This window comes from Scleropages formosus, chromosome 18 (genome assembly GCF_900964775.1).
Source record: "Scleropages formosus chromosome 18, fSclFor1.1, whole genome shotgun sequence".
NCBI classification, from domain to species: Eukaryota; Metazoa; Chordata; class Actinopteri; order Osteoglossiformes; family Osteoglossidae; genus Scleropages; species Scleropages formosus.
In genome coordinates, this window is record NC_041823.1 from 5,463,071 (window position 1) to 5,987,317 (window position 524,247).

The following is a 524,247-nucleotide window of genomic DNA, read 5'->3' on the forward strand; positions in this document are numbered from 1 at the left end:
AGGCACATGAGGTGTCGAAATATAATATGGTACAATAAGCACCTGTATTTCACACGTAGTTGACAGTTTTCTCCAGTGCCACTTACAATGGTAGTTTACCTACAATTATCTAACTATTTGTACAGCTGGGTAATTTTACTGGAGCTATTTAGGGTAAGTACCTTGCTCAAGGGTACTACAGACAGAGGTGGGATTTGAACCAGCGACCTTTGGGTCCAAAGGCAGCGGATCGAACTAATTTTTTCTGCTGACTCTGCTGTTCAAGTGAGAACCTGTACCCCGCAGTGCTCCTCAACTGAGCCTCTTCCAGCACCCATGGAAGAAGAGCAAAATTCTTTTCATCTTAAGTCACTTTGTTAACCTGGTAAGTAAAGACAAGTGAACGGTGGTTTGTTCAGTATCCACTTCCACAGTCATTATTTCTAGTGTTGCACTCTACATTACAGCGAAGAGGAGAGAAACGCCCACAGACACGCAAGTCAAATGCAGAGAAAAGAAGCCTTTATTCCACCTACACAGTGGCGAATCATTGAGTGTAGAACAGCTACCACAAAATGACATTTGTTTCACAGACTTTTTAACTGAACAACTGATACTTACAGTATTTACATTTACATTCATTCATTTAGCAGACGCTTTTGTCCAAAGCGACGTACATCTCAGCAAAAGTACGATTTATGCATTACATTAAGAGGAGACATAGCCGCAGACATGAAAGTCTCAAGCAAACCTTGTTTGTTCCCTGCCACGTGCTGCACCGAGGTTCATTCTTCGAGTGGGTGCATAAAACACAGGATAGACAAATCCCGATACCCTCCCACCAATTTTTTTTAAAAATATTATTAGATACACAAATAAGCAAGTACAATGCCAGAGTAGTGGCTGAATAAAGGTTGTATCTGGAGATGCTTATGGAGTTACGATGCGTGAACAGTTACATCGTAAATGAGCTGGAGAGATCTTGGGCAAAGTGGATCTGGAAAAGGTGAGTTTTCAGACCCTTCTTGAATAAAGACAGAGTTTCCGCAGTATCTACACATATTTATTTAAATTACCCCATACTATTAATTTCCATTTTTTTGTGGTCTTTCTATTATAGTGGTGGAAAAAAAGAGTCAAGACCTGGATAAGGTACTCCTTTAAATATTTCTCTTCTAAGATTTTTAACAGTTTATTTCCATTAATACACACACACACATCATCTAAACCGCTTGTCCCATAAAGGGTCGTGGGAGCCCAACTCAGGGCATAAGGCCAGAGGGGGAGGGGACACACCCAGGACGGGACACCAGTCCATCGCAAGGCAACCCCAGACCCCCGGAGAGCAGGATGAAGTCCAACCCACTGCGCCACTGTGCCCCCCATCATTAATATACATGTAGCTGCATATTTAGATTAATTGTCAAATATGTTTCAACTTGTGTGCATGGCTGTATATGTGAAGCAAACAGTGAGACAACATGACGATGTCTCTGTTGTTACAATTTTAGTCCTTCAACCAGTCGGTCAGTTACAGTATCGGTTCACGGTGAAATATGCGAACATGTCTGTCGCTAATTGATTTTCACTCCTTGCTGTGTAGTTCTTGATCCATCGTTTGTTTCCTGTGCTCGAATACTTTGTCTTTCAGCAAGCAGAGCGTTTCTCTGAACTTTTCTCCCCCCAAGGGTCAAATGTGAAGGAGATCAGTGCAGTCAGGGTTAATATGGTACACACTTAGAGATTATGCTTCTTTACGGCAACTCGGTTCAAGCCATTTAGTTCCTTTATCACACCTGTCCTAAATACCAGGTGAAGGAGTCACCATACGCTGATAAGGCCACTATGCTTAACGTCATGACATCTGCAGGTGGTGCACTGGACACTCTGGCCACAGCTCTGGGCCATCTTCTGTTTGGGTAAAAAGTCAAAAGTTTTCAAATACAAATAACACACACAGCAGATGCGGTATATGTTTCAGTAATATTTATTTTTGCATTTATTTAAGCGCAGCATAGCCTTGACGCTAAATATGTGAATACATGCATAAAATAAATTTGTGCAATAGAGAGAGGAGCTGAAGAGATACCTGAACATGGGCTAGTGTAGAAGTGAGAGCTGTTGCCTGGCACTTGAAGGTCCAAGGCTTGAATCCTGTCCCTGCTGCAGATCCCTTGATCAAAACACTGAGCCTTAAATTAATTTAAAGAAAGTAAGAATTGCATAAATGGGTAAATACAATTATAAGTAACATAACTCAGTAAGTCAGTTTTAAGAAAAGTATAAGCTTAAAGAAAAATGTACCTTCTTGGAGGCGTTTCAATGCTATTTTCCGTATTCAGCATTCTGCATCTCTTCCTTGAGGAGAGCGCTTTGTAAAAATAAATTGAATTACACATTTCTTTGTGCATTTAAAGCCAACGGCGTCTTAGGCTGGTCTGATATCGTTTTTTTGAGTCAGGAAGCAAGTCGATTGCAAGACAATAGAGTTTGATGTTTCCCTAAGCGGAAATTTGAAAATGTCAAAAGAGTAAGAAAAAGATAAAAGCACACCCTTTATTATGAAGTGCAGTCATCAAGGAATGAAAAATACTGAAGGGGAACATATGACGTCATTCTCAGTTACTAACAATGCACTGACAGTGTTATATGGAGAGGAAAGTCGGCAGAAAACATTCTTGGAAAACAAGAGAACCATCAAAGGCTGAGAGAGGGGTGAGATAATGTGAGGCGGGGGGTCTTTTCAGAAAAACACTCATCCTGAGAGAGCTCTGGGCAGGATGAGTGGGCGTGTCAGAGGGGAAAGGGGGGCTTCAAAACCACAGCAGGTAAGATCAACCTAGCGACAGTACCGCCGAGGACCTGACATCCTGTCGAGTTGCGCTCAGTCGCTGAGAAGAAGCCAAGGAAGCCAGAGCGCCGGGTGGCGCCACTCAGAGCGAGAGCCTTCGCAGAACCAGCACTGGATGAGGGGGGCACAGGTGCACAGGCGAACGCACGGCAGGTAACTCTCGCATTGCTGCCAGGCAGCCGTGTGACGGGGGGGTCTCCGTCTCGGACGCTTATCGGCCGTAGAGAGACGGCAGTCGACGCGGTTGACCGTCAGCGTCGCTGGTTTCTCGACCGTTCCGTTCGACTCTTCCAAGGTTCTTTGTTCTTCGTCACGAGAAGGTCGCGTTTATTCGCTCCAGAGACTCCCCGAGGTGTCACTATCTATGCAAGCGCTCTCTTAAATGTTTTATTATTCGTTTTTATGGCACGCTGAACGTTCCGTGCTGTAACGTGGCCGACAAAAATAAATGTGTTGAAAAGCAATGAAGCAGAAACGGTCGACTTGCCCAATTTCAGTTTCTTTTTTGAGTCCTTCATCGTTTTACCTCAACGTGAAATGGCTCCGATATTCGACGTGCCCCTGTCGGAGGGCCGTTAAATAGTGTTGAGAATAACGTGGAAGCGAACGGAGAGTGACGAGAGGGGCCTGTAAAGCGCTTGTAAAGGGGTCAGTCTCAAGAACATGTGCTATTCCAAGGAGAGTAACGTGGTACCGCGGTAACCGGAAACGTGCAGCATGTTCTCATGACTGACACATGCAGCCTAACCATACCACCGCACGCAATCGCTCCGTACGCCGTGGGCCCACCGCTGCCTTCTGGGTAAACTCAGTGGAAGTAAAGTGAAAGGCGACACTGTGACGCTACCCCAAAATGATCGACGGCGCTCGATGCCGAAATGTGACAGATCTACCGGCATGATGAGTACTGTATGGTAAAGGCTGATTTTTTACAGTTTGAGATTCGATTGGCTGTCAAAATTTGAACATCTGGAAGGGTATGAAGAAGTAACACTTAGTAATTAATAACAATCAGGCAGTAGGTGAAGTAGTGGTTAGTGCAGATGCCTTTCAGTTTGGAGGTTGTTGGTTTTAATCCCGCCTCTGCTGCTATAGTGCAGCTCATCAAGGGACTCATGCTGAATAGTCACAGTAAAAATGACCCTGTTCGTTATCGTAACGTCGAACGCTGCCTTGTATGATGAGTCAGATCAATAAATGTTTTGATTGGTGTAAAGGGGTGCCCCAGTGCCAGGTGCTCTGCTCTCGAAGAGCACAGCAGTCACAGTCCCTTCCACTCAGTCGCTTTAGTGTTCTGACGGTGCGACTGACCACACCCGAGATGCTGCGGTTGAATTTTCGTAACCTCAGGTCACCAGCACAATTTTGTCTGGTTAAGGGGCGGGGCCTACATTATATTTACACGTTTAGCGGCTTCTTTTCTCCAAAGCGTCTTATAATGTTAAAATACTTGCAATTCTTTATTTATGTAGGTGGGTAATTTTACTGGAGCAGTTTAAGGTAAGTACCTTGATCAGGGTTACTGCAGCTCCAGGGGGGGATTCGAACCCGCGACTTTGAGGTCTAATGGTGTGTGGCACTATGCTACCAACTGCCCTCCCGGGGGGGTGTGTGTGCCATCAACAGGCAGACACACAGACAACCCCACCCCCCGCAGCCCCTGAGAGCGCGCGCACTGAGCGGGGCACTAGTGAGGCCGGAGGCGGACGACGTGACCGAACGGACCGATCCGAGAGCCCCCCCCCTTCCCTCCGCGGCTCGGTGTCGCTCTCCAGGGGCGGTCGCGTCGACGTCGCGCGCCAGAACGTTCCCGTGGAAAGAGATGAAAGGGGAGCGACGGCGCGCGCCGCACACTTTGTTGTAGGAGCGGATCTAATTCCGGCGCCCTTCGCTCTCCTCTGAGGCTCTGGGGTTCAGATCATACAACGAGCTGGATGAGAGATGGAAAACGGGCACTTTTATGCTTTTCTGTCTCTTGGTGCCAGTTACACGCTCACTCGCACTCGTGGTGAATCTGTGAACAAGAAAACGGTTGAAATATTATTTGTGAAAACGCGTTATGTATTTCATATCGCTGCCGCGGACTCCCAAATATTATTTACTCAGTCACTGTCCCCCTACACAGATGTATAATTGCTAACACATTGGTTCGTTACAATATTTTTCCACATTCTAATGTTTTATGGAATTTAACACAACACTGAACAATTAAGTACAATTAATTTTTAATGAGAATAATTTTTTTTTTTTCCATAATATGCACCGTCACGGATTGATTGTTAGAAATTCATAGAATGAATTCGAACATTTTATAAAAATTAATTTTCAGATTAATTAGAAAATGTGTTGTATCCTTTTTCATTTCATATGACCATTTAATTAAACTGCGATACAGTTGTTTTCTGTAAGGGGATGAAAACGTCCCTCATAAATGTCGTAATTAAATTTATTCTTCCGACATTTACTTTCTCTTTCAGTTAAGAACAGAAAAAAATATATATATTCGCTTGGGATAACACGTTTTATTGTCAAGCTCCGCAAAATATCAAAAACCGAATATGAGCGTCGGGTTGGTCCTAGTATTACGTCTTTAAGATGATTTGTGTGAGAAACTCACACAGCGGGAGAATATAAAAGGATATTCGGACTACTTGAGGCTGCAAAAGTGACATGTTTTCATTCTCGAGTACATTTTTGATTTCACATGATTCTTGTTCTTTCGTTTCGTGTCATTTGTGCGCTTTTCTTAATTTATTATGAGGCTACGGGCCGCGGAGCTCTTCCCAGTGTTGCTGCGAACCTCAACCTGCAGACTTTACTCCGTGTGTGGTGTAAAAGAGCGCTGAAGCCCCGAGTGAGACAGGAGCGAACGGAAACGGAGTGTATTCACTCTCACCACAATCCCTCAGCGTGTAGCGCTTCGGCTCAGAGTCAGTGACACTGTGACTGTAGCGCCTCTGTCTCCTTTTCTCTTGTTTCTGCGAAACAGGCAGCTCGGCTCTTCCCGTCCCTTGACTCGTTTCCCGATGAGCACTGAAGTCAGTGTTCGCCTCCTTACCCTTTTCACTCGGGTACCCTGGCCTGGCTTTCATCTGTGCAGGTAATTTACAGTGCAGTGAGGGGTACCGCCCGCATCCTACTGCAGCTCTTTGTCTGGCTCTACTTATTTTGAGAGCCTCTTCCAGTCTTAAACTTAGGTTCGATCACTTTGAGTGAAGGAAATGTGTGTCTTGTGAAGTTAGTTTTGTTTTGCTTCTGCAAATGCTGTATGTTTCAGTATCTGTAGTCTGCTTTTATACTCAGACCCATGCAGAAGCGCAAAAAAAATCTCAAACACCTATTGATGCACAGCAGAGTCGACGGTGTTAAATAAACTCTGACCCAGAGTTTCTGCAGCCTAACTTACTACGCCACAGAAAGACAACACAGAAACACACAATTTCCAGATACACGAGTCAGTAAGTTTTCATTTTATATTGATAAAATTTATAGTGCTCACTGCAGGGTTCGGCGAAATTGCAGTGGTGAGACACCACCCACTAAACTGGGAAATGATACCTGCTGTTGTAAACTTGCTTAAAACGTGATTTTTACAGTGACACACCCACATGTAGTCTCTCTTAATCTTAATGTGCATAAAGATGGAGATTTATGGACAGGTCATAGACAGTACGCTGCTTTCTTTCAGTAAAACAAAGCATACGTATGATTTTCAAAATCAAGCTGTTCACAGAAAGCTGGAATTAGGCTTGGTAAATTAACTCACTTTGCGTGTTTGAAGACCTAATTAAGTATTAGCTAATAAGCAGTCTTTCAAACTGAATAAATGTTTTTTAATGTCCTTTAGTTGTGCTGTTCTTCATTTTCTACTCATTTTCTATGCTTACTCCTGCAGGTGTTTTAAACATATGATACTCATGATTTTTTTTTTCTGTTTTTTTTTTTTTTTCTGTGAACTACAATCAATTATCCCCAGTTAGCCAGTAGTACAGGGACCAAAAGTCAATGACCGTGTTCTGGGGAGTTTAATAAAACACTCAGGCCTGATTAGGGTCAGTTATGAGCACAACATGCTGTATGCATTGATGTAAATAAACATAACAGCAATGAAGTGAATGTTTCTTTTTATCAAAGTCTGACCAAAAAAAATCTTTAAATGGAAAATAGACAAAAACCCTTTTTTTAAGAAAAAAAGAAAAAAGAACTTGCCTAAAATAGTTTATTCTTGTTCGTGTTTCTGCTGTCGATAGGGGGCGCTGCAGACCTGGTTTAGTGTGTCGCGCGCCTCGTGGAGCGAACGCGCAGGTTGTCCGCCGGCTCCATCCCAGAGTGACACGCTGCCACAAACCAGAGTGTGTTTAAACCCCAGTCACACATGAAACACACAGCTGAGGATGGTGCTCGTGTTCACTCATCATCATGCTGCTCATCATAAACTGTCGCGCAAAATTAAATTTAAGTTCATATCCCTGAAAAATGATCTATTCGATTGTCTTCAAATTAATAATTCAATGAAATGTCTGAATCATACGCGTTTAAGAGAAACGCACAACATCTTGTCCCTCTGAATTCCAGGGAGGCCTATTTAAAAATAATTCATATGGTTTTTTTCCTTCTGGATTTATTAAAATTAATACATTGATTGTGTGAATTTAGCTATCAGTTCGAATGTGTTTTGAAAAAAGGAATTGCGAAATTACTGTACGATTTATGCACCTTTTACCACAGTACTATTCGAATTAATGTATATAATTGAAGTTTATTAAGTTTAATAATTACTATGATTTATTTTGCTTTAGGGTTGCTTCAGGTGAAATAAACGAAGCGATACAGTTTCACACTGGAATAATAATTTGTCGAAAACACTCCGGCAAGGAGACAAATTGATTTTTGGATTGTCTAAATTATTGGATGATTTAGCCGGTTTTATTGTTATTTTAGAAGAATAATTTGTTGCTGTATAAACCTTCCTAAATTTGAGTTTAATTTGTATTTAGTGCGATTCTCTTTTTCACGGCCTCTACTCATAAGAATTTCTATTGCCTCTGCGTGCGCGCGTGTGTGTGTGTGTGTGTGTGTGTGTGTGTGTGTGTGTGTGTGTGTGTGTGTGTGTGAGAGAGAGAAAAAGGGAGACTTGATCCAACTCAGTGACGAATCAAAGTGACAAATTATCTGACATCGAAACTCCTACATATTCCACATGTTTTTGATATAATTGTTGCATTGTTTTAATTAAAGTCTCTCGCTCCTCCCTTCGCTCCGTTATAAATAGTTTATTTAGTGAACGCAGCCGAGTAAATACATGTGACGATACATACAGTAAATATGATAAATACAATAAATACATTATATCATCAGAAGTGGCCTCAGTCGTTCAGGGGGGCGAAGCTGCCGAGCAGAGCGGAGTAAAATTGGTGTATTTCCTAATTACTGCTTGTTAACTCGCGACACCACACACACCACAAACACTGCACACACCGCACACACCGCACACACCGCACACACACACCAGCAGGGTTTTCATCTCGTCTTCTGCACCCCGTGCAATTTCACCATTTAACATTTATTATACATTATACATTTATCATTTGATACGTTATACATTTTAAAATCTTTAAATTTGCCCCCAGAATATTAAGATTCAAATGACTCATGTTAATAAAAACCCCTCCGAATCTTATGACCTCTTTCAGTATGTTGTTTTATATTTTACTCCCTCTGGCAAAAAGGAAACAATCACGTTCGTGACTTATTGATGATTAATGCTTTGATACATACTCGCGCTGAAATATCGAGTTATTAAATTAAAATATTACTAACACAAATCAAGATTGCTGATTTTTCTATAAACCCAAACAGTAAAAATATTTATAATATATACAGTTATGGAAATAACATACTAATAGTAATACACCATTTGAATTATTTACCAATTTCATGTATTTATTTTTATTTATTTTGGCAATGTCATTTACCGGTTTCAGTTTTCAATCATTTCACATGAATAAATAAAATAGTATCAATTGAACTCAATTCAACTCAGTCGGATTGTACGTAGGTAAACAGGACTTTCACACTGAAGGAAGGTGTGCGTGTTTTCAGACATGATGCAGCAGCGCACCTTTATTCACTTGCACCCTAAACTTTCCTGCAAACTATGCTGAAAATGATTAGAAATATGAAACGGGTTTTGTGTTTGCTACGAATATTAATATTGGCGGAAGCCCGCTCTCGCCGGAGTCGGTGTTCAGAAGTGTTTCTGCGCTAATTTGTTAATATGTTTATGAGTTTGTGAGGTATGCGTATGGTAGTTTAAAATCCCCTCTTTTTTTGGGGGGTGTGGGGGGGGTTGACACCTATACTCGGTCTCCCGGTCTATTTTCACCCGGTCCAGGAAAAGCGAGCCCCGCACACGTCGGGGATCCGCGTCCCTCCGACTCGCAGTTGCCATCCAAACACAAATAAACACAAATAAACAAGAGGAGCGCGCGCGGAGAGGTGCTGCGCTTCGCTGCGCTGCGCGACTCGGAGGAGCGCGCGGAGGGGGGCGTGTCCGGGGAGGGTGCGGGGGCGGGGCTCGCGACGCCGGGGCCCCGAAGCCCTCAAAAAGTGCAGGAGGCTCCGCGTGCCGTCCGCACTGAGGTCCGCCGCGATCGGATCGGAGCGCGAGAGAGGCTGCGGACCGCCGAGCAGCGTCGCGAGCCCCGGCAGCCCCGCGTGTCACTTTCTTACGCACACTTCATTAACTTTTATTTTTCCTTCCGCACCATTGCGCAAAGTGAGTAATTTAGCATATACGCCGGCGCTTAAATCCACAAAACAAGATGCGACAATGACGTGTACATGGAAGAAGTGGCGAGGCGCGCGCTGACGGTCGGTGGGAGCTGCTGGCCGAACTGCAGTCACTGTGGATTACTGAGCGGCGACCGAGGCGCGTGCGCGTGTGCGTGTGCGTGGACGACCTTTGGCTTCCTTTCGCTGCGGGTAAGGCGCCGCCGATCCGCACATTTCCCTCCCAACTTGCCGCGTTACGTGCACCGCCGCGTCGCTCGCGCTCGTGCAAAATTCATTGCGGGGCGCGCGCGCTGCACACACGCTTACGCGACGACGGCCCGTCCGTCGCCGTTATTCGCGTCTCAGTATTCCGGCTGCGGTGAGAGAACGGGGGATAGAAGAGCCCCGAGAGCCGAGCCCCGAGAGGCGAGCGCCGCAAACGCGCCAAATCAGAGCCCGAGCTGCGCTCCTTCGGCACGAGCGAAAATCTATACATCCGTCAAAGCCGCGCGAGTCACTCTCACCGCGCTCGGTATTTACCGCGTTTGTCTCCAACGATCCAGTAGCGCAAGCGGGAGAGAGGGGTCCTTCCAAGGCAAGGGCAGCCGTAACCTGGATGCCCTCCCTCCCCCCCCCCCCCCCCCCCCCCCCCCCTCTCGCACAGCGGCCTGCAAAGAAAACCGACTTCACAAGTGGAAACAATGTTTCAAGTTGTGACTCATTACATTTTTGAGTACACCGAATTCCTACAGTAATGAAACTTCCTGTGCCAGGTACCGTAGTACTACTGTACCGTCGAAATGACCCACATTTGGTGTTTCACTCTGTTCAGATCTCTGAGCCTCTGGTTGCACACACTCGCCCTACAGTAATATCAGTAAATATGTGTGTGTAACTTATATATGTAGCTCTATCTATTTAAGTAACATCAACGATGTACAGCATTACAGTAATAGCGGTCATGTACAACATGATTAGTAAGCGACACTTACAGCAGCGAAAGCGCCTGCAGTCGTTACTGTAACTTGGACCCGAGGTTTTTTAGAGTGTTTAATTTACTGCACGTAAAGTAACACACTCTGCAGCACGGTTGGCTCATGAACCATTCATTGCACCGCGAAGAACCGCACTTTGCCCTCAACTCAAGTCGACGTTTAGAAGGTAAAACGGTGTAAACAAATTCCCATCATCATTATAAATTATATATATATATCATGTATATAATAATATATATTCATGGACGCTGGAGTTTTAACAGCAAAGCCGATCGAACTGCAATGTGTCTCCAAGTCCAGCTGGTCACATGGGGTCAATCGATGAATGGCGCGTCGCTCAGCAAGCGCGCCGCGGTCCACGAACGGACGCGTTCGCTGGTCTGATGATGCGAGCGCGGCGAGGAACCGTGTCACGCGCCCGCCTCGAGTCGCGTCGCCGCCTTTCCGGGAACGATGGATGTCGTCGCTTGTCGGCGGCCAGATGCCGAGATGTTTCTCACTCAGCAGGGCTCCGAGGAGGAGCTGTGGGAACTTGTCACCTTTAAACCTGATGTTCCGCTCCAGCGGCTCGCAGCCCGGAGCCCAGTGACAGTCACACACTTCTCATTAACTCACTTCAGCGGAGGCGTCTCGCGCAAAGCCGTGGGACCCCCGCGCAGCCCCGCGTCTGCCTTCCAGCTCCACAGGCAGATAAATCCCCAGGACGCGTCCAGAGCCTTATATGCCATATGCTGGCACAGCTTCCACCGTGATTGCGCGGTAAAAATCACCGCGGTTTAGTGCGTTATGAATAAGTTATTGTCTCGTGCGCTGCTGCTCGTTCGATGGGCATGAATTAAATTCTCTACAGATCACATTTTTTGTCGTCTCTTTTTAACTGAGCTTCGCAAATGTAACTTTACCTTTAAAGTTTATTTTACATTTTTATAAGTGCCGTGATTTTGTCTTTTCTCTCGGGCCCTGATTGGTTCATTTAAGGTATTAAAAACGAAATTGTGCCGCTGGGTTTTGTTACAGATTTTTGCGCTCGAACACGTTGCGGTTTGTTATATTTTAATTTTTTTTTTAAGTATTGTTTTTTCGTTGCAGTTTAGTTGTGTAGAAGAGAGGTTGGGGGTCTCTTTCAAAGCCGCCCCCCCCCACGTGGAACACATCGTATCCAGACGGGATGACTGAATTACCGCCTCTCAGCTCGGGGAAGGTGTCTCCCCTCCTGTCCCCTGCTGTCCCCTCCGGTCCGTCCTTCAGTCCCCGATCAATGTCCCGCTGCTGGATCGCGAGACATAAAAGGCGCGCGCGAGCTCGCAAATTATGAATTTCTGCCTGCGACATGAAGATTCAAGGTGTTGCGGAGGTCCCTCAAATTATATAATATAATATAATATAATTAATATAATATAATATAAAACACGACTTCTTCTTCTGTGGTTATTATCCCGTGTTCGTATTAATACTTTAAATTCTGCGCTGAAATACTCCCTGGCTTTATGATCACTTTTTTTTTTGCTCTTGTGAATTTTCGTGACAAATAGAAAATGTGCGAAACGGGTGTTGTCTTGTCCTTCATGACAGAACTCCGCCAAAAGGGGACGTTGGAAACCGCTACACTCGCAAACTCGTAACCGCATTAAGAAATGAGCTCAAAAAGTCTGAACTCGGACACCGCGGCGTTTCGTGCGAGGTGTGACTGTCTGCTGCCTCCTAGTCGTTTCTATACCCCCCCATTTCATTAATCTCTATTCAGTCTAAAAAATGCCATTTTTAAAAACATTAAAATTCGGGTAATATCTGCAAGGTTTTTAATCATGCGTTGAAAATTCTTGCAGACCCCCCTCCCCCCCTTGGCACTTGTTAATAAGGCTGAATTCGGTTCCTGTGTGTAATTTCAGTTTTTTTCTGTCCTTCTTAACTGTTTCTTGTCCCTTGTCCCCCCCAGGAGCTCTGAGGAGTTACGGTGTCCGTCGGGGGCCTCGTTCCCAAAGCCGAGCGCAGGATCATGGGGAGCAAAGCTCTGCCCGCTCCCATCCCCCTGCACCCGTCCCTGCAGTTGACCAACTACTCCTTCCTCCAGGCGGTCAACACCTTCCCGGCGGCCGTGGACCACCTGCAGGGCCTGTACGGCCTGAGCGCGGTGCAGACCATGCACATGAACCACTGGACTCTGGGCTACCCGCACATGCAAGGACTGAGGTCGACCATCACGGAAATGGCAGCCGCCCAAGGCTTGGTGGACCCACGCTTTCCCTTCCCGGCGCTACCCTTCGCCGCCCACCTCTTCCACCCCAAGCAAGGCGCCATGGCGCACGTCCTGCCGTCCCTGCACAAGGACAGGCCGCGCTTCGACTTCGCCAACCTCGCCATCGCGGCCACCCAGGAAGACCCGCCCAAGTCGGGCGACCTCTCCAAGCTGACGGCCGGCCTCGGCAGCACCATTTCGGAGCTGAACAAACTGTCCCCGGACCGCAAACCCACGAGAGGACGGCTCCCGTCCAAGACGAAAAAGGAGTTTATCTGCAAGTTTTGCGGGAGGCATTTTACCAAGTCCTACAACCTGCTCATCCACGAAAGAACCCACACCGACGAACGGCCCTACACCTGTGACATCTGCCACAAGGCCTTCCGAAGGCAGGATCACCTGAGAGACCACAGGTAAGGGCCACGCGCTGCCGCTCCTTACCTCATGGCCATGTGTCAATACACGTACTGTACATACGTGCACGCACACACACACACACGCACATATATTTCTTTTAAATTAATGATGAAATTCGTCCAGCTTAACTGTTGCCGCCGATTAAATTCTGCTACCGGTTTGAAATATAATCCAGGTTTTTTACCACGCCACAGTGAGCCTGTAGTTTTGGAAGCTCTCTGCGAGGGCGCTAAAGCCTTACAGCTCACAGAAACACTTCATCCAAGTGTCATGCAAGGCTTGGTGGCCTACAGGATGTGCAAAACTGACGTTGCCCGAGAGTAACCGCAGCCCATCCGTGTATTCATTTCCAGATACATCCATTCCAAAGAAAAGCCGTTCAAATGCCAAGAATGTGGGAAGGGATTTTGCCAATCTCGAACTTTAGCTGTTCACAAAACGTTGCATATGCAGGTAAGCCATTTGCTCCTATTTCCTAATCATTACAGACTGTCATAAATGATCATCACCTTATCAATTGTAATGCATTTTAACATGAATGCATAGGACCCTGTGCAGATTAATGCTCATATTTTATATCTGAAAATGTCTGTCTGTTAACGTACTGCATGTACTAGTCCTGCTACAATTTGTTATCCATTCTAGGAACAATAGCCTGTTGTTTGTAATGATATAGAGAAGAGCATTATTTCTGAGTGACTTCAAAAAAATAGTTTTTAAAAAAATTAAAGGGAATAATCCTTTGCTTGCTTCAAATCTAAACAGGAATCACCTCACAAATGCCCCACATGCGGAAGAACCTTTAATCAGAGAAGTAACCTGAAAACTCACCTTCTCACCCATACAGACATCAAGCCCTACAGCTGCGAGCGCTGCGGGAAGGTGTTTCGGCGCAACTGCGACCTGCGAAGACACAGTCTGACACACACCCCCTGCCAGGACTACTGACCCTGAAACATCTCAAATAAAGAAAACGAAAAACGAATGGAAAAAAAAAAAAAAAAAAAAAAAGAAGCAGTCTGGCACACAGGAGTACTGACCCTGAAGGACCGAGACAGCAAATAAACCAGACAATAAATAAATGAAACAAACAAGGCTCAGACACACACACACCCTGCCAGGACTACTGACCCTGAAGGATGGACATCTAAAATAATAATAATAATAATAATAATAATAATAAACAAACAAATAACAAGGAAAGAAGACACGGCTACAATAAACATGAGAGGCAGAGACAAGATTTTCAGAAAATGTCAAGATACCGGGCTGAAGGAAAAAGGACTGTGGCAAACGCTGAACAAGCAGGGAAAAAGCTGCATAATTGCCAAAGATGATGAATTTCTGCAGTTTGTCATGTAAATACCCTCCAGGCCCTCACAACCCCGTGTAAATAATGTTTTTTTTTATTATTATTAGTCTTTGAACTGAACATTGTAAAAGGAAAGTGTTTTTTTTTTTTTCTAATTTTTGGAAATACGTTAAATTGTATTTTAGAAATAAAGAAAGTTTAATATTCGATTCGGGAATCTGTGCTTTTTTTTTTTTTTTTTAAATCTCCTTTTTTCTGGGATTGAATGGAGCGCGCGCGCGGGTGCGCGTCTTGCGCCCGCTTGAGTTGCGCGCTCTGAGCTCCGAGCGCGACACCCCCAGAAAAAATTATGTGCGCAACAAAATTGGATTTCCCGCTGCGGTACTGAGTGACCGTGGTACCCTCAGATAGCCCCCCCTCCCCGATCGTCTCGCTCCGTCTCCCTTCGCGCGCCTTCTCCAGTCCATAACTTCTGCACTTTTACGCACTGACCTACGTGGTGTACACTTCTCTTTATTGTCTTTTTTAATTTTTTTTCTTCTTTCTTGTTTTTGCAAGTAACTACGATGTATTTTCCTCTAACATATTTCTTATATCTGTGCTATTTTTGTTGTGTGTCCCACAAGATTTGTACGCGCAGTTTCTGGCTTTTACGCACATTGTCAACCCCCCCCCCCCCCTCCCCCCACTCCACTCTTACTCAGAAACTCATATTTTATCGTACATATTGTTGCAGTGATTCCCAAAAATGAACGTAATGAAGTGCACCCTTGATGGGGGGTTAGTGTTCCCGACGCACACCTGTCATTTCACTGCTATCGCTGCAGGGTTTTATTGGAAATCAATACCGCAGCCCTCTGTTTACCGAAATAATAACAGCAGAAAGTCGTTAAACGTTTTTAATTAAAAAAAAAAATTATTTACTTTGAATTTATTTTTATTCGGTTTTGAAGTTTGCAATTTTATTGCGGAATGCACTGCATGTTTCCCATGGCATTTCTCCGGCTCTGACGACACCTGCGGCGCACAGGTATTCAGGGGCTCCAGGTTCCCTCGGGACCCGCGACGTTTGCTGCACGTGGAGCTCCGGTGACCGAGGGTCTCGCGCCCTGAAGTGCCTTTATTCGTCGCGCCCGTTTTCACTGGACGCCACGCGCGCTGGAGCGGCTTTGCAATAAATGACCTCGTGCTTCCGAGTCATTTCCTTAAGATATGCATCTATTTGTTTGTTTGATTGCTTGCGGCGAAAACCGCGTGTGAAAAACCCCACAGCCTAGGAAGCTCTCGTGTAAATCCGAATTAGTTTAGAAGGGTTTAAAACGCGTATCGTCGCGTGCACAGCTTCTGAAAACCCTGTAATTAAATTTTTAAGGGAATTCGATGTGACGAACAACAAATTATTATTATTATTATTATTATTATTATTATTATTATTATTATCCAAATCCCCGTTTCCGCTTTTGTGCTAACAATAATATTAATACTACTGCCGATTATAAGAAAAACAACAAACTAATAATAATTTTAATAATAACAATTCTAATAATGTTTCTGCGGAACGTTTCTTAAGTGACTGAATTTTTGCTGCTGAACACACACACACACGCACACGCACACGCATGTAATGGTGTATTGAAGCGAGAACACATTTCGATTAATCTTCCTTTTATAGAGACTTGTCATTTGTGTGTGTGTGTGTGTGTGTGTGTGTGAGAGACAAACCACAACAGAACCATTTAAGAACCAGTCTGTTCTTCATCCCGAGTGGAGGATTCAGCGCGTGCTCTCTTTTCAGTACTGATTTTCGATGTATTTTTCCCATCAAGATTAATATTCTAATACACATACACACACACACACACACACATATATATATTATATGTATATATATTATATATGTGTGTATTGGAATATTCTATTATTATACATAATAATATTCTATAAAACCTGTGTTTATATATACATATATATGATGCTATATAACATCATAGATAACATTATATAATATATAACCTGTATATGTAAACATAACATTTAATAAAAAAAAAAAACAATGATTAAACGAAAATGTAAAAACTAAAGAGTTGCAAGGAGTCGATTTGCATAACCTTGTATTTCAGTGTCAATGTGAAAACACACCTGACTTTATGTTAATGCATGAACACACTGCAGCCTTATTGGCACCCGGGTGCGTGACCGTGTCTTTATGTTTGCGCTCACCCGGTGTGGAAGCTGCCGCTCACCTCCTTCCTTCACACTTGTCACACGCAAAGGACTCGTTAACGCACTTTGGGGGTGTGTGTTATTAACCCCATCCATGCAGGCGTGCTGATTTTGATACACACACACACACACACACACTGGAGAATCGAGGGGAATACATACACAGAGTAGAAATACACACACGAATACATACACTTTATCATGCCGAATAATTAGTAATGAGAAATATAGACACACAGTAGAAATACACTTATTGAATATACACACAGGCTGAGAGTACACACACACACACAGAAGACACACTCTGAAGACTACACACACACCGCACATTTTGTTAGATCCCTGCAAAAAAGGAGCCCTGTGGATGGGTTCGAGGTGGGGGGTCCAGGATACAGATCATAAGCTGTAGACAGAGACAGCTCACGTGTGTGTGTGTGTGTGTGTGTGTGTGTGTGTGTGTGTGTGTGTGTGTGTGTGTGTGTGTGTGAGACAGACAGAGGTGTCGGTCAAATCATGACTGAACGCATGAAAGAACAGGAACGATCCCAATTTTTTTGGAATTTGTGCTTATTTTATGTAAATAGCGATGTAATTTAAAAAATTAAACCATTAATCCATTTTTATATTTATTATTGTGGAATTATGTCAGGTATCCAGTACGTGCAATAAAATTGGAAACACGAGCGAAGGGCGGGTGACGCAAGTAATGTTATGTTTCCATAAAACGCCTGAATTATTAGCAAAACGGTAAATCGTCCGAGTTCGCGCGCGCTGTTCTCGTGAAAGGTCCTGAAGGGTCGCGAGACGCACTGAAAGCGGACGGACAGGAGCCTTGAACCCTGGGACACACACAGACACACGCGCGCGCCCGCGTGTGTGTGTGTGTGTGTGTGTGTGTGTGTGTGTGTGTGTGTGTGTGCGCGCGCGTGCGCGCGCGCCTGGCCCCGATGCTCGTGCGCTGCTCTCTGGCCACAGAGCGGACAAACACCGCAAACCTTCATCCCTCCACGGTTTTGCTTTAAAGAAAAAAATAAATCAAAGTCAACAATGTTCGGCGCCGGACACGAGAAGAAGCGCGCGCGACGCCAGTGAGACGTTGACCGTTTGTCCACCTACAACGAAGCTACGAAAAAAGACATTATTTCAGATAACTGTAATAAATTTTATTTTTGAAGTACTGGAGGAGTTAAAAAATAACATTATTTTAATCACTATAAATAAGCATATAAACGATGATGTGAATGTGTGTATGAAATTGTTATTAATGACAAAGATTCATGTCGATATTACTTTTTTCTATCAAAATATATTAGACAATTTAATAGAACAACTATAAATATTATTACAACAGCACTGGATACTTATTTGCTTTTATCCATGTATCTACTTTTATGCAGAACTATATACGATATTAAATAAATTAGACACAATTATAAAGTAGTTTCCTGAAATGAAACAATTCCATCTGTAAAATCCCTTTAAAGTCACCAAGAAGTCAGTATTTTTATTATTTTCAGCAATTATTTTTATTGGATCCCAAGTATGGTATTAATTGCAGTAAGTACAGTATTTTAAAAAATACGCGCGCGCTTCAGTTCCAGTGTTCACATTTAAAGGAAAAACACAGTTAAATATTAAACTCTGTAGTAAGCTTTATACAGAGATATTCCCGAGCAGACTTTTTCAGAAAACACATTGCATTATTATTATTTTCTTGTATGATACAACGTCGCTATGTAATAATAATAAAAATAATAATAATAATAATAATAATAATACGTTAGGGATGTACTGAGAAATACTTTTTTTTTCCTAAACAGACAGGTGGGACAGCTGTAAAATCCATTTATTTATAGGAACCAATTACAACATAAATTTGCAAAACTGAACCGGTAAAAATAAAATAAAATAAAATAAAATAAAATAAAACACGTATTTTTCGTATCAGTAGCATTTGTGCAGTTATACACTTTCCATCTCGGGGAGACTTTTCCACGCTGGAAACATATAAGAGCCTTAGTAAGGGTCCGACCCAGGAATAAAAGGGGAATAAATGTCGTCTCCCCCCCCCCCCCCCCTTCCTGCAGCCATCAAAAAGAGAGAGAGAGAGAGAGAGAGAGAGAGAGAGAAAGAAAACATATGACGCACAGTACAACAATATTAAATGATTTTCAAGTTGAGACTCATAGCAAGGATGTATCCTGTCTTTAAAATCTAAACAGTGCATGTGTGTGAGGAAACAATGAGAGAGGAAGAGTGAGTGCATGAACCCCCCCAGTCTGATATTCAATCTATGAGCAAATGAAAGCCACTTGTCTTAACCCCGCCTCAAAGCCTTAACACATATAAAAAGGAATATAACCCTTTCCTCTGAGGTTAAACTCTGGCCTGAAATGCCACAGAGAACATATCCATTTTATATTTAGGTGGAAATTCAAGGAAGTGGATTTTAAACAAGGGGCAAGAATGGAGCTGTCAAATTTCCTGCTTTTGACATGTGCATTTATGTGTTTGACCTCTGCTGAGCAGCCTTTCCTTGTTGATCATGACAGCCGCTTCGCTCGTGCCATTAGAGAAATTTGCCTAAAGACTCAACGAAAAATGACTTTTTTCTGCAGGAATAATTCTGACAGGCAGGCAGGCAGCTTGACGGCCGGTGGAAAACGGAAATATGGCCCCTTTGTAAAGTTTTTTTTTTTTTGCATTTGGGGACTAAATTAATCACAGGGAATTAAACAGCGTTTTTTGCAAGTGTTTCTAAGTCTGTTCTCAAATAACACGGTTATGTCATTCCGCATGAGGTGAAAGCTTTTTGAAAATATTTTCAGCACGTTAGTGCCTGGTGTACTGTGTGATTTGCGCTTGCGTTACGGTTCAGGACACAGACTGCCAGGACCAGTTCCAGAATGGATTCTGCGGTTGTACCGTAGAGAAAGTGCTCTGGCTGAATTGTTCCAATAAAAATAACCAGCTGCACAGACACATACAATTTTATGTCACCCTGGATGGAAAACAGGGGCAATTTTTTACAGGTATGTTTCTGTATGGGGGACCAAAATTAAACAGTAGGAACTGGATCACGATTTGTAGAAAAATATTCCATAAGCTTATTCTCAGATTCTCCAGTTATATCATTTTTTTGAGAGAAACATTTTAAACACTTCAGAATCAGATGAACTTTTGACACGGTTGTGAGCAAAGGCAAGCTGCACTGTTCATGTAAAAATACTTGTATATATGAATCACTCTTACTGTCAGTTGAGCAACAAATCAACAAATAAAATAAAATCCAATCACAGTTTTGTAAAGTAAAATAACTTATTCATGTCTCAGAATATCTAAGCAGTGATGCGTATCCTGACGACATCTGAAATACCAGTGAGGGCATTACTATAATATTCCTAAGACTGTAGTACGGAACGTGGTATTTAATGTGAATTGTTACAGTAAAACATTCAGCTGCATGAATAATAATAGGTTCTTTTGATCAAAAGCATTAGCCTGGCAGCAGAGAAATGCACAGTGTAATTTTCTAAGTTAAAACTCTTAAATTATAAGTTCTTGAATGCTGTAACACTTCTTCGAAGCTTTAGATCCGTTCAATCCTTTTTCGGAAAATGTTCTTTAAAATAATTTTCTTGTGTTATAATAATGAACATTTTAACATTGAAGTCAGAATTGTGTTTCTCTTTGAAGACAAATGTCGGCTAAATGAAGAAATGTAAAATATAAATGTAAACATTGCTTTTAAAGAAGCAATGGAAAGAGTGGCAAATACAGACTAAGAGCTTTTTCCAGTTTATGCATCTGTGAAATTCCACCATAATATCATGTTCAAAGAAGACTGAAATAATTAATATTAAATATTAAAAATGTATATATTTAAATGTGGTCAGTGCTGGGATACATGCAAGCGGTGGGCTTGTGCAATGTGTCTCCTCCACACTCAGGGGTTAAAAATAAACAGGCACAGCTCACATAATGTGAGTCATCAGCTTTTTTTTTTACAGCCAAATCAAATGAGTCCAAATTCAACTGCTGTCTGGCATGTTTCGGAGTAAAATTCACCACGCCAGGAATCTATGGGAGGACACCATCAAAAGATGCGTGAGAAAGGAGAAGACACTGAGTGTGAACGGGGAAAATAATTAAGGCACATCTTGGGGTCCGGGGTTTTGGACATTGATGGGCATGTATGGTTGAAATAAATTTTACACACACTGTATTTTCTCTCTTGCCACCTTTCTCGTCTCATTTTCGCCCAGACGCATTTCAGATGTTCTTCAAAGCCTGCTGAGGTTAACTTGTGTCACTGACTAATGTTTTTAAAGGCCCAGACACAGCGGAAGGGCTTGCGGGAATTCAAGGCTCGACGTTTGACTCTCTTTACGTTGGCAGAGCGTGTGGAGCAACTGGGCATGGCATCTGAAGCCTGAACATTATCTGTGGAATCAACAGTTTAAATTTGGTAATTGGGTGACGTGCCGTTTGCCGGCAGCGAGGTGTCGGCCGGTTCACTCGAGGTTGGGAAAATTTACTTAACGTTGTAATTACGAGGGGATTAATGGAGATCGGGCAAGAGGCAGTTACAACATAGCCGGGGGGGGAAATAACGCAAATGTTGTGTTTTTACTACATTAAGTCGGCCAAATACCAGGATGTGACACCAATTTGAAATCTAAACCGGAAAATAGATCCCTTCATGGTATGCAATGAAGTTCCCCCACATTTTTAACTCTCTCGTTGTACGTGAAGTGAGTACCCAACACGCTTTATAAATAAGGTGCTGATAACTTGAGGAATTTGGAGAGGTCTAATCCGGACACTCCCGGCGACAAACAGCGGGCATTTTGAAGATGGACTTTGTGACGTGTGCAACATCGCCGTCCTTTTCAGTGCGGCGACAGCGAAAGGGTGATTGTCAAGTGGAAGCCTAAGCAAGTGGCTGCCTGCCTTTCCCAAGTGGAAAAGTGGGAAAAATTGGAACAGTCAGTAGAGTTAGTAGAAGCCTAAGCAAAGGCAGCTATTCCCAAATGGACTAAGGCTTCTACTTGACAATCATCAATTTGCATTAAATTATTAATTGAAATAGAAGCCAGTTTAAAAAGTCAGATCCTGTCATTTTCAGAAGTTATCCAATTCTTCTAAGTAGTGCTGACAGATTTTTATTCAAATTTTCAGTTCTGTTATATAAAAGTAATTAGATTAAACAGCAGGGAAATAAATACTCATTCCAAGTATTTTTAGATAATGAGAGTCGCACGCCGGAGGTTGCGGGCTTTACAGGAAATGACGTCATGTACACAGCGGAAGTGAGGTAATGCGGAAGTGTTCACCCTGTCCATCGGTGTTGGCGGGGTTGATGCACGTCAGGCGGATCATTCTGCTTATGGAAGACGGAATGAGTTAAAGTTGGGAAGTGCCGATATCAGCAGAGACTGCGTGAAATTGGTAAGAGGAGTTTTCACCTGTGGTGCTGCGGTGAAATCGCTCGTGTCGTGTTGTTGTGTTTGCTCGACGACGTCACGTCAGCTCGGTGGTCGCGGTGTGTCTCGCCAGCACAGCTGTTCCTCTCACTGACTCAGTGTTTGAAAACACGAATTCTTTTCTATTAATTAACCAACGCTTTTGCATCAGGGTTTAGCGTGCGGGCTTCCGAAGGTGTGATAAGTTATTTAACGTGAGATACGCGCTCTGTCAAAAATGTCATTCTCCCTCTTTTTTTTTTGCCTCACTGCACCTACGGAACTGGACAGAGAAATATCGAGAAAGCGAAGTGCGCGAGCGAGGTAAAGTGGTTGACAGCCTCAGGTTCAGTAAGCAGCTAAATTACCTGTTATAATTAGGTAAAGAAACCGTTAGACACTCAACACGTTAGACTAACGGGCAGTGGTATTGTTGTTGTTGTTGTTGTTGTTGTTGTTATTTTTCAGTAGTAATTTATAATATCTGGCTTTTCGTCCTGTGTTTGCTTGCAGCATTTGACCTATTTTTACAATATAATTACATTTTTTCACTTATCTAATGCTTTTCCCCACCAAAGTGAATTAAGGTTACAATTATTACAGTTACAAGCTTACGGTTGTTTACGGCATTTATACAGCTGGGTAATTTTACTGGAGCAATTTGGGTAAGTACCTTGCTCAAGGGTGCTGAAGGTGGAAGTGGAATTCGACCCTGCAACCCTTGGATCCAAAGGTAGCAGCTATAACTGCTATGTTAGCAGCAATATGTATCAATTGGGTACTACAGTAGTGCTCAAACCAACAACCTTCAAGTTAGATTGATTTCTTTAGTCGCTGTGTCATAAAGACTCTTCATATAAACCGGATTCACGTATTTTGTTTGTATGCAGGGAGAGTTATTGTGGTCAAATAGGTGTTCAGCTGTTAAAGGGAGACTCTCTCTTAAAATTTGGAAACTTTTTATAGCTACGTTTGGGTTAATGACTTTTTTTTGTATATATATGTAAGTAATACGTGCCTGCACTTCCCATATTTCCCTCTGTGTGATTGGGAGTGTTTTCTCGTATTAGTTGTTTGTCCAAAAGTTCTTTTCCTCCTGGGGGAGCATGGTGGTGCAGTGGGTTTGGCCCGGGCCTGCTCTCTGGTGGGTCTGGGGTTCGAGTCCTGCTTGGGGTGCCCTGCGACGGACTGGCATCCCGTCCTGGGTGTGTCCCCTCCCCCTCCAGCCTTGCGTCCTGTGTTGCCGTGTTGGGTTCCGGCTCGCCACGACCCTGCTTGGGGCAAGTGGTTTCGGGCAGTGTGTGTGTGTGTGTGTGTGTGTGTCTTTTCCTCTTTGGAATCAATCTACCTATGAGTGCAAACCACAACAGGCATTTTACTTCTGTCTCATATTTGCACTCTGGGAAATGGCAATACCAGTAATCATGAAGGAAAAGTAAGATAGCAATAGACAAACTACACACACACTGTCAGAACCCGCTTGTCCTGAGCGGGGGCATGGCGAGCTGGACCTTAACCCAGTAGTGCTGGGCGCAGGGGGAGCGGCCACACCCAGGACAAGATGCCAGTGCGTTACAGGGTACCCCAAGCAGGACTCGAACCGTAGACCCGCCAGAGAATGGGACCTAGCCAAGCCCGCTGTGCCGCCGCATCCCCCTATAGAGAAACCAGTAGTTGTTATAGAGATGGACCAATAGGAGGCTGTTTTACAACTCAACAGACATGTAAAAGTAAGTACTACTGTTTTCTATATGCAATGAGTGGACTGTGTCTTAACCCAGTTTCACTTTAGTCAGCAGTTTTCCTTCATTCCTCTTTTGACAGCACTGAAGGTGTTCCGCCATGTTGGAGTCCTACGTCACCCCACTGCTCATGAGCTATGTCAACCGCTACATCAAGAACCTGAAGCCTTCAGACCTACAGCTGTCTCTATGGGGTGGAGATGTGGTCCTCAGCAAGCTGGAGCTGAAGCTGGATGTCCTGGAGCAGGTGAGCAGGCGAGCAGGCGTTGGCACGAGGTCTGATGCATGTTGAGACTGAATGTTCAGGAACCACACAGGAATACCTGTTCAGTGCGTGGAGCCAGTATTAATCACACTGGTTTGATATGTATGGAAAATAACATTCAAAAATAGCCCATATGCCATTTAGCTATGTGACATATGGGCTATTTTTACTTAGCTTAGAGTATAATTTCAACCTTTTCATCTTGAATCCAGAATTCTTCTTTTAATGTGAACCTATCAAATTGAAATTGAATAAAAAAGAAGGGTACATGGTAGGGAAAGAAGTTAACGCTGTTCTGCACTGACATGGTGTTGCTGCTGGAGTGCACTCAACACTGACAGTACCTGAACAGCAGATTGCTCGTTCTCTGCTTTCCATTTGTGCAGGAACCCTGTACCAAATGATGTTTGGTACACAGACTTAAAGCCTCGCATGTTTATCTCATGACAGTTTTAGAGTATAAACCACAGTACAGTTCTGGTGTTTAACTGTTCAGCGTTTTAGTATTTTTCTTGGTGCAGTTTGACTGTTCACTTTTATGTTTGCCCATCATTGTTATTGTGGTACACTTTGCTCTTATAACTCCTTAACTTTGTAAAATCTGGAATGAACTGAGCTGCCATGAACTGGGAGTGACTGGTCTCCCCCCCCCCCCCCCAAGTCCCACAGTGATTCCTGAATACTTCAAAATGGTAGACAATAGCAAAGGGCATGATGAAAACTGTGACAGAAAGCAGCTTTTTCTCATTGCACTGTGGGAATATATTACTTTCTGGATATGTAATGGCATCGTTGAATCTTGGCGGAATTTCTTCTTTTGTAGTTTCTTTATTGCCCAGAGTTTGGATGCAGCATATATGATCTGTAAAGAAATAATTATAAATGGTCTTTTTAAGTGAAACAGTATGGCTTCTAAAGCACCCATGCTGTAAATCCCCTATGGCACTTCCCTGAAAATGTTTAATTATTTGCCTTTGGCTGGGAAAAAGAGAATGAAATGAGCTAAAATATGTTAGTGTTATGGTTTCTTGGGACAATTTCTTGCAATGAAGCTTCAGTCAGTTTATTTATGTTTAACACTTGTGCTTGTCCTTTATAAATCAAGCTTTGTGATCTCCATCAAGCAGTAATATTTGAGTAGTGTTTGAGAAAATGCCTTTGGTTGTTTTGTTCTTTAAAAAGTGGGACGGAGGAGGGGAGAAACAATGCCTCGTATGTATTTTATTTTCTGCAGGCCAAGTTTCTGGCTCTTTGAGGAATTAACTTGGACTACAGGCCTCTTAAGCATATGTGCTGGCCGTTTTTAAATCTCCCAGAGGACTCTCTCTGTCTGTCAATGTCATCACTGTGCCACTGGTCCCCAGTTTTCTCCCCCCCCCCCCCCCCCCCCCAGGTCTTCTAACTATTTTTTTTAAAAGCGCTAAGCCTTCTGGACATTATACCTTACTATATTTATTCACTTATTAGTTTTTTTGCTTTAATCCCCGGCACATTATGTGCTCCTGGAGGTGCAGAAGTGATGATCTGGATCCTGTGCCTTTTTCTCTGCGCAGGAGCTGAAGCTGCCGTTCACCTTCCTGAGCGGTCACATCCATGAACTCAGAATTCATGTGCCTTGGACCAAGCTCGGTTCCGAGCCCGTGGTTGTTACCATCAACACCATGGAGTGCATCTTGAAGTTGAAGGATGGAGCTCAGGTTAGTACTGTGGCTTGGTCCTACTAAGCTGAGGAATTCAGTTTTTCCCAGTGCACGTGACCGTGAGCAATTGCAGTGGGTTGTTTTACTCTAAATCCTCACTGATCATAGACACTAATGGGAGCCATTCCAAAGTCCAGTTCAATTTTTTACAGACTTTGTTGGTAAATATCCTACTGGGCAACATGACTCTAGACATAATCCTATAGATCTGGACTGCTTTCAAAACCCCATTCCTCAAGGCGACAGGAGGGGTGTGTGCAGCTTTTTAAAGCGACTGAACACTGGAGCAGGTCCACAGGGGGCGGACGAGGATGGGCAAACTCATTAAATCGGGTTAATTCAATATGTGATTTCTAGATTTGCTGCTCAAATGTTTACGTCCCTAATGACCCGTGAGAAGTGGAGCAGATTAGCAGTGAATTTCCAGAATATCAGAGTAAATGTTGAACAAAGGGAGGGTGGTGTGTTGTGTGTTGGGCTGGAGGCTGCATATGGGTGGGGGGCGTACTCCAGAGCCACATCTACCAGAGACTAAGACCTTGTTATCACCATTTTCTCATTACGCAACGACATTTTACCCACGTCGCCTTCAAACTTGTTAACTTGACACGGCTTAAGTAGCGCAGCCTTGTGATCTTCACGATCGCTGTTTAATTATCCCCCCCGGATGGCGCTTGATGAATTGAGCTCATATTCCTCTAAAGGAAGGAGGAGGGAGGTGAAGAAAAACAAAACAAAACAGAGGCCGAAAAAGTAAATAAATCATTGCCTATTTGTTATAGGATGATGTCATGCCTCTGTGCGTTTTGATCTACATTTTCAAAAGCTGCAGCGCAGGAGGGGAAAACGGGACTCTGGCACAAGCTTGAAAGGGAGTCTGCAATGAGGAGCAAATTCTTGGATGAGCCATGTCGTCATTCACGCTACCAGAATTAAACATTTGCAAACAATCTTTTAATCCGTTCGTATCTTCAGGCCTTACTTTATGTGAACCAGTTGGGCTTTTCCACAGAGCCAACATTAGCAATTAGTTACTGTCATTTTTTTCCCCCCTTCATGTATATGTATATTTTTATTAAGGGTGATTAATTTTCCTCTGCTCAGTTCCGTCCCTTGACCAAAAGGATGTGGAAATGTCAACGTTTTTACATCTGAGAATTATTTCCTCTATTTGCACACTTTCACTGTAGTGTAAATGGTAATTTTCACAGCCTTTCTGTCCTTGTTCTTGAAAAACATAATGACTTTAATGTCCTTGATGGAACGTTGCTTACTCCAAATGGCTGGAGAATAGCACTTGGTTCGGGTTCTGAAGCATGCTCCAAATACATACGTTTCCGCAGTAGTTTTGATTTTGAGGTGCTTTTTCTCAGCCATTGAGAACAATCAAGCATTTGCATTAAGCATCTGGTTTGTGTTTGCTCTTACTGTGAGGTTTTTTTTTTTTTTTTTTTTTTGTCTGACACTGGAATAATTTTGCTTGCAGCTTTCAGTAAAATGGGATCCGTTTAAATTGTGAAGCAAAATGAATGTGGTTTTGCATCTGAATAGATCTGAAATTCAGCTATTTCAATAAACTAAAGGAAACATAAGCATTTAATTTAATAGACTTGTTGCAAAGTGATGGGTCAGTAAGGAAAGGAAATTAACTTTACTTTTTGCTTGGTGAAGCGGGAGTTCTACAGACCGAAATTTCATGGGCTGATGCTGTGTTCCTTTCCGTGAAATAACAAATCACAATCACGTGGAGTCGGTTGAGAAAACTAACTCTGCTTTTACTATATTTTGAAGTTACTCTTTTGTATGAGGTCAGTTTGCAAAGAACAGGAATTAAAGTCAGAGTAATTTCCTTTTGCATGATGACTTTAATGTACTGTATTTTCTTTTCTCTTCAGTGGCTGTCCGGAATTCTTATGTAGAGAATGTGAAAAAATTAGGAATTGAAGACCATGTAATCGGTTTGTTTAAAACATGAATTATGTAATCTGAAACTTTTTGAATCTTGGATGCATAAGACACGTTTCTCCTCAGGTAATGGCAGTGTGAAGCATTGTGCCATTGATTGTTTGATGCTGAGGGTCTATCTTACATTTCTGGAGAGAAACTCATGTTCCACCAGTAAACCGACGGTCTGGGCTGGTGAAGTGAGCAAGGCTTCAGCGGCAGAGCAGTACCCAGTGGTCACGAGCTGCCGGATTAACTGTGTGTGTGTGTGTGTGTGTGTGTGTGTGTGTGTGTGTGTGTGTGTGTGTGTGTGTGGTGTGACCCGGCATGTGGGAGCAGAAGCATGTCCTCGGCCCTATCCAACACGGAAACGGCAAAAGCGATTACATGTGCCGAAATATTTATATTATTTTATTTGGCTTTGATTTTTAAATATTTTCAAAAAGGGAAATGGAGTATGAAAGAGTGGTTTCCCCCCCCAGGTTTATTTTTGTAGAAGATTCTGGCGGCACCCATACCACCCATGGAGTTGCAATGCAGAAAGGCAAATGCAGACGTGTACGTGAGGCTGGACGTTTCAAGGCCAGATGTCTCATAAAAAACACATTTTTGGGAGAAGTCAATTACAGCTAATTATACAGGCTGCAGCCATAGATTCGTAACACATGAGCTGGAGCGGTCCAGAACTGATGGTAAATATCGCACTGTGCAGATGGCTACTGCAGGAGTGATCAGCTTTCCCTCCTTATGGAAATTCTAGCTTTGTTTTCCTGCCTGGCCTATAGCTCCAGGTCCGGACACTCCGGTGTAATACTCTTGCATGCTCCCAAAATGAGCATTTGCCACAGATGTTTTGTAAGTTTTTTTTTTTTTTTTTTTTTTTTTTTTGTCAAGAAAGGGATTTTGCAAAATTGCAATTGACGTTTGGACAAATTATTCGAGGGTTTGTGCGGAGACAGTTTGGACTGCATCCAGGTCCACAATGCAAGTCCGGGCCAAAGGAATTTAAATGAGCATCTACTGGTCTTTCAGTCGTTCACTGTCTGAAAGGGAGTGGTTGCACTGTTGCAAGGCAAAGCCATTCCATATGCTTCAATGTACTAATTAAAATATTGTAATATTACTGCAAATGTAGAAGTTATGGGACAGTTAGCATTTCTTAGACGTCACTTTTGGTTCGTTGTTCTTATAGGCTCGTGTGTAATGGCTGTTTGAAAATGACCATTTTTCTCTGTAAAGTTATATTACAGTTTTGTCTCAGCCCTCTTCATTCTGGGCAATTTGGAGAGCTTAAAAGGCGTTGAAAATTGTATTTAAAAAAAAAAAAAAAATTAAAACCTCAGTTTTATCATAATGGCTAGAGATGTCAAAGTATTTTGTGGTGATGACTGAGTTAACTTTCTTGAACGCTTAATGCTGTACACAGGAGAGAGCTTTTAGAATTTAAGCCTGAAAATGAGAATTGTATTGACTAGCTCCTTGGTTTATTTTCACAATTATGGCAAAAACCTGAGCATTGGCCTGAATAAACTTCTTTATGCCTTTTGAAGTTTACCAAGAAAATAGTGCACATTTTCAGGTTGTTAAATGTTACACTTGCTTTCGCTGAGATTTCTTCATGTTGGGATTTTGTCAAGGGCCTATCTGGGGTCGAGTCAAATGCAGAATTGTGTTTCTTAAAGACTGGAATTTGTCACGGTTGTATTGGAAGCGTGAGGAAGTGTGAGCTGATGGCTTGTGCTGACAGACTAATGGGCTCAAGCGGAGCTCAGTGACAGCACCACTGTGGAAGTTTCACTTCGGTTTTGGGGAGCTGTGTTCGCGCTGCAGACGTTAGTATAACAACGTCTATTTCTTTGGCATATTTCATGTTCCCTTTGCTCACGCCCAGCTTTGTACTGTGATATGGAAAAGATGATTGGGGAAATTATGGTAAGGCAAGGACTCTTATCCTGCTGTTCAAGAATAGATTTTGGTGGGTTTAAATAAAAGGCAAAAATAAAATATATGTGTCCTATAATACATGTATTCATTCAGCTGATGCTTTTCTCCAAAGTGACTTACAATGTTCAAGTACTTATTTACCCATTTTTACAGCTGATTAATTTTCTGGAGCAATTTTGGGGAAGTACCTTGCTCACAGGTACTATAGCCAGAGGTGAGATTTGAACCTGTAACCTTTTGGACCAAAAGCAGTAGCTCTAACCACTATGCTACCAGCTGTCTCACATATGATATAAGGTAATTCTGTGTGAAAGGTAGTCAAGGGTAGTATTTTCAAATTCATTTATAGACATTTTTATACAAGGGGTCTGTAGCGTTCATCAGATTCTTAAAGTGGTCAGTGGCTGGGAAAAGGTTAAAAACTTCTGCACTAGCAGAGTAGGGAGTGTAATGGTTTAGAAGCTGGATTTGATCATTCAGTCTCCTATTGGTCTCTGGGGTAGCTGAATTTTGCTGAATTCTCAGCTGTGAGCATGAAAAAATTGTGTAAAAATACTTTACATAAGTGTCTTCTGAGCTACTAAATTAATAAAGTAATGACAGATATATGATGGCATTTGTCCTTCCTGGTCCCTGATACACTTACAGCTTTGACTGTGAACTACTGCCACTGCTTCACTGTTGAATTTTCTCTGGATTCTGGTTGAAAACACCTGCATGTTACAGGCATCAAGCCATTTTACATGGGTCCTTGGAAGCCTCCACCTCTGATACAAATCTCCTATCTAAGCTGCGATTGGTAATTTCTTACAGTAGAATGTGGGATGTAGCATGCGGTTCTCTTCAGTACGACAGTAGTTTATATAACGTTTGCTTGTTTAGCAGACACTTTTCTTGAAAGCGACTACCAATGAACACTAGTGTTATCAGCCCATACCTTATCCACCCAAGGTGACTTAGACTGCTAGATGCACTACTTACAATGGGTCATTCATCCATATATCAGTGGAACACACTCTCTCTGTCACTCACACAGTATGGGGGAACCTGAACAGCATGTCTTTGGACTGTGGGAGGAAACCCGAGCACCCAGAGGAAACCCATGCAGAAATGGGGAGAACATGCAAACTCCACACAGACTGAGCAGGGGTCGAACCCACGTCCTTTCACCCAGGCCCAGGTGCTAGGAGACAGGAGCGCTACTTGTGCCACCCATAGTGTAGTAGGAAGTGTGTGGGAAGCTGGTGCCATAGTGGTTAGAGCTTCAACCGTCTGCTCAGAAGGACCCAGGTTTCAATCCCTTCCCCTTGCTGTATTGCCCTTGATTGAGGTCCTTACCTTGAATTGCTCCAGTAAAAACTGCCCAGCAGATAAAATGGGTAAATAATTTTGAAAGTTTCTTTTGAGAAAGTGTCTGTTGAATAAATAAATGTGAATAATGCATCTTGGTGGCGTAATAGTGATTATGCCGTCTCTTGCTACTAAAAAGTTAGGGCATGGTTTTGGTGAGGTACAGCTCAGCTGCTGCCCCGGTGAGTAGAGATTGCATGATGACCGCAGTTAACGCTCTGCACTCCCACACTTGCATAACCTCTCTGCTGTGTAACACTTTTGTTGGCTCTTGGACATGGTTCAGTGTGGCATAAGGAGAGCAGAAAGACAGCTGCCTGCTCTGGTGTGGTGTGTAGGCTGTTGGCTTGGGCTTCATAAAACTTTAAAAAGCTTGTATGCCACAACTGGGTACCGTCATCTGTCTTGTTTTCTAACGCTTTCTTGAGTTTAATTGTATTAAAAAAAGAAACCATCTTGTCATCTGTTTTCTATGCCAATGGTGACTGGTGTCTATAAAACTTTCCTCTCTATATTTACTTTGATTTCGGAACGGAAATGCCATCAAGTGCTGTTTAGTCTGATTAATTAAAGAAGCAACTGCTTGCTCTGTGGGCTTGTAGACTTGATGGCAAGGGGTGGTTGGGGTTGGTGGAACTGGGACTTGGCTTTCTAGCAGTTTCTAATGCACTTACCATAATTCTCACTGCGGGTGAGCAAAGTGTGTAAGCAGTGCTTTTGTTTGCATCATCTTGTCCAGAGCTGCCACTGTTTGTTGGCTCATAACACAATATAACAAATTTTTATTATGCCTTTATTCAAGTTCAAATTTTATTTGTCACATACACAACGACGTGCAGTAAAATGCTTTTCCGGCTGTCCATAAGACAGACTAATAGTAGAGATCATAAAAATAAGGCAATACAAATAACTAATCATAACTAAGGATTAAGGAAAAAATTGTTAGATTGTGTAATTTTAACTCAACTAGCCGATAGATTTTACACTAATATTTCAGAGTCCTTTTCGGCATTTGCTGACATTGTTCATGTTAACGTGTGCGTCAGGGAAATATACTTGGACCCCCCCCAGGACCTATGACCACTGTCACAGGCAGTGTTTACATAACCCCTATGCTGGAGTCTACGTTGCCAAGATTGTTTTAATTGAATTGTTATGTACATTGTTTGACATGCTCATCTGTTTTTTTAAAGTATTTTATTACGTATCTTTTGAAAGGGTTGGTTTAGAATAGCTTTGGTTTCCGGTTAAGATTTTTGTTGAAATTTAGTCAAATATTATGTAATTGTCAATCACAGTTCTGATTTATTCCTCTATGTATCACTGCTTGACCCCAGATGAAACCTGTGATGAAACCTGGACTTGTCTTTGTATAGAATTTCATTATGTAAATGAGATTCTGGTACAGTACCAGCTTCTTTTCCTCTTTATATACTCCTGCTAAACTATTATTTATTCACATTCAGTCAATCAATATGAAGAACCACTTGTCCTCAGTAGTGTTGTGGTGATCTAGAGTGTACCCAAGCAGCATAGGGCCCATGGAATGATACACCCTGGACAGGACACCAGTCCATTGCAGCGCTGTTACACACTCTCATTTACTCACACACACAAACCACGGGCAATTTAGTCACCAGTTTACGTGACAAATGTCTTTGGGCTGTTGGAGGGCGCACACTTGAAGGAAACCCACACAAACACAGGGAGAAAATACATGTTTAAATCCACAGGAGCAGGCGGCCGGATTCGCACAGGTCTGTCTATAGCACTTGCTGCCTTTCCTCTTAGAGCATTTCTTCCCTGTATGGCTTTCCAACTTCCTCGCCTGTTGTCTGTGGTGAGATAAAAGCAAAAGAACAAGTCAAAGAAAATAGCCCCTGGGAGTCTGCAGTCGGGTAGTAAGCGGGTAATCTACTCGCTGCTCTCCGGAAATCTTCCCTTTGCTCCTCCAGCTTGTGGAGAGCTGTTGGCTTACTCAGGGTTCCTACCAAATTCCATATGACCACCTCTGTGTCTGTGCTTGAGGAAAGAAGGGCCTTCTGCCTCCATGTTCCAAGTCTCATACATATGTTAGCCCTCCAGTATAGACTTTTGTTATTTGTGTTATTATTACTGTTGTTACAGTGATGTCATCTGAGGAGTCCTACGTTTTTCCCCATTTATGCACATGCAGGGGTTACCGAGATGATGATAAACAAATCTGTGGTGACCTGCTGACCTTCAGAGCGCATGTGCTTAACCAGCAGGATACCTGCTACCTTCTTATAAGTGTGGTTATTACTATTGTTTCGGAATGTCCTGAATATAAGGTGTTAATCATCAGGCTGTGTTTGTTTTCAATGATTACCATGTTAATTTTGTTTTGTATTTAATCTTTTTAACAGAGCAAATTGACAGATTTTTGGAATTTCCAAGTTTTTTACTGTTTTTGATAAGTTTTGTTTTTTCCCCCACACTGCGTATTGTGTGTGATGGGAGTGTCCTGCAGTGACCGAGCAGCCTCATCCCTCAGATGCTGGTCTTTTGGAGACCGATGATAGTTCTGGGCCACTTGGCAAACTGGTCACAAACTCCTCACATTTAGTGTTGGTGTGTTCCCCCCCACCTCCTACATCCTGGTGAAGCCCGACTCTTTTCCTTCCTTGCGCCCTGTGTGTTACTAACACATAATTGCGTTATCAGTCCTTTCAATGAATTTGAGGGAATCATGACAAAGGAGTCTTTGTGTGGAGCGTGTGTGGGTGTGTGTGTGTGGGTGTGGGGGTGTGGGTGTGTTGGTGCATGAAGGTTTTTTTTTTTTTTTTTTTTTTTTTTTTTTTTATTTATTTTTTTTTTGTTTAACTTTGTGTGGGCCTGTCTGTCACATTTTGTGAATCATAATGTATGTTTTTGCATCATCTATTTCTTTGCTTTACACCGGTTAGAAACAAGATAATGGCACATTCCTAGATTGTGCCAGTAGTGGTATTGTATTTAATAATTCTGAGGAGCTTTGTGTCTGTTTATAGTGCTGGTGCTTCAGAGCTTCTGGGCTGTGGATTCAGATGTCGGTTCAAATCCAGCTCAGTCTGTGTGGTGTTTGCATGTTTTCTTCCTTTTTGCATGGGCTCCCTCTGGATATCTTCCAGCAGTCCTTATTTCAGGTGAACTCATGACTTTAAGTTACTGCATGTGTGTCTGTCTGTGTCTGTCTATTATAGTGTGTTTAATTGCAGTGTTGTGTGGATAATTGTAAGTAGTTTAGTAAAATGTCATCCATTAATCAACCAGTGTAGGCCAGTTGAGTACAAGTTAATAATGAAGTAATACAGTAAATGGATAAATAATTAGTAGTAGCTTAATTTAGAAACCTGTTATGTTTTCTTAGAGAAAAGTTTCATATGAACAACTAATAATGCAACAGTCATCTTATCCCATTTTGTTTGATAATACCTTTTTTATCCTTAAATGTTATGGCTTATATAGTGTTTTTTCCCACTTTTTCTCCTCCCATGCTAGAGTGATTTTGGTTGTATTTTAGGACAATCTTGTAGCTGTATCAAATCAAACTTTATCATATTTAATTATGTACTTGTGCTTCTGTTTTTAATCATTTTTTTTTTTTTTTTAACTAGCAGCATCGTTTTGTACATTTCCATTGAATATATATTTTAAATATAAAATATCTACAAATTTTTGTTCACTGGACTTGAATAGATTCAGGCTGTTCACAACCTGTTGGCTACTGCTTTAGGATAAGTATAATAATGGTCAGTTTAATCGTTTAGTGGTTGTTTGTTTTGGACAAAAGAGTTCACTCACTCCTGTTCCAATGTGCATTAGTTTGAAGCAACAGGAGGACTCCTCCCATCAGTCCCTGCAATTGCCTCATTCCGGTGATCAGTGCGTTCAGGATGTTCACTTTGTTGAGTTTAATCCCCCCTGAGTGCTCGGCTGAGCAGGATGTCCGTGGCGTACATCACTATGAACCCATTTTACCACATGGTAGCCCTTTCTCAGGTCCTGCTGGCGCGGTTAACGTCAAAACCACTATGGCCGATTTGGGAGAATGTCTTGATGCTTTTAGTCCTTTGTAATAGTCTTAAGTCATTTTATTTCTTGTTTATTTGCTTTCAAATTTGTCTTTGTGTGAATGAGTATAAATTCTAATTCTGTAAAGCAAATGTTTGAAGCGGAAGATTTCAGTAGTTAGAGCTTTTTTTTTTTTTTTTATTTTATTTAATCAAAATAGGAATCCATTATTGGGTATATTTAAATAACATATTGACTTATTGAACTTATTCAACATTCTGGAGAATGTTAACTGTTGTTTGGTTTTACAAATGGTATGGCATTACTTTGGGTATATTATTGAACTGCCAACGGCGTCCCTAACTGTGCTTTTATGAAGTATCTTTCATCATAGCAGGAATTCAGCGTTTTTTGTCAAACCACTTTTTCCTTGACTTTTTCAGCCTTCGTCCGTGTTCACTTACACCAGTTTAGGCCGATTGGATGGAGGTCGAGGATATTGTTGTAGGCGCTGCTCCAGACAGTCAGAGAAGTGCTGGATGGTTCTGAGGACTGATAATTGGGAGGCCTGCTGGGAGGAAGATCACTTACTTCCTCTTCATCGTAGTCATTGAGCCACCCACAGACACATGGGCCTCTGTGTATCGGAGTGTTGTTCTTCTGGAAGAGCCCCCCTGGCAGGAAAGAAGTCATCAGATGCAGGTGTGTCTCCAAGAACAGAGGCTCCACTTAAAACGTTAGCTGTGCCAGACGGGATGAGGCGGCCCATTTTCTTCCTGCAGTCGGACATCCCACATTGTTGTGGGATCACTGGACCCACAAGGGTCTTCCTGCATCACAGCTCCTTGCAGGTTTTTGCCTACGTGTCGATGTGTCGTGTGTCATGTCCGTTTGAATGTCATTGGGAAGCTTTTTTTTTTGGTGCTAGTGGCTGTCAGTGGGATTTGCTAATAACCAGGGTGTGGAAGTGTTTTGTGACTCTTCTTTGCCCCCATGATGTACAGGGAAAGCTGACCCCACATTAAGTTGTCCCCCTTCGATCTCTTGCTTTCCTACTAGCAGAATTAACTCTAGAAGTTCCACGTTGTGGGTGTCTGTCAGAACATCTGGATTACCTTCTGATGAGACCCCTCCCTTTGTCCAGGCGCTTGATGCCACCTTGGTAACACTGGTGTGTAGTGTGCTAGGTGCTGTAGGAATCTGAAGAATGTGTCCTCGAAGTGGTTGATGAACATTGAAGTGTAGGAGAAGATATATGGAGCTTTTGCTTGCATTGTGCCGGCTTGCAACATTGTGTTTTTTAAAAAAAAAAAAAAAAAACGAGTATAGAAATTGGGAATGGCCTGGAGAGAAGAAGGTGCCTGTTATCTCCACCAGGCAGCGATCTGCAGCGTGTGGGATAAGAATGGAAGAATGTAGCCTAAATAATTGCTTGACATGTCACTCTTCATGCGGTGGGGGGAAGAAAAGGATTCTGAAGGCATATGGTTAGCCGAAAAGATAATAAACACTGCGTGTGCTAGGAGAAGTGTGCTGACTGCTTGAGATATACCACATTGCTTTTTAAAATGACCAACATGATAAGAATTTACATGTGTTATAATTATACTGTAATTGCTTAAATCTCTTCCTCTTCTTTTTTTTCCCTTTTCACCAAACTTTTACACAGTTGTAATTTGTAGCTGACGGCAGGGTTGGCGTTCTGGGCCTCGTTGCGGCCCCCATGTTTAGAGGGAAGCGGGTATGAGGGGGGTCGGCTTGGCCTTCAGCATGCCTGGCAGTTGTTTGTTTTATATGCAATTCATACAGAAGTAATTAAATCGCGTGGGGGAGATCTTACTGGTTGCTTTCATGAGGAAAAGAACAAACGGGTGGGCACTATAGGCTGCCTGGCTACTGCAAGGCCATGTGAAGGTTGCTGTCAATCCATTGATCCTTTGACTGCCTCTGTAAAGCTCAACATGGAGCCTCCTCCAATATCACCTGTTCCAAATGGGTGAAGCGAAGGTGTGACACCTCTTCTGAGGTGTTTTGTTCTGGAATGTTAACATAGCAGAGTTTTGTTTTCTCTTGATCTTGGAACAGACCATGCTGTTGTTTACATTTATTCATTTAGCTGATGCTTTTTTCCAAAGTGATATACAATGTTAAGTTTCCTCCAATGATTTACCCATTTATACAGCTAGTTAATTTTATTGGAGCAATTCAGGGTAAGTGCCTGAAGGGTACTACACCAGTAGGTGAGATTTTGAATCCTTTGAATCCAAAGTCAGCAGCTCTAACAACTGTGCTGTCAGCTGCCCCTACAACCAAGGCAACACAACGGGTTCTTGCAGTGCCTCACAGCACCTTTGCGATGGATTTAAATGTGACTCCATTTTTGTGGAGGTTGCACGCTCTGCATTTTTGCATGGCTATTCTCTAGGTGCTCTTGTCTCCTCCCACAATTCAAAGCATCTTTCAGGTGAACCGGTGACTCTGAGTTGTGCTGTGAGTGAGAGTGATTCCCCTGCACTGTACTAGCCTTCCGTCTGGCGAGTACCCTGCTTCACACCCTATGTTTACTGGATAGGCTCTCGACCGCCATCACCTTGCATTGGACAAGCAAACCATGAAAATAGGATACCTTCAATAGTATTAATGTGTGCTGTGTAAGACTCTGGATATCTGTGTGTACGACTCTGCCCAGCTATTCTGTAAAAGTACAGAATGATAACCTGGTGCGACCCAACACTTCAACTCGGTACAGCTGAGGACCACATGGGCAATCAAGCTCTTAAGTGGCCCAAATGCAACCACTCTTTTTCCAGTTGTTTCTCACACCGAATGATGGAGAACATTTTTAAAACCATTATTTAAACATAATGGCGCACAGCATGCCGTGGTAGAAGACAAAGGGAAAGTTGTTTTAATTTGCGCATAACCAGAATTCACACAGGTTTTCCTCTTGCAAATGTTGACCGAGCTTAGAAATTATTGTAGTCATGAAACAAAATGTAGTGGACAGTTTAGTTTTGATTTCTTGGATTTCACGCTATGCATTTGTCCATGTGTTCTCAAGAACAAAAAAAAAAAAAGTTGTAAAATGCTGAAGCTTTTATTTTGTTACTCAGTTCTTGTGCTGGAATGTTTATTGTTGGGAAATATTAGAAATCAACTATTAGGGTCTATTAGGAATTGTGGTTTTTAGATGTCGACTTGAATTCCTTGGCAGCCCCCACCCCACACCCCTGTGCTGATGGGAGATCAGAGCCCACAGGGCCATGCGGAGGGAGCTGGGTGTACACATTGCAGTTATTAGCTCCCATGGGGTGAGGTGCCAGCCCAGCCCGAATGCTTCCCAAGCATGGACTGGGTCTGTGGTTAGCCTGTGGAGACATCTGAAGAACCAGAATCTCTCAGATCTAAAAGGAGAACACACCCCCTCCCCGCCGCTCCGTCCCCATATCTATCTCACAGACACACATTCACATGAATAACTCTCCCGATGGGAGATATTCTGCTGCCCTTCAGTCACTGCTCAGCGTGGTTAAGGGGCACGGACTTGTACCCATATGGTTGCCGGTTCAAGTTCTTGGGTCCTGTTGCTGAACGCTCAAACGAGATACTTTACCACAAAATACAGCTCCATAAATGAGTGAAACTGCCGTTTGTTTTCAGATAAGTAAGCAGTGAAAGAAGTATTCGGGCGAAACCCGTGAAGCATTAATCATTTTCGAAGAGCGGTCTTTCTCCGCTGGTTGCGTGCTGCAGGCCGAGTGCCGCGTGCGGGCCATCAATAGGGGGCGTGACCCTGATGTGGCAGCCTATTAAAGGCCTCTTCAGAGACATCGGAAGGGCGTTATTATGTCTGTGATTTTAGTAATTGCAAATTATTTGCTTCCGCACGTTTGGCAGCCACAGCGGAGCTGTTATTATAAGGCTTATTAGCTAATACTTAATTAGGTCTTCAAACACGCAAAGTGAGTTAATTTACCAAGCCTAATTCCAGCTTTCTGTGAACAGCTTGATTTTGAAAATCATACGTATGCTTGCAAGAATGTATTTTTCCCCCACTTGTGGCCATTTTCATCAGAATTCTGCCAGTTTTGTTTTGCTTTGCTGTTGAAAACCAATTTTCACAAAGGTGAAAATATTGTACATTTTGACATTTTTGGTAGGTTACGGGAAATATTGCTCAGCTAGATAATAGTCATTAGAATACTGGAATATATTAAATATATAGCTATATTTCCACTTAGTTTTATTTGTGATTATTTTGCACGCACTGTGTGTGTGTGTGTGTGTGTGTGTGTGTGTGTGTGTACACTTTGAATAGATACAGTAAAAAATAGCTCTTTTGTATAAATGGGTAAATCATTGTGAGGAGCTTTACGTAAAAATGTTACACTAAATTGCTTCAGGGAACAGCAACACCAAAATGATTATTTAATTCCCCCCCCATTTATGAGTTGTAAAGCACAGTCAGTGTTTGTTGTATAGTATCAATAGGATCTAAAGTGGAGTCAGTGGCATAGATTTTAGGCTCCTCACACATTGTTGGTGTTTTTGCCTGACTCCTGTAGCCCTTGCGTGAGAGTGGTGATCTCGAACACACCGTGGTGTGGTTTGCACTGAATTATGGCATGTGCTGCTGTAAATGGAAGAAATTAACTTTTGGAGATAACTAGGAAAATAAGGCGGTGTCCTCCAAAGTTTTTGTTTTGTTTTGTTTTGAAACCATTCTTGTACATGAATTTTAGGGTTATGTCATGAGCCATGCATTCTGTTTTTCTTCTCTTGCTTAGCTTGGGAAAGTATGAAGAACTCCAGCTATGTGTCCTGTATGATTTGTGTGTGACGTGCACCATGTCCATAGTGGATTCCATCGCATGGAGCCTTAAATAGAGTATTGTACCACTCTAGAGACTGTGCAGCGCACCTCTGTGTCTCAGTGTCGGGCTCCTTGTCCCTGTTTCGGCTTGGCTTATCCATCGTACTGCCTCCTTGGTCGGATGTTGTGCCATGCAGGTTGTGTAGTGTAGTACCTGTCATTGGAGGCACTTTGCTGTGCTTTCAGGGCCTGTTTTTGCATTGGTGGTCAGTATTGCATTGGTGTATTTCCTCTCTTCAGGAGGCCATGGTTGAAGAGACGTTGCTATCTCGGGATGAGAGAAGAGTAGAAATCTTCCTCTTTCAAAATATCACTCTTTGGGTTTTTATTCTGTGGTTCTGCTTGGGAGCACTTTGACACAGCAGACCCTTTTTTTCCCCAGTGTTTACATGCACTTCCAGCAGCAGCTACTATACCACAAATACAAGAATGTTTTTTTTTTTTTTGTTTTGCTTTGTGGTTTACATACAGGACACACAAGAAAACACATTTTTCGGTTAGCGTGTAAATTGTTTTGCAAGTAATTATGGCACATTTGATTTTCACCAAGCCACGCTACACCCAGCAGTTATGGGACCTTTTTAAGCACGGCCGTCCACGCAAAACGTTGGACGCGGCATATGAAGTCAACAGTCACAGACGCACAGTCCAGAAGGAGCTGAAAATAAAATGTTTGAGTTCCCAGGTAGTACTCTCTCCAGCGTGCTCCCATTGCTGCGGAACAGAGTGAAACTTACGTCGCTGTGGTAGCTATTAACACATGGCCTGTGGTTGTCCTTACGTCGGCACATCTGCACAGCAACTGTGACCAATTATCCTTTTCAGGTTGGTTAGCTAGAAAGAGACTATTGTTGCCGTTCAAAGATGTGCTAAATAAAGGAAAATGATTAGGTGCAGCTCCCAACGTCCCAGATTCATCTGAAACATGACCTCGGCTCCTTGGATGTTTTTGTTGCTCCTCTCCGCTCGGTGCGAGAAGAAGATATTTTAAGTGCATGAGGTTTGTCCTGGGCACTGCCTCTTGGCAGCGCTGCTCACTGTGACATCACTGCGATCGCTGCTATTCCTCTTGGTTCCAGTGTGAAATATTTTCGTAATTGTGCGGCCTTTGGCAGTCGGCTTGGAACTTTTTTCCACATCCCTTTAATGAACATGTTTTATTTCGGGGCTTCTGAAAGAGGCACATGTTTGGGGAAAATTAATGGAGTGCTTTCATTGTAACATTATGCAGAGCCGAATGTGCTTAGTAACACTTTTGGTATCGCAGACCTTGTAAACAGTTCTACTTTTAGAACAATAACAAAAGAAATGTGGGAGCCTGCTGCCTTTGTAGTGGGTGAGCTAATTTTTTGGGTATGGGGATTGTTAAGTAGTAAAATTGCCAAAAGAAATTCAATTGAGTACAAATAAATAAATAAAGGGCACTCTGAATATTCAGTAGATTTGTACAGCCCAGTGTTTGAAGTCATGAGTACATTGTTTATCGGTCCCATAAACGCAAACATGTACAGTATGTGCTGAATATTTACTTGCTCTGTGGTGTGCGGTTTCATGAAAGAAATGAGGACTTGGAAGATGTTTTTCATGGAAGTTGTATAATTACACATTATAATGTTTTATGTAATGAAGAAATTTTACTTTCTCGTCAGTGTTTCTTTGGATCCTTTGCAGATGGTGCACAGATGTCTTTGGCATGTTGTCGCTTACCTGTCGGTATCTAATGTGTACCAGGGATGGCTCTGGAGAAGCATTAATTGCGGTCGATCTGATCATTGTTATTCCGTTGATGTGGTCGCACTGATGTTGGAGAGATGCTGCTAGGTTATCTGAGGTCACTAATGTTCTGTGAACTAGAGGCCTTAAGTGGAATGAAGGCTGAGCCATTTATCATCTATTTGTTCCCTGGCTTCTTCCTGTAAAGTTAGTCACTGGTAGGCAGTCTATTTTCTGTCAGATTGTGGGAAACAACAGGGGAGTGGCGGCACGGCGGTGCCGAGTGCGGGCACAACGGCGAAACGGAGAACATAGCCTTGCTGAAGACGGTAGTACAGGGTTAGCTGTGGTGCTGGGGATCATTCTGGTTGTGTAACGTGGTTAGACGCGCATCTCGTGACTGAGTGTGTCTGGTTTAGCTGGAGGATCTTATGATGGTCAGAAATGTCAGTGTTTCACATTGGCCGTAGAAATTTTGGTTTCTGGGCTAGGGCTTAGCTGAGCATCTTGTGGTAGTGGAAGCGAGGTGCTCTCTTGATTCTTGCTGGTGTCATTCCTTTTTCTTGCTCTTGGTAACATAATTGCTCAACATGTCCCATGTAATTATGTTTAAATGTGTGCTTTTGTCATCTAGCGGGCTCGTTCAGAAAGAGCTATGTGCTTTGCTGTTGTGAAAACGTAAAAATCGGTAACATTGAAACAGTGGATATCTTCAAAAGCCTCGTAATCATTGGCGTAAATCACACAATGCATTTATGATATTTTGCAATCCACGACAGAGCACTTGTCTTTCTGTGAATCAGAATTTAAGAAATGCCATGAAAAGTTTGAATTGTATTCGTATCTATATAAACAGTTCTGCTATTATCTAAATTCAATTTTTGTGCAAAACCTACCTAAAACATAATCATTTTTATCACATGAATGATAAAAATACAGAAAAATAAAGAAATTGGCATTCATGACACTTTGTTCATTTCAAGCATTGTTTCTTTATAACCCATAACAACTGCTGTTGCAGTAATAGAGCCTTTATTTTGCAATGCCCACCCAAAATTTCACCACCATAACACTTTGTTACACTTTTATCACTTTGACCAAGCATGTTCTAGACATTTACATTTTACATTTATTTATTTATTTAACAGACGCTTTTCTCCAAAGCGACTTCTGGTGAACTCTATGTAGTGTTATCAGGCCACATACCTTATTTACCAAGGTGACTTACACTGCTAGATACACTACTTACAATGGGTCATCCATGCATCAGTGAAATGCTCTCTGTGTCACTCACACACTATGGGGGAACCTGAATAGCATGTCTTTGGAGTGTGAGAGGAAACCCACGCAGACACGGGGAGAACATGCAAACTCCTCAGAGACTGAGTGGGGATCAAACCCATGTGCTCTCGTACCACCCAGGCCCTGTGAGACAACAGCGCTACTCGCTGTGCCACCATGTCGCCCAGGGCCTAGATAGTAGGTCAGAATTAAATAAGAAATACAGAATGTGTAGCACAAGTTAGAATTTTCAGAATGGAATTGTATTATTCCCCAAAAATTGTTGCGCTGTGCTGTTAACATTTTGTATTATGTAAATTGTGTTGCTATCTATTTCCATTGCTTTATGTCCAAATTTGTGATATAAAATAGGAGAACCAACTTTTCGGAAATGGAGCCAAAAGGCTTGTACTGGAAAAATCTGTTTCTGTTGTGTCATACTGTATTTCATATCCATGTTTGTCATATGTTATGTAGACCTTATTTGTATCAGTGAAGATTTTTCATTATGAATGTCTTTGCCATGTCCATGAGTTGGATGGTGGTTTGCTTGTGGCTCTTCACTCATGTTTCTCAACACATTTTAGCTCTTTGCAAACCTTCAAAAGTAGAAATATCATCAACATCTTTTCAGCAACTCCTATGTTTTAAGTCGCACCCCCTCCCCTTGTTGGACATAGTCATCTGCTGACAAATTGTGGTGGGCAGTGGAGGAAAGGGCCAGCATGTTTTTGACCACTTTCCCCCAGTGTGCTGTTTTCCTTCCAGGGAGTAGAGTTTTTTTTCTGCATGGTGCACTCATTGTCCTCTGCTGCATTAACTTATAATTGGCCCTTTTCACTGGGATTATTAGTGAAGACGTGACGCTCGCGCTGCTCCATGATACCCAGCCATGTCTCCTCTGGCACACGATGGCCATGATCGACCATCCGTTTCAACTGTGAACCTTTGTTTGCGGAGCCAGCTACTGCCGCTGATGTTATGTGAAATGCTGGATCCACAGTCTGCCAGCCCGCCACACTAGCCCCTCTGTTTAGCACAGATCCATTTGAGGAGCAAACGAGGCCCAAGTCTTTAATCACACGCTAATGACTTTTTGCATTTGTTGGACTTTCATTAAAAACCTATTGGCGGCTAATTCATGGTTTAGATATTGGATGTTATTGAAGGGAAAGAAGGCAGTTTAAGTCAATTGCGATGTGTGTCTGCTTTCTCTTGTAGGCACTGATGGCAAGGTGTAAAATGCAGCAGAACTTTTTCTGGTGCTGACCATAAGCATTTGTTGTTTTTGTTCTTAACTTCTCTTTGCCAGGTGGCATCCATACCCTGTGTATTGTTGCTATCCTAGAAGTTGGGTGTAGATGAGTCAGCTGAGCAACTACATATTACAAAAATAAAAGGTTGGGTTTATCTGCAAATTTTCAGAAAATGTCTTAAAACAACAAGGATGGGAAATTACATTTACATTTGTTCATTTTGCAGATGCTTTTCTCCAAAAAAGTACATTAAAACAACATGAGCTTCAGCCTAAAACACAATTTGTTTGATACCACTGTTGAGTCAGATAGGAAATAGATATGATTGACATATGGTGTGATTCAGATTTATAGAGCAGTAAGAAGATCAGCAGAAAGTGGTTTGAAAGAAATAATGTTTTGAAGAGCTTTGTGAATGCTGAAAGGGGTTAAGCAGTGCTGAGGGACAGAGGGAGCTCATTCCACCACATTGGGTCAAAACTGAAAAGCTTTGCAGTTATGATTTTGGACCCCTTGTGAGTGGGACAAGGGCTAGAGGTGGAGGAGCTCAGTGCTCTTGCTGGGATGTAGAGAATGATCAGATCCTGTCAGTATAAGGTACAAGGTGTGTGTCCCTAATGGACTTTTGCATCAGTTAAAAACTAGTCATAAAATTGAAGGGGAGAGGGGAAAAAAAGGTTATACGGCCCATTATTTATAGTTAGCTGTAGCCAAATTGGACTTTTGGAGGACTCTTATCCCCACTCTTTCCTCCCTTATCTTGGTCTGGACACTTGATTCTGTCACTTGAGCCCCTCTCCCCATTCCACTGGAGAAAGCCACTCACTGTCTGACCCCCATAAGGCTGTTCTTGCTGAGCCGTAACGAGGTGTACAAGGCCTTGCCGTGTCGGACCTGAGAGGGCTCTGTTTGCATCGCCTAGATAAGAGGTCGGCTCAGGTTTCTTCTGTTTATTTTCCCTGGCTGGGCCGTCTCTCGAGGTGCACTCCTTTTGAAGTCACTGAGAGTTTGAGAGAGAGAAGGGGGGGGAGAGAAAACAATGGTAACAAAGTGGTTGCTCTTAAACACGCTAATTAATACCTTCTAAACGGTGTGGAATTTATTCTTATTTCTTATCCCAGACTCAACAGAGCGATCTTTGTTTTTTAACACCGAAATGCAAAAAAGGAGCTCGAAAATCAGCTGCTAGCAGGCTGCCTGCAAAGACCCTGGTTCTTGGCTGTTGTGTAGCTTATAAGCACATATAAGCACGTCCCCCCCCAAACTGATTATTCTGTTGATTTGCTTGGCTCGAGACAAGTTGTCCATGCCGCGGTGTGGTCTGCAACTTGCCATAGCTTTCCACGACCGTCAAACATTTAGGTGAATTTCTCTCATTTAGGTGTAAGAAGACATACCTGTGGACATGTGTTCCCTGAGAAGGACCTTACCATGTGTCCCTGTACTCCCCTGTCCTGACAGGAGCACCACGCTGCCAGACGTCTGAGCTTCAGGAGCCTGCTCACCATGGGTGCCCTCTTATCCTGCTGAGAGAGGGTTGGAGTGGGGTCCGAGGGGAGGGTGGGGGTCGGGTGCTGTCTTGTGTGGTTACCCCCAGGACCTGCTGGAGGACTGCCTACTTTGGAAAGAGAAAGCAATGTGGTCTGGAGGCGACGTTCAAAATGAGAGCTTCTCTTCATAAGTGATTTCTGTGCAGCACCTCCCACCACCATAAGAGATGATCTTATGCGGTGGCAGGGCAGCTGACCCACACCATTCGGATCAGAGGTTTGGCAGAAATGTTTTTCTCCCCATCCTGCAGAAGGTGACTGTCACCCCCAGTTTCTAAAAGCGACACTTAAGACTGCATTACAACTCCTGGAACTGGTGGTTCAGTGATTTGACCCTTGAACACAGCGTTTTTAGTAGGAGGGTTAGTGAGGTGGGGGGTCTCAAAGATGCGTATGATTAAAGTGCATATTTGCACTGTGTGTTCCATACACTGTGCCATTAACATAAACAACCCCCCAAATGTTATTGTGTCTCTTGATTGGCTTTTTTTAAACCGAAAAATTAAATCTCGCTTTTCTACATAAACACGGCACATCGAAGAGATGGAAACTTGCAAGTAAAGTGTGAGCAATCAACAAAAATCTTTATTATCATTGCCAATTTCCATATCTTGGACCTGATGAGGTATTTATTATTTCTCCGTGGTTGTTTACCAGTTCCAGTGTCTCTGCGATGGAAGAAAGCGGCAGTGACTCCGTTCGCCAGGCGAGCACTCGGAGCCCTTAGTGTAAACATTTTCTGCAGTGTTTCAACGGCTGCTTTGGCACCACCGTGTTTACGTTACGGAGCGGGGGCCGAAATTGCGCATTCGCTAGCGGCCACCTCGAAATTATGCAAAGTATGTTTAAAATGTAATCTTCATTACCAAAAGCAAAGCTCATTACACTGCACGTCACATTAAGTGGAGTGGGTTTGGACGGGTGGAGTGTGTGTGTGTGTGTGTGTGTGTGTGTGGGGGGGGGTGTATTGGCCCAGATGTGATTCATTTTGACACCTTGGCTGTTTACATTACTCAGGATAACTGTGACTTTTGAGACTTTTGAGACCCTGCGATTTTTATCCACCGCTAAATGTTAACCAGATGTGATCCTGCTCAGTTTTGGCTGTCTGCACATGCCTTCTTCCGACTGAAAAGGTTACACTGCTTTATAGACGCTAATCAGTGCCACATTGGAGGTGAACGCCACTCTCTTTTCAAAAAAATTATTTTTTTTTTAAAAAAAAAGCTTTTTTTTTTTTTTTTTTTTTTTGGGGACTTTAATGGGACATTTATTTTACTGCTGGATTTCCGGTACTAGCATGGGGAAGAGGGAAGTGGAAATTCTTATCTAAGTCAATCACATTGCCGGTTCATTCACATCCATTTGGGCTTTACTGGAGATAATTTGTTAGTTTATTGCGACTGTTCTTTATTTTGGCAGCACAGGTGGCACAGCGGGTAGCGCCAGTGCCTCGCGGCTCCTCGCTTGTGCTTCTGGACATTGATTTGGAGCAGGCTCAGTTTGTGTGGTGTTTTCGTGTTCATGCCATGTTCACGTGGATTTCCTCCAGGTGCTTTGTTGTCCTCCCGCAACCCAGAGAAGTGTATTTCAGGTGAACTCATGACTCTAAATTGTCAGCTGTATGAGTGTGTGCAGTCATACACACACTCATTTTCTCTCAAACACACACACCCACACACGTGTGCATCCTGTTAAGGATGTATTCTGTCTGAGGCTCTACATTCCCATCTTAGGTTCCTGACCACCATGACCCTACACTGGACATACAGTTAATGACATGCATAAATTATACTTACTCTGAAATTTCTGCACTTTCACACCGCAAAAGTGCTTTGTTGCGAAGTATTAATATGAACTATGTGGTATTTATAACATTGCCATGACTTCAGTTGTGTAAGCAAACTGATTTTTTTTATTATCTGGAAGAAATTACCAGCTATGATTTGCAGGTGGATCTGTAAATTGCTTATTATAAAACTTTTAACACTGATATGGCTGCAATGCTAATGGCTTTGGGTTAAAAAGTTGCTGAGGGGGTACTGTCCTGCCCACGCACCCATAATCTGCAGCTCGTCTCTTGACAAAGAGACACTTTCTTTCCTTCTTTCATGTTGGGAAGTCAATAAATAACTGAGATTCACCTCCCTGTGTTTATCTGTGGGCCCATCAGCGAAGAGGTGTTTGTTTCCTTCTCACTCCCACATTCCTTTCCCCAGGTCCTCTGTGGTGATGAGGATGGGTGTCTGGACCTGGTACAGGGGGCTTGCTGACTGGGTGGGGTGGGGTGTTTTTAGTTTGTAGAGCTATACAAGTGGCTATAAAGTGGGGTTAGGTGGGTGATGAGGAAGGTGTGGATGGGCACTCAAGTGTCCAGCACCTCATTGGTGTTGGTTAGTTGGATAATTTTTTTTTTCTTTTTTTTTTTTTTTGTCTTCCTCCTTCCAGGATGACCACGACAGCTGCGGGTCCAGCTCCACCAGCCGCAGTGCCTCGGATAGCGCCAAGCTGCTGGCCAAACCGCGACGCGTCCAGCAGACGGCTCCTCCCGACCCGGACCTGCCCCCAGGTGACTGATTGCCCTGGATTGTGGGCGTCTCATCGACTGTGTGCTTTATCAGTGACGGGCGGTTCTTATCAGCGAGGCCACTTGACCAAATGCCTCAGTTCTTCCCCAAGGATACCCCAGCAGAGGCTTTTACAGCACAGTCACAACAGGGGGAGATTTGTCTTCACGCATGAGCTGCTCTCTGCAGCACGTGACTGACACTCACTGGCGCACTTGGTGTCTTAAGTGGTATTTTTGCCTTCCCACCTTAATAATAATATTATTATTATTATTATTATTTATTATTATACTAGCTGGCAGTTTTTTCCAAGTAAACTTAAATGTTATGTTTTTACTCTAATCTACTTATAATAATTTACCCATTTATACATCTGGGTTATTTTTACTCTGTCAGTTCTTGGTAAGTACCTTCATCGAGGGTACCTCTGGGAGCTGGGTCTTGGCCCTTTGAGTGCAAGCTGATGGCTCTAACCTGCTGCACAATTTATATTTTCATTTATTCATTAAGCTGTCGCTTTTCTTCAAAGTGACTTATGTTAATGTACTTAACAATTATTTACGCATTTATAGAGCTGGGTAATTTCACAGCAGCAGTTGGAGGTAAGTACCTTGATCAAGGGTACTACAGCTGGAGGTGGGGAATCAAGGATTCAAAGGCAGCAACTCTTAACCACTACGTTACCGGCTGTCCATTTAAAATGTTTACGCAAGTAATGTGTAATTCCGTGAAATTTCTTTTATGGAAATATAATTATTACCAACTGAATAGTTATTAAAGATGCAGTGACTAACTGCTGTACACAAGAACTTTTGTGGCAACAAGACTCGATAAGTTGTCCAGTGGCAGGTTGGCCGCAGTTGTTTGCACTCTGTCACCCAGCTGGAGGTCCAACCACATTCACAGTCATGACCCCACCATGCAGACATGTGTGTATGATATATGTGTGTGACAGTTAGACACATCTCCGTTCTCCCACACGTACCCGCAAACCACCCTGCACCCTCTTCTGTCCAAAAGGTGCTGTCTGGTCAAAGATCTGCAATCAGTGCTTCACAGTGGTGGGATTTTGGACATGCATCTCACTGCGTTTAGGTCCTTCTGTCTCCTCAGGTGTTGGAGCCCCTACTGGGGCTCTCTTCAGATACCGTCCATCAAGGGCTGTGATGCCTATCCTCATCTGAGAACAGGCAAGAGAGAGATTCTTGTGTATGAGTCCCCCTGTTTGGAAGTGCGTCCATGGGTTTGCTCCGCTCCTCTTCAAAACGGCCGTAACGAAACGCAGCCAATGCCGAAGGAGCCCGACGGCCATTATGCAGCAATTTTGCTCTGAATTCTCACATGCTGGTTGCATTTAAACTCCCTTCCTGTGGCAGAAAAAAAGCAGTTAATTCATATGATATGGGCAAGCTCGCTAGACACTGTGCCCCACTGAAAGCCTTCACCTGAGGCTAGCCTGAAAGTGATTAAGGCTCCGGTTGCTTGTGGTGACTCTTGGACACCAGAGTATTTTACCAGAAGGTTTCTTCCCCTTCAGTCTAATATGTCTTTGTCACATACCTTGTAGCAATGGGGACACAGTGTGGAGGGACTTGCTTAAATGGGCTTTACACTGGAATACATTGTTGCTGCTAAAGCACTTTGTTGCAGAGCATCAGAGTCCTGTCACAGTTCTGATTTTGCTCCACATTCATAGTTAAGGAAATGCTCACAGTAAGTGACTTTGTGCTTAGCAGACAGTTTAACTCAAACTTGGTGAGAATTTTTATTTCCCCATTTATCTCACTTCTTTTTTTCATCCCCCCAAGGAAGTTTACCATATTAGGCTTCTGCACTAAGCTTCTTACTGTGATTTACACATTGATACTGCGGGGGGGGGGGTGTGGTGGAACAGCAAGTTTGACCGGGTCCCGCTCTCTGGTGGGTCTGGGGTTCAGGTCCTCCTTGGGGTGCCTTGTGACAGGCTAGCATCCAGTCCTGGGTCTGTCCCCCTCCCCCTCCAGCCTTGTGCCCTGTGTTGCTGGGTTAGGCTCCGGTTCACCATGACCCTTCTTTGGGACAAAGCGGTTTCAGACTGTGTGTGTGTACAGCAGGGTAAGGACAGGATGGGAATGATGGAGATGGCGGAGGGACTGTTCCAGAATGCGACCCAGCAACGCGGAGCAAATGTTCCCGCTGCCCTGTTCGGCTGGTTAGCGTGTGCTCGAAACAAACGGCCTCGATTTCCATTAACGGCTGATCTTGGGGGATCTCCGTAGAAGAACCTTTCGAGGCTGCAGCGCGTAGGAACAAGGAGGGGCCCTTTGCATGTAGCGCTCTTTTGTGGCTTTGAGAAACAATGAGGCTCTGGCAGTTCTATAAAAATGTTGTCCACATTCGCAGTGACCGTCTGTAATTATAGCAGTGCCACTGTGGGAAGGCCTGCGGGGTAGGAGGCCTCGCTGTGAATTTGTAAGCCTGTTTCTCACGTCACGACGAGAGGAGGAACACGTCGTAAAGCTCTAATCTGCAATTAAAAGCAAGAGCGCGCGGTACTGCTCCTTTATATCAACAAACGAGTTGGCTGGATCGCAGGTTTAATACTTTCAGGAAAAGAAAGCTTGGCCGTCTGGAAGGGCTCTCGTTCATATCACTTAATAACAACCCTTGGAAGACAAATAAAAAATTCTTTGGAGATGTAAATGGGTTTTTAAAATTCTGCGAATTATATTGCATGCTTGAAAGAGGCTTTTATACATCAGTAGCCATATGTTGTAATAAAAAAGTTCTATTTTGGTAATAACTCTAATTGTAGGTTGGAAGTGAAACCTGAGGACAAACATACAGTGTGTATATTGTTCGATGGCCTCCCTGACTTGTCAGTCTTTTCCTTGCGGGCCAATAACTGGCACCGCTAATAGCCGCTAATACTTTCCGCACACAGGAAGAGACAGACGCGGATGGTCTAGTGTTTCTTTCCTGCGCAGCACTGAGGAGAGCGCTTGGCCTGCCGTGGTGCCACGTGAGGGACTTGGTTTTTCCACCCCTTTTACGGCTCAGTGGCTTTAAGTGGGCTCCTTGGCCCGTGGGCCGCAGTGCAGGTGCTGGAGGCCGTTTAACTGGGAATTTCGGAGCGGCGACTGCGGCGGTCATGGGCCGCGAGAGGGGAAGCAGCGGCTGTGAACGGCGGTGCACCGCAACAGGGTAAATTGGATCCAGAGGTGGATGGGTGTAGGCAAAAGCCTGGGTTTTACAGCCCTGGCTGCAGGTGCAACAGGCTGCCTTCTAACTGACCTCAGGGCCTCACACAAAGGAGGTGTGTGTGTGTTTCTGCATGTGCTTCTGGGGCTACATGATGGTAAGGAATCCCATCACTCATACGTTGTCATTACTGTAAATAGAGTAGTTGAGCCACTCTTAGATATTTGTTAAAGTGGGACTGCAGGTGCCATAGTGGCTAAGGCTATTGCCAGGTGCTCCAAAGGTCTGTTGTACCCTTGATCAAGGTATTTACTCTGATTTGATAGTCAGAATAGTCTGCTGTATAAATGGGTAAGTGTCAAATTGATTTAACATTTATTGTCCTTGGATAAAGGTGTTAGATATATAATAATAATACTAATATGCTGATTATGTTAATGACCAGTGCCACATTGTCACCTTTTACAAACTATTAAAGTAATAATTTTGTAGCAGTTATTGCTACTCCTATTTCTAGTACATTACTGTGCTATCTACATGTAAGTAACGGTTGAGTACCTCCAGCTCAGCCTCTTTCCTCCCTCTGACTTCTGGCCTCCACACATCAATGTCATTTTCCATGTGTTTCAATAACACAGTTCAGGCCAGTGGCATCTGGGAGGGTAGAGATGGGAGGGGGGGGCTTAGGGTCATCCTGCTCTTCTCTCATTTGGCCAACGGCTCCGCCCTTCTCTGTGTTAAGCACAAGGTGTGTGGATGCAGGAAGGCAAACATTTGAGTTGGAGAATAAGGAAAAGGCATTAAAGTTTAATATGTTTGACTCTGAGTGGCCGTGTTTAACAGTACATGGGAGGAATGAATAATGCCATTGGTCCTGTGGTTAGCACAATTTACTGCTGTATATTTTCATATTTTACGGTTGAGACTCCCCTGTTTGTAATATTTTAGGTTCGTTCTTATTTTGTTGAGTAATGACCTTACCATGTATGTTTTTGCTGGTGAGCTTCTGTTTCTGTGCACTTGTGTGCCATTAGTTGTGGCGGCTAGCGCAGCACTGCGGCTCTGCAGGGTGCCTGGAACTCTTCCCACCTCCTGCTTTTCACTAATCTACTGAATGTTTGAAATGTTGTTTTTTTTTTTTTTTTTGTGAAGTTTACCGTACTTTTAATAGAATGATGAGTAAACAAATGGTTAAAATAACTTTTTACAAGTGAATTAATCCGTTTTCTTTAGTTTGTTTTGTTTAAACTGCTTGTGATGTCCACTGTAGGGCATTCTCTCTCATACACACTGGCGCACACACACCTCAAGGGCGAAGTGGAGTCATCAATTCACCCGAACCACATTTTTTGCACAGTAGGAGGAAACCGGAGCACTCAGAAGGAACCCATTCAAACATGAACATGCTTTGTGCTCACAAAGGACTTGGACTGCATTCAAACCCGCAGCCCTGAAGCTGTGTGGTGCCAGCTACACTGTGCCATCCTCATGAAATTACTTTTCCATTTTATATTTGTTTAGCAGATATTATTTGTGGGACCATGTAGCTTAGTAGTTTGCACTTCATACTGTTAATACAGCTGAGTATTTTTGAATGCAGTTCACCCTGAAGAATTTATTCCTCAGGAGTTCAGTGACTGTCTCCCTAGAGATGCATCTTGCAGCAGTCTGCTCAGATCATCTCCACGTTGAATGTTTTTCACGGGTAGTTACAGTTACAGGGAACACGAACACACACACACACTCTGGTAACACTGCTACCTGGTAACGGAGCATCTAGAAGGAAAGTTGTGGTTTGGGGAATGTCTACCTCACACAGCTCTCATTGTAGCAGGCAGTCAGGAAAAGTCTGCTCCGGTTGAGGTTGCCGGTGAGTGCTTAGGGTTGAACTGGACTCCACATCTGAAGGAACAGGACAGCTCTTCTGAGGTCCATAAATTTGCAGGAGATTTGTGACTCTCTGCTGTCAGAGAGAGGAGCAGAAATGTTTTCTTATGGATATCTAGCTCGTTTCACAGTTCACATCTGAGGAATATGGCATGGCAAAAAACAACATGTCAGGCCCCGTGCTTATTTATGGGCCTGGCTGGACCTGTGCCTTTGGTTGTGTCGGAAGCGCTTTCCTCTGCGCGAATGCTAACACCCCACGTCCCCCATGCATCCAGGCTACGTCCAGAGCCTGATCAGACGGGTGGTGAACAATGTCAATGTCGTGGTGAACAACCTGATCCTGAAGTATGTGGAGGATGACATCGTGCTGTCTGTCAACATCACGTCGGCCGAGTGCTTCACGGCAGACGAGTTCTGGGACCGCGCTTTTATGGACGTCACAGGTGAAGTGTCCGTGCGGCATTGCCAGCTCGGCGTTGGTTTGGTTGCCTCTACCCACCCGAACATTTTCACGTACACGTGCGGTCTGACTCCGCTAGCATGCGTTAAGGTACCCAGAACCATGCTGGCGGTCATGTTACACATTAAAAACAGATGTACAGTAGTTCTTTTAATATTGTCACTCTTGAGGTTAAACAACAGCCGTGAGATGTATTAAATGTCTTCCATGCCATATTTTTAGCTGGTTAAATTTATTCTGCTGGTGTCATAAGTACAGTGTACAATAATAATCAATGGAAGCATTAAGTTACCAAGCTAAATAAGCTAAATATGACCTTGCTGTCTACCATAAATATGAGAAACTCTGCTAATGCAGAGTTGTGGTGGACCTTGGGCAGCAGAGAAGGGTTTATTTGAGTTTTGTGTTGTATTTAACGTCTCACAGAAGAAGCTGAGGTTTAGCAGTTTTGATACAAGTGTCGACCAGAGGCTTATCTAGCGGGACACAGATGGAAAGTGCCTGCCGCGTGAAGGCTAGGCCCATGTCCCGGATGAGTAGTAACTTACTCCCCAGCTGTAGAACACAAGTGTTAATACATGTTTACAAACAAAATGAATGAGTAGAGGATGGACCTGACGTTTTGTTTATTTAAATTTCATCCAAGGGTTTGAGGGACTATGCTTTGGTTTGAAGCCTGGAGCTTCTCCTGGCACCTTTGCCTTCAGCACAAAGGTTGACTTGGATTTACTGTCACTGGCTCGCTCGCTTGCTCTTTGTCTCGTGTAACACGTCCCTCTCACGTTCCGCCCAGCCCCCGAGCTTGTGCTGAGGAAAGCCATCAATTTCTCCGATTGCACTGTCTGCCTGGACAAGAGGAACGCCAGTGGGAAGATAGACTTCTACCAGGACCCACTGCTCTATAAGTGCTCCTTCAGGACCCGCCTGCACTTCAGCTATGACAACATCAACTCCAAGATACCAGCCGTCATCAAGGTGAGCCCCCCCAGTCTTCCAGGAGAACCGGGAAGCCACCATATGTAAGAGTGGGGAAGCATTAAAGGGCTCGGCTGATGTATGCACAGCACTTTTAATAACTTCATATCAGTCTTCACTCTCTTAATGTTTTACACATGTTGCTCTCTGAAGACTTTTACTACCCGCCGCTGTTTCAAATCCTGACCTTCATTCAATGAATCGTGTGAACTGAGGGCATAGTTTACTTGTCCTGTAAATGTTCTCTTTAGAAATGAGGAGGTGCTGATTGTAGACATGATGCACAGAGATGTGGGCTGTGTGATGCGTTTCTGTGGAGCATGTATTTTTTCCGTACCCTTCTCTGTAGGTCCAGACAATGGTGGAGAGCCTCAAACTGTCCATCACAGACCAGCAGCTGCCCATGTTCATCCGCATCATGGAGCTGGTCATCGCTCTGTACTACGGCGAGATTGGTGGTCACAAGGATGCCGAGGGACTAGAGTCCAGTGGCCTTGTCAGGGACGTGGCAGTTGGTGTGCCTGGTAAGTGATACTCGGACCAAAGTGACAGCCCTGTTTCTAGTGCTAGTTCCTCTGACATGTTTTGACTCCTAACACAATTAGACAGTGGCTTGTAACTTGTTTCTGAACCCAGAGTTTCATCACTGAATCACTTATTGATTTTGTTTAAACTGCTTGTGTTATTGATACTGTTAATGATTAATTTTTCGAAGCCCCGGGTACGAGCTATGAACACTGTGAAAGTAATGAATGAAGGTGGTCCCACATTCCTACTCTGAGTTTTTGTACTACAAGGTCAGATATTAAAACACACATCATGTTCACTGTGCAACAAACAAATTTTAGGAAATAGAGCGATGAAGATTACATTAAAATTTACTTTAAAAAAAAAAAAAAAAAATTTCGACTGTTTGTAACACGAAGAGCCATTCTGCCCTAGCAGTAGCATTTTTGACTAATTTGACTTGATAGCAGAGTGCGCTGATTGTGATGTAGTGTTTTCACTCATTACATCGCAGTACTGCATGTAACGGCTTGGCCTTTTTATACCATAGTACACTATACCTGGGTATGGTCACTGGAACTTGTCCATTAGGTGAATGTCCACTAAGTGGACACCCTGTTTCTATTATTTTGAGAAAAGTGTGATACCTTCCCAGTCTCCCAACAGTTCAGCCTTTTTAAACACAAAAAAAAAAGAAATGCCTCAAGATAATGCCAGTAGTATCTGTTAGAGAGAAGTTGCTCTGTGACATGATGATCGTCAGCACCGTTGCGACCACAACAGGAATGTTTTCACCATTTTCACGGCACTGTTTTCACTCCTAGTACTGCTCGTAACAGGTTTTGGCTGTACACAGCGGCGTTTACTAACAGTACTGTTGACTACTGAGCCCTTGAGCACTGCTCTAGTCAACAACGCTCTTCACTCTTATCAAACGCTGACCATGCAGTTTGCGACAAGATTTGACTTAAAAGAGCCATAAAACGTGGAGCAGACGAGATGTTGACGCTGTTCTTCAAACATCGGGAGCCGCTACACAGGATCCCTCTGCTTTGAGCTCAGTTCTTACTCCACATGGGATGGAAATCACGGGTGTTTCCAACAGGAGCTTCCACAGTCTCTTGGGTCCACACTCAGCTTTCTCAGCAAATCTCCGCAAATGCGATTAAGACGTGAGGTTCGCGTGGTAAGATCAGTTGTGGGGAAACTTTAATTTATGAGGGCGAGGCGAGGTAAACGCTAGTTGGCACACACTGGACTCCTTGTCTGCTGCCAGATGCAAGGTTTGGTGTCATGCTACTGCTATGTGGAGAGTGAGTTACTGTCCTCGTCAAGAAATGTGCAGGGGGCCCAGTTCTTGCAGCACAGGCCTTCCAGATCCTGTTACAAGCTTCGGAAAAGAGATGCTCACTGCCATGGGGAAGCTGTGCTTTTGTCCCAGGTCTGAATAGTTGTTTGTTTATTCTTCATATTGATGTTAGCTGGAAATGACTTTTTAGAGGTTCTCAATATCAGATGGTAATTCTCAAGGTTTGTTGTTACATTTCGGCAGAAAAAGCCCTCCTGTAATATGCAATTAAGTGCAGAAATTCCAAGTGTCATTGATGTCTTAGGAGAGAGAGGAGTTTCTTTAATAAAATATACTACTTTTATTTCATTCTCGGATGTTATTAATCTCCCTGTGTGAAGTCAGATGGTTACAAGTGAATGAAAGTTTCAGTCCCGCGTCACCCATCTGCCACCCTGTTGCTGCGTGTGCCTTACCGCTTGTGCTCCGGTAAACGACGAGGCCGTAATGGAATTGCACGGGTGTGTGAAAGTGCTGCCCATTATTTGCAGAGACTGGAGTCGCCTGAGGGCAACTGTATTAATAGGCCAAAACTTTTAATTGGGCACAGCAGTCCTTGTGAGGGCCTTTTAATGGGAACGTTAATGTTCCCATTAATAAAGCTTTTTCTGAGTTCTATCAGGAAGAGTTCAAAGGGTTTCTGTATGTTTTGTGTGTGTGTATATGAATTCCCCTTTCTGCCTCAACCAGGGGGGGGGGTTTTATAAATGTGTGGGCAGTGCGCCACATCATTAAATACATGAGTGTCACTTATTAATGCATCTGGTATCAGGCAGTATTATCATTTTGCCAGTGAAAGGCATTGAAGTGCACTATAAAAGCAGCAGCGGTTGGAAATATGAATGAGTAACACACTTAGAGCCGAAGGCCAGTCACAGGAAAAGCTCCTTGGTTTTCTAGAAGAATGAATGGAATTGGGTGCGTAAGTCGATCATTGAGCCGTCAGCGGTCTCGCAGATGGACAGCGTCGCCGCGTTTCGATTAGTAAGAGAACCCTCACCCCTTCCCTCGTCCGCCGGATGCCTAGACACAGCGTCTGAACATCCTGGTTTATCAATGTCTAACAATTCTTGTGGACCATTAGCTGTGGAATTTACATGAGGTCACGTGTAAAGGTCCCAAATTGATTCCATGTTGATTTGGGGGTATGTGAGGACCTCTGGCTGTCGTGGAGAGCCCACAGGGACCCTGTGTTGTCACTGGGACATGTATCCATTTAAATATTGCCTTTGTGATTAACAGAGGGAAAATGAAGCCTAGTTTTACTGTACAGTGTGTTTGAGTAGATCACCTGAAATACCCTTTTGCATGCGCATTCACTGACACTGTGGGTAATTGAAACTCACCAGTTCATGTAAAACACTTGTCTTTGAGCTGTGGGAGGAAACCATAGTACCTGGAGGACACCCATGCAAACATGAGAACAAGCAAATAGACTGAGCAGGATTCTAACCCATTTCCAAACGTACATCCCAGGGGGTGCTGGGAGCTTGCTGTGCCACTGTTCCACCAAATAAGCAGTCTGGGAATGACATGTCTCATAGCAGAATAGTTTAAGGACGTTTTAGGAATAAAGACAGTGCAAATATGGATGAGTTGAAGAAGCAAAGTAAAGAAGTCAAGGTGTAGCAGTTATAGACTCTGTATATGTGTGCGGGACAGGAGGGCCACACATGTCATTACTGTGCACTGTTCTAGAGTCTCCATTCGAGGCTGTAGCCATGGTAGGCCATCTACTGGATTGAATAGGTGCTGCTCTTGGCCGCAGACCAGGTGAAGCAGGCCAGGTGAGGCCATGAGTGGTGATGAGCACAGCAGAACTAAAAGTAGAGCGACACGATGACACCAATTTCCTGATGGCTCTACTGCCTCAAAGGCATAGGTGTTGTTACTACGTTGTATCTACAGTATTTTCTTTCACTGCGGAGAACATTTTGCACCTGGATGGTGAGAGCCATCATCACCAGGCGCAATGCTGGACTCGCAGTGCTTCTTGGAGTCGGTAGAACTTCTCTGCAGGGATTTAACACACTGGCAGCAGACCTGTTTTCATTTCTTCCACTTTTAATTATGATGTATTTTTAATGCTTCCCAAATTCAAATATATTACACATCGATCAGCGTTGAAAGTGACAGGGATCAGTTTGCAGACCCGACACCTCAAAGGCTTTTGCTTGGCGGAGGGGTTGGGAGGAGGTCAGGCTGGAAAGGAAAAGCATCAGGCCAGGTTTCCAGCTGCCAATTCCGAAACTGAAAGATTTAATTAAAAAACTTGTCATAATTTTGCCGGATAAGCCTGCAGGATTCTTGGGCCGTGAGCTCACGGGCCGATGTTGTTTTCTCTGCGAGGCGTGCGCGGCTGCGCCGAATGGGATTACACATTCTTCCGCATTGACATCAGCCCTCCCCTCTCCCGGCGCACACAGCCAGTTGCCTTGGGACCAGGTCAGAGGGCACAGCCACTTGCTGGAAGCCTGATGGGGCATCCCTCTACTGTTATGGGAGCAGGGCTGCTGGCGCTGGCCACCCCACCGGATACCGTGTCTTTCTCACATTAACCACATTTCCGGTTGAACCTGCCGGTTACACTACAGATACAGCACGTTTTGCATATTTGGTTGTATTAACGCATCTAGTCTCCCTTCACTGATTCCGCCACCTTCCAGTGTTCACTAGATGTTTTTAATAATAGTTTGACAAATGGCTCTGTTTTGAAGAAATGCATTGTTATGGTTCTTAAAATGTCTTGCAATAAATAAAGATGGATAGGGGTTGCAACTAAAATTGCTCTCTCAATTTGCACTCCAGTGACTATTGAAATAAAGCAGATTTATGGTGTGCGATAGCTTGGTTTCAGGGATGAGGCTTCGGACGGGGTCTACTTGGCTCATGTGTCGCAGCCAGAGAAATGCGTCTGACAGGTGCTGCCTCCACAGGTAAGGAGGATGACGGGGATGGCCAGGGTGTGGCGAGCCCGTACCCGAGCCCAGAGACCTACCTGCCAGGCATGGAGGAGGACCAACAGGGCTGGGTGTCCTGGGCGTGGTCCTTTGTCCCGGCCCTCGTTGGCACAGGTGAAGAGGATGAGGAGAGACACGGAGACGGTGAGCGGGTATACCACCAGGAGATGGAGGAGGATGGCCGGCCAAGCAGCCCCCAGCAGCACGCGCCCCGTGACCCCGTGGTGTCTGTCGGCTTCTACTGCACTAAGGCCACGGTGACGTTTAAGGTGAGTTCAGGGCAGCCTGGAGGACAGGAACAAGCTCATCTCTCGTTTGGTTACGTTACCCAAAGAGAGCGTCATTTTAGCAGCGCTGTCAAAGTCAACACGTAATTTAACATGTCAATTGCGCATGCTAAAGCTGTTATCATTATTATGGTATTATTTCACATCTTTTGACAGTGATTTGATTTTGGCTTTGAGAAAATAAACGTCAGATTAATCATGTTTGGGCAAAGCAAATTCTGTTCTTAACCCGTCACATTATTTTAAATAATTTGACAGCCCTATATTTTAACATTTTATACAGATGTTGTACGCACATTTCCGTGGACCTATTTTTATGGGTCTTGGAACCGGGTCTCTCCCGGGATTCGGTCAGACAATTTTCAGTTGTCTCTGTCTAAGTCTGTGTCTTTAACCACTCTGTGCCCTTCTGGCTTCATCTTACTCTGTTGTTACAGTTTTGTTTTTACTAGTTGTTGGATGTTTTGAGTAAATTTTACCCCGTTGACACGGTAGACTGCGGTTCTGTACCCCGGTTTAATTGACAGTAACACTTAATAGGCTTTGGCTGCAAGATTAGACGTAACGTAGCATGAAACGCCGGCTTGAACCTCTGGTCACGTTAATATTTTAAACATTACAAGTGGTATGAATACCATTCAGAAACAGATATGTACACTAATCCTGTGTTCTTGCTTAGAATACTTGGAATGCATGTGAGGTTCCCCTTCGGTCAGAACCTCGGATCTGGTTTCCCTGTTAGCGCCACAGAGTCAGGATCATTTCAAATGGAAAGCCGTATTTTTCTTATAATGTTTAAAATTGTTCTTGCAGTGTTTGACTTCTTTTAATCAATTAATTGCCTTGCCTTGGGAGTAATTGCAGGCAGTCGAAGACCCCCCCCCCCAATGCTCTCATTTTGCTGGCGTATTTAGTGTATGGAATTTCGCTTTGAAGAGTAGCAGTGTTGAACTTGCTTTAGACACGGCAGTGAAATAAGAGATAGGGGCATTTCAGAACTTGCTGCGTTTCTCTTTAAATCATAAAAATGGACTAAATCCGGAGAAATGGCCAATTAAAGGAACGGCAGATGCGGTAGAGTGCCAGTCCAAAGGCTTTGTTTCTGAAGTTCCATGGAAAAACAAATGCGCTGTGTGTCACCTAATGGAAATGGACAGTTTGTACATTTCAAAGCGCAAGTCTCTTCTCAGACTGCTTCGCTGACTGACTTTTGCTCATTTTAGTCTTTAGCAAAGCGTGGTTGTGTCTTTTTGGATAAAAGTTGAAAGAGCCCAGCAGCAGGCAGCGCAGTGTTTGCCTGTTCAAGTCCCAGGAGGGATCCAGCTGTTCCCTTTACCGAGGTGCTTCAGCTGAGTTGCTTCAGTAGAGAAAGTGTCGTCTTGGACTCTGATGGCTGGAAGGATTTATGGGCGGATAGAAGGGACAGAAAGAGACGAAGAGCAATTTTTGTTTTTGCTGAGCCAGCTCTTGTTGTTCTGTTGTACTTGTCAGTGTCGGTGTGGGAAGGGGGGCACACCGAGGGACAACTGTCAAACCCGCGATGGCTGTATTCTGGAAAGAGTATCCATTGTAGTCAGTGTCCGGGGGGGGTACTCGGGTCTTTCAGAGGTCCTCCATTAAAGTGTCGAAAGCGATCGCTCCGCGTGACCTTTCACAGCAGTCCCCCACACGTGATTGAGCCGCGCCAGGCGGCGCCGTTCTCTGGGTAATGAGGCCCAGCTGCGTTTGCCCTGCACCTGCTTCCTGTGTAAACGTCAGAGCCATGGGCTCAGAGGCACCCCACCCAAAAGCGCTATGCAAATACCTTTCCTACCCCCAGCTCTTTGACCCCTTCAGAGGTTCTGACGCTCACCTTGATTTTAATCGTGCAAAAATTGTATGACTTAATATTGAGTTATCTTTTCCATGGGGATTTGTGCTGTTAAAATGTTAGGTTCATTTGTGAAATTATCATGGGACATAATAGTTTAGCCTTACCTAATGTAAGCTTATTAGTCCTTTTTAATTTTTAGTTTAAAAGGGGAAAAACATTTATACACTTGTTCATTCGTTGCAATAAACAACATGAGTTCTTCAGGGTGAAAATGAAGACTTTTGGAAAAAACTGAACGTGGAAGGGTAACATGGCTTTCCTTTCCACCCTCAGTTAGGAATTATTTTTTGGTTGACAGAAATTGAGTGTAATGCAGTTGAAATGCAAGGTCTTGGCAGGCAGTTTTGTCCACTTGTTCTAGCTGTGTATTTCACCCTTTCAGCTGTATGTGCAGCAGGATGCTGAGATATTTAGCTGTAGGTTTCCAGTACAAGTTTCCCTGATGTTTATTCACCTGCTGTCTTCTGCTCCCTTGGTCCATTTGTTCTTCAAACACTGCGCCACGCTCTGCCTCGTAGGTTTTTTGTTTTGTCTTGTGTCTTCTGAGTATAATTTTATGTCTAAACCAGTGCTTTCAATGTTTTACTCAAGTAATTCAGTTTGGGCAGCTTGCCCAAGGTACAACAGGAGGGCCCTTTGAGTTACCAGTCTGTTACCTGAACGACAGCTTCTACTGCTGGCCCTGCGTTGTCCTGCTCATTTTGTCTGGTCTCTGTGCAGCTTACGGAGAGCCAGGCGGACAGCAGCTACTACAGCCCCCAGAAGGTGAAGTCCAGGGAGGTGCTCTGTCTGGAGCAGGAGGGCATCACCATCGAGGTAGGAGCCACAGAGCTTGAGGGCCCTTCACATTCAGCCAACAATCTGCTGTTTCACACAGTACCGATAAGTTTATCCTAAGGGAAGGCCGAGGTGGTCCAGACCCTATCCCGGACACACAGAGTCCTTGGCAGATTTCACTCTAGGTGAGATGTCAGTCTATCTTAAGGTATCTTGCCAGCAGCATCTGGACGGATTTCCCAAAGTCCTGATGTGTTCTGTCTGTTTATTTCGTACTCATCTATTATTCCCAATATTTATGCTTTAATTTATCATTTTTGGCAAAAGCCCTGGCTGGAAAAAATGCTTTTTTTCCCCATTACATGTGTTGGTGAGCTTTTGACAAAAACTGAGAACCTGTTTTCCCAGGGAAGGCTGGAGTGTTTTCCGTGGTGCTCACTCCCCTCCTCCAAGGCCTCCTTACATTTTTATACCTTGTTAAATGAGACACCGAGTAGCTGAAAGATGCTCCTAAAGCACTTCAGCAGATGTGAATGTTCATAAAGGCTTCCAAACGATTTCTTAATTTATGCTCGTGTTGGAAGTGAGTCAGCGATCAGAGGCAGCTGGAGGAAAGGCCGTGAAAGTGGAGGGAGGCGGAGTCGGGGATGGTGCGGTAAGGAGGAACACCAGAGTCTTTAATTACCATGCGGTGAAACAGAGTTTTTCATGTGATTGCTGTCTGCTCGAAGGGACCAACGGCTACCGATGGGATCGGCACCATCCTGCTTTTTTTTTTTTTTTTTTTTTTTTTCTCCTGCGCACGAGCAGCAGCCCCCTTCTCTTTGGGGGGGGCGGTCTGTAGTGGATGCCGACAGTTTTAATTAAATGCACTGATTAGAATGTGTTGCCAGTACCACAGCAGAGAGCTGTGTTTTTTTGTCATCAAATTTGGTCGTGGAAAAATTCATGACGTGTGTAAAAGTGGTCTACTTGTATGATCCTTATGCCAGTGTTGCTGTCGGGGGTCGGGTGGGGATTGGGGCTGTCTGCCTCTGTGGCTTCATACGCTGTGTTTTGTTGGTGCTAATGGGCCTACGATGCACAGATGTGTAGGGGGGCCTATTTTTGGTTGGACATTGGTATTTTCAAAGCAAGCCTAGTCCTGGCTGACTCCCTAAAGCCCAATTATGGACCCCCGAGGGTTCCGCAAACCCCACGTTGAGAATCTCTGTATTAGCACCCCATGGATCAGGATGTCTTTCTTTCCAGGTGCTTATGATGGGTGAACCCTTCTTCAACTGCCAAGTTGGCTTTGTTGGCTTCCGGGCTCTCTGCCTGAAGGGCATCATGGGAGTGAAGGACTTTGAGGAGAACATGAACAGAAGCGAGGAGGTAACTGGCTGCCGATGCACAGAGGTCGCTTTTAATGTCTCTTCCAGACCTCTGGAGGCCTCGTGTATCACATCATGTTTTCCTCCCTGGTTTTGTGTGTTTTGCATGATGCAACATTTGGATCCCTTATATGTCCTGGACAGGAAGCTTATCTGTAAAGTTACTTTGGCTCATACTTAGAAAACATACCATTTTTACAATTTATTCGGTTGAGTAAGAGAGCACCTTTACTACTGGTACTTCAGTGCAATTGTTTATTGGATCCGGTTCTGAAACCTTTTGGGCCATAGGTTCGTGTCCTTAGTCACGCATCTCTGTCCACCATTCCTTCCTCCTGAGATGTTTAAGCAATGCTAACCGAGCACTTGTACATTTATTTTTTCATCTCGTGGTTGTCTCCAAGGTGCTTTACACTGTTTAACTACTTACAACGATTTGCTCATTTTTCAGCTCGGATATTTTTACTTTTCAGGACGCTCTGTTTTTCTGCTGTGGTGAGACGCTCAGCAGCAAAGGGAACACCTACTTAACCAACTCGCTGTTTGACTACCGCAGCCCAGAGAACAACGGGGTTCGAGCTGAATTCATCCTGGATGCCATCCACCACAAGGTACAGATGGTCTATGCCTCTGGAACAGGCTCCGGACCACAGCAGCCCTGCTCCGGACAAGCAGTAATTGATGATGGCTGGATGTATAGTTTATACGATCAGTTTAAAAACCATAAATTTCCTCCATTAATCCCTGTGTAGTAAATATTAGTCATTAACTGATGTGATTTCTTCTGTGGGAGGGAGGAGTTTTCCTGTGTTTGTGCTGCAATCGAAGTAGCATTACCCACGTGAAGAAGGATGACTGGCGATAACCTTCATTCTCTGTAGTGATAAAGCCCCTGCCCCAGGCAGGAGTGCAAACAAAGACCCCGCCCCCTGTCAATCCTGCCTTTTTCTGCCATTGTTTCCCTGACAGGAGACCTACACGGAGGCAGCCGGCATGCAGCGCTTTGGGGCTTTTTACATGGATTACTTGTACACTGTGGAGAACGCCAGTGGCTCAGGTACTGTTGCGCCTTTGAGGGGAAACGTTGTCATTGGTTGCCGCCGCCGCCCCCTTTTCACCTTGCCCTCGCATTCACCCTCAACTTACCTGGAGGCCATACGTCACGAGTGTGCGGCGTGCACAGGCACACAGCTTGGCTTTTTGCCCTGTGTGTGGCACACCAGTCTGATTGATCCCTCTCGCTCTGGCCGAAGGACTGAAGTTGCTCAATAAAGCCTGTCAGTTGTCACCACTCAGTAGCAGAATTAAAATCATCTTTTTTTTTTTTTTTTGTTTTAAATTTGGTTTGCTTTAGTTTAACAGGTGTTTGAATGGTTTCATGCCGGAAATGAATATGAATGTTTGTAGTTGCCACTGCCTGGATCTTTTAGACTGATTTGGCTCTCCCACAGGATGTTTTGCAGACCTTGTTTTGATTAGAAGTCTATCTTGTGTCTGAAATCTAATCAGATTTCTTCATAAATTTAATTTGTATGTACAGCAGTTCTTGACTCAGCAGAAATGCAGAAGAGGGCAAATCCCGTTAAAGGATTCGATAATAAATGATGTGATTGTCACGTGACACAAGGGTTGTACAAATATGGACCTAAGTGGTCATTGTCCTTCCGTCTTGCTTAGAGCACTTTGTTTTCTGACATTCTTTCTCGCTGCTTGGCTATCTTTTGCTAACACCGTGTCTGTCTGACTGGATGTTTTAAAATAAAGCAAATTTGTTGTAGGCTGATTGAAAAGTGGACCTTTGAGGTCCTTTTCTTCCCAGCCAAATCCCAGCATGACGAAAGGCCTGCTTTACAAACCTCTGCAGCTATTACATTCCTCTCCCGTTTGTCCCTTGTTCTGACTGGACAATCTTTTTGTTTTTCCTCCAGTCGGCTTCAGATAGATAGACATCTAAATTAAAAACAATAGAGATACTGTCCGTTTCAGCTGTCAGGCTAATTTTTGACGCTCGGATAACGTGTCGGTCTCGCCCCTCTTTCGGGAGCGAGGAATTACACCTCCTGATAGGAATGCCTGCGAGTCGGTATTAACCTCCACAGTGGAGACTATCCAATGTCAACCAAACAAATTAGCTGCCGTTGCCCATAGGACTAGCGTAAACTTTAGGTAAATGTAATCTGAACTGGCAAATTTGCGCTCACCGCTGACTTCACGTCGAAATAATGTGAGTCGAGAACACGGCAAGAGGCGGAGATGCTCCCGAGTTTTTAAATCCCGGTTAATTTGGACCCCTTCTATCCTGTCATGTGTTTCAGCCGCGGCCATGTGTTTAATATTAGTGTTAATCCATCTCTGCGAATAGTGCCGAAAACGGGAAGAGGACGCGTCACTGCCTGGTGCCCTTTTAATCTCGAAAATCAAGCAGGAATTTGAACCCTCCTCATACAGAAGATGGAATTCCGCCCGGACTTTCTGAACCCTTGAAATATGTCCTGTGCTCTAGCATGTATGTAATAGGAATAGGAAAAGTTTGTTTCTTTTGCTCCTCTGATTTTTCAAATTTATCTACTTTTATTATGGAAGACTGAGAGTTTAAAGTAAACTCCTGCTTCGGCAGCGCTGCATGTCTGCATAAGAGGGGTTTTGGGATATTCATCACCGTCTGCGTGTTCGCCTCTTAGCCAGTGGCCCTCTCCAATCCGCACTTTGGTCGTAAAGCCACAGATGTGTCTGTGGGTGACAGTCACAGGGCAGTAAATCGCTTGGTTAAACTGTGGGATATTGCTGTGCGTACCTGTTAGAGGAGAGGACAACTTTCCTTCTCTTATTGGACAGTCTCGCAGTTCCCATGAGCTCAATAAAGAGGCGACGTGAAAACCTGATGATGATAACGACCAAAATGATGTTTTCACAGCATTTTTGGTTTGCTGATTTGTTTAACCTTTGAACTGGGACTCACTCTGACATGAATATTTATTTCTGATGCCAGGTCTTAAAAAAAAAAAAAGAGGGAAACAAACTGTGATGGCTTTTCAACACCTTGCTCGACTTCCTGCTGATGCAGCCATAATTTGCGCAGTGATAATGTGCATTGTGAGCCGTCTGTGTTTCTGCATTACAGAACATGTTGGCCCCCAGGACTTTCCTCCACCAGGGGGTAAGGAAACAACGGTGTCCCAGGAGACGTCAGTGAAGAGGCTGGTGGTTGGCCCTCTTGACTTACGGCTCCACAGCAGCGCCGTCCACCGCGTCCTCAAGATGGTGGCTTGTGCTCTGGATCATGAGTACGAGCCCTACGGCAAACCTCAGTCAGGTGAGACCTCCACACTCCTATGTCCATCTTCTGTCTTGCTCATAACGACTGTCCTGGATCCACCAGCTTGACCAGGCCTAACCCTAGATGTTCCCAAGGCTCTGCAGTCGCCTTTGAGTTCCCCCAGTATGTCACTGAGCTTCAGTATATTGATCTCTGGAAATCCGTTTGAACAGCGGGGGTTCAAAAATACCTCCAAGGGCCTTTTTCAGGAAGCAGTATGTCCAGATGTTTTGAGGATTTTTTTTAAAGGTAAAATCACCAAAACAGCTGCTAGAGTATATAGTGGTGGTGTTATTCATGACTGGCATGTTTTGAAACTGCACTGGAGTCTTGATAAAACTGTCATAATAACCCCCGGTGAGTGTCACTGTCTAATAAGTACTCCATTCAAATGGTTTTTCCTTGATCTGGAAAGCAGTATCTGCAGAGTGGAACCATATAATATATAATAGCCTTTATGCTATCTGAGGCCCAAGGTTCAAATCCCTGCTCTTGTTTCAGTACCCTTGAGCATGGTACTTACCCAGAATTAATACAGCATAAATTACCTTGCACTATAAATAGGTACATCATTGTAAGTAGCATAGTGTACAAACCTAACTTAAAGAAAAGTGTCACTTAAATGAAAAAACAATATTTTTAATCTTTTTAGACTGACTTTCATTATTGGGAATGGTTTCATGGGGTCCTGGACTCCTGACTGGGAGACAAACCCGATGTGTAGCTCTTTTCCAGTCTGCCCATCTCTATAACATGCGCACCTGCCACTCACTTTCAACGAATGGAAAGACGGCACATTTTGGCCCTTTTCTTACCCATGCGTGTCAGCATCCTTGACGTGTCCTTCCGTCTGACGAGTGTAATGGAAGAGGCAGCGGTAGGCGGGGAAAGACCAAGGCCAGATGGCTGATGCTAGCTGAGGGGCGACAGCTTCTCAGATCCACATCCTCGATTAGTTCACTTCAAAAGAGGACGCTCAGCTGTGTAAACCGCACGTTTGGCAGGCGCTCCAGATGCTCATGGCCTGCAGGATTCTGGGATTAGGGCAGTGCAGTCCCTCCCGACGGAGGCCGCTAACGTGAAAACACGCCACCAGGGTCACGGTAACTCGGACAGCTTTCCCGAAGCGTGTCTTTCAGGTACTTCCTGGACAGTGGTCTGTCGGTGGTTCTCAGCAACAGGCCATTTGGAAATCTGCTCGCAGAATGTGCGCATGGAATTTATCTTTGGAGAAAAAGTCTCAATTTTGCAAACCATAACATCCGTTGCTTTCAATGATTTCGGCATCTGCAATAAATATGGTAATTAGAGCCGTTCAGTGCATCTGTCTTTTCCGCTGTTGTGTGTGCGCCACGTTCACACTGAGAATGAAGGTGAATCGGGGGGAGTGCTGGGGGGTTCATTTATCCATGGCGAGACTGTTCCTCGTGTGTGTGGAACCCCTGTGGGTGATTTCGGTGACAGCTGTGTCGATCTTGCAGCTGGTTTTGCTGGGCGATCGGCTGCTTGCCGCCCGCAAGGGGAGTGTGCTCAAGGGCCGGCACTTGGGTGAGCCAGGAAGGTCAGGAAGAACCGCTCTCCAATATAGTGATCAGGTGGATCTTGAGCCAAGTTGGAGCGGGTGCTCTGAGTTTTATGAGGTCTTGCGCCCTATTTGTGCACCCTGGTCAAAATAGCAAATGAGTAACAGTGGGGTTGTTGGTCCACATTCCTCAAACACTGTTTTACAGAGGGACTTTTTGACCAATAGCAACACAGGTATCTGTGGGCCAGTCCTAGCGCAAGCACTGAGCCTCACTGGGTCCTGATTAGGTATTTGGGAGAGACCTCCCAAATGGCAGGGTTAAATCGACCACTAAACCTGGACAAGGTGCCGTGAATGGTCCTTGCCCTGCAGTCAGACTTTCTTTGTGAACAGCACTGAACAGTGCTTTGGGCCTTTTTGTGCCGACAGACACAGTGGAGGATAGCCGAGTGCCACCGAGCCCTCAGGAACTCGCTGCTCTGGAGGAGTTCATACCCACACGCCTCACCTGCCTCACCTTGCTCCAGGTGTCCATCACAGTCCCCACGGCAGAGTTCAACCTGTTGGACCAGCTTCTCCCTGTCATCTTGGGGCAGAAGGTAAAAGCGCCCTGACCCACAGCTTGTCATCTTCATGTTCTCAGGGCCTGCAAGGTCCTCCGTTTTGGTTCTCATCCTCTGTAATATCAGCTATTGTTTGAATAGGAACTTAAGATGGTGAAAGGGTACATCATCCACACACTTCCCGAGAGTGAAGGTACTCATTAAAAATAAGGAAATGTGACCTGGGAACTGCAGCATTATGCGGCTTTTATTAGGGACACAGGTACAGTGGGAGTATAGTCTTTGTGATCCTACAAGCAACTCGAAAGAGCTTTATAAATATTTAACTTGTCCCAATTTTTACCTTCACCTTAACTGTACAGTACTCTGCCTATATTTGTGTCAAAAGCCAAATAGAAAATATTTACAGGACACGAAATACACAAAGTGGTGGATGGATGTCGATGGTAGTGACACCAGAATCTCTCCTAGGCTTGTTGGTGCAGTGAAGCAGACTATACAGATGTGTGTGTTTCCGCCTCATAGGCATCAGCAGCCCAGCTCAATGCACCTGTGTTCCAACCGGTGCGGCCGCTGCCTGCCGTGCGTGTCCTGGTGGACAAAGTGAATCTGGAGCATTCGGTGCCCATGTATGCCACTGAGCTGGTCAGCACCGTGAGCAGTCTGAGCCAACCGTCTGACACCCTGCTTCACCACTGCTACGCCCACTGCTACCTCAAGGTACACACACTCTTTCAGACCACCTCTGTCAAAATGTCTGTCGTGCAGTGCCCCGCATGGACCGTGTCCTTGCAGGGTGTCACTTCTTGGACGTAACATCCCTTATGTTTTACGTAGGGTTTTTGGCATTCTGTCTACAAGTTCAGTGCGCACACACACACACACACACACACACGTTGCAGAGCACTCGTCAGCGGTCACTAACCGCAAGAGCAGCTGTGCAGGAATGGCTGAGAACCGCCAGGGTTGCAGCACAGAGCAAACCGAAAGATCACCAGAACCGGGCCACATGTGACCCAAAATCAGCCCTCTGTCAGATTTTTTCAAAAAAACAATACAAAGATGTAGGTATTTTTGTTCCGTAATTAAAGCAATCCAAAGCCCTTGAAAGATTAATAGCGCTGTAACAGAATACGTGGGGGATATTGGGCTTTTTTAGTGCATGATCGCTCCACTTGGGTTTGTTTGTAATGAAGTGCTGCTGGATCGCTCGACGCGCTGTTATTGTTTGAACGCCCACATTTTTCCAGCACCGTGGAAGGACCTTCTGTAGTTTGTAAAGGGAGACTGGTGTTGCTTACAGAGCACATGTTTGCAGAGACAGGTGTTTATGCTTAGGAAGTATAATACTGCTCAACGCTGGCATTGTTTATGGGCCACAGATGCGCTGTTTGTCCTTTTAAAGGTCTCCGCTCCCAACCTAGAGGGGATCGAATTTGAGCAGGCATTTTAAAGGATTATTTATGCCCTTCGAAGAGGACTTCTCTGAGATTAATTTTGGCGCTTTCGTTCTCTGCGAAGTATAAAAGCCTGAAGGAGTTGGAAAGGTTCACACTGTTGTGAGCAGTGGCTGTTTGCCGACTCCTCCTTACATTTACATGTACGTTTAGTCATTTTGCAGTTGCTTTTCTCCATAGTGACTTAGTAGTCAGAGGGAAAAGAGATCCCTCCCTTCCTTGGGCAGGAGGGAGAGATTCTGCGTCGGAAAGGTGCTTTATTTGCCGTGACCCCGATGCAGGTCCTCTGCTGCACCTCTCTGAGTTGTGGGCTGCCAGGCTGTGTTTTTCTAAGGCTGGGACGTTTACCAGGTGCAGCGAAGGTGCTTATCTGCGGGTCACTGTGGGGTCAATGTTCAGCCCCTCGGGGTCACTTCCACCCCCATCCTTGGATGCGGTCGTAGAGCCAAGCGGCCCGGTGATAAGGAGGCAAACAGGCAGTGGAGCCTTGGAGGGGATATGCTTCTGGAGTGTCATGCCGACCTCTGATCCGCTGTCTCTGAGATGCTCCCTGAACCCCTAGCACCCTGGATGGTGACCTGGAAGAGCAAGGGCATTTACCTAAACAAACAGATAGCAAGTTGGGGATCAGAAATGTCTCTTCACAACCCCCTTCTTCCTCTCTGTTTTCTCTTCACGGCCCCATTGTTGTCCCGATGCCATTAGGCCACCGTTTATCGTGATGTGTACTGCACAGTAAAAGTTGTTCTAAGCAAGACGTTTTTGTCTGGTCCGTTAAAGGGCAGCTTTTGGAATGATGCAATGTGAAAATGGTTGTTCGCTCCCTGTTCGGTGCTCAGCTCCGCTCTTGGATGTGAAATGAATCATGGACGGCTCCCGCTTGCGTCTGTCCCTGGCCCCCGGTTTGCACCGAGCCCCAGCTTTGCTCAGCACAGCTGTTGCACTGTGACCGGCCACTGGGAGGCCCGTCCAGCTGCTGGTGGCTTGTCCGGTCCCGGCACGAACGAGGTCACCAAAGCAGAGTCAGACACACTGATTGTGTCCCTCACCACCTCTCTTCCTGTCCTTCCTCTCCCTCCTCCAGGTGTTTGGCTTCCAAGCAGGACTGACCTCCATGGACAGCAACGGATGCTTCTTGCCTCTCACTCCCATCATTCCCTCCTTCAGCACTGCACTGTATGGCAAGCTGCTCCGGCTGCCGGCCCTCTGGTCAGTGTGAACGTCCATAACCCCATTGTCTTCACATACACACTAATGATACTTAATATCTCCATTTTGATTAATTACTTTTTTCATCTCAGGTGCCTTACCCAATGAAAAGGACAGATTATAAAATTTTTAGAAGTATTAATTTATGCATCTCTGTATTTTTGACTGAAGCAGTTCAGTCCGTACCTTTTCCAATGCTATGAGAGCAAGACTTGCATTGATAACCTTTTGGTCCTTGAATCTGTAATCACTGTGTTTAAGGGTGCTGTAAATGAAACTTAACATATATGTTGTTTGACATTGGAGCTGCAGAAAAACATGGATTTGTGGCACTTGTTCCCAAGGCAGAGGGGTGTGTGTTTGGATGGCAGTGCAGAACGAAGCGCTCGGAGGACGTGCCCCTGTGGTGGGCATGGATTCAGTTTGCTGGCATCGGGGTGAAATTACCCGTGTTCTTCTGGGAGCTGCACTGGGGACAATCTGTCTTGGGTCCGTGGAGACAGCGAGCAGCTTTTGCAGGCGAAGCGACGGGTTTGACGTGATGGATGAGTACGCCATCACAGCGGTTTGGGGGGAAAAGAGAAAAATGCTGTGTCTCCGGGGAATACGGTACGGATTCTCAGACGGTTTCTAAAATCCTGCAGAATGTAAAGCATTAGGTTCAGTGCTCTCACTGTTCGCGCCAACCAAGTTCAATAAAACGATTCTTTTAGAGTGTCCCACAGAGCTTTACTGAAGCTGGGATCGGCAGGGGGTGGAGCCAGGTGAATGTGGGCGGAGTGGGTAGAAACAATATGTGTGCCTTGCAGATGCCTTCCCAATTTACTTTTCAGGCTCCAACCGGGTTCCTGTCAGATGGTACCAGACCTGTACTGGCTTCAGTCTGTGCTTCACATGCAGACACACACATGCACACGAGCACAGTTGTGTGTAGTGCTTTTATCTGTCTTTTGCTGCTAAAACATTTCAGCCGCATGTATAAATTCTGTCTTTTCTTTGTCCTTTGGGCTGAGCAGGACAATTGCAGACCTCCCAACTAGCCCGATGCTCGCCAGCGCACAGCCCCATGGAGCAGTGCCTTGGCCATCATTTGCCAGTTAATGGCAAAATCAGACATCACACACACGTTGTTTCTGCTTTCACAAGAGCTGCTGAAAACAATGGAGGGTAATGGCTGTGGTATTGTTTGTCTTTGTGCACTGTGCCAGCAAACTCAATAACTCTGAGAAGCCTAGCAAAGGCAGTTTGACATCGAAAAATGTGTTTCATATGTCTTTACATACCTTTGGTTTTAAGTATATAGATAGAGGGTTTTGCTGTTGGACGTAGCGTCAATGATGGAGATCAGACTGTTCCTCCACATGCGTTCAGCACATGTCTCTTTTATTAGCAGCAGCATTTTTTGGTCTTTTTTTTCTTTGTCATATCCCAGGTAGAAAGTTTCCTCATCCAGTTTCTAGTTTAGGAAATTTCCCTTCTTTAAGCTGCCGAACCTTTCTTCAATACTTTTGACAGCTCTTGTCTTGTGCTTCTCTTGGAAGCCTTTCCTTTCCAAGCTAAAACACCGATCACCTTCATGTAATAATCGGCTGCTGACACCCCCCCCCCCTTTTTTTTTTTATTATGAAAAATAAAAAGGCCACAAGGAACTGGTTTATTCTTTTTTTAAAATCTCCCTTTTCCCATGTCAGACTGGTGTGTTCTGCTTTCCAGTCCCGCTTTCGAAGTTATCCCTATGGGAAAAGGCTTCTGCTCAGGTGGCCGCTAATGGGTCCTGACAGCTCGTCGGGGGGATGACGGCTTCGGCCGAGCTGTGAGCCAGTCCCTCCCAAGCACCGCAAAACCAGGTCTCGCTGGATAAACAGAAACACCACCAGGTGGTGGTATTTAATTTAATTTATTTGTGTTTGTTTTGGGCACCTCTCAGAAGTGATGTCACTTCCTCAACAATGTCATGTTCTTTTAGCCCAAGTATGCTGCTCTCCAGCTTTGCATTAGTTAGGTGGACGGGAGAGAGAGGCGGTCGCTCCCAAAACAAAAGCTGCCTTTAAGCTGCAGTTGTCCTCGTCCTTTTGTCTGTTTTGCAGGTTGCTGGGTTGGGGCTTCCACTTCTTCAATAGTAAAGGGCAGGTAATGGGGAATCATTTGACACTGGAGACACCAGTGTGACCACGCTACCTTCAGGCTGCCAGTTCACATAGGGTGGGTGTAGCTCATGTTAATGAGTCCAACAACATCTGCTATGACTGTTTGTGTTTCTGCTGTTTAAGTATCATTTCTGTAGCATCAAAATCATGGTATCTGGCAGACAGGCTGTCCCCTAATAATTCTGTCTCTGTCTCAAGTTCTTAACCTGCCGGTGATGCACTTCAGTTTACTGTGAGTTGTTTATCACTTTGGGGGAAATGGCATCAGCTAAAGTAATTAATGGAAATGTCTAAATTATTATGCATGTCAAACAGCTTTTTTTCCTTGGCTGGAATTGAGCCGTCGAGCAATGGGGAGTTTTTGCCGGAGCCATTGTAGGCATCCTTAACACGGTGCACGAAGTGCATAGATGCAGTCCCTTTAGGTGTTTTGCTTCTCAGAATACAACAGCTAATATGAATTTACATGATTTAACTGTGGTTATGGAAAAACATAACCCATTTCTGTGGTTGCAGGATGACGTATGAGTTATTTTGAGAAACTGTGCATATACTCAAGAACTCATGAACATCATGACTGTACAACTTGAGCAGGTATGAAGGGTTCAGCTCCCCCAGGATGTCAGCGAGCTGGTGACACAGAGCAGAGTAGAAAAGCAGAATTAAAGGGCCTGTTGGGTTCCCAAACTAACGCCTTTCCTTTGCAAAAGCGAAGGGCCTCTGTAACCACACATCCAGCTTTGGTAGCTTTTTATGGCTGTATAAACACCACCTACTGCTAATGAGGGCCAAAATTTACCATCGAGAGTGAATTGTCCACACCAAGGAGAGGTATAACCGCCCCATCAGCCGCCCACGATCCCACATTAACTACTCGGTATACTAAAAAAAGCTAAAGTCCTGTTAAATGAACTTTCACTTGCAGTAAATTAGAGCACAGCTGAAAGGCACCAGGCCCTACTTAGGCTTAATGAAAGTCAGCCTACGGGCTGCCAGCTTCACGGGGACCCTGCCACAACTCTTGCTTCCTTTGGCTCTTACACCTGTTATCCCTCTGAAAGGAGTCCCTGTAAAAAGAGGGAGGAAGCAGCACGTGCCACCTGTGTGGATGAGAACCGTTACACGCTCTGCTGTGCTTTCTCACGGCCAGGCACCTGAGAGCAATGCGCGTGCCGTCCCGTCCCCCCCCCGAGTGAGCACAGGGTCGGTGTCGCCACAGGCCACCATTCAGCACCGCAGCATTTTTATGGAGCGCTTTTATTGGCATCGCGGTAGACCCGTTGGTTTCTGATGGCCGCTTTGTTTGTGCAGCTTGGATCTGCAGGTGCGTCAGTGCCGTCCCTCTTAACAAGATACTCTATGGAATGCCTTTTTATTTTAAGCTATTTGCACGTTTTGACCGATTACTCTCTGTGAGACCTGAATTCGTCCCACTGCATTTATATTTGTTTAAAGAAATGGCTAACGTAAGGCGTGCTGTGGAAACCACAGTTAAATGGATGGAGAAAAATCCTCGAGGGAAATTAGGCAGAGAATGGCCAGCGCCTTTTCTGTGAAACAGCTAAACGAAGATAATGAGGCATTTGAAAATGCTCAAAGTGAGGTGATGTATTCCATCGCTTCTGTAACATCTGCCTGCGGTGGTCCTGCTTTATGTCTGTCCACGGGGCCAACATTTAATTCAGTTTATTTTTATAGAGCACTTTTCTTATGCAGTGACACAGGGTGCTTGAACACAGGCATAGGGTGAAGAAACAAATACATCAAACAAAGAAACAAAAGAAAAAGAAAAGACTGCGGAGAAAGGCGACATCACATGACACCACCGCTTTCTTCAAGTACGAGGAGACCTTGAGTTCTCCACTTGGATCGGCCATCCAAGAGAAGGCCAGGCTGGAATGCTCTTTGCTTTTTTGCCCTTCTCCACAAGTCTGATGCTTTTTGCTCTATTTTTAGCTGGATGTTGAACTGCTGGGCTTTTGACAAGCCAAACATTACACATTATTATTATTTGTTTTAAAATATAAAAAAAAACAAAACCCATTACAGCTGAATGTACACCAGCAATTCAGGTATAAATATCTTTACCCCTTACAGCTGGTTCCCTACCCAGATGTGAACTGACACCCTTCAGGTTAATCTTTGTCCTTGACCACTTTCCTTCCTACTGCCTCAGTCTCTCTGTAATGTTCTATGCAGGAATGGAAAATCACATGAAAATGGAACAAAAATTAAATCCTCCCTACCAAACTCTCTTATGCATTAGCATATGTTTATACATACCATATGACTCAAATTACCAGAGTCTGTGCCCATCTGTTGGTTTTCTACATTCATAAGTGCTATGTCTACGAGGCATAAAATTTAATTTTGGCCCCTCCGAGTGCTTTGAATAGGTGAGCGGTCCCTCTTCTGTTTTGCGGTACTGAATTTCCTCATTGATGGGCTCTTGGGACCAGGAATGAGAGACGAAAGGGACAGATTGCCTTGTTGCCAGAGCGATGGATGGAACACCATCGTGGCACGTTCTCCCGTTACGTCTCTCGATCCCATAGGTCATGTTCTGGCTGGCCAAACCTGTAATGGATGTGTCTGAGTTTCAGTAGTCTGAGGTCTGGTCTCATGAGCTTGTTATTATTTCTGTTGTTCATTCAAATTTAGCTGCCGTCTTTGCTCAGTGTGTCGCTGGAGACACTGCATAGTCTACTTACCAGTATCTGCCTCGTGTAAAAAGTAGTGTTTTACACATGTACGCACGCAGGCTGGGAGCAAAAGTGTCACCACTTCACCTCAAACACACATCTTTGAACTGTGGGAGGAAACCAGAGCATTTGGAGGAAACCATCACATATGTGGCAAGAATATGTAAACTGCACGCAGACTAAGCTTGACTCGAACCCTCAGGCTGTGTCCTATGTGGAACCCCAAACCGTTTCACGGTTCCTCTTAGCAGACGTTCTACCACTACGCTGTCCTTGCAGTGTCAGTGAAGAGACAGAACGCCATGTCCAAGTGTGACAGTTGTACCACACACAAGCTAATGAGTAACTCTGGGTTTTCCTGACTTGGTCTATATGGGCTCTTTAACATCGCGGTAAACAAAGTTGCTGTGAGACATGAAAGGCGAGAAATCATGTGAGCTGTTGACCACTCTGGTGAGTTTATGAGGCTGTGGTTTGACAGTGGAGGACGGATGGAAAGGAGGCCTGTTCCACATGAAGCGTCCAGCACTCCAGCTCGCTCGCTGGGTGGGGATGCCTCACCGGAAGGCAATCGACTCCGACCGAAGGGAGAGGAACCACAGAGAGGATCCCCTAATCACACAAGTCTCTGTCACAGCTCAGGAGCTTGGAATGCCACGGATGTTTTAAGGTCGTGGTCTGCAACGATTCATGTGTTAAGGAGGAGGATTAATAAATGAAACTGGTAATTACAAAGGAAAAAAACATGAAAAATAACCAACAATCAAAACACTTTTCATGGTTAATTTCTCTCCATGTGAGTTTTTTTCCTCTGGCTCCGTGGCTGTTGATGGTTCTCAGCCGACTCCCCTGCTTCCTGAAGGAGACCTGATCAGATCATTTCTGTTAGTAAAGCCATTGGAAATGAAGCCCCCCCCCTCACAATAGGGACCCCCCGGACTCAGAGAAGGGGAAACGGAGGTCCGAGGACAGCCACTTCAACAGCGTGAGCCACAGTCCAGTCGGACACCCCCTCTTTGGCCCTCAAGTGCATCTCTCTCCGCTGGACAGAAAAGCAGGACAGGCGTTTGCTAATCAGTCCTCATTTTCAAGCACTTTTGGAAGCTCATTTGTCCCTGAAATCTGTAGCTCTGGCGATAGTGACAAAACAATGCTGCCGAAAAGGTGAGTTTACATGAGCGATTAGGGAGGGAGCAGAGCAGGTATGAATGATTTATAGAGCATTTGTGTTGACTCACCTCAAGTCAGTGTAGACCTGGTTATCTATTAGTTGACATTATTAGAGGAATATGTCAGGAGTTACGGATTAGATTTACTTCGCTGTTTGCTTTGTAAACACGCCCAGATAAGAGGGAAGGAGGAAAAGGGAAATGACAGCCAAAGCTTTTATCTAACTGTAGCGTTGAGAGCCTTGGAATTACTGGTAAACGCTCTGTGGGCAGAGCTGGGCTGAAACGCACGATTACCTTGCTTGATTTTATTGAGCCGATGCTTTTTAGATGCTGTTGAGGGGTTGGAAAACTGAGACGCTCAGGAGATGCCAACCTGCTCTCGTACTCATTCTCCTTCTCGAACAACTCGGAGGTTGCGTGCCTGTGTGTTTGAAATGAGCTCTTCGCTTTTGCCGCTTTACATTTCCCATTTGGGATCCTCGTCATGTTACTGGTGGTTACACAGTCATGGGGGTAGCACTCTTTGGCTTTGCACCCCTCTCCCGTTTTTCAGTCCCTCTTTGTGCCGCGAGCAGGCTTTTCAAGAAAAGAAAAATTGGAACCAGTTAGAGTTGTACAACTGATTTTGTCTGCTCCTGAAATGAAGGTAGAATGAAAGTGGGCCCATGGGGACCATCCTGCTGCGTAAGGCTGCAGTTTGCGGGAACCTATGGTACATGTTCACTCGAGTGAGCAGCAGCGGAGTACCTTGCAGCCGTAACACCATCCCGCTCCCTTTTTACTCCTGGCTGTCTGTGTTATTTTGGAAAAAGTGAGGGACTCGTTTTCTTACTGTACAGGATATGAGTAATAACAAAAATGGAGATTTTGGAAAGAGTCGGTAAGCTCCAAGCTCGCATTCTGGGACTCTGTGTAAACCGCGCGGTCCAGCTGCTCCCCGGGACGGTTTTGCAGTCATGGAAAGGTGCAGACTTTCAAAGAAAGACCGACGAACGTCAAATCCGAGTTAAACGACCGCGAAAGAGTTGCCACCGTTACAGTGCACCTGTGAACATAGCCTCGCTCCCCTGTGACCCCCACACACAAACGCGCAGATTGTTTTGGATTCGGCGTTACAGGAGGAATTCCACGTGCAGGTTGCAGAAACCTGATCGGTTACTTTGGTGCCCTTGCTCTTTTCCGTGTCGCCTGCCAGTTTTTCCACCAGTTCTACACTCCAGCCGGAGCGCAGCGCTTTTGCCTTGCCCTGTAATTAAGATTTATTTTTAATTTAATTTTTGCCCAGATGTACAAATCAGGGACTTGCCAGTTTTGCCTTCCCCAAGTTTGAAATTGAGTCTTTCCAAACAGCTTTTTTAAAAATTTTTCATTAAAATGACACTCTTGTTCTGTTGACCATGTTAGGAATTATTTTCCTAGAGAGAATAACATACAAGCTGTGCTTTTTTTAAACAGCCTCCTCTTCGCAGATGTTCAGGTTGTACTGACTTCAGTAGTTGTAACCACTTTTCCAGTTTCCCCCGAGTTTAAGGTTAGTAAAAGGGGGCAGAGCAACCAGGGTCTCTGGGTCTCCAGGCCTCCAGCGTTAAGATCGTTCATTGTGGGTCTCCTCCTCCCGAGGGCAAGACCGCGTCACATTTGTAGCTAAAAATAGCCAGTGAAACACAGCTCATTATTATGGTGCGGCACAAATGGGAGCAAAAATCATGAGACTGAAAGGAAAAGAGAAAAAAAATCTGAGTCCCAGAAAAATGATTATGCCAAGAATTTCTTTTCTTTATCGTCCTTTGGCGAAACATTAACCCACTTTTTACAGAATGTGGCACGACACCAGTTGTAATCTTCAAACGAGTGTCTTCCTGCGGCCGGCCTATTGAAGTGGCTAGCGGAGTGAGCATTCATTGCCGCCTTCGACCGCGTCTGACCGAAGGGACCACTTGGGACTGGTTATTCTGTTTATGACTCACAGGCCGTGTTCCTCAGTGTCCTTGAGCGGGACCATGGTATGTGACGGGGGAATCCATGTGCTGGTCACAGTTTTGGGCAACGGCACTGTCATTCACTCGCATTATCATCGACCCCGGGCCGTCCGGGAAATGGGAGCGTAGGGGATGTAATTTAAGACTGCGGAACATGCTTTTCATTTCAGTGACGGAAACACCCCACCTCCTTTTTCGTTTTTTCTATTTCTGCCTCAATCCAGAGGCCTACTGCTGTGGTGTAATATCCTGCAGAACAGTTACAGTGACTCAGAGACAAGCGTGACCTCTGTGGGATCTTTGGTGTTCCAGACACAAAGCAGGTCACTGCTCCTAAAACCCATGTGCACCATTTTTTGGTGAAACACAACAGAAAAGGGGCACAGCAGGTAGCACTGGTGCCTCACAGCACCTGAGCTCTGTCTTGAAATCCAGTTCAGTCTCTGTGGAGTTTGCATATTCATCCCATGTTCACATGAGCGTTCTCCGGGTGCTCTGGTTTCCTCCCACAGTCCAAAGTCTTGTGTTTCAGGTGAACTGTAACCTGCAGTGTGTGATTACTCTGTGATGGACTGGTGGCCCTTTTAGGATGTACGCTGCCTCGAAACCATCTGCTGCCAGGATAGGCTTCAGACAAGCATGATCCTGCATTGGACCTATGTGGTTATTGATGATGAAAAAATAATGACGACTGATGTAAAATGCAGAACACGGTTTGCATGTGTTCTTTGCCAGGCTAAAAGTGCCGTTAGACCCTTTTCTTAATTTAGTCTTCCAAACAGCATCGCTCCAGTCATGGTTCCGATTAGGTCAAATTCTGAGCGGTGCCATTAGCAGTGCATTATATGTAAATAATTTATACAGGTGCACAATTAAAGTTTTAAACGACCACATGCACAGCAATGGCTCTCGAACGTTATAAACACTTGAAAAGTGGCGCAGACTTTCATCGCTTGCCAGTTCCCATTGAAGTGGCTTTTAGAACACATTTGCTCTGCATGTGGAATGTTGTTGTTGTCGGCCCTCGCTCTTTACTCTTTTTCAAGCTTTTGTTTTTTTTTTTTTTCTTTTGTTTGGTTTGAGGGGACAAATTGGAGATGAAACATTGCTGTTACGTGCTGGAATGTGAGGAGGAGAACTAGGTTTGCCATTGTGACTTAAGAATTCCCAGATCATTGAGGTAAATGAAAACCTTGCTGTCTGTGTACAGTACAACTACATTTACATTTGTTCATTTATCTGATGCTCAAATTCCACCCCTAGCTGTAATACTGTTGACTTAAGATACTTACCCTGAATTCTCCAGTAAAAATTACCCAGCTGTATAAATGGGTAAATAATTGTAAGTAGCTTAACGTTGTAAGTCGCTTTGGAGAAAAGCATCAGCTAAATGAATAAGTGTAGATTTCTGTCTTATTTTGTTTCTGACAGTTCACTGTCTCCTTTCAGCAACTTTTATGATTTTCACCGTGTGTCACTGCAGCTTCATACAAAGAGCGAGAATCTCCAATGCACATTTCATATAGTCGTACTGTGGTGTAAATGACCGAGGTAAACTGTCTGACTGACCTCAGACAGTGAGCGTTCTCTGGCTTGGCAGGGTGCCGAGGGCACGGCCCCACTGCCCTTCGGTGCCGCTGTGCCCCAACCGAGCCGTGGGGAGCACGCACAGGAAGAGAGGAGGTGCAGCCTAGCAGCTGTAGAGGAGAAACCCACCACCGACGTCCTCTATGGCGGCCGATCTCTTTGCTAACCGAGAGACGGGCCTTCACAGTGTTTCTGTTTACATGTGGTACACCGCACTGCACGGTGCTCGGAGATGGAGCAAACATTCGACGTGTGGCGCCTGGCTCTGTGTGCCAGCGCTGTTGTCCCTTCTGAATGGCGGAGGAGGAGGACGATGAATGTGTTCAGGTTGGTGTTTGTCATTTTGGTTTTGGCCTTTGTTGTTCTGGCGCATTTTGAAACGAGCTTCTTGGGTTTGTTTATCCAGAAACGCGGGCTGGAGCTGTAGGGGAGCAGTGGAGTTTCCCGTGTCTACGCTGGCTTGCCGCTCGTGGCACATGGGCCCTGAGTAACATTTCGAGAGCATGGTGCCAGGGACCTAGCGTTCGACTGCTCCAGCTTTGGGGGTTCGGTGCACACACTCACTTTTTGGTTTCCTTATCTATAGCTGATAGGCTCCAGTGCTGACTGATTTGCATTTGCGGCATTATTGACCTATGTTTGTTCTCTCCTCGGTATTTGCACGGTTTGGGAATGGACACCACGTTCTCCATAATGGTGAAACCTTTGGTTCTGTTTGCTGTCGAATCCCATAACCTACTGTTGTGATGCACTCGGCTGGTTTTGTGGTTAGGTGAACCCAGGCAATTGTTGGGGCACTGAAATTTGTGGGTGCCAAATTTTACTTCTTAAATTGAAAAATAAATTGTAGTCTTGAAAAAAAAAAAAAAAAAAAACATTAAATCCTTGCTGATTAATAGATACCTTTGAAAACTGAAAATCTGCTGCCCTATATATTATGTAAAAACTGTTGAATCGGTGCCCTGGGCCATTGAAATGTTGCAACTTTGTAGGTAACATTTGCCGTTAAACTTCGTCTGCAAAGTGAATACCGTATAAACCTAATTGTTAAACTTAATTCCTTAAAAATGTATGTTTTTGAGCCAGTTTTCAGTTTGTCTCAGAAATGTTTAATTTCAGTAGAAATTTGTTCTGTGCATATGTAATGTACACATACTTGTTATAATAACTGCATAAAAACTTTAGAAAGTCAAATATTTTTACTACTTCATGATGTGTCTTTATATCGTAAAATAATATTTTTGCTATAAATACGTATGTTTATCTTTCTTAATTTAGGCGTGGAAGTGTAATGAGTGCCGAACTGATACTTGCCATGGGGCGCCAATAACCATAGTGTCAGATCTGGACACACTTGCCCCCCCCCCCCCCCCCCCCCCCCCAACTGATGCCTCACGAATGTCAGTGGCCACGAAGCATCTCTCTGCTCCTCTCCCAGCTCCTGCTCTGGCTCACCTGCTTGGCTCTCTTTTTCTGTTTGTGCAGGAGCAGGAGGTCCAGTGTTCCTGTCACCGAGTGCATTTTTGAACTCCCTCACTTCACTGTTCAAGCCACTCGTGCTCAGACGGTCCTGCTGCAGGCCATCTGCCAGAGCTGGACCCACAGCCTGGGACGGGGAGCCTCCTCGGGGCTCAGTGAAACACTACTCAGCGAAGTCTTCAAAGCTCCAGGTAACATCCATGCTAAAGTCCTGGGCCTCCCTCTTTCTTTCTGTGTGTGCATGTGTACACATGTCTCACATCTTCCTTTTTTTGCTCTTCATTCAATGTATGGATTGAAGGTAAGAAGTGCAAATTCACCTTAAACATATAAAGAGTCCAAGACCTTCTGTGAAGTTTGTTCCTTGTCACCTCATTTCCATCAGGCACGTTTTGAATGTTAGCGCAACGCAACATATTCTGTATTCCACTCCGTTTACCCATGTCACTGGGTAAGTCATTGTACGTGGCTTGGTATAGAAAACTAACATTGTAAATCACATTTGCCACATGTGTCACTGCAAGAAAAGAGCGCTCTGTAGAAATAAATTGAATTGATTTTGCCAAGTGGCTCAGATAAATAATCAATAATACCTTTTCCTAAAAGTTTCCCTAAAATATGAACTTGTAAGGTTTTTGGGGGACTTAAGCCTTGCTGAGTTCCTTAAAGATGCTCCTAAAGCCAAAGTTGTCCCTATTGGAAGGAGGGGGGATTGCTGACGGGTTCCCAGGGAACTGGCTCTAGTAGACCATCTGCCCACGAGCTTTTCAAATCAACCGCTGTGTGCTGCTCTGCCCTCAAACCACGTTAACGCCCCTGCATGCTTCCAGGATGCCTGGACAGTTGAATAATGAATTTAGCCTAGTTTAAAAAAAAAAAAAAAAAGTGTGAGTTCAATAAAACGGTAGCTTTCTCATGACGGTAGCATCTGGACCGAGCTCCCGGAGGGCCGGGATTTTCCAACTCGCTGCAGTCATGTTGTTGTGTGTGCTGTCAATGTTTGCTGGGAAAAGCTACCTTTTTTATTAAATAGGCCTCTGGTGAAGTGGAGTCAAATGTTCCTCTTGGTTTCTGGTCCTGAATAAGCCAGAAAAGAAGCAGTTAGAAGCATTGACACCATATGGTCCAAATAATAGTGTAAAAAAAATTGTAAATCATGCATATATACATATAACATATAAATTTTATGTAATAATGTATAGGCTATATTTTATATTGTACACTCGGGACAAGCGGTTGTTGACAATGGACGTTATCGCATGACATGAAACATCAGTTGTAAATTGTACATTTAGATTTCTTTATATAACTGACAATTTTCTCTAAAGCAACTTAAAATGTTAAGCTAGGTATAGTGATTTACCCATTTATACAGCTGAGTAAATTTTACTGTTTCAGTTCAGGGTAAGTACTTTGGTGAAATGCACCATGGCAGGATGTGACATTTGAACTTGGATTCTTCAAGTTGTAGGTGACAGCTCTAACCACTCTGCTGCCCATACACACACACAGTGGATAGACAACATAATGGGTAATGGCGGTGAACACGAACACTGTACGGCCAAAATCACACTCACCAAGGCAGCTGCACGGATGAGTCATTTAGGCAAATACCAGTTACAACATATTGTCTTCTGTGTAAGAGATCTGGGAGTATTTTAATATGCATTTCTTGAGCCCCATAAGGAAGCTTTAAGAGTCTTTGCAATGACTAGAACGCAGCATAATTGAAAAAATATGAAATATTCAAAGCGCATAGAGTGCTGCATAGCTTTCTACCTCCTTCATTCCTTAAAGAACATGTCTCTCCTTTCTAACAGATGAATTGCACCACATGTAGTTCAGAATTTGTGTGCCAGCATTCCCGCCTGATTAGGTACTTGATATTTACAGGCGCGTACGTCCTCTCACAATGGCAGTGGCGAAAGGGAGCAGTTGTACGGAGCGGTGCCCAAGCGCTCTGTGGTTCAGCCCATTCGTCTGCAGCTGCAGGTTCCCGGAGTTGGGCGAAGCAGGCCGCGTTTGTGGCTGAGGGCTGCCCTGTGAACTTTGCCGAATAACTTTGGTTCCTGTGGCGGCTGCGGTTGTGTCCGCGCTGTAACATCTTGATGGGACCTGGACCGCTCTCCTGCTCGCCTTTCCCCACATGGGTGCCAGTAAAAATCCGAAGCGGTAACTCCTGATGAATGTCTACTCAAAGCAGCGCTATTTATTTTACGGTCGTTAAAGCCATCGATTGTTAAATGTTGAGACTATATTGGGTTAAATAAATGTTAAGTGCTTATACTGATCCGCCGTCAGGGCCTGCGTTATAAAACTGTTCTTTTCAGGAACACTGTTTTCCACTGTTGGGAAAAGAAGGTCCCTCTTGCTCCATTTGAACTGCAGGAACTTAAAGGCTTCAACTGGTTGTATTTAAAACAAGCTTTAAGCAGATTAAATTGATCTCGTAAACCTCCACGCATTTTATCTCGCACTTGGGAATTGCAAGCGCGAGCTTTGAAATGTTGTTTTAGTCTCTCCTCTACTTGTGAAGTGGTTTGTTCAATAGGGGAAGGTGTTTCATATCGCCGTGTAGCTGACAACACTCAAGTTGAGTTGCCCCTTGGTTACAAAGGGTCGGACAGACGTTTCGCCCTTTTCTTTGAGGGGTGACTTCCTACTTGTTGGGGGAGGGATAGGGTTTAATATCAAGGTACTGACAGGCTTAAGTGTTTCCCAAAATAAGAGGGAAGAAAGCTGTGGAGTTTCACCATGTGATTCCATTTGTGGAGAGTACGGGGAGGGGAAAAAACCCTGGAAGAGTCTTCTTGTTTTAGCTAGCTGGATACTGGCCGTAAGCGCTCGTAATGCCTCGGATCGTTTTTCAGCTGCGGTTTGATCAGAGGAAGAGAACAGGGGTACCACAGGGGATATGTAAGTTAACATCATCATGGAAATGTTTTCATTTATTCAGTTCAGATCTTACATTCTCTGTTATAAAAGCTTTGGGAGAAATCATATTTTGTTTTTCCAGAATGTGAGTAAATAAAATAATCAAATTCTTGGTTACCACATCTTTTAGCTTTTTTTAATTGCAGTGGAAGAAAGCATATTTTATAACTTTTTATAATGTTCTCCATTAAATGTCAACATCTCATTAAAGCCAACTTTACGCTTGAAAGATTTTAAATGCCAACGCCATTCCTCGCTGATTGTTGCATGTTTGAAATACAGGCCTTGACAGGACTACACTCTTATTGTCAAGGTTTTCAACACATTCCTTTTCAGGTTCACTCTTAGGTCCATCAACAGAATGACATGTGTTTTATTCCTGAATATTGAATGAAGGTTTCATCTGTCATGCCATTTTATTTTTTTCTCAAAGTTAATGCCCAGTAGTTTCAGTTAAGTTGTTCTGGCCAACTGGCTCCATTTTTGACTGTTGCCAACTGCGTTCAGCTTGTTGTTCCTGAGTGGCTTTTGTTGTCACCGTTTCCGATTGACTTTTTTATTGAGTTTTTGCTGATTCCAACTGCCTCCATTGTTAGCGGTTTCATTTTGAATGAATGATTAAATGAATGTATGAAGGATTTTTTTTTTTTTTGAATAAATCAAACTTTACTAATCCCTGAGGGAAATTCGACTGCAGCATACAAAATACAACAGATGAACACACGCCATATGTACATACATGCATACATATATACATACATGGGCGGCACGGTGGCACAGTGAGTCGGGCTGCTGTCTCACAGCACCTGGGTGGTGCGAGAGGATGTGGGTTCGATCCCCACTCAGTCTGTGTGGAGTTTGCGTGTTCTCCCCGTGTCTGCGAGGGTTTCCTCTGGATGCTCTGGTTTCCTCCCACACTCCAAAGACATGCTGTTCAGGTTCCCCCATACTGTGTGAGTGACAGAGAGAGTGTGTATGTTCCACTGATGTATTGATGTTTGACCCAGTGTAAGTAGTGTATCTAGCAGTGTAAGTCACCTTGGTGAATAAGGTGTGTGGGTTAGTAACACTACATAGTATCCATTGTAAGTCGCTTTGGAGAAAAGTGTCTAAGTGAATAAATGTAAATGTACATACAGCAGCAAAATGAAGATAAATAAGAAAAATCATTGAATAGCTAAGTGATCATGTACAACATTGAGGATGGGTTGAGGTGAGGTGATGCAAACTTTAGTGAGATGATTGGCTCCATAATTAGCTGTTGCTTTTTTGATTGGTTCAATGTTGGCTCTTGTTGTTTCTGATTGGCTGCATTGTTTGTCACAGATTTTGCTTGGTTCCACAGTTAGCTGTTGCTACGAGATTTCATTTTACTTAGCCATTGGGTTCCAGAGACCTCAGCCACGATTATTGTCTCTTTCTTCCAGCATGGCTGTTCCTTGGCTGATCTGCATTGTTCTCTGGAGCACATACTTTGCCCAGTTTCCAGAGCTCCAGTTTCCTCGCATGTGGCATTAATTGAAAGACACCAGTTGAGCGACTGAATGAATTTGTTCATGTTTAGTCAATAGAATGATAATCTGGAAATTGTAACTATTTACATGAAGTAAATGGATGTCATATGATGTCTGGATATTAAGTGCTTTTGATGGTTTATAACTTAAATAGCATGTCTGTTTTGCAACATGTACATATCAGTTTGCTAAAGGAAAAGATTTTCTGCCCATCAGTAATAGTCATTAAATTACCAGTAGCTTGAGACAGTGAGCTATTATATAGAACAGACTGTGAAGCATGTATAATATCACAAGATGGTTAAAATGTGTACTGTTCTACATTAATTAAACTGTTTGTAGTAAGTTCTGAGCCAAGCTCCAGTATTCCAGTAGGCTACTTTGTTTAGGGAGAAGTTGTAGAAATGGAGCACGGGTCACGTTCTATACCCAGTGATAGGGTTGTATCAGACTTTTCACCCTTTAGAATAATTAGCTGGTATTCTGTAGATATGAGGAGACTAGTTTAGCCAAATTGTGCCTGTACAAAAGCCACCATCCCCTTTCCCCCAGGGGCAGAAGCTGCCAGGCCATGTGGTTGGCAGGAGGAAGGCCACACATCCTGTCCACTGCTCCTCCCAAGCTAACCGCCGACCTCAGAGCCGGGAGCTCTGACCTCTCGCAAGTCGGGAGGGAGGGCTAGTGTCCGTTGGGCTTTGCCTGAAGAGTCCATGGCTAGGCCCCTGGTGCTGTTTGGAAGGCTCCTTCCCTGTCCCAGCCTTAGCCAAGCTCTGGCGGCACCGCTTGACAAACTGAGGACGACATGCTGGTTTTAACTTCAGGGGATATAACTTCACAGATGTTTGATTTAATTAATATTCCTTTCTCAAAGTGGAACAGAAGTTTGATGCAAGTGGTGTTGGTTTACTTTGTGTCCTTGATCAGAAGAAATGAGCTTGCGCCATTGCTGCCTTTCATCTGTGGCATTGCTGTAAAATGCTGAGACGACACGGAGATTCACCAAAAGTAAAACCCACAGACGACTAATTATAAATGATCTATGATTTGGGATGTTCTTCCTCTTTTAAACATGTCCAGGATGGAAATTCCTCGTGCGATTGGCTTTCTGTTTTAATTTAGCCACTTGGCCAAGTTGTAGAAGGTAACATCTGACATGGGAGAAAGACCCATATATCTTAAGCATGTGGGGTGCTGTAAGAGCTTCTGGTTGAACCGCATCACTGGTGCTTTTTCGGCAGGAACCAAGGAAAGGAGAAACTAAGGTGCAGAAGTAAGGACGAAAGCCGCAATTCTCTGTATTTCCGAGACTCCCTTGAGGACTGAGCTGTTGCACAGCAAAGCCAGGAGAAAGGGGGAAGGTCCGTTGTGATGTATGAGCCACCTGCCTTCTTCGCCGTGACCATTACCTGACCGCAAACGCCGCCGTTGCCCCAGATGGTGTCCCGCTTACACGGTCCTACCAGGTGGTGAACAAGAAAAGTGTTGGGCTGGAGTAGAAAAGCAGCACTTCAGAAAACACAGCAACAGCCCTGCCCCCCACACCTTTGGCATCTTAATTGCTCAGGCCACGTTGTGCTCCCTTTGAGCACGTTCGAGACATTAAGGAAAACGATGATGGGAACATGTGGAGACACGAGGCCTCCGTTGTCACTGTGCACCATTTATGAAATCTTGATAATGGCCCAAGACTCACACAGTATCGCTATTATAACAATCCTTTGTTTTTTCTCAAGCCTTGCACTACTTAGCTTTGGTGTCCTTTCTACAAAGAAAACACAATCATTATTATGCCAGAATATCTTAATTCTACTTGTTTTTTCTTCACGTCAATATTTCAGGTCTCATTGAAACAAATGGAATTGCTTAAAAGCCTGTTACCAGAACTTTGTGCTTTTCGGCCTTTTTTTTTTTTTTTTTGTTTCACATGAAAAAATATGGCGTCATATTTTAAGCGTCAGTACTCCCTCTGATCTTCTTTGTATGGAGCTGACGCAAGTCTCTACGCATTTTTTATTTTTGACCCTGCAAAATGTAATGGTAATAGCTGAGCATTATTTTGCTTGTGTGGGGACAGCAGACAGGCAGAAAGGTTGGCGACAGTTGATTCTTACAACCCTGTCCTTGTCGAAGCACAGCCGAGGTGGTGTGTGCTGTTTAATTCCATTCAGTTTTTATAACGCCCTTTTCTCCACAGAGTGATGCCAGCTGATGAAAAACTGAGCAATACGGATGCCAAGTACCAGTGGCTGCCACCCTCCCCTGCCATTTAATTTAACTTAATTTAAGTTCAGTCTCTGGTTGGTCTCCACTGACTGATCTAAAACACTTCGGTCCCCACTGCCCCACTTCCACTGTTTTGTGACAGTCACAGTTCCCACGGAAACGGAGTCCTCTCGCCATGCGTGCCAAAGCACTTACTGCACGACGTAAAAGGGGAAAGAATTATTTTAAACTAAGCAGGGGTGCTTCATCTTGATTGTCAGATGGTGGGGAAAAAAATGATTAATGGAAAGCCAAAGACGTCTGTTTCAGTGCAGAGAGGCCTCTCACTCAAGTCTCGCCCGTTCTTTGAAGAGGTATCTTATTGGTTTTTCTGGAATTTATGCACGTCTGCATGTCTGCTTCACGCATTGACATCGGGGTAAAAAAGAAGTGGACTGACTTTTCATTTAAAAGCGACCTCTTGAAATAAAAGGAAAGCTGGTGTCGGCACGAGACAATAGGTAAATAAATCTTTAGGGAACTCGAAACCGTTCTTTTCAATGAAAACTTCAATGGGCCACAGCCGGCTTCTCCTCCACGAGGAAGATGACGTTTTAAGTCAGTCCAGACGTAAAAAAAAGCCCCTCCCCCATCCCCTGGTCCCCTGAAGACACGCCTGGTTCGTGTCACCTCCCCAACACGCGCCCCCCCCCCCCCCCATGAGCTTATACTATAAGACGCTGGAAAACAGTTTGCTGCTGCTGCTGCACGTCGCCACATATAGTTACAGGGATTTACATAAAGGGGGGTGGGGTGGGGGGGTGCATTGATGGACAGCTGGCCAGTCCCTGCGGTTGCCTCTGTGGTTGGTCCCGTGATGTTCCGTGCTCATCGAGGGAGACGGGGGGGTGTCATTAATCACCATCACTCTGCATTTCTCACCACCAGAGTGCCCATGTGGAGTGGGCCTGGCCTGCAGAAAGACGATACACACACAAAAAGATGCAAGTGAAGAAAATCTTGCTCAGAAGGGAAGCACATTCCATCATGTGAAATGAAATGTGACACAAAGCATGTTGGAGTAATGGGATGGTTCCATGCAGAGCAGGGGGTGATGGGTAAAGACCTGTAATGAAGGGTATACAGCCTCCCTGTTAAAAGAAAAGATGACTGTACATGAAGTCCCTCCTCCCAGCTCCTGGGAAGTCAGAGTCTAATTCCCCTGTGTGATGGCGGCTGTGCACACTAGACTTTTTGGGCACATTACTTGGACAATGACCATTTCTTCCAGGTTCAGCGCTTCGTACGCAGGTCCGAGGAAGAGTTTCCGATGAATGCCATCAGTATCAGCAATGGCTTTTAATGATTTAAAGTCTTTGCTATCGTTCCTCCGTTGCCCAGCGCCACCTATCACACGGCTGTCTTTATCTGTGGTATGTTTTACTGGCTTGAATTTCACTTTATTTTTAGAATAACACAAGAGGTAGCACTGGTGCCTCTCAGCTCCTGGGCTGTGGGTTCAGACATGGGGTTGGATATGGCTAAGTTTGTGTGGCGTTTGCATGTCCTGAGTCCAGATGCATATATTGTTGTTCCTGTGATGGACTACTCTCCCATATGGAGTGGACCCTGCCTTCTACCTTGTGCTTCCAGGATAGGGTCTGGACCACCGTGACCCTGCATGGGACAAGTAGTAATTTATAATGGAAGGAAGGATGTTTTTGGGTGATATGCAGCAGCTAATTGTTAAAGACCACGTGACAAGTGAAAAGACAAATTATTTGTTGTGTCTTACATATTGCTGACGGTGAACAAGAGGAGGAATAAAGCCTCTGGACTGTTGATATGTTTGATATTTAAACTCCACACTGAATGGAACAGATCACCGCAATCACCGCTCCACGATACCATCACACAACAGAGTGGTGTTGCTAAAGCGTGAAATGAGACGTTAATGACATTAAACGTGCTCCGCTGGATCCTCAGCACCAGGCAAGCTCCAATTAAACTCTCACATCAGTGAAATGCGGTCTGCCTGTAACCCTCCCAGTTCTGCTGACTTGGCTTCTTGCTGTTGAAAACGCAGACAAGTTTGGTTTGCACCCTCTTAAGGAGCATTACTGCCGAGTGTGCAGATAGCTTTGCGGCGCTTTCATCGCGCGCCGGGACCGTAGGAGGCGACGCAGGGCGTGCTGCGTGCACAGAAGCTGCTAAGATGGGAGATGAATAACCATCTTTGGATTATTAATGGATAGGAGGGTTCTTGTTTATCCGCCTTCCAGCAGAGGGATCCCGGACCCATTAAGGGAACACGGGCAGCTGGTTTAATGTCATTAGCTGTTGCTTGACGCTCCGCTTCTCTCCTTTTGGAGCGAAGTGCCATGGCGGCCGTTGGCTGCGGCTTCAAAGATGCCCCTGTTTCTCATCCGAGTTCAGCGGCCAAATATGTCACAGCGGCATTACCCAGCGTCTGGAAAGCAGTTCCCAAAGAGAGTCTCTCCACCGGGAGCAGGGTCCCGATCCACAAGCCTTGCTGAGATCACGTGCGCCGGGCCGGCAGCATTGCTAACTGGGTCAGCTCCCGTTTAACCTGGAAACATGACCACTTGGGCTCTTTAGTGTTACGCTGAGGACGTTGCAAGCAGTGGCGAGTTATAGATCACCCTCCACGACCCGTCACCACCACTCCCCCCAAGGGCCGACATGTGGGACTGGAGACAGACTGTTACGGAGGAGCGCAGTAGTATAATACCTAATAGATAGGAGCAGCAGGCACAGTATTGACTTTTGCTGTTGCTTTGCTATCAAAAGACCCATATTTGAATACCACTGTCAGCTGCTTCCCCCTTGATTAAGGTGTGTAATATGAATTGAAATAGGATGAACTGACTAGCTGTATAAATGAGTAAACCATTGTAAATATGTTAGTATACAACCTTTTGTATACATTTGTGTACATGTACTCAGCTGAATGAATTAATACAAGTGGTAGTGTAGTGGTTAGATCTTCTGGCTTTCTATTTAGAGGTTGCAAGTTCGAATCCCTCCAGCAGTTGTAGTATGGTTGGGCAAGCAGCCTAAATTGCTCCAGTGAAATTCCCCAGCTGTATAAATGGGTAAATAATTGTAAGTACCTGAGCACTGTCGCTTTGGAGAAGAGCATCATGTAAGTGAATAAATTTAAATATATTTTTAAAAATTCTGCCAGATCTGTCCTGTCCTAGACTGTGTGGCTTAACTGCTAATATAATATTTTTTTATTGGGATTTCTTATGGTAATTGGGTTCGTTTTAAGTGTTTTCAGCAGTTCCTTTTCTCCCCTGCCAGCTTTGGTATTTTGTGATGCATTTTACATTTCATGAAGTGAAATGAAAGCTGCAACCTCAGAGAGACCGAGGCCCTCACACACATCATCCAGTGTGGGGCTGTAGAGCCGGACGCTTGCAGCGTTTTCCACCCGACACTGTTCCTTTGTTCAGCCGGAGCCCGGAGAGCGTGTCACATGCGGGAATTTGCACAACATGGCTTTCATGTCGACAGATGTTCGCCTTAAATGTAAAAAGGAAAAAAAAGTTCGGTAAAGACTGGAGCGGGACAAGCGTTTGAGAGGTGCACTCCTCAAGTGTTTTCCAGCAAATTGGTGGCTTTGCGTTACTTTCTCGACGGGAGAGGGGGGGCTTGTGGGATGGTGACTCCAGCTGCGAGGGGAGCCCTGTGGGAGCCCGACGGACGGCTTGACCCCACCGGCCTCCAGCTGTGTATTTGCGCACGTGGTGGGGGGTTTGTGTGTGAGGCCAGCGGCACCGCAGCGCCCGTGAGGAGGTCTGCAGCTATTGCTAAAAAACAAGCACGGCGGCATCTCCTTCCCACGTGTTTTCCCTTTTCTTCGCCTGCTTTTTTTTTTATGGGGGAAACAGCTGTCGAAAATATTCAAGCGAGCAACAGCGGAGAGCAGGTGTACCCCGGGTTGCTAATGCATTGTGGGTGTAACATGTTACAGATCCACGTATGTTACGGATACGGAAATGCATTAAATATTCGTCAAAGAAACGGCATGATTTATTCTGAGATCATTTTCACTTATTAGGGCAGGATTTTATGGTAATATTTTGTCTAAGAGTACAGAGATTATTTAGAAATCAAGAATTTATCGATGTGTGTGAAAAGGATTATTATCCACTATTAGGGCACATGTGCTTATTGTGTTTACATTGAAAAATTAAAAATATTATGTTATATTGTTCTACTCAGTTTGCTGTGGAAGCACATTTGAGAAATGTGGAATACAGAATATACCCCCCGTCCCACAGAAATGCCCCTTTTTGCCACCTGTGGTCGTCAGAGTGGTGAATATTTTTACTGTAAACTGTGACTCTCCTTACGTATGTGCATCGGAGGTTTGTCCATTTTTAAATTTATAGCTTTAGAAATTAACAGTAATTCCTGTGAAACTGCGTTGGTCTCCTGTCGACTCGCAACAGATGCTCTCGGCACACGTGTTCCCGCCCACAGTCGCTGACTGCTGTAGACCGCTGCTCTTGGGTGTATGTTTTCAGGCCTTTGCACTACGTATCAATCCCTTCATTCTGACAGGATGCAAAGATGTGCACTTGAGGAGTCATCCCTGTCTGCTATCTGCTCCGCCTGTGTCTTCTAACTCTTTTTGTACCGCGGTTCTCTAAGCCAGTGTGACCGGTTCTCACCTGAGTGATTTTGAGGTCCTTCACGGTCACCCTGAGAGCTTAAAAATTAAATCATGTGCTGTGATGCCACTGTGTTGCTCCTGCTGTCCTTTATTTTTTGCTGCATGTACAGTTTTGTCTGTCTCAGGCGTGTGATTGGGGGGGGGGGGGGGGGGGGGGGTGGGAAATGAGGATGACAATTTCAAAAAATGTCCTGTTCCACTGCACTGCTAGTGAGGTGTCAGAGCTGCTGGAGCATAGTGAAAAGTTCTGGGGAAGTTCTATATACAAAACTGTATTGCTGTATCATAATACATAAGAAATACTAATTTATAAGAATACTAGAAACCTTGTTGACCATATAGCTGTTTCAGGACTTCCAGAAACCATCGGCATACCGAGTGGTAGCTGGTAGCATGTTAGAGCTGCTGCCATTGGATCTCAAGGTTACTGGTTCAAATCTCACCTGCTGCTCTGGTATCCTTGAGCAAGGTACTCACCCTCACTTGTTCCTGTAAAATTACCCAACTCTATTAACTGGTGAATAACTTTAAATAACACTGTAAGTCGCTTTGAAGCTAAATGGGTCGATGTAAGTTTCCCTGTGTTCTTGTAGCTTTTTCCTCCAAATACTCTGGTTTCCTAGCACAATACAAAGAGGTTTCAGATGGACTGGTGACTTCAAATTTTCCGTAGTTTGTGTATGTGTGAGTGATTCAGTGTGTGTGTGTGGGATTGTCCTCCGAGGGACGGGGTGTCCTATCCAGGGTGTACCCGGCCAAACACCCTGTGCTTCCTGATTAGGCTTTGGACCAATGCAACCTCGCATGGACTAGAGATTATTGATAATGGGTAGATTATTACTGGTGGGGACGCTTGCTGAAGAACACTAAAGCAGCACCTTTACTAGTATTGAACTCGCAACCTTTAGTCCAACAGTTCTGCACCTTGAGCTCATTTTGTTGTGTCCCCTGTCACCAGGGGGCATTACTTCAAAAGGCCTGGCCAACGGTGCGACATCCGCTGTTGCGGCTTTAGCGCCAGTGATGGCGGCAGCCCGAGCGGCCGGGAGCCCCCCCCAGATGTCACCCAGTAATCCTCACCAGTGGTTCCAGCAGAGCATATGCTGTTGCTTCCCGCCACTTTGCGGTCTCCTGCATCCTCGGTATTAAAGTGACAGCAAGTGAAGAGGTGCAAGGCTAATTTACGACTGAAAATGATTTCTCCAAACGCCATCCATTCTGAAATTAAAACATTCGCCCACTGCCTGCCGGCCATTTGGGCTAAACCCCTGCGAAGGGGACTCGGATCTCCTCCCCCGGGCCTGTACACGAAAGCCGAGACACCTGACTTCCTTGCGTGTGGTCAGAGCCCACGATAAGACTGGCAGCTCCCACGCAGACATGTCTTAAGGTTAAGAAGGCCAAATTAAAGGACTTGAGGCTGTCCTCACACGCCAGTAATGTTCCTCAGTGAACAGATGGGGGACTTTATATAAAAAAAAAAAAAAAGAAAAAAAAAGGCAGGAGAAATGTTTGACCTGCTTCGATTTCCTGGGCTTTCAAACTGCGCCGATCTGGACTGGATCCAGTGGCTGCTTCAGAAATAATGAACTGGAGCCTTTCCAGGGAGCGTGGTGTTTAAGTCCCTTTGGCAGACCTCCTAAGTACTTTATTAATTCAATACTGATAGCTGTTATTTATTAGGGCTACGTACATCACTCTTACGTGCTTTCCGTGGGTCCCTCCGTACAGCCTGCAAACACCATGTGGACGTCGCTTAGGACTCTTGCTGTAGGAAATTGAGGAGTGTGTTGCTGAGCACTGGAAAAGGGAGTTAAAAATGAAGCGCGATTGGAGGGGCTGATGTAAGAGGGCGTCTCGCCGCGGTTCCCGGCACGCTCCTCTGCCAGCCCGGTGGAAGAAAATGGCTTCTTGTTGGCAACTGCCCCGTCTAATGGGTTTTCTTTTTTCTTCCTCCCCCCCCTCTTTTTTTTTTTTTGAAGTTCATCTCAGAAATTCCAAACATTAACCAAACATGGTACGTTTTGCCCGTGTGTAATGTTCTTCAAAATGTCTTTCACCATGAAAATAGCTCTTTCAAAGGGCTCTGCCTGATTTTGAAACGATGGCAGAGGAAGGGGGCCTCGGGTGCATGGACGAACTGGAGGGAAGCATCAGCAGTTCATCGTGTGACGGATTGTCCGCTGGCACCCAGCAAAATTAGTTCAGCTCCAAGTCTTCGTCTGAAATGTTCAGTTATTTTACATTGTTTCCGGCAGAGAGAAAACCTGCACGTGGTTCTTGGAGCTCTTATTATGATTTGTTTCACTGACTCTTTTCTCCAAGGTAATTTACTGTACGGTTTGTACACTAAGATACTTACTGTGCTGCGTGAATGGATAAAGAACCAATTTTTACTGCATCAATTCAGGATTAGTACTTTGATCAGGATTTTACTCTGGGTTTTTCATTTGTAGGGCAGGAGCTCTTGCCACTATGCCGCATTTATTTGTTTATCTGACGCTTTTCTCCTGAGTGAATTATAATATTGCGCTGCTTACAATTATTTACCCCTTTATACAACTGGGTAATTTGTCTGGAGCAATTTAGGGTAAGTATCTTGCTCAGGGGTACTATGTCTGGTGGTGAGATTTGAACCTGTGACCTTTGGGTCCAAAGGGAGCAGCTCTAACTACGATGCTACTAGCTGCCCCTGTAGAAAAGAAGAAGGAGGAAAAAAAAAAATTGTTGTTGTTATTTATCATCAACATCATTCAGCTCACATTTTTCCCAAAATGACTTTTAATGTTAGATTTGTGTATTACACTACTTATACTGTTTTACCTTGGACAAGTTTTACTGTATCAATTCAGCGTGAGAACCTTGATGAAAGGAGCTACAGCAGGACCATGCATTCCAAAGCAGCAGCTCTAACCACTGTGCCACCTACTGAATAAGGGATGCACACCCACGCACTCTCCATGTGTGACAGATGAATGGATGGCAGTGTGTATTGATCACCTATTGATTCAGACACATGGATCTGTGAGGAAAAGTTATCGTTTTTTTCAGGTGTTTGGACAGAACTTTCCCCTCTTTCGCACCACCTGGCAGAATAATTAAGCACCTAGGTTTAACACTACAGGTGCATTGTGTACTACTTGTTAACATAAGCCAGCATACCTTGACTGCCTTCCCAGCAGCATTGGGGTGGGTTCATTAGGAAGCCTCCAGTGACACACCTAGGATAAAGTAACTGACCTCTATCGCCATGGCGACCTCTCAGGCAGCAGCTGACCACTCCATTTCATTTTCGATTTTTTTTTTTTCCTTTAATTTTTATTAGGTGCCCCGTCGCCGACCCTGGAGGGCTCGGTGCAGAATGTGGAGCTGAAGTACTGCAGCAAGGCGACAGTGAGGTGTGCCTCCGGTGCCGTGGGAGCCATAAAAGTGTGCGCCAGGACCCCAGGTGTGTGCAGCTGCGTTGCTTTAAACTTTACAGCCAGTTTTGGAGAGCTGGCCTGTTCTTTTACAAGGCTGGCCCTCCTAGCTGCTCCTTGCCCTCCCCTTCCCTTCCCTTCCCTTCCCTTCCCTCCTCTCTCCTGGGTTGCTTGTGGGTCACTGTCACAGAGCTTGTTGTTCACATCATCTTCACCATCACATTTGTCAGTTTCGGAATGGGAAGTGGGTGGGAGAACAACAGGGATCAGTTTTCTCGTTGTTCTGTCCTGTCCGTCAGAGCTGCCATTCAGAGGCTTGAATGGCTTTGGCTGTGTGTAATGATGCTGGGGATGGATCAGTGGGAAGTTGCATCAGTTTAGAGAGAAGCTGCAGAGCTATCGACTTTAACTTTATTTATTTAGCTGATGCCTTTTTCCAAAGCGACTTGCATTGTTAAACTACTTAATTTACCTGTTTATACATGAGCTTTTTCTTTTATTTATACTGGAGCAATTCAGGGTAAGTACCTTGCTCAAGGGTAGAACAGTTGGAGGGAAGACTCGAACCTGCAACATTTGGGTCTTAAAGGCAGCAGCAATAACCACTACACTACTTGCTGCCCTCTCGATGACTGGAAATAGCTACGCCGTGATCCAGCCTGGAGGGAGATCATTCATGTGCTAAGTCGCACGTCATGGAGTAGATGAAGCTCTGCAGACGTTTCTGGATATGTCACACTGTTGGTCGCGCTGAGGGTGCGTGTCCCCGTGTTTTCCAGGGTCAGCGGAGGGTTCGAAGGAGAGGCTGGTGCCTCTGATCCAGGGCCCGTCCGACACCAGGGAGCTGCACACGAGCCGCTGGCTGAATGAAATCCGCAAACCCGAGTCTCTGCTGGCCCCAGACCTGCTGGCCTTTTCTGTGCAGGTTCCCCTGCAGGGAGACGACTGCCGCAACTCAGGTAAGAGAGCACAAGGCGCCTGACTCTGTCTGGAACGCTGCAGAAGTTTCTGAGAGAAAGTGCTCCTCTGCAGACTGGCACAAGCCTCTGTTCTTTCACATTAGGCAAGCATTCTGGTTTGTCTTCTGAGTTATCGTTTATAGTTTTCTTTTTTTTCTTTTTTTCCTCTGAATGGTAATTTTACTATAGGGTGACGTGGTGGTGGAGTGGGCAGAGCTTGATGCCTCACCACTCCTGGTCTGTGAGTTTGGACTAGGGTTCAAATGTGGCTCAGTCTGTGTGGAGTTAATGTCTTCTTCACACGTTTGCCCAGGTTTCCTGCAGGTGAACTGTTGACTGTGAATTACCCTTCCTGTGTGTGTGCGTGTGAGTGAATGAGCATGTGTGATTGTCCCATGATGAATTAGTGTCCCATCCAATGTGTTCCCTGCCTCAGGTCCTCCTCTTGCAGGATAGGTTGCAGACCACCGTGTCTGTGAACTGGACAAGTTCTTAGTGGTTATGGTTGGAACCTAGTCTTCATCACTAGTTCTGAATACACATTGCCATTGCTATTCACACTTACGAACTAAGCAGACTCCACATCTCCACAAAATATCTCCCAGCTTTCCGTCTCTTAATGTAAATGCTTCAGTGAAGTTATCAAAAATCATTGTGAGATCCAAAGAAGACAGCTGGTTCTTTGAGAGGTGGTGTTGTGGATGATGCTAAAATCAGATTTGGTTGTGAAGCCCCCATCTCTTTCCCAAGCCGGCACAGCGGGGCCTTTCTCCAGGAGCGCTCGCAAATATTGCTGTTTCGCCACAGCCGGTTTCTGCCTGGATTCTTCCAGCTGCAGCTGAGATGGTGAAACTTGCATGTGTCGTCTGAGGCGTAGAGCCCCCGCACTCTCCCACCAAACAGGAGAATCCCAGGGAGAAATTCACAGGGCTGAGTGAAAGATTGATGCCGCCGGATGTGACCAGCAGATGCGCCGGAGGCCTGCGTGCTCCTATCCCGCTCCGGGTGTCTCTGAGCGATGGAGAATACGCTCCGGAACGCTCTGCTGTCGACCGAGTACGAGTAGCAGATAGGGGAGCGGTGAATTCTGTATGTAAGAGGAAACCCAGCGAGTGTGTGTCTAACATGTCCTCCAGCCGTGACACTACATCACTTTTTATATGGGCTACAGAGACTCTGCCGTCGCATGCCCTTTCCCTAAACCCCGAGGCCGGGCCTTGAATCAAGTGGAGCCCGAGGCCCCGAGGACGCTGCTTGAGTGCGAGAGGAGGAAATGTGTTCAGTTCTGACTTAAGACTCAGATCTGTTCGGTTTAGCGGGACAATAAATAACTTCTGTTGTTTATGAGTATATGTAGGAAGCTGTAACAAGAGCCTTTGAGGAGCCGTCTGTCTATTTTGTGGAAAGTCTTCTGGTACTTCAGGATGCCTTCTTACCTCTCGTCACGTGCTATAAATCTGAACTGTGCGGAATTAAATGGAAAATAACATGAGCTTCGGTGTACATTTGATTGGTCTGTCTATGTTCGCACTTATGTGCTTCCTTTGATTATGACTGAAGCCTTTCCCAGGATGCTCCTGCGTCTGCTACACGGACATGGAATTTGGTAGGCCTTCCTTGAGCGGGCGGTTGCAGTAACCCTATCTTTCCGTGCATCGGTCTAAGCCATAAAAATTATATCTGCGGATCCTTGCCAAGAAACCGAAGGTCTGAGGAATGAATCAGTTGCTGTTGATAATATTTGCCTGTTATGTTTAATGATGCTCAACGTGTGTTTTAAAGCTACATTATATGCCTGTATGCCTGATACAGAACACTTTTTACAAGCCAGCAGACATAGTTTTGGGTACTAAATTGCAGCAGCCAGTCCCACGGATGCTTTGGGAAATACACTTTTCAGGTAAAGCAAAGACACTAAATGCAGCGCTCTTCTTGTGGATTATTGAAGTTGGACTTGAACAGAAAGAGGAAGAGAGCGATGGAGGAGAGGGATGACGGGCCCCCGGGGCCGTGGATTTCTCCAGCAGATGTGAGGAGGAATGCTGAATTTCAGCGGCGTGTCTCCTCCTGATATCACCCCCGCAGGGAGGCTGAGAGGTGGGGGCGGACAGCGAAGACCTCCCACAGTCACGATCCGAGGACAAACCCCCCTGAGAGGCTAATCGAAGGAGAGCGCGTCGGGCAAGCGCACGTGGGACGCACGCTGTATTTCTGCCAGGCGCCCTCTTTAATCTCCATTATACCTGTCAGTGCGGGCCAGGCGGAGGCAGGCCTAACTAGATCCATCCCGAGCCATGCGGGAATGCCTTTTTGCGGGAACACACCAGTGACGGGGAGCCTAACCAGCAAAGACACACACCTTTTGTGTTTTGGGTTTGGCCCAGTTGCTCGGAGAAACCTGACACTGAACGAGTCTCAAGCAAAGGCCGCGGAAACCCTCGCGCAGTGGTGAGCAAGTGATCGATGTGACCTCGTGACTTCAGAAGACATGAGACGCACATTATTGACTCACTTTGTAGTGCTCCAGAGCACCCTGGGACCGACTTGCAGTTCAGCGTTTGTGATCATGACGTTTTAAATCACTGAAGCACTTGGCATGCAGATCAAACGCATTTCATTTTTCCCATGAGCCTTTAGTGATTTTTTTTTTTAAACATTTTTTCAGCTTTTCTGAAGACATTACTATCACGCATTCATATGAGTAGCATGATGCTAATGGTAAACAGTGTACAATTTACATGTAGTGTAATTGGTATACATGCAGTATACAGTACACATGTAGTATACATATACGTACTATGCAGCACACGTAGTATTGTTAGTGTATTTGTGGTATACAGTACACGTGTACCTTAGTATACAGAACACATGTGGTAATGTTAGTATATGTGTTGTGTATAGTACACATGTAGTATAATTAGATTTCTTGGTGGCCACCTCTAGTGATGGGGTTTATCAGGGTGTAAAACTCAAAGAGGAAAACCATCCGACCCATTATGTAAACCAAACTGGATTATTTTCTGACACTGAACTGATAAGGAAAATGCAGGTTTAGGCTTTATGATGGAAACATTAAATTATCTCCTCTGTCTACAGTATTGAATTTCTCCAACTGTAGATGTCTGTGCATTTTAAGAGTCCGGTCTGCTCAGAGTATCCCCCCCCACACACAGGCATGTGGAGCTCACACTGCTTTGAAGGAACCTGTGGAGAGATTTTTATTTTTTTTAAACAATCTCAAAGTGCTATTGAGACTGTAAAATTTAATTACCCTGAAATTACCATTAATAATTCACTGTCTAATCCAGTTTTTAAGATGGCCTCAACACGTGCCTTAATCTCTCTTGCGACGTTTTGCAGCAGAAATAAGCGCTGCTTTGACTTCAGCTGTCTACATCTGTTTTGTGTCTAATTGTTTACCAGTGAATTAAAAGAAATTCCAATTTACTTAGAAAATGGGGAGTCGAAGCTCCTATAGATCCAAACCAATCTGTTTCTGTTTAATGGAGTTGAGGTTGGAACATACTAATAAATTAAGCACAATTAAAGGCATTGGACTTATCACAAAAAGAGCTGAGTAGCACAGTTTTAAAAGATGCTTAGTGGAGAGCCCCCCTCCTCCAATTTTGTGGACGCAAAGCCATGGAATGTAATAATTAATACGGCATTCGCTCTCAGGCCTGTGCATTGCAGTGTGACAGAACACACATTTCTCTCTCGAATTCCGCAGCGCTTCTGCTGCTCCTTACAGTCCCTGACGGTTACGCTGTTTGTCTTCGCAGCCAGTAAAGGCTGAAATGCGATTCGCAGGCGCACTTTGTGTTATGACACAATGAACGATGAGAAATCAGCGCTACGATTATGGAGACGCTGGGAACGTGCGACCCCGCGGTAGCCGTGGCCGACCCGCCCGCTGCCGTAAAGCCGTCTCCGCTACCCACCCCTGACGGAGCGGACTAGAGAGCAGCTGGGGGTGGACGCAGCGCTATCGGGGGCCGTCATGGGGCACAGGGTCCGGTTTCGCATATCGGTTAACGGCATGTTGGTGCAGCGGAGCAGAAAACGGCGGACTGGGCTCGAGCGGGATACCGTGGCACTGTGAAGGTCTGCTTAAGAAGCCTATGGGTCAGCCTGCAGGTGTCCTCCCCAATCACAGCATCTCAAGGGGGGCTTTACGATGTTAGATCACGGGGTGGGGGTGGAGCGGGGGGTGTGGGTAGGAGTGCATGTGTTCTCCCCAGACACGCCAGCAGCTGCAAGACAGTGATTTATGATTTTCTCAGAACTCTGGGATTTTAAAATGTTACATTTAATCAAACGCACAGAAAGCAGAGCAAATGTTAAAGATGTTCCATATAAAGCGAGCAGTTTGATCTCTTTACCATACCCAGCGAGCTGTGGGAATACAGGAACAAAGCGATCTTTAATCTTAATTTAAACATATTGGGGAGGATTATGAAAGCAGGGAGGAATTAATCCTTTGAGAACGCCGAGTGCTGTAATACTAAACATATTCGGCCTCCTAATTGCTTTTAAACCTGTTTTCTCAGATTATTGGCCTTACTTGACACAGATGGGAACAACACAGCCCAAACACTGAGAGGCAGGAGCTGTGAAGAATAGATGGTGTTTTGCTGCTGCTGGAATACATTTTTTGGTGGAAGTTTTTTCAATTCTGCGTGTAAGTCGCTTCGGAGAGAAGTTTGTTCAGTAAGTAAATGGGCGAGAAACTTTTGCACGGAAGCATGGATGAACAGCATCTAGAAGTGTGCGCTCTTGTAAACTATCTCTAGCTTCTCGTGTGTGTGTGTGTGTGTGTGTGTGTGTGTGTGTGTGAGAGAGACTTGGGAGGGGTGGGTGCAGACACGGGTTCTGGTGGGTCGGGCTTCCTGGAGCGGCCCGCAGAATAATGAGAGCAGGTGCCAGTGGAAGTGAGACTCCACTTTGATCTGGGCCCCTCGGACCTCTGCGCGTCCCATAGGAGCACGGACCCCTGGCCCTCGAAACCGGACCCTCCGACAGACACCCCCCACCCACCCAATCACCCGTTTAACTTTCTTAGCACCCCGCTTTCCAGGACTTTGTGCGCGCTGCTCTCCCCTTGGACTCCTCTCCTGCTCACCTTCCCTCACAGCGTCGCGACAGCAGAATTTTAATGTTTTTCGCTCTCAGGAACGGCTTTAAATATGCCCTTCAAGCTGGCAGCTGGTGCAGCACCATCGGGGCCGACAGATCGCTCCGCTCCTTCTCACGGACAGAAATGGCACGAGAAGAGCCATTCCGCTTTGTTTTCGGAGAAAGTCAGTGTTCCGGGTCTGGAGTCGAGGAGCGGTTCAAAATAATTTGGCTCTTCGTAAGAGGAAGGTGCTTAGTGTTAACAGCATAACACATCTTATTTTTCTAATTGGGGCAATTTTTTAAATTCATCTTTTTAAACAAGAAGCCATTTCACCTCTGCCCTACTGTTTGCTCTGTTATATGTTCATACATATTAATATTTTCTCAAGCCTCTGGAGAACAGCTTTTAAACACATATTCTCCCACACAGACAGTAAACAGTGATTAAATCAATGAGATTATCCAAATTCTTTCTGAAAAAACACACATGCGCACACAGCCTGCTGGAAGTGTGTCCAGTTGGAGGGCAAATGTCTCACTGGATTTTAAATTTGAATTCTTTTCACAAGACGTAGGTTTTCGTGAATATCGGCGACTTTATAATTTAATGATCATTGTTCAGCCAGACAAAGGAAGGGATTAAGAACTGGTAGATGAGTTCCTGAGTAAATGTATTTACAAACTTACCAATGAAAAATTGAGATTGCAGGTGCATATAAAGCTCTTTTCTTTCCTTTTAAATGAAATAATAGATTTTCTACTCCTTAAATTTCTTTTTAATATTTGATCATCTCGATGGGATTTCCTTGCTTTGTGCACATTAGCTGAGCATGTGAAAAGTGACTGATTCACATGGAACTGCTAAGCCATTAATAGCAGGCAGAACAGTTCAAATAAAAAGTACAACATACTTTCTTCTCACTCTAAAGCACTTTGAGAAGATACTTTTAAAAGCGCTATTTAAAATATATTTTTCTTTTTAAAAATGCAGCTTGTCTCAACCAGGCAACAATTTAGGTGAGTTAAAGGGAGGGAGCGGACCACACATACCTCAGGAGGATTTGTGCTCAGTGGGCCTCTGAAGCCCAAGACACCATCAGTTCCTGAAGTGGTAAAACAGCGCTTGGAGCTCCAGGGGATGCAGTCACGCTGATGATAGTCTCGAGATAACTGTCATCGGCTATTGCGGGGGGAGCGCTTGGGAACCTCCAAGTGTGAACGGGGTCATTCTGGGTCAGTGCACCTTCTTGTCTGAGGGATGAACGTCGGTTAAGAAAGTGAGGACAGAAAGAGGCTGAGATAATTATTCCCTCGGAGGCCAAATACCACAGCCCACTGTACATGTCCGTATGAGTAATGGATACCTTCTTAGGAACAGAGCGTCCCCGCTTATAAATTATTCTTTGCGAAGGAACCGTTTCAGCGTTGTAATTACACTATGCTGTGCTCTCCGCTGAAACAAAGACTTGAGCTTTGACCTCATAACCCGTATAAATAAGTCTTTATAGAAACATGACTGACCCCCTGCTTAAAGTGGACCGTCTGCTCGTTTTGGGGGGCAGTTTAGTTTCTTCCCGCATCCAACATGTGCCTCTTAAAATCCTGGGAAAATGAAGTCCTCTTTCGCCAAGGGGGGAGGCCGTACCCTTGGCTACCGAACAGCTGGAAAATTTTGATCTTTCTTGTCAGCTACTGGGTGTAATGCAATTCCCAGGACACCAGGATTGATTTCCCACAAAGGTACAATTCGTTTTTAATGTTTGTCAGAGAGGCTCTCAACAACCGCCCTACGTGAGTCCACTCAAGGGTTTTAACTAACTTTTCAAGTGCTCCGTCACTGCTGAGTTATTAGGGTGAGTAATTATAAATTAAGCTCTTTTGTGGAAGGCCCTCCGCTTCCCTCCAAGTGGTTTGCCAGCTGCTCGGCGGAAAGTGCACTTTGAAAGGTTTGCGCTCTTAAAGGGGCTCTCCAGCACTTTCCAGCGGTGTTGACTATGGGGTGGCACACTCGCTCGCTCCGGCTGCTTACTTTGAGTGTACCGGGGTAATCCTGAGCTCTCCCCAAGCTTAACCGTTGTTTACACTTTACCTTGGTAAGAGCGAATGGCCAGAGAGGGGTCAATTTTGTTAACCTTATCTAATTGAATGTTGTCATTGGGTCAGAGGTCGTCACATTCCAGGCAACTGGATCAAAGATGGTGCTTTTCAGTCGCACAAAATAAGGCTCCCCAGATCGGTTAATTAGGGGCTCCAGTTTAATTCTCCGAATTGCTGACGACAGCAGAAATTTGTATGCATGTGCATCTGCTGACGAATATGAGTGTGCTGGATGTTTACCTGCTGGTTAACATACAGGTTGTTGCTCCTTACGTTTCTCAGCTCAGTTGGACTCTTAAGTGCAAGACCAGAGATTGCTGACTTTTTAGAGTAACTGATTAGAAAGGATTATTGCATTATAGTGATAATTTTCCTGTCTAGTTTGGAGTATAACTAAAACAAAACCAAACTTGATATGGGGAAAATGGTTTTTGATCAGTTTTATATTTATAATGTGTTTTTATAATTTTTTATTAACTTAGCTGGTGCTTTTCTCCAAAGCAGCATGCAGTATTTATCGATTTACCCATTTAAACAACTGAATTTTTATTGTGTCGCTTCAGGTTAAGTACTCAAGATCAAGGGTACTACAGGAGGTGGGATGAACCTCGGCCCTTCAAGTGCACAGCAGCAGCTCATAGCACTATGCCACCTGGTGCCCCTTTTATTCACTTTCAGTTTAGTTTTTTTATACTGCACTCTTCTTTGCAGAGTGATGCAGAGTGCTGCGCAACAGATGGAAACGGGACAGTGACAGAAAGTGAGAAAATGTATCACAAAGTGAGTCAGCTAACAGCCCAGGGGAGGACAAAAAAACTCCCTGCCATGGAGAAGGGGGAAAAAAGTAAACCTCTGGGGTCCAAGTGCCAGGGGCATTCAAGTGTCATTACAGAAGACCTTTATAGATGTGTTTTAACTGAAACGCCAGGACAACGGGTGGCAAAGAGCAGGAGTCTGTGGAAATAAGTCATGGTCCAGGTCTGGGTCTTTGATCCAGTGAGGGTAGCAAGTAGTCGACTTTATCGGGCAGCCTGTCCAGTGGCAAACTAGGTTTAAAAAGAGAAGGTTTTTACTCTAGATTTGAAAATTGTGACAGTGGCTCTGTCTTTCACAGGAGCAGACAGTGTGTTCCATTCTTTGGGCGCCCTGTAGCTGAATGCTCTGCGATACACAGTTTTCAGACTTATCTCCAGAACTACAAGCAGATCAGTGCCCAGTGAAGGAAACACAAGGTTTGGCATGTAAGTGAGACTAGTGAGATAAGATGGAATTGGTGTCTTCGCCACTTTCTAGATGATGAAAAGTAACTTGAAGAATTGACGAGTCCTCACTGCTGCATATTGGATCAAACATATTTTATATATATATATACAATATTATATATGATGTATATAAATGTGTATATATACATATATATAGTCTGTGTTGTGAATATATTCATAATTCAAAAAATGTTAGTTTCAGAACTTTTAAGAACCTCATATGAAGAGCAGAGTTTGACGCTAGCCATCTTTATACAGTTATAATGAAGAATCTGACTGGTCTACCCAAGGGTTAATGGTCCATTTCTCTGCGCGTTGCTGAACGCACGTTCCTTATCCTCCTTTTCCCGTAACACAGGTCAGAGATCAGGTGGCATCGTTGTTTTCTTTTTGCTGTCTTTTCATCCCTGTGTTGGTTCCACTTACGATCAAAAGAGGCACTGTCATAGTTTCATGTTACCTGATAGTTAATTATTCAGGTCCGTTGTAACTATTATTGCCGACCGAGCAGAAGTTGAGGTGGGGCCTTCGAAGTCCTGCAGCTCTTTTTTTTTTTTTTTTTCTTTCTCCCCCCCTTCTGCCCTGGTGGTGGAACAAATGGGAGAGTTCCTGGTTGAGTGCAGATCCCCAAACACGGGGCATGTGGGAGGGGAGGAAGCTCGTTAGCGGCTAATTCGTCCCTTTTCCCAAACCTTGCCATCATGGAAACGGTCGCCAAGACGACCGTTGCTCATTCGCAAGGGAGCGCTTACGGAGATGTGAATAATTAACATTTTTCAGAATAAAATTCATTACTCTAGTGTCTGTCTGATTGTTTGGGCAAATCCCTTAACTTGTTAATCTAATTAGGGTCCAAGCGGTGTGAGCGATGATTGGGGGGGCAGGACCATTTCTCACAGTTGTGCTGGAATAGAAAGGCGTGTAATTAATGAAATCAGCCGGTAGGAACCAGAGCTGCAAGGCTGGTGAAATGGAATGTGACACCTCTTGGCTGTGGAATTCTCCCACCTCCAAAAGACCCATGTCCTGCATGGGGCACAGTGCTACACCTCGGCCCCTGAAACACACAGCCCATGTGAGCTTGGTGTCGCAGTGCCTCCTACTGCTTTAGACGTACACCCTGTTCAAGAAACTTTCCCTGTGAGGCAGTCAAGTTACCCAGATTTCTTACCGGGAAATAAATAAATTTCCCAGACAAAAAAAAATTTTCCACCTATAATTAGTTCAGATACTGAAATAATAGTATTCATCATAAAACCAACGAATTTGATTGTATTTGCAAAGCAAATATTATTTCTAGCTTATCTTTTAACATTATTTGTAATCATTTCCAGTTAGTAATTTTGCAGGCACTTTTCTCCAGAACGACATACAACTCTATGTAAATTGAAGCGCATTTCACAGCAGACCCAGGTACAGTAGAATTAGTGTAAAACCACCGTTTAACCAGCATACAGTGCACAAGTAGCTGCATGCAGAATTGAGCAAGTACTTTTTGACGGTAGATTATCCACATTTGATTCTAAGTTTAAGGCTTCATTTATATTAGCAGCCAATGTTTCCTGGGTTATAAAGAGATTCTTACCCCAGGTGTAGCCAGAAAGTAACCAGACTGACACCACTGAGGGCCTGAAATGTTTAGGCTTTGAGACTAGCGTACCCCCATGTCTCCGTGCACAATGTCTGATGGACGGTGTTGTCTCCAGACAGGGTCTATGCTGTCATTGCCATTCTAGGTGTTTTTTTTATTGTATGGCGACTATATGGAAGCGCACAATGCATTTCACTACTGCATGTGCATCTTTTCACAGTTGGGGACCTGTTTAGGGGATGGAGCTTCTGTGTTTCATGACCACCTCAGAAGTCTACCTTGTATTCGTCGGAGCAGATGAGCAGTAGACATCTTATTGACATGTTTGTGTCATTCGGGACCCCGCTGCTTACCCCTGTAATGGATTACCCAAGGAAGGGAATTTTAGCAGAATGATTGGCAGCGTAATCTCCTCAGACTAGATAACCCCCAGTAGTGTGCCTTTATCACCGGTGCTGAGCACTCTGGTGTCAGCACTGGGATTGACTGATAGAAAAAACTGTTTGCACTTCTGATAGCTTTGCTCATGAACTGGGATGCATAATGGGAGCCTTGTAGCCCCTGGGTCTTCCAATGGCAAATGGTAACACTTCTTCCTGCTGTGTGTGTTCGGCGTCTTCCTTCGCACTCCTTCACTGTGTGTTTGTGTCTCTTTGCATATTTGAACGTGTATTGTGCGTCTTCTCTCTCCGCGTTATTTTTTTTTGTTCGTTTTGTCTTCAATTTTTGTCTGTACTCGATCCAGACCCCACTCCCAGTCATCTCTAGCTTCTTGTGGAGGTCACTCAGTCATTGTGGGCACCTCCTCGCGTACTGTAGATCCTTTCCGACTTCCTGGAAAAACTTACGGACTGACAGTTTATTTTCGTACTAAGCGTCCCCGTCCCTCGAAGCTAGCGTTGCTCTCCAGCACAGACTCTGGGCATCCCTTCCCTTTCTCCCTCCATTAATCTGCAGTTCCCCAAGCTTTGCCTTTTGGACTTCTGAACTATATTTTCATGTAATGCTTTGTTCTTCCTTGTTTTGATGATGATTTGAGCTAAGTGTTCTCTGCAGGTCACCAAAGCGCTCGTATGACATTGCTGGATGATACAGGATACCTGGACGTCATGGTCCAGGTTTCGCTAAAGCTCCATTTAGTTTAATCATTGTTTAGGGATTAAGTCCCCGTGATGGTCTATCCCAATTGCTCATTATGTAAATGTCTAGAGGGGGGGAAAAAAAAAACAGCCTGCTGCTTTGAGTGTTCATGACTTTCATGCCTGTTACTGAGCCGTAAGTCATGCGGTCGTCTGTCTGCCAGTTAGGAGAACAAACATTTATTTATAGCTGCCTTCAGTGGGAGTCCTGGCTAATATGGTGTCATTTAAGACGGTATGCAGTGTTCGATGGCTCACTGATGGATGTCTGGAGCTCCTTGAGAAGTTTATCATGTTTCATGAAAGTGCTGCTCCATCCACTGTTTAGTCTAGTGAAACCATCTCATTTGTTTGAAGGGGAGAAAAGAAAATGTGTCGAATGTGTTTTGAATGCAGCGTGTCGGGTCATGCTCCACTTTCTGGGTTTGCTCTCCACCAATGGAATCATGGGCAAAAAACAAGGCAGGAAGGAGTCGCCCCCGTGGTGCCATGGGGCATTTTCGCCTCTGTAGGTTGCCCCCGACACCCTGGCCGGTGTGTACACGTGCGCCTGTCTCGGAGCATGACATCATTGCCGCCGCCCAGCTTTCCGAACGTCTCGCTCATGCCGCTGATTCCTTGAGCTCGTTCTGAGCCTGAGAACATTTTAAAATATCAATAAAAAACTGAAGTACAGGCTGTCTGTTTCCACACTGTAGTGGTATAGCACAGTTCCATGGCGTCAGTCCGTTGCTGCATGAAAGAGCTTGAGGATTACTGGATTCCACCTTCTTGAGGTTTCTCCCCCTCCACCCAATAATATATATATTATATTATTATATAATATAATATATATACACACACACACACACACACACACACACATATACATACATACACACACACCTGTGACTTAAATGCTCAAAGAAAACTAAGTTTTGCATGTGATTTTAACATACTATTGACCTAACCTTAAGCTTGTTATGCTAAATTACCATTTATACAGCTGGGTAGATTTACTGTTTCAATTCAATGTAAGTAACTTAACAAAGGGTGCTAGATCTGAGGGTGGGATTCGAACCTGGGCTTTACAGATACAAAACAAATGCTCCACCCGCTACAGTTTTGGCCTTGATACCTGTGTGGATGTGTCCCTGCTCTCTCTCCGTGTGAGCTGGTTGCCCCATTCGGGCGCGGACACGCACCGCAGATGTTTCAAACTCAAGATCATCAACTGTCCGGCCCACCGCAGTTCTGGGACCTCTCCTCTGGGCTTCGGGCCCCCGCCCCCTGCCCCCACATCCTGCTGGGAATCGGTAGCGTTCATCACTGGTAGCCCCTAAATGGGATGCACCTGGCTCTGCGTCTGCCCTCCTTCTGAAACAGTTGTTTGCTATTTAGATCCTCTGTTTTTCGGCGGTCTGCAGACAGCCCTAATTGACAACAGAGCACAGAGCTGTGCCACGAAGCATTAAAAGGGATGAGTCAGTTCATGCCACGGCGATATTTATCCCTGGAAGGCGCTCGCATAGTCCTCAGTCTGTCTGGTTTTACAGGCCACTAGTTTGTGTTTGTGTGTGCTGTGCTCGACAGCGTCTGCCTCGCAGTTTCAAAGTGTGCCGCTGAAAATGGATACTGCTGAGAACATCGATGGCGGCGACGGTGAGCGCTCTGCATGTCATGCTCCAGCCCTCCGTTAATATTTTGTACTCGAGTCACCCTACTGACTGCTCGTTCCAGAGAGACTCGTCCTCAGAGCCCGGGGTTGGTTCCGGCGATGGCTACGGCCTCCAGCTGCCCGGCGTTTTGCACCCCTGGCTTGGACTCCGCTGTCTCAATATACCCACCGCATCGACCACGCCTGCTCCTCGGACCCCGATTCGCCTCTCGTCCAAATGACATTAAACATCAGTGGGCACCCGAGTAGGCGAGCCGTGACCCCCCCCCGCTCCACGGAAGGGGTTGATTTAGTGTCCTCTCCGCTCGTCCCTGTCCCGCCCCCCACCCTGGCACCCCTCTGACCCGCTGCTCCGCTGCCCTCTCTCCTCATAAACATGGCAGGCACATGCGGCCCAGGAATGTTAATGGACAGGAGTAATGGGTGCGCGCTGCAGAGATGACGTTTTGTGGTGGGTGGGGAGGGGGGATGCTTCTCCAGGGAGGTCTGCCACATGAGATGTCCCGCCACTTAGTTTCAGGCAGAGGGGTTCGAGCTGAGTCCGGGTTCTCCCCTCAGTGAAACTCGATCCCCCTTGTGTCCATAGATGCAGACCTGTTCTGTGAGCCTGTGTACAGTCAGGACCTTCCCTTGGACCGGTTACGTATGAGCTGGATGCCCTGTGCAGTACAATTTGTCACGCGCAGCTTTTCATGCAATAAATGAAATTACAAGTTCATAGGAAAAGCATTTTCTGATGCATATAATTTCTCTGTCTCTTTCTTTTCTTCCTCTTGTATTTTTTTTTTTTTAACAAGCGCTGAGACTCCAAGTGCTGCCGTAAAACCAAATGGTGTCATTATGTCATGAGGCGTGTGTGTGCGTGTGCATGCTGGGTTCAGTTTGACATCACATCTATTTATGAAATCGGGAAAATCGCAATGCGAGTTGGTTATTAGAGGAATTAATAACGAAAACATTCAACACTGAAATGCGAGCTAATGTTTTCAGACCAGTATCTCCAGTATCTGGATTCCCACCCCCCCCCCCCACCGCTTTCTTGTTGAGCAAAGGCTCCGAAAGTGTCTCTCCCATGAAGGTCGGTGCACTACACGCTACTCGAGGAGCCTCCACTTCTGGCCACCTGTCACATCCTCAAAAGTTGACGCCTGACAGCGCAATTAAGTGAGGGCTCGGGGATGAACTGTCACCACAGGGGCGAAGGCGTCACTGGGGGGTGAGGGGGTGAGGGTCTGCTGTCAAGATGGGATCGATAAGGCGAGTAATTCTTCACAGGAGAAAATTCCCAAGGTCTTGAAAGTAAAAATAGTTCTGGAAGTGACTAGCTGGCAGCTCATTCACCACTGTTTCAAATGTGACTGAGCAGAAGATGAAAAGCCTGTGTGTGTGTGTGTGTGTGTGTGTGTGTGTGTGTGTGTGTGTGTGTGTGTGTGTGTGTGTGTGTGTGTGTGTGTGTGTGTGTGTGTGTGTGTGTGTGTGTTGAATGCCTGCTCTGAGAAGTGCGGGCAGCTCTGCAGAAGGCGTCACACATGCAGACCCTGGTCAGCCAGTAGCTGTGGAGCCCACCAGGGTAAGTGGTCTGTAATGCTCGCCTGGTCCCCAAATGATGGATGAGTGCGGTTGTGCATCTCAAGCAGGAAAGCAGTAGACGGTCCAGGCCAGGTCGAAACCCCCCGCCCCGAGCCCCCCAGCAGGGGAAATCATTAGGTGTCATTATGGCCATAATCTGTCCCCCGGATCCCTTCCAGCGGTTGCACTGTGCAGAGAAGCGGTTGGGATCACAGTTGGGGAATGGCACAGGCAGCGGGAGAGGTGGGCTGTGTGTGTGTGTGTGTGTGTGTGTGTGTGTGTGTGTGTGTGTGTGTGTGTGTGTGTGTGTGGTGGTCTGCGAGATAGGGAGAATGAGTCTGCTGTGGTATAATGTATGCCTGATGGTAGAGAGCCAGATCACCAGGTGCAAACACTAAATCCAGCATCAGCCTTGACAGGAAATGGGTGATCTCCTCCCGCCTGGCATCTGGACCACGTGCATTTCCATTTCTCCTCACCTCGTCTGGTTTGTGTTGCTTCGACTTCAGCCATCAGGACTCCATCAGATTTCCATGTGTTAAATTAAGTTATATTTTTGAAAAGACCATAAAGTTTTTTGTTTTGTTTTTATTTTTTTTTCCTTTCCCCAATCCTGATCATGTGCTGTCTATCAGCCTTTCATGGTCTTCTGTTGGGCTGAAGAGTGGTGTAATTTGGAGGACACCTGCTATACACGGCTCTTACTGCGATTCACTGTTATTATTGGGAAGTACGCAGGACTCTTGTTCTTGTATCGTTTCACCACCTCTGGCACACTTTATTGTACACAATACAATGTAATTGTAGAAATTGTACTGCGTCTTATGTGTTTTCACATTTTAAATACTGTTTTAAATAAAAAGACCCAGATATTAAAGACACTGGTTTGAAAATATTAAATATTCAAATGAGCAAAAAGGCTTGCTGCCTTTTTAGATGGGCAAATTGCTGTGAAATATTTTTTTAATTTATTTTTTAATAAATAGATTTTGCACATGTAATAGAGCTAGAAATCGGTTTTCATTTAGCATTTTTGTCTTTTCCGAATAAAAAGTTACATATTTTTTCCCCCCACCTTTAATCTTGAAGAGCAGTAGTGCAGTTAGTCATGGTGTACATTGACTAAAATGAGTTAAAAAGTCACGTGTCCACGGTGAGTTTGTCCATTTCTCACCAGGGTCAAGTGTAAACACTACGAAAGTGGAATTTGGGCCTCAATGGACTGTTTGGCTATTTAAGGAGCAGATTGTTTCCCTTTACACTCGGAGCTCTGAAAACCTTCGCTGGAAAACCAGAAGTGTTTCAGCTTCTCTCCATGGATCACGTCACCTCTGCTGCCTTCAGTGTGAAGTGCGCAGCATTAGTGTGTTTATCTGTAGGGCAGCTGCAGGAGAGTCTCGCTCTGGATTTACTGTGGGGTCGCAGGTCAGGCTCAGTCTCTCTCTCTCACACACACACACACACACACACACACACACACACACCTTGAGGAACAGTCAGTGGCGATTTGTCATCAGGCCTCCATGGCAAAGGTTGGAGAGGGTCTATAGCGATGAGCAGCCCTGCTGTTGACACCTGTCTTATCAAATGGTCTCTCTCTCTCACACACACACCTCCACAGTTTCCAGCCAGGGGTGAGCAAGGGGGCTGAGGAGTTTTATTGAATGTCAACAGGCACTTTAGATACATGTAATAGTGTGAAGTCTCATGATCCTATAGGGGTCCAGTAAGAACGAGGCAGTCAGCTGGGATGGAGACAAGTCCCATGATCCTCTGTGGCTCGTAGATTCCCTTTGTTCAGTGCTGGTGTGTTGAATATCTGTGCAGTTACACTCCACCAGCGTTACTCCTCCAGTCGCCGTGTGTTTGTGTTTCTTAGGCAGGGGGCCTGCTTCATGCCACGTCCACCACCAGTCACTGTTTACAAAATCACACCCACAAAAAACAGAGAGGCAGCAATATAAAAAATAAAGCAGAATCGCATAATTAAGGGCTAATAACTCTGTGGGTTTGGAATTACTCTGGCGGGTTCAGAGTGGGCCTACAATGAGAAGCATGTGACGCCAGCACCTTTCTGTCATCCCAGTGTTGACGGTGGTGGGGCAGGCTCTACTCTGTTTGTCCCTCCGCGCTTCTCTTACACTCATTAACACGCTTTGCTCCGTCCTGTAGCTTCCCTTTCCCATCAAACCTGGGTTAGCGCCCCCTACAGCTCAGAATGGTTACTGCCTCTCCTTTGTCTGTACCCCGATTGCTCCAGTACTTCTGCGAACTGTTTGTTTTTGGAGTCCTGGATTTGATGAAGGAGCCCCTTCTCTTGGTTTTCGAACGTACAGACTTTTGTTGATGTCGTATTTTTTTTCTTTTTTTTTTTTGAACGAAGAGGTACCATTCAACAAGGAGGATGGGAGCAGCACTCAGTCGGTGCTCACAGCATGTTGGCCGTGCTTTCAGCGATTTGTAAGTGGCTGTTAGAGGTCAGAGAAAAAACTATTTTACAAGCAAAAAAAACAGGAATGCATCCAAGCTCATAGGAGCAGTATGTGCTTGGGGTTAGTGCTGCGTGCGCCTTATGGTTTGGGGTGTGTTCCCAGGCGCTCTCGGCCTGCTCTGTGGTTCTCCCCTCTCATCTCGGACCGGTTCGCTCCGTCTGGCCCCTGGTGTGTGTGGAAGGTTCTTGCTGTGGGGTCCCGCGCAGGGGACCAAGGTCGTAATAAATCCCCTCTGACTCTCTGCCGTCTGCTCCCTATTTACGGGCCGAAAACCACCAGTCGGGAGCCTATTAATCGGAGCGTTAAACTGGGCGCAATGCAGCAAACCCTAGGTGGAGAGGGTGGCCAGAGGGCCCTCGGTTTGCTGGAACCTGTGCCGCACCCGGGTACGAGCCCATCAGTCCCCATTGCAGTGGAAAGAGGATATTTCTCCACTGTCTGGCGTTGGTGAATCACTGCTGGAGGGTGAGTCCGTCACGGAGACTCCGAGGCGAAGCTGCCGAGTTGTGAACATCCCTCCCGTTTTACATGTTTTGTGTAGCCTGTTGTATCTTTTAAAAATCTTTAAATAGTTTTTTTACGTGGAAAAGCAGAAGTACTAAAACTAATTCACACAGAAACACTGTCTTCACCAGAAGAATTATGTACTTTATATTTTTGTTTTGTTCCCCATTATCAAATTTAGGAAAATACAGAATAAAAAAGAATTGATGTCTTTATTTGTGGTATAAATAGAATGTTTTGAAAAGGCAAACTTTCCTATTTTTTTATTTCTAGGGAAATGGTTTAAATTATTTTGGGTTTTAGGAAAATAAAGTATAATTTTTTGATTGATGGGCAGATGATTTTGCAATAAATATCGAGGTAGAAAGAGAGCAACTGCTCAGAGGGAGTGACATAAAAGCAGCTCGGTTCTCAGCCTCGGGGTCCCCGTCCTGCGCTTTATGGACACCCAAAGCTGGTTGAAACATCAGCTTAATAAACACCACTTGGAGCCCGAAACGCGTGCGGTACATTTTACTGTATGTGGTCTTCTCTTTAATGCAGACGCGTAATTAACAGCAGCTTTGCGAACGAGCGCCGATGCAGAAATGTGCACAAAACACGTTTCTAGAAATACATTTTTGCAAATTCAGTATTTTCAGTTTTTGGAATTGATTTCGGTTTGCTGCGCTCTTGCAGTGCGATCCTCTGTGGCCCTGTGAAATAGGACACCGACGCAGAATAACAGAATAAAATGTGTTCAGTGGTCGTGCCATTGCTACAATGAATAATAGCATAATAATAATTTCTCTCTCATTCACATAAAAAAAGCATATTTAAATACATAGTTAAAATCCTTGTGAGGACACTTTGTATCGAACTCCAGGGGCTAAAGCTGAGTTTCATGTAGATGTCACTATTTCAGGTGTGTGTTGTCTTGACTGCGCCTCTCTTTGTCCCTTTGAGGGACGCGTGTCTCATTCCTCCGGCCCTTTGAGCCCCGTGCCGCTGCGCTCGCCTCCGCTGCCGGACCCCGCCTGCCTTCCGGAACACTCTCTGGCTGTCTGATGCTTGGAGGGAAACCCGGCCCACAGGCCCAGACCCCCTTCCTTCTCTTGGAGCTTTAGAGCCACTGTCCCCCACGCAAGACATCATCATCTTACCCCTTTGTACTTCCTGATGTTCTCTTTGTGCCTGTTTCGCGTCACTCCTCCGAGCGCACCTGGAAAAATGAGGCGTAAACACGCAGACCGCATGCAGCGCACGTATGCGGAGCTGTTTCCGTGTCACAATCGGTCGAGGCATAGCATGCATTTAAAATTATAAATTTTTTTTTGTTGTTCTTGCTTGTTTCTCATTCTGTGTTGTTGCAATTGAAAGGGCAGTCATAACAAGAAGGGTTTGACTCATCTGCTGGTGTAAACAGTGTAAAAAGCTGTCCTGCAGCACACCCTCTGAACTCTGGGACGGAGGTGAGAGTTGGGTGGTCCAAGTTCGACTCTTGTGGCCATTTTTTAGATGCGTTTGTTTGACATTCTGCTGCCTTAATCTTTTGTGTTATTTCCTGCCCTACTTTGAGTTGTGTGTGTGTGTGTGTGTGTGTGTGTGTTTGTGCGTGTGTGCGTGCGCGACGGCCGTCAGGGATTGCTCTCACACAACCTGCTTTTGGGGGCCTTGTGTAACGGTGCCGCCGCCTGCCCGACCCCTGCCAGTTTGCCATGACATCACTGCCCCCATGTGGCCGCTGCTCTCGCACCACTGCACCCCCCGCCGCCCCCTCCCGCCCCACCCCCACTGACATTTGTTCTTAAGTCAAGATGACTCTTATAACACAGTTGCACATTAAAAAAAAAAGGCACTTCATAAAATGTGTTTTTTCTCAGTATTAAAACTTTCTCTGCCTTTTTTGCAGAAATATTTGAAATGCAGAAGGTTTAGTTCTATCCCTGACTTTTAATTGCCGAATACATGTAGTATGAATGCATGACGTTCACGCGACCGTGAAAATGAAGCACTTCATTAAGGTCCATGATTGGTGATTAAACCAGCGAGTTCTGTGCTCTGCAGGCGGTTCAGCGGTTCAAGTGCTTTTCATGTTGGCTGTAAAGACCCTTCCACTGATTGATGGCCCCTTTCCGCTGCAGGATGGGCGGCGTTTGAGCGACTGCGGGTTCGGACCACCGTGAAGGACCTTTATCTGCTTAGATTAGAGTGGGGGGGGGAGGCTGCGCTCACTGCCGTTCCCATCATGCACTCCAGCCGCCTACCATTTAATGCCAGTTGACTGGTTTTATCAACTGTAACCAAATAGAAGAAACTATTAGTGTTGAAATGGGAAAGAAAAGTAAATGCTGTGATTCTCTGGTCGGCTCCAGCTGTTGGTGTGACATCATCTGTCTTTTGAGAACAGCTCCTCTAAAGCTCCTGTTCGTGTGCGTCTTGGACATACTGTGCACCATTATGAAGCTGTATGTAGGTGGGTCTATATACCATATACCACTTTCAAACCATTCATATATAATGATCGTAACGTGGCTCTGTGTATTATACACTCTTGTGAATCATCTGCTTATGTACTATACGTTATTTTAAAACAATAGGTAGGGTGGTCTATAAACTACACACCATATTAAATCATTTTATAGGTTTGTCTACACTCTTTTACACCATTATACAGGTTCGCTTGTATTCTGTACACTATTTTAAACCATTATGTACTGTAGGTGGGTTTGTGTACTATATATACACCATTATAAACTGTATAAATGTATGTTTATTTAGTGTACTTTGGGTTTATAGTGTGTTTATAGTGGCAGTAGGTGTTGCAGTGGGTTGAGCTGATGCTGTGGGCTCGAAAGACGCAGGTTCAACTCCCACCTCCTCCTTTAGTACCCTTGATCAAGGTACTTACCAGGAACTGACAGAGTAACTGATACAGCTTTGAACAAAAGCATCAGCTAAAGTAGTAAATGTGTAATGTTTGCCCATAAACTGTACAGTTTTTAATGTTTCCCTTTTTATATTGTTCCACATGATGGTTCTTTCAGCTATTTCAACCTGCTGTTTCCCTTTTTATAAGTTGTTTTGTGTAATTAGTTGAAACCATACTTCTTGGTGTTACGATGTGCAAATGAAAATGCACACTTTAGTAAGTATAATAGGAGCTGAGGGCTGTGTTTTGTTTTATTAATACAAAAGGTATGATGTGGAGCTCTGTAGGGGTTCCTGGTTTTTGTTCTTGCCGTTTCTTGCCGTGTTTCGGACGGGATCGGAGCGAAGAGGATGTGACACAGCAGTGACAGTCAGTGTGTTTGTGACCCCGGTGGGGGAAGTTGCCACAGTCAGCACACAGCTTCCCGGCAGGCGACGCAAGATCAGGAGCAACTGAAAATCCTGCTGTTGTACCGTTGAGAAGAGACTTAGTCAGAATAGTCGCATATAGTCAGTAAGCTGAACAGAAAGTGGACCCTAACTGGTGCAACACCTGCTGCCCGATTAGTTTCTTAGGTTCTCATGTACATCCTCCATGGGGCCTCTGCTGTTGCATTATTTTAGATATTTATGGAGAATTTAGCTGCTTTTACTTAGCTTTGGCCGCTTTAAAGACACACTAGGCCCAGTTCCATTCCAGCCATGCTTAAAGCAGGACCGGGGTCGGTTCAGCCCCGGGAACACATTTACGATGTGTATGTGCGGGAGAAGTCGGAAACGGGCCCATTTCCGTTGGTTCGCTCCCTGGCCCTGCTCCAGGCCCACGTGACTGCGTGACAAGTACCCCCAAACACTGGCCACCTCTGTACTGGACGGCCCAAGCGCAGAAACCCTCCTTTCTGCAAATAAATATTTGGTGATGACAATGTTGGAGATACGTTAAACACGCGGAGGGTAATTTTCTACTCAAATAAACCTCACTGTGGGAAGGCGGTACAGATGTGGGCTCTCTGAGACGAGCTCCCGCAGGAGGAGGGAGGAGGAGTCCGACTGCGCCGGTCAGCAGGGCGATGCTGGACAACACCTTTCTCTTAGACTGCTGCTCCTGCCAGATGTTGTAAAACATTAGTGCTTTCATTGTAGGCACTTATCGGTTCAATATTTAATCTTATTATACAAGGCTACACATTTTTTACAGTTCTTAGTTATGTTTTTTTTTTTTTTTTTGTGTGTCGATTATGATTTCTTAAAGTTTACTGATTACAGAAATACCACTAGTTCTTCTAGAGTGTCAGCCATTGGAAGATTCTAGATGGCAACAGAACATTCTAAAAAGTACCAAAACGTTCCAGAAAGCATCAGATCCTAAAAGGTACTGGAATATTCAGTGCTTCGAACCTAGTGCCAAAATTTAACTTCAAGAATGTGAAATACTTTCCTTAAAACTGAAATACAGTATAAACCAACCCCAAAATATGTTTGGCAAAACTCAATGGAAAGTGGAATAAAATAGACAGTAAAATTTCTGCTACATTGTGTTGTTGGGTTTTTTTTCTCTTAAACGTTTGTGCAGTTTTTATTCTAATATTTGTGTGATACCATTCTCCAAACCAGTTTAGTCTTTCTCTGTGTTTTAGAAAATGTTTGGCCTCATCTCGCTCAGAAAAGTCCCAACAGAGTGGATCTGTTTTCTGTTTTCATCTGATGTATTTTATGGGAATATACACAGTAAATGTGAAACATCCAGTTATAAAAATAATAATAATATCTGATACTTTTTTCAGGACACCTTGCACTTATGAGACAAACCTCTTATTGTGGTAATTTGTGTGCTTTGGATGTTCAGAGTAAATTGATCCCTGCGGTGCTGCAGATTTTCTCCATACACTAACATTATTTCTGTCAAGGAAAAAAAGCCACAAAGTCATGATAGTCATGAGACCATGTGGCACGGAAAGGCGCGGTGTCCGCAATGTGTGAGACACCTGTAATCATATCACATAAAGATATAGGTGTCTCACACATTGTGGATACCTATTTATACAGCTGGGTACACTACCATCTAAATTCTGGGTAAGTACCTTGATCAAGGGATTCAAATCCAGGTTTTACTGGTGGTGCAGTGATGACGTTCACTATTACACCACCTGCTGTACTTCTTTTTCAGCAGAAATTGATCTGAAGAGCTACTAGATTTTGTTGCCAGGTGCGGTTGGTTTTTTGCTCCCACTTCCGTAATTTTTCCTTCTGTACTCTCTGGCATAACTGCCGGAGCGCTCCAAATCAGGGCCCGTCACACACATTGCTCCCCAAACAGGCCCATGTGAGCTTCTCTGGCCCAAGTCGACCTCTTCGCGTTCCACAGCTGCTGAGCTCCAGCGCTGCCCATTCTGTGCCCCGGGGCGCCGCCGTGTTCGCCGCTCGCTCTCTGGCCCTGCACAGTAGCGTCAGATTAGACCAGTGATTAGCTCATGGCTAAATCTGATGGATGTCTCACCAGACCACCTCTGTGAGAGGTCAAATAGAGAGCGTTTACCCCCGAATCTATAAAATGAGTTTGAATAATTAATTTTCTTTTAAAAAGCCACAGGAAATGTGGTGAGCCAGAGATGGTCGCGAGGGGCTCGTCTCCTCGGGGGTTGGAGAATCCCGGGGGTTCACCTTGGTGAGGCTCCCCCCGCGACAGGCCTGAAAACACCCTCCGAACAGCAGCACGCAAACTGAGTGTGTCAGTGAACAGTGTGTCGAGTGCTGTGTAACTGCAGGGCCAAGCATGGCGTGACGTATCGAGAGGCCGGTACTCGGCGTGTGTGAAATACAAACGCAACACTCGCTCGCTTTTCCTAAATTTCATTTCTTGCGATTTGTGTTATTGATCCCATATTGTGTGCTGAAATATTAGAATATACTCCTAATCTCCAGTAATAAAGATATATGTTCACTTGTCTTTGAAGACCTGTATTTTGCATTAATATGTTGCAGATTTAAAGGTAAAAGGATGATGCACAATGACAACATCCATGTTCAGAGGATTCTGTGTATTTTGCTTATCAGATTTGCCTTTTATGAAATTATTTCTCGATTCAAAGATTGATATGGTTTCTTTACAATACTTCTTCCAAATTAAAATAATAAATAACAACACTAAAATAATCATAACCAGTTAGTGGGCGATATATAACATTCAAAGCCCCTTGTAATTGCAGTAGTATTTTATATACGTTTTTGCTGGGCATGATACCAATATTAAGTCTTAATTTTGGACACTGTAAATTCAGATTTTGAACAGTTGGGAACCTTCAGGTAATTTATGGGCTCTTGTACCTTTTGACCTTGGGCTGATCCTCAAATTTTAAACTGGCTGAATGTTAGCACAGGTTTGCCGGGCAGCTCTTGGAGTCACCAGCACTCTTTGTGAGCGATGTTGGGGTCGGCCTGCGGCCGTTGCCAGCGCAGCTGAGGATGTTGCTGAGAAATGCGCTTGGGGAGATGGGCTCCCTAGATAGCCCCGTTATTTATCTGCAGCCTTGTAGAGGCCTTCTTAAGTCGAGGAAGAGGAGTGGACGGTTAATGGCAGGCTGAGCCTCGCTGCATTCCTCTCCACTTGTGTGGGGGCCAGACGGAGCAGCGGCGATCAGTCGGAGCGCTTAGTTTCCACCGCTGCTTACGGTGTCGAATTGCTGAGGTTGTAGGTGTCCTGCCTTAGAACGCGGACCATCTCCTCTCAGATTTATTGCCCTAATTTAAAGCAGACAAAGAGAGCAGGAGATTAAATCAGGCTTTATTAAATCAAAGTTTATGCGAAGGCGTTGTGCGCTGGCGTTATGTGCGGCGTCCACGCGCTGGTGCTCTCCCTGCCTCTGCTTCCAGAAGGGATTACGTTCACGAGCGCACGTTTGCAGAGTGCGCCTCCGCACTTCATCACCTATTTCACGCTGAAGAGTGATGTCTCTGTTTGCTGACACACCCTATCCGTGGAGCAGGAAGTACAGAAGAAAGAAGAAGTGCGCTGACAGGCTAGGGAGGCGGACTGCGCCAGTCAGACTGGGAGCGGCTAAAGTGATGAGCTCTTCACAGCCAGAGATGCAATCAGGAGGCCAAAGCATTTGATGCAGTTCATCGGTGGGTGAGCCAGCAGCTCGGCGCTATCTCCTCCCTCCCATCACTGTGCTGTTGCTCAGGTGCTCGACCCCAAGACCGGGCTGTAAGATCACACGTTCCTGCACCCACATATCCCAGGAGGCGGCCAGAGTCCAGGTGGACCAGTCACGCTTGACCTGACCTCACAGCGTTACCCATGCCGTTGAGAAGGAATGACTTCTTTTAGGGAAATGAGGCGTTTGGACAACGTGCAGCAGTTTTGTGAGACGTTTAGAAGTCGCAACTACTTCCTCGGGCAGAGTGGCCGAAGGGTACGCTACTTTTCATTTTTTTTTTTTTTTTTTTTGTGACAATCACATCTTGAGTGGGCGATGCCTGGTCTGTCCTCGAGTGCTCTGGAAAGTGCAAAATTGCGTGACTCGTTTCTTGCGTGTTCCCATGATGGCCACATGCCTCCGAAATGCCAGGGTTTATTTGAACAGCAATTCTACTTAACATTTTTTAAAGTGTTACCAGGATTTATTGTTTAGCTTTTAGTCAGATTCTTATTTCACGACTGTCTCGCACATCCAAGGAAAATAAACCCACACCTGAGCGAGGTTTATAGATTGTATTACGTCACTCCCATTATCCAGGGTGCTGGACGCTTGCGGTTTTACTCTGCTTTGCCTTGCACCCGGGCGGTTTACAGTAGGAAAGTACGCTTTAATGAGCCTCTCCACATTTGCTGCTTTAAAAGGCTGCAGCATCGTAGGCAAATATTGTTTAAATGTTGAGCGCAAAGTCTTTGCCAGCAGTTTCACCTCATTTTGTCCTGATTTCTTGTTTTGGATGTTCAAGGTGAACTGGTCTCTGCAGTGCTGCGGTTTTTCTCCAAGCATTAAAATGGTTTTGCTCCATGCCAAAAAAAAGAAAAAGAAACTGTGTGAAACAGCAAAACCACGATGGTTACTGGTTACAAGACCATGTGGCACTGAAAGGCGCTGTGTTGGTAATCTGTCGTACACCCGCATTCGTATCGCAGAATGATTCCAGTTTTAATCTGCTCTTTTTATATGTATGTCATGCTTTGGCAAACACTCCTTCCCTCCGTGTTCAGGAAGTCAGTACCAGTTTGTCCTGTGCCAGGTGTGTTGTTAAGACATCTGCCACATCTCTGGATGGGGTGTTCTGTCCAACGTCTAGCACAGGATCAGGCAAATAACCCAGACATGAGGTGAGGTCAAGGTATTGATGTGTGTGTCGTCTTTCATCGCGGGCACACCGGTCAGCATTCTTCACTGTGCTGGTGTCTGTCTGTAGTTACAAGTGATCCTTGATTTACGACAGGGTTCCGTTCCAAAAACTTGGTTGCAAAAGCCCCTATACTGCACTAAATAAAAAAGCACATATGAACAATATGTACTATATATATATTAAATAATACATATATAGAATGTATAAACATGCGTGAATGTTATATTGTGTAATGAGTTTTCTGTTATTTTTCACTGATTGCACTCATTCATGTTAAAATGATACTAATAAATAATAATAATATCAATACAGGACAGTATTATAATTATATTTTCATGCGGTGCTATTTCCCCTTTAACTTTTAAATGCCGTTTCTTTTCTGCTCTAACAGAATCCAGAATCCGATTTCAGTTGTTAGCCTTTGTGAAAAAGGGTAACTTGTATGGAGACACAAAAAAAGTATGTGGTAAATAAAACAACGATTTCTGTAAATAAAATGCAACAGCTGATAGACACTGACTGACTAACTAGGAAGTTTGGTGCCTTGTGGCATCGCGGCCGCTCGCTGTTATCGTACAGCAGATGGAGCGCTCGTTGTTAGATGGTAGTCAGTCATCAGGACTCAAAAATAATGTAAGTTGACGGGATAGCTGTCATAATTCCGGGTCGGTGGAAGTTGCATATGACGTAAGTCGAGGACCCACTGTATCCCTTTCTCATTGCTTTTGACCAGCAGGGCCTCTCAGTGCACTCCTGTCTGAGGGCATTCCTGACTGGTCAGAAGATGCAGGTCACAAGGAAGGGCAGTGTCCTTGTGGAGCATCCTCATGTCCTCACACCTTTTCTTGAGCATGCTCAGTGGCGCCAGTACACCCTGGTCATCTTGGAGACTGGTGGACACAGTCCCATCTACTGTGTGCCGCCGCCTCTTTGAAGTGCTCCTTGTTTTCACGGAATCCATCAGCAGCGGCCATTGGTGTGAGCGGCCAAGGATTCCAGCTGGTGCAGGTGGCTCGCGGTTACCGCGGTCGCAGCCATAAGGCTATTTGCACCAAGCCAAGGATGCGGTCGAGCCTTTTAGTCTCCGATACTCTATCATGACAGTTCTTACATTCTCCTGATATCAGGCAGACACAACATCAGGGATGAAAGCTGCTTCCAGAACACAAACACGGGGAGGGGGGGGGCAGGGAAACTGTGCAGCGCTTGGGACTGTTTATGCCACAATTTCAAACCATTTGTCTTTACAAAATAGCTGCGCTTTATAGCGTAAATGCTTGCGCAAAAATGAATGGGTTGTGTCTTCAGGCCAGAAATACACTTTGTGGATTTATTTTTCTTCAAAGGCATGAATGAAGTCACACTGCATTCAGCTGTGGCCCTTCTGAGGAAGGGTTATCTGTACTAACATTCAAAAATAGTTGCTTAAGGACATGAGGGTTACAGGTTCATGTCCCAGGAGAGGTGCTTGGGCACAGTGCTTAACCTAATTATTGTTAATAAAATAATAATTAATGTTACTGTCTAATAAAATACTAAGAGTGAAAGTACTGTGAGGACTCTGCTCTTGCATGCTGAGCTGTCTTTTCACTGTTCTCTATCCCCAAAATGCCATGTGTGAATCCAGCTCGTTCCAGTGACACCATGGGACAAGTAGGGGAGCCATGACTGGTGGCTTGTACTTTCCCCCAAAATTACCTTCTGGAGCTCCCCCACACACCCCAGAAGCATTCTCTCCATCTGAGAGCCTAGTGTTTGCCACAAGGTTGGGGCCTTCCCTTCAACACACCAGTAGCTCTCATCACTCTTCTGCTGTTGCTGAAAGCCCCCTGGAGGGGTTTTGGGGGCGGGGGGTCCTCTCTGTCTCTGGCACCACCCAGTACGCGTCTGTTCTGCCGCACATCACCAAGCCATGGCTCAGATAAACAGGCCATAAACGCACTCGCTGCTCTGTGTGTATATGTATATATGAGTGTGTGTATGTTCACCTTGTTCTCCCTCCAGCACACATGCGCACCAGTCTTTAATAACAGCCACAAAATGAGGTCTTTCTGAGCGGACAGTTGTATTAAGGTTTTGATGGACACCAGAGGACGGACTGTTTCTGCCTCCCCAAAGGGCTCCTCTGTTTTCTCTTAGAGCTTGCCCATGACTCTGCTGGGGTTTTTTCTAGCAGTGAAGACAGTGATGCCTTCAGACTTCCTTTAGCTTAGGGGACCAAGTTATATCTGTCATACAGCTAAGGTGGGTGTTAAGGTTCTCACCAGCTCCGAAGGTCAGGATGCCACGTTGGCTGGGAGAACCCTCTGCTTTTAAGAGGGTTAGTAATAACATTTTTTATTTATGTATCACCTTGAAAATTCAAAGTACTTAAAAGAAGGAAGATGTCTGTGTAAAACAAGGAAATTGACAGTTAATATTGACAGTTTCAAATTTACAGTTAATATGGACAATACAAATTTACAATAAGTGAACTAGATAAAAAGAAATTAATAGTAAGCTCAGTGAGAAGAGAAAAAGAAAAGTGTGAGCAAATAAATGTGTTACATGTATGTGAGATTGGCTCTAAACACGCGGGACTAAAGCCTGGATTTAAAGGTGTACAAGGTAGGAAAATTCTGTAATATCTTGGGAAGTTTATTTGACAGTTTAGGTCCATAGCTGTACGCATAATCGTAAAAGAAGTAATTATGTTTTCATATATCATATCCCGTGACCCCGTGAGGGACAAGCGGTTCTGAAAATGTGTGTGTGTGTGTGTGTGTGTGTGTGTGTGTGTGTGTGTGTGTGTCATATTGTTTTTGTCCCGTCCTGGGTGTGTTCCGTCCTCCTCCAGCCTTACGCCCTGAGTTGCCGGGTTAGGCTCCAGTTCCCCGCGACCCCGTAGGGGACAAGCAGTTCAGAAAATTGTGTGTGTGTGTGTGTGTGTGTGTGTGTGTTTTTGCTTATGTATATGTATTCCTCTCTCTGCCCCCACTTTGCAAAGATGAAGCCTCAGCGTTGAATGAATTAAATGACAGACTTGTAGTAATACAAATGAATAATTTTTCTTTATTACTTTTAATTAATCTTTTTATTTTCATCAGAAGTGATGTGAAATTTCATTCATTTAGTGGGATATTTTGTTGGAGTGGTATAACTTAAGTATGTTGCTAAAGGAAAACTCCTCCAGGAACTTGGGTTGCGAGCATGTGTCCTTAGCAAGGCTCTCAGTGCTGCTGTGGGTCATGACCCAACAATAACTCAGACCCTGATCAAACATTCTGTTCCCTGATTATTCATCAAGGTTGAAAGCGGTGAAGCCCACTGAAGACAGAGGGGAAAAATTGGTCTGAAAGCCTCGTAATCCTGTGGGCGAGTCTGCGTTTAGCAGTCAGACCGTATCAACAGGCTGTAGTATGAGCTATTGCTCCACCAAGGGCACATTCATTGTGCATTTCTTGGTCGGAAGCACCGTTGGCCTTACACAGGAACAAAAAAGGAGTTTTATCCAGTCTAGACAGAAAATGTTTTCAAAAGAAGTTTAAAATTTCAAGGGAGCCATTCAGCTTGGGATCACAGCAGGGATCTGTCTTGTGGCCAAAAATGAAACTTCTCACCTTTCAGCTACACCGAAACACCTGCTTGAGAACATGCCTGAGAAGGACCCTGCTGGTTGGCCCATCTTCACCTCCCTCGTCGGCCGCAGGGAGACGAGGGACAGTGCTGGAGCAGATCCGTGCAAACTCCTGTTTTCTGAGCCTGGGCTGGTCTGTGGAACGCGTGCAGTGTTCTTTACAGCACAAGCCTGGTCAGATGACCCAAAATGGCACTCCGCTCTGAAAATTGCTCTTATGCACTATCGGTGAACGCATAATTACAGGGCACGCGACGAGCAGCATTTCCCCGCTGCGGTGTTGTTCTCCTTCTTCACATCAAAGATCACAGTCAGACTCTTCCAAGGCTGCTCGGCTCCTAAAATAGGATGGTCTGGAAAGCCTTTGAAGTGCTCCGCTTGTTCACAATAGCTGTGTCATCCGTTCGAGACGACACCGCAGCCGATAGCACTCGGGACAGTGTGTGCTGCAGGTGGCAGCGCGCTTGATGATAAGGCACCGCGGTGGGATGTCAGTGCGGTGAGCGAGCTGGAAATGAGCACATCCTTCCGCCTTATCATTAGGCTTCAGAAGCGAGCCCTTCATCTTGGAAGTTGTGCAGTGGATGCAGGTTGTATTTGTGGGGAAAATGCAAGGCATCACTCAGCACTGTGTAATCCAGGGCTAGGCGTCCCGTGCTCCTCCAGCTGTACAGCGCTTCTAGATTCTCTCTGGGGGCTCTGCTGGCATTGAATGTGGCCTTGCTGTCAGACGTATCAGTTGCGTTGACAGGAATATCTAGGAGGTGGATGATAAACTGACGACTTCTGCTCTGGACCAAAGACCTTCGTATGCAGTCCTCATACACCTGAAGGAGAGCCTCATATGTTTCAAGATCTGAAAAGCGGTTTGGATGTCTTTCAGTTTATGTCTTAGGTCTAACCTCCAGATCAGTCTTCTTTTGCTACATGATGTTGGGACAACCCTTGCGCTTTGGCTTTTCAAGCCCCAACAGTGCATCCTCACCAACCATACTCAGCCTGAACCTATTAGTTCAAATTGCTAAATGGTTCAAATGTGCAACCACTTATAGCTATGTCTTAAAGAAGAAGTAATCTTCAATCCACTGTGGGAAGGGTGGGGGGGTGTCTTTAAACACAAGTTGCCATTTCCCACGGACATCGTTTTCTCTTCGCTTCCAGATTTTTTTTTTTTATTGTTCCCCACCGAGCTGTGCTTATAGCCTGCTGACGAAGTCAGTGAACACTAACGCTAATATAATGACTACTTACACAAAACAATGAAAAGCCTGATTGTGACGCTTGAGTCAAATGGTCGAGCGGTCCCTTGAGTTCAGAGCTCAGTTTTCAGACATCCCGGTGGCCATTTGGGTTGGTCTGATGAATGTTTTGGATTTTCCTCCTGTGCCAATGTTGGCATTGGTGCTTCGAGTCTCCACACTGGAGGTCACGATAGAGTTTGGATCCAGGGTGTGCAAACCCTTCCCAATGGGCTGTGAAACATATGGTGTAGAAGGTGTTTATGTGCTTGAAGGCTGCCTTGGGCAAAAGTCTGCAGTTAAGCATCTCAGGAGATGAACTGCAGAGATGATGTTCTTAGCAGTTTCTGAGGATCTCGTTTATTTTAATCCAGAAATGAACACGCCTGCATGTTCGTGAGTCCATGAGTGGGTTGGTTAAGAATCAGTAAGGAGCGATGACTTAAGGGAAAAAAGAGCCTTGGTGCTCTGTGCTGTGCGTGGCTGTGGGGCTTCCCGAGTGGTCGGCAGTTCTCGGCCCAAGGGAAGTGGGTAAATTCATCTCTCAGTTCAGCGTTGAGAGAGGGAAAGTGAAATGGCCATAATTGGGTACAAGGTCTCCCTCCCCCAGGATTGTCCGTGGAAATGGGCCGACTTTCCTGCCGATTGAGGGCTGAGAGCTGCGGGTTCCTCTCGGACACCTTCCAGTGGAGAGGTGTGTGCTTGACGTGAGGCTTATATGCTCAACTGCTTAGATGCCTACAAAACTCGGTGTCCTGGGCCCCAGATGTGCAATCTTTGTTGCCACTAAAGGTGTAATTCTGTGTGTGTGTGTGTGTGTGTGTGTGTGTGTGTGTGTGTGTGTGTGTGTGGGGTGCATACATACGTGACTCTACCATCAGCACATGGTAGAGAGATTTAAAAAAAAAAAAAAAAACTGCTGTCTGCTACAAGTTCCACTGGCTAAAATCACATCACATGTCCAGACGAATTCGCTCTTAGGGTAATGTTGTGAATGCGGGTTGTAGAGCCTCAAACGCAGCGTCGTTTAGGGCTTTGATGCCCTTTACTCTGTGAGTGAGCGATCTGTGAGCAGGATGCTGATGGGGAGTGGGTAAGTGCCAGCAGACAGCAGTGAGTGGCAATACAGCAAGGCACCAGCGTGACATAGCGGTTAAAGACACACATTCTCCTGGTCCTTTTCTCTGAGACAGCCAGCCGTTCCAGATATTTATTCCTTCCCACCAGAGACGTGAATCATTACACTTACTGTGGACTTTGTGGTGACCCGACTAGATGAATCAGGTGATGTGACAGCGGAGGAGAACAAATATGGAACGCCTGGAGGTGTTTAAGGAGAGCTTTGGGAATCACTCAGCTAAGCAACGAAACAATAATAATAATAACTTATGCGTTGAATGATCTTGGATGTCCGTCTTGTTATCAGAAACACCACGAGCTCAAAGCGAGTATACACAGGATGAGTACATGTTACTGGAACTAAGTGCTCATGGAAAGGAAAAAGCAGGTCACAGGACGACGAGCCCATGTGCTTCATGAGCTCACCAAGTAGCAATGAGGGAATAGCTCATGTCACCCCTGTGGGGTCCCGTCCCGTCCCCCCACCCCGGATGAAGATTCGTCCATCATTCTAATACAGAAAGGACCAGTATCGATAGTTACATGTCCGAAACCCAGCTTTCCCACAGACAATGGGTCACGTGACCGCGGGGGGGAGCGTACCCTCCACAGTGATTTCCATTACAAGTATGTTTCCGAGTGCGGTGGGAGCAGATAACAGCTGAAATTGCAATCTTAAGTATTGCTTCTTCAGTTTCACCGTTGGTGCTCGGAGCTGCTGGGCTGCTCTCGGTTCGCTTTTCAGCACTCGACGGGGCCTGATGTGGATTTATGAATCCAGAAAGGAAGTGGGTGGGATATTGATCTCCACGTCAGTCCCATCGACATCTGCAGATAGATGAAGCCCCTCTGGTTTGGCCCAGTGTCCCCCTGCCATATCAGGTGAATGCTGCTTCCAAACGGTTAGTGGCAGCCTATGGGCATGAGCCACGGTGGAAGGAAAAAGTGCATAGAGAGCATGGAATCATGGGAAGGGCAACTGTTGGGGGCCTGCTCTTGAGGGCTGTCCACCATCAGTCACGGTGATGTTGCGCTACAGCAAGGGTTCAGCTGCAAAAGTCAAAAAAGCAGTAAGTGGCCTAGTGGTTAAAGCTCCCACATTGCACTTGCAGGACCCAGGTTAGAACCCCTGTCCTGCTGAAGCACCTTGATCAAAGTACTTGACTAAATTTCCCTGCCATTTAAATGAGTAAGTCATTGTAAGCAGTTTGGTGTACAAACAAACATTTTAAGCAGCAGATAAATGAATAGATAACGACTAGGGGCTATAGTGCAATCGATGCTGGTCTTTTTGAACTTCAACTCGTCAAGATGAATTGTCACTTCTGGAATAATGTGCCGTTTGTCACCGCTTCTGAGGACTTCTCTCTTGTTTTCCTTCAAACAGGGTCTCATGGCCTTAGCGCTACAGTGAATTAGCTTGAAAAAACATATGTAGGCATCTGCGTTTCCTGACAAAAACACGGTGCGGCGAATTGAGTAATGCACCCCAGTTGCAGCAGCAGTCTGCAGATGTTATTTATGCAACGTGTTAAAATGAAATTATGACGAAAATGGATGTTCGCACTACGTCTGACTCAGTAAGCGGGGCTTGGTAAAATCATTAGAGGCAGAGGTTAGAGCAACAGCAGCAGTCCTCCAGGACGTTTCCCAGCATGCAGCCAGGTCCTGCACTTCTGAGCTTTCTGGTTCCAGGAGAGGTCAGTTTGCAGGAGCCTCTATGCCGTTTGCCCTGGGTTTCAGTATCACACTCCTAACACCAATATGTTGCAAGTTGCATAAATATCCAATTAAATCGGCTGCCACACTTGTCTGAAGTGACACTTTAATTAGAGCCGTTGCCTTTGGACCTGGTGGAGCCAGGTTTGAATCCCATCTGCTGCATTAATACCCTTAAACATGGTATTTAGCCTGAATTGCTCCACTGGAAAAATAAGCCTGCTGTGTAAATGGGTAAATGACATATTATACGTAGCTTCAGATTCCAAGTTGCTTTTGAGAAAAATGTCAGCACAGTAACTGTAATTTTAACATGATGCCCAAGTGACAAATACATATACACACATACTTGCTGAAGCCGCTTGTCCCAAGCGGGGTCACGGCAAGCCGGAGCCTAACCCGGCAACGCAGGGCATAAGGCTGGAGGGGGAGGGGACACACCCAGGGCGGGATGCCAGTCCATTGCAAGGCACCCGAAGCGGGATTCGAACCCCAGACCCACCAGAGAGCAGGACCCGGCCAAACCCGCTGCACCATCGCACCCCCCTGTGACAAATACATATCATAAGGGTCACCTTAGGTTCAGTTGATAGCATTACCGCCGTCGTCGGAATTAGTGAGATATTGTCCTCACTGACGGCTCTTCCCGTCAAGGGTCATCTCGCCGCTGCTCTGCGTTGACTTCTGGTTCGAAAGGCCTCTCTTCGCCGACCATCTCTCGGTCCCACGTTTCTCCGCCCCATCCCCACCCCAGCCTTGTGACGTCATTGAGGCCGGTGTCAGCGGGGGATGAGCGCCCACCAGCTCTCCAACACCTTCTAGCCATGAGCTCATTGGAAAAGCAATTAACGACGCAGCGCATGTTGCTGTAATGTTTGGTTTCGCTACTTGGCTTCAGAACTGTCCGGACCTGTCAGAACCCATCTGTCCTGACACTCTCTCGTTTTTGTGTTTTTCCTGCAGTTCCTCTATTTTCCGCCCCTCTTGCAGCCACCCCACCCGCTCTGAGGCTCTTAAAGACTCCTGTAATACCATACAGAGCTCATTGGGCAGGTGGGGTGAGCTGGGTCGGGCTGGGTCGGGTCATTGGACTTGTGACCCTCACGCAGATCCAAACTTCAGACTCCCTGGCTCTCTTTGGAACATTGAATTAAACAACCTGTTTAGTGTTATTATTTTTTAACGTATTTGATTAATCTTGTGCCGTGAACAGGAGCTCCTTGACATTAATAGGTCCTCCGTGATGCAGCATGTTTAGGTCTAGTGGAGAGAAAAGTCATTTCCATATTCGTTGTCATCACTTTTCCCTTAACCGCCCCAGCACCCTGTTAAAGAAATAACACTAAACGCTTTTGTGGGGTTGGAAGTTTTCAGTCGGTCGGTGTTTTTCGACAATGCGATTTAGGCCGAGGTTTCCGGCCGGCCACGTTGCCATCATTCAGATGTCGAAGGAACAAGTGTGGAAAGTTTCGCGAACAATGGAGGTAGGCAACCTTTTTTCATCAACATCGTTCCAGCCTGAGAGTCCAGAGCCATGGGCCCATTGGGGGGTCTGTCGATACCATTTCTGAGAGCAAACGGCTGCTCCTCACCTGCTTGTTGCTGGGCTCTAGTGTGGCCCCTAACTTGTGGTGCTTAGAGTCCGGTGAACTGTGTGTTGACACTGCATGGGACGCATAAGGACCTGGGTTCAAAACCCATCTCCCTGCTGTACTACCCTAACCCTGAACTGATAGTGTAGTGGTTAGAGCAGCTGCCTTTTAGACCCAGAAGGGTCTCAGGTTTGAGCCTCACCTCTAGTTGTTGTACCCTTGAGCAAGGTTCTTACCCTAAATTGCTCCAGTAAACTATACCCAGCTGTATAAATGGGTAAATAACTGCAAGCTTCTAATAATTGTAACCTGAACATTGTAATTCGCTTTGGATAAAAGCGTCCGTTAAATGAAAAAATGTAAATGTAAACTGATACAGTAAAAATGACCTGCCTCTATGGAACACATGAGGTCACAAGTTCACCAGAATGACATTGATGGAACTTCTTAGAAATGTTCCAGCCTAAATCTTCAAAGTCCTCCCAGGTCCCCACTGTCAGTTACTCTGAATGAATGTGTAAAGTCGCTCAATGCACTTTGATACCTTTATTCTGGAAATGTGTCTGGACACAAACCTGTTGAAATTTGTTTGGTTAATCATTCCAAAAAATCTTTAACGAAAACATTGAGCCGTCACCCTTCCTTTTCTCCCTGTTACGCAGGTGAACTCATGCTTTCAACCAGTGCTGTAGTTAAAAAGAAGCCTCGGATGGATGGATGGATGGATGGATGGATGGATGGATGTACGAGTGAGTGCCTGCTCTGTATGGAGAGACATTGACAGATAGAGGCCCCCCCACCCCATCCCCCTATCTGTGGCGCTTGCCTTATCCGAGGGATGCGGCCTTGGCCTGGGTGGCAACAGCCAACGTGCGCCTTGAGAAACACTGAAATAGGAACCTGCTGCACCCTGAGCTCTGGCCATGATCCACGGGTACCCCATGATGCGAACTGTAGAACTCGAGTGCATTAATATTCCATTTCCTTTCTTTTCTTGCTGATTTGCTTTGTTCTGGAAACGATGCATCTTCCTCTCCCAAAGGATGGTGACTGGGAGGGGCCAAAGAGCTCTCTGACAGTGTGGTGTGTGTGTGTGTGTCTGTCGGGGAGGCAATGGGGGTGGACCTGCTACAGGGCCTGAAATGAAAGATCCGGCATACGCTACAGCGACCCCCCCCCCCCCCCCGCCCCCCCTTTTCAAAGCCATCAGAGAAACTCAAGGCTCCCTTATCGTCGCACTGGAGCATTCCTCCGCACGTCCGAGAGTTTGTCCTAATCCCACAGGCATGGTAGTCATTATTGATAGAATCCTAATGCATTACCTCAGGCCTCTATTGTTGGTAAAGATTATTATTTAAGAATAAACTAAACCCCCGGAAGGTCTTAGGTTTCATAGAGATTTATCAAAAGAAAATGTTATTTTTGGCTTTGCACGACACACTTTGAACACAATTGAAACAAACTGTGGCCTCGCTGTTTAAGCAGAACAGGGTTAATATGTGGCGGCAGTCGCCGAAACACAGGGTGTAAATGTTTAGCCATTTTCAAACGGTTCACCCTCAGGCCTCTTGTACCCATTTTCTGAGGAAGCCGTTGAGTTTTCTCGGTACGTTAACTGTTGTGTTCTCATCTGATGCACCAGCGTTTGTCCTGGTGTTGAGAATGGATGAAGGCATCAACGCCAATGCCACTGTTTTCCTGTGACCTCCTCTGTACGCGCAGTTTGTTTCACATGAAGTACTTCAACCTGGGCAGCAGGTGGCGTAGCGATTAGAGTCAAAATACCTGGTATTCACTTCCACCTCCTGTTGTCTTATTGATTAAGGTGAAAATGACTGAGCTGTACTAATGGGTAAATAGCTCAATATGCAATGTCCGACAGTGCTTTGTTTCTCATGGAAAAGTATCAGACATGATGATGATGATAATAATAATAATGAAACACATCAGATAAAAACAGAAAGCAGAACCGCCTGGTCAGGTTTTTCCTGGGTGAAACGAGGGCCAAACATTTTGTAAAACATGACCAAGAGACTACAGTTCTGTGTTTTCAACCTAGACGTATTTTTCTATTCCACTTCAGCAGAATCCGTGCCTTTTTTCAACCCCCCCCCCCCCAATCCCCACGGATTGTGTTGAAATGTTCAAAATTAGTAAAGCATTGAAAACTGGAATTCTTTTTATGGCCCAAGTTATTTTTAGCTTGAGAGAGGAATGACTGACCTTTATCCCTCTTCGTAAGGAGGATAGTAATTGGAAATGACAACAGTTTTAACTGTGGTTCCTCTTACTTGGTGTGGAAAACATTGCTTTCTGTGCAGGAATGTGTGTCCAGTACATGTGTGTGTGTGATCTTTTGTCCACGTGTGTTGATGCTCCCTGTGTTTGTGCAGGTGCTGTGCTGCTGGTCAGTGTCCAGGGCATCGCTGTCAATGTGGACCCCGTCTTCAGCACCTGGCTGCTCCACCAAACCCAGCGTGCCGAGCGCAGCGGCTCCCGGCTGCCCCCTCAGGTAGAGCCCTCCGCACACACCTGCGTTACCTTCCTAACACCCTTGACCGCCTTCCTTTCAGACCCCTTGAAGGCACAGCAGAAGCTGTGAACTTTGGACTGTACTCAACGAAAGCACGGTAAAGCAGAGTGCAGATTGACCTTTATTCAAAGTGTGTCTTTGCTATGTTTTTATTGTTTTTGTTCACTGAAGACCATCACGGTCCCATCTCCTGTGGTTCAGTGCCCGATTACACTCTCCACGCTGTCTCACTATAGGGAGCAGAGCGGCGAAAGACGTCCCCGTGCCAACTTGACATGGTGTATTTTTCCTCGCTGTATGACTTCACCCACCTTGTTTTTTTTTTCCCCCCTTCCGAGCTTTTCAGCAGCTCAGAATGACGGGTTTTGCTTGAAGGACAGTAGCGAAGGATGTGTTTTAGACTCAGACTGGTGCTCCAGAGTTGGCAATAACACACACCTCTGAGTCATCGTGCCATCTGCACCCCTCAGCAGCAACGTTGCCTCCTGGAGACCAGCCCCTTTAGCTCCTAACGGGGGTTCAAGCAGCTCTGGGCACGATCGCAGGCAGTTACCACGCGTTTCCCATCACTGATGAACCAGAAAAGGATCACGTTCAAGTGACTCTTACTTTCAGGAGTGTCGTGGCGATGATCAAAGACAGCAGATACAGACTTATGTGTCAAAATAACTCTGGCTGGAGCTTCTCCTCACATCCAGGATGCGAGAAGTGGAAAATAAGAGAATCGGACCGGAAGGCCAAATGTGTGTCCCATTATATGCGTCCCTGACATCAGCTCGATAGCCTTTCCAAGATAAACTAATGCAGGGAGAAGGTCACAGCAAACTAACATGTTGAAACTGTACTGCTCAGTGGGAGGACTCCACTGATTCATGTCACACTCTCAGCACCACATTCAAAATATTATTGAATAACTCAATAATGGAATAAAAAGATCTGTGTTTCCCTCCAACCCCACTGCAGATGAGCGCAGCCTGTATGTTTTGAGCCGTCCTCCATCACCTAGACATCCACGCTTGTTTTAAGAGCGATGGTTGAAGCAATACCAATAATATCTTATACCTGGCTGCTGAAGCGGTTTCTGGTCTTTAGTTCCCCCACATCCAGGATGTGTCTTAGTGCAGCTTGATTTAACGCTCAGGCACAAAGCTGTGTTTGCCGTCACAACACCTGCTGCTGTGCTGGGGATGTGTGATTAAACCAGACCTCCTACTTGATGCAGTGTTCCCGAAACGTTGCCGTCTCTTCCCATTTCAGGGTTCTCACTCTGAGATCTAGCTGCAAACCTTCCTACTTCTGTCCTTTCTAGGCTTTCCTTCACCGGACGGTTACTGTTTCATTTCAAATTTACTTCATGCAGTGGACATAAATACCGTGTTTTCGCTTACTGTGCTCAGTGTGTGTTGGCAGTTTGATCCAAATTGACATTTTGTCCATTTCTAAAGCTAGAGCAATTCAGGTTGGAGACACACATGCTTCAGCGTGTTCTCCCTCCTCCCAGCATTTGTATCCCTCGATCAGCTCGGACATTTGAACGTGTGGACCTGGCTCGAATCAGCGTCCAGGGAAGCGACTCCCGCTCTATGTTTTGGATACATGTTTTTGTAGCACAACTGGAGACTTAATGCAGCCATTTAACCTGCAATTACTTTATGATGTAATGTCCCCCTCAGGGTGACTTGCAGCATCGCTTTGCTGTAATTTCTGTTTTATCTTATTTTCAGTGAGCGTTTTTAATAATAACACAGTTTTTCATGTCATATTCAGTCGTGTATGTGAGGCCGCCGAGCTGACCTGGCTGGGTGCGATGTGATGTCATTGCAGACCCCTGGAGCGAATGCCATGGCTGTGTCGTTGGCCAAGCGGAGGGAGGACGAGGCGTCGGTGGGCAGCGCACCCTTGGCCAAGCCCCCTTCCAACCAGGCCTCAGACTATGCCAGCAGCCCCGTGAAAACAAAGACCGCCACTGGTACGTGGGCGCGCACATACACACACACACACACACACACACTCTCTCTCTCTCTCTCTCTCTCTCTCTCTCACTCCCTGGCTGTCACACACACTTTGACACACCGATTCACTGCCACACACAGTTTGTACCATTTAGAGTCACCAATACACCTGAAACAAATTGGACTGTGAGAGGAAACAGGAGCATCTTGAGGAAACCCAGAGGAACTTGAGAAGAGCGTGCTAACTGACTGATCCAGGTTCGATCCCACAGGCCAGGAGCCTCAGATCTTCGTCTCGTGGTTGAAGAGGAAGTGGACAATGTCTACAACGCACAATGAGTCAATTTTTTTTTTTTTTCTGTCCAGCCCTGTTGAAGAAGCTCTTCAGACATATGCGCAAGGAGTTCCCGCCGGTTGGTGTTAATCGAAAGCCGACGGGAGCAGGAGATGCGCTCCATCCCTGCAGAGCTATGTTGATAAATGGTCCTGTCGACATTTTATAGCATTAAACAGTTCTTAAGCAATCCTTCTCCCCACTTAACTTCCTGGACACTAAATGGCATCTGCGAAAAAGTCGTCCTCAGACCCTCTGCTTTGTCTTCGTTATCGTATCTCAGCTAATGGCTTTTCCGTACTACCGTGCCTTTGCTTACTCGTATTTATATATTTCTTCATTAGTGTGTGTAAGCAAACAACCGCACCGACGAGCCATTATATACAAAACGGGGTCCGAACAGGCTGCGAAATGTCAGCCACACTTGTAAAGGACGACGCTTTTGTTTAGCCCCTCGTCTGCCTGTGGTCGACCGAAAATAAACAGCCGTTTTGCACTTGGGATTTTCGTAATGCTGGATGCGTGCAGCGAGCACTCGTTTTCCAGGATGGGGACCCTCCCTTGGTGCGGATGATGCCTAGTAACCGCCCCACTGTGGGAGAAACGCGAAACCCCGAATTTTCCCACGAGGCTGTGTTTTCTGGGAATTGGCTGAATATTGAACCGGTTTGTCATTTCTATGAAAACTGAACACTAAGTATTTTAGCACATAATCTATAAAAATAAACATTTGTGCAAAGCTGAAACGATAATTAGTAGTTTGGTCTGCTTTCCATTCCGTGGTGGAGCAGTTAATGTCTTGTCATTTCTGGTTTACTCCGTTCCTTGGAAGGGCGGCGAGGTGGCATAACGCACAGCGCTGGTGCCCCGCAGCTCCTGGGTTGTGGGATCGAATCTGGCTCATTCTGTGTGGAGTTTGCATGTTTCCTTCCGGTGCTCTGGTTTCTTCCCACAGTCCGAATACATGGGTTTTCGGTGGATTTGTGACCGTCAGTTACCCCTTACGTGTTTGTGTTTTCTCCCTGTGATAGATGGGTGTCCTGCCCGTCTACAGTGTACCCTGCTTCACATTGCATCCTTCCAGATAGGTCCCAGACCACCTTAACCCTGCATCAGATGCAGTGGTGATGATGATGATGATGATGATAACGAATGATGGATGGACGGCTGTTACTTTGAATGAGTTGGCAGGAACACTGAACATGGTAGAGTTTCCCCACTCCTGCACACTTGACGTTGTTCGCGTGGGAGTCTTAGTTTGTTCAACGCCTTTCTTTCAAAAAGTAACATCCTAACTGTAGTTCTGGTGAAATTCCGAACCATGTGCGCAGCAGGTGTAACATATTTATGAATTATTGTCAAAGGTTTCAAACTGATTAACGTCACCGCGAGCGTTCGCCTTCCCCCCCGTGCTCACGTGTCTCCCTCAGAGGTCCAGCCTGAGTGTTCCAGCTCCCCAGAGCATCTGCATGAAACAGAAACACCAAGAGCACAACTTAAGCGAGGTGTTTGCACGTCAGCCACTCGAAAATCGAAATGACAAATATATATGGAGAGGAGGGGTATGCCCTCACAAATAAACGGAGCGACTCGAAGACGGCTGTTCCGTTGCGAAACAGATGTTCAAATTACAAATTGTTTCCTAGCGTAATCAAACCTCGAAGAGGGCTAAGCGCTTAGACCTCATGTTTCTAATTACGGGAAAACAATGAGCCCTTCGGATCGGGTCGATCCCATTAGCAGCAGCCGGTCTGTTAGCTAGCAGTGCTCATGGTTCCCTCCGTTTGACCCAACATCCCTCTCCGTTTCAAAGATTACTCTAGCTCCCATTGTTCAGTTCGATATTTAACTGGCACAAAAGCGAGCGGGAATGAATTAAATGTGCAAGGCCTCATCGCTCCACGGGATGCACCTTTCTCTCTCTCTCTCTCTCTCTCTCTCTCTCTCTCTCTCTCTCGCACATGCACACACACACAGAGCCGCCCAGTATTTCCTCCATGACACATGTGCGGGATTTAGTAGGATCTCACAGCCCTCCAATTACGCTTGAAAAGGGCCAGCGGCATTTTACATGTTATCATTGGGATTAAAGTCCTAAATGATGATTTATTAATTGCTTTTCCATGTGTTCCTGCCGGACCTAGTGTTTGGGTCAGTGTTTCAGTTTCTCCTCAGAGGCAGTGTCACGTTAGATCTGATCCTCGATTTGAGGCAAATCGGTTCAGCGTTTATTGTGTTTTTGTTTATCTTTTCCACTTAACTGTGTATTTATGGAATCTTCACAATGTTTGAAAGAGACGGCCTCACATTTCAGATTTTTTTAAACATGATTTGGGCCTTTATAAAGGGTGGGAGTAGCATATTTACAATGATATGTAATATTGTCTTAAATATTTTGGATTAAATCAGTATGCAGCTTCAATAAACTGGAACAATTTGCAGGGTCTTGCAGAACGCAACCGATGATGTGCTGTAATCTTATCAATTTAGACAGAAGAAGGTTTCTATGAAATTGATAATTGCCGAGGAAATGAATTGCGTTGTTGTAAGTAATGGATCTAAATGACCGGATTGTTTTCCCTTCTGGACTGGGTACAGGGCGTTTTTCACCGAATTATAATTTGGCATTACACTCAGTAGCTCTAATGTGTTTGTTTTAATGTAACTCCAAATACACGTCCAAATATATGACAAGGTTGATTTCCATCCTGGAATATTGTGCAGCCTAATATCCCCTGGGCTCAGCCTAATCACACGGACGTTTTATTTTTCACTTTTTTGCTCTATTTACACGAACGGATGAGAGTCGTCTGCGACGTTTGCCAGTTTGAATCAACACATCTGCTCGACCTGCCATCCGCAATGACACGTTGGAAATAAACACGGCGTTGGCCCATTTGGTTATGGGTTCAAGGGAGACCGTGGACCTATCAGGGCTCGTCCTGTGACTCTGATCACTACTGCTGACCTTTAAATGGGTGCCCCAAGTGCTCCAAGGGGGAGCTCCAGTCTTGCCCTGATCGACACGTGGCCTTTCTTTGTGGAAAAAGGTATCCATGGATTTTTTTTTTTTTTTTTTTTTGAAAAAAAAAAAGCTTTTACGCTAAGCACTGTGCTAGTTTTTGAAATAGGCTGTTCTGGGCTTTGACATGTCAGTTGTCTGAGTGTAGGGTTTTAACTACTTATGGAAGGTTTCGTGATTTTCATGTGATTCCCGTGAAGGTGTGCTTGTGAACAAGCGCGCGTGCGCACACACATCAAGATGTTTCAGCACTCATGCAGTGACAGGAGATCTACATCTATTTTCTTTGTCCTTTATTTATCTGACATCTCTGTTTGACGTGACTTAGTGTTACATAATCAACTTTAAAATGATTCAACATGTTATACATCTGGGTAATTTTTATGGTATGAGTTCAGGGTAAGATCCTTGATCAATGGTGCTGATGCAGGAGGAGGATTCAAACCCAGGGCAAATTCCTGACCAGTGTGCTATCGGCTGCCCGTCTCGCTCCTTCTTCCCTCATCACATCACGTGTGTGTATGTGCAGGCTCTTGACATCGCTATGTGCGGCCTCTGTGACGTCGCAGCCCCTGCTATTGTCTCCCAGACTACTTGTGCACAAAATGGTAATAAGTTGTGCCCCCCTCATCCCCCCGTTACCCCCCAGTGGCTTACATAAGCCTGGTAGGGAGGACTCTGGGGAGGCGGGCGGTAAGCGCAGGTGCCGTGCGGTGGGAAGCCGGCGCTCCTGCAGCTGCGACTGACTCATTCACGGAATCGCTGACACGCTCCGCTCGCTTTAGCCGGGATAAATCTGTCACACGGCGCAGCACGCGGCGCTCGGCTCACCTCACCTCTCCGCTCTGCTGCTGCCAGTGGATGAGGTACAGGCTTTGCTCATAGATTTTAATGATTAACTGTCAATACGTAGGGGAGCGCAGCAGCTCTCTCGCCGTGTCCCGCCAGACGGCTTCTGAGATGGATGAATGAAAGGCAGCCTGGAGGAAAGAGAGTTTTTCCCCACTTTTCTGTGTCCAGAAGGAAGGAAAGATTTTCCCCCAGTTTTCTTTGTTCAACAAAGTGTCCCGTTCTTGTGTTTGGAAATGTCTGCAAGGAGAATGAAGCCCAACAAGTGCTCTTCTTAGCAGGGATGATCGAATTCGCGTCGTGTCACTAGTTATGTCTTAGGTGTTTTCGGAAAATTTCTATCATAATAGATTGATTGCTGAGGAAAAGAGCAGCAGATAGTTTGATACAGACCAGAGTTAAAACCGGTGTGTTTGGAATCATATGTGGGAACAGGTAACATAGTGGTTTGAAGCATCACCTTCCACTTAAAGGACCTGCTTTCAAATCCCTCCTCCTGCTGCAGTACCCTTGAGCAAGATAGTTACCTGGAATTGATACAGTAAAAACTCTCCAGCTGTTTAAGTGGGTAAATAATTTAGTATACAAACCTACTGCTGTAAGTTGTTTTGGATAAAAGATAAATAATGGTCAGTAACACTAACAAAATTTGTGGATGACATGATCTTCTGACACCTTGCTGAGCTACAGAACTAATGGGGTTGCAGGACATCTGTACATTTATTATTATTATCATTGTTATTACTACAATGGATGTTATTTCATCCTGCAGCCTTGTGATTGTGTAATGAGGCAGCTTCACACAACATTCAGGGAAACTACATGGAAAGGGAATACTGCATCTAGTTTGGGAGTTGCTGTTGATGACCTTCATTTTTGTGTTAGATTCTTTTTTCAAAAAGATGCACATATTAAGTATTGTTTTGCTCTTCTCATGTTTCCTAAGAAGCAAGTATACGGAGCGCCCAGAAAACAAGCTGTTGTTCCCAACCTGGGGTTGGGCTTCCTTCTGGACCTCGGGACCGCACATCGGATCAGCGCTGACTCCTTCCTTTATTGTTCCAGCGAAACCGCAGTTGGCACCATTCTTACTGGGATTACAGGCCCCTGGAGGGTCTTGTTATACGAGTGTCTGTTCACATAATGACCTCACTGGCATCCATCCTAAAATTAGCAGCTGGCAGTAGGATCGACTGCCGTATTCTCGGTACCAACACGAACACTTGCTAATTTGGGCCATCAAGAACATCAGGACGAAATATTAGCCCCAGTATGCACCGTCTGTTGCCCATAACAACGGGATTAGACACAGTTTTGTTGTTTGCATCTCAATTTTGGGTATGGTGTCATAGTTCTGAGTTCTGCGGTCTTCCGGGTTCGCGGCGAACCCACACGGTCCTCATGCGGCCTGCTCGGTTTGAAAAAAAACATGGTCTCTTTACCAGAGTAGCTTGATGGAAGTCAGACAGTTTTTATTGGCTGCCGTTTTCTCAATGTGAAGGATAATGTTTTCATTGTTAAGCTGTTTGTGTAGTTTTATTTTTCTCGCAGTGTCAACAATTCATCAGAGTTAATGAAGGCAGGTTCAAGTAAAGAAAACAATAATGGATGGGGTAATGAGACAGCTCGGCCCCCACTGGAGCGCCGGTTGGGCATGAGGTGCGGCACAGAGTAAAAGAGCTCAGTGTTTGAGGCTTTTCAGTGGCTGCAGAAGCCTGGCTGTCTAATCCGGGCTATTGCATTACCTTGTTGTACTTGCAGTTTAGCGAGGATTTGTGGGCATTGGCCACCTGAGGTCTGTGTTCCAGCAAACAACAGAGGGATGTCAGACACCCAGTAGCCTCAGTCTGCTCTGACTTTGGACCTTATTAACTAGCAATGTTCAGAGTTCATCCTTTCTTGTTTTACATTAGCTCTTATTTCAAAGCTCCCCCCTGTCCCTCAGAGTTGCTGAATCCCTTCCAGCATTCAAAAAAGTTGTGAAAATACATCTCTTTCAAACCCACTTCTCCCCGATCTCCTAACAGTTTCATAAATTTGCACCACATCATCCATTCATCATGGTCATCTATGTTTTTCCTGTAAGTTTTGCAGGCAGCTACTTGTGTTGTTTGCGCCAGTAAAAACGTGGTATTGGACAAACTGCACTTCCGCAGTTATGGATCTGTATCTGAGGCTCTTCAGCTGCTGTGAAAAGCACTTTGGTTTCTCTGAGTTGTGCATCGCTTTGAAGGAGCTTTGGAGAAGATTTCTGCTAAATGAATAAATGTAAAGGTAAAAATCTGCCGTTTCAATGTGCAACAATTCAGAAGTTGTAAAGTGCATTGGGTGAGTGTGTCAGTAACGAAAGGATAAAATACTGCAGCACATTTTTTGTTTTTGTTTTTCTTTTTGGCGAAATTCTCTGTGACAGGTTTGCTTTAAGTTTTGCTCCGCTAACTCCAAACTGATTGATTCCCCCCCTCCCCCCGACCCGCTTTCAAGGACTGGGAGACTGAAAGAAGACAGAGCTGATAAGAAACAGGAGATGTTTATTTTGCAACCGCCATCACCGGGTCGAGGCCAGATAGTATGTTTTTATCAGCGGCGTATTCTGCTCACTGTTTATGGCAGGTCTTCTTCAGGCTGTTCCTGCTCGAAGTGATGAGTGGCCGAGCGTCAGGCCAAGAGCTCTCGTTGCCTTAGAAGTTTCCATGGAACGCAGTCCACGCATGTGCTCTCCCAGCTCTCCTGGCTGTCAGCAGAAATTAGTGCCGTCTCCTCGCTCCAGCCCTACTGTTTGCCGCTGTCCCCCCGTCCATCACACCTCCCTTGTTCAAAACTTGGAGGATCTCTGACCTGCGGTGGTCCCGTCTTGGCCTCAGTCTGCAGGTCTGGATTTCTGGATGTTTTCGAAGTTTTCGCGGGCTTCCTGCTGCATCGTGGACGTACGCGTTAACGGTGTTATTCACAGCACCGGGCTCCTCGGTGGTTGGACCCGTCGCCTCACACTCAAAGCTCAAAGGGAGCTGGGTTCGAACCCTCCAGCTGTAGTCCACTTTAACAAGGTGCTTACCTGGAGTAATACAGTAAACATTCTCATTTATTTAGCTGACACTTTTTTCCGAAGCGACTTACAATTATTTACCATATGTACGGCTGGGTAATTTTAATGGAGCAATTTAGGGTAAGTACCTTGCTCTCACCTGGCACTAGAGCTGGAGGTGAGACTCGAACCTGTGACCTTTAGGTCCAAAGGCAGCAGGTCTAACTAGAATGGTAACAGCTGCCCTTATTACCAGTATTACTCTGCTATACAAATAGGTAAATCAGTGTAAGTAGCTTAACACTGTGAATTGCTTTGGAGAAAAGTGTGTGCTAGACAAATAAACGGAAACATACCCCTCACTTTGATCCCCCGCTCTGGTCCTTGGCTGTCATGGCAAGTGTGTTTCGTTTGGTGGCATCACACTGGAGAAACAAACACCGTTTACACTAAAGAATATGGTGTGTTGTTTTGGACCAGCACCGTTGCCCTTGTCTCGGTGAAGACTTCCTCCCTTGGAGCGCTCCAAGGCCACGGTGCTGGAAGCCGCCGAGAAGGACGGGACGGGGCTGTGGGCGCCTTGGAGAGGCGAGCAGCGAAGGAAACGTGGCCTGTCTTACCGAAACAACCCCGTACCAGTTTCCCTGCCAGCTTCACTCTTAGCAAATGAAGTAGAGTAAATATTTAAATAAACACCGACGTGCATCCAGAACAAATAGTGAAGGCGGTTATTAAAATGCTCCGCGTAGCTTTTGGGGCAGCTGTAGCACAATACACAACACATTTTATTGTAAACGAATTGTAATGGGGAACATACCAGAGAGGGCAGAAAGCGCACGAAAGCTGGATTTCACACTCAGCGCGGAGATTTTCACGTTGTGTTTTGATTTGGTGTGAGAGAAACCCCTTTGAGGTCCACTTCGGTTGCTTATACGCTTCTCCTCCTTTCTTCGGCGTATCGGTTTCGCGGCTGCTAGACGTTAAGTTTGAGGACTTCGGTCTGTGTCTGGTTAATTCTCTGTCCATCTGTTACATGGTTGTTTTGCTGGTAATAGAAGATAATTCATTTGTTTTGAGTTTTGTAAAAGGCCCCGTTTCTCGCCCTTCGCTTCACACTCAATGAGGTTCTTGACAGTTGTATCAATACACGCTCAAAACCATGAGAAAACCGTGTCGTTCCTTGTCGGAACCCTCTCAGGACCCATCAGCGCTCCGCTTCTTTAGGAGCTACAGGGAGCCGAGCTCTACGGCTCTCGGGTGCTGTTAATGTTCTTAACCTTTTCTGGGCTACAGACCCCTTAAAGAATCTGTTGAAAGCGAAGAACCCACACACACACACACACACACATTTTCAGAACCGCTTGTCCCATACGGGGTCGCGGGGAACCGGAGCCTAACCCGGTAACACAGGGCGTAAGGCCGGAGGGGGAGGGGACACACCCAGGACAGGACGCCGGTCCGTCGCAAGGCACCCCAAGCGGGACTCGAACCCCAGACCCACCGGGAAGCAGGACTGTGGTCCAACCCACTGCACCACCGCACCCCCAAAGCGAAGAACCCCTCCTAGAAAAATATCCTTCAAAAAGCTCTTAATATCGCACTCATCTCATTACACTGTAGTTTGATTACCTTTAGTTGTTAGTTATGTCATAAGTAGTAATTGAACAATAATATTTTCATTTTATTTTCACCCTTTGTTTAGTTAGACAGTGTTGTGTTCCAAATAAACCTGTTCTTCATGAAGTCCCTGAAGTCCATCTATGGTCCCTGAAGTTAAGATCTGCTCAGCTTGGTGCAGAAAGAGACCCCATGGCTCATATCTTAGATTGAAGACTACAGCTGGTTCTTTCAGGCGCATCTGTACAGCTCACTGGTGTTATTACTTTCACCCAGTGGTTCAGCGATGAAATAGTGCCATCCTAGGGAAAGGCAGAGTGCACTGTGGTGCATCTAGCCCTTGGTGTTTTTTTCCGGACAGACGATTGTCACCCAGCTCTCTTGCTGCCAGGCAATGTTCTCCAGCTCACGCCAGCAGTGGCAGACGACCAGCTCTTGTTCTGCGGGGGGAGAGGAACAGCCCGGAGGACAGTCTTTGAGTCCAGTGTGTGTTTTTTTTTTTTTTTTAAAGATGTTCTCTGAATAATATTTGGTTTGTGACATCAGACGGCACAGGGCCTGCCGCAAAGCCCGGGGTCCCCCGCTTTCTCGGGGAGGGGCTGCCTCCGTCTAGACGGCAGGGCCACATGAGAGCGCCGCCACACCACAGAGCCCCATCGCTGCTACGAGTCTCCGCGCAGTGCCTCTTTGCATAGCGCAGCTTCCACTCTCTCCTGTGACTCCAACACGCATGGAGTGGTAGGACTGAGTTGGGTCAAATCAGACCGGACCACAGTCTAACCAACGCGGGCCAGCCGATTGCAGCGTGCTGCTTTTTCCCCCCCAGAGTCGCCTGTTGGATCAGCGGTCGCTCACCTGCACGGCTCCCCAACATGCAGCACAGAGAGGGTTACCATGGCAACCGCCAAACAAGGCCTTACTCGCCCATCTCCTTCTGGGAAGAACGGTTGCTATGGCGACATGCTCAGCTGTTTTAGTGATATTTGGGTGCTGAAGTCTCCGAATTATTTAAAGAGCTGTGACATCATCCTTTTCAGTGTGACTGTGGGACAGCTGTATAGGCGGATCTTTAAATCACTGGGTCATAATGTCTCTTCAGAGATCCCGGGGTCTTCAGTCTGCTCAGATTGGTTAAACATTCACAGTCATGCCTCCTAGAGTCACACCTTGTAAAGCAAATGTGGGTATCCCTTAGTGATAGTACCTTACAGCTTTAGTTTTGTTGTTTGTGAATGTATTTGTTGCAGCCACATGTTTGCGTGGCTTTTCGATGACTGCAGCGTAACGGCTGCGGCCATCAACACAGCATCATCCTGCAGTGTCAAACATCTAAAACATCTCCTCCTGGTGCATCTCCTGCTTTGTGTTGCTGTTCCAGCTCTGTAACTGCGACTCCTGTGTTTCCCTTCCCAGAGTCGCGACCCCTCTCCCTGCCTGTGAAGGTCACTCCGGCCACCCAGCCCTCCTGGGCCTCCTCTGAGGAGCGTGTGAAGGAGATCATCGCCCGTGTTTGGGACGCTGTGAAGCAGCTCACCCTTCAGGTACTGTGTTTGAATCCACTCACTGTTTCTTCCCTTCCTCCCACGGTCTCTCTGCCAGAGGCCTTGTCTCTGCTCTTTCCTCCGCAACTCATCTGTCCGTTTGGGCTTAAGATGTTTCACATTGTTCTGTGGAGAGAAAATGGGCAGCAAAGCTTGTCCCGCTCCACCATGTTTGCACAAATCCGGTCCATTCCATCCACATTAGAACTGGGTTTCATCTGAGAGACCCTCACAGCTGGCATCTGTGTGCAACGGCGGAGCTACAGTGCAGCAGTGAAAGTAGTTCCGTGTCCTGCTGACACTTCTGTGAAAGCTCCCCAAACTGACAGCTGGTGCTGGAGGCCTTAAGATGCCGGAGCGCAGCGAGTCCATTTGTTTAATGTGGTGCAAACGGAATACCGACCGGCTTGCGCTTCTGCTACGCATGTGCCCGGTTTCGCATGTGGCATTTTTACTCCGCCGTCTCTGGAGTAAGAACATGGGAATTTGATTGTTTGGCTGGCGAACCCACTCAGACCGAGAAGGCTGCTTGAGGGTTCCAGGGGTCATTTGAGGGGCTGCGAATCTTTACAGGTGCTTCCATTTAAACCTTGATCCTTTAATTGAACAGCATCTACCACGGGAAAGTAAGACTACTTATATGCATATATTTCCCATGATTAATAAAATGTTGTCTGTCTTCCTCCTCATCCAGGCCTTGAGAACGTCCCACATCCACCTCTTGTCTAAGACAGAGCAAATATTAATATCGCGCCCCAGCCTGTCGTAAAGACTTCTGGACGTGTAATGCCGACTCCATATAAGAAGCACGGAGAAAGGAGGCCCGCTGACCCCGTGCTGAATGTAACTGCCCGAGGGAAGTGGCCTCTTGCTTTGTGGGAATCGTAGTTCATCAGTTCAGAGCCTTCCCATGAAAGTGAGAGGCTTAATGCGTTTCCCACACTCTGCCTTGGCTACCGAGCTAATAAAAGCAATAAAGCAGCGTTCTCTCCAAAACTGCAGTAATACAGTCATTCGGTTTGTTTAAGGGGCAATGGATGTCCAGGTGCAGTGCGAAGAAGGGGGGGGGGGCAGTGGGAGACGGGGTGAAGTAAGAGGAAAGACTGTTGCAGGCGAGGCTGCCAGCCGCTTGCGCGCTCCTGCGGGGGAGGAGGGGCCATCCATTTATTCGTCACTTCTGGTTATGAGTGACGGGCGTGCGGCACCCTCTTGCTGGCATGGAGTGGCTCGGTGCAGCCGGAGGCTGGTGCTGCCATCTGGAAGAGCGGGCTACCCGTGCCCACCCTAAGCCCTTGGTCCCGTCCAGGATACCCCGCATTCACGAGCCTTGACATAATCCAAAGTGAACAGGAGGCGATTCTATTTCAGGAATTCGCAATAATTCCTCTTATTTAACACGTGAATGTGTTCAGTGCTGGCAGAGGAGCAGGTTGCTACCAAAACTGAAACGGGATCCGTGAAACAGAGCGGAGGTTGCCATGGAAAAATGAAGTAAGGCCGGCCCGCAGCTGCCATGCATTAATGAACAGGATATTTTTTTATTCTTTTTTTTTTAAAAGATCATTTGTGTTTGGTGTGGCTCGCAGCAACTCGGCCAGATGGTTTCCATGAACAGGACCTGACCCGCGGCTCTCGCCACTCGCAGGCAGATTACTTCATTCTCTCTTCCATCAACCCCCCTGTCACCCCCCTTCTTTGTCAGATCTCTGAATTGTCACAGGATTTACATTTACAACTTTTATTTCAGCCACATAAATCAGACAGCTATTCCCAGACGAGATAAATAATTTAAAAAAAAAAAATAATAAAGAAAAAAATGTTCAGACATTAATGATTGTTACTTGATTGGAATTAATAATGTTCTTAGGAGTTTTCTTTTTACCGTTGGGTTTACAGTGGGTTGCTGACAGCTCGCACCGTGGATCTCAGAATAGCTTTTCATTTCTAAATTGTCAAGAACAGAAGACACTTTGTGTTTAAACAATCTCTTAATAGTTTGCCAGCACCGGTGCGTTACTTCGTCTTGTTTGGAGACCGTTTCACCCGCCGGGGTCCCGTGATGTCGTCGCAGCCGAGGCCTCAAATGACAACTGTACTCAAGTGAAGATCAGCTGAGATGAACGTTTAGATATCGTGCGTCACACGGCCGACAAATTTTAGAAAACGAATTTCTCTGGACCCAGACAGGTAACTGTTAAGAAGGATTTAGCTCAGCTTCCTGCATTTTGTACTGGGGATGGATGTCACTCTAAATGCCCTGAGAAAACATTCCCCCGGTTATGTGCGGTTCCCCCGGTAGCTCTTGATCTAAATCAAGGCCTGAATGTGTAACAGGAGATCTGGCATGATCTTTCTCACTGAGCGGAGAAGCCACGTGGCCTGTGCTCCCTCGCTCCCTCTCAGCCCAGGCCGGCCCATGACCCCCTGACACCACGGGGTCGGCACACTACTTAAAGGGTTCTGGGAGTGGAGCGCTACATAGGTGCTTTCCCAGGGAGTTTGCCCGGGTTGGCTGAGTGATGGAGCAACCGGCGACCTTGTCTATGACGGCCCGGAGGGCGAGCCGCCGCTTTCAGGCCCAGGCAACTTGAAAAGCACCCAGCCTTGGATCAATAAACGGTGCGATCAAAGGCCACGGTGAAGTAGCCGCGCTAACACAAACACCCTCCACCAGCAGAAACAAACCGAAGGCCCCGTGTCACAAAGCGTTTATTTGTTCAGATTTCCACCTTGGCCGTTGGACTGCGAGTGGCTGTCTGCTTCTGTAAGCAGTCAAGTGGCTGGAATGTGGGGAAGGTTGGCGGGGGTGCTCTCTGTTGGCCAGACCTGCCACTTATTTGTGCCACTGGTGGACTCCAGTGCTGCTAATGCGGCCTCTCCGATCTGATTGCTCATTTAACAGCTTTAGCCAGTCCATCTCAATGTATCCCCAGGCGACCGCTTGCCTTCATGGACTTGCCGAACCCCAACCCGTGCTGCCTCCTGAACCCTACGTGCACCCCGGATGTTCTCCTGTTGCCCTTGGAAATGCTGGTGGATGAACTCTGAGGTTAACAAAGACGCTGGGATGTCTTATTCAGCTGTTCTGGCCTTGTCGAGCTTTAAGCAGCCGCTGGGAAGGAGACCAGGCTGCACCTTGGCGGAAAACGGCTCTTTTCACAATGGAAGAAGTGTACGATTATAAAAACAAATCGACGTGCTCCAATCTGCGAGTTCCCTCCCTTCCTTGTGTCCAGAGTTGCAAGTGTTTTCGCCAGGGATGCTCTGGGGGTGTTTTTAATTTCCTCCTGCTGACACGAGCCCGTTCCCCGTCTCCCGTTACCGCGTTGACGCACTTTTATTTTGGATTTTCCAGGCTCCTGAGAAAAGCGGCCTCTGCGTGGACAGCGTTTGACTTTAGGGTTGCGCCGAACACGTCCCACCTGTGTCCTCAAACCCTAGCGGCTTTGCCAAGACTCTTGGAGGTTTCAGAGGTTAGGTCAGGATGTTTTACTGAGAGCGGCGTCTCCGTCTGCAGCTTGGGAAGGATTATGTTGAGGCTTCTGCCTTTGAGCTCGGCCCCATTCGTCACCCCAGCACCCCTTGGCAGAGATACGGGATTGGGGGCGCTGTGCTGCGGCAGGTGGCGCCGAGCCTTCCGCATAGCAAGGATATTAAAAAGAACGCAGTGGGGGTGTCAAAGGGGAGAGTGCATGTTAATTCAGGTGTGTACACACGGCCCCAGGATTTCCTACAGGCTCAGAGAGGCTTTTCCTTTGCTCACAATGAGCCACAGCTAATGTAACAGGTAAATGCAACAGTCACCACACATTCAAGGAACAGTCACAACCCGGTCAAGGCGTGTTTGAGGAAGGGACCTCCGTGTGTCCGCATCAGCACGGAGGAACGGAACTAAATTTTTCTGCGGTCTCCCTGGGTCAGAACGTGTCTTACTGGATCCAGTGAGCCGGACTGGTTGTGCCGATGGCCACCCTGGCAACGGTTTTTCTCACTGTCAGTTCTGCTTTCATACTTACTGCTTTCTTACGTTAAGAGATTTCATTTTGCTGTCACAAGGGATGATGTAATATCATGAGGAAAAGTTGGACCCCCCCACCCTCCCACACAGAATCCCTGTTCAGCACCAACTGCGCAAATGATGCTTAGAAAACCTTTAAACGTTCAAATATGATTTGAATTATTTATACTACATGGGCCATTTCCAGTGCAAATATGTCCTATTCTTTGATGATTCCAAAAAGGAATTTAACTCTGGTTGGATGTGGGAAAAAAAGTGTTTTTTTATTACAACATGAAAGCATGTACTATGCTAACTGTAACATAACATGCTTTCCTGTAATTGAAATCTTTATTTGCACAATGGAAAGAAATAAATTTCCATGATCACAAGTAGTCCAGTATTCCCTTTCTCAGTGAAAATATTTAGATTACGGTTCTTTGAATCTCATTAGGTGTCAAACAAGACCGTAATCTTTGGCACGCTTCGTGAAGTAGCTCAGATGAGAATCAACGGGGTGCGGTATCAGAAGACTGGTCTACAGGTTAGCCCCTCCTCCCACTTTGAGTCTGTTGCAGTGATTAGTCCACAGGTTTGTTGCCTCGCCCACTTTCATGTGGGGGCCACTCCAAGATTGCGGCACTGATTGGGCGACAGGTTGGTGTTTCGGTAGACTTTGGCAGTGATTGGCCGACGGGTTAGCTGCACCTCTTGCTGTGATGTTGCGGCTCCAAGAGTGACGAGTCGCAGTTGGCCAACAGGTTGGCGCTGTGCTGCTGCGTGATTGGTGGACAGGCTGGCACTCCACTGGAAGGTGGCAGTTATTAGTTACCTGTTCCCACCTCCTCCCACTGTAATGCGGGAGTGCCGATAGCCTGTGGCTGTGACTGGCTAAAAGATTGGCACTGTGTTCTACTGTGGCTGCGATTGGCCAACAGGTTTAACCGATCCTCCGCCTTTGATGTAGGCCTTGTTCTGCTCCGTGGTAGCAACTGGCTGACAGATTGGCACGTCTTTCTCCTCTCCTGTAGTTATTCGCTTTAAGTCATGGTCACACGTACACTGAGATGATGGTCTCACCAGCCGGTCCAGGACCACCGTAGAGATGAGTGAGTTGATGGGGTTCGTGGCCTCTCAGATGGTCTTCCCTTGCAGGTTTTTTGCGCACGTCCTGCTGGGCAGAGACCAAGGGGTAGACTCCTGGAAGGATTTCATCTTCCTGCTGGTGTAGGAGAGCACCTTCTCCCTGAACTCAAAACAGGGACAGATGCACCGCTTGCAAGTACCGAACGCCACCCAGACCTTGAACCCGAGTTGTCCCTCTCACCATGGAAACCTCTGTTTTTCATCACGAATCAAAGCAGGGCCACAGACTAGCAGCTTGACAGAGCCAGAGCATGTTGGTGGTTTTGGCGAAGGGGGATGTGTCAACTCTAAGGCCACTGCAAGCACTTGTGCCCTGCCCGTGTCTGTTCTGGATGTCCTCCCGCCGAAGGGTTGATGAGGTGACTCGTTCCTCCTCGATGATGGCATGGCACTGGGATGAAACATCTGAGCGATGCGGGGGAGGGTTGCGGTCAGGGCCTTCCGCTCTGGGGAGGGACCGAGAGTACCTGCTGCAGGCCCAAGGCAAAGGTCCACCTCTGTTTTGTTCCACCTCATTTATGGGGACACATTAATATGGCAAAGAAATCCAGTTCTGAGTAAAACAAACACACTGGGTGGAAATACTAGTATTTTCCCTGTGATCACTAACCCAGAGTCCCCTGTGCATAAAGAAATAAAATACTGGTCTGTTCACAATTCAACATCTTTGACTCATGTAGTTTTTTTTTTTTCTCTCCCCATCCCCAAAACTGTCTTTAACACCAATCATGACCCAGTGCTGTTAATTTTGATAAGTTTAGAGGGAGATTTTGGCAGTCTGGACGAGCGCAGAGTATCCCCCCATTGTTCTTCACCACTTTGTATGTCAGTCGAGTCATGTGGAAGAGGCTTGGCCAGGGATTCCCGCATCGGTACTCATAACAGTTCCTCCTGTACCAGTGGTCTCTGGCGGTGTGTCTCCTCTCGTCTTCCCTGGAGCTCCTCTGTCTCCTTGTGAGACTTTGTTCTTCTGAGGACCTCTTTGGTTCCAGTGTGAGTCCTGAACTGGACTTCTCAATATCTCGCCTTTTATGTCTCCTGGGGACGATTAAGGTCCAATACAAGTTCTGCACTAGGCATTGTCTTGCAAGTGGATTGGCTGTCCTGCTCACAGAATAGCCCCGTCACTCACGGCATCAGAAAACGTTCAAGTGTTACCAAACATGCTTCAGCTGGTGCCCTGGTTTCCTCCCACAGTGCAAAGATGTCTGTTTTAGGTGGATTGGTGACTAAATTACCTCATTTGTGTGTATGTGTGTGTTAGATTAAGTGTGTAAGATTGCCTTGCAGTGGCCTGGCATCCTGTCCAGGATGTACCCTGCCTTACACCCTATACTTCAAAGCTAGGTTCTGGTCCACAGTGACCCTGTACTGGGCAAGCGGTTTGTCAGTTTATAAGGATTGATGGACTTTCTGATTTATTTCTTGCTTTGTCGTAAATCAGGCTACTAGAGACAGAATTTCATCTATTGGCAATTTTCTGCTGCTGAATAGCGGTACGAGCAGCTCTTGATAACAGCTCTGTATTGCTGCTGCTCCGGTTACAGACCACATCAGGGCTTAGAGACAGCTTCGTGTGGAGGCCTGCTTTAAAGCTTAACCCTTTTAAGATGTCCAACAGACCGTTAAGAGCGCACAGTGTTCCGTGCGTGCTTCGTACGTGTCAGTGTGTGAAAGCGTTCGTATTTCAAACGCCGCTTTGAAGAGCAGCGAGAAGGGGAAACGGCTTGAGACAAGCATGTAATGATATATCCTTTGCAAGCCATGATGAAAGTTAGGAGGGCGGCCACCTCCGTCCAACTGTATTGAGTGTGCTCTGCCCGCCTGTGTGTGTGTGTGTGTGTGTGTGTACGTGTACACACACTGCAGTGAACATCACAGGAAGCTCACTGAGCACAGCTGCAGTAAGTTCCACTTACCAGGCTGAAGGGCAGACCTTTGTTTCTCTTTGCAAGCTCTTTGACCTCCGAACGCTGCACCTGTTCTTTGCCCCGCTGACCTCTTTGTGACATCAAACCCCATAGACAAGGAGGAAGCATCTCTGCAGCATCATGTGACTGGTCCCCTTTTCACTGGACTGCAGCTGTGTGGACGGCGTGTCTTCCTCCTGTTGTACTTTGTCGTACCCTAGAGGTCGAGAGTTCCAGAATGTGCTGGTCTCCAGCTTGACCTGTGTTGCAGTATTGTGGTTGTCCTGCAAAGTGTGTGTCACCTCACCTGGTGTTTCCTTGAGTCTGAGGCTGCATGTGTAAAGGCCAGCGTGTGACTCGCTTTGCGTCCCCTGTCCTTCCCAAGGTGGAGCTGCAGTCGTGCTGCGTGTTCCTCCCAAGCGACAGCTTGCCCTCCCCCAGCACCATCATCTGTGGGGACATCCCTGGCACCGTGCGCAGCTGGTACCACAACCAGGCCAGCATGCCGGGCACCGTAGTGGTTTGCCTGCCCCGGGTCAGCGTGCTCAGCGCTGGACACAGGCCCGTGGAGCCGCTGCAGGAGCTTCCCTTTGTGGTGTCCAGGCCCGTGCTCGAGGAAGGTAGGACTGGGGGAAAGAGCCTCGAACCCACCTCACTGCTCATACTGTGTGTTTTTACTGCTGTCTTCACTTATTATTACTGCCGTTATTGTTTATTACTGCTGTCATTACTTATTATTCTTTTTACTTATTACTTCCATTATAAGTTATCTCTGATAATGATTATTACTGCCCAGTATTACTTTTTATTGCTTATTGTGTTGGTGTGCCCCATGCCCAGCCACAATATGTACATATACTATTTGTACTACATTTTACTCCTTATTAATGCCTTTATGTAGAACTGCAGTTATTAGTATTTAATTGTAGTTACTAATCAGTTTTAATGTATCTGAAGCAAAGGGACACATGGCTAGAGCCAGTTACCTGGGCTCACTGTGTGCCCTCGGTGATGGAGTCAGACAATTAAATAACTGGAGGGTACCATGGTGTCAACATGGGTTTCGCCGTACTCTGTATTTCAAAACCTTTCATCGGAGCCGAAATAAACCCCCCAACCCGCTTTGTTCACTCATGACATCAGAATTGGACATGCAAATTGAAAAAAGTAAAAACAGTTACATCAGTCGGCTGTCAGCATCGCCGTAAAAATTAACAGTCCGTGCTGTTAGTAATTCATTCCCCTGCTTTGAAAGCCTCCTCATCTCTCATGTTTAATGCAGTGGATCAAAGTGTACGAAGGGCGTAGGGAGACGTGTTGCGTGAGGCTTCGAGATGCTGAGTTCGCCATGGGGACACAACAGCTACAGCTGTCTGGAACCAGGGTGGGCACGTTTAATCCGACTGAGCTTTTTTCACATGGGCGCCCCTGTAGAGGGTAACCTGAGAACTGCCACGCGCCCGTGTGCTCCTCTCCTTTCCAAGAGGAGCCATTAGAGAATGAGTTTGTAATCGCCTTTAATTCTTCTTCTAACACTTCTCTTTTTGTGCTCATGCAAAGAAACGTATTGTGTTCCGTCACATACTTTGAGCTACGACTAATAACCGGATTCTTGTGCCACTCCACGACACTTGACACCATGACGCTCACGCCGACGTGGGAGGGCTGAACGCACATGTGTACGTACACGCACAGACACACACACACACACACATTCTCCACTGTACTTGCTGTGAGCCACACGCCTTCACTTCATAAACTTCACGGAGCAACGTAATGTGCTTGAAGGAGAGCGTGTTGCCCAATCCTTTCCACAGCCTTCTAGACGTTTCGGTGGCATTGATGTGTGTCCCCGAGCAGCGAAGGGCAAGGCCCCACCAGTCTCCCTCACACAAGGCCTTCCTTACCTGTGATGGCGGCTGTGACACGGTGGGCAGTCGGTTACTGATGAGTACAGCAGATGTCCTCTACCAGTGTTAGTTCATCAGCTGGTGGCAGCTGTTAGCAGAGCTGGTAGGGCTTGTGCCTTCAACTCCGAGGGTTGCAGGTTCGAATGCCACCTGCTGCTGTAGTACCCTTGATTAAGGTGATTACCTTAATTGCTCCGGTGAATTTACCGAGCTGTATAAATGTTTAAATAATTGTAAGTAGCTTAACACTAAGTTGCCCTGGAAAAAAAGTGTCACTTAAGTGTATAAATGTAGATGTCATCACACTGATTTGTTCCCCTCACAGGTGATGCTTTCCCTTGGACGGTGAGCCTGAGCCAGTTTGGAGTGTACACCCTGCTGGGCCAGCAGAGGGCCCTCTGCCTCCTCGAACCTGTGGCCTGCACCTCCACGCTGGCCGTCACCTCCCACGGGCTACAGTCCCCGGGGCACGAGGGGCGTCACGCTTTTGTTGTGTGTCTGCACGTCGACCTGGAGCCGCTACACGTCAAATGCTCAAACCCGCAGGTGAGGCTGCAGTGAGCCGACCTCTTTGGTGCACAGTGTAACTGTTACATATGTGCTGTGCTGCTCCAGGTGCCACTCACATTTACCGCGTTTATCGTTTTGTTACTTAGAGCATTTTCCTCATTCATACAGCTGGGTATTTTTAAAGCATCACTTCAGCGTAAGTACTTTGGTCAAGGGACTCCTGCAGGAGGTGGGATTTGAACTCGGCGGTGGAGGGTTGATGGAAGATGGAGAATCGGAGTATGGTGATGCTGAAATGCGGCAGCGATGAAACCAAGGACTCAGCTAAAAATGAATAAATAATAAAACAATAACACTCTGCAACAATGTTAGAAACTTAGTAGTGACTAGACCCTTCAGGTTGTCCTGGTCTGTCCACTTCCTCCCCAGTTGTCAGTTTTTACCCCCCAGCGGGGATCGGCTCCCTTTCATGTGATCTCAAGTGTTGTTTCCCTCCTGAGCTCTTCCTGGAACTCTCCGCACTGTAGCTTACCATGCACTTTGGGGTAATGGGATGCAATCAGCTGCAGGTGTGTGACTTGCTGACGCTGAGCCCTGCCTCCCTTTTCCCTTTCACACACACACGCACAGAGGAGCCCCCAAACTAATAACAGCAGTCAGGAAGGGGTGGCTTGACTTCTATTACCTTTTACTTAATCTCACTCTTACAAATGAGAATGTTTTGTTCTGTCAAGTGTCGTTACGTCTTAATGTACTTTACCAGAGTGTTTTTGTGTTCTTTACTCAGTGGCACAGCAGCAGGATCTGCTTCAGGGACTTGAACCTGCAGTTTTTCGGTCAGTCGTTTCGTAACCACCAGGCTGCCAGCTACATTACACATCTCAACAAAATTTTTCGAAGTTTTTAGTTATGTCGATTTTTGCGTTGATTATGATTAGTTAAAGTTTACTTATTACAAGGATGGGACACTTACACCATATGGAGACTCCACACGACTCGGTTGGAAATGGCCCGGGTTAAAGAAAGGAGACGGACAGAGGGGCTGTTGGGGTGAACACCTTCCAAAGGGACAGCAGCATGTGTCACCTTAAGGGACGTCAACTGACAACCTTTAGGTTATACACCTGTGCTCCACGCTGAAATCCAGTGCAGGGTGAGCAGAAACGGGAGCTACACACGATTGGTCCTTACCCCGTGACGTGCAGTCGTCTTTGTGGATCAGGGAGTGACCAGGCGAAGACCACAGTGGGATTATTATTTTTTTATTTTTTTTTTCCAAAGTCAAACAAATAAACAGAAAGGTCATGAAAGAAAGGTCAAACGAGGCCTTTCTGGACAAATACAAAACAATGGGAAGGAAATGATGGGGGGAAAGGTCCTTTCAGGTCACTACAAATGGCATTTGTCCTTGAATTCTTCTCTTGTACCTCTGCGCCCACTCTGAACCTGCTGAGTCTCGTCTGCCCATCTCATCTCATCTACCCTGAGCTCATTTCCATCCACAGGCTTTAACGCAGCTGTCAGTCAAGGAGAAATGGGTGTGGCCTACGTCGCCGCTTGCTCCAGAGACGACTGGGGATTTTCCCCCTCGTCGGTCCAGACCCCCTTCATGCCTCGTGTGCCCTCCTCATGTGTGCATCTGTCGCGAGCGCTGAGCAATGCGCATGTGCCGGCTTTGGGGGCCCGGACCCCAACCCCGCCCTGCCCCGCCTGCAAACCGACTGCTAATTTCCAACAGGAGTGTGCTGAGCTAATAACAATTAGACTGCGCTGCGGGCGCTCGTAAGAAGTGCTGCCAGGGTCTGGAACAAAAGGGACCCCCCACAACTGCGGGACCCTGTAACCCCAGCGCCCAGGGAGATGGTGGGGAACAGCAGGGCTGGTGTCACAGCCACCACCATTGGTGTGTGGCTTTACCGCAGGGATCGTAACAGTGTGGCGAGGAGGTAGGGCAGATTGGTTGGGGAGGTGGGTGAGCGAGAGGGGTCTCCCCCCCACCCCCCATATATATATATACACACACACACACACATTGAGACATGCCTTTGTCCTCTTCTCATCGATCCCTGGGACCACCAGCCCTCTCAGTCCTCCCAAGAACACCCAAGGAGAGTCGTCATAGTGCCTGACGAACATATTGCAGTGGTAGGGTGTTCTAACTGCTGCCGCCACCCCCTCCCACAAGACTTTCTTCTTCGTTTTAATCTCATGCTGCCGGTCTTGAGCCCCCCGTGTTTAAACGCGCACACTGACTCAGCGAAAAAGCCCCTCCCGCCCCACCTCTGAGGTCGACGGTGCATGTAGAGAGGCCCCTCATTCCCCGACCTCCCATCAGGAGCCACTAAACCTCCTCACGAAGCCAATAAAGCTGTCTGTGCAGCAGCAGCGTGCCTGATGGATCTGCCCCGGGGCGGCGGAACAGCCCTGCGGAGCAGGATGGGGTCAGCACCCGACCTCGGTCCTTATTGGGGCCACCTTGGACCCGATGGGGACGGGCCAGCACGCTCGTGCTGATGTTGACCGTTCACCTGCCCTTTTACGTTCTTAAATAGAAAAAACGCACGCGCACAGTAGTGAAATTGAGTCCAGCGAAAGTTTTCAATGCGCTCGTCAGCAGGACCGTATCGTTCAGCGAGACTCTTTAGGAGTCGTGGAAGTGACTTGTGTTTATGGCTGAGATTTGGACCCCCTGAGGAGTTGTCTATCTGCTTGTTTGAAGGCGTAGGTGATGACAGCTCCTTGGAGCAGATCGGCGAGGCGAGAGCGCCTGCAGTGGCTGCCGAACCTGAATGCTGACAGCTCTGACCTTTTGACCCACAACCTCCCAACCCGACTGCAGGAGCTCGTGGCGTTTCATATTAGGGAGTGAGAATGAAAGAGGGCAAGTGATCGGCAAGAGCAAGTCCCTGGGACCCCTCACTGAGTAGTGTTGTTGTTATTTACTTATGTATTTATTTATTTATTTAAGTTTGTGTGGGGGGGATTTGTACTGTATCAGTTGAGGGTAAGTGCCTTGACCAAGCGCCGTGCAGCAGGAGGCAGCGTTGCAACCGGGGTTCGTCAAGTTCCGGTTGACAGTGCTAAGCGTTACACCACCTTTTAGGGGTTCGTATGACACACTTACTTGTGGAAGCAGATGAAACGTAAAGCTGCAGACAATAGAAGTCGCTCTGCATAAAAGCGTTTCTTTGGAGACGGAATATGGACGTGTGAACGTGTATTATTCATGAGTAACGGCGTATGAGTGATGGATGTAGCCGGTCTGGGCCGGGTTTCCCTCCACATCTGCACTGCCCACATGAGATCAGCTGGAGCCCGACTCGCTCGGATCTTCCAGGGGCCGCCGGGGGACTGCGGGAGCGTGGGTTTTCCTCTGCGCTGTTGGGACAGGTCAAGTATGGCCGGCAGCTGTCGGCCCTGGCGAACGAACACGTTCGTGATTTTTTTCCCCCCCTCCCCCTGACCCCTGTCTCCCTCTGGACCCGTTTGAAACGGCACACAGTACCGCGCTGTCGTGCTTCCCTTTGATTTATGCTTATTTATGGAACAGTTGTGTGTACGCGGGGCTTGGCCCCGTCCAGCTCCGTTTTTGTGGGACCCTCTCTGGTGCTGAAGTCAAACGTCGGGGGAGATGAGGAACTTGGACAGCGAGGGTCCTCCGAAATCCAGAAATTAGCTCACTGTGAAAGATCGCTGCGGAGCCGCCTCCCCTCGCGATCTCACACCACATGGCCTCCGATTTATTATTTCCCTCTTTTTTTTTTTTTTTTTTTGTTTTGTTTTTTGTGTTTTTGAACTTCAGACTCCTGTGAATTCGTTTTATTTATTTAGTTGTTGTTCTATGCCGTCTTCAGTCATAATGAATAAATCCTCCTGAAAAAATGCTTGAGCTCCGATCCCAAAGCGCTCACTATTTCCACTTTCCACATGGAAGGGATGCTTGCCAGGGGAATCGATGGTCGTGCCGAGTGCCGTTGTGTTTCGTGAGCTTGTTTTTAGAACAGGAAAAGCGCTAACCCCCCCCCCCCACCACCATCCCACCCCACAGCAGTACCTCGACATGCGGAGATGCTGTCTGGGACATGGTGGGGTGGAAACGCAGGTGGCACCACTGTCCAGAATCTCCCCTGCCCTCGGTACTGTCTTGACAGTATAAAATTACCCAGCTGTATATTTAGGTAAATAATGTGAAGTGATTTAGTGCACAAACCCAACATCGTAAGTCGAAATGGAGAAATGTGTCAGATAAATACAGCTGGTAGTGTAGTGGTTTGCGCTACTACCTTTGGATTCAAAGGTTGCAGATTCAAGTCCCACCTCCAGCTGTAGTACCCTTGAGCAAGGTACTTACCCTAATTTGCTCCAGTAAAATTACCCAGCTGTATAAATGGGTAAATAATTGTAACCTTAACACTGTTAAGTTGGTTTGGAGAAAAGCGTTAGCTAAATTAATAAATGTAAGATAAACAAGTAATAAATGACAGTCACACCCTGAAGTTGTAGCTTTCTGCCAGGTTTACATGAGAGTTTTCAAGTGATGTTCTTTGTCTTTCGGAGGCTCCGAGGATTTGTCTTGTGTTCGGAAGTGTGTTGGTGATGGGCTGGGAGGCGGAGTCAGTGGGCGTCTCCTCTGTTTGCAGCTCACCTCTTTAAGCCCTGGGGAAATACGGGAGAACAGGTGAGCAGATTCAGGTGTTTTTCCTGATGGTACGCTCCTCCTCTTCACAGGTACAGCTGCTGTATGAACTCTTCCATACATGGAGCACCGCCTGGTCCCGCATGCAGAGGCGGGGCATCCTGCGACCCGTCCCCAGCTTCCCAGACCCGCCCCCTGGCGCTGCTCCGGCCTCGCCCGTCCGGAGCAGCACTGGCACCGTACCCCCGGACACCAGCACCTGCAGCCCCTCTGCAGACTTCGGCTCTCCTACCGAGGTGAGGGGTCCCGGGCGGCGGAGGGCAATGGTCTCGGCTACCCTGCAGGAGGAAACGCAGAAGCACAGTTAACGTGGATGTGAAACAGAAACACAGTGTGTTTGTGGGTCTTTTTGATGGTTTTAAGTTGCTAATTAGGTTTGGATGCCAGGTGTTGTGTGGGTCGCGTGTTCACAGAGGTTTTTTTTCGCCGCTGAGAGAGCCCCGAGTTCCACGCCCTTTCCCCTGTCGTGGTGCCAGTGGCCCTGGATGTTTGTCTTCGGTTACTGTGAGCTGCCCGTGATCGAGTGTAAACCTGCATCCTCATGACCTTGTGCCAAAGTCAGGTGGGGGGGGGGATTTATAGCTCAAATTTTTGTGTTTAAAACCGAGGCTCGGTTTCCAGTCTGAAGGAGAAACACTGCTGAAAGAAAGCCGTGTGGCCCGTTACCCCCCCGTTACCCCCCTGCTGTGACGGGCCTCTGGGCCGAGTTGCCCTGTTTTCAGGTAGCTGTTGACGTGCTGGCCGTTGAAGCATCATCTGCCCCCCATGTGGGCCGTCATGCCCCCAGGGTTGTGGCATCGCCGGCGTTCAATCGCTTACTGGTGCGCGGGTGGCAGAGCGGTCCCCGGGGGCCACGCGGGGCCGTGACAGCCCACTTGTTGCTGTTTACTCAAGTGTGAGCGGCAGTAGAAGTGTTTAGTCCGCAGGGAGCACCCGTGATTGAACAAGAATGCGGGAGCTGTTTTGTTAGGGCTGTGCGGCCGCGACCCCCCTGTCCGCCCTCCCGCTGTGCGCCACCCTCGCTCTGACACTCCCCAGGCTGGCCGCGTCCCGCTCTGTTTGGGCCTCTCTGATGAGCGAAGACAAACTGCGCAGAGAAAATAAACTGCTCTCCTCTGTGGGCTTCCAGCGCTGCGGCGCAGGAACTGCACTGTGTACTTTAGGTCTCGTTGTGCAGAGGTGTGGGAACATAGCCGCTCTCGCACCAAAAAGCTCCTCCAGCCCTGGAGCTCAGCGCACATCTGGGCCCCGAATGCCTCACCTTGGTGTGGGAGGGGACAGGGCTGGTAATGGGGGGGGGGGGATTAGGAGGATCTGGGGGGCTCTGTGAGGTACATCAGAGCACAGTGGAGGTGAGAGGTGTCCACAGCCCGGTTTTCGTAGCTGATCAGGTCTCTGGGTAATCGTACACTGCATGGAGAAGAGAGAGAGAGAGAGTGTGTGTGTGTGTGTGTGTGTGTGTGTGTGTGCGCGCGCGCGCCTTCTGCAGGTCAAGCACACTCCACAAATACAGGGACCACAGGGTGCTCAAAGTTCCCACAATGCACCTGCACAGTCACATGGTCATATCCTTGGAAACATGCTACCAGATAGCGGTCAAGGTGGCGTAGTGGTTAGAGCTGCCACCTTGCACCCCAAGGACCAGGGTTTGAATCTCTCCTTCTGCTGTAGTATCCTTGATTAAAGTACTCAACCTGAACTGATACAGTGAAATTGGCCCTGTTTTACAAATGGGTTAGTAATTATAAGTAGCTTAGTGTACAAATCTAATATTTTGAGTGACCTTCAGTAAAGGAGCCAAACTTTTATTGACTGAATTTTCTTTAATATCCTGGTTCAGTGTCTTTGCAGGGTCCTGTGAAAGTCATATTATTAAAAAAGAAAAGAACTTTGAGATATTTTCTCAACCACTTTGAAAGATGTTTTGAATTTTAACAACAGTATAGATTTTAAAGCACGGACTCCAGAAGAGCATTTTTTTTTTAAAGTTTGGTTCAGAGTTGTACTTGGAGTATATGTTGCTCATCAGCGTAATAATCCATGAAGTGAGCCTATTTCGGGAGTAAGTTTAATCATAATTTGTTTATATTATCGTCTCAGTTGTTATTGTACTCTGTCGTCAAGAACCCTCAGATCCATAATTAAATTCAATTTGCAAATTTGCATCGCCCCACTGAGAAGCGCATATTTTCTCCGTTTGTTTTCCATTCGGAGTGTGCAGTCACAAGCCGCAGAGGACTTCTGGCTGAGACGAGGGGACCGTGCCCTTCCCGCCGCGCCGCTCTCGAATCGCAGGCTGCGCTGATGATTAGAGGGCCTGTGGCAGGCGCAGATCCCACCCGGGGCCTCGAGCTGCACTATTTGTTTGCACATTTTCCCTCCCTACAGCAGACTTTGAAAATTTATGTTTGGAAAACAGATCTCTTGGGGAAAAAAAAAAATAAAAAATAAAAATGATGCAAGGGGTGTCATCGGGGACTCGTGCCAAACCAGTAATGAGCTAAGAACTCACAAAGCATCGTCTCACACTCATCTTCTCCCTGGGGGGTGGGCATGGGGTGCCGGGGGAGGTCTTGAATTGTTGTTTGTGTCGACTCAATGTTGTTAATGCTGTCTTGCCGTCTGTCCAGGCCTCTAAATGAAAGCAGCCCCCTGGTTGGAGCACCCGAGGACAAGGGGGGTTAAAACCATAGATGGTCCATCAGAAGAAACAGCTGCAGCTTCCTTAAGTCGCTGGAGCTGTGTTCTGCTAACCGGCGTTGATGTAATGGCCAGTCGGGGTTTCTACCACTTTGTTATGGCTGCGGAGAGGCGCCCTTCTCCAACGCATTCTTGCCTTATTGTTGCTCATCATTCTGTCGAACATTGTCATCTGTTTTTCTGCAAGTGGTTTCATAGCTCCTGGTAAACACTCTTCTCCCATCGCGTCGCATTAGCCAGCGGAGGATGGATTTGGCTCAAATGATTGTTTTTAACCCATGTGGAATTTATTTTCAGTTCGGAGCAGTGATTTCAGGTGAATTGGTGGCTCTAAATTGGCTGTTGTGTGTACTTTACACTGCTGTATGATGAGCGACTGACTGTACGGAGTTCAGTGCATTTAACACTGTAAGTCCCCTTAAACAAAGAGGTCTGTTAAATTTTAATTAATATATGGATTTGGAGAAAAACCTCTGCTAAATGAATGAATGTCAAGATAAATAATGACGTTTTGTTATTTCATTGATGCTAGTGGTCTGATTGACAGACACTTGCCCCGCCCCCTTCCCACATCCCCTCTTTTTCACCTAGGGAGACTCTGTGCCGGCAGGGGACGACACTCCTTCTCTGGACACGGTAACCTTGGAGCAGAAGACCAGCAGCATCGGCAGCTCTAGCGGGAAGGTTAGCCTGTGGATGCAGTGGATGCTGCCCAAAGTCACCGTCAAGCTGTTCGCACCGGACCCTGTGATCAAAAGAACAGGTGCTATAACCACCCCCCCCTCACAGCTCCGTTCCAGTCTCACTAAAGCATAGTTACTTGTACTGCTCACTCGGCTCCACTTGCATTTGCATTTATTCATTTAGTTGATGCTTTTCTCCAAAGCAATTTATAATGTAAAGGCTACAATTTTTACAGTTACAAACTTAGTTATTTACCCATTTATACAGCTGGGTAATTTTGCTGGCACAGTTTAGGGTAAGTACCTTGCTCAAGGGTTCTCTAGCTGGAGGTGGGGATCGAACGTGTTACTTTTGGGTCAAAAACAGCAGCTCTGACCACTACACTAATAGCTGTCCCCTTAAAGGCTGGTTTTGCGCTCAAGGTGTCTATAGGGGGTGTGTATGGGGGTCAGTATGTATTTGTGGAAGATCCAATACTACAGTGCCCTTCCACGCAGTCTCTAGATCTCCCCCCCCAGAAGGGACAGGCGGTGCTGGTTGGGAGTGGCCATATAAGTAGCGTGGTGGTGAATTTCCCCAAACTGCCTCTGTCGCTGATTTACAGCTGCACTGACAGCATGGCTTCACCTCCAATTGCTCTCTGTACTATTTAGCATCTGCCAACCAGATCAGCCAGATTTAGTGCTGAAAAATGAGCTCGATAGAGAAGTTTGCAGCAATGTTCTGATTTAGGTGCTTCCTAAAGGGGCATTACACTGGATTTGTACTAATATTTGCCATCTGAGCTGCGAGGTGAGGCTGCTAGTGGTGCGTTCTTGCCATTAATTGGTTTTACACATCATGCCTCAGGATTTCTCAGACGCAGAGGGAGCTGCGATATTAAGATGGGGTTCTCAAATGCAGCAGTATATCATGGACAATGAATAAATGATAAAAATCCAGAGTGACTTTTACCTGGGGGTTTTCTGTAGCGTTCCTGCTTGTGGCTGATGATGGATTTTGTGGGAAGTGTGAGTAGAGTGAGAGCTGGGTGAACGTGGCAGTCGCAACACTTAAAGGGCCTGAGCAGGTGTAAAGTATATTTATAATGAGAATTACCTTATTTTACTTCACCAACTTGTTCACTGAGCTTTTTCATAAGCTTATTAGCAGTTTTAGATGTGCCATTTCTGGGTGAGGGTCCCAGGACTTCAGCTTAGTGTTTCCTGGGCTCACTGGGTCCTGGCTCCCCAGGCCTTTGGCTTGGCAAGAGCCTGGAGGTCTTCGATGATCAGCTGATGGGAGAACGAGCCTCTACTGCTTATGAGAAGCTGAGAGCAGTAGTGGGACTGGGCTTATGTGATGTTACCAGGTTTGAGCCTTGTTGACCCACACCCAGAGATCAGAAAACACCTTAATTTGTACACACACACACACACACACACACACACACCCATGCTCATCATGTGACTTCCTCTGTGAGATGTTTCTGTCAGCCACCTTTACTTTTTTTATTAGTCCACCACAGCAGGTACAAAAAGAAGAATCTCCCTGTTTATCCTCACGTTTCTGTGTGTCACCAGCACTCGGCTTCCATGTTCACAGTTTCCCTGTTTGATCGCTTCCACAGAGATCTGTGTGATCAGCGAGCTGGAGGACCTCAGCGCCTCGGTGGATGTCCAGGACGTGTATACCAAGATCAAGTGCAAAGTGGGCAGCTTCAACATCGACCACTACAAGTGCAGGTATAGTTGCGCAGGCAGATGGAGTGCAGAGGAAGTACAAGCACCAGCCCAGCTCCTGTGAAAGGGAAATCTGTAGGACACATCAGTCTGTGTGTGTGTGTTTGTGTATTTGCAGTATATGTATATAAATACAGGTGGTCCCCGAATTACAATGGGGTTATGTTCCGATAAACCCATCATAAGTCGAAAATGCATTTAATACATCTAATCTGGTCGAGATCATTGCTTGCGAAAGTCCAAGTTCAGGTGCAATGGCCGTTATAGGCTTTCTGCCTTGGTCAAAGTGGCTTTATTGTCATTTCGACTATATACATCTGGTACAGTCTACAGTGTAACAAAACAATGTTCCTTCAGGACCTTGATGCTACATAAAAAAACAACACAAAGCTACTTACACAGGACTACATAAAGTGCACGTGTGCAAGACGTGTGCAGACAGTACAAGACAGTACAGTAATTACTGAACAAGAAACAATAAACATAGTAAAAAAACACAAGATATTACAATATAATAAATACTATAGATATAAACATACTAATTAGTTTCTCCTCAAGCGTAATTGACTTTCTCTTCTTCATCTCACCAGTAGCAGGAGACATAGATAGGCGTTTCGTAGATATGATGGATGCACAAAACACAAAGTAGGTATCCAAAAAAATGCTGGAGAAACAGAACATTATAGACTGTCGGTTGTATACACTAGCGCCTACGTGGCAGACTGGGAGATGCGGATCACTGCCGCTGCCCAGCATCGCGAGAGAATATCACTCCTCATATCACTTGCCTGGGGAACAAAAAATCAAAATTCAGAGTATGGTTTCTACTGAATGTTTGTCGCTTGCGCACCATCTTAAAGTCGAAAGATAAGTCGAACCATCGAGGAGCATCTGTATATAAATTTATATACATATATCGACATTTCAGGTTGGGTCCCTGAGCGTGGGGGGTCTCATTTAGACAGAGCCGTATCGAACAGCTGGCAGCAATCAGCAGCGAAAAACTTCGGCACGAAGCATTTCGGCGCAAAAGCGCAGCGATGTAAAATCCCAATTGTGTGGCCGAAGTCGGTGTTCTTCAAATGACGTCGGCCCGCTGGCAGCCATCCCCCCACTCCCTTCAGCATTCCTTCGAACAATGAGATGGCCACGCGAGAAGCAGGCTGGTGACAGTTCGGCCTCGTTCCCTCCGCGTCGCGGAGCGGCTCACACAAATCAGAGCTGATGCCTCCCAGCTGCTCCCCAAATGCTGCGATGGCGGCTGTCGAGGATCAGGGCGTCCTCCTGAACCCAGGGGAACGAGCTCCAGCGGTGGAGGGGGTTTGGGTTGGGGAAGGGATTACAAAGAGTCCCCGAATAATTGAACTACTTGCCTCAGATGAGGGGTGGGGTGGCTGGGCCAGTAGGTTCTCCCAGTGCAAGTGGTTCCAGCTACTTATGTCAACGTTGAAACATTCGCTTTGCGTGATCATGTGTTCGACAAAAGTGTTATATGCGCTGACCACCCTACTCCCAATCCCCAACGAACGCGTGCAGGCCTACGGAAAACCGATCTGACAGATAGGGAGGTGTTTCCTCTTCCTTCTGGGTAAGCATGCAGTGCACAGAGTATGTGATTCCTTTACCATTTATGCTTTTACAGGAGGACCGAGATTTTGTATAGAAGCTGCGATTTGCACTCTGGATTCAGATGCCATCAGCTCTCCATTGTCATTGTTCTACCTAACTCCCCACAGCACACACATTCTGTCACAGTCACACATTTGGAGATGAATGGTGGGAAGGGACACATCCAGCCCTGCGTTGCCGTGCCGTAAGCCGGTCATTTGGATGACATGGCAGTCAGAGCTGATGAGTGTAGGTGAGATGAACCTTGTGTCTTCCAGGCCAGGAGAAGGCTGGCAGTCAGGCCGTTTTGAGGGCGTCGTCCTGCAGTGCAAGGATAAGGCTGCGGTGAGGCCCCATGCTGAGACATCCCTTCTGCTCCCGCTCACCTCGCACTTAACCGCGGAGGACTGGGGTGGGGGGGCGGCACCGGTTCACGGAAGCGGCCGCAGCGTTCCTGCGGAAAGCGAGCGCTCCCAGCTTGGACGCACCCCAACTTGGACGATCCTCAGGGGAAGCGGTCCAGAAATTTTCTTGGACGCATCCTGGGCCATTAGAAAATAAGCAGACTGTTTTAAAGTGCTGCCATCAGACTGGTAATTGGATCAGCTCGATGATTAAGGCCTTGAGGTGGAAACCAAGCCGTAAACAGTCCTTGCCCGAAGAAGGATATCGGCAGAAAGCTGCGCAAATTAAAACAATTGGCCAGTTAAGATTCCACCCATTTGGAGCTTAAGCGTAGCCTGGGGCTCCCGCTGCAGCATCCCCAGTCCTCCCAGAGGCTCTAACTGCTGAGGGACTGAATGGGATCGGGGCGGGAGAAGCGCTCCTACTGCTAGGGGAAGCCACGGATGAGGCCGCCACCCTACGGGGCTGTGACACACGCTTCCGCGATGGCCTTATTCTGTCCCTGTGTGGCCACAGCGCCCCCCCTCAGCTCACCAAGCTCGCTTTGACCACGTGCAGCATAAGGCCATCGCCGACCGCAGGCTAAAATCAACGTATCTCTCTTGATTTCACGCTTATTGCCTTTTTTATTTCTTTCCTCTTGTCCCCCCCCCGCCTCGCCTGCCCGCCCCCAGCCCGGAGGACGGCTCACGCGGCTCGGGCCGCTGCGGAGGTGTGGTCCTCTCTTGCACTGACAAGCTGAACAGACGCACTGTGTTGGTTCGACCCGTCAGCAAGCAGGACCCTTTGAGCCACTTTTCTGGCTTTTTTCCTCCTGTAAGAATCCTGCTCTTGTACGTTTGACATGCTGAGCCGCCATTAACCTTGATTGAAAGCATATTTTACCAAAAAAAGAAAAAAAAAAAAAGAAAACAGTTTGCGCCCAAGGTTGTTTGAGCGCTCGTTCACTGATCGCTGCAAATGCCTGTGGGCCACCCAAGCATTTATCCTTGGATTGGGAATGTTTTCAATCTGCCCCCATATCAGCATGATAACATCTATTTTTATCTCGGAATCTGCGCACATTTAGCTGGGTTTGGACGTGCGACAACAAACTGCATTAGTCGCACCACAAAAACAGGTCGGTGGAAAACGTCTGCAATGATATTGTCAACTATATGATGACTGACTGGTCGCTCCATCTGGTTCTTCCACAAATTCACACACCGTAGGCACAGTTTGATCCCAGGTGGCTCTTCGCTTTGCTCTCTTTGCAAAGTTAATGGAAGCTCACGCATGTGTTATTAATGTTGTACAATTCAGAGGTTTTTTTTTTTTTTTTTTTTAACCTTTTACCATAATTGCGTTATTTCTACAATTTCATATTTTCATACCTTTCTGATGAAGCTTTTGCTCAAATCTTAACTCATATATAGCTGTAAATTCTATAGTACAAAATAAATGCACGGGGCACCAGGTAGAGGAGTGGTTAGAACTGTCACCTTAGTCAAGTTTTTTACCCTGAACTGTTCCAGCGAAATCTCCTCAGCTGTCTAAACAGGTAGATTTCTGTAAGTCACTTTGGAGGAAAGTACCAGCAAAATGAATAAAAGTAAATGTAAATTCAGCATGAGTAGGTTGTTGGCATCTAGAATGAAATCTTGATTATATCTTAACACAATTTTTGGAGGGAAAAACAGGGTTCAGAAAGCAGCAGTAACAGCAGCAGCTTGCCTTTGGCTTCGCGGCTCCGGCTTAGCTAACTCCATCACGCCGAACCATGTGCCAAGAGTCTTCTGTGCCGAGAGCCACTTCAACAGCCGCCATTTTTCCCTGTCGCGAGCAGACAGCTGCGAAGGTGCTGGAGGCACCGCACCAGCAGCACGGCTTCCTGTCGGTCACCTACACGCAGGCGGTCACCAAGAATGTACGGCACAAGCTGACCGCGCGCCAGGAGCGGGGACCTTCCCGCGGGGCGCCGCGGCTCTCGGAAGGGCTGGCGGACGGCTCGCCCCAGCACCTGCGTGAGATCCTGCTCACAGCCCAGCCCTTCGATGTGGTGCTTTCCTGCCCCCTGCTGGCGGCGGCAGCGGGCATCTTCCGCACCACACTGCCGCGCCGCTGCCGGGAGAAGCGCCGCTCACCGGGGCAGCCCATGCGTAGCCACGCCCTCAGCTCCAGCAGCCTACCGCTCATCTACGTCAACACCAGCGTCATCCGCATATTCTGCCCGGTGCCACAGGACCGCCAGCCGCCCGCAGGTGAATGCCAGCTTTCCTGCTTCATGGTTCTGTACCAACTAGCCGTTGAGGCTATATTGTTGCCCTCAGATTCTCTTAAAGTAGCAGAAAAATCTTTGTGACATTCTGTGGCAACTGTCGAGGTGCGAACACATACGATACTACGTTTTCTCACCTATTTAACTGCACTTTCTTAAGCTACACGTTTCCTGTGGTATAAGCACTGGTACGTCACCTTGGTGAATAAGGTGTGTCGGCTGATAACTACAGAAAGTTCACTGGAAGTCGCTTTGGAGAAAAGTGTCTGCTAAGTAAATAAATGTAAATGTAAAAAAATTTGTACATTGTAACTTAGTGTTAAAAGTGATTTTGGAACAAATCGAGATGGAGACACTTCTGTTGTTTGTGAGATGAGGAGCAATGAACGGAGATTGTAGCACCTGCATGAATGATGATGAACGTTCTCTGACATTGACTGTTTGTGTTGGAGCAGAGTCTCACCTGAGGAAGGAGGACACTCTGGTGCTGAAGATCGGCTCCGTCAGCATGGCCCCGCAGGCCGACAACCCCCTGAGCCGTACTGTGCTGCGCAAAGACATTTACCAGTAAGTAACTCACATTCCTAGACCCCACCCCCTCAGTCCAGACCCTACCCCTATACAGCACAGACCCCACCCCTTCGGTCCAGACCCTGCCCCTATGCAGAACATACCCCACCCCCTCAGTCCAGGCCCTGCCCCCACACAGCAGGATCGCACCCCTTCATATCCAGGTCCTGCCTCGACTTCACAGGCCACACCCTGCCCCATCGAAGCGCTACCCTAACCTTGAAAGGGGCTTTAGTGAAGGGTTGTGTGTATGTGGGGGAGGGGCCAGAGTTTCGCTAACTGCTATTTTTAGTTGAAGGACCAGTTTGTATAAACGGACAAATTTAGTCCGGTTTTGAGCGGCAGTGACACTTCACAGGAGGGCATTCGCAGAGCCCCCCGTGGCGACGGTGTTGTGGCGAGTAGTGTTCTGAGTGACACGTCAAGCAGGCATCTGAAACCCAAGAGTGTTGATATAGCCCCAGTGCCATGTGGATCAAAGCTGCAGAGGAAGGCGGACTTCTGAGGGGAGGGAGGCGGTGCTGGGGGGGGGGGGGGTTGGCATAAACACATCTTCTGCACAGACTGCCGGTTCTGGATCGTGTCACGGCGGCTTTGGAAACCACACCAATGGAGCACGGGCAGAGGGAGCTGGCAGACACGTGTAATGAGGCAGATTAAAGTGGAGCGCAGCTGCTGGCGGGATGAGAACTGACACTGGCCTTTAAGAAAGAAAAGGTGTATTAACCCCCTCTCCCACATTGTTTCCTTCACTTTCTATAAACACTGCAGTTATGGAGATTGTTCTGTGTTTGTGTGTGTGTGTTTGGGTGTGCGAGGCTCATAATTGAGACTGCTGCTACAACCCTCTCCCATCCCCGTGTGTTGAGCTGAACTGCCTGACGCGCAGTGGCGGCACCGCAACTCGGTGATTATCGCCCCTTACAGTCAGTTGCTCCGGATGAGGGCTGTAATTACTGCTCGGCTGCTTTGCCGGCACTTTCTTCCAGAACCACTTTTGCACATCTTACTATACTCACTTGAGCAGTTCAGTGGTTGGGCCTCTTCTGGAGAACACAGATGCCAAATGTGGGTGGCAGTGTGGTATAGTGTGTAGCACTGGTGCATCACAACTCCTGGTCTGTGTATTTGGATGTGGGTTCGAATCCCACTCAGCCTGTGAGGAGTTGGCATGTTTTCCGTGTTCTCATGAGTTTCCTCTGGTTTCCTCTCACAGTCCAAAGATTGTGGTTTCAGGTGGACTGGTGGCTCTAAAGCACCTGTAGTGTGTGAATGTGTGAGTGAGTGGGTGTGTGTGATTGCCCTGTCGAGTCCCATCCTTCCAGGATAGGTTCTTGACCGCCGCAACCCTGCGTGAGGGGCAGCCCGTCACTGATAATGGGTTGAAGGACAAACACAACGGATAGGTGTTTGCACCAAGGGCTTGGGTTTGAGTCCCTGGAGAAGGTCTACTGCTATCTTATATTTAGTTCATACCCATCTGTATAGCTGGTTAAAAGGCAGCTACATTGTGGTGGCACAGGATTGGCTGCCATCTTGTTATATGGTTAAATTAGTTAAAAAAAAAAAAAAAAAAAAACAGTGAGAGAAAAAGATGAGTGATGGTGTCTGGTTTTACCGTCTGCGCTGTACATCCTAAAAATAAATACTCAAGCGCAGCTGCGTACCACACTGTTGTCCGATTTGCTCTTACATTGACTGATGTTCAGTCACCCAGCCGGCGCTGTCGTGTCTTTGTCCAAAGTACCACTTAGCTGGAGCTGGCGGGCCAACGGGGGCCACACCCAGCGCCCTGGATCACTACCTGCTGCCGTGTTACAACTCATTATTTATATGCTTAGCGAAGGACCAAAGGAAGCGAAGGAGTTTCTTTGGACACCGAAGGCACTGGGTGGTTCGATGGATGGAGCCATTGCTTTGTAATAGGAGGTCAAGGTACATTCCTTGAATTGATACAGTAAGCAGTGTACAAACCTAACGCTGTAATTCACGTAGGAGGAAAATGCCAGATAAATAATTAAAATAATAATAATTAGAAAAATGCCTGTTTAAGGACAAAACACCGATATTCTTTTCATTCAGTTTGAGATTTTCTTAAGGTGTGGAGTTGTGGGATATGAATGCAGAACCTTCTGGGAAGAAGACCTTCTCATTAACCAGTTGAGCTGTTTTGGTTCTTTCCCTCAGCTGGTTGGGCAGGAAACCGAGAGTAATTACACTGTGGCACATTAACAAGAAAAAAGAGCCGCCGCGTTATTAGGCACTCGGTTATATGAGACCATTGTAAAAATAATCTGTAATTTTCAGATGTCAGCAGTGATGCAGAAAAAAGGGAGGAATGTGGAAAGTTAAAATAAATGCCAGTAGCCATGCTCCTTGCTCTGTTTATTCATCCTCTAATTACATCCTTTGTCATAATTTGGTGACTGTCTTAAATAGTCCAAGTCTTGGCATTAAATGATTGCTCCGCAGTGTTTACTGGCAAGTGCTTTTACCGTCCTGGGAGGAGGGGGGAAAAAGTCCACAGCAGAGGGGAAGGACGCAGTGTAAACATCCTGACCAAAGGCGTGAAAGTCCTTTTCACTGAGTGTGAAGTGTTACCGTGTGTGGTACCGGGTTTTTTTTTTTTGCCCTGGGGAGACAGGAGCAGCGGCAAACATGGCAACTGCACACGTGTTTGCCTGTGATAGATTGGTGAACGGACTGGAAAATGCAGTGTGAGATGCAGGATGGATAGATATAATATCAGTATCTTGTATAACCACTATTGATATTACAACGTGATGTCTATAGTACACCAAAAGATGGCATGCTCTGTAATTTATAACTGTGTAAGATATAATATAATTAATACAGCTACATGAATAAATGTAAAAGTGGCGTCACGTTTCCTCAGTACAGCTTGTCCAACTTTGTCGGAGACACACAGGAATGGACCAGGTACGCTCCTCGCACTGCCGTTCAAGTGTGTGTGGTGGGGCAAATGTGTCAACTTGAGCAGAATATGTCACCATAACCGTTAGATGATGAGAGTATGAAAGCTGAAGGGTTAATGTAAGTTTTACTTGGATCCAGATAAGATGGTTCTATTCGGTGGGAACATGTAACAGTGGCTCTTGCTTTTTGGGGCAGCTGCCGGACAGGCTGTGAGACACGACACTGCCCCTCATGCCGCCTGTCTCCCCTTGCAAGGCCGCCGTGGATTTACACAGCTGAAATCACTTTTCCCGCTCGGGCTGGTGGAGGATTTTTCCACCGAGGGTGAGCGCAGACCTGGGAGGGTCCGGCCTGCCCTCTGCTCGGGCTTTTCTTGTGGTTAACGCTCTCTGTAAAATCTCACAGATCGACGCAGCTCTCCGTCTCTTTTTCCAGCGAGACCCCGCTCACGGAACACGTAATTGAAAGCTTCTTGTAGGCAGCGCGAGCCGCTAAGAAGGCCCACTTTGCCCTAATTCGGGACAAATGGCAGGGAACGCTCATCTCTTTAAAGCAAAGCAACTGCGGCCTTTTAAAGGACGCATGTAAAAGTGAAATGTTTTTACATGTGAAACAGTTTGAAGCAACCAGTGGACTCTTTAGTCTTCCCAAAAATGTGCATTAATGTAGCGTGGCTTGTGGTACAAAGCGGGCTGTGACAGGAAATCCATTTGTTCAGAAGTACTGAAGGCGAGTATTTATTATTACTGCCACTGTCTTGCTCCCTTTAATGTCTCTTTCAAAGGGCTCCTTAAATATATATATACATAGATTAATATATATATATATATATATATATATATATATATATATATCCATATACAGTATATATATATGCAGGTGGTCCCCGATTTACGATGGTTCGACTTGTGAATTTTTCGACTTTACAATGGTGAGCTGGCGATAGACATTCAGTAGTCAGTACTTAGAATTTAGATTTTTTTCCCCGGGCAAGTGGGAAATGATGCTGGGTAGCGGCAGCGATCCATATCGCCCAGTATGTCGTGCAGAGGTGTGTATTAAATGCATTTTCGACTTACGATATATATATATATATATATATACACACACACACGTATATATATATGAAATGTTGTTGTTGTGCTGCTTAGGCAGTGTTTTTATCCAGCGTAGCAAAACAATTTTTTACAGCTGCATACTTTTACTGTATTAGTTCAACTGAGCAGCTCTGCTCAAGGGCACTGAAGCAGGGGTCCATCCTGTGATTGGAACCAGCAACTCTCAGGGTTATATATAGTGTTAAAAGAGCAACAAGTAGAATATTTTTTTTTTTCCTTTTTGGGAGACACCTTGAGTTTTCCCTCTAGACGTGATCTTCCACAGCGGCCACGTGCTGAAGGTTTCGTGGGATCTGTGAAGGCACGGCGTCGATCCTCTGCTTCTCCTCGAGTCCCAGCTAAAAGAGCGGCTGTTTTCTCCACGCCTGACGGCCTCGTTGTGTTGTTCTCTTTGAGCACTGCAGCTCAGCGACCGAACAGCCGTGTTCAGCTCGATACCTTCAGGGTGCATGACTTCGCACCAGAAAAATGTTGACTGGATATTAGTTTTTGCCTTGCTGTGCTATTTCAGTTATGGCCTGTGTGGGTAAACATCCCACATATGGCGAAGGGCTCCGAAGACACCTTTGCTGCCCTAACGGTATGCAGCACAGTCTTGTTTTCATATGTATTTATTCATTTATTGCACAATGTAAACCCTGAAAGAAATTTTATTGTCATTTTTTGCATTTTCCATTCAGTTTTGTTAGGTTAAACATACATTTGGCATTATTTCGTGCTGCGTGTCAGTTTTTACAAAAATGTTTTACATTCCTGAAATGAGCAAATTTTGGCACCGGTTCCCAAGCACCGAATATTAGAGGAGCCTTTTAGATCTGATGTTTTCTAGAATGTTTTTGTATTTTCTAGAATGTTCTGGTGCTTCCTAGAACCTTCCAATGTCTGTGAAGTACCAAACTGAAAAGTGACACTCTAGAAGAACTAGTGGTATTTTTGTAGTCAGTAAACATTAACTAAACATAATCAACACAAAAATCAACATAACTAAGAACTTTGAAAAAATTTTCTTGTGTCACTTATTCTCCAAATTGTTTTACAGTACCGCTATCAATTCCCGGTATATACTTTGATCAAGGGTTCTGCAACAGGAGCTGGAATTCGAACCCGAGTCTTTTGATCGGAAGCCAGCAGCTCTTAGCGCTGCACCACCTGCCGACTACACACCCTTTCAGTGGCGTGGCGCTGATCTGTGTGCTGCGTCTTTACATGGATGGAAGGAGTTGAAGTCCAACGGCGATCACCGTGTTCTCCCTCCCGATTTCTCATAGACCTGTCCAGTTTTTTTCTTAATTTTTTTTTTGGTCCATTTTCTCGTCATTGAGGTTTCCAATTTTGGCATTTCACAGCACTCTCTTACTTCTTGCCTTTACCGTGCTCTGTAACTCATAAAAGTGAACATAAATGAAAAAATAAAACCAATAGCGACAAAGTTATTCATCAGTTGCCTCATCGCACAACCGCGTTTATGAATCCTCTGTTTTCGGATGCCACGTTCACCCTGTTACCACTTGTCCACATGGTGGATGGCGAGGGAAGAGAGTCTGTGTTGCATGTTGGAGGACAGGGCTTACCAGGGTGTGTGTTGTGTTACGTGAACGCGAGAGTAACCAGATCCCTGGACACCCCTGTGTTACACAACACACCTGGTGTTTCCACCCCCCGACAAGGTTTGGGAATGTTTGAAAGTCTCTGCGCTCCTTAGTGATGCTCCTGGTTCTCTGATGAAATCTGAGTGCTAGAACACCAGTTGTGTATAATTTCCATTCCCCGGGTCATTTTCATCAGCTGTTACGGAGGCTGGGGGGGCGGAGCTTCGGGTGGGCGTCGTGCGATGACCGCTGGCTGCACACTGTGTGAACATCCTGCTCTTCCTTAGTGCTTCTTACGTTTGAGTCCCCACTTACAGCATTGAACAACAACCTTCCGCCTACAGCTCCACCTTTAGGGATCTCCAGGTCACCGGACTGCTAGTTTACAGTGACAGTGTGTCCGTCCAGTAGGTCACTGGAAAACAAAATCCTGCAGGCCAGAGCTCCGTGCTCCAGGTGGCTGCTGGGAAATGACGTCTATGGCTGCAAATGATGATATCTCCTATAACATGAATCTTTTGTGACCTCAAGGAGACCCCTGTAGTCTTTGATACAGAGGGGAGCTGTTTGGTGGAATTTGAATTTCTACACCCAGTTTTGATAATGACATTGGTCTCCAACCCCATCTCTATCCTTCTTGTTGTCTCTCTCTCTCTCTCTCATTCACTCACTCTCCCTCTCCATCCTTCTATCTCTCTGTCTCTCTCACTCTCTTGGTCTCTCACTCGTTCACTAGCTCCTTCTCTCTTTCCCCCTCTTTTTCTCTTTCTCTCTTGCGCTCTCTCTCGCTCGATCACCCACTCATTCCCTCTCTCTCTGGTATTAATCGGGTAGAAAGATGAAAATAACCAGGGAGACGTGGGTCAGCCAGAACAAACATTGTTTTTGTCAGTCAGCAAATGAAACACCTGGATTCTGTAGCGCAAAGAGATATTTCATGTTGCCGTGACACGCGGGATTAATGCAAGATAAAATTGTTTTAAAAATGTGGCTGCTGTTGCTGGAGTAAATCAAACATCCGTTTTATTAAGTTGTCCAGAATTTATGTTGTGACTCTGACGGCTGTGCTGATCCAGCAGCTGATATTTGGAGTCCTCCTCGTGTTCAAATAGTTTGAGACAAAGTGCTCTAATGAGGAAAGGAAGTCAAACGTCTCCTGGGTACGACCACATCTCTCCGCTGCATTTTATTAATTTCTTTTTTTTTTTTTTTTTTTAAAAAAAAAAAAAAACCATCCTTAGCATTTCGTACATATATGAATCACCGATAGATACTCACAAAGCTGTTCTTGTTGTGCAGTGACTGTGTTCCCTCACACATCCTGCGTTCGTTTCTGTGAAGGACAGGAAATGTGTCCGGTGTAAGAATCGCCTAAACTGTGTGTTATTTTTAAAGACGGCAAATAATGATTAGTTTTTTTTTTTGCAGACCGGACCGATCTGGACAGAGGACGGTGCGAGCCGAGTCGCAGGATGCCTGTATTTTCCGTTAGGAGGGAAACGGTGCCGCATCTGTGTTGTGGTATTTGCTGACTTCTGTGTACAGCTTGCGGTTCATTCCATAAATATCTGTGGCCCCTCTGATGTTATTCTCAGGGTTTCTCTTCTGTGAGAATTTTTACCGCAACACTTGTATTTCTCGGCTTGCGCTTAAAGGTTTAGTGGGATTAGAAGTCTCAGCCAGGCGGCCCCCGCGGTACACTGGTGGGCATTTTATGTAGATAAATTCTCAGGCTGTACTTTAAAGGGGTGACTGCGCACGGAGAAATTTGGAAAATCAAACGAGGAAACCGCAGCCCCCCCACCCCTGTTTGCATGAGAGAGGAGGCCTCTGCGCTTTCCGCTTTGTAACCCAATCGTTTGCTACGGTCCGAGAAACAAAGGCGTCGTCACTGGATCGGCCCTTGCGGAGCAGAGTGCAGCGGAGCGCTGGCCGGCTCCGGCTCTTGATGCCCTTGCCCCCTGTCGGGGTCACGCCACGTGAAAGTAGCACGCGCCTGAGCAGCGCTGTGACACAAGAGACGAAGGCCGTTTTTCTATTTATCCAGTTTTTTCTTTTTTTTGCCGCTTCCTGGAACGGGCCTTGTTTTTGGCCTGCTGTCAGTCACCGAGGCGCTGTGCGGACCTTCGGGGTGGGGGATCACCTGCCAGCTGCCGCGGGTCCGCGGAGGTTCTGGTCCGGGTCCCGCAGGTGGCCGCCTGGCTGCGTGAATACGGCAGCGGTGCCCGGCAGCGGGTCTCCGGTGGCGGGATGTAGGTTTCCGAGAAAACACGGCCGCTCGATTCGGGAAGTTCCCCAGACCCCCTGGGGGAGAGCAGAGGTCTACTGGTGTTACACCATTGTATGTGTGGGGGTGTGTGCGTGTTCGCACCAGCTGTCCCACTGGACAGTGGCCAGTAGTTGATTGTTTTTTTTTTTTTTTTTCTCCCCCCCCCTCCTCTTTCTTCATATATCTGACCTCTTTTCTCTAGGTGTATACCGTAATTTGGGGGGGGGGGGCTGAATAAAAAATATTTTAAAAGAAAAAGCTGTGATAATCATGTAGTGATCTTTGAGTTGGGAATCGTTGTTATTTATATGACACTTTTCCCCAAAGCTGTTTACAGTGATTTTACCCATTTATACAGTGGGATCATTTTTACTGGAGCAATTTAGGGAAAGTACCTTAATCAAGGGTACTAGAGGAGGAGTGGGGATTTGAACCCAGAACTGATCACCACTATACCACTGTTTCGCAGCCACCTGCAGTGTCTATTTCTTAGTGTCACTGTCCACTGTGTGGTGGATGTGGTGTTGAGACCCAGATTCCTCTGCTCTCCCCACCGCTCCAGTGCAGCATCGACCACCGTTTCTTCCCCCTTGTTTTACCCTCTGTAATAGAGAGCGCGGGGGACCACCTTCCTGCCTGCACAGACCTGCGTTTCCCGACACCGCGCCGGTAGGCTGGTGGAGTGCGGCAGCTCCCAGCTCTGGGAAACCCGGGCCAGGAATGAAAAGGGCCTTCAGATGCGTGTGTGTGAAGCCGCAAGCACTCGGCAGCTCTGAAAGTACGATGGGATAATTGCTTAATGCTCGTCTAATAAGAGGCACATTGCAACCCCGGGGTGCACAATTTGACATTAGAGAGAGACCGTATGGAAGGGGCCAGCACACAAACGTCTCTTTCCGCTCCCCGCGAGCAGCACACCTACCTTTTTACTGGTAGCTGGCTTCTATGGTGTTGATGGGAACCGTTCGACAGGTTGCCCGCTCCTTCGGTGCCCGCAGACAAAATTCCAGCAGCTCCCTGACGTTGGTTCTGTCTGCTTTCCATCCGTCCTTCCATCCGTCCTTTCATCCCCCCTTTAACTAACCCTTTAAATGTAACACCACCTCCTTTTTTAATAAAAATAAAACTTGTTGGACGTTCCTCTTGTTAGCCTCGCTGTGGCTCAACTGTAAGCTCAGGGACAGCAGGTGGCGTAGTGGTTTGAGCTGCTGCCTGTGTAGTCAGAGACCCCGGTTCGAATCCCAGCTCCTGCTTCAGTGCCCTTGATCGAGGTACTTACCCTGACTGATACTATAAAAGTTACCCAGATGTCTGGATCGCTGTAAGTAATTTAATATTGTAAGTAACTAGAGAAAAGCATCAGATGAATGAATAACTGTGAGGTACTGTGTGCATTATTATTTTAATATGAGTGAATGGATGTGTGAACCCTCTCTGAGGTGCTGCAGGACACGGTCAACAAGGTCTATCTGTCTCTGTGCTGCAGCTACAAGAGTGTGTGGAGCCATACAGCTCAGTATGTGTGTTAATTTTGCTATCGTGAAATTGACAGGACTTTTTGTGGGGTTGCACACACATTTTCGTCTAATAGGTAACAGTTTTAATCACTTGGTTTTTGAACCTGGTTGGGTCATGTCCCCAGCTGCGTCCCCTTTGAATGCTCTCATGGGTATCAGCATCTTTCATTTATTTATTTAGCTGACAGTGTTAAGGTCCTTGCAATAGAGACATGCGTGTTGGGAAACGGAGGTGTCCCTTCCGCAGGAAACCTGGACCCCAAAGACCCCCAGTGGCTCGTTCACATCTCCTGGGACAGCTGTTTGGAAAGCAGAAGCGTTGCGCTCCTTCACACCACTTAGTTCTCCTTTCTCCTCTCGTGGTCGTGCTGGATTTGGTCTCTCCGCTCATTCAACACATTGATGAGGCGCTGGGATCCGTTGTGAAACCCTAACGGCGGGGGCTGCATTTCAAGAGCCCCCGGATGCTTTCGGTTCGCTGCAAATTCCAGCGTGTGATTGTCCTGCAGGCATCCTACTCGTGCCCAGTGTGCACATGGCCTGACGCCTACCAGATGGGCCCAATCTTGGCGCCGTGAAAGCGTCCAGTCGCGAGCCATCGCAAGCTGGCGAACACAAGAGGCGGCGGCTCATTCCAGAGGAATTCCTCAAGTGGACGTCAGGCGTGGATGGGCGTTGGATGTGGACAGTCCTGACACCTCGGATTTAACTCTGTAGAATAGAAGTTTAGAAGTTAAACTACAGACAGAACAGATAATATGAAGTATTGAAATAGAATTTTTTCAGAGCCAACGTTGCATTCCATGAGAGGGACAAAGGTGAGGTTTTGTTTTCAGGCATCTTAAGACAAGAGAGGCTTTCTTGTCATTTGAACCATGGTACAGCTGGTACAGTAACACAGTGAGACGAAGCACCGTTCCTCCAGGACCACGGTGCTACATAAAACAACACAAAGCTACTTACACAGGACTACATAAAGTGCACTCATGCAAGACTTGTGCAAACAGCACTAGACATTTCAGCAATACTAACCATTTCAGTAATTGCTAAAACGGGAGAAAACGCATAATAACGGACAGTTCAGCACTGACTACTGCAGAAGTTCCGGTGTCAGTCCGGTCCCTGAGTGCTGAGAAGTCTGATGGTTTGGGGGAAGAAACAGTGTGGCCGTGAGAGGCCCTAATGCTTCGGTACCTTTTACCAGATGGCAGGAGGGTGAAGAGTTTTTGTGCAGGGCGCGTGGGCTCGTCCACAATGCTGGTGGCTTTGCGGGTGCATCGTGTGCTGTAAATGTCTGTGATGGAGGGGAGAGAGACCCCAGTGATTTTCTCAGCTGTCTTCGCTATTCGCTGCAGGGTCTTGTGATCCGAAACGGTACAATTTCCAAACCAGGCAGTGATGCAGCTGCACAGGATGCTCTCAACTCCAGGCAGAAGGCAGCTGACAGAGTAGTGGTTAGAGCTGCTGCCACCTTTGGACCCAAAGTTTGAAGGTTTGCATCCCACCTCCAGCTGTAGTACCCTTGAGCAAGGTACTTACCTGAAATTGCTCCATTAAAAATTACCCAGCTATGTAAATGGTTAAATAATCATGTGTGACTTGGTACAATGGATTACTTGGGAGAAGTTGTTCAGCTAATTTAATAAATGTAAGATACAGATCCTACAGTTTTTTCCGCTGTTACTTGGCCGGAGCTGAAGAACGTGGAGAAAAAGGAGCACGTGAACTTCAGTCTCTGCGTCACTGGCCCTCTTGACCAGACAACCATCATCACAGTCATTGGCCCCAATGCAAATCTTAAAACAAGTCTCCCTTCCCGGTTTTACATGTAATCTGTGTGTAGCAGTGTGTGCTTGAGCTTCGTTCATTATTAAACGAACAGGTGGTATGGTGGCACAGCTTGTAGTGCTGCTGTCTCACAGCGCCTGGATGGTGCGAGAAGACATAGGTTTGATTCCCGCTCAGTCTGTGTGGAGTTTACGTGTTCTCCCTGTATCTGAGTGGGTTTCCTCTGGGTGCTCTGGTTTCCTCCCATACTCCAAAAACATGCTATGCATTCAGGTTCCCCCATAGCGTATGAGTATCATGATAGAGTGAGTGTGTTTCACCGATGTATGGATGAGTGACCCAGTGTAAGTAGTGTATCTAGCAGTGTAAGTCACCGCAGTGAATAAGGTGTGTGGACTGATAACACTACATGGTATCCATTGGAAGTCGCTTTGGAGAAAAGCATCTGTGAAACAAATAAATGTAATGTATTATTATTTATTAATTTGCACCTTTGATCAGAGTAACTTGAGAAATTCTGATCTTGAGCTACCAGGAAGAGAGGGTCTCGAGTCCTGAGGGGGTCTGCTGTGGTTTACAGGAGGGATGGTAAGGTGGCCGGAGAGCTTGCTGTAGAGCCACTTTCGGCCCTGCTTGCCCTGGCTCAGCTCAACCCTCTTGAGTCGCCTCCTCCTCGCGACGCTGCTGCGCACTTGGACAGTCCTTAACACAGCAGCCTGCCTTCTGGTCGGGAAGCTGCTTTATTGACGCTGTAGAGCATTTCCTGCCGCTGGTGCGCAGGAAGGAAGCAGACGGTGGCCCATCGCGGTAATGCCTTTCACGTGCGCCGTTTGCCGAGGGCCTTCTATGTTTGACGGGAGCGCTGCACCCCTTTGAGAGAGCTCCAAACAACTGCCCATTTATGGAGGCGGCAGGGGGTGGCTGTCTCACTTCTCGAGCTCCTTGGAAGGGCTCTGCTTTCCCATGATCCTCTGTGCTTCACACTAATAAGTGCAAGGATTCAACGTTTCGTTGGCCTTTTTGAAATCGAAACTGCGACCTCTTTATCGTCGTACCCACGAGTCGTCTTTCTCATGTGGTGTATGTGGGGGGGGTTGTGTTTTCATAGTGATGTGCTCAGTTAGCAACCTGCCCAGCGGGGGTCTTCCCCCTCCACTACTTGGCTCTGCAGGCCAGGAGCAAAGACATCTTGCATCGCGTTTCAACTCTAATGTCTTCATTGTGGAACTTATTACCGATGGTGCGTTGATGATTAATGTCTTTCTTCTGCAGCTCCAAACACCACACACTCATTCTCTGCCCCACACACACACACACACACACACACACATGCATGGTCACGCATTTCAGGAGTGTCACAGAGCTCATGTGATAATTTCCAGCGCTGGCAGTTATGAGAACAGTGAACAGAGATGAAGAGCAGCAGGTGGCATCATGGTAGAGTCATTGCCTTGAATTCGAAGGGTCTGGGTTCAAATCCCACCCCCTGCTTTGCGGTACCCTTGATGGAGGTACAGTACAAGCTAAATTAGTGCTACGTCCTAATTTCTCCAGTAAAAGTTACCCTGCTGGGTAATTCAACTTTTTTTTTTTTTTTACATTGTAAGTCCCTTTGGAGAAAGAGTCGACTAATAACAAAGTAAATAACTAAAAAAAAGTTACTAAATAAAAAAAAAAAAGTAAATTATTAAGATACAAGTTGAAAATCTGGAATACACTTTGCAGTTGGAGTATAAGTTTCAGTAGTGAGGGGTGTGTGTGTGTACGTACGTACGTACGTACGCACACACGTGCACCTTTATTCATCCCAAACACGGTACACTCCTCTGGCACCCTTTGCTTGCCTATGTTTTACTGTTTACCTCCACTCTCCTTAAATGTTTCTCCATGCCCTTCCATGGCGGACCTGAGCCGAACATGTGATCCTCCTCTTTTTTCCCCCTTCTCATTTGTCAGTGTGCATTTATGCAGGAAACAAAGTACTTTAATAAAAAGGGAAAGAAAAACGATCCTACACAAGTGTCACTTTCTATAAGAGCGCTTGGCAGTTTCGACGCGAGCGGAGACCTTGCTTCTCGGAGCCGCAGCGCGCTTCCAGCGGCCTTTCTGGGAGGAAGAATTAGCTGATGTAGGAAGCATCTGTGCTGCACATTATTTTAATTATTTTACTCTGTTTTCCTTGCTGACAGAAATTTATTTGGACATTATCTCATGAGAAAGTAGTTATAGCTCTCTCTCTCGGGCAGCTCGAGGCTTTCAAAAGCCCACTCATATTTTTGGATGGCGAGTGAAAAAATGTGGTGATTTTAGACATAAGTTTTTAATCCCATTATGCGGGGGGGGGGCGGTCCTTCCAGCACTAATTCATTGTATTTTGTTTCATTTAGCTTTTGTTTATTGGAAGGAAATTTGAATTAGTATGAGATGTTGCTTCAGGTCGAGAGATTCGGCGGGAAAAAGACCTACTGTTTTAGCGATCTGATTACATGTTTGCGCCGCTTGTCCGCTAAACCTGTAACACCAGTTAACCTAATCAAAGACGGCGTCTCTTTTCCCCTCTGTTGTTTACGAAGTCTTCTCTCTTTACTCAAAGAAGGGTAAATCCCCGACATGTAATCTTGTTCCTTTAAACATTTGTCAGAATTAAATAATTGACTTTAATGTTTCCTAATTTACTTCAAAAAGCCCCGCCAAGGATTTTGCTCTTACAGATAAAATGAAATCTCTGTTGCATCTTGAAACATAGTTCAGATTCTCCCGTGGAGATGCTAACAGGGTCCAGATTGTACTCTCTTATACTGTATTCTGCAGTACTGAACTGCTTAATCAATTAAAAAGGGGGAAAAAAGCTGTAGTGCATTCAAATGTCGAAGCCATAAACCTGCTTTAAATCTCTAGCACCGTAAAATGCTTTTTTGGAGCACCGGTTGAGAAAATTACCATGAAAAGTAAATCAGAGCTGCAGGATGTCAAAGTCAGCAGACGACAGCAAATAAACAGCAGTTTTTGTTTTTATTTTTCTGCTTTTCCCGCTCTTTTTTGAAAGGTCCTAAATTGTTCAGCCAGAGCTTTTTTCTGCAGCAGATTAGGCAAAATATGTGGCTCGAAGGTCCAGAAGAAGGAGTGCTTTAACCGCCCTGTTGTCTACCTCAGTCGGGTGCAAGTAATGAACACTTGGGGAAACTGCAGCTTACCTCAATGCAAAGGGAAGCGTTTCCAGGATCTGGCCTCCGCTTTTGAGACGCCCGTCATTGTCTGCTGTCACACCTTGGTGTCGTACGTCATCCTGTCGGAAGCCCCGTCACACCGCGGTAAAACTTCTCGCCCCGTGCCATTAGGGCTCATTGTATAAAGGGGCACAGTTCAAGTAGCGCCAATCCAGAGTCGAGCTGGATCGGGCCCCGCAGCCTCCGAGAAAGTGCTGGAACCCCACAGAAATAACAAACAGATTATTATCTTCCTTTAATTACTGCTTAAGTAGCGTTGCGGTATGTGCCTGCTTCGCTTAAACCTGATGAAAATCACTTTATCTGAGGATGATCCAGACCCCCAGATCCCTTCGCGCCGTTTCCAGTAAAGCCGAACGCGAACGATCCGTATGGCGATTAATTGACGACGGACGCAACGCAATTAAAGCACCAATCCGGTCACGTCACGCGATCGGTGTTCGATGAGCCGCGGTCTGTTTCCTATCGGGCGCAGGAAGTTGCCATGACACCCCCTTCGCACCTCTCCCGTCAGGTCGGTTCCCCCAAATCCCGCCTGACATGTTTAGCGAAAGCAGAATTAGAGCGGTGCGCGGAAGGGAGAGCAACGCTGTATCCGTTACTCGGGAAGGAAGTGATTCTGGGGAAAACAAGGCCGGCCGGCACCGGCTCCCATCCGTGGGAACGGAAAGCTCTTGCGGGACAGAAGCGGAACAGAAGTGCCCTTTGTTAGAGCTTCTCGTTGCGTGGACGTGCTCCGCTCGTTGGTCCTCGTCTTCTGCTTTTCCACTTCTTCGTTCACTTTTTTTTTTTTTTTTGTAAACCTCCGGGATCTTTGCTGCTGTGGGAGGAGAGCGGTTAACCGCAGCTGAGCAGGGCTTCTAGACACGTCCCTCAAAGGATTCACGGCTTATCGTAGACTGCACCGCCCCTCCGCTCCAGGATGGCCTTGTTTTACCCCAGAGAGCGAGGTCATGACCAGAGAAGGCCATCGCTCTCAGAAACCCTGCATCTCACCACTTACCTCGAGGTCGACTCACTCGCTCTCTAACGCAGTCCTTCATCTGCCACAGCGACTCACCGATAAGCTCTCCTCGTCCTTGTCCGCACTTGGGGTGTTGGGTCCAGCCAGAACCAAGTTCCATTTTTACCCCCCCAGAGGGCATGTGGCCATGCACAAAATGACTGCCCGCTCACACTTTTACCTTTATTCCTTTAGCCGATGCTGTCTCCAAAGCGACTTACTTTTTACTGGAGCAAGTGAGGTTAAGTACCTTGCTTAAGGGTGCTACAGCCAGAGGTGAGATTCAAACCAGTGACCTTCAAGTCCAAAGGCAGCAGCTTTAACCTCTACGCTACCAGCTTCTTTTAACTCATTCAGTCAGGCTCTAAATGATTTTAGACTCTTTATCTCTTGCAGGTGCTGCGGAGCACATGGTGGTGTCTTCAGAACTATATGGTCAATATGCCATGTTTATAGCTAGGATACACTGACATGTAAACTACACGGGAGAAAAATGACTTGTGCAATTAAGATGTTGAAATGGAATTGCAAACAGTGACTCTCAGTGTACACTATTACCGTATAAACAAAACCGTTTCCCATTGTTATTCGCATTTCTGCTTCGCCACTTCAGCAGACGCAAAGTTGAGTTCCTACCTCGGTGTCAGTGGAGTGCGGCCCACTTTGTGTATAAAGGTAATCCGCGCTGGAGGATCTTGTGTAAATATGATTTAATCGACGAGTGCGAAAGCCTTTAAACTCCAATCAGTCTAATTAATAACAGGCTTCCGTTGCACGTCTGCAGCGGAAGGCGGTTCACACAGCACTTCGTTGCGGTAAATGTGCGTAATTGGACTGTTTGCTGATTCTGGGTCCGGTGCTTATGTGTGTCGCTGCACCCGGGCTGTCTGTGAGAAGTGACCCTTTTAACACATGTGGTTTCCACTGTAGGAACTTTCCAGAAGGCCAACTTTTCATCCCTGATGCCCGCAGGGGTCCTTTGTTTTCCTTTCCAGATGTTTTCCTGTTCTCTGAAACCTGATGTGTATATCTTACCTTCTAGGTGAAGGGCAGCACAGTGGCACAGCAGGTAGCACTGGTGCCTCACAGCACTTGGGTGGTGTGAGAGGACGTGGGTTTGATCCCTGCTCAGTCTGTGTGGAGTTTGCATGTTCTCCCCGTGTCTGTGTGGGTTTCCTCCATGTGCTCTGGTTTCCTCCCACGGTCCAAAGACATGCTGGTCAGGTTCCCCCATAGTGTGTGAGTGACAGAGAGAGTGTGTGGGTTCCACTCATGTATGGATGAGTGACCCATTGTAAGTAGTCTATCTAGCAGTGTAAGTTACCTTGGTGAATAAGGTGTGTGGGTTGATAACACTACATAGAGTTCATTGGAAGTTGCTTTGGACAAAAGTGTCTGCTAAATACACACGTTTTCCGAAACCACTCGTCCCAAGGGGGGTCGCGGCAAACCGGAGCCGAACCCGGCACCTCATGCCGCAAGGCTGGAGGTGGAGGGGACACACCTAAGACAGGATGCAAGGCATCCCAGGCAGGACCTGAACCCCAGACTGACTAAACTCACTGTTCCACCACACCCCCAGTCTGCTAAATAAATCAATGTAAATGTTGGAGAGCAGTGGCACAGGAGGTAGCACTGGTGCCTTGCAGCTCCTGAGCTTTTTGTTTGGACATGGGGTCCAATCCTGCTCTGTCCATGCAGAGTTTTCACGTTCTCCCCATTTTCGCGTGGCTTTCTTACAGGTGTTGGTGCTCTGGTTTCTTTCCACAGTCTAAAGAGAGGAGTTTCAGGTGAACTGGTTATTGCAAATTGCCCATGGTGTGTGTGTGATTATACTGGGATAGACTGGCGTCCCATCCTGAGTGTACCCTGTGCTGCTGGGAGGGGCTCTGGAGCACCGCAACTGGACAAGCAGATCTGAATGGGCGATGGACGGACCTTCTGGGAAGCCTTAAAGATCTGTAAAGTTGAGTTGTTGAAATGACTTTTCTGCTCTGGCTGTCAGAAGGTCTTCATGGTTCAAGGGGATAATGCTAAGTGGCCACTCGTCGAGTCTGTTGTCCATCGTAACTCTCATTTCATCCCACAGGATTTCACCTTGGTCAGATGATGCGGCTCCCTTCACGTCACACGTTATCAAGTTCCCCACGTGCTGCTCGGCCCAAACGTGTTATAAATTGCAAATTGTGCTGACTCGTTGCATTCCACAGCCCGTCGTCCCATTTAGCGCGAAGGGCTGTTCAGTGTTTCCCTCCGTAGCCCTAATTACTATAATTGTAGATGCAAATTAAGTGTAATTGGAGTTGACTGAAGCAATAAATCTTGGCCACGTTGCTGCTCAGAAGTCACAAGGCTCTGGCAATTTGGAACGGACCACCATCAGTCAAGGTGCTCGACTTACTAAGTAATTGTGAGATCCATGAATCATATTCCCTTCAAGTTTCCCCGCGGGGGCAGTGTGCGGCTGGCGGCCCCGACCCCCGCACCCTCGGAGCTTGAGGTCTGGCTGGAGCGGACTGGAACCGCCGGGTCCTCGTTGATGCCCAGCAGTTTACGCTGGATAGATGGGGACCGTGCTGAGGTTACCGCACTGGCTGGCTGGGTCTTGACCGGATTCAGGCAAAGAACAAAACCATTATCTTTAATTATTGAAATTATTGATAATCTGGCAGTAATGGGACAGGAACACCTTAAGGTATCACTGTGGTATGTTATTCCACAGTATTTTTGAGGGCAGCAGGGGGTGTAGTGGTTAGAGCCATCCTCTTTCAGTCGAAGGATTTGAACCTGGGACCTATCTCCTGCTGCAGTACCCTGGATCAGCGTACTTAGCCTGAGTTGGCAGTAGAAATTACGCTGCTATATAAATGGGTAAATCATTGTAAGCAACATAGTGTACAAACCTCACATTGTGAATTGTTTTAGTGAAAAGCATCCGATAAATTACTAGTACTAATAATAATCTGTCTGTGTGTGTATGTATATATATGTATGTATGTATGTATGTGTGTGTGTGTGTGTGTATATATATATATATATATATATATATATATATATATATATATATATATATATATATATAGAGAGAGATTTTTTTTTTTTCAGTCCGGTGTTTTCCAGCACTTGAGTACCCATTTCAGCAATGATGTGCCTGTGTGTCGGGCTGTGTTTCCACTCGCACTGTGTGTTACCTGCACAGCGAGGAGCAGTCTTCACGCATCAGTGTGTGTGACCAGACATGTATTACATTCGATTGCTGGGGAAATGGAGTGGAAAGCGGGTCCGTGACTCAGGTTCAGCCTGCTGCTGGACTGACAAGATCCAGAAGCTCCCGGACTGGCACTGTGTTACCCCGAGGGTTCCTTTCTCTGTAGCCGGGGGTGGGGGGTGGAGGGTGGAGGGTGTGCCTCAGCCTGGGCCTGGGGTTATTACCCACAGCCCAGCGGGGCCTGAACCAAACCCTCACAGGACCCCATAACTCCAGTCCAGAACTCTGTGGTTTGTTTTACTACTGTGAACCACGATTAACCTTCAGAACGTCAGAGCGGGGGGGGAATCCCCCTCCTCCCCAGCCCTTTCCTAGGAGACTCTGGTTTGTGGTGAAGTCCCTGCAGAGAAGAAGTCAGGAGGTTATCTGGAGATGTTCCCTGTAACGCGCCAGGGCCGGTTCCACTCCCATGTTCTGGCCTTGCATGTTCACAGGTGTGTGGTGCGCAGGCCTCCCGCCTCCTATAGGGTGGGCTCAGAAAGAGCGAAACAAAGGACCAGAATGCATCATAGTGCTCGTGCAGAATCTTCTAGAATGCCTTTCCCCAAAGTTGTACAGTCATCATCAAAAACATCTCTCAAAAACAAAACACAAAAAAAACAGCAGCGTAAAAAGGGCAGCTGGTAGCGTAGTCGTTAGAGCTGCTGGTTTTGGACCCAAAGGTCGTAGGTTTGAATCTCACAACCAGCTGTAGTACCCTTGAGCAAGGTACTTATCTTAGATTGCTCCAGCAGAATTACCTAGCTGTACAAATGGGTAAATAATTGTAAATAGATTAACATTGTAAGTGGCTTTGGAGAAAACTGTCAGCCAAATGAATAAATGTAAACGTAAACCAGTTTTCGCTTGCATGTTTTCGTGTGGGTTCCCTCTGGGTGCTCTGGTTTCCGCCCTCATTCCAAAAAACAGTTTCATTGCTTTGCTGTGTGGATTTGTAGATATTTGTAAATAGCTAAGTATGTGCTGTATCTCAGACTGTAAGTCACCTTGCACAAAGGTGTAGGATGAATTCAAATTTGTTGTTGTTTTTAATAATAATGTGGTCAGTCTCTTGGCCTCAGAAGATAAGGACCCAGGGCGAGTTGTAAGAATCCCTTCACCGTGAAGCTCGGGACCGAGTCCTCTCAGTGGACTCCACACATACCGAGTCCCTTTTAGGGGCTTCTTTTCCATGGCTCCACACTAATGAATTAGAAATTAATTAGCGGCAGAGCTCATATTTCTGCCATGAGGCCCGTGTTTTCAGCTTTATCAAAAAACGCGGTGTTCCAGAGAAAATAGCTGCACAGCCGTGAAACAGAACATTCTTGCTGCTCCCTGTTTGATCCATTGTTATAAATAGCAAAATATAGTCGTAAAAATAATGTTTTCGTGGTCTTTTCCTGCCATTAAAAATGGTTTGGCTCGGGAACAAGGAGCAAACCAGCCGTTGTGTGCTCCCCCTACGCCCCAGTTGTGTGCTTGTGTCAATTATGGCTTTTTATTTTCATTTTCCCCCAGCTATTTTCTGCAGCTTGTACACTTTGGAGCCGGTGTTTGCGACGGGGCTGGCTGCAGGGAGGGGCTCTCATGTTCACCTGCTGTAAATGTTTTTGCATTGGCCTGGCAGCATCCCTCTCGGTTCCCAGCCTTTCCCGTGTGGGCTTCATTCGACCAATCAGACTTATCACAGGTTTTTTTTTTTTTTTCCCCCTGTTCATTCAACAAGAGCGTCTGGTTTGAATTATTTTTTCTCCCCAAGGGTAATGTCACAGTTCATCTTTCCCCAATTTGTCAAGAAATCAAGTTCATTCCGCGGCTTCAAATTGGCTGACGTTTACTTTTTACTAATGAAATTGTATTTTTCTTGCCATATGACCAAGACAAATATTTCTCATATTTCTTGAAATTATTAATGACGACCCTGACTTCGGAACTCTCCGGAAGCCATGATACTTAAATACATTTGCTAATGCAGGACAGCAGGCGGCAGGGTGTTCAAGAAGAGATCTATCACCTGAATGCTTGCTGGTTTTAGACCCACAGGGGTCCGTGGTATTTTACCGTTAAATTTCTTCTACAAAATATCCGGCTGTAAATAGGGTTGAAATTAGATCACTGACATGACAACTGTTGCGAAAATTCAAATAGTCGGCTATATTAATCGCAACCTTCTAGGACATCAAATGTGTGACGTTATTAGTGACTAAAAAGAAACATTAAATAAATATTGAGGAAAAGTACCAAAGCATGTAGGCAGATACGTTGTGGAGAACCTGGCAGTCGGCGATGGCCGCGTTTGTGCGCCAGCGGAGCCTGTTAAGTCTAGTGACACACCTCTGATCTGCTCCGCTCGTTGTTTTTGTACTCGGAGATTATTGTCATAACATTTCTGTTTGGTAATGACTAGTCTCTGCGTTGGCGAACGAAGAAATGGCGCGAGAAAATTGCGATCGACGTAGCTGAAAAAAGAGCAGCCACTCGCGCCGTCACATCTGTTGTCGTTTTTAAGGCCTTATTTACAGCGTTTTGAGCTCCCATTCGAACTCACCAGGGCAAATAAACATATCATAACTGCGAGGGCCCTGATGTCATCCGCAGATGCAAAGCTCGATCGCGCCGCTAGCAAAATCAATGGCATCTTGTCTCTCGGAGGAAAACAGATGACATCATTGTTTAATAGAGTTAATCCCTCGGGGCAGCTCACTTAACTCTGGGAGAAATGCGCTCTCTGACATATCGCAGGCTCTTACATGCGTGCCGCTTGTATACAGAGCTCTCGAGCTTCCAGGCCGTGCGGGAGACTGCGGACTACCGTGCCGCCCAGCAGAGTTAACTGCTGTTTACCGCTAATGATAGCTTGACATAAATCAGAGCTTTTAAAGAGCGAGTTATTTCACCTGCCAGGTGGGGAGGGGGGGGGGCTCTGTTATTTATGTACCTCGTGCGCCGCTAGTGTTTTAAATTTGGTGATAAATCAGGCCCCAAATGAAGCGGAGCATGACAGCCACACTTAGAGCTCGACCGCATGGCGGTCACGGTAGTATGCCAAGGCCTGTATTTCAGAGCGCTCGTAATGTGCTACCTGCGCTGCGGTCAGGACCGTGCCTCTCGCAGCAGGTTCTTCTCCAATATTTCTTCGTAATTGTGCCAGAGGTCCCATGTGTTTTCTGAAACGTATTTAATGGAATAAATGCCCGCTGGCTGTTTGTACTCTCGCTCGCTGGGGTTTGGGTTCTGTTCAGCTCGAGAAACAGCTGCCTTTGTTGCAACTGGAACGGAGCGCGATGCAGAGACTGTAACTACGGCTACCGGCTAAGGCGAGATCCGTATCCGCTGAGCCGCTTCGCCGTGGGTTTGGGGTTTGTCCCCCGTCAACAGCACTTTTCATCAGCTCTGACTTCATCCACGTCCACATCCTGACATGACAGCTGCTTGATCATTTCCTGGTATAATAGTCCTGAACATCCCCCAGGGTGTCATCTGTAATGGTGTTCACATGCTGAAGCCATGCCTGTGATGTCAGATGTATGTAGCTGTGATTGGACTGTGTAGGGTTACCCTGCGAGACGGCGTGCCCCGTCGCTCTTGGGAAATGAGGAAATGGCAGCAAAGGATTACATGTACAATGAGAACTTTGAGAGGGGAAAAAATGGAGCTGCTGTATGAGTTAATTGTGCTGTGCCTTCTTTTTTGGTGGACAAACGAATGTTGTGTGTTGAAGGAGGTCCTCCAGGAGAGGTGCTGTCAGCAGGCTCACTGAAAGTCCTTTGTTTTTCCTTAAGGCGGGCCCTAAACCTGGGAGTTCTGCGGGACCCGGGCTCCGAGGTAGAGGACCGGCAGTACCAAGTGGACCTGCAGTGTATCAACATCGGCACGGCCCACTGGGACCAGCTTCGGCCAGAGAAGGAGGGCCAGAAGGGCGGGACCCTGGCAGAGGGCGAGCGGAACTCCCAAAACCCTGCGCTAGAGTGGAACATGGCTAGCAGGTACACGCACGCACACATGCACAGATGGAGGCACAGACAAACGGCACACCTCCTCTCACAGGCCACGGCGGTGTGCACCTGGGTTCAGTTCTCGGCCCTGTGAGTTGCGTACGTAAGTCCTTCCGTTACTCAGAGACTGTCACACACGTTTGAAATCAACGAAAAAGCAGAGCTGTAGCACCTCAACCTGTCAGCGCCAGACCCAACAACCCCCAACCCCACCCCCCACCCCCAAGTGAACCCACTTGTCCGTTTTCTGAAGCTCGCTTTTTTTGTAAGCTAATCCTAATATTTTGCTCTTAGTCACATTCTCCTGGAGACAGCTGTGGGACAAACTTGTAATAATTTAGCAAATTCCTGTTCAAAGGCCGTCGCTTTAGAGAATCATAATTACAAAAACCTTGTCATTTTTATGGGCCCGGGAGCTAAAACAAGCACAAGTTTAACGGCCCGTTTGGCTCCAGAGCTCATAGTTCGTGTATTCAGAAGGAGTGGGCCCAAAAATCACAGAGACTGCGATTCCAGATTTGTTCCACATCAACTAAAAATAACCCTTGGAAGAACTCGTCAGAACGGCGTATGAGACCGAGCGGGACGTGTCCAGCTCACCAGAGCGCCGGTGGGCCTCTGAGGTCCACGTTCTTTTCCCCGAACTTGCAGGTGTTGCCCATCTACATTCGTACACTGTCACATTCTTACTGCGGTGCATTGTGGAGTCCGGCCAGGAGGCACGGGGCCTGCTGGAGCCGAGTCTTTCAGGACTCGGGCCCTTGCGTTACTGCGAGGAATTCGGCCTCATTTAGCCTGTCTCTTTCTTTTTTTTCCCCCTCCTTCCAGTAGCTTTGGCTGGAAAGCAAACTGTTTCCTCTTTTCTGACTGGCTTCGGCCCTCTCAGCAAGGGGCCGACGTAAAACGCGCCACATAACCCCACAGAGCAGCCTCCGTCCAGGATCCTGTGGTCCCAGATAAAACGTGTGCACGGGAAGCCTTTCAGTGGCCAGGTGGTGCACTCTGGGGAAGGGAGAATAGGTACTCGTGTGCCTGTTTCTGCTACATAATGACGCGTTAATTCCAGCACCGTGAGCTCCCTGGAAGTGCCACGGCAGCGTCGCCAAATGTCCTCGGCCAAACCCGGCGCTTGCAGCGTGCGGTATAAGGAGCTCTTGTTTGATTTTCGTGAAGCGTGTTTCAGTGCTCCCTTCGAGTAAACAGTAGCCTCGGTGCAGCTGATCACACACCCGGTCCTTGTGTGGTCGATCTCAAGTGCGGCACACTGTTTAAAGACCTTTAAAGGCACTTGAAGGTCTGCTTTCTCCCCTTCAGCGCCACTTGGGTTCCCCCTGATGCATAAGAGTGATGGGGACTCCTGATAGGCCTACAGAGAGCCTCTCTGGACACGCAAGGCTTGAAACACAAGGTTCGGGCCCAAGGACCCGAACTCAGGGCCATTGCCTGGCTTTCCTCTCCATTCCATATCCCTCCATAACTGGTTATAGTACTGGTTATTAAAAGTACTATTTATGCGAGTGAGTTTCCTCCAAATCACTGGAGCCGAGGATGAGCCATAGAGTTGAACTTATGCAACGCTTATTTTTATTTATTTATTTATTTATTTTCATTTATCTTGACACTTTTCTTAAAAAGTGAGCTACTGCATTCACTGTGGTTTTAATTTAACCATTCAAACCTCCTTAGCGGCGTTGCTCTACTCAGTGATTTCTGTCCCTTTGTGTTCCAATGGCGAGTATGTTTGTTATTTATTCATCAGTTTTTTTATTCGTTTATCTTAAATTATTAAACTAAGTGCAGTGATGTACCTATTTAAACAGCTGGTTCATTTTTACTACAGCAGGAGTGGGAGTTATTGTGTGGGTTCTTTGAGTGCAAGACCCCGACTTTCACCACTATGCCTCTATTATAATTAAAAGAAAAAACTCTAGATGGTACCTAAATCTAAATAATAAATTCATTGTGCCAGCTGAGTCTTTTTAGAGAGAAAAGCAGCATGTGGATGACCAGATCTCCCCATTTCTGGTTCTGTTCCAGTTTGTATTTGTTTCGTCTTTGCATGTGAAGCTGCTTGATGGCATTGCGCTCCTCAAGATGACGCCCTCGTTCCCCGACCCCCCCCGTAGATCAGCCAGAGTGGACACACTCTGCCGGGGTCTTTATTTCCATCTAATTCCAGTAGTTGCCGACCTCTGCGGAGAACTCGCCCCGCTTCCTGAGGTGCTGCGAGGAAATGGCGTCCAGTGCGGCCCGTTGACAGAATCTGTCTGCCGAACGGTGTCGAGTTCCCGCAGAAGACTGCGTGTTCAGGAGCTGTGAACTGTGCCGCTTCATCGCCCAAGCCTTTTGGTGTCATTTAATTCCCCCTCGTGCGTTCGCGCCCTTTGGCTGAGCGTGATTCATAACCGTTGAGCCACTCCCCACCCCGCCCCACCCTCATCGGAACAGTCTTGGTTTCTGGGAAGACGGCTTTGGGTACGCGGGACCTGGGTCGGGAGACAGGACGGTCGTCCCACAACCATCGTACATCCAGGATCTGTTGTGCTCGCCTTAGTTACGGTTATGCTCATTCAGGGACAGCGGGTGGCGTAGTGATTAGACCGTTACCTTCCACTTGAAAGTCAAATTCAAATTGCGTTGATCAAGGTACTTCCCTCAAATTAATACAGTCAAAATTACCCTGCTGAATAAATAAATGTAAGGTAGCTTAACATTATAAGCTGTTTTGGAGAAAAGCACCAGCTTAAAGAATATAATGATCATAATGATGATAATGTTCCATCAGTGCTGATCTTGATGGGCTTTCGAGTGTTGAGTATAATTTTTCATTAGTGTGTCAACTGTAAACATTTCACTCACTGAAGAACCAGTTTTGGGTACAAAGGGGAGCGGAAATCCCAAAGAAGTTGGCAGGTAAGGAACAACGCAGTAACCGATCGGAAATGGCCATCGTTTCCGTGTGCTGGGGTGCGAAGCTGGGCAAGAGGCCCGCGTGGTGCTCCGAGGGGCCGAGCGGAGCCATTATCCTGGCGGGTTGTTAATCTGTGCCCTGCAGACCACCTCGGAGCCCATCTTTTTCTAATCCGGCGCTCACTGTAAATATTGGAAGCTTCGCTGTTTGATTGTTTTCGTAGCAGCAGATGTGGCAATTAACACCATCTTATAAAGCTGACTTGTGTATTTGTTTTACTGCTAACAAATGTTCCCGCAAATATAACTTGATTGTGAGAATGAACATTAGTGAAGCAGAGAAGGTTTACATCTTAAAGTTAGTCTGGGACTTGTGTATACAATTAGGGTGTGTTCTCAATAGAGAGCTGTCAAATAACATCTCACGCGGGTCCCGCAGTTGCTCTAGCGGCGGCCTGGAGACGTTGGAGGGACGTTCTTGAAAGTCCGCTCACAGAAATATTTCGCAGGTTTGGCCGGCGAGTGCGAATGGCTGTTCAAGGCTACCTTTTAAAGAACATTTTTTCGAGCTGTTTTAAATTTAAGCAGTCAGTCACAAATGAAATCGGTTTTTCCCGCTCGTCGGGGAACGTGGGCTGCATCTTGAGTTTTAAACGTGTTGACTTGTGTTGAGCTCCCTCTAAAAGATGTCAATTAAACAGAGTAAATAATCACACGCCCCCTTTTCCCTCGCTTTTGGGAAGCTGCTCGGCACGAGCGGGCCCTACGCCGTCTTCCCCGCCCCTCCGGTCACCAGATTGGTTGCACACGGTCGATTTACAGCACCCCTCTAACCTGGAACCTGGACGTGGACAGCGATTCGGAGGTCAACCTGGTCGAGACAGACCCAGGAGGACTTAGAACCAGGGTCACACATCCCACCATCACTCACCCGTTGTTTCTTAAAGTCTTTTTTAAAAGCAGTACTAGTGCAGTCCCTCTTTCCAGAATGAATTACTACCGATTTAATGGAGGGAAATTCGATTAAAGACTCACCTTTACATTTCCTTTTACATTAATTGTAATCAGAAGCTTTCCTCCAAAGTGATGTACAACCGGAGTAAACAAAAGGGCATCAACAACGTACAAAGGGCTTTAGACACAGACACTGGATTATTGACGCACAACTTACGTCTCTGATACCACTATGGTGCTGGTTCACATCCCTCCAGTGGCTGCGTATAGAAGTGACATTCAGATAGCAAATGCATAGATAATCATAGCAGATGGTATTGGACTCATTTATGGAGCTGTGAGGAGCTCAGGAGAGAAGTGGCTCTGAAAGAGATGGGTTTGAGACCCTTCTGCTCTGCTGGGAGATTCAGCAACTCTGAGGGACAGAGGGAGCTCATTCTACTGCACTGGAGCCAAGTCTGAAAACTTCCAAACCTACGAACATTTATGTGTGTGTGTGTGTGTGTGTGTGTGTGTGTGTGTGTGTGTCCGTCCAACTCCTTCTCTGCAGCGTCCGACGGCAGCAGGAGAGAAGAGCCATCCTGACGCCCATCTTGACGGACTTCTCTGTCCGAGTAACCGCGGCGCCTGCCATCATCTTCAGCAAGCCTGTGTCGCCGGAGAACACCCAGGTGGAGGTGAGGACGTGCCCCCATGGCTCGTCGCTCATTGCGCTTGTCCAGTAATGCTTGCGCGTCTAAGGAATTACACTACCTCACAGCGAGTGTATGAGCTGTAGGAGATGTCGCGGGTGCCAGTGGATGCCAGATGACTCAGTGCGCTCAGGAAATAAGCAATCGGCGTTGCTACATTTCTCTCACGAGATTAGCGTTTCGTTCCCCCGTTTCGTCCTCTCGAGGAACGCGTCTCGCATAACTCAGTCTTACACATCTGCCTATTTATACAGCTGGACAAGCACCGAGGTTCTTTCTCAGGAAGACTGACTCAACGAGGCAGCTCCGTCTCCTTGGGGAAGAGAACACACAGGCTTTTCATCGCTAACCACTAGCCACTGCTCCACCTGCCGTTCAGTCCATTATCCTCAGCGCACTCACACTGTCAGCCACCATCTTTAGCATGTGATCAGGCTACACGAACACACCTCGTTGCCATGGCGCCGCCGCCCACATTCAGACACGCGGCATGGATGGCGTCTGAGGCCGTAAGGTGAATGGGAACGGGGGTGTCGCAAATGTCCTCGAAATGAGATCAGGGTAGGGTTTCCCACGGGAAGCCGCCGGCGTCTGCAGAACGCAGTTGTTCACCTTAGTGTGGGCGCGGGCGACAGGAGGGGGGGGCCCGGGGGGTACTCAGCAGCTCCCATCTCTCTGCAGGAGATCGTGGTGTGCGGCCATTCCCTGGAAGTGAACATGACCACAAACCTGGACTTCTTCCTCAGTATGGCCCAAGTTCAGCTCCTGCAGCAGCTGCTCCGAGCCAACATGGTGGGGAGCGAGGCCCCCGAGAAGGCTGCTGAGGTAACGTGCTGTGTGTGTGTGTGTGTGTGTGTGTGTGTGTGTGTGTGAGAGAGAGAGAGAGAGATTCCGGGGTTGGACTGGGTTTCCAGACTTCAGCCACCACTTTATAGTCCCTCATCGCCACAGCTTGGGTCCACTGTACTCACGGACATCTCCCCACGCGCCCTGTTTTTTTTTTTTTTTTTTTTTTTTTGTTCTCTGCCCCCCCACCCTCATTTTTTGGGAGTTAAATATTTACTCGTGTGCAGTAACACAGTTCTCCTAATCTCGTTTTAGTTTATCGTCTTCAGCTGCAGCTTTCAGAGTATTTTCTGTTGTTTACAGAGCGCGGGCTTTGGCGCCGTTGGCTCCGGCCGTCCAGTTAATAAAGCTTTCTAATGGAACACAATATAAAAATATTTACCAGCTGTTGCACATGTGGGCACGTCGCTGTCGGGGGAGAGGGGAAATGAGGCGAGATAACGCAGACGCTTCTCTTCACTCTGCTTCCTGATGCTTTTTAAGGGCGCTCTGCCGTAGGAGTCTTCGCTCTGTAGGGGCGGTCGGCGGCCTGGCAGCACAGAGATCCCCGCGGGCTTCGTCCCAGCGCTGCCAGGTGCGTCGCTGTGGTTCCGAGCGTGGCTTTATCGCAGCACCTTCCTGTTGTGGATTGTCTCCCTCTGATTCCATGAAGGGGCTCGTGGGCTCATGAGGACAGAAGGAGGTCCAGGTTCCAGCTTCAGGTCCACTGGCAATGCAGGGATCACAGGTTCCCCGGTGGATGTTTAATACCGTCACGTACTTAGTGACTCCTGGTTCAGTACCTTCAGCTGTGTGTCCTTTTAGACACGACTCACGAACACACACACACACACAAACGGCAGCACACTCACTCATCCAGACAACATCTACATACAAATGTGCAGTTTACCCATGCTGTAGGCACTGGTGCATGGAGGATCACACTCTTACACACACGCAAGTGTAGGTTCATTCCTCATCACTGGTAAGAAGTTGAGGTGGGGGCTCCCCAGACACCCTGTTGAGTGGTGCCACGTGGCATCATGGGGAATTTAAACGGAGGAAAAGAAACTCCTAACAAGCGTTCAAGTGGGATCTGTTTACCGGAGATGTTTTCTGAGTTGATATTTACCTTCTGTTAGAATCAGGGTTTTTTCCCCCACTGGAGTCATTTGTCAAGGTGTCCTGCGTCTGTTTTCGAATTCCTGCCAGGGCCGAAGGACCGTGACCCTTGTTACTGATGATGTGCTCCTGCTGCGGGCTCACGTTGCGCTCCAGGGTTCACCTGGGTTCACAGCGTGACACGCAGCAGCCCGTCAGTCCGTCTCTGAGCGTCAGCCTGCGGCGTTTATCGGCCTGTGCGGCACGTCACCATGTCCTGTGCTCCGGGGCCCTCTAGCGGCTGGGGGAGGGAACTCGGTACTTTCGCTCTCGCTCTTACTCGCTCTCATCCACTCGGGTGGCCTGTCAGAGCAGCCGGTGACCGCGCTCCGCTGTACGCACGCGAGGGCCGCACTCGGCCTGCTGCCGCCGCGCCTTTGCGCGTGTAATAGTAATGCGAGTGATCAGATGCAGACCGAGCAGGGCCCCTGTGGAATGAGTCTGACCAGAAGATGCATTACGCAGCCTTCCCTGTGTTGGGACAAACAAAGTGCACCAGTTTTCATGGAGATTTACAAGGCGTGCATCCGCTCGGGCCTATTTGTGGAGCGCTAACGTAAAACAAAAACTGCCTGTCGCGTTCAGGTTGAGTGAACATCGAGCTTTTCGCAAAGCCACGCACGTACGTGGGAGGCGCTCCCTTCTGGAGCAAGTGACTTTCACCGTTAGCGTTTTCGGGCCTTCCAGAGCAAGCCATCGGTGTCGGATACCGGCTCCCAGCGCCTGTGCAGCCACGCTTCTCCGATGGCTCTGCGCAGCTGGCTCCCATTGTATCCCCGTGTGTCTTGGTTTCACAGACCTGTGGCCTGCCTGTTACCCTGCGTTTGGGTACCAGGTGTATGGAGTGTCCTAAGCAACATGTCTGGGCCCTGACTGTCCGGCAGGGACTTGTCGACGCTCCGCAGGAGGTCCGTTGTCAGAGCAGGGGTTCTACACTGCATTTCCTGCCGTTGGACCTACTGTCCCTGTTCCGTTCTCAGCTGGTGTCCCACGGTTCCCGCATTGTGGTCACTTGCATCACTCATGTGATGAACAGATTCATATGGTGAAAGAAACAATGAACTGCACTTAAGAATCACGTCTGCAACTATGTTTCTCTTTCTCCTAATGTAATGCACACATTGTATTTTCTATGAGATGTATGTCGCTCTGGAGAAAAGCGTATTCTAAATGAATACGTGTGAATGTAAATTGTGTGCTCTTCCCCCGGGATTCACGTTCAGAACAATGCACAGCACCAGTGAACAATGTCAAATGTGAAAATAAATCAGGGTCCGGCCATGGATTCGCCCTTCTCACCACTGCACGCTCATAGACGACAAACAAGGCAGATGTCGTCGCAAAGTGTGTGAGGGTGGCGCAGTTTGAAGTCCCCGCATTGTATCCTGCAGGTTTCCCATTAATCCTGGTCTCTGAGCATCGCCACCAGCACACAGTAGGAATCTGCTCCTCTTTCATCTCCTGCCAGTGCTGTTGCTCTGTTGCCATTGTGTCTGAACAGCACATAAAACGACAGAACAGAGGGGATGACGATGCACTGCAGCCCCTGAGATATAAATAGCGGACAGAAGGGACCGGTATCTGTGCTCTGTCAGCATTAATTGCTCCAACCTGCCCCCCTCCCCATGCTCCACACGTGGTTGCGATTCCCCCATTTGAACCCTGTTCATGAGGCCGCAGGTCGTCTTCAGTTAGGGAGTAGCAGAGGCCCGAGTGAAGGCCGATGGAGTCCATGGCACAGAGTGTGTGTTCATACAGTCTTCGTCTTAGAGCTTGAAGTTTTGTTTCGATTTGGGATTTGTGAATCAGGTGAAATGGGCCAACATCCGTGTTTCCTCATTGTCACTGGATGGATTAAGAAATATTCATTCATTCATTCATTTGTCGTCATGAATAATTTGTCCATTGCAGAGTCATGGTGGTCCAAAGCCTATCCCAGAAGTATAAGGTGTGAGGCAGGGTACAAGTGGGATGGTATGCAATCCATCATACAGAATCACTCACTCTCTCACACACACACACACACACACACGATATGACAATTTAGTCGCCAGTCTGCCTGAAACACATGTCTTTGTGATGTGGGAGGAAACCAGAGCACCTGGAGGAGACCCACATAAACATGCAAACTCCCCACACACTAAGAATGATTCAAGCTGTGTGAGTGACAGAGAGAGTGTGTGTATTCCACTGATGTATGGATGAGTGACCCAGTGTAAGTAGTGTATCTAGCAGTGGAAGTCACCACAGTGAATAAGGTGTGTGGGCTGATAGTAACACTACATAGAGTTCTTTAGAAGTCACTTTGGAGAAAAGTGTCTGCTAAATAAATAAATAAATGTAAATGTAAGCTGTGAGGCACGAGCGCTACCTGCTGTTCTGCCCTCACATGTACGTTTTAATCCCCCCCCGTAGCATATTGTCATTTTTTAGCGCTGCTGATTCTTTGCTGTGATTGTAAATGAAAAGATCTCAATGGGAAATCAGGAATGTCCCTGGTTAAGGAACTGTGAGACCTCATACTTACACTGGCTTGTGGAGGAGAGTGAGGATCCGAGTGGCAGGATCTCCCTTTCTCTCGCTCGCGCACACACACACACACACACACACGGGCTCCCTCTGGCCTAGCTTCACCCAGCACCTCCTGTTTACTATCTCGCTGCCATCTGCCCCGCGGTGACTTTGTAGTGGAAACTCTGGCTTGGCAGACCTGGGCCGCTCTTTGCCAGCAGCCACCGCACCGACAACCTTCCAAAATATTTCAGAAACGGCAAACCAAACATGCGGCGGTAGGCAGCAGGAAGAACTAAAAGTTTATTAAAAAGAAAAAAAACAATCATCGACGCTACCAGCTCTGCTGCTCGTCGTGTGCGTTGGTCGCGCGTTCCCCAGCGAAACACCCAGGCGATCAGGGACGTCCCCCTTTCCGTCGTGTGTCATATCCGGGCCTAATTACACGCCTGTGAAACGGCGCGTTAGCAGGGCTCCGGCCGCACGCGTCACACGGAACATCTGAATCACCCGCACTCCCAGTAAACACTGAAGCGGTTTCTACCGCCGGGCCCTGCAGATCTGGGGCGCTGTGGAACAACACGAGGGTTACTGCGGTATTACTGCGTGCTGGTGGGTCACTCGAGCTGCCATCGCCGTGTGGGTTTACCAGAGATATACCCCCCGAGTAGACTCTGAGCAAGCCGTGTGAGTGTGCGCGAGTGTGTGTGCACGCATGGCGCTGCTCTCCCTTTGTTTTTGTTTTTCTCCCACTCCGCCGGTCAAACGGAAAGAAGCCGTAACCCTAGAACGTGTGAGTGTGTGAGGAGCAGTTCTGCACAACAACATGTTGTCTGCACCAAGCCGCACGACTAGAAGGAAAGGCCCAAATTCCTCTTCGTTTTGCCCCGTTTCTCCTGTAGCCGAAGCGCGGTGAAACGCGGGCAGCCGTGCTCAAGGACCCGGGGTGCTGAATTAGGCGTGCGTTCACAGCGTGGGGATGCGGGAGCCTGTTTGCTGGGGTGTCCTTTGGGGACGTGTCCGGTGTCCTTATTGTGTCTTCTCTCTTCTTGGGGCGTCGCATGAAATCTCTCTGATGTGCACTTTCGATAATCCCCCCAAAAGCCCCGTCTGCCTTTTTTTAATGACAAACGCTGTTAAGAAACATGGATGCAATTATTCAGCTTAAGTTTATTTGATGTTTCTTTTTTTTTTTGTTTCTGTTGTGAGCTGTGCACTATATGAAATGATACTGCTAAAACGAGTTATGTTTGTCTTCTGCATTATTTTTTAAAATATTTCCTAGAGCTGGCAACCTCAGCGATGTTGATGAGATTCGGGGGGTATCGGGGCCCCGGGTCATTCCAGATTCCAGCACATTCTGGCGGGTTCTAGGGTCCAGGATGTTTTAGAGGGCTTTATGGATCTGGGTCCCGTGGAAGATCAGAGTCAAGTTCAAGTTTATTGTCATAAGTACAAGTACCATGTACTAGTATCATGAAATTCTTTCTGAATGCTTCTCCACAGACTAGGGACAAAGACAGACAATAGAAATACTGCACAAACAAAACAATGACAATGACAATGACAGTGAGTAGTGCAACAGCAATAGCAATAGTCCTGGGATGTTCTGGAGACATGGATGATCTTGGGTTCCGGCAGGTTCTAGCAGGTTCCATGATGTTCCGAGTAGTTGGATTGCGGTTTGTGAAGGTTGAGGTTCCTTTCTCCAGGCTGCGGTGCGAATGTGGGTGGACGGGGGGGAGGGACAGTTTATTTGGAGACCCTGAGGAATGGTAAGTGTTGCTGGTAAACGTGAGAGATAACCCCACAGACCAGGGGTCATGGCAGAACCACAGTGCCCGTTAGCTCCCTCAGAGAGCCGTATCACTTTCAGGGCCTGGAAAACTGCGGCCCTCCCGTCCAGCTCGTCTTTATTTTTGTTCTCCCCGTTGCTCTAGTGAGCAATAATAAATAGGGCTCCCCGAGCGTCCTTCTCCCTTTCCATTTGGCTGCTGAACATCTGTTAAGTGAGTCCATGGCCTCAGCTTATCTTCAGCGTCCATATTTTCATAGCAAGCGTTCATCTCGCCCGACCTGTTGTTATGAAACCGGATCTGGTGGTGCCCCCAACCCCCCCCCCCCCCACGCTTGAACCTTAATCATCTGTTAATTGACAGGCAGTCAAAACAGCTGTCCTGTGCTCACTCCAAGGGGAGGGGTGGGTTGGGCAGCACAGTTCCATTAGCCGCGGGAAAGTCGACGCGCAGCTGGCGATGAGCACACAGGTGGCACTTTGGGAGGGTGGGCTGTGAGCCCCCTTTGGGCCCGCAATTCGTGTTTCGGCTCAGGTGCGAGGGATGGGTCGGGCCATGCCCCTACCCCCTACTGGTCTGTAGGGGAAGTGCAGTTGTGTGCTGCGGGCAGCAGTAAAACCCAGTCGGTGCCCCCCACCCAGGTAGGTAAAAGGAGCCGCAGCTGGGCGGGCACCTGTCTGCCAGGGAGCCTTTCTCACCTCCCCAACTTTCCCTACGCTGTCGGGGCTCAGCAAGGCTGCTGTCGTTCAGTTCTTTGCCATTTCACTTCATCCTCCTGTTCACTTTGTTTCCCCAAAACATTTAGGAATCCGTGTAAAAAGAGCTGAGTTCCGAACGCTGCCTTATGATGGTTCGATGGACGAGTGCAGCTCACATCGCATCATTACGTACAGCACACAGGGGACGTACTGGTTAAAGCATCCCATCTCCTGCTGTTGTACCCTTGATCAAAGTATTCATCTTAACTGATAGTAAAAATTACTCTAGTGTCTAAGTGGGTAAATTAGCGTAAGTTGCTTAGTGTAAAACCGTGATTTTGTAAGTCGGCTGAGAGAGAAGCGTTGGATAAATGGTAATAAGTAATAATTCCTCTGGGACCATGGAACCCTCTGCAGATCACTACACAATTATCACTGCATTTTATTAACGCCTTTATTGTTGGACTAGTGTGTGTACGGTCGTGTGCTTCGCCCAGGATTTGCTCGTCTTTCCCAGAAGAGCCGTGTATTTATGTGGAGCTGCTCCAGTGCCTGTTCCTCAGCTGACACACAGCACCACTGCAGCATTCACATACGACTGTTACCACCCCCCCCACTCCCAGAAAATGAAACAAATCAAAAGGGGGCCACATTTTTCCGTTCTCTTCTTCTCATTTAAGTCCTATAAATAATGGATGATTCCCTCGTTAGAATGGTGGCCCGGCTTGCATCGCAGGGGCTCCGTCATCGGTCCCGTCCTCATTTGACCCCCCCATGTGTCGCTCCGCCGGGTCCTTCCCTTCCCGGAACGGTGCGGGGCCACCGGCGTGAGCACTCCACATCGCATCCCTGCCCGGGGAGGCCGACGTACACTAAAGCTGTTTTTGCTGTCCGTTCGAGATGCTTGGCTGCGACGCTCGCGATTTTTACAGCTGTGGAACGACACCCCCCGGGACTGCTGTAAGGGATCGCTCTTGGGGTTCAGAGAGAATAGGGCACCGCGCACCCACTCCTTCCCCCAAGGTCACCAGACGTTCCCACCAAGGGCGCCCCTCGCGCTTGGACCGAGGACCCGGCTGATTAGATTAGAACATTCACCCCGATGTGAATCTGACACCTAAACGTAACGGCGGTGGGGTAACAAGAGCCAGTCGCCGACTCCCCTGGGGCACAGGCGCTGTTGTTTGGTCTGCTTGGCCCGGAGCGATTACACCCTGCCCCGGGTTTCTCTTACCCCGCTCACCTCTGGCCACATCTGGCCACCATGGATGAGAGGCCTGGGTCCAAAAACAGAGGAGAAAAGGGCAACGGCACAAAAGTGCGCTTTCATTAGGATCATGGCTTGGAGTCGTCTGTGGAGGATTTTTAAAGGCCACCCTCTCTGCCAATTCCTTTTTGCTCTTTCCATCTGGCTTCGAACCCGTGATACTGTATCTGAAGCGGAGATTTTTTTCATATGAAAAATGTATTTATTTCATTTCGTTATTACTCGATATCCAGGCCGTCTAAGCCTCCACGATTGGGCACATAAAATTGGAATCCCGGGCCCTACTGTTGCTCGGGCGACCGTTTCCAAGCTGAGTGCTCGCAAGGGACAAACAAGCCATGTTTCGAATTATCTGCTCAGCCCTCTGATACCTGAGGCGCGCAGAAACAATTTCTGTCCCCATTGTTTCTGACAGCGTTTGTGCCGTTTGCCTAATTTCCCCCCTCGGTTCGGCCTTTAATAAGCCCCTGTAATGCTATTAGAGCCCCGCGGGGTGTATTCACAACATCAGCAAAATACCTAGTAAAGCCACTGCAGATTCCAGCATGTAAACAATGTGTTTTCGCTCAGCGTTCAAAGATGTATAAATAAAGCATGAACGTTCACTCATTAGACCGCAGTCGAGGGGCCTTCGCTGCCCCACGCTCCAGAGATGATGGAAATATGCGCATTCCTGCATGAGTAAATATTAATGGAAGTGTGTGAGAGTTACTCTGCTTAATGTCCACGTGCTGCCTGGCCTACGCGCTTCGAGGAGCGACCAAATCAACTGTGTCCTCACGTTTGCTTGCTTGGGTTGTTTGTTTGTTTGGTTTTCTCCACTTGCAATGTTATGCTACTTGCAATGATTGACCCATTTGTATAGCTTGCTTGTTTTTACTGTATAAATTCAGGGTAAGTACCTTGGTCAAGGGTTCTACTGCTGGAGACTAGGTTTGAACCTTGGTCCTGGAATGGCAAGGCAGCACCTGTAAGCACGATGCCACCTGCTGTCCCAGGAAAGTGCCAAATGCAGTAACACCCCCTGTTCCAATGGAGAGTGTGAATTACTGTTATTACCAGGGTAACCAGAGTGCAGACCCCTTGATTGGAACCCTTGCTCACGGCACCTGGCGTCCTTCAACCCCTTGTGATGCCCCTGCATGTGAGGCCTGTGGGTTCAATCACCAGACACAGACCAGGCAGGGTTCTGACAAGCTCTTGTGCCAAAGTATGGGTTTAGTGAAGCCCAGGGCTGCATATACAGGACCGTGTTCGGGGGTAAAACGCAGTAAAACCCCGGTGACCCGTGCCAGCAGCGTGCTCATTCGTCCAGCGCTCCGCAGGGAGCATGTTGACTTGCTACGCTCATTTTATTTTAATTATCTAACAATAAGCGTTTTTCACTGAACCGTTTTTCTTTTCTCTGTTTTACTGCTCTGTCCTGCTTCTGAGATGCAGCTCCTCGAAACCGCAGCACGGGTTCAAAAAAGGGCCTCGTCCGGTCCTCTCTGCTCCGGCCCGCTCGACCCATTGCGTCTGCCCGACCCTGACGAGACGCCGCCGGCATTCGGCCCCGTGCTTTGACATGTTCCCATGATCACGTCACCCAACGGGTCAAGAGGCCGGGATGAGCAGGTCTGACGGAGACCCTGAGGAATGTCAACATGTTTCGGGTTCTGCCACGGGTCCCAGTCCGACCCGAGACGCACGTGCTCGGACGTTTGGCGACTCAGCAGAATGTCACCACGCTGTTATTGGTCCCGTGCATGGAAACCATCAGGAGCTCAGTGATGAGCAGCAGTTACACACATCGATGTACTGTGTGTGTGTACAGTATGTGTGTGTGTATGTGCGTGTGTGCAGTGCACGCCCTCTGCACCCTGTCCGTTGCCTTCATTCTGCCCCGTGTGTTTAACCGTAGCTGACAGTCTGTGTGAACCCAGGCACACTCCCTCCCAGGCTGGGGTCGCGACCCTACGCGGTCTCTTTGTTGTGGCTCCGCTGAAGAGCGGCGCAGGTTGTCTTTGTTATTGCAACAGAGCTCAGCCATTAAAGAGCTTTTGATGCTGGAATGGCAGTTGAACTTTCAAAGAAAATGACTTCATATTATAAATTTCTTTCCCCAAAATTAGAAGTTGAATTGTGGTCTTTTATGGTACTTAATGTAGTATTATTGTCCCCCCTGAAGTCGAGTCCTGAGGTGCTGCGCTGGGGGTCTTCAGCCCACAGCTGAGGGAAGGAGAAGGCGAATTACAGCATCTCTCGCTCCGGACCCTGTGTATGTTCTCGATGAACGGTCGTATTTCAAGGCCTCCTCGTGACCCATGCTCTACACAGTTAGCCATCTAACCTCTGACCCCTGACCCCCAGTAGTGATGTCACCCAGCGTCATCCTCACTCAGCACAGCCATTGCGTCCCTCCGTTTTGACATCACGGTACGAGGGGCCTGGTCATCTGCGCTGGGCAGATGGAGTGAGCAGTCTGCTTCAGTACATGTGGTAACCATCTCCGGCTAATTTACATTTTATTGCTGTCTGTCATTATGTCACAAGATGAATGAATAATAAGCGGCAGTTGATCCCACATCGGAATCTGAAAACGGGTCTGTGCTGGAGTTTACCTACTGGTGAAACACACTTTGCGGCATTGCTGTGACTCCGCAGCCGCTCCTGGGCGGACCAGTGGCCATCATTATACGCACCATGCAGGGGCCCTAGTGCTTAGGGCTGCTGACTTCCTCTTCAAGGACACAGGTTAGCATCCCACCTCCTGCCGCATACCCTTGACCAAGACACATACCCTGAACCGATACTGTAAAAAAATACCCTGCTTTGTGAATGGGTAAATCAGTGTAAGCACCTTAGTGTACAAACTTCGCAGTGTAGATATTTTTGGAAAAAAGTGCGTGGTAAATAAGTGTGAATCTGCTGTGTACTGTAGTACGGTGTTTGCTCGTCCCCTGGGAAACATGGAACAGGTTACAGTACTGACTTTGACCCCTACAGCCACATGCTTTTCACTGCAGCTGTCTGCTAACAGGGCCAGAGTGCTAACCAGCTCTGTCCAGTCACTCTTATTATTATTATTATTATTATTATTATTATTATTAGTGGTAGTAGTAGTACCGTCATTATTGTTATTTGACACGTTATCCAAGGTGACGTCCTGGGTGTGTCCCCTCCCCCTCCGGCCTTACGCCCTGTGTTGCCGGGTAGGCTCCGGTTCCCCGTGACCCCGTATGGGACAAGCGGTTCTGAAAATGTGTGTGTGTGTGTGTGTGTGTGTATCCAAGGTGAATTACAGGCACAAGTTTATGTAAGCCGGAACAGTGCTTAACCCTTGTACAAGCTGACCAGCTGACAACGGTCCATGTAGCACAGAAACAAAGTTATTTAGTAATTTAATATGCATTTCAAATAGTACACATTAGAGCGACACACTGTCTAAGTTTCACCCTTTAATTCGCTTTGCCGGAAAAAAGAGCAGCAAGTGGCAGGTGATGTCCAGAGGTGAGCAGCTGCAGACTCCGTATCCTGCAGCATGTGACTGCGTATCTCCGTGCGTCACTCTGCAAGGGGCACCAGAGACCTCAAATAGGTGGGCGCTCACAGCTGATGGGTCCGGTTCCAGCCGCTGGAAATGCTGTCAGATGCCCCACAGATGCGGTCAGCGCGATCCGCACCGCAGCTCTGTGCTCTCACACTCTTGAGGAGTTCTGCCGTTTGTGCGTTACGCCAGGATTAGCTCATGATCGGCTGCAAGTTTTTGATCACAGTTTGGTTCGGGTGAGAGCGCCGCGTGTGCGGTGGGGGTTCCAGGGGTCTGGAAATCAGTACCACAATTATATAATAGAAAGTAATGGCTGGAAAATGGGATTTAAAGTGGGGGGAAAGCTCACATGTGCGAGTTTTGAATTTATGACCATCTGTCAATGGATGAATTGGGGGGGTGGATACACACCTGGTCCACTGGCTGAGTTCATCACAGTTTAGCTTTACGTCTAATGGTTTAGCAGATACTGTTGTCCAACTCGGACTAAACGAACAGAGTTTGATTCAAATGCTCGACCTGTGAAGCGCAGTCAGTCTGTCGAATTACACTATTTTTGTTAGACAAGTAGCTGCGTGTAGAATTGAGCCTGGGGTACAAAGGTGTTAAAGAGAGATGATGTGATACAAGGTTATGGAGCTTTTAGAACATCAGGGGAGAAGTGGGTCTAGAGGAGATGCATTTTGAGACCCTTCTGGAACACTGAGAGGGATTCAGCAGCTCTGAGGGACAGAGGGAGCTCATTTCACCACATTGAAGCCAGAACCATGAACCTTCAAATATTTGATTTTGGAGATTTTGAGTGTGGAACCACCTGGTGGTCAGAGGTGGTGGAGCGTAGCAGTCTGGCTAGGACACAGGTCCTGCGGAGATGTGGGTGTGAATTGAATTAAATTGAACTGGGTTCTGGACTGAGGGGGGTGCGGTGGCACAGTGGGTTTGGCCTGTGCCTCCTTTCTGGTGTGTCTGGGGTTCGAGTCCCGTTTGGGGTTACTTGCAGCAGTCTGGCATCCCGTCCTGGGTGTGTCCCCTCCCTCTCCAGCCCTGCGCCCTGTGTTGCCGGGTTCGGCTCTGGCTCGCTGCAACCCCACTCGGGACAAGCAGTTTCAGTCTGTGTGTGTGTGTGTGTGTGTGTGTGTGTGTGTGTGTGTGGGGGGGGTTCTGGACTGGGGACGTACTGGATCCCAGCTGGCAGAGCGCATCCTATTGGAGTCCATTCTGCAAACCGTGTGCTTTAGGGTCCAGTGGACCTTCTCCCACCTCACTAATTGTTCTCCTCTGAAGGCACACAGCACCGCACACTTGTAACTCGTCTAACCGAGGGTGCTTTCCTTTGTCCCTCATCGAAAATGATGTGTCTGGGGGGCCCGAACCCAACATTTTATTAGCTTGTGCAGAAAGGAGCCAAAGCGCTGTGTCAGAAAAGCATATAACGAAGGCCGTTTGGTGTAACGTGCGGAACGCACATGCAGGAGGGCCGCCGGAATCTCGCTTCCTGCCGCGTTGTCTGTTTAATGGAACGCTGCACTCGGCAGTGGTGCTCCTGTCCAAGACCGAGGCGCTGCAGTCGCGCTCGCTGGCCTTCGCCAGATACCTTTCTCAAGTATTTTGCTTCCCCAGAACAAGTGAGGCTAACAAAGGCCATGTGGAGCAGATATCGCTTTTTCCTAACGCGGATACTTGGAAAATCTTACAGTTGTGTCGACGGAGCGCACATCCCTTCCTCATTAGGCAGAGAGAGCGGGGATTCTGGCACGGCGTCCGCGTGGAAGCCCAGCGTCGCCTTTTATACCCATCTTGTTTTTTAGCCTTTGATGACACTGTTTAGAGTAGGAAATATCTAATAATTCAAGCATTCTTTCTAATGTGTTGCCAGTGTGTTTAATATATGCCCGGAGGTCTGAAACAGTATCTACGGAGCTGCAATAATATACATTTAATTCTCAGGAAGGGAGAGCTGGACGTGGGAGAAGCAGCTGAGAGAACATGGTGAAGTGGTCTAATAGGAACCATCTGCACGTTCGGGTTCGGGGCGGGTGGGGAGGGAGGGCAGGGGCACCGGGGAGGGGGAGCGGAGGAGGAGGAGGAGGGTTGGTCGCACAGAGCTGCTCCGTCAGGAAAGTTTTTACGGCTTCATCATAACCATGTTAACGTAGAGCAGTAGTCTCTAATTAAAGGGCGTCTTCATGGTCCCTGCTGCGCGCGCCCATTTAGCCGACTTTTTTCTCCAAAGCAAGTTACAATTTTACGCCACTTTACTGTTCTTCGTGCAGCTGTGTAATATTTACACTATCAGTTCACGGTGAGTACCTTGATCAAGCAGGAGGTGGGAGGGAAGCCCGGGTCCTACGGCTACAGAGATGGTGACTTTAAGCACTGCGCCCCCTGCTGCCCCTTTCCCAGCCTCGTACCTTCACTTTCGCTTAAGTTTATTATTATGACTTATTTGCTTAGCTGGGGCCCGTCACCGGGTCTGTGCAAAGTACCCGTGCGTGTATTTTTAGCATTAGTCCAATGATTTGTTCAGGTGCAACGACCAGAAGCGGTGCTGCTCTTCCTCTCTCTGCAGGGTTCCCAGCTTGCGCTCTAACCCAAACACGGGCCTCACTGTTGCTTTTTGCGTCTGACCTCTCACTTTCCGCGCTCTCCACATCTTATATATGTTTTAGGAGATCCGTGGTGCACAGGAAGGCACTCGCCCCTTGGAGATACGCCGTTTGTTCGCTCTTTGCTCAGTTCTCAAGTGGAGGGTTACCGTCACAGGGTTTGACATTTCTCAGCTCGTTCTCGTTGTTCTGCAGGTGTTAGTAGAGCTTTCCAGAGTTGCGGGAAAAACACGGTTAAATCGTATTGATTTATTCGTTTTTTTTAATCGGAGGCTTTGATGGGGGCAACTGGTAGCGTAGCGGTTGCAGTTGCTACATTTGGACCCAGAGGTTGTAGGTTCATATCCCATCTCCAGCTGTAGTACAGTTGAGCATGGTACTTAGCCTAAAAATTTTTACAGTAAAGTTACCCAAATGGGTAAATAATTGTAAGTCGCTTAGTAGGATAAGTCGTTTTGGAGAAAAGCGTCAGCTAAATAAAATCGGTTTTATCGTTTTCCAGAAAGCAGAATTGCGACTATCCGAACAGTTGTGGACGAACGGGTCAGAGGAGGACACGCTGCAGCACACACAGCAGGGTTGTTGACCTGTACAGACAGCGCAAAAACATTAACAGCATCCAGACCAAATCACTGCTTCGATGTACCTTCGGTATACCATGGTATACTATGAACAAAATGACCACGAGGCATGGTCCGTATGACCTTTTCTGGAAAATGTTTTTTTTTTTTTTTTTTTAAATATCTGTCTCATTCATCTTCATATTTAACTGTTTATCCAAACTATCGACTTCCTGAGCATGTGTTACCATGTTATACCCTAGTGTTTTTGCCATTCCTCTCATTTACTGTAGACTGTGTTTTTGGAAGTCGCTGGAACGCAGTGCTCTTTTCCTGCTCTGGACACACACGTGCCAGTGTATCTGTCCATCACGGTGCGGTGCGTTAACCTCGGCGTGACACTGCAGGGCCGGGAGGAAACGGGACACATAAAGCTGGCTTTCCTGCCTCCCCATCGGCTCGCAGGGCGCTGGGCAGTAGCCGGTCCCCCGGGGAGAGGTCACCGAGGTCAAGGCTGAGCTGCTCTTGTTTCCTGCCGGCCCTTTGCTCCCCTCTCCGCTCCCGTCTCCATTTGGCTGCGTTTCTTCAGCCGACCCGCTTCGTGCCCACTTCCTACCAGTTCACCAGCAGCCCCTCACTCCCCCATCACCACCCTTCTCAGGCTCCTGCAGCCAGAAACAGAATCAAAACTCCAATGTTTGTTACAGATGAACTGCTTTAATTTATGATAATAAATGTTGATTTCATGTTTTTCTTGCATCGAGAATTAATTTATTGGAGGCGGTGAGGGAAGTGCAAGATGCCATGAGCTTGAGTCATGTTTTTATGCTCTCGCAGTTTTCTCGTTCCAGCTTACTCATTTGTGTACCAGGGAGAGGGCCGGCTGTAGGTACGAGTTCCCAGCCTCCCAGCCTCCAGGCGCCCACATTGCTGCAAATAAATGAAATATGACCTCACAATCCTCTGGTACCAATCGTTCGGGACTTATTTGGTGTCCTAAACCTGAGCCCATTTCATAATGGCTGTTTTGTTGCTTTTCAAAGCTGATGTGTAGTTCTCTTTGGTTTTGGGTTCGGGTTAGGGTTGATGTTTGTCTCTGGTCATCTCTGTTGGTCTCGATGCCCCTCTGGTTCTAGTTACGTACAGGTGGTCCTTGGCTTAGGACCGTCCGTGTTAATGACAGCTGTCCCATCAACCTTATTTTCATTATTTTTGAATCCCAATGTTTGGTCTTAACATCTAATGACGACAATTCCATCTGCTGTACAGTAACACCGGCTGGTCACCCTTCTGCATGTTACCGTATTTTTTACCATACTCAGTCAGCGTGTCTGTCCGCCACTATGTTTTATTTACGGAAATCTTTTATTTGCACTGCATTTTTTTTTTCAATGACGAGTGAAAATATGAATATTCGAGTGGTGAAGAAAAGAAGAAGCCAAAGAAAACACATTTTGAAGTGAAAGTGAAAATAATGCATGAAAATGTAATTAAAATAATCAGTTTTATTTGACGAAAGATTCAGATTTGATGGGGAGGTGCGGTGGCACAGTGGGTTTGACTGGGTTCTGCTCTCCGGTTGGTCTGGGTGTCAAGTCCCGCTTTCAGTGCCTTGCGATGGACTGGCGTCCCATCCTGGGTGTGTCCCCTCCCTCTCCAGCCTTACGCCCTGTGTTGCCAGGTTAGGCTCCAGTTCGCCACGACCCCACTCGAGACAAGCGGTTTCAGAGTGTGTGTGTGTGTGTGTGTGTGTGTTTTATTTGATATTAGTGTTATTTTATCTTAAGTAATGTGTGAAATTTGTGAAACTAACAAAGCACTGTTATACATTGAAGCATTCATGCATGTTAGTTTTTTTCTAAATCCTTAAGGTTTAAGGGGTTTGTGACTTATGATAAAGTTGACGTACAATGCGGTCGTTACAACGAACCCCCGTCGTAAGTCGAGGACCCCCCCCCCCCCCCCCCGTAATTGTGTGTTTGAGTATGTGGCCACAGGCCTCACTGTACTGTCGTGCGGCAGGTGAGCCGTCAGGAGCCCCGCAGCAGCTCCTCGTCTCAGCCCAGCATGGACACGTCGTCACGGCACAGCGGCGCACAGGACAGCGGCTTCGGCAGCGACAGCGCACGCATCCGCATCGTGCAGATCGAGCAACAGAGTGGTGCCAGCCACCACCGCATCGCCCGGCCCTCCCGCAAGTCCACCATCGTCAAGAACCTCAGCTTCGTCCCGTTCGACATCTTCCTCACCGCCAGCCGCATCTCCCTCATGACCTACGCCTCGGTGAGCGCCCCCAGGCCGTGCTCCGCCGTTGCCTCCCCAGAGAAGAGGAGCGGTGAGAAAGCGGGAAAGAGCGCCCTCAACATGCCGGAGGGGAAGCAGGAGCCAGCCACCGAGGCCACTGCCCCCCCAAGCATATCATTGCTGACGGCGGAGGACCTGCTGAACAGCAACACGTCCCACATGCCGGGGGGCCGACCGGGCAGCGCACTGCTGTCCCTGGAGAGCCTTCAGGCACCGATGCGCTCATCTGCCCGCCAGGCCCTCGGGGTCACCGTGGTGCGACAGCCGGGGCGCAGGGGAGCCGGAGATCTGCTCCTGGAGCCTCTCCTCCACCTACAGGTGCTGCAGCCATCTGCCTTGCTCAGCTGCCATCACCGCAAGCAGAAGCTGGAGCTCTCAGTGTTTGACGTGGCCCTCAAAGGAGTGCCCACTGACTACGTGTGTCTGGGTGAGGAGGCTCGTTCCGGTCTGTCGCTGCTCCTGTCCCCCCCCTCGTTCGCTCCCCACCACGTGCACTCTTCTCACCACGCTCCATTTCTGTCACCCTGCAGATCCTGGCAAGACCCTCCCGGAAGCTCTGGACTACAGTGTCTTCTGGGTGCAGACGGTAGCAGGAGAAGTGGACAGCAAGACGGGCATCCCGCCCCCACTGCTCTCTCTCCAGATCAGGGACTTTCTGAGCGGTCAAGGTGAGGCTGCCGCTGCGCTCGCTGCCAATGCCACGCTTTGTGTGTCGCCCGGAGTGACCGTCCACTGCTTTGTGTCTCACACACATCTGCACTGCGAGGTCCTGATGCGCAGATGTTTGGCGGAACTGTCCCAGCAGGGAATTGAGAAGCCTCCAATTTGGATTCCCAACCGCAGCCCCGCATCAAATGTAACATAAAACAAAGATTTAAACTTTCTGTAATTTTAATCCGGATGACTGCAGTTGGGGCTCATGGGTCTGGATCCAGTCCGTCAACACCCCAGTGCTGCTTTGTGTGCGTGTGTGTGTGTGTGTGTGTGCGTGTGTGTGTGTGTGTGTATGTTCAGGGTGAAAGGGTGCAAGTTTTTTGTGTGACTGGGAAAAAGTTGGGGGAAAAGATGGTGAGCGTGTAGTCATGGGTGTGAGTGACAGGGAGAGTTTGTGCGTGTGGTGTGTACACACTTGTGCATCAGTGTATGAATATTAATACTCTCAACTTCATTATGCCGCAGAGTGCCCCCCCCAGACTGCAGATGGAGGTGGTGGGGAGGGGCGCTTGCTGATTTTCCCAGTCCCCTTCTGTGTCGTGCCATCAACATTGTAGTCGAACCCGGGTGCAGTCAACGCAGCTGTGGTCTTTATCCTCATCGGCTGCATATGGCTTCAAACCCAACACTGAGCCCCTGGGCAGTGACTGAACAGACAATTGACACTCGTCACACACTGTGGACCGTGAAGTGTAGGCAACGGGTGGCATAGTGGTTTATGCTGCTGCCTTTCACTACACGGACATGGGTTCACATCCCACCCTTGATCAAGGTACTTGCCCTGAATTATTCCTGTAAAAATTACTCAACTGTATAAATGGGTAAATCCTAAATTGTAAGTAGCTTAACATTGCAAGTTGCTTAGGAGAAAAGTATCAGACCAGCGCTGGCGATCTGATCCATCCCACGCAACCAACCCTGCCTGGCGCTGGGATTTGTTCCGTGTCGGGGAGGTGTTTGATGCTGTCCAGATGATGGACGGAGGTTGGGGTTCTGCCAGGTCAGACTTTCCGTGCAGGAAATTCCAAACTGCACCAGTCGTGTTCCCGCACCCCCGAGGAAGACGTTCCCAATTATCTCTGTGACGTTTTCCCTCGTGGCTTCTGGTGCAGCGTGGAGGTCCATCGGAGGCCTCAGATCCGGCTTCCGCGAATACGGCGAGGGCGGGGGGATGCTGTGTGTGTGGCCCACCGCCAGGAGGAGCGCGTCCCAGATGGAGGCCTGTTTACCATGACCCAGATCGCGACCCCCCTCAAGACACCGAACGCTGTACATGTTCGCAGTATGAGAAGGAGAGAAGGAAAAAAAAAACATTTGCTGTGTTGCTGGTGTTCAGGGTAGCGTGAAGCCCCCTTGATTTGACCATGTTTCAATTTTGATCTCTTTCAGCGTAGCGAAAACCCAGAACAGATCGCCGTAAGGTCGCGGCGTTCGACATGTTTACAACAATATGCTTGCAATTTCAACAACGTTTCTTTGTAATTGAAACCAAGACCAATCAAATCTGTGCTCCCAAGGATACGAGACGAGAGCTGTTTTTGCGTGTTGTATACAGTAAACTGTATCGGTTTCGGAGCCCTGACCCTGCCGACCTGCGTTGCCTTTCCCTCAGCGTGAGTGTGTGGCATGTGCATGTGTGTACGCGTGCCTCTTAACTGCACCTGTGCGCATGTGTGTGTTGCTGCGTGTGTGTCTGTTCCTTTTTGTGCATGTTTCTTCCTGCATGTGTCCTGCTCGTGGCGACTTGGGTGAAGAACCGCCCGGAACCTGTTGCCCGAGCCCGGGTTCAAGGTCTGATCGCCGGCCATCCCGTTTCCTTGCCCGGCATCTTGTCGCGTCCTCTCACAGCTCTCGTGCCCCTCAAATTCTCCCGAAAGACCGAGGCGAGAAAAGGGCCTGCTTGCTCCCACATCCTCGCATTCTCGTTTTCTCCTGCGGAAAGGTCAAGAGGAGACGCGGAGAAACAGCAGCTACCAGCGTCCTGGAGTGCGGCGGCTCGGTCAGGTGATAGATTAGCTAGAACAAATTGGAACCATTACGGCAAAGCGTTCCTGGATCCCATCAGGCTGTTGGGGGAGAGACGTCCTGTCAGCGCTGCGCAGGAGACCTTGCCCCTCCAAACTGTCTGTAACCACCTAATTTAAGTCATATGACACATCGCTACCCTCAGCTGACGCTCGCCTCGCTCCATGTGCGAGCAATAATAGGTCTGCCGGTCCCAGCAGAGGGAGTCTGTCCGACCTGGGCCCCCCGCGCTCCACGTCGGACCCGCGGCCGCCCTCTTCCCAAACAGTCGACCTCCCGACGAGAGTCAAGCAGGAGTCTCGGCCGGGGTTATCAAAGGCAGCTATTGAAGCAGCGCCGGAGGGGAGGGCTTGGTCACACCTCCATCCCCAGGTTCAGTCTGGGGTTGCCTGAGCGTGACCTTGCGAAAAAAAGCGCGGCCTTAACCCGGGCACCCAGCCCGTTTGATCCGGCACTCCCCTCGGGCCACAAGAGCCTCCCTGTCAGACTTTAATCTCCTGGTTTACCTGCTGCTAATGAAGGTTGACACCTGAGAAGTGGGGAGAAAGCGCCGCTCAGGTTTTTCGCATTAACGCTGCGTCGAAGCCGCTCCGCTGAGGGTTCGCCTGTTTTCTTACGCAAGTCGTCGGGCGTCTTTCCGATGACATGCCGTGACAGTTATACGAGAGCGGGTTTCGGTGGCAGTAAGGTGTTCTCAATAGAGCCACTAATAAAACCCGCGCCTCATATTTGAGGCCTTCCACTTAACCTTGGGCTCTGCACTTTCCATCATTTACAGCCATCTGCACATGGCGTCACGCTAAGTGCTCTCAAGTTTTTATACGATGAGAAATTGCGCTCCTGTTTCTGTTCACGTGTTTTCAGGAGACGGACCAAAAAAATGAGCGATATGAGATCTATTCATCGATGCACAGTTTCTCTCCAGTGCCCAGAGACGATAATATCCTGAAAGTTCAAATTTTTTTTGCAAATATTTTTGTTACTTTTTGTTCTCATTTTTAGTTCTATCCTTCTAACATTTTAATATTTTCCAATTATTAATTTAGCAGACCCTTTTCTTCAAAGCAATGTAGAGCTCAGAGTAAAAAAAAAAAAAAACAACAGACACGTGATTCTGGAAGTGCAGCCTCTTAGTCCAGGATTGCTGTTTTACCACTGTACGTTACACCAGTAGTTGACAATATAATTTAGTTGATTTGAGTTGAGAATTGAGAGTACAACTGTTTTTTCAACAGGTAATGTAGTGCAATTTTATGGTGTGGATAGGAGATCAAGAGAGAAGTGAGTCTGAAAGAGAGGGATTCAGCAGCTCTGAGGGACGGAGGAAGATCATTCCACCGCATTGGAGCCAGAACTGAGAACCATCGCGCTTCTCATTTTGAACCTGTAATGAGTGGGATTGCCAAGCAATCAGGTTCTGTGGGTATCGAGGAGCAGATCCATTACGTATCCAGGAATAGCCACCAAGATGGGGCCACGGAGCAAAGGAGAGTCTGAAACCTGGGCCTGGGGGACATTTCTGTAACAATTGCCTCTCAGGCCTTCCAGAACTAACACTAACATGCTGTGTCCCTGAGAAGAGAAAAAAGACAGGCTTAGACAAGTGTTCTTGAAAAGATTGACTAAATATGTCCACGACGTTGTACTTTTAAGTCACTGGCTCTGAAAGCCAAGAGCATTTTGTAGGACTTTGTAGTGAAAGCGGTGCTTTTGCCCATCATGTTTTGATTACTGTGAACCTTCCACAATAAAAGCCTCCTACAGTGTGTACCAGCTGGGACCCAAATTGGACCCGGGTACAACCTCCAACAGAGCATAGCAGCTGAGCGCTTAAGATGGGCACAGGGCAACCTAATATAGGATGTTCCAGAAGGTCTCTGAAATGGGCCACTTCCTGCAGAACTCCATGTACCAAGCAGGTTTTGGAAAGGGAGCAGGGGTATTATCTCCCGGGCGGGTGTTTTTTTGCACTGGACCACTGCCTACCATGGCAATAGCTTCCCTCAAGCCACTGAAAGAGCCCAGGTGGGCAGTTGACAGGTTAAAAAGGTAATAAAATCCCCAGTTCCCTGCCGCACCTGGTGCTTGTAATTAGAAGCAGGGCTCCTCACCAGCCCCCTTCTTGAGCAGTGGTTACGGGAGGAAGGCGTTCTGGATGAGGCACACATGAGCTATTTATTTTGCTGCTGGAAAGTTTCTCGGTGATAACTGAGCTGGAAATGATAAGCTACATTACACAGTTCCGCGCAACCCCTCCCCCTCCCAACTACAGAGGTCCTAAAATATGCAGTATAAAAAAATGGACATCATAGTGCATTCGTGACGGTACCTGGGGAGTGAGGCTGGAGTCAGATAGAAGTGAGAGATGTGTGGCACCACTGGAGCACACAGAGCCTCCCTCTCCCCGCCCCATGTGACGGAGTGGAAAATCGAGATGATGGATGTGATGTGAGATGGCACAGTGTGTGTTCATCTGTCTCATTAGTTTCTCATCAGCAGCATCTGAAGCCCACGGAGATGATAGTGAGCATTAGGGGAGTTCAGCAGTTTGTTTGTGAGGAACGGGGCTCTGCTGAATTGGCTCTGATCGCCGTGCCGTGCACAAACGACTTCATGTGTCAGGGAAGATGTATGAGTGTTGTACACGAGCTCCAGTTTTCCTTTCACGATCCAAAGGTGTTTGCTGGAAACGTGCACAGCTGAAAAGGGTGGGCTGAAGCGCTAGTGCACCGCTGGTACTGCTGGTGTGGACCCCAAAGTGCCCTCCCCAGGCCATGTGTGTGCTGTGTTTAACAGTGGATTGTGGGGCCAAGTTGACCCTGTGGATCCTCAAGGGTGGCAAACCACAGATTTGAGAGACCGACTGACTGAGACTGCTTAACTAAAACTGAGGGGATTGACTGACTAAAACTGACTCAAACTGAGTGATTGACTGAGACTGACTAAAATTGATTTACCGACTGAGTAAAACTGACAGACTGAAACTGAGCAACTGACTGACTGAACTTGACTAAGACAGCGATTTGACTGAGACTAAAACTGAGTTATTGACTGAGTGAAAAAGTCTAAAACTGAGAAATTGACTGACTGAAACTGAGAGACTAAAACTGATTGATTGACTGACTGACTGACAGACCCAGAAAGCCACAAGCTGTAGAGAACCTGCTGTGCAGAATATCACCTGACAGCAGAGACGCTCACTTCTGTGAGGTACAATTCATGTTTGGTGTGTTTTATGGCCTCCCGGCGACATTCCCGTCTCTCCCCACTTGCCTCCAATCTCAGTCTCCACTTCATAAGTATCACTGACGGTGAGGGAATGGGGGGCAGAGTAAGTGGGGGCCACTCCCCCCACCTCTTACTTTTACTCTCTCAGAGAACAGCTCTTTGTTCTGGATGTTCTGCCCAATGTCCTCTGTCGCTTTGCTGCCTTTTTGTGCGCTGCAGTCCGGTGTCATCCTCCTGCAAGGGTTCCTCCTCCATGTGCCGCTGTTCCAAGTCCGCAGGCAGAACATTGTTCCTGGGCCAGTATCGTTCCCACCCAGAGCAGACCACGTGTTTAGAGGAAACAGGTCAAAGTCCTGCTCAGTGAGTGCGGACACTGGATGAGAGTGTTACTGGTCCAGGCTGACACCTGGCGCTTTCCTCCTTTCTATTTCCGGTCCACAGCGGAACTGAACGTCGAGCTGTCGCGCCCACTCAAGATCAGCCCGACTTTGGCCAAGCTGGAGCAGGCCAAGGCCTTCTGGAGGAAGATCTTTCCGGAGAGCAGCAGCGAGCCCAGCAAACCCACCCCTTCCCCGCAGCCTTCTCCGACGATGCCCGCAGTGACCCGCGTGCCCCCTCCTTTGGACGGTGCCTTGTCCCAGCATGCCTCGCCTTACGCAGGCGCCCTGGAGGCTTTGGCGCCCTTCCACAGAGCATCAGTCCGCACGGCACAGGTAGTCGTCGCCCTGGAGGTGGAGGACCACCCGTCTCGGCCAAGCCTGGCGCTGTCCTTGTCCAGACTCACCGGTGACCTCACCTTAAGGAGGGGGCCCAAGCTGGCAGGTGAGTTGATGCGTACCTTGGGCCACGGAGCCTTTCAAAGTGGTCCGAAGCAGCAGCTCTCTCCAGGGTTGTTAACCTTTGACCTCATAAAGAGTACAGAGTGAGCCGAATTTATCTCCACACAGGAAGTAGAATTTCAGGCCGTGCAACTTGCCGTGATGAGAAGTGGGAGGGCGGGACTTGTTTGTGTACCCTAGTAGGAAATGAAGCTTCTGTCATGTGACCTTTCTGTGCTGTGCTCGGAGGGAAATATCTCAGCGGGACACCACAACAAAGCGTTTTTGGAAGAGCTCGGGAAATGGCGTGCGTTACAGCGCCACCACGACGTAACCGGGGAGGAATGACCCGTCCGCAGTGAAACTGGAGTCGCTGTCCCCTGTGTGGCATTCGAGTGGGGGGGGGGTGACCTGTCCATTTATGGGGAAAAAGAGCTGCTCTGATTGGAGCCTGCAGGGTAGGCGACCTCGACTGAGGGCAACTTCCGCTTGATTATTGATGAGGGAGCTGCTTTACCCTGATTCCTACAGATTAGTCCGCATGTTGTGTAGAAAGTTTTCGGTACAACAGAGAAACCACATCCGACTCTTCCGTTGGATTTCTTTTCGTCTAACGCACATACGCCGCCGCCACCGCATACCACATCTGCCTCCTAGTTTCTCTGACCCTGCGTAGATAAGCTGCCCGGGGAGACGCAGCTCCTCGGGGTCCGAGACCGCGGTGCCATTTGGTCGTGGCATCCAGGTACAGCGCTCGCAAACCGGGACCTTGTCGTAGTCGTTCGCTGCAGCTGAGCTTTCGTTGTGACAGCATGCCTCGTGTGAGGGGGAGGGCTGTGGCATGTGGTCCATCCCAACACCCCCCCCCCCCCCCCCCCCCCCCCCGCATCTGTTTTACAGATGTTCTTATATAGGGTTACTTCACATAAAATGATTGTCGAAAATTTTAATTTAAACCTCAACAATTTGCACTTGTTTACTCGAACGTACATAACTCCACTATGAGACAATGTTAGCCTGGGCTGATTTTCACCAGCCCTCCTGCTTTCATCCCCGTTTGATGTGTTGACTTCGATAAACACCCTTCGAAACACCCGGCATGAGAAACAGCGGAAGAACTGTGAGAAGCGTAGAGACGATTGCTCTCGTCGCAGAATTAATCCCTAACTTTGCACGGTTATTTTTAGCGGTGATCCTCCTCTCATTTGGTCTTTTGTGGGCAGATTCATCACCAACTCTTTTCCCTTTGTTTACTATAAACAGGGCCTGTGGTTAAGACCCCATGAGATGCTCCCTTTCTGACCTGTGATTGCAGCAGCAGACAGTAGAGGGGTTTAAACCCCAGTATTTAGGTTCTGTGGGTGTTTGTGAAAATATGCTAATTTATTGTTGCTTGTTAAAAAAAAAAATAAATAAATAAAAATAATAATCCATATAGTCTCCCTTTTACAACTATGTGATGTTTTAAGCATCTGGAATTTTTGAAACCCGTCACACATGTCACATTATTGTAGAGTTTAGAGTTCAGCTTCATCCAGTGCCAGGTTTGGACTAATTCAACAGGTGACTGGTCAGAGTAATTTCCACTTGCCAGTCACCCCCCCCCCCTAGTTAAACGGGTCTGGAAGAAGTGATTTCATATTTTTTCAGAAATGCCACCTTCTCCAAAGACACTCAGGTGAAACACCCTGCTTTATGTCGGCAAACGGTTTCCATTGTCTGAAACACAAACCAGAGATGCTGCTGGTTGTGACGCTCAGAGTTATGTAGGTTTCTTTGGACTCAGACTTGTTCCAGTGGCTTAATGACAGAGGTGAACCATGATGTTGGACCCTCATCTCATCTGTCAAGACAGAAATGCTGTGGGAGGGTGTCAGAGGACAGGTGAAACATAAAGGGTGCAGCAGCCCGGGGTCTCGAGGAAGTGCAGGTCACAAGGAGACGGAGGAGCCCAAGGGGATTAGCGGGGGTATGGAGGATGGAGCAGGACCTGAGCCACGTTTCCTGTTACACTCTAGCGAGGGACAAGCTTCTTGTCCACCAGAGAACATCTGGGGGGGTTTACTATACCTCCGCCGGTGCAGAGATGGGGTAAAAGGGGGATTAGGCAGACAGTGAAGCCTGTCACTGGATCTCGTGATAATGAGAAGCAGTAGGAGCCTCGCAGTTCCACCACATGCTCCCAAAGGTGGAGGTGCTTTTATAGTTCTGTGAAAATTAAGGAACGTAGGAGGCAAGAACAGATGGCCCCGGATCCCTGAAATGGGACACTCCGTAATCCCTGTGCCGACCATCAGCGGGACGAGCCTGAGCCCTCTGACCCAGACGCCAGTGATTTACTAATATGGACTGAAATAGTCTGAAAAGACCCCTCTGTTCTTTGACCAAATGCAGTGCTTGATTAATCGTTCGCCGCCGTGTTCACGAAGTATCGTGCATGGAACAGCAATTGTTTCACTTTGTCAAATTCAGTATAAAGCGAGATATTTTCTGCTATTCATCGCATAATTTTTTTTCTAATGGCAGGGAAGCAAATTATAAAATAAGTTTCGAAATAAGCCCTACTGGTCTTTGGGGTGCGACACGGGTAGGTCTTACTTAATCAAGGAGAGATTACCAACGTGCTCAGCGTTGCATATCAAAAATGTATGAGAGGAACAGCAGGGAGCGCATGTTCTTTCCAGATACCATGGACAAACCAGGTAAAGCACACACCACATGCTCTCCTTACCGTACCTCCTACCCAGCTTGTCCAGTGCAGGGTCGCGGTGCTCCGGAGCCTGTGCTGGAAGCATAGGGTGTGAGGCAAGGGAGACCCTGGAGAGGACACCAGTCCATCACAGGGCAGTCACACACAGCCAGTCACTACGGGTAACTAATAGTCATCAGTTCACCTGAAACACACATCTTTGGACTGTGGGAGGAAACCAGAGCACCTGGAGGAAACCCACGCAAGCATCCAAACCATCCAAACTCCGCACAGACTGAGTCTGATGTCTTGTGTTAACATTGCGTTGCGTTATTCGTTTAGAGTCCGTTAGTCACCTATTATCGTGGACACGCTTGGAGCAAAGCAAACCCACGCGCAAAGTTCTGCCTACAAAAGGAGAGTTACATTGGACAAATTGGATTCTTCTGGAAGTGCTGCACATGTTGTGTGCATGGTGTAAAAGTGCTGCTTTAGCTACGGCCTACCATGATGACAGCACGCAGCGCAAGTAACATCTGCCTCAATTACAGGATTCCACATGGAAAATAGGCCGTACCAGGATAACCCTGCTTGCGGATTTTCTGAGTTTCGCAAGAGTCAGCAGCTCTTTTTTTTTTTCTTTCAAAGGAACTTGTTCCTCTCGGTAATTTGGTTAAGCGATAGTGCTGTGCGTGGTCGACAAGCCTCCGGGACGATATCTGTCACAGTCATTCTGCTTTCAGTTACTCTGTCGGGATCCTTAATTGATTGCAGTTCGTTAAGGGGATGTGAATTATTTATGGAGCGGTTCTCAGAGAGCCGGCCAGAGCCAAACCGACACCCTAAATCAAACCGAATTCCGTGATTAACCAAAGATGTATTTCAAATCGCGGTGCTTTCCATTTGCTACTTTTTTGCAGAAGTAGCACATGATGCTCAATTTTGGATCAGATCTGTTCAGAGTCTCTGAACCGACGGGAGTGAGGCTGCTGGGCACGAGGGCCTGCAGAGGAGGACTATGTGAGCGGTGGCACCGGACGACCAGGTCCCCCTCCCGTGTGTTCCACGCCAGCCTACGCATGGAAATCCCACTGGGAGAAACTCGATACCCCTCGGTTGAACCAGACATGGCCGTCAGCTGCAGCGCGCAGCGCAGACGGAGCTCGTTTCACCAGGATGTGTTTCAGATTCTCAGGAATCCTCCTTTAAATGAACACCAAACCCAAAACGCGACGAGCGGAGCCGGAGGGAGCCGATCCCACGAAAACAACAGGTGCCCGCGAGCCGGCCGAGCCCCCGCTCTACGACTTTCCCATATGGCGTCGCCCGCCGGTGCTTAACAGCCGGCGAATCCCTTCTTTTGTGGTCTTCTTCGACATGTTCTTATTTTCACATGGTTTGAGGAAGACGCGGAGCTCGCAAAAGCTGGAGAACCTTCAAAATAACTTTTGACTCGCAGATCTGAAATTAAACGTTTGAACTGTTTTGATTATTTTGTCAAAAAAAGTGACACTGTAGATGGCTGAAATGACTCTGTTTTATCAAATTGGGGGAAATTTTCCTGGAGCCATTCTTGTGAAGTGCCCATCCATCCATCCATTCATCCACTATCGATGACTGCCTGTCAGCGCAATGTCATGGTAATCCGGAGTCCATTCCAGAAACAGAAGACGCGAGTGTTAAGTGCTTAGCTCGGGCGCTCCTGGTTGCCAGTGCACATTCTCAACCTAAATGGCTCCAGTGTAAAGGTTCTGACTACAGTTTGTGATCACAATCGTTCTGGGTAACAAATCTCTTCTGAGCAGCCGCAAGAAGCGACTGAAATGAAGAGCAACTCAAGCTGCTTCCCGGGGTAAAGAACAGGATTAAGTCCTTGAGAGACCGATTTGCTTCCTGGAACCCTGACGCACCACTGACAGCAGGTGCCATAGCGGTTAGAGCTGTCATCTTTTAAACAACCCTGGGTTCAAAACGTGCTCTCACTGTAGTTCCCTTGGTCAAGGTATTTACCATGAATTGACACTGTAAAAATGACCCAGCTGTATAACTGGGTAAACCTAGCATGGTAAGTTACCTTGGAGAACAATATCAGATAAATGCGGTAAATGTATGCAACGTACCACCAGCAAGGTGAAAGTAAGTGGAGTTTGTGATAAATAAATGTCAGGAGCAGGTCTGGTGTTTCCCCGTCTGTCCCCGAAGCAACGAGTGCCGTTGTAAGAGGTCGCTGCTGTCATGTTCAGGGATCCAGCCTGTACCACATCACACACCGCCATGCCTTAATGGCGCTCGCGATGGCCGTCTGTTTGTTGCGGCACGCTGCACAAAGCCATTAATTCCGCTGAGATTACCAGGCAAGTACACTGCCAGGAGGTTCGATTACAGCCATGTGGCTCCAGCGTTCAGGCATTAGGACATAAAATTCAAAGAGCTCGCACTCCCTCACCCCTTGCCCCGCGGGTTTCTCGGCAGCGGTTTCTTTGCGTGGCTCCGGACCTTAACTGCACTGATGAATTATGGGAATCTGGCCCACGTGGTTTCTCTGAGGAGTCGTAGGAAGTCATGACCGTCGTCAAATATGGAGGATTTGACTGCTGCGAAGTGGTCCCGACTGTTCTTTTCTCCCCATGTATGATCTTGGGAGGCAATATAACAGAGAACGCATTGAAGACATGAAGACCTTCGTCCGTGAGCTGCGAAGGGTCCCTCACGAGGATCTCGTGTCTTTCGGTTCTCAGTTTCCATCCCTCTCGCGCTGGTCATTCCAGTCGAGGTCAGCAGGACTTCTTCCTTGCAGTAAAAATGTACCTGAGGAGAGTGGCTGCCTGCAGAGAGGTATGGGTAACAAAGAGAAAAGGGAGGGAATGAATCAAAGATACTTTATATTTTTCAAAAGGGAAAAATACAGATTTTCATAAGAAAAGGTGGAAAATTGTCCCCCGAGTGTTACCAGATTACAGCGTTGAATGAGATGTTCCTTTATTGTGGGCCGCGCCGATCCGCTCTGAGATCACGACGATGCCCGTGGTTCTAGTAAACTGTGGGCCCGGGTCCGAGCGCAGCGGTCGGACCCCGTCCACGTCAGACCCCACTCGAGGCCCCCGCCACACGACCTCTTACTCATGCGGGATGGCATCCGAGTTCTGAGAGGACCGGGGCAGCGCTTCCAAGCCGGCAAGTCGTGGGAGGACCGCCCTGGAGAGGATTCTGGGAGATTTATAGGTTCTTCAGTTCATCCCCTCGCAAGCGGACCTGTTTAAAATGTCCCCATAAACTCATCGCCCCCTTCCTTTGCCCACGCTCAGTGCTTTCCTCCTGACCCGCTTCATGCTTTGTGACACGGACGCTTGTCCTCCCGCTGTCGTTCGCAGAGCCCCTGCAGGCAGCCCTGGTGCAGCTGGAGCTTCAGGACGTTCTCCTGAAGACGGGCCTGAAGGAGCGCAGCCGCGTCCTGCTGGGGCCCTTCTGCTGCAGCGCCGACCTGGAGGCCAAGTGGTGTCGGCACAGCGGGAGCCCCGGGCCCGAGCCGGGCCCCCCCAAACTGCTGCTGGACCTCAAGGGGGGCCTGCTTCAGGTACACGGTGCCTCCCTCCGGTTTCTGCTTCTTTACACCTGTCTCTCACAGAAGAGGATTGATTTATTCTGTGAAGTCACCTCATTATTAAAAATTCCTGTTGAGAGAGGATCAAATTACCATTATTTCTGATGGGGGAAGAAATGTGATTTTTAACTTGCTTTTTAATGAGATATTTATGTTTTTATTTCACTTCCTCTGACTTTTTAGGAGACATTTTTGGTCATTTGAGTTTTTGAGATCACTTCTCATGTCACTTTGAAAAGCACACAGACCCCACATTCGTACTAGTGCTGTACTGCGTAATTAACAAATGTTTGACGCTACGTGATCTTCATTAGGTCACAAGGTTAAGGCTTTATTTATGCCAGCAAGTATTTATTGTTGCTGCTACAGATATTGTTTCCATGAAAATTTAGAAGTCAATAAACCAGATTTTATCTTGAAAATGGCCAGATGGACACCACTTTGGGGTTTGAGACACTAAAGTGTCCGATGACGTAAAAAATATGTGCTGTAAACATTTTTTTCAGTGCTTGTACTGAATAATAAGTCCTTTGTAAGACAAAGGTATGTTTTCATAAGCCGTTGCATGGTAACCCGTTGAGGAATAGATGGTATAAGTCATGTCGTTATGATGAGGGATGAGTGTATTTGTGTATTTGTGCACTGAGCCAGCGCCGCTTCCAAAGGCCCCTACACTTCCTGTGTTGTGACACAGATCCCCCTGGAGCCCAACAGGGAGACAGCGGCTTGTTCATCTCCTGGCCTCCGCTCCTTTGTGCCCAGACACAGCCCATTAGGGCCCTGTGCTTTATCGTTCCCTTGGGTCGAACATTAGAGGTAACATTCGATGAGCTGTTCCCGAGAGCGCTCTCGCCATATGGCATTTCTGCAGACAACTTTCCGCTTTATTGTCAGCGAGTGGCATGTTGCGCATTGAAACGGCTCCGCTTCGGTTTTGCGTAAGAACGAAACTCTTTAATATGCTGCACAATGCCTTTATTGCCTGTCATTAACGGCAAGATCAGTGGGTACGCACACTCAATACGCACACTTAATACATAATCATGCGTTTCCTCTGGCAAATGCGGTAGGTCATGGCGATTTAATCGGTTCCTGCGCAGAAACCACTCGAAATTCTTCCCCTCGAGCTCAGACCTGGAATCCCCCAACTTTCCAGGTTCTTGATGTGTTCGCAGGCTGCCCAGTGAAGGGTTTGTGTGAGAACCGTTTTTGAGTCAGAGATTCCGGCAGGCTCGGCCAAAGGCCCGGGTGCCCCGCACCACCCGCCCACCCAGGGGGGGAAACTGTACTGCAGTCAGCTGGCCTTGTCTGCCCCCCACAGGTCTTCTGGGGACAAGAGCACCTGAACTGCCTGGTCCTGGTGCAGGACCACCTGCAGGACTTCTTCCACCAGGAGGGCGGCAACACCAGGCCGGAGTCCAAGGACGTGTTGAGGAGCGCGCGGCTCCCCTCTCCCGGCACCCAGCACCCCAGGACAGAGCACAGCTCGGATGACCTCAGGACGGGCCTCTTCCAGTACATCCAGGACTCAGGTGACCCCTCTAGGGGGCGTTTCTGAGGGGCGGGTTCTGACGGGTGCCTCTAGCGTGTTGACGCTAACTTAACTCCACCCACCCAGCCACCCGCTGCTTGTTCTCAACCTTGTTGTTCTCCTTTGAATTTCTCCATAACCACAACAAAACAGGCTGGAGGTACGAGGGACCGAAAGCGGGACTCCTGCGCTATCCAGTTGCAGAATGTCGCTCCAGTGCAGAATTAGCGGTCTGCGGAGCATGTTTCCAGCCCCCATGTTAGCATGACTGAACTTCCTGTCTCGGCAAAGCTCTGCCCGGTTCTTCTCGCACTCGCTTACCCAAGGAGGCCAGGGCTCTAGGGATGCGGGGGTGCTGTCTGGGATCCCACGGAAGGGCCGGCCCCGCGCGATCCCGGAGAACGAGGCATTGCTCTCGACGGAGAGGCAGAAGGGCGGCCTGGTGGTCATGTGTTTGCCTCATTGTTCCCCTTCCACTTTGATGCTTTTCGTGTGGCTGTTTTTGCAAGAAGCGGCCTTTTTTCAGTAGGAAAAAATCGATCTGCGCGCAACATGTTGCAAACAGGGCCGGGGGGGGGGGGACTGTGTGTAGACTCGGCGGGCGCAGGGTGTGGGCAAGGGCCCAGGGCCCACATGGCGCGGAGCAGCTGGGCCGCCACGCTTCTTGTGGGGAGCGGCGAACGCAAATAAAAACAATGCCATGGAAGCACGTCATTCCTCCGCGGTGGTACAAAGGAAGTCCACGTCGGCGCACAAACATGTCGTTCACCTTTCAGTGCCGCAGGACTTGTTGACTTCCATGGAGAATGTTCCACTTGAAATAAAAGCCAGTTCTATCCCAAAGGTCTCCAGATCGAGTCCCCCACCCCCCTGTCCCTACCATCCTGGCTTTTATATTTTGTCCCATAAACACCAGCAACTTACATTTACATTGATTCATTTATCCTAACACTTTTCTCCAAAACGACTTACAGTGTTAATCTACCTACAATTTTACCCATTTATAAAGTTGCGTAATGTTTTTACTGGAGCAATTTAGGGTAAATGCCTTGTTCAAGGGTAAAATAGCTGGAAGTGAAAGTTGAACCTATGACCTTTGGGTCCAAAGGCAGCTTTAACCGCTAAACTATCAGCTGCCCCCTCACTTGCAGAGGGTTTGGATTGCAGTTAAATATAGAGTTTAAATGCATTAAGAGGGGTTCAAAGTGCAATTAGTCCTTCCAGTGGGGTGCTCTAATTAAAACTGCTCATCGTTGTCTGCTCTGCATCTCTCCCGCAGCCTCCCAGAAGCTTCCTGCCGCTTACGAGGTGGTGTTCTACAATGAGACGGACGACAGCCCCGGCGTCATGCTGTGGCGCTACCCGGAGCCCCGCGCGCTCACCTTTGTCCGCATCACCCCCGTGCCTTTCAACACCACGGAGGACCCCGATATCAGCACGGCGGACCTGGGGGATGTGCTGCAGGTCAGTAGACCCTCCCAGAGCGCAGCATTGCGCTGCCCTAAGTTCACGGCCGAACGCCGTTACTGTGAATCAGCCTTTTTCAGAAGTGACTCCACATCAAACCACTAATGCTGTCACACACACACACACACACGCACACGCACACGCACACACGCACGAAATGCTCATGCTAAGTAAGCTTGATTTCGTCACTGTACATAAATAACAATCAAATGGAGCATTTAATGAGAAGGGGATGTGGTTTCGAAGGCGGTGCTCTGGGGTGAGTCGGGGGTCACGGGACTCTTCGGTAACCTCTCCTCTCGTTCCTCTGGGGTCTGAGGGACAACCGAAGGAGGGCGTCTCCGCTAGCGCTCCATCAGAGCATCGCTCCTTGACCGCCTGCTGCCAGTGCCGGGCAAGTAACAAGTGGCAGCAGGCACGGTACGTGGCCTACGAGGTCACAGGTTCGACAGTCGTCAGGATCACCGGCGATATTCTGCTTCAGGACCAAAGCTGTGGTGAAGGGTGAAGTCGCACACAGAGTTGTGTTCCTCTCTGCCTCCCGGGCTGCACGGAAATGTGTTTCTTACATTAAGTCACGACCTTCCTTTCAAGCAGTCGATGCAGCTGTGAAAGTAATTTAATCTTTCAATGCACTCACACGATTTGTTTGAAAAAATCAAACTCAAACAAGAAATATAATTTGTTCATATTTCTGTATATGAAAGGCTGTGTTCCGGAGGGAAAAGTGGAGGGTTAAAAAAAAAACATTCCAAGCGTGGCCTGCAATACAGGCCTTCTGTCCTGGATTATGACGTTATTTGTTGGCAACTCGGAGCCTGACCAGTTAGGTTTGTAACAGAGAGCTCGCACCCTGCACCGGATCCATTCATGCCGTTTATCTGGGCTCCTGTCACCCGGGAGCCATCGATTAACGTAAATCTAATATCGCGGCTGGAATAGCAGATTCACTAGTATTTTTTTATTATTCATTTTACTAACATTTTTCCCCTAACCAGCTTCTAACATTGTAGCAAATCCATCAATGAGCCAAATTATCAAGCTGTCTGCACCCAGGGTGTACCCTGTTTCACTCCCTACACTTCCTGGATTGACTCAAAACCTTTCTGACCCTCTACTGTAAGAGCAGTTATTGATCATGAATAAATGAATGAAAATACACCCTTAAAAGATAAGCCACAAATAATTTTCATTGCACGTATGATGAAATATATTGGTTTTATTGTTGTGTTACATAAAAAAATAACTTGTATTTGGATGTTTTGATTTATTCAAGGCGACATTTTTTGTCCGTTTTTTTTTTTTTCTTTTCTTTTCTTTCCCCATAAGAAATACTGGTATTTTGACCCCACATTCCGAGGATTTGCCTAACGGTCTGATTTAGCAGAACTAATTAAACCTGTTATGTGAGGAATAGATGCATATTATTGCAGTGTTTCACCAGCTGTATTAGTCCCGTTTACCATTCGGTTGGTGACTGATTGAAGCTGACACACCAGATGTCTGAATGGTCCAGATGATGCTTTCGGTCGCACCTTAGAGCTCTCCGATGAAGCGTGAACACTCGCACGTGACTGACCGTATAGCGATGTTGTGGGTTTAAAGTGACAGGTGACACTTGGTGACACGTGTTCTCCAGCCTCGCTGCGCCGTGTCACATTGGCACGTGTTGCGCGTCTCCGGAGATTAACGATGTTTTGGAGGTCCAAGTACAGCTGATGGCGAACATGTGGGTTCAACGTTGTCTCGCACACTTCCACGACAGCTCTCCAAGTGACACATCTCTTGACAAAAGAGAGATTTCATATAAAAGTGGTGCACTGGAAGGGACACTCCAAGTGAGCACTGCTGCTTTAGAGGGGAGATGTGAAGAAGGACGCAAACGAAGCCGCGAATGCAGCGCAGTGGATGCGGCTCAAAAGAGCGATCGAGGTTGAGTACGAAATATTGTGAATAAATTCCAAGTCGAGATGAGAAAGAAGTTGTTTCTGGATTCCGGGGCCGCTTTGCCTCAAATGCTCCCGCAGAAACGGTCATGCACGCACATAGGAGGTGGGGGGGGTTGGGGGACTCGTCGTTAGCCGCCCCGCTGCTAACTCTGACCCGTTAGGGCCCTTAATTGATTTCAGCTCCACGGCAGAGCGACTGTCTACTTGCGTTCCTTTTATTCCCGACTTCAAAGAGGTTCAATTAATTGGCATTTTATTTGGTTTCTGCGAGGAGCTGAAGTGCAGCACTAAGACTGTGGGCGCTCAGACGGGGCTCTTAAAGCTGCCGTCCCATGGTGGTGGAGATGGTGAAAGAGATGGAGAAGGAGAGGGGCGCACAGAGGCAGTGACTCATTCTCAGGGCTCTCGGGTTTCCACGTGAAACGGAGGAGAGGAGCGGCGCGGCCTTGGCGTCTCACTCCCGGTTCAGAGGAACCCTCCCCACCGGGGGTCCAGCGGTGCGGGGGTGTGAGGAGGCGGGGCACACAGGTGAACAGCACACAGCTGGGGGTCTGCCCGTTGCCAGGGTTGAGCGCCGCGTCCGCCAGGCCCAGCCGATCCCCAGGGTGGATCACGTTAACGTTTTATAAAATCAAGATTTCCTGCATTTAAATAGTTGTGGTTTCACGACTGGTTCCAGTATCTCAAAGGGGAATTTAAACCGCGTCCATTAACCAGAGCCGTGATTTTAAACATGGGCGGAGGTGGGCGGGGGTTGCGGGGGTGGGTGGGGCTGGGGGAGTGGCCCGTTCTCGGTGTCGGGGGCTCGTCCGTCCAGCAGTTCACACCTGCAGCCCAACGGGAGGGTCGACTCATTGTGGCCGCGAGCAGGTATGTCCGTCCATGGGCCGGATCGCGGGTGAGCCTCTGAGTCGCCGTGATGAAACGCCAACAACTGGGTTCAACCACTTTTCGAGGAGCGTCCACCTCGGCGTCTGCATCCTGCAGCCATTCCTCCTTTCTCTTCGCACACACTCCACACACAGTCTGCGCACACCGCCTGGCCAACATGTGGGTGCCACGGCAACGCTGACCCCAAATGAACCGCGAATGCCACTGCTTTCATTACCCTGCAGTTGGTGCTGTTGTTACTCTGCACTTCGAAGCCTCACTTATTTACCCCGATGGTTCCAGTCCTGTTGAACCAGTGCAACATGACCATACACACACACACACACACATTGCTGTTTAAAGTCACCAGTCCCCCTGAAATCTGTGTCTTTGACCTTTGGGAGGACAGCAGAGCAGCCTGAGGAAACCCACAGGTAGAACATTAAGGTTCCAGAGGTTGAGCTGAATTCGAACCTGCAGCCCAAGCACCACCTTAGACACACTTGTTGCTGACTGTCCTTGTCACTTGATGAGCTTTACATCTCACACCTCAAAAAAGGCCAAAATGGTGTCAAACTAGGTCCTTTTTTTGCAGATATTAAGAAAATTTTGACACTTGTTAACTGCAAAAATTCCACCTTGATCTTGTTTGAAGGCTGATATTAGTTTGACATTTATCCCTACATGAGCAGCATCTTGACACATTTAATAATTTAGCTCACACTTTTTTTTTAATATAAGGGAACAGATGGTTAATTTTTACTGTATGAATTCAGAGTAAAGTACCTTGCTCAAGGGTACTACAGAAGCAGGTGGGTTTCGCACCTGGGTGCTGCAAGTACAAGGAAGCAGCTCTAGCCAGTATGCCACCTGCTGGTCAATATGTAAAATATGTATAGGTTAAAAGCCCTGAGTTATATTTCTGTTCTTACTAACTTACTGCTTAACACTAATGTAGGAAAAAGGAGACACCCGCCCCTCCCCCCAAGACACGAGAACAAAGCTTTCGGGGCCGTGTGTGGCCCTTCGCAGGCTGAGTGATGGCGAGCCAGGATCAGAAAGACATAAATAAACTCGGCACCCACGGCCTCCGGAAGCACCGGTGCGGACCCCCCGGTTCAGAAGCAGCGACTCGGCACTTAAGGCTTGTTTACGGGACCTTTCAAGGAGGGACTGTGTGACGCTGCACAGGGGTAGCGCTCGGCCTTCCGCTGGTGAAACACACCACAGTGTGTGTTGAAGCTCACGGTGTAGGGTACCACGGTAGTACTGGAACACTGCTAGTGATTGGGAGTGTGTCTTCGGGCCCAACTCCTGCAGTATGCAGTTCTCATGCCTCAACGAGAGGAGTGTGTGTCCGTGTCATGGAACTCGCGCCCTCTCGCCCGAGGCGCTGCGCACGTCACACTGCCGCCATCATTCACCCGGAGCAGGGAGTGCTCCCCCACCCCACCAAGCTTGCAGGTGTGCCGACGTTTTCCTGTAACCAGTGGCACCATTTGCCACATATGGCATGTGCAATTTATGACACATCGTGCATGTTGCTGCTAAGTGATTTTTCAGACAGAGAACATATGGCCGAAGGTCATTTCTCCACCACTCAGGGCTATCCTGCTCCATGAGGTACTGGGGTAAAGTCAAACATCATCATATTATTAAAAATCAACAATTTTTAATTAGGGTAGCAGGTGATGTAGTGGTTAAAGCTGCCTGCTTTGGACACAGGTTTGAATTCCACTTCCTGTTGTAATGCCCTGGATCAAGGTACTTACCTTGAAGGGGTACAGTAAAAATTAGCAAGCTTTATAAATGGATAACGGGGGGTGCAGTGGGTTTGGCCGGGTCCCGCTCTCTGGCGGGTCTGGATTTCGAGTCCCGCTTGGGGTGCCTTGTGACGGACTGGCGTCCCGTCCTGGGTGTGTCCCCTCCAGCCTTGCGCCCTGTGTTGCCGGGTTGGGCTCCAGCTTGCCCCGACCCCGCTTGGGGCAAGCGGCTTCAGCCTGTGTGTGTGTGTGTGTGTGTGTATATATATAAATAGATAAACGAAATGGCTTAACACTCTAAGTGCCTTTGGACAAAATCATCAGATAAGTGAAGCAAAGGTTATAAAGCAAGACCTCTTATGACAGTTGAATCTAAAGTCGAAAGGGAGCATCAACACACTGATACACTCACTTCTCATAACTGCTTGTCCTTGTCAGGGTCAAGGGGGTCAAGACCTTATCCTAGATGGACTGACGCAATACACTACTCTCTAAAAACTGTCCTGAAGGCCGACTCCCACATCCCAAACCTTAACATTTACATTAATTCATTTAGCAGATGTTTTTCTCCCAAGCAAACAAAACAGAAGACAGACAGACAAACAAAGTAAACAAAAGACAAACCAAGAACTGCTGGCAACTGACGGAAAAACTTATATTAATCTGTAAGATTAAGGTCAATAAATGTGTAAGATACGGTTGATATGGATGTTATTTAAACGTGACACAGTGACAACTTAGTGTTGACTGCTGGGGCAGCTGGTAGAATAGTGGTCGAGTAGCTGCCTTTGGACCCAACGGTCACAGGTTTGAGTCTCACCTCCAGCTGTCGTACCCTTGAGTAAAGTACTTACCGTGAAATTGCTCCAGTAAAAATTACCCAGCTGTATCAATGGGTAAATAATTGTAAGTGAGAAAAGCATCAGGTAAATAATTAAATGTAGATGCTGATGAAGCGTCCGGTGGACCAATGTCTCGCACCTTGCAGGTGCCGTGCAGCCTGGAGTACTGGGATGAGCTGCAGCGCTCCTTCGTGCCATACCGCGAGTTCAGCCTGTCGGAAAGCATGGCCTGCGAGCTGCCGCTGCCCAGCGTTGGCCCCCCCCACGAGCGCACCGAGCTGGTGGCCTCTGACCTCTGGAGGATCGTCCTGAACGGAGCGGCGGACGGAGGGGACGAGCAGAGGTGAGCAGGGCTGTGGGTCACTCGGAAGCGGGACTCCGGCGAGCACAACGGGCTGCGGCTCGTGCCCCGCCCCTTGCCACGTCTGGGCTACAGAAGCCGGCAGCGGACTTGGATCCAAAGCCTCAGGGCCTGCTGAGCATTTCCCGGCCGCTCCTGGCATCCCCCCCCCCGTCCCCGATGCCTTGAGTGTGTCTGAGCGGGAGGCGTCCTCAGGATGGAGATCTACCGTACGCTGCTGTGTGCGGGGCTCCCCTTCCTGGGTTCGGCCGACCTCGACCCGGCTCTGCGTGGGCTCCTCGGTGCTCCGCAGGAACGGCACGAGGACTTGAGGAAACATGTAAGGGAAGAACTGAGTTTAAGAAGGAAAAAAAAAAAGAAGTCTATATATACATCTGCATTTCATTATAATCATACTCCAAACAGTACATTTCCTTTATGTTTAAATTATTTGTCCTTTTTGATCAAAAATAATTCCCCGTCTTTACTTCTCCGTTTCATCTCTCTTCCTTGGGTTTCTCACAGAAGGAACGCGCGCACTGCTGCCAAATGGACATAATGAAAATTGTCAACATATGATGCTTATCTTTTTAAAGAGAATTTCACCGACCGTTCTTTCTTATGAGAGCTTCCTGCTGACTTTCAATGGGGAATTATAGTAGCTACAAATTACAGCACAAATGGCTATTTAGTTAAATTACCGTACGGGCGATTATGGTCTGCCGAGGTTTCTATGGAAGCGGGACTCAGCTCTGAGGCTGCAAGGGCGTGCCGTGTGTGGAAGAGGTGTATTTCGAACCTGCCGGTCTTTAAGAATATGCAAATTCAACAGGGAGAGTCACGGCAGGGCGACGGACGCATCCGGAACCTGTGAATGAACCTGTGGGAGGGATCCAGGAGTGGTACTTCAAGAGGGAGCAGGATTTTAATCACTGGGACTGTTCCACGTCAGGGGTTTTGACCATCCTCTCTCTGTTCCCAGCTTGGACAGCGAATCGGGCTCTCAGCTCCCATGTGACCAGCTGGTGTCACCCACTGCTCTTGCCGCCTGCACCCGTGTGGACTCCTGCTTCGCGCCCGGATTTGTGCCCTCGCTCGGAGTGTCGCTGCAGCTGGCCTGCATCGAGCTGCACCTCTGTCATCATCTGGAGCAGCTGGGCACAGGTAGCAGTCACGCCGCTGTGCCGTCGTCCAGTTCCGGCGTGTCACAAGAGTGATCTGTAGCATCAGTGTGCTGGGGCCTGGTGGGGAGGGAGTGCGTGGAGCTGAGGAGCTTAGAAGGCTTTGGCTCAAGGTTTGTGGTCAGGTGGGATGGCGGTTAGAGCTCCCGACTTCTGTTTGAAGAACGCACTTATGCATCCCACCTCCTGCTGTAGTACCTTGGATCATGGTACTCACCGTGAATTGCTCCAGTAAGATTTACTCCGCTGCATAAATGGGTAAATCAGTGTGAGTAACTAAAACGCTGTAAGTCACTTTGGCGAAGAGTGTCAGCTAAATGAATGTGAGTGTAAAAGTTCTTCACTGTCCAGAGGATGCGCTCAAACTGCCGTTTCCCATAAGCGACGTGACTGATATTGTACTGCGTTACATAATTACGCTGTGGTGCTTTTTCTGAACTGATCCTCAGACCTCCTGTTCTCAATTCCTTGTCTTCTCTTTCTGGTCGGATCTCCAGCTCCCGCCCAGCGCTTGCGGCCCTTTCTGCCAGACAGGAAGTTGCCCCAGGAGCAGGGCTACCTGGTGGCAGGGGCACGAGGACCCAGGGTGTACCTGCGCCAGTGGAGCTGCGACGCCATCGTATGCCACGAGCTGCACTTCTTCGCCGAGCTCGACTGCCGGCTGCTGGAGTATCGCAACCTGACGCTGCGGCCCCTGGTGCGGCCCTTCTCCTTGCGGGGCCAGGCGGCGGCTTCCTGCGGACCCCCCGTCCAGCAGCCGCAGCTGCTCTTGGACGGAAACGTGTTTGTGGATCCCGTCTTCCTCAGCGTGGGGCAGTACACCGTCCACACGCTGGACACGGCCATGCAGGCCTGGCAGCAGGTGAGGAGCGGCGTGCTGGTCGCTCCACGGTCACACCCTCAGAGCCCAGGCCCAGAAATTCCTCCAAATTGCTTTGAAGTGTAGTAGGCTACCTCAGATACCGACCAGGTATGAAAATATGGACAAATGAGTGTAAAAAAATGAACGCATCGCTATGTCCCTGGCTAAGGACCGCGCGCCGTCTCCATAAGCCAAAACAGGCCCGTAATTGTCATTAGTTCCTTTCCGGTGAGTCGCCTGAAAAAACGCATCGGTGAAACGTTCATGTTGTAAACCAGCAGACTGTTGCATGACTCGTGCCTCCATTTCAGGGAGGATCTGCTCTCTAATCCCCGCCGTTTTTGTCAGGCAGTACAGCGCTTTTCTGTGTACGTAGCGCATGTGATCACACCAAATCCATAAGTACACAGAAACGGGAGGAAGAAACCGTCGTCTCGAGCGAGGTCCGTCTTGCTGTCGGTGCCGTGCAGATTTATGATTTTGTTTATTCCAGTTGCACCTCGGTCCCTGTCGTAAATCGAGCCAGACTCCCCGGCCCGCCGCTGAGAGCCTGCCATGTTGCGCCTGTCCTACCAAAGCGGTTTTGGACACGCCGGGGTCCCTGAGGAGCGTTCCCCGCCCCGTGGGGCCGGGGAGGCCTACTTGAGCACATCTTCAGGGAGCGCCTGTTTGTCAGGCCGATTGGGAAATCTGCAGATCTCCTCAGCTGTGATTGATCAATCCAGTTGCACTCAGTCCTCTGCCAGCAGATAGATGGGAGAGTAAATCACACTTTTGTACACATCTGATTTGTGTCAGTGTCTGTTCTTTTATTTATTACTTTTTCCTTCTTCTCTGAATATTTTTTTCCATTTTATTTATTTTATTTAGCTGATTATTTTCTCCAAAGCAGCATACAGCGTGAGCTACTTACAGGGATTTACTCATTTATACATCTGGGTTTCTTTTACCGTATCAGTTGAGGGAAGGTACCTTGATCAGGGGTACGACACCAGGAGGCAGCATTTGAACCCGGGACTTAACTTCCAGCGCGAGGCAGTTTTCTGGCTGTTTTCTATATACTCAGCACAGCGTTTGAATTGTAACCAAGACGGAAATTTTTTGGTTGTTTTTTTCCTCGCTGAGATGCTCTGAGTGAATATTTTTAGAAGACTGGCAGAAGACCTCTGTCTCAAAACAAGGTTGCATACAAATGAACTGGGTTTTTACAAAGTATTAATAAAAAAGAGAAGGTCTTGGGCCGCTCGGGCACGTGTGCAACCTGCGAACATGCCTCGCAGGAACATTCCAGCCTTTCATTGCCTTCTTCATCAAGCCAGCCTTGTATATGCAATTAAACAGAACCGCATGTTAGGTGTGCTGATTGAAACGGCGACGGGGGGGAAATGTTAACATGTACCGCAGAAGGATACACTTGTGTAATTGCCGCAGTAATTTTCCTGTTTCCTGGTGTCAAGGCTGCCCGCCACCCGGCTCTGATGTGGTCAGGAGGCCGGCGCGGGTTCGAGCCGTGCGAGTGAGCCGAAGGCTCCCAGGCCGGCGCACAATCAGACGTCGGGCTTGCGGGTCGGGCTCGCGGGGGTTCTGAAAGGGATCCGGTCCTTCAGGAGGAAGTGGTGGGGGCTGTGGGCATTGGGGGATGGGATAGGGGGTGGGGTGGAGGCCACAGTAAAGCACAGTAGTATTTATACATCCCACTTTCTCACAGAACATAAATGTGCACTTAATGTACAGCGTGAGAGAACAGCACCCCCCATTTTTTGAATTTGAACCCCCCCAACCCCACACACTTGCCCTCTAAAGGCTGTGTTCAGACGTATCGTGTTCCTGTATGTCACAGATAGACAATCTGACATTTTGTCACCTTATAGGTATACGAGTTCCATGTTGCGTGATCATGTGTCACATGTCCAGCTCCTGCGGTCAATAATTTGATGTGGATTTCCTCTCCGTGGAAGTTATTGTTCCATTTTGTGCAGCTTTCTACTTGACGTTGTTTCACGTTATAAGTGACTCCATGGCTCCGTTAAACCTGACATCCCGTAATATAATACACGTTCAAGTTTTTGCTATCGATACCCTTCGAGCCACTTTAAAACGTCACAGTTACTTTTATTGAGATGAGACCTGAATTGGGGAATCTAATAAAAACTGCTGACGGAGGGCAAAAAAGAAAGAAGGTTTGACATTATAAGACAAAGCATTTTGATCCGTGCTATCGTGTGACCGAACGAGTTTGTCGTGAAAGCTGATATCGTCACAGAGGGCTTACGGTGGCATTTCAGAGATGCAGGGAAGTTTAAAAAGTTTTAAAAAGGGATTGTCCGTCCAAGTGAGGCCCGCGGTTGCATTCCGCCGTAAAAAACGGAAGGGAGTCTCATCTGTGCTCACAGCTGTCCACTCTGGATGAAAGGGTCACTGTCCCGCAGTTTGCGTGCCGCTCACGTTCCCGCCGCACCCCGGCACCGTCAGCGGCTCGCGAGAGGCTCCTCGGCGGTTGAAAATCCTGATTTTATTACGAGTCTCCGTTACCAGCACCCTTGTTTCCCTGTTAAATGTGAACTGGGGCTGGATGGGATTTGGATGGCCCTCGGGAAGCTCTCAGATGAGTAACCAGCACCGAGCACTGCGGGGGCGGCGGGGCGCGGCAGGTCCACTCTCCTGCGGAAAAAAGCGTCCAACAGGAGCCCTTCAGGATGCGTTCTGGAAAGTTCTCGCCTGAGTCATCCGCTCGCTCTGAACACCCTTGTGTAGAAAATGGCACGTGTGTGTGAACCTTTCTCCCTTCTGAAACACTGGACTTTGAGAGCGGCTGTTGTCCGGCATCTGGCACAGAAGGCGGGACGGTCCACGTGCAAGGTGACAGGTGGGAATAGCAGTGGGGAGAGCCTCCCTTCCCCCTCGCTGACTCTGTGGGTTTGTCATCCTATTGAAAAATAAATATTTTTCCAGATAAACCTGAGTATTTCTGTGACTCATCAGCTCAGACTTGACCAAATTTATCTGTTTAGCACCACCTGGTGTCCTTTCGTTTGGTGATTCGTTTTCCACTTCGGGCTTTGTGCTGGTGGACAGTGTCCAGCATCCTTAAAGGCTGAATTTTTGTACTGAGACAGACCTGAAGTACTCGTACAAGGACCTTCATAGGTTTGAGAGCAGAAGGGTTTGTTTAGACCTCTACTGCAGATTATCTCAGGACTATCAGACCTGCACCTCCAACAGCCAGTGACAGAAGTCATGTCCCAGTAGAGGATATTTCTTTGCTCCCACCAGTGATATTACCCAGGGCCCTGCGGTCTATGGTTTTGGGGGCCATGCTGTTGGTCCAGAATTTTGGAGAACACTCTACACGCCCGGGGTTTTGGAGAACACCCTACAGGCCCAGGGTTTTAGGGGACACCCTACAGTCCCATGGTTTTGGAAAAGTTTTGACAGCTGGCCAGTAGTTCTCCAGTGAACCTTTACCAGAGCTTGGAAGTATGTTTCCCTGCTAACGGTTGGCCTCGCCCTCTTCCCTCACTTTTCAGAACCAGGATCCAGACGCAGAGGAGCTGGTCTTCAGCCACTACGTGATCTGCAACGACACCCACGAGACTCTACGCTTCGGCCAGGTGGACACGGATGAAAACGTGCTGCTGGCGAGCCTTCACAGCCACCAGTACAGCTGGCGCTCCCACAAGTCCCTGCAGGTATTACGACAGCGCGGCCGCAGGGAGAGGCGGCCCGGCTCATGGTTCTAATTAGACGGAGAGCGGGGCCCACCCCGATCGCCCGGCGACCCCAGCCCGCGTCATCAACCGGTGTCTTTCTGCCTCATCAGGAAGTAGTGCATGCCAGTGTCCTGACAGCATTGTTAAGGAAGATTAATTGTGTTTAACCCTTTGTGGTTTTAGGGTGAGGTGTTGGTTGGGTGATCTGAGATCAGTCTGTGAGCACATGTTCAGACTCTTGTGCCTCTCTGCAGATGTTGAGAAAGGCTCACTTGAGGAAATGTGTGGTTATGACTGTGTAGAGAGTAAGCGAGCACTGGATAGTCAAGTCAACAGTGACACTTATCTGTGCTCATGACCTGCAGTGACTAGTTGCAAAGTCCAATACAACCTCTTAGAGGCACAGTGAAAGCATCACTTTGTTGATATGTCATAGTCAGATTGCGCAACAACTGTCAGAATGCTGTAATGTTCTAAATGTTGCATATCTGGACAAAAAATTTCTAAGTGTTATCAGCCAGTCGCTGTACACGTGGAGGGAGAAAGAAATTGGCAGAAAAAGTTTATTGTTTAAAATGTTGACGAGGCTCGATGTCAAGGCTCCACGATGACAAGTCTCGCCATATGTCAGCAGTTCAGTTAATTTCGCATAGTTGTTGTAGTGCGTTAAACACTTCCACACAATGTCTTCATTAAGAAGCCTGATAAGAAAAAAGACAACAAAAGGATAGGATATCACATAGTGCACTCAACTGCACATTGAATTCTTGTTGTTTAGTCATGTAGTCCCATCGTGTCTGCTGACGTCTACAGTAACTCCAGGTCTCACAATCGGGGAGCGCATGCAAAGTGACCCCAATCCGGGAGGTAAGGTTTTGTCGTGATGAGTCAGTGCCTCTCCTGGAGAGACGCGTTGATCTGTAGCCCCGATCCGGGGGTGGACAGCTCCCCGCTTGGGAAAAGAGTGTTTCGCTCGGGGAGCGTGAAGGGCTCAGAGGTGTTTGAGTGACAGTCATCCAATGACCTGTTAGTCCACTCGCCCATTAGCCTCGTCTTGCCACCCGGGACTGGAAGTGTAAGGTGATCTGAGGAGTATGGGGGGGAGTAATGTTTGTCTTGATAGTAGTCCTAGATGGTTAAGAATAGCAGAACCCCTTTGTCAGCTTTTCCTTTTTTAAATATACGTTTTTTTCCCCCTTTTATTAATTGTACAAGGGGTGCGGTGGGTTTGTCCTGCGCCCGCTGTGTGGCGGGTCTGGGGTTTGAGCCCCGCTGGGGTGCCTCGCGGCAGACTGGCATCCTGTCCAGGGTGTGTCCGTTCCCCCTTTGGCCTTGTGCCCTGTGTTGCCGGGTTAGGCTTCGGTTCGCCGCGACCCCGCTCGGGACCAACGGTTGTAGACGTTGCAAAAAACCAAAATTATAATTGTACAAATACCTCTCTGAAATTGTTGTCATGGATTTGCAGTGCAGTAGACAGGACAACTTTGTACTGCTTCTTCGCCATCTTGTAGATTGGTGGATCGGGGCCTCGACACATTTCCTGGGGCCTGTTCTCTATCAGCGCCGAGCTTCTCCTGCTCTGGCCTGGCATGCCTTCACACCTCACTAATTTCGTAGCAATGGATCCTCCAAACCCCTAGCTCACACCCCACACCCCAGGGGCCTCACTTGTCAGAGTGATGTGTGTGTCACGTGACCTCCGACCTCCTTGCCAGGAACGCTAGGAACCAACCCTTCTCGCTCCTCCACCCATGGTGTTTTTTTTTTTTTTTTTTTTTCTGTGGTGCTGGAGTTTGTGAACAGAGCATGTGGTTAAGATGGTTGAAATGTCTGGCTTCTTTATACAGGATATGCAGAGTGATGGAAATCCCTGTGGTTTGTGTGGTTTAGGAAGGGGAACGGTTCTCTGGGCTGGGAGAACATTAAGAGCCTACAAGGGAATATTCATAATAGGAATAAATTGTAATTTGCCCAACAGCAGACATGCTAAGCAGCCATGCTGCGGGACTCTCAGAATTAATGCGAGAGGGACTACGGGCCTACAGCAAGCACCGTGTTCAGGCGGCACCCGGTCAAGAGGGTTGGCAGCTTGAGCCGAACTTTTTCTTCGCAGGTACTGGGAACAGACTGTGAGGGATCGAGTCCAACTGCTCCCTTCGCTGTCCTGCCGGCAGCAGGCCTTGAGGTTAGACACACAGTTCGGGATAATTGCTTTACTTAGCAGTCTGTGCTGGAATGCTCTGTGACAGGCTAAATCTGTCCAATCAATCAGTAGTTTTAATGAAGGGGGACCCGTTTTGAGAACGCGGTCACGGACTCTGGGACACAGCTACAGCCAGCAAGCCAGACTGAATTGGTTGTATGTTATGGGGGGAGGGGGGATTTTTCACTGTGCGTGCCGTCACAGAGCGAGGGCAAACTTTTTGTTCATGGCCTCCTGTATGCCCATTGCTCAGTGGTCCTACAGCTTAACAGAGACCCTGGGAGAGCTGCAGTTGCCACGCTCAGTACTGTCGTTCCAGACAAGCGAGCTCCCCTCTGTGTGTAACGAAGATGTAAATCAAGGGTGACGCATCAGGTGTCTTTGAGGTCCTTGGCCCGCAAGTCCCAGCCCCTCCCTCTCAATGTGATCCAATCTGTGCCTCCCACAGTCCAGTGCACCGTCTGAACAAGTGCAAGGTGATGCCTTTCGGGTTCGACGGGGCCCCAGCGGGGCGGCAGTGATTTATCGAGGCCTCCCTTTTGCTGTGCCTAATTTTTTTCATGGAGTGCGAACAGATATACGAGCCCTCCTGGGGTGTTACTCTGAAAGACCTGATGTGCAATAGCGCTGCCCGGGCCGGGCCAGGTCCACAGAACCGCTTGCAGCAGAACAGCGCATACGGAGGTGAAACTCACCACCTTTTGCATTACAGAGCTTGCGGACTTCTAATAGCAAACTCTTCCCAGAACCCCAGTGCTTCAGTCCGTTTGTTGTCGTCTCTGATTTTTGGCAGCAATGTTTGTTTTCATTTTTTGTTTTGCATACTAATCTGCCATGAGGTCCATATTTTCATAAGTAAGGTAATGTGTGCGTGGGAGAGAATTAAAGTTAAAAATGCAAGGATAAGTCTTTTTATAATTTTGATTTGGGGTTGGTTTAATCTTAAGGTCTGTTTGTTTTTTCTCCGCAATTCCTTGACAAGCTACAGAGTAACTGATTAAAAAATATACTGTTCTTTCCTGACAAATTCGGGCTCGGACTTTTTCAAGCTGCCCCCCTGTATGGAATGAATGACAGCGTCACTTTTTTTCATCCATCATTCGCTTTCGATCCCCTGCTGGCCAGTAGCAACACAAGAACTCCTTTGTTACCCTGTAAACATGACAAATAATGAAGTGCCCTTCTATTTTTAAACTTTTTTTTTTTTTTTGCCTATTATATTTCTGTTAACAAGCCTCCTTTTATTGGCAGCGCCCTGCTGCACTGTTCACAGTAAATACTTCAACACCTGCCGGCCTGGCAAGTTCAGTTCATTAAGCACTTTTATTCACGGAATGTCAGCAACAGGAAGGGGAACATCTGTGTGTGACAGGGCAGGAAAAGTAGCGGTTCCATCCAGCGGGCTCCTGCGCCACCTGCGTGTGTTTATGTAAGCGTGTGCGCGTGTGCGTGCGTGCGTGTCTGAACACGGGACGGGCTCTCCCGCTTTCCTCGCGGCCGCTTCATCGCCTCTCGTCCCGGAGCGGCGAAAAGTAGCTCGCTCGCGTCGTCGTAGAAGCAGCGTTCGCCGTTTGCGACAGCCGCTACGCACGTTGTCAGCATTGCTGCGGTCTCTGGAATTCGGGCGGAAACCGCTGTGATTCACTGTACATTTCCATCAAAGAATGGACAAGTTTCTGATCTCCCTGAGCATCGCTGGAATAGCACAGAGCTTCTGGAAGAGCGTGACCCTTGCGTCAAGCTGTACAGCTTCTCCATGACCTCTTCGCGATCATAGCCGCAGCAGGTTGCTCAGTGCTTAGAGCGTTCGGACCCTTTGGACCCCTTGGACCCTGCCTGCAATCCCATCTCTTGCTGCAGTACCTCTCATCAAGGTACTAACCCTAAAAATCGCCCCGGTAGTAATGACCCAGCTGCATAAACGCTTTGGCGAAAAGTTGTCGGCTAAATGATTACGAGTTCTTCGTTGTGTGGTGGTTCTTATAACCCCAGTGCCTTATTGGTGCTGTCCTACCATTCGCCTGTTTGCTGCCTTTTTAAGGCCAGTTGTGAGAGTCTGGTCATAGTCGGTTGCGCTATGTCTTTGTTAGCAGCAGACGAAATACGTGTGTGTTGCATTGACCGTGTTCGCTTACAGCTGTGTTTGATTTGTTGCTGTAATTCCGCTCAGTCTTGGAGTGTGTGCTGTAGTGTTGCTGGAGGCACACGGTTCGTCTTTAATGGACCTGATGCTAAAGCGCTGCCCGCATCCCCGGGCGAGCGAACCGTCCCGCATTCGAAGCGGAGAGTGACGGGAGTCTCTTCTCTTCTTTTGGCCATTGCCGGAGAGACCTAATGTGCCTTTTCTGCTAGACGTGGGGGGTGAGGGGGGCAACCCGGGGTTCTGGTTCTGTATCTAGTTCTGGTGTGGTTTTTCAGCTGTCCGCCGTCAGAACCGCTCCTCTTGGCCGTCAGCACTGGCGGGGATGGTCCAACCCCAGTATGTCTGGAATGTCTGTCAGGCCCATGGATCCTTTTTGTCAGGTTCGAAACCACGCTCTCCACCACCAGCGTCTCCATTGTTCTCCTGGCCTCCGCTGTCTACCTTCTCCCAGCTACAAACCACTTAATTAAATTGCAAATTTGCCCTTTGATGTGCCATTCTTCTCATCGTCAGAGCGCTTCGAAACAATAGACGACGCAGACAGCTGTTAAAATCCACCATATGCCACTTGTGTTGGGCTCGTAACCTTGGTGCCGGAGCCAACAGTATGGTGTTTGGCCTTCCACTGCTCTCCCTCTCCTTCCCGTCGGAAGGACCCGGTGTTTGACATCCTTTGTTTTCCCCCGTCGAGAACCTGTTTTCCATTAAACGCGCACCGCTCTCCCGTTCCTCGGGCCGCCGTACAAACGAGGCTTTGTTTCCGCGTTGGAGCGCGGCGCTCTGGACGACGATGTGCAGGAAATCTGCATGCTTCCAATTTTGAGACGACCCCTGGAATAGCTGCCACGGCGCGGTGACCGCGTCGGACTCGCCAGGCGTTCCGCAGAGAACCTGAGAACGTTGATTTGGCTATCACCGTGGCCATTAGTGGCCCGTCACTTCTCCGAAACAGCCTGGAGTATGCAAAACACATTTTTATTTCTGTACTGGCTGGTCCCCTGACCAACCCCCCACTGCCAGGCCGAGGTTGTGGATTCGGGTGGCTGTCATCGCGGGTTGGGCAGCACATGTGAGAGTCCAACATGTGGCTATCTGTCCCCTGCTTGAAGACGACAGAAGCTTTCCCAGACACAGGAAATGGGCATCTGTTCATCCAACAGGCTGAGCTGAGATTTTGTAGACATCGGTGCGGAATCCCCTTATTCTGGCACTTCTGTCATGTTACATTCACGTTTCAAGTGCCACCGCTGCTTGTAAATGAGTCCCTTCCTGTTTTGTTTTGGCTTCTGCAACTTGTGTCAGGAAGCGTTTTGATGGATCGTCACGCTGAATCAGTCCCTGGTGTAACTAGCAATGGTCTTGGTATGGGTTCCTGGTATGTGACGCAGACGGGTCTCGGGAATCTTGGCTTTTTCAATCAATTAGGATGTTTTGAAGGTTTTGCAAGAAAATGTCGATCATCATCCGTCACATTCTGAGGAACAGAGGCTGTTTTTCCACGTGACGCCCAGTTAATTACGACAGCAGGCAGGGATTTTCGGTTAATCGACTCATCGGATAATTAGCAACATAGCTGACTGTGTCACCATCTTTGTTTTTCATGCTGTTTGTGTCGCTATGGTAGCGAAGCGTGATCAAATATTCTGTGTGTAAAATCACATTCGGGTCGTGAATTTGTTTCATTCGTGCTCCGATTGCTGAAAAGCTCTATTGATCTCTAACACATGCTAGAAAAATTATTATTACTTCATTTGAATTTCCTGGATTTTTAGAATGTAGGGCAGGATGTGGGTGGAGTCAACAGTTCTTCACAGGCCTCTCTCAACCATTCGCTCAGTGTTGCCATCACAGTCACGCAGTGTGTGATTGACCTGAACTGCTTGTCTTTGGACCAAGGGTCAGATGCGCTGTTTGGGTCAGAGTGGGTCGCCATTAGAGGGGGTATTAAACCTCCCGCACTTAAACGGAACTGCCACCACCAAGCCTAACAGCTGGTTTCTAATAATTCCCCGCCAGATGCATTCATTCCAGTGGAAACTGGAGCCCAACAGCGTACTGGAACTTGGCTGCTCTACGAGGCCGAGCGCAATCATGTTCTAACCCCTCTAATCTGCGAGGAGGTAGGGTTGTGCTTAGACATGTTTTGAAGTTTGTCTTTGAAATACGCCCTTGGCAGATATTGATAAGAAGGTCTAAATCCAATTTCGGAGCTAATTTATGGCACGGCGAGCTCAGGATGTTGTGGCGTGCTCTGGGAGCAACGGTGGAGCAGCTTCAATGGAAAATAGCCTCTAGGGGGCACTAGTCCGGTTTCTGCCCTCCGAACAACTCGAGACGGATGTTCCTCGTCTGAAACCCGACTTTAATCGGCGCCCAGCGGGTGGAATCGGAACCGGAGCCTCGGGTGCGGCTGCAGTTCTGTGACCTTTCCGTGCGGTAGGAGTTCCCTCCCAGGTCCTCTTGCCTTGCGCGGATCGGGCCTTCGGCGAGCCGCAGAAGCGGGCGAGACGCGTGGCCTGTGCCGCACGGAGCCGACGGTCTCGTCCGCGCAGAACATACCGCTAGGTGGACCCAGGAGTCCTCCCGTATCAGCCGTCCTGGTTCTACTTTGAAACTGTCAGCACCCTTTCCGGCTTTATGTTTTTGTTTGATTTCCGTTTGCTTTCGTGCTGCGTTTTCTTTTTTTTTTTTTTTTTTTTTTTTTTTAATTAAACATTTTGTGAACATCCCGTGTCACGGTTTTGCCGGTTTCGGAAGCACGTGGGTTGTAAAAGGAAGCTTTTGTTTGCAGTGAGAGCAGCGTCTCCAAAGGTCAAGTTGTGCCGCAGGTGGGACGCGGCGGGGGGAAGGGCTTCGGCGGTCCTCTCGGACGCTCCCCCGTCAGCCGCTCTTGCCGGGCATCTGAGAAATGGTGTCACTTCCAGTTAAGGAGCACAGTGAAGAGGACAGTCTCCGAAATTGAATTCAGCCTTCGATTGGGCGTGTTATTGTAATGCAATATGTCTTCAAACAGCAGGCGAGCACGAGCTGCAACAGAACAAACGCTCTGGCTATGATCTGTTCGAGCGCTGACCTCCGCAAGCCCCTGCTTTTTTCTTTTTAAATGGCAGGATAAACGTTCGCCATGTTATAATAACTTCAGTATTTCAGCCTTGCTTTGTTTTGCTTTTTGTCAGTTATTCTTCAGTTTATTATCATTTAGCTCATTTCTCCTCAGCTTGTTGGCAGAGAACCTGAACTGGGTCACGTTCCACAGACAACCGGAGGGTATTGCGCTGGGAAGAGAGATTTGGTTCTACCTGCTGGGCTCTCCTCCCCTCTCTCCGACTTCAGAGCCCTCCCCCCGATGGGTTAGAAGAGTACAGCTGGCGTTTTTCTAATAACCTCAAGCTTAGCTACAAGTGTGGAGTACAAGTGCAGCCACATGCTTCCACATCCAAAAAAAATCTCTGCGCGCAGCCAGGTTTGCGGGTGCCGGGTTCCGACCGGTAAACAGGATCTTCGGAACAAAGCCTCATTTGTTTACTCTCCTTTTGAGAAGGCATAAATGTGTGTGTGTGTCTCTCCCCTTGCAGCTGTTGCACATCTGCATCGAAGGCTGGGGCAACTGGCGCTGGTCGGAGCCCTTCAGCGTGGACAACGTGGGCACGCTCCTGCGCACCATCCAGTACAAGGGCAGGACCGCCTCGCTGGTCATCAAGGTGCAGCAGCTCAGCGGGGTTCAAAAGCAGGTACTTTCCATCCTCTGGAGTAGGGCAGGCAGCCCACCTTGACACCCCCTGTGGTCCCCGGTCATCCAGAGTGTCGGTGACCACCCCGAGGCAGCCGTTGATATGGTTACCATCCAGTCCTGACCATTAACTCGTTTATCATTATTGTCCTCATTATTGTACCAATGAACAGATTGTTACCCAGAGTCCCTTAATTCTCAGGTACCACGGTGTACATTATGAATTCAAGTTGTGTACCTTGGTCTGTGGTGCAACTGCACAGTCTTTCTTTAAGACCAGTGGACCAACCACTCACTCACTCACACACACACACACACACACACACACACACACACACACACACACACACACACACACACACACACACACACACACCCCAAAGGCAATTTAGAGTCACCAGTTCACCTAAAACACGTCTTTGGACTGCGGTAGGAAACTCACACGAACATGGGGGGAACATGCAAACTTCACACAGGTTTTGAACCCATGTCTGAATCCGCAGCCACAAGACACCAGCGCTACCTGCTATACCGCCCCACCTTTCACAGTAGCTTCATAAAAAGTATCGTTGTTCATGTTTCTCAGTCCAATGTTGATAATGACTTACAGAGGTAAGTGAAGCATACCAGCGGTGTCACTCACACCTGTGGCCCACAGACAGAAGAGAGAGCTGCTCGTTCCGGTCCAGTCCACAGGATGGAGTCTGAACCCTGGTTAGACCGGGTTCATGACGCAGGGATTCCGCGGCAGCGGCAACGGCAGCAACGGCCAATCAACTCGCGGTGCAGTCCTTCTGGTGCCGCTTCAGCTTATGCAGGCGACAAGCGCTGAGGTCACTGTGCTGCCAGTGTCCATTGGGCACCGCTCGGTGTTCTCAATGACAGTGCGGTCAGAGAGCGTCTGTTTCTGGGTTGAACATCAGTTCCCGACGTTTGATGTTGCGTCACGTCATTCTCAGAATGAGAGCCCTGCTCCGTCCCTCTCTCACACACGCACGCACGCACGCGTGCGCGCACTCCTCACCCCGTCAGAAGTGCAGATGGGATTTTCAGGGTGTCACCGTAGCTACGTGTGCCGCGGCCCCAGATGATGAGGATCCAATGACGTGAGAGGCTGACTGATGTGCAGCCCCTAATTGCGGAGCGTACTTGTGAGCGCATTGAGAGCTGCCAGGTCTGCGCAAAGGAAAGGGCCCTCGGCCCTCTTAGTCAGCGTCAGCGGCGCAGGAACCCTCGGCGTGCCAGAGAGCTCGGCTCATCCTCCAGTAACCGATGGGGACCCAAGGACGCAGCTGGATGATGACAGACGCAGTCAGGGACACCTCGGTAACTGGCACGCACGGCCTTCGGTGACACTTGTGCGCCGCAGACCCTTTCGCTCATCGTGCCCAATTTCCATCTCTACAGCTTATTACCGTTCATTCATTTTCCCCACTCTGTTCTCCAGGGTGATGTTAGGTTACAGTGTGAGGTTCCTTCAGTGTTTGCCTCTGGAGCAATGTGAGAGGGCAGAGTCAAAGGATATCTGCAGTGCATTCTTAAACATACATATATACATTTGCAGATACTGTGTGAGGTTACCTCATATTTACCCTGAATTGGTACAGTAAAAATGACCCTACTGTTTAATTGGGTAGATCACTGTCAGTGCTGGAGTATCCAAACCACACAGTGTGAGTGGCCTCAATGAGGATGTGTAAATGAAAATGCGCACTGGTTTGGTCATTTTAACGGCAGGGTAATTTTTACTTTTTACCGTCCTATTTAGGGTACATTCCTTGCTCAGGGTCACTACAACCGGAGAGGGAATTCCTTCCAGTGCCTGGCGACAGCTCTACACACTACGCCTCCTGCTGGCGCAACTTGTGTCTGTTGTTCGTCAGCGTTTTCCCTTTTCCCCCCAGATCGTGATCTGCGGCCGGCAGGTCATGTGCAGCTACCTGTGCCAGGAGATCGAGCTGCGCGTGGTGCAGCACTACGTGGGCCCCGACGGGCATACGGTGGTGCGGGAGCACGTGGACTGCCTGGAGGCCGGGCGCAAGCTGCCCTCCTACGTGCTGGAGGACTCGGAGATGACGGAGCTGTGCGTGCGGGCGCGGGGCGACGAGGACTGGTCGCGGGACGTCCAGCTGGAGCGCCGCGACAGGGGCAGCGGCTCCGTGGTACAGGTGAACAGCCCCGCCGCTCCCCCCCCCGGAGAGACCGCTGGCGTCGGCAGTCCGCGGCAGGGACGACTGTGCCGTTCCGTATCGTTCGAACTGTTTTGAGGAATGACCGAAGAACGAAAGGACCAGAACAAAAATTAAACTACAAAACGGACCACGTGCGCCTTACACACACGTCAGCGGTCAGAAACGCCACTTGGTTTCTCATCCCACTTTTCAGGAGTTCAGTTCACCTGCTATGTTTGGTCTGCTCTTCTCCTTGGTGCCGGTCACTGCGAACCGTAGGCGGAAGTTTGCTGCAGCGGCGTTGTCCGGTGGCCGAGCCCCCTCGACCCCCCCGTACCCGGTTGGCTCGGGGAACCCGGTGTGCCGCGACGCCTCTCTCTCTCGGCGGCAAACCCGCGCCAGAGTGAGGACTCAACCCTCACTGTCAGCTGTAAATCAGGCGCTGCGTTGGCGATAAATTGCGGAGTTCATAAAGGGCCCTGGCATGTGGACAGCTTAACGAGGAGCCGCGCCGGAGGGGAATACGAGCAAAGGAACGCTCTAAGAACACATTTGCAGGTTTTAAATCAGCTCGGCTCTCCGTGCTTTAATGGCCTATTATCCGGTGTTAACAGTTCGAACCAGCGTTTGACTCGCTGTCCTGTGATGCTGGAGTGCCACACATTTGGTGGGATTTTCTTTTATTACTCATGAAAGCCGAGGAGCAAACTGAGGACAGAACATGGTAATGTGTTTCTGGGACCGGGTATAAACAGTCCCAGAAACAGGCCTCCCTGAAAGAAGGTTCATGGACTCCACTGGCATTGTTGTTTACTGTCGTCGTTACTCTGTTTACCTTGCAGACTTCCTGCTTTGGCAGTTTATACCCATTTTGACCCATTTACATTAGTAGAAATTCCGGTGAATTAATGCACAGCGGGGCTCAAGCCTGGACTTGATCCAGTAACCTGCTGTTTCAAGTACTTCGCTGGGTCAGCAGGTGGTGTAGTTAGAGATATCGTTAAGGTTCGAGTCCCACCAATGCCTGTTGTAGTACCCTTGATCAAGGTACTTACGCTGAACCGATACAGTAAAAATTACCTTGCTGAACAGAAGGGTAAATCACTGTAAGTAGTAATTTCTAAACCTAACATTATAAGTAACTTTGGAGAAAGTGGTCCTCTTAAAATAAATAATAATATACCGCTTTGCAAGTGTTTTTGATTCTGACCGTGTAACGCTCTTCTTTAGCATTCAGATGAGCAGATGGTCCTGATCCATTCTCTCCACAGGTACCGTGCTCCGGAGGCTCCCTGCTCTACGTGTGGTGCACCCTGGTCACAATCGAACCCGACTCCCCTGTGCAGCAGAGGGTGGTGAGTGTCGAGATCCCCACAAGGGTAGTTTCGGGGCGGCTGCTTGAGTCGAGGGGGCACATCTTCATGGCCACTGTTGCTGAGAGAGTTTGCTTCCCATCTCAGTGTCTGTATGACTGAGACCTGGAGGTACAGAGTCATCTTCAGCCAGATAACATGGAAAAATAAGGAGGATCTTGAACGGATAATACAGTTAAAGACCCGCGCTCTTAGTAATAGGAGTAAGGGCTCTGGTGGTGCACATTTACTGTGTGTGTGTGTGTGTGTGTGTGTGTGTGTGTGTTCCTGTTCATTAGAAATTCAAGTTGTGTATTTTGCTCTGTGGTGCAACAGTAAGGTCTTTCCTTGGACCAGTCTCTCTCTCTCTCTCTCTCTCTCTCTCTCTCTCTCTCTCTCTCTCTCTCTCTCTCACACGCACACACAGACAAGGCAATGTTGAGTCACCAGTTCCCGTGTATGTATGTGTGTGAGAGAGAGGGAGGGACATTCTGATCTGAGGGAAGTGTGATCCAACCACAGGTGATCTTCAGTCCCCTCTTTGTCATGAGGAGTCACCTCCCAGACCCCATCATCATCCACATCGAGAAGAGGAGCCTGGGCCTGCGGGAAAGCCAGCTGATCCCAGGACAGGGCCAGGAGGAATCCCTGCTCAATGTGGAGTCTGACCTCACACACCATCTCACCTTCCAAGCCAGGTACTGGAGCTGCTTTAGTGATCCTTCCTGCGCATCGTCAAAGACCAGCCAGTTAACAGGGCAGGGTAATTTTTACCGTATCAATTCAGGCTAAGGTTCTTATTCAAGGGTACTACAGCAGGAGGAGAGCTTTGAACCTGTGACTGTCAGGTGGCGCCTCTGACCGCCCTGCCACCTGCCACCCTCTCCTTGATTGGGACACGTTGTCCACCGGCACGGGCAGGGCTCTATTCACCTTTATTTATGTTTACGTGCCTCTAATCATACATAGTCTACTGCGTGTTCACACAGCACACCTCCCCCGATGCCCCCCCCACGTCTGAAATGCTGGCTGGACAACGGTTCGACTTTTCCTTCCTGCTAAGACGGATAGTTGTGGTCGCTGACGGGGAGGTGGGATGTCGCGCTGCGGTCGCCCACAGCAGACAGACAGACAGGCTGACCGGACCCCGTCACATGTCTCCCCGCTCCATTTCTGCACGACGCACTGACCACATGTGAGCCAGAGACGACAATCGGAAGCCTGTAAGAGGCCCGTCCAGGACCTCAGATAAATGAGAAACGTCCGACGGTCATGTTACTCGCGGTCGTCTTTTCCAAAGCCCGCGGTGCCGTTTCCGTCTGTAGCACAAATGCCTTTACTTGCATGAAGAGGCCTGGCGTCTCGCCGTAGAGCAGCGTTCCTCGATGCGCTGTGCGCTTGGAGGGAGCCGTCAGCTCACTGACACCGCATCGTAGCGCGTCGTCCAGTGGGCCGTCGGTCACGTGTGTCTTTACCTACAGTGGAACGGTCCTCCTGAGAGCAGCTCTGTCACCACCTTTGTCCCTGCGAATCCCTTTTTCTATTAGATATGTACCGCTGAACTCAGTCATTGAGCACAAGTACAAAAGTGTCATGAGGACTTTCTATGACTGTGATGAACTGTTAAATGGGTGGCACAGCGAGTAGCTCTGCTGTCTCGCAGCGCCTGAGTGGAGCGAGAGGATGTGAGTTTGATCCCCACTTGGTCTGTTTGGAGTTTGCATGTTTTCCTCGTGTCTGTGTGGGGTTCCTCTGGGTGCTCTGGTTTCCTCCCACAGTCTAAAGACATGCTGTTCAGGTTCACCCATTGTGTGTGTGTGTGTGTGTGTGTGTGGGAGAGACTGAGAGAGAGAGTGTGTGTTCCGCTGATGTATGGATGAGGGACCCAGTGTAAGTAGTGCATCTAGCAGTGTAAATCACCGCGGTGAATAAGGTGTGTTAGGCTGATAACACTACATAGAGTTCAGTGGAAGTCGCTTTGGAGAAAAGTGTCTGCTAAATAAATAAATGTAAATGTAAAATGTAAATAACCTTCATACTGCGGTGAAATGGTGCAATGTAGCGGTGTAACGCTGCGCTGTACTATAGTGCTGTTACAGTGTGTCTGTTGGTCTGTGTCGTGATGCAGGGAGGAGGAGGAGGTCTCCCAGTGCGCCGTGCCAATCTCTACCGGCCTCATCAAGCAGATAGTGAACAAGGCCCCGGGGGGGGGCAGCCAGGAGCACATCCTGCCAGATTTCTACGGGAAGGAGGTCTGCGCTGAGCCACCGTGGCCCTACGTGAAGAAGGTGTCTGACAGGTACTGACCGTCCCTTTGATGAGCTGTCCAGCAGCTCCTGCTTTTCGCTGCAATCGCTGTCAGTGCTGCGCTGCCCTGCGGTTTTCACTGCGCTCTTAAGCCCCTGTGAGTCTGTGGCCGACCACTAGAGGGCGCCTGTCAGGCTGCACGGGTCCATCCTCTCGCTGCTCTTGACAGTAAACTGTCCGGAACTGTCCAACACGGTAAGTTACAGGGGAGAGCAAGAAGGTGGAAAGCGTAACTGTAACCTTTTGTTCTTAAAGAAATACGATGAGGGCTGGACGTGGGCGGACGGGGCAGGTCCCGCCGTCCAGCTGTGAGACAAAGCCGGGAGCTGTGTGCGAGAGTCCGCTGCTGTCCTGCCCCGTGGTTTTGCACATGACGAGAGGGCGGGGCTTTGTCTGCTCTGTGTCCAACCTGGCTCCGAGGTCCCCGGGACCTAAAGGAGGATCGGTTGCTGCTGTCACAGTGACTGTAAGCATCTGCTGATCAGCTGTTGCTTGGAGTCCCGGAGAACTGTAACCGGGTGGGGTTGGGGCTCTGCGCAAACACGGGACAACAAGGGGACGCTGCGTCTCGCGGAGGGGCCCTCGCGGCGTGGTGTCAGAGGTTTCCGTCAGCAGGGCCGCTGAAGAGAAACAGCTCCGCTCCTCGGAGACTCCGCTGGGTTGAATACCCGTTTAGGGAGGACTGGGGGTGACGTCACCATGGCGACCTGTAACGCGTGTTTCCGAACCAAATTCAGCACCTGTGTGTCACGACGGAGGGACTGTCTCACGATCGGTGTCACTGAGTGGGGCCACATAACAATAAATGCCAGTACTTCTTTTTCATGTCAGAATTATTATTGTTGTCATTCTTATTAATTCCTCACTTTGCCAGCGCTGACCCACAGTGGGCAGTAGCCATCATCCATCATGAGTAACTGCGTGTGCAGTGCAGGGTCTCGGAGGTCCAGAGTCTATCCCAGGAACGGTGTGAGACAGGCTACACCCAGGACAGGACAGCAGTCCAACACAGGGAAATCTCACACACGTAGTCATTTATTTACACACACTAAGGGCTAATAAGAACCACCAGTTCACCTGAAACACATGTCTTTGCACTGTGGGAGGAAACCAGAGCACCCGGAGAAAACCCACGCGAGAACGGAGAAACGTGCTATCCCAGGTGCTATGAGGCATCAGTGCTACCCATTTCACTAGAGCTCATGAGGCGGGGTGTGTGTAACATGTGATGAGACCCCCTTGCAGTTCATTGACCACTCGCCACCATCCAGAAGCCTGTAGTAGATGTTCTTTTGGAGACGGAGGAGAGAATTGGAGAGAACTGAGCTGGTGGCGTTCCAGCACTTGGTGAGCGTTCAGAGGTGCAAGTTGAAGGCATGTAAAGGGTCCAATTTTCCTTCTCCCACTCCTTTGCTTGCTGCTGCGGACACCTCCCACAGTGCCTCACAGCTGCTGCGTCCTCCCTCAGCTCTGGCTCAATTAATCACACTACATCATGAGCTCTGGCTTCTGCTCTGCGTAAAGCATAGATCACACCAGAATGGTTAGTGTTATGATGCTGAAGCCTGCGACACTGTGCGAGTAGCATTGAGACATGGTAAAGAACAGTGTGTATTTCGGTGGTCCTTCTTTGCAGGTGTCTGGTGGAGTGTGAGGGGTGACGGTGTGATCTCGGCAGGATTAGCGCCCATTTGTGCTGCTGCTTCCCGTGGCCCTCACACGTGGAGCTGTCAGCTTCCCCCGGTGTACTGCATGTTGCCAGCTTTCACACTCGGGGTGCTGTGTGTGTGTGTGTGTGTGTGTGTGTGTGGGCGCGCAAATCTGTTTTTCTGAGTGTGTCCTTTTTTTGAAACACTAGAAAAATCTGCCTTTGACAAAAAAATAATTAATTCAATATCTTGGTAACACATACACTCTGTTGGTACAAAGAGTTTCCATGTCGGTAACACACTCTCACACAGACACACACTCTCCCTCTTTTTCATAATGAGCTCTCATGTCAGTAACACAAACTCTCACACAGTCATACACTCTCCCTCCCTCTCTGTTGTTGGTATAATGAGCTCCCATGTCGGTAACACACACACACAGTTTTTGGTACAAAGAGCTTCCATATTGTAACACACACACACACACTCTTTCTCTCTCTTTTTCTGTTGTTGGTACAAAGAGCTCCCATGTCGCAACACACACTCACTCCCTCTCACACACACAGGCCTGTTGGCCATATGCGTTCCTGCGGTTGTGTAGCTATGCTCTTCTGGTGCGCTGTCCCTCTGGAGCTGGTATCTCGTGGTTTTGTATTGAGTTTCTCTGTCATTCATCAGTGCCCCCCGCGGTGCCGCCTGTACGAAGGAGCGCCGGGCCAAGAGCCCGTTCCCATGCAAGAGGCATCATGGGAACATTATTAGCACCCATTGCTGTCTGTAAGCACAACCAGACCTCGAATCGCAGCGACTCCGTGTTTAATTAATTTTTTTTTTCTTGCAGATGACATTTATGTAGTTTTATGTTGTTTTGACAGAGGAAACATATTCCGCGAACCACGACTTGGCAGGGAGAGGCTGAACAGTGTGTTTCAGGGCTACGGGAGGCTGAAGCAGTAAATGTTATTTTTCTCCCCGCGCGATGGGAGGAACACCTCCGCAGCCATGAAGAGCAGCTTTCTGTAGTGGTCTGGCAGAAGCGGCTGTCAGAACTCACACTCGGCGTTGCCGAACTTTACTGGCGACGCTGAAAATAAGCTGCAAGACACATTTCTTCACATCACCTTTCTGTGGATTTGTTCTCTTTGCAACACTGGTCTTCCCCGCTTCCTCCTGCAGGAATAACTCAGGTTGTGGAGACCAGTAATACTTTGTGGCTGGATTTTGCACGTGTTGGAAACTCATTGAGGTTCTGGTTGGGAAAGATTAGATGTTCCCATTGGATCTTTGTTTCAGCCACTGTTTGCTGGAACAAACTCCCTCTGTCCCTCAGAGCTGCTGAATCCTTCCTAGCGTCCAAGAAGGGTCTCAAAACCACCTCTTTCAGAGCCATTTCCCTCCTGATCTCCTATAGGCAGCAGCTACTTGAGGGATGTGAAACAGCACCGTGGTGGTATCGGAGACATAAACTGTACGTTGATAATTCTGTCTCTGTGTCTAAAGCTCTGGAGTTTTATGACACCTTGAAGAAAAGTATCTGACAGTTGAATATATGTGACTGGAATATGAACTGTAGCAGAAAGTTAGTAGTTTCACAGGTTCCTTTCATGGTGGCCACAACTGCCAGTTTCACTGTTACTGTATAACCGTGGTGTGTGTGTGTGTGGCTACAGGGCTACGGAGCCCCTCGCCCAATGGGACAGCCCCATGCAGGTGAAGTTGTCAGCCTGGAAGCCGGGCCTTAACACCCTGCTGGTGGAGCTACTGCCCTGGGCCCTGCTGGCCAACCGCTCCCACTGGGACCTGTGGCTCTTCGAGGGCGAGAGCATCGTGCTGCAGATCCCAGCTGGGAAGATCATCGTACCGCCCAACTTCAAGGTAGGTGCCATCACCGACCCCCTGGTCCCAGGGGTCACCGGCCTCGCTTGAGAGTCACGTTGCTGGCTAGGTTCCTGCATGGGAAACTGTAGACAGAAAGAAGCAGGAACTCGAACGCACAGCAGTTTAAGATGGAATGTCCATCTTTCTCCTGCTTTCGCTCCAGTTTGCGCACTTAACACAGGCTGCAGACGGCTGCTGCTGATTTGCGCAGTGTGAATAGCACACGGCACCCGGTAGCGAGCACACATCCCATGGTAAACAGCCCTTTGCTGTTTGGGTTGCTGGTCCTGGCTGAGGATGCAGCACATCTAAAGGCAGGAGAAGACGAGCTTCGGCTGCATGGGGGAAGCCAAACGGGAACGTGGCAAACTCGCAGCAGCCGGGTGACACAGAAACAAATAGAGCATTGTTTCCATAGCGCCAGCGATTTATTAGGTAACGCCAGAGAGACATTTGGCCGCCGGGGCCCTTTGTTATAGCAACTCTGTTTATCTTCTCAAGCTCACGAACGGGGATGGGTTCCGTGTGGCCGCAAGACCCTGCGCTGCTTCATCAACACTGATGCACACCCAAGCCAGGGAGGGGCGCTCTGTCACAGCCCCTGAGCTCTGAGAACATTGGGGGAACCAGGCCGGTGGCCCCTCGGGTGTTTGCCCATGTGCCACAGTGCAGCCACTCATGGTTCACCTGACCTTACCGGGCATTAGTCATGGATCAGGTTCTGCTAAAACATTGTCATTTCCTACTGTGGACATTTGAATCTGGTCTTTCACTTCGCTGTATGACATCATCCTGACAAGTCTCCTTAGTCAGAGATCCCATTTCGTGTCCCAAGTCCACAGTTTCCTGCATGGAGACACACCCACTTGCTGACGCAAGCCCCGCCCTCTCGTGATGAGAATTCCTGAGGTTGCAGTTTGGTCGTCACTGCTCTCATCCTCTGCAGGAGGCCTTCCAGATCGGCATCTATTGGGCCGACACCAACACGGTTCACAAGTCTGCCGCCCTCAAGCTGGTGCACGACCTGACGTCTCCCCGCTGGAATGAGGGCTCCGGGGCTGACGTGCTCACCTTGGATGAGGAGGGCTTCCTGGAGGTTGACATCATGCTGGGGGCCCTTCCAGCCCGACAGAAGGTGAGCTCTGAGAGGCACCGTGTGGATGCGTACGTAATTCTGCAGATCGTTGTTTGCTGAAGAACCATGGTAACCTGGAGGTTGTTAGTTTAAGGCCCAGAAGCCTTGCTGCTGTTCCATTGAAAGGGTATTTAACCTATTTAACCTGAGCTGCTTGGGATGGAGAAGTTGTCGTTTACTACATATCAGCTGCCCGTGTAGAACATCTCAGTGAAGTCTCTTCTGCATTCGCTGTGATTGTGTGTGCACTTCAGGTGTGTCAGTTCTGCGTGTCGTCAGCGGTGCGGCACGGCATCCAGATCCTGCAGATCGAGGACAGGACCATCCTGGTAAACAACACGCCCCACCACATCTACTACAGGCCTCTGCTCTGCGGCGGTGCCCTGGGAGTGGCCGACCAGGTAACCGGCGCCCATTACAGCGCTGGACAGGCCGCGAGGTCACTGGCCAGCGTTTCAGATGGCTCCTCCTCCTCCACCTCACCTGTGCTTCGACTGCGCTGGAGCTCACTTGGTGTGTTTTCTTCGTCCTCACAGGCCTACAATCCTCCAGACACCGCAGTTTTCTCCCTGCCCCCCAGGGGGGCAAAAAACGCCCCGCAGACCTGTTCTGTCCCCTGCTGGGACGTCCTGAGGGCAGAGACAGCGCTCCCCCATAGACACATGCTCTTCAGCACCGTCCCCGGCGCGGAGACAGGGTCCGAGAGTGTGTCTTGGAGTTTGCCAACGCCCATTAGGCCTGACTTCCCACGAATGGGCGTAGCCATCCCAGGGGAGACATGTCCCCTCACTGCCATCTGCACCAGGTGAGTTTGGCCGTCGCCACGGAAACAAAAATCCAAAACCTCTGAAGTCAGCGATACACGTCTGAGGTCAATGGCCAACGTGACTCCGGTCCTCCTTTCGCACAGGGCCGTGGTGACGACGTACCAGGAGCACCTCGGGGTCACATACGTCTCACTGAATGAGGACCCGTGTCCCCACATGGTGATCCACAACCAGTGTCCCATCGCTCTACTGCTCAAGGAGAACCTCAGAGGTAAGATGATGTAGAGACGTTCCCAAAATCACAGACCGAACGGCTGAGATGACGGCCATAAAGAACCCGGAATTTGAAATATGTGTCTGTGCGTCCATCCATCTCTGGCTGTGCGCTTATGGCTGTTTTGTGGTGTGTGTTGCTGTGCACGTTCCCCACAGAAACCCCTCGCACCGAGGTGTTCTGCCGCCTCTTTCCTGCCAACTCGTCCCTGCACCATGAGCTCTACCACCACTTCTCCAGCTTCCCTGACTGCCGTCAGAAGGAGTCCCTGCCCGCACTGCTGCTGAAGGCCGAGCTGCAGAGCGACGAAGAGTGGAGCGACGCCTTTGACATCAACAGCCCAGGCACACAGGTGTGTGGCTGTTGCCCCTGCAATTCCCACTGTTGCCACAGGAGGGCAGGAAATCCCCTCCTCCTTCAAAGTGTCAACAGTAACCATACAAAAAATATGCATTCAGGCCGCCGTTGTGCGTAAATCACATTAACTGTTTCTGCATTCTAGAGCTCTGCACAGCGGGGGCTTTTACTGCCTTCTAGTTAAATGTGCCGCCTCATTATGCTGTTGTACGGTTTACTGATTGGTTGTTTCGAAGAATTCGATGCCCTCAACATTTGTGTTGTTTTCTAGGGGTGAGTTAAGATCAGCACAGTTGGGTTAGTCCAGCACATAGTCCCTGAAAGTGCACAAACACTCTCTCACTCACACACGCACACACACACACGTGATCTCGCTCCACAGTTGAGCATTTGTGTGTCTGTCCCCGCAGGTGGTCTTCCTGCCGGGATTTGGCTGCATCTACATCCACGTGCTGCACCTGAGCGGCACCGTGACCCTCACGCTGGCCCCCGAGGGCCGGGCAGACGCTGTTCTCAGTCACCATAGCAGGTACCCCTGAGCAGGTCTAAATGCTTCCCTGCCTCGCAAAAGGCGCTTACCTTGAATGGGTTTTGAACATGTATAGCTGTTTAAGTGCAAAGCGCATAAAATATTAAGCGGTTTCTGATTATTATTTATTGCTTTGCTGTCTGTTTATCCGGAGTGACTTACAGAATTTGTCCCATTAATACAGCTGGGAATTTTAACTGTAGTAATTCAGTTGTACCACGGCACTAGTACGAGGTGAGATTTGAACCAGCAGCCTTCTGCTCGCCAGCATGCACTTTTAACCATTGCGCTGTCAGTGGTTCCCGGTGGTGAAGCGTGTGTTTTTGCATGCAGCAGGCTGGGGACGCGCACTCTAGCATTCAGGGTGCTGCTGAGCGAGGCCAGTGTGGCGCTGCGTGATGACATCACCAGTCCGACAGGCTCGGTGGAGCTTCTGCGGCTCACGCTGTCCAAGCTGCTGCTGAGCGTGGCACCGGCCCAGCTGGGCGTGGAGGGGGCGGGGCTCACGGAGGCCAGTGTCGTGGAGGTGCACTGCGCCAGCCTGCAGGTGGACAACCAGCTGTACAGCCGAGCCAGCTTCCACTTCCCCGTGCTGCTGTGCCAGGAGCAGCGGGCCGAAGCGGGACCCTGGACCAGCGAGAGCAACCCGGCCTCCTCGCCACGCGCCCTCGACCACTTCAAGGCCACCTGCTTCCTGCAGCTGGGCCTTGTTCTGTCGCCCGACCGGCGCGCCGTCGACGAGGTCAGCTTCCAGCTCAAGCCGGCGCGCGTCTACCTGGAGGACACGTTCGTCTACTACATCAAGACTCTGTTCCACACCTACATCCCGGACGGCGCTCCCGGCGGCGAGCTGGGCGGGGCCTCGCTCCCGGAGCAGGTGCGCCAGTCGGCTCAGGCCCTGGTGCGGCCGCTGCACCTGCGCAAGCTCTCCATCCAGCCCGTGAGCCTCCTGGTGAGCGTCCACGCCTCGCTCAAGCTCTACATCGCCTCGGACCACACGCCGCTCTCCTTCTCCCTCTTCGAGAGGGGGCCCTTCTGCACCACGGCTCGGCAGCTGGTCCACGCGCTCGCCATGCACTACGCCGCAGGGGCGCTCTTCAGGGCCGGTGGGTTTCTGTCTTGCATGCACACGCGCACACACAAAGGATAGGAGCCTTCATAATATTATTATCATCACTACTATAAGATTTGACTATTCTGGCACAATGGCATAGCAGTTAGCACTGGTGCCTCCTGATTCCTAAGCTATGGGTGTCAGTCAGGCTCAGTCTGCATGTAGTTTGCATGTACTCGTGTGTGTGTGTGTGTGTGTGTGTGTGTGTGTGTGTGTGTGTGTGCGTGTGCGTGTGAGCGCGATTGCCCTCTGAATGACTGGGGTCGTGCTATTTCATGACACTAGTGCTACGTTAGCTTAGCACAGCCTTGAAGGCTTGTCCCGGATGGTGACCGTGCCCCCGTCTCTCACCCTGTCCCCTGCAGGTTGGGTCGTGGGCTCCCTAGAGATCCTAGGCAGCCCGGCCAGCCTGGTGCGCAGCGTGGGCAATGGCATCGCCGACTTCTTCCGGCTGCCCTACGAGGGACTGACGCGCGGACCGGGCGCCTTCGTCAGCGGAGTCTCCCGCGGTACCACCTCCTTTGTCAAGCACATCTCCAAAGGTGTGTCCCTATGGCCTCCTTATGGTCCTCGGTAGGGGTGGGGGGATGGCTTTGTTGTCAGTCCAGCTGAAACATGCCCCACCCCCACCCCCACCCCCCATAGGCACGCTGACATCCATCACGAACCTGGCAACCAGCCTAGCGCGCAATATGGACCGCCTGTCTCTGGACGAGGAGCACTACACCCGACAGGAGGAGTGGAGGAGACAGCTGCCCGAGAGCCTGGGGGACGGCCTGAGACAGGGACTCTCTCGGCTGGGCATCAGCCTGCTGGGTCAGCACCCCCTCCCCACGCTCACATACACACACATACACACACCCGCATGCACATGCACGTCGCTCCTGGCTCATGCTGTGCGTTCTACAGGCGCCATTGCGGGTATAGTGGACCAGCCGATGCAGAACTTCCAAAAAACTTCGGAGACACAGGGATCTGCGGGCAGCAAGGCCAAGGGCGTCATCTCCGGTGTGGGCAAGGGCATCGTGGGGGTGTTCACCAAACCCATAGGTGGCGCTGCAGAGCTGGTCTCGCAGACCGGATACGGTAAGTTGAACTCCACCGCTCCCACGGTGTGTCCAGGAAGATGGAGCCTTCCTCCCCGCTGGAGGTCACTTGACAGCGGTTTACTTCGTGTTCTGGATTGACGTTTGTTAGTCGAGTTTTATCGTTTTCTTAAATATAGGAGCGCATCTCAGCATGATGGGAAAGCCTCTTGTCTCCATATCAGAATGCACTTTAGACATCCGCGATCTGCTCTTCATCCAGGGCAGTCGATAGTGTTTTAGGGTAAACAATTGGTGTCAATCCTCAGTAATGATTGAGTGACATTGACTCCTTTTTTGCTCTTTTCACTGCAAACTCCGATTCCTCCACTCTTTTCTCAGCTCCAGCACTGAGGTTTTGTTGCCGAAACACAAATCAAATTCTTCTGAAAATCAGAGTCACCGCATTTTTTGCCATCTTTTCCAGCCAAGTTTTGGAATTATTACCTCCAAATGACTTTCATATGCATGTGACGCACAAGTGGAAGATAAAAACATTAATATTCACATTTTTCCAGCATTGCGCTCATTAATTCTCACAGCATTTGTGTTCAAACGTTGCATCTCTGACACCAAACAAATGTTGGTCATAGAAACTGTTTGTTTTTGTGCGAGTGTGTGAGAGATCCCATCATCGTGTCCATGGGGTCCAGTGGACATGATGGGCTCACACTCATGATTCAAGGTTCCTGCAGGGGTGAGGGATACTGGAAGGCTACTTGGAGAGCTGCCCTTTCCTCGGCCGCTGTGTTTGTTGCACAAACGGTATTTTTTGCTCCTGCTGCAAGGTCTCCCCGTGTAGCACAGCGTTACAGCACATACACTACCAATGCAGTGTGCAGGGCCCCGCGCTCATCCCCCTGCTGTTCCACTGTGCACTCCGGAAGCCCCCCTTTGTCCCGGAAGGCAACTCTTCTGTTCTGCAGCAGACCTGGATTTTACCCCGTGGTCCGGTGCTGTGACATCATCAGCGGGGATCTTTGTGTGCTTTACAAACTGTTTTAGATGCAAGACATGAGCAGCTCATTCCACAGTGGTGTGAGAAGAGGATCAAGCTAATCCACAGGCACAGATCTAATGTCCAAAGTGTGTAGGTTCTGTTTTGGCCCCAGTGTGATGGAATGAGCTCCCACTGTCCCTCAGAGCTACTAAATCCTTTTCAGTATTTTGGAAGGGACTCGGAAGACATTTCTTTCCGATCCACTTCAATCCTGACAGCAACATAGTGGAGTCCAGTGCCATCTTTCAGGATGCCATCAACCTCTGTGTCGCTTCTACACGCAGCCGCTGGTGTCCACTAAATTGATGTCAGTGTAAATGTGATGCTATTGCTTCTGCCCCTCACCATCCCGCCAGGGGTCATGGGTTCAGTTCCTTGGGTTTTGTGGATGTTTGCAGCAGGATGCTGTGTGACTGATGGCTCTCATGACTGTACCCTCTCAAGGCATCCTTCATGGGGCCGGACTCTGGCAGCTCCCCAGACAGCTGTACCTGCCCGCGGAGGAGAAGTCGGCCGCTGCGCCCAACAGTCACGTCAAGTATGCCTGGTAAGACCCCTGTGACCCCGTGTGACTGCCATGTGCTTTTGGAGCCGTTTCATTGGCGCTCTGCAAAATCTCTGCACAATGGGGCGGCTTCATACTGATCTTCTCCAGAGATGTTTCCTCATGCGCAAAGCGGGTGGATCTGGGTTCTGCATCAGGCACCCGGTGCAGGGTCTTCCCTCCCCCCTTCAGAAGCCAAGCGCGGGGGCTTTTAAACTGCGGATGGAATGGGAGGAAAGAGTGGCAGCAGGGAGTGTGAGAGAAGACAGACGCAGGGAAAGATAAACAGGCCCGAGGGGTGTGTGGAGCAACGGGGGGCGCTGTGCACCGAGAGCTGTGTGAGAGCGGTGGTCTTAACTGTGCCTGTCTGTGTGACCCCTGCAGGAAGATGCTGCAGTCACTGGGTCGACCCGAGGTGCACATGGCCCTGGAGGTGACCATCGTGAGCGGCTCTGGCCAGGAACACGCCGGCTGCCTGCTCCTCACGGGGGAGGTGCTCTTTGTCGTGAGCCTCAGCGAGGATGCACAGCAGCAGGCCTTCCCCGTCACCGAGGTGCAATGCCGGCAGGAACCCGACCACGACGGCATGCTGAGCCTCACGCTGTGCCAGCAGAGGGTGGCCGGCGAGGTCGAGGTCAGCACTGGGGGCTGGGGGGACGGGGCTTCTGGACACTTCTGTACCTCTTCAACTTCTCCTCACGCAGGCTGTAAATGGGAAGGAGCGCTACAGCCACTCTGTCTCCATTGGAATCATGGGATAGAGGCCCATTTTGGGGACTGTGCTGTTATGGGGCAGCAGGTGGCATCACAGCTGGAGCTTTGCCCTCACATGTGAAGCACCTGGGTTCGAATCCTGCTCCTGTTGTAGTTCCCCTGAATTGATAGAGTAAAAATTATCAAGCTGTATAAATGGGTAAGACATTGTCAAGTAGCAGTAGTGCACTAGTGTAAGTAATCTAGGAGAAAAGTGTCATTTAAATGAGTAAATACTACAGAAGTATATGAATAAAGAGTCTAATCCTGTTACCAAAGTGACAGGGACAGAAACACTGTGAACTGGGACTCTTGTGTTCTCAAGGACACATGGAGAGGTGTGTGTGTAGTTCCACCTCACAGGCTGTGCAGCCCCCCTACGCTGAGCCTTGACTCCATGTCTGACTCCGGCCCTCTAGGGTGACACCAGCAGGGAGCGCCTCTCCGAGCAGCAGTACCAGCGTCTGGTGGACTTCGTGACCCGCGCGTCCCGGCACCTGTCCCCCTCGGGCAGCGCCCTGCAACAGCAGTCCCTTGTGACACCCGCCGAGCCCCCTGCCTCTCTCACCAAGACTTACCGCTACCTGGTGGCACCGCACTTTGCCCGCGTCTTCGTCAGCAAGTTCACCACCGTCAAGAACAAGGCCCTGAGGGTCGGCTTCCCCTGACAGCAGCGGGATGTGCAGCATCTCTCCCGCCACTGCTTCTCCACAGGGCCGTGTTCCCCCTCCCCCCCCACAGGGGGGTCACTGCTCGGGCACACATGACCCCGGGGGGGGTCATGTACAACATATGCAATAAAGAGGCCCAGAACACATCTGCTGCATCCAAGCAGGACCGCAGGCCATTCGCCCACATGCAACACACTAGACACCACAGCAAGGCCCAGTGCTCCCCGTTGAGTCCACGCATCCTCACTACAGTTCCACGCAGTTTACATGGGGCCGTTTACAAGAGCTTATTAGTCAAAATCATGCACATACATTTCTTTGATGTCATTTTGTGTGCAATATCCGCCTCTCTACTGAAAATAAGATTTAATCTCTTTAAATGTGAGCTTTAACCAAATGTTTTTTTCTATTTTTTGTGAAGAGCTTTGCATTCCCTACATGTATGACAACGTTATTTTTGTACAAGTCTCTGCCAAGTCTACTTATTGAACTTTTTTATTGATACTGCCTTTTGAAAAACCTGTTGACACTAAGCCAGCTTTATGTAAGAACTCAGTTTTGTAAACTGTCCAAATGCTTTCAATGGCACATAAAAATGGTTTAGATATAATTCAATATTTAATTCTAATAAAGTAACTTAATTTAATGGAAGTGTTTTCTTTAAAAGTCACTCACATTTATCATGAGGAAGTTGTGCAATAAATCTTACACAACTAAGGATACACATTGTAAAGAACTGCACATGAATTAGAGGATGCACTTAATAATCACATCAGAGTATAAAGATAAGTACTGTAGGCAGGTGTCTATTAGACTAACTAGTGACATACTTCACACTAGATGGTGGAAGAGAGGGAGGGGCTACTGAAAGGCCCCCTGCTGGCAGGAGAGAGAACTGAACCGGGTCCCTCCAGGCTCTGTGAGTCTAAACACTGAATGATCAACGGCAGCTTCTGTGTGGACATTGTGTCCTTGGGTGGAGGAGCCTGCAGACAGGATAACATCAGGCTGAATATCCTGGGCTGAAGTACCAGGGTACAGCTGGAGTGTAAGTACTGATTCCACACAGGAATTAGAATCCTGCCTACTTCCTGTCTTGCCACAGCAGACCTATCAAGTCAGTTAACCCCAGGAAGGCAAGTGACTTCCCAGGAGGGTCCCATGCTGCTCAGCTGTGGCCGCGGTGAGGGCAGGACACAGAGTTGCCGAGCCGCCGTATGACCTTGGACACACGGCGACGTCCAGAGGACGAGTCTGCAGTGGGAGCAGCCAGAGAGGTAGAGGAGTCAGGGCACATTTACACCAGCTGGACACTGCAGGTGACGGACAGGCCTGTTGCTCATGGGGGGGTCAGAACCACAGCAGTACAATAGGATTTTTCTCCAAACTGCCTTCCAAGGTATTTTATGCACTGGCTCTTCATATTATGACATTCCAGTTATAAGTTTTCTTAATTGTTGTATTTGTGAGGTTTGTCTGATGTGAAGCAAAAGTGACGCGTTTTTTTCCATACCCAGGCAATAGGTAACAGTAAAACACACAAGCAATAGGAATTTAAGAACATCTTAACTCACTTCCAGTGTTTACAGCTCATGTTGATGATCAGTATGATGACAGTCGTACATGGTTGAGATAAATCAATGACTGCCATTAAACGGGAGTTCATGGAGAGAAGATATTTTTGTCATTTTAAAATGGTTTTAATTTTAATGTAGCTCAAAGTTAATGTTACAGTGAAACATCATAGCTACAGGCACCCCTCTACTTACGTAAATCCAGATTTACGGAAAAAAATTCCCAGCATACACATTAGCAACAGATGACGCTTACGCAAAACATCCAAAATACACTGAGCACAAGTCAGCATAGCCAGACAAGGCAGGAAGCTGCATCTCTCATTGATATAATGCTTTTTTTGCATATTTTTTACCCCTTTCATTATTCACAATACTTGGTGGTAAACGTGCACTTGAAGGAAAATGAGAACCGTCTCACAAGCGTACAGCAGTCTATTTGGAGATGAAATTGAAAATAATAAGGAAGTAGATGGACAAAGATTATCATCTATAGTAATGTAATTTTTTTATACCCATGTTTGCAACAAATGACTAGGGTAGGCTAGGTTATGTTGAATGGTGGGGGAGGAAGGGGAATCTGACATACGCAACTTCTGACTGATGTAAGGGGTTGAAGAATGGTCTATTTGCGTAAGTTGAGGGGCGTCTGCATATCCAAGTTCTTACAGAACCTATTCCAGGATGTTGGGATTATTAAACTTTTTTGATAACTGATGAAAGTGATGAATACAGAGAAATTTGAGTTTTATAAGACTGTCAAACAGTAAGTCACCTGGGATTTTTTTTATCCGGTTTTTTTCTCATTTTATGTGCAGGTATTGTTTGTTTGAAAACTGTGTATTTGTTAAATGCTACCATGGATAGCACTATAGTAAGCACTACTAAGAACAGCACTGCAAGCTCAGAAAAGACACCCTGTGACTCCGGCAGGACATACCAGCTGTCCGTGATCTGAAGTCACACGCACGGGAACCTGTTCGGGAGGTAAACTGACTGGCGAGGCCCTGCTCCTGCTGGGCATGTCTCTGCAGCAGGAGCTCCTCGCAGTCCAGCGCTGCCACGTACCGCGAGTATGACCAGCACAGCTGGAGGGGTGGGAACCATTTAAGTGACAGTGGATCACAGGAGTCTTTAAATGGAACAGGTGATGGGCAGGGGACAGGAGCCACTCACCGGCCGAGAGGAGGTGATTGTGTCTCCGTTTTCAGCCCCCCAGGAAAGGTCCTCGTGGCCACTTCCATAGCCACTGCCATCTTCCCCAAAGAGACCCTCTGCAAAGTGTGAGCTCAACTTTGCTGCCTCCTCCTGGTTGTCAGGGGTAAATAACATCATTTTCTGTCAGCTTCCGAATGCACCAGAGCACAGCAGGAGCACACTTCATCTCAGGACAGCTTTAGAGCTGCTCACCTACTGGTTAAGGACCTGCATTAGAAGGTTTATGTCCTAGGAACAACCCTGTCATCATACCCCTAAGAAGGTACCCAACTTAAACAGCTTAAGCACCACTCCTCATACAGGTGTGTACGTGTGTGTTCCCCTGCAGACCCTGCTCTTACCTTTGCCCTCCTCTCCTTCTCCTCCTCCCTCTGCCTCTTGAGCTGCTCCCGCTGCTCTGCCTTATGCTTGTCCAGCAGGGGAAGCACTTGTGTCTGCTCCTCCACACTGTTCTTGAAGGCTGTGAACTCTGGCCACAGCTTGAATAGGTCCCCCAGCACAGTCATCTGCACAACACACACATTAAGCACCAGGGGGTGCCAATTAGCACCATCATCTGTCTAACACACCCAGCACTAGAGGGCATGATCAGCAATCACATCCAGCCCCAAAAAGAAGCAGTGCACTGTACTCTATAATACCAAGAACTCTGTGTGTATGTGTGGCTGTATCTCAGAGACCTGTGCCTCCTGGAACACATAGGGCCCCAGCTCCCGCTTCTGCTCCAGGATGCGGCGCGCCTGCTCGGAGGGGATATCAATCTGCAATGCTGGCGGAATCGATGAGTTGATGAAGCAACTGATGATGGTGTTCACCTTCTGCTGGATGGTGGCCTCGTCCGAGTGCGACTGGTGCAGGTCCTTGGGTTCGAGAAGAGAGAGAGACCTGTTTGTGGGCTCATGGACAGCAGTGGACATACTTCCACTTAAGGGAAAATACCAGAGCTGTGTTTGGTCTGCACCGAAGTCTCAGTGTGTCCCCATGTGACTGTCAGTGGTACCTTGTACTTCTGCACCTCCAGCCAGAAGAGCACCCCGTTCTCCAGGAAGTCGCCCTTGAGTGAAACAAAGCGTCGGAACTCGAGGCAGGTGACCGGATTCAGCAGAGCCCTACAGAATTCCGGTAATTCCTTGGCTGTGGCCATCCATGAGAAGTCCATCTGCTGGCGAGATGGACAGGGAAGGATAGGTAGTATTCCCAAAGAGCAAACTTGAATACCACAACCCAGAGTCAGACCCACCTTCCACATCTCCCTCTTCTTCCGCTGCCGCAAGATGAACTCGTCCTCCTCCACATCTGTCACCTGTGCCTTGACACCGCGAGAGGTCTTAGTGCGAATGGTCCCCAAAGTCATTGAAAACACTGCTCTCTAGTGTCTCACTGCTTATAATGCCAGCATTTGTCTCGTCCCAAAAATGAAGTCATTTCCTGGTAGTACTGTTCCACCTAGACCGCACCCCCATAACAGCCCCACTCACAACATGGGCTCACCTGCATCCTCTGGCGCTCAGAAAACTGGGGTGTGGCCAGGTAGAGGGGCAGCCACTTGTTTTCTATGCGGCGCCTTACCAAGTTCTGCACGTGAGTCAGTACAGGTGCTGAGAGATAGCCCCGGAGCAGCTGCCCCCAGCCGCCAACCTTCTGCAGAACCTGTGCATGCATGCACACAAACACACACACAAGTCATAAATGGTCATGTTAATGTCAAGGTTACTGCAAAAGTTTAAAAATAAATATTTACTTGAATGTCACAAAGGTGAATAGATCAATTGTTTGATATAAAAAGCTAAGTTAGAAGAATAAGTTGCATGGTAACAAACAGGATGAGCACAATTAAAGAATGGAGAGAGAACACTTTAATGAACAAGACCAATTACAATTCCTTGTTCAGTAAAGACAGAACTCATTAGTTACTCAAGCTGTTGCATCTGAAAAAGAAAACACACAAAGACATAGAGTGTATATGAGATACACTAGATGCTATAAAAATAGGTATGAACAGACTGTGTCCTGGCCAGGCTGCTCCCATAGTCTCAGGACCTTGCGTGGACATCAGTGTGCAGTCACCGGTCACAAACCTTCATCCACCTTGTGGGTCGGCCTGAGTAGCCTTGTACCCCCAGTCCAGCCTTTCAAGTTAACCCTTGTGCTCCAGTGAAGCTGACTTGCAGCTTTTGGAAGTAAAATGTCAACATGAAATACTGTGACCCACCTCTTCCTGCTCCTTCCTGGTCGCTGGGCTGTTGAGGCCAAAGAAGTACTTCCTGTTGAGGTATTTGCTCCTGATGGATTCAGACTGCTGTGCCCTCTGTGCTTCATCCCTCTGAGGAATCCTTCTCAGCTGCCCGATCTCTAGCCAGCACATCAGATCTGTGCTGGAACCACATACACAGACATACTGATTAACTACTACATTTAATTATCTTTGGGCCAAAAAATATTTAATTCAGTGACAGTAATTACAGGAGGTCCTCAACTTATAAACACAACTGGGACTGAAAGGAGGTCTGTAAAGCAAAAGTCACTTTACCCACAACATGACTATCAACAAAAGCTTAATATCACGATTTATTCAACGGTGAGGTACTTCAAAGATCAAAATTTTGTAAATCAGTCATTAATAACATGAGGAACCAGCGTACATGAGTGGCCTAACAATGTCACTAGTGTACTGCTACTGAATAATGCTAAGAACCTTAAACACTCTGGGGTCAAATTCTGGAACAGTCGTAACTGGTAGCTAAAATCCATGACCTGCACCTATAAAACGCATTTCAGTACATGTGCTCCATTCACAACAGCTGAATAGGAAAAATGGTTCAGTTTCTAAATAAACCTGGTTTTAACCACTTAAATGCAAATGAAATGAATTGTGTGAATGAAAGGGGAGGAATTCTCTCAGGCCAGTATGGTACTGGAACGACCTGATGTGATGTCAGCCACTCGAGTGGAAGTAATTTGCACCCTCTCCTTCTCTGGCCATTTCTCGCCAAGTGAAACATTTCTTTTCTCCCGGCGTTTTATAAATATTTACTCAAACCCCTGAGCGCAAATTGGCGCTGACACGCGATTACTGCTACACAGAACAGAACTGCTGACTTTCCCCTTGAAAACAATGTGCCATTCATTTGCTAACAGGTTAGCATTCTGAAAAGTAATGAGATACAGGTGGCAGCTGGGGGGGCAGCCGACAGCGTGTCCTCAGGTGCCAATGTCACACGACAACAGGAAAAACTGAGCCTCTCGGATGGACACCAGTCAGCAGCTCACACCTTCCAAAGTTCTCCTCCAAGAAATCATGGAAGTGCTTGAGGTCTTGCCGGCGACGCAGGAGATGGCCCAGATGGTAATTGCGAAACTGTTCTGGAACCAGCGTCCAGGGGTCTGGTTCTTTTGGGGATTCCACCAGGGGCTGAGGGGGGCCGCTCGCTGACGGACTCTGAAGAAAGAAGCAAGGACATGTTGGATGCTGAGCTCAGAAACCATGTAAAGGACACACAGCCAACATGCAGTACCACAAGCGTACACAAGGAGGCTCACCTGGCTCAGTGTGCGCAAGGACTTCCTGTGCAGGGCCTGCAGTTTCTTGTAATGTACTGCATCTACGTACCTCATTTCCTCCCACAAATGCACCTGAAAGATTGCAAAAAATTGAATTATAGCACAATGTTGCAGCTATTTATGAAGGTGTATCAGTTCTAAACAGCTGCTCTGATGCACTGGAAGTCCAACAGAAAGGTTCATACGGGGATAGTCAGCCTGGTTTGTGATGATCTCCGGCACCTGTGGATGTTCAGGTGGTGTGGTGGGTCAGTCTACTTTGTGATGATCATTTTCCTACACATCAGTGCAGTGCAGCACACACAAGGTCCTTGGGGCAAGGTAAAAGCAATGTGACATACGCTACTGAAGGTCAGCTCATCTTGTGCCATCAGCAGGCTCCAGGGCTCCCGCAGCACAGCCACGGCATGCTGCTCTGCCTGCTCAAACAGCTCCTTGTGGGGTGACGTCAGACCTGCGTGCACGTGCCTCCGGCACTCCTCCTCTACACCAATGCTCATGTGTGTGCTGGGGCACAGGTAGGTATAGTACAACAACTGCAAAGGGTCAGAATTCAACAAGACAATTCAGAACTGCAGCCTCCAGACACTGAAAACATACCTGCTGCCAGGGCAAAACAGTGAGATCAAAACAGGTCTCTGGTCAAGGTCTGATGTTTGACTGCCCACAGAATTCTGCTTTATAGCTGGAGGTGATGATGAGGACCACGCTACCAAGCTCCATCTTCAGATGGCGATGATGAGCACGGCATGGCCAGCTAGTATATCCCCTTCTCCAGGTTGCCAGATGTCACTTATCCCCAACCAGCCCACCCCTACTTCACCTGAGGGCCTGCTCTTACTTCCAGGATGGGAGTACTATGGCCAGCAGTTCCAGGAGTGGAGACAAGACAGTAAGTCACACAATGATTTACAGGCAGCGAGTCAGGGCTGCTCTGGAGTCTGGATGCCTGGTTCTGGCCCCAGTGATGGGAGATCTTGGGTTTCTCTTTAAGCAGGTTTCCTCCCAACGAATACCATGGCAGTGCACCTGCTCTCACCTGTGCTTGGCGTTGCTGTCTGAAGAGATCCAGCCCATCGTCGCCGAACAGCTGGTGAAACAGCTGCAGGTCGCACCAGAAGTGGATGCAGCTCTCCCACAGCTGTGAAAAAGAGTGGGTAGGTAACGCTGAAAAATTTCAGTTCAATTTATTTTCATACAAAGCCTCTCAGCAGAATGATGCATTTAAATTTATTCATGTAACTGATGCTTTTCTCCAAAGCAACTTACAATGTTGAAGTATTTACAATTGTTTACCCCTTTATACAACTGGGTATTGTTACTGGAGCAATTTTAGGGTAAGTACCTTGCTCAAGAGTATTACAGCTGGAGGTAGGAATCAAACCTGCAACCTTTGGGTCTAAAGGCAGCAGCTCTAACCAGTAAGCTACCAGCTGTAATATTTAGAGAAGTTTGAGAGCAGACCACTGAGAGGGGAAAAAAAATTCCATCGATGGAAAAGGGGGGAAGAGAAGTAAACTTCTGCCAAGTGCCAATGGCTGCCCACCCCTTGTGGACGTTCTAATGTGGTGTTTTGGACTACTGGCATCTAATCTCCAGTATGTAAATTACTACTGATATATTTGTGGTTAATTTTCTTCCAAAAGAGTCTTACTCATTTGTTCAGAATTAGTTACAGTACAGCCCTGTAGATTTCCAATTATTCCCAGCCTTACTGAGATAATGTTTTATCACTCTTGCACAGCTATATTTGTACAGCTGGCCCTTTACAGGAAAAGCAGGCCCGTACGGCTCTCCTGGGCTTTCACAGCAACGAACCGCCAGGGCCAGCCTGTAGTACCTTGTTTCCTGAGTGCTCACAGAAGCAGGTGAAAAAGAACCCCGCCCTCGACTCCTGTGCCAGGACCTGCAGCATGCGTTCCGTGTCATCTCCCCAGTCTCTGGATCCGCCCCCAGCAGCACCCTCATCTGTCTAAGAACCCAGAAACATACACACACATATCAAAATCATTATTGCCATCAGACCCACTACCCACTCCTAGATGAGACAATCAGAAAAAATAATGTACTGAACCAGTAGGAAGTGCTATAAAGTCCTGATCTGACCGTTTACTTGACCTTGTGTGGTTTAATAGTTGATCTACCTGCCAACCAGCTGAGGGAACTCCCCAAGGAACACAGGATCTGCTCCGTTGCTGCTGTAGCAGTCTGATGGCACGTGTGTAAGGGTCAATGCCCATCAGCAGCTGTAACTGCTGCTCTCTCCAAAGTCTCAAGCGGGCCGCACCGCCCTCACCGCTGGGGGAATGAACCATCCAGAATCTTGGGCACCTAAACATTATGGACAATTAAATGCAGGCAGCAGATTCTTTTCAAATGAACCTTCTCTGAACGCAGCTGGGTTCCTGTTCAGGTGCTAGCAATGTCCTGCGGTAGTTAAAGTACTCTAGTAAGATATTATTACTGTCAGCCATTATTTAGCTGATACCTTTCTCCAGGAGGACTTACAATGATAGATTTAAGGTTTTTTCATTAAGCTACTTCAAAGTATTTACACAACTGGGTAATTTTACTATATCACCTCAGGGTAAATACCTTGAGCAAGTGTTCTAAAGCAAGATCGAGGATATTCAATTTATTTATTTTTTTTTTAAAAAAAGCTGCTTTCCATAAAAAGAAGATGTTAAGAAATTATAAATAACAGGTTCTGCAATCGCTTAAATCAATATGAAAGCTTTTTACTTAGTGTTCCAGTTTATTGCTGCAAAAAAAAAAAAACAAAGACAACAGATCAAAGAAGCATAACAGAAATTCAGTGTCCAGCATCTCTGAACAAAAGCACATATGAACTCTTACCAGTACAGCAGCATTACTTCTGTGATGTAAGCCTGGACACGGCATAGTTTGTCCTCCCTCCAGCAGAGGGTGCTGGCAATGTTCAGCCTGGACAGCATCTCCACACTGAGCGTGCATGGTCCTCCGCTTAGCAGGTAGTGGTCCTTCATCTGGAGCAGGAGCCTGTTGCAAAGAGGCGGACAGTTCCACAGCAGTGAGGAAACTGGTTCAATAGATATATCCAACACGAGTTCATCGAACGCTTAGAGGAGAGGGGGTCAGTAAAGCACAATCTTGTTTTGAAAATAACTAAATAAAATTTAAAAATATTACTAGCTATGGCATAATTCTACATGAAAGTAATCCACTTTCAATTCAATATTTTCTCCAAATATATTTATGGCCATGTTTCTAGGAGGGGTCCTTAGCTTTCATCATATTCTTAAAAGAGTCCGTGGCCTAGAAAAGGTGAACGCATGGCTCTAACACAACAAAACTTTTACATGGCACTTTGCTTGTTCCTATAATGTTCATACCTCTGTTCCTGTCCTGTAAACTGTCACCAACAGTGGCAAACAAAATGATTTAATACCTACAATGACGAGGTCAGCAGGACTGCACAAGTTACAAAAGAGATGAAAGATAGCAGTGCCAGAGAACTGGCAATGTCCTCTAATGCATATACAAACATTGGCTGTACCTGTTTTTTCTTTTCACATTCTGCAGAGTCTTTAGTCGTTCAATATCTATCCAAAGGTAAAAGAGCTTCTCTCCTGGCGTTCCATGTAAAGTCCTCTTAAACTCCTCCAGGTTGTAGACCTTGTTGTCATGGTAACTCTCTTCGATGTCTTCCCCCATCTCAAACGCCTCATTACTGTCCCGTTGCTGTGTGTGTTCTCTCCCTTCGCGTGGCCCTGCCGGCACCTCCCAGTCATATCCCAGCTCACACCGATCTGAGCGAGATCCTTCAGGGTTGCGCTGTGGAGTGCCATCTACCTCTGAGTCCATGGCTATCTGGACCGGCAATGGGGATGGAGGAGCGCCCTCTTCAGACATCCTGATGTCCACATCCTGACCTGAGACAGCAGCTGGTTGATGGTGAGTAACCAGGAGCACACATGACCTTACTCGCAGAAAGAGGCAGGGGTTTCAACTGACCACTGCTCCTGTAGCTGGCTGGGTCATCAGACAGGGGCACTGGGGAACCACAGCTGCTGGGAACATCTCCAGTACCTTCCGAGGCACCACTCACACCTCCCTCTCTCCATGGGGAACAGACTGGAGCCGGCGCTGCCTGGGTGCTGAGCAAGGCCTGGCCCCCCTCAACTAATGAGAACCAGGGACTGCTGTCTGTCACGGATGCCTGTATGTGACAAGAAACAAGTCTGATGCAGTTCATGTACAAGCATGCACACGTCTGTTTAATCCAGGGCTAGGCAACCAATTTCTGGAAAACTGTAATGTTGCTTCTATTTTAAGATGCGCATTGGGTTTATTTTGCATTACAGATGTACAACAGTTTTATGTATCATCTTCTAATGGGGGGTTGCGGTGTCGCAGCAGCGCTGCAGGCCTGACCGGGTCCTGCCCTCTGGCAGGTCTGGGGTTCAAATCCTGCTTGGGGTGCCCTGTGACGGACTGGCGTCATGTCTGGGGTGTATCCCCTCCCCCTCCAGCCTTGTGCCCTTCGTTGCTGGGCTTGGCTCTGGCTTGCCATGACCGTGCTTGGGATAAGCGGTTTCCGACAGCGTGTGTGGGTTTTAAACCTGTATTTAAAGGAGTCCAAAGTTGTTCTGATATTCTAGATTTGGTTTTGAATTAGATTTTCTCTGTGTTCAAGGCAGGAATTTTTTTAAATTTTATGCCTCAAGCATACAGTTTATTTTTAAAATTTAAATTAAATTAATTTTATTAGAATTTGTCAAGATTTAACTTTAAGAGCACATATTCTGAAACAAATTATGCTCATTACGCAAGGTAGCCTGTGTGTAACTTTTTTCTGTTCAGCACCAAAGCTTAAACACGCGGCATGAATCTACACCCTCCCAGGTTGTCTGGGTTCTGGACTACACCGCATGCCACCCTACTCACTTGACCGAAGGATTCACAGAGCGTCGTCATCAGAGCGTCACCCTGATCGTCAACAGGGGCAGGGGGGTGGCACTGAGGGCTCACAGCCCAGGGTTGATACTTGAGGTCCACCAGAAGACTGTGTCCCAAGTGAGTACCATCTACCTGAGATAGCAGCTTTGCAAGCCTACATTGAATCACACGCATTAGATATTCATTAGAACTGCTCAAGATGAAGAAATACAAACAAAATGCTAAGAAATCTACAACATATGAGAACATGTGGACTAAGACAAAATTATGCATACATTACATTTACAATGTAGAGCCTTCTATAATGCTCTATCTAAAGAAATTAACCAATGTAATTACTGGTGTGCAACAGCCTCTAGAATATCATTACCTGTATTCAAAGTAACAGTCACTTTGCAAAAATAAGGGAAGCCTTTCCTTTTTGATCCACTCAATCCCCTGTTCTCTGTCCAAGCACTACAAAAAACAACAATTATGTGGAAAAGTACGTTCCTCCTTTTTCTCTGCTAAAAAGTAGCCCAAATGGCAATACACTGGCTCCTCTGCTTACGAACAATTGAGACCAGGAGTCTGTTTGTAACTCATTTAAGTGATTTTACCACTAAGTTATAATCAATAAAAATTTGATAACACAGAGGTATCCCTCGATTTATTTGTTGATTAGGTTCTATACAACTTTGGAACATATCTATAATAAGTAAAGAATACTCTTAAGAATTTTAATTGAATATTTTCATTAATGTCGAGTTACATTAAAATTAAATTGACTTTAAATTGTGATCATCTCCACAAACTCCTATTCCATGCCGATTGATGACTATTCACCCCATAAACATTTGCAATGTTCGTAATCTTGTTATTGATCACAAGGACTCACGAACACCAGACACAAGTTGTAAACACTGTGGAAGTGAGTTGAATTAAGGCGGTCCTCACTCCTGTTCTGTTTGGGTGCTCTTTACTGCCATCTATTGGCTCAGCAGGTAAACACAGGCCACGTTCACTCCGCTACAGAGATTTTAGAAAATAGAAATGTGGAGAAAATGGAATTAAAAGTGAATAAGTAAACTGTAAAATGTTTGTATCTTCGAAAATAACTCGACCGTTCGAAACATGAGGACCCAGCATACTGTGCAAGTAGGTTTCAGGGCTTACCAGGAATTAGACCCATTACACTGAAGTGGTTATTACTATACACACAGTTGTTCATGAACCTACCAAGACAGTGCATCTATTGTCAGGTAAAGTGCTGATTGAGATCATCGTCTGGCTTGCAGCAGGTTTCAGCTTATACTGTGATAGCAGAGATCGGATCCTCTTGGATATGGACTCTGCGGTTTCACTGACCAACTCAAAAACTTCACAGTCCTTACTGTATTTTAAAGGTGTAGAAAAAGCCTGTTGAGAAAGGATGGACATTTACTTTGTAAAAGCACAAAGTAAATATGTATAGTGTCTCAATAATATCCCAAGATGGCCAGCCACCATTTTACGTAGCTTTTCGTAATTGTATCTATGATAGTAAGATATGTGAAAGATGTATTCATATTCAGGAATTACAGTACCTAGACAATGTGTTTGTTACACTTTCACAAGTGGAGTAAGAAAAAGGCATGGCTATGCTCTTCATCTTACCAGAAGCCTTAAGAACTCATTGAAATAATAAACCAGTAGGTCATCACTAGACAGGAGCTCTTCCTACAGGAAAAGTAAATATGAGTCAGAAGGCTTCTCCATCACTCAGTACAGTAGGTCCCCGCATTAAGATGTTAATATAAATTGAAAAATGTGTGTAGATGTCAGTATGCTGTACTGGGAAAATCCCATTAAAAGGGACCTAATGTTCCCCAGTCTGGAGATGAGTGTTGTCAAAAGCAAAAAAAAGGGGAAAAAAACTAAAAATATTTACAACAAAATGTTCTTATTGTTGGGGGGTGCGGTGGTGCAACGGGCTTGGCTGGGTCCCGCTCTCTGGTGGGTCTCGGGTTCAAGTCCCGCTTGGGGTACCTTGTGACGGACTGTTCTGGGTGTGTCCTCTCCCCCTCCAGGCTTGCGCCCCGTGTTGCTGGGTTAGGCTCCCGTTCGTCGGGACAAGCAGTTTCAGACTGTGTGTGTGTTCTTATTGTTAAGTGCCTTTCAGTCGATGTTGAGTTTCTGACCAAAAGTGTAGAGGCCTTCCAGAATGTTCTCTCCTCCTCCTCCTGTGTCCTCAGTGTTGAAAAGGGTGTGATTGTACTTTTCTTCATATTTCATTGTAGTCCCTTCTTTTGCTTTCTACTTTTGACTTTTTCTTTATTTTATAAAATAAGATTTTAAGGTCTTCTCTGTTAGAAGTGTGGTGTCAACATGTTGGACGTTGCTGATGTTCTTTCCACCACCTTTGAGTCCACATTTCCCTCCTTTTTACATTTTACATTTTTCAGTGGGGAGATGTTATATATTTATCGTCGTAGCAGGAAGCTACAAACGAAACACACGGAGTAATGCACTAAAAACGACATTTGGTTTATGACTTATGATTTTTTTCAGCCACGTTACCTGAGAAACATCGTATAATAGCGGGGACCACCTGTACAGCACCAACAGACATTGTACACGAACAAAAAGCCAAGGAACTGGTTCACTGTGTTTTAAAACTAAAAGTAATATAAAGCAAAGGCAGGAGAGTCCTGTAAAAGAGCGCATAAATGATAGCGGACAAAATAAGACAAGAAGGATTGAAAAGAAAAGGTCAGACGGAGCGGCTCGCGCTCGGCTTTGTCCTGAAGTAACTAATCGCTCATTGATTTTACATGAAGTGCTTCGTCACTCGAAGATTTATGTTAACAAGGGCATTAAATAATCGATAAGAGTGGGTAAAAGTGTGTTGTTAGGCGTTGTATTATCTTATTAAGCATTATTATCAATGATAAACTCGTTATAATTATAAAGGAGAGCGGCCGTTGCCACAACAAAAGCTCAGAAACCGGCACAAAAGTTTTCTGGAACTTCGTCAAAAGTTTCGCTCAACTAGTACTAGTTTCACTTTGACTAGTTCTACTACATCTTAAACTAGTACTGCTGTTATACCTGTTCAGCTAAAGGCCCAAAAGACTAAAAAAAAATAAAGGATGATAAAAAGACAAACTCACGAAGTTGTCGTTCGTGATGTCCGGGGGATCTGGGAAGAGAGAAGGGAGTTTTTTAAAAAGTTGTAACCGCGCAGATTTACTGTGATTTCACCCGTTAAGCGAGTGACGAGAGGGTGAGTTGCGTGCGAAGCGGGCGAGATGTGGGTTTTGAGGTGGAAAAGGTGTCACCTGCCGTGAGGATCCTCTCCGACATGCTGCTCTTCCCTCCGGCGACCCGAGACTCGGCTCAGTCAGTGAGTCTGTTTCCTTGAGTCCTTCGCTTCGGCGCGCAACAAACACTGACAGACAAACAAACAAACAAATAAAATAAAAAGGCGCCGCGAGCTGCTCACTCACTGCCTCGCTGGGACTGTGACGCTGACCGTCCTCGCGCTCCCCAACGTCTCCGCGCACCTGGCCAAAGGCGCGGGGTGGGGAGGGGGGGGGCGCGGTTTCCATGGAAACACTCACAGTAAAACACCGCCACTGACACCAACGGATCACCATCACACACCAACACTGACGTCAAAACACACCAAAACAATGACAGTAACGCACCAGCACCAAAATCAGTGACACACTCCAACAGTGGCACTGACACTGACAATAACAACACCCACAGCAACAGTGACACACTAAATGACAGTGACATTTACACCAGCAAATACCATGATACCACTCCGATGCGGGTGACACCTTCCAAATTAAGTTTCCTGGTAGATGGGGGGGGGGGGTAGGTGTCACAGCTCTTTTTTTGTCCTTACTGGGAAGGAGTGTGTGTCCAGCACTGGACTCACATCCTATGGTGCACTGAAGCCTTCACAAACCGCTCTGGACTGATCTTTGGTGAAAAATCTCCAATTCTGGCAACGCTGTCGTGATATTTAAATGACACCTTGGTTTTCCGGATGGGCCAAGTTGATAACGTAGTCCGTCCTGTTGCCTTCGGATGTGAAGGTTGCAAGTTCAAATCTCACCTACTGCTGTAGTACCCTTAAGCAAGGCGCTCACCCTAAATTGTTCTACTAAAAAAGTACCCTGCTGTACACACACACACACACACACACACACACACACACACACACACTGTCTGAACTGCTTGTCCCATACGGGGTCATGGGGAGCCAGAGCCTAACCCGGCAACACAGGGCGTAAGGCTGGAGGGGACACACCAAGGACAGGACACCAGTCCGTCGCAAGGCACCCCAAGCGGGACTCGAACCGCAGACCCACTGGAGAGCAGGACCCGGTCCAACCCCCTACGCCACCGCACCCCCTACCCTGCTGTAGGAATGGCTAAATGATTGTAAGCAGTTTAACACTGTCACTTGCTTCAGATAAAAGTGTCACATGTAATGCTTTGACCACAATGTTCATTGATCAAGTGAAGGTGGTCAGATCATATTTATGTGCAAGTAACTGATTACTGTACATGTAACCTAACTTGGGGGGGGGGGCACAATGGCACAGCGGGTTTGGCCCGTGCTTGCTCTCTGGTGGGTCTGGGGTTTGAGTCCCACTTGGGGTGCCTTGCATCAGATTGGCATCCTGTTCTGGGTGTGTCCCCTCCCCCTCCAGCCCTGTACCCTGTGTTGCAAAGTTGGGCTCTGGCTCGCCGCAACCCCACTCGGGACAAGCAGTTTCGGTCAATGTGTCTGTAACATAACTGGAGTGAAAGAATGCGTTTACTTCATGCTCAGATCATAGATGCTGTTTGGAGTGCAGAAAAAGTCACATAACGGGGCTCATCTCATTGCCAAGCTTCCTGTCACGGAAGCTGCAAACTGAAGAGCATAAAACCTAAGTATCTAGAGCAAGAATATAAACAGTTACCAATCCAGGTAAACTGGAACTGGTTAACCAGTGTAAAAGCAAAGCTTAATTGTATAAATCATATTCAGAAGCTACTGCTCCTTACAAAGCCACTTGTATCATCTTGGGAATTAGCCCAGCCATCTTCTGACTTCGATTTATCAACTGAAATCAGAACAAAATTAGATGTTTGCTAATAAGCAACGACATCAACATCAAATTATACTAGAAGTTTAAGATCTATTTTACTTCTCAGATTGTCAAAGAGCCAGATTTGAGATTTAAAAAAAAAAACAACCCTGTTGCCCTTGCATTAATGTATGTGTTTGCATTTTCTCCATATACTATTTCTGTCTACAGTATTGCATCAGTTTTGTAAAAAGTTTACTACATACTGTACTCCTTTAGGGTTTTTTTTTTTTTTTTTTAAAAAAACCTTTATTTAAAATAATCCATAAAACATTACCTATACAGGCATGAAATTTAAGTGTTCAAAACCTCATGCATTACAGTATATTCTGTACAAACTTTTGGGTGAAATCTAAATGTGCATGATTGAAAAATCTTAACTGTGCCAACAAACATTTAATCCATGAATTTAAAAGACATAAAACATGAACAATAAAAAAAGATTAAGGAGCACTTCCAGCAGCATGTGCCCATAGTCAGAGTCGCCTCAGGTTGCGTTTGCTCTGTGTGCTTCCTGGCAGCACCTCCTTCCTGGAGCGGCGCTTCGCTGACCCGCTGGCACACTCTTTGGACCCATGGTAGGCGCACAGGCATGCGGTACAGAACTGGTAGGCACAGTCCTCCTGACTGCACACACCTTCTCTCCTGACAGAATGACACTTGGCAGGATGCTGGCACCTGGGACAAGGTCTGAGGCACTCATCGTGGAACAGGGTTTTTGCAACCTGGATTGAAGAGGGATGGGAAACTGAGTCTTCATTTAAAAAAAATAGTTTCATAACCAAAAAGGTGTTTGGCACAATAGGATGCTCATAATAAGGTACCAAAGAACAGCGCAATTAGACACAGCATCCACCTTGTAGACAGGAGGGTCCCTGTGCAAGTCCCAGGAAGGACCCTGCTAGTAATAAGCCTCAAAAAGGTAGTCTTACCACACGGAAAAAACACGCATCAATAGTTGCATTTAGAAGCAAATTGAATATCATATTTTCTAGCACACGTTGCACCCTAAATCTCACATAAGTAGGGCCCATCAACTCACACAAGAAACACTTTCCAAGAAATTAAAGTTTAAATTCAAAATACTAGCCTTTGTGTAAAGCACAATAAAAGGCATCTCTCAAATCTGAATTTTTATATTACGGTATCGTAAAAATGAGCCCTAAAGCAAAAAAAATTGAATTGATTGTAAAATTAAGTTTAGAGAGCATGAAAATTGTAATTGAGTTGAATTTATGACAATTCCTTTCAAGAACAAGTTGTTCTAATGCAAGGGAAGCCCACACTCAAATTGCTCCAGGAAATTACTAGTGCTACGAATTGATTAAACATATTTTAGAAGAAAAGGAGTTAAGCAGGAGAGAAAAAAAAAAAAAAAAAAAAAAAAAAAAAAAAAAAAATTAGTGCAAACAGCAGCAATAGTCAAACTACACGGCTTTGCTTAGCTCACCTCTAGGAACTTATCTCGCTTGCTATCTAAGTGTGTAATTTTCTTCATCTCTTTTGCTGAGCTGTTGCCTGACACTGAGGTGCAGATGATGGGTGTCCTGGACTGGGGTTGAACGGACCTGAGAGCAGATCTGCTCAGGGCATTCAGTCTGCTGTCTGCATCTGGAATATAGATTGTGCCACCCAGCTACAACAACAAGGGTAAGACAGTCACAAACACACCACTAGCAGCTGACACAATATTTCTGAGAAGAATTTTTTTAAAAAGTCACAAAACATTTGTGGACTACGGTATTTACCTCAAGTGCCATCTTCAGCTCTTTCAAGTATGATCTTCGTCGTTGATATGTAAGTTTATCTTGTGAGATGATTTCATTCCAAATTTTACTCACCTGACCAAATCTTTATCAAAAAAAAAAAAAAAAAAAAAAAAAGTGTTAACATACAGGTAGTTGAGAAAGGTTTTACATTGCTTTCTGCCTTTTTTGGATGTCATCGCTCATTAACTGTAGTCTGTCTCTGTGCTTTTTGAATCTGTTACTTGAGATCCCCACACTAGCTGGAAAGAAAATTTTACAAAAGTAATAAACCGACATACTACAGAATACAAATACCAAGGAATTTCTGTACATTTTTGGTACATAACCGATTAAATATATTCAGCACAAGACACATCCGAGTACTGACAATTACCTGTAGAGGTCTTCAGAAGAGAGAAAATTTAAAATCTTTCCTAATATGTGTCTAAGGCTCCTGGACTTGAGCTCTGCAAGAATATCCAGCTTCTCCAGTCCCATTTTCCTCCCAATGAGCCCTTCTAGAGGCATGGTTGTCCTGAATGCCTCATCACCTTCGGACAAGTTCAGCAACTCCTGCAGGTTGGCCCATGGCGACAGCAGCGTGGCACTGCGCTGGCACAAGGCATGCACCATTTGAAGCGCTGGTGTTAAGGAAAGGTCCTCCAGCTTTGTGCTGGTAGCTCCCAGGGGAGTTTTCTCCAGGAAGAGTTCATCATCTTCCTCTGCACGGAGGGCCTCTTGCCCCTTCAGCAAATTTTTGTCCTTTCTTGACGCAGACTCGGGCGCTCTGAGCTCCTCCTCGGATTGGGAGCCCCCTTCTCGGAGCGTCGGGAGCCTGCGTTGACGCTCCAGCATGGGCCGCCTCTTCAGCTCGGCCAGTCTAGGTGTGTCCTTGCCTCTAGAGGCTGACTGCTGCAAAAGTTCCTGGAATGAGCCATCATGGTCCACTGAGGAGTCCTGAGATTTATCCAGGCTCAGTGAAGTGAAACCACTGTCCTCCGATGCAGATATGTCCAGCTTACCAATCGGGGTGAACGAGGGCGTGCTCAAGACACTAAGACTGTCTGCAAGGTTTGTAGCAAGGTTATTCATAGGGGTTTGGAAGTTAGTGGGTGTAAGAAGCTTGCCACTACATGGAGTCTCCAGCAGTTCTGGTGTCAGAAGGTTTGGGATGGAGTAAATAATGCTGTCGTTGAGATCGGCTTCATCCGCAGGGAGACCTGCATCCTGGGCCCCAAAAAGAAGGGGCTGGGTAAAATTGTGGTGCCCATCTTTGAGAGTAGAAGTTTTTACCTGAGAAAACGCAAGGCGTCGATTCCTGCAAGACAAGGCCAGTTCCTCAGCTTTTAAAGTGCTAGTTGCCAAGGCCTCAAAAAGCCTGTTATCTGGAGAATCGTGGATTCCATCGGAATCATCGTCGTCGTCGTCTTTGGATCCTGGAACATCCGAAGATGGAACGAGTCTGCTCTGGGACGTTTTTGCATTACCCGTTTTGCCATCCACAGCAGCTTTAGATATAAGGAGACGTCTTCTGAGAGAGGCATCTTTTTTAGATATTTTAGGAGTGTCACACCATGAAGTGAAGGACAGACTCTCTTTCTTGGCACCATTTCCTGCACCTCTAACAGAGTCCCTTAATCTGATCTTCCCCAGGGAATCGAAAGACAAGTTACTCGAAAGGTTTTCCTTCGGCATGTCATCTTTGGCTTCGGCAGCCTCCACCTTCGGGGCACGTGGCCCTTCGCCGTATCCGCTGTCCCGGAAGAGCGCGCGGTCCTTGTTTTTGGCGCTTCGGGGAAGGGCCGCGGAGTTAAAGCTGCGATCCATGTCCCTCCTGACTGCGGCCAGATCCCGAACAACACATGCAAACAGGTGAATTTGATGACCCCTGCCAAAGAGAACGCGAATGAGTTAGTTATTCAGGCCGTTTTCAAACACAAATTCATTTACCATTAAGGGGATTGTCTTACTAAATACGCAGCTTCCGTCGCCTACTTTTACACACACTGTCCAGAATGAGAGCATGAGGCAAAAGCTCCGGCTGTGGTAAATTTTAACGAACACCACAGTTTCTGTCTGAAATGAAGCATTTTTCCTCGATATTTGTTTGTTAGATAAATCTAAACATAAACAAATTAACTCACTTTGAGCCTAAATGATGCTACACTGAAAACAAGGAGCCAACATTTACACTGCGGCGATGGAGCACCACTACTAGCTACCAGTGTGGAAGGAAATATTTACCGTTACAACAGTACGATGGCTAATATCCAGCCACACAGAAATGACGTCGTCGTGCAAAACAAAAAAATGCTAACAAAAAATTTGTGCCAGGAATACTTAATTTAAATAAAATAAAAAAAATGTGCTAACAGTTGGGAGATTCAGACACAGAAACACCGCTTCAGCCGAGTTCCCGAAGCCGCCTGTAACGACCGACCGAGTGAGTGAGGAAGGGAACGAGCCACACAGCCATGGATACCGGGGGGAGGGGCGGGGAAGCGCGTGCGGGTGAGGTCTTCTCCTCCGCCGCCGCCGCCCAACAGCTTCCCTCGCTACGTTTGAATTTTGCGCCTCTTCTGCTCCAGCGGCTCCTCAGTGGCCCGCTGAGAGCCGAGGCCCCGCCCCCCTAGAGCCCAGTCACGTGACGAGCGCACGCGGCCGCCTTCGCCATTCATTTTTAAATGTCTCGAGAGGCAAGCTTCGGTTGCTTGTTAGTCTGCGTGCAAAGTGAGCTCTCGCGGTTTTTTTAAAATAAGAAACAAAAAGGCAAGATTTTGTTAATGTAAACTTTGCTGCATGTTTGTCTCACATTTTGCGAAGCCCAGCAGCCGACCATTATTTGAAAAAAAAAAAAAAAAACTCGTACTACTGTGTATATTTAGACGCCTGTAGTTTCCGGAGAGAGGCGCGATGGATGGATGCAGCTTACACGTCTCCGCGACTAACATCCTGCTACTACTAGCGCTTCTACCCGTTTACCTCGTAACCCCCGCTACCATTTGGTCTTTTGGACATCGCCCCGCGCTCTTTTCCTTTTCGCACCCGTGACACGAAGCTCAGCTGTCTACTTACAAAGGCGTGAGAAATGCGCTAGAGGCGCCCTCTCGCGCCTCATCATGTTTCCCCCTAACTTAAAGTTTAAGGCGCTTTTCCCTGCACGTTCAAATCGGGGCCTTGGCGCTCCGATTGGCTGCGGCACCGCACGGCAGCGCGCGTGCTGCACATCATCATGTTTACAAAAGAAGCACCTCGACTCGCTCGAGTGTCACCCGCTGCTGGCGGCGACGTAGGAATGATGATGTGAAAGCTCAGCTGTGTGCGCTGCATAAATCATCACCGCTCATTGCAAATGTCTTTCCCGCATTGTGTGTCACACTAAAGCGTCGTCGATTAGCCAAATCTGCACAACTGTGAAATGAAATATATTTAAATGCTCTGTTCCGCGCATGAAACATCAGCGTCCGTCACTGCTCCTCTTCTCCCTGAGCCGTTTTCAAGATTTATCCACCTTTACGACAGCAGAGGCAGCGTGGTACCGGCTGCTGTGGCAACGTCGGGCCACGTGCTGTCGGTTCCCATGACAACGCAAAGCTTTCCAGCACAACGCAACGTGTTTCTAGAGCTCACTGGGCCAGTGGCGGGTTGCCTCGCTGGCGGTTGCTCTTTTTGTGCGAAGAATTTTCAAATTGTATAAAACCTGGAGCTGTTAGGATAGAAGTTTCCTGCGAAACTTCACGATTTGTGACACAGCTGGAGGTATGGTTTGTATAGTTATCGTGGTCAAAAGCCCTAGTTAAAGAAATGTTCCTTTTCCCAGACGGTTAACATGATTTAAGAACGCTTACCTTGGCTTGGGCATTGTCTTTGCTTATTACTGATGTTAGTACTTGTATGTTACTTACGTTTATTCATTTATCTCGCGCTTTTCTCCAAAGCCACGTTACAGTGTTTAGCCACCTACAATTATTTACCCATGATTTACAGGTGTGTAGTTTTATTGGAGCAAGGGTGAGTACCTTTGAGAAGAGTACTTCAACTGGAGCTATGATTGAAACCTGTCCAACGGCAGTAGCTCCAACCACCATGCTACCAGCAGCCCCCATTTGTAAAGAGGATTTACTGGAATGTTCTATACAAGCGGACTTTTTCAGTTGGCCCTCACTGAAAGCACGTGAAATGCCAGCGGGAGGTCCTGATGCCTCCGTGTCTGAATTGCAGTTGAGCGATGAGTGCAGACATGGTCTCTTCCCTCCCGAGCGGGGACGTCACAGCGGAGGGCAGAATCCCTTTGGAGCATCTGGACTACGAGTACATCCAAAACTGCACTGACCTCCGGTATTTGGAAAAGATCCTTCACGTCCTGAGGTACGAACCCGAAGCTGTCGCAATCCTCGCCGCAGTACTGTGTGTACGTGTCGGTCGCAATATTATTTAGAATCAAAATTACATTTCCTCATTTGGCTGATGCTTTTCTCCAAAGTGACTTACGATGTTAATCTGCCTACAGTTACTTACTTATTTGTGCATCTGGGTAATTTGTAGTGGAACAATTTAGCATAAGTACCTTGCTCAATGGTACGACAGCCCAAGGCAAGATTCAAACCCGCAACCTTTGAGTCCGAAGACAGCAGCTCTAACCACCACGGTACCACCGGTCCCCGGAAGTACCCAGTCTCAAAAAAGCACGGTCTCTGTCTTGCACTGCAGGTCTGGCAAAGAGGGTGTGTACCCTCACCTGATAGAGTTCTGTGAGAGTCGGATAGCAAAGCTGGAACCCAAGAGCCGGGCCCTACGCAAGGACCAGCCCCCGGCAACAGCTGCCAGTTTCTCCATGATCGAATGGAACCAAATCACTGAAGACCTGGAGGTATGAACACAAGACGGTGGGACGCATAGGGCCACGCTGTTGTACCTCTGAATTTGGACTTAATCCAAATGGCTCAACTTGTATTTGTGTACTGGGGGCGCTCATGGATGGCCTGGTGTCTTGTTGGGGTTGATTCCCGCCTTTGCCTAACTCCATCCCTGCAGTGGATAAGTGGGCTTGGAAAATGAATGAATGGAATAATAATGATGGAATTGGCTGTCATTTGAGTCCGGCTGTTGAAGCCCGACCCTCTGCAGTCTTTGTGAATATTGACGCGCTGCTGCATTGTGGGTAGGCTTGGGAGACTGAAGCCAAGCAGAACGATCTGGAAATTCAGCAGCTTCCTCTCATCGATGACATGGGAAAAGTGCCGCCCGTGCGTGGCTCAAACGCCTCCGTCCCTCTGACACAGGTACAGTTCAAGTTTGAGTGCTGTACTGTGCTGTGCACGTGGCAAGGATGCTCATTTTCATGGCCAGCTGTCATACCCCAAAATTAGAGAAACGATGGTGGTTAAATCAGCATTTAAATGTATAGGCTCGTTCACCCACAGTGTAATTTTGCCCTTGCAGAATTCGGTTAGGAGTGGAGCCGGGGTAAACGGAAAGAAGTCGGCTCTTCCAAGGGATTACCGAGAGTGGGACAGGTGAGCGTGATTCCTATACGCACATACGCCCCTCACCTCTCGCGATAAATCACTGTAACAGCTAGTGGAAATGTGTACCCGTTTTTTTACACAACAGGATTAAAAATGCAGCAGAGCATCATTTTTGCCAGTTAGGTGGACTTTCTGCTTTAATAAATGTGCTTTGCATGATCCTTACAAGGATGCAGCAGACCATGTGTGTGTGTGTATATATTATATATATATATATATATATATATATATATATATATATATACATACACACACACACACAGACACACGCACACACTTTCAAACCCCATATGTGTGATTTCTTCTTGGGGTCCCGTGTCGTCCTGCTGCTTGGGGAAGGGTTCAATAAATGAAGAGTACATGGCTGCATGCGCAACGGTAATATAAACAGCTTTAATAGCGTTCATATCCTTTCACCACAATAAATAAAGCCTTAATCTCGCCATCAAGTGAAGATCATCTGGAATCGAATATTTATGCTACACAGTGCCTCTGACACCATAATGAATAAGATGATTTTTGTTACAAGTATACATTTTTGTTGGTGTCATTGTCATGAATAAAAATACATTTTATTTTGCCTTTTTTTTTTTTAGATTTTGGTGACCCCAATTTTTCCCCATAAGAAATAATGTTAATTTGATCCCCTTACACGTGTTGATTTTATACAAATTAACCTTGTTAAGCGAGAGATGAGTGTGTTTTATTTTAGACATTAATACGACAAAGTTAAATTTCATGGCATGAAATAAACCCATTGTAAATACTGTAAGTTTCTGATATTATAATTCTGCAGGTTTGATGCTGAAAAGGAATGTAACGCAACTGATGGAAACGTTCCGGAAAAGAGTTCTCGAACCGTTGTCAATCAAAGTCTTCCAAAAATCAGCCGAAGACTGGACGCTGCAGGTTAACTATTTTCTTGTTCTGTTGTGGCTAAAACGGTGGGGAAGTGCCATCGGCTGCTGGGTAAGTATCTGTCCGACGTTTCAGGACTGGGTGAAAAAGAGCGCGAGATCCTGGCAAACCGAGAGAAGGAAAAAGGGAATGAGGCGTTCAAGGCCAACGATTACGAAGAGGCTGTGGTTTACTACTCAAGGTCCGGAACATCTTTCGGAGACGAGGCTGCGTCGAAGGAGTTGTGTCGCGCTCGAGATGATTATCGGAAAAGATGGGTTATCGATCGATTGCGGTGTGGTGATCTGAGAGACTTGCTGGAAATCGATCCTCATCGTGGAGCCACGTGGACGAGCTGCTGAACATCTCCCTCCTGGGATCGTGTCGAGGAAGGTAAACCCTCACTGTGTCCTTGATCCCGCAGGAGCTTGTCGGCGATGCCCACGGCCGCCGCTTACAACAACAGGGCCCAGGCGGAGATCAAGCTGCAGCAGTGGCACAACGCCCTCAATGACTGCCAGCGGGTTCTGGAGCTGGAACCGGGCAACTTGAAAGGTACCTGCCGGTCGTCCCTGACCGCTTTTGGGCGGGACAAATGCGCGCTGACCGGTCTCGAAATCTCGGTACGTTCTGACGTGTCGTCCGTGCACAGCTCTGCTGCGTCGTGCAACTGTGCAGAAACACCTGGGTAACCTGAAGAAGGCGGCTGAGGATCTGAACGAGGTGCTGCAGACCGAACCGCAAAATGCTATCGCAAAGGTACTACATGCAACTGCTAATTATGGGACGCGTACGGTTAAGGGGGGGGCGGGTTTGGCCGGGGGCCCGCTCCGTGGTGGGTCTGGTGTTGGATCCCTGCTTGGGGTGCCCTGCGGCAGACTGGCGTCCCACCCTGGGCATGCCCCCCCCCCCATGCCCTGCTCAGGACAAGCGGTTGCAAAGATTGTGTATGTGTGTGTACAGCTAAAGGAACTGAACCATGGCTTGGTGTTGGCCCTACTGTGTTTACCTCGTTTGGAGGGTGCTGTCCTCATGTTTTCCTGTACCTCTGTTCTTTCTCCAGTAGATGGCTCTGGGGATCTACTAGCATATTGTGAATAATTAATGAGTGCATATTAGTACATCGTGTGCGCGTGCGTGTGTGTGTTCACATAAAGGATGAGAACAAGAAGATACCATCGTGTGAACTTGCAGATGCTTTTTAATATAACTGACTAGATGGTAGTGTACTGGTTAGAGCTGCTGCTTTCAGACCCCAAGGTCGCAGGTTTGAGTCCCACCTCCAGCTGTATTAACCTTGAGCAAGGTACCTAAATTGCTCCAGTAAAAAGGCCCAGCTGTATAAATGCTTAAATAATTGTAGGTAATATTGTAAGTTTCTTTGGAGAAAAGTGTCAGATAAATGAGTAAATGCAATGTTTAGACTGCATCTACCATTAGATAGTGTTATATTACATTGTCTATATCTGCATTATCACACTGAAAAATTTCACATCTGGCAAATCACTTGTTTGGAACAAGGTGTTGCAGAATCCACATGTTGGAGCCTGTTGGACCAATGTAAACTATGTGTTTAGGAAAGTTTAAAATAATGACTAGCAATAATTTGTCATTTCTCTATGGTACCGAATGATTTTCTAATTTCTTCGTGTCGTGCGGTTTTAGAAAATGATGCATGAAGTGGAAGACAAGCTCGGCAATCAAACGGGGAGTTATGACAAGGGCAGGAGGATCCTCATCGAAGAAGTGTGTGACGAAGATGAGGGAGGTAAGGAGACCCTCCGAGGTATACCGGTGTCACACGGCTGACCCCCACAAAGCACACCGACAATTCTTGTTAATGCAAAATTCTGTTTAATACACCATCCCATTGTCATCAGAAAAACACCAAATTTTTTGTAATGTGAAAAATAGACACTGGCTCCTCAAGTTACGAACGGTCGAGTGATGAATTTTCAAAGATGTGAATATATCCCAGTTTATTTCTTTTTAATTCCATTTAATCTCTTATCTATTTTCTAAAATTTCTGTTTGCAGTGGAACGACTTGTGTTTTATGCACCAGGCCTATAGATGGCAGTAAAGAGCAGCCAGAGTAGGAGTGAGGGACCTTCTTAATTCAACTCAGCACCACAGTGTTTACAGCCTACAACCGGTGTCCGAGTGTTGCTGATCAATAACAAGATGACGAAGGCCGCATATGTTTATGGGATGAATCGGACGGCAGTTGACGCCGAATAGGGGTTTGTGGAGACGACGCATGTTTATTTTCAGTCATTCAAAATTAGCTTAAATTTTTAATGTAGCTCTAAGTTAATTAAAAGAAAACATTTTAAAAAATCTTACAAAGTGTTTTTCCTTTATTATAGTGAAATCCCAGGTTTCGCAGAACCTAAACTGTTAAGGTATTATTGATTTTAAACTTAGGGGCTGGAAGTGACTTTACATGAGTTCTGGCCCCGGTTGTGTCGGAAAGCTGAGGAGCCAGTGTTTAAATCTCGTTTCCCCTGGTTTGTTTCCAGCAGATTATTCTGGCAACAACAACTGACTGCAAATATTTCAAAGCTGAGTGAATTTACTTTTCTGCCCTTTGACTGTTAGAGAAAGCTTCGGCTTCGCTTGTCAGCGCGCGGTCTGCGTCGCAGTCAGATCGTGCGGAACAACAAGTTCTAAAGCACCAATAGATGGACCCCGAGAGGTTTATTTCTCCGTTGAATTTCTGTTGGGAATTTTTTTGTTCCTTTCTTTTATGGCCAGTTGACTTACAGCTGTAACAATTACATAGTTACTGTACTAATTTAAAAGGGGGGCGGTGGCGCAGTGGGTTGGACCGGGTCCTGCTCTCCGGTGGGTCTGGGGTTCGAGTCCCGCTTGGGGTGCCTTGCAGCGGACTGGCGTCCCGTCCTGGGTGTCCCCCCCCCCCCTCCCCCTCCCCCTCCCCCTCCCCCTCCGGCCTTATGCCCTGAGTTGCCGGGTAGGCTCCGGTTCCCCGTGACCTCGTATGGGACAAGCGGTTCTGAAAGTGTGTGTGTGGTAATTTACCTTTTATGTATGTTTTGCCCCAACCCTTTGTTCAGGGTCCTGTGTCACTGTGTAAGAAGAGCACTCTATAAAAATAAATTGAATAGATAGATGGATGGATGGATGGATACTTTAATCCCCAAGAAAACTGCATGAGGCTACAGCACATTCAGCTATAGACAGAAGACACCGCAATGTTGAATAAGGCTGGAACAAATAAATATCACATTTAGACAAGTCTATAGGAGTGCAGAAATAGCGTGCGAATTAATAAATGAAAATAAGTAGAGACCGCCCAGGACCTGCGCTAAGCAAACGGTTCGAATCAAAGGTTATGGATCCGCACGCGAACCAGAAGGCAAGAGCCGGTTAATGAGTGTCCGAGCGCGTGCTGCTGTGAACGGTGTTATCTAAAAGCTCAACGATGAGCACGCGCAGGCGTAGAAGTTTCATAACCGCTAGCGGTACGAAAAGCATTTGACATAATGAGTTAAAAGGGTGTGGGACGAGCGGCTCTGCCGTGAGGATCTACCGCACCGCGTAGCCGTGAACGGGTTAACGGCTCCGGGGTTTCCGTAAGCGCTTCATACAGGATTTGCCCGTGTGCTAAATCCGCCGAGGAAGTCGCCGCGTTTCGGCCGCTCCGGGGGGCCTTCGAGGGCCGCCTCTTCCTGCCGTCCGTGCGCGCGGGGAGCGAGCGTGACCGCTTTCATAAGCCGCTCGTGGGCTGGGCTTCCCGGAACCCCTGCGGTGCGCAGCCCGGGGCCCCTCCCCGCCGCCCCCGGCGTGACGCGACGGCTCACTGTGTCTGTGGGCGTGTCCTTCCCCCCTCCTCCTCCTCCTCCTCCTCCTCCTCCCCCCCCCTGCAGCTCCTCCAGCTCCTCCAGCTAAACCCGGCCTAGGCGTGGGAGGAGAGTGCGTCGCTGCTCCTTCCGACAGGGGAGACATGGGGAACGCGCAGAAGAAGTCGCCGGGCCGGGGGGACGGCCCCCCCCGCGGCGAGCCCGGCTCCCACGGGTCACAGCGCCGGGGCAAGAGGGGCAGCGCAGACCACCACGGAGCGCCGGAGCAGCAACGGAAGGAGCTGGCCAACGGGGCCCAGGGGGCGGGGAGCCACGAAGCGGATCAAAGCGGCGGTGGCGGCGGCGCCGGAGCCCACGGAGAAGACGGCAGCCGGCTCGACGACGTCCCCTGCGGGGCCCTTCCCCCACCCCTGGCTCGGCTCAAGCAGGAAGGAAACCGGCTCTTCAGGAACGGACAATTTGCCGACGCGCTGGACAAGTACAGCCGGGCGATCGCGGGCTGCACGGACGCAGGTGGGATCGGCGGCGCGTGTCGCCTCCTTTCTCTTTTAAAATCCATGAAGCAAAGTAATATTTTTTTTCCCCTCTCGGCTCGGTGAAACGCGCTGCTCTCTTCAGTTCGCAGTTCCTTCTGCTTTGTTGCTGACCACAGAAATATTTTGAGGAGGACAGCAGACTTTTAAACAGTTTCTAATCTCTTTTCTTGCCATGTTGGCGCGCGGCCTCCTAAGGACGCGGAAATCCGGGGACGAGGATCGTTAATTATATGAGACTAATTATCCTTAGTTGTACAAGAATCCAGTTAATCGCCAGCGCTGCAGCAGAATAACAGGAACCAAGAATGTACCCTGTTAGTTATGTGCAGAGTCTTCATTTTCATACGGGCATCAATTTCACATCACAGACTAAGCAGAGAGGGGGGTCTCAACAATCAACATTAAAGTATAATATTATTATTATTATTATTATTATTATTATTAACTTTAATTTTCCCAACACCCTTGTCCGAGACCACTGACAGAATTACATTGCTAGCTTTCCATGGTTTTACCCATGTATACAGCTGGTTACTTTTATGATTCTTTTCAATTCAGATGGTAGTTATTGAAGCGCAGCCCACAAAAACAAAAATCTCCTACCTGTCCATGTAAAGAGGGCGGAGTTAATCATCATCATCTGCCGTTTCCCCAAGGTGTGACTGTTTGTATAGGTGGCACCACGGAAGACCTGTTTCGTAAGGTCCGAGGTTCCAGGAGAACGGGGTTGACGTTTGCATTTGTTTTGTGTGCTCCGTGCCGGAGTGGGGGCGGGACCGGAGGTGCGGATGTGAGCATCCTCTGTGACGGTTAATGCACCGGGTCACTGGGCACCTCAACGCTACCTCCTAATAACTGCCTTAATGACGTGAACGAGGCGCACTGTGCCGGAGACTTCGCTTTTATGTAAAGAAGCGATTTTGATCGGTAGGAGAGCGCTCCGTGTGCCGGTCGGCCCACCTGAATTTCGAGAGGATCGCCGGTTATGCACCTGGAAATAGGATTCGTGAAGATGCTGGGACGCTGAAACGGCCAGGAGCAGAGTAACGCGCTGCCGTGGCGCAGCTCAGGGGTGAACCAGGGTACGCTGGAAGCTTGAGGAGCTTTCCGGGGAGCCCAGACGGACGGTGTGCGATTTGCTTCTTGAGTGGTCAGTTAGCTGTTGTCATTGTGGACTTAGGGTTATATGTGGTCGCTTGCTTTGCTCCGTAGCAGGCGGTGGTGTACTTGGGGTTAGAGCCGTCATCCGATCCGTCGCGACATCCGCTCTGTCACCACATCCATTCCGTGACATTGTCCCCTCCGTCACGCCGTTGCCGCTCCCCCCCGTAGTACCCCTGATCAAGACACTCACCCCGAATTGATAATTGTAACAACTACCCAGATGTATAAAAGGATAAATCAGTGTAAGTCACTCAGTATATAAACCCAGCAGTTTGTCACCTTGTAAAGAAATGTCAGATGAATGAAGAAATACAAGTAGTAAATATGTTTTGAGAGTGAGTCGTCGTGATTTTTATGGTGAGATTTCCTGCAAGCTATACAGCTGAATTACAGGTGTGCATAAGCATTGTTTATTAAGGTGTTTCTGTTAAAGTGACGCTTTGAATACGCTGGTTGCAGAAGCACTCATTTTGAGGCAGTGTGTTCAGGCAGATATTCCAAGCGTAACGTTTCTCATTTCACGTAACGTCGTGCAGGGAGGCAAGATTATTAATAAAGCGTCATACGGACGCTTCCTGCTCCAACCATAATTTTACATTTAGCTGACGCTTTTCTCCAAAGCGACTTACAATGTTAAGGTTACAATTATTTACCCATTTATACAGCTGGGTAATTTTATAGAAGCAACTGAGGGTAAGTACCTTGCTCAAGGGTACTACAGCCAGAGGGGGAGGCTTGAACCTGCGACCTTTCGGTCCGAAGGCAGTCTCTCTAACCGCTACGCCACCAGCTGTCCCCGTCTTAAACGCGCACGTCGACTTGTGATGAAATCTGTTCTACTCAGATCATCTGGAAGTCCTGTGACGTGTGACCACTCGCCGTGAAAAGAAGCCTCCAGACCCCACTGCGTACCGCGGTAATTGCAGCCGTAAATCTCGGTGCTTGCGGATGATGTCGCCAAACCCAGCATCCCCCTCTTTCGCTGACCGCACGGAGACGCCGGGGCTCCCTCGGCCGCTCTTTGCTCTACGGTAGCGACAGCGCGAGGCGCAGATTGGAGTTCGACCCGCAGATGTTAATCGGTGACGTAAAATACCCAGAATTCCTTGCTGGAGGCAGGACCACTGCTGTGCACATTCCGCTTCTAGAGATTTGAATCTTGTTTACGTTCGTGGGGTTTCGTGCATCGGCTCCTGCGTAGGGTGACGCGTACAGCTGTGCGTCTGTCAAAGGAAAAGTGTATTTCAGTTGTCCTCCTTTAAGTTTTATTATAATTAAAGGCTCCTGCCTCGTAGCTCTCGGGTTTCGCCGTTGGAGCCGGTCCCCGAAGACGGTGGCAGGTGAGGAAAGGCCACCGGATCACTCATTCAAAATGCATGCAAAAATGGAAAAATTGGTGGAAATTAGGGAAATTGAATTGGAAAATGAGTGTGCAGATGCGGTCAAACGGCGCTTTGACTCGCTGACGCCGCGGCTGGGAAGCGTACAAGGCCGAACAGGTGAAGAGGTGTGAATGAGGTAAATAATTTGCAAAGACGGTTAACGTTAAGCTGCAGCCGCTGGGGCTGTGCGAGTCGGGCGTGGACGGGGGGGGGGGGGCGCTCCGGCGCCTCCGGCGCACGGAACCGGGTCGCCTGGGTTCGGGAGCGCGTCTGTCGGCGCGTGGAACCCCGAGCGCGGAGGAAACGCCCGGCAACGGAGAGGCGCTTCCGCAGTCCCTCGCCGCCTCGCGGCTCCTGAACCGCGTGTCCGGACGCGGGTTTGAATCCGGCTCAGTCTGCGTGGAGTTCGCATGCTCTCCGCGTGTTCGCATGGGTTTCCTCCCATAGTTCAAAATTAACGACTCCAAACTGCCCTTAGTGTGTGAGTGTGTGCGATTATCCTCTAATGGACCGCAGTGTCATCCAGGCTCTTGCGATTAAAGAAATCATGGCACAACGGAGCGATAATGAGATCTGCGTGAAATGTTTCGCTGTTGAAGCGCCCGGACCGGTGACCGTGCCCTTTTGTATTTGAAGGGATCGACAGCCCGGAGGACCTCGCTATTTTGTACTCCAACAGAGCAGCCTGCTACCTGAAGGATGGGAACAGCGCAGACTGCATCCAGGACTGCACCAAGTAAGATCCGCAGCACGCGGCCCCCCTCGCGGGACGAGGCGCCGCGTTGCTTCGAGCCGTTTTCTGAGATTTTGCTGGTTACTTCGCGGGAAAACGCCGTCGCCGCTCTTGTCGCGTCGTCCCGGTCGGGTCGCGATTACGCGCGGCCGGGAGAGCGAAGCGGGACGTGCGTGAAAGGCGAGCGTGAGACGCGGGCCCCCGGTGACCTCTCGCCCTAGTTTCAGTTCAGATGGCAGCTGGAAGTGAGCTCAGCCACCAGGGGACATCGTGACGGAGGGGACGATGCGACGGGGTGGATGTCGTGACGGAGTGGATGTCGTAACCGCTCTACACAAATAATAAGAACGGAGAAAAGCTCCAGCTGACACAGCTAAAATCTTCACTCTGCATTATGTTTAAAAAAAAAAAAAAAAAACAAAACACTTCCAGGAGAGGCAAAACAGCACAGGGGGGACATTTCGCTGTTCGGATTTGTGTCCGCAAATTTCCCGCAGACTCGTGGGACATCCCGCACGGCGTCATCGCGCAGCGAACGAGTTTGTGCTGCACTGCTTTTTTTTTTCTTTTGGATTTGAACTGTTCTCTCACCTTGGGGTAATGAATGAATAAATGTATGAAACTTTATTAATCCCGGAGAGAGAGCAGACCTCATCCTGCCCACTTATCCTGTTATTAAAACCAGAGCCCTGGAGCTGCAGCCCTTCTCGCTGAAGCCCCTGCTGCGTCGGGCCATGGCCTACGAGTCGCTGGAGCGCTACCGCAAGGCCTACGTGGACTACAAGACCGTCCTGCAGATCGACGTATCGGTGCAGGCCGCTCACGATGCCATCCACAGGTACCGTACGCCTCCCGGGGAGTCCCTCTGGTCCAGGAATCTGTTGACTTTGGGGGGTGTCTCTGAAATATTGGGGATAGGAAACTAGAGCGGGGCTAACAGAATCACAGCAGAATTTTTGTGTCAAAAAAGGTTTCCCAGTGGGCTGTCACGTTTCACTGGTTCTGCAGATTTGTGCCTGGGATCAGATCCACAGAATTAATAGACTGGTGTTTTGTAAATAGGGGGCGCGGTGGCGCAGCGGGTTTGGCTGGGTCCTGCTCTCTGGGGGTTCGAGTCCTCCTCGGGGTGCCTTGCGATGGACTGGCGTCCCGTCCCGGGTGCGTCCCCTCCCCCTCCGGCCTTACGCCCCGTGTCGCCGGGTTAGGCTCCGGCTCACCTCGACCCCCCCGCTCAGGACAAGCGGCTTCGGCCAATGTGCGTTTTGTAAATGAGGCCACTTGTGTCTGTTTGTTCATTGTTGGAGGCTCAGACCAGTTGATCAGCTCAGAAGTTGGTCTCCACCCACCAGTAGACAGAGCTGTTAGTGTGACAAGGAGTGGCAGACTTACCTGTCCTGTCTGTCGGAATTAAAATAAGGGCCGGAGCGAAGGGCATCCCGGCGACTGCCTTTCTCTGAGAATTACGTAACTGCGGGGGTGGGGACTGAGCAGGTAATGAGATTGTGTGTGTGTGTGTGTGTGTGTGTGTGTGTGTGTGTGTGTGTGTGTGTTATGCAAGGATCACCAAGCTGTTGATCGAGCAGGATGGCCCCGACTGGCGGGAGAAGATTCCCGAGATCCCGCTGGTGCCCCTGTCAGCCCAGCAGCACCGACGTGAGGAACCCCCGAGCGAGGAGGTGGCCCAGGCTCGCGCCGCCAGGGCTGCGGAACAGGCGGGTATGTACCTTCGCCTCCCTCCTGCTGTGACGGGTCCGCAGAAGCGCGTGTCTATGGCGGAGAAGATGGTCTCCGGTGTTTTCTGACCGAGCTCATTCCCACAGACCGCAACGCAGCGCAGCAGATATTTTTAACTTTCTCATTAGCGAAACAACTTGTGCTGGCAGCTCCCGTCAGTCTGTCGATTAGATGTGCCCGACTGACTGACTCCTGTCTTGATCAGCACGTCCTCCTGGGGAAGAAGTCGGCTGAGGGTCTCCGCTTCCTCTGCTCCCGTTTCCCTAGATCCCTTCCTTTAGTCCCCGCCTGGATACCACTTGCTTCAGCCTCCTTCCAGTAGTTCGCTAGCGTTAGTCCCCTTCCTTCAGTTTTCCTTCCGTAGTTGCCTATTCCTAGACCACTTCCTTTATCCCTCTTCCCTTAGTCCCCTTATTGTAGACATCCTCACCCGTTTTCTTTAGTTCTTTTTCACTAATTTCCTTTCCATAGTTTCCTCTCGCATCGTCCGGTTCCCCTAGTCCCCATTGTCTAGTTCCCTTCGCATAGTCTACTAGGGTTAGAGGACTAGGGGAACCCTTTCCTTGTCTCTGTTCAATAGTCAGCTTCCTCTAGTCCCTTCCTTCTAGTCTCCTTTCATCGTACTGTGACAGGTAGCAGCAACATTCTCATTTCTGAGGGAAGCTTTTAAACTGGGTGCATTTGAATTTGTCCTCCAGTATAGTTGAACTGACAAGTGTCTGGACATCATAACATCCTTCAAAATGTACAGCTGACTATCTGAAACATGGACCCTACATTTGGGAAGGCCCGGGTAAAAACGGCACCTAAAAAGACGGAACGCGCGAGTCGGGAGTTGGACTCGGGTTTGAGCCGTCCCGCTCGTGAGCCACGGCGGGTAATTCGGGTTCGGCCGAACGAGCGCGCGGCCGTCCGCGTGCGGGTCGGGTCTCGCGGGGTCGTTCGCGTCTCGTGAGCTTTAGAGCGAATGCAGGATACGCAAACTGCTACGGGCGCCTTTACCACCCCTCGGCCTCTCCGCTCTCGTTCCTCCAGCCAGGAAAGCAGAAGTGCGCTTCTCTGCATTGAAGCAAGAAGGAAACGAGTGTGTGAAGAAGGGACGGTACCAGGAGGCACTGGGCAAGTACAGCGAATGCCTTGCGCTGAAGCCCGAGGAGTGTGCCGTTTACACCAACAGGTAAGGGCGACTCGGAACATCGCTCGCGACGACCTTTAGCCGCAGGAAGGAACCGTTCGTATTCTCTTCCGTTACTGCCGCGCTGGGCTCTAATTATAGCGCCGACGCGGTGTCCCGCAAAGAGCCGCCGTCAAAGCCCAAGAGCCTGTGATCCTCGCGCTCACAATGGTAGGTGGGGCGGAAAGGCCCGTTGCCTGCGGTGAGTCACTGTCGCCGGGCCCCTTCCGCGCGCGCGTGTCCGCGTGTGCCTACGCGAGGACCCGTGCGCCCGGCCCTCAGTGCATCGAGCTCCAAACACCGCTCCGCCTTCAGTTCGAGAAGCAGATGCGGGGAAAGGTCAAGAGGACAGTGGCAAAGGTCGCCTCGCAGTTGGTATCGCGTGGCACGTCCGGTTATGGTCCGTGTCGTCACGGGACGACTACGGAGGTGGGGAGTAATTGTTTTTGGAAAAGTGACGCCGCTTGAGTTCTGGGTTCGGCTCCTCTGCGCACCTCTGGACGGCAAGTCTACGGCAGTAGCGGAAAAGCCTTCGTGCAGTTACTAGTGTAACGTACACTGGTTCATATGGTGAAATGTGACAGATGGACCGCGCTCTAGAATCGCGTCCGCATCCGGATCTCTCCTTGCGTTGATGCGTCACTTTGGAGAAGAACGTCCGCTAAATGAAGAAATGCCAAGTTCGTGAGCGTTCTCCGTGTCCGAGAGCCTAATGCTGCAGCTCTCGATACGAAGTATGACGAAACGCGAAACTGCGAACGGAAACTGCAGGCAAGCGGAGGACAGAAAATATGCGTTTACTTTCACTATTCTTCCTCCTCGGAGATGACAGATCCGTCGGAGAAAAAATTGCGGCGTCACACGTACGGCAGAGCGAGGCTGTTAAGTACGTCCGCGCTATAAATACCTGGAAAACTGTTTCAACTATAAATAGGAAAAATACCATCGTTTCCTTTACAGATTACAAAGCTCTTGTTTGTCATCCACGATTCACGGAGCAGCGTGAACCTGAGCAGTTGTATGTTGACGAAGTCATTATAAATAGTCGAATATTAATGAGGAAATGTGGAAATTATTGACATTTTGTGGCCGTCGGCGTCGTAGACGTTTCCCTGTCGCGCACGGGGCTGTTTTTGGGAAGTGTGCGGCGAGCGGGGGGGTATGGGGCTCGACGGTCTTCGTTCTGCGGTCTGTCGTCGGCCCGTTCTTCAGAAACGGAACGAGGACTTTCCAGGATGGCGGGGGAGGGGAGGGGAGGGGGGATCGTTTCCAAATTCGGTCTCTATAGACGTGAGACGCGTGCGTTTCCGTATTTTCCCTTAACGCTCTGGTACGTACCCTTTTCCGGAGCACCGCCGACTGTGTGGGCAGCGCAGGGAAAACACGGTACGTAACACCAGGTAAACATGCAGCTGAACAGTAATGTACTAAACAACGGTAATAAACCGAAGAACAATAAAAATAATGACAGTAATATACTAGGGAAAGGCCTGTGTCTGGGGGTATAGATGTTGCCTTGAAATCTAAGGACCCGGGTTCAAATCCCCACCTCCGCTGCTGTAGTAAAAATGACGCAGCTGTATAACAGGGTAAATCACAGTAAGGGATTTTTGAGAAGAGCTACCGGATAAATGACTATGTGCGAATGTGTCCGAGTCCTTCGTGCGGACGGCTGCGTGAGCGCGGTAATGAACTGGAGACGCCGCTCTGTTTGCTCGTCTGGTTCCAGAGCGCTGTGTTACCTGAAACTGGAGCGCTTTGCGGAAGCCGAGCAGGACTGCGACTCCGCCCTGAAGCTGGAGCCCTCCAATAAGAAGGCGTTTTACAGACGGGCGTTGGCCTACAAAGGCCTTCAGGTGTGTGCTGTGAACCAGGTGTTTCCTTCTATCCATCCTGCGGAGCTCATACAAGCGCGTGGCCGTCGGGTTCGCGTAGGCGATGCTCTCCGTGTTTGTGTGTGTTCAGGACTACCTGGCATGCAGCTCAGACCTCCAGGAGGTGCTGCGCCTGGACCCCAACGTGCAGGAGGCGGAGCGGGAGCTGGAGGAAGTGACGGTGCTGTTGAGGCAGAGCCTGGCGGAGGGCTTGCCGGACAAGCAGAGGAGGACCGTCCCCATCAAAGAAGTGAGCAGCCGGCCCCTGCCTTCCCGCAATTCCTCTCCAGAATAGGGGCCGTCTCCTCGTTTCCACGGCAACGTGTTAAGGGCGGTGAGAATCCCCTGAAGACGGCTTATACGCGTGGATCTGAAAGATAAATCTTCTCTTCCTGCAGGTTGATGGCAGCGACGAGGAGACGGACACGCCGAACGGCCCCGGTCCCGACGCGACGGAGAACCACAGGCCGACCCCCCGGCCCACCGACGCCTACGAGTTCAGCCAGGCCCTGAACGCAGCTCGGTCCCGGAGCGACGTGGCCGCGTGCGGAGAGCTCCTGAGGTCCGTCCCGCCCGAGACTCTGCCCCTCTTCGCGAGCAGCACCCTGGATGCAGACACCCTCAGCTTCATCTTCCGGGCGCTGGACGAGCAGCTGCTCCAGGAGGAGCCCGACCTCGTTTACCAGCACCTGAGCCACCTGCACGCGGCGGAGCGGTTCTCGGTACGTTATCCGCTCCATCGGAACCCAGGGGCATCTCCAGGTGTTACCTTTAGGAAGATTCGGCGCAGCGGTTCTGAGCCCAGGTTCCGAAGGACTCGTGCGTACGCTGCTTTTTCAAATAAAGTAACAGTATCGAGTTTAAATAAGGAATCGACTGAGTGATCAAGCAGCAGCAGCATTTGGCGTAGTGGTTAGAGTCATCGCCTTCCACTCAGGTGACATATGTCCAAATCCCACCTCCTGCAGTAGTACCGTAATCAAGGTAAAAATTACCTAGCTGCATTGTAAGCAGGTTATTGTAACAGTAGTTTTACAGAGAAGCATCAGCTAAATGTTTAATACTTTTTGTTCATTTAATCCTCAGATGTAATCATCTGCCACTCCTTTCCAGGTGGTGCGGATGCTTTTGGGCAAAGAGGAACAGCAGCGAGCGGCTCAGCTGTTCGAGGGGCTTTCGGCTGCGCGGGGCACCGCGTTCACAGCCACCGACGTCAAGAACCTGGCCAACAAATACATCTAAGGGCTCCCGGTTTCTCTCGCATGCGTTGGAGAGGACGCTCTATGCAACCGCACCATTCCAAAACACTATAAACATATCGAAACGGAACGAAATGCACCAACATCTCCATTGGATCGAAAACCGTGACACGGCCTTTTTCAGGGAGGGCTTTGCGCTACTTTGAGGTTGCAGGCATTCTTTCTACATTCTTTCTCCGCAGAGGCATCGCCGCCTTTACGAACACACAGTTTTGGCTGCGAAGGTACAGACATTCCCGTTTAAAGGAAATGTTGTGCTTTAAGTTTGCGGTGAGGATAACTAGTGAAAGTAGAGCACCACGGAGGGTTTGGGACTCCGGGCACACAGGTGGGTAACTGTCTTCTGAATACCGGATGGCTGGTTTGTTACTTTGTCCCAACGCTGTTTAAGTACATCACAAATTTTCCATCTTGTTTTGGGCAGCAGGTGGAAGAGTGGTTAAAGCCATCTCCTTGTAAGCAAAGGCTGTGCGTTCAAGTCTCTGCTCCTGCTGTAGTACCCTTGGTCAACCTTACCCCGAGTTGATACGGTAATAATTACCCTACTCTATAAATGGGTAAATCATTGTAAGTAGCGCAGTGTCCAAACCTAAGATTGTCGCTTTGGAGAAAACGGGTCAGATAAGAGTAAATGAGTAATGGCAAATAATTTTCTCCTCCCTGGAAGTGGAGTAATCAGTAACATCTGGAAAAGGTTTTTCTCTGTCCAAACATCTTCGTTCATGAGACGAGTGCCGTGACACAATGAAAACGCATTAATTCTTTGGTGCTCGCAGGACATGGCTATTGAGACCCATGTAGCGGAAGGGGCCACACCGCAGGGCATCCTCCTGCCTTTCTGTTCCTTGGGCCAGTTCTTCATCCCTGTGCTCCTTCTCATACACCACGTTCGTTTTCCTTTGTAGGCACAGAAACAACCTTGAAAAAAGGTAGCAGCTTAAATGTCCATATGCTTTACAGATATTCAAAACTCATCCAGTTAGCAAAAAGGAAAAAAAAAATAGCAATGAATATGTACATATGCAGCAAGCAGTTTGAAGCGCTATAGGAGTATTAGCACATGCATGTTGGAGAGGAGCGTCTTCGCTAGATGTGTGCCTTTCAACTTGAACTAGAGTCCTGGTGTTGCTCCGCTGCGGCGGACCGGTTCGCAGGCGTGTACACGATTCAGGGTGATCCGCGGCCGAACGCCATACTACATCCATAACCCTCAGTGCTACTGTACACCTCCAACCCTACTGAATGTACTTTGCCGAAATCAGGGAGACGAGCTTGCAGCAGCCATTCCCAGGAGCAATAAAATTGCATGCAGTTCAATAATTTACCTACAGATGTAAAAAATATTTTGTGGAATGAAAACTTTTCTCCATAAGAATAAACTGGGCTTAAAATTCATTCATGACGTGTCATTTCTTTATATGAACTCATGCTCACTGGATGGTCCTAGTAAAGACTTGTAAGGGAATAAATTGTGTATTAACATGATTTTTTAAACATTGTTATTCCTGCCAGTCAAATATTAAAAACAAGGTAATCTGAAACAACCTTATTTTATTCAACAAAAAGATACACAAAAGCTTTTTAAATTTTAGATATGCATGTAAATGCATATTATAAAGCAATTAGCCAACAAATATACAAATAAGCTTTTGCACAAATTATATCTGGCACTAGTGTTCAAAATAAAGTACAGAAAAGGAGGGTTTAGGGGAAGGGGGGGGAAAAAAAAAAAAAAAACTGCAGCTTGTGGCATTTTCGTCAATCCAGAGTCATTCAGCAGCACCAGAATGGCAATGTGAACAGGAATCACAGGTCACAATTATTTTTTAAAAAAAAGTTAGGAACCCCCCCTTTGCTCAGCACATGGTGATACACAAGTGTGGAGCTCAGATTAACAGTGCAGGTGGCCTGGGCCTCCAGCTTCAGCGCCTCACGTCTGTAAACTCCCCTGACGGTGGCAGGATGGAGGGTCAATTCGGGGTCAGGGGTCAACAGAAACGAGACTCACTTAAAGCCTGAGTGCTGTCTTTGGTAGGCAGTTTACAAAGTTGTTTGTATGGTCTCATCTGCCACAGTTTGCACGTAGCTATGGGCATCTCTCCCGACGATGTCAGGAAGACATTCAAACACATGGAAAGTGGAAAAAACAGCATTTCAAAGGCACCATGAATCTGCAAAAGATATAAAATTCAAATCTTAATTATGAGGTGAATTCAACAGCTTGAATACATTGCCTTTGAACAGTCAAACTGTTTGCAATACAATTTAAGGGTATGGAACCCTTTTTCACCCTTCAAAACCAGGACAGTGGTCGTCAGCCCCGGTTCTTCAACAGTCCTTGGCTTCCACATCTACAGTCTTTTTCCATCCCATCGCACCTTGTCCACATCCACGTACACCGCGTCAACGAGAAGGAAAAGGATGAGGATTCCTCCAGCTCTGCTCCATCTTCCAATGCTGCTTCTCACTCTCTCCCTCTAACCAGCATCTTAATTCTCATCCACAGAAGGCTTCTACTGTTAACCATCTTGTCCAGAACAGAAAATTAATAATAAATAGAGTTGTAACTTCACAAGAGTATCCTATCATTAAAATCATTAGGATGAAACAAGTGCCTGGTCCCCATGACATTTTTTTAACATTCTTTGTGACAATGCGACTCCACAGAGGACTGCGACTGATGGTGAAAGTGTACACTTGGAAGAATGGAGTGACCAAAAACGCACGTTTCCACTGACTGCACTCCATAGCGGTCACCGCTGCTACTGTGCATCACCAGGTGCGACTTGGGATCGCTGGCAGAGGAAGAGCAGGCACGGCTTTCGCCTTGAAGGTTGGCTGCAAACTCCCCCCACCCTACGTCGCACCCTTTGGCGGGCAGGAGAAAAACTTCCCCCTACACAGATTTTCAGGAAATTTTTCCAGAGAATTTTACTTAAAGCAGGCTGGGGAGTTTTATAAAAGAAAAAAAAAGGTACAGAGCCAAGGACCAGCAGCTCCCTCAATGAGGAAACACTCGGATTGAGGAAAAGCGAGCAATTTTAGTGGCAGATGAGGGAGCACAGCCTCCGTCGGCAGCACTTAAGGCTTAGATTTCAGTCTGGATACAGGCGTTCTTCACGGCACTCGTCAACTGAGGGTGGTTGTTGTTGGTCTCCTTTAGAGACACGCCTCTCGCGGGCTCCTCCTCAGCTGGACAGATGAGGTTGACATTCTCCTCGGCGGTGGGTTCCGACCCAGGTGCCGGGCTGCAGGCCGGGGAGGGCGGGGGCAGGGGTCCCTGCGATGGGCAGTTCTCCAGTCGGTCATTCTCCACCTCGGGCAGCGGGCTGACGGCAGAGAGGCGGGCCTGGCCCTCGGTGGAGCCATGGCTGCAGGAGGAGGCCTTGGCGCTCTCAGCCTCAGAGCAACTGAACTCAGAGAAGTGGCTGCAGTGAGAATCGGCCACCGAGGGAAGGCTGCCGCTGAGGGAGGGCGAGTCACACTCGCTGGGGCTGTTGCTGCGCCGCTCCAGCAGCTGCGCCTCCATGTCCTCACGCGTCTCGTTGATTTGGGTACCGCCTTTCTTGCGAAGCTTGGCCTTGCCCTTCTTTCCAGAGGAGGAGGAGGTTGGTTCCTTGGCCACCTTGGTAGAGCTCCCTCTGCCCTCGGTGGGACAAGAGCCCCCGCCCCGTCCGGCTGTGCTGCCGTCGTCCACGCTGCTGCCACCGCTGTGATGCCGCAGCTTGCTCGGCTTCGACTCAATGTCCACCTGCACCTCCATGCTGTTCCCATCCCTGAAAAGGAAAAAAGAAAAAGTTGAGACCGAGCTGGGGTGGACAGGCAGATGGACACGTTGAAGGGGTGCTGAATTTCTCACCTGTCCAGAGGTGTGTAGGAGTTGAGGATGGAGCCCGCCATAGCCTTGGTGCTAGCATTGTCACTGATTGTCCCCAGGCTCACAGTGCCAGATTCACCACTCAGACTGTGCCGTTCCTTCTGAACATCTGCCTGCACCTCCAGTCTGGGACAGGAACCAGATAAGGCAGAGGGGTGGACGTTAGGCATACAAAAAGGGAGAAAATTCAATTCACCTTTACGGTCATTATACAAGTACAATAAAATTCTGTTTTGTGCAAATCCCCAATGCTGTACTTCAAAACAAAAAAGAAAAAAAAGGTACAATAAATACAGAATAAGCAGTATGACAAACATCAGCAGGTTTGCAAATTCTGAACTTTAAAAGCACTGCAAACCTCTGGACGGGGCGGGGTGGGTGGGAATTTTACACTCCCGACAGCAAATACAAAGTTCTACACCAACTGTGGACGGAGATGGACTTGAGCGGTACACTAATCCAGCTGCTGCCTAGGCGTGTATCATCACGCTCTACGGACCCCCACCTGTTGAAGCAGCTGACCATGGCACTCCCCGACAGACTACCGGTGATGCTGGCGCCTGCCAGAGCCATCGTGCTGGCAGTTTCACTCAGGTTGTCACGCATGGTGCCGACACGATCCATGTGGCACCCACTTGCACTGAGGCTCCCCATCAGGCCACCGACGCTACCCTCACCGATGCTGGGGTTGTTTCGCGTTTCGGCCACAGATGTGGTGTCTTGAGAGAGAGACAGATTCACAATCAGCTTTTGTACTCATTATTCATACTAATGTGCTTTCTGCCAAGTGTTTTCTGTTGAGTGGTTACATTTTCTTTTATAGATTTCGTCGTCGTTAACATTGCAGACACACACGGTTCCTCAGATGAACCAATCTGTTCCTAATCACAATGCTGAGACAAAGACGCGACGCACTTTTCCCTCTCCAGACCCAACAGCAGCAATCTGAAACAGCACAGCTATCGCATTCCGCAGGCATAAGTCACCATCCTCGCGCATGCACGCTCATACACATACAGACACCGAGGCATGTGTCTGCTTGCTCAACCAGCCCTGAGTCAGCGATGACTGGCACTTTCCACAGCTCCCGCCCTGACCACACCTGTTGCAGCTGCACCGCTGCCCGCGTTCATCTCATTCTCGTCGTCAAACTCGATGCGCACACCCTTTCCGTTGCCGGCGGACACTCCGCAGCCCCCGCTGCGGCACAGGGATATGGGCACCACGCCGTACACATAGGCCAACATGATGGGCACCCCGATGCCTAGAGAGAGAGCGGGACAAATTAAGCACTACAGGAGGAAAAGGCACAAAGCGCGCGCACACACACACACACACACACACACACACACACACACACACACACACACCATGACTACCACTAGAAGGCAGTGCACTGGCTGATCACTCATTGTATATTTGCAACTGTAAATGTGAACTGAACAGCTGACCAGCAGTGTGAAGACCAAAACACTCTCCAGATAAGGCAAAGTTAGGACAGGGAGCCTGGCAGCAGTTACACAAGCCAACCAGGAGGGGACACTACGGCACAGGACAGTCAGAATGTCTGCTCAGCTGTCCTTTCACCTAAACCTACGCTAGAGGCGTAAATATGTGTTTAGTCACCACATTTCTTTCTGGCGTCAATCAATGGCGTTACTTTGTGTTGAGCTAAACAGTGGACAAAGACTTCAGTGAATCTGGTGCCCTTTGACTGCTGAACACTGAAACTGTTCACTGCAGGCCACACGCCACCACCAGCCGCTCACTGCTCTTAATCCATCAAACCGCTTCGAGTTAGCCCACTCAATGGGGTCCAGCATTGCCAGCTACATTCCCATCATCCTTTGTGTGTAAAATCATATCCTGCAATCTAGAATGTACAGCTAGAGCCTGTGGTCTTCAGCGGAATCATTTTGAAACTGTCCTCTTGACTGACCTCAGTAGGGTCATCACCCTTCAGTCAGTTCTGCTCTGGACTAAAGTTGGTCCTTGTATGACATCACTTTTGTACTTGCTCCTTGTTGTACTAAATGTGGTGACCACGGGTGTGCAAGGGATTATGGGTGACTACTTAGATGACATCCTGAGACCTGACCTCTGCTCAGACATATGCCCTGGTGAGCATTTCCCCAGTTCATCAGGCATTTTGCTTACCTACTGTTACAGCTGCCACCACAGGAGACACTATCACAGACAGGGTGACTCCACCTGCGATCACCAAGTTCCTCTTGTGCTTGGAGATGTCCTTCCCTTCATAGCGACTGTGGATCTGACGGGGCCAGAGAAGGGAGAAATGAGCCATTTCAGAGGTTAAGTCACCCGTAAGTCTGGATGCACTTCTCCTGGAAACCACCACAGACACGCGATGCTGCCACGACCTGTCCATACACACTAACGGTCTCTTTCTAGGAAGGACTTGCAGAACATTTAACATGCTAAACTTCTGGGGTTTCAAGAAACAAATCTGGGCCCAAAAGCCAGTACACTGGATTGCAGGATTAGAACCACAAAGATGACAATAGCAAGCAGCGACCGAGAATGTCTTTCACAGAGCCAGTGGCCAGGGACCAACCTTTCTCCCCACGTATACAGGGATGCCGATGATCATGGCAGGAATAGCGATGCCTGCGATGAGGGCGATGCCCACTGGGGCACCCACCAGTGTCCCCAGCTGCCACAGGATTTTCTTCTTGCGGCTCCAAGGCTTCTTCCCCCAGAAGGTGCATCCAGATGGGCTGGGGGGGGGGAAACCAATCCACATTTTAACATTAAACCCAGAGCCCTGCATTCTAACTCAGACATGGCCACATGAAGTCATGTAAATGGTCAGACTCTGTGCTGGAAGCTACTTAAATTTGTATTTTCAAAGTACACCTGAATCACTTGTAACTTTTCCACACGCTGTGCACGGAAAAGCCCAGGAAAGAGCTTTTTCACTGGAGCTAAGCAGCAAGGCACAGGCCATGTCAACCCCTCAGCTCACCTCAAATAGTGCAGGTCAGAGATCTCCTTCATGCAGAGCCAGCAGAACTCACAGCCACACACGGCACAGGTCATGTGGTTGCAGCTCCCATCATTCATTTTGATGATGTAGGCAGCACACCGTGGACATGGCTTGATATCATCGGCTGTTCCCAGAGGGGAACGAAAAGACAGACAGTTTCACTAATCACAAGCTCAACCCAGGGTGCCAAGAATTCCTATACTGTTGATTGTAACTCAGGACAAGAAGACTGGGTGTGTGTGTGTATATATATACATACACACACACACACACACACACACACACACACACACACACACACACCTTGTGCTCCGCTCTCCTGGCTGTAACTCAGGGATGATGAGCGTGTGGACCTCAGTCTGAGACTCTGGGCTCTCTGCTGCCTTGCAGCGTCACACGTCTGGTTGGGGTGCCACAGCTGCTTGCAGTGGTAGCAGAACTCTGTTCCGCAGCCCTCACGACCGCACATGATCTTGGGACAGCTGGCGCAACCGAAGGCTATCACGGCATACCTGTAGGCAGAACGTGGTCATGGTCATGGCTGCACGGTCTCCAGCATTCCTTATAATCAGTACCATGTAACATGGCTGATAAGTCATTTCTGTTGCTTCACGGTGTGCTCTCGGTGCACAAGCCAGTTGTCCGTGACATCATAAATAATTACACCTGTCAAAGAAGAGCTAATGAAAGGTACACATCATATGCAGAACAAGAGTTAAATGTAAAGCTACAGAGATGCATCCAATGTGACCAGGGATCACTTGGAGTTTAAAAATCATGTTTCTGCAGAAACAAACAGTGAAAATTTACTTTACTATCAAACATCCATATACCCAGCAATATGCAAAAACCTCAATCCGAGATCATGTTTACAGCTCCTCCGGACTCTTTCAGACCACTCTCTCAGACTCGAGTCATACACCTGCTGGTTTTCATTCAGTGCACTGAATTAAATATAATCATACCAAACAAAAGCATTTAAATATTTCCCAGATACAGGCAAAATAACTACAGAAGTAACACTAAATCAACAAGCAAAGCACTCAAGACTCAAGTGAGAGTCTGTGCAAAGGCCACTCTGCTGTGTTCCAGACCTGTGTGTGGGGAAACCCTTCCCTTTCCATTCTTTCTCAGGGTCCAGCAATCCAGGAAGCTGGCTGTCCACAGACATGCCCTGGTCCCACTCGGGCAATACTGTCAGGAACCAAGCTGGACATCTCGGGAGCCTGATCTTGCTCCACTGTATAGATGCAGCCCCATTGTCTCCAAAAGAAAATAAGCTACAGATGTGCTCCTCGGAGACACGCTCGTGGTTTCCACTGACAGGTAACAGCATGCTGGACCAGGGCCCGGGACAGCAATGCTCAGGCGCCAAGGGAGGAAACTGGGTCTGGAGAAATGGCCAGCCATGTGTTCCAAGGGTGCTGGGAGGGACTGCAGTCAGCGACAGGCCACGGGTAAACCTTCGCTTGCTCTAAAAGAGCTCATCCTGCATGCATCCTCTACATGACACTTTACATGAGTACCAAAGATGTACAAAAAATGCTTTAATCCAAAGTGTTTAAAGCACTGTCAAAAAACAAGGAGGAAACTTAGGAGAAACTTTGCAAGAAAGGAAGACATATTAAAAACACTTAGAACAAGAGGAGGAAACTGAATGTGACAGCAGAATAAAAGCCAGTGGAAACAAACAGGACTTCTTCAGAACTGCTTCCAGAACAGCCTCAGGAATACATGGCAACACTGGGCCTGCTGGGTGGGTGGGTGAGGGTAGAACCAGCCCTTTAGGCAACAATTTGGACCAACAATCACATTACAGCTTGGGAGGGACTCTCACATTGGGTCCACACGCCTCAGTGACACCATCACCGGGGAAACGGTCAACAATGAAGAGCTGATCACACAGGACACAGATGGCAAGTAAGCCATCGACACAAAAAAAAAAAAATTACAAAAAGATTCCAAGATTTCAATCTTTAGAATATGTGCAGCAAAACTTGCACAAGGACAGATCAAACGCCTGTTGTGTACAGGTTATGAAAACAACATTTCTTATAACTGGGGCCCTGGAGAGCACCAGTACAGCCTGTTGAACGTTACCCCGACTGACCCGTTTCTGGAAGGCTGCCTTCATCTGTCACTTAGGGACAGCAGGAACTTGTTTTACGTGACTAAGATACCTGACAAGCCCACTTGAGGAGATTAATGGTGACAGCTGAGGCTACCTTAGCTTGTGTCTTTTGGCACCCCTTATGAAAAGCATCCCTGAAGCCATAGCAAGTACGTAACAGCCACATAGTAAGGGCCAATGGGGGGAGCTGGGCTCAACTCAGAAGAACCTGATTAGCCGTTCTAAGATGATAGCTACCTGATTTCGACACAGGCTTTGCCAAATGCTGGCTGCCCAAACCAAGGGCTATGAGTGAGGGCATCATACAACTATTACTGGATTAAATTAATGGATGGTTATGTAAGTCACACCCCACTCTTCAAAGGTACGGAAAACGGGTTAAAAACATACGTGAACATTGTTGGCCGAAAGACAAAGGCAGGGCATTATCGACGCAGCCTTTCCAACGTGTTCGATACCATTGTATGCTCATAACTCACCTTAAAGAATGTTAACGACCATCCCTCTGCCGTAAGCGTGGTTTATTATTACAATCTGGTTAATGATTATGACAAGAAATTTACAATCTTAGGTTTTTACACTATGCTTCTTATAATGAGTTATCCATTTACACAGTTGGGTCATTTTTACTGGAGCCATTCAGGGTAAGAAACATGGTCAAGGTTACTACAACAGCAGCAGGGATTCAAACCTGGGTGCTTCTAATTGCCAAGTGCGCTAACACCTAACACCTAACTACTATACTTCGTTTAGCACAGTTTCAGTTTGCTCCACTCTTGAACCTCCTTCCAGACCAACAGATGCTGTGCGCTCCCTTTAATAAGCAAGGAGAGGGATAATTGAGACGTACCTTGCTGAACTGGGAAATCAAGTTACTATACAGCAGCAACGCCATTATTACCCGTCATCTGTTTTAGAAGTCTTATTTAATCTAGAATGCCCAGGAGGGGCGGGCAGCCGCTGGCACTTTTTCTTCTCCCTCGACTTTCAGCTGGAAGTTTTTGTTCCTTTCCTCCGTGGTCAGTAGGCAAAATTATAGCTTTATAAAAGCATTGATAATGTATTATGCTAGTCTGTAATCAACCATCTCGTTTCCTTGTCTGATGTATTTGTTTCTTCGCCCTCTGCCTGTGTTCAAGTTCTCAGTGTCACTGCGTGAGAAGAGCGCTCTATAAAAATAAAAATTAAAAAAACTGAATAATCGTGTTCTGTCATTTCTTAGAAAGGACAAAGTGATGAAAATTTTGCCTAATTTGCACAACTTGCTCGAAGCCAGCGATACAGAGGAAAGAGCACAAAAGTGAAGGAAGTGGACCTGTGACTAGAGGGATTCAGCCCCTCACGGGGTTCCCGTGGATTAACGGCATCCCAGCTGCTTCTGATTAAAATCATATCTTCAAGTGAGAGGAAGAACTGAAAAGCCCCCAGCTAGGCAATTTAACACTTCACTGGACATCCAGACTCATTCTTTGGAACGATTTGGGAGAACAATGTGAGAAGGAATATAATTTTTGCCAGGGAAACCAAGACTGTCTTCTCAAATGAACTCTTTAATATTTTCCAGAAATGCACGTTGCAAATTGTCACACCATCACCTCACCCACGGCAGAGCGCAAAGGGACAGACACGACATTGCCGAATATCCATCTTACCCGCAGTCGGGGGCGGGGCACCAGCGGCAGTCGGGGTCGGCCACCAGCCAACGGCGTAGCATGAACTCCTCATACTTCTCCATGAGCGCGCGGTCGGCCAGGATCATGCGGATGTCGTGAGGGTTGAAGCGCTCGGAGCACTCGGGGCAACTAATGTTGACACGGCTCTCGGAAATCTCGATGCGCAGGTACTGGCGCAAGCAATCTACGCAGGAGCGGTGCGGGCACGTCATGATCTCGGGGAAGAACTCGCGCGAGTGGCGCATCAGGCACAGTGGGCACTCCATTAGCTCTCCTGAGGATGAGGAGGCAGCAGAAGCGGAGGATGAGGAGGAGGAGGAGGCTGTCCCCGAGGAGGCAGAGGCCACCCCCGGCACGGAGAAGGCCGACGTCCGCTCGTGGCACATTTCCGAGTGGATGCTCTCCACGCTGGCCACGCCGCCATCCCCAACCAGGTCCCGGGAACACCGCTTGGGATCACGTCGACGGCGGAACAAGGAGGCCAGCGACAGGCGTCGCTTCTTGGGCGCCTTCTTCACGGAGGGCAGGCTGACAGAGGAAGCAGCAGACGACTGCAGATCCCGATCCGAACCCGCCGGCGGGCGCTTCTGCAGGCTCATGTCTCCTCTCACATTGATGGGGGTCGCAAGGGGTGGGGGGGAAGGAGGGAAGGGGGACAGGTTTTCAGACAGGAAAATGCAGTGTTTTAAGCCATGGCGGCTTCCCGCTGCCAGACAAGCATGAAAAGCTGTGTTGTGGAGCCTTAGGGTGTCCCTGGGAACCTGGAAAAAAGGAGAATACAGGACCAGTCAAGCAAGAACAGGAGCACACAGCTCCCCCAGCACACAGACAGCACGTTAATGACAGCAGTAGGCGCTTTAGGGAGATTCACAACACAGAAACCACACAATTGCCAAAAATTCCAACATTTCAGCTTGCTTTCTGGACCAACTCTCACCATTCATGAAAAATCTCATTAAAAAAGTCCCTTCTAAGAAATCAATACTAAAAGTAAAAGCTACAGTATACAACAATGTCACAGAAACTATGAGGATATTCCAGCTGAGCTACGTGGAATCCACCTACTTTGCATATTTCAGGTCTGAACTCTTCCCCGGGTGAGGGCGTACCAGCTCGCAGCACCGACAGCTTCATAAGACAAGTTCTCGTGAAAATTTGGGAGCGTTTCACATTCCTCCTGCACCTCGAATGAAATTGCTCACACGAACTACAGCAGCCGTATTGCGCTTCCTTGTAATTATGAGTTTAAAACCGTCATGGAAACCAGCATAAGACGCACACGCTTTTGGCTCTCGCAGCACTACAGCGCCCTCACTCACTAGCGTAAACTCCTCATTTCCCTATCCGTTGGGCTATTCGCCGCAGTAACCCTGAAGAGAGGCTGGGGTTGATGCTGAAGGGTGTGAATCAAGGAGACACCAGGCTCTAGATGTTCTCAGTACAAGGACATTAAGATGCAGCAGTAACTGCAAGGAGGAGAAAGCAAAGCCAAGTGAGAGATCTTCATGCCATTTCAACTTCAAACATTGATTTCAGAAACTACTAAATTAAGCATCAGGATAAAATGAGTAGGGGAAATTCAGAAAGGCCAGAAGTACTCCACCTCAATGGAAATGAAACCAAACTATTTTTTTTCTTCTCTGCATGTGACCTTTACTCTGCTGGGATCGACAGATAACCTGCGCTTTCTTAAACACACCTTTCGACTTACACAGGAACTCGCCGCACAGCCAGGCTCCGCATATTCAGGAAAATATTAACACAGCACCCTGGGGGGGGGGGGGGGGGGGGGGGGACCCACATTCAGTTGGAAAGCTTACAAGTCTGACCGTGGGGACCCCCGCTGTCGTGGCCTGTGCACACAACCCGTGGAACACTTATCTAAGAGCAGCCCGGGAATCACGCACGGGTGCAAGGTAGCCTACGCAACCCAAAGGGAGGAGCTCACAGAACAGAAGATGTTCAAGAGCTAATGGGACTAGCAGACAGCCCAGGATGCCCATGCGGAGAGCAGCAACACACTGCGAAACATTTGCCGGATCACCGTCCCACGTACATGACCGCACCAGCGGATCTGACGCACATCGACAATACAGATGTTAAACTTTGGCTACACGAAGTCAGTTCTACGGCTTAAAGCTTGCTTTATGTTGCTGAAGATCTGTTTCTGATCATACGAGAAATAAAATAAAAAATTAGAGCTACAGGAGACAATGCCGATAGGGGCAACTGGACTCAAATCGGAGGGGTTCAGGCCATAACACTGTCACCGATGGTAACTGGTGATTAGTTTAGTTTACAAGTGATCCTCAACAAAAATGTCAAATAGAACAGAAAAGAATATACTTTATTGTCCCATTTCTGGGAAATTTGTCTTGGACAACCATGACACGGCCAGTGCGCAACATTGGACTCGCATAAAACAATACATACGATAAAAAGAAATAAAGTAACAATCAAAATATATTAAAAACCTACTGTATACCAATGTAAAGTCTCAGTTTTGGAATTCTCTATTCAATAATTTAACCACAGTTGGCACAAAAGAATTTCTATAATGATTTGATTTACACATCAGAATCCTAAATCATCTCCCTGAGAGTAACATGTTAAAATTCTCATGTAAAATGTGTGTGTGGCCAATGTACACAAATCTGAGTTGCCAGCAAGTAATTAAAATACGTGCATACAGGCTTATTTTAGGCAGCATAACCCCACCAGCATCTTTTATATTTGTAATTATTTTGTAATTATTTGTCTGTGTTTTTTTTTTCCTTTCTTCCCCCCATTCACCAATTCATTCATTATGAAACCTGCATTTCCGATGAAAGGTTGCAGAGGTCTGGAGTCTACCCAGGAAGCACAGGGTATGAGGAGGGGGTTCACCCAGGACACACATTTACTGTATATTTTTTTCCCTTACAGATATTTACGACGTAAGGAAACGAAGTTCACAAGATCACTGCCTTTTTTTTTTTTTCTTTTTTTTCCCCAAACTGTGTAAAACATTCAGACCCTGTGTTAGAAGTGCAGTATAGCGTTAAATATCTGAATTCCCATTTCTGCTGTAGCACCCTTGATCAAAGTTGTTACCTTAAAATGATGCAGTAAAAATTACCCAGCCACATAAATGGGTAAACCCCAAAGAAACTTAAGTGGAGAAGAAAAGTGTCAGCAAAATCATCATTAGAGGTTTACGGTCCCAAATCTCTGCTGTAGCTCCACTTTTAATAAAGCTTACTAAGCTTTCAAATGAATTCAGGCTGGTTTGGGTTGCTCTCAAGAGCTCTAATTTTTCTTTTACTGCTGGAGGTTTTTATAATGACGGCAATTAATTTGTATTTAACAGTTAATGATAACTATTACATAAGTACATTATTCAATGTTACCGTCTGATTTAACAAATCAGTAACTGTTCCAAACCCCTGAAAAATACAAATAAGGGGGGGGGAGACTATTACAATGCTGGCTGGTACAAAATACTGGGCTTCCAAAACTTTAACAGAGATATTTGAAAAAGCCGAACAGTCTCTATGTAACATGAGCAACTTTTGCCAGGTATTAGCGTTGACGGTTTTCGAACACTTGCGGAAGGCTGAACATTCGCAGCAGCATGTTTCTGAACAGTTTGTCTGTAAACATGGAGTTTTTTTCCCATCCTGATTTAGTCACGCAGCCAAACAGTAAATTCCACGGGAAATGACCTTGACATCAACTAATTAAAAAAGTCACAGGACCTTTCATGACGTTGTTACGTGACCTACTCGCTTAAACATGAACTAAGACGCAAAAAACCGGATGTATAAAGAAAAGTTCTTCTTGCAGTTTCTGCACTTATGGTAGTTAATGCCATAAGTTCAGAAACTAAGCAGGCAAACTAGAAAATGAGCCATTTACTTCTAACACAAGTTGCTTCAAGCACAAGTGAATCATTAGGAATCCTTAAAAAGTACTTTGCGGTGTATAAATATTACGAACGTCGATGCGGCGGACTGGCCGGGACCCTGGAGCAACATCATGTGCACCCGGGTGGTTTCCCAGTCCCAGCGGCATCTACGCGGTCTCTCCGAAAATTCCGACGGTACCGAACGCCCTCCCCAACACCCCCTTTTTAAACAGGACCATCCCTCAGAGACGGGGCACGGTCTGCCGAGACTGTCCCAAAACAACGGACCGGACCGGGCGCTGAAGCTCACAGCTGGAGGAGAGAAAACACAGCAGCGCTACATTCCTGCGCTCTGGTTCACATCTTCAGGGACCCAGTCCAGGAAAGGTATGCGAGCAGGCTGTAGCCAGAGAACAGGAGATTCCTGCAACGGAGGGCAGCGCCATCAAAGCCCGCGCCGGAGACGGCACGAAGCACCACCATGCAACCCGGAGGCCTTGAGCAGAGTGTCAGACACAACAGGTCAATGGCGGCGAAGGATCTACAAAGAAGACAGCGGCTCTCGAACAAGGGGGTCCCCAATTGTGCCGATTCACAATTAAGAGACTGAGTACACACTTCAGATAGCAGAATACAATGCGCACGCGCACACATACACACACACACACACCAATTACAATGACGGAGCAACTTGCTAAGTCCGGAAACTGCAATCCCAAAAAAAAAAAAAAAAAAAAAAAAAAAAAAAGCATGTTTACTATGGACTGCAAAAATCTGAACTCTCTCTCCCAGTGTGTCCCACTATTCTAGCAGCCAGCCATCTTTTGGAAAGAGACCAGTACTAGGGGGAAATCGGTGACCTTCTGCGCAAAGGGGGACGTCTTCTGAGAGAGACGGCGTCAGCCGTCAACATACACAAACAGTACAGAACAATCCTGCAGGTCACTAAAGTGATTCCTAACACATTCATCATTTCACGCTGTCGACAGCGATGCGACACACAGGACCCGTACCTACTAGACAGACGTAGCCAAAACAGCCTCATAAGAATACAAATCATGGGGAAAGGAGAGAGAGAGAGGATCAATCTTCCCTCAAACACTATTTAAATGAGGTGCTGATGAAAAAGCTCAATTGATAATTCCCCCAGCATTCCTTCGAGAAATGATGTACGACGCCGTCACAAGAGCCACTTTCTGTTCCACGATTCACCATATTGCAGTGGCGGCACATAAAAGACGCCGTGTGATGAAGTGCGTTACTTCGAGCGCTTTATCACGTTCGCCCGGCAGCCTCATTTTCCGCACGCCGTGGAGCGCCCGCACCTCGTTCCTGCTGCACTTATCGCTCGCCGCAGGTGTTGCGCGCTCCTCTCGCTCGTGCCTCCAAACACACTCGACTCCTGTCCCATTCCCACAGTCCCACGACACACACCGGATGTTCGAAAGCACGCTGCAATACCCCCCCCCCCCCAGCAAGAAACACTAGAGCGGGGGCTGCAGTAAGAAAGCACTGCAAGATTTCTGATCTCTTTCAGGAGACGGCTGAGGAAGCGGAGGACTGTGGGCTCCCCCTGCACAGAGAGCTCAAATCTGGCCTCCATTACGGACGGATGGCTTCGGCACGTTTGCATCCACGCGAAGGGGGGGGGGAGCTGAAGGAGGAGGGGGAAGACGACCGCAAACACTAACGGATTTCCATGGGATCTCGGGGAGGCCGGGACAAACGGTGCCTGTGTGGACTGAACTGCTCGAAAGAGTTCCACGTGGAAACACACGACTTATTTCTGCATTAGCAGAACCGCTGCATCCTCAGCCTGCGTTCATCCAGCGTAACACGTCAGCGGGAAGCGACCCGGAGGGACATCGGACAGAAAGTCATCTTTACGGCACTGAGCACCGCTGCGCTTTGTCAACAGCACAGGTTGACTGGGAGTCTCTGGAAGAGCAGCCTTGCTTAGAAAGGAGCACAAACTCAACAGAAGTTATAAATAAAATGTTGGAATATGAAAACACACTGGGAAAAAAGTGACAATTACAGCTGGATTTTATGATTATAAATGATCAGGGAATTAACCGTTTCATAATGAACATTCTTACAGCATTGTTATTATATTCATTACTATCTCTAACTACGCACCATAAACAATTTTCAGGGAAATAAAGCGAGTACAAAATTTTTTATCCAATTTTTGGACATTTTCCTTGGACGGGTCCTTAGCTACAATGTAAGAATTGATAAAAGCTATAAAAAAAAAAAAGTGTTAAAAATTTGTGATGTAGGGAAAAGACAACTCCTTTTTAATCCATCTGCCAAATTCAAGTATGTTGTGTGTCAATTTCCTACTTGGATATTGTAACACACACACACACACACACACACACACACACACACACAGAAAAGTTGGAAAGCATGACACACGTCACACACGAGTAGGGCAGGTGGACTAAAAAGGAGAGACAAACACACACAACTGGCTCGGCTCGCAACGGAGGGTTGCGAGGGAACCCCAACGTCTGTAACGCAAGAGAACCTCTTCCGAAGATCCTACGAGGAAGCTCCGTGCTGAAATCAGACACAAGAAAAGGCAAAAACCACCGTGGGCCAAACTCTCACGGAGTCATAAACTCAAAAGCTCAACCCGTCTCAGTTTTACCCTTCAGGGACCGAAGCCGACGACTCGTCTGCCTCTGTGTTCACTCATAACAGAACTCAGTCATAACGTCAACTTGGTGTTGTCATGAAACTGCAGGGGTGCTTATGGTAACAGGCTCAGCTCTTACTGTAAAAGTATGCAAAATGATCATGTTTGCATGTAGAAAAAGCTCCCAAAAAAGGGCAAGCTTATTTACACTCCAAATATTACTGTGAATGACCTGTCTACACACTTAGCCCTACATCGCTTCATAACCAGAACAAAATGGAGCAATTCTTATTCCCAACGTCCATATCCAAAACGTGCAATTTTCTCACCTACTTAACAGCAATTTTACAAGAAATTAAGTTACTATTCCTTTTCTCAAGGGTTTCATAATGCTGGTCTGAGCACGGTTCCCTGGTGCGGTGAAACGAAAGGAGAATTTGACTCCGCCGTGCATTTGCATGTTTGTCTCTTTCTTACCACACCGAAGACACGCACAGTACCACATTGTGAAGTGTTCCCCTAACACAAGTGCTGCGAACAAATCGCATTTTACAGAGAAGAAACTTGACAGCAAAACAAAGCAAATTATAAATACGACAATTCATTAATTGCCTGTTCAGCCACAGGAATTAATAGAAATTGTAACTTTCTCCCCAGGTTAAAACTACAATTAACCTGGGATTTTTTTCCCTTTTTTTAAAAAAAAAAAAAAAAGCCTTTAATATTCCAAAACCCTGCATTACAGACACCAGGACACTTAAGTCATGAATTAAAGCACTCGGTGAAAACAGATTCTATCAACATCACGTGAATGAGTGCTTTACAGCAACATGTTCTCATACTATTACAGGCCTCTGTATGGGGACTGCGGTGTGTTGTGTTCAACACAGCGCGTGGGATTAGTGATGGGCCTTGAACCTGAGCCCCTCAACAAGCACAAGGATCTTACCACAAATCTTCCAGTAAACCTAGTAAATATCACTCGCCTGCAACTGCTACAAGAAGTCCACACGGCTCCGACACACTCACTGGGCACTAAGGAGAAGGGAAAAAAAAACAGACGTGTAGTTTTATGGCTTCAATACTAGGAACTTCAGAGTACTGGGAAACCTAAACCCAGATGAGAGTTTACAGAGTGTTAAATATACGCTTCTCAGAACACGGAGGGGGGAAAAGTGGTTTAGATGCACTATCAACCACCTTTTTTTTTTATTTAAAAAAAAAAAAAAAAATGTTACAAAAAGGCAAATGTATAAAATGTACAGAGAGTAAATAATGAGAGAACACACTGCTGTACACCACCAGACACTGAAAATGAAACTAAAAATTCGCAGGAAGTTTAGTCCCATGACAAACATGTGCATTCACATATCCCAGAAACCACAGGAAAAACTTGTCCTCACCTGGAGGTGAATGTTTTTTAAAAAAAAAAAAAAAATCCTGAAAGAAGCTTCCTGAAGAAAATGGGAAAGTGTTTACCGGAATGACCTTCCTATAAAATGAACAAAAGCTGCTAAAGAATCTCTCACCAATATTATTAAAAAGAAAAAAAAAAAAAAAACAGCAATCCCAAAGTTCTTCCTGTAATGACTCAATGACATTTCAAACTGTCACCAGATCTTCAATAACTTCCACAGCAAAAATTCTACATTACTGGTTAGAGCTGCCGCCTTCAACTTGCAAAACCCGGGTTGCAATCCCACCTCCTGCTGCAGTACCCATAATCAAAGCATTTAGCCTGACTTGATACAGTAAACTTACCCAGCTGTAAAGATCACCAGCAGGTAAATCATTTTAAGTAGCTTAATGCTGTCGGTCGCTCTGGTGAAAAGTCAACTAAAGGAACACGCGTAGATGTAGGAAATGAGTGTGTCGAACGCATGACTTCTGAGATTTTTCCCACTGGGAAACTCGAGGCCTCCGTCAACTGCGAACACCCTGTCAGGCCAATGGGGCACTTTCCTTTATAGAAGACAAGCGAATGAGTCTCTGGCTGAAAGACCTCTGACCCTTTTCGACCTGGAACGCGTGCAAGGGTTCCTCCTCGATACAGCTATAAGAGATACAAAGACACGCGCGCCGGCTCAGAGGACCGAGAAAGAAGTCCCGTGACACAGCCGAGTGCCATAATGCCTCCCAGAAGGCCTCCGCTGGTGACTCAGCATGCGGGGGTGGCCCTTGCTGGGAGCCTCTGATAATCATTGCAGTGGTGCTGCTGTGCCGGTTCACACCCATTTTCACACAGAGATGTCTGGATCCCATTAACATCGGCACTGGAGAAAACCGGTGCTCACCGGTCCCACCCTGGGCTGCAACCCCAACATCTGTATCTCACTGCCTTCAACCTTGAATTTTAGGTAGCATAGGGCCTTCTGAAGCTCTTTGCTTTTCACCAGCAACCAGGGCAATTTGTACACAGTTTAGCGACCCGATGGAAACCCATACAGCCTGACTTTTGCAGGTACTCCATTAAACTGCCACCTTTAGTGCATAAAACTTCATAACTCCCTTCAAATTGCAGATTTGAGCAAAAAAGGAAACTGCAGCATAGATAGTGCAAAACCACAGAGCATAAAACTGTAAGTAAATAATAAAAGCAGTGCTGTACCAGAGATTTTTGGCAAACACATATAACAGACGCATCAATATTTTTTAAAAAAAAAAAAAAGAGAAAAAAAAGAGAAAAAATTACAAGAGCAGTGCACGTTACAAAAAATCGATCAACAATATCCAAAACAGAAGTTGCTCCAAGTTAAAATAAAAGTGCAACAGGCCATTGTGTGCATTTCATCCATCAGCGGCCTCCTTTCTCACGTCCCCCGAGCATCCCTGCTTCACGAAGGAAGACAGGAAATGACATCAGCGTCCAGGCATCCTGGATCAGCTGCCGTCGTGCGTACGTGCGCAACAGCGTGTCAGGGACTCTGTGCCCGGGTTTCTGTGACAGCGCATGTGTATCTCTGTCCATCAAGCGTGGAAAGAAAAATGTGTGTACAACTTTGCCCAAGTGTATATGGGGTCCCTTGAGTGTGAGAAACCATCTCCTGTGAAGGTCTCCTCCCACACATCCACGAAGAGCTTATCTGGGACTTTTTGGGCCAAGGGCTGGATCCCCAGCATACACTGCTCCAAGCCCAGCAGACCAAAACCTCTGTTAGCTTGCTAAGAACATTTTACATCTCACTAGGGAAAATAAGTTCTGCTGGATATAGCACTGCTCAGACGAAGCCACAATCTCTTTCAAAGCTACTGAACATGTTCCCCAGATGATGTGCCACATAATGCCACCATCAGTCTTCTCCCGTCTCAGTAAGATGTTCATCGTGTTGAGCTTTAGTAACAAACCAGGGCACTGGCTGCTTCCGTCGAGGCCAGTACGAGAGCAGCGATCCTCTTCCTGAGGGTTCGGAACTCGGGCAGATTCCCTCAAAATTCATTCCTGGAGCACCTCAGCACAAGGACTTGCAAAACAGGAAAAAAAAAAAAAAAACAGCCCCAAACACGCACTACAGAAAATGAGATCGGAAACACCGGTGTTCAACACCTCCTCTACCTCTGGAGAACTCGACCATTTAACGAGAGAACTTTTACAGCTCAACCCCAAAATGCGGGACCGACACCTGAAAGCTCACTGAGGAACGTTCTGGAGACAAGTCCCAGGTGCCATTCGCAGGCCTTGGAAAGAGGGGCATCACCAGGCTGCCCTGCCCCCTCAGTGCCCCGGTCACAAGTTGAGTGAAAACTGTTGTTGCCGCTCACCACCACCGAGCCACATCGATAAATTGCACCATATCCTTCTAGAAGCACAGCCATTAGGGAGGAAGTGAAGGCTAGGGGCCAAGGGAACATAAACAGGTAAATCAGTGTACTTAATATGACCTCTAAGAACAAGAAAAGACCTAGCTGGCTATTCTGGTTTTTCCCCCTTATACTATTCAGATTTAGCAGAAAAAATCTCTGCAAACATCTGTTTTATATCAGTAAATTGGCAAAGAATGGACGCAAATGCTGTAGTAAACATGTGAACTGATCTTGCCTGATGCAACACTGCACCAACAAAATATTTAGACTACACAGTCCATAGTATAATTTATAACTTTCTGCAGACTGCATAGATCTTCCTGCAAACAACTAAATTTACATAATACATACCAACACAGAGGAGGTGCGCAAAGGGAAAAGAATGTCACATTTCTATGACGATTGAAATACCTGGGAAAACTCAAGTCATACTGTTTTTTTTTTTTTTTTTAAAAAATAGGAATAATAATGATGAAAAGTTTTTTTTTTAAAAAAAAAGGTCCATTTTAAAAATATGTAAACAAGCATACAGGACCTAAAGAACTGTGACAGGTGCCATCTGGGAGGACAACTTTTGACAAGCAGAACCTGCTAAGCATGTGGGTGAGAGACATATTTTGAGAACATTTTTGTTCTGAAGTTTCATGTAAGCTATGGGAATACTTTTTCCTTGTGACATAACTTTTGTCAAGCATCACTTAGACAAGACTCAGTTCTTAGCCCTGGGGGCATCCTAACGTTTAGGAATGAGCTGCATTTATTAAATACAGATTTGTTTCTAAGGAAAACGTGATGTAACAAGACAGGCACTAAATTTCAAAACACACGTTATACTTCAGCGGAACCTTAGTTACATTGTAATTTCTTCTTAAACCCTCCTTCCTCATCTGACTTTTCCAGTCGCGGCCATGAACTTTAGCATTCGCACACAAAAGCGAATCAACAGGTTATTGACATCAAAAAATAAATAAAAAACTTCCGCAGTAGAAGCAAACCTGAACGGGGCTGAAGGTTTTAAAAATTAGCTGAAATGATGCTTTCGAAATGTCAGCCGCATACAGCCAAACAACGTTACCACTGACAGCTACTTGTCTTCCAGTGTGGGACAAAAACAAGAGCTTCATCCTCCAGAAGCCTGCTGAATTACCATAATGAAACAGGGAGGACATTTAAATAAAAAAGCTGAACTTAAAATAAACCAACTACAAACCATAAGCTGTGATTTTGTAGCAGTTTCAAAAATGCCGTCACGCCTTGGAAGTGGAAGTGTCTGTAAGGTGTGAAGAGCAAGCAGTGATCTCAGACCAGCTGGTGCCAACCTTCCCATAACCCTTTTCTGGGTGGGGGGGTTGAAACAGTATTGACAGGGCAACAGATTGTCACCTAATGACACCGGGCTCCTCATATTCTGACCCCTGGATTCAGCCAGATGCTGCAGCAACCTGGTTCTGGAAAAGGCGCGTGGAGCTGCACGGTTCCTCAACGCCAGAGCCAGAAGTGTATCTCTGGAACATCTGCGGTCACCGGCAAACACTGGTGAGACACACGCATGGAAGAGGAATCAAAACCTCTAACCACTCGCTTGAAATAGTTTGACATTGCCTGTTTTAGACGTTAGCCAGCGTCACACCTTCTATAAGTATTCCCTACCCCACAGAAAACCACCGAAATTTGAAAAACTGAGCTTCGTGAACAAAAGGGCTCATAATGCTTCCAAGGTACTGAAACACAACTGGCCAGTCTGGTAAAGGCCACGTGATTCAGAACTTACGGCGTGGGCCAGAGCTGTGCCAGGGATAGCACTAAAATATATTTATCCTGCTTATTTAAACAGTTATAAATCCAAGATTTGCAGTTGCATGGAAGAATAAACATCATAAGGCTCAATGTGAACAACACAGAGTCCGCGAAACGTATGGAACGGTTTTGCCCCTGAAACCAGCCTGCTGTGTAAATATAAGCTGGCATTTTGCACTGACGATAAAGCACTTGCTTTCAGGGAGGGGAAATAAGGTTCAGACACCAGTGAAAAGTAGCCCACGCTGCCTGTACGAAAAATACAGTTTTCAGGGTAAATGTTTCTGACACTTGCACTTTAATACATTTATTAAAAACCTTCTTGGGATAAAGTGCAATTTACACATCACAAAAGCATGTTAGTCAGTAGCATTCTAAAGCAAATATCAGGTGGTTTTGGGTAGAGTGGTCAAACACTGCTGAACGAGTCCCTCAGAAGGCAACGCTGATTTTTTTTTTTTTTTATATATCTACAGCACAAGGTGAAACACAAATTAAAACAAAACACACAACTTGGTCAACTTCATGTGGGGGGGGTGGGTGGACCTTTGAAAGCTGAGATTCATGCAGCTGCGCTGTTCGGGGTCTGAGGGCGGTTAGCTGAATCTCCAAGGCCCTTGAGCACAGCGAGCTACAGAAAACAAGGGCTGACCCACCCAGAGTGCTGATGGGTGTTGACGCAAATCTGACTCCGCTCTATCTCAAGCGGAGACAAAACAACCTACAAGAATTCCGGGCAGGGAGGGGGATGAAATCGTTTACCGAGATGCGCTGCAATAGGTCTGGGATCTTGCCCCCACAAGCTGTGTTTACCCCGAGGAAAGCACACAAAGGTCATCCAACTATCCCAAAAAACAGGCCGGGCTGCTGCACAGCAGATGGAAGAGTGAGGGCGAACATGGCTGGGATCACCCTTGCCGTTTTAACTTCACAAAGAAAATAGTGGAGCCTCCCTTCTAAAGAGTTATAGTGCAGGACGAGATGACACCTCCCTTCAGTCTCATCTGACATTTACATTTATTCATTTAGCAGATGCTTTTCTCCAAAGCAACGTACAGCTCAGAGAAAATACAAATGTGTGCACTACATTAGGAGAAAGAGACATAGTTGCAGACACGCGATTCTTAAGTAAACAGTTTCTTTCCACTTGATGCACCGATGTTCATCGCACAAATAGGTGCATAAAACTCAGAATAGACAAATTCTGATCACCTTCCTACAATTTCTTTTTTTTACACAAACATTTACATACAATACAGGAGTAGCAGATGTGAAGGCTTGATCTGGGCATAATCACAAAGTTACGCTGCATGAACATTTACACCATACGTGATCTTCTTGGAGGAGAATGACAATAACCTGTTTGACAAAAATCACCTGGAAAGAAAAGAAAATTCGACTTGTTTTTTTTTTTTAAAAAAAGAATTTATATCCATTTGTATATACAGGTGGTCCCCAAGTTACGATGGTCCGACTTACAATTTTTTGGTGGTACGATAGCAGTACGCATTCAGTAGAAACCGTACTTCGAATTTTGTTTTTTTGTTGTCCCCAGGGCAAGCAATATGCGGTACAATACTCTGTGATGCTGAACAGCTGTCATGGCGAACAGCGGATGAGGGGGAGGCTGGAGCCAAGGGCAGGATCGTTTATTTAAAACCAAGGGATCAGACGTGTTCTCGTTGTTGGGGACAGGCAAAGAGTCAGTCAATCGACGGTCAGGATGAGAACAAAGATCCCGTAGACAAAGTCAGGAGGTGAGGCAAATGGTCAGCAGCCAGGGAACGAAGAACAGGATACAAGGACGAAGGGGAACAGGACGTGGAATGCGGAGAGTATCATTGATGGAGAGGGACCGTTTGTCTCAATGAGATTTCGCAAACGAGAAGAGGCGGAGAGGTGTTTTTGTAGCCGAGTGCTCCGATTAAAGCCAGGTGCTGCTTGTTCAGGTGCGGGTGTGGACATAACAGCAGCGATCCGCATCTCCCAGTCTGCCACGCGGGCGCTAGCGTATACAAACGATACTCTACAGTGTTCTGTGTTGCTAGTGTTTTTTTGGATACCCCCCTGTATCTATGTTGTGTTTTGTGCATCCATCATGTCTACGAAATAGCCATCTGTATCTCCTGCTACTGGTGAGAAGAGGTGAAAGGCAATTACTCTTGAGGAGAAACAAGGTAATTGCCTCGCATGAAGGTGGCAACCCCGTAATAGCCATCGCATGTGAACTTGGACTTTCGAAATCGACGATATCGACCATCTTAAACGATAAGAAGCAATGATGTCCGGGAGGTTAGGTGTACTAAATGCATTTTTGCCTTACAATATTTTCAATTTACGATGGGTTTAATCAGAACGTAACCCCATTGTAAGTCGGGGACACTCTGTATAAGTAATACTTAAATACAAATTGATTTTATTTATTCATTCAGCTGAGGCTTTTTTCCAAAGTGAATTACAAAGTTAAACTTCAATTCACAATGATACTTAATACATGTTGTAATCTTGGTGTATCAATTCAGGCCTCCCTTTCTACTACCTTCGTCAAGGCTACTACAGGAGAAAGTGGGATTTGAACCCAGGTCCTTCAAGTGCAAAGGCAATGGCTCTAACCACCATGCAACCAGCTGCCCTGTAACATGTTTCATGTGGTTAGGGGCTCCCAGTGTAAGAATCATGTTTTCTGCAACTTTAGAGCGACACAACCAACTGAGCTGCACTAAACGTCAATGCCTGGAAATTCCTACTTGCGTGGAAACAGCTTTGAAACGCTTTATATTTACCATAGTGGTTAATATATGAACTACCAAGGTAAAATCACTTCCTGTAAAAACCCAAACAGAGGTTTGCAAAGGCTTGCAGCTACACACATTTCAGAAGGGTGCAGAGTACAGTATTCGCTGAAGTGAAGGACAAGAAAATTCTTGGACGTTCTGCCCCCAGCCAGCAGAATAAGTCCGAAGCTCTGCCAAGACAGACAAGTCATTGACAGAAACTGATGCATTGCATGTTAAAAACATCAACATCAGCACAATCTTGCATGCAATATCCTTCCAACAGTCTTGTAGGTAATTTGATTGATCATCCCTTTGTTCGTTGTCATTTACCCACAGCAGCTACAAGCCATTAGTTCCAGAGTTTCATTTTCACGGGCGAAAAATGCTGCAGAATTAAGGCACGAACACAATACCCCTGTGAGAATAGTGTACCAACGCTGCTTAAGCAGAAAAATCAGCAAAACAGTCCAAAGAACTTACGTAAACCATTTCCTCCTCCACACAGGGAGGCAGAGATACACAGACATGCAAAGTGCTCATAAAAGTTCATAAATGGCCCCTCCCAACCTGTCCATTTGGCAGACAAGCCCTGGGACACCTGGGATATTAATGTATGCTGGAGACTATAGGCCAAAGTCACACACGCACAAAATCAGCAACTTCAGAGCACGAAAAACGCTTTCGGCTTCAGCCAAAAAGAGACGGCGAGAGCAGAATTGCGGAGTTGGACGACGTGCCTTCGCTCTGCATGTCTGCGCGTTTCAGAGCTCGGAAGCCCAGTTCGCCCCCGCCCTACCGCAGTTGCGTTGTCTAGTTTGCACTCCCCGGGACACGCGGGCTCAGCATACAGACCGATTTTATAATGAGCTGCTCGGGGCAGGATTAGAGCCTGATTGCGCAGAGCTGACCCAGACTTTTCCAATGCTCCATCTGGATTCCCTATCCATCCCGGCACCCAGATTTAGCGCTGCTTAAGAGCAGATAAAACCATGGCCCCTACCAGGAGCTCTACACAGCACCTTTTCCTAATCCAAAGGCAAATCACAGTGACGAGATTAGGTGGGCCTTTTCACTCAGCAGAACGACGTCCTCTCTCCTCTAATGTACTAAGAAGTGAGAGAATGCCAAGGCCAGTTCAAACCAGGTGACACAACCAGTCAGCGAACCTGGCAAAGGCCATATTCCCTCCTTCCAGCTGAGGACAGCAAGACAACGGTCGAGGCCGCTGTTCTTCGTTCCACTTCATCAGGGCCTGGAATGAAGGGCTGTCGATCCCACCTATTGACTGGGGAAAAAACAAAAATCGTGACCTTACCAGTGCCCCAATAAAATATTGCTGAGATCGCTAAAGGAAACATGTAGTTAGAAGTGTTACATTCATTGCTGAGCCATTATTGCCAGTTCCTGCTTTGTGAAACATGGTAAAAAAATTACATCATTAATGATTACAAAAAAAAAAAAAAAAAGAAAAAAAAAACCTACTACTGAAGTCATTACTGCAGTTCAATCTTAACAGATTCCTCCGGTTACTTTATAACATTAACATCAGTGACCTCCCCCCAAAATCCTCTCAACCAAGACAATCTGGGAACATACATCTCCCTCTAGAACAATGAGTGACAGATGAACCAACTACTACTCAAACAACCTGTTTCACTAGCCAGTACGATAGCTGCGGTATGTTAAGGTCACCTTATGTTCTCAGGCCAAGATAAGTCTCAAGTGGAAGAGTACAGACCTTGAGAAATTACTCAAGTTTGCTGCTCAAAAAACAGTCACGCTCAACTTCCCTCTCAGAGGAGCACAATGCTTGAGCTGCCATGCACCGGCAGCCTTCCTGAGGGGGGACGTTGGAATCGGGAAGGTGGCTGCGTCACTGCAAGAGCAGACTAGGGGGCCCTCGGTCAGATATCACATGCAAGACAGTCCATTTGTAGTCGTGAAAATAAACCGCACTTATGGTTAAAAGGTGAAGAAGCCATTAGAGGCATAACTCGGTCCTGCAGCTCTGTCCTTATCGCACAACACACTCTACACAGCTTCTAGTCCAGGCCTTCATAGTAGCCTGCCTGGACCTGGGTGGTTCCACACACAAAAGGCCCAAAAATGAAAAGTTCAAAGGTTCTTGGTTCTGGCTTCAACATGATGGAAATGAGCTCCCTCTCTCACTCAGAACTGCTGAACCCCCTATCAATTCTCCATGCAGCTACTTGTGTAATGTGTGCTAGCAAAGGGAGTCGTTTTGGACTAATTCACTTTATTTGCATCACATTGTCTGTTGATGCATTGCACCTTTTTTGTACCCCTCTAACTCCAAGTTGTCCCAGTTTGGAGAAAACCATCACCTAAATGAATAAATGTAAGAAGAACTTTTGAGCGCAGACATACAAGAGACACAGGACATCTGGGAGGCCAAAGTTACAAATACGGCAAATGCCAGTGTCTGCAGATTAAACCGTAACAGCCCATTAAGTAGCCAGAGTTTGCCTCCCAGTAATAACTACCATCCCCTCTAACTGAGGCCCCCAACACAGAACCGCAAAGCAAAGAAGATGACCACAGATGTGACAGCAACTGACCACAGTCACGAGAAGGTCTTGATACAAAAACAAGATCCGTAACTTTAAAACGGGCAGGTCAAATACATCACAATAGAATGAACAACAAACAGCTACATATCCAAATAAACACCAGACATGAGATATAATGTTCAACCCTTGAGACCCAAGGACATCGATTGGAGAGGTTTCTCCAGCTCATCAGGCGGCAGCAGCAGGAGGGCAGTGTCAAAAAACCTGCTTAATAATGTCCCCAAACTCAAACGTACTGATGGAAAGGAAGCGTTTCCAAAAGCATCAAACATTTCTCATTACAGTTCTTATTAAACTCTTCCTACAAATCCCTCAATGAAAATTATGAGAAATGCTCAGCATCTTCCGAGCGAGAGCTCAAGTTTGAAAGTTGCATTTTTCTTCCCGACTGTCGGACATAATCACATTACGGCGAGGGCACAAACACGGTGTTGAAAACAACACTCCTGTGAGGTCAGATATATGCACAAGATTTTGCCACCCTTTTCAGCATTCACGCGTACTGAGCTTGGGAAAACGGTGTGCGGATCTCAGCAGAAAGTTTATTATTGCAGTTCTGGAGGTTCTGAGAGCTGATATACGTCATATTACACTTCATATTACTGTAACTCACAAGGGAGCTTTTGCCATTTCCAGTTCATTTTCACAAAACTTTAACTATAAACACAGAGACCTTCCAGTTAAGGGGAGGAACCCTTGTGGACAACAAACACTTAAGAGGTTATTAATGGTCAACACACACACACACACACACAAGGCAGGCACAGAACATGAGCCTCTCAATAATATACTAATGTAACTTAAATGGGAAACCATAACCTTACATTTTAAACTGAAACACAGTATTTTCCTTTAATAAAAGAAGTCTTGAGTGAAGGAAACATAAAATCTGGCAAATTAAATCTTAATTTTCTGCCGTAACATCCATCGTCAAATCAATTTTGCCACGGACACACCGAGATGTTCAAAAAGCAAAGGCCAAAGACGAAACCAGGGTCAGGCGCCCGCCAACCCTTCGAAACAAGGTCCTTCCACGTGTTTTCCGGACACTCGGGTTACGCAAGAGCGTCCTGCACCAACATCGCACATCTTAACTGGTGCTCAGTTACACTCAGATGTCCATCTCTCTGGTCTGTCTACAGGCAGAGAAACTGGAATGCCGTTCCAATCGGCCCCAGTGTGACATTTTTTCCATTATTAGATCATAATGAAACATTGTCCTGACAGGAAATCCTGCCTACACGCAGGTTCGCTGTGCACTTTAAAGATGGTTATTTATTTATAAGCACACACTCAGTGCGGTAGCTGTCGGAGCTCATATTTAATGGTCATTACAGCAGCACAAAAACAAACTTTAATGTTTTTTTCCCCCACCGCAGCCCTAGCACAACCTATCAATCACAAAACCTTTATTGGCTTCTTTTCAAACTCATCTTAAAAAGCTGTATTTCTTCACAGTGGAAAAATGAGACTTCAGGAAATTACATTTCATTGTCTAGAACCGCATGTAAATGTTAGAAACGGGAACTAGCGTAAAGACTCATTCATAATCAAATACGCTTTATTTAATAAGTGTCTGGGTATTTCTTTTTGAACTTATATTTAAAATAAACAGCTCTTATGCGCTAAGCATTTTATCCTTGGGGCTGTTTAAAAGACAACAAAGCAAATGTCCAACACAAACAATTTGCAAAACTCCCCGGATAAAGTGATTTCGAATATAAAACAGGTCAATTATATTAGTTTGTGAAAGTATCAGCCTGGATTATGAAGGTGACTAGTGCACACAGGGGCCAGAAGCAGAACACAAGATTTAAGGGCATCTGTCAAATAATAATTAATAACAGTGAGCACCGGTCACCAATCTCATCAGTACCAGGGACACACTATGAACGAACGGGCAGCGACCGAGAGAAGCGCAAACACTCGTACGGAGCCGCAGGATCAGTCCTCGGAGTAGTAATACCAACAGAACCCAGTCCTCAGAGTAACAGTGACATCATCACATTCCTCGGTGTAACAATGACATTACATTATTCGCAGCTGAAATCATACAAACGCACAACACTCCTCCAAGTCGAGACACGACACGCTACTACTACGTGTAGCGGCAGAGTAACAGCGACACCAACACGCTCCAAGACTAACGGCAAAACCAATACAAACCAGAGAAATGGTAACGCAAGTATACTTCCAGAGTAACGCCAATGGCAATGCACTTCCACAGTGACATAAATACACTGCCGGAGTAACAACAACACAAATACAAACCCAGAGTAACAGCAACACCACCATAAAATACACAGTCAGTGACAGTAACAGTAACTCTGACACTCCAGGAGTAACATGAGCACAACTACATGCCCACAGTTAACAGTACACCCCGATAAACACTCAGAGTAACACTAAGTAACGTCACTACATGCACAGAGTAACAGTACTGTCATTACACGCCTAGAGTAACGGTAACACTAAAACATAGAGTTATTGTAACACAAATGAAATATACATACCCATAATAATAAAATGCACGCCCAGAGTAATAGTGTCACCGGCGGCACACGCCCAGAGTAACAGCAACACGCGCCCAGAGTAAGAAGTGTCACGCGCCCAGAGTAACAGTGCCACCTACACACACTCAGTGTAGGTGTTGGTGGTACTGTTACTTACTGTGTTACTCTGGACGTGTATCGGTGGCACTGACTGTCTGGGTCGGTGTAGTGCTGTTACTCTGCTCTCTGCTCTGGGTGTGTCACTCACACGTACCACTACTAGACGCCTAGAGAAGAGTAACGCTACTAAAACTCAAATTCAGTAGTAGAACATAGTTACGCGCTCAGTCAGTACAGACAGAGTTATAGACTCTTAGACTCCAGAGTACTAGTCTCGAGTAGCAACTCCGCTCCGGCGGAGTACGACAACGACGAGCCCGTTCGGTCCGTTCCTCACTCAGACTAGTACTACTAGTAGTAGTAACACCACCACGCACACATGCCTGAGGCTGAGAGCTGAAACACACTCGACTCGACTCGCTCTGGCTCAGACAGCTCAGCTGTAGACAGTAGTAGCACGCACGCACACACACACACACACACACACACACACACACACACACACACACACACGGAGGGTGTAACGTACCCCAGGCTTACTAGGACATGTAGCGCCGAACCGCCGAGAACGAACGAACGAGGCAGCCAGCAGCAGCAGGAGCAGCAGCCGCCAGACACACACAGTCAAGTTGTTCGATTCCTCGGGCGAAGGAAGCGAGAGAATCCTTCACTTCAGAAATCCTCTCGTGACTCTCCTTTGTTTTATGTTCTGCAGCTTCGGCGGCTCGGAGCCTCCGCGTCGCTAGCTCGCCTTCTCCGGCTCTGTTCTCTCCGGGCTCTCGGCTCCCAGCGCTGCCCGCTGGCCGTCCGCCGTTGGCGTCTTTCTCGGCTCGCTCCCTGTTCTCGCTCTGTGCTCTCGCGCAGCGCGGACAGGAGCTCTCGCGAGATCCGCCCACGACACGGCGAGAGGAAATACCCCGAGCGGGGGCGCGTCGCTCGCGGAGCTTCGTCAGCGTCGGGAGGCAGATGTGGCGAGAAAGCGGGGCCGTCGGGGCCAGATGTTCGCGAAACGGCGTTCGTTCGTTCGTTCGTTCGTTCGTTCGTTCGTAACGACGACGTGCGTCTCTTCGAGGTCGTTCAGTTTGGGGACGCCGAAAAATAAATGGAAAAATATTTTTTTTTTCCCGATATTACAATTTGTTCTTCGAAAGGAAATTTTAATCTTGGAAAACATGATTATTTTAAGCCTTCTGTCGAGAAAACAGCTTTCGAAAGTTGATGGTCTGCCGGCGTTACTTGTCTTGAAAATTACTATTTTTTCACTCCGATGATTTCAGTGCTTCAAGTACAAATTTGGGTTCCGCGCATCTCATCATTAATAATGACTTATAAATACTATTTGTTTCTATTAATAAAATCAAATCTCATTTCCCCTGCTTCAGGGTATCCATCCCAGAAATAAAAAACATTTTTTGTTCACTCTCTAGTTACTCTACTTACTGGTGGTGAGCATTGAACTTATTTTTGTAATAATCTTAGAGGTGGTCCCATCTCTAAACAAATATACCATCTCTTAAGTTTATTTAAATACAAACTATATATATATAAAGAGAGAAAGAGGGAGAGAAAAGACACACATGGCTGTATATGTCAGATGTATTCATATATATCATGTTGTATATATCATAAAGACATATGGATACATAAACACACATGTACAATACATATACACATACATATATACAGTGGGACATATGTATGTGTATATATATATTGTGTATTTATGAAAATGATTGTGTATTTATTAAAAGCTATTGATTGTGATTTTTTTTTCATTATTAAGAAAGAAACACATTTGACACAATCAGGAAAGTTCACCCTGTAAAAAAAGCTTTATTTACACGATTAGCACAGCCCTTCCTGTATGAATTCCCTGTGTGCTTTGAAAAAATAAATACTCGGAATATCTGGGGTTCCTTATTCACTCTGATTACATCCCCTCGGTTGGTCCGTAAAAAAAAAAACCTCAAACGTTCATCCCCAGTGCAAATTTAACTCTCATAAAAACATCTGCTTCTCCCTTAATGTAAAATAAAGGAATTAAGTATGAAGCCAGTAAGTAGGGTTTAGTTCCGCGCTTGACCAGACCTAGAAGGATCCGAACAGCTTTCGGTCAGCTCCGTAGGTTTCGCAAGCCCCATATCCAGAAATGCTCTGTTAATTATTTTTCACGACACATCCTGTTGTGTTTTGCGTCTTTGTTTCGCCACCGAGGTGATGATGGTCAAAGATTGCGGCCCCAGCCACAGATATGGACGTGAGATAGGCCCCAGCGCTCTCTGCTCTTTGTTCATTGAGATCCCAGACATGCATTCCACTTATTTCCCATACAATCAACATAAACTCATAAAACGGGGATTTTTTAATTTTTCTCCTTTTTCGTCCGTTTCGATCTCGCTGCACCGAACAGCGCGATAGTTTATATTCACACACGCACTTCTTCCGTCAGCTCACAGGCTTCTTTGTTTGAACTAATCTGGCTGTTAGTTCAAAAAACATCAGAGGTTCCTCTTGGGGTCTGAACATGAGTAACTAGTTAAGTGGATTTTTTTTTTTGTACTTTAGCCTCTTTAGTGGTTTCGAGAGGGAATCCAGTTGCCGGTACAATTCCCCATTCATAGAGGCGCATTAGAGAAAGGAGCTTTAGAACCGGCTCGCTTTCAAGCAGACTGTTTGCATTGCAGATTTTACAGCGTTTTCACATCATATAAGCATGTTTGGAATGTCTGTTTTCTTTTTCACGGTTTGCTGCCGACCAATATTTGTATTGTGACACACAGCACATGTTTCGCTTTTGATATGTATTACAGTACCGGTTAGTGTCCTTTAACACCCCTCAAAGGAGGAAAAAGAAATTCACCCAGGTGCTTCTTTATTACATTTTTATAATTCCATTGAAAATATGACATGTCATCTGCACAAAACTCACACACGCATCATCCGAAACCACTCGTCCCATATGGGGTCGCGGCGAGCCGGAGCCTAACCCGGCAGCACAGGGCGAGGGGCTGGAGGGGGAGGGGACACACCCAGGACGGGACGCCAATCCATCGCAAGGCACCCCAAGCAGAGGTCGAACCCCAGACCCACCGGAGAGCAGGACCTGGTCCAACCCACTGCACTACCACACCCCCCTGCAAGGTAATTAATTATACTTTAACACATACGTTACTATTAATTTACAATGATTAAATATGCAGTATTCTTGATTTTGGTGTGATTACAGAAATATAAATAAGGACACAATTCAGAATGCAGAACTGTCAATGTGTAAAAATTCAATAAACGCATTAGATACACACACACACACACACACACACACACACACATTTTCAGAACCACTTGTCCCATACGGGGTCACGGGGAACCGGAGCCTACCCGGCAACTCAGGGCGTAAGGCCGGAGGGGGAAGGGGACACACCCAGGACGGGACGCCAGTCCGCCGCAAGGCACCCCAAGCGGGACTCGAACCCCAGACCCACCAGAGAGGAGGACCCGGGCCAAACCCACTGGACCACCGCGCCCCCCGCATTAGATATATACTATATATATTATTTGTAGTATAAACGTATATAGCATATGGAATGTTCCACTACAGTTTATTGCACCGATATTTATTGTCAATAATGTGTTCTTGGATACAGTGGATCCTTCAAGAATCACGAAAATAAATTCCTGGATCTTTACTGGTCTTGGCTAATAAAGTGATTCTGACTATAATTCTGATGAAATTTATTAGAGGAGCTGCTGAAAAAGTTCTGTACCTTGGAGGTCCCCCATAATTTGCTTTCTAATCAAATAGTTGTCTGAATTTGTATTTAGAGAATAAATTCTCTTCTCCAGCATTTTCTTTAGATTAAATAAAGTGCTCTCTGGAAAGCTAATGAGACTAGTTGTTAATTATGCACCAGCATTTCCTTTCAGGTGCTCGGGTGTCTTCATCTACATGTAGCGTCTCCACATGAGGACATCCAGGTGTGTTGATGTATAGAAACAAGATATATCATTAATTTGAGCTTTATTTATTTTTGTCTGTAATCAACTATCTTTTACCTTGTAAAGCTTAGGAAATTGTTTTTCATAATCAACTTACCGAACCCAGAACCACTCAGACGCGGTTTCTGTGTCATGTTTATCGTGCTCGTGTTCAAGGATGTAACATGAGAGCCCGAGAAAAAAGAGAAAATATCTGAGAGAAAATCAGAAAAGCTGTTTTGATCATCAGAAAACATCAATTAATCAGTCAGCCCATCCATTATCAATAACTGCTAGTCCAGTGCAGGGTTGGGTGGTCCAGAGTCTATCGCTGAAGCACAGGGTATGAAGCAGGGTACGCTGTGGATGGGACAGCAGTCCAGCACAGGGCAATCACACGCAAACATGGGAAGAACACGCAAACTCCACACGCCGAGCCAGGCTGAACCCATGTCTGAACCCACAATCTAGGAGTTGCGAGGCACCAGGGCTACCCGCTGTGCCATCCTGCCAAAACGAAGACACGAGCCACCGATCGCCCGCCGGCTGAAGGAGAGGGACCTTTGAAGGCACGACCCGGATCGGAACGCACGGGCCGGCGCCACGCCAAAGGCCGAACCACGGCCTGCACCGTAAAACGGGCCCAAAAATGAAAATGGAAAAAGTGTTGAGGGTGTTCAGAGACAGTTATACTGCCAGGAAGAGGAAGGTCTGCTGAGAACCCAGAACCTTAACAGATGTTTTTTAGTTTTTCCATCCAGATTCGAAGGCTGAAACCACTGATTGCTGGCAGCGGAGATTAGCCTTCAGACGCAGTCGAATAACACACTCATTCCGTCCTTTCTCAGCGCTACTTTCTTTTGCAGCCAAACATCAAAGACACATGAAATCATTCATTTGTAATCTGCAAAGCGCATGTGGAACATATTACACAACGACGCCCTTCGGACACCTAGAGAGCCCCGAGAAACAGTCGTCCGCCACGTCTCTGTTACACTGAAATTGTTCTAATCTATATATTTTACTGTAATATTTATCTGCAGTCAGTGCTGCAGGAGATCATTAAACTTATTAATGATTAATAAGAAATTATTAATAAACTCATTAAACATTTTTCACGCTTTCATCAATATATCAGGCTACTGTTTTGTGTTAAATTAAAAAAACCCAAATTTCATATTGGTTGTTTGTACTCTATATTTATTATACATTTGTTTCTGAGGGTCAAATACTTTGTGATGCACAATTCCAGCTGGTAGAATGGAGGAAGGTGTAAATTGTGCCTCTTTACCTGGAAAATACTAGCTGTGTTATCAGCCATAGCTGCGCAATATGAAAAATACTTTGGGAAATACCAGGGTTCGAGAATATTATGTTGTGAATAAAACAGAGACCAGGGGGGTGTGGTGGCGCAGTGGTGCAGTGGGTCTGGGTCCTGCTCTCCGGTGGGTCTGGGGTTCGAGTCCCGCTTGGGGTGCCTTGCGACAGACTGGCGTCCCGTCTTGGGTGTGTCCCCTCCCCCTCCGGCCTTACGCCCTGTGTTGCCGGGTTAGGTTCCGGCTCCCCGTGACCCCAAATGGGACAAGCGGTTCAGACAATGTAAAACAGAGGCCCTAATATGACTATTATGAAATTCCCACAGCTTTGCCTCACTGTATGAGTGTGCAGGTACCTAGTGGAGCGCTTGTATGGGATGGTGGGAGACCCTCTCTGTGAATATCGTACGGGTGTCACCTGAGACCCACAGCTGAGAACATCTCTTTGGAGTAAAACCGCTGTAACTCGTGTAAGAGGTTTTTTCTATGGGATCCAGGCTGTTTTCACTGCAGTAGCCGAAGCACTGGCGCAATACTGTAAGTACCCGGGGGGGGGGATCCTTCCTTCACTACACTAAGTACATCAAGAAATCTGCTCTGCGGTACTAAGACCAAGCTGAGGTTCTGACCCAAATTCCACCCGGATTGTTCACACAGTTCTGTTTTCCCCACTGTGACCATTAACCAGACACCAGACCAAAATACCCAAATGACCGGCTGGTCGGTCATGTTTCGGAAAGTGGACGCGGGGCAGAAACCTTGTGCTCTTCGAGCGGCGACGTCGTACCACCTCTGTTACTCTTATAATGACACCTTTTTTACTCTGGGATTCGGTACCACAGTTTTCGCTCTTTCCAGAGAATTCCAAAATTGTGCATAATGCTTGCGTTTAACTTCACCGAGGCCACCGGGATTTCTCCGCTCGGTCCATGAGACCATTAGACTGTGCCCGGTCTCCCCAGCCGAGGGCTCAATATGTATTCTCCGTTATTACGAGAATAAATACGGAAATAATAACGGTGTCCTCCCGGGATTTACGTGACAAGAGATTCAGGGGGATGTGGAGCGTTCATGTGGCACTCTTGTGGGGTTTTAAGGGAAATCCAGCGGCACCAGGCTGAGCGTGTGTCATATGTTACCACGGAGAATGCGGCCCTCGTGACCCCGCACCGAGTTCCTTCTTCTCGTCTAAAACCGAGCCTGAAAAAGGACGACTCCACGATTCTCGCTTCTTCTGCAATAGGATGCTCAGTGCCTTGTCATCGCTGAACTCTGTACCTCAATTCCAACCAACCAATTGTAAGAACGGCTCGTCCCGAGTGGGGTCGCGGTGAGCCGGAGCCTATTCCGGAGACACTGGGCACAAGGCTGAAGGGATTCGAGGGGCACGTCCTGGACGGGACGCCGGTCCATCACAGGGCCACTACTAGGTGCTCAGGCACTGGAGCAATTGCAGGGCAAGCACTTTACTCGATGGCACTACAGCCAGAGGCAGGGATCAAACCGGCAACCTTCGGAGCCAAAGCCAAATGCTCCAACCATGACGCGACCAATTCACTTCAATACCCCAGTTCACCAGAAAAATTCCTGAATTAATATAAGGCTCCCTTTTGGACCCTCAGACCCAAAGCGATTTGCACATATTACAATATCGCCCAATTACAGAGCTGCATATTATTAAAATTATTTACTTTGCTGAGGGGACCCAGTTGTAAGCCCAGTCATTTAACCACTGTACCACCTGCCGATGTTCCTTTGTGCTCCAAAAGACCAAGATTGCTGATATTCTATAATCTTCAATAATTAGACAGTCTATTGGGACACAGGGGAAGGAATTTGGCGAAACGATGCTCTCTTTTTCGATCCGCTCCCATCACGGTTCATTCTGCACAGAGCCGTGAGCTGGATGCGGCTTTTTGCGTTGTGGCACCGAGCCCTGCTGTGCAAAACCCTGCTGAGAACTCTCTAGCAATATTCCATAATCCGTGTGACATTCAGCTACAACCCCAGTGAGTTTACCCAATGTTTACCACAGCCCTACCTTTCCTTAGCTGAGGAATGGGTTCTGCGAGCCTTAAAAGGAGATTTCCCAGAGTGCACTGGGAAATGTGGTCAAATGTGGTTTTGTGGAACTCACCATGGGCGGGTCAAATAGGCAGCACCACCCTTGGAACGGAGGCCTCGACGCGCACAGCCGGGGGTCGTGCATCACAAAGTCCTCGTGGGCTGTGAATAAAGGGCAGGTCGTTCACACACCACGCTTCCAGCACAGCTTGTTCTAGTTCCCAAAAACATTTACATATGCGGCGCTTGTACAGCTGGGTCATTTCTAGGGCAAGTGATCAGGAGGGGCGATTTGAACCTGGGTTCCTGTAGCGGCTCTGACCCCTACGCCACCTGCTGCCAAACCAACCGTGAGAAAAATGGATGTATCATTTGCGTTTAAATGTATCCCTTTAAGCGTGTAAACGGAAAATGTTAATTTTCATCAAAAATTATGAGGCAATTAAATATTTCAAGAACTTTCCGTAAGCAGTCGATACAGACTGGCAAAAATAATAAGGTAAACACACTTCTGTGCCAGATTTCCTTCTTGACACAGATAATTCCCATTGATTGATTGCAGCGGCGCTGACACCGCAGAGCAGCTGCTCCATGCGCTCGGACACAGACGCACAAACGCACCCAGGACTCACAAACTTAATGTTACCTTAACGCAGAAACACTAATGAATCCTGTGGATCTGAACGTTCTTAATGCAAACATGTAGCTCTATCCGTACACATTACTTCCAGTTCTTGTGTTTGGGGAGACATTTAGATGTGAGCACGTTAAGGAGGGTGCGCGCACGACTGTGTGGTAAACCTCGAGGTGCGCGGAGCACGGGGACGGAATGTGGGCTGTTGGCGTGTCTCCTGCAGACCAGCTGTTTCCTTTTAAGGAAGAACAAGTGTTTGTGAAAAAAAGCAGCCGATCCGGGTGAACTTCTCCTCTCGGTCCTCGCTATCCCTTCCGTGAGCCGATCGGCAGACAAACGCCGAGTCACGGCCGTGACTAAACGCCGAGGCCCCGAGGGAGGGGATGAGTTAGGTCACCTGGCCACCTGCGTGGGCCATGAGTCACCCGTGAGCAGGATGAGGTGTGCTGTGGGAGCATCCACCCTTGGCTCTGCCATCCCAACTACATGCTGATGCAGGACTGTATGAGATAGGTTGTAAACTGCCTTGGACAAAGGCCCCCTGTTCGAAAAATAAATAATAATGTAGCGAGCCTGGGCTTGGGCTCCGATGGGGTCAAGAAAGACACACGGAAACTGTGTGTTAGGAAGGATTTTTGGAACACTTCACATGGCAAATAGGAATCTGTGAGTCTAGAAGAACATAAATAATGTTCTCAATCCCCTCAGAGTCACCCACCCACCTTCACTCAAGAACATACACACAAAGCCAAGTTTACACACTTCCCAACAGAAGCTCAACCTATTACGGTCCCTCACAGTCCCCTCTGCGGTTGCACGGCTATTCTACATTTCCCAGAATCCTTTGCTCAAAGAAATTTATAATCAAATGTATGTTCCCAGGCGTAGGGGGTGCGGTGGCGCAGTGGGTTTGGCCACGGTCCTGTTCTCCGGTGGGTCTGGGGTTCGAGTCCCGCTTGGGGTGCCTTGCGGCGGACTGGCGTCCCGTCCTGGGTGTGTCCCCTCCCCCTCCGGCCTTACGCCCTGTGTTGCCGGGTAGGCTCCGGTTCCCCGCGACCCCGTATGGGACAAGCGGTTCTGAAAATGTGTGTGTGTATGTATGTATGTATGTATGTATGTATGTATGTATGTACCCAGGGGGTGCGGTGGCGCAGCGGGTTGGACCGGGTCCTGCTCTCCGGTGGGTCTGGGGTTCAAGTCCCGCTTGGGGTGCCTTGCGACGGAATGGCGTCCCGTCCTGGGTGTGTCTCCTCCTCCTCTGGCCTTACGCCCTGTGTTGCTGGGTAGGCTCCGGTTCCCTGCGACCCTGTATGGGACAAGCGGTTCAGAAAATGTGTGTGTATGTTCCCACTCGAAGGGAGCGCATCTTTGGTAGCGCGGGTCGGTACAATAGCATGGATGCGGTGTCGGCACAGTGGGAATTTCATCTGCTCGTAACTGTAAGCTGGTCAATGAAATTTTGCTGCAAACATCACGTGACTTCTGACGAATATTAGAGAAAGCATTAGATTTCCAGTGTGAATTGAATAACAGAGCAACATTTGAGTGCGTACACAGGACCTCATATCGGATTCCGCAGTCTTCTCTCTCATTTCATTCAGATGAGGCCTTTGGACTCAGGTCATTGTAAATATGTATATTTATTTTTATTCCATCAACTCTCTGTTCAGTGTAGAGTTGCAGTGGACCGGAGACATAACTACTGTAAATAAATGTTAAGAATATTACTATTTAGGCACTTAGCCAAAGACTGAGGCCAAGAGTATTTACTGTGATCAAGTTATGCTGAAGGGAACAGCAGCAGGGTCCCTCATGGGACCTAAACCAACAACCTCTCGGTCACAAGTCCATATCTTTAACCACTGTAATGCCTACTGATGTCCAACTTTGCAATATTTAAGTTAATGTCAGCAGTGAACAATGTCAGTGCTGTAGGAGTTTCACTTACGCATTGACCCAGTTCTAGAGATCCTATCAGCCCCGGATCAGATTCTGGGGCCGAGACAATGGAAAGGAGTCTAGTTCTAGGCCCTTCAGCAGTTACCTGCTCACGGGTTCTCCAGGACTCCCTCTCCTGTCTAGGTTAGTACAACTAGGGTACTGCTGTCTTTGGATGCAGAGGTCCCAGGTTCAAGTCTCACTTCTGGCTGTAGTACCCTTGAGCAAGGTACTTACCCTAAGATTACTGCAGTAAAATTCCATGCCTGCATAAATGGTAAATAGTTGCAGGCAGGTTAATGCTGTAAGTCACTTTGGAGAAAATTGTCAGATTAAAAAAATAAATATATATAAACTGTAGTAACAGTAGAAAACACACATGTGAAGTATGTAGATGGTGAAAGCAGAACACACACACACACACACCCCTGCCAGGCCACACAAGAACATGACAGATTCTAAAACTCAGTTTTTGGCCTTTTCCTCTGCCAACACAAACTGCGCTGAAAACGAATGATAATAAACATCTGCGGAAAACGAATATACAAACAGCGATAACTCAATGTTTTGCCTCGTCTCTTTTTATTAAAGAGAAACGTTCAGCGGATTTGTATCCCTTCGAAGCTCGTCCAAAAAGCCACAGCAGAAGATTCCTCCGTCGTCCCGTTCCTTCCGGCGTGGACAAACGTGGCCTTTCCCACCCGGTTCCCACGGAGCGTGCGTGATGGAAAAGGCAGCTGCGGACCAGCGTAATCCGCACGAGAGCGGGTTCGAGGCCGTCCCGTTATTTATTTCTCATTTCAGGAGGAAGGAGGACGGAGGGCTTGGAGACGCTCCCATATGCGAGCAGCCCAGAAGAAAGCAGAAGTGGAACAAAAATAAGACTATTTGGAAAGTCCTGGCTGGGACGTCATGTGATGTGGGACGAATGTGGGCTAAGCTGTGGTTTGTGTTAAAAGTTTGAGGGGCAGCAAGGCAACAATCTGTGGTTCGGAACAGCTCTGCGCAATTAAAGAAAAGCCTACAAGTGAGGAATTTCACCGACCTGCGAAAGAGCGGCGGCACACGGCCCCGGCGACGTCGTCCGACCTACGCGGAGCGACACGCCCGCCCCCCCCGCGTTAACCGCGACGCACTTGGAAAGTTCTTGGCGAACGTGGAGCTCCACACGTCTCGTTTTGAAGCGCTCGCCCAAGGTCTCGAACCCATCCCAAAGGACGGCCTGGGAGATGGAACGGGCCACGGAGACGCCATAGACAACCTGGATGAACGAGGTAGCCGGTGTCTAGGTGGGTGTGTGTGTGTGTGTGTGCCCAAAGGGGGATGAAACGTCACATGACCGAAAGAAGGACCTCACCAAGTTGGTTTGGGTGTGTAAGGCAACATGTTGTGTTACACGATGAAATTTCTCATTTTAATCAGCCGCACATCAAATGCAGGGTCATGGTGATCCAGAGCCTATCCTGGAAGCAAAGGGCATGAGGCAGGATACCCCAGTTTTATCCACAAGGCCATCTCACACACACGCACACACACACACAGTGGGCAATTTAGAGTCTCCCATTCACTAGAAACGTCTTTGGACTGTGGGAGGAAACCAGAGCACCTGGAGGAAACCCACCTGAACATGTGGAGAACACACAAACTCCACAGACTGAGCCGCGCTGCAACCCACGTCCGAACCCACAGCCCGGGAACCGTGAGGCACCGGCGCTACCTGCTGCTCCACTCTGGAGAAAGGTTAAGATAATTTTCCTAATTTTTCAAATATGGCTCTCGGGATTCCACACACCATCCGACGCCCCCGCAACCGCCCCCTTTTCCATGCGTTCACGTGCTGAGGATCCTAGCGAGATTCAGTTCCGGTGAAAGGATGGCGTAAATCGGAATTGAGCCACATTATATACGCTGAGATGCGGCCTGCCGGAACTCAGAAAGAGCAGCGAAAGACACATCCACAAAGCGTCCCAGGAATGAGATCTTTTTTACAGGCGAGTCTTTCGGGGAAGTTTTCCCACGGAGCTCCACATAGCCATCAGGGGCAATAAAAGAGCATAACGATTAAAACCGCGAAACCTCAAGTTTCTCTCGTGCCGGGTTGGTCGGGCCCAGAGTCTCGCTCATGGCTTCGAATGTAGGAAAAATCCGGTCCCCGTTAAACAAGCACGCCTGAGTCAAGGCTGTGATTTGATGGTTTGAACAGCAGGGCCCGGTGCTGCAGGGCTGGGACTTGTGTCCAAGGAGGGGACGACCGGAAGGGGTTGGGGATGGGCACCTGGACAGAGAGATTCTCCACCAGCCCATCAGCACTCCATGGGAAGGGGATCGTGGTGGTCTGAAGAAGCGTGAGGGGGTGCTAGCAGTGGCAGCAACTGCTGTCCCACCTGGCACCGCCCCAAACCCCCAGGGATGTGATAGCCTCAGAGGTTCCAAAACCAAAAGTCTATATGTTCTCAGTTTTTGCTCCAATGTGGAGGAAGCAACTCCCTCTTCCCCTCAGCGCTGCTGAATCCTCAACATTCTAGAAGGGTCTCAAGAAGCTGTCAGACCTCTGATCTCCAAACAGCTCCATCAGTTTGCATCACACCATGTGTCACGATAACCTTTGCTTTTCACATCAATTCCACATGCAGCTACTCGCGTACCGTGACCGACTGGGCTGCGACGACAACGCGTCCACATCTAAAGCTCTTTTTTCACTCAGCTTTTCATCTGTATGTCGATCTGGAGAAAAGCATCTGCTAAATGTATAAACAGTGAATGTATCTCAGCCGTTTTTCCATCTGCTTCCGTGTGGAATCTAGTCGAGGCTGATGCCGCACTGCTCGAAACGCACTTAATTTTTCCACGAAATACATAAAAAACAGTGACAAATACAGGGCCGACAAATAAAGAGATCTGAAAAAAATGCAAAACATACGCCGGCAACGATGGCAGAAGCTTGGATCGGGCGGTTCGCCAGTCTAAAATTAGGGATGGGGCATTTTTGGTGTCCCCCGGAATAATCCGAGGGCAGACGGCAGGACTCGGCAATAAAGTCATATATAGAGCGTGAGCCAAGCGCAGCTGACCTGGCCGTGAATAACAATGCAGTTCCCCAGACGAGGAGCCGTGAGCCGATCGGAAGAGAGGTCGGAGGTCAGAGCGGCTCGTGCAAACAAACCGGGATGGAGACGCGTGGCAACGGGTGGCAACGCGTGGACGATGAGAACGTCGCGCCGGCGCCTCCGCGGCATCCAGCTCAAACATCTGCGTGGGTCCGGCTCTGCGATCTCCTCGTGGGCGGGGAACACGGAACGCACACTAACACACTCCGGCAGGACGCTCTCGCGAAGGAGGCACGGGAAGAGGGAGGAGATTTAAAAAAAAAAAAAATCCAGTAGTTGCTCCAGGCAGCTGCTTCGGAGGCCTAGAAAACCACTGGGACGCAGGGTTAGAATTTACATCCGCATCAAAGACACGCAGCGTGAAAGATGGTAAAAATGATCAGCGCTGGATCAGGAAGAGATTTTTTGCTTCATTCCAACCAGGGCACAGATGAAACCCGTTCCTGTCGAACCCTCTGGGCAAGAGCGCTGAACGTACCAGACGGAGGCGCTTCGAACTGCTAAACGGGCCGAAAGTTAAACACGTTTACCCGCAGACGTCACGGACACGGAAACATACGGACGCATGTGGATATGTGGTCTAATCCCAGCATCACGCATCATCATGAGAACCCAGTATGCCCGTCTGTCCATCTGTTTTCAGTAACCGGTTCTCGTGGTCGGGGTCGCGATGGTCTGGAGCCTATCCTGGGATCACTGGGTTCAAGGCTGGGGAGCTAACCCAGTATGTTCTTTGGGAAAAAAAAAAAAGATAGCGTTCGTATCTAAAAACGAATGATGTCTCACGATGTCGCTCAACATGCACTGGATCTTCTCCGATTCTGTAAATCCCATCATCCCTTGCAGAACGGGACCGGAGTCTTGTTCCCGATTTCGAATGTAGGAAGAATTCAGTCCTTCTTCGAAGCTCGCGTCATCATTGTTCCGTTGGTGTGATTTCCGCCATATCCCGTAAAAATCAGCCCGCCCAACTCGTCCCTGGTTTCCTTACGTCTTCACTGCTCTTCTTTACCTTCCACGTGGTGACTTGAGCAGCTCGTATCTCCATAGGGACCTCACATGGGTTCCAAGTGGGCAACCCAGTAGTAGATTCATCCCTTCCATGATCACATGATGGGTTAGAACCTTGCCGTCCAGCTTGAGGAGGGTCATACGTGGGTTGATGGGGGGGTTGAACCGAACTCGGTCACTTTGTGTTCGTGCGTTTCGCTTTCTCCCCCCATCAGCGGAGGACTTGGAGCAGAACTTCAGACAAGTCTCAGCAGGACTGCGGTGAAGATGACAGCGCTGGTGAGGTTACGAAATCAGGATCTCACTGAGTCATCGCCACCATCCTCAGCGGCATCGCGGCCTCCTTCCTGCCACCCTGCGGGTTTGCAAAAACTCAGCTGTTCGGAGAAGATCGCAGAGCTAGATGTCCTTCCTCAGAGTGCATGACATCACTGAGGGCAAGAAGGTGTGTTTCACCAGGTGGGAAATCTGCCTCCGCGACCGGCGAACACAAGCACGGCCCGCGGGTCCGACGCAGGAAACGCGGGGCGTGGCGCAGACACCTCAGCGGCAGAACACCGTACATCCGGATCACAGGTGAGCGAGAACAACGGAAGCGGAGCGAAAGCCTTAGACACATCTCATGAGGTTCCATCTAAAGCGAGAAGGTGCGAGGAGGACTGGTGGAGGAGGGGAACACAACGCTGGCAGCGTGTGCTAACTGCACCAGCGCTGTTGCGAAACCTCTTTCCAGAGAGAATCTACTCAGAAGGTGACTCCACATTCTTTGGGCCATCGGCTGCTCCCCATCTCAACGAGGACCCATGGAGTGACCAACCTGGGACTCCTCTCTGGAGCCAGCGGGAAATGTTCGGCTCTGCGGCAGAGCCAGGAGTATCATCGCACCTGCGGCAGAGCAGGGAAAGCTGGGTAGTCTGCAGATCTTTACTCAGTGCTGGGATTGTGTCGCCGCCTAGTGGCTATATAGTGACACTACAAGACATAAACAAAGCGGGGTCATGGTGGTCCAGAGCCTATCCTGGAAACATAGGGTGTGAGGCAAGGTACACCCTGGATGGGATGCTAGTCCATGGCAGGGCAGATTAATGTATTATAGTTAAGGCATAATTATTAAAGGGGGGGTGCAGTGGCACAGCGGGTTTCACTGGGTCCTGCTCTCCGGTGAGTGTGGGGTTCGAGTCCCGCTTAGGGTGCCCTGCGACGGACCGGCGTCCCCCCCGTGTTGCCGGGTTAGGCTCCGGCTCGGACAAGCGGTTTCAGACAACGTGTCTGTGTGTGTAATTATTGATCTAAATATTTCCTATTAAATATATGGTTATGTGCTCAAGGATGGTCACATTTAATGTCTGTGCCTGTAAAGCACACTTCGGATTTCTGTTGGAATTGTGTATCACGCAAATATGATCAAAGGAAAGAGCCAATGTAAGTAAAACCGTTCAAAGGTTCGAGAGGCCAGGAAAGTCGTCATGGAAACCATGTGCAGCGCTTTCTTTTTTTTGGTTATGTAATGATATTGTTTCACCTTCATAACGGACAGCTATGATAGTAGTGGTAAAAAACGAAAGGCTGTACCTAAACAGATCGTATTCTCAGAAGTCAAAGTAAGCAGACCAGTATTTCATAATCAGGGACCTGTTTACAACACAAAATTGTTTCGGTCATAATGATGATTAATTCCACTGCTCGCACATGAATTTGGTCAGATTTTTGAGCTTTCTTAAGTAGTGCAATGGAGATCACTGGCAGGTGTGCGAAACCTGCTTCGAACCTGTTCCGGCGCCGTTTGTGGGGAATCTTACAGACACGTATGAGGTCACATCTCCTGACACACTATGTCAACACCTGACAGGCACTCTGCTTTTCAGATTTCTGGGATGTGTCAACATTTTCCAGGATCAGAAGGACTCACAAGTGCCGTATTTCTTCCTCCTAAAGGTCCAAAACGTTATATGATGTTCCAGTGTTACATCACTGGCCTGTCCCTCAAAATGTAACGGGTTCGAGTGTGTCGGTAACCACAAAACTGTACAGAAGGACTTGAGTAGTAAATAGGGGTCATGATCTTGTGAGATAATGAGCTCCTGCACCTTGTTGATCGTTAACGTGTCTCCAGCGACGGATTCCCAATTTTGAACGCGTGCCCCATGCACAATGGAATCGGCGGTACAGCCGCAGGTTAAGTAAGAGAATAAAAAAGAATCAGCATGCAAGTAAAGTGAGGATGAGAGCACCGGACACTAAGGCTGGAAAACATACTCATGTCCTTTTGGACAAGATGCAGATTCTGACCAAAGCCAGAACTGCAAACCTCAGACAGGGGCTGTTAAAGGGGTTAATGCACTGAATCCAGTACTTGAGGGAAGTTAATCATTTTTCAAATAAAGTTACCTCTTGTGCCCTGTATGATGGCGACTTTGTGGAGCATCGCCAAGCCGCTGTAGATTTAAAGCGCTTCTCCAGCAACGTCATTTTTGACGCATGTTTTTGCCTTAGACTCAGCTGATGCTAGATGATTTAATCCAATTACATTCACTCAAGATGTTTTTCCACCAACTTTTGATCTACTTATTCACATTTGTTTTGCCTCCTGCATGTGCTCCACCTCATACTTATTTGGGTTATAAGTGAGCCCTGTTACTATTTGTTGCATGTCTGCCACTATAGCTGCATGCAGTTCTATTGGATCAGATTTTTCAACCAGTTTAAGTGTAAAAGGGGAAACTGAAGTTACAATATCATTAAATCACAAATATCAATCTGATCAGCAAGTCTGCAATTAAAACAAAGGCAGTTATACACACAACCAGCAATAGGTAACCTGTAAAACAAACAAAACTCTTCCAATGCATTTTCATCACTAACCACTTGGTGCATTCAGGAAGCACGCCGCCTCCTCCGTTCCCTCTGCAAAGTGCACACATGCACCATGCCAGTAAGTGTTAACGAAATGGATGTGATCACCCCTACTAAGGTGTTAAGCTTCCAGGCTAATTTAGAGATTCTCATCTTTAATCAGACAAACTCCACTGAAACAAAAACACTTGAGTTTGAAAAAGTGCATTTATCCCCTCCAAATGTCTCACACAGGCAGCGATGCCTTTGTGGAGAACAAATGTGAAAGTAAAAGTAATGGATAAAAAAAAAATGCTACCCTATGCAGGGAAGAAAGCCTGATGTATGAAAAAGGGTTTGTTTCTCTAAATTGAAGGAACCATTTTCTGTTTCATTGAGACAATGACTCCTGTGATTGATGCCGAATTGTGGTGGACCAAGAAATGAGCTAAACAGGACTGAGCAGAGGGAGAACCCAGTGTTTAAATTTTTTATTTAAGCAAGCAGTTTTCAATCCAGATTTCTTCACATCACTCAACCATTACCACCACCACCAAGTGTCAATATTCCAAGCATTCCCACAATAAAAGGAATAAAATGAATGCTTTCATTTCCCAATTTAGCAAGTTCAATACCCTTTTTTAATTTTTCAATTTTTCTTTTTTTTTTTTTGAAATTTTTATTAACTAGGCCTAGCATAATCTTTCTCTAGACCTGGCAGAATTAAACGTTTCCTTTTTTTGAGATCATTTTCTTCTTTTTGCAATGTTTTGTGTGTTTTCTTTTTTTCGATGTTTTAATTATTTTCCTGGTGAAGCAGGCTATAGGTGTCCAAACCTGTGAGAGAAGAGAGGATCACTACGTATATATACAGTAGATACTTCCACAGGACACTACCATTGAAAGGTCATAGTCAAAGCTTCAAGTTCAGTTCTCATACTATCCGTAATTGACCATGTGCAAAGGCAGGGGGACCACAGGCCCACGTGGAGGTGGGCATTTTTCGGCAGGGCTCACCTCTGACTACACACTCGGCACACTAGCTGAACTGGTCACAGATTTCTGCGCAGCCTCCTTGGCTTGGTGCGCCTGCAGCACAGCGACTGCTTCATCAACCTGCAAAACAAAGACGACGCACTCAGATCTGCTGCGTGAACAAAAGCGCTGTTCACTCACGCTCCACGCGGCTCTTCGGAGTAACCTATGAAGTGCGTTCAGAGCACAGGAAACGAGGAAGACGAGGCTAACCTTGGAGCGCAGGGACTCGGGGGACTCCAACATGTGCAAAAGCTCCGAGTTATCGATTTCCAGCAGCATGCCAGTGATTTTACCAGCGAGGGTGGGGTGCATGCTCTGGATCAGTGGAAACAGACGTTCACCTGGATGGAGGGGGGGAAACGTGATCAAAACTATGACTGGGACACAGAACAAGCATGTGCTGCGGTAGAAAGGTGGGACACTCACCCAGCATCTGCTTCTGCTCCTGAGGAGGAGCAGCAGCCAACATGGAGGCAGTCAGGGGCTCTTGGCCCTGCACGTGAACAGCAGGCTGTGGAGCATAAGAAAGAAAGAAAGAATCGTTAACCCACTGAAATACAACAACTAAGTAAGCTTTCTGCTAATCCACCACTTACACAGAAAGACTAACCTGCTGCATGGCCACCTGTGGCTGGGCAGCCAGGTGCTGCTGAGTGTTGCGCACACCTGTAGCATACTTGTACTGGGGCACGCCACGCACCGGGGCTGTCGCAGCCGTCGCAGCGCTGGATGGACGGGGTCCCACAGCCTGGGCACCTGGGAAGTGGTACAACAGCATTAACCACCTTTTACAGGGGTAAATGGACCGGGCATGGGGGAGTGCTGCTTTGGTCAATGCTTACCGACACGCTGGGAGGTCATCATGCGGGGAACCTGGGAGGATGCGGGCCTCACGGTGCTGAAAGTCTGAGGCCTTGGGGCTGAGGAACGCATGGCGTTGGTCATGTTCTGGAAATCTGAGGTGGCGGTAATAAGGGAACAACTGAAGTCAGATGACAAAACAAGTCAGAAGCAACTGAAATGGAAAAAACCTTGCTTGATTAAATGAAAACCGAGTGATCAACAGCAATACTTACGCTGTGGTCTCACATTCTGGGTGGCCCAGCGAGGGCTTGGCCTCAGCTGAGTAAGCTGGCCAGTTGGGTAGTATGCAGCACGGTTCTGGGCCTGACAGAGACAGACAGACAGACTTGTTATTACCAAGTAAGACCGCACATGGTGGTGGTGGTGTTATATACAACCAACTAAAGCTCAAACCTGTGGAATGGCGGCCATGAAGTATCCAGAAGGAGCTGTGGGCTGGTAAGGGTTGAGAACCTGGTTGGGCACAGCTCTCACGCTAGCCAGTCGTTGCATGTACTGGTTGGTGAGGTGGGCCTGGCGTTCCTCCTTGCGCTGGGCCAGGGCCACATAGAGAGGCTTGGTGGCTACAATGCGGCCATTCATTTCAGTTACTGCCTTGGTGGCCTCCTCAGGTGATGAAAAGCACACAAAACCAAAGCCCTTGCTGCGGCCTCCTTCCATCATGACCTGCAGAGATGCACAGCAGGTTCATACCCATCAGGTTCTTACCCCAAATGCAAAAGCATCAGGATGAAATGTACAGTTCTTTATAAGGTATTAGAACCAATAAGTAGGTGCGCGCACACCTTAGCACTGGTGATGGTCCCAAAGGGGGAAAACTCCTTGCGCAGACGCTCATCATCAAGTCCATCGTCCAGATTTTTGACGTACAGATTGACACCCTAGACAAAGAACATGCAATAATCAGCCACACAAATCTCAACACCACTTTAAGTACAGAACCACGTGGAGTGAAACAAGCAACAGGTACCTTAAGTATAGAAAACTAGTAGGAGAGCAGTGTACTGTCAGTGTAAATACCTGGAAGCGTGTCATCCTATCCTGCTTCATTTGCTCAAACTTGCGCTTCAGCTCTGTCTGGCGTTCAGATTTCTTCTGGGCACGACCCACATATACCTGCTTACCATTCAGCTCTTTACCATTCATCTCATCCACAGCCTGAAACACAGTCAGTCATTTTGTTTTGCATGGATCACATTTTTACCCATTCACAGATATTTCACTGGATTTCAGGGCACAATAAACAATACCTTTGAGGAAACTGCTGTTTGTATTATTACACACAGTACAATAGAACAAAAGCTGAACATAGACCAGACACAGTGAACATGAAAAACTGGCACAACAGGTAGATAACAGATCACAAATAAACCAGGTAACGTCTCACCTTCTGTGCATCCTCATGCCTCTCGTAGCTGACGAACCCAAAGCCTTTGGACTTTCCATTGCTGTCAGTCATGACTCTGACACTCAAGGCAGGACCTGCAAACCAACAATTCTTCAGCACGATAAAACTAAAGGACCCAAAAGAAACATCACTTCAGACTCAGTTGAGGAGACGAACATGCGTACATGCCGACACTCACCGAATTTCCCAAAAATTTCCTTCAGCTTCTCATCATCCATGTCTTCACCAAAGTTTTTGATGTAAACATTGGTGAATTCCTTGGCCCTAGCTCCAAGCTCAGCCTCACGTTCTTTACGAGATTTGAAGCGTCCAACAAACCTAAAACAAAACCAGTTTCATCCTTTAACTGCACTTTAAGTAAACCTTGAATAAAAGTGCAATGTAGTCACTAAAATCTGTTATTCTGTGACAAATGTAGGTAGCAAAAAAATTATCCCCATCATTCATGCGAAGTGGGGCCCATGAACTACCATTGTACTATGGCAGCCATTTGGCCAGAACAGTCAACTGAAATGGACGTTCTGAATTTGACAAGGCTGCAGGAAGAATAGCAACATATAACCAACTAAGTGTGTTACAGATATCAATATAATTAGCTGGCTGTAAAGCACTAAAATTGGGAGCGTAAACATTTCAGCATGCAAATCTTTTATGGTTGTTAGATTAACCAACATTTCCATGCAAATTACAGACCAACACACTTACACTTTTCTGTCATTGAGCAACATGCCATTCATTTTCTCAATGGCTCTTTCAGCTGCCTCCTGAGTTTCAAAGTGCACAAAGCCGTAGCCCTTTGAACCGTTCTCATCACAAACCACCTTGGGAAGAAAGAATATTTACATTTACACGCATTCCAAGCCAATGCCAGCACACCCTCAATCTGACAAACTTTTCACATCATTCTTCAGACCTCAAGGTATTGATACACAGTGCCAGTTACCTTGCAGGATAATATGTTGCCAAAAGCAGAAAATGTGTCATAAAGGGCCTTGTTGTCAATGGACTTGTCCAGGTTCTTGATGAAGATGTTGCCCACTCCACTCTTCCTCAGAGATGGGTCACGCTGAGACCACATGATGCGGACCGGTCTGCCCTTGATCACATCAAAGTTCATGGTGTCCAAAGCACGCTCGGCTGAAAATTCAGGGAGGGTGGGGGTGAGGTTAGATGAGGTGGAAGACGGACTGGTTGTCTCATTTCAGCACAAGTATGCTGTGAAGGCAATTTTCATTATCAACTGATAACAGAAGTCCTCCACCCATGACATGTATGAAGGCAAAAAATATGCTTGCAACACCATACTCCCCTTTTTGTTCTTGCATCACCTCATTTACATCGGACACAACGCTCTTATCGAACAATGGGAAGAGCCCACCTTTCAGCTAGTGAAATAAGCAGTAAGGAGAGTGAGAAGTTTGTGCTTTACAGCACTACAAATTTCTGAAATTTCACCTTATAACTATATTGCTTAAACTGCATAACTAATAATCTCAATAGAGAAGCCTTACATCATCATCATCCTCTCATACTTTTAGCAGGTGTACAATGCTATACCTTCACAATGACATACCCATTTTTACAGCTGGATAATATTTCATGGGACTAATTAACATAAGTGCCTTGATAAGGAGTACTTGTAGGAGGTGTTTTAAAGGAAACATCTTTATCCATTAAGGTTACAGGTCTACACCACTATGGGCTCTTTCAATCATGGCTCACGCTGGGGCTTCTTAACCTGGGATCCAGGGATGACGGATGGGTTGATGGCACTGGTTACTAATAAAGCAGAAGTTCCCACTGAGAATAAATTAAACTGCAATAAGTTTAAGGTAGTATTTTTTCCCCATCCAAATTTGGGATTTTCCAAGAAGGGGGCCCTGTAAGGTATCTGTAGATTTTTAAAAAAAAAACACTACAATCTTTAAACCAGCCAGTATTGCACCATACTGAGAGGTTATAGGTACGGAGTCGGACAGGGCCTCAGAACTGGCTTTTACTAGAAGTCCATGTCAGAAAACGTGTTACTACTGTCAGTCAGTACGATGGGGTTAACTACCCGCGGCGCTATCACTTATTCACTATGATATCACTCCTATTCACGCCCGTCATGGCGTGCGAGGACACACGTGTTGAGGCACCACGGTCAGGCCGCAGCAGCAGGGCCCGGTGAAAAGCCTGGCCGGGACTGGGACACTCACCGTCGGCGGGCTGTTGGAAGTTCACGTAGGCGTAGCCAAGCGAACGACGGGTGATCATGTCCCGGCACACCCGGATGGAGAGGATGGGCCCGGCTGGGCTGAACTTCTCATAGAGCATGGCCTCGGTGACGTCCTGGTGCAGGTCCCCCACGTAGAGAGAGGCCATGGGGTAGCTGGGCGCGCTCGGGTTCATCTTTGCGTGCGCGAGCTAGTCAGCCAAATACTTTTAAAAATAAAATAGCTTAACTTTAAGGGCTTTTTCGCCAAAACGTTTATTAAAAGATGAGAAGAATCGAGGAGCAAAAAGGAATTTTGAGTTAGATGGTCGACGAAGAAGTAGTCGGACACCGAGGAGGAGGTAAAATGACGTTTTCGTCGAATAAAACGTTAATTTATCCTTTTTAAACCCGAATTAACGCGTAAACCAAGCGAAACGGCCAAACGCGGAGTACGGTAAACGAATTAAAATAACTGAAACAACTTATAAAATGGAGAAAAATAGGCCTTTCCCTCAGCGGTAACGTTAGCTAGCTAGCTAGCCGGCTTTACACGTCGATAAGGCTTCTTTTTCCTCGGTCTTCTGCTTCCTCTTAGGTTCCGGTCCACTTATTTCTGCTTCACCAGTTTTTTTTATTATTTTTTTTTTTGTTACAAAAGAATACTTTTTTCTCGTTTTTATAGTTTTTAAAATTTTTTTGTTTTTTTAGATTTTTTTATATAATAAGACGTGTGCCGGGGCGAGCTCCGTGGCACAGTCACGCGCACAGCACGAACAGCCGGGGCTTAGGGGAGAACACCACGTGAGCGTCGTGCTTTAAGTAGGAGCCTGGCGCGTTGCGTCACCGGAATCGGAACGTTTCATTCTGGCGAAGGGGAGGGGCAATGGAACCGTCCGCAGCGCCATTTCGAAATTGCTGTAATTTCAAAAAACAAAAGCAAGAAAAATAGCCCAGCTGTTCAGAACAATCAGATATTCACGCAAAAATTTAAAAATGTACATGTCATTATTATTATGTACAGTTATTTATTCCTCACCTATTTTACACATTATACACGCACAGGTTTGATATGTGTTCTGTGACAGAAAAAGCTAAGAAATGAGAAACGAAGACTTTTCTAAGATATTAGTGTGAGAGAGAGTGTGTGTGAGAGAGAAAGAAAGCGAGAGAATGTTGTGTAGTACCTTCCCTCCAGTTCCCCATCCTAGGCCTCAAGTGACTATTCACACACACATTCTATCTGCTCAGGCCCTCAGCAGGCAGAAGCTAAAAGTGATGTAATATATTCCAGAATGAGGAAGACTCTGTCCCCAAATGTCTCACCATATTCGGTAAAAACCACGTCAGACTTTTTTTTTTTTTTTCTTTCAGAATACTTCTCTGATTTTCATCACAAAACATATAGGAAAAAATAACCTCGGAAATAGTCTCTGTGTCACAGCACAGTGCCTTTACTCCTTACGTAAATGGACCCGATTCTTGTGGTGAATGCACTTTCTTTGTGAAACACCCCATATTTCATTTGATCACCAGAATAAAAGTCATTACAACGAAAAAAACTTTGCAGAAGTGGTTATTCTATATCCTCCATGTAGGAGTATAGGTAATTCAAGTAAGAAGGTAATAATGACATATCTCTACAGCAGTTTTACTTCCATCAAACTAAGTCATTTCAGAAATAAACCATGTATTTACATTTACATTGGGGAAACATACTAAACATTTTAATGCTTAAAAATGTTAATAGATTAAATGTTATCTTAACATCTCAATACTATGGATGCATTTTAGCAACTTTAACTGTAGTACAAGGCTATATAAGATTATATGAGCATGGGATATAGGCCTGGTAAACAACTAATAGAGAAAAAAGAATAAAAGAAGTACTGCTGAAGTAATGAGTGTCTATGCCGCCGATGTTTTTCGAGATCAATGTGAGTCAGAGCACGTCCGGTAATTTAAAGCGTGAAAAGATTGTAGAGCCAAACTCGGCCCACGGAATTAAGCTGCATTCTTTCGAGCCAAAAGTCAAAATATCTCATCTCATCTTCTGATTTGGTTTCACGCTTCCAGTTCAGCCTCGTCAGAAACGCTGGGTTAAAAAAGAAACGCGGCGTCTCCGTATCCGAAGCAAAATTACATGATCAGCTGTGATTGACCACATAGTGAGCCAAAGCCTACTAATCAGACAATAATAATTCAGAGAGACTTAATATCAGTAGAACCAGAGCTGAAAATTATGTTATCACTCGCTCTTATTAACATCAGCCAGAAGCAGTGCAGTTTCGGGTACTTTTGAATGAATAGGCTGGAATAAATTTTGCATTAAATAGATGTCATAGCGCAGCTGAATTAAACTTCCAGTTATAAAAGTTTCAGCCTTAACCATTTCCTAGCGTTCAGCTTTAGGTGATTTACCGTCAGCTTTTGTGTAACAGTAAGCAGTGTAAGATTTTATTTCAAAGTATTTGTGGAGACATTTTATTTTGGATATTTACATTTACATTTATTCATTTAGCAGGGACTTTTCTCCAAAGCGATGTACATCTCAGAGAAATATCTGCCACATTTTCATGGATTTGTAGTGACCTTTACAAGATAGAGGACACAAAACCCATTAAAATCGGGAGAGATGTTTGCTCTCTGTTACTGTGTCTCATGCGACATCCTGGAATATCTAATCCCCGTTTTAACTTGCTTTATCAAGACAATATTCATTATTCTTGCAGGGTGCAGTGGGTTTGGCCAGGTCATGCTCTCTGGTGGGTCAGGGGTTCGAGTCCCACTTGGGGTGCCTTGTGATGGACTGGTGTCCCATCCTGGGTGTGTCCCCTCCAGCCTTGCGGCCTATGTTGCCAGATTAGGCTTCGATTCACCGTGACCCCGCTCGGGACAAGCGGTTTCAGACGGTGTGTACGTGTGATTCAATATTTCCACACAGCTTGTACAGTGCCTGGCTATACTGTTGCTCATCAGGACCAAGTGCCTTAATTGAAATTTGAATTCAACTTAATTTGAATAATGCATTTAACTCCGTGGAATAATGCAAAACTGTACAAAAAGAGAAAGTATTATTTTTATTATTTCCACTTGTCATTGTTCAGTGATTTACAATGTCAAGCAAAATGTTTAAGAGAACAAATACTGTATATAATTAAATAAACCATGTATTTCAAGCCAAAACATCCCACTAAAAAATTAAAAATCCCAAATTAAGAAAAATAAATGTAATTAATTTTCCAAGTATAAATATAATCAAATCGGGATGACTAAATGAACTATAAACAGAAAAATTATACATATTGCACAAAAAATAGGATTTCCTTGTTTTCATTTTATGGTGTGAATAAGGACGAAATTTCTTTTTAAAATGTAGGTTATGTTCAATCCCTGATTAAGTTCTTTATTCTCAGTGATTAACAATAATAATGAAAAAATATAATTCCCTGTAAAATTTTGCCATTTGTCTAATTTTTTTTATGCTTAAAACTTTCTGAAGAAGGATATAGGTCCCCAAAGCGGTATATAACATGGGAAAGCTTCAAATAACTGACCATGCTGATGTCAGAAGACAGAAGGAATATGACTACTGCAAGAGTGCCAGTACACAATTGGTTCTACCATATGTGACACTCCTCACCTCTGACTAGACAGTTGCTGAACTAGCTGAACTGGTCACAGATTTCTGCGCAGCCTCCTTGGCTTGGTGCGCCTGCAGCACAGCGACTGATTCATCAACCTGCAAAACAAAGATGCTGCACTCAGATCTGCTGCGTGAACAAAAGCGCTGTTCACTCACGCTCCACGCGGCTCTTCGGAGTAACCTATGAAGTGCGTTCAGAGCACAGGAAACGAGGAAGACGAGGCTAACCTTGGAGCGCAGGGACTCGGGGGACTCCAGCATGTGCAAAAGCTCCGAGTTATCGATTTCCAGCAGCATGCCAGAGATTTTACCAGCGAGGGTGGGGTGCATGCTCTGGATCAGTGGAAACAGACGTTCACCTGGATGGAGGGGGGGAAACGTGATCAAAACTATGACTGGGACACAGAACAAGCATGTGCTGCGGTAGAAAGGTGGGACACTCACCCAGCATCTGCTTCTGCTCCTGAGGAGGAGCAGCAGCCAACATGGAGGCAGTCAGGGGCTCTTGGCCCTGCACGTGAACAGCAGGCTGTGGAGCATAAGAAAGAAAGAAAGAATCGTTAACCCACTGAAATACAACAACTAAGTAAGCTTTCTGCTAATCCACCACTTACACAGAAAGACTAACCTGCTGCATGGCCACCTGTGGCTGGGCAGCCAGGTGCTGCTGAGTGTTGCGCACACCTGTAGCATACTTGTACTGGGGCACGCCACGCACCGGGGCTGTCGCAGCCGTCGCAGCGCTGGATGGACGGGGTCCCACAGCCTGGGCACCTGGGAAGTGGTACAACAGCATTAACCACCTTTTACAGGGGTAAATGGACCGGGCATGGGGGAGCGCTGCTTTGGTCAATGCTTACCGACACGCTGGGAGGTCATCATGCGGGGAACCTGGGAGGATGCGGGCCTCACGGTGCTGAAAGTCTGAGGCCTTGGGGCTGAGGAACGCATGGCGTTGGTCATGTTCTGGAAATCTGACGTGGCGGTAATAAGGGAACAACTGAAGGTAGATGACAAAACAAGTCAGAAGCAACTGAAATGGAAAAAACCTTGCTTGATTAAATGAAAACCGAGTGATCAACGGCAATACTTACGCTGTGGTCTCACATTCTGGGTGGCCCAGCGAGGGCTTGGCCTCAGCTGAGTAAGCTGGCCAGTTGGGTAGTATGCAGCACGGTTCTGGGCCTGACAGAGACAGACAGACAGACTTGTTATTACCAAGTAAGACCGCACATGGTGGTGGTGGTGTTATATACAACCAACTAAAGCTCAAACCTGTGGAATGGCGGCCATGAAGTATCCAGAAGGAGCTGTGGGCTGGTAAGGGTTGAGAACCTGGTTGGGCACAGCTCTCACGCTAGCCAGTCGTTGCATGTACTGGTTGGTGAGGTGGGCCTGGCGTTCCTCCTTGTGCTGGGCCAGGGCCACATACAGAGCCTTGGTGGCTACAATGCGGCCATTCATTTCAGTTACTGCCTTGGTGGCCTCCTCAGGTGATGAAAAGCACACAAAACCAAAGCCCTTGCTGCGGCCTCCCTTCATCATGACCTACAGAGATGCACAGTAGGTTCATATCCATCAGGTTCTTACCCCAAATGCAAAAGCATCAGGATGAAATGTACAGTTCTTTATAAGGTATTAGAACCAATAAGTAGGTGCGCGCACACCTTAGCACTGGTGATGGTCCCAAAGGGGGAAAATTCCTTGCGCAGACGCTCATCATCAAGTCCATCGTCCAGATTTTTGACGTACAGATTGACACCCTAGACAAAGAACATGCAATAATCAGCCACACAAATCTCAACACCACTTTAAGTACAGAACCACGTGGAGTGAAACAAGCAACAGGTACCTTAAGTATAGAAAACTAGTAGGAGAGCAGTGTACTGTCAGTGTAAATACCTGGAAGCGTGTCATCCTGTCCTGCTTCATTTGCTCAAACTTGCGCTTCAGCTCTGTCTGGCGTTCAGATTTCTTCTGGGCACGACCCACATATACCTGCTTACCATTCAGCTCTTTACCATTCATCTCATCCACAGCCTGAAACACAGTCAGTCATTTTGTTTTGCATGGATCACATTTTTACCCATTCACAGATATTTCACTGGATTTCAGGGCACAATAAACAATACCTTTGAGGAAACTGCTGTTTGTATTATTACACACAGTACAATAGAACAAAAGCTGAACATAGACCAGACACAGTGAACACGAAAAACTGGCACAACAGGTAGGTAACAGATCACAAATAAACCAGGTAACGTCTCACCTTCTGTGCATCCTCATGCCTCTCGTAGCTGACGAACCCAAAGCCTTTGGACTTTCCATTGCTGTCAGTCATGACTCTGACACTCAAGGCAGGACCTGCAAACCAACAATTCTTCAGCATGATAAAACTAAAGGACCCAAAAGAAACATCACTTCAGACTCAGTTGAGGAGACGAACATGCGTACATGCCGACACTCACCGAATTTCCCAAAAATTTCCTTCAGCTTGTCATCATCTATGTCTTCACCAAAGTTTTTGCAGTACACATTGTTGAATTCCTTGGCCCTAGCTCCAAGCTCGGCCTCACGTTCTTCACAAGATTTGAAGTGTCCAACAAACCTAAAACAGCAATCCACAATCAGAGCTCAGACTTCCAGACCACAGGTAATACTCAGAACAATTGACCGTATTGAACAATTGACCAATAAGATGCTATAATGCTAGAATATCCAGTCTTTGAGACATCTTGCTTTTCTTTGAAAGAGACATCTCATAAGAGTATTTTCAAATGGTCCGCATCACTCAGCCAATAGTTTCCTGGTGGTTGCTATTTAAATGTCAAGTACAACAGTTGAATGTCATTTCAAAAAACTGGCTTGACGTTTTATGCCTCAAACTACAATAATTCTTCCTAAAGATTCTATTCTATTGACATTTCAGGTTATGCTGCCGTGTGGACTTGATTTTCCCACTGCGCTACTATGTTTCCTACTTGAGTTCAGGGCGATGCATTAACAACTAATTTTCATTTTTGTTCAGTTTGCTGCAGTTAAAAGTTTATTTTCAGAGTGTTTGTCATAATATGCCTTAATGAAAAGTTTAAAATGTTACTCAGATTTATTTGTACTACATGGTACAGTGAGGAAGTTATAAGACTTGCTGCCTTGTAGCAGTGTTGTGGTTACATAAGGTCAACGTATGTGACAGAGGGACATGTATTAGAACCTATTGACTGTACAACATGTATGTGTCACAAATTTAATGATATTTTGCAAAGAACTGTGCCAGAACTAAACTTTATTTTGCTTATAGACTTTCTTCACCCAAGATTTCTTAATCTGCCATTAAAGTGAATTGTAAGACAAACTCTTAACTACACTTGGTTTAAATGGGAAAAATGTTTCCTTGAGCTTTAAAAAAAAAAGTAAAATTTTTTCCATCAAATATGTAAAATTCCTGCTTCTGCTTTAAAAACAGAGAAAATGTAACTCAAAGGCAAATTAAAAAGATCGAAAGTGCCCCAGACACCTTTAAATCCAGGCTGAAGACCAACATCTTCCGAACCACTTACACACAACATTTTTGTGCCATTTCCCCCCCCCATCCCCCTTCTCTTTCATCGTTTGTCTTACTGTTAATTTGTCTTTTTTATTTTGTTGCTTTATTTTGTGGTTCCTTGGCGGTGCAGTGGCACACTAGATTCCTCACAGCTCCCGACTCCTCACAGTTCTCCATGTTCACATGGGTTTCCTCCAGATGCCCTGGTTCTCTCCCACAGTTCAGATGAAGAGTTCTCCCAGAGTTTCAGATGAACGGTGACTCTAAGTTGCCCTCAGTACGTGTACGGGTCGTTACTCACATATCTTTAGTCTTCATCGTAAAAGACTTTGAGAATTGGCTTTTTAATGGTGCAATTTAAAATAAAAAATATTATTACAGTACTTAATGAGGCAGTTATGACTAATCACTTGAAATGTTTGTAAAGTATATAAGAAATTGCAAATTAGATAATGCAAAGTATTCATGATGAGAATTCCGTGTGTTCCATCACGTCAAATTTTAAACCGACTGTTAAGGCTTTCCTTTGCCTTTTTGCGGTTTTAACAGGCTTGTGTACAATTGTTGAAAATGTATTCATTATTATTAGAGATATGTCAGTGGGTGAGTGTACTTACACTTTTTTATCTTTAATAGAACTGCCGTTCATTTTCTCAATGGCACTTTCTGCTGCCTCGTGGGTCTCAAAGAACACAAAGCCGTAGCCCTTTGAACCGTTCTCATCACAAACCACCTTGGGAAGAAAGGATATTTACATTTACACGCATTCCAAGCCAATGCCAGCACACCCTCAATCTGACAAACTTTTCACATCATTCTTCAGACCTCAAGGTATTGATACACAGTGCCAGTTACCTTGCAGGATAATATGTTGCCAAAAGCAGAAAATGTGTCATAAAGGGCCTTGTTGTCAATGGACTTGTCCAGGTTCTTGATGAAGATGTTGCCCACTCCACTCTTCCTCAGAGATGGGTCACGCTGAGACCACATGATGCGGACCGGTCTGCCCTTGATCACATCAAAGTTCATGGTGTCCAAAGCACGCTGGGCTAGAAAAAGATTTCTGAAGTTCTGGTCAAGGTGCTTGAAATGAACTTGTATCCACTGAACAAATTACTCCACGGTCACAAGTTTACTAACACTATATATACAGTACTTTGAACTGCAACTTACTAAATACTGCTATTTGAATTAAGGAAATAATTAGCAATAATATTGCAAGTACTTAGATTTTGCTAGGAAGGCCGTTTTACCTTTCATCACTCTGTTTCTGTAAGTAAGCTGCTGTAGCCTTGAACAGTCACTAAACTAATAATACAAAAAATAATAATGATCTTATTTATGTATTATGTATTTATGTGTTTACTCACCATCAGCGTGACATTTGAAGTTTACATAACCATACGCGAGTGAGCGGTGAGCGATCAAGTCCTTGCACACCCAGATGGAGAGGATGGGCCCAAAGGGAGAAAATTTGTCATACAGATCGGCTTCAGTAACATCCTGGTGCAGATCAGCAACGTACAACTCGGCCACTTGCGAACTTGAAGCACTAGGATCCATTTCCTGTGCGTATTAAAAAACTGAATTTCCAAATGGCAAAACATCAAAAAAATGTTAAATTTTTGTATATGATTTCACAGAAAGCTACTTTATATCATCTACTATCTTCTCTTTTTACAATACATAACACTTTAATAGGCTGTATCCAAGTTACACTAGTGCAGCTGTATTAAAATGCCTAATAAAGACATATAAAAACAAGTACTTGCCATAAAATCAATAACAAGAAATATACGGTATACTTGAAATTATCAGATGTAGACTTGGAAAATATTAAAAATTAATATTTAAGTCTCAATGAATAACACCAGTTAATTACAAACCTGGCTAAAATGTCAGTCTAATGTTGTTCGACAGCTGGTAGCGTAGTGGTTAGAGCTGCTGCCTTTGGACCTCAAGGTCGTAAGTTTGAATCCCACCTCCAGCTGTAGTACCTTTGAGCAAGGTACTCACCCCAAACTGCTCCAGTGAGATTATCCAGCTGTATAAATGGATAAATAATTGCAAGCAGGCCTGGAGAAACCAATCAGCTCAATAAGTAAAATGTCTTATTGTAAAACATGTAATATTTTAACTCTGTGCGACATTTTAATTAAAAGCTGTTTAAAATGAAAAAAATTGTAAACGTAGTTATGAGGTCATTCAGAGTGCAAATCTCAAAAGGTTTTGTAACCTAAGGTTTCCAGGGGTAAGTAAAGATTGTTTTACTTACCAACGAAGGTGTGTAGTTTGTCGCCGAGTCCTTTTACTCTGTTTTGCTGTAACCAAAAGGCACAGAGCAGGTCTTGCGGTTCACGGGTTTGCTGTGTCCAGAAGACTGACTGGAAACCACAAGCTCCTCTCCGAGGGCTCCGGGCTTGGGGTGTGAAACAGCTTGAGAGTTAAGTAGAAAGTGAAAGTGTGATGAACACAGAAGTATCATGAAATGAAAATGAAACTGACTTTTCATACAGTTCATACAGCAACTAGTGGTTGAGATTAAAGTGGCCTTTTAGTCAAAATTTCAGACCAGCCTGTAAACTCCAAATCTGCTCTTCTACATGAGCTCATTCTAGGACTCTTAACATGCTGAAGCGTCCAGGTTTTGTACTTTTTGCTTTTTATCTTATATTAAATGGTATGAGGCAGTGGCACTTTTCAGGTATCGGGTGACCACAAAATATGAGCAATAGTGTTGAATGAAGAGTATGGTGTAAATGTTCGTGCAGCCTAACTTTATGATCGTTCCCAGATAAGCCTTTACACAGCCGCTACTCCTGCATTGTATGTAAACTTTTGTGTACCAAAAAAAAAAAAAAAGAAAATTGTAGGAAGGTGATCAGGATTCATCTATTCTGAGTTTTATGCACCTGCTCGAGCGATGAGCATCGGTGCATCAAGTGGAAAGAAAGAAAAACTTTACTTAACAATTGCACATCTGCAACTATGTCTCTTTCTCCTAATGTAGTGCACACATTGTATTTTCTGAGATGTACGTCGCTTTGGAGAAAAGCATCTCCTAAATGAATAAATGTAAGAATACTTACATATTAAGGAGGACACAGGACTCCTGGAACTCTGATTTTACATGTCCCCCCCCTCCTCCTTTACAACTATGAGGCAATAACAGTTGGGAAATGCTTTCACAGTGCTGTGAAAAAGTATTTGCCCCCGTCCTGATTTTCTTTTTTTTGCATATTTGTCACAGTTAAATGATTGAGATCATCAAACAAATTTTAATATTACACAAAGATAATCCGAGTCAATACAAAATGCAGTTTTTAAATGATGATTTCATTTATTAAGGGAAAAAAGCTGTCCAAACCTACCTGGCCCTATGTGGAAAAAGTAATTGCCCCCTAAACCTAATAACTGGTTGTGCCACCCTTGGCGGCAATAAATGCAATCAGGCGTTTGCGATAAATGGCAATGAGTCTTTCACATCGCTGTGGAGGAATTTTGGCCCACTCTTTGCAGAATTGTTTCAATTCAGCCACATTGGAGGGTTTTCGAGCATGAACGGCCTGTTTAAGGTCATGCCACAGCATCTCAATCGGATTTAAGTCCGGACTTTGACTAGGCCACTCCAAAACCTTAATTTAGTTTTTTTTTTTTTTTTTTGAGCCTTTCAGAGGTGGACTTGCTGGTGTGTTTCGGATCATCGTCCTGCTGCATAACCGAAGTGCGCTTGAGCTTGAGGTTACGAACTGATGGCCAGACATTCTCCTTCAGGATTTTCTGACAGAACCATGAATTCTGCGCTCTATCAATTATGGTAAGTCGTCCAGGTCCTGAAGCTGCAAAGCAGCCCCAGACCATCACACTACCACCACCATGTTTGACTGTTGGTATAATGTTCTTTTTATGAAATGCTGTTAGTTTTACGCCAGATGTAATGGGACGCACACCTTCCAAAAAGTTCAGCTTTTGTCTCATCAGTCCACAGAATATTTGCCCAAAAGTCTTGGGGATAATCAAGATGTTTTTTGGCAAATGTGAGACGAGCCTTTGTGTTCTTTTTGGTCAGCAGTGGCTTTCGCCTTGGAACTCTCCTATGGATGTCTTTTTCTTATTGCTGAATCATGAACACTGACCTTAACTGAGGCAAGTGAGGCCTGCAGTTCTTTAGATGTTGTTCTGGGTTCTTTTATGAGCTCCAGGATGAGTCGTCGTTGCTCTCTTGGAGTAATTTTGGTAGGCCGGCCACTCCTGGGACGGTTCACCACTGTTCCGAGTTTTCTCCATTTGTGGATAATGGCTCTCACCGTGGTTCGTTGGAGTCCCAAAGCCTTAGAAACGGCTTTGTAACCCTTTCCAGACTGATACATGTCAATTACTTTGTTTCTCATCTGTTCTTGAATTTCTTTAGATCGCGGCATAATGTGTTGCTTTTTGAGATCATTTAGCATGCTTCACTTTGTCAGACAGGTTCCGTTTAAGTGATTTCTTGATTCAACAGGTCTGGCAGTAATCAGGCCTGGGTGTGGCAAGTGAAATTTAACTCAGCTTTCCAAAAAATGTGGTTAATCACAGTTCATTCATAATTTAAGAGGGGGGGGGGGGGCAATTACTTTTTCACATAGGGCCAGGTAGGTTTGGACAGCTTTTTTCCCTTAATAAATGAAATCATCATTTAAAAACTGCATTTTGTATTTACTCGGATTATCTTTGTGTAATATTAAAATTTGTTTGATGATCGCAATCATTTAACTGTGACAAATATGCAAAAAAAAAAAAAAAAAAAAAATCAGAAAAAAATAAAAAAAAAAAAATATATATACACACACAGAAGCCGCTTGTCCCACATGGGGTTGCAGGGAGCCGGAGCCTAACCCGGCAACACAGGGCGTAAGGCTGGAGGGGAAGAGGACACACCCAGGACGGGACGCCAGTCCGTCGCAAGGCACTCCAAGCGGGACTCGAACCCCAGACCCACCGGAGCGCAGGACCTGGTCCAACCCACTGTGCCACCGCACCCCTACATATGTATAAAAAAAGTGAAAGTTTCAACTCCCAAGTGTTATTGAAGAAATGAGCAACGTTCAGTCTGATTAATGCAGATCTGATGTTCGGTAAAGTGTGAATAATGCCTTTCTGTAAAATTACACAGCTTTATTAAAACACTTCTAATCAAGTCTGATGTGAAAAATTAGGTGACTTCCAAAATTAAACTACCTTGTTGGACTAATAAAGATAATTATGATTATGTTACTATTACACACCCACACAGGCTGAAGCCACTTGTCCCAAGCGGGGTCGCGGTGAACCGGAGCCTAACGTGGCAACGCAGGGCGTAAGGCTGGAGGGGGAGGGGAACACACCCTGGACGGGACGCCAGTCTATCGGAGGGCACCCCAAGGAGGTTGTAGTGGGCTTTAAGAGATAGGACAGAGGGCACACCCCCCCATCATCATTGATAGGATGCCAGTGGAGCGGGTTAACAGCTTCAAGTTCCTCAGTGTTCATGTCACTGAGGACCTCACATGGTCCACTACACTGAGGCAGTGGTGAAGAAAGCTCACCTGCGCCTCTTCTTCCTCAGATGGCTGAGGAAGTTTGGCATGCGCCACCACATCCTCAGATCATCCTACACCTGCACCGTGGAGAGCATCCTGACTGGCTGCATCACTGCCTGGTATGGGAACAGCATCGCCCTCAACCGTAAAGCTCTGCGGAGAGTAGTGCGGACAGCCCAGCACACAGCAGATGAGCTTCCCTCCCCCCCAGGACATCATGGAGAATCATCACAGACTTCAGCCCCCCGAGCCATGGACTGCTCTCGCTGCTACCATCAGGCAGACGGTATCGCAGCATCAAATCCCCCACCAGTAGGCTGTGGACAGCTTCTTCTTACAGGCCATCAGACTGTTGAACTCTAACGAATAACAAACAAGGCCATCACATGCACTACTCACTCTACCTCCCATGCATTGCACTTACCACTAACACTGGATATTGTATATTTTATGTGAATAGTGGGGGGTGCGGTGGCAGTGGGTTTGGCCGGGTCCTGCTCTCTGGCGGGTCTGGGATTCGAGTCCCACTTGGGGTGCCTTGTGATGGACTGGCATCCCGTCCTGGGTGCGCCCCCTCCTCCTCCAGCCTTGTGCCCTGTGTTGCCGGGTCAGGCTCCGGTTTGCCGCAAACCCGCTTGGGAGCAGCAGCTGCAGCCAACGTGTGTGTGTGCGTGAATAGTGTACACACTGTACAGGCATTTGTGTATATTGTATTTATTTTTTGCAGCCTGTATATCTGTAACTTATGCCGAACAGCTGCGGAGAACGCACCCAAGATTCTCACCACCTGTACACGGTGACAAAGTGATTTGGTTTGATCTAAAAGACGACTTGGGAACACAATCCCGTGCTACATGCATGACAGCCCCTTAAATGAAATGTTGCTGTAACTATGTGCTTTACTAATATTATTTGAACAAGGGTGCGGTGTATATTTTGTGCACTGTTGCTATAAAAACATTAAGCATAGAGTGAAAGGCCAAATTTAAGTGAGTCGGTCTATGATCTGGGGGGAGTCCTGCAATGCTGTCATTAACCACTTTGCCAGCAGAGGGAGTGCTAATCAAGGAAATGGCACTGCATAAAATGTAGCCATCTCAAATAACATATTCAGGGATTCTAGAAAGTATTCTTTGATAATTTCTTATATTGTTACAGGCATTGTTTTTGTATGAAAAAGACATTCATCACTGGTCACAATGATAAATGGCAGTTAAGTTCTAAGTGCTGCAAGACAACGGCGAGTCGGTCACATAGGAAACAAGAAGCATCCTGGAACAATATAAAAAAGCAATTTACAGGAGTCTGCTGGGGCACCGGAGAGCGGTTAAGGCGCAGGGGCCGGAGGGATACTTCATCGTGAAAGCATCACAGAGAAACAGCGTTATTTTCACATATGCTTAGCAGTGAGTGTGTAGTTCTTTATCAAACAGAAAAAACCTGATGTTTCCTGGTTCAACTCCTTCCAGGGCCCCTGCTGTAGAACCCTTGACCAGTTACCGTGTTATATTGAACAGATTTCTATATGGTTCAATCTGAATGTGCTTTTGGATAAAGGCAACAGCTACGGGGGGAGGGAATTCCTGCGCAATGATTTACTGCAACTCCATACCAGCAAGGGCCTGCCCCACACCCTGAACATGGAGCAACGTGCTCCTGGGTGTGTCTCCATCAACGCTAAGTGTTTCCCAGAGAGCACCTCCAAGAGCAGTCTGCCCACTTTGTCATGGAGCCACAAGCTGCTATTACTACTATTTTCATTTAGATAATACCCCCAGGCGACTCAAAATGTTACATTTATGGCCTAAGCTGCTTACAATAACACCAACTTTACCATACCAGTTCAGGGTAAATACCTTGCTCACAGATGCTACAGCAGGAGTCGTAGTTTGAACCCTGGATCTCGAATTGCAGAACGAAGGCTATGTCACCTGCTGCCCATTATGGATGCAAAATAGGTTCCCTGAAGGTACCTGGAATGAGATCAACTATGGAGATTTTGAAGACTCACAGTACCAACCTGGGAGTTAATAAGAAAATCACTTAATTTACTATACCTTAAGGTTAAAAGAGCCCTAGGGAATAAATCAAGGTGAGAGTGCAGTGCCACCCCAGTCCCAACTCTGCACATCAGGAACATTTTATCTATTACTCATCCATTCAGTTGGGAACGCAGAACCTGCACCTGAATGTGAAACATGACGCCAGACTCCCCGCGTACCTGGCCCCAGCGCTCCGTGAGTCACTCGGCAAACAAAGGCGGGAGGCGCAGGTTGCTGCAAACACGTCAAAGAACAGTCACATCACCTCAGACTTGGATTAAGTGAATGCACCAAAAATTTAAGTCATCGGTGAGGGGGATTCTGGAACACAATGGAAGAAGGAAAATAAGCATACGAAAGTCACAAAACGTAGGAATAAGGCAATAACCTTGGATTCAGTACTGCATGAAAAGTTTCACAAGTTAGCTTTTAAATCAATTTTAAACAGGACCGCATCCTCAGCAGAAACTGTAGTTATTCGGACATTAAGCATCAGATTGACATGGGCACAAAAAAATGAAGTGCAGCACCAATCAAGTGTACACTGGTATTATGGAGAAAGGCTTACCCAAACACTTCAGCCTCTATTTATAGTCAGTTTCTTTATTAGACTCACATTAAAGAGAATGATAAAAAAATCCAATTGGCCAATAAAAACAAGTTTGAAATTTGAATGATCAAAAATCTAGGGATTTAGTTTTGAGGTTTAGGGCAGAATCATAATGAGTCCGAGACTCTACTGGGTCCCAACACTGAACCAGTTAACATTGATATTTATTCATTTAGCTGACACTTTTCTCCAAAGCAACTTACAATGTTAAGACATCATTTGTTACCCATTTACTCAGCTTGCTAATTTTACTGGAGCAATTTAGGGTAAATACCTTGCTCAAGGGTACTACAGCAGTAAGTAAAAATAATAAAATGACATGGTGCAGGAGGTGGCTAAGTGGTTAGGTGCCGGTTCAAATCTCACTCCTCCTGCAGTACCCTTGATTAAGGTACTTTGTATAAACCTAACACTACAAGCTGGTTTTAAAAAAAGATAATAGTAACTATATATTACACATCACCACTGTGTAGCAGCCAGATTAAGAGGAACTGTCACTATATTACTGAAGTATAGTGTGACCATTTTAACTTGACAAGCAGGATTGAAGTCAATGGTCTCCCTTAGAGTCTTCCTGAATCCATTCCCTTCAGTATCATATGGCTGCAAATCATGGCCTGAAGCTGCCACTTCCCCTATTAGACCAGTTGTGGAACTCAGCCAGAATGTTCCAGAAGCTCCGTAGGCAGCCGCAATATGTATTCCTCCATCTGCTAAGGAAATAGTGGCATTTGAAAACAAGATCACAGTCAAAGTTTACTTGGGACAAAAAAAATACATTTGTTAACGCAAAAGTAAAGAGACTTGACACAATTTTAATTTTTTTTTTTTTTTTAATTCCACATGAAATTACGCATTCCCTCCAATTAACAGTTACACTTGGGTGCTCCATATGAAAATTCCAGACACAAAACAAAGCTAGTCAGCCCGACAGCCAAATTGTCCTCCACACTGACTACTTAGCCACATGATTTTAGGCAAGTATCAAAAGAAAGATTTTTAAAAAAATCCCTAATTTGAAAAACAGTGACTACCATAAGCAAAATGGGAAATTTACCGCTCTGCTCAAAACACGTTACTGTAAGAGTATCACGCCTTTTAAGTGCTTGCTTAGCTCCTAGTTATCTACACCTCGTAACTGTTAAATAATGGCTTTTGCTGGTCACCCAAGATGAGGGGTAGTGAAGAAAAACATCCGAGCAGATTACAGTAAATGGAATGTTGAGTTTTCTGCCCATTGGTACAGTTCATGATTCTGGTGGCGAGTCTGTTATTCCAATAATTCATGTCCAGACACTCTACTAGCTATACTAAACCTCCTCCATACTGAGGATGGTTCCATGTTGGCTTTGCAGAGAAACATAGCTGTATCCAAACAACATCTAACACTTCATAATGTTTTACATATGAAGAACACACATACAGTATATAACTGACATAGTAGACTCGTCACGTTGCATGTGTTAGAGCCCCTACCCATTTGCTTTTCGCATGAAAAGGAAACATGTCCAATCCCCCCCCCCAAAAAAAAACCACAAATGGGACAAAAAAAACCGGTGAAAGACCTTTTTAAAAAAAAAAAAAAAAAAAAAACTGGGATGCAAGGTGATCTCAGTGTTGACGACGGGCTGAAATAACAACCGGAAAAAATCTGGTGTTTCAGTTGTTCTTGCCATCCTCGGCGTCCTCGGTCTCACCCTGGCTGTCAGAAGTCCACAGCTGTGCAGGAAAGAAAAAGCAGTCAGCGATGTCATGTCATGCTTACAGTACACAGCTCAGAACTGCTGCTGTCATCATTACCATGGCTTTATAACCTGTATAAATTCAATTAAAAAAAATATACCTGTTCACACTGTTGGGAATTTCAACTAAGCTGCTTAGGTTAAATATATTTAGCAAATCACTGCAGCATTAATAAACTTCAGGATACAAGACTCTGCCCACTATGCAGCCTGCTGTCCAAGAAAACTAATGTAATAAAACCGTGACCAGACTGCTGGTGTTCATCTGATAGCCACTGGCACTGATACTTTAGATTTCCTATGAAGACTGGCACACTCACTGTCAAGTTGTCTCTCAGTAGCTGCATGATCAGTGTGCTGTCTTTGTATGAATCTTCGTTCAGTGAATCAAGTTCTGCGATTGCCTCGTCAAAAGCCTGCAAAGAGAAGGGGATGGATTTAAAAAAAAAAAAAGTATGAATCTCAGGTGTTTTTGTCCCCGTGCCCAGCAAGCGGAAAGAGGGAGCACCACCTACCGTCTTCGCCAGATCACAGGCCTTACTCGGCAAATTAAGGATCTCATAGTAGAAGACGGAAAAGTTGAGCGCCAGGCCCAGGCGGATGGGGTGCGTGGGCTGCATTTCTTCCTTACTGATGTCAAAGGCAGCTTGGTATGCTTCCTGTGAGCTGCTGATGATTTCTGGAGGAAAAAAAAAGTGACAAAAGAGGACAGTCAATTTATTATTCCCATCAGTGTAAGCACAAATCTCACAGATTTTGACAATAAACCTGTGCTATCAGAGTGACTCACTGTAGCCATAAATAAGTTTGCTTGTAAAAATTTGTTACATTAATGTGGAAACAGAGAAAAAAGGTCTTCAAAAACATTTCACCATTTAAAAAAGATGATGACATGCAATTGCACACCACTTCAAAAGAAACAGTCAGGAAGCAATGGGTGGAGTAGATGTGGAGCCTGGCCCTTGCAGCTCAAATACCATCACCCCAGCAATGATGCAACAGCCACCTACACCTAACTGTGGCAAAATGGTTTCGATACCCTGCCTACTTGCACCAGAAAGTTTGTTAAAATTGATAACTTTGTAGACCCTCATATTGAAAGGACCACCATACGGTTTAAAGAATGGGAGTGCTCACTTTCCCAAATTCTCAGCAACAACTTCTGGCAGTTATCTAAAAATACTTTAGCTGTATAGCTTTGACTGAACATAGTGACACAGTGGCCAGAACATACTTGTGTGTTCTCCTCAGAGGAAGCCTGACACAGGAAACATTTTAATGACTCAACAAAACATGACTCACATGCTGTGTATGAAAAATACAAACCCCAGGTGCCACCACAGTCTAGCCCTTTTCTCTCTGTTCAGTGCACCACGTGTCAGGTGGAGCACTTTTTTGTACTTCCTTGAGGTAGCAGAGGCACAGCGTAGTGCGAAAGTTTCACATGATGTAAGCTGCCATGCCTGCATGGCAGTTCCAGATGCTATGCCTTTCTGAGCAGTTCACACACTTTCTTGATTGTAACAGTGAGCATAAAGCCCCTATTGCCTTAAACAATTGACATTTATCCAAGAAAGCATAAAACCTCAGATTCACAGGTGATCAAAACCAGAACTGCCCCAACAATTCTACCACATGGCTGAAAGTACATGGGGGAGCAAAATATATCTTTAGGAATGGAAACATGCAATCAATCTGGAATAAGTAAATCTGACATTAAAAAGCAGTTAGTTTTGCATATTAAAAAAAAAAAAAAAAAAAAAAAAAAAGGAAGATGTCTAAGTTCTTGCCAAGGCCTATGGTTTCACACACAGAAAAAGGAATATCTATATGTGAAATACCAGCACTATTGTGAATGGCACTCATTTACTCTGCCTGCTTCCATTCTTGTATTTATACTTGTTGATACAATAAGGAAGACGGACACAGACTCACAAATGTTCAGCCTGATCCCATCCTTTCCCCATTGTGACTGGCTCATTGATATGACTAGCTTAAGCAGAGGGGAATATGTTGTAGACATTTGGACACCCGATAGCACAGTGCTTAGAGCTGCTGCCTTTGGATCCAACAGTCACAGGTTCAAATGCCACCTTCAGCTGTAGTACACTAAATTGTAAAGTTACCCAGTTGTGTAAATAATTGTAACTGTAAAAACTCTAAATCCATTGGGGGAGTGGCAGCACTAACCACTATGCTACCCGGGGACACTTCAGTGTGCTAGCATTACACTGCAACATAATCCTTCTTAAAAAACACCCAGACAATATAAAACTTAAAGCAGGAGCCTATATGTTCACAAAAACACAAATGCAGCCACATGCATCATTTCCCTCAAGCTTCCGGTCACCAAGAAAACACTTCAACACAGCATTCACAGCAGAAAATCTCCTACACAGTGAATAAGCAGTCACCAGGGGCAAATGTACAGGCAAGTCTCTTCTTGACACACCGGATGCCACACCCACGTGTCTGCTCATAACCAAGTGGATAGGACAACACCCAAGTGCAGTATGCCTGTATCTGGGTATGGAAAGAGCTCTACAGAAGAGGGAAACGCCCATCTCAGGTGAGATCAATCACAGGTTATGGTGAACAACTGACTCCATTGTATGGACCAAAAAAAAAAAAAAAAATTCTTCTGAGTAAAACTAAATCCAGCTGAACTATTGCCTTTTGAAACCATTCTTAACAACGCATGGAAATCAGCTCAGCACAGCGTTCCCTACCACTGTCCCTCCCTCTGAGGGGGGCACTTGTCCCAACTTGCTCCCACTAGCTCTCTCCCCCACCTCTGGGGGATAGTGTCTTCATCTTGCACTGTTCTCAACACACTTGTCACAGACACACCCCTGACAAAGCTCCCTCCACCCTCAGTGCCCTACACATCACTAGAGCAAACAGCCCTACCCACACTGCCATGGCAAATGGCTCCTCCCACAGTTCATAGTTCTCAATCACATCAAAAGCAAGTTTTTTTTAATCTAGTTTATTTATAGGTAAAAATAAAACCACTGACTAACCAAAGTGAAGGAAATAAATTACCTCAAACTTGTGGAAAGTGGTTACATTTATAAGAAAGAAAGAAAAAAAAAACCACTGCAAAATTACATCTTCCCCACATTCTCTTCTGGACCTTCTCTTGTCCTCTCCAGACTTTTTACTCAACGTACCGTTTTTCTGCTCTCCCACGGCAACCTCTGCTAAGTAGCGGTAGTAATCTCCTTTCATTTTCAGGTAAAACACTTTGCTTTCAGCTGGGGTAGCTTTGGGGATGAGGTACTTGTCTAGCAGACCCTGTAAAAGAAGAATGAAATAAAAACAATGCTTGAGAAACACAGTATCCGTGACATGGGGAGGTGTAAAGTTAAAAACAGAATCTCACCATGACTTCTTGGATTCCTCAGTAAGCAGAAGCTTCAAATACCACCTTACACTGTTCAAGCAGAATTTAAATGTTGAGACCTACTTAGTGAGCAGCATAATTTAGATCCCCCCCCCCCAAGAAACTATTTTATATATAGACGGACAGACATACAGCGAGTTAAAGCTACCTTAACACAAAAGCTGCAGACTATAGCCTTTTCAAGTGCATGAGAAAGTAAGAGAGAGAAGTTTTTCCTCCTTACATTCTACCTAAACTCCAAAGAATCCCTGAAAGCTGAAGTAGTTTACTGAATAAGCACGGCACTTTTCTTGTCTGTTGCTGTCATCGAGGCCTCGAGTTTGCACAGGCAGACTAGCAAGTTCTACTGGGTGAATACACATGCAGCCCCCACACACACACACACACACACACACACACACCGACGCAAGCATCAGGCAGTGCGCAGTCCCATCTTTCGCTAGAATTACTACCTTTCAAATAACAGGCCACCAAGCTACATTAAGCAGACACTTCCTTAAGCTGAGCATTCAGGAAATCTGCAGTCAGATGTGCACTTTCACCTCTTTTAAGTATATCGGAAACAAGGTTTTAGAGAATGCACACACTGGTTTCAGAAGGCCTCCCAATATCATCAAGGTGACAATTTAACTTGGCCCAAAACCTTAAAATGAGAGCAACTTAGTTTACATGAGAAAAAATATTTTCTTTTAATGAAGACAGCATAAAGAGATTTACCAGTGCCATACAGTACTCATAAAATAAGGAGCAAAGGGAGCACAAGGAAAAAACGCAATTAAAACTGCAGTACTGTAGGAACTCCTTAGTGAACAGCCATTGTGACTGCAGCATACAGTATATGCTCACAGAACAGTATTAAATCCAGGAATACTGACCCGCATTGCAACACTAGCTGCAACGGCTTTTATACTTGTCAAATGTATTTTTAAATAAATTGATAATTTACTATTAATTTTTAGCTAACTTGCAAGTAATACTGAAAAGCATTTCCACTTATGCATGAAGAAAGCATTTTCTAGGGGAAAACAGTAAACTACTAGATTATGTATGAATTTCCAAATGCAACTGAAGGCTGCTGGGGGGCAGCTGGTAGAGACTGAACAGAGGAGTTTATATAAGGCTGTATGTGAGGCTTATGACAGCATCAGTGAGTGGGAAGGCAGCTACCTCCCAGTGAGCTCAGAGAAAAGGCACCTGCCCACTCCTAGCACCAAGGGAAGCTGAAACGACCTCCCGTCACCTCTGGCGCTGGTGGCCCAGAATCGAGGCTCAGCTGCTGTTATTACAGGATTATAACCCAGTGACTCACCACCACGCCAGATATTTCACTGCCACAACCACTTCTTTTGAGGCACTGTAGGATACTCATTCCATTCACAGCCAGGCCAAATGTAGGGGGCAGAAACCTCTCATTTCCCTCTCGCCTGTAAAGAGCTGCAGTGTTGCTACACTGCTTGTGATGTGAAGTGAAGATGAAGTGAATCCAAATGCAAATGTAAGACTATTGCCGATGGATACAAATGCAAATTCAAAATGATGGGTATGACTGCATTGGACAGTGTGGCGGAAAAAAGGCAGTGCTCATTTCTCAAAGAACTATCAGCAGGCAGGACTAAATATAGCAGAAATCTACAATGTATTTAAACCAGAATTACAACGGATTTATAAAATAATGCACTCTGCCTTTTTCCGCACTGAAAGGCATTCTGGCATAGACTGTCCTGAGGTAAATGCCCTGCAAAAATTTCAAAGTGAACGGATATAAATTTTACATGTTTAATATTTCCTAGTGTGTACATGTCACATGTATACACACCAAGCAAATCTTTGTTCAAACGTTAAGGGTGTTGGGGAAAAGTGTCAGCAGTACTTCCCCATACCATTGCCTAGTTTGAAGCAAAAAACAGAAATACCATAAACTTTCTCTTTTCATGTAGGAAGTTCTGATTTAAAACCTCCTGGAGCCAAATTCTAATACCCGCTTTCCCAAGGAAAAATTAAAGAAACTAGGAACAAACTAGGACATACATAAATGGAACACGTTTTTATGCCAATTGCTTCAGTCATGCCAAACTTCCTATTTTTAAATGGGCGTTGAGCACAGATTAAATAACTGGTACTTCAAAAGCATTCAGCAATCAAGAGAGATATAAAGATGGCCCATTGTCCACAACAGCTAATATGCTTAAATGCTTTGACGATTACTTTGTGTCACTGTATACATATCATTTGAATTCACTGTAATTATCCATCAGCTGGTCTTTCAAACAGCCCTTGCTGGACTCACTGTTAATCCGCCACCACTTCTAGACAACACACCTGTGACCCAGGCTGTTCTAAGGACGCATCTCTTTGTACTGGGACAAATAAGATGAGGAATGCACTAATGAGCTTGGCTGGACGAGGCCCCTTCTTATGACAGGTAATTAGAGCAAGCAGTGCAGATCTATCTGGATTAACTTCCAACTACCTTACAGGCAGCATTAGAGCTTAATAAAAAAACAAAAACAAAGAACTGATGGAAGGACTCAAGGTTTAACAAAGGGTGCACATTTTGGTTGATCTCAAGAATGGTACCACTACATCTTTACAGCTTTGCCCATTCTCCATTCACTCACACACACAACAGGAGCAGGAAACAACTTCAAGCTAACAAATATAAAGGGAGTTATCACTGGGGCACACCCAAAACCACATATGAGTGGGCAGTCATTGAGCCACTCAAGGGCCAAGTACGAAGCTTTTCAATCTGCTTTTAAACTGTAGTCACTTTTAACACTAGACCATAAAACTGCGACCAATGCTGTTACAACATCAAGGGCTTTCAGACCAATATCTCGTTGCCTGCTGACCATTTTCCACTTTATTCAAAGCTTCATGTCCAACCAAGAATACCAATACCAGGTCTCAGTCTCCCCACTTTAGAATTTAGTAGTGCCACTGAGCAGATTTTTAATGATGTGCTCAGGATTAGCACTATAGTGGCATCAGTGGTGCTAAGTTAAGGACTGAAAAATTCAACCTGGGGGAGAATCTAATGACCAAATCCAGACCAACTGATGACCAACTTCTACACTAAGAGGAACCTACTGATATACCAACAGAATTCTGGGAAAAGTCTATAATTCTGGAAATGTACTGAGGAGACCGACACGTTCTGTGTACAGATATCAAACCTGAAGTATAGGCTCCATCAGTGTCACAATTTGGGAACTACTTTTTTATACAAAGCATAAAGCAAACACTAAGCAGAAAGAAACAACAAAACAAGACAAACCTTTTTGCCAAAAACATGAGACAAAATTGCTATTAGTCTGAATCTGGACAACAGTGACCCTCAAGTGGATTAAAGGTTTCTTAAAATGGATGGATACTGGCGTAAGTGAAGAATCCCAACCTTACCAGCACATCATTGCAGATCTCCTTGAGCTCCTTCTCAATCTTCTCTCGGTATTCCCTGGACATCTGCTGCTTCTTCTCACCACCCTCAGTCTTCTGCTCGATGCTGGATATGACGCGCCAGGAGGAGCGCCGGGCACCCACCACATTCTTGTAGGCCACAGAGAGCAGGTTGCGCTCCTCGTTTGAGAGCTCGCCACCTTGCTCCGTAACTTCCTTCATGGCTGATGCCATGTCGTCATAGCGCTCTGCCTGCTCGGCCAGCTTAGCCTTCTGTACCAGCTCTGTCTTGTCCATTGTTGCTGGGTCTGGGGTGGAAGAGGGAGATAGGTCACCAAATGGTGTTGCACTCCTGCAAGGAGTTGAATTCTCACTCAAACTTATCATTTAAGCTACTGTGATGACATGCCTTTCCATTTGCATTATGTTGTGCTTTGCTAGTCATATTGTACAGTTCTCCCAATACTGTGGACAACAAACTTTCCACATGAAATGGACCAGATGTAGCTTCATATTATAGTGCACAGACATACCACACATCTCTGGATAATTCCTGACTGCGTATTGGGCCTCTTATATATCATTTGGCAAGATATTATATGTATGAATTTATTTTCAAGGAATCAAAGTTTGCCCCACCTTAACTTAAAGTGGGGGGGAACACTTGGACACAAATGCAACATTTAAAATTCACATGACATGGACTTTGAGATGCAAATGATTTTGATAATTTGGTTACCCTTCTCCACAAAGCAACATTCTTTTTTCTAATCATTTACACAGCTGGACATATGAAAACACCCTATTTATCTATACATAAATAATTCACTAAATGTACACAATAATGTGCCTGCGCGTGAAAAAAGGAAAAAAGCACAATCCAGTCCAGTTACAATCGATATCTTCATAAAGTTACAGCCTGCTGAATGGGCCACAGGCACTCTGTCCCTTCCTGACGCCACAGATTTTCTATGCTCAATCAATCTGCCGTTTTCTGCTCTCAGGAAGCGCAACACACAGTTACAAGCATCAAGTACTATAACTGTTCCCATTTTCTACTCCTCTGGACAGAGTGACGGTGTGGTAAGGGGGGGGAAAAAAAAAAAAAGGGATCGCTTTGAAACCGCTTAATGCAGCCAGATGTCTGCTGTGGAGTCTTTCCATAAAGCCTGCCTCCTAAGCGGATATCCTCCAACATGTTACAACTCATATCACGCAAAAATGCCAAATTAGTCACGGTCAAGTTATGCAGCTGAATGAGTGCACAGAAATGTAACCGTTTTCCACCCGTGACTACAAAACTTAGACCGTTACTTCGAACTACTTATTTCATGACAAATGCAAGTGGGGGGGTGGACTCAGAACAAGACATACAAGATCCATTTTCTTAGAATAGGTAGGAAAATATCTATTTGATTCAGTCTAATGCACAGAAACTATGCTTGTTATAAAATGTATTAATCCGGCTCAATGATGTTAAGGCCGGCGTGGACCATTTCAACAATTCCACTCCTCAAGCTGAGCTGCCCTCAGGCGGCGCTGTCGTGTGCAGGGAAAAACAGAGACATGCCCCAACACACCCAGTCCCTCTAACCTGTTGGAATGGTCAACGTGTTTCCATCTTTCACGTGTGCCGGGGTTAAGGCAACACGTACAAGACATCAGCTCAATACAAAACTGCTTTGGATTGTAGAACTGTCAAAGACAGTCACTGGAGCATCACTTGTCCACACTGCCTTAAAGGACATCATACCGACAGTCATCAGAACATTACAGGGCCAAATATGTATCAACCATCAACACCCCAACGCATCTGGATGCTGACCAGCAACTACAAAACCAACATAAAATTAAACCAATAAATATTTCACCATGGAATCTGGAAATGTTTAAAGTCCCTTTTTAATGAAATGTTCTATTTAACAGGTCTTGGGGGGGTAAGTAACAGCAGGCTAGCTGTGGGTCCTCTCTGTGACCTGGTTTCTCTAACAGCACAACAACGCTGACACAGAAAGCAAGGCAACTCGAGAGACCAACACATTATATATCTTACGAAATACAAAAGGAGCTAAAAATTTCTTTCAATTCTGAGATCCACAGCCAAACCACCAACGCACTCCCATGATACAAATATTTAAAAAAAGGAATACAGACTGATGCGAGTTGACTGCTGTCTTTGAGCCTAGATTATATTAGAGCTGCGTAAAGGTGTCGACTGTCACTGTCCTCACCTGTCCGCATCACTTCCTCCTGCATCACCACCCTCGCTTGTTCAGAGCTCCACCCCCACCCGTCCACACCTTCCTGTACTACCCTCACCTCACCTGTCCACACCCCCTTCGCCTCTCCCTAGACCCACACCCATCTTCCTCACATTTGTCCGCAGCCCCCCCCCGCACAGCCACCCTCCTCACCTGCTCGCAGTCCCTAGGCGGCCGCAGCCCCTCCCTACACCTGTCCACAGCTCCAATTCTCAGCAGCACGGCAAAGTACTCCGAGTCCGACCGCTGCAGCAGCAGGTCCGCCGCGCCAAGAAGAAACTCAAAAAGGGCGTGTGAATGTGATAAACCAGCGAGCGTTAACGGAAAACTTTAATAACTGCAAATAAGCATTTGACCACACAGTAATGTCGTGTAAAACACTAAGTGACGCTAACAATAAAACGGTCACGAGCTCTGCCTCCAGACGACCTACCCCCGCCCCCCCGGCCCGGCGCGCGAGCCGGGTCGCCAGCCCGCCAAAAGAGGTATAAAAAGACACTCACTGTCGACAAGGTACCCCTAAAAAAAAAAAAAAGGCCCGACGGGGGAGAACGAGCAGTGACGCGGTGTCGGGCGCAGAAAGCAGCCCCTCCCAAGCCGACGGAAACGTGGGGAAGGCGCTCGGTTCGCCCGCTGCTCGGCGCCACAAAGCTGGGCAGCGTCGATGGGCGCCGCTCATTGTTCTAGCACGGAAGCTAGCCCGCTAGCTAGCCCACTCCTCTCAGCGCACACAAACCCCTCAGTGCGTCGCTTCCGTGCCCCCTACACCGCATTCGAACCCCTCTAGCTCACTATTATGAGATATATAAACGTTTAATACACCATTTTGAGGCGCCTGGTACCGCTTACCTGACTGCGTCCGCGGTGACTGTCGACTCGCTCGGGCTACAAAGCCACACTCCTCCGGCGGTCCGTTTCGATCTGGTGCACGGGGTTTCCCTCCAATCACACCAGCCCCTGGAGCAGGGGCAGGGCGCGGGACCGTGACGTCAAACGTCGCCATGGCAACCGCTGACTGACGTGATCCGCGAATCCACACACAGACACAAAAAAGACGAGGCTCGTAGCCCTTGGTGACACGGTTCCCTCCACTTTGTTGTTACTCTATTATTATATTCATATATATAAGGAAAAAAATTAATAATAGCATGTACAATAACACTGTTATTGTACGCACTATTATTCATTATATAATCTATATATATAATATATAATACAGTGTTATTGTACATACTATTATTTATTATATATAATATACTATAGTATAATATAAATAGTATAGTGTTATTGTACACACTATTATTAATTTTTCTTTTATCACATTCTGGTGACTCAGACACACATTCTGTTTGTCCTGTTTCTGCTCACACAAGGAAGCGTGAATAGTGCGCTTGACTGCGGTAACACTGTGCACCTGGGGGGTGTGAAAAGGAAGAATACATCACATATGCAGAACAAACTTCTGGAACACTGAGATGATCATCCACACTTCAGACCCTGCCCCTGTGATGCACAGGCAGAGCAAAGGGGGACATTTCCCCACTAATGTCCAACCAAGTTTTTAATTTGTCCCCTCTAATATTTGTGTAAAACACTGTTTAGTTGATTTACTGATTTACAGAGCAAAGTATTCCTACTGTATCAGTTTGGGGTGAGCACTTGCAGGAGCAGGGATTCAAACCAATAGCCTTCAGTTTACATGGTGACACCTCTAACCGCTACCTGCAGCCCTTTTATTCATGGAATTTTTTTTATTGACAGTAGAATTAGATGGAAATAACCATGTTTTTAGTTCCACTGAACTTAATTAAAAGAGACTGTTCATTATTTTAGTCATAAGGTATATGGCATAACATGTTGCTTTGTGTCTTTAAAGAGCCTTATAGTACAAAAAATCTGTTAAAAAGAACCCACTATACATTTTAAGGCCTTCTTTTGCAAGGCCTTCGTGTTTCACTCTGCAAATAGCCAAAATTCATTCTAACTCCTTTCGTGCCGCGTATTCCTAAGCTTTCATTTAAGGCACAGCCAAACATCTAATTTAATTTATTAAAAGAGACTGCATTTGATAACGTTGCACTTCTCAGGTTATATCCCCAGAAATACCCAATGTGACAAAGTATTATCTACTCTGTGAAAACCTTCCTTCTGTTATACATTATTTGTTCAGTAATTCTGAATTTGTTCAGCGAAATTCTGTTATATGTGTCACATGTAGGACGTGCTTAATGAATCATGTCTTATATGGCGAGTTACGCAACGTTTTGATATTGATGGTGTGAATGATCCATGTCTATGATGGCAGTGGATGTCACCATGAATTTTGCACACTTTAGTCATAAATTAAGCTCAGCTGAAGTACCCTCTTTTGCCTCTGTGCAGATTTGACACTCATTTGACTACGAGCGACTTTGAACTGGAAAAAGGACCGACAACAAGAGAAACACTCATAGGAAGAACAACTTTGAGTGACTGCATCCATACTAACCAGTAGTGACAGCCCTTAAGCATAGAGATCTACGATTTTGCAATGATCCTAAAAGTCTTGCTAAGATGTTGAGCCACTGGTGTGGTCAGGGTCAATGGTTTAGGCATGTCAGGCTGTGATTCATTTCTTGCCCCCAGTGGAGTCGGTATATTGGTGTTGTAACTGTGAGACAAACCTATGCTTGCCAGCTCTTAGATGAGCTTCATCGGTCCTTTCTGCTCTGTGAGCCCTTCAGCATGACCGTCAATGTCATTCTGAAATAAGAGCAGCATAAGGCCGACTGTGGGCTCCGCACAGGAGGGCGTGGCACAAGGATCCTAGAACCCACACAAAGAGGCCTCGGCCTATTGACGGTTGAGTCAAGGATGCTACTTTTGATGCGAGAGGCCGAGGCGTGATGCCACGATGTATTTGAATCCTGCTTCAGGATAACGAGTAAGAATAATGTTTTATTGTGTTGTGTATTGCAGCATTTATTTCAAACCTCTGATCATCTATGCCATACCTGTTGGTACTAGTTCTGTTGGGCCAAATGTGGAAAGAGTCACACACACACACACACACATACACACACATACACACACATACACACACACACAGTCTGAAACTGCTTGATCTGAGCAGGGTTGCAGCAAGCTGGAGTCTAACCCAGCAGCACAGGGCGTAAAGCTGGTGGGGGAGGGGACACACCCCGGATAGGATGCCAGTCCCTCGCAACGCACCCCAAGCGGGACTCGAACCCCAGACCTGCCAGAGAGCAGGACCCATCCCGGTCCAACCCACTGCACCACCACACCCCCCTCTGTTACCATAACTAGCAAAATAGATTTTCAGTACAGTAATTATTCCAACCAAACGAACACATGCTGCTTTTCATAGTTATATTTTATTGAAATATTATATGGTATTAAAAGACTGAGCTGGTGTTTCACAATAAACAGCAAAGTTATGAGTGCTGGGCCATTAAGTGCCTACCACAGAGACCTGACCTAATAAAACATGCTGTTCACTGGTGGTGCAGTGGGTTAGACCGGGTCCTGCTCTCCGGTGGGTCTGGGGTTCGAGTCCCGCTTGGGGTGCCTTGCGATGGACTGGCATCCTGTCCTGGGTGTGTCCCCTCCCCCTCTGGCCTTACGCCCTGTGTTACCGGGTAGGCTCCGGTTCCCTGTGACCCCGTATGGGACAAGCGGTTCCGAAAATGTGTGTGTGTTCTGTTGGAGAGGCGGGTATAATTCGGAGCTAAATTTGATATTCCTGAAAGATATGGGTCTCCGTCTGATTTTACACTTTTCGTTGTGCAAAATTGAGGGGATATCACGCAATCCAAGCAACCAACCAACCAATGTCAACAACCGCTTGCACCCGAAGGCCAAAGGCGGAGGGGACACTCCCAGGACGGGACGCCAGTCCATCGCAAGGCACCCCAAGCAGGGCTCGAACCCTAGACCTGCCACACAGCAGACACTGGCCAAACCCACCGCACCCCCATCACGCAATGCCGGTTTACCAAACCTGACTTGATTTTTCCATAAGGTGTGATACTGTAAGGTCTACGGTATACCTAATGGACTGGTGTGTTTATTCCCGATTGATGTTAAATTACTTTTATAATTGGTGTGGTATAACTTTCACATCTTGCCCTACGGGCTACGGTACACGCACTTCGCTAAAACTAGAAACCCCGTGGCGTGCAGCCCCAGCTTGTCCTTTAGATGACCTCTGTCATCTTTTACTTCCTTGTTTTTTTCCCAGATTTATTTTTCCGGTTAAAGATTCCATGAGTCATATGTGTAAAAAAAAAGAAAAAGAAGAAGTCGTCAGAGGAAGTGGGTTTGCAAATGTTAAATTGACCTGCTGATTTTGGTCGTCTGAAATTTGGATTATTTCCGTTGGCGATGCGAGCGGCCTCGCGACCGAACTGGAGCACGGGGACGCACGCGTCTCGCCGGGCTCGGCGAAGCGCTATTTCGGCTCACTTTCAGCCTGTCCCCATGGGGAGAGGGAGTCTATTTTTTACTTTGTCACATGTTCTCCCTTCAGACCGTGACATTAAGCATGTAACCTATTTCCTTTCCGCCATCCTGCGAAATTGGTGGCGTTAAAACGTAGGGCGGACCGCGCCGACGTACCGCAGGCGCGAGGCGGCCGAGGAACCTGCGAGAGGCCGCTCTCCCGCGCTGCCGGGATTAACGGTTCTCCTTCCTCCCCTTCGCTTCGGTACGTGACGGACAAGCCGTGATTTTTTCCCCCGCCGACCACACCCGAGCGAGCCGTCGAGCAAAGGGGAGCGGACGTTGCTATGGCTACGGTGGCTGTCATGCTCCGAGACGGACCGCTGCTCATGTGGGCTCTGCTGGAGAACATACTTGCTCACACCAGCTCCCCGTGGGGATGCGGTGAGGTGTGCGGTTGGGAATGCCAAGGAAGCCACGCAGTCGTGCGCGATCCCCCAGTGTAGAACCGCTCCGGAGAACCTCCAGCCAGCCTACTCTTCCCCACCCCCACTGCCTGCCGTGCGCGATTTGCATTAGGGCTCGCGTGATTCACCCTCGGATAGCAGCACGAGTGGGCGGAACCCGGAGGAAGGCTGCCGGCGGGGGCCGGTGGCTCACGCAGGTACCGCTGCTGCTCGTCTCTGTGGAGGCGGAGGAGGACGAGAAAGAGGAGGAGGAGGAGGAGGAGGATAGAAACTGAGCAGATTAATTATTTTGCGTTGGGACTCCTGCCTGAAAACAGCCCATCAGTGCACGGTTTTGCCAATAGATTCGGACACGCGTGTAGGTCGGATGAACGAGCGGATCGATGCTCGGATGAACAAAGTCTCGCTGAGAGGCCGCGGACCGACATCGGAGCTCTCGTTCGCTCGGACAAAGGGGTCGAGGACCTGCTTGATGCGAGCGGGCGGCACGTGAGCTGTGTCCGTATCCATCCTCCTCTCCTCTCCTCTCCTCTCCTCTCCTCTCCTCTCCTCTCCTCTCCCACCGTGGGCCTCGTTTTGAGGAGGGTCGAACGATCCCCGGGAGGCGGACTTCCTCGAGGGTGGCGTTCGGCCGCTTTGTTCTCAAGCGAACGTTTGCCGTCTCTCCAGAAACGCCGCGAAACGCGCACGGCATCGCATCCCCGCGCGTTCAAAAGCAACCTGTGAGGTTGCCTGGAAACACAGGATGACTTATGGACGTACGGACGAAGCTGTCCCCAACAAAGCGGAACATTTTCCATCTTAATAAAGTGTTCTGGATTTATTATATAATCTGTCACTGAGGGCTATTACTCACCGCGCTTTGGGATCCCTTTCTTATCGGAGGACGTTTCACATGTGCTCGTGGGGGAAGCGGAGAGTTCAAACTACTCAGAATGAATTGGCAAGGGGGTGGGGGGAGTACTTTTCAGCTCCACATTACGTAACCAATTTTGCTTAGCATTTCTTAAGGCCAGATTTATTTTTACTTATTTAGCAGACACTTTTCTCCAATGAACTCTATGTAGTGTTATGAGCCCACACACCTTATTCACCGCAGTGATTTACACTGCTAGATACACTACTTACACTGGGTCACTCACCCGTACATCAGTGGAACACACTCTCTCTCTCTGTCACTCACACACTCTGGGGGAACCTGAACAGCATGTCTGTGGAGGGTGGGAGGAAACCAGAGCACCCAGAGGAAACCCACACAGACACGGAGAACACGCAAACTCCACAGAGACCGAGCAGGGATCAAACCCACGTCCTCTCGCACCACCCAGGCGCTGTGAGACAACAGCGCTGCTCGCTGTGCCACCTTTTACAGGTTTCTTTGCAGATGATTGTTGCTTATTAGTTTGCTGCTTGGCTAAATTTTGTCATTAGCGACTTACAGTTGAGGAGCTCTCTGATAGGGAAGGGTTTTTCTTATATAATCTGAATTTTTTGTTCAAGGATCAGCAGCGCTCCTCTGGGAACTCGAACCGACAGCGTTCAGGTTACATATCAATTTTTGGTCATAACAATTTGCTACCGTCCGCCCGAAAGTTTGAATGAATATTTGCATATTCTCCTACGACCCACATTGAAAACCACTGCACTCTCTGTTCCGTTTGCTTGGCTGATTTACCGAAGGAATCAAATGTCACGCAGTAAAACATCGAGTGTTTTTGTCATTATGAAACAGCACATTCTTATCCAGCTCATTTGCAGACTGGGCTGGCTTGTTCTACTCCTACGGAGCCTCGCTCATGCTAGTTGAAGCCCTCGTTCTTCGAGCAGGACAGATCTCACCGGGGCCCGCGTAAGCGCTGGGGCTAGGAACGTGACATCATCCCTCGGAGACACGGGCAAACCGTCCTCGCTCCCTGCGCGACTCGGCGGGTTGTGCTCGTTGACACGGGTTCAGTCGGCGAGCGAGCCAAACGCCTGTCACACCTGTGTGTCTTACCTTTCCTCTGGACTCCAGCTGAGTGAAGTTCATTGGGTTTGAAACCCCTGACAGCTGCCGGTCTAAAATACTATATTATATAATATAAAAAATATTTATTTATTGTAGGGGGTGTGGTGGTACAGTGAGTTTGGCCTGTGCCCGGTCTCCGGTGGGTCTGGGGTTCGAGTCCCTTGCGGCGGACTGGCGTCCCGTCCTGGGTGTGTCCCCTCCCCCTTCAGCCTTGCGCCCTGTGTTGCCAGGTTAGGCTCCGGCTCAGGACACGCAGTTTCAGAGTGTGTGTGTGTGTGTGTGTGTTATTTATTGTCTCACTTTCGCCCAAGTAATTGTTACATTTGTATGTTCAGCAACTTACAATGATTAACCAGTTCAATCAGGTGGGTGAATTATACTCTGTCAGTTTAGAGTAAGTACCTTGGTGAAGGGTAATACCCATTCTTTTCCAAGGGCAGCTGGTAGCATGGTGGTTTGAGCTGCTACCTTTAGACCTGAAGGTTGTTGGTTTAAATCCTGCCTCCAGCTATACTGCATTTGAGCAAAGTACATATTCAAATTACTCAAGTATGAGTTACCCACTTGTATAAATGGGTAAACAATTGTAGGTAGCTCAACACTGTAAGTCACTTTGGAGAAGACACACACACACACATATATGTCATCTGAAATTGCTCCCCCCATATGGGGTTGTAGGGGGCTGGAGCCTAACCTGGCAACACAGGGCATAAGGCTGGAGGGGACACACCCAGGACAGGATGCCAGTCCATCACAAGGCACCCCAAGCAGGACTCAAACCCCAGACCCACTGGAGGAGAGGACCTGGTCAAACCCACTGTGCCACTGCACCCCCTGCTTTGGAGAAGAGCACCTGCTAAATCAATAAATGTCACACTGGGAGGTGCTGATACTCATCCCAGCCACTTCACACTGGGTACCGAACCACTTGAGTGCCGAAGCATCATCTGCAGAGACGTGTCGCTCATGTCGTTGTCCACTGTTTGGAGGTGATGTTGTTTCTGATGGTTTTCTCCCTCCCCTCCTTCTGGAGGGATTCACGCAGAAGGCAATCGGCCTTGAGCTCCCACTCGGAGCCACAATTTTAATTTCCTGAGCTGCACGCAAACGATGCTCTCACTTTACTGCTCTCAAGCTTCTCAGCTCTCCACTGCGACCCCCCCCCCCCCTTTTGTGAACTCATGAGAAACCCTTGTCCTTATTCTGTCACCCCACTCACCTCGTTTGCTCCAGTTCTGTCACTTATTTGCCGTCCTCTTGTTATCTGAGGGTCGGTCCTTCATTTGAGGTGAAATACCAGGATGTGCTCCAGGCACTGTTACCGCTGCTCCACTTGTGAAATCGGTGAGGGACCAACGTGGGCATCCGTCGAGCCCCCCACCCCGGCTCTTGTCCGGAGCCCATCTGTTGAGAGGGACCTGCCAGACCGCTCGCATCTCCTCAACTAGCCCATCGTTGGATGGCAGCAGGACTGAGAAGATCCGGTCCAGCCCAGCATGTGCCTGGACCGGCCAGTGAGAAAGAGACAGTGGTGTTTTCACGGTAGCAGAAGGGAAGCTGGTCCTGCTACTATGGAAGCAGTGGACGCACTGGCAAGGTTATCAACTCCGTCAGTTTTCCAGAATGTTTTTGAGCTGCTGGTTCTCATTTGCCCATATTTTTACACACACTCACACTCTGTCTGAACCGCTTGTCCCATAGGAGGTCACGGGGAGCCGGAGTCCAACTCGGCAACAGAGGGCGTAAGGCTGGAGGGGAAGGGGACACACCCAGGACAGGACACCAGTCCGTCGCAAGGCACCTCAAGTGGGACTCGAATCCCAGACCCACCGGAGAACAGGACCCAGTCCAACCCACTGCGCCACCGTGCCCCCCCAGCCATATTTTTCAGATAGCCTCTAATTCCACAGAACAGAAACAGACTGCTATTATGCTGTTCCGTTTGCGCAAAATTTCACAATTACTGCTTTCAAACCAAATGTTCAGCTCTGGAAATCGGTCGTTCGGGTCTCAGACCCGTGACTTCTGATTAACCTGCCTGACAACACAATCCCAGTCGATGAGTTTCCACATATTTGTCGCATCCCTACTCTACGAGCAGCAGGCCCGGGAGAGCCGTATGTCACCCAGCTGGTGTTGGTGAAGGGGGGAGGATCCAGGGCAGGGAGAGGAGAGCGTTCCTCCGTATCTGCTACCTCCTGCCTCATGGCCCCAGGTGGGTGCAGTTGGAGACATGTGGTGGTGAGGTAATTATAGCAGAGTGGTCTGAGCCCATCCATCTTCAGCTGGTGCAAACCGGGATCCTCCACACGCTTCCTGCACTGGGGGAGACTTTAGCACCAACCAAATCAACTCGCAGTCCTGCAGAGCCAAGTCCACCGAGTCCAGCTGGTTCTCCGGCCCTTTTTTTTTAAAACACCTCTTAGAGCTCAGAAAGGGGGTCAAACGGGTTCAATCAGATAGTTCACCGCCCCAGCCAGAAAAAAAAAACTGGCATTTTACCCTCCTGGATGCTAAGCATAATATCCCTGACTCAGCAATTATGGATCTGATTCTCTCCTTGGTTCTACTGCAGAGGGTCCTGAAAGATATCAACTAGTGCAGTGGTAAGGGACAGTGTGACAGCTGGTATTATGCTCATACAATAATGTGTAGTTATAATTGCAATCATTTGAAATACCTAGTAAAATAAGGAAACATAAGATTATTAGTGAAATTGATATTTTATTAAAATATTATTTCGCATCCAGATTTTTCAGCCCTGGTTTAAGCCCTGGGTGGTGAGAGAGGACATGGGTTCGATCCCTGCTCAGTCTGTGTGGAGTTTGCATGTTCTCCCCATGTCTGTGTGGATTTCTGCCGGGTGCTCTGGTTTCCTCCCACACTCCAAAGACATGCTGTTCAGGTTCCCCGTAGTGCATGAGTGACAGAGAGTGTGTGTGTGTTCCACTGATGTACGGATGAGTGACCCAGTGTAAGTAGTGTACCTAGCAGTGTAAGTCACCACGGTGAATAAGGTGTGTGGACTGATAACACTACATGGAGTGCATTGGAAGTCGCTTTGGAGAAAAGTGTCTGCTAAATAAATGAATGTATCACATAGTTAAAAAGCGTTAATCTGAATGGGACAACTGCAGGACTTGCTTTTAAGAGTCTTCAACTGAACTTGGCCAATCGGAGGAAGACCTTTGAAAATATTAGCAAAATGCTGATCGGTCCAGTTACGGATCGTCAGCGACACGCGGCGCACTTAATAGTTCTTAGCTCTAAATTCGGTTAAGTCATTGATGAATCAAAAAGAGGATCAATATCAAGTTATCCCACTTTAAGGACAGAACAAAGTAATAGATCATTATATTGGTGCACCTCAGAGAGAGAGAGAGAGAGATCCTGCTCGTTTGTGGCTAAGAGCTGAATGGAAGGTCGAGCAGAGAACCCTGCTGAGTGCCCATGGCGGCATCACCCTCCACCCTAGTGGTTGCAGTTGCTGCCTTTAGACCCAAAAGTTGCAGGTTCAAATCCCCTCATCAGCTGTAACAGCCAAGAGCAAAGTATTTACCCTGGCTTGCAACAGTAAAAATTACCCAGCTGTATAAAGGAGTGAGTAACTACAGGTTGCTAAATGTTGTAAGTCACTTTGGAGAAAAGCATCAGCTGAACTAATCAATGTAACCTGAACTCTGGACTATCTGGTCTGCACCACTGTGGTAGCAAATATGAAAAAGGTGCCTTTTATACAGAGAAAATATCAATATGAAACATATCACATATTTTGCTCAGAGGAAAAAAAAAATTAACAGTTCATTTTGGTGCATTTTGTTCTCGGCCAAGAAGAGAGTTCAAAGCCACAAATGCAGCAACTGCAGTTGATCTTCGGAAAACAAATCTGGTTCAAAAAAGTTCAACGGAGAGGTCCACCAACACTTCTGAATTACGATGTGCCGACGAGCACACGTGCTGAGGTCTGCGCCGACGTGTCACTTACCCTGCACACGGAACACGTGCGCACCGGTGCTGCCTTGGCCGCCACTTTCTGGTTGTGACCTTTCCTCTTCTTGGCCTCCGCCTGCCTCCTGGCGTTCTTCTGCTGGGACTGGAACAATTTATGTTGCTTAACATTATAAGCTGCTTTGGAGAAACACGTCAGCTAAATAAATACACGCACGTTGTACTTTTCAGATCCAGGGTCATGGAGGTCTGGAGCCTATACCAGAAGGATAAGGTCTGAGGCTGGGCACACCCTGAGCCAGAGGCCAGTCCATCACAGGACAACCTAGAGTCATCACGTCACTGAAACACATGTCTTTGGACTGTGGGAGGAAACCCAGATGAAGATGGGGAGAACATGCAAACTCCACACAGACTGAGCCAAACCAACTTCCGAACCCAGAGCCTAGGAGCCGTGAGGCACCAGCGCTACCTGCTGGGCCACCGTGACCTGACAGTCGATTCGCACGGAAAGTTCACATCCGACGAGTCTCATGTGACATAACAGCTTATACCTGATCGGCCCATCAAAACAAATACCTGGGATTTATTCCCTTTATGAATAATAACGATAAAGTGTGCTGTTCCACTGAGTCATCAATCCATAAAAAACTGGGGGGAAAAAAAAAAAAGTCATTTTCATACATTCATCTCTTTGATGCTTTTCTCCAAAATAACTCACAATGTTTCTCCCATTTTTACTGGAGCAGCTTAGGGTAAATTCCTTGACCAAGGGTACTACAGCAGGAGGTGGGATTTGAACCTGGGACCTTGGAGCGCAAGGCAAAAGCACTAAGGACTATAAGCGCTATGCCACCTAGTGTCAGAGATGGGTCAAGGCACGTGGCCCGCAAATGGGAGCGCCGCGCTGTCCCCGGCGTCCCGTCTCTGCGATGTCCGTCGGCGATACACAGCGGCGCAGAGGGACAGAAGCGGCACGGAGAGTCCAGCAAAAGATCCCGGTGCGAATGGACCTGCAAATGAGGTTAATCGCACGTTTTATTTAGGGCCTCGAAAGAAAGCAATTACTGCAGGAGATTTCCCCGAGGGACGCCGACGCCGAGAATGTCAGGTGGGGAAAATGGGTCAACCGACAGCTCGGCTCGGGTGCAAACCTGCGGGTGGCATTGGGGCTGGGGTGTAACAATTTCCCTTGTGGGATTAATAAAGTATATCTATCTATATATCTATCACACTGGAGCCAAGGATGAAATAAAATGACTGAAAGGCTAAGAAGGACCCAGGCGACTGATCCAAAATCTTGCGTCAGGATAAAAGCTGATCCATCGTCACCGTTTCAGGGTATCGGGGGTAAAACCTCACGCGGGCTTCATCGGTGCGTTTGCTCGAGCCAAATCGATGCTTTCAGCCACACGAGCCCCTACGACCGCACGTTACCTGACGTACGGAGCGGAACGTTCGGATCCCGCTCCTGGAGTTTCCCGCAGACCGCTGCCCCAGGGAGGGATGCGAGCCTCGAGCCTCTAGAGGTTCGTAACCGTTCCTAGGCCACAGACCCCTTTAATAAAACGATGAAAGGTGAGGACCCCGTAAAGGAGCTCAGAGAAAACACCGCACTCACTTTACCGCACCGGCACTGCATCACCTTCACTTAGATAAATTCATTGATGGTCATCGATAGAAACACCTTTTCAAGATACTTTAAACACTTTATAAAGTCTTATTGCTAATAATAATACTACTATTATTACATTTATCATTATTATTAACAACTTTTATTTAGTCTTCAAAGCTAATCTGTGCTGCACTGAGCTCCTGAAGTCCATGTTCGGGTCACTCTCCGCACTCAATGTTCAGGACCCCTGCCCTGTCCTCGTGCCATCCATCGCGCTTGAAGACGTGAGGATGGGATGCGATCTAATCATGTCACGGTGCGGAGCTCTCCTTTCCTCGGCGGTTCGGATCCCATTACCTATCGGTCGTCAGTGTTGCAGCAGCCGGTCCGAGTGAGTGAGTGAGTGAGTGTCCGTCCGGCGTCCCGAAGCCGCGCTGTTCTCTCACTTTGTTTGTTACATTGTAACGAGAGAGAGCGCGCGCCTGATCCACAGGCTGTAGGTGTGGGCCACAGCAGGGGTCCGCGGGTCCCACACTCGATGCGCGCCCCAGTACTCGCGTCCCTCCCAGTGCAGCAGCTGAGCTCCTCCCCGCTCGTGCGACTCGTCCGGGCGGAAATGAAAACGACGCGCGCACCTCCTACCTGCGAGTGGGCGTGGGTGGGCTGTATCACGTGGGCAGCGACAGGTGGGCTGTACCGGGACGTGACCAGGATGTGACTGACAGCTGTTGAAACGGTGTGACGGGCGACAGTTAAAAGTTCAGAAGGAAAGGGACTGATCACCGAAGGAATTTTACATATATGTAAAATATTTTTTTTTGTAAATATATACATATAATTTTATATAGATATATTTAAATAATCAATATAGATGTATAGATATATTTATAATATGTTGTCTTCAGCTGTCTATGAGGTAAGTTCAGAGACCTTAAAAAACATTCGAAATTTTTTTCTTTAATGTGTCAAATACAGCAAGTCGTGATTGTGCGTTAAAATATGTAGAAATATTATGTCATATTTCGTCCCGCGGCCTCTTTGTCCAGTTCAACTTGCTGTACCGGTGTTAGAGAGTCTCTGGGCTTTTCAGTACAGATGTACTTACTGAGACATCAGTAGTGTCTATTTTTGTTGCTCTCTTTACTTATTAAATACAATACAATTTAATAAGGGGTTTAAATGCAAAATACAGTCAAAACAATTCAAATTTACTCAAGGTCACCCGGCTGAGTCCAGGTTACGCACTTCGACAGGTGACGCTGGTTTGCCACTCAGATTCATATCCTGGTGCTACAAACCAGACTACTCAAAAAGGAGCCATCTGTACATTTACTGTGTTTAGTGATGTGCTTTTCATTTTTAACATCGCAAAAATTGGGTCGAGCCCTGGCCTGCAGTACCGGCAGTTTCCACACGGTGGCGCCACACACTTGGAAAATAGTTGAGCTGCCAGGTTTCTGCACATTCCATTACAGCTTTCATTTTTAGTTTTAATGTTTCAGATATGTGAGATATGTGTCTTGACTGAACCAATAGTGTCCTGGAAGCCAGACTCTCAAACTAACAGGCTGCGGTGGCTGAAGAGCGACAACAAGTGTACAAGATCTGCTCTTACTAATAAGAGTGTATTGCATTTATTGCTGGTATTTAATTATTTCACTAGGGTATGAGACCAGTTTCCCCAGACCTGGCAGTCTAGACTTTCATAAAAATTCATATTTAGGATAGAGAGGAATATTATTATGAACACTACGAAAGTACATTTCAAGGAAATACATTACACAAAATCCTGTGTGATAAATCTCATTTTCTAGCCCAGGAAAACATTGAAGGAATTGCACCAGTGAACAGCTTAACAAAGTAAGGTATTTAAAGTGATGTTACCTTGTCTGGAAAGCCTCTCTGCACAACTTCTCAGGGTTGGTCTGAGATGTGATTGCTGACAAGGTCAAATATTTGCGAGTAAATATGGGCACATTTTCCCTTTCTTCTACAAGCATCTGCTTAAAAAAATACAAAGGAGTGAAAGATTAGCTTGTCACATCCATTGTGTACTTGCACCATCTGTCATGTAAATTTTCTGAGAATTATTCCAGGATATTGGTCGTATTTGTAAACGTGAAAAATCCTGTGTGGGCACGGGAGCAAGTGGAGACGAAAGGGCTCTTGGGAGATTGAGCATTTTGAAAGGGGTTCTATGGGCTGTGACCTTCGCCTGTGTGGCGACTCTCTAATAAAATCATACTGTTTACCATGAGACTAGATGCAATTTTTAAAGGTGCGAACATTTCATTTTATGAAAACAATTAATTATGTTAATTTTTTTCTGAAAAGATTGGGCTTGGTGGTGACCTTGCAGGGTGGTCGTTATTCTTGTATATAATATTAAAACAAACTAAAAAAATGAATAAATGATCAGGATTTACATGACTGATTTTGCTGTCTTACATGGGTGAACCGATGCAATTTGGAGTTCACTTATTTTTGCACCTGGACCACTTCCGTGTTTCTGCTACACACACGATTTCCTCTAAAGCAACACATGGAACCGATCGTCACACACCTGTTATGGCGGAAGAGAAAGACTGGTTCTCATTAAATATAACATTTTGTAGTGAAACCAAGGGACACGAGGGGTTCACATACTTTCAGGCATGACATTGTGCTTACATGGAGATGTTGTAGTTTTCTCATATAGGTGATGTCTTGTGTCTCCAATCTGGTTGCCTGGCTGTGCTCATTTTAACTAGAACTCCCCCCATAGGATGCAGTGCAGATGCTCAGACACAAGGGAAGTACCCCGCCTCCCAGCATGCACTCCCAAGTTAACGCACTAGGACAGGCACTGTAAAATATTTCTTAAATTACAAAAATAGACTTCAAATGAACACGTCCGGCATGGCAGTGACTGCCAGAAGATGACCCCAGATGACACCTTTATCCTCTCCAGAAATGAGGGACATCAGCTGACTGCTGGACCCCATAGGCACAACTCAAATGGCGTGGTAGCACAGCGAGTAGCGCTGCTGTCTCACAGCACCTGGGTGGTGCGAGAGGATGTGGGTTTTACCCCTGCTCAGTCTGTGTGGAGTTTGGATGTTCTCTGCGTGGGTTTCCTCTGGGTGCTCTGGTTTCCTCCCACACTCCAAAGACATGCTGTTCAGCTTCACCTGTACTCTGTGAGTGACAGAGAGAGAGTGTGTGTGTTCCACTGATGTATGGATGAGTGACCCATTGTAAGTTGTGTATCTAGCAGTGTAAGACTTCTGGTGCTCTGGTTTCCTCCCACACTCCAAAGACATGCTGTTCAGGTTCCCCCATAGTTTGTGAGCGACAGAGAGAGAGTGTGTGTGTTCCACTGATGTATGGATGAGTGACCCAGTGTAAGTAGTGTACCTAGCAGTGTAAGTCACCTTGGTGAATAAGGTGTGTGGGCTCATAACACTACATAGAGTTCATTGGAAGTTGCTTTGGAGAAAAGTGTCTGCTAAATAAATAAATAAATGTAAACTCCCTGACAACAGCTAATAAACAGTCTTTATCTTTAATGCAACTCCTTTTTAAAGGGAACACCCATCGACGTTCAGGGAAATGACCGTGAACATGGCAGGATGGCACAGCTATGGCCATCGGGGGCTGGTTTGTACGACGGTTTTAAGGTAAACATAAATGAAGTTTTAAAAAAAAAAGAAAAAAATGAATCCTGAATCTTGACTAAATGAAAAATGAATCTGGCTTAAAGTTATTATATCCATCCATCTATCATCAATATGCATTTGATGCAGCGTCAATGCAGGGTCATGGTGGACGGCAGCCTATCCTGGTAGCACAGGGTGTGAGACAGGGAACACGCCGGACGGGGCGCCGATCCATCACAGTGCAATCACACACACTCCCTCACACACACAAACGCACTACCATGCTACCCCAAAAAGTATTCAGATTTACTGTGGACGTCCATAATTTTCATATGGAGTTTCACTGGAGGGTCTCTACTTCTCCAAAGGAGTGAATGAGACCAGAGCGGTTGGACCTCAGAACAAAATGTGCAAGACGAGGGTTGCTAGGCAGCAAACCAGACAGCCCGGTGGGGCCGAGGGGGCGGAGCCATACAGGAAGGTGTGCGTTCATCACTTGATCAGCAGTGATTTGCTAACGTGGCTCATTTCGGGGTGGTTTCCATCATTCATGCACACTGTTTCAGGTCCCAGTCTAACATCAAGGAACATTTATCACCCAGGATCTGCTTTTAGTCCAGAACCTTCCGACCCCACAGCCGGACGCCGATGAAAAATGGATCGTATTTAAGATGGAACATAACAGTGTGGCTTGAGAGTGGATAGAAAATCCATTTCTCCCACAGCAAACATATGGAAGGCTGGCGAAAGCCGCACGTTCCCCGATGTGAAGCAAAGAGCTCCCAAGGTGTGTAACAGGGAGGAGACCCCCTCAGGGTAAGAAAACAAGCAAATCGCCATCTTTTTTGTATGTATGCAGGGCGCAGAGTCGCACCTGATCCACAGCGACCACTCGCGTGGTTTTCAAGGCAAGTCAAGGGAGGAACAGAGGTGGGTTGCCAGGTCCTTCCCCTGCATGTCCGGGGAGGAACACGCAGGGAGAAACACGGAGCCGCCGCACAACCAGGCACCGGTCAAACCCACCGCACCACCACACTCCACACCGCACAGCTGTGCAATTTTTACTGTATTGAAGAAAAACAGAAGAAGAGCTGAACTTTGTGTAAGAATCCAGGGAAGGGTAAGGGCTTGGGTGCTCGGAACCCCCTGGGATATGTGAAAATTAGAGTAAAGATGAGAGACTTTGATGCTGATGAGGCATCTGGCCGAAACGCATCCGTCACATCACAAGGAATATAACTGGTTCGGTTACCAATTCAGGGTAGGTCCCTTAATCAAGCAGGAGGCGGGATTTGAACCTACATTCTCCAAGTCCAGAAACAGCACTTCGCCACCTGATACCTGCGGTAAGGCGGGAGCGTGGTGAAGCAAGATGCTGTTCAGTAAATACTGAAATACATATTAAAGTAGAGCTAATACTGTAATATTAATGGTGCCGGAAAGATCCGGAAGCCACAGACGCTCAGAAACATACAAGGAGTTTGGCTGTGCGAGACGCCTGTCTATTGTCCTGTACTGTCACTTACAGGAGACCACGAACCCACCTTGAGTCCGCTGAGCTCTTGTCCATCCGCAGCCTGGAAACGAGCCCCCGGAGCCACACTGGGCTTTTGTGTACGGCCGACCCGCACCCCCCGGGGGGGGTGGGGCAGGCATCGCAGGGTTCATGTTACTGCTCAGCAAGGCGGGATGGGAGTGGGGAATGCAACACTACAGATGCTACGGCCCCCCCCGGTCCCCATCCCCCGGCCCCTGCCCCTCAATAGAGATCCCAGCTCAATCTCTATTGAATCTGTCTGTTCCACCTGTGTTTGCATGGGTGTGCTCTGGTTTCTGCCCACAAACCAAAGACATGTGTTTGGTACTGTTGCAGCTTCAGTGAAATTACCCTCAGGGGTTAGTAAGGTATGATCGTTATCATAGTGACGTACACTGAGCTACTTACAATGATTTACTTGTTTTCACAGCTGGGTAGTTTTTACTGTATTAGTTTTCAGCAGGCAGGTGTGCGGTGGTGCAGCGGGCTTGGCTGGGTTCTGCTCTCTGGCAGGTCTGGGGTTCGAGTCCCGCTTGGGGTGCCTTGCGACGGACTGGCGTCCCGTCCTGGGTGTGTCCCCTCCCTCCCCCTCCGGCCTTACGCCCTGTGTTGCCGGGTTAGGCTCCGGCTCCCTGCAACACCGAACAGGACAAGCGGTTCAGACAGTGTGTGTGTGTGTGTGTATCTGTCTATCTATTTGTTGTGGCCACATTGAAAACCTCTGAAACTGCATGCAATTCATTTCGTACAAACTACCGATGCTGCTAAAAAGGCATCAAGAAAGATTTTAAAACCTTTCATATATACAACTACTCAAACAATTTTTAAAGATACTGAATCATACAGAACTGTATATATATATATATAACAAATGTATTTTCACACACACACACACACACACAATAATTGCAGTTGCAATGAGACGGTACCGAACACTCAGTCTGCGCCTCGTCCGTGTCTGCACATTTTTCCCTCCGCACATCACTGAAGGACTGCCGTCTCCCAGACTCCCGACGTACCTGCAAAGGTCACCGAGAGAGGAGACCTTTTCCTCTTCTACGCTTCCCGCCCCGACGGCGCGCGGTGCCTTCGGTTCTTGCGAACGGCACGAAAGATGGAAAGAAGGAGCACGAATTCCATTCATTTCCGTGCCTCCGCCTGGTTATTAAACTCCGAGGGGACCGTTAAAAGTCGAAGGGCGGCGCTCGCAAGATCTGCCGGGGCGCGGGCCGAGGGCAGGCGAAGCTATGAAGCAGAAATAATAAAATAATAAGAGTTACACGATGAACAAGCCTCTTTCACGGAGCCATGAACATAGACCGTAAAAGATTAAACGCCTCTAACGTATATTCATGTATGACTCAACGCTGAGCGCAGAGAAAACAGAACTGAGAGGGACCTTCTCTCCATAAAAGACGCCTGTTTGCTTTGACCACGAAAGGAAGGTGAAGGGAGTTTATGGGCTCGGGGAGACGAAAAGTGGCGTTAAAAAAGCTCCGCGGGAAGTTCTGAAGTCTAGATCAAAGACCGGTAGGTATTTCTCTGTAAAAGTGAACCCTGCAACATGCAGCACTCCACTGTTTCATACCCAACCTGGCGGCAAGCAGCGAATATCATTAACAAATAAAGAATAACAGCACAAGGAGGATCCGAAAAAGCAATAAATACTTATTTATAAACGAACGAAAAGTTTAATGAGTCACATTCACGTTTACATGTATACATTTATCAGGCTCTCTTCTCCAAAGCGACAAACATCTCATAGAAAATGCAATGTGTTCATTACATGAGCAGGAAGAGACACTTAGATGCAGACGTGCGATTCTTAAGTACAGTTAGTTTCTTTCCACCATATGAACCAACGTTCATCACACGAGTAGCTGCATAAAACTTTATCAGAATATCCACTCCTGATCAATTTCCTAGTAATTTTTTTTTTTTTGATACGTGTAAACATCTACGTTACACTGCAGGAGTAGCTGTGTAAAGGATTGATCTGAGCATCATCATGAACATTTACACCTTACGTGAACTTAAGAGATGATGGGCGAAGTGAGTCTGGAAGAGGTGAGTTTTCAGACCCTTTTTAAATGTGGAGAGAGATTCAGCAGTTCTGAGTGACAAGGGGAGGTCGTTCCACCACAACGGAGCCAGAACCGAGAACCTTCGGGCTTTGGTCCCCTTTCTACGTGGGACCACCAAGGGGGCAGATGTGGAAGAGCAAAGCAGTCCGGTTGGGGTGTAGCGGTTCTATTTACATTGCTTTTGTAGGAGTTCAAAACATTAAATTTCAGTACCTTACTTCTACGGACAACATAAGATAGTTGTGACAGAGGAGGCAGGACAGGTGAGGTGCTCGCCTCTCGGCGTCTTTATTTAGGGCGGTGCAGGGGAAGATAACAGCGGGGGAAAGGGGGGAACCGGGAACTGGTAGAAGCGGGGCGGTGCTTCGGGGTTGTGGTTGGGACCGGGGTCATGACTGACTGACTGACTGACTGACTGACTGACTCTCTCTCTCTCTCTCTCTCTCTCTCTCTCTCTCTCTCTCTCTCTCTCTCTCTCTCTCTCTCTCTCTCTCTCTCTCTCTCTCTCTCTCTCTCCTCCTCACTGGCGGGGGTAGAAATAGAGGTTGCAATTAGCCCCAGCTGCGGCTGGCTTACCCCGGACTCCGCCCCTTCCGCCCCGGCGTGTTACAATAGTATTTCTATTAATACTTTAAATATTAATTATATTTAAAATTAATATTTTAAATATAGCTTAATATAACATTCTGTTATATTTCTATACCATCTATATTCTTGTGTGAAGGAGGAAAGAACAAGAGCCTATGGAACAGTTCATTTATGATGCTGTATATATTGCATTCCTCTATCTATTCATCCTGTATTATATATAATATACATTCCATTCATCTGTCCATTGTAATATCCACATAGAGTAGTTAATATTTCCATAAAGTTTATGACAGAGCCGTCAGTCCACCTGAAACACCTGTCTCAGGTACACATCAATGGAACACACGCAGTCTCTCTGTCACTCACACACTATGGGTGAAACTGAACAGCATGTCTTTGGACTGTGGGAGGAAACCAGAGCACCGGGCAGAAACCATACCAACACAGGAAGAACATCCGAACTGGAGATAGAGTGAGCTGGATTCAAACCCATGTCTGGCACCAGTGCTACATGTTGTGCCATCGTATAGCCCTTTTTTGAGTATAAAACTGCAGCTGAAGTCATTTCAAACACCAGACTTATTCTGATAGAATTTTCATTCTCTTTATTTTATTCATATGAGTTATTATTGTAGGGGGTGCGGTGGCGCAGTGGGTTGGACCACAGTCCTGCTGTCTAGTGGGTCTGGGGTTCGAGTCCCGCTTGGGGTGCCTTGCGATGGACTGGCGTCCTGTCCTGGGTATGTCCCCTCCCCCTCCGGCCTTACGCCCTGTGTCACCGGGTAGGCTCCGGTTCCCCGTGACCCCGTATGGGACAAGCGGTTCTGAAGATGTGTGTGTGTGTGTGAGTTATTATTGTGATAAAAGAATTCTTGCTGAAATAAATTGGGGAAAAGTGTCTGGTGATTTTCCAGACTCAAACTGTTTTCCAAATGTGCTTTCAACAGATTTCATTACGCTTCTAAACGTGAGCCAGTTATGCTTGTAGCTGAAGATTGGTGATGGATTTTCATGCCCATTCATAAAAATGAAACGGTACCATTGTGAGAAACTATCGGTGGAAATGTAAAGGATTCAGTTTCTAGTGCGTTTGCTCCATGAAAGGACATTCCTTGCTATGTGTGGCTAAAGGCTCAGCTCCCCGGGGACGAATGGGGACAATTACCATCTAGGAATGGTCTTTGCTTCCTGTCTTCCATGGGGCACCTGCACAAGAACTTGTCCACATAGCTGCATTTTGTGCTTATATTTACTCAGGTAGTAGATGCTTTCCTCCAAAATGACATGATGTGGTGCAAGTTTCTGGAGAAGTGAGGAGGTCAGGAGGGAATTGGGCCTGAAACAGATGTGTTTTTGGACCCTTCTTGAATGCTGAAAGGGATTCAGCAGCTCTGAGGGGCAGAGGGAGCTCATTCTACCGCTTTGGACTCTAAACTGAGAACCTGCAGCATTCAGGATCAGCATTTTTCAAAAAATATGCATAAAAAGTGTGATATTCATAGCACAAGATAAAAGGAAGGAGAGCACAGCTGTTCCTTGCATTGCTGCCTAACCTGAAGTTCTCTTGAGTGGCTCCTCATGGGGCCTACAGCTGAGGCCAGGAGTGGGCTGATGAAGCCGGGGACTTCAGTGGTGCAGCTTTATGGTCATGGGGTGTAGATTCCTGTTGGAATTGCTGAGATCACCCGGAAATGGGACTCTCCTCCCCTCCTCCAGTGGGTACGGCGCCCACTACATATCTGCAGCGTGTAAAGATAGCAGACACTTGGATTGGGCGTCTATGAAGGACACCTGCGGCACTAGTTCTTGTGTGTATGCCCCCTATCTCATTGCGCCCGGTCAATCATTGACGCCCATTCCCCGGACTACGCTCCCTCCGTTCCCGACTTCTGGAAGGTTCCGCCTCCTCCCTCAGGGAGAAGGAAAGAGAGGAGTTAATTAGGCGTTCAGGAAGTGCTGCCCAGCCCGGGGGGCTCGTGAAAGGAAATCCCACAAGCAGCAGCCAGGCTGGAGGTGAGGAGGGATATCTCTATACCAGCGCTCTTTGTCCCGCTAAAAGGCAGGATTTGTCAGACAGTCTTTGATTCCAGCTGTCGCTTTCTGCTCATCCCTCAAAGAAGCCTTTAGACACAGCAGGTAACGTTATACTCCTCGGTGGGATGGGAAAGTTGGAGGTGAACTGTCGTTTGCTTCAGTGAGAACACTCATGCCAGCCTTCAGCGATCCGAGACAGAAAATAGAAAAATTTAAAAGGAATAAATTTACATTTATTTATTTAGCAGGCGCTTTTCTCCAAAGCGACATCCAAAGAACTCTGTGTAGTGTTACCAGCCCACACACCTTATTCACCGCGGTGACTTACACTGCTAGATACACTACTTACAATGGGTCACTCATCCATACATCAGTGGAACACACACACTCTCTCTGTCACTCACACACTATGGGGGAACCTGAACAGCATGTCTTTGGAGTGTGGGAGGAAACCAGAGCACCCAGAGGAAACCCACGCAGACATGGGGAGAAAATGCAGACTCCACACAGACTGAGCAGGGGTCGAACCCACGTCCTCACGCACCACCCAGGCACTGAAAGCAGGGCTGAAAAATCTGGATGCGAAGTAATATTTTAAGAAAATATCAGGAAACCAGAGCACCCAAAGAAAACCCACACAGACAAGAGGTGAACATGCAAACTCCACACAGGTTTTTTTAAAAAAAAAATTAAAAAAAAACAATTATTATCCACATGGTCTCACATCTGATTTAAAATTACACAAAGGATCTATATTTGAAGTTATGCATCCCTTATCAAAAGATCAAAAGAAGTTCAGAATGAAAAACGTGATTCTACCCTGCAACGTTGTTGCAGATGAACCCACGAGCTGATGAGTCATGTGGCGCCAGAAGAAGAAAGCAATTTGTCAGAAAACATTCGCACTTAAATGATTGCAGATCTTATCGTTGCTATTTCAATAAGCGCAAACCTGTTTCTCCACTTTCCGTACCCGCGGGGCCCAATCGATTTCACTGCAATTAATTCCATAACCTCCTCTGCTCATGTTTCCGTCTTGCACATCAATTTGCACGGCGATTAATTCAACGCTCAGCACCCCTTGACCGAGGATGGAGACCCGGCGGTGCCGCCTCCCGCTGTCGGCACGCTGACGTCACCCTCGGAAATCCACTGGGATCCGACGGGCCGCTGTCAAGCGCGGGCTGTCAAAGTCGTCCGATTTCAAAGAAACACGCGCGTGCACAGACGCCGAACATCATAAACAATGAACGGGTTACAAAACAAAAAACAAGAACGAGTCGTGAGAGAGGTGGAAGGGGGGGTCAGTTATTTTGCAAGAGAAAGGCCTCGCTGGGCATCGGAAGGAGCTCCTTCCCTGCATGGCTGGTTCTGGGAAGAGGGGCGGTGTGCATGCGTGTGTGTGCGTGTGCGTGCCTGCGTGTGTATTAAGGGGGTGCCGGAACGCCTGCCCCCAGCACGCAGCACCACCTCCCCATCTCCAGAGCCTCCGCCAGTGAACTCCAAGGGCCGCGACCCGCCCCTGCCGTTCCCTGGCAGACAGGCGACAGAACCCGAGGCGGGCCCAGGCAAGTATCCTTTTCCCACGAATCCACAGGTGTGCATGCAATAAAAAGGAAAAAAAAAAAAAAACACGCATGGAAGACTGCGCTTGTTGCGCAAACCTGCTTCGTGCTCATACAGGCCTCTCTCCCAGATGCGGCCACCAGATTCTGCAGCCGCTGCCGGGCGTCGCGCAGCTCGCAAAGCTGGAGAACGTCTGTCCGCGCGGGCGCGCGCGTTCCGCCCCGAGGCTTCCTGCCGTGTCCTCCGGGGGACCTTCGCAACCGCGGGACCGGCTGACAGCGAAAGAAGGAGCCCGGTCGGTTCCGTTTCCCCGCTCGGCGGTTTGGAAGCGGAGGCCCCCGCCGGTGTTCCCGCAGCCTCGGAGCCGCGGAGCCTGAGCTCAGGAAGCGGTGACGGAACCTGCACAACCTGCTCGGGCCTGGACCCGCTCCCTAACCCCGCCTCCCGCCCGCTCCAGCAAAGCAAGCCGGGTCAGATCTGGCACGGAGACGAGCTTTGTGAGGACGGCTCTTTCCAAACCCTGCGGTCGTGCGGCGCATTAGACCTTAAATCCGCCCGAGGACGAGCGGAGCGGCGGGCGAGTCATAAGAAAGAGGCCCCACCTGTTTGTCTAAGAGGCACCGAAATGCACGGCCACGCCCTTCTGCAAATTATGACGGGAAAATAACAGGTCCCGTCTCTGGGGCTTTGGGCAAACGCCGAGCAAACAGCGGCGAAACGTTCACGCAGTTCAGCCAGTTCAGCTTTACACTAAATACGGCTCATTTGCGTATTTCTCTGCATCCTGGCTTTCTGATGTAGGTCACTCAGGAAATAAATGAGTTATATTTACATCTATTTATTTAGAAGACGGGGGTGCGGTGGCGCAGTGGGTTGGACCGCAGTCCTACTCTCCGGTGGGTCTGGGGTTCGAGTCCCGCTTGGGGTGCCTTGTGACGGACTGGCGTCCCGTCCTGGGTGCGTCCCCTTCCCCCTCCGGCCTTACGCCCTGTGTTGCCGGGTAGGCTCCGGTTCCCCGTGACCCCGTAAGGGACGAGCGGTTCTGAAAATGTGTGTGTGTGTGTATTTAGAAGACGCTTTTGTCCAAAGCGACTTCCAGTGAACTCTGTGTAGTGTTATCAGTCCACGCACCTTATTCACCGCAGTGACTTACACTGCTAGATACACTACTTACACTGGGTCACTCATCCATACATCAGTGGAACACACTCTCTGTCACTCACACACTATGGGGGAACCTGAACAGCATGTCTTTGGACAGTGGGAGGAAACCAGAGCACCCAGAGGAAACCCACACAGACATGGGGAGAACATGCAAACTCCACACAGACTGAGCAGGTATCGAACCCACGTCCTCTCGCACCACCCAGGTGCTGTGAGACAGAAGTGCTACTTGCTGTGCCTGCTTCCTGCAAATAATCCAGGTTTGAATCCCACCTCCTGCTGTCTCATCCTCTTGAGCAAGGTATTACCCTGAGTTACTCCGGTAAAAATGACCGAGCAGTTTAAACAGGTAGAAACGAAAAGCACTTGAAGACACAGTGAGAATTTCCACTAAATGTAAAAAATAAGAAATAAATAATATTTATATTTATTGTTGAACATATTTACTGCAAATACACATGTCATAGGTATTTCCTAACTAATACAGTATATTCTGCATAGTTTGTACGCTGCATGAAAAGCACTGTATTATTTTTTTATGAACGTCTGAAAGGAAGTATTATTATATTATCATGCAGTATTTTCCAAGAGAGGAAAAAAATCAGGGAGAAGAGGAACCCGAATCGCGTTTTTTTTCACACGCTGAGTGCAAACGTAGAATTGAGACGAACGAGTGGGAACACACACCGAATTCCAGGACGTCGTTCGGTTCTCGGCGAATGCGCACATGCTTGTTGCGCCGACGGTGACTCTCCGGACGCGAGAATGAAACACACCGATGGCACAAGATCAGGCGTCAGAGCTCTTTAACCAAAGCGCTGGGGCTCTTTAAACCGCATCCTGGAAAACACGCGGCTCAGGGGCACGTTCGGGTGACTCTGTCCGGGGTGTCGATGGATCGCGAAGAGCTGTAAAGTGCACTTTATCCGACCAACAAAAGCGCATTTGTTTGAGAGGAGGCTGACGTTGGAGATGTTATCTCTATATGTGTGTGTGTGTGTGTGTGTGTGTGTGACAGGGGTTGTCCTCAGTGCAGGATGTCATGCTGGATGCTCTAATTTAAAAAGCACAATTATTAAACTGGGGGAGGAGGCTGGGATAAAGGATGAGCTGCGGTGCGAAACGTGCCCGCTTCCATGCAGGCGGACGGTGGAATGGTGTGAACGGATTACTCACCGTTTCATTCCAACCGTGACCTCAGAGGCAAACATCTGGAGGCTATGGAATTGCTGAGAAGGTATTTGGATCTTGGGAGGCGGACTTTCTCGAGAAAACAAGTGCAATTCGCATTAAATCGGTGTACTTTCGCAAAGCGCCCTTCCCTGCGCTGTTGCATCAGGGCACTTGAGTCGAAAAGCAGCTAACTGGAGGTGTTAACGTGTAATATTTGTGTAACCGCCACTGAAGAGTGTGTGTGTGTGTGTGTGTGTGTAAACAGAAGCCAGCTCTCCCCGCAGCCTGCAGGTGAGACGGGCCTTACCTGTCCTAAGGGCGCTGAACCAATGAGCTGCGAGCTCGGCCCCCCGTCGCCCCGCCCCTTTCCGCAGCGAAGGAATTCCAACAAAAGAAGAAAAGAGAAGCTGCAGCGCGAGCCGCCCGAGAGCGCAGGTGAGACACGCTCACCTGCGGACTGGACTCACCTGGGCTCGTGGCAACGTTTCGCGGGAGGATCATGTGGAGGCAGAGCGCAGGAAAGCAGCTCTACCTGTAGCCCTGGTTTGGACACCGTCACCTGCGCAGACCTGAAAGTCCAGTTTCTCAGGAGCGGTTGGGGGGAGTCGGGTTCGAGGAGCGGAGATGTCGCAGGAGAGCGACAGGTGAGCGAACACCTGGTCCTGGCCTACACCTGTGGCTTCATTTTGGGGTCTCCACACCCCCCCCCAAGGTTTTATTGGCGAACAATTTCGTATTCATAGAAAATATTTTGTAATTACAATCATACATAAAGTACATTCTGTCTATGATTATATATTATATTATCATTGGGGCAACGTCTCTTACTTTTATCTATTTATTTCCAAAATTAATTTTTAAACCTGTACCTATGACATTTTTAACTTTAAGTCAAGGTACCGCCGTGGGCGGCTGTCAACCCTCGGACAAATGTGGGCGCAGGGGAATGTATTAAAACTCACATTTTTGTTTATTTCGTGTACAGTTCAGTAGAGGAATAGGGCGCATTTGTTCCGACAAACACTTTATTTGCTTTGGACAAAACTGCACACGGATTTAACATGTTGAACAAGGCTGAAGACGGACTAAACACACAATCCGACTCGTTCAGTCGCATTAAAACCTTTTTAAAAGGACATTAAGTAAAAATACTAACAGTAAAAATCCTCATTATTAATACTATTATTAGCATATTTGAGAGTGGATATTAAAAAGGTAATAATGAGGTTGAAGCTTCACGTTAAAATGCCAGAATGACATTTTTTCACTTTGGAAAGTTAACGTTAATATTTAATGTTAAAAAAATAGACAAAAGTTATTTTTGATTGATTCGTGTTTATCAAAATATATTTGAATCTGTGAAGAAAAAAATTACAGATATTCACTAAAAATGACTTTTAATGAATTTACATTGATTTTGAGGTTTTTCTTTTATCCCCTGGCATATTTTCGATGTTTGTCATTTAAAACCTCAACATAACTGTTTGTTTCTGCCTTTAATTGACTTATATATATATTTATATATATCTAAAGCACTTTCAGTTCTCCTCAAGGAAGAGGCACAAAGAAGCAGGGAAAACTATTTTTCATAAATATTTCTCATTTTTCACAAGGGTTTTTTGAATAAGGAAACTGTGTGAAGAAAATGAGACACATTTAAAGTATATCCCAAAAGTCACTGTTAGATGAGGTTCAACAGAGAAAATACAGAGCTACACTACACAGGACGCAGGACATTGGGGTATATGAACGATGAGACCTTTAATGCTGCTGGTGGGATACCGCAGTACAAAGTAGTGAAAGTGCTCTATATATGTATATATACACACACTATATAATATTATTATATATAGTATATAAGTTGGGGGGGCGCAGCAGGTTTGACCGGGTCCTGTTCTCTGGTGGGTCTGGGGTTCGAGTCCCGCTTGGGGTGCCTTGCAATGGACTGGCGTCCCGTCCTGGGTGCGTCCCCTCCCCCTCCGGCCTTACGCCCTGAGCTGCCGGGTTAGGCTCCTGTTCACCGTGACCCTGTTCGGGAGGAGCGGTTGTAGATACTGTGTGTATGATCTTAAAAAAATAGAGGAGCTTTTTCTTTGTTTCTGCTGCTCTCGTTTCTCACGTCCACTTTGCGGTGACCAAACAGCGCTCTCTGTTATCCGGTGTCCTGTCATATGCTTGTCCTGAGCAAACAGTGCAGAAACCCAACAGCCCGAGCTGGGAGTGTCTTGTTTGGATATTTTGGAGCGCCGTATCTCTTGTATTCATCAGAAGCCACGCAACCAGTTTTTCCCGCTGCGGCGTCGGGTAATCGGGTCGTTTCAGGCAGCATCTCCTGCTCCGAGTGATGAGAACCTGGGCGCCTCTAACCGAGTTGGCCGCTTCTCTTGCTGGGCCCACCTGTTACCGAAACGCAACACTTTGCACCCCCCTCTGCGGAACGGGAAAGTTTTCAAAATACGGAAGTAGTGGACCGTCGAGCCACGATCTAGCTCTCTTCGCACACCCATATCGCTCAGGCCCGATACACCTCCGTAGTCGGTGTGTTTCCCGTTCTTTATTGTCCCGAGGCCACAGCGGGACGGATGGGTGCCGTACAAAGTTAGAACGAACGGAAGCGAGTCACGCGGAGACCCGGTAGCCCGACGGGCGCTGATGGAGGGGAACCGTCTGGTCACCGACGTGTCCGTGACATCAGAAAGGAGGAGGCGAGAGAATGCAACTGTACAGAGGCCCGCCCCGTTTAGTCAAGAATGGACATGCAGAGCGAGTTCCAAACTGCCACAAATGTGCACCAAACTCATGTTTTTAACAGCGAGTAAAAAATATGTAGCTTTAAAGACCCGAAGAGAAGTACGTGAGGGGGTGTGGTGGCACGGCGGGTTTGACCGGCTCTTTCTCTCTAGTGGGTCAGGGGTTCGAGTCCCGCTTGGGGTGCCTTGCGATGGACCGGCTTCCCGTCCCGGGCGCGTCCCCTCCCCTCCCCCTCCGGCCTCGCGCCCTGTGTTGCCGGGTCGGGCTCTGGCTCCCTTGACCCCGCTTGGGACAAGCACTTTCAGACTGTGTGTGAAAGTATGGGCAAGATTGCTACCGAACTGGAGTGTTCAAAAAGCCATGGGATTCCATGTGATATGATGAACATTTGCTGTGTGCATTTTTGAAGGCATAACATTACTTTCCAGTACATATTGAAAATCAGGGCAGATGACCCCTGAGTACTCATCTAAACGGAATCATCCATTCACCTGGGCTCTTCACGCAAAAGTCCACCAGTAGCCTCACACCCCCGCGCTCCCCTTATCTGTGATCGGCAGCAAGCGCGTGGTGCTGGTGGTCAACAACGAGACCCCCTTCCACTCGCGGCGGGCCTACACCAGCGAAGACGAGGCCTGGAAGTCCTACCTGGAGAACCCGCTGACGGCCGCCACCAAGGCCATGATGAGCATCAACGGCGATGAGGACAGCGCCGCCGCGCTGGGCCTCCTCTACGACTACTACAAGGTCAGAGGTCATTGACATGAGGCCTTCAGAGATACTGTTAAAAGTATGTGACAAATGAAATGAAAATGTTTAATCTTAAATGTATAAAATGAATAAATGACCATGATTTACACCCCTCATTCTACTTACCTACTGGGTTTAACCGATGCAACTTGGGCTTCACTTATTTTGCACCTGCACTACCTGTGCGTTTCCACTACACACACGATTTCCCCTAAAGCAACATATGGAACTGATCATTACACGCCTATTGTGTCACATGAGATAAACTGATTCCCATTAAATTATCACTATCATGGTAAAAGTAGGGGTTGCGGTAGGGTTTGACCAGGTCGGTCCTGCTCTCAGTGGGTCTGGGGTTCGAGTCTTGTCTGGGGTGCATTGTGATGGACTGGCGTCCCGTCCTGGGTGTGTCCCCTCCCCCTCCGGCCCTATGCTCTGTGCTTCCACGCTAGGCTCCGGCTCCCCGCGACCCCGTATGGGACAAGCGGTTTCAGATGGTGTGTGCGTGTGGTAAAAGTAATGGACATAAGGGTTCACATACTTTCAAGCAGCACTGTAGAAATTGTAAGAAAGATTGTATAGGAAATAGCTGAAAACATGTTTTGAATCTTATTGTTAATTTGCCCTGCTTGTGTGAAGATGCCCATGGAACCCCCTTCTGGGAGAGCGGTTTGGTCTAAGGAGCTCCTCGCCGGCGTTTGTTTGAGTCCCACAGCGATGAATGGGTCTTCGGCTCTGATGAAGTCATTCGATCCCGATTTGCAGGTTCCCAAAGAAAAGAGATTGTTGCCCCCGACTAAAGTAGCTGAAACTCCAGAAGAGCTGGGGAAAAGGTGGGAGCCTAATTATTTCCACTTTAAGTGTGATCTTGGTGGGAAAAGCAGACATGATGGAATTTGATGTGATTTTTAATGCTGTTTCACACAAACGTGTTTGAATTTTCTTGCTATATTTCTGTCATTTTTTAATACGATTTTGTACTGTTCCTGGAGAAGGAAACAAAAGGAAAAATGGAAAAGCGTGCCAATTAGACAATATGTGCATGCAAGTGTTTGAGGAACCACCGTGCTCCAGCTTCTGTGTGTGTGTGTGTTCTCACACCTGTGTGACCGACAGGAGTTGTCCCGCGGGAAACAACGACCATGGCGGGACGGAGCCTGTGGACAACCGTGTCCAGGTGCTCAAGTCAGTGCCGGTGAACCTGTCGGTCAGCGCGGAGCCTCCGGAGACCAAGCGGGAGCCATACAGCGAGGTGGGCGGGGCCGCTTCGGGGGGCGGAGCCCTGGCGGCCGTTAAGGCCGAGGTGTTCGTCCCCGTATTTTTGGGCCCCGGGGGTCACTATAGGGTCGAAGGGCACGAACCAGCCCGGACCGCCTATGAGCAGAGCCACTACGGTGTGACCGCTGCCGAGCACGGTAGCTTCGTGAAGGACGACCAGCGGAGCACGCCAGACAGCACGTACGAGGACTCCTTCCCGGGGGACCACGAGGTGAGGCCCGGGCCAAAAGAGGAGGCAAGCTGGAAGCCCGATGGGGGGCGGTTACATACCTGTAGCAGCAGGGAGGAGGATAATGCTTTAGGGTAAATGTGGAAGTGGTGCAGGAACAAGTGCATTAAAATAAACAGTTCTGGGGTTGGATTACAGTCCGTTTCTTCGTCCTTAAGTTTCTCACGTGTATCATTGCATTCCGGTAAAAAAAAAGTTACACACGAAAAGATCTTTTGGGGTGGCGCCAAGTGGCACTGGTGCTTCACGGATCCTGGGATGTGGGTTTGGACGTGGGTTCGAATCTGGCTCAGTCGGTGGAATTTGCATGTCCTCCCCGCGTTCGTGTCAGTTTCCGCTGGGTGCTCTTGTTTCCTCCCACAGTCCAAAGACATGCTTCGGGGGATTGATGAGTCTGAATTGCCCACGGTGTGTGTGCGTGTATGTGTGTGTGTGTGTGTGTGTGTGTGTGTGTGTGTGTGTGAGTGTCACTGCCCTGTGATGGATTGGCATCCCATCTTGCATGTAACCTTCCTCACACTTCATGTTCCAGGATAGGCTCCAGACCACATAGACCCTGCATCAGGCCATGAGCATAAAAACAGATATAGATTAAAAGGTTGTATATCTTTATGAAAAGTCCTTGTAAAATTCCAGGCTTGACAGTTGGCTCCTTTTTCCTGTTTGTGAGCAGAAGTATCACACCTCATCCTCCATGGGAGCAGATGACTTCATCTACAACCAGCCGGCAATGTGAGTCCCTGCTTTCAAGTCATACTCGTTGAAAAACACCCAACTCCCATTAACGGAACCAACAGATGATAGGCTACATGTTAAAAGTCCGCATGACTACAAAGGGGATGGGTGGGTGTGGTGGAGCAGCGGGTTTGGCCTGTGCCTGCTCTCTGGTGGGTCAGGGGTTCGAGTCCCGCCTGAGGTGCCCTGCGACGGACCGGCCTCCCGTCCCCCTCCGGGCTCGCGCCCTGCGCTGCCCGGTTAGGCTCCAGTCCGCCGCAACCCTGCTTGGGACGAGCGGTTTCAGACAGCGCGTGTATAAAGTGGATTATTTATATCTTTATTGTTATTATTATTTTTCTGCAGGGGGACCTTCCAGTACACGCTGGAGGCCACCAGATCTCTCCGTCAGAAGCACGGCGAGGGCCCCATGACCTACCTGAACAAAGGCCAGTTCTACGCCATCACCCTGAGCGAGACGGGTGCCAACAAGTGCTTGCGACACCCCATCAGTAAAGTGAGGGTGAGTGGGGGGGGGGTCACTGTGGGACAAGCAATGCATTTTGGGACACTCTGAGTGATGGCAGTCTGAGGCTGCGCAAATGAGACATGGGAGGGGTCTAGCTGGAGAATATTAGGCTTGCGGGGGGGGGGTGCCACATGTCTTCATAACACTGCTGGTCACTTTCTTATAAGGCACCTTACATGATGCCTGATTATGTGATGCATTTGAAAACTGGGAAACCAGAATTGGAGGGGTTCACCTGGCCTGTCAAAGGCAAGTCTTAATCACCATTTGGTTGCTGGACTACGTGCTGCGGAGGATTCACCCGGTAGCACCGGGAGAACGAACCGCTAACCCTCCCGGTCCCCCCCCACCCCTCAGAGCGTCATCATGGTGGTGTTTGGCGAGGACAAGAGCCGTGACGAGCAGCTGAAGTACTGGAAGTACTGGCACTCCCGGCAACACACGGCCAAGCAGAGGGTCCTGGATATCGGTAAGGATGCAACATTTGCAACGGCAGGACTTCCCCCGGCACCGGAACGACCGTGGCTCCTAAGGTCGCCTGCAGTGCGCGGTGTGAAAAAGGGACTGACTGTTAAGACACGGAAAAGTGTCAGTTACAAAGGGAAGCCCTGCCTTTCCACATGTGCCCGGAATGCCGTCCGTTACTGGAAACCGGCGGCTGTTTTTGAGGAGGCTGAGATCCGTTCGAGGGGGGCGCGGTGATGCAGTGGGTTGGACCGGGTCCTGCTCTCCAGTGGGTCTGGGGTTCGAGTCCCGCTTGGGGTGCCTGGCGACGAACTGGCGTCCCGTCCTGGGTGTGTCCCCTCCCCCTCTGGCCTTACGCCCCTGTGTTGCCGGGTAGGCTCCGGTTCCCCGCGACCCCGTATGGGACAAGCGGTTCTGAAAATGTGTGTGTGTGTGTGTGAGATCTGTTCGATGTGGGACGTTTTAAGGGGGCTTTTGCAGGCCGTGACCGAGCGGAGTAAGCGGGCGATGACAGCAGATGTGCGCGGGAAGGCTTGTTCGTTGCCGCCGAGCTCGCGAACGTCGGGCATGTTTCGGCACGTGCGCCGTGCGAACCGCCGGCGATTTGTGTGTGCGCGCGCGTGTCTGTGTGTGTGTGTGTGAGAAGCGGAGCAGCAAAAATGCATAACTTGTCCAGACAGAGGGAGGAATTTTCCCCTTTACTAATTTATCAACTGGCATTTCATTGCTCATTTTCCTATAGGAGGCAAACAAGGAAAATCTTGTGACAAAAATACCAGTAAAAACATTTTGCAAATATAGCAGTAGAAATAATGTTATGGATGCGAAAGGTAACGTTTAATAGGTCAGCTGTGGCAAAATTGAGATGAGAGCGCTTGTTTTGACTTAAAAAACGATAAATCATCATTTAGCCGTTAGCTCGTTAGCTGTTCGCTGGGCTAATTCGGTAAAATCGGTCAGTCCAATTTGTAATCTGGTTAATTTGGGAGATTCCCTGGCCTTCACAATAAAGCAACGCTGTGATTTTTCATTACAGCTCCCTGAAGATGGTCATAGGAGGGTAGACAGCGGGTTCTCCATCGCTAATATTCCCACTAGATCGCACCGCAAATCCGTGTCTCGCAGTCGTGCCGTTTCCCCTCGTTTTCCCAGTTTTTGCTTAAATATGTTCACAATACTGGAGGGAGAAGGGAAATAACAAAACCAGAAATGAGCAAACACGACAAGTGCCGTCATTTGCCTATGTAACGAGAACTTGGCCCGCCAGGCCACAAACTGCTCTCGTAGCTCTGACTCAATTCTGAACTATGCCGAAGCATAATGCGTTGTTTCGCTGAGATCCCCAAGTCTCCATAATTAAATCCCATCTGCAATTAGTAATGTGGGACCTTGATTAAATGGGATTGAAAGCTTCCATGCAGATGCCTCTTCGAGTGGAGATTATGAGGGATCCACATTCTGCACGTTGCGCAATACCGATAAATCGCCGTTCTTGGTCTACAGCACCACGTCGGCTCCCACAATTAGTCTCGTACGCTTCTGAGGATCTCCTAACTACGTAGTTGGTGGAAACCTTAGACCATTTCCAATGAAACTTTACCATAACCGTTCATTCGTATAGTTTGTCATACATATCGCTTTGCCATACATATTAACCTGACCTTAATTTGTCTTTTAATGTTCATATGGCTGCTGTGCTGTTGCTCCAGTACCCACCCTGTATAAAAAGAATTGAATCGAAGTGAACATAGAAAGGATGTCAGAAGCGTTACCATCTTCCTTGTCAGTAGGGCTAAAGCGTTGGAGTAGTCTGTTGGCATTGATGTTGACGTTGTCATAATTTGTAAAACACTTTGATTTTACAGCTCATCTTTATTTATGTAGCTTGCAGGTGGGTAATGAAGAAGCTAGGATCCAGTTCTTGTGAAAAAGAGATTAAAAGGTGATGCCCCCTATGTGGAAATGCATGGCAGTGACTGCATGACCCCAAGCGCTACTGGCCCTTTTCCTTTCCCAGACCAGGATCTTGAGAGAGTTACCATGATTTCGACTGCAAGTTGACACATCCTCCTAGATTCATAAAATCTGTTAGATGATATAGTAGGGATCCAGGCTGGGTCAATTTGGGATTAGGATGCATGGTAGAGTGTATCGGGGGAGGGGATTGTGTGGTGGATGCATAAGGGGGGTGTAGCTTCCGCAAACCCAGAAACTGGAGGCTTTCTCTCAAATCTGCTCCCTCGGTTTTACTGGTCAGTGTGGTAAACTGTCTTCAAAGTCATTTTAAATATGGCCCAGCTGTGAAATACGTCATTCGTCAGACAGTTTTGAGGTCAGCCTGCATAAAGTACGTTTTCTGGACCCATGTGTCACCCCACACTCGGGATAGGGTTACTCCTCCACCTGGTGCCGCAGGTTAGCTGTTCGGTGATGGTGACGACTGAGAAATTGGGCCGAAAAGGAGGACAGATCAAAACAAAGACCGGGACAAGAGCCACAAAAGAGGATGACTGGACCGACAGTTTGCAGTCAACAAGGGTAGCACGCTGTTGACTCAACCACTGAACGGCTCAATTCAGGTCAATTCTAACAGTTTATACAAGATAAGTTGGAAGGTAGTTTTTAAGGGCATTTGTTTACCAAGCCAGATAAGCAGATAAGGCGAGTTGGCAGATTGAAGTGTGGCAACGGAGTTCATAGGAATCCTTATCTAAACGATACCTGGCTTCCTTTTTGGGAATAGGAGCCCAGGCCCGAGTGAATAAAATCACTGGTCTAATATTCCAGGTGATGCATTTCATCAGGGCTGCATAGCTGTCAGGATACTCTTTCCTCCTGAATCTCTAAGTGTTTATCAGCATAAAACGGCGGCAAGGTTTCCGTTCGGTGAGATCAGTTTGGAAGCTCATTTGCATTTATTTCGTTTACATCGCTCAATTTGCCGCTGCTTTTCTCCAAAGCAATTTCCAATTTTAAGGTAACTGTAGTTATTTACTCATTTATGCACGGTAGTACTACAGCGGGAGGTGGGATTCAAACCCGCAACCTCTCGGTTCAGAGGCGGCCATTCCAACCAATACCCAACATCTATTTTTTTGCTTTATTCTGAAGTGACTTGCAGTGTTAAGATACAGTGATTTACCCATTCATACAGTTGGGTGATTTTTAACGGAGCAACTTTTAGGGTAATAACTAATAGCAGGAGGGTGTATTTGAATCTGGGTCTTGGGAGTACAATACAGGAGGTGGGAGTCAAGCGGCCACCTGCTGCTCCTAAAGCGGTCTTCTCTGGCACTGCTTCCGCAGACGTCTGATGGTATTGACGGGAGGCTGTTGAAGATCGAGTGAACTGATCAATCAATCTCTGGTCTCGTCTCTACAGCTGACTACAAAGAAAGCTTCAACACCATTGGGAACATTGAGGAAATTGCGTATAATGCCATCTCCTTCACCTGGGATGTCAACGAGGAGGCTAAGGTAAGAAGCGCCGAGCCCGTCGCCGGGCAAACAAACTCCATCCATCAGTGCTGGCTTTGCTTACCAAACATTTCGTCGCTTCCGGGACGGTTCCTGCTCCCCCCCCCCGCCCCCCACCCCCCTCGCTGCCCCTTTGGGGGTCACCGAGAGGTCACGTTGCGGGATGGAAAGGTCTAACTGTTCTGAACGTTTTATTTTTAGTTATCGATTGACAGCTTGAGGAAACCCAGAGATTGTTAAGTGTGGCAAAGACACGCATTATATAAGAGTAAAAATAATAGCTCTGCCCTGGTTTCTCCAGCCAACCTCTTTCACAATGTGACACTGAGCTGTGATACCTGGGAACACGCGTGCCCTCTCATGTTCTCCCACGATCATCCTTGTGCTCTTCTCTGGGGTCCTTTGGTCCTTTGAGATTGGAAATTTTTCTTCACCTGACTTTGATGAGCGCTCCGTAAAAACAGACCCCTTGGAAGTGCCCTGACTCCTGCTCTCGGGGTAAATATTTACCCTCAGGACAGACTGTGTGTTGTCTAACAATTTGCATTACGTTGCCTTTCCCAGCCAACTTTTCAGGGTCGTTTTCATACTCCTACACTACATGCATCGCTGTTCAAATAATAGAAAATCTTCATAAAGGTATTATTAATAATTAAAATAAAAATTTAACGTGGAGAGAGCTCCTGAAATTTATGACCGGTTGTTTTTGAAAGCTTGAGACGAATGCCGACCAGATGTTTAATTCAATAAACGAGGACAGCATTGTTCATAATTCAGATCGCCACCACAAAAACGTGTAAATGTATCTGCGTACATTCTGGTACGCTCTGCTCTTGACAGCTACTTCTTGTTTTGGCCTACTGGGGAAGTTCAGATTTCCCATCAGGTTACCATTTATATTCAAAATGGGTCACAAGCCTGAAGATCCGACTGTACCGAATTGCACGCGGAGCAGATATCATCGGATAAGAGATCTAGTGTGTGTGTTTTGTGCATGTTATGCAAACCTGAGGACTTTAAAGGAACACAAATAGAGCACTTTTGAAATGCTGGTAACTGATTTTGATATGCGGTGTCGCTGATAATAACATAAACCACCCGCATGCCCCCAGATCTTCGGTTTATTAATGTTCTTTCGGTACCGGGACTGAAGTCCTTACTATCTGGGGAAAACAACCACGTGAGCAGCGACTGGTGTCATTTCCTCAGAAGCCTTGAGGACTAAGATGGGTCCAAAGAAACACCGCAACTAAGGAGGCTGCAAGTCTGCTTCCCGTCCGGCCGATCAGGTGTGACACAGGAACGAGAGGTGGGGGGTGGGGGTCTAGTGTGCTGTGCACTGGTCATTATTTCAGCAGAAATGGTGTTGTGATCCAGATCCCCTGCACCAGCGGCATCCTGTCGTGAAGCAGCAAAGCGCTTTTAAATGAGTGCTTAGAGGAATATCCGGCTTGGAGGCGCAAAATCAAAAGGGCACCAACCGGACTGCAGTAGAACTAAGAAAGGAAGTACAGAGGTTGGGGCAGATCGAGGCTCCGAACTCACAACCCAGCCCGATTTGTTAGAATGGGCTGATCGCTCACCTTTGCATGTTTGCGTTGCATTTAGCAAACTTCAAGGATAAGAGGAGCGGTAAGACTCCTTGGCCTGCTGAGGCTAGCAGAGGTGGCACCGATGATGAGCGCTACGGTTGCCAGGCAACCGTCATAACGGCTTAACCTTTGTGCATAGTATGTGGGACGAGTGCTTGGGTCGCCCAGATTTGTCGTGTTTTTGTTTGCCCTCATACGGATGGATTATTTATACGCTTACTAAAGGTCAGTTTGACGATAGCACGAGACACACGGTTATTATTATTGCATATTAACTAAATTTAGGAAGCGTTACTGTAAATCACTGCGTAACGGCAACGGCCATTCTCAAAAATCAGATTTTTTCAGTAGCATTTCGCGACAGTGTCCCATTCTATTGCTCTCCTTATCTCTCTCTCCCACGCGCACACACACACACACACACACAGAGGCATAAAAGATCATTACTGGTAGTTGCTGGAGTCATCTGCAGTAATTTTCAGGTTCAGACATGAGGATTATGTCGCAATTCAATAGAAAATCAGACCTGTCACCGAGGGGGGGTGGGGGTGTTTGTTAAGGTCTGGGAAAACAGTTCTTGCTGAAATCTGGTTTTGGAACGGGTGAAGGGGACAGTTTTTGGGTGACTCAGTCAAATTTTAGAACACGAATAACACATTGCCAAATGTGTAAAGAAAACAATTTAAATCTTGGATTTGGACCGCTGAAATGTTCGGTGAGCTTACTTACACGCCATCACCACAAAGGGGTTCTTATCGGTGGAGGTGCGGCCCCAGGACCGAGCTCCCGACCTCGTGACCTGCCCCAGAACTGCTCGAGAGACGGATGAGAAGGCGATCCACCCCACTAACCGCTAATGACTAAGCTTCTGGAAACGACTGCGGCTTCCCAGCCTCAGGCCGCGAGTCTCATTCTATTTCCTGGGGCCGGTGGCCGGCCGCTCACACACGTCACGAGCCTCGAGGCCTGCTCGGCTTGACCGGGCATGATGGGGTCAGGAGAGCTAGCCTCTGATGCATTTACGCTCAATTAGTCCGAGGATATTTGAAACATCTGGCGGATCTCGGTCTTGTAAATGAGCTGAAAATGAAGCGGTTTCCACTCAAACACCCCAGCTGTCTTCTGGTTCAGCTTCTCATAGTCAACACTCAACCTAATGAGCATAACCTGAGTCTACAAAAGCTCTTTTTTTCTGCGTAAGAGCGACTGTGACAAGACAGGGGCGTGCGGAACCAATTTTTTCCATAAAAACCAGTGTCTGGATGCTGCAGGCATCACTGGTGCTCACGTGTTGGCGAGGTAACTGGCATCAAGCCGCTCATGTTGGCGAGACCACTTCTGACACTGTTGGGCCAAGGAGGGGCTGAAGCACCAGGATGTCGACGTACATATTGCCAACATACACGGCTGGATATCCGCTGGAGAAACACAAGCTCAAGATTCAGCAGAAATTCCTCCCTCCTGCCGTTTAAACTCGCAGCAGTCTGGTAGGCAAGGGCAGCACAGCGATACAGCGGGTAGCACTGGTGCCTCAGAAAGAACGGGCTGTGTGAGGAGACACACGTTTGATCCCAGCTTAATCTATGGAGTTTGCATCGGCTTTCTTTCTGGTGCTCTGGTTTCCTCCCACACTCCAAAGACATGCGTTTCATGCGAACTGGTGACTTCAAATTGTAGCGTGTGAGAAAATGAGCGGGTCTGTGATTGCGACCCCACGACGGACTGGCATCCCGCTGAGGGAGTATCCTGTGCGTGCCGTGCTTCTGAGATTGGCTCCGGACCCCTGCGATCCCGATGGTTATCAATAGTGAGCGGGCGATCCGGTGAGGGACAAAGTCTGAACTCGACACACGTGGGTTGGCTCATGATGGAAGCTGAGACTGCTTGAGTTTACTGCGGTGCAGCCCTGCCCCCCCACCATCGGCACAGGGGACACATGAGAGGGTGCAGCACCGCAGGCATAATGGCTTCTCGGTGTCTGGCCCTGCCCTGTACCTTGAACCTGGGGTTTTGACCGGGGGCACTCGAGCGCTGCCCCCCCACGGCCTCATCGGCCCTCTTCCTCCATAAAGGTTAATGGAGCTCTTCAAAGGCTTGTGCTTGAGAGAGGGACCCCCATGCTTATTAGTGAAGGGGGAGGGGTCACTGGACCCATTAAACTGCTCGTGGATGTTTGCTGACCCAGTGACTCACCTGGTCCTAACAGGCATTTCCACCTGTGAAAGAAAAGCACAGCTGACCCCCCCCCGAATGAGGGCTGCAGACTTACAGCCCACTGTGGATTGCAACCACGTGCAGTCCAACGCGATCAGACTCGGCTCTGCTCGCTGCGGCGAAATACCACAGCTGTGCTTAGTGACCGCCACCGTGGTACCGAACACGGTATTTATTTGTTCCAGAAGGATCTTCATAATGTGCACTTTCACACTTCCATTTAAACTGGAGGATGACTGAAGCGGTTGCCGCTTGAGCTCATAGCTGCCCTCGAACCTCACACGTGGCGTAAAGAGCATCATTTATATTACACTTGTTTGGTGTGCAGAATTTGGCCTTATAAAGAACGACATTGTGTGTCTATATATACGTGTGTGTGTGTGTGTGTATACATACACACACATACACACACACACACACACACACACACACACACAGATTCACTAACAATACAGCTGAATTCCTCAAATCTAAAAGGTGGGTGTATAAATACGCTTTAATAGTACCTCAGTAGTTCTGATTTAAGATTATTATAGATATATAATTATAAGATTATATTTTCAGTTTAAATAAATTCTTTGAATCCTATTTATCTAGGCATGAAACAAAAGGCATCATAATGGTAGAAGCCATTGCTTTGCAACCCTAGGACCCAGGTTTGAACCACAACCCCCGCTGCTGTACTCTTCATCGAGGTACTTACCCTGAACTGATACAGTAAAACTGTTGCGCCGTATTCAGATAAATCACTGTAAGTTTCTTAGCGCACAAACCCAATTTTTTAAGTCACTTTGGAGAAAAGCACCAGCAAAATGAATAAATAATAATTAATAATGACGAATACCTGAATGGTCATCGCAAGGCTGTATGTTCAAATCCCCGGAGAAAAGAAATGTTGCTTTATCTTGGACATATTGTGGGACTTATTGCGCATAAGTCAATAGACATATTTTTCAGCTCTCTATAAATAGCTAGAAATGGGCCATGTGAAGGGGGCGGGACTTAATAGAAGTGGTCCTGCTCTCACAGCCTCCGCTCTCTCTGATTGGACAACTATTTACGTTCCTTTCCCCGATTGGCAGATTTTCATCACGGCCAACTGCCTGAGCACGGACTTCTCCTCCCAGAAAGGCGTGAAAGGATTGCCTCTCATAATCCAGATCGACACGTACAGCTACAACAACCGCAGCAACAAGCCCATCCACCGCGCGTACTGCCAGATTAAAGTCTTCTGCGATAAGGTGAGCGCACCCCCACTCCCAGCCCTCCCGCGATGCAGTGACACCTTATGCACGAAAGACAAGGTGAGTATGATGTGGTGAGACATACGACGCATATCAAGTCATACAGCGAAGTGATACACACACACACACACACACACACACACACACACACACACACACTGCCTGAAACCGCTAGTCCGAAGTGGGGTCGCAGCGAACCGGAGCGTTACCCGGCAACACAGGGCGCAAGGCTGGAGGGGGAGGGGACACACCCAGGACGGGATGCCAGTCCGTCAGTGAAGCATATACACAAAAAGATCTTTATTTTATTTTATATTTTATTTTCTCTGCTCAACTGTTCTTCTCACTGTCCCTATACCCACCTCAAGGGAGCCGAAAGGAAGATACGGGATGAGGAAAGAAAGCAGAACCGCAAGAAGGCCAAAGGTCAAACGTGCGCCGCTCAGGCTACTAATGGTACGAGGTCGGGGGGGGGGGTTACAAAACAGAAAACTTCTTGAGTTACTCATTTGTGAAAACGTGCGCTGAGCGGTCATAACCTGGGTCGGATTAATGACTTTGAAGGGTCTGAATACTCACCTTTTACCTTTCATTCATTCAGCTGACGCTTTTCTCCAAAGCCTCATGCAATAAGAGACTTACTCTAATTTACTCATTGATACAGCTGGATGAGTTTTTTGGGTAAGTAACTGTAGGTAGCATGGTGCTGTAAGCTGGTTTGGAATAAAGCGTCAGCCAAATGAATGAATTTAAGTACCTTGATCATGGGTACGACAGCAGGAGGTGGGACTTGATCCTGCACCCTATGACCACTATGTCACCTACTGTGATTTGACATTGTTGAGTTCTGTCACTGGTCAGAGGTCTACTATTCACAAAGCCTGTCTTTATGGTGGGAATAATCGATACCAAATGAATTGTTATACATTTATTAATTTTCTCCAAAGCAACTTACCTGCGATTATTTGCATATTTTACTGGAGCAATTTTAGGGGGAAGTACCTTGCTTAGGGGGTGTGGTGGCGCAGTGGGTTGGACCACAGTCCTGCTCTCCAGTGGGTCTGGGGTTCGAGTCCCGCTTGGAGTGCCTTGCGACGGACTGGCGTCCTGTCCCGTCCTGGGTGTGTCCCCTCCCCCTCCGGCCTTACGCCCTGTGTTACCGGGTTGGCTCTGGTTCCCCGCGACCCCCTATGGGAGAAGCGGTTCTGAAAATGTGTGTGTGTGTGTGTGTGTGTGTGTGTGTGTGTGTGTGTGTGCCTTGCTTAAGGGTACTGCAGACAAAGTTGAGATCTGAACCTGCGATCTCTGGGTCCAAAGGCAGCAGCTCCAGCCACTATGGTACCAGCTGCCCCACAATGAGAGGAGAACTCAAGAGGCGAATGGCACTGAACCCTTTGCCGATGTTCCGCGTGTTTCTGCTTCGGTCCTTCGACTGATTGCCGACATCGTGCGCCCGTGTAACGTTTTAATATGATGTCATCATGTTTACATTGATGGTATTTTCGATGCTGCGTATTATCATGTTCTGATGGCGTGCGACGCTGTGTCGATGCTGCGTTTGCGTCGCTTTTCAGGGAAAGACGGAACCCCCGCGGACGTCGCCTCGCACCGGAAGACCGACAGCACCTGCTTCAAAACCACCGCCGACCTGGACTCGCAGCCGGTCCTCTTCATCCCGGACGTCCACTTTGGGAACCTGCAGAGGGCGGGACAGGTGAGGCAGGAGCACTGCGAGATGGACGCATGGACACCTGGAGGGAGCTGTGAAAACTCCACGTGACCGCAGTCGCTTTGCTTCCGATCTCATGTTACAGCGACATCAAACTCCATCTGTCCGAAAAGCACATGTAAATACCGCCTCGTTGTGCTTTTACTTCCCGTTCGAGTCGCTCGGCCGAGGGACGTGACAGTAAATTTGCATACTTTCGTTAAGCCGCGTTGATCGAGAACTGCAGACTGATGCGCAGAAGCGACTTTTAATGCCTGACAGATGACAACTAGTGATGTAAATGAGTTCCAATTGAATGCTTTACCCATAATGCCATGGGGCAGAACAATTCGCACCGAATGCAGCTCGAAAGATCGGGATCGATTAGGGCCTGTGACCTTTTATGAAATCGTATTCATTTAGCCGACACTTTTCGCCAAAACGACTTACAATCATTTACCCCGGGTTATTTCACTGGCACAATTTTGCATAAGTACGTCGCTCGAGGGTACTACAGCTGCAGGCGAGGCTCGAACCTGGGACCTTTAGGTCCAAAGGTAGCAGCTCTAACCACTACGCTACCGGCTGTCCCTACCAATAACTAACAAGGGGGTGGTCCGTGTCTTTCTAAGGGATGCGTGGACCGCAGCGGCATCTGAGCGCAGGCGCTTGCTACTCTGCCGTCACCCTGTGGGGCGACGCCTTCCCTTGAGTCATTAAAGCTCTCTCTTCTTCCAGGTGTTTGCCTTCAACACAGAAGAGATCGAACGGGAAGGGTGAGTTCAGCATTGGTGCATGGGCGCTGGGTACATAGGGGTACCACACACACACACACACACACACACACACACACACACACATTTCAGCGTGGGTTCACGTGGTACCTCCACGCAGGAGCGTTCTGGTGAAGAGGATGTACCGCACCCCCTCTGAGGACGACTACGGTTCTCCCCCCCCGAAGCAGGTCAAAGAAGAAGCACAGAAAAGAGGTGGGTTGCGCACGGGGATCTCGGGTGAGGGCAGCGGCCGCAGCGAGGCGTGGAGCTCCAGAACATTTACGGCTCGGGCGGTCTTTGGACGCATCCCCCGCCCCCCCCCCCCCCGCTGTTGTTCCCGTTTTCATGCAAATAGGCTGGGGTGCAGTTGCAATATGTAAATGATCCCTGCGCCGGGCTGGCAGCCAAAGCGTCACAGCAGTTACATTATCATCAGGATCCCGTGATGCGATGTCAGCCGCTCAAGTGGAAGTAATTTACTCTTCCCGCGTCGAGGCCCCGTTTGCGCAACGAAACGCGTCTTTTTCGCCCGTTTGGTTTTGTGTAATTTATTTTCTAAACAGACTCTTTTATCCAAATTAACTTGCGCGGCTGACAGTTCCGCGCTTCTGCGCATTCGTGCCGCGTCTCGCTCACGGGCGCATCGGCAGCGCCTTTACCGGGATCGGAACTCGCACGCCTCTGGTCACAAAAGTCCAGCGGTCGCTTTCTAAACCGCACGTCGACCGACCCTGACCGCTTTCGCTCACCTGTTCCCGCAGTGCTCCTCTACGTGCGCAAGGAGTCCGACGACGTGTTTGACGCCCTCATGCTCAAGTCTCCGACGCTCAAGGGCCTGATGGAGGCGGTGTGTCATCCTCATCCTTCTAGAACATTTCCGTGGGACCTAGGGGGTTAAACATCATAAATGACAGCCAGTGTCGTTGCCATGGCTACAAGATTCTCGATGGCTACAACTCACCACTGAGGCATGGCGTCTTGTGTAATTTGTGTGCTATTTGTATGTTTTGTAACAGATCGCAGAAAAATACGGTCTACCTACGGAGAAGATGGCCAAGATATACAAGAAAAGCAAAAAAGGGTGAGAACGTCGCTGCTCCTGCCCCGTGATTCAGTTTTTTCCCACATTTCTCCACCGTCGAGCTTCCCGTCCGCTCACCTTCCGTCACGTTCGATATTCCTCTTTCAGGATCCTCGTCAACATGGACGACAACATCATTGAGCACTACTCCAACGAGGACACCTTCATCCTGGCCGTCGAGAGCTTTGCGGAAGCCTATAGAATCACGCTGACGGAAATCTAAGGCTCCGGCGGACTGGAGACCTGGAGCAATGTTGAGCGTGTCCCAGTAGGGGGCGACGGCGAAGCGACGACGATTCCTCCCTCCGGAGCGGACCGGGCCACGCCTGTAAATACAGCGCAGGTTTCTTTCGCCGCCGTCTACCGCTGGGCCCCGGTCTTGTAAAGTGAAAATGTAACGTGTGTTTGGGGCCCTGCAGATGATGGCAAGCGCTCATGCCAACGGTGAGCGGTTCTTTTCGAAAGGAGGCCGTCGTCGAGAGGACATGTCAGCGTGGAACTTCACCGGTCTTCTGACTCACAACATTTCAAAAAGAACTCCGAACTGCGGGCTTTTTCAAAGAGGCCTCTCGACCTTTCAAGATGCGTTCGCTCTGTGCTAGAAGCAAAAAAGAAAAAAAAAAAAGTCAAGCGCCCCCTACAGGTGGACACGGTTACTTCGGGAGATTTTACACACGTCTTTGTGCTTGAAGGACGACGCTCAAACCTCACCTTCTCCTGCTTCAACTTTGAGCAAAGTACTTACCCTGAACTGGTCCACTGAATATTTCCCAGCTGTATAAATGGGTGAATAATTGTATATAGTTCAACACCGTAAGTCACTTTGGAGAAAAGTATCAACTAAATTAATAAATAAAGTGATGGTACGGAGTGTTGAAAAGAGAATTCCTCCGTTGTATGTAGTTCCTGAGGGTGTGGAATTTAAAATATGGGCATCATTCTGTTCCAAGACAAGAAAAAGTGCACTTCCAGCACACAGGGATTAAATTGTGTTATTAAATCCCCTGTTTGTACATGATATGTTCTTCAAGGGGGGGTTTGTTCTCCATGAGGATCTGTACCTAACCTGGGACACGTTAAAAGCATCTCACCCTGTTTTGAGGAGTTGGGGGGGGTCAATGAAATCTGTTTTATTTTAACCATCTATAAGAGCTCCTTAGGACAAGCTGGTAGTGTAGTGGTTAGAACTGCTACCTTCATACCTAAAGGTTGCAGGTTTGAATCCCAGCAAAAAAAAAAAAACATGTAGTACTTCAGCAAAGAGCTCAGTGCCATTTGCCTCTTGTGTTCTCATCTTGCTGTGGGGCAGCTGGTACCATAGTGGCTGGATCCAAAGGTTGCAGGTTTGAATCCCAATTCCAGGTGTAGTACCCTTGAGCAAAGTACTTACCCTGAATTGTCCCAGTAAAATTACCCAGCTGTATAAATGGGCTAATAGTTGAAGGTGATTTAATGTAAGTTGCTTTGGAGAAAAGCGTCAAGCAGTTGTAAAAAGTGCAGAAATACCACGGTAACCATTTGGTCAGCGCAGCTCGAGTTTGAGAAGCGGAGGTGTGGTGGCCGAAGGCCTTTAACGTGGTTCCTTTTGCCGCACGGAACGGCATCGCTGAAGGTGAACGAGGCTCCTGGGTAAATTGAAATGTCTCTTATGTTTTCAGGAAGAAATACTGCCTTGTTGTCATTTATTCCCCATGAGGAAAATATGGAGAATCACATCCTGGACGGCTTTACGACACCCGTACAGCGTTTTCGTCGTGGGTCTTTTTTCCCGAATAAAAGACCAGATTTTTGTACATATTTTCTTTTCCCCGTTAACTAATTATATTCACAAACGAATCGGGTCTTTTGCCCTTTGAGTAACATCTTTGTCACGTACAAATGATTTGCAAATCTTTTCAATTATTTTTGATTTGTTTAGTACATTTCCATTAAAAACAGCCACATATGGTCAATAATCTTTTTTTTTTTGCTGGATATATTTGCCTTTCCGGTAAGTACTGTTCACATAACTTACCAAACACACCTTCAAAGAAGTTTAATGTTGCACAAGTAAAATTGTAAGAGATTTGTTTGCGACTATAACTCACATGGTGAGGAAAAGCAAGGCAGGAACGAAACCTCAGCGGTCGGTTATGTTCACCACCACCCCGTTGAAGCACCAGTTCTTAGAATTCCCGTGTTGTGTCAACGGCAGGTCCCGGATCGTAACAACAAAGATCAAAAACGGGATTTTTTTCGACACATTCTGGTCGTATGGTGACGTTTCACTGTCATTTTACGTTATTTATCCAGCAGAGTTGGGCGTTTTCAGTCTAGCACCCGGTAACGGTTCAGGGTAAATCGGTGTATCTGTCGAATTCTCATCCCAGGGATTCTCCGCCTTCCAAACAAGTACAAATTTACCGCAAAACAAACTTGCTAAACGTGACGTGTTAAAACAAACATACCACGTGAGCCGAAAGGCCTCAAGCGGGACGCGGCAGGTCCGAGGAGAAAACACGGTACAAACGAAACTGAACCTCCTCATGTGAGAAATGAGCGATCATTTAATATTTGATCTAAATGCTCAAATCAATCAAATATACTTGGGAATGTTATATTTATTAATTCAGCTGCTGCTTTTCTTCAGTCTCTTACAGTCATTTACCCCTTTATACCGCTGGGAGATATGTAACTGGACAGTCTGATTGGACCTGCAGCTTTAAAGACTAGGTCACCGCGCTATCGGTGTGCATCATGGAGGGATGAATTAACCTGGTGAATGACCTGGTTTTATAGGGAGGAGAAGGTGCTACCCAAAATGTATGTATGTATATGTGTGTGTGTGTGTGTGTGTGTGTGAGAGAAACAGTGACCCCCCTGCATCAGTCTCCAGTGGTGGTGACCTCACCTGGGTGGTGCTCAGAGGGAGACCAGCTGTTTATATTTAGCTAACTAGGCTGGGAGAAGCAGGACGGTGGTGGTGGTGGGGGGGGGGGGGGGGTCAAGAGCTCAGCGCCACCAAAGCATGTCACAAGATCCAGTACACAGTGACACGGTACAAAGCTGGGTCACAGCCTTGATTTCCTTCCAGAGACGCCATATGGCTTCCAATGGGAATTGCGCCCCCTGTGTGTTCTCATGAAAATCACATGATTTTACAGGGAGGGAGTCAAAGAACTATTCTCCGCCCACCGAAGTCTCCCACAACACATTTTGATGATTCCAGAGGCAGTCCGACGGTGGTCTTGGGGCTAAGGGTCACGGGGAAACTGCCCCATGGTCTTTACACGTATAAGGGAAGTCAAGTCAAGTCAAGTCAAAAAAAAAAGTGTCATAATCTCACACACACGTGTCAACAACTACTTGTCCCAAGTGGGGTCGCGGCGAACCGGAGCCTAACCCAGTAACACAGAGTTGGAGGGGACACACCCTGGACGGGACGACAGTCCATCGCAAGGCACCCCAAGGAGAACTCGAACCCCAACCCCAGACCCACCACAGAGCAGGCCTGGCCAAAGCCGCTCCGCTACCGCACCCCCAAGTGTCTTTTTATTTCTTTAAAAAGTTTTGAAAAAGACTACTGCAGATACTTTTGGACTTTTGGCACGTGTTAGTGGTGCAAGTACTGGGGAGGCACATATACTGGAATTTGTGCTAAGAGAGAAATGGACTGGAGAAGCGTGGAAACTTTATCATCATCATCATTCTTCCATCCATCCATCCCAATAACCACCAGCCCTGTGGTGATCCAGACCCTGTCCCGGAGGTACTGGGCACAAGGCTGGGAGGGGACATCTGGGATGGGATGCCAGTCCATCGCAAGATTATTGTAATTATTTCATCTAAGACTTTTCTGCAAGGCGATGTGCTCTACACCCATTTGTACCAGTAATTTTTACTGTATTGGTTCACAGCAACAACCTTGACTCAAGAAGATTACTGCAAGAGGAGGGATTCGAACCCAGGACCTCTGAATACAAGGCGATGACTACCTGCTACCCTGTTTGTGTGGTGAAAATGAAAAAGCCCTGACCGTAGTCCGGAAGCATCACACTTGCGTTTGTACCGTCCAGTTTTACTGGATAGTGGGGAAGTTCTGAACACAGCTTTACTTGAATTTGATGCTGCGAAAGGTTAGTCGGCACAGTACGTAACATGAGCCATGTTAAAAGTACAAAACAGACATGGGCAAAGTTTTTTTTTTTTTTTTTTTTTTTTAAATACTGTTGCTTTATAAGATAACCAAAACAAAATCCTAAGCTTAAAAACTACACTGTCACAAAATACAGATTACCATACAAAATCTACAAAATGCAACAATTACAAACATTTTGTTCGACAGATAACAATTGTACAGTATAAATTTTTACAATACTGGTTTTTTTTTTCTCTTATATTTGGCACTTGACCACAACGCTATTGTGTTTAATACAGAAACTGGGGGGGGGGACTGACTGAAAAAAAAGCATACGGCTTGAAATTATCATTTGAAATAGTTGTCATCTTTCGTTTTCAAATGTTTCTTTGTTTAAATTTTCTCAATACAAAACAGCAGTTATTCCAAAAAAAAAAAAAAAAAAAAAAAAAAAAAGAGAAAAACATTCAGATTTGTCCGATCGACGCTATGGCAGTAGCCGAAACCATGGGACCCGGGCCTCGGAGCCTCAGCTACATTCAGACAAAACGATGCAACTTTTCTGTCCATTTCTAAAATTCTATAACCTCTCCCAGCCCCCTGGGGTCAGTGGGAGGAACCAAGGAGGAGTGAGAATCTGGGGGGAGATTTTAGTGGGTGGGAGAAGGGTGGTGGTGTGGTGTGGTGGGGGTGGCGAAGTTCCTCGGCCCCAAATCCCAGTTGGTTTCCGTGTTTGACTATCACCGATGTCCAACAAGCACAGAATGTCAGCAGCAGCCATGCTCGAGGCACACGTGTGAACAAAAGCGATGCACGCTCCGGCTAGCGACAGGCCTCTCCCTTCTTTGGAGGGGGGGGGTCGTCAGGTGATGCGCCATCTCTCTAAGTGGCTGACCGCTAGGAACTCTGGGATATGTAGTTCCTTGCCTTTGCCAGCAGGTGGTCTTGCTAGAGGCTCCGCCCCTGGCGGGTGGTGGCCACCGAGGTGTGCACTGGGGCAGCTCACACAGACGACACGAGCGTACACAACGGCACAAACACACAGGGCCCGCCACACACTGCAATAACTACAAGAAAAAAAAAAAAAAAGAAAAAGAAAAAAGTACACCAAGAACTTGCTTCACATGCACCACTTAAAACATTTAAAACCGGATGTACATGTTTTTTCTCCCTGCTTTACGCAGAAAGGTTCACCTGGACTAGATATAGAAAACAAGTCGGCATGCTCGACGAAATCCCACCGTAGCTCTCTGAACAGCGACGACAACCTCAGCGCGACTTGAGAAGAAACTAAGTTAAATTGAGCGCTTTCCAAAACTACACCATCTCCTAGCCCAAAACGTACACGCACTTCCCTCGGCGCTCCCCCCTGACACCGACTGACAAAATACCTTGTTTTGTGCTTTTACCTGGAGTAAAGTGGCACGAAAACACGCACGTCGTATTACTGCCGTCCTAAAAACGGCTGAAACTGGGCTGTACAATGACGATTCGGTAAGGATCGATGACAGATGTGTACAGCTGCTAACAGTACTGACTTCTACCGTATTCAAGTACAAGTACACACTGGAATCTTGTGGTTTTTGTGGCTGTTGCGTCATTGCAGAAGATGTTCCCCCAAGTTAAAAAGGGTGTATTAGAATAAAAAATGCACAGCAAAATACATGGTCCTTCGTTTCTAACAGTTCAATTATTTCTAAAAATCCTGGCAAGTGTATGAATGGAGAGTGGTGTGTAATCTCTACGGTGAGCCAACAGATGGGGGGAAAAGAACTGAAAGAAATGACAGTCAATCTTTCTGCAGGACACTTTACACATCTCTGCACCAAAATAAAACGCATCATGCAATAAAGCAGGAATCTGTGTGTGTGAGAGAGAGAGAGAGAGAGAGAGAGAGAGAGAGAGAGAGAGAGAGAGAGAGAGAGAGAGAAAAGCAGAAAGAGACAGCTTGTGGTGCCAGTTGTTACTGTGGGGCAGTAACAACTACAGTGCGGGAAACTCGGGGGTCTTTTGTGAGTGTGGTCTTGGGCTCCTGTTGTTATGACTGTGATCCCTGTTCGGTCTTCGCTGAGCTAGAGAGGATTTTCCAGGAAGCTCGCTCAACGTGCACTTGTACTCGGCGCTCGAGTGAATGTCCTTCTCCGTCAGTTGCTCCGCAGCGGAGGGGGAGTGGGGTGGGGTAGGGGAATGTGGGAATGAGGGAATGAGGGGTGGAGGGTCGTTGAGATTCCGGTAAACACCCAACGCATCATGTTGGGTCAGTCAACCAAAGCAAGCACTGGAGGAAAGGTGGGGGGGGGGGGGGGGGGGGGAAAGAGATGGAAAAAAAAAATGACTGGGTTAAACCAATTACGTTCACATTCTCTCTCTTATTAGCATTTTAATAACTGGACACAGTTGGCGCTAAATTAAGAGGTGGGGGAAATTTAGGTTTAGATGGAGGGTCAGAGTCCCTCTCCAGAAGCTGAGGCCAAACCACCGTGGGGCTGGAGGAGCGGCAGCAGCGGAGACGTCCCCATACATGCGGACGTGCTTCTTGGCTGCTCCCCGCCGTCCACCGTCACACATTCACCTGTCTTTAAGGGACACTTACACGTATTTGTTCAGCTGATGCTTTTTTTTCCTCTCCAAAGAGACTTACAATGTTAATTACTAACAATTATTTACCCCGTTATAGAGCTGGAGTTATTTTACTGGAGCAATTTAAGGTAAGTACCTTACTTAAAGGTAGTACAGTCGGAGGTGGGATTTGAACCTGCGACCTTTGGGCCCAAAGGCAGCAGCTGTAACCACTACCAACAATCTGCTCTATAAAGTGCCTTCATTGACTAACTGTACACAGCTGGGTGATTGTTTTTTTTACCGTATCGACTCACAGCAAGTACCTTGCTCAAGGATACTAAAGCAGGAGGTGGGATCCAAACTCAGGTCCCTTGAATACAAAGAGGCAGCTATGACCACTGAACCATCTGCTGTCCCATCTGTCCCTTTAATCTTCCATTGACTGAATCACCAAGTTCTGGAAAGGAGGCAAATTCCCCATCCTGTCCAACCCACGGGTTTCTGGTCGACTCTGCCGGTGGACAAAGAGTCCAAGCTGGAGCGCACCGGCTGGGTGGGTGTTCTGTGCCCACGCACGGCGGGAATCAAGGAGCTCCACTACACCTGCCCTTTCTTAATGGCAGGGAAAACACGCCCTTCCATACCATTTCACGCATTGCTCGGCGACAACTAAAGGTCACGTAGTGAAATCCCCTATCGAGAAATATGCTTTCAAGGCTTCTGTCGGAACGGAGAAAGGTTACGGAGAAGTGGGCATCTTCCCGAACCCAACTTCCAAAGGAAGTTCAAATCATAGTAGGGGATGGAGTCTGCTGGTGCTCACGCCCGACAGCTTCCCACCCCCTCACGGATTCTCAACAAGTTGGACCAGAAATCCACCAACGGCCGGAAAGTGGGTGTCCGCACCTAGAACTGGCCGGCACTGCTGGGGTCACACTGCAGCAGGCGCACGATGGAGGGGTCACTCTTCGCGCCTTTGATAAACTCCTCCAAGGACAGCTTGCCTGGGGGGGAGAAGAGGCCGTTAGAGAGCTGGAATCCTGATCAGAAGGCTGCTGGTTCAAGACTCACAAAAGGGGTGGGCATCGGTGCTGATGTAGCTATAATCAAGGTAAACATCCTAAAATACATCCCACTAAATAAACTGATACACCAGTCGTACTGTGCAGCTTTCAAGAGATCGTTTCCCCATCCATCCAATTTCAACAGCCGCTTGTCCTCAGCAGGGTCGTGGTGGTCCAGAGCCTATCCTGGAAGCACTGGGTGCAAGGGTGACGGGGCTACACGCTGGATGGGACGTCAGTACATTGCAGGGTAACCCCACACACACACACACACACACACACACACACACACACACACACACACACACACACACACAGCAATTTGGAGTCACTGGGTAACCTGAACCGCATGTCATTGGACTGCGGGAGGAATCCAAAGCCCCCGGAATAAACCCGTTGCCATTATCAATGGAGCGTAAAACCATACATATGCTCTTTATACAGTAGGTGGCATGGTGGAAATGGGACATTTTACTTCTCTGCCGCAAATGTCGCAACTACACATAGACACGCTGTGTTCCTCAGGGGTCTCATCTTAATATCACCTGTGTAGGAGGCAAGAAATATAAGGAGGCTGTAAAGTTAAAGTGGGTGGGGGGGGAGTGGATGTTTTGGTTTTAACTGCAACTGTCCTTAACCACTGGAAGGCAGCAGGACCACAGTCCAGGGTTCGATTGCCGACGGATTTGTGAGCACACAACCACCAGCAGAGGGCAGCCTTTCACATTTACCCTTAGATTGGACCCCACATCATGACAATCATTCGCCACACATAAACAAATCTCAAGCAGCTCTTACAAAGCAGACGAAATAGCCAGAGATGTCCACAAAGGGAAGGGGAAGAAATCCTAGGGGAACAAAACGAGGTAAAGTTCCCCGCCGCCACTAGCGTGCGACTCAAACTCCGGTCACGCCGCTTATTTAGGACCGCAGTCCGTTTAGCCACATCTGCAGGAACCTCACCGTCACGGTTGGTGTCCATTTGCCGGAAGATCTTCTCCGTCCGCTTCTCGGGGGTGGACTCGTCCTCGGGCATCTTCATCACGGAGGACACCATCTTGTAGATGGCCTGCAGGCGGGAGTCAGCGGTCAGGGGTCAGGCAGGGAGGGCGTGGATATCAAAGAGCCAGATGTAGAAAAAACACTTGCCGTATAAACGTGCCATACAAATGCGGAGCGGTCAATAATCGGCTCCGATCGGACCCGGCCGTGGGCAGACCGCGCCGAAGGAAGTCCTGGCTGGAACACCCATCCGAATGCTCGGACCGCGCAGATGACCGCGCAGCCACCGGCAGATGAAGCAACAGGTCGGTGGCGTTGCTCTCGTCTCCTGGTGACGAGGTTGACTTCTGCACCCCCCCAGGTCCCAGCCACCCCGAGCAGTTTTCCTCGCAGCTCCTGGTTAAACGCCGCGATGGCCCGAGTCTAACCCTCCGCGAACCCTTAATGAGGAAATAACGCCGCTCGATAATCAAATGCGACCGCGGGTGCGCCCGTTTACACCTTTGCCGTGTTTTGTTTGGCGGCTGGGATTTGGCACAGCGAATAAGCAGCGATCCATCTTTGACGGTCATCAGGAGGGGGTGGAGGGGTGGGGAATGAGGCACATTTCGCTCAAGCACGCACCCAAGCAGCTGCAACTGCTGCGCAACGGGGGCTTTAAATAGGTCTGCCCATCAGCAGTCGCCAGCGTGGGCCACCCTGGTGTTTGCATGGGGGGGGGGGGGGCCTTCTGCCCTAAACACGCAACTAACTGGACATGTAGCTTTCTTGCCTCTCGATGTTGCCCGTTACGATGGCGCCGGAAATTTCGCCAACGCCGTTCCGCGGGGGGGGTGAGGGCGTTCTGTGGGCGGCCCGCTCGGCCCTCGCAAAATCGCCGCACGCCCTCGCAAAGTGCGCACCGAAAGCAAGCGTCGGAATCGTGATGCCGTATGGTTGTTATGGAGATGTATGGTTGCTATGGCGATGTGCGTTTGCATGGCGTATGGCTGCAGACCCTTGAGAGAGTGCGAGAGAGAGAGAGAGAGAGAGAGAGAGAGAGAGAGAGAGAGAGAGAGACCGACCCCCTCCGGTTATTCTTAAAAGATCCAACAGTATTAACTGGCTATTCTTGGCCGAGCTGCACATGTAAACTTCTACTTGATGCAAATTTCTGTGTGAAATAATAGTAAAAAAAAAAAAAAAAAATGCAACATGGGTTTATTATTGAAACAAAAATCTATATATTACAGATAGTGCACACCTGTCTGAAACCCCCATGCGCTCTGCGACCTTTGCAGCTGTAACCGCGTGCGCTCTGCGAAGCCGCCCCGTGTCCGTGACGGGACCCGAACCCCAGTCCGATACCCCGCCTTAGCCCGGCGTGACCTTGGTAACACCTGTTGGAGCAGCGGAGGGACGACGGCGCCCACACACGGCGACAGCGGGGACCCGCGGAGCGCGCTTTCAAATGTATTATTCACGCTGCATTCTCTCATTCTCTCATTCCCTCGCTGCGGGTAAGCGTGTCAGTCACACACACTCCCACGCTGCCTCCCTCTCCGTGAGCTCGCACACACGCGCACCCCCCCCCCCACAAACACGCAGACAAACCCACATTCTTGTCCGGTTCAGTGTGGAGCATTTGCAGAATTTACATAAACTCAGCAGGCGCGTCCAGAACGCAGCTCTGTGATCCGAGAGCCGGTTCTCACTGCTCTCTCACTCACACAGACACACACACACACACACACACACACGGCTCCGTATTACAATCCGCCCTTTCCACACACCACGTTATAACACCCTTTTTCGAAGCGCTAGGAAATAAGTGGGGGTTTCTACGAACGTCTAGTAATTTCCTGCAAACTATGCCCTGCAAGGTCAACATATACTTTTGAATCACTGCTCTCCAATTACTCTAAGTGGATATTTAACTGAAACTTTCCACAACAAGTGACACTTTACACACCGTTACTACAGTTCAAGGCGGTGACGACCGCACGTGCGTTTCATCTCATCTTCAGTCACCTTTCGCTCATCGTATGGACCGTAATGGAAAGGACCTCTGCCCTGTGGCGATGGAGGAGCTGCGCACCCCCAGTACTGTGCGCTCACTCCGATCTGCGGCAGTACTGCGGTAGTACTGCGGTGCTTGCTGCGCGTTCACTACTGCCGTTAGCCCCCGCTTCCTGTTGCTGCGCCGGAGGTCACGACAAGGTGCGAGACGCCTCCACGCGAGGGGTGTCGGAGCAAAGCGGAGAGGCGAGTCACTTGGGAGGCGAGAGGAAACTGACAATGGGTGTTACCGGGTAGGGCGGGGCCGCGATCGCTTTCCTACTGGGGGACAAACGTGTCCATCACACACTTGTGCGCGGTCTGAACGGCGCATCGCTGGGATTTCCAGCTACTTTCATCATTTCACATCAGAACGATTCTACTGGGGCGGCACACTACCACACAAGGTAGCACCGCACTCCCGCAATTCCTGGACTGTTTGGGCATAGGTTCAAATCCACCTCCATCTCCAGAGAATTCGCATCTTCTTCCATTTTTACGTCGGCCTCCTTTGGATGCTCTGGTTTCCTCCCACAGTCCGAAGACACCTTTCAGGCAGATCGGAGACTCGTAATGTGTGAATATGTGAGCGTGGTCACCCCGAGACGTACTGACGTGCCATCCACTGCGCCCCCTATTTAACCTCATCTCCTATGTTTCATGGATCTGGATAGGTACCAGACCACCTTGACCCCGACTTGGACAAGGGGTTAACCGCAGCAAGCGATGTTAGTAGGCCTGCACAACGCAGCAAGAGAGCCATGTCATCATAACGTAATCCCACGTCAAACCACCTCCAACCTTAATCCAATTACCCTCATCCAAATACGGAAGCAGGACAGCAAGGCGAAAATGTGGCAAAGAAAAAAAGAAAAATCACTACACAGAATAGCCATTTAGGGAAAACTTGTGCTACAAGGGTGCTGAAGTCTGGCAGAAATATTTTTCCCTCTGTGTTCTCCAAATTACTATAGCATCAGAATATATTTGAGCCATAATGCATTTACAGCGTCTTACTCCGTTTCCACAGTGATTTACACGGCGGCATTCGGCCTCATCGCGCAGCGGGTTATTCGCACCGGCGATACCCGTGTGAGGACGTGTCGCCCGCGGAGGGACGCCGCAGAAACAAACGGGGCGGCGGTTCCGTCATCCTCCGGCGCATCCTGTAATTACCGCAGGAAAGCGCGTCGAAGGCGAGGCTCCTCATTCTTCTCTTTCAATTACTCCCCCAGCAAGCACAATTACAAGCTTTAGGAACGTTTACGCACGTGCCGTGGGAAAGCACATTAACCGACAGCGGGCACCTTAACCAACGCAGCGAGGCGGCATGTCGGGAGGAGTCGGGTGTAATCTGCAACATGGACAGGGGACGGCTGGGTAAGGGGCACCGCGGTTTAACCATGTGCATCTAAACGTGGGTTCCATTTATTTACATTTATTTCTTCAGCGGTCACTTTTCTCTAAAGGAACTTACACTCGGAGTAAATGGAAGTGCATCAAGCGCAGATGAAGAGTTACAGACGTTTACCGATTTAGCTGATGCTTTTTCCCCCCAAAGGCAAGTACCTTGCTCAAGCATACGACAGCTGGAGATCTGAACTTGTGACCTTTGGGTCCAAAGGCAGTAGCTCTAACTACTACGCTACCAGCTGCCCCTACCAAAGCACAGCCAGTTTGTCCAACACCTCTGCGTTTGCTGACACGCAAGACACGAGCACATATACTGTAGAATTGATAGGTCACGCAATCACGGACGTGACTCCGAAGGAAGCGATGCAAGTTTACGGGACCGTCAGAAGATCAGGAGACAAGTGGGTCTGAAAAAGATGCGTTTTGGGATGCTTCTTGAACGTGCAAGGGATTCGGCAGTTCCGAGGGAGAGAGGAAGCATGGATTTTTGATTTCTGACCTCTTACAAGAGGGCTTCCTGGGGTGCAGGGAGAGATCAGGTCCCGAAGGTGTCAGGGTGCACATCCCTTGACCATGTTGTAGGCCATAACCAGAGCCCTGAATCTGATACCAACAGCAACTGTCCATTACATTAATTGTTTTATTGGAAAATGTATTTATTAATGTATTTATTAACCGCACCGCTTAGCTGTTTCTCAACCGCAGATGATGCTCGGCTGCCGGCAACAGCCCCGCACCAGCCCTGCACCCAGGCAGATGCCTCAAAGAGTGAAGGTAGAGCATTTAATCCTCAGCCCAGCCAATCTAGGCCTGTTTTAATTACACCACAGGGAGTGCATGTTGAAGGCACCTGCCAGACAGGTGGCAACCTGTGATGCACGGGCTATTTATTTTCCTTAATAGCTTAATTTTTGTAGGAACTAGGTTAATAAAGCTAGTATAATATTATTTAAACATTACAGCGACCCGGCAAGACGTCTAGGCAGAAGACGTAGTGACAGAAGAGCCTCGCGTGACTGGAAATCCCAGAGCCGACACCAGCTGCTATGCCGCCGCATTTCATACGCCCCCTGCAGAGTTTATTTTAGCAATTTTTCATGCGAGTGCATCTCCTGTCGAAGATGAGAAGCCGGACCGCATCTTGACCTCGCCCAGCTCTCGCCCGGGAGGTAATTTGATCCAGATCGCGTTCTGATCTTTTCTTACAGCCACAGAATTTGCCAGGGTCGCAGGAGCCCGTTCCGCAGGGAGTTATTGTGCTCTTCAAAGAGGGCGTGGGGTGGGGCGTACAACCTTCTCCGGATCCCTGCAAAACTTCGGTAGGGACAGTTTGGTAGAGTAGTGGTCAGATGTGTTGTCTTTGGACCCAAAGATCAGATGTTCAAATCCCACCTCCAGCCGTAGTACCCTTGAACAAAGTACTTAAACAAACTGAGCGGTTTTTAGGGTATTTAAAAAGAAAAAACAACACCCAGCTGTATAAATGGCTAAATAACTGTGGGCGGTTTAGCACTACGGCACTTTGGAGGGAAGTGTCAACGGAATGAATACACTTGTTGAAAATACTCAGTGGGGGGAAAAACCATGTCACGTAAGTACACACACACACACACACACACACACACACACACACACACACACACTTACTTTCAGAACTGCTTGTCCCATAGGGGGTCGCGGGGAACCGGAGCCTAACCCGGCAACTCAGGGCGTAAGGCCGGAGGGGGAGGGGACACACCCAGGACGGGACGCCAGTCCATTGCAAGGCACCCCAAGCGGGACTCGAACCCCAGACCCACCGGAGAGCAGGACCCAGTCCAACCCACTGCGCCACCGCACCCCCCTGTCACGTAAGTATTGAGTTGCAAATAAGGTTAGGGAAGTTTCATGTAGTCTGATGTATAATTAACAAAGGCAAAAAATTTAAGGATTGAATCAACTATCAAATAGTGTACATATTTATAGTCTGTACACAATAGTTTTCACAACAGTGATAGAACACAAGTGTTCCTTAATGGCACTTAGTTGACTTAATACTGGAAGCATCTAGAATCACAGCAAATTCCTTGTCTGCATCAACACACTTGGCCAACAAAACTCATTCTGATTCTGAGATTTCACAACTTTTTGTGTAACCTGTTTTGTTCCATCTGTTTTTCCCGATATTTCTATTACTAAGAATTCATTTTTTTAATAATAATAATAAAAAAAAAAAAAAGTCAGTCATGGTGGTCAGAAGTAAGTTATTGCCAAAAAAGTCCTGCTGATGCTGGCGCTGGATGTGAGGCGGGGGGCCCTCCTCAGCCACGCCGCTCTACGAGAGCTGTTAAACCCCTCCTCGACAAGGACTGCTCTGCAGTGAAAGAAAGCAGAAGCGCAACTCCACAGAGATCCAGTAAAAATTCCACAAGTGCCTTGAAGAGGGAAGGGTGCAGGCCTGTGAGCAGAGCCACAGCGCAAAACTAATAACTGCAAAGTTTTACAAGGTCCTCCATCTTTCCCATGGCAGCACTGCATCTGTCCAAAGCTACATTCGCAGCTTATATTACTACCTAAAACCTACGCAAAATAGCACTTAGTATCTGGCCGCCTGCTTGTCCTGCCCGTTACGGGTCCAAAAATCAAAATCTCAGTCCTGGCTCCGATGTTGTGGAATGAGCTGCCAGTCTCCCTCAAAACTGCTGAATCCCTCCCAGCATTCAAGAATGGTCTCAGATCCACCTCTTTAACACCCACATTTTTTATAAAAATGTTTTATTTATAGAATGTCCCATTTGTGATTCCATTCAAGCTACTTTTTTTAATTTAAAATTGCTAACAAGCAAAAGCACGAGGATTACGATGGTGAAGAAATGAGAAAGCAAGAGCAAATTCAGACTTAAGGGTAAAATTAAGGATGGAGAATGGAAAAAATACTTCACTGTATTTATTATTCAATATTAGTCTTAACACAATGTGTGAAATTAGTGGGGGGGAAAAACAAACGCCCTTTTATACGATGTAACATTTAAGCATGTTATTCACTCACCGACTCTCACTTGCTCTGGTCAGGGTCACGGCGGTCAGGAGCCTATCCTGGAATTACTGGACCCCAGCCCATGGCAGGATAGCCTCGCACGCACACACTCACTAACCCATCGACACACTAAATAACCCAAGCTACATATCTACAAACTGTGGGAAGAAACCCATGCAGATGGAGGCAGAAGGTGCAAACTCCACGCAGACAGTCGGATTTGAACCGACGCCGGAACAGCAGAGGCGCTATGAGGCAGCAGTGCTACCCACTTCACCACCATGCCCCCCTCATGAACATTGTTCACGTATTTCAATGTGTTTTATAATACACTGCAAAGAGATTTGGGATGTATGACATTCTGTTCACGATAAAGAACGGAACCTCGCCGTAAGTTGAGAACCACCTGTGTATACAAGCGGGCTGGTGGCTTCGCTCAGACGCCAGAAGGAACTTGCAGAGGTAGCACCTTGCTAGACACGTCGGAGTCTAGGATCTGCAAAGACATCTTGGCTTCCGGTGGGCAAGAGGGAACTGGAGGCAGGCAGGCCTCCCCGCGGTGAGCTCCGATCATCAGGGCTGCGGTTCCTGTTAGGGTCCCTCTCAACCCCGCGGAGACCCCGATGCGGTCGGAACTCAACGGGCCCTATGGCGAGCAGCCGCCCGCTTCTAAATTTTCCCATGCGTGTGGAAGGAAGATTCCTGCTCGCAAGAAGGAGGCGGCGCAGAACTGGAGCATGCTCTGGTGGACAGAAATAGCCACTCGGAGCGAGTGGGCAGAGCGTGTGTTTACACAAGGAGCACTTTGGTATGGAGAGGGAGCCATGACCTCCGCGTTGTGAGACGTGCAAACGCCACCAATCGCTCGTGGCGCGCCGTGCCGCCGTTCTCGAGAGGCGGCCGTGTTCGCGAGCACCCTCCGGTCCTTGATTTTCTCAGTCATTTGGGGGGGGGAATAGACACTGACATTTTATCTGCAAGAATGCATCCTTCTCGCATTGCAGGCCGGTAAACAAACACTCCTTTGGGGCGGCTGTTGTGATATTTATGTTATGCATATTTCAGATTTGAAATGCCGGTGAGACCAGTTTGCACCAGTTTACCCAAGCAGACCTGTTCATGAATGTGACCTATAAAGAGCTGCAGCATCCTTTTGACACTCATATAAATGAAACCTGGCACTCGTACGAGGAAATGTGTTACGGGCAAGTCGATGGGACTGTTTATTTAAAAGGGACTTATTACATGTGGTTCACATTAATTTACCAACTTAAGAGTGAAATAAGGTGAATCTGTAAATTTTCACTGATACGCAGCATGTCACGTGTTAAACAAGTGTGGGTCTATTTCAAATTAAAGCAAGAATGGTCCGTCTGTGCATTGCAAGGATTCCTTACTGCGCTGTTAACTGTGGCTGCCTGGGGGGGGGTTGCTGTCAGCTAATGGACCTTTATAGTAAATATAAGAAAATGTTGACATGAGTAGAAGCAGTCTGCAAGTGCTAATAAATTTAATCATTTATGTCACACTTCTGATTTATTGTGACCATAGAGTTATGAAATACAATTCCGACAGATATTTTTGCCTGACCACAAACATGTAATCCAACCAATGATAAGGCAGCGCTGGAGTGCTGGAGTGCAGCACTTACAAAGTCATTTATTCTACCGTGACTCCGGTGTTATGTTAGATGCCGGGGTACAAGACCGAAAGCCCTTTGCTTCTTGATTTGACCCCCATGTGCTGGGAAAAACTCCCTCTGGCCTTCAGAGCTGCTGAATCTCTGTGAGCATTCAAAAAAGGATCTGAAAGCCAATCTGTTTCACTTCTCCCGATAGCTATGCAACCGAGTTCAACCTCATCTGCTATGATGATCTATAACGTTATTTTCCCATCCGACTCCCACTCTTATAAGCAGCTACTTGAGCGATGTGTTCCAGGAAAAGAGTGTTATCAAACAAACAAGCGGTGCCTGGATAATCAAGTGTCTGTTGTTGATAATTATTCTCTACTCCGAGTTTTACATCCCTTTAGAGATGAACGTCGGCCACATGAAAAAGGGTAAATGCAACGCGTTGATATCTTTTCCTGTAGAACCTGTTGGACTCTGGTTCTCGAGGACCAAGTTAGGCACCGCTACCTCATTAAAAGACTACGCCACGGGTAATATCGCTGAAGATACCACGCGGCTGCCAGATCGCCTTTCCCAGCCCCATCATACCTGCACGATCTCCAGCATCTCAGCCTTGCTGATATAGCCGTTGCCATCCAGGTCGTACATGCTGAAGGCCCACTTCAACTTCTGCTCCAGTTTACCGCGCGAAGTGACGCTCAGCGCGATGATGAACTCCCGGAAATCTATCGTCCCGTCACCGTTGGCGTCGAAGGTGCGGAACACGTGCTCGGCGAATTTGGAGGCGTCGCCGTAGGGGAAGAAGTTACCGTAGATCTTCTTGAACTCCTCCATGGAGAGGTGGCCGCTGGGGCAGTCTCGCAGGAAGCCCTTGTACCACTCCTGGATTTCGTGCTCGGTGAAGTCCGTGCTTTCCAGCAGGTCCTGCATCACCTCTGGGCGGAGCTTGCTGTTCTGCTTGCCCATGTTGATCGGATAATCTGCAGACGGTTGGGGAAAAAGGCGGAAGAGTTGAGCCGCTCCGCATTTCGTAGTTCTGTGCCGTGCTTTCGAACAGCTCTCAACGACAACACGTCGTACGGGGAAACAAAGCAAACACGGAACTAAACGCGACAAAATCGTAGAATATTGGAGCAGCTCTGAAGAGAGCTCATCAACAGAACCATGAGCAGACCCCACCCGGTCTGACACTGTTGATGGAGTAACTCAAGTACACCATTGAGCTACCTGTACATTGTTCACGGTCTCAAAATAGTTTCTCAGTCAAGTGGAAGCAATGTAACATTCTAACAAGTGACAGTGTAAACAAGTTACAAGCAGAAAGTTGCAAGTTCAAGTCCTCTGAAGTACCGAGTTTGCAACCTCCTGGTTCGAAGCGGACAAGTAGAAGTCTGATCTGTACCAAGAACGCAGCCGGTAGGGTAGCAGTCAGAGCTGTCGCCTTGTGATCGTTTTAAATCGTGGCCCTCGCTTCAGCACCCCCGATCAAGATACTTACCTTGAATGGATATAGGAAAAATTACCCAGCTGCATAAATGACGAGTATACACACCCAACAGTGTAACCTGTCTTGGACATCACCCTTTTTCTGGGGTATACTACAGTACTTGACGTGGCTAATCATTCCCTACAAAAGTGGCTTTCTAACATTTAGCAGGAAAGAAAAGCATAAATAGAATGTGAACGTGAATCTTCTACTGAGCTGCTTGCACACGACATTCCATTCACAATACAGACACCCCTCTACTTGCGTAAATCCGGATTTACGTAAAAAATTCCCAGCATACCCATTATTAACAGATAGCGCGTACGCAAAACATCCAAAATACGCCGAGCACAAGTCGGCGTAGCCAGACAAGGCAGGAAGCTGCATCACCTCTCATTGGTGCAGTGCTTTTTTTTGCATATTTTTTACCCCTTTCATTCTTCAAAAGGCCTGGTGGTAACGTGCACTTGAAGGGAAACGAGAACAGTCTCGCAAGCGTACAGCGATCGATTTGGAGATGAAATTGAAAATAATAAGGAAGTACGAAGGTGGACGAAGATTACCATGTTTAGCCGTATCGACCGTGCGAAGGAGCACGTGAAAGGAACGTGTTGAATGGTGAGGGAGTAGGGGGAATGTGACATACGCGACTTCTGACTTACGCAAGGGGTTGAAGAACTATTCTAGGTCTATCTGCGCGAGTCAATGGCTGTCTCTACTAGAAATTTTTACCTCCGTCAGTCTCTCCCGGTCATACAGGGTTTAAGAGCCTAATTTCATCACTTCAGAAATACACCTCCATCCTCTAGGACTCCGGAGAGCCCGCTTAGATCGGCCTCTACGTGCCACTCGGTGCGGCTCCGAACGGGAAGCGACACGAAGGCCCCCTCTCCGCAAGGTCGCGTCCTCCAACGCTAATGAGGCGAGCGTTCGAATCGAGGGCCCTGCCCGCTGCGGCGAAGCAGCTGCTGAGATCGGCATCGGCGCCGTCGTTGAACGCAGCGCGTGCCAGCGCTGGAGTCCCCGTGCGCCGTTACACGTCATCCTCGGAATAAGAGCCGACAGCGGAACGACTTGAACGCAAACGATATGAACCGTAATCCAACTCACACCCCATAGAGAAACTCCCATGCTTTGGTTTGTATACAGATGATCTTTATACCCTTGGCCTTTGCAGGACCGCAGCAGGAAGTCAGTCTGCCCCCAACGTCCCAGCGTATGGTGTGCCAGAGACTTGTGAGTAACACCACGGCCATGTGAAAAATAACAGAGGACTCATTGTACGGGATCTGCAACGCGAAGGTCTCACAGGGGTCACCAAACCAACCCCCCGGAGCTGGAGAATGGAGCAGCGGGCAACGAAAACCAGAAGACCATCATGTGAGTGAGTTTTCCATACATATTAACAAAATATCTAATTTCTGTTAACATTTACTTGTTTGAAGGACTCCCTTAGCAAATCCACTGCAATTTCACACTCCCTGGGGATAATAAGTGTTTTTGACCACACAATGTGAATGACAAATCTACACATGTATTTTCGGGGAAGGAGCTTACAGCAACCCCACGACCTGATACTGATTGGTATGTGAGTAGGAGGGCCTACATGTGACGGAGTGGAACAGCCCTGGGCTCTGACCAGATCATCATGTGAACATTTACATTTATTCACTTAGACGCTTTTCTCCAAAGCGACTTCCAATGGATACCATGTAGTGTTATGAGCACACGCTTTATTCACCGCGGTGACTTACACTGCTAGATACACTACTTACACTGGGTCATTCATCCATACATCAGTGGAACACAAACACTCTCTCTGTCACTCACACACTCTGGGTGAACCTGAACAGCATGTCTTTGGAGTGTGGGAGGAAACCAGAGCACCCGAAGGAAACCCACGCAGACACAGGGAGAACATGCGAACTCCACACAGACTGAGCAGGGACCGAACCCATGTTCTCTCGCACCACCCAGGTGCTGAGACAGCAGAGCTACTCGCTGTGCCACCGTGCCATCTACAAGTACTCACTTCCTCCTCCACAGCAACTTAGGATGTTAAGGTACCTACAGCGACCATTCAGACAACTGGGTTATTTTACTGGAGCAATTAAGGGTAAGTACCTTGCTCAAGTGTACTACAGCAGCATGTGAGATTTGAACCGACAACCTTCGGATCAAAAGGCAACAGGTCCCACCGCTACACTATCGAAAGAACTGACTGAATCCGTAACGGTGACAGCATCAGCTATTGCTAGTTACAGTCTGTATGCGGTTTGCTAAATATTCGCTACATCTATTAACTCAGCTCGGGTGTTTCTCCAAAGCAACTTGCAATGTTGAGTCGCGCACAAGTCAGAAATCCTCTTGGTAGGTCCCTTGGTAGCTCGGTGCAGTCCTGGCCCTGTCTGGGGAAGGATTCTCAGCGCGACCCAAAAAGAAGAGCGCGTGGATCTCCGACTCCGACGTGGTACGATAAGTAAAATGAGGAGGGGTCTCTTTACTCACCGGCACCCTAAATCGGGATAGTTGTTACTGATGGATGAATATATGGCTCATTTAGAGCAAATTCATATCAGTCTGAAGTAATGGCGACAGCAGAGACGCAAGCAACAGACACTGTGAGAGTAAAGTGCACAGCAAAGCATCACCTCTGTTGCATGAAGGGGAATCTGGTGCTGGATACTTATGGACGTGTAAGAAAAGGTAACAGCATTTCCATTACTGGGATTATTGTTACCAGCTTCCACAGGAAGACACGCAGTATGTACAGCAAGCCAGCTTGTGAAACAGCAACCAAAAAGACCCAGGTGATGTTATTTACGAAAGTGCGTCCTTCTCCGCGAGCGAGAGACAGGGGGGCTTTTGTCTGCACGGCACCTTATCTGAACTCATTACCAACCCCCACTTTCAAGAAGAGGGCCACTTCATCCTCTTATCTGGACCAGTACGACAGTGTTTGCCTTGTTATTGGGTTGCCATGGAAACGCCATTTATCGATTAAGTCTTTAAAACATGCACCACAAAAAAAAAAAAAAAAAAAAAAAAAAAGCCGCCATACATGGCGAGAGGATGACAACCATACATTATGAACACCTGCATGTTCGTAGAGTGTGCCTGCGTGTGGCGCAGACTGTTGCGTGTGTGTTTGTGGTTGGGGGTTGATACCAAACGGATGGCAACAGGCACCGACTGATGAGTGTGTGCGGGCCAGTTCTCGCACCTCTGACACGGACGGCCCGCTGCTAAGGCTCCCGGGCGTTGTTCCCTAGGGCAGATATTCAGCCCGCTCGGATCGCAACGGAATAAACCCCCACAATTCCCCGGTCCGATTATCCTGGCGTTGGGGCGGCGTTACTCCCTCAGCGAAGAGCGGTCTCTCAGCTGCGAGGCTACAGCAAGATTCCAGCAGAGGATTCTGGGAGAAAAATTCCACAGGTTATGCCATGTCAGGGGGGCAGGACAGCGCTACCCAAAAACAACACGAGGACATAATTACATGCCAATGCTGTTGAAACCCATTTTTCACGCATTTAAAACAGATGAATGCCCTAATTTGGTGAAAAAACTGCAAGGAGACTTTCTGGCACAGGTCGGCCCACTTGCCGACCGCTTCTCGGCGATCGCAAAAACACCACAGTAAAACTGGCCGACCCTACAAATTACGCGGCAAGCGACGCAGCGAGATGCAGCACGGAGAGGCAGAAAGCATGGCGTCGACAAAGGCTACGAGCTCCCCAGCCCTTACAGAGGAAGGAGGGTGCGCCGGCCTCTGTGCGAGACATCTGTACCTTTTGTGCGAGGCAGTTGGTTTAGTCACCAGAACAATGGAGGGTGAGAACAATGTCAATGGGCTGAATGGGTCTGTTTCCATAGAAGCTGCCCCTGAAATGCCCTACCCCCAAGTAGAAGCTCACGACTGGGCGGGGGGGGGTTGGACAGGCAGGTGGGTGGGTGCAACGGGGGGGAGAGGTCAGACCCTCTCCTGTCACATTTATCTAGGTCCCTTCGACAAGCCCAAACTCCGCACTGCATCTCCAGCCCCCTAAACTTGCGGTGCGCTTTAATATCCAAGAGGGATGCTGCTAAATTGCAACTCCCAAGAGAAGTGCGCTAACCATATGGGAGAGTGTATAAAGTCTGGAGTATTATTACAGTCTGCTAAGAAAAAGATGAGTGGCTGCCTTCTTGGGGCTACTGGGTTGGTTACGCGCTAGCTCGGCATCGTGGTACGGACAACCGCCGCAGTCGCTCTCAGACAATTACCGCTATATCCCATAACAAAGAACAATACTTGGCTTGAAACCACCGCTCATTTTAATTGAATGTATCATATAATAGCTGCATTGATAGACAGTTTCCCTTTCCATATGTCTGCCTGTGACCGCAGAACAAGGTAATTTACCTAGATTGCCCGGAATGAAAGTCATGGAGGCCGGGAACCGATCCATGAACCGTAAGTTACCATTCGCCGTCCTGACACAGCGTTTCAAAGCCCATCCACCGCAAGAACGCTGACAAAATTTCCCGGAGAGGGGCCCGTTAGAAACCGGCTGACGTGAATAAGGCATTATTTGGATTTTCTTGAAAAGACATCTGAGGTTTTTTCCAGATTTAGCTGGAGGGCTGCCCTGACCTTTCGCGATAAAAATAATTTGCACCGAAAAGCAATCTGCCGCCGTCACCAGAGACGCACACAAAAAGTGACATGTTCGCCACCAAAAAAATTTTAATTGTGCAATGCTATGTGAATAAACACGCTTTGACTGGGATCACCAAACAGAACACATTCTAGCAGGTTGTCAAGGCAACAAACGTTTGTTTCATCCTTCGCAAAACATAACGAAAAGGGCAATAAGTGTTTTCGCAGTACTTCATCTGAAAACTTTTATTAAACATCCTTCACTACGCCTCTGTGTCAAACGCCTCCAACAGGCAGCTGTGGGGCTTATGTGCCATCCATTCCCTCTTTAAAGAAGCCAATTAAACTCACCAAAAAGAGCATTCAATCCATCTCACCTTAACAAGGTAAACGCATACCGGCTTTAACTGGTAATTAACTGGTTCAGGCTGCTGAGTGTAGAGTTACGTAAACCAAAGCGACGAGTTAGGTACACCGATATAGTCCACCTGGACTTGTCGCCAGGGGGTTGCTGGTTCAAGGCCCACTACTGTCAAAATATCATTCGGAAAAGGACTTGCTCCGAATAGTTCGGGTAAATCGCCCAGCTGTATAAATGAGACAATTATGTTGCTTTGTATAAAAAGTAGAAGATAAGCAATACATGTGTGCAGAAGAAACACACACACAATGTCTGAAACTGCTTGTGCCATACAGGGTTGTGATGAACGAGAGCCTAACCCAGCAACACAGGGCGCAAGGCCGGAGGGGGAGGGGACACACCCAGGACGGGACGCCAGTCCATCGCAAGGCACCCCAAGCGGGACTCGAACCCCAGACCCCCCAGAGAGCAGGCTCCGGCCAAACCCGCCGTGCCCCCCTGCGTGCAGAAGAGAGGCTCTGAAAATACGCAGAAGGTTTACAGCTGTGCTGCTACGTCTCCTTTATCGTCAGGTGTAACCGCGCACCTCGTTACGTGCCGTGTTGAGTTGCTGCTGCTCCGTTTGAATTTCCCTTGGATTAATGAAGTACCAGCCCATGTAGGAAGGAACAAAGTGGAGGAAGCAGATAGTGAGGTGAACGGTGAATAATTAAACTATATGCCGATGAACTGAAACAAGCCGTCTCACCTAGAGAGAGCACACGTACCGCGAGGAAGGCAACCGTACGGGAAAGCGTACGTTCCGCCTGCCCTGGCGGCCGACAGCGGGTGAGCCGTGCTCTCCACCCTTTTATCAAACGGTGACAAGACGCTGTCCCTGTCCGAAAAGTAAAGGTAAAAAAAACACAGTAAAATGCCTCCTCTTCTCAAGAAACCCATTAAAATGCTCCCGTGAAACACCAGGGACAAACAGGCTCAACGGCCACCCCCGGGGCAGCTTTGGTAATTGGGCTCCTGAAAGAACATCTCCAAACGCAGCATGCAGGGGCTACCAGGGAGCACCCCACGGGGGCGATAGAAGCAAAGACTAATTAATTAAGGAGCTTCTAATTAGAAGGCAATTCGTTAGTGGCCAAAGAAAGCAGGGCCCCCTAAATGAGCTAGAGCTGCTATCAGAGGGCAGTACACAAGAGGACAGAAACCCTTCCCGAGGCCTGCCTCCAAACACCTTTATATATCGGAACCGACCCGACGGCAACAGCAGATGAGGTCAACTGAGAATCCTAAAAGTACTAGGGATAAAGAGAAGACTGGTAGCTAAAGCGGATTAGCTTCATTGTTAGCCGGATGCTGAGCTTCGCGAAGGTCAACAGTAAGCCGATCAACCAATCACGGCCGTGCACCAGCTGGGGGGGGGGGGTAACCTGCATGAGCATATTCACCCCACTTCCTGCCCTTATCACCCCACTTTGACATGCTGATGGTGTTACCTCACCTGTTAGCAAAACATGTGCACAAACAAAACCCCGCCAAGCTCAATGTTGACCTCATAACCCAGCAGTGTAAGATTTTGGTCTATTTCAAGTATGAAACATCACAGGTGACCAAGGACCAAACCTGGAAAAGAATACAAATCCCAACAAGACTCCCTTGCCACCCGATTTAACCCTGCAGAAAGATGCTATTTACTTAGATATCGATACGGTTCTGACAGAAACGGCAGTAAAATTAAAGGGAAATATATATTTTCTCCTTTCGGTTTTATCAGTACAAACACAGCCCCAAAAAATGAGACCGAAGTCAGAACGAACGAGCTGTCGCTTTGACTGAGGGCTCCTCGGACGCACGCGTCACCCTAAAGCTCGGAGCCAAGCGGATGACCAGGAAGCTGGGTGTCGGGACATTATCTCATCGGCCCAGTATGCTCTTATCACACTTAATCGTTCAGCTTATAAAGAATGGAGATTGAGAAGTTCAACAAAGGCTCTCTAAACCCATTTTTCCCCCTGCTCAAGGCTTTGCGCTGGAAACAGTTAACGCGCAACGAGGATATTCTCTGCTGCGGATGATGGGACACAATGGGGGACCCAGCTGAGATAAGTGTCCTTCAGGCCAGGCGGCAGCGACGCCTCTCTAGGCCGACCGCATTCGCCTTACTTCTCGGCACTCGACGGCATTCCTCCGAGCCGACCTTCTTTCGAGCTAAAAGCATCGGGACGCACGAACTTGGATGTTCGAGTAAAAGAGCTAAACCCTTTCACCACATTTTGAGCAGGAGCAGGGCCAACACAACGTAGTGACGCTCTCCGAAGAGCGCCCAAGGAAGGGCGACCTGGCCGTCGTTCTGCTGTCATTAAGCCGTGCAAGTGACCAGGTAGGGGAGGAGCTGGGAATTTTGGGTCCGCCGAAAGAACACTACTCTGTCCCCCCCCCGCTTTTAAAAAATTACTACTGGAATTTTTATTGCACCACTACAGGTGAGGTCCCCTAGAATCATCACCACCAGTCACCCCCGCCCCCTCGCAGCATCAACCCAGGGTCAAGAACAGAGAGTCTCAAATTTCCATAGTCGAACAGGTGGACAACAGATTAAGGTCAAATATTAAATTCAACAGAAAGCAACATCATCACAGTAAAGGAAAAGTGTGATGTCACAAACCGCATCATTTTCACCAGTAAGAATACAAATTTGTCAAAATAAAGCCAAACAGCCCCTAAATCTTGTTATTTTGGTAGACTTCTTTATGGTGGAGCCTTTCTGTGGGGACACCTCCTTTCACGCAACACCTCGGTCACCTGTAATTACAACGTACAAGGAAATTTCAAAACTAGAAATGTTATTTTTATTTCTTTGTTCCGAAATTGGATCGATGCAAAAGTTGATGCGGCGTGTGACGTGTAAAACGTACCCGTTTTGTGGAGAGAACCAACCACAAAAAAGAAAAAAGGTACGTAGAGCCGGAAACTTCACGTGTGGATGAACAAAATGCACCGTAGACGATCACATTTCGGAGCAACATGTCACAAGAGGACAGTTGTGTTCAATATTCGGTATGCAGCCACCGAGCCAGTTTCCATGGTGATGGTCATTCTATGGGCTGTTCCCAGCCACCCACCCACCCACCACCAATTTTCTACACAATTTAGTAATTTCCAAATCTGCGTGGGACTCGACTGTGCGCCGAGTCCTCTGCGCCCGGTTCGGGAACGTCTTAAAAGGAAGAGCGTTCGGCGCCCCTCCGCCGAGCCGACCGTTTCCCTCCTTGCCGCGGTTCACGCGGCACGTTGCAGGAGAGCCATCGGTGGACCGGCGAGGCGGCGGCGGGTCCTTCGTTGCAGTAAAATCTCACCTGTAAGAAGACTGTAGGAAGCGGTTATGTAACGGCTCAGCAATTGCGTTGCGCTGCTGCAGAACTACGGGGCCCAGGCGGTGTACGACAGGACGAGAGCGTCACCAAACTCTAGGGAGCGTTAACTACAGAAGCAGCTTCCAACTGTAATTCATGCACATTGGATCCTGAAGGGAAGGGGCAGTTAAGGAGGCTTAGGAGTTACGAGGTGCGACCCCTGCCCCGCACCCGTAAATAAGGTGGTGGCTGACAGGTTCTTGGAAGGGGGGTGGGGGGGTGGCATTGACACCGTTTATAGCCTGGTACTGAATTTCAAGATTTCGTATCTCTCTCTCTCTGCTTTTCACTTTGCTGGGTCACATGTTTAAGTTCCTGTTTTGGTAATTCTAGACAGTTACTGGGGTTACATTCTTCTTTTACTGTTCGGCGGTGAAATTATGCCTGCTTCCATTTAAAACTACTAAGGAGACTGTTTATGCAATTAGAAGTAGGAAGATTTTAATATGGTAAAACACTCGATTATATGTAATATCAGTTTGCTCAATGATGCATTTAAAACTTGAGTGAGAGACAGAGTGTTCCACTGATGTACGGATGAGTGACCCATTCTAAGTCGCGTATCTAGCAGTGTAAGTCTTCTGGTGCTCTGGTTTCCTCCCACACACCAAAGACATGCTGTTCAGGTTCCCCCATAGTTTGTGAGTGACAGACAGACAGAGAGAGAGAGAGAGAGAGAGAGAGAGAGAGAGAGAGAGAGAGAGAGAGAGAGAGAGAGAGAGAGAGAGTGTTGCACTGATGTATGGATGAGTGACCCAGTGCAAGTAGTGTATCTAGCAGTGTAAGTCACCGCGGTGAATAAGGTGTGTGGGCTCATAACACTACATAGAGTTGACTGGGAGGTGCTTTAGAGAAAAGCACCTGCTAAATAAATAGATGTAAAACTTAAGACCTGCGTTACCTTCTTTTAGCTTCAGTAAGAAGTAATATTTTGTCGTTATACTTCCTGTAAATGACCCAAGGGATAAGTCTTAATCTATTACAAAAAAATGCATTTAAACTGTATGATGATAACATACAAAATCTGCACACCTTGCTGGATGGCAGACTTCTCAGACAATGGTACTTGACCACACTTTCGAAATACCGCTGTTTTATTGACTTTGGATTATATATATATATATATATTATATGGATGTCTTCATAACACATTGCAGTTTTGTTGTATTGCAGCTGTTTTCATAATAAAAATAAAAAAAAAACAAATAAATAAATAACGGCCACTTTTACTGCCAGGGGCAACAAGTCTGTCAAAAACACAGTGCAATGATACCCACACACAGGTTGCAGTGTTTCGAGGATAGAAAGCCATGCAAACTGTCCTGTTGTTTGGAGAAGTTTCTTGCCCCCTCATCGCTCACCAGAGCGCCTACGGTCAGCTGGGCGCCTACATGGTTGCGGGTGGAAACAGACAAATAAATAGCACTTCTGTGCAGCGTGTGTTCCTGCACCTGAAGACGTCTGCAGGCTGTACAGTAAAAAGAAGTGGGCGACAGCCTAAAAATCAGAGGGACGTGCCTGCGTTTCCTCCTCCCGAGCTGACAAGGCCATTATGTGTTCCGGTGGGTGGGTGTTACGTAAGCATTTGGTAACTGGAAACAACCAAATCTGGAGGAATAAGTTACTTGTACATTAATATGCACTATAGCTTTTCTGCTGGCTCTGAATTTTGTGCATCTATATTCATCAACAACCGCAGACGGTTCTGAGCCTATCCTGGAGGAATAGGGTGTGCTGCAGAGTACGTCCTGAACGGGACAACAGTCCATCACAGGCCCCACACACACTATGCAATTTAGAGTTATCAGCTCATCCAAAACACATGCCTTTGGACTCTGGGAGGAAACCAGAGCACCTGGAGGAAACCCACATGAACACTGAAGGAACATGTGAAATGCACACTAATATACAGAGCGCACACATAGAAAAATATCAAAAATTGAAAGTTGATCGCTAATGCATGTCGAGTCTTAATTTTCCAATTCTTATTCATCAAGCTTGAGTTCTTCAAAAACAGCATCCGCATGAATGCCCAAAGAAGCCATCATTAGCCATTCAGAACAGGCCTTTGCTCCACAAATGAAGCATTAAGAGCTCTGCACAAGGGGCTAAATACACTTTGACTGCTAAGCAACAGAACGCAATCATGCTGGAATCTTCAGTGGCTGCAACCTACAAAATATCTCGCTGGATCCGCCTGCCGAGTTCCCCTCCAGGGCCACATAAATGTTAATCCACCCTCCAGTCATTATTCGAGTCCATGTCTGCAGAGAACGCAGCCGCAGCGAGGCGTTAATCAAAAGTGCAAACGCTTCCCTGAACCCAAACCGATGACTCCCATCGCTTTTTGCTCGGATGATGGATCCCTAACTCGTCGGATCTGAAGAACAGGATCAAACTAATTAAGGGAATCAAAGGATGACTCCGACTCAAGACAGGCATGACTCATAACTGTATATTACACAACGACTCACACTGCTGCCAAGTCATAAAGAAGAGAATTATCCCCGATGCAAAGCCGGAGGAATGGTTCCACGTCAGCGTTCGCAGTAACAACAAGGAAATGGAGCCCTAATGGACCAGGTCTGACAAACGTGAAGACCTGTTTGGGGACGGAGCTCTAATGGAGAAGGCCCCGCTTGGGAACGTAGGCCTAATGGACCAGCGCAGCCACATGACGAAGTGGTTGAGCCCTGGTGTAGAACATCACACGAGGACCTGTTTGAAGACAGAACCCCAACGGAGAAGGTCACATATGAAGACCTGGTTGAGGATGGAGCTCTAGTGGAAAAGGTCTCATGAGGACCTTCTCGAGAATGGACCAGCCCAGACACACGAGGACATGGCTGGGGAGAGAGAGAGCCCTTAATGGACCAGCTCAGACATATACAAGGTCTCAACAGAAGCATAACCGAGCAGGTCCCAAATGAAGATCTAGCTGGGTATAGACTGGTAACGATTCTGCTATTATTGCTGCTTCCCCTAGACTCAGAAAGGAAGGGGTTTGGGTGCTGCTTTCAAGTCTTAAAGTCATTTCTGCAATTAAAAAAAAATACTTCAGCGTTGCCCTCAGGATGTCTTGTCACACAGGATCATGTAGCTTGGTGGTTAGTGGACAAGAGTTCAATCAAATTAAAATTATAATGACGGAGTCCAACAGAAAAACCAAGGGGGGGAGAAAAAAAAAAAAAAAAAGATTATGGAACATCAGAATGGGCAAGAAACATCCCCTGCAGTCCAAGTAAGCAAATTAACATGAATAGCTGGTTCAGCGCAACCTATCTTTAGAGTTATATTTTTTAAACTTTAAAAAGGGGGGAAAAAAAATTTTAAAAAAAGCTGCCTTTCCATGCAATCATGTTTTTTTCATAGGGTGGTAAGCTTTAATTTGGCCACAACTAGTCTGCTGGCTGAGAGATAACAGCTTCAGTTATTTACAATAGAGCTACTTTATTATTTTTTTTGTTTCACTGCCTTTATGGCGGTGGATTTTTCCCAGGAAACGATTCATTATGCTGTCGGATCGCCACTCGATTAAGTGAGCTACCCGCGACTCTGCCAGTTGTTTGCAACACTTAGATGGGGGATTAGGCCGCATGCAGAGCTCGCACCGGGCGGAAATGCCCATGCCGTGTTAAACCCATAGAAAGCGACCGTGGTATAAGGCAGTCTGAGAAATACAACGAACAGCAGCTTCTGAAACAAGAGATAAAATTAGCCACAAGCAGTTTAAATGTCCCACTGCAGTGAACTGAGCCCCCCCCCCCCAAAAAAAACAGGACAATCAAGGGCCAGCAATTTGTCATCAATGTTAGGATAAAAGTCTAACAGTGAAGAATAAGGGGAAAAAAGGAATAAGACATCCCTGTAGAGCACTTGGGGGGGGAGCACACCAACATCTTAACAGTGAACTGTAATTATTGAAATGAAGTTGCACATATGTGCGGTGTATCATTCTCATAAACGATAAACAAACATCTTACACTCTAAGCGATGTAAAACTAAGAGCTAAATTTTAATATTCGCAAAGCGTTGCCGGTGGCTTAGTGGTTAGAGCTGCTGCCGATGGACCTGATGGCACCAGGTTTACACCCCAGGTTTACACTGCACCTCCTGCAGTACAAGCCTTGAATAAGGTACTTACCCTAAAACTGACATAGTTGCAAATGGGTAAATCACACACACATACACACACACACCCCATCTGAAACCGCCTGTTCCATACGGGGTTGCAAGGCAACACAGGGCGAAGGGCTGGAGGGGGAGGCGACACAACCGGGACGGGACGCCAGTGCATCACAAGGTACCCCAAGGGGGACCTGAACCCCAGACCCACCGTAGAGCAGGACCCAGGCCAACCCACTGTGCCACCGCGCCCCCCTTCATTGGAAAAATCAGTGAAACTTAATATACAAACCTCAGTTTCTTTGGAGAAAAGTGTCAGCTAAATAAAAATATATAAATTTAAAAAAAGTTAAATGAGAATAAATAAAGAGTCGCAAGACGGAGAAGTCAAAGCGCAGTTGGGTAATAACAGGAAAATGACAGGATCTTCAGCAGGCAACGGGAGTTGTCTCCATGATGACTATCACGGCCTGAGATGTGGGATGAGATGTTTGCTTCCTCTAACCCCAAGGAGTCGGGAGCTCGAGGATTATGTAACGCACAAAGAATGCTTATTTTTATCCTGCTGGCACTGCTCAGACATTTGTTTTGCTGCGTGACACCGAACTAAGCTAAGCGAATCCGGCCGAGCTACCGACACCCTCCGGTATCCCGACGAAACCTGTCAATTACAGACACGCTCCGCCATAATAACCGGCCCTGCCGTGGTAGCAGACTTGAGTATTTTCTACAATTGGCAGGGCAAATTCCACCAACCGAATCCCACTCGTGGCAATCATTTGGGTGCTATTGAAGTGGTTTACCGTGCCCTTCTTTCTGCGCACGTCTTTGGACCGCGGGAAGAAAAGCACGAGCACATGGGGAGAACATGCGGCATGCTACCTGCTGCTCCGCTGAGATTTTCCACAACAAAACTACAGAAATCCACTTCAGAGCTTTAGACAAATCTCATAATATGGGTTCAAAATCTGTTTTTCTTGTCTATTTCTTTGAAGAGGAGCCTTTCCTAATACACGCACGAACCCCCTGGGTGGTGGAAGCCACAGTGGAACCATGTAGCTTGCAGGGGAGCTCCGTTCTCACCGTCAGCACTTCCCATGTTGCAGCACAACACCATCCCACCGTCTTCCCCACAATCTGCCTTCTCAAATTTCATCTTTCACATGACATGTAATACGATTATTTTTCACCCTTTTCAAGTTTAAGCAGGAGTATTACAGGAGCCTCCAGCAGGCCCAGATGCGGTGGCTTGGCAAGAACGTCGCCTGGCCCATTTCCTTAAAGCTTCTGGCCTCTTTTAATTCCTCCTCGGACCACTCCGATTATGGCCTTGGAGAATTTCTTCTTGCTCTGTATTCTTAAAAGTCCATCACATGCTGTGACGGTTGTTGGGTTACGCCTGCGGCGCACCATCCACGGCGAAAACGACTCGCGACGAAAGGCCTTCAACACCAAGAAAAGACGCAACTTTCCGGGTCCCAAGGCAGACGATAAAATGTGGAAGTCTAGCGAGAAACCGAGACCAGCGGAACCCCAAAAACCAGCGACATCGTGATGGATCTCGATGGAGCCGAGGATCAGATGTGCTAAAGCTTCTCGAATTCCCTTCCGTTACCTCCAATCTGCTATCTGCTCTCTCCTCGGAGTGAATCAATATGCCAGCACGGAGCGTGGATCTGCAGAGCCTCCCACGTGTGAGGAAGAAAGGCTTCATCTCCAGGCTTCCGGGGCAGGCTCGCCCACTTGCAAACCAGCGGAGGGGTCCTATGGCCCTTCCGGAAAAAAAGGCACCTGGGGTTGGAAACACCTACATGACCTCCCAGCGGCCCCCTGCGAATAAACCGGGTGCGACGTCTGAGGAAGCCGCGTACCTGCAAACAGGCTTCCTAGCGAGTACGTGACCCTTGGCGGGTCCAGAAGGACTCGGCTCCCGAGGCCTCCTAGTTTGCCCAGCAGTTCTTTCGTCTCGAATAGGTCACGTCAAAGAAAACCATGCCGCTGTTCCACCCCAACTTACACTGGCAACACCGCACTGGAGCCTTGACGTTTTCAAGCTCTTGCTGTGGCCTAAGAGAACTTGAGACCCCCCTCGGAAGAGCGGTCAGTGATAGAGGATATGAAGAGAGACAGAGTGAGAATCAGGAGTATGTATCCTGGGACCAGTAGATAAGCATGATCTTGGACCTCCTCTAAGGGTCACGCAAGCAAGCGGGTAAAGGCTGCAATCCAGCTGCATTTCTTTGTATTAGTATCTGTGAATCGCAACTCGAGAGCCCGAACACGTCTTACCTGTGCAGAAACGGGTGTGAAAATAAAACAAAACTGTGGGCCGGACTGGCGCGAGAAGGAGCTCCACGAAGAAGCCGGTTCCATCGAAAGCCAAACCCAGCATCCACCAGACTTGGTGACTTTTTTTTTTTTTTTTTTTATTATTAAAGACTCTAAATTTAGTCTTTCCCAGTAGACTGAGCCCAAGTGTGTATTTATGCAAGACTAGGTTTTGGAGAGGTAGACTCACGGAACTGAAAGCGCCGCTCGCTTTTACCCAAATATTTCGCGCTGTTCCATTTCTTATCCAAACCACAACGTAACCCGACCATTAATTAAACCTTAAAACCGACTTAACCTCGGCGTAACGCTCCTTAACCCCCGCTCGAAGCGCTGCCGCTCCCTCCGAGAAGCGCCTCGTTTACCGCAGCCTCACGCCAGACGCCCTAGAAAAGCAGGCCGTCCGGCGACTGCAGGCGACCGTAAATTCTTGCTCCGAAGTGCACCGTCTCGGTCACAGCACTTAAATAAGCCATGTGACAGGTTCGCAACGGAGGGGCTTTCGGGTGGCGGTGGGGCAGAAGCTCAGCCGTCATAACAAACGCGGAACCTGACAGTCGACAAGCTGCGCGTACGGCGGGTTGCTTCCCGAAACAAACACTGACGTTTTGGCCTCGCCTCGAAAAAGCGCAGTCTATCCGGTTTGGAGTCGGGGGCACGGCTGGGGAGGACCGGTAGCCCCCGTGGCAGACTTTACCGCCAGCAGGGCTGCGAGACACCGTGCGTTGCACTGGAGGAATCTCCGAGTTTCGCTGCCTGTGCAGCGTCTTCCATTACAGGTGGGGGAAAAAAAACCCCCATATATTGGGGGTTAACAGAGCTCAGCGTTACTACTACCGACGCGAACCCGAGCCCAGGCACCGAGAAGCGATTACCGCCTAACAAACAGGCTCTCGGCCAGGGGAGCTGCTCAGAGCCGACGGCCGCGCCGCGTGCTCTTATTAGGCCACGCTTCCGCGCAAATCCCCGTGTTCAGGTGTGTGCTGGGGGGGGGCAGATGGAGATGCGTGCAACTTGTGGGTTGGGGTGTATCTTGTTTTCCTGCATTTGCCTTTCACGCACACACAAAATAAGCATGACGTGGAGCGCAGCGGCGGTTCACCCCCCACCCCCACAGATGGAGACATTGTGTAAACAGCAGCCGCCGCCCAGGCGTAGCCGGTTCCCCCAACCGCCACCGCCCGCATGACCCCCCGGTGTGGTGGCTCCCTCATACTGCACCTACCGACAGGACACACATCGCAGACCCCAGGAGGCTCTGTTCACATGCCAGAGAAGGGAAAAACTGACACAGGATGGGATGCAGCACCCACCGCACCGTGGGCATCCGCTGCCATGGTTACGCTGCCCAAGTCCAGCAGGAAGGAGCTGAAGCGCAGCTATGTGGAGGTGGTGTGACGGCAGCAGTTGAACTGAACCGAACCGATCCAGCCTTGCCAAGTTAATCCTCCCCACGAAGAGCGGTCGTCTCCACCCCACCCCATCTCCTCGCAGCCCTCTCTTTTTGTCTTCTACGGCAGTCCCAAGCTCACCGCTCACTTGTTGAGCTGCGCACATGGCTCCTCGGAGGAAACGCCACCCGGACAGCTCCCGGCAGGGCGACGGCCGCGGCGCACGAGGAAGCACAAACATTCCGGCATGCGGCCTCCGGCATTTCCGCCCCCGCAGCCGCACCCCTGCAATAACTCCTGGCAGACACAGCAGAGGCTCATAAGCAATAACCTGGGCTGCAGGATGGGGGTGGCTGCTCGAAGAGCGTGCGGACTTGGGGGAAGGGGGGGAGCTTCCCTCCCATCTCCGCAGATGAGAAGCCACCCTTATCTCCTGGCCCAAAGGGACTTTCGTGTACGTGCAGTTTCCTCCAAGGTGGCTCGTGCAAATTAGCGCTGCCATTTGCCAGGGGACGGAGCTCAGACGAGCGCTCAACACCCCACCCACCTCCCTCTCTACAAAGGGCTCCGGACCTCAACCGCACGTGGTCCGGCCAGGGGGCTCACGGTTACCCCCCAGCCATCCTTCCTCTCTGCACTTCCTGCCTAGTTTACAGTAGGGGACAAAAGTGGAGAAAGCCACCCCCCCAGGGAACCCTGATCTCCATCCTCATTCACCCCGGCGGCCCCCCACGATGCTCCCACTTGCAAATCAAAAGAGAACTGAGCCTCGTAACTCGCTGCACCCACACGCGCTGCCAAACTGACATCAGCCACAGGCGCGGTATTTGTACTACGCCACTGGGAGCCCTTTCGTCTCTCTCCCTGATCCCTCTGAGCGCCGCGATCGCAGAACAACTCCCTCTTCCCAGGCTCCCCGCAGCGCTCGGGAGTTGCATTTAAAAAGCCGGAGACTCCCGGCGAACTCGAAGGCAACGGAACACGGACGCCTTACCTCACTTGATGGAAATGCAAGCCTTTCCCCCCCCGTCTCTAGCAGCCCATAACCCGGTGCCTCCCCGGCAAACACGGCAGCGGAAGGGCGGCACGAGCAGCGACGAGCAGCGACGAGCCGAGAGGCACCGACGGCAACAACTCCAAACTCCACGAGATTGTCGGAAGCCTCCGGTGGCAGAGCACAAAACTCTGCCTGGCGGCTGACGTCAAGGCCGCCGCCCCCCCCTGGTCACGTGGTCAGATAAAAAGCAAAAGCAAGCCCCCCGGTTGCCAAGGCAACAGGAGCTATGCACCGAAACCATTTCAATAGGTCATCTGTCAAAGAGATAAAGCCCAGCAGACTTTCTGTAAACCACAGGGTTAAATATACCCCACAGCCCTGATGGAGTAGATTTTTTTTTTTTTTTTTGGAACTTACAATTAAACTGATAAATGAATCCAGACAGTGCAGCTGAAAATCCGGCTTCCTGCCGAGCAAACATTACACGCTGGATCAGGTCATTTTTGGACCGTGAGACGGAAGGACGTCAAAACCGGGCTGAAAGTTTTACGGCGTGAGGTCGGAACCCCCTCAAGGCGCGAGAGGCAGTCTGCCTGGACATCGTGGCACCGGAAAAGTTAGCGGGAGAACTAAACTCGAGTCGACTTCGGCATCTAACTCACTTCTGCTCAGCATTCGACCGGCATCGTGATTATAATGAATTCTGGAAGATCCGGCCAGCTTTCTGTAACCTTTTGCCCCTCCTCCCTGCACCACTTCTGGCTACTTGCTGCTCCAACTGGGCTCTGTCATGTTATGAACAAATTGGGGAAGAGGGGAGAAGAAAAAAAAAAAAAAAAAAAGTTGTTGAAAATTATTTCAGTCTCAGATGACATCTAAGAGTAAAAAAAAAAAAAAAAATTTATAATAAAATCACATAATTAAAAAAGTACAGACAATGAAAACGAAGGCGTTCTGATGTCACGCCATAAATCACAGGTGCTCCCCAAGGAGGACGCCGGGGAAGAGCCGTCAATAAATCGACCTTCGCCGAAAAGCTCCAGAGCTTCCACGAGCGAGTTTGTTGGGATGTCAGGCAGCATCGGTGGAGGAAATTACAGGGCATCGCTGCTAACCCAGGAAATCAAAACCCGAACCACGCCGCCTTTCCCAGACTGAAGGGAAAACCCCGAATTTCATAAAATTTTTGTCCGAGCAGCAATCAGCTGCCACATAATTATAACAAAGTGTGTGTGTATGACCGTGCCTTTACTCTCATTTGTAGGAATCTCAGTATATATAGAGCTGTAGCTTTCCGCAAGTCAAAAAGCAAGACGGCCGAGGGCGAAAAACGGGTCTGTCAGTAATCGGTGGCCAGTTTACACTTCCTGTGCAGTAAACAGGAAAGCCTGCTCTCCACGCAGGGGAAAGCAACTGCAAGTCACGATCCTCCGTGGAAATCGTCTGCGCGAGTTCAGAGACTCGGGGTCCACACGCGCTCTACTTAGGTATTTAATTTACATGCACGTCGACTCGTGACGCACATCGAGACTGCGCCAAGCAAGAGAGCACCCCAACATCAGACACGTAGAATAATAAGCAAACGATGACGACGACGACGAGCAACCACCTAACAGTGGTGTGCGCCTGCGTGTTTACACTGACATTTACGATTTTTCCCCAGCTGAGAGTACGCAGAAGTGCGCTTCGCCGCATACAAAGCGGGCCTGGCTCCGCCTGTGTGTAAAATACCTGTGCTGGAGCCCCTTTAACCCTCATGCAGAATGAAAGTCCATTTGAGGACAAGTCCTAAATTTGAGGGATTACGGTCCAGACGCGCACCCCTCCCCGAATTCCTTCGCCGTATTCACACGGATCGGCGGCTGGGGAACTATTGTAAGGCCTCATTTGAATGCCATCTGGCAGACGGGAGAAAGAGGATCCCTGGGTCGAGGCAGCCGGCGACCTGCGGAGCGAGAGGTCACTTCGCCAAGAGCCCGGGGGTCGGTTCCGAGAGGAGGGTGGCTGTATGCGTGTATGGGGGAGGGGTGTTTGTCGAGAGCCCTTAACGGGACAAATAAGACCCTGTACTCCGCGCCGATGGCCTGCGACAAGAGCACTTAAGCGCACATACGAGTAAGGAGGAGAGCGAGAGGGAAGTTTCCCAGGGTGCCGGGTGTGAAGTATTCACAGAGTCGCCGTCACGGGCATCGCGTGGATCGGGTCGTAGCCTGCAGCCCGGCGGTGGGAATTCATTCCGAAGGATGGGGATATTGCTTCCATGAACTACTTTAGAAAAAAGCCTCCGACATTTTTGGTGGGGGGGGGGGTGAAGTATCCTCTCTAAAAACGACGTGTGAACTGCTCAGTGCATTTCATTAAGGCTCAAAGGGTAGCAAAGACAGTGCAATTCCAAAAGCAGCATATAAACCATTTAAATAATTTAAAGCAGGACAAAAATGTTCACCCCCTCAACACCTGCATAGAAGTATCAGTTCAAATTGTCGCCTGGGTGGGTTAACAGCGTAACGAGAGGACACCACCACCACCATCACCACAATTCTCAATTGCACGGTTTGCCAATAAGTAGTCTCCGCCGCTATTAATTTAGCCGATGCCTTTCTTCAACGTTAGCTTTGCGTATTAAACTACTTACCGTCCACTCATTTATACAATGGAATAATTTTACTGCATCAGTTCAGGGTAAGTACTGTGCTCAAGGGTACTGCGGCAGGAGCACGGATTCAAATTCTTGTCCTGCTATGGCAGGCTGCCAGCTTTAACCACTACGCCACCTGCTGGCCCTGCCTCGCAAGTAACTAATCATTGCTCGACTGGGTTTTGTCTAAAGCTGACAGAAGACCGCAACTAAGTACCAACATTTACGTTTACTTGTTTATCTGATGCTTTTCTCCGAAGCAACTTGCAGTTTTAAGCTATTTACAGTTATTTACCCATTTATACATCCGGGCAGTTTTACCGGGGCACCTTTAAGGGACGCGCCTTGCTCGTGATGAGCTCAGACAGACGAGCTGGTGTACGCCGTCCCATTTTGAGGTTCCGCAGGTGAACCCGGTTCTCCAGGCCGAGCTCTGCTGCACCGCGTACCGGGGGCTCTACGGAGGGTAACGCGTAATGCCTCCCTCTGGTTATCTATTACCTAACGGCACCGTGAGCCGCAGGTTGCCAGGGTTATTTCGGCGAGCGAGACGAGACTCCCGCTTGCTCCTACGTCCAGCCTGACGTCACCGCAGGCAAAGGAGGGGGCTCCGAGTCAGAGCTCCAGCACGGTTATCAAGCTGGTAATGTCAGAAAGCTCAGGTTGGGGGGGTGCAAACTGCATACCACCTGCAACAAAGAAAAAAAAAAACCACTGTCCAGAAACAATGTGCTCATGTAAAGAAGTGGGCTTTTGAGCTGATATAAATAATGGTGAGTTCTCTTTCTCCATTTCTCTCTCTCACTCACACACACACACACACACACACACACACACACACACACACACACACACACACACACACACACACACACCAAGCAAAGCATCACAGTGTTACGGGATTACAATTCCATGCCTGTGCGAGTGTGTCAGTGTTAGAGTCCATGTGTCCTGGCAGGTGGACACGCTCCGGACAGCGTGCTGCTTGAATTACACTCCCCCCCCCCCACGGCCTCGATCCGCAAAGCCACCGAGCCATGGGATAGAGCAGCCAAACGCGACTCGCTAAACCCATTTCCATTTGCACATTAGCCGGAGGCACTCATCACTTCGGGGGGAGAGGGGATCACACTGGATAGTGACACCTGACAGGGGCAACAGAACACCTCCCTCAACACCAACTGAGCAGGGATGCTGTTCATTCCAAAGGAAGACAGACTGACCTCTGACCCCTGGACGAAAGCATGGAATACCACCTCCAGCTCAGCACATTGCTGTGTTAGTTTTGCACCGGTCACCCAACGCTCACGTCCCTTCTTACGATGACTTTTTCATTTAGCTGATACTTCAAATCCCTCCAAAGTGACAGACAACTTATTGAGTTTTGTATAGCAAACGACTTAGAATGATTTACCCACTAACACAACCAAATTCCACTGACATTAACAAACCGCCATTACACCAGACAATAAAATAATTAAACAAGTGCAATGACTAAGCTACTTAAGGCCCTTCCCTGCTTCCATGTTGAGCTGGAAGCGGGCCTCGAACCCAGGTTCGGTTTTATTTTTTTTTTTGGAAAGGAACCATTGTGCTTCCACCTGCACCCATAGTCACTTTTACCATACTAACGGAGTTTGCATGTTCTCCCCATGTCTATGTGGGTTTCCTCCGGGTGCTCTGGTTTCCTCCCACACTCCAAAGACATGCTGTTCAGGTTCCCCCATATAGTATGTGAGTGACAGAGAGAGCGTGTGTGTTCCACTGATGTATGGATGAGTGACCCATTGTAAGTAGTGTATCTAGCAGTGTAAGTCACCGCGGTGAATAAGGTGTGTGGACTCATAACACTACATAGAGTTCACTACAAGTCTCTTTGGACAAAAGCGTCTGCTAAATATGTAAATATGGGCTGATAACACTACATAGAGTTCACTGGAAGTTGCTCTGGAGGAAAGCATCTGCTAAGTGAATAAATGTAAACATAAATGCAACCAAGTGACATGGAACGCACCCCCCCCCCAAAGGCAACCACTTGGCTGCAAAAAGGCCGACAACGTGCATCTCCACGGCTTTGCTTTGCGCTCCAGCGCGCACTTCCACTGGTGCTGCTCCGATTTACGGCGCAGGAGATGTGCCCCTTTTCGAGAAGGCGAACGGAGCGCGACCGTTTCTTTCATCTCGCTGTCGAGAAGGCTCGTGGACGGCCAAAGCTCGACTTCTGACACGAAGCGTACGTGCCGGGCCCGTGATCCGAGCGGCTGCCACTGTCTCAGCAAAACACCGTTTACGTGCAACCGTACGCTCGTTACGTCGCACTCCGACCCAACTCGTTAGCAGAACGCAGATCGGCGAGTGTAAACGATGACGGATAAGTAGACGGTAGGCTGCCGTGTCAAAAAGCACATCAATGGCTTTGATAAGAAAACACACGCCGCGGCTAGGCCTGACATCGGTCCACATTCTAACGGAGCAATTCGACCGTGGGAGACACGTTCACGGTGCAAACTTTGCAGGACCACATACACATGTGATGTCTATATTACAAAATTCTTTACAATATAACTTAAAGGCTCCTATATGAGGAAGAAAAACTGAAAATGTTGACCCTGGGATACACAATGCACCAGGAAGCTACTGACCGCAACAGTCAAACATCGAACCCACAATTCCCCTTTCGCAACGAGTTTCGACCACGATCGCGACTGGGCCGCTCTGCGCTTTGACGCTCGCATCAGACAAACAGGCGAACGCGTCCTTTTAAAGGGGTCTTTACGGGTGCTGCCGGTCAGCTGGGCCACGCCCAGGACTTTCTGGAAGGTTCCTGCTGCAAACAACCACCCGTTGCTCCGCGGACCCCAGGCGCGCACGCGCCACCGGCCTGGGCGAGGCGAGCACGCGGTGGTCGTTGCTATCGTGCACGCGCACAAGCGCCTTGCCTCCAGAGGCCACCGGAGAGGGGAAACGAACCTGGCGTCGCGCAATCGCAGATGCTGGAGGCGTTCGGCTGAGCCGGACGGCGTGCCTGTCGAGCCGCTCCTCGGCTGTTACTCAGCAGTACTGACAGCAGCGTTGCTCTGTTTCAAGTGGCTACTGAAAGCATGTGGGGAGCAAAGAAGGGAGGGGGGGGGGTTAGCCTTTCCTAGATTTACTGTTGGCCACACCAGTAAAATAGAATCACTCCCCAACATATCCACAGTGCAAAATTAACACCCACCCACTTTATCCCCATTTAAAATTGGTCACAAATCACTTATTATACATCAATATAATTACACTATCTCCATTATTATTATCCCGTTAATATTAGTAAGAGCCATAAAACTAGGATGTTACCCTGTGGTTCACATTTTGACCATAAACTGCACATACAGTGCTCACAGCTGTTTGTTTGGGCTCAGTTCAATTCATTTTATTTATAAAACAGAAGACAAGTATAACTCAACCAGATGCAAGGAAGAATTTGTATGCAAGTCAGTCGAGGGGAAACTGCGGGGGGGGGGGGGGGGACGACGGACAGACTCCCAAATTCAAGAAATAGGAGAAAAATACACCCCTGGGGGTCCAAGAAACCGGTGTCAGCCCGCCCCTCCTGGGCATTCCAGCGTGTTACAGTGGCCCTGTAACTAAGAAGACCAGTGGATATGGTTGATAAGAACTCACACTCACATACTGGCTGAAACCGCTTGTCCCAACCAGGGTCGTGGCGAACCGGAGCCTAACCCGGCAACACAGGGCGCAAGGCCGGAGGGGGAGGGGGACACACCCGGGACGGGACCCCAGTCCATCGCAAGGCACGCCAAGCGGGACTCGAACCCCAGACCCACCGGAGAGCAGGCCGCGGCCAAACCCGCCGCGCCACCACGCCCCCCAATAAAGAACTGGTGTCAGCAAAGACTAAAGTCAATGGATAATCTTCAGTCAGCTGATGCGATGGGTGTCAATGCAGTCGTCACGATGCAGTCGTCAGGCAGCTGGGAGGCATCAGCATGCTCATGGAGCATCGTGAGAGACTGCTGCAGCTCGACCGCTGTGAGGCGGTCTTAGGCGCCGCGTGTGCGTTTCAGAAAAAGGAGCTCCAACAGGCACGACTCTCCCGGCGGGGGGGGGAAAGAGTGATGAGCACACGGAGCCGCTGTTGTCCCCAAACGTCACAGGGCCTGGGAACCACTGTGAAACAGCGCCAGGCCTTGGAGTTGGAATCTCACCCCTGCCACCCCTCCCCTCCAACCCCATCCCCATCGGTCTGTCCCACCTCCCCAAGAGTCATGGGAAAGAACGGGTAACAGCAACGAGGCCTTGGGGAGGGGGGCTGTTCACTCCGAAACACCCAACAGACCTGAGGTTAGTGACACCAAAAAATGCAGAGAGTATTTTTAAATAATAATAATAAAAAAAAAAGTCTCCTAAATATCGAGCAAATAAAAATACCAGCACCACATCCTGTCCCTTACTATCCTGGCCAGTGTTTATAGTAAATAAAATATCAGTACCACTGCTTGACAGTTTCTAGAACAATGTTTATATGCTGTTCAGCTCACCAAGAAGCAGAAGCATGTGTGACACACGTGGAAATGGGGACGTGCGGGAATTCTTGCTGCTGACCGCAGTGTCTTCGCATCCTATCTGCGACCGTGAGGACCGAGCACGTACGCGCACCCTGTCAAGGCGTCGCCTGCAAATGGAAAACGGCAACGAACATGCGAGACGGTCGCACGTCGGGCTCCGACTCCGATGCGTAGGATCGGCTAGTCTCGGTCTGCTCCTCCAGCACGGTAAATCGTGAAGTAAATCGACTTATTGCGATTTTTGCAATCTTTGTACTTTGTGCATCTTACCCCTGCAACTCCAAACCAATTAAAAACACGGGTTGCGACTGCACGTCATGCATGTTCCCAGGGCCCTTCTCGTCTTCAGAGACCAATTTTAAGGCTTACTTACAGCCTTAAGTTCCCTGTTACTGCAGTAAATTCATGGGTGGCGTGGAGGCACAGCGAGTAGCGCTGCCGTCTCACAGCACCTGGGTGGTGCGAGAGGATGTTGGTTCGATCCCCATTCGGTCTGTGTGGCGTTTGCATGTTCTCCCCGCGTCCGCGTAGGTGTCCTCTAAGTGCTCTTGTTTCCTCCCGCACTCCAAAGACATGCTGTTCAGGTGGAGTGACAGCGAGAGTGTGTGTGTGTTCCACTGATGTACGGATGAGTGACCCAGTGTATCTAGCAGCGTAAGTCACCGTGGTGAATAAGGTGTGTGGGCTGATAATACGACACGGAGTTCATTGGAAGCCGCTTTGGAGAAAAGCGTCTGCTAAATAAATGTAAATGTATAGCCAGCTATTTGTCTTATGCCTTTGTTCAGCGCTCCGTGTCACTGTGTGAGAAGAGTGCTCTCTAAAAATAAACCGAATTGGGAAACTCCTTGCATGTGTCACAAGTTAGGTGAAATCCGAAAACAAAGAGCCCAGTATGCAGCACTGGAGAACTTCGGTAACTCAATCACGGTTGCTACGGAAACCCAGCCGTCGCGCTGGTCTCGGCGGCGGTGGCCGCCGGCTCTTCCACGGTCATCGAGGACCATCGGCGGCACGTGACGGTACCGAGCCCTTCTCGAGGGCGCATGAGGACGAGCGGTTATTCAGCGGGAACGGCCAACGGCACTTAAGTGCCATCGCTGCCAATTCATTACCGACTAGCCGAGAAGTGCTCCTTGACCCGGAAATGCGAATGCCGAGTCCCACCCGGTGTTAAGTCTCATAGAGCAAAGAAATAAAGCGCCTCGGTTCCGCTTGGTTTATAATAAACTCAGCTAGTCAACTAACGGCACAGCCTCTGACGAAGACGAGCCGCGCGGAGCTACGGACCCACCCGGCCCCGGGGATGAAACCCTTACGAGCGGAGCCATTTTTAGCCCTTTATTGATGCTCTGCTGAGGGATGGTGCCTTATGGGGAATGCAGCTGGCACGAGGAGACATACCACAGACAACAATTAACCGAATGAGCAGAATGTTTCTGGCGTGACATCACGCGCCCATGTGCGCTCGCCGTGTTGCGCCCGCGATGACCATGTAAGTCGCTATGGACAGGAGCCCCGAGCCGAACGGGGCCGGAAAATGCAAACGTACAGGTGACCGGATGCGTTTTAGCAGCCCGCTGCAACCGTAATATTGATTGCGGGGGGGCGCACACCGAATGTGCTGCCATGCTGGATATTCAATTCATATGCAAATGCAGGCAGCTGAAGGATCAAGATATTCATTTGTCGGTAGTGAAAAGGGAGGGGGGGGGGGAATTCACGATATCCTGCCGCAACTGTCCCGTTCTTCACCGTCGCGCTCCGAAATCCCGCTCGACAGATTTAAGGCCGCATCCCCCCCCCTTGAGCTCACCCATACCTCCGTATTTATTTGGAACCATCCTACCGAGTGTGTTCGCTTGCAAGCAACTCCCAACAGTGCAAGCACGCTTTGAAATGTTTATATTAAATTCTTTCAGTACGACACAGCAGAGAGTTACCAGGGAGCTCGAGTAATGGCAGCAGAGGGAAAAAGATTTAAAAAAAGGAAAGGAAAAAAAAAAAAAAAAAGAAACACAACTGTCTGGCTCTCTCAGCAAACCCACTTCCCCACTCAGCCACCCCAAAAGTTTCCATACCCAGAAAGGGTTTGCAGATGAAAACTTCCGTTTTGGCATCTTTGGCCCAACCACCCCCACAACCCCCTTTTTCCACCACATCGAAGGCCATACAATGGGTCCTGGAGACAGAATACAACATGGGGAAAGTACAGAAGAGCAAAGGGCCTCAAAGCCTATATTGGATTGGGTCACACAAGTCTTCCCAGCTGGCCTGTCCCGTCCCGTCCCACAGCGATGGTACCACTGAGCAGAGATGGCAGCCGGGCATCTCCACCTCCTGTCTACAGGTAGAGCAAAAGCTGCAGTTCTTGTGGTTTTAACCTGCTAGGTTCATCTGGCCACCTGCACACAGGGACCGAAGCCCACGTTGGTGGATAACGAAGGGTTCCTTACACCCTGTGCTGCCTTTCATTGGTCACCGTCATCGTGTTCCGACGAGCGTTTTGCGAAGAGTCCAGCTCAGTCTGCTTTGGGTTCCTACGACTGACCTGCGCTTGCGTGGGCTTCCCCCGGGTGCTCTGGTTTCCTCCCACAGTCCAAAGACATGTTTAAAGTGAACCGGGCACTCTGCTCTCATGCGCCCATTTCTTCCGCTCGACACTTACAGACATTACAGGACAGCTGGGACGTACCGAAGGTGGCTCCGCAATTTCGGCTTGCGGCGTATAACTTCCGTTGTGAGAAACACAAGGAAACGATCAAAAGGAAGCGCGAGAGCAACGCGGACTTTTCCCAGACACACACCGTCAATAAAAGACAACCAGCAGCAGAATGTTTGACTTTCCATGACGAGGACTGACACCCCGGTATCAATTCCAGGAGCTGAACGCACACAGCACTGTAAAACAAGCAGTGTGGAAAGGCTGTGTCCACAACCAGGCAGGGCTCAGCACCACATTTATCCACTGGGGGACAATAAATAATCATAAAAGAAAAACAAATTCACCCAAAATGTGCACACCCTCTGGAAAAAGAGAAGATAAACTCTTTGGTATTGGTATATATACACTATATATACATATTAAAGTGCACATGCATGTGGTTCCCGCCCTCCGGCCGTACACACCTGCGTGTCACACGCAGACCTTCACAGAGGAGAGCAGGAGAGGTCAACACGAGCATCGCGGAGACGGTCGAGAGACGGCAAAGGATCCAGGCAGGTGGGCGGACTTCAGACATTATGCAAAAAAAGCGCCTCTTTCGCTCGCCGTCTCGTTCACCGACTGCAGCGCAGAGGTTCGAACTGACTGACGTGGAACCTCGGGTCTTGGAAAACCCCGTCTCCCACATTTGCTCATCGGTAATAAACATCTGTATACCCTTAGTCACATGAGTTAAGTTCTGCAGGCCAAAAATATTGCAGCTGATCCGGTGACATTTACAGAATTACAGTAGTGACCCCCCCACGTTACAGCTGATAGCACCAATGAGCACAGACTTCTTGTTTCACTGATGAGTCCGATCATTTGACGCAGGATTCTTAGTGTGCTCTTATGTTCAGCGCTTGGTGCTTCTGCCCCATTTGTATGGGGTGGGGGGGGGGAAATACAGGTTCCAGCAGGACGTACGTACACACACACACACACACACACCTTAAAGCCTAAGAATTTGACTGTAACAAGAAGATATTTAATATAAAAAGGTAGTATAGGCCTGTCCAAAGGTATATTATCAGTACCTCATAAATAGTTATACAAAAAAAAAAAAAAGGGGGGGGGGGGTCTTGTGTTACCTTTTCAAACTACCCGACACTTGCCGCAGAAGGTGAAGAGCGTGCGATTTTTTTGACAAAAGACAAACCACAAGGGGACATGTGCACGATGACATTTCCCACAGCAGTCCGCGCAGGGTTGCGCTCGCGTCGGCCGTCAGGTAACACCGCCAGCGGCAGGACGGCGCGCGCGCGGCGTTTGCGGCCCCGTCCGCGCGACAGCCGTGCTCTTTTGCTCGTCACCCACGGAGACCCCGGGATGCTGACCGAGGTAAATAAGGTGAAGGTTACGCCAGCAGCGCCACGACCTCGGCTTCACGGATTCTCACGCTCGTTTCAGTTCCCGCTGTGCTGACATTTGACGTGCATGACAATTCACAGGAATTCTGGGATGTCTGCACACCCTTATGGAACTTATTAGATACGGTTATGTGGTCATGCCTGTGGAGGGGAGGGGGTTTAAAAAAAAAAAAAAGAAAAAAAGAAAAAAGGCATGCTGACTCCGGACCCAAAAAAAAAAACACACATTCCAAATGTCACGTTAATAACAAGTCCCCAGAAGGCCGACACACTTCCTCCATATCAAAGACAGTATTGTATCGATTATGAAACTGTATACATTATACAGCACTACACCCCCTTTTTTCTCTTCTAATATTGGTCAGCGTGGATAGCTTTAAGGGGGGGGGGGGGGAGGGGGAGAGGTAGAAAAACACAACTTGCAGCATATGTAAATTTGTTTTCCCCAAAATTAATACACTTGGGGGGGACTAAACCAAAGTTCCCTGCCTGAGAAGCACCTTCTTAGTACAGAAGTCTTACATTACATACATTTACATATTTACCTTATGATTCTCCAAAGTGACTTACAATGTTAAGCTACTCACAGTTATTTACCCATTTATACTGTTGGATAATTTTTACTGGAGAAATTTAGGGCGAGTACCTTGCTCAAGGTCACTATAGCTGGAGGTGAGACTCGAACCTGTGACCTTTGGGTCAAAAGGAAGTAGCTCTAACCACTACGCTACCCGCTGCCCTCAAACGCTGACGTGGAGGCATTTAAAGCGAGGTTGACGTACCCTTCGCTCACGTCGGTACCCACATCTCCCGTTTACGGTGGAGACTTTGGTAAGAACGCGGAGGAGTGGACGGAGCACGGTTCGAATCCTCCCCACCGAACCAGAGCGGGACTTTCATTCACTGACAACAGCAGGGGACAGATGACGCTCCTCAACCGTGGAAGGCACCTGGACTCTAAACTGGCAACCTCAGGTTTGTGTCCTTGCCAGCAACAACAGCGCTTGCTGTCCCCCCCGACCCAGAATCCTCTGCGGCCGATACCTCCGGTCACAACCGAAAGGTTTCGTCATACGGGTTTACGGTCGGCCGCCGCCAAACGAAAGAATCCCCAGGGACGCTTTCCAAGACGAGTTCTACGCAACACAGAAACGCGGACAAGCGAGAGCATCCCAACCCACCTTGACGCCCACTTTAAATGCTTCATTGGCATCGAGGGAAAACTAGAGCAAGGGGTGTTAACTTCACCACTTGCATAACTCAAGCAAAGGCCTTTACTGGCACTGACCAATGTATTTTTACAGTTTACGGAAGCCAGCGAGAAGCGACAAAAGGAAGCGGGACTCAATTTCCCGGATTAAGGGAGTGACGAACATGAAGTACGACTGCATGTACAGAAGAAAGAAAGAAAGAAAAAAAAAAAGCCAGATTAAATAACCAACACAACACCTCATAAATTAAAGGCGTCAGCCGCCTCCCGCTTCACAGTTAATAAGCGTGTTTAAGAAATGCACGTAGCGCCGCAGTCAAGGCTGTCTCCAGGAGTGACGCGTACGGGCAAACAGACGGTGCACGAAGGCCCTTTCAGGTGGCGCCGAACAGCGTCGCCCGCGTTTCTTCGGATGCCGTCTGCAGGCTCTGGCGCGTGGGAGTCCGGGGGCCGCGCGAGCGTAACGTGCGCCGTCGCGCTCGTTCTCCCGTCCACGGCGAGCATAGCGGCCCGTCACGACTCCAGCGCACTCCCCCCGTCCCGTACCTGTACCACGTAGACGCGGACGGTCACCGCTAATCAGGAAGCTCACCCTTAGATGCGTCAAAGGGTCTGGAAAGCGACGCCGCCGAGACGGAGGCATCGGTCTCGATGCCGGGATACCGCACCGGAGAAATCCGTCCCATCGGGACTTAACCCGGCGACCATTCGCTTCGAGTGTTTAGCGGCCGAGGGCTCCGATCACATCCAACGGTTGTATCGTACCAATTTACCTTGGTACCCCTCACCAACTTTTTGAAGTACGAGCCCAAGCGATTTGCAATACGTGCACATATAGAATAGGCAAATATAACGGCTGCACTCAATTCGAGTCTGGTTGGTGAGGACTTGTACATTTTACATTACAGGCAGTCCCCGGGTTACGAACGTCCGACTTACGTACAACTCGTAGTTACGAACCACCCCACCCAAAGCGGCACGCGTCTTTATTTCTGCCTATTCATATTTCTTTAGCATTTTACCGTAATTTATCGCTCACCTGCCCACTGGATAGGTCATCAGATCGATTCCACCCGTCCGACTGCGAAAACTCCCCGAACGGTCCGACAGCCGCTAATGTCGAGCCTTGAGGATATTTACACAAAACCGCTTGCCGCGGAAACACGACGGTGGAATGCAGTAACAAGCACCAGAAAAGGTCTAACAACTTTGTGACGCTCATCAGCGGATTGAGACACGCGGGTCGACATTTTGGACGATTTTTCAAGCGGGAAGGACTGCGGCTTATCAACGGGGCCGAGCTGCGGCTGACCTACGCGCGCAGGTCGGGGGCTGCTGGAGGTGGACGAGCGGCGAAACACCGCCGACCTCGAGTGCCGAAAACTCCGTCACCTCGGATACCCTCCCCACCCGGTCCGTCGCACGCCGGCATCCAGGCCGCGAGACCCCTGCGTTGTGCTGTCCTTGTCCCCGAGGTGCGGCCCATACCCACGGGGACGTTACCCGCTCGCGTCCTATGCGCACTTTGAAAGCCGCAGCTATCCGAGCTGAAGTATCCCATTTCAATCAGCGTTTTGGTACCCTTGCGTGTGCTTGACACGGTGCTACACCCCTCATCGCCGAAGGTGTCGTCGGCACGAGGATGACGGACGGCTCCGAGCGCGTCGCAAAAGCTTTACAGCGACTCGGTCGCTGCCTAAATCGCTCCGATTCTAAACCGTTAATTTAAGAGAGCGCAGTCCACAATCTCATCACCTGCCTAGAAGAACCGGCTGCAGCCCCTCCGCGGTTCCGAGCCGTCGCCGGTTCCACAAGGGCAATACTTCAGGTACATTATCCATTTACGTGACACCTTCCTCCAAGATTATTCGTGCTATCTATGTATTTATACAAAGCCATCAGTGTACCATCTACTCAAGGGTACAACAGCAGTAGGTGGGACTTGAACCAAAACCCTTTGAGAGCTGATGGCTCTGAGGACTACGCCACCTCTGTAAGGGTTTACTCTGGAAAGTCACGCTTGCGTAGTCTTAAAAATTAAACCCGAGTCACAGAAGGAAGCCTCACCTCAAATAAGGTCCTGCATCATAGCAACGAAGGGTCTAGATGATGCGCTTCTCTTCGACCACGAGACTATATTTAAATTAGTCACCAGAACTGCTCTCGCCACACGGTGCAAATTAGGTTGATGAGCTCTGCCGAGTTCCTGGAGGGGGGGGGAAAAAAAAAAAAAAAAAAAAACACACCTTTTAAATGTATATCTGGGGTGTAACCCACATGCGTACTCACGCGATCTGTCAACCTTCTTGGACGCTACAGAGACACCAGTCGGCAGGAGTTCTCGTACGAGGGATTCACGGAGAAACCTGGAGACTATACCCGTCACTTCATATCGGAAGGTTTCTGAGGGTCGGGGACCTTCTCCTTTCCAAAGTACCTTCATTCACACACTACACACCTCTCGCAGTACTGCAAAAACTTTCCAAAGACGTGCAGCAACCATTTTTTTTTTTTTTTTTGGACGTTGTCTTCAAGGCAGCAGCTGTAGCCTTTAAAAAAAAAAAAAAAAAACCAAACAAACCAACCCTATTGGAGCTTTTTCTGCCCTGCTCATTGTCCCCATCATTCCATAAAGTTGATCCAACATCTCAAAAGTCTCTTCCCCACTTTTTTCAAGCTCGACACGGAACTGAACCGCACATCTTTGTTTTGCAGTTGAAGAAACGTCACTTATGGCCACAATGCCTGTGACAGCCGAAGGACTAAACAGAAAAAGGTCCTATTCCTGCTGTACGGTTTTAAGATTTAATCCCATTGACTTCAGATGCTGCAGAGCACATGAGTGTGTGAGAGGTTTCCTTTCCCGTGAACATCAGCGGGTGGCAAGGTGGCATAGCGACTAGCGCTGCTGTCTCACAGCACCTGGGTGGTGCGAGAGGATGCGGGTTCGATTCCCGCTCAGTCTGTGTGGAGTTTGCATGTTCTCCCCGTGTCTGTGTGGGTTTCCTCCGGGTGCTCTGGTTTCCACCCGCACTCCCAAGACATGCTGTTCAGGTTCCCCCAGAGTGTGTGATTGACACAGACATATGGATGAGTTACCCAGTGTAAGTAGTGTATCTAGCAGTGTAAGTCACCACGGTGAATAAAGCGTGTGGGCTGGTAACACTACATAGAGTTCATCGGAAGTCTCTTTGGAGAAAAACGTCTGCTAAATAAATAAACGTACATCAGCACTGCTGGCTGTTGAGTCCGATGGGAAACGCAAAGCTCCAGAAGCCGGTCCACGCCAGTCATGTGGTTATCAGATCACGGCACTGCTTTGGTACCACGCTCCAGACCAGGTGTTACCACCATTTCCTTCCTCAAAATGAAAATATTCAAGAAAAAAAAAAAAAAAGCAAACATCACAGGAGTAATCACTCAAAGTCTGGTCCGACACATCTTGCCATAACCACTTTATGTCACCCGCTTACTTCCGACATTTAACGAGAGACGGGCGCATCACAGTTTGGCAGGTCACACGCCTTTTCCAACTGCACCACGCTGACAGTTACTCAACTTCATGAGGCCCACTTTCACATAGCAAAAGCAGGGAGTCTGGAGAGCTTTCAGAAAGCACCAGTATAATCCTCTTAACACTATTTTTTTCTTTTTTAACTCGGAGGTGTCCAGAAGAAAGAGGCGGGGGGGTTAACACAACACTGGAAAGAACAGCATGCATTAAGGAGGAGGAGGGGAAAAATAAAATAAAAAAAAAATTAGTATAATAAAAAAACTGGATGGCATTCTTTCGGTGATGAAGTGTTGAGAGATGTCCAAAGCCAAAAAGTGAAGCGGTGAACAAACACGCAATTCACGCACAAGTCTATTTACCCCGTTTTACCGCATTTTGCAGTTCGTCACTATTCAAATGCACCGAACTGTACCGTTCTTTCACTCGCTTCCAGAGCGAGAGGACAACAGCTGCACCGTGATTACCGGCGCTGTGGAGGTACAGATAAATGACGTCATCTGTACCAGGAAGGAAAAGATTAAGAGCACATTTCACTTCTAGCAGCACTGGCACCTGTCGCCAGTCATGTAGGGCACTGTGGGTAATGAGGAAGGTTCTAGATCGGGTGAGGATTTACGTGGATTGCAGTGCAACTACTTTGACCGAAGCGAGACTCGGCGAGGACGCCGAGAATTGTGCGGAGGGCAGTGGCCTAGAAACCCCGAGGCTGCGCCGAGGGACAGGATTCAAACCCATCCACGTCCGCGATGGAGGCTGCAAGCCCACGGGGCAAAACAGGCACGCGGCACGCTCCAGTATGTGCCACCATCCCGCAGCGTGTCCAGAACAGCTGTGAGCGCCTGTGAAAAATGGGCACAACCACCTGTCAGTGCTGGTCACCCTAACCCTAAGAGACCCCCCCGGGACAGACGCCTTGCCCCAGGATCGAGTCCCCGGTCAAAATTCTCAAGGGCCGGATTCAACGCTCAACAGAAAGTTCCGGGGAGCACGAAATGCATGCTGGGAACAGTCGCTGCAGCATGGAATTATTTATTTGTAAAACAAGCCATTTTGGTGACGGATACACTTTTTGCAGGACTGTCCACACAAGCGTGGCCTGCTGTCTGGTATTGCGGCGACATCGCGGAAGGTTTTCGCGTCAATGCCAGCGTTAACGTGCCGTTCAGCGGAAGTGCCGGAGCGCAGGGTGCGCAGCGTCGCCGTTTTAGGAATGTCACCTAACAGGCACAGGTCAGCTGGTGGGGGGACTAATTTGGACAGTTATTTTTAAACCTAATTGCAACAGTGAGATGTGAGCATTCGATGTAACGAACACTGGAAGATGACGCCTTCTCACAGCCTCATGTAAGAGATGCTGGGTAAGACTGGTAAACGGACGGCGTATTTGAACGGAAAGCGCTGGGAGATGGTTGTACCAATGCTGACACCTTGCGAAGCCCAGGTTGCATCCTTGAGCAGTGAAACCCCAAAATTCAAATCTGGAAACATAATAATCATTATCTCCATAATCAGTTGAGGTGGTACTTGATCAGTACCTATACCCCAACATGAAGGCTGTGCTCCTCTACCTCTGACTGCTTGGTGGTCTCACTCACAAGGGGTCCAAAAAGATATAGTCTGCAGGTTGTCGGCTTTGGCTCTGATGTGGGGGAATGAACTCCCTCTGCCCTTCAGAACTGCTGAATCCCACCTGACATTCAAGCAAGGTCATAAAACATGTATTTGAAGCCACATTCTCTCATCTCTAAACTGCTCCACAAATCTGCATGACACCATCTGTCATCATCAACGTTGCATTTCCTATCTGATTCTCAATTCTGCGGGCAGCTACTCGGGTGAATGCAACGAGGGCTGAATAACACTGGTACTACAGGAGAAGACTAAACTGTATCGGTACTTAAGTGTATCAGTACAATACATACAACTACTTGGGGCCGGCAGACAACATAGGGGCTATGGCCACTGCTTCGGAACCACAGGGTTCCCGGTTGAGGGGGGCGCAGTGGGTTTGCCCTGTGCCTGCCCTTTGGTGGGTCTGGGGTTCGAGTCCCGCTTACGGTGCCTTGTGACGGAGTGGCATCCTCTACTGGATGTGTCCCCTCCCCGGGTTAGGTTCCGGCTCGCTGCGACCCCACTTGGGACAAGCAGCTTCAGACAACGTGTGTGTGTGTTCCCGGTTTGAACCCTCCTGTAATAACCTTGATCAATATACTGACCCAAAATTGCAGCAATAAAACACCCAGCTACACAAATGGATAGACGATTCAAACGGCTGACTTTCTAACATTCTGTATCATCTTGAACAAGTCAGTCCTATAAATTCAAAGATAATAAGACGTCTGCTGAGTGCTTCAGACAAGTAAACACTTTGCATCGTGGCACTTTTAGAAACATTAAACTTTGCACTCATCTTTTTTTTTTTTTTTTTTTTTTTTAATTGTAGTCCTCCAGTTTTGATGTCGCACACAGCAGCAGGTTGGGGGGTAACAAACTCCTGAATTTATGATTCATCAGGCAAAACCCCTGGGCGGTACAAATGTTACCGCAAAATTTAAAAATTGGCAGAAATCCACAAATAAATTGTTTTTTCCCCTCCTCCTGCCAGTCATCGTGGATTGGGTTAATTGGAATCTTGACGACGCGGTTATGCAACCCCCTCCCTCCCCCCCCCAACACTATGGTAGACACCAGCATCCAGGGTTGTGTTTTTCACGTGGGAGGCCCTGGCTTGCTGCTGCGCTCACAGTATGGAGCAAGAGGAAGATTATAGCAGGCTGGGCAGGAGCCCGGTGCAGCCCATCTCGGCGTCACGTACGTGGGCTGCCTGCTTCTCTCTCCCCGTCGCATAATTTACACTCTTACATCACCAGGGCAATATTTACACAACGCGTCGAGAAATGACAGCTTGCCAATGGCTCGGAGGTGGGGGGGGGGGGGGGGACGAGGCACAATCCAGGAAAATAAGCACCCGTCTCGGAGATGTTAATACCCTGCGCAAACTGGAAACAGGCTGCGCTCGCAGGCGACAAGGGCCACCCAAATTGAAGCAGCGGGACTCCCGGCGAGCGCAGCAAGCCTCAGTCTTTCAGAAAACACTGAAGAGTGAATTAAATATTAATTACCCACTGTGTGACACACATACATTTCTGCTTCATGCTGCCAACTGCACGGACACGGTAAAACAAATACAAGATGGTGCAACACATGGCAGTTCAGTGCGTCTTACACTGCACTCTTGTAATCCTTTACGGTAATTTCTTGGCTTGGCAAAATGCTTCAATCCAGACTTCACACTTTTAAATTTCTGCCTTTGCCCCCACAAGGAGAGACCTTGGAGAGAACACGCATTTGATTAGAACACCCTGAGCATTTAGCATTTGGGAAGGGGGGGGGGGGGGGGGCTATGGCCCTACAATGATAGACGATGGGATCAATGACCCTTAAGAGACTCAACTTCTCTAATCTTCTCCCCAAGTCCTAGTTGAGTTGCTTGCCTGCACAGCAACACATCCATCAACTTCTATGTTTAAACAAAACATTTCAACTCTACAGCCCCCACCCCCAACCTCCAAATATTCCCATGACGGAAGTATGTAGAAGGAGTTATGAATCCACACGACTCCACGGGCGCCCAAAAGCTGGCTCCTCGAGAACATGTTCATCTACCCCCCCGTGGGGAGCCCAAGAGCAAAGTGCTTAGCGAGACATAAACCAGAAGCTCAATCGCACCATCAGGCATGGAAACGCAGCCAGACCAAAGTCAGTGTCAGAGCCACCCGGAGCTCTGAGGAGAACCGTGCCTTCAGGACTGTGGTGTGCGCTCTTTGTTATCGTTTCTAAATCAAGACTCGGTGACATTTTTAGAATTCTGACCCATCTGCCATTACCAGAACACTTCCGCACAGTTCCTTGCCCCAGCTGGGGGTTCCACGAAGGCTACGATAGCAAACAGGGAGCCGTTCTTGACACGCATCCAGTGACCAAAATAATCGCAAGACAAACAAAGCCTGCTCAAACTCTGACTAATGAGAGTACAGCGATGAACATAAAGCACAATAATTATATTCATTGCCAACAGTCAGTTGTGCACTTTTCAGGTATTGGGGGACTAACATAGTAGCGTACAATAGTACTCAATGGAGTTATAGAGAAATGCGCGAACACGCCCCCCCCCACCCCACTACCCCGCTGTGCTCACGTATGCTGCATACACAAGCAGCACCGATTCCACCGAAGAAGCGGTCATCGGCCACAACAGCAGCATCTTCGCCGAATGGAAGAGAAGCAGCACGACGCAATTTTTCGTCGTTATATAACGTAGGTGGGCTTCGTTTGGCAGACTCCGCTGGCAAACGGAATCTGTGTGGGGAGCTTTCGCAGGGCAGGCCGGCATTACGGGAATCGAAGGGCTCTGCCGCAAAGCACGGGCAGCGCAAGTGCAAAGCGGTACCATTTGGTTCGGCTAACGTCACGCATAAATCACCGCGGGCACATGGCGGGCGACGGCCGTTAATGTCACTTCATAAACACACGCATTCATCATCGTGCAGCATGCCGACAAATTGTTTAATCCTGCGGCGAGGGAGCCGCAGATATTCCAGCCTCCTGCTCGACGCCCGTTCAGGCTTTTGCTCCGTTTAAGGGAACAAACAAACGTTTATTCAAGTAATCCAACAAGACACTGCACCACACTACCGAAACACGCACAGCTGTTAATTCTGTAAAATCAATTAAACTTGCTTTCAATGCATGCGTGGATTAAGGGGATTACGATTACAACGTCCCGCTCCAACAAAGAACATCACTTGTACTGTAACAACGTGGTACATATTATAAAGCTGTAAGGAGCAGCTAGAGGACGCCTCTGAACACAATTGCATGATTGCAGTCCACAGTCCTACACACGGGGGGGGGGGGGAAAAAAAAAAAAAAAAAAAAAAAAACAATGCAGTCCTGACGATGCAGCCAAATATTCGCAACGAGAAGTCACAGCCAGACTGATGGGAATCCACAGGGTGAAATCGACACCTCGGAGATCCTCACAGGGCAAAACGGCAGGTGTATTATTTCAGCCTGCCTAACAGCACCCAAGTGTCAACTCAGGATTTCAAGGGTGAGAAGAGGGACCGTTCTCTCTAGGCTGTCCTGTTGACCCCGAACTACTGCAAAGAAGGGTTTTCGGACTTTCTGAGCCGGACATGAGACCGGTGTCAAACGCGGGTGGTGGAGAGTAATCTGGCAGGTGGCTGAAGGTGTTGGCAGCAGGCCCACCGACAATGCCAGCGACAGGGACTCGGAGTAAAGGCCCGTCACGGCTTGCTGGAGGATAGGATGCAGGCCACAACCCAAGGGAGGACGCGGTCACGGTCTGTCACCGCTGATTGCAGAAGGAGGTGCTGACAAAGACCCGGAGGGCCGTCCTAAAAACAACGCATCGTGAAAAATTCAGCAGAGCTCGACGCGTCACCGACAACGTCGTGGTTTGAGGACAGTGGCATCTGAACTCAAAACCGGTTCACAGACAGGATCGTCCATGCAATTAGTCACCTGGTGAAGGTTGCAAGAGGTAGCATAAAACGTGCAGATGCCTTCCCAGACGGCCAAGGCAAACTTATTAGAACAGTAATAACTGAAACGATAAAAATTACAGACCTGTATACATGGCTAAATTACAACAACTGTTACGATTGCCAGTCGCTATGGAGACAAGTGTCGGCTAAACGAATAAATGTAAACCTAAACGCAAATTGCTTTTATCGTCATACAGCTAAACCTGGACAACGAGGATCTTAAAAAGATGAAAGACGACAAAACAGCAGTCTTGTCTGCATTTTAGAACTCCTCTATGAGTAACGACTGCAACGGACAGCGTGGGGAGGGGAGGGAGGAAATGTGTTAAATATCAAACGGAGGACAAAATTCCTGGCCGAAATCAAATCCATTAATCAGACCACACGATACGTCATTGTGACCTTTCGGGAGCGTAGGAGCGGAGAGGAAGAGGCGGCACCCTGTCCAGAACGTCACATCGAGCAGCTGAAAGGACACAAAAAGCCACACGGAAGGGGACCCACTTTTCCCAGCGACATCTCCATGCCCATCCAGGTAATTCTTAAATGACAAAATACCTGGCGTGAGGGTCGACAGGAAACAGTCTCCATCAGCATCACACGGGTGTCACCCATTCACCAAAGTTGTGCAATGCGTTAAAAGATATAATGTGTCAACTGCAGCGTTTTCAAATGTTTTGGTTACAATGGTGCAAAAGGAAAAAAAAAAAAAAAAAAACTTCTATAAATTGTGAAAATCCCATGATTCTGCAGGAGACCCACCTGAATTAGCTGCATTTTTGTTTTACATTTTTATTAATTCCTTTAGATGAAGCTGGAAAAAAAGATGTTCACCGACCTAATATTTACCCATTTATTTATGCAGCTGGGTAATTTTACTTGAGCAATTCAGGGCAAGTACCTTTCTTCGAACCGCTGACCACTGGATTCGAAGGCAGGATCTCTACCCACTACCCTCTCTGCTGCTTGTCTCTATAGCTCCACTGCGTTTCCGCGATATGATACCGAACACTGGATACTGACTTACTACATTCATTTTCTCCTGAAGTCCAAACACAGTAAAAGTTGTAACAGAGATGTGAAGAAAATGTAATCGTCACAGTTTCCCAGAGGCCTTCTCCAGTTTGCATCAGGAGAAGTTATGTGTAGATGCCCGAAAAAAATATTTTTGGCTTGAGGGGAGTTACAGATAACAGTTCTGGATGGTTTATTTCAGATCACGAGGGCTTTTCAGGCAAGAGGTTGAAACAGACCCCCCTTGAGCTCTTCCATCGTTTTGCAATAATGTAAATTTGAGGACGGTGAAAAATGATGACAATAACGAGAGCAACAGAAACAGCGGTGCTGAGTTCTGTCCCACCACCTCATGGCTGTAATAAACACACTGGTCGCTCCATTCAGGAACCAAAGTAAAATAAATGGGCCTCAACTGCCAAAGCACGGACGTTACTCAACTACACAGCACACACTTTCACCCGAAGCCACTTAAACGGCTCGGCGTTTCACACTCTTTTATACGGTGCGAATGAACTGAGGTTTGGCATCTCGCTCCAGGGTCCAACAGAAGCTCCACTCAGCCCTCCGGGGGACGCAGAGCTGCCGCCAACATCCTACCGACGCAGCCGTCACATTTCCTTTATATCATGAGCAGCTGCAAAAACGCACACCTGTACTCATGACTAGTCACGATCCACCGATCACCTTCTCATTTGCTAGAGAACTTGTCCAAGTGCAGTGGCACATAATTGCAGGATTACCGCACGATTTGCCATGACCCACCTTCAAAACTCTGCCCTGCGTCATTTCTCTATTTTTCTTCTTCTAAGTGCGAAGTTTAAAACCTTTTTTCGGCTTTTAGCGACCGAGACGTCTGCACCCGAGTGACAAAGACGAAGCAGTCAGCAATCAGAGGTCCACACCAATCAACCTGAACGGCACCCGGTCTGGAGCCTCTATGGCTGAATACATCATCTTACACTGATTACAGTCATTTTCTCTTGCAGCGCTGCCATCCCCTCTAGGTCCCCCAGACCGGCGCCAAGGGGACCGCCCTCGTTCCTCTTCGGAATGTGGCCTTCTTCACCGGCCCCTCATCTCAAAGCACTCGTCTCGTGTTGACCAGCCCCTGTCCTGCTTTTACCGGTTCAATCTGCTACCAGAGAGTGTCCTTCACATGTCACTCACTTCCCAGCATGCTCTTCACACAGTCCAAAGAGAAGAAGTTGACCACCCACATCAGTGTGACTTTGGGACTACTTTTTCTGCTCTGCAATCAGCCTGTTACCACACTTTTACATTTACTTAGCAGCCACTTTTCTCCAAAGCCTTTTCCACTGAAAACTACGTAGTGTTACGAGCCCACACACCTTATTCACCACGGTGACTTACACTGCTAGGTACACTACTTACACTGGGTCACTCATCCATACATCAGTGGAATACACACACTCTCTCTGTCACTCACACACTATGGGGAACCTGAACGGCATGTCTTTGGACTGCGGGAGGGAACCAGAGCACCCAGAGGAAACCCATGCAGACATGGAGAGAACATGCAAACTCCAGACAGACTGAGCGGGGATCAAACCCATGTTTTCTCACACCACCCAGGCGCTGTGAGACAGCAGCGTTAGTCGCTGTGCCACCTTTTCTTACAAAGTGTATCACTCTCATATGATGGACAGATAGATAGATGGGCCAGCAGCAGCCTGACAGTAAGAGAACTTATAGAGGAAAGTTCCACTGATCAACTGACAACATAAGGACATCAAGTGCAGCCAGGAAAACAAACAGATGTTGGATCAAATGAGGCCGGAAGTGTCACTGGAAGCACAAGTGATGAGACTGAAGTCTTCGTACTTGGGCCCCATCAGGAGGAGAGTGAACTCGTGAGAAGACAGCGATGCTTGGAAAAGTTGGCTGGAAAAAGATGAGGAGCAGCAACCGGATGGATGGACCGGTTCACCAACACCGAGGACACATCAACACTAACTCACCGTTCAACACTGAGGACACGAGCAGAGGACAGAACATTCCGGAAAGACTAAACATCACTGCACTTAACCTGATAAACACTGGGACGTTCTCCTGGTTTTTCCAGAGCACTTTTACTCATTTAGATTACACTTTCCCCCTGAAAATTACTTTAAATTATTTACACAGCTGGATAATTTTTACTGTATGAAATCAGGGCAAGTATCTTATCGAGCACACTACAGCAGGAGACGGGATTCGAACCTGCAGACCCTGAGCTCGAAGGCAGGGGCTCTAACTACTGCGCCACCTGCTGTTGCCCTATTTCAGGGATTAGGGTCAAGCAGATGAACACAAGTTTACTAGTTAACACTATTTATTCCGAGTGTAAAGCAACACAAGATCCGTGACTCTGTTCCCGCCATCAAAGTCCGCCTCGAGGAGGCTATAAAAGTGATTATTAATATCAGACGGCTCGCAGGTGTCTAACGCATCATAATCCACACATCCATCATCTTCCCGAAGCCCGGCAGCGAGCAGCGCGCGCAGCAGCATCCGCGATTTCCACCAATGAATGGCGGCGCAGGACGTCCACGTGCGTGTCCGCGCGCAGCCCCGCACGGGGTGGGGAGGGAATAATAGACGCCATGAGGGGGTCCAGCAGCGGTGCAGCGCGCTCTCACCGTCCAGAACACACACCCCGCCCCACCCCACCACCCTCCTCCGCCTCCGCCTCCGCCTCCGCCTCCGCCTCGCCGGGGGGGGCGGGCGCGAGCCGAGGACACACGCGCTCGTGCAGCCTGCAGCCGCTCGTTCTGCTCCAACGAGGAGTTTAATGGTAAAACACCGCAGCCAGGCGACACAGCGACGAAGGACGGAGCCGCTCCTAGAGTTTCGTATTTTACTTTCGCTTCGGCCACTTGTCGCTGTCACACGTAACCGACTGACTCGTCGGTTGCTGCCGAGAGTCATTTCTTTCCCTCAAAAAAAAAAAATTTAAGTCTGGAAACTAGGGATACAAAATCATGCTACCCGTCCGCGAATGCACACTGTACATTGATTGTGTGGCGAGGACGGAAGCTGCTGCAAACACACCCACCCACTCCGCGCAGCACGAAAAACATTATTGCCGTGTCAAAAACGTGGCGAACACACAGCGAAACCCAACAGCACACAGTCGAGTGGCGGTTTAAAACACTCACGGTTCACTCAGCGAGAGGCCGGCGCTGCTGCTCGTGCGCGTGCGCGTGCTCTTCACAGCGTCCTCCACAGGCCGCGTACTTTACTGCTCTTTTACCGCAGCCCTCTCACTTGGCGAGTCGGAGAAAGTGCGCTCGAGACCAACGGCCACTCACCGCCTCCGAAACAATGTAGCGCTCCTGGTGACGTCACAGCGCGAGGGGAGGGGAAGGAGGAGGCGGAAGATGTGGAAGGGGCGGGGCGGGGCTGGGGAAGATGGGCGGGCGGCAGCGCTCGGCTCTCAAGCTGCCCTGTAATCACAGCATCATTGTCATAACTTCGCATAAAGAGCCGGCCCACGGAATGGAGTAATTACAAATCAATTACCATTACAGAACGACATTACGTGGCGTGTTCTTAAACAGCGCGCGCAGGGCTCGCGAGGAGGGAGGGACAGTGTTGTCGGCACACGTGACGTGTGGCGCTGCGTGCTGTACACGCTTACCTCGTTTTGATGACGTACAGTGCAGCGGTACAGCGGAGCCCGTAGTAAATCAATTAGCATCAGTGCTGCAAGAATACAGAAGGGAGGGAAAGTTGTGCCGCGTCACCGCTTTTTGGAAAAACTTTTCACTAGAGCGCCGACGACTGGTGTTGCGCGCGCTGTGCATCACGCGGAACGTTCATTTTCTGAAAGAGTGTCGAGTAGCGCCATCTAGTGACTGACATTGAGTATTGCTGTGGAAATCCTCCGGTCGGATTGCAGTAAAACCTGTTGAAGCGTGTTAAAACGTGGCTCCAGCTCACAAGATACGTACAAAAAGCGCTGAGCGATGTCATAATTATTAATTTAGACAAATTAAAGCAGATTTGCACAGATGATGAGTATAGGTTTGCTGCAGAAAATACTGCAGAGTTCCTTCAGTTCCTCTCTTGACATCTTAGATGGAGAATCATGGTTACAGTCCCGCATCACTTAACTGAAACCTGCAACCCTGTCCAAAGCAGCAATTCAATAAAATAATTAGAATGAGAACAGTCTGCAAACAAGATGACTTTTCAGAGGGTCAGAAATGTGATGACCGAGGAGCATAGAGGTGAAGAACAGTGCTGAGGTTTGGAAACCATAACCCTCTGGAGCTGAGAAAAGTAAATGAAAGAAGAAAAATAATCAACACCTTAATTAATGCATTAAACTTTATATAGGTGACTCCTTTGTCCAAGAGAGTGTACCGTGTTACACTATCAACTTTACAGTGATTTACTACTAGTATTCTTACTTACATCAAGGGATGAAGGGTAGTAAAATGGGAGTGGGATTCAAACCAAGAATCTTTGAACTGCAAAGCCACAGACTGATAGAGAGTTAGATAGATACATACATACATACATACGCACAAACAGGCATATGATCATGCACCTAATTATTTACCTTACCGTTTACCTAATTTAGCCCAGATTTGCCCACTTATTCAGAGACCCTGTACTGGAGAACCTATAAACTTTTGGCCCTATAATGTAGACATTTAGACTATATTTTAGAGATGGATTTCACATTAAATCAGTAATTCTGAACAGAGAAAATAACTATTTAAAATTACATTGTTTAAAATGGAAAATACATTCTTAAAAAGAGGTTTATTGCAACTGGATCCAAAAACCTCCCAATGTCAATGAGGGATAAAAGTGATTAACAGTCCTTGATTGCTTATCCTGTGTACACAGTACGTGGAATTAAATTATCGGTGCAGGTAAATGTCAGAAGAGCTTTGGAAGCGCTGGAAAAATGGTCATGCTGCTTATGTGGTAAAAGAAGTGTTTTCCAGCAGAAACAGGGTAGCAGGAATCCAGTTTCACCGTGCTGTAATTTGGATGACCACCAGCAGGTGGCGCTAAAGCCCGCCGTACCGAATAGGTGGCGACTATGGTAAGGATTTTCTTCTTATGACTTTCCTTCAAATGATATTTTCCAGGTTAATTTCGAAACAGATATTTCAAAGAATTATCTGAAATTTATCGATTTATGAAAGAATCCCAGATTTATAAATAATAAGTTAAAGTTTACGTGAAAATGAAGGCTGTACACTGTATCTGATTTATTGAAGTCCTTTGATAATTATGATATGAAGTACAGTCTCAGTTCACTGCACTTATACCTGGCACCGATGCAGGTACTGGCAGTACTACGCACTCCACGGCCTTCTCATGGTACTGCCTGTGCCTCGCACTTCTGGAGCGCATCTCTGTGACCTTCTCTCATCAGAGGCCCCCGAGGTGCCGCATTTGCACACCCACAAACGTTGTGATTCTCCGTCTCATACAGAGGTCACACATGTAGCAGATGTTGGTGGTCTGGGGTCTGCTGGGACGGTTTCACATTTGCATTTATTTGTTTAGCTGATGCTTTTCTCCAAAGCAACTTACAGTAGTTTACCCATTTTATATTTTATACCTGGGTCATTTTTACAGTATCAAATCAGGGTAAATACCTTGCTCAAGAGCACTACAGCAGGAGGCAGGATTCAAGCCATTTTGCCCCCTGTTGTCCCTGTGTTTCACCCTCAAGGTCCAGCATGTAGCAGGTCAGCATGTGTGAAGTTCACTGGAACACCAGTAAAAAAACACAATAAAAATCTCATGCTGAGCTATTAATTATTAATATTTGCAAAACTGAAAACTACACACGATGCCACATGGCAGTCAGCCTTAGAGTTTAGTTTCAACAATCTGTGTGGTGTTTACAGCAAAAATATTATATAAATTTTGATATATCCATCCATCCATTTACATTAACCACTTGTCCTGATGAGAGTTACTGAGTTTGGAGCCTATCCTGGAATTACTGGGGACAAGGGTGATATTCATATTACACACACACAAACGGCCTCAACCCTGATTAGGACAGTTACTGAAAATGGATGGGAAAATAAGTATATTTATTTAGCAGACACTTTTCTACAGAGCAACTTCCAACAAACTCCACGTAGTGTTATCAGCCCACATACCTTACTCACCCAAGGTGACTTACACTGCTAGATACACTACTTACACGGGGTCACTCATCCATACATCAGTAGAACACCCACAGTCTCTCTCTCTCTGTGTTACTCACACACTATGGGGGAACCTGACCAGTATGTCCTTGGACTATGGGAGGAAACCAGAGCACTTGGAGGAAACCCACACAGAGAGAACATGCAAACTCTACACAGATTGAGTGAGAATTGAACCCATGTCCTTTTGCACCACCCAGGCGCTGTGAGACAGCAGCACTGCTCATTGTGCCACCTTGCTACTCTTATAGACAGCTCTCTAATAGTACAGAGAACTTGTAACTTATACAATTTATTTCTAGGAAGCACAATAAATGTGAATTTAAAAAAACCTCAGTTAAAAATGTTACACAATGAGAATCGTGTACGTGTGTCATGGTCATATTGCGGGCTCTATTACAGGCTGTACGAGGAGATGCATTCATTGGCACACGGTGCGCCGCAGCCCCGATTAGTTACACACCAACTCGGTAACAATCCAGTGAACATGAGCTGTGTCAATGGCCATTCACACGAGAGAACGCGCTTCGTCGCCGTGGAGAGCGGCGCTTTTCAGCATTTCCAGTCTTTTCGGCATCCACCTCCTCTCTGCGCCACTCGTGCAGTTGAGGGCTGTGATGTTTGAAGCCTCGTCTACTTGAAATGTATCCGTGGCCGGCCAGTGCCACGCGAGGGGGGACGTGGAAACTTCCTCTGCTGTTTATTACAGTTGATAATCCCACTTTTGTTCATAAACCCAGTTTGGGTGACATGGGGGCACAGTGAGTAGCGCTGCCGTCTCTCAGCCCCTGGGTGGTGCGAGAGGACATGGGTTCGATCCCTGTTCCTGTTTGGAGTTTGCATCTTTTCCCCGTGTCTGTGTGGGTTTCCTCCCACACTCCAAAGACATGCTGTTCAGGTTCCCCCAGAGTGTGTAATTGACAGAGAGAGTGTGTTCCAATGATGTATGGATGAGTGACCCAGTGTAAGTAGTGTATCTAGCAGTGTAAGTCACCACAGTGAATGAGGTGTGTGGGCTAGTAACACTACATAGAGTTCATCGGAAGTCTCTTGGAGAAAAGTGTCTGATAAATAAATAAATGTAAATGTGAACAAATTTGTCGCTGTTCTTGGACCAGCCTGGTCCATTGGCCTCTGCGCGCATTGACGAAGAACGATGGAAAACACCCCAGAGGTGATGCGGCTCTGACAGGTTTGTGTTTGTTTGTTGCTTTCCGAAAGACACAGATCCCAAACACTCATGTTATGCTCCAAAGTCAGATGGTGGGATTAGTGGGGACTGGGAGAGGAATTTGGTAAAACTCCATCCATCCATCATCAACAACTGCTTATCACTTGTAGGGTCGTGGTGATCCAGAGTCCACCCAGGAATCATAGGACGTGAAACAATGTACACCCTGAACGAGTCGCCAGTCATTCCCGGTTCATCTTTGGTGACAATGATAAATACAAAGTATTTGACTCAATAGAGTGTGTTTTCTCCAGTAGCCAAAAGGTTATAGGAGCACGGAAGTCCAGATAACGCTGGAACTCCTCTGCACGATGCTGTCAGCTCTGAGGAATGTCTTTCTCTCAGCCACTGTCCCTTATCTTCCACCCTCTTTCCTTCTTCCTCTGAGCTCAGACCCACACCACACACACACACACACACACACACACACACACACACACGTACAGTACCGGTAGCCATTTATTACATATACAGCATCAATAAGAACCATAAATTAACTTTTACCATAAACCACAAAACTATAAAACAGTGCGGTGCTGAACAGCAATCTATCTCACTATAAGTGGTGAGCACTGTGCAATATAAACCGTACAGTAAAACAGGTTTATCACCTTATGAGTGGAACTGTTGCAAATTATGGCTGGCAGACGCATTTAAATCTATTCCGATGTACTTAATTAAAAATACAGACTAATCATAAATCAGTCAACGGCAGCGATCGGGGATGCGAACTAGCATGGCAATTCAGTTTTTTAGAAAAATAGTGACATAATGATCTTTAAAATGGTGACAAAATCCAATAAATTCACTCTGAGAAACAAAGTAAAAAAAATGAATAAATTAATTTATATCTATATTAACTGTTATGACCAATCATACTATTTATTCATTTTTCCTTCAAGGCAATCTAAAACGTTATGCTGCTTACCATGATTTACCCATTTACACTGCAGGGTGGTTTTTACAGTATCACTTCAGGGTAAATACCTTGACCAAGGATACTACTTCTGACCAGGGACCTTCAGGTGCAGGATGGCAACTCCAGCCACTACGCCCCCTGCTTTCCTGAATCTAACTTCCTGTTCTCCTTCATTTACTTCACAATGGTAGACCAGCAGCTTTACAACGATTCACCCATTTAGGCTATACAGCAGAGTATTCTTGTTTCATCAATTCATAGTAAAAATTAATCACCATTCGCTGCACTACCTGCTCCGTCAGCATTCATCACAGAGAGATCGCTGAGCCTATTTGAGTGCATTAGCCCTGTAGTGGAGGCGAATGTTTGACTGTTTCCATAGCAACAGGGGTCCGTACATTTGGAAGGGACCCCTAACGATGACCTGGATTGTATGGGTCGGTGGCCACGCCCTCAGACGCACCCATATCCTTCTCCGACATTGTCGACGGAGGACAGTTCAAGCACTTCCTCTGGCTGCCTGGCTTTTCCGGCTGAAGGTTCGATCAGCCGCAGATGGAAACGCTTGCAACAAAATGTGCACCATAATCTACAGTTACACTCACATTTATTCATTTAACAGACCTGTTTCTCCAAAGTGACTCAACTCAGGATTTAAAAAAAAACGCATTTTACCGACAGGTGGAGAGACAGACGCAGACACACGACTGTCAAAGTACAGTCAGAGATTCTAAAACCACAACTTTTACCAGATCACATTATTTAAGGAGCTGCAAATTGAGCTTTCTCCTAAATTATAATATAGTAAAAGTTCATAGAGAAAAAAGAGTCCCCAAGAGATTTTTTTGAGGCTTTCCAGAATTTAGAGAGGGATTCAGCAGCTCTGAGGGGGAGAGGGAGATTATCTTACCACATTGGAGCCAGAACTGAGAACCTTCAGATATCACTTTTATCAATCTTGAGATTTTCACACACACACACACACACACACACACACACAGTCTAAAACCATTTGTCCCAAACAGGGGTCACAGTGAACCAGAGCCTAACCCAGTAACACAGGGCACAAGGCTGGAAGGGGAGGGGACACACCCAGGACAGGACACCAGTCTGTCGCAAGGCACCCCAAGCGGGACTCAAACCCCAGACCCACCGGAGAGCAGGACTCAGTCAAACCCACTGCACCACCGCACCCCTTGAGTTTTTTAGACGTTACTTTCGCTTATGACAACGTCCTTGCCGAACGTAGCTTAGCCTGCCCGAGGGCCACTGGGTCGGAAACACGGCCGAGCGGAAGGGGAGGTCCTTCGAACCCCCAGCGCTGCAAAGGCCGAACGTAGCGGGAAGCGCAACTGAACCTTCTTGCTTTGCATGTGGCGTGAGATGCGTTGCGGTCTCCAGTTCTTCACGGGAGTCACCTTTTTCTGTTCCCCTAATCTCAGTCACGTTCCGGATATGACTCATGTTACTCTGGAAACTTCCAGGTGCGTGCGCTTTCACTTCACAGCCCCGCGCGGGACAGCAGGGGTTGCTTCGGCGGGCCTAAACAGAACCGTTCCGGTGGAATCCCGCCGGAGCCCGGTCGGAAACCGACCGTGACCTTTCCCGGGGGCGGATGGGAGGCGTTGCCACCGAGCCCCCGGCGTATGGGGGGGCGGGAGAAAGAGCGCGTGGAGTTGGCAGCCGAATGAAGGGCTGCGCTTAAGAAGATCAGTGAGGGGAGTGTGGGAATTTCCACTCGATTGTGCCTGTGGACTTAATCCAGAGGGGTATTAGAGCTGAACCCCGCTGTATTTTTTCCACGCTGGGTCATCGGTTTGACCCCGACGCAGTTATATATGCGGTCGTACGTGGATTTGCGGGGAACGCGGCCAGTTTTGGGACAAATTCACAGCAACGACGACGGCGCGATCCGCCCGAAGCGACCGGCTCACCTTTTAACGAAGTTTTGGGAGAACTTCGACGTCTTTCCGACGAGACGTCGCAAAGCGCGCCAAATTGTTTGGAGAATTATTTTAAATGCGGCCATAGCCCGAGAGACGTCCTCATTTAGGCCGTATGGGTATTAATCATCGTCATCATCCCTTCCTATAATTAACTGACCAATTAACGAGATATAAATAGAGGCGCGTTGGAGGCTCAGTGGCCATTCTTTCAGCCACAATGGCGGCGTTCGGCCGGTCGCTGCTATTTAAAAAAAAAAAAAAATGGCCTGAAACAAAAGATATTTTCGAGGGGTGGAATTTGTTATCGGCTCTGCAAATGCTGTCGCGCTCACATGAATAATCATGTAATTAGGAAGCTTATAACCCACAATGACAGAAACGAAGGGGGACATATGAAAAGAAATAAAAGTGTATTTAAATTCTTTTTAAAAAAATTATTATTTGTATTGGGATGCGCGTAATTGTTAATTATGTCAACAATGTTTCCGGAAAATTGTTATCTCTGGCAAAGATTCGATCGGCCTTCTTACCAGGGCGGGATGTTGTGTTGTGTGTTTTTTTTTTTTTTTTTTTTTTAAATGAATTAATTAGTTGATTGTTGTAATTACAGTTTAAATGGTTGTTAATGAGCCCAAAGGCAAGTGGGTCGTACTCATCCAAATTACACACGCGAGGCACCAAGCCAAAGAGGGCCATACGAAACGGGGGAACGTGCGTCGCCTCCTCCGGAGAAGGAAATTACACGCCGGCGTTCGAAGCGTTCGGCACATTTATAAACTCGTCGCGTCTGAGGAAAAGCTTTTCAACTCGCTGCTGCAAAGGAAAAAAAACAAAAAAACAAAAAAAAATTAAGACGAACAAAAAAAAAAAAGGTTTTGCTTGCAGTGTTGAGCCAGCGTGAAATGTTTCAGTAGGAGCTGTTTGCACAGAGCAAAGAACAAAAGAGGAATTAGATTCTGTCTGATTAATCTAATTAAGGAAGCTCGTGAACGAAGCCGTGTGAGAAGGAGCCCACCTGTTTAATATTCTGCGAAGGTGAATAAACAAGCGGGTCCGTGCTCCTCGGGATCAGGTACGAGGCCTTTAGCTCCATGTGGAAACGTGACCCACCCGACCTGTCCGCTGAGCCCGAGCGCTCGCCTCGGCCACCGGGTGGCGCAGTGGTTAAAACCGCCGCTTTGCAGCTGAAGAATCCAGGTTCAAACCCCTGTTCCTGCTGTAGTGCCTGTGATCGAGGTATTTACCTTGAACTGGTATAGTAAAAGTGGTCCAGTTGATGAACTAAGTGACTTATTATACGGATTGTTATTCACGGCTTTTATGCTGCTTTTCTTTAAAGCTGCTTGCAAAGATCCACACATTTATACAGCTGGGTAATTTGAAATAAATCTCATTTTTAAATATTTCACTCAAGCATTTTAGGGTAAGTACCTCGATCGAGGGTGCTGCAGCAGGAGGTGGGATCGAACCCTGCATCCTTCAGGTTTAAAGGGGGGGGGGCGGCTTTAACCGCTGTGCTACCTGCTGCTCCTCCTTTGGAAACGGATAAATAAGAAAATAAATGAATAAGAATTTTCCCCCTTTTCTTGTGCTGCTGATGTGTTTTACACCTTCCCTCTGAAATGTGGTCTAGAAGATGCGGCTGCACCTCCTCCCTTTCAAACGATTATTAAAATAATAAGGAAACGGTGGGAAAAGTCACCTGCTTACATTTATGACTATTATCATTACATTTATTATAATATATTTTTGCATAATTGCCGCGCATTCTCGTTTCCTTCTTTTCACATCTCTGCCGTACGCGTTCGTGTGTAGCTGCCGGAGCGCTGGCCTCACCATGGCGACCGCCTCCCGGCTGTGCCGGCGTCAGGGGTCGTGTTTACATTGCCACAGTGATGCGTACATGGAAGTTTTGTCAAACAAACACTGCCCCGTTACCGCGGTTGAACCGATATTTTGCTAGGTCGCTGGGAGTTGACCGGGCTTTGCGCTCTCTACGGACGCGGGTTTGATCTGCGGTCTCCTAGCAACCGTATGGCTTCCCGATGTAGAGGCCGAAGCCCCCCCCGTGCGCCTCGGGAGCCCTGGCAGAACTGCGCAGGAGGGCACGGCGCTGTAGGGTACCAGGGTCCGACTCATTAACGGAGGCGTTTAATTGGGGCCGAGACAAAGGACGGCGGGTCCGAAAGGGCCGCTGCGGGGGGGCGAGGGGGGGGGCTCGGAGGCCTCCACAGCAATTGAGTCGCACGTTCAATACGCTTGTGGTCGGCAGCGGGTGTCAAGCAGCAGCCGGATGCGCTGGTACCGCAGAATGTGGGCTTGTGTGTGTGTGTGTGTGTGTGTGTGTGTGTGTGTAAGAGAGAGAGAGAGAGAAAACACCCTGAGATATAAAATGATCGGCACCAGGCTCGGTATGACAACTGTCAGCTCCTTAATTAACAGTCATTTCCTGAGTCTCCACAGCCCAGCTGCTGGCCTCTCCCCGAATCCGCAAGGGGGGAGAGAGCCGTCGGACACGGAGGGTACGTCGAGCGGGTGGGTGCGCGGGGGGGGGGTCGCTCTCTCCAACACGGTCGTGCCATTTTCCAGTCATGAAAAATTGAATGTAATTATTTTAAAATGAAATATTAATAACAGCCTCACGTTTCTCGCAGACACTGGAAAAAAAGAGAAGAAAAAAAAAATCGAGCTCTAATTAATGCTTCTGCTTCCCTTATTATTCGTCGCGTTTCCCTTCCGTTTGACTGTTGTGCGGCACCGAAGGGCCGGGAAGTTGCCACCCGTGGGAGAAGCCACGCGCCGGCGCACGTTCCGTTGCCTGCCACGATAACCTATCGAAATCAAATAAGGCGTCGCGTGATTGATGGAGCTCCACGAATCTTACGTCGAACGTAATTTCCCTTCGATTTGCCGCAGGGCACGAAACATCACGCTAATGTCTTTTTCGGAGCTGGGAACGAGTCGGGGATGGTGGAAGCTGGAAGAGAAGTTTGCTTGACATGGGAAATGAAAAAAACTTTCCATCTTTCAGAGCGAAGTAGTTATGATGAAAGTGGGCCATCCTGCATTGTCTGTCGGGATTCATCAGGGGCCTCGCGGAAGGATGTCGACACTTCTTTCATGTATTGCGCTCTGCCTTCACCGTATTTGGGTTGCGATCCGAAGCATTTGGGAATTTTGCTCACGCTTCGGGTAGACCACCTTGCTCAAGTGGTATCCATTGGCTCAGGTGTCCGTTTAAACCCGATACTTTCTTTCCTCCATCCCCTGCTTTTAATTTTGTGTTCATTTTGAATAGCCCCCCCCACAAGTGACACATTGATGTAGTAGCGCTGCCGTCTCACAGCGCCTGGGTGGTGCGAGAGGACATGGGTTTGATCTCTCCTCAATCTGTGTGGAGTTTGCATTTTCTCCCCGTGTCTATGTGGGTTGCCGCCGAGTGCTCTGGTTTCCTCCCACACTCCAGAGACATGCTGTTCAGGTTGAGTGACAGCGAGAGTGTGTGTGTTCCACTGATGTATTGATGAGTGACCCATTGTAAGTAGTGTATCTAGCAGTGTAAGTCACCGCGCTGAATAAGGTGTGTGGGCTCATAACACTACTTAGAGTTTGTTGGAAGTCGCTTTGGAGAAAAGTGTCTGCTAGATAGATAAATAAACATATAGGTAATTTTAAGGAAAAAACTGCCTAATTAGAGGTCTCCATAACAATATTTGTCACCTGTATTGACTCTGGGAACTTGAATCCATCCCTGGCAATAAAAAATAAATTTAGCATCTAAATTTTACGGATTTCTCCATGTTCTCCCGCCTTCGCTTTTTATAGTTTGGTATAAAACCCAGAATGCCTCTTCTTTCATTGAGTCACTGTTGCCAAAATATATCAGCTGGGGTGAAATTATATTAATTCCCACCTGATGAGAATAATCACAGCGGAAGACAACAGGTCCTAATGAATAACGTGCGTTCTGCGAATCAGCGGTGAAGTAAGTTGATATTGATTTCTTAAGTGGGTATTTGGTTTTTTTATTATTAAATGAAGAGAACATTGTTGGGTAAGTTATTAATTTTCACTCACAGTGGTGGCTGAGTCATGTGCAATAAGGACAAATTGACCTGCCATGTGTTTGTATTCATGCTTTTGTGTGCAAACCGGCACGGCTGGTGCTCTTGTGGTTAATGCTCTCACCTTGTAGAAAGACCCGGGTTCAAATCCCACTTCCTTACATAGTCCCCTTGATCAAGGTACTTTCCTGAAGTGATGCAATAAAAAATACCCTGCTATGTAACGGTAACTTAGTGTACAAGCCTCACACTGTAAATCACTGCGGAGGAAAGCGTCAGATCGATGACAACGGTACGGCGTTGCCATTCAGGGTTTGAACCTTCAGCCTCCTGGTAACAAATCTAATCTCGTGCACCTTCCTGTTTTTGTGTTAAATTAATTGAACGAGTCAATTTCAATCAACGTTTCATCATGTGGGTAAGGAAATGAGGGAGAGCCTATTCACCTCGGTGATTAAACCTTACCTGCAGTTGTGTGTCAACATCATGCTCGCCTGATGGCTACAATGAGCAAGTGAAGGACGTCCATGTGATCTAAGGGCAGGAGATCATTAGTTTTGCTGAACCAATATTTTTATCCAGAATGAGCTCCAATTCTATCGACAACCTTCATCACCTAAGGATTTAGGCATGGAACTAGAAGTGGGGTGCCTCTCCTTCAGATTGGGACCTGCAGCCTGTAGGGTACAAGTCCAAATCCTTACTTATGTATACAGCTGCATAATTTTACTAGAACAGTTTAAGATATGTACTATAGCAGAAAGTGAGGTTTGAACCAATAACCTTTGGATTTAAGGGCAGCACCTACTACCTGCTACCTCGCCTGCTGCCCCCATTTGCAGACCAACACAGAGAAGGTTCGTGAGAACAAAAGCAGGAGCCATGGCTGCAAACTGGTCACGTGGCTATGGGATTATGAGACATAAATCTACCCCCAAATTCTATGTATTGCTCAAGGTTAAGGATCTGGAACTGCAGCCTGACGATTGCTGGTCCTCTAGCAGTATTGGAACCACAAGCCCAACTGGAGCAAACAGGAGAGTGACAAAGACATTGGCAGGAGGGTGTCGCTCTAAACTGGTCAGTAGGTTAAAGGATTACCAGGTGTCACTGAACCCAAAAATTCCACATGTTGCTCAGGGTTAAGGGTCTGAAACTATAACCTCAAGGTTGCTGGTCCTCTACCACTATTAGAACTGTAAACCCAAATCTTTAACCACTGCACTACATCCAGAATAACGAGGGAGAAACCAACGAGTCTCAAGGACACGAGCCGTAGGTTGACGCTGCAGACAGCGGGTCGGTCGGTGGTGGGATTACCGGGTGCGGTTCCACCCACAAGTTCTATTTATTGCTCATGCTCACAGGTTTGAGATTGTACCCTGTAGGTTCTTGGTTCACTACCAGCAGTAGAACCAGAAGTCCAAATATTTCACCACTAAAGCACAAACAGAAGAACCAAACAGGAGAGCCATAAGGGCACCGGTGGGAGGATATCACTCCAAACTGGCCACTTGGTGTTTGGATTACCGGGTGCAATTCCACCGAGAAGTCCCAGTCATTGCTCGTGGTTAAGGGTTTGCGACTGTAAGACGAATGTTGTTGTTCCCTCCTGCTATGGGGCGGCACAGTGGCACAGCGAGTAGCTCTGCTCTCCCACTGCACCTGGGTGGTGCAAGAGAACATGGGTTTGATCCCTGCTCAGTCTGTGTGGAGTTTGCATGTTTTCCCTGTGTTTGTGTGGGTTTCCTCTGGGTGCTCTGGTTTCCTCCCACAGTCCAAAGACATGCTGTACAGGTTCCTCCACAGTGTGTGAGTGACAGAGAGAGTTTTTTTTTCCACTGATGTAGGGATGAGTGACCCAGCGTAAGTAGTGTATCTAACAGTGTAAGTCACCTTGGTGAATAAGGTGTGTGGGCTCATAACGCTACATAGAGTTCATTGGAAGTCACTTTGGACAAAAGCGTCTGATACATTTATTTATCAGAACCACAAGGCTGGTTTTTATCCACTACATGTAGGACAACAAACCTGAGGTCAACAAAAGCTCCTACGGACCCCAGGAGAAGGATATAAGCTGGTCCAGCTGCTTGGGGGAATATTGGGATCTACACAGAGGACAAAGGTGATGTGTTGAGTAACTGATCACATATATCCTATACACACACACATATGGCTCCCGCAATGGGCGCCGTGGTCCATCGGCCACGGGTGTGTAGGAGAGGCGCGTTCTCAGCCGCAGCACAAGACGGTTAAATGAAGCAACTCCCTGCAGCCCATTAAAAGCCTGAAGTACTCAGCACTTCTAATCACCCGCACGGGCAATGCGCCATTGTACTGCAGAGCGCACAATAGGCGGACCCCGTTATTGATTTTGAGGGCCATTTCTGGGGGGGGGGGTGTCTATCTTTTTATTTGCGCGCCATAATGCAGAGCCCATCTCGGCGCATTAGCGCACGCGGCCCGTGCAGTCATAATAGGCCCACTTGAGGGTGACACATTGACATTACGGCGGTCACGGGCAACAATCGCCAAACACTATTTTCTGCTTTTCACGGGAAAGCTAAATGGGGCTCTAATTACTATGACCTTCCTTGAAAGGGATGGGAGCGGTAATTGGAAGACAGTGCTGGAGTGCGGCCATCTTCCGGAGTGCTCCGGCGAGAGGTACAAATGGAACGGGCTGGGACCCCGTTCCGCTCCGCCCCCGCCCCCACCCCTACCCCCTCACCTCCGGGTCTTCTCCATGCACCTGTTCCTTTCTCCAGCCATGCGCCCTGGGCCTCAGATCGACCCCTGCAGAGCACATCGCTAGGAGAGGGCATCGGTCGGCATGGGGGCAAAATGGAAAAGACAGTATGCGTTGGGGGGGGTGGAAAGGAGGAGGGGCGCAGACCGGATTAATCAATCAGTCCGTCATCCCTGAGTCTCGGAGACAATAACGAGCGTAACCAGTTGGCCTGAACGTGGTGGTCGGCGCCCTCCTTCCCTCTACACCCACACACACTCAAGGTGAGGGCGGTAATGTAACCCTCTGACCGGCATCGTTCACCTATAGATGAATAGAAACGAAGGAAAGAAGCGCAAAGCGATCGAACCCCCCGAAGTTCAGACAGCGGTTCTCTCAACGCGGAACGCATTTCCATGGAAACAAGGGGAGGTCAAACAAGCGGACGCAGGATCTTATTTGAAAGTAATTACTCAATTAGGCCCCTTTATGGCAACGGCTTCTTTCAGAAATGTGTCGTCTGTAATAGGCGGAGATAATCTGCCCGTGTAATTGGATGAGGGATCCGCGAGGGTTCCGCGTCACCGCCGAGCCCCGCTTTCTGCCCGCGCTCCGCTCGCCTGGTCTCGGGACGCTGCGGGATGCGAGCCGGTGTCCACCCGGGCTGTTTTCGTGGAGCAGATGAAGCGCAGAAGGCCGGGGTGCGAGGAAGAGAGCGCGGCGGCGCCGAACGCTCCCCGGATCTCGGCCCCAATGACGGCCGCGGTGGCCTCGCCGCGATTTCCCGGCGCGTCAGGGCCTCCGCCCCCCCCCCAAACCACCAAACCACCAAATGGCCGAAACAAATGTGGAGCAAGAGCGACGGTCGCTCCGCACAGCGTTCCCTTCCAGCCGTTTCCCATCCTCCCCCTTATTTACATTTTTTAATTTAAAATCCTAAATTAGCAAAAGCCAAACTACCCCCCCCCCACCCCCTTTTCTTCCTTTTATTATGCCGCTAATAGATTTTAATCTTTTGTTCTTTGACTTAATTTTCTACAGGCTCATCAAAACGTTAGACAACCGACCGCAGTCCTGTCCTCCCAGAAGTCCTCACAGCGGGTCTGTTGCATTGGAAGAAAAAAAAAAAGATATACACCATACAGATATATATATATAATAAACGTGCACACTCAAGCACGCTCCCGCTCCCTTTCCCTTTTTCAAGTTGTATTAATTCGATGTGGAAAGAAAAGGGAAAGGGAGAAAATTGGGAGAAAAGCAGTTTTGTGTTTCGTTTTATTTTATTTTTTTTTTTTTTTTTTGAAAACCAGGGGTGGGGGGTTGGGGGAGAATCAATTATGGTGCGCACCTGAATATTATCCCCCCCGGCCCAAGCCCCCCCCCCCCACTCCTCCCCTCCCCCACCCAGCCCCCCCAAAAAAACCAAATTACTCAGCAAACTTATCGCTTGCCATTGCAAGACTGGTATTAAAGAAAACAATCAAGGCGGCAGGATTAATCTCTGACAGCCGCCTTATCTTTAACTTGCACCTTTGTTATTTTCTGATGAGCTGCTCCTTTTCCGCTGCCACATTGTACCATACCTCACTGCTTCCTTTCATTTCCTCGGCGGGCCGCCGCGGAGGACCTTTCAGTTTATTAAAAAACCTTTATTTGTGAAGAACAAAGGGGAGAGGAAGGCAAACAATAAGGTCAGGCAATCTCCTTTCTGCCTGCAGTCGCTCACCTGTTATTTAGAGTGTTATCAGCGCGGGGGATTCGTGGCGCCTGAGAATGGGGTCCTGACAGCCGCCGCTCTTAAAAACTGATTGACGTACATCAACCTCCACCCAAGGACCTTTGCCGCGCTCATATCGGGAGAGGGGACCCGCCGGCCGGGGCGGTTCGGTCACCCGGGAGGGGAGCGGGCGCTCGGCGGCGACGGCGGGCGCGGCCCTCGTTTTCCGGGCCTCGGGGCGGACGGGATGCGGGGGTCGTCGAGGTTCCGGGTCCCCGAGGCCCGGCATTTCATCCTTCGCTACCCTTGCTCTTCGTTCTACCCGAAGACGTGCAGAAGGACATCTTTAACGTCGCACGTTTTCAAAATGCTGTTTTTACTTCTTTATCAATCAAATAGTTCTTTTTGCCCAAGCGCCTCTCAGAATTTCACTCTTTTGTACTGCTTTTTTACAGTATTTTTACTGGTGATATTCAGGGTAAGTATCCTGCTCTGGCAGCTGCCTTTGGCGCCGAAGGTTGCCGGTTCCATCCCTGCCTCGGGTTCTAGTGTCCTTGAGTAAGGTGCTTGCCCTGCAGTTGCTCCAGTGCCTTTGCCCAAGTGCCTGGATACCAAGTTGTGGCCCTGTGATGGACTGGCGTTCCATCCAGGGTGTGCTCCCTTCAACCCCTTCAGCCTTGCGCCCAGTGTCTCGGGCATAGGCTCCGGCTCACCGCGACCCCACTCGAGACAAGCTGTTCTTGCGATTGGTTGGTTGGTATCTTGCTCCGAGTACTACGACCAATGCAGAAAGCGGGTCGAGAACCAACAACCTTCGAGTTACGCATCGGCATCCGGGGCCATCGTCAGTTTTTTTTCTTTCATACAACTATTTTCAGTGTTGCTCCAGGGTATTAAAATATGAATGAAATGCATAATAATACCGTGATGGACGTATAATTGTTCCGGAGGGTGGTACCTTGCAAGAGGTTCACGAAAAATGGACAGATCCATAGTTTTTAATGATGGAAAAACACAGACGGCTGCACAAGGGTTCGATGATGTTTCTGCCGCGCACCCATACCCACGCGGCGACCTGGTGTTGAATGGGAACGGTAAAGTACTGAAGAATTTCCCTCGTGATGCTGAGCTCTGAAAGCATGCCCCTGTAACACACATCCACAGACCTCTCTCCTTTTATTATTGCTGCTGTTATTTTGTTGCTAAGCCAGCATATTTATCCAAACAGACTTGTGTCCATAGCGACCACGGAGGACTGTCAGCGGCGAGGCGCCCAGAGAAATACAGGTGCGGTCGGGGCGGCGGGGAAGGGTTCGTTCGATAGCACTTTCTCCGGTGCCGTGACCGCGTAAACATGACCCCCGATGCCCAGGTGTCGGCCGGGCAGAGCGGAGGAGGGGCAGCAAAACCTCCGTAGGTCGCCCGTCTCGGACAGAAAGCGGAACGCGCACCGCAGCCGAGCGTGAGGAACGGGAACCGGGAAGCGCGGTGCAAACCGTGCGGGCCAGCGGGTGGCGTAACGGTTAGAGTTCTCGCCTTGCGCTCGGAGGACCCCGGACCGAGTCCCGTTCCTGTTGTAGAACCCTTAATCAAGGTACTTACTCCGAGACAATACTGTAAAAATGACCCAGCTGTATAAAAAAGTAAATCATTCTAAGCACCTTCATGTCCAAGAATAGGTAAGTTGCTTTGGCGAAATTATACTCGTCTTTATTTTACATGATACTTTCATTATGCCCTAAAGGATGTCTCATTCAGAGCTGCCTTGTGCGTAAACATTCTTTGGTTATTATTCATAAATGAAAGAATAGCTATTAGTTTCTGCCACCGATGTGCTTCTCCCAAATTTATTTGTGCTGCCCATTCGTACAGGAGGGTGACCTTACCCAAGTGACCTGCTCTAGGGGACTCCTCTGGGGTCCCTCCTCGGTCTCGAACCAGGAGCATTCGGGGTACAGGCTCCCGCCAATCAACAGGCTCAGTAAAGCAGCAGAAGCGCTCGCAGTTTCTGTAAAACCACCCCTGCGGTACTTGTCCCGACAGGCGTTCCTACTTGGCCTTCAGCTCTTTCGTGCAAATTGGGGCAGGTGCCACGAGGAGCACACCTGCCCCTGCGGCGCTGCCCCGGCACCAGGCTTCCCCTCTTGCGGTGTCCACTTTGAAGGAGCTCTTTCAGTGCGCAGAGGTTAAGCAACTGGATGTGTGGGCCACAGGTCAAAGGCCTTGGTGGACTTATGAGGTGTCTTCTCACCTTGAATTGCTTCAGCAATAATACCCAGGAAAACCCAGGGTAAAAGTGGCTGTAGAGCAAATAAGGCGTTGATCCGTCATCGATAACCGCTCGTCCGATTCAGGGGCATGGTGGTCCGGAGCCTATCCTGGAAGCGCCGTTCATTAGGCAGGGTACAGCCTGGACGGGATGCCGGGACAGCGGCAGGAAATCGGTCACGCGCTCGTCCACGTGTTTTCACGCTGGTGGCAATTTGGAGTCGCCGGTTCGCCTGAAGTACATCTTTGCACTGTGGGAGGAAACCAGAGCAGCCGGAGGAAGCCCACGCAATCACGGTGAGACCATTTAAAACGCCACGCTGACTGAGCTGGGTTCGAACTCGCAGTCCTGGATCTGTGAGGCACCAGTGCTACCCTCTGTGCCCCCCCCCCCCTCGAGCAAATTAAAGCAGCTACATTTAGGAGGAGCCCCAAACGGAGGCGCTCGAGCGCGATCCTCAAGCTGGTCACGCCCAGAGAAATGCAGCGCTTACCCTCCACCCCCCACCCCACCCTGTGAATCGCACCCGAGCATCTGCTGTGACAAGTGTTCCTGTTCACCTTTTCCCTCTTATCTCCTTTCTCCCAGAGAGGACTCCTCCAAGCCGGTCCTCCAATCTCCACGGCGATAGGGCCCCTCTGTCTGCTTCAGGCCGTCCTGCCCGTGCCGGACGATGGCTCTTTTATCAGCTGCCGGGGGGACGAGAAACCTGATACACAAATAAAGTGGGGGGGGGGGGGAGAGAGAAAAAATAAATCTCCCGAATGCACAAGGCAGCTCTGAATGAGATATCCTTTCGGCCCTAATGAAGGTGAAGTAGCAGCGGCCCTGTTTATTATTCAGCGCACTTAAAGTCCATTTCCTTCGCCGTGTAGATGGGCGGACAAAGGCCTCCGGGCGGCCGGCATTGTTGCCGCTCCTATTGTTTGATGCCGTTATTGAAGTAAATAGACGCCGCAAACACTTGACACAGCTGTTAGGCCGAGAGCGCCTAAACGTTCAAACTCGACATCAAACGATATGCTAATGCCGCTCGCATTGGGGGAGCGCAGCGCAGCGAGGGCGCCGACGTACAACACGGCGCGCTCCTCGTTCCCGGGCGTCGGGAGTACGTCCGCGTCTCGCCGTCGTGTCCTTACCGCGGCCTTCGTGAATCGTAACGGGAAAATCAGTGCGTCGACGGGGACGTTTCCGTGAAGATGAGGCGAACCGTCATCGGGGCTTCTTTTGGGGAACTCTCCGAAGAAGGTATCGTTGAGGGAAAAAAAAACATCTGAAGGGCGATCGTGAAAAACAGAAAATGTAACTAAAAGGCTCGGAGGGAGGGGTGCAAATTCTGCTTTTCCCGATATACTTTCTCGTTCTTTCTTCCCGACTCACTTGGTTGACAGTTTGCTCGCAAGAGTTTGACCGCAAAGGTCGTAATTCATGGGTTTTCTTCTCAGCTCTAAGCCCGCGCCGATCCTTACGCTATTCTTCAGTGAAAATGAGCAAACATGTCCTTCTTGCAAGTGTGGTGCTTAGCTGACACTCATATCCAAAGCAATTTATAATGTTAAGGTTACACTTGTTTATCCAGCTGGGTAATTTTAAGTAAGTCCATTGCTCAAGGGTACTACAGCCAGAGGTGGGGATCAAACCCATGACCTTTAGAGCCAAAGGTAGTGGCTCTAACCGATGCACTACCTGCTGTCCCTACTTACACTTTAAGGGGCTTTACAAAGATTTACCCCTTTGTAATGCTCACTGGAGCAATTTAAGGCAGCCACTTTATGCGAAAGCACTGTAGCAGGAGGGGGATTTGAACCCACATCCTCTAGATTAAAAGGCAGTGGCTCTACCTACTATGTAATGCACTGTTGAGAAGCACCTTTACATTCATTTGTTCAGCAGACCTAGAAAAGACCCGAAAACCATGTTTGGAATATGTTTTTTTATAATTGTAGTGTATTCTTTCCACCCCTGGGGACATTTAATTGATGGTAATCATACAGAGTGTTGCTCTCCTAAATTATAGAGGCCGTGAACAATAAAAGGGGGACTCTGCACATCCACCTTTGCTGCATCAGTGATGTTTTTTTACACTCTGTCGCGTTCCCACTGAGCACGTGCAGCCACCCAAGGTCACGTGGCGTGTGACCGCACGCGAGTCGGGACGTCTCCGCGGGTCGCGTCCGCTGACGGGTCTCTATTGTCCTTCGAAAGGGAGCGCGAGCGCAGGCCGGCGATGCCGTCGACGATCCCTCGACGGACGCATTATCTCTCAAGTCCCGCGCTCCGGCGATTCGCGCAAACACACAGGTGATCCTTCTCATCCCGACCCGACGAAGCGGAAGACGACCGATAAAGAAATGCGGCGAGGGGCGAGTGCGAAATTCGGGGACGCTGTAGGGAGTGGCACCTGCGTGTTCCTCACAGTGCTCAATGTGGATGCGGTACCACATTGTGTCTGTACTCAACGTGGGTACGAATAGCATCGAGGGCCTAGACTCCTCTCCATATGACAGACACACATCTGTCTCTCACTTTGTCATCAAGGTTGGCAGCTTAATATCTGGACGATATCCGTACCGTAAATTTTAGGATACATTTTTCCTGTTTTCATTGTTAATAACTGCTTGTCCAGTGCAGCATCATAGGGGTCCAGAGCCTATACTGTGGCCTAGGGCACATCGGTCTATGGCAGACACACTCATTCACTTTCTCTAACCTACGAGCACACAAAGCGATTTGGAGTCTCCAGTTCACTTGAAGCACATGTCTTTGGACTGTGGGAGGAAACCAGAGCACCAGGAGGGAACCCATAGAAACACAGGGAGAACCTGCGAACTCTACAGAGACCGAGATGGATCCAAACGCGACTTCAAATGCTAAGCCCAGGAGCTGCGAGACACCAGTCCTACCCACTGTACCATGTGCGGTTGCGGTGAACTGGAGCCTAACCCAGCAACACAGGGTGCAAGGCTAGAGGGGGAGGGGACACACCCAAGACAGGACGCCAGTCCATCGCAAGGCATCCCAAGCGGTACTCGAACCCCAGACCCACCAGAGAGCGGGACCCAGCCAAACCCACCGCACCCCCCTTTTTAAGAATACACATAAATTCAAAATACGTTCGTAACATACCATATTTCACCGCGGAGAAAAGGTAGCAGCTGTGCAATGTTTCCGGGGGGGGGGCTCAGAAGCTCAGCCCAAACCAGCTCATTGAAATAGGAACTCATTTTCACGTGATCGCAAAATTCTAATATGTCCTTGTTACCTTTTTCACCACCACCACCACACGTGCTATAAAGCCGAGAACGGGGCGCATCCCAAAAAGAGTCCCCCCCCCTTCCGTTTTCCAAAAGGTGCCGCGTCCATGCTGGCGATTGCCTTGCGTCTTTGTTCGGTGGGTAATGAAGCCTCTGGCCTGCATCTGTCTGGTGTCTGCATTGTGCCCTCACAACACACGCACACACACACACCCAGCGAAGGCTAATGGCCCAGCTGGAATCCCCAGCCTGGCTGCGTGCGGCCGCCTGTCATTGTGCTGCTCCGGCGCCTCTTCACGGCCGGCCCCTGGCAGCGGAAGCGGGCGCGATTACCGCCTCCTAATTGCTGTGATCACAGTCGCGGACACCTGTCCTGGCCGCGCGCGACGACTCGCAAATTCGCACCTGAGACCCATTGGCCGGGCGAAAGGATAATTTCAGGCCCTGGGAGGTCTGGAGAGATCATTTAATAAATAACGATGCCCTGGATTCGGATGATCGCACCTGCGCCAATTAACTGGTTACTAATTAGTCAGCAAGAGAGAGAGCAAGAGTGAGCGAGCGAGCGGGGAGGAAGAAAGAGCAAAACCAGAATATTACCTTTGTCTGCTTTCGAGAACCCGCTCCTTGTTTACGTGTCCGTAATATTTCTCCGCTAAATTGCTCTGGTCCAGCAGCGTAATGAAAAATTCTAATAACAAGAGCAAGTTAAACGTCTGCTATTGGGTCCCGACGTCTTTCGTGGGACGACATATTAAAAGCGAGACCTGGCGTCTTAAGACGGGATTCAATCAAAGGCGAACTTGCGGATAATGGAAAGTTAGGCCCATTACGGTGCTGACGGCGTGCGCCTCTGCTGCTACAATTACCGTGCGGCGCCCCGCGGGACATGGGGACGAGTCGCACCCGGAGACAGGTTAGCTCCTCGCTAACAATTACATTCCAGTCGCAGCCACGATGCCTAATTCCCTTTAATTGCAAATAAGAAACCCCTTTCCTCTCCTTCCTTTGTGTCCTGCTCAGCCCTCCCAGAATGCTTCGCTTCGCTCTCGCTTGCTCCTCCTCATCGAGGCGATGGAGGCCCGCGTCCTTCATATGCCGCCGGAACAGGAGGGCAGCATCACGAAGGGCCCGGAATCCCCCTTGTCAGCCTTCAAGATCGCATTTAAATCCAAGCCCCCACCCAACACCGCATATCTCATTTTTTAACGTTGCTCGCGAAGGCAACGTCTTCGCAGGAGAGCCTCTCCGAGCACGCGAAGGATCCGGAGGCATTTGGCCCCGAGCGGATGGCTGCGGATTCGGTGGGTCGGAGGGATGGGGGTTCGCCGGTAGCCCGGAGGGGGGTTTGGGGTTGGGGGAAGGATGTGTTTGTGCCACTCAGTCAATGGCTAATGAGTAATCAGCTTTCACAGCTTGAGTGTTGGGCTGGTAATTCAGCAGCACGCCATGTTCCCAAACCGTGGAGTAGCGATTCATTAACGTGGAGACCTGTATAATCAAACAATTAGTGCTCCGTCTGACGCAAATGCATTCTTCTGATTAGTATGCATGCTCCCCGACTGAACTTCTCTTTAGATTATCGGAGCTGACGAGCGCTCCTCGCTCGCACGGGCGCCCGCCATTAGGAGCGCAGGGTTAAAAACCCCCAAGGCGGCGGGATTCCGGCGTGCGTGCGAAGGGTGGCGAGAGAGCTGGGGGTTTTCGTGGCGCCGTCGTTAGCCGGGAAGACTCGTGCGACGCCTCCGTCTCCGTTCCAGCGGCGGACGAATCGCACGCTCCTTTGCTGGAACCTCACGGCCAAGCCTGCGGTACAACTGTGTGCGTGTGTAACCCACAGTGTGCCTCTCATCCAGCAACAGTAAGGACCAGGAAGGGAGCTGAAGAAAGGTGCAAATGGGCATAACAGGGTAGAACTGGTGTCACTTGGTGCTTCCCCTTCTCCACTGCCCCCCCAACCCCCCACCCCCGTTCAGAAATACACTTAATTTTTAAGAACTGCAGGGGCATCAGAACACTGGAGGAGGAAAATCATGTCAACTTGCACAACCCAACAAGTGAGAAATAAAAAAATTAAAAAAAAAAAAAAAGGGGGGGGAATAAATATTGTTTATTAATTGTGTGCAGTACACCAGGTAGCAGGTGAGTCAGCGGTACAGGCCGCACCAGGGTTTGAATCCCACCTCCTAGTGTAATACCCTTGATCAAAGTACTAACCCTGAACAAATGAATCAGGCATTGAAAGCAGCTGTACGCTGCAAGATGCTTTAGAGAAAGGCATCAGATAAATTAATAAATAGCATGACTGGTCATACGACCGTGAAGAGTTGGATTAATCCTTTTCTTTTAACTGTGCTTCTCATAGAGTGAATTTCTTTCATTTCCACAACATTTTTTAAAGGTTAAGACGCCAGTGTTGCGAAGAAGTGTGTAGAGCCGTTACTTCACGTTTCCGATCGCTCTCGTTAAGTGATTTATGATTAGTGTATGTTTATGAAGTAATGAAAGAAAAGCATTGGTTCAACAAATAAGCTGTCCAGCAGGTGGCGTAGTGGCCAGAGCTGCCTCCTTTACGCTTGATGGCTTGGGTTTGAATCTCACCTCCTGCTACAGTACCTGTGAACACGCTACTACTCACCCTGAACTAATGCAGTAAAAATTTCCCAGCTGTAAAAATGGGTAAATCAGTGTAAGAAGCTTTATTTCACCTGATAAATGATTAAATGACTTCCACATAAACGTTTGGGCCAGCTGGACCTTACGAGACGTTTCTAGCCGTGGCTTGTCCTCCGTTGCATCATCTTATATTCCTTTCCAGCCGTCAGCATGCGGGATGCTGGGCCATGTGGACAACTGCTAACAGTACATCAAGACCTCAGTGTTGAAGAGTCCTCATCTGTGTGTGTAAACATGTAGAAATTCATGCAGAGCACATGTTCCCTGACACCGCATTTTGTTCTGCACGTGGTGCACTGTGCCAAACGCGCACACGCTCTCTGAAACCACGGCACTGCAAGCCGGGGCCTAACCTGACGACACAGGGCCCAGGGCTTGGAGAAGGAGGGGACACACCCAGGACGGGATGCCAGTCCATCATAAGGCACCCCGCGCAAGACTCGAACCCCAGCCCGCCAAAGAGCGAGACCTGGCCGAGTCCGCTGCACCACCGCGTCCCCCCCCTGTACCAAGCACAATTTCTTAAAAACAGATTTCCTGCTTGTGTGTATTGGATGGCTCATTTTTGTTTGAGCATCTTTTCCCCGTCTCCATGCAATGGGGACTTTTCCGTTCGGCCTCCCTGGGGCCGCGATGGCGCATCTGAGAACCCAGCTTTCCGGAATTCTCCTTAGAACGAGCAAGACCTCGCAGCGTGACTCATCCGGTGAAGAAGGGGAGACCTGGGAAGTGCCTGTTCCCCCGACAGCGGGGGTTTATTTTCCCGTCAAAGGTAACAGCCGGATGCGTTACGCTGAGCGCCTCGTCGTCACTCAAATTATAATCAATCCTTCGAGCTGCTTTTTTGTACCCAGTGATCCTGCATAAGGGCTTCAAAGAGCAATTTCAGATGCATACAGACAAAATCCTTTCCATTTAAATACTCGTCTTGACCATAAGGATGTGATGTTTGCAAACATGATAAATGTTGTGTCATAATGGTGCTGTTCAGCAGATCGCACTGTGGGCAATGGGGCCGGGATATTACCACAATATATTACCGCACTTCAAGGAAATACATTAAAGGAAAATCTGTGCAGCACATAAATAATGCATGATGTTCCACTGTCTACATATATTAAGGACAGCTCAGACTTATTAAATGTGGAGGCCTCCGATGAACCAGTGTGTTACCAAGGCACTAGACAGGGCATAATCCAACTAGGATGTAAATGGAGATAAATAAATAAGTAAATGAATTAGAAAGCGCCTACAGGAAGTCACACACGCGGACGTCTAGAACAATTGGTCGTGTCTGGGTACCTGCCAGTGACACGGCGTGGCGTTCGATTGTTCAGAAGAGAACCGTGCACCCAGACAGCCGGGATATGACCCAAACCCTATGTAATGTAAATGTAATGGAAATGGAAATGTAAACACATTTATATAAATACAGTAAAAGTAAACGCAGTACCAGGGCAACAGGTTACAGTATTGAACCGGCTGCAGTTACAGACAGTATCCGGATTACGAACCAGTTACGTGTCCTCGGTATGTCCTTAAGTCGAATTTGTACATAAGTCAGAACAGCTAGGTATGCTGGGTATCTAACGTCAGTTTGTCAGATGTTTGACTTAGTATGTCATATATCATGTACCCTTCTGTGCATAAAAAACATTAAAGAAACACTTCCGGATACAGTAAAACATCTTCAATGTAACAATTCAATAATAATAATAATACAATGTAATTATGTCATGATAATAATATAATAATAATAAATGTAACTACAGTTTTGATAATAGAGAGACATAGAAAGAGATAATAAATGTTACTACTGTGATGATGAACGGAGGACACGGAGGAGGCTGGACCCAAATGCAGGATCGTTTATTTAGAATCAAAGGACTAGACGTGTTCCTGTGGTCGGGGACGGGCGAACGGTCGGTCGGTCGGTCGGTCGAACCGAACAGAGGCGAGGATCTGAAATCGTGGTCGAGGGACGAGGCGGGTGGTCGTTATCAAAGAGACGTGGAATGGGACTGGGAACGATGAGGGGCGGGACGTGGAAGAGCAAAGCGAGGCGGGTTGGAGAACACAGAGGGGATGGTTGTTGTGTGGAGTGAGATTCCGCAACTGGGAAGAGGTTGAGAAGTGTCTTTTATAGCCGAGAGAGAGAGATGTGTGTGTGAAAAACACTGAAGAAACTTTCGTGTTCACTTCCCCAACCAATGTTCGTTGGCGTTTCACCTTTTTCCAATCTCTTTATTATTCCCACTTTAATTTCAGTCGCGATCGTTTCCCTTTTCTTGGATGCATCACCATGATCACTTCACTTGCATCACATTTACGCTTTGGTGCCATGGTTAGGAGGGTAAAAACAAAAAAATTAAAGCTGAATACAGTAACACAGGAGACATCGTTAATGGGAAAAGAAGGAAGTCCGTCCTCCCTCGCGCGCCCGCGAGCCGACAAACTGCTGTAGACGCCCAATGTTTTGATACGCTTTGCAAAGTAGCGCCCGTTTATTGTTACGAACAATTATATTTACAGTAACTCTCATTTTTAATACAATAAGCTTAATTAAGTTTTCATTTGATTGTTACTTAAGGGTGACAAAAAAATTGACTTCTGGTCAGTAAGGGGGTGGTTCGTAACTACGGGTCGTACGTAAGTCGGATGTTCGTAACTCGGGGACTGCCTGTATTTTAAATTGCTCCTTTAACTCTAAAGGATCCAACCTCAATGGTGGGGTGAACCTCACCTCACCTTATGGACCACTCTGCTTGTGGACCGCTGACCGTCCTAATCAGCAGAACCGTTTGTGGGAACGAGCGGCTGGACAGACCTTCAGTTAAAGCTCAGTTAAAGGCACCCCAAGAAGGACTCGAACCCTAGACCCACCGGAGAGCGGGACCCGGCCAAACCCACCGCCCCCCACCCCCTCCGTTTAGTACAGATGGGTGAAATTAGCGAAAATGCTAGAGGACACCGGACCGCACAGGCCTTTATTTCATAACGATCATTACATACAATAATAAGCAAAGTGACACCAGAGATGTTGGAAGACTAAATGTGGGACGAGACTGAACACGATCAAAGGATGTATTTTGTTTTTTAAGAACTTGGTCTTTTTTTAAACTTAAATGGGAAATCATCAGGCACTTTCCCTTTCCATTAACTGTCCCGGAGAAGCGTGCGTTGCGAAACGAAGATGCATTTCATGTCGGTGACATGCGATTTTTCGACACGAGCCGCCGAGCAGCATCGAGTCGCCGGGCTGAGAACCATTTGCCTATTGAGTTAGTGAACTTTTTGCAGAAAGTACGAACTTTTCCGCAGCGGCTTGCTGATGATCTCGGGCACATCAGCGTTATTCTGAGGCTAATGTGCTGTGCTCGCTGAGAAGCTGGAGGCCCCACAAGTGTTTACCAACAGTCTCATTGATTTCCATGAGACCAATAGTGTACAGTAATTACTCTGAACACTCCGTCCAAAACAATAGATGTCACAGGACATGAGGGAAAGGGACTCTGTCTGGGACGTTTATGAAATATGTCTCCTGGAGCTGAATAACAAAAATAAATCAATTTAAATATTATTTTATCATAGTGCTGTTTATTGTAATCAGAATAAATCTCAGATTTACTGTCCAGAATGCAATAATAACAGTAGTAATTATTATAATACAATAATTATTATAATAACTAAATTATGGTTAATGGAACAATCCAAATGAATTTTTAATTCACACTCTGTAAATGCCAGTTGATTGCAGGAAAGACGGGACTTCGCTGCTCTGCAGCCATTCCGTCGCAGGTTCCAGTCTCAGGAACCTTTGGTGAATTCAGCAAAAATTAATATGGATTATGTTGTGGTAATGTGACTCATGTGGACCATTAACTGCCGGGGAAGAGGTGCTGATCCCAGCAGAGTACAGAAAAGAGTCGCCGATATAAACTTGATGAACATATTGGACTGTTTGATAATATCTTCCTCGATGTGGCATCGCTACCTCACTCATGTTACATAGAAACGAGACATGTCCTCGTGTCCCTTCGGAGAAGTTTGTAACTAGAAACGTGTAAACCCAGTCATAATGACATTATTTTTAACTAATTTTTGGAAACTTTTTTCCTTTTTTCTCTTGTCTCAATAATAATCCTGTGAATGTATGAATTGTAATTTACCCTGAAATTGAGAAGGGTTTTATTATCTTGAAATTGGCTCCTTAAATTGGCCTTTTCACTGAACAGCTCAACCAGCAGCTTTTTGTTCAGATAAGCATTTGAGTAAATTTGTAAATATTAATATTTATGAACACATAGCAGCATATTTTCTCATATTTATTCCACATGTAGGCGTTATTTATGGCCTATACCCTCTGTTAGTCTGTGTCGCTGGTCTAAATCACGAGTTAGTCTGTATTGCTGATCAGATACACCACTGAAGTTGTGAAGCTCTGTAACTCCCACCCATGTTCCTCCCATCTCCAGCTCAGCTCCAGCTGTCTCATGGCAGTGACTCCATCTGACCTGACAGGCCACGGGGTGTGGGGCTCCGCTGGCTGCTGGGGGGAGGGGGGGTGGCCAATAACGCCCTGCTGCGCTGTCAGCGTCAGTCTTCGGAGGGTCCGCTAACACGCCGGCCGGCGCTGGACAGGACGCTGCCCACCCTCACATGAGCCCACATGTTCGCCGGCAGCTCCTCCTAGGCCCCCCCACCCTCTGCCTCCAGTGTCCGTGTCCCTCCGCCCACCGCAGGGGACAATTACCTTAATGAGGCAAAAAGCGGGAGCGCGGCGGGGCCCGGATCGCGACCGCAGAGCGCCGCTGCTGACGTGACACACCCATTCCACTGGCGAGGACATTTCATTTCCTGCTTCCCTAATGAGCTGTGGTGCAGCGCACAGCAGGCGATGGGGGGGATGCGGCAGTGGGGGGGGGGCACTGCTCCTAGACAGAGATAATGGGGGAGCAAATAGTGGCCCAGGAGACTGCGGCAGCTCTGAACACAGATACGGTCACAGCTCTGCTCGCTACGGCAGCACCAAGTGACGCCGACCGCCACACCCGACCCAGGAGCCGGTGTCTCCGTCCGCCAACATAACATGGAAGTGAAAATATGAGGGCAGCATGTCATATACTCTCTGGACAGCAGGTGGCATAGTGGTCAGAGCTGCCACCTTCCACCTGAAGGGCCATGCTCTGAATCCCACCTCCTGCTCTTGTACTCTTGATGAAGGTCCTTACCCTAAATTAATATGGTAAAAATTACCCAGCTGTATAAATGGGCAAAATGTTGTAAGTTGATTAATATGGTAAATCACCATGGAGAAAAGGGTAAAAAATAAAGGTAAACATCAGAAGCAGGTACCCATGAGGAGCATTACAGAGCCGGGATTCGCCGGATCAGTCAGAATGCTGTCACTCAGCTGGGCTCGGGTGAAAATTACCTGGAAATCTCACCTGTCATTCATAGGTATTCTAGAATATTCTGTGCCTAATTCCAGGAAGTCTGCCTTGCTCGCTTTTGGTGACAGTATGAACTTTTGTCATTCAAAACTTGAAACCTGCCTGCGTCACGGTAAAAGCTCACTACAAAAATAACACCTTTTTCGCTGCGTTAGCCATAAACAAAGACACGAAATAACACGCAGCGAGCGAGCGAATGCTAATTATATTCAAAAACGGATAATATTTTCGAAGAGCTGCTCGTGTTTTGG

At 47.7% G+C, this 524,247-nt stretch overlaps 11 protein-coding genes, 1 long non-coding RNA gene and 1 other non-coding gene across 23 annotated transcripts; 4 read left to right on the top strand and 9 right to left on the bottom strand.

Annotated features, from left to right (window-relative positions):
- Positions 1–9,450: 9,450 nt before the first annotated feature.
- osr2 (odd-skipped related transciption factor 2) lies at positions 9,451–14,660 on the top strand. Of its 2 annotated transcripts, none has more exons than XM_018762747.2 (4): positions 9,451–9,814; positions 12,536–13,248; positions 13,606–13,705; positions 14,100–14,660. In XM_018762747.2, exons 2-4 carry the CDS (start codon positions 12,596–12,598, stop codon positions 14,172–14,174), a joined length of 828 nt encoding a protein of 275 aa, XP_018618263.1. In that variant the 5' UTR covers positions 9,451–9,814; positions 12,536–12,595; the 3' UTR covers positions 14,175–14,660. The 2 variants fall into 2 exon arrangements, with proteins under 2 accessions (XP_018618263.1, XP_018618262.1); XM_018762746.2 differs by having other exon boundaries at positions 14,018–14,263.
- Positions 14,661–22,010: 7,350 nt separating this feature from the next.
- Positions 22,011–271,191, top strand: vps13b (vacuolar protein sorting 13 homolog B). 5 transcript variants are annotated; one of them, XM_029245971.1, is made up of 62 exons: positions 22,017–22,238; positions 24,077–24,241; positions 25,813–25,956; positions 48,333–48,453; positions 53,797–53,964; positions 54,775–54,956; positions 55,306–55,480; positions 59,748–60,040; positions 62,652–62,747; positions 63,960–64,082; positions 64,555–64,692; positions 65,051–65,138; positions 67,203–67,394; positions 69,352–69,521; positions 70,011–70,205; positions 72,027–72,151; positions 83,224–83,408; positions 97,898–98,020; positions 98,771–98,950; positions 136,304–136,422; positions 138,268–138,412; positions 148,656–148,783; positions 156,222–156,456; positions 158,072–158,292; positions 162,985–163,188; positions 166,244–166,415; positions 167,946–168,060; positions 169,944–170,010; positions 171,896–172,310; positions 172,783–172,894; positions 195,378–195,581; positions 200,005–200,131; positions 200,828–200,971; positions 217,125–217,833; positions 217,937–218,074; positions 223,815–224,195; positions 230,252–230,454; positions 231,803–232,013; positions 233,292–233,476; positions 239,050–239,246; positions 240,226–240,407; positions 240,922–241,286; positions 244,814–244,975; positions 252,918–253,073; positions 254,977–255,240; positions 256,515–256,598; positions 257,118–257,293; positions 258,724–258,894; positions 262,222–262,426; positions 263,376–263,564; positions 263,819–263,965; positions 264,101–264,369; positions 264,475–264,602; positions 264,764–264,957; positions 265,373–265,491; positions 265,825–266,597; positions 266,971–267,147; positions 267,251–267,421; positions 267,515–267,691; positions 269,135–269,237; positions 269,619–269,868; positions 270,407–271,191. In XM_029245971.1, exons 2-62 carry the CDS (start codon positions 24,095–24,097, stop codon positions 270,653–270,655), a joined length of 11,988 nt encoding a protein of 3,995 aa, XP_029101804.1. In that variant the 5' UTR covers positions 22,017–22,238; positions 24,077–24,094; the 3' UTR covers positions 270,656–271,191. The 5 variants fall into 5 exon arrangements, with proteins under 5 accessions (XP_018618458.1, XP_029101804.1, XP_029101805.1 ...); XM_029245972.1 differs by having other exon boundaries at positions 265,828–266,597; XM_029245969.1 differs by lacking the exon at positions 169,944–170,010 and adding an exon at positions 170,745–170,886.
- A 270-nt stretch (positions 271,192–271,461) lies between these two features.
- Positions 271,462–285,401, bottom strand: rgs22 (regulator of G protein signaling 22). The gene is made up of 24 exons (XM_029260064.1): positions 285,249–285,401; positions 285,081–285,109; positions 283,585–283,647; positions 283,168–283,347; positions 282,320–282,405; positions 281,938–282,103; positions 281,005–281,209; positions 280,547–280,922; positions 279,868–280,029; positions 279,156–279,342; positions 278,852–278,983; positions 278,051–278,152; positions 277,353–277,547; positions 276,991–277,083; positions 276,723–276,889; positions 275,663–275,825; positions 274,942–275,100; positions 274,691–274,759; positions 274,451–274,609; positions 274,131–274,310; positions 273,717–273,956; positions 273,409–273,540; positions 273,173–273,320; positions 271,462–271,912 (listed from the first exon to the last, which is right to left on the bottom strand). Exons 1-24 carry the CDS (start codon positions 285,271–285,273, stop codon positions 271,827–271,829), a joined length of 3,504 nt encoding a protein of 1,167 aa, XP_029115897.1. The 5' UTR covers positions 285,274–285,401; the 3' UTR covers positions 271,462–271,826.
- Positions 285,402–287,536: 2,135 nt separating this feature from the next.
- Positions 287,537–290,635, bottom strand: fbxo43 (F-box protein 43). The gene is made up of 4 exons (XM_018762788.1): positions 289,203–290,635; positions 288,809–288,911; positions 288,511–288,696; positions 287,537–287,785 (listed from the first exon to the last, which is right to left on the bottom strand). Exons 1-4 carry the CDS (start codon positions 290,633–290,635, stop codon positions 287,537–287,539), a joined length of 1,971 nt encoding a protein of 656 aa, XP_018618304.1.
- Positions 290,636–292,452: 1,817 nt separating this feature from the next.
- On the top strand, positions 292,453–309,750 carry spag1b (sperm associated antigen 1b). Of its 2 annotated transcripts, XM_029260017.1 has the most exons (19): positions 292,453–292,567; positions 293,030–293,176; positions 293,519–293,678; positions 293,974–294,090; positions 294,251–294,324; positions 295,133–295,245; positions 295,330–295,435; positions 295,658–295,788; positions 295,886–295,992; positions 296,899–297,001; positions 299,123–299,569; positions 302,775–302,874; positions 303,557–303,709; positions 304,430–304,587; positions 305,641–305,782; positions 307,509–307,635; positions 307,745–307,903; positions 308,052–308,375; positions 308,767–309,750. In XM_029260017.1, the coding sequence occupies exons 2-19, from the start codon at positions 293,037–293,039 to the stop codon at positions 308,893–308,895; spliced, it is 2,790 nt and encodes a 929-aa protein (XP_029115850.1). In that variant the 5' UTR covers positions 292,453–292,567; positions 293,030–293,036; the 3' UTR covers positions 308,896–309,750. The 2 variants fall into 2 exon arrangements, with proteins under 2 accessions (XP_029115850.1, XP_029115851.1); XM_029260018.1 differs by lacking the exons at positions 292,453–292,567; positions 293,030–293,176; positions 293,519–293,678; ... (3 more) ...; positions 295,330–295,435; positions 295,886–295,992 and having other exon boundaries at positions 295,740–295,788.
- Positions 309,751–311,865: 2,115 nt separating this feature from the next.
- LOC108940684 (E3 ubiquitin-protein ligase RNF19A-like) lies at positions 311,866–340,331 on the bottom strand. 3 transcript variants are annotated; one of them, XM_018763002.2, is made up of 10 exons: positions 340,249–340,331; positions 319,580–320,361; positions 316,100–316,308; positions 315,776–315,920; positions 315,365–315,527; positions 314,947–315,061; positions 313,892–314,053; positions 313,295–313,508; positions 312,772–312,915; positions 312,001–312,688 (listed from the first exon to the last, which is right to left on the bottom strand). In XM_018763002.2, the coding sequence occupies exons 2-10, from the start codon at positions 320,197–320,199 to the stop codon at positions 312,001–312,003; spliced, it is 2,460 nt and encodes an 819-aa protein (XP_018618518.1). In that variant the 5' UTR covers positions 320,200–320,361; positions 340,249–340,331. The 3 variants fall into 3 exon arrangements, with proteins under 3 accessions (XP_029115808.1, XP_018618518.1, XP_018618519.1); XM_018763003.2 differs by lacking the exon at positions 340,249–340,331 and adding an exon at positions 320,710–320,718; XM_029259975.1 differs by lacking the exon at positions 340,249–340,331 and having other exon boundaries at positions 311,866–312,688; positions 319,580–320,199.
- Positions 340,332–357,061: 16,730 nt separating this feature from the next.
- On the bottom strand, positions 357,062–362,892 carry LOC108940707 (polyadenylate-binding protein 1-like). Its single transcript, XM_018763036.2, has 15 exons — positions 362,097–362,892; positions 360,839–361,032; positions 360,601–360,716; positions 360,074–360,213; positions 359,875–359,969; positions 359,508–359,645; positions 359,273–359,368; positions 358,881–359,153; positions 358,700–358,790; positions 358,466–358,579; positions 358,234–358,379; positions 358,050–358,134; positions 357,834–357,964; positions 357,603–357,701; positions 357,062–357,422 (listed from the first exon to the last, which is right to left on the bottom strand). The coding sequence occupies exons 1-14, from the start codon at positions 362,287–362,289 to the stop codon at positions 357,609–357,611; spliced, it is 1,905 nt and encodes a 634-aa protein (XP_018618552.2). The 5' UTR covers positions 362,290–362,892; the 3' UTR covers positions 357,062–357,422; positions 357,603–357,608.
- On the bottom strand, positions 360,306–360,436 carry LOC114909133 (small nucleolar RNA SNORA5). Its single transcript, XR_003797127.1, has one exon. It is a non-coding gene; the product is annotated as a small nucleolar RNA SNORA5 (small nucleolar RNA).
- A 2,834-nt stretch (positions 362,893–365,726) lies between the features above and the next one.
- Positions 365,727–370,848, bottom strand: LOC108940587 (polyadenylate-binding protein 1-like). The gene is made up of 14 exons (XM_018762837.2): positions 370,656–370,848; positions 370,141–370,334; positions 369,903–370,018; positions 368,207–368,346; positions 368,008–368,102; positions 367,641–367,778; positions 367,406–367,501; positions 367,014–367,286; positions 366,833–366,923; positions 366,599–366,712; positions 366,367–366,512; positions 366,183–366,267; positions 365,967–366,097; positions 365,727–365,834 (listed from the first exon to the last, which is right to left on the bottom strand). Exons 1-14 carry the CDS (start codon positions 370,846–370,848, stop codon positions 365,742–365,744), a joined length of 1,905 nt encoding a protein of 634 aa, XP_018618353.2. The 3' UTR covers positions 365,727–365,741.
- A 7,460-nt stretch (positions 370,849–378,308) lies between these two features.
- LOC108940674 (14-3-3 protein zeta-like) lies at positions 378,309–389,321 on the bottom strand. Its single transcript, XM_018762978.2, has 6 exons — positions 389,153–389,321; positions 386,046–386,350; positions 382,411–382,534; positions 379,753–379,916; positions 379,558–379,653; positions 378,309–379,214 (listed from the first exon to the last, which is right to left on the bottom strand). The coding sequence occupies exons 1-6, from the start codon at positions 389,304–389,306 to the stop codon at positions 379,155–379,157; spliced, it is 903 nt and encodes a 300-aa protein (XP_018618494.1). The 5' UTR covers positions 389,307–389,321; the 3' UTR covers positions 378,309–379,154.
- Positions 389,322–407,128: 17,807 nt separating this feature from the next.
- On the bottom strand, positions 407,129–414,950 carry LOC108940738 (uncharacterized). Its single transcript, XR_001966584.1, has 3 exons — positions 414,876–414,950; positions 414,572–414,655; positions 407,129–407,201 (listed from the first exon to the last, which is right to left on the bottom strand). It is a non-coding gene; the product is annotated as an uncharacterized LOC108940738 (long non-coding RNA).
- Positions 414,951–414,982: 32 nt separating this feature from the next.
- On the top strand, positions 414,983–434,154 carry grhl2a (grainyhead-like transcription factor 2a). The gene is made up of 16 exons (XM_018763094.2): positions 414,983–415,212; positions 417,880–418,066; positions 418,835–418,902; positions 419,186–419,558; positions 420,250–420,308; positions 420,657–420,813; positions 421,177–421,288; positions 424,667–424,761; positions 429,650–429,808; positions 430,180–430,267; positions 431,386–431,525; positions 432,258–432,295; positions 432,414–432,508; positions 433,057–433,142; positions 433,312–433,376; positions 433,485–434,154. The coding sequence occupies exons 1-16, from the start codon at positions 415,193–415,195 to the stop codon at positions 433,597–433,599; spliced, it is 1,857 nt and encodes a 618-aa protein (XP_018618610.1). The 5' UTR covers positions 414,983–415,192; the 3' UTR covers positions 433,600–434,154.
- A 3,690-nt stretch (positions 434,155–437,844) lies between these two features.
- Positions 437,845–494,891, bottom strand: ncalda (neurocalcin delta a). Of its 3 annotated transcripts, XM_029260014.1 has the most exons (6): positions 494,707–494,891; positions 483,515–483,653; positions 450,809–451,200; positions 442,083–442,188; positions 440,962–441,059; positions 437,845–439,771 (listed from the first exon to the last, which is right to left on the bottom strand). In XM_029260014.1, exons 3-5 carry the CDS (start codon positions 451,184–451,186, stop codon positions 440,962–440,964), a joined length of 582 nt encoding a protein of 193 aa, XP_029115847.1. In that variant the 5' UTR covers positions 451,187–451,200; positions 483,515–483,653; positions 494,707–494,891; the 3' UTR covers positions 437,845–439,771. The 3 variants fall into 3 exon arrangements, with proteins under 3 accessions (XP_029115847.1, XP_018618580.1, XP_018618581.1); XM_018763064.2 differs by lacking the exon at positions 483,515–483,653; XM_018763065.2 differs by lacking the exons at positions 483,515–483,653; positions 494,707–494,891 and adding an exon at positions 468,955–469,117.
- Between the last annotated feature and the right edge of the window lie 29,356 nt (positions 494,892–524,247).

Bases quoted from the DNA above. Each gene is read 5' to 3' on its own strand.
- osr2 (XM_018762746.2), top strand. From the start codon at position 12,596: ATGGGGAGCAAAGCTCTGCCCGCTCCCATCCCCCTGCACCCGTCCCTG. The intron at 13,249-13,605 runs GTAAGGGCCACG...ATTCATTTCCAG, and splicing joins GATCACCTGAGAGACCACAG to ATACATCCATTCCAAAGAAA. The intron at 13,706-14,017 runs GTAAGCCATTTG...AAATCTAAACAG, and splicing joins ACAAAACGTTGCATATGCAG to GAATCACCTCACAAATGCCC.
- vps13b (XM_029245969.1), top strand. From the start codon at position 24,095: ATGTTGGAGTCCTACGTCACCCCACTGCTCATGAGCTATGTCAACCGC. The intron at 241,287-244,813 runs GTGAGGAGCGGC...CTCACTTTTCAG, and splicing joins CCATGCAGGCCTGGCAGCAG to AACCAGGATCCAGACGCAGA. The intron at 258,895-262,221 runs GTACTGACCGTC...GTGTGGCTACAG, and splicing joins GTGAAGAAGGTGTCTGACAG to GGCTACGGAGCCCCTCGCCC.
- rgs22 (XM_029260064.1), bottom strand. From the start codon at position 285,273: ATGTCGGAGAGGATCCTCACGGCAG. The intron at 283,348-283,584 runs GTAAGATGAAGA...CTTTCTCAACAG, and splicing joins ATGAGTTCTTAAGGCTTCTG to GCTTTTTCTACACCTTTAAA. The intron at 275,826-276,722 runs GTGTGAGCTGCT...ATGTGGTTCCAG, and splicing joins TTGGAGGAGAACTTTGGAAG to CACAGATCTGATGTGCTGGC.
- fbxo43 (XM_018762788.1), bottom strand. From the start codon at position 290,635: ATGGATCGCAGCTTTAACTCCGCGGCCCTTCCCCGAAGCGCCAAAAAC. The intron at 288,912-289,202 runs GTAATTGTCAGT...TTTTTGATAAAG, and splicing joins TCTTCTGAAGACCTCTACAG to ATTTGGTCAGGTGAGTAAAA. The intron at 287,786-288,510 runs GTGAGCTAAGCA...TCTTCAATCCAG, and splicing joins AGCGAGATAAGTTCCTAGAG to GTTGCAAAAACCCTGTTCCA.
- spag1b (XM_029260017.1), top strand. From the start codon at position 293,037: ATGAGTGCAGACATGGTCTCTTCCCTCCCGAGCGGGGACGTCACAGCG. The intron at 294,325-295,132 runs GTGAGCGTGATT...ATAATTCTGCAG, and splicing joins GATTACCGAGAGTGGGACAG to GTTTGATGCTGAAAAGGAAT. The intron at 305,783-307,508 runs GTAAGGGCGACT...GTCTGGTTCCAG, and splicing joins TGTGCCGTTTACACCAACAG to AGCGCTGTGTTACCTGAAAC.
- LOC108940684 (XM_029259975.1), bottom strand. From the start codon at position 320,199: ATGAGCCTGCAGAAGCGCCCGCCGGCGGGTTCGGATCGGGATCTGCAG. The intron at 315,062-315,364 runs GTTGGTCCCTGG...TGGCCCCGTCAG, and splicing joins CTGTATACGTGGGGAGAAAG to ATCCACAGTCGCTATGAAGG. The intron at 312,689-312,771 runs GTGAGAAATTCA...TTTCCTTTTCAG, and splicing joins TCCTACACACCTCTGGACAG to GGATGGGAACAGCATGGAGG.
- LOC108940707 (XM_018763036.2), bottom strand. From the start codon at position 362,289: ATGAACCCGAGCGCGCCCAGCTACCCCATGGCCTCTCTCTACGTGGGG. The intron at 359,154-359,272 runs GTGTGCGCGCAC...GCATCTCTGCAG, and splicing joins GGACCATCACCAGTGCTAAG to GTCATGATGGAAGGAGGCCG. The intron at 358,380-358,465 runs GTAAGCATTGAC...ACCACTTCCCAG, and splicing joins GATGACCTCCCAGCGTGTCG to GTGCCCAGGCTGTGGGACCC.
- LOC108940587 (XM_018762837.2), bottom strand. From the start codon at position 370,848: ATGGATCCTAGTGCTTCAAGTTCGCAAGTGGCCGAGTTGTACGTTGCT. The intron at 370,335-370,655 runs GTGAGTAAACAC...ATCTTTTTCTAG, and splicing joins CTTCAAATGTCACGCTGATG to CCCAGCGTGCTTTGGACACC. The intron at 368,103-368,206 runs GTGAGTGTCGGC...GTTGGTTTGCAG, and splicing joins GGAAATTTTTGGGAAATTCG to GTCCTGCCTTGAGTGTCAGA.
- LOC108940674 (XM_018762978.2), bottom strand. From the start codon at position 389,306: ATGGCGACGTTTGACGTCACGGTCCCGCGCCCTGCCCCTGCTCCAGGG. The intron at 379,917-382,410 runs GTACGTTGAGTA...TTTTTCCTCCAG, and splicing joins CGTGGGAGAGCAGAAAAACG to AAATCATCAGCAGCTCACAG. The intron at 379,654-379,752 runs GTAGGTGGTGCT...TTCTCTTTGCAG, and splicing joins CCTGTGATCTGGCGAAGACG to GCTTTTGACGAGGCAATCGC.
- grhl2a (XM_018763094.2), top strand. From the start codon at position 415,193: ATGTCGCAGGAGAGCGACAG. The intron at 421,289-424,666 runs GTAAGGATGCAA...TCGTCTCTACAG, and splicing joins GCAGAGGGTCCTGGATATCG to CTGACTACAAAGAAAGCTTC. The intron at 433,143-433,311 runs GTGTGTCATCCT...GTTTTGTAACAG, and splicing joins TCAAGGGCCTGATGGAGGCG to ATCGCAGAAAAATACGGTCT.
- ncalda (XM_018763064.2), bottom strand. From the start codon at position 451,186: ATGGGCAAGCAGAACAGCAAGCTCCGCCCAGAGGTGATGCAGGACCTG. The intron at 442,189-450,808 runs GTATGATGGGGC...TCCCGCCTGCAG, and splicing joins AGATGCTGGAGATCGTGCAG to GCCATCTACAAGATGGTGTC. The intron at 441,060-442,082 runs GTGAGGTTCCTG...TCTCCCCCCCAG, and splicing joins AATGGACACCAACCGTGACG to GCAAGCTGTCCTTGGAGGAG.